This window comes from Macaca mulatta, chromosome 2, assembly GCF_049350105.2.
Source record: "Macaca mulatta isolate MMU2019108-1 chromosome 2, T2T-MMU8v2.0, whole genome shotgun sequence".
NCBI classification, from domain to species: domain Eukaryota; kingdom Metazoa; phylum Chordata; class Mammalia; order Primates; family Cercopithecidae; genus Macaca; species Macaca mulatta.
The window spans coordinates 112,919,103-113,481,565 of record NC_133407.1 but is presented as its reverse complement, the minus strand read 5'-3'; the positions used below and the strand labels follow the sequence as shown (position 1 = coordinate 113,481,565).

The 562,463-nt window shown below is 49.8% G+C and overlaps 16 protein-coding genes, 6 long non-coding RNA genes and 1 pseudogene across 157 annotated transcripts in view; 13 read left to right on the top strand and 10 right to left on the bottom strand.

The window, feature by feature from the left end:
• The window catches only part of RBM6 (RNA binding motif protein 6), a 124,131-nt gene extending 60,807 nt beyond the window's left edge, over positions 1-63,324 (bottom strand). For 4 of the 39 annotated variants that reach the window (XM_077992658.1, XM_077992640.1, XM_077992641.1 and 1 more), the window contains exons 1-6: positions 63,085-63,324; positions 41,491-41,600; positions 35,145-36,700; positions 31,082-31,171; positions 26,650-26,719; positions 11,471-11,544 (exon numbers count right to left, since the gene is read on the bottom strand). Coding sequence is in view for 22 of the 39 variants with exons in the window: in XM_077992640.1 (XP_077848766.1) it covers positions 11,471-11,544; positions 26,650-26,719; positions 31,082-31,171; positions 35,145-36,071 (1,161 nt within the window). In the remaining 17 variants the exon portion in view is untranslated. Of the gene's footprint in view, positions 1-11,470; positions 11,545-26,649; positions 26,720-31,081; positions 31,172-35,144; positions 36,701-41,490; positions 41,601-58,362; positions 58,476-63,084 lie in introns of those variants that run through there. The other 35 variants (XM_077992655.1, XM_077992635.1, XM_015130871.3 and 32 more) reach the window with 23 other exon arrangements.
• On the top strand, positions 36,521-38,597 carry LOC144339197 (uncharacterized). Its single transcript, XR_013413956.1, has 2 exons — positions 36,521-37,884; positions 38,393-38,597. It is a non-coding gene; the product is annotated as an uncharacterized LOC144339197 (long non-coding RNA).
• Positions 63,325-63,555: 231 nt separating the features above from the next.
• On the top strand, positions 63,556-94,999 carry MON1A (MON1 homolog A, secretory trafficking associated). Of its 10 annotated transcripts, none has more exons than XM_077992741.1 (8): positions 72,906-73,151; positions 78,351-78,488; positions 83,014-83,074; positions 90,582-90,721; positions 91,933-92,418; positions 92,984-93,749; positions 94,468-94,615; positions 94,714-94,999. In XM_077992741.1, exons 4-8 carry the CDS (start codon positions 90,595-90,597, stop codon positions 94,852-94,854), a joined length of 1,668 nt encoding a protein of 555 aa, XP_077848867.1. In that variant the 5' UTR covers positions 72,906-73,151; positions 78,351-78,488; positions 83,014-83,074; positions 90,582-90,594; the 3' UTR covers positions 94,855-94,999. The 10 variants fall into 10 exon arrangements, with proteins under 10 accessions (XP_028699974.1, XP_077848870.1, XP_077848867.1 ...); XM_077992740.1 differs by having other exon boundaries at positions 82,877-83,074; XM_077992742.1 differs by lacking the exon at positions 78,351-78,488 and having other exon boundaries at positions 82,877-83,074.
• A 5,329-nt stretch (positions 95,000-100,328) lies between these two features.
• Positions 100,329-117,472, top strand: MST1R (macrophage stimulating 1 receptor). Of its 21 annotated transcripts, none has more exons than XM_077992621.1 (20): positions 100,329-101,829; positions 104,886-105,074; positions 105,154-105,282; positions 105,460-105,630; positions 105,944-106,104; positions 106,470-106,635; positions 106,744-106,880; positions 107,270-107,431; positions 107,527-107,620; positions 107,752-107,961; positions 108,049-108,195; positions 108,276-108,441; positions 108,608-108,709; positions 108,807-108,986; positions 112,935-113,015; positions 113,193-113,374; positions 113,467-113,576; positions 114,133-114,298; positions 114,723-114,859; positions 116,909-117,472. In XM_077992621.1, the coding sequence occupies exons 1-20, from the start codon at positions 100,600-100,602 to the stop codon at positions 117,162-117,164; spliced, it is 4,176 nt and encodes a 1,391-aa protein (XP_077848747.1). In that variant the 5' UTR covers positions 100,329-100,599; the 3' UTR covers positions 117,165-117,472. The 21 variants fall into 21 exon arrangements, with proteins under 21 accessions (XP_077848747.1, XP_014986380.3, XP_077848746.1 ...); XM_015130894.3 differs by having other exon boundaries at positions 108,783-108,986; XM_077992620.1 differs by having other exon boundaries at positions 107,749-107,961.
• Positions 117,473-134,717: 17,245 nt separating this feature from the next.
• CAMKV (CaM kinase like vesicle associated) lies at positions 134,718-146,979 on the top strand. 9 transcript variants are annotated; one of them, XM_077990604.1, is made up of 12 exons: positions 134,751-134,899; positions 142,564-142,672; positions 142,790-142,880; positions 143,101-143,175; positions 143,389-143,527; positions 143,666-143,786; positions 143,947-144,022; positions 144,113-144,249; positions 144,417-144,495; positions 144,708-144,795; positions 145,085-145,196; positions 145,290-146,979. In XM_077990604.1, the coding sequence occupies exons 2-12, from the start codon at positions 142,648-142,650 to the stop codon at positions 145,646-145,648; spliced, it is 1,302 nt and encodes a 433-aa protein (XP_077846730.1). In that variant the 5' UTR covers positions 134,751-134,899; positions 142,564-142,647; the 3' UTR covers positions 145,649-146,979. The 9 variants fall into 9 exon arrangements, with proteins under 9 accessions (NP_001248459.1, XP_077846730.1, XP_014986276.1 ...); XM_015130790.3 differs by having other exon boundaries at positions 142,790-142,921; NM_001261530.1 differs by having other exon boundaries at positions 134,718-134,899; positions 142,790-142,921; positions 145,085-146,757.
• A 1,419-nt stretch (positions 146,980-148,398) lies between these two features.
• TRAIP (TRAF interacting protein) lies at positions 148,399-188,267 on the top strand. 6 transcript variants are annotated; one of them, XR_013413928.1, is made up of 18 exons: positions 148,399-148,604; positions 154,990-155,047; positions 155,581-155,664; positions 158,838-158,877; positions 159,798-159,925; positions 161,166-161,260; positions 161,765-161,878; positions 163,242-163,329; positions 163,948-164,037; positions 164,461-164,549; positions 173,947-174,099; positions 176,270-176,318; positions 176,572-176,721; positions 176,830-176,880; positions 177,090-177,217; positions 178,117-178,229; positions 184,312-184,413; positions 188,156-188,262. XR_013413928.1 is itself a non-coding variant. In XM_015130903.3 (16 exons), the coding sequence occupies exons 1-15, from the start codon at positions 148,507-148,509 to the stop codon at positions 177,210-177,212; spliced, it is 1,410 nt and encodes a 469-aa protein (XP_014986389.3). In that variant the 5' UTR covers positions 148,399-148,506; the 3' UTR covers positions 177,213-177,217; positions 188,156-188,267. The 6 variants fall into 6 exon arrangements, 5 of the variants coding, with proteins under 5 accessions (XP_014986389.3, XP_001105706.3, XP_077848933.1 ...); XM_015130903.3 differs by lacking the exons at positions 178,117-178,229; positions 184,312-184,413 and having other exon boundaries at positions 188,156-188,267; XM_001105706.5 differs by lacking the exons at positions 178,117-178,229; positions 184,312-184,413; positions 188,156-188,262 and having other exon boundaries at positions 177,090-177,713.
• Positions 188,268-192,172: 3,905 nt separating this feature from the next.
• On the top strand, positions 192,173-200,924 carry UBA7 (ubiquitin like modifier activating enzyme 7). Of its 2 annotated transcripts, none has more exons than XM_001105981.3 (24): positions 192,173-192,396; positions 192,483-192,651; positions 192,750-192,884; positions 192,965-193,071; positions 193,395-193,485; positions 193,590-193,725; positions 193,926-194,023; positions 194,116-194,262; positions 194,676-194,858; positions 195,039-195,146; positions 195,299-195,379; positions 195,459-195,614; positions 195,703-195,868; positions 195,948-196,153; positions 196,252-196,316; positions 196,403-196,586; positions 196,664-196,738; positions 196,989-197,172; positions 197,671-197,753; positions 198,026-198,118; positions 198,211-198,402; positions 199,965-200,057; positions 200,134-200,234; positions 200,696-200,924. In XM_001105981.3, exons 1-24 carry the CDS (start codon positions 192,341-192,343, stop codon positions 200,823-200,825), a joined length of 3,039 nt encoding a protein of 1,012 aa, XP_001105981.2. In that variant the 5' UTR covers positions 192,173-192,340; the 3' UTR covers positions 200,826-200,924. The 2 variants fall into 2 exon arrangements, with proteins under 2 accessions (XP_001105981.2, XP_077848794.1); XM_077992668.1 differs by having other exon boundaries at positions 192,173-192,408.
• Positions 200,925-201,099: 175 nt separating this feature from the next.
• On the bottom strand, positions 201,100-202,926 carry INKA1 (inka box actin regulator 1). Of its 3 annotated transcripts, XM_077992814.1 has the most exons (3): positions 202,900-202,926; positions 202,674-202,831; positions 201,100-201,940 (listed from the first exon to the last, which is right to left on the bottom strand). In XM_077992814.1, the coding sequence occupies exons 2-3, from the start codon at positions 202,722-202,724 to the stop codon at positions 201,143-201,145; spliced, it is 849 nt and encodes a 282-aa protein (XP_077848940.1). In that variant the 5' UTR covers positions 202,725-202,831; positions 202,900-202,926; the 3' UTR covers positions 201,100-201,142. The 3 variants fall into 3 exon arrangements, with proteins under 3 accessions (XP_077848940.1, XP_001106055.1, XP_077848941.1); XM_001106055.4 differs by lacking the exon at positions 202,900-202,926 and having other exon boundaries at positions 202,674-202,854; XM_077992815.1 differs by lacking the exon at positions 202,900-202,926 and having other exon boundaries at positions 202,754-202,854.
• Positions 202,927-203,180: 254 nt separating this feature from the next.
• Positions 203,181-213,887, top strand: CDHR4 (cadherin related family member 4). The gene is given in 18 exon segments (XM_077994109.1): positions 203,181-203,447; positions 205,954-206,008; positions 206,353-206,534; positions 206,625-206,787; positions 206,856-206,947; positions 208,395-208,590; positions 209,488-209,833; positions 209,929-210,082; positions 210,336-210,429; positions 210,713-210,916; positions 210,997-211,142; positions 211,417-211,565; positions 211,652-211,874; positions 212,118-212,260; positions 212,769-212,825; positions 212,927-213,014; positions 213,249-213,280; positions 213,833-213,887. Coding segments are annotated over 18 exon segments (2,646 nt in total).
• Positions 210,336-291,617, top strand: IP6K1 (inositol hexakisphosphate kinase 1). 13 transcript variants are annotated; one of them, XM_077990637.1, is made up of 11 exons: positions 210,336-210,429; positions 210,997-211,142; positions 211,654-211,874; positions 212,118-212,260; positions 212,769-212,825; positions 212,927-213,014; positions 264,055-264,405; positions 276,145-276,355; positions 281,890-282,071; positions 287,613-287,788; positions 288,237-291,617. In XM_077990637.1, the coding sequence occupies exons 7-11, from the start codon at positions 264,183-264,185 to the stop codon at positions 288,768-288,770; spliced, it is 1,326 nt and encodes a 441-aa protein (XP_077846763.1). In that variant the 5' UTR covers positions 210,336-210,429; positions 210,997-211,142; positions 211,654-211,874; positions 212,118-212,260; positions 212,769-212,825; positions 212,927-213,014; positions 264,055-264,182; the 3' UTR covers positions 288,771-291,617.
• Positions 219,288-262,037, bottom strand: LOC144339199 (uncharacterized). The gene is made up of 2 exons (XR_013413958.1): positions 261,077-262,037; positions 219,288-221,088 (listed from the first exon to the last, which is right to left on the bottom strand). It is a non-coding gene; the product is annotated as an uncharacterized LOC144339199 (long non-coding RNA).
• On the bottom strand, positions 230,337-231,982 carry LOC144339180 (PHD finger-like domain-containing protein 5A; annotated as a pseudogene). Its single transcript, XR_013413936.1, has 2 exons — positions 231,602-231,982; positions 230,337-231,259 (listed from the first exon to the last, which is right to left on the bottom strand). The product of XR_013413936.1 is annotated as a PHD finger-like domain-containing protein 5A (transcript).
• On the bottom strand, positions 235,042-237,190 carry LOC144339192 (uncharacterized). The gene is made up of 2 exons (XR_013413951.1): positions 236,053-237,190; positions 235,042-235,278 (listed from the first exon to the last, which is right to left on the bottom strand). It is a non-coding gene; the product is annotated as an uncharacterized LOC144339192 (long non-coding RNA).
• Positions 291,618-291,986: 369 nt separating the features above from the next.
• GMPPB (GDP-mannose pyrophosphorylase B) lies at positions 291,987-296,018 on the top strand. 2 transcript variants are annotated; one of them, NM_001265981.1, is made up of 9 exons: positions 292,077-292,340; positions 292,467-292,547; positions 292,636-292,684; positions 292,819-292,961; positions 293,178-293,336; positions 293,425-293,503; positions 293,577-293,704; positions 293,788-293,970; positions 294,052-294,403. In NM_001265981.1, the coding sequence occupies exons 1-9, from the start codon at positions 292,212-292,214 to the stop codon at positions 294,181-294,183; spliced, it is 1,083 nt and encodes a 360-aa protein (NP_001252910.1). In that variant the 5' UTR covers positions 292,077-292,211; the 3' UTR covers positions 294,184-294,403. The 2 variants fall into 2 exon arrangements, with proteins under 2 accessions (XP_014986278.1, NP_001252910.1); XM_015130792.3 differs by having other exon boundaries at positions 291,987-292,340; positions 293,788-296,018.
• RNF123 (ring finger protein 123) lies at positions 294,405-328,716 on the bottom strand. 6 transcript variants are annotated; one of them, XM_077992633.1, is made up of 39 exons: positions 328,427-328,716; positions 327,014-327,131; positions 326,752-326,836; positions 319,955-320,034; positions 319,720-319,814; positions 319,237-319,291; positions 319,039-319,124; positions 318,650-318,736; positions 318,354-318,421; positions 318,072-318,197; positions 317,580-317,694; positions 317,389-317,493; positions 316,809-316,934; positions 316,597-316,689; positions 316,452-316,525; positions 315,549-315,666; positions 315,249-315,348; positions 315,013-315,074; positions 314,753-314,824; positions 314,405-314,525; positions 313,655-313,756; positions 311,787-311,893; positions 311,361-311,559; positions 310,865-311,010; positions 310,474-310,557; positions 309,635-309,742; positions 303,568-303,745; positions 302,328-302,402; positions 302,091-302,178; positions 301,917-302,004; positions 301,740-301,824; positions 300,222-300,361; positions 299,926-300,114; positions 299,752-299,827; positions 299,437-299,521; positions 295,289-295,431; positions 295,050-295,144; positions 294,839-294,924; positions 294,405-294,759 (listed from the first exon to the last, which is right to left on the bottom strand). In XM_077992633.1, the coding sequence occupies exons 2-39, from the start codon at positions 327,093-327,095 to the stop codon at positions 294,648-294,650; spliced, it is 3,936 nt and encodes a 1,311-aa protein (XP_077848759.1). In that variant the 5' UTR covers positions 327,096-327,131; positions 328,427-328,716; the 3' UTR covers positions 294,405-294,647. The 6 variants fall into 6 exon arrangements, 4 of the variants coding, with proteins under 4 accessions (XP_077848759.1, XP_077848760.1, XP_014986391.1 ...); XM_077992634.1 differs by having other exon boundaries at positions 328,515-328,716; XM_015130905.3 differs by having other exon boundaries at positions 328,650-328,716.
• On the top strand, positions 296,461-299,085 carry AMIGO3 (adhesion molecule with Ig like domain 3). The gene has a single exon (XM_001107400.5). The coding sequence runs from the start codon at positions 296,461-296,463 to the stop codon at positions 297,973-297,975; it is 1,515 nt and encodes a 504-aa protein (XP_001107400.1). The 3' UTR covers positions 297,976-299,085.
• Positions 328,717-328,748: 32 nt separating the features above from the next.
• Positions 328,749-334,297, top strand: MST1 (macrophage stimulating 1). 11 transcript variants are annotated; one of them, XM_077992689.1, is made up of 19 exons: positions 328,767-329,093; positions 329,557-329,673; positions 330,368-330,515; positions 330,592-330,704; positions 330,782-330,896; positions 330,975-331,111; positions 331,193-331,313; positions 331,458-331,576; positions 331,779-331,947; positions 332,062-332,192; positions 332,291-332,393; positions 332,517-332,653; positions 332,745-332,780; positions 332,869-332,989; positions 333,162-333,239; positions 333,367-333,513; positions 333,595-333,701; positions 333,798-333,937; positions 334,063-334,297. In XM_077992689.1, exons 1-19 carry the CDS (start codon positions 329,078-329,080, stop codon positions 334,222-334,224), a joined length of 2,217 nt encoding a protein of 738 aa, XP_077848815.1. In that variant the 5' UTR covers positions 328,767-329,077; the 3' UTR covers positions 334,225-334,297. The 11 variants fall into 11 exon arrangements, with proteins under 11 accessions (XP_028699967.1, XP_077848822.1, XP_077848823.1 ...); XM_028844133.2 differs by lacking the exon at positions 329,557-329,673 and having other exon boundaries at positions 328,761-329,093; XM_077992694.1 differs by lacking the exon at positions 330,368-330,515.
• Positions 334,298-334,713: 416 nt separating this feature from the next.
• On the bottom strand, positions 334,714-344,063 carry APEH (acylaminoacyl-peptide hydrolase). 3 transcript variants are annotated; one of them, XR_013413382.1, is made up of 22 exons: positions 344,017-344,059; positions 343,809-343,941; positions 343,128-343,254; positions 342,661-342,754; positions 342,482-342,557; positions 342,228-342,391; positions 341,932-342,069; positions 341,747-341,838; positions 341,630-341,670; positions 341,423-341,544; positions 340,523-340,583; positions 339,245-339,342; positions 338,542-338,593; positions 337,582-337,670; positions 336,971-337,109; positions 336,405-336,488; positions 336,242-336,322; positions 335,781-335,869; positions 335,464-335,671; positions 335,272-335,374; positions 335,071-335,177; positions 334,714-334,980 (listed from the first exon to the last, which is right to left on the bottom strand). XR_013413382.1 is itself a non-coding variant. In NM_001261735.1 (22 exon segments), coding segments are annotated over 22 exon segments (2,199 nt in total). In that variant the 5' UTR covers positions 344,029-344,063; the 3' UTR covers positions 334,714-334,874.
• Positions 344,064-346,822: 2,759 nt separating this feature from the next.
• Positions 346,823-461,488, bottom strand: BSN (bassoon presynaptic cytomatrix protein). Its single transcript, XM_077992567.1, has 13 exons — positions 461,265-461,488; positions 397,794-397,799; positions 393,815-394,223; positions 375,888-376,772; positions 367,948-368,415; positions 360,822-367,484; positions 356,172-358,251; positions 355,029-355,858; positions 354,809-354,908; positions 354,133-354,264; positions 353,833-353,887; positions 353,363-353,452; positions 346,823-350,783 (listed from the first exon to the last, which is right to left on the bottom strand). The coding sequence occupies exons 1-11, from the start codon at positions 461,486-461,488 to the stop codon at positions 353,847-353,849; spliced, it is 11,838 nt and encodes a 3,945-aa protein (XP_077848693.1). The 3' UTR covers positions 346,823-350,783; positions 353,363-353,452; positions 353,833-353,846.
• On the top strand, positions 448,847-457,460 carry LOC144339204 (uncharacterized). The gene is made up of 2 exons (XR_013413963.1): positions 448,847-448,909; positions 454,980-457,460. It is a non-coding gene; the product is annotated as an uncharacterized LOC144339204 (long non-coding RNA).
• Positions 461,489-481,916: 20,428 nt separating the features above from the next.
• DAG1 (dystroglycan 1) lies at positions 481,917-558,990 on the bottom strand. 22 transcript variants are annotated; one of them, XM_077990652.1, is made up of 4 exons: positions 558,180-558,232; positions 550,742-550,798; positions 508,409-508,806; positions 481,917-486,726 (listed from the first exon to the last, which is right to left on the bottom strand). In XM_077990652.1, exons 3-4 carry the CDS (start codon positions 508,688-508,690, stop codon positions 484,324-484,326), a joined length of 2,685 nt encoding a protein of 894 aa, XP_077846778.1. In that variant the 5' UTR covers positions 508,691-508,806; positions 550,742-550,798; positions 558,180-558,232; the 3' UTR covers positions 481,917-484,323.
• Positions 499,043-503,728, bottom strand: LOC144339181 (uncharacterized). Its single transcript, XR_013413940.1, has 2 exons — positions 502,528-503,728; positions 499,043-502,202 (listed from the first exon to the last, which is right to left on the bottom strand). It is a non-coding gene; the product is annotated as an uncharacterized LOC144339181 (long non-coding RNA).
• LOC144339203 (uncharacterized) lies at positions 515,615-520,660 on the top strand. Its single transcript, XR_013413962.1, has 2 exons — positions 515,615-516,447; positions 517,519-520,660. It is a non-coding gene; the product is annotated as an uncharacterized LOC144339203 (long non-coding RNA).
• Positions 558,991-562,463: the final 3,473 nt, after the last annotated feature.

The window sequence follows — 562,463 nt, the reverse complement described above, 5'->3', positions numbered from 1 at the left end:
TCCAAGTTCAACTTGAATGAAGAAGATGCCTAATAACACTCAATGTCACCTGCAGCCTACAAGAATTTTCTGATAAAAGAACTAACTGCAATGCTACCTGCAAAAACAACAGGCTGTTTACTGTAGGGAGGCAGGTATGGTCATGGTCTTCTGCCCTCAAATGGCTGAATGCTTGCGTACTCATTCCTTAGACACTTTACGACAGGTGCTACTCCAACTCTCTTGCTGTCTATCTAGAAATCCCGAGAGGTCCTGAACAAAAGCACTATGTGAAATGGCTGTCTAAAATCAAGCTGCCACCCAAAGCAGCAATGCCTGCCACCTTCAGCCAACTCTGAACCCCAAGAGGTGGATAAGGAGCCAAGGAAAAAGAGGAGTTGGTACAACCAAGCAGAGTCCAGTGTTAAGAATCACCCTTTACTACAGAGCACTTACCACATGCCAGTTATCATACTGACCATTTTACAAATAATACATACTCTAACCTCACAACTGCACTATGGCTGGTATTATAATTATCCTTTCATTTTACAGATGAGAAAACTGAGGTTCAGAAGTTACAAAAGAGAGGCCTGGCACAGTGGCTGTAATCCCAAAACTTTGAAAGGCCAAGGTAGGCAGATCACCTGAGGTCAGGAGTTCAAGTTCAGCCTGGCCAACATGGTGAAATCCCATCTCTACTAAAATACAAAAATTAGCTGGGTGTGGTGGGGCATGCCCGTAATCCCAGCTACTCGGGAGGCTGAGGCAGGAGAATCGCTTGAACTCAGGAGGTGGAGGTTGCAGTCAGCCCAAATCACACCACTGCCCTCCAGCCTGGGCAATAGAGCAAGATCCGCCTCAAAAAAGAAAAACAAAACAAAACAAAACAAAACAAAACAAAAAACAGTTACAAAAGAGTCAGGAGGTAATGAGGCCGGGCGCGGTGGCTCAAGCCTGTAATCCCAGCACTTTGGGAGGCCGAGACGGGCGGATCACGAGGTCAGGAGATCGAGACCATCCTGGCTAACACGGTGAAACCCCGTCTCTACTAAAAAATACAAAAAACAAGCCGGGCGAGGTGGCGGGCGCCTGTAGTCCCAGCTACTCGGGAGGCTGAGACAGGAGAATGGCGCAAACCCTGGAGGCGGAGCTTGCAGTGAGCTGAGATCCAGCCACTGCACTCCAGCCTGGGCGACAGAGCCAGACTCCGTCTCAAAAAAAAAAGAAAAAAAAAAAAAGAGTCAGGAGGTAATGAAGCTGAAATTCTAAATCTTTCTGTCCTATAAACCCTATACCATCTGAAAGTACAAAAGGTCATAAACCAAAGTTATAATCAAGATCACAAACTGAATCACGCCTTTGTACGACCCTTGAGCCAATGAGATGTGATAACACAGGAGCACAAGGTTAAAATATACAGGTATACGGCCGGGCGCGGTGGCTCACGCCTGTAATCCCAGCACTTTGGGAGGCCGAGGCGGGCGGATCACAAGGTCAGGAGATCGAGACCACGGTGAAACCCCGTCTCTACTAAAAATTACAAAAAATTAGCCGGGCGCGGTTGTGGGCGCCTGTAGTCCCAGCTACTCGAGAGGCTGAGGCAGGAGAATGGCGTGAACCCGGGAGGCGGAGCTTGCAGTGAGCCGAGATCGCGCCACTGCACTCCAGCCTGGGCTGGGCGACAGAGCGAGACTCCGTCTCAAAAAATAAAATAAAATAAAATAAAATAAAATAAAATATACAGGTATATTTCTAATTTAGAACAAGTTAAGAACTAAACTACTTTAATCCATAGAAATAAACCATGATTTGTGACAAAAATAATTATAAACCCATTGTAGGACATATATCAGAAGATTCCCTTAAAACTGCCAAATGATAAATGTTTATTTTTCAAATTGGAGAAAATTAAAATGAATTCAGTTTAGAGTACCTCTCATAATTAAAGAGCCTGAGATGTGGCAAATAATGGGCTGGTTATCAGAGCTTAGGGTGTTTTGCTTTGAGAGACAGCATCTCACTCTGTTGCCCAGGCTGGAGTGCAGTGGCACCATCACAGCTCACTTCAACCTTGAACTCCTGGGCACAATCGATCCTCCTACCTCAGCCTCCGGAGTAGCTAGGATTACAGGTGGGGACCACCATACCCAACTAATTTAGAACTTAGGATTTTAAAGCTACAGGCTAGATTTCCTACATGGCCTAACCATACTCCATGTGGTACTGTCTGTCTCCTACTCTTTCTCTTTAGAAAATTTAAGATTCTCATGGCTAGGGGTGGTGGCTTACACCTGTAATCCCAGCTCTTTGGGAGGCCGAGGCGGGCAGATCACGAGGTCAGGAGATCTAGACCACCCTCGCTAACATGGTGAAACTCCGTCTCTACTAAAAATACAAAAAAATTAGCCGGGCGTGGTGGCGGGCGCCTATAGTTCCAGCTACTCGGGAGGCTGAGGCAGGAGAATGGTGTGAACCCGGGAAGTGGAGCTTGCAGTGGGCCAAGATCGCGCCACTGCACTCCAGCCTGGGCAACAGAGCCAGACTCCGTCTCAAAAAAAAAAAAAAATAAGATTCTGTCTCGAAGGCTAAGGCAGCAGAAACTCTTACTAAGGGCCGGACATGGTAGCTCACTCCTGTAATCCCAGCACTTTGAGAGGCTGAGGTAGGTGGATCACTTTGACTTCAGGAGTTCGAGACCAGCCTACCTTCAACCTACAGATTATTGGTTTTGTTGCTTGGAATGCACACAATTTAAGTACTAAAGTGTTTCAGATAGTATTATGTCTTTACTACCAACTTAAGTTTCCAACAAACTAAGTTCTTCACCAATTTTTTCCATCATGGCCTCACAAATAGCATTCTCATCACTAAAAACATAAGCTTTCTCTGTTGCTCTTTTTTTTTTGAGGCACTATCTCTCATTCTGTCATCCAGGTTGGAGTGCAGTGGCACAATCACGGCTCACTGTAGATTTGACCTCCCAGCCTCAAGCGATCCTCCCACTTCAGCCTTCCAAATGGCAAAACCCTGTGCTACAAAAATACAAAAATTAGCCAGGCACGCATCTATAGCCACAGCTACTCAGGAGGCTGAGGCATGAGAGTGGCTTGAGCCCCAGAAATGGAGGTTGCAGTGAGCCGAAATCGCACCACTGCACTCCAGCCTAGGAGACAGAATGTGACCCTGTCTCAAAAAAAGAAAAAGAAGAAGAAAAAAAAACCTCCAACTAGGGGAGCCTGGAAGGAGTCCCCTGATAATCAGTATCAATCAACAGGCTAAATGAGAAGTACTGTTGATGGGGAAAAGAAAAAAAAAATCCTCCTAGGCACTGCCACCAAATCCTTTTTGTCATATACTCCATTAAGCCAAGACCAGAGCTGCTGTAACTTAAGACTTTGTTTCAGATGAGAAGTTGTTGTGATAACAACAAAGACACACTCAACGTTCACTCTGTGCCAGCCCTAGTTCTAATCACCTTACATGCATTAACTTATTTAATCCCTAGACGTATGTGAGAGTACATTAAAACACAGAGAGGTTAAGCCACTTGTTCAAGTACACCTTAGAAAGTGATGGAGCGGAAATGCAACCCCCAGTAGTCTGCTTCCAGAATATTATGTTATACTGCTACATTATACTGCTTCAAGTCATTGAGTCTCAATCACTGGGCTGGGTACAGTGGCTCTCACACGCGTAATCCCAGCACTCTGGAAGGCCGAGACGGGTGGATCACCTGAGGTCAGGAGTTCAAGACCAGCCTGGCCAACATGGTGAAAGTACGTTTCTACTGAAAATACAAAAATTAGCCGGGCATGGTGACACATGCCTGTAATCCCAGCTACTCGGGAGGCTAAGGCAGGAGAATCGCTTTAACCCAGGAGGCAGAGGTTGCAGTGAGCACCTCTGCGCTACAGCCTGGGCGACACAGTGAGACTCCATCTCAAAAAAAAAAAAAAAAAAAAAAAAGTCTCAATCAGTGGATATATAGCCAAAATGTGTAATCAAGTCATCAATCCTTAAATTCACTTTTTTTTTTTGAGATAGAGTCTCGCTTTGTTCCCCAAGGTGGAGTACAGTGGCGCGATCTTGGCTCACTGTAAGCTTCGCCTCCCGGGTTCACGCCATTCTCCTGCCTCAGCCTCCCAAGTAGCTGGGACTACAGGCGCCCACCACCATGCCCGGCTAATTTTTTGTATTTTTAGTAGAGACGGGGTTTCACTGTATTAGCTAGGATGGTCTCGATCTCCTGACCTCATGATCCGCCCACCTCGGCCTCCCAAAGTGCTAGGATTACAGATGTGAACCACCATGCCCGGCCTAAATTCACTTTTAATTTTCTTGAATACCCCAACTCTCTTGAGAGCAAGACTTCAATAATCCTTGGTTTGTACTCATTAATTGTTGTAATATTTTTTCTAGTTAGGATATGAACCTATATACTCATTTTAGAATGCAGTTCCCCATGTTTCTACTACTACTCTACTGAGGGTGATCAGGAAAAAGTACTGAAATTGAAGTTTCCAGGAAGAATGGCATGATTCAAGCCATAAGTTACACAATTGAGCTCTGGCTAGGAAGCCGGATACTCCTCAATGAAGTGTTTTTGGGGTGACAGTTGTTTAGGTAACACTACAACCTTCAACCTACAGATTGGTTTTGTTGCTTGGAACGCACACAATTTAAGTACTAAAGTGTTTCAGATAGTATTATGTCTTTACTACCAACTTAAGTTTCCAACAAACTAGGTTCTTCACCAATTTTTTCCATCATGGCCTCACAAATAGCATTCTTATCACTAAAAACATAAGCTTTCTCTGTTGCTCTTTTTTTTTTTGAGGCACTATCTCTCATTCTGTCATCCAGGTTGGAGTGCAGTGGCACAATCACGGCTCACTGTAGATTTGACCTCCCAGGCTCAAGCGATCCTACCACTTCAGCCTTCCAAATAGCTGGGACAATAGGCATGTGCCACCACACCTAGCTAATTTTTAACGAGGTCTCGCTACGTTACCCAGGCCTGGACTCAACTCCTGGGCTCAAGTGATCCTCCTGTCATAGCCTCCAAAAGTGCTGGGAATACAGGTGTGAGACATCACACCTGGCTTCCCCATTGCTCTAATTTTAATCACAAGGACAGACCACATTTGAGATTTGGCTTCCTACACATACCTTCAAAAACACTCTTGTATTTTCAACAACCCAAACTCTCTTAATTTTGTTGATACACACACACACACAAAAACACTATTTCATAAAACTTCATGTATTCCATAGCCTTCATTCCTCACACCAGAAAAAGTCAATGTTTAAAGGAATTTTCACATCAGATGATAACAGAACCCTTTTTCTTTGCACTTTAGAAAGACTGATAGTGTCATACAAAAAGGTGAGTAAGGCTGGGCGCGCTGGCTCATGCTTATAATCCCAGCACTTTGGGAGGTCCAGGTGGGAGGATCACTTGAGGTAAGGAGTTCAAAAGCAGCCTGGGCAACACAGAAAGATCCCATCTTTATGAACAGATTTTTTTCTTTAATTAGTCGAACATGGTGGCAGGTGCCTGTAGTCCAGCTACTCAGAAGGCTGAGGTGAGAGGATTGCTTAAGCCCAGGAGTTTAAAGCTGCAATGAGCTCTCCACCTGAGTACCACTGCACTCCAGCCTGAGTAACAAAATAAAACCCTAAGTCTCCAAAAAATAAAAATTTAAAAATAGTCCAGGCATTGTGGCTCACACCTGGAATCCTAGTGCTTTGGGAGGCCGAGATGGGTAAATTGCTTGAGTCCAGGAGTTCAAGATCAGCCTTGGGAATGTGGCAAAACCCTGTCTCTACAAAAAATAAAAATAAAAAAGATTAGCCAGGTGTGGTGGTGGTAGTTCCAGCTACTAAAGAGAACTGAGTTGGAAGGATCACTTCAGCACAGTAGATTGAAGCTGCAGTGAGCCATGATCGCACCACTACACTTCAGCCTGGGTGACAGAAGGAGACCTTGTTTCCAATAAGATAAGAAAAGAAAAAAGAAAAAAGGACAGGACAGGGCAGGAAAGGAAAGGAGAAGAGAAAAAGGAGAGAAAAAAAGAAAAAGGAAAGGAAGGAAAGGAAAGGAAAGGGAAAAGGAAAGGGAAAGGGAAAGGGAAAGGGAAAAGGAAAGGAGAATAAAAATTTCAGAGAAATAAGGCCAGGCGCGGTGGCTCAAGCCTGTAATCCCAGAACTTTGGGAGGCCGAGGCGGGTGGATCACAAGGTCAGGAGATCGAGACCATCCTGGCTAACATGGTGAAACCCCGTGTCTACTAAAAATACAAAAACTTTAGCCGGGCGTGGCAGCGGGCGCCTGTAGTCCCAGCTACTCGGGAGGCTGAGGCAGGAGAATGGCATGAACCTGGGAGGTGGAGCTTGCAGTGAGCCGAGATCATGCCACTGCACTCCGGCCTGGGCAACAGAGCGAGACTCCGTCTCAAAAAAAAAAAAAAAAAAATTTTTTTCAGAGAAATACATACGTCTCCCAGAGTTATCTTCTATAAGGGCACTTTAGTGACTAATTTGGCCAAATAAGTACAGACAACAAGCATCACACCAGCATATTTGAGAAAATAAAATGTTAATTCCTGCATATCAAATGCCAACAGTCTGAGAGGGCTAGTACTCACAACTGGGCAACCACTGAAAGGGATTAACATTTTAACACAATACTTCTTACTCCCCTCCCCAAGTCCCAGTGCAATGGCACACAAAGCAGGAGATAATACGTACCCTCAATCTCCCAGAGACTTGACAACAAAGAAAGCCAAGGGCATATGACAGGGCTAGAAATACACTTTGCAGGAAGGGTGGAATGAAAGGCTCTGCCTGACAGTGTTTGCTGGCTGCCCCCTTCTCCTAGATGGAAATGGTGATGGTATAGGCTAACAGATTCATACATTCTTATTTCCCCAGACAGACAGCTGTTGCCTAAGTGATACCCTGGTGGGTCACCACAGCCACAAAGCTCAGTACTGCTGCAGAGCATTCTACTGTTTGACAGCTTGATACAGGCACTGGGAAAAGGCTAGAGGGACCGTGGTTATCATCTTGAGCAACTTCACGAAGGCACACCTACCCAACAATATTTGACAAAGCAAGCTAGCAGAAAGTTCCTTTATTTCCATCCCCTAGGCCTACAAGTACCCAGCAATGAAATAAAAGACATTTCACATCAAGTGTCAGGATAGCAAAGAGTTACAAAAAACTCAACCCAAAGTACTTTGGAGTAACCTTCTCAGAGGCACACACACACTCAGGCTCTAAGAGTTGCCAAGCAGACCGTGGTGACTCAGAATCTGTACCAATTTGGTCTGTAAGTAAAACTGGGGGAAAAGATAGACAGAGACTTTTTTTTTTTTAATTTAGACAGGGTCTTACTGTTTGCCCCATGCTCATTTCAAACTCTTGAGCTCAAGTGGTCCTCCTGTCTCAATCTCCCAAAGTGGTGGGATTATAAGCTTGAGCCAGTGCCCGGCCTACAAACACATTTTATCTTCCACAGATATTTACTTTATCTTTTTATTTATTTATTTATTTATTTATTTATTTATTTATTTAATTTTATTTTTTTTTTGAGACAGAGTCTTGCTCTGTCAGCAGGCTGGAGTGCAGTGGCGTGATCTTGGCTCACTGCAACCTCCACCTCCTGGATTCAAGCAATTATCCTGCCCCAGCCTCCCGAGTAGCTGGGACTACAGGCATGCGCCACCACGCCTGGCTAAATTTTTTGTATTTTAGTAGAGACAGGGTTTCATCTTATTGGTCAGGATGGTCTCGATCTCCTGACCTCGGGATCCGCCCGCCTCAGCCTCCCAAAATATTTACTTTATTCACCCTGAGGAGTCAGGACTTCTTCCCTCACATTCTTTTTTTCTTTTTTTTTTGAGACGGAGTCTCGCTCTGTCGCTCAGGCTGGACTGCAGTGGCCAGATCTCAGCTCACTGCAAGCTCCGCCTCCCGGGTTTACGCCATTCTCCTGCCTCAGCCTCCCGAGTAGCTGGGACTATATGCGCCCGCCACCTCGCCCGGCTAGTTTTTTGTATTTTTTAGTAGAGACGGGGTTTCAACATGTTAGCCAGGATGGTCTCGATCTCCTGACCTCGTGATCCGCCCGTCTCAGCCTCCCAAAGTGCTGGGATTACAGGCTTGAGCCACCGCGCCCGGCCAGCCTCACATTCTTATGTCTCTCATAAGATTGTTTACTATGTCGTAAGGAGCTTAATCCACATCCATTTCCTTAAAGAATTAGTTTTAATAAACTTCAGATATAAAAATAAATTTATTTTCTTAGAATTATAATTGGAGGCCAGGCACAGGGGCTCATGCCTGTCATACCAGCACCTTGGGAGCCCAAGGCAGGCAAATCACCTAAGGTCTGGAGTTCAAGACCAGCCTGGCCAACATGGTGAAACCCCATCTCTACTAATAATACAAAAGTTGGCAGGACATGGTAGCTCACCACCTGTAATCCCAGCACTTTGGGAGGCCAAGGCAGGTGGATCACCTGAGGTCAGGAGTTGGCCAACATGGTGAAACCCCGTCTCTACTAAAAATACAAAAATTAGCCAGATGTGGTGGCGGACACCTGTAATCCCAGCTACTGAAGAGGCTGAGGCAGGAGAATCACTTGAACCCAGGAAGTAGAGGCTGCAACGAGTTGAGATCGTGCCATTGCACTCCAGCCTGGGCAACAGAGCGAGACTCCATTTCAAAAAAAAAAGAAAAAAAAATTTACCCAAGCGTGGTGGTGTACACCTGTAGTCCCAGCTACTGGGGAGGCTGAGACAGCAGGATCTCTGGAACCCGGGCGGTTAAGATTGTAGTGAGCCAAGATTACACCACTGCACTCCAGCCTGGTTGGACTCTGTCTCACACACACACACACAAAATTTATAATTGGAAATTACTTGACATGTGGAAGAGGGTAAGAGAAAGAAAGAAGGACATCGAATTTCAAACTAATTCAAATGCTACCAAGTGCAGGGTACTATAGTAAGTGTTCTGGATACATTATTCACCATGAGTCACAACTCAAATGTATGTCACTCCTCAAGAAGTTTCCCTGACTACCCCTCTAAAATTGCCACCATGATGCATTCTCCTGATACCCTGCTTCGTTTTCTTTACAGCATTCAGCTATCAGTTATTACATTGAGTACTTAGTACAGAGGCAAAGGACTTAATCACTATTCACTGATAAGAACAAGTTGCTTATGAATTAATGAGTGTTCTCAAAATCAGACAGATTGTCAGAATAGGATCCATCGTAAGCACACAGATTGGAAGCTTTTTTCTTCTCTTCAAAATTGGCATGTAGCAGTTTCTGACACGTGATTAGTACAGTTGTCCCTTGGTGTCCATGGGAGATTGGTTCCAGGACCCACAAGGACACAAAAATCTCAGGATGCTCAAGTCCCTTATATAAAATCATATGGTATTTGCATACAACCTACACACATCCTCCAATATACTTTAAACCATCTCTAAATTACTTATAATATCTAATACCTAATAAAGACTATATAAATAGTTAACTGTACTTTTTTGTTTGTTTTTTGAGACAGGGTCTCGCTCTGTCACCCCAGGCTAGAGTGCAGCAGAGTGATCACAGCTCACTGCAGTCTCAATCTGGGCTCAAGTAATCCTCTCATCTTAGCCTCCCAAGTTGATAGGACTACAGGTTCACGTCACCACACTTGGCTACATTTTTCACTTTTATTTTTTGTAGAGATGGAGTCTCCCTATGTTGCCCAGGCTGGTCTCGAACTCCTGGCCTCAAGCAGTCCTCCCATCTGGGCCTCCCAAAATGTTGGGATTACAGAGGTAAGCTACCACTCCTGGCCTGTATTATTTTTTATTGTTGTATTATTAATGTATCTTTTTCCTGAATATGTTCAATCAGCATTTGGTTGAATCTATGGGTGTGGAACCTGTGGACAGAGTGTCAACTGTATTTGGTAAGTGATTCAGTGATGGACACTGAACAAATGGTCAATGAGAACCCTCTTAAATCTAGGGTATATGGTCCTAAGCCCGTCATTCTCTAAGGATCTGATAAGCTTAGACTACTGACAAGGTAAGGACACAACAAAAGTCTTCTCTAATGAGTGCTTGCTCCCAAAGCATTTACAGCATGTCATTTCCATACCCATAAGAGGAGAACTTGGCCAAGAAGAGAAAAGTACGTATAATGAGCCACACTGAGTTAAACAAAGCTGAACAAAGCATCAGGCTACAGAAGGAGAAGAGTTCTCATGTAATAACTACTCTTCTCTGGCAGAGCCTTCTTTTAAGATTCTGGGCCTGGCTGGGCACAGTGGCTCATGCCTGTAATCCCAGCACTCTGGGAGGCCAAGGCAGGCGGATCACTTGAGGTCAGGAGTTCGAGACCAGTCTGACCAATGTGGACAAACCCCATCTCTACTAAAAATACAAAACTAGCCGGGCATGGTGGCACATGCCTGTAATCCCAGCTACTCAGTAGGTTGAGATAGAAGAATCGCATGAACCAGGGAGGCGGAGGTTGCGGTGAGCCGAGATCGCACCATTGCAATCCAGCCTTGGCAACAAGAGCAAAAAAAAAAAAAAAGATTCTGGGCCCACTGTATTCACACTATTAAGTACAGGCAGTGGATACATTTAAAAAAAAAAAAAATCAAACTACATTCCTGTTTCTTTTCCTACTTTACAGACGGAGGAACTGAAACAACTCGAAGAAAACAACTTTCCCCAAGGAAACACCGTAACAGGAAGGATTCTACCCATTTATAAATTCCTCCCAAAACTACCAGGCAGGGTTCAATTAAAGACATAGATGAAAAATCTAGGTGGCAAGCTGAATCACTCCAGATAGTTCAAACGTAAGGTGAGTACAGATTCTGATTCATCAGCTCTGACTATACGCAGCCAAGGACTTGAGTATGCAACTCCAACTGGCTAAGAACAATGATGAATGCAATAGACACCAACAATCCACTCCTCTCTCTTCCCTGATAGCTCTCTTTTGGAAGTAGTCCCTGCAGGCAGGACCTGATGCCATAGGAGTCACCATCTGAGGTCTTCACCCTAGGTCTGGGTGTAACTACTGACCTAGAATTTCCGTGCTAGGCAGATCCTTGGGGTCACAGACAATCAAGGATCATTCTTTGCATCAGGATTACCATCTCAGTTACACTCCAAGAGGAAACACTCCAGATGTGTCATTTTTCCCCCCCCAACTATTGTCTTTGGAATCTAATCCAAAAGCAACTGGGCTCTAGCTTTTAAAATGCACTCTGTGCCCATTAAGTTTTCTAGAGAAAGCTTTCCAGCCTTTTTAAAGATTTTCCTCACAATTGATGGTTGGAATGCAGTATGCTCCAAAGATAGACTTCTTGTACCTTTCCAAAGTGAAATCATTTGAAACCCTCCCTCCCCATATATAAAAAAATATATCCTTCCAGCATCATTTGACCGAAGTATAAAGCAACCTGGTTGGCCTCCATGCATCCGATGGCATCTTCCAAGAGTGAAAACTCCACGCAGACATAGCCATAGTCGTAACCTGGGGACAGCATTTAAATACAGACGGGAGTGGTGTTAGTGCCTTGCAAACACAAAAGACACACTTAAATCCCCTGTTTCTGAACCCCTTAAACACAAGCCCTCCCAACTAACCCGTCCCCCCCCTACACTAAGTAAAGTTGCTACCCCAAATAGAAAAAAGTACTGAAGGAAAGTCTCGATGTTTCTGGACTTTGAGATTCATTCCAAAATAGTCTTTTCTATTAACCAAGAAGATCCTTTGCCCTCTTTAGCACTGGTGATCTGGTGAAGGTACCCCAGAATTGGGTAATCCCACAGAGAGTTCATGTGGGGACCCGAAACATTTTAACCACAGGCTAAATCTTTCAGAAAAACAAAGTCGACAAGAGCAAGAAAGTATCTAGAAAAAAAAAAAGTATCCCGAAAGAAAAAAAGCAAATATCCCCAGGCTATGCTAATAGTCACCACTTTTCAAGCAGAAACCACCTTCAAAGACAGAAGTGCTGACAGACTGAGGCAACTATTCTGTTTGGATACCACAGGAGGCTTCTGGTTGGCAGGGGACAGACCATTTCAGGTCTCCTCTTTCTTTCCTTGTTTCAACTCAAGTCATAAACCAGCTAAAATCTTTATAAAAGGAAGAAGGTGTAAAAGCATAAATAAGTACAAATAACTGTGTCCAAATTTGTGCTTATGCACAAAGACTGGTGGTGGGGCAAGCTGGGAGAAAGACAGTAGTTGTTAGCAATCAATACATGTTTAAGAATTGTACAAACCATTAGAGCTATAAAATACCCTTCACCTTACTCCTAAGCAAGTGTCACTTGCAGCACTTTGGGAGGCCAAGGCAGGCGGATCACCTGAGGTCCTATGATCCACGAGACTGGGAAGTCCTGGGATTTATAGGTTGCTGAACTCGAATCTAACCAGTTCCTGTAATTTCCCTGATACTGCCACCATGTGACTACAAAAATAAACTTGTCAATGCAATGCTCCCCATGTGGTTTCCATGCTTCCTCCACTGCCTCAGAGGATAAAGAAGCTCATCTCTAAGAATGACACTGTGTAAATGGAACAGCAAGAAAAAGATGTGATGTTCAGATGAGAAACAAAACTCAGGCAAAGAAAAACACAAAACCCTATGATAATTTTGACCACAAAGTATATATAACCATAGGAAACTGATATCACTGAATCAATGTATCAAAGATCAATAAAACTAGAGCAATAGAAAGTATAAGTTTAAAAACATACCACATTTGGTGAAATGAGTTAAAATTCCTTGTCACATGAAATGAATGGCTTTAAAATGTTTTACTACTAATAATAAACTTTGATTTTAGACTTGTTAAATACTCCAAGTTCACTATGAAACATTACAATGGTATGGGTTGATCCTTGCTTCGAGTTTCAGAAAATGACTAGGAAGAAGAAAAACAATCTACTAGAAACCTCAGCACTACTGTAGGATGAGAAACAGATTTTCTAATCTACTTTCACGACTTTGACCAACATGGATTAAAACTAACCCCTCCAAACTTACCACAAAATCAGTCTCCTCTGCTTAATAACTCTGAAGAAATAAAAGTACTTTAGAGAAACAGCGTGCATATCCTATTAACAATGGAAACTGTTTTGTTACTTAATTCCTTTCAAGTGAATCTTCTTGGTCAAACTCAGTGAACTCCTAATACATAAATCACTCTGCATTTTATAAACAATTCTGAATATTCTTGGGAAACATTATAGAATAACAGAAGGAACTAAGACACCTGTTAGCACCAAATATCCACTGCAAACACTCAAATGTATGTCCACAATCAGAAAGGGTTAGCCACGGAACAAGCAGGTGTACTCTCGAGTGTGTTGATTACTTCTACAGAACATATCAGTGGAGTACCCAGATGTGTGGAAAGCAACCCTCCCCATAGCTGCCCGGATGAAAAACATAGGGAACAAACACCAAAACTGGCAAAGCTCTAAGTTTCCTTTCTGTGCTTAAAGAAGTAACTACTGTGGCCCAGAGACGCACACAGAAACTGTGGACAGAGAGAGAAAAGATTCATGACAATGTTCATACTTTGCTAAAGGACAAGTAGACACTGGGAAGAAAAAGATACAGAAAACATTATGGGAATCTAATATAGCATTTCTAGACATCAACCCTGCAATACCGTATGTTGACAACATACTTCAGATTTAATATTATATTCACAAGCCCAACACTAAATTTATTCTGACTGAAACTTTAGCTATCAAACAAGAACAGAAATTTAAGGTTTAACTATACTGTCTAAAACGTTTACAAAAAAAAAAAAGGTATTTTGTGTGTTCAAGACTCATGGTTGTGCCATAAGGATTTTCAGCAATTAGAAAAATAGACAATGAAAGTAAGTAATATTTACATAGAACTTGTTGGTTCAAGATTTTATTCTAAATACTTTGTATATACTGATTTAATATTCACAATACTATCTTATGAGGTAAATATTATTAGCCTGATTTTAGCCATGGAGAAGAAGGCAAAGAAAGGATAGATAAATTGGTCAAAGTAACCAAGTAAATACCAATACTGAGTTTTAAATGCAGTCCAGATTCAAGTTGATGTTTTTAACCACTACACTCTAGCCTCTCACTCTTCAACAAGATCACAGACTAACTTAAATAATCTTAATTCTAAACTCTACAAGCTCAGTTACAGAAAGAGTCCCATATGCCTGAAAACATACATCTATGCCCCTGTTAATAAGCCTAGTTAAGAAATATTCAACTTAGCAGCATAACAGTTGCTTCTATTTTAAAATATCTATGGCAGAACTATTGTGAGTAGACCTGAGTATGCAAATTAGAAAGCATTCTCAGGAGCTGATTATACCAGTTCCCAAAATTCTTCTGAAAAGATGAAAACTAAAATGTCCCGTTATAAATGACGGCTACAAAAATTGTATAGCAATATGGAAAGATACTTGATATAGTATATTTTAAGAGCCTTAAAAATGAACATACCCTTATGGATAATTATGTAAAATGTATATAGGAAAAAGGACTGGAATTAAATTGCATCTAACTCAGGGGTTAAAGACAAAAGTCAGCATGTGAGATAAAAACCATGCACTGTCAAAATCATACTTGAAGACCCCAAGGTGAAGAACAACATACCATCTTTCAATTTAGGTAAGTCCAACATTGCCAGTTTGTCCTCCAGCGCTGCAACAAATCACTTTTCCTTTGGTTGACACCAGATGAAGAGGTTGGCTTGCATTTAAGGGCCATAAGGTATGAAAATATATTGCTTTAAATAACAGAATCACAGCCAGCACAGTGAATGCCCACTCAGAGAAACTTAGAAAAGGAAACAAACTGAAGCCACAAGCAAGTCTCATCCCCACTGCCCAGGCTCACTCCAGGAGTGAGAAAACAGGGTGTGGGAAGTGGGGAGGGGATACAGTTCAAATGAGCACAGGTGGACATACAAAAATCAGAAAATTCACATAATGCAACACAACTGCATACCAAAATGATTACAGTGGTTGTATTGCTGTAGTGGGATAATCAGGGATTTTTTTTCTTTATTTCCCAAATGTAATTTTACAATTCACAGAAAAGGCACAGAAGATATTCTACCCAGAGACCTAAACATTCTGCCCACCAACCCTGAGATCAGAATTGCTAGGAACCATATGGAATCATCAAGATGGTAAACTCAGTGTTAACCTTCTCATGGACAGATTTATTTTTACCAATGAGAGTAACAAAAAATCTACTTTATTACCCTTTTCTTCCACTGTCACGTGCTGGAAAGAAGGATGGAGGGTCTTTGTGCTTATTTATATGACTATTACAAAACATAGCTAACTAAATTTTCTAACCTAAATTTACAGATCTCATAGAAATGTGAATACTCCTTATACTTTTCTTTTTTTTTTGAGACGGAGTCTTGCTCTGTCATCCAGGTTGGAGTGCAATGGCACACAATCTCAGCTCACTGCAACCTCTGCCTCTTGGGCTCAAGCAATTCTCCTGCCTCAGCCTCCTGAGTAGCTGGGACTACCACACCCAGCTAATTTTTGTATTTTTAGTAGACACGGAGTTTCGCCATGTTGGCCAGGATGGTCTCAATCTCCTGACCTCATGATCCGCCCGCCTCGGCCTCCCAAAGTGCTGGGATTACAGGCGTGAGCCACCGCACCTGGCCGGTTTAATTTTTTAAAATGGGCTGGGCGCAATGGCTCACATCTGTAATTCCAGCACTTTGGGAGTCTGAGGCAAATGGATCACTTGAGGTCAGGAGTTCAAGATCAGCCTGGCTAACATGGTGAAACCCTGTCTCTACCAAAAAAAAAAAAAAAAATTACCCAGGCATGGTGGCGGGTGCCTGTAATCTCCGCTACTCAGGAGGCTGATGCAGAAGAATCACTTGTATCTGGGAGGTGGAGGTTGCCAGTGAACCAAGACCGTGCCACTGCAGTCCAGCCTGGGAGACAGAGTCAGACTCCATCTCAAAATAATAATAATAATTTTTAAAAATGAAAATACAACGTTTTCTACACATAGCACAATGTACTGAACTGAGACTAAGAACAATCAATTATGAATTATACCAGCAAGGTATAAGTACCAATCAGTGGGCTGTTAACGTTTTTGCTGAAACTTTGAATATTCTCTGTACTTATGAAAACACCTTTAAGAAATCAATATTTACATGACTTAACCAATTTTCAAAAAGGTTTTTTAAAATTGATATAATTTACCACGCATGGTGGCTCACTATATAATTCCAGCACTTTGGGAGGCTGAGGCGGGAGGATCACGAGGTCAGGAGATCGAGACCATCCTGGCTAACACGGTGAAACCCCGTCTCTAATAAAAATACAAAAAATTAGCTAGGCGTGGTATGGTGGCATGCACCTGTAGTCCCAGCTACTTGGGAGGCCAAGGCAGAAGAATCGCTTAAACCCGGGAGGCGGAGGTTGTAGTCAGCCGAGATCATGCCATTACACTCCAGCCTGGGGAATGGAGCGAGACTCCGTCTCAAAAAAAAAAAAAAAAAAAAAAAAAATACAGAATACAAAAATTAGCCAGGCCTACGTAGTGGTATGCACCTGTAATCCCAGGTACTCGGGAAGCTAAGGCAGAAGAATCGCTTGAACCCAGGAGGCAGAGGTTGCAGTGAGCTGAGATTGCACCACTGCACTTCAGCCTGGGCAAGAGTGAAACTTCATCTCAAAAAATAAATAAATAAATAAATAAAAATTGACATAATTCACATACCAAAAACTCATTCTTAAAAGAGTAAATACATACAATTCAGTGATATATTGACAAAGTAGTGCAACCATCACCACTATCTAGTCCTAAGAAGGCTTACATTTAAATCAGACAGAAGACCTAAGAGATAACCTAAGCAAGAAACATGGAACCACGCAAAAATTAATTTACACTGCAAGGGTACAGAATGTAACCTAGAAACGGTGAGCAGCATAGGTCTCATCAGATGTTCTGTTGCAAGCAGAAGGTTAAAGGCAAAAGCCAATGTCAATGTATTTTTAAATCCTGTAAACAGTTTTTATAGATGGCCTCTATCTGGTGCTCATTTAAGGTAACTGTATAAATAAACTCCCCTGCCTAGACTGAAGCTGGGAGTCAAGCAGCCCCTGCACTATACAAGCTGAGTAATGACCCTTTTCTTCTTGCCACTCTAGCAGAAGTACCTCTTCAGTGACTTCTAGCTACCAAAAGGCACAGGAAGCCCTATACAGCCTTATCAAACCTGGAAGACTCAGCCAAAGCTACCTGAGCATTTGGCAAAAGAGGTAAGTGAGGACACAGAAGCCAACAGCAATTCTATCTAAAGAAGGGTGAGAGAACTCGGCAAGGCAGTGGAACTGACAGAGGGCTGTAAACAGAGTTCAAACACCTTCCCCAACCTCAGAGAGGCAAATTCCATCTCAGCTAAATGGTTTTGAGGAAGAGAATATAACCTGTCTGTGTCTCAAAACTGGTAAGTGGTATCCTCTTCCTCAGAGCCATTTAGCTGAGATGCCAGAAGATGCAAAATCTGGAAACTTCTTTAATTAGTATCTGTCTTCTTGGCTTTATCAACTGCCGAGATTTCTGCGCTCAGGACCATGTCCTTGTCAACAAACAGTAAGGCTGACTACAAGATTTCTGCCTTGAAAATTTATATGTTACATTATGTTACGTTACGATGTGATGTGATGTGATGTGATGTGATGTGATGTGATGTGATGTGATGTGATGTGATGTTCAGACAGGGTCTCACTCTGTCATCCAGTCTGGAGTGCAGTGGTGTGATCTCAGCGCACTGCGACCTCTGCCTCAGCCTCCCAAGTAGCTGGGATTATAGGCATATACCACCAGCCCGGCTAGTTTTTGTATTTTTAGTAGAGATGGGGTTTTGCCATGTTGACCAGGCTGGTCTGTAACTCCTGGCCTCAAGTGATCCACCCACCTCGGCCTCCCAAAGTATTGGGATTATAGGCATGAGCTACCATTTTATTTTACATTCACCATTTTATTTTTTTGAGACAGGGTCTCTCTCTGTTGCCCATGCTGGAGTGCAGTGGCATGATCTTGGCTCACTGCAACCTCCACCCTCATCTCCCTAGCTCAACTGATCTTCCTGCTTTAGCCTCCTAAGTAGCTGGGACTACAGGTATGCACCACCATGTCCAGCTAATTTTTTTGTATTTTTTTGGAGAGATGGAGTTTCACCATGTTGCCCAGGGTGGTCTCGAACTCCTGAGCTCAAGCGATTCACTGGCCTCGGCCTTCCAAAGTGCTGGGATTACAGGTATTTCCCACTGTGCCCAGCGGGAAATTTTAAAAATAAAATAAATAAGCCAAATCCCAGGTCATTCCAAAAATGACCAAATTAACCCTTGTTCCAGAACCTCTCTCACCAGGGTCACCTGATCCCTGCAGCACTGAATCACAGATTCTTCCCTAGGCCAGCCAACAAAAATTAGCTGGGGCCGGGCGCGGTGGCTCACGCCTGTAATCCCAGCACTTTGGGAGGCCGAGATGGGCGGATCACGAGGTCAGGAGATTGAGAACATCCTGGCTAAAATGGTGAAACCCCGTCTCTACTAAAAATACAAAAAATTAGCTGGGCGAGGTGGCGGGCGCCTGTAGTCCCAGCTACTTGGGAGGCTGAGGCGGGAGAATGGTGTGAACCCGGGAGGTAGAGCTTGCAGTGAGCCGAGATCGCGCCACTGCACTCCAGCCTGGGCAACAGAGCAAGACTCTGTCTCAAAAAAAAAAAAATTAGCTGGGCGTGGTGGTGGGCACCTGTAATCCCAGCTACCAGGGAAGCTGAGGCAGGAGAATTGAACTCAGGAGTCGGAGGTTGCAGTGAACTGAGATTGCACCACTGCACTCCAGCCTGGGTGACTGAGGGAGACTCTGTCTCAAAAAAATTAAAAAATAGGCCAGACATGGTGGCTCACATCTGTAATCCCAGCACTTTGGGAGGCCAAGGCAGGTGGATCCCCTGAGCTCGGGAGTTCGAGACCAGCCTGGCCAACATGATGAAACCCCATCTCTACTACAAAAATACAAAAAATTAGCTGGGTGTGGTGGCAGGAGCCTGTAATCCCAGCTACTTGGGAGGATGAGGCAGGAGAATCGCTTGAACCCAGGACGCAGAGGCTATAGTGAGCCGAGATCATGCCACTGCACTCCAACCTGGGCAACAAGAGTGAAACTGTCTCAAAAAACAAAAAATTTACATTAACCACTCATGGTGGTACACGCCTGTAGTCCCAGCTACTCAGGAAGCTAAGGTGACAGGACTGCTTGACAGGAGGTCAAGGGCAGCCTGGGCAACAAAGCAAGACCTTGTCTCTACTTAAAAAAAAAAAAAAAAGAAAAAAGAAAAAAAGAAAAGAAAGAAATGCAGAAGGTATAGGGCCTTTGCTACAATGTCACTTTCAGTAGACCCAAAATGCCAGGCAGCAGACCAAGTGACTGACCTAGTCATTGCAAACACCCACTTTCCAAGAATTTTCCTTTTCAAGAATGCAGAAACTGACCATTCACCACAAGAACACTGATAGACTAAAGCAAGATATTGCTTCTTCCTACTAACACCACCTTGGTAATCCTGTAACTTTGTGACATTAATTAATAAACCAGTACTAAAGTAATTCTGTAGCACTTCAGTTACTATAATTTCTTTCTATGTTTGAGCCTTATTAGGAAACATAATCCAGAAGCTATATCATTTTTGCTTAAATGATATTAAATCCCTTTGGAAAAATATCACAGCAAGCTTATATACTACGTACTATGCAAATAAACCTAAAAATCAAAAGCAATTCTGCCTGCATTAATATGTCACAGAAACACTGTGTGAATGAGAAGACCTACAACCATTCCAAGATTTCTGGAGGAAGTGTACTATATATAAACAGAAAAAACAACTAAGTTATATGTCCTTAGTTACATATAACTGAAGTCATAAGATAGTACCAACACTACTATAGCTCCTCCTGCTATGCAGAGCAGGAGAACTGATATTAGGTAGGCAAGGCATGTGATCAGCATTGGCTCCTAAAGCACATAAGCATTAACTCTGTCTACTTACAGAAGGTCCACTTGCTAATTAAGTCACTTTTAAACTATGCAAAAGTTCAAGAATAAAGAATCTAAACAGTTTACTGCCGGTGGTCCTCAGGGTACATTAAAATTATCAGGAGGACTTCTTAAAAGCACAGACTACTGGGCACCACCCCAGAGTTTCTGATTCAGTAGGTTTAGGATGGCCCTTAAGAACTTGGATTTCCAACAAGTTCCCAGGTGGTAAAGAGATGATGATGGTCCAGGATCCACTCTGAGAACAACTGCTCTATAGTTTACTTGTTGATAGAAGCTGTTCATTGTAGTCTTCAGCTTACAAGGTTTCTGCTGATCATTTAAAAATAAAATATAGGCCAGACGCAGTGGCTCATGCCTGTAATCCCAGCACTGTGGGAGGCTGAGGCAGGCTAATCATGAGGTCAGTTTGAGACCAGGCTGGCCAACATGGTGAAATCCCGTCTCTACTAAAACATACAAAAAATTAGCCGGGCATGTTGGCAGGTGCCTATAATCCCAGCTACTGGGTTGGCTGAGGCAGAAGAATCGCTTGAATCCGGGAGGCGGAGGTTGCAGTGAACCAAGATCGCTCCACTGTACTCCAGCCCAGGTGACAGTGCAAGACTTCGTCTCAAAAAAAAATAAAAAATAAAATAAATCAGCTTTGTCAGTTTTTCAACTTTTTATTGGAAATAATTTCCAATTTACAAAAAAAATTGCAATAATAATAGTACAGGAAAAAGATTCATATATGCTTTACCCAGGTTCAACCTTATTTTTTTTATTTTTATTTTTTTAAGATGGATTCTTGCTCTGTCGCCCAGGCTAGAGTGCAATGGCATGATCCTGGCTCACTGCAACCTCCGCCACCTGAGTTCAAGTGATTATCCTGCCTTAGCCTCCCGAGTAGCTGGGATTACAGGCACCCGCCACTGCACCCGGCTAATTCTTGTATTTTCAGTACACAGGTTTCGTTCACCAAGCTGTCCAGGCTGGTCTCAAACTCCTGATCTCAGGTGATCTGCCCACCTTGGCCTCCCAAAATGTTGGGATTACAGGCGTGACCCATTGCATCTGGCCCCAGATTCAACTATTAATAACATTGTGATCCATCTACTTTATCATTACTCTCTTCCTCCCTTCTCCATTTATAGCAAGTATTTTTTTCAAAACCATGAGAGAAAGTTGCATACATCACAGTACTTTATTTCTAAAAACTTCACTATGTATTTTCTAAGAATGAAGATGCTCTCAGCTGCGCATGGTGGCTCACGTCTGTAATTCCAGCACTTTGGGAGGCCGAGGCGGGCAGATCACTTGAGGTCAGGAGTTCAAGATCAGCCTGTTAAACATGGTGCAACCCCGTCCCTACTAAAAACTAGAAAAATTAGCTAGGAGTGGGGGCAGGTGCCTGTAATCGCGGCTACTCCAGAGGTTAAGGCAGGGAGAATTGCTTAAACCCAGGAGGGAGAGGTTGCAGGAAGCCGAGATCACACCATTACGCTCCGGACTGAGTGACAAAATGAGACTCCGTTTAAAAAAAAAAGAAAAAGGCCGGGCGCGGTGGCTCACGCCTGTAATCCCAGCACTTTGGGAGGCCGAGGCGGGCGGATCACAAGGTCAGGAGATCGAGACCACGGTGAAACCCCGTCTCTACTAAAAATACAAAAAATTAGCCGGGCGCGGTTGTGGGCGCCTGTAGTCCCAGCTACTCGGGAGGCTGAGGCAGGAGAATGGCATGAACCCGGGAGGCGGAGCTTGCAGTGAGCCGAGATCGCGCCACTGCACTCCAGCCTGGGCGACAGAGCGAGACTCCGTCTCAAAAAAAAAAAAAAAAAAAAAGAAAAAGAAAAAAAGAAAAGAAAAAAGATATTCTCTAACATAACCACAGTAGTTATCAACTCAGTGAATTTAATATTGATACATCATTACCACAATCAATATATAAAACAATTCCATTATGCCCCAAAATTCCCTCATGCTTCCACTTCATAGTTAACTCCTCCCCCAATACCCTGGCCACCACTATTTCCAATCCCTAAAATTTTCCCTTTTTCAGAATGTCACATAAGTGAAATCACACATACACATCTAGTATGTGGCCTTTTTTAAAAAATTGTAAGCTGACTGGGCGCAGTGGCTCACACCTGTAATGCTAGCTCTTCGGGAGGCCCAGGCAGGTGGATCATCTGAGGTCGGGAGTTTAACACCAGCCTGGCCAACAAGACGAAACCCCATCTCTACTAAAAATACGAAAAATTAGCCAGGTGTGGTGGCACACACCTGTAATCCCAGCTACTTGGGAGGCTGAGGAAGGAGAATCGCTTGAACCCGGGAGGTGGAGGTTGCAGTGAGCCGATGTTGTGCCACTGCACTCCAGCCTGCGTGACGGGAGCAAGACTCTATCTCAAAAAAAAAAAAAAAAAAAAAAATTGTAAGCAAATACACATCAAATAAAATGCACCGTTTTAAAGTGTACAATTCAGAAGCATTAAGTACATTCACAATGTTGTGCAACCATCACTACTACCTAGTTCCAGAACACTTTTATCAGCCCAAAAGAAGTACTATAACCATTAGTGAGGCATTCCCCATTCCCCCAGCCCCTGGCAACCACCAATCTGCTTTCTATCTCTATGGGTGTGCCTACTCTAGATATTTCATATAAACTGAATTGTACAATATTTGGTCTTTTGTGTCTGGCTTCTTTCATATTGTTTTCAAGGTTCATCCAAGTTGTAGCATACATCAGTATTTCATTCCTCCTTATGGCAGTGTATATATCCTTATGAGTCTAGTTTCTTTCACTCAGCATATTGCCATTGAGATTCATCCATGTTGTTGGGTGCATCAGTAGTTTCTTCTTTATTGCTGAGCAGTATTCCATTTTATACATATACTAGAGTTTGTCTAGTCACCAAAAGACATTTTACTTCTGGTACTTTTTCCAGAAATAATCATGTAACTCAAGATAATTTACAGTTCATGGGGTTATAATGTATTTGTAAATGGCAAAAGAAAAATTCAAATATACAGAACACATATAGGTCCAAAATCTCTTATCTACAATTCCAAAATCCCATAAATGTCAAGTTTTTTGGTAAACTTCAACAAAGTCATTTTGAGGCAAGTCCTGGCCTACACCATAATGAGTCGCTTTAGTCTTTATTTACTCCTCTTAGTGACAATATTAATAATTTTGCAGCATATTATGTCTCAGTACACATTCCCCTGGAAGATATAATTTCTATATGATCTATGTAAATTACATTTCTATAACTTGAAAAATTCATAAGCTCATTTAACCTCATAGTTTCTATATAAAATTGTGACCCTGTACTTATACAGCTCTAGAGGAGACAAAAATCACACTAATACATTACTAGAGTCAATGAAGAGGCATTAATCTTCTCTCCCGTGTTATAGATCAGCCCTCCATTACATCAACTAAAAGGACAGACTGTACTCCACAATTCTCCTCTTATGAGCAATATCCATCCTGCATGGTCTCTGCAGGTCATCACTCAGCCTAAAATATTGACTGCCAGTTTTCACCTATGAAAGTCACCTTTTTGGGTGGACATACTGGTTCACATCTGTAATCCCAGCACTTTGGGAAGATGAGGCAGGAGAATCACTTGAACCCAGGAGTTCGAGACCAGCCTGGGCAACATAGTGAGACTGCGCCTCTACAAAAAGTTTAAAAATTAGCCTGGCATGGTGCACACCTGTAGTCCTAACTACTTTGGAGGTTGAGACAGAAGGATCACTTGAGCCCAGGGGTTTGAGGTTATAGTAAGCTATGATTGTACCAATGAACTCCAACCTGGGCAAGAGAGTAAGACTCTTTCTCTTATAAAAAAAAAATTTAAGTCACTGTTACTACTAAGATTCACATTTTTTTTTCTTTTTCTTTTTAAGAGACAAGGTCTTGCTATGTTGCCCAGGCTGACCTCAAACTCCTAGGCTCAAGCAATTCTCCCATCTCAGACTCCCAAGTAGTTAGGACTACAGGTGTGCAACACCATGCCTGACTACCACATATGATCTTTTAACAGTAAACACTATAGTTCTCAGAACATCTGATTGTTCCAAGACATATTCTTTAGCAGATATGTAAGACCTAAGCTGCACTGCTGTGAAACATACACTACCCTTTAATGCTCCTCACCTGAGGGGAAATCACAGCTGCTCTTCACAAACATCATAAATAATAATCTATTCCATGTATACAGAGAACCTACTGAATGTCAGTCACTGGTGGAAACAAGAAGGAATAAGGCTCCTGCTGACATTCCTCTCTAGTGAGAGAAATAAGATACACAAAACCACTGAGAAAAGTATCAGTGATAGATCCAATACCACTGACAGATTCAATCCAATCAGTGACCAGTGATAGATCAGTGATAGACCCAACTGAAAAATACCAGTGATAGAAATATCCAATCAGTGATAAATCCACTGAGAAAAATATCAGTGATAGATCCAAACAAGGATATGATGGAAAACAACTACCAGATGATTTCAGATTTGAGGGTGACACAAGGCCTCAGAGAGGTGAAACTGAAGCCAAGAACTAGACCCCAGAAGACAAGTAAAGATCAGAGGGAAGAGCAGTACAAAGACCCTGACACAGAAAGAAGTTTGTATGGGTCAAAGACAAGAGAAAAGCTCAGTGTGTCTACAGTAAAATAGAGTAGGTGGAGAGTAGTACTGAATGAGATCAGACTGCCAAGGGTCAGCTCATGCATGGGTTTGTAAGACAAAACAAGAAGTTGGGAATTTCTTCCAAGTGAAGATGAATGCCCTAAGAGGGTTTTAGACATGGGAGTAACATGATCTGGCTGATATTGTCAAAAGTTCATCCTATTTGTCACATAGAGATGTAATACAGATAATATGAAACTGGTAATCCAATCATTTCACTAAAAAATGAAAACAAACAAAAAACACAACTTAATAGAATGCCAAGAAAAGACTGCATTTGCTGAAAGGTGTTTCTCGTTTTATTTTCAAGCACTGTCTTGAATGATTTCCCATGTGTACCAATGTCTTCAGTCTGCCAATTCTAATAGCTACCACAATCAGCAAATTTAAGAACTTCCTCTCTAGACCCTATATGTTAATACAATTTCTACTGTGCTGACAAATTTGACAATTAGAAAGTCAACGAATACTAAAGAAACTGGAGTTTGAACGGCTATTTAAATATTAAGACATCTTCTTTCCAAACATATCAATACTTAATGAAAGCACAGTTCATGAAACCAGACTGAGGTTATCATCCTGAGAGTTAAAAAGCATCTCCAGCCTGTAAATTCTACTTTGAGTTCCCAAAGAAAGCATGTATGAGGCATATGCAAAAAATAAATATAACCAACAAAAGTGAGATACCAAGAAGAACAATATATCTACTCTTAGTCATGTTTCCACAAATTCAGGGTTCATGTTTTTAAAACAAAAAAATAATTGGCTCTCTGAGAAATAACACTTCCTGAGCTTGTTCTCAAATTACAGAACAAATTATTTCTGGACTTAATACCGTATTCTTTCAAACACCAAAATTTATTTTGTGGACAATTTTCCTCTGCAGAAGCATTCTGAAGAAGTTATCTAGTTAATGCAAAATTTTTATCCCATGATAAACTGCTAATAGTAAATTATATCCTCAAAATATGACATGTTCTTACTTGAAGATGTCTTTAACTAAATTACTGAAATTCTAAGTTCTGTGAAGACTCATGCTCTATTCTCTTCCATTTAAAATTCTGCAAAATAGGTCACCTAAAGATTACCTTTATTTTTAAACCACTTATTATTATACATAGTTCTAAAAATATTGGTCAAAAACCTTGAGTTCTTGACATTTCACCTTTGCCTACTTTCACTGTAGTAAGATGTAAAGGAAATGACTGAAATTGGTGCTGTGAAATACGACTAGGAGGATATTCTGAAAAGTTTAATCCACCATTCAGACCACAGAACAGATGTCAAAGGGAAAGCTCTTCTGGATCTATTCATGGATTTCAACAAAATAACTGTAACAGGACTCCATTCTCAAAGCAAAACTGAAAATTAAAGAAACCACTAATTTGTACAATTTCTCTAGGAAGTTATAAATTTTACTCTGAAGCAATGAATGTAAAGTTTTACATACAGCAAGCTTATTAAATCCTACTAGGCTCAAACATAAACATTCCACCACCATGAAGAACATCCATAGCAAGTTAAATAATTATATAAAATATATTCAGGGCAATTGCTGCGACACTCTATATATCACAGGCATTCAGAAGAACTGGAACATGCATCCTCATCACCCATGCGTGGACAAACATCCACAAAGAACCACAGCTAAGATTAAAGCTGGTTGTTATTTGGAGGCACCAACGGGAGGCTTCTGGAAATTTTAATTGTTTTAAGAAATTTGTTTCTTAAAACAAATTTTAAGTAGCACATGATGCAGAGATCTGACAGAGACTTGACTCCTCCTAACCCAAGGCCACATGCAAGTTAAGAAACTCACCTGTGTTATACTCCTTCAACTGCAAGTTCTTTACAGGCATGCCATCAGGAGTCCGAAAAGCATTAAGAATCTGCAAAAATATGGCATTTACACTAATGACACAAATCATAATCAAACACTGAATATTAGATTTTCCCTAACGATTTTTATCATACATAATTTAAAGCCACGATACTCTGTAAAAGCAAAGTTAAATTATGAACACTCAAGACATTCACATATTGAATGAGTAGAAGATAATTATTCAAAAATCAGTGGGATACAGTGGCTCAAGCCTATAATCTCAGCACTTTGAGAGGCCAAGGTGGGAGGATCGCTTAAAGCCACATGTTTGAGACAAGCCTGGGCAACACAGTGATACCCTATCTCTACAAAAAAAAAATTTCTTAATTAGCCAGGAGACTACATGGTGGCTCACATGGTAGCCACATGGTGGCTCACACATGTAATCCCAGCACTTTGGGAATCCAAGGCGGGTGGATAACCTAAGGTCAGGCGTTCGAGACCAGCCTGGCTAACATGGTGAAACCCCATTTCTACTAAAAATACAAAAATTAGCCGCCGGGTGTGGTGGCACACGCCTGTAATCCCAGCTACTCGGAAGGCTGAGGCAGGAGAAACACTTGAACATGGAAGGCTGAGGCTGCAGTGAGCGGAGATCATGACACTGCATTCCAGCCTGGGCAACAGAGCAAGACTCTATCTTAGGCCGGGCACGGTGGCTCAAGCCTGTAATCCCAGCACTTTGGGAGGCCGAGACAGGCGGATCACGAGGTCAGGAGATCGAGACCATCCTGGCTAACACGGTGAAACCCTATCTCTACTAAAAAATATAAAAAACTAGCCGGGCGAGGTGGCGGGCGCCTGTAGTCCCAGCTACTCCAGAGGCTGAGGCAGGAGAATGGTGTAAACCCGGGAGGTGGAGCTTGCAGTGAGCTGAGATCCGGCCACTGCACTCCAGCCTGGGCGACAGAGCGAGACTCCGCCTCAAAAAAAAAAAAAAAAAAAAGACTCTATCTTAAAAAAAAAAAAAGGCCGGGCATGGTGGCTCAAGCCTGTGATCCCAGCACTTTGGGAGGCCAAGAAGGGCGGATCACGAGGTAAGGGGATCGATACCATCCTGGCTAACACGGTGAAACCCCATCTCTACTGAAAAATACAAAAAACAAGCCGGGCGAGGTGGCGGCGCCTGTAGTCCCAGCTACTCGGGAGGCTGAGGCAGGAGAATGGCATGAACGGGAGGCGGAGCTTGCAGTGAGCTGAGATCCGGCCACTGCACTCCAGCTTGGGCGACAGAGGGAGACTCCGTCTCAAAAGAAAAAAAAAGGGGGCCAGGCGCAGTGGTTCACGCCTGTAATCCTAAACTTTGGGAGGCTGAGGCAGGCAGATCACGAGGTCAGGAGATCAAGACCATCCTGGCTAACATGGTGAAAGCCCGTCTCTACTAAAAAATACAAAAAATTGGCCGGGCGCAGTGGCTCACGCCTGTAATCCCAGCACTTTGGGAGGCCGAGATGGGTGGATCACGAGGTCAGGAGATCGAGACCATCCTGGCTAACACGGTGAAACCCCGTCTCTACTAAAAATATAAAAAACTAGCCGGGCGTGGTGGCGGCGCCTGTAGTCCCTGCTACTTGGGAGGCTGAGGCAGGAGAACGGGGTGAACCCAGGAGGCGGGGCTTGCAGTGAGCCGAGATCGGCAAGCCGAGATCGCGCCATTGCACTCCAGCCTGGGTGACAGCGAGACTCCGTCTCTAAATAAATAAATAAATAAATAAATAAATAAATAAAATATAAAAGTAAAAATTAAAAAAAAAAAATTAGCCAGGAGTAGTGGCTCACACCTATAATCCCAGCTACTCGGGAGGATAGTTTGAGCCCAGGAGTTTGAGGCTGTAGTGAGCCTTGATTGGGTCAAGTTTGAGGCTGTAGTGAGTTTGAGGCTGTAGTGAGCCTTGATTGGGTCAAGTTTGAGGCTGTAGTGAGCCTTGATTGAGCCAGTCTGGAGTACCCTGTCTCAATAAATAAATAAATAAATAAATATTTTAAAATACTCAGGTACATAAGAAAAGCAGGGCCAGAAGCGGTGGCTCACATCTGTAATCCCAGCACTTTGGGAGGCTGAGGCAGGCGGATCATAAGGACAGGGGATCGAGATCATCCTGGCTAAAACAGTGAAACCCCATTTCTACTAAAAATACAAAAAATTAGCCGGGCGTGGTGGCACTTGCCTGTAGTCCCAGCTACTCAGGAGACTGAGGCAGGAGAATTGCTTGAACCCGGGAGGCAGAGGTTTCAGTGACCCAAGATTGTGCCACTGCACTCCAGCCTGGGCAAAAGAACAAGACTCTGTCTCAAAAAAAAAAAAAAAAAAATGCCAGGTGCAGTGGCTCATGCCTGTAATCTCAGCACTTTGGGAGGCTGAGGCGGGTGGATCACTTGAGGTCAGGAGTTCAAGATCAGCCTGACCAAGATGGTGAAACCCCATCTCTACTAAAAATATAAAAATTAGCCGGGTGCAGTGGCAGGCGCTTGTAATCCCAGCTACTTGGGAGGCTGAGGCAGGAGAATCGCTTGAACCCTGGCAGCAGAAGTTGCGGTGAGCCGAGATCGCGCCCACTCCAGCCTGGGCGACAGAGTGAAACTGTCTCAAAAGAAAAAAAAAGAAAAGCAGAAGAGCATAACCTTCAAAGGCTCAAGCTCTGAAATCATACTGTGTGCCTTCCAAGCTCTCCACTCACTTGCTGTGTAACCTTTTAGTGTCCAGTTTCTCATGTGTTAAACATAAAATGATATACTGGGTTCATTACAGTCCAGGGCCACAGCACTTCCTCAGCATGAACTGCCTGGGCAGTTCATTTCCCCATATTCAAATGAACTGTTCTCTCACTGCATTCAGGCCTGGGCTCAAATGCCTCTTCCTCAGTGATGCCTCCCTAACTACACAATACAGAAAACAGCCCCATTAGCATGCACACTTGTGGTCCCAGCTACTCAGGAGGCTGAGGTGGTAGGATCAATTGAACCCAAGGGGTAGAAGCTACAGTGAGCCGTGATTGTGCCAATGCACTACAGCATGGGCAACAAAGTGAGACGCTGCCTCAAAAAAATTAAAAATGGGCTGGGCGCGGTGGCTTACACCTGTAATCCCAGCACTTTGGGAGGCAGAGGCAGGGAGATAACCTGAGGTCAGGAGTTCGAGAACAGCCTGACCAATATGGTGAAACTCCCGTCTCTACTAAAAGTACAAAAATTAGCTGGGCGTGGTGGTGTGTGCCTGTAGTCCCATCTACTCGGGAGGCTGTGGCAGGAGAATGGCTTGAACTGGGGAGGCGGAGGTTGCAGTGCGCCAAGGTCGCATCACGCACTCCAGCCTGGGCGACAGAGCAAGACTCTGTCTCTGAGCTACAGGCCGAGCTACCATGCCTGGCCTGCACTTTAGTTTTCTTCAGAGTATTTATTCTCTGACTAAAATTGTGTAATCCTTTTGCTTGCTTTTTCATTATCCATGGAGGCAGTGACTTTATAATATAAACTGCTGTGTCACTCAGTATCTAGAACAATGTCTGGTATACAATAATGCTTACTATTTAGAGTGAATATATTAAATATGTGGTAATTAAATGAACTAATGCTTGTAAGTATCACACAATGTCTGGCACAGAGTGAGCCCTGCCATAGTTCAGACTTAATTTAGTCAGCCAATCCTTTGATTATCGGGCAGTTAGGCAGTTTCTAGTTTTTACTATTGTAAATAAACTGCATCCTTATGTACATACTCCAGAAATAATATGCTCTAAAGGATGTGATCAGGTCTAAAGAGAACAATCATTTGTCATAATTTTTTTTAACCTCACCTCAGTGACTGCATGTATAAATGGTGAAATCTGAATAAACTAATCTGAATAAACTTCATGAATTATACCAGGGTCAGTTTCTTGGTTTAGATACTACACCACAGTTGTGCAAAATATTAACACTTAGGGAGGATGGGAGAAAAATACACAAGACTTCTCTGTGCATTTCTTTGCACCTTCTTGTGAATCTATTTCTCAAATTAAAAGGTTTTTTAATTTTTTTTTTTTTTTTTTTTGAGACGGAGTCTCGCTCTGTCGCCCAGGCTGGAGTGCAGTGGCCGGATCTCAGCTCACTGCAAGCTCCGCCTCCCGGGTTCACGCCATTCTCCTGCCTCAGCCTCCCGAGTAGCTGGGACTACAGGCGCCCGCCACCTCGCCCGGCTAGTTTTTTGTATTTTTTAGTAGAGACGGGGTTTCACCGTGTTAGCCAGGATAGTCTCGATCTCCTGACCTCGTGATCCACCCGTCTCGGCCTCCCAAAGTGCTGGGATTACAGGCTTGAGCCACCGCGCCCGGCCAAAAGGTTTTTTAATTTTTAATTGACACAGAGAAACAGGAGAGAAGACATGCCTTACCTCTTCTTTTGTGGCATTTTCGGGCACCCCACTTAATCGAATAAGCCTGCTGGGTTTCTCCTCACTTGGGCCAGTCCTATAATCTTGATCCTTAAATTGAAAATGAAAAATTATTTCACAAATAAATATACTTTACTGTACAAAATACAAATCAACATGAAATTTTCTCTATTGTTCTGAGTGCCAGAATGTGACTTTAAATCACAAGAATGTAAATGTGCTAAGACCAAGGCTCACTGAAAGAGTCTTGAAAGTAAAGCGGCCGGGCGCCGTGGCTCAAGCCTGTAATCCCAGCACTTTGGGAGGCCGAGACGGGCGGATCATGAGGTCAGGAGATCGAGACCATCCTGGCTAACACGGTGAAACCCCGTCTCTACTAAAAAAAATACAAAAAAACTAGCCGGGCAAAGTGGCGGATGCCTGTAGTCCCAGCTACTCGGGAGGCTGAGGCAGGAGAATGGCGTGAACCCGAGAGGAGGAGCTTGCAGTGAGCTGAGATCCAGCCACTGCACTCCAGCCTGGGTGACAGAGCAAGACTCCGTCTCAAAAAAAAAAAGAAAGTAAAGCGGCCGGGCGCGGTGGCTCAAGCCTGTAATCCCAGCACTTTGGGAGGCCGAGACGGGCGGATCACGAGGTCAGGAGATGGAGACCATCCTGGCTAACACAGTGAAACCCCGTCTCTACTAAAAAATACAAAAAAAATAGCCGGGCGAGGTGGCGGGCGCCTGTAGTCCCAGCTACTCTGGAGGCTGAGGCAGGAGAATGGCGTAAACCCGGGAGGCGGAGCTTGCAGTGAGCTGAGATCCGGCCACTGCACTCCAGCCTGGGCGACAGCGGGAGACTCCGTCTCAAAAAAAAAAAAAAAAAAAAAAAAAAAAGAAAGAAAGTAAAGCAAAAAATTACGAGACACAAGACTGAATAAGACTTTAATAACCAGAAAGACAAACTAACATATTCTCACAACTGTAATTTTCTCAGCCTGGGCAACATGGTGAAACCGTCTCTACTAAAAATACAAAAATTAGCCAACTGTGCTGTGCGCGCCTGTGGTCCCAGCTACTCAGGAGGCTGAGGCAGAAGAATCGCTTGAACCTGGGAGGCAGGGGTTTCAGTGACCCAAGATTGTGCCACTGCACTCCAGCCTGGGTGACAGAGCAAGACCCCCATCTCAAAAAAAAAACAAGAAAAATTTCCCTGGTCTGAGAGCTGGAAAATGGGGTGTAAACTAGCAGTACTTCATACCTCTGGTGAGAGAAGATGACTAGATAATTTTTTTTTTTTTCTTTTGAAACAAAGTCTCGCTCTGTCACCCAGGCTGGAGTGTAGTGGCACAATCTCAGCTCACTGCAGCCTCCGCCCCCAAGTTCAAGCAATTCTCCTGCCTCGGCCTCCCAAGTAGTTGGGATTACAGATGTCTGCCTCCACACCTGGCTAATTTTGGTTTCTGGTTTTTTTTCAGATGGAGTTTCGCTCTTGCTGCTCAGGCTGGAGTGTAATAGTGCCACTTCCGCCTCCCCACAAACTCTGCCTCCCGGGTTCAAGGGATTCTCCTGCCTCAGCCTCAAGAGTAGCTGGGATTACAGGCATGCACCACCACGCCCAGTTAATTTTATATTTTTAGTAAAGACAGGGTTTCTCCACGTTGGTCAGGCTGGTCTCAAACTCACAATCTCAAATGATCTGCCTGCCTTGGCTTCCCAAAGTGTTGGGATTACAGGCATGAGCCACTAGGCCCGGCCTAATTTTGTTATTTTTAGTAGAGATGGGGTTTCACCATGTTGACCAGGCTATTCTTGAAATCCTGATCTCAAATGATCTGCCCACCTTTGCCTCCCAAAGTGCTGGGATTACAGGCTGAATAAGACTTTAATAACCAGGCGTGAGCCACTCTGTGCCTGGCCTTATTTTTCTTTTCCCCGGTCACATTCTCTCCTGAGGTTGCACCACACTGGTCTCAAGCTCCTGGCCTCAAGTGATCCTCCCACTTAAGCCTCCTAAAGTGCTGAAATTACAAGCATAGGCCACTGTACCGGGCCAAATCTACTTTAAAAGAGAATACCTTCATTGTAAAATTACAAATATAACCCTCCTTGCTTAGATCATATATCAAGAAGTTTTAACATTTAAGTTAATTACGTTAGCTGCAAGAGGATAGTTGCAACATTAATATCAGCTCCTCACATTAATATTAGCTCCTCAGGACTAGGGAGACTCCTAAGTATTATCTCAACAAATTTAAATAAGAAAATGATCCCTAAACGATCACAGGTCTAACTAAGCAAGAGTTGCAAGAGTCAACTCCCAAAGACATATACTTTCAAACTAAATTATCCCAAGGCATATAAATCAGCACCATAAAACAAAATAATGAATAAACACACATCAAAAGGGTAGGGGCAGTGGCTTACTGCTGTAATCCCAGCACTTTGGGAAGCTAAGGAGGGGGCACTGCTTGAACCCAGGAATTTGAAACCAGCCTGGATAATACGTTGCAATCTTGTGTCTACAAAAAAATACAAAATTGCTGGTCAGGCATGGTGCTGCATGCCTGTAATCCCAGCTCTTTGGGAGGCTGAGAAGGGTGGATCATTTGAGATCAGGTGTTCCAGCCCAGTCTAGGTAACATACCTAAACCTCATCTCTACAAAAAAATACAAAAATTAGTCAGATGTGGTGGTGCACGACTACAGTCCCAGCTATTCAGGAGGCTGAGGCAGGAAGACTGCTTGAACTCGGTAGGCGGAGGTAGCTGTGAGCCAAGATCGCGCCACTGCACTCCAGCCTAGGCAACAGGGCGAGACTCCATCTCAAAAAAGAAAAAAAAAAAAAATTAACTAGGCATGGTGACATATACCTGTAGTCCCAGCTTCCTGGAAGGCTGGGGCGGGGGAACCCCTTGAACCTGGGAGGTAGAGATTGCAGTGAGCCGAGATCACAACATTGCACTCCACACTGAACGAGAGTGAGACTCATTCTCCAAGGGGAAAAAAAAAACTAGCCAGGCATGGAGGCTGGCACACACCTGTAGTTCCAGCTACTCAGGAGGCTGAGGTGGGAGGATTGCTTGAGCCTGAGAGGTCAAGGCTGCAAGGAGCCATGATTATACCACCGCACTTCAGCCTGAGTGACAAAGTGAGACCCTGTCTCAAATATATATATATATAGTTCCTTCATATATACACACACATATATATAAATGGAAAGTGAAGCAGAAAGAAAAGAAGAAAATATATATATATGATCTGAGCTAAAGGCCTTTTCTCTAGAGATTTACATTCCTACATTCCACTCCTGAATACAAATTTTGCTTTCTAATGGTTGTGCAAGGATAAAAATAAAATGAAAAAAATTTTTAAATAAATAAATTGGTCAGGCACGGTGGCTCATGCCTGTAATTCCAGCACTTTGGGAGGTCGAGGTGGGCAGATCACGAGGTCAGGGGTTCGAGACCAGCCTGGCCAACATGGTGAAATCCCATCTGCACCAAAAATACAAAAATTAACCAGGCATGGTGGTACATGCCCGTAGTCCCAGCTACTCAGGAGGTTGCGGCAGGAAAACTGCTTGAACCTGGGAGGTGGAGGTTGCAGTGAGCTGAGATTATGTCACTGCACTCCAGCCTGGGTGACAGAGCAAGACTCCGTCTCAAAAATAAATAAATAAATACATACATAAATAAATTTCACCCTTCACAAAAGTCTTATTTAAAAAAAAAAAAAAAAAGGCCAGGCGCAGTGGTTCACGCCTGTAATCCCAGCACTTTGGGAGGCCAAGGCAGGCGGATCACAAGGTCAGGAGATCGAGACCATCCTGGCTAACACAGTGAAACCCTGTCTCTACTAAAAATACAAAAAAAAAAATTAGCTGGGCCTGGTGGCGGTCACCTGTAGTCCCAGCTACTCGGGAGGCTGAGGCAGGAGAATGGTGTGAGCCTGGGAGGTGGAGCTTGCAGTGAGCCGAGATCGCGCCACCGCACTCCAGCCTGGGCGAAAGAGTGAGACTCCACATTTATTTAAAAAAAAAAAAAAAAAAAAAAAAAAAGCAGTCCACTCAATCAACATACCTGAAGGTCCCGTTGGGCATCTCGGGCAGTTTTGCCCTCTGGAAAAGACTTGCTCTGGCCATAGCCAAACATCTGGCTTCCTGGCAGCCTATGATCCACATCACGGTACTCCATGCTTCTGTAATCAGTGTCTTGCCGCCCAAGAAAGTCCAGACCGCCTTCTTCTTTAAACAGACCAGCATCTGAACTCTGCTGTTCACCTCCAGAAAGCTGTGACTTATCTTGGTCTTGAACTGGACTCTGGCTGTTCCGAAAGTCTGCTGAAGACTCATGTTCAAAGGCTACACCTTGTGTTTCTCCTTCTCTTGTTTCTGAATGCTCAAATTCTCCCTTCTGAATGCCGAAAGCAGGCCTTTCTATCGTATGGTCATGTGTGGATTCTTCTCTCCTGTTCACATTCATACCAGAATGTTCTCTATCTTGTGTAGAGGGCTGAATGTAATCCAAAATATTTGGATCCACAGGGGGCATCTCCCTATCTTTAAATTCCATACAAGTTCCCATCTCTCTGCCCCTAAAATCCTGATCAGTCCTAGACCGGTGTCTACCTCTGAAATCTGAATGTGGCGTATCCCTGTCCCTAAAGTCTAGATCAGTAGTACCTGAACCTCGGCCTCTAAAGTCTACTTGTGTTCCGTCTTTGTCTCTGAAGTCCAAATCAGATACATCTCTATTCCTAAAATCAGAACGGGACTGTTCTCTGGCCCTAAAATCCAAATCTGATAAATCCCTTCCCCTAAAATCTGCATGGGATCCATCTCGGCCTCTAAAATCTAAATCATAAGTGCCCCGGCCCCTGAAGTCAGATGGAGGAGCATCCCTACCTCTGAAGTCAACAGCGTGAGCATCCCTGTCTCTGTAGTTCATATGAGGTGCCTCCCTACCTCTATAATCCATAGAAGTACCATCTCCACCCCTATAGTCCATAGGTGGTCCTTCTCTATCCCGAAAATCCCCAGAATGTATGTCCCTACCCCTGAAGTCCAACTGTGATGAATCTCTGCTCTGGAAATCAGAAGACGAAAAATCTCCCCCCCTGAAATCATGTCCAGGTCCCTCCCCTCCTCGATAGTCACCATGCGGTCCGTCTCTAGCTCCATAGCTGAAAGAATGCTCCTCTACATTTGCAAAAGGAGGCCCCGAATGCCCCTGGAAATCAAAGGGAAGTGAATCTCTGCCAGGAAAGTTGCCAGAGTGTCTCTCTTGAGCATGACTCTTAAGGGGAGGAGGAGGATAATCCCTGTTCCACCCGGGAGCAAACCTTTCTTCTTGGCTCCCACTGTAGAAACAAAGACAGTGTTATTCATATTGTCCAGAGAGTTTGAAATCTACACACCAGCATATTCTTCTCTAATCACAGCACATTCTTCTGTAAACATTTTTTTTTTTTTTTGGCAGAGTTCTGTAACAAGGTCCTAGATCTGCAGAAAACAGCAAAGTTTTGCTATTTTAAGACGAAGTGGCGGAGTAAACTTTTATGCTCCCATTTCAGAACACGAGGAAAGTCAACACAAGGTTTTCAACATGACTGCTGCAGAAAAAGCTTTCACCCAGTCCTGCAACAGGGAAAATCCGCAATACCAAATAAGCTAACAATGGTGACATGCTACAAAAATTTCCATTTCCTACAGCCAGGGAACTTAAGAATTCCAAGGTCAACATGACGATTCCTATATATCAGAAAAATCAATGCACTGTAAATTTCTTACAGTAAGTTTCAGGAGGTATCTTTCTCACTGCTGCATCCAGTGGTAACTAACATTCCAAAATATTTTATTACAGATACAGCATGGACACCACCCAATCAAAATGGATGCAGGCCCAAAGGGAACACTGGTTGTAAATCACCAGTAGGAACAAGCATACCAGTGTTCACCAGCTGAGCATCAGCCCTGGCTGCATCTAAATCCCAGTTCTGCAGTGGCTCCACCAAGAAACACTCTAACCTGGGTCCTATTTAACTACCCAAGGGTATCATAGAAGGTAGTATGAATCATGCCACAAAGCATATGCAAGTCATTTAAGCCACGCAACAGCATCCAGGGGCTTAATGCTGAGAGGGACCTAGAGAGAGCATTAGGCCTTAAAGCATGATCCCCATGACCCAAATGAAGAAGCTGATATTCCGTATTTCAATGTCTCATGCTACTTTTTCATGGCAATAAAATGCATTTTAAAAATAGGCATAAGTATTAAATTTACATTCTCAATTTACAGAACTCAAGAGATAAACAAGATGTGACCTAATCTTTCATCCTACCCAATTTCTTTCCTTTGCCTAAATTTCAGGACATTTTACATGTTTTGGCTTCAGTCCAAGATTCCCTCAACTAGTTTAAGTAGGCAATTAGGCACCTGGGATCCTAGGTAGGGAGACATGAAAAAGGAAAACATGAAAAGACCTGAAGGGTCATCTGTTATTCAGCATTAAAACAAAAGCATTAAGATATTAATACCAGCTCAATTCTTGCCTCCCAGAACATACAGGGTCTATCATAAGGCCCTTCTGAGCTCAGACTGCACTACCATAGTAAAATTCAAAGGACAACTGAGTCTGGGTCACTCAGCTCAAGAGAAATAATTGCAATGCCAAATCCTTTCTTTTTCTTTTTCTTTTCTTTTCTTCTTTTTGATACGGAGTCTCGCTCTGTTGCCCAGGCTGGAATGCAATGGCGCGATCTCGGTTCACTGCAACTTCCGCCTCCTGGGCTCAAGCAATTCTCGTGCCTCAGCCTCCCGAGTAGCTGGGATTACAGGCACATGCCACCATGTCCAGCTAATTTTTATATTTTTAGTAGAGATGGGGTTTTACCATGTTGCCCAGGCCGGTCTTGAACTCCTGACCTCAGGTGAGCCACCCATCTCAGTCTTCCCAAGGGTTAGGGTTACAGGCGTGAGCCACCATGCCCAGCCAACCCTTTCTTAAAGTAATAGGAATTTAATAACATTAACCTAAATGCTAGAATGATGTACATTTAATGGATTTTCAGAACATGATGACTTCCACTGACTCCCATTAACACTAGTTATGTCTATGTTGTTCATGATAAGAGGAGCAAGTTGGCCGGGCGCAGTGGCTTACGCCTATAATCCCAGCACTCTGGGAGGCCGAGGCGGGCGGATCACAAGGTCAGGAGATCGAGACCACCCTGGCTAACACAGTGAAATCCCATCTCTACTAAAAATATTTAAAAATTGGCCAGGCATGGTGGCGGGTGCCTGTAGTCCCAGCTACTCGGGAGGTTGAGGCAGGAGAATGGCGTGAACCCGGGAGGCAGAGCTTGCAGCAAGCCAAGATCGCGTCACTATACTCCAGCCCGGGTGACGAGCGAGATTCCATCTCAAAAAAAAAAAAAAAAGAGGAGCAAGTTTAGATGTTCTTCTTAAGCAATACAATTTAACACTAAAATTAAGATGTTACCACTAAATACAATGTCTCCCATGTTTAAAATCAATTCAACTCTCTTGCAGGAAGATTTAAGCTTCATCAGACACTCATGAGATGAGGACTGAGGTATGAAATCCACATGTTTTCTGACAAGAACACATCCAACACAGCCTAAGGATTATCTCTCACCCTTCTAAATTAAGACCAAATAGATTTAGAGTAACTTACTGTAGCAGGGTTCTTAGATCTGTATTTTATACAGACTAATCAAGAAACCATTCTACTAATATAAAATATCAGTAGTTATGAAAACTATTTTTAACCAAATAAAAACAAATTTTAAAAGAAAAGTTCAAAGGAAATGTAACAAAATCATTTTCCTGTATCTTTTTTGGTTCAAATTAGTTCCCAAAAACTGTGTCTCCCTCCTGGTCAAAGATCTTAAAAAACAGCATATAATGACTTACATTTAAACTAAAATTAAGGTGGGAAGATATAATTTTAAATAAGTTTAAACAAGTCAAAGACAAACGTTCTAAATTTGAAAAAAGTTAGACAACAGAGCTAAATTTACCTAACATTTCTGAATGCTTACCTAAATCACGTTAATTCTATAAGAAATATCCTTACTTACAAAATGGTTACCCATAAATATAAGTAATAAGAGGATAGATTACAACCTAAATATTTTTAAATGTTAACGTACAACCTCATTGATCTAGATGAGAGGTCAGGAAACTTTTTCCACGAAGAGCCAGTTCGTAAATATATTGGATTTTGTGGGTTATACAATCTCTGTTACAACTATTCAATTCTGCCATTATAGCTTGAAAGCAGCCATACACAATCTGCTAACAAGAAGAGCTGCTGTTTTCCAATAAAACTTTATTTACAAAAACAGGTTATCAGCTGTAGTTTGCTGACAACTGATCTAATCCTTTGTATTTTTAAAAGAAAAAAAATACCCAACATCACACAGCTGTTTTAATTTAAAGACCACTGAAGAGAAAATAAGGATCTCTGTCATTCAGCATTTATGAAATACTAGTTTTACTAAACATTATATGGATTTTCTTTCTTTTTTTTTTTTTTTTTTTTTGAGACGGAGTCTCGCTCTGTCACCCAGGCTGGAGTACAGTGGCCGGATCTCAGCTCACTGCAAGCTCCGCCTCCCAGGTTCACGCCATTCTCCTGCCTCAGCCTCCCGAGTAGCTGGGACTACAGGCGCCCGCCACCTCGCCCGGCTAATTTTTTTGTATTTTTTAGTAGAGACGGGGTTTCACTGTGCTAGCCAGGATGGTCTCGATCTCCTGACCTCGTGATCCGCCCGTCTCGGCCTCCCAAAGTGCTGGGATTACAGGCGTGAGCCACCGCGCCCAGCCGGATTTTCTAAACTCAGTTCTCTACCTAAATTTTTCATTGGAACTCCAAGCTTCAAAATAATGAATGAGAACATCTGTTGAATGTAAGTAATAAAATCTTGCAGACTGCCAATCCAAATGAAAATTTACTAGTGGCAGGTGCAGTGGCTCACACTTATAATCCCAGCACTTTGGGAGGTTGAGGTAGGTGGATCACTTGGGGTCAGGAGTTTGAGATCAGCCTGGCCAACATGGTGAAATGCCATCTCTACTAAAAAAACACACAAAAATTAGCCAGGCGTAGTGGCATACATCTGTAGTCCCAGCTACTTGGGAGACTAAGGCAGGAGAATCACTTGAACATGGGAGTCAGAGGCTGCAGTGAGCTGAGATCGTACCCCTGCACCCCAGCATGGGTGACAGAGTGAGACTCCATTTCGAAAAAAGGAAAAAAAAGAAAATGTACTAGTAACAGAATTTTCAACTGGAGCATCAATACTTATGAACGCACACATTTAAAGGTCAGATTTCTTTGCTATGTACCAAGCAAAATCAAAAAGTCACATTCGTGTAGCATTTCATTAACTGTAAACACAATACAAAAGATGTTTAAATACTAGTTAAAATACAGTGTGTATTACACTAGCTATAAAAAAATTAACTCCCTATAAATTTAAAATGCAATCCATTTACAACTAAATGGTACCACCTTCTCCACTCTTCTTGGTACCCAGTAACCCCTAAAATTGAGAGATGGCTTAGCAAACTGCATCAACATGCCACAGACAAGGCACAGCTCTGAATTCTAGACATAAATTAGTGAACTCAATGCAACTTTTATAAACATTTATGTACATTTCACTAGCTTTCCTTACTAGCCAAATACGTATTCCTTTGCTAAGAGACAAAAAGAAACAAAATATTTGGGTATTTTTTAATATTAAAATAATGAAATTAGCCGGGCATAGTGGCACGCGCCTGTAATCCCAGCTACTGAGGAGGCTGAGGCAGGAGAATCACTTGAACACGGGAGGCGGAGGTTGCAGTAAGTCAAGATCGCACCACTGCACTCCAGCCTGGGAGAGAGAGTGAGACTCTGTCTCAAAAACTAACTAAATAAATAAAAACTTAAAATGTTATATGACAAAACATTTGGCATGCTGGGTATTCAGTCTCACAATCATTTTCGAAATTATTTTCCAAATTGATTTTCTATTTTTTTTTTTTTTTTTTTTTTGAGACGGCGTCTTGCTCTGTTACCCAGGCTGGAGTGCAGTGGCATGATCTCGGCTCACTGCAAGCTCCACCTCCCGGGTTCAGGCCATTCTCCTGCTTCAGCCTCCCGAGTAGCCGGGACTACAGGCGCCGGCAACCAGCCAGGATGGTCTCGATCTCCTGACCTCGTGATCTGCCCGCCTCAGCCTCCCAAAGTGCTGGGATTACAGGCGTGAGCCACCGCGCCCGGTCAAGTTTCTGTTTTTAAAAAACCAAAAACTATTTCTCCACAGAGAAATCATCTGCATTTATAGTAGCCCAAAATGTTACATATTTATAATTAAAACACTGGCAATTTCAATATTAAAATTTCAGAACTTACCGAAAAGGTCCAGTTCTGTTTGCAGGTCGAGAATCCCCCCACATCTCTTTTTATCAAGAGGGCCCCAACGAGTAGATCCTTTTTCTACCAAATTCTGGTTATAGCAGTACCTGTACAAAATAAACCACAAAAATTAGTATTTTAGAATGTGAACTAAAAGCTAAACTAGTTTCCCACTGCTTGGTTTATCAGGGACCACATCAACAGCAATAACTCTGAAGGTCTTTTGTTTCTTTTTTTTCGAGACGGAGTCTCACTCTGTCGCCCCGGCTGGAGTGCAGTGGCCGGATCTAGGCTCACTGCAAGTTCCGCCTCCCAGGTTTACGCCATTCTCCTGCCTCAGCCTCCCGAGTAGCTGGGACTACAGGCGCCCGCCACCTCGCCCGGCTAGTTTTTTGTATTTTTTTTAGTAGAGACGGGGTTTCACCGTGTTAGCCAGGATGGTCTCGATCTCCTGACCTCGTGATCCGCCCGTCTCGGCCTCCCAAAGTGCTGGGATTACAGGCTTGAGCCACCGCGCCCGGCCTCTTTTTTTTTTTAAGAGATGGAGTCTCGCTCTGTCGCCCAGGCTAGAGTGCAACAGTGCAATCTCAGCCCACTGCAACCTCCAGGTTCAGGCAATTATCCTGCCTCAGCCTCCCGAGTAGCTGCAGGCACACGCCGGCCCGCCCAGCTAATTTTTTTGTATTTTAATAGAGACGGGTTTTCACCGTGTTACCGAGGCTGGTCTCAAACTCCTGAGCTCAAGTAATCCGCCCACCTCGGCCTCCCAAAGTGCTAGGATTACAGGCATGAGCCACCGCACCCAGCTGGAAGTCACTTTTAAACATTTATATAATAAATTTATAATAATAAAAATACTTTTTTTTTTTTTTTTTTGAGACAGTGTCTCTCTCTGTTGCCCAGGCTGGGTCCAGTGGCATGATCTCGGCCCACCGCAACCACTGCCTCCCGGGTTCAAGTGATTCTTCTGCCTCAGCCTCCTGAGTAGCTGGGACTACAGGCATGTGCCACCATGCCCGGCTAATTTTTATATTTTTAGTAGAGACGGGGTTTCACCATATTGGCCAGGCTGATCTCGAACTCCTGACCTCGTGATCCACCCACCTCAGCCTCCCAAAGTGCTGGAATTACAGGCGTGAGCCACTGTGCCCAGCCAGAAAAATACATTTTTAATTAAAATGTGTACTCTGGGGTCGGGCACGGTGGCTCATTCCTGTACCTCAACACTGTGGGAGGCCAAGGCAGGCAGACCACTTGAGCCAAGGAGTTTGAGACCAGCCTGGGCAACATGGCAAAACCCCATCTCTACAAAAAATACAGAAATTACCAGAACTTTGGGAGGCTGAGGCAAGTGGCTCACTTGAGGTCAGGAGTTTGAGACTAGCCTAAGCAACATGATGAACTCTCATCTCTACTAAAAATACAAAAATTGGCCGGGCGCGGTGGCTCATGCCTGTAATCCCAGCACTTTGGGAGGTGGAGGCGGGTGGATCACGAGGTCAGGAGATCGAGATCATCCTGGCTAACACGGTGAAACCCTGTCTCTACAAAAATACAAAAAATTAGCCGGGCGCAGTGGCAGGCACCTATAGTCCCAGCAACTCAGGAGGCTGAGGCAGGAGAATGGCATGAACCCGGGAGGAGGAGCTTGCAGTGAGCCAAGATCGTGCCACTGCACTCCAGCCTGGGGGACAGAGCGAGACTCCGTTTCAATTAAAAAATAATAATAATAATACAAAAATTAGCCAGGTGTGGTAGCAGGCACCTATAATCTCAGCTACACAGGAGGCCGAGGCAGGAGAAATGCTTGAACCCCGGAGGCAGAGGCTACAGTCAGCCAAGATCATGTCACTGCACTCCAGCCTGGGCGACAGAGCGAGACTTCATCTTTAAAAAAAAAAAAACAAAAAAAAAACAAAAAAAAAAAACACCACAAACATTAGCCAGGCATGCTGACTATGTGTAGTCCCCGCTTCCTGGAAGGCTGAAGTGGGAGGATCGCTTGAACCCGGGAGGTTGAGGCTGCAGTGAGCCAAGATCACACCACTGCATTCCAGCTCAGGAAACAGAGTGAGACTGTCTCAAAAAAAAGTATTCTGGGCACCACAAACTTTTCAATGAACTATGAATGCTTCACATTTACTAAATGAAATAAGTATTTACTGATTTTTCTAGCGCTCATTAGCCCTTCCTTTTTGGAAACGGCATTGTAGTATCAACCCCACTGTCTCAGACCTGATCGGACACCATCCAGCATGACCAATCAGAATAATCTATCACCCTCACCACAGTCATTGCTTTGAAGACAGACATATACCTCAAGTCAAGATGAGAAGTTATTTCCAGGACCTTTGTTATAGCTACTGAAAAAGAGGCAAATCTTTATGACCTTGGATTTGGCAATGATTTCTTAAATATGACCCCTAAAGCACAAGGAACTTTAAAAGAAAAAGTAGATAAACGGACTTCATCAAAATTAAAGACTTCTGTGTATCAAAGGACACTATCAAGAGAGTAAAAAGACAGCCCATAGGTCATCAAAATGGCAGACTAGGAAGTTTCAAGGTCTCATTCCTCCATAGAAACATCAGAAAAACAAGCAGTAACTGTCTGAACCAACTGTGACTGAGTTTTAGAAAATAGTCCAAGGTTTACAAGCAAATATCCAATCAAGAAAAAGCCATCTTCAAAACAGAAGGAAAGTTTTGTAGTGTTTTTATTCACCCTTGCCCTACCCCCTTTCCAGCATGGCAGTGGTTTTTGTCTTAAAGCAGAAGAAGCCCAATTCCCAGCTCCTCCCTCAAAGAGCAAAGCAGACCTTATTTGCAAATTATCGTACATATCTGTTCTACCCTGTCTCGGGGGGTATTTGAAGGACACACATAAGGTGCATGCTTCTATTTCAACCTAACACAAAATTCAGGCAGAGAAAGCAGCAGGTATTGCTAATGAAAGCTGCAAAGCAGACTACAGACTAACAGGCACTTGGGACAAGAGATTACAGATAGATGCCCACAGAAGTTGAGGTGAAATTCTTCGGCAAATTAGGACATTCCAAAGCAACATGTATATGGGGAAATTCAGAAAGCCATATGAATGCCAAGGCAAAATGTATGATCATATAAGACCTAGGCAGGGCGCAGTGGCTCATGCCTGTAATCCCTGCACTTTGGGAGGCTGAGGTGGGTGGATCACTTGAGGTCAAGAGTTCGAGACCAGCCTGGTCAACATGGTGACATCCCGTCTCTACTAAAAATACAAAAAATTAGCCGGGCATAGTGGCGAGCACCTGTAGTCCCAGCTACTTGGGAGGCTGAGGCAGGAGAATGACTTGAACCCTGGAGGCAGAGGTTGCAGTGAGCCGAGGTCATGCCACTGCACTCCAGCCTGGGCAACAGAGCAAGACTCCATCTAAAAAAAAAAAAAAAAAAAAAAAAAAAAACCCTAAATATAAATTGCCAACCAAGAATTCTGTATATGGCTAAACTGTCCTTCAAAAAAATAAGGAAAAACATTGGCCAGGCATGGAGGCTCACACCTGTAATCCCAGCAATTTGGGAGGCCAAGGCGGGTGGATCACGAGGTCAGGTGATCGAGGCCATCCTGGCTAACACAGTGAAACCCCGTCTCTACTAAAAATACAAAAAAAAAAAAAAATTAGCTGGGTGTGATGAGGGGCGCCTGTAGTCCTAGCTACTCGGGAGGCTGAGGTAGGAGAATGGCTTGAACCCAGAAGAATGGAGTGAACCCGGGAGGCGGAGCTTTCAATGAGCCAAGAGCACACCACTGCACTCCAGCCTGGGTGACAGAGCAAGACTCTGTCTCAAAAAAAAAAAGGAAAAAAATCAAGACATTCTCAGATAAACAAAAGCTGAGGGAGGTTCATTACCACTATACAGACCCTGTAAGAAATGCTAAAAGGTAATTCTTCAGTCCAGGCGCGGTGACTCACACCTGTAATCCCAGCACTTTGCGAGGCCGAGGTGGATGGATCACAACGTCAGGAGTTCAAGACCAGCCTGGCCAAGATGGTGACACCCGCCTCTACTAAAAATACAAAAATTAGCCAGGTGCGGTGGCAGGCGCCTGTAATCCCGGGTTACTCAGGAGGCTGAGGCAGGAGAATCACTTCAACTTGGGGGGCAGAAGTTGCAGTGAGCTGAGATCATGCCACAGCACTCGGCACTCCAGCCGGGGCAACAGAGTGAGACTCCGTTTTTTTGTTTTTAGAAAAAAAAAAAAAGGGAATTCTTCAAAATGAATTTTTTTATTTTTTTTTTTTTTTTTTTTTTTTTGAGACGGAGTTTCGCTCTATCGCCCAGGCTGGAGTGCAGTGGCCGGATCTCAGCTCACTGCAAGCTCCGCCTCCCAGGTTTACGCCATTCTCCTGCCTCAGCCTCCAGAGTAGCTGGGACTACAGGCGGGCACCCGGCTAGTTTTTTGTGTTTTTTAGTAGAGATGGGGTTTCACCATGTTAGCCAGGGTAGTCTCAATCTCCTGACCTCGTGATCCGCCCGTCTCAGCCTCCCAAAGTGCTGGGATTACAGGCTTCAGCCACTGCGCCCGGCCTTTTTAATTTTTTTTGAGATGGAGTCTCACTCTGTCACCCAGACTGGAGTGCAGTGGCGCGATCTCAGCTCACTGCAAGCTCTGCCTTCCCGGTTCACACCATTCTCCTGCCTCAGGCTTCTGAGTAGCTGGGACTACAGGCGCCCACCACCACACCCAGCTAATTTTTGTATTGTTAGTAGAGATGGGGTTTCACTGTGTTAACCAGGAAGGTCTCGATCTCCTGACCTCGTGATCTGCCCACCTCAGCCTCCCAAAGTGCTGGGATTACAGGCGTGAGCCACCGCGCCTGGCCCAGAATGAATTTTAAAAAGCTAGACATGAAGCTATGTGAAGAAATAAAGATCTCGGCCGGGTATGGTGGCTCACACCTGTAATCCCAGCACTTAAGGAGGCCGAGGCAGGTGGATCACCTGAGGTCAGGAGTTCAAGACCAGCCTGGCCAACATGGCAAAACCCCGTCTCTACTAAAAATACAAAAATCAGCCAGGTGTAGTGGCATACAACTACAGTCCCAGCTACTCAGGAGCCTGAGGCAAGAGAATCTTTTGAATCCAGGAGGCAGAGGTTGCAGTCAGCTGAGATCGCACGTGCCATTCATTGCACTCCAACCTGGGTGAAAGAGCGAGACTCCAGCTCAAAAAAAAAAAAAAAAAAAGAAAGAAAGAAAAGAAAGATCTCTGGTAAAGGCAAATACAGGGGCAACTGTAAAAACTAGCATTATTGCAATTTTGCTTTGTAACTCCTGCTTTTCATTTTCAATGTGATCTAAAAGACAGATGCATAAAAAATTATTAATCTAGGTTACTGAGATACAATTTACAAAGATGTAATCCATGACTTAACAGAAAAGGGAAGAGAAAGGAGCTGGATAGGAGCAGAGATTTGTATACTATGGAACTTAAGTTAGTATAAATTCAAATTAGATTATAACTGAGATGTTAAGTGTAATTCCCATGGTAACTGCAAATATATCTTTAGAATACACACATAAGAAAATGAGGTTGCCTCCTTATGCACTAAAAAGAAAAAAAGAAAATGAGAAGAGGCTAGGCACAGTGGCTCATGCTTGTCATCCTAGCATGACAAGCACTGGCGGGCCGAGGTGAGAGGATTGCTTGGGCTCAGGAGTCTGAAACCACCATGGGCCATATACTGAGACCCTATCTCTACTTTAAAAAAAAAAGAAAAGAAAGAAAATGAGAAGAGAGTCAAAACATTTTCACTACAGGCCAGTGGCTAACATCTGTAATCCCAGCACTTCAGGAAGCCAGTTGCTTGAGTTTGAGACCAGTCTAGGCAATATAGTGAGACCCCATCTCTATGAAAAATTAAAAAAAAAAAAAAAAGGCAGGTGGTGTATGCCTGCAGTTCCAGTTACTTGGGAAGAATGAAGCGGGAGGATTACTTGAGCCCAGGAGTCCAAGGCTCCAGTGAGCTATGATCTCACCACTGTACTCTAACCTGGGCAACACAGCAAGACCTTGTCTCTTAAAAAGAAAAAAAAGATAATAAAAATTTAAAAAGGGTGAGTCAAGCGTGACGGCTCACGCCTGTAATCCCAGCACTTTGGGAGGCCAAGGCGGGCAGATCACCTGAGGTCGGGAGTTCAAGAGCAGCCTGACCAACATAGAGAAACCCCATCTCTACTAAAAATACAAAATGAGCCGGGCTTCATGGTGCATGCCTGTAATCCCAGCTACTTGGGAGGCAGAGGCAGGAGAATGCCTGAACCCGGGAGGCAGAGTTTGCGGTCTGCTGAAATCGCACCATTGCACTCCAGCCTGGGTAACAAGAGAGAAACTCCGACTCAAGGAAAAAAAAAAAAAGAAGGGATGAGGGTTGGGGGCGGAAAGTGGCTAATGCCTGTAATCCCAACGTTTTGGAAGGCTAAGGCAGGTAGATTTTTTGAGCCCAGTTCGAGACCAGCCTAGGCAACATGGCAAAACCCTATCTCTACAAAAAATACAAAAATTAGCCAGGCATGGTGGTGGCACACCTGCAGTATCAGCTACTCAGGAGACTGGGACAGGAGGATCACTTGAGCTGAGTTGCAGTGAGATGAGATTGTGCCACTGCACTATTTTGCTCACCAAAGCCTAGGCAACAGTCTCACGCTCTCAAAAAAAAACAAAAAAAAAAAATTTCACTACAAAAAAACAATCAGCTAAATATAACAGTAGTAGCAAAATGGCAAAAGTCCCTACTTATCAGTAATTACTTTAAATGTAAATAGTTTAAACTCTCTAATCACAAAATATTAGTAGAATATATATACATATATATATACATTTTTTTTTTTTTTTGAGACAGAGTTTTGCTCTTGTCACCCAGGCTGGAGTGCAATGGCACGATATCAGCTCACTACAACCACCGTCTCTCGAGTTCAAGCGATTCTCCTGCCTCAGTCTCCCAAGAAGCTGAGATTACAGGCGCCTGCCACTACACCCAGCTAATTTTTGTATTTTTAGTACAGACAGGGTTTCACCATGTTGTCCAGGCTGGACTCGAACTCTGAACCTCAGGTGATCCAGCCGCCTCAGCCTCCCAAAGGGCTATGATTACAGGCGTAAGCCACTGCACCCAGCCTAGGATACATTTTTTAAAAACAGGGCTGGGCGGGGCGCAGTGGCTCACGCCTGTAATCCCAGCTACTCAGGAGGCTAAGGCAGGAGAATTGCTTGAACCTGGGAGGCAAAGGTTGCAGTGAGCCAAGATCATGCCACTGCACTCCAGCCTGGGCAACAAGAGCAAAACTTCGTTTCTATATATATATATACACATACATATATACACACACACATATATATATAAAATAAAGCGTAAATGCACATCAGTAGAGACCCTGTATCTACAAAAAATACGAAAATTAACTGGGTGTGGTAGCAGGTGTCTGTAGTCCCAAATACTGCAGTGGTTGAGGTAGGAGGATCCCAAGGCTTGATCCCAGGAGGCAGAGGTTGCTTAAGCCAAGATCACACCACTGCACTCCAGCCTGGGCAACAGAGCGAGACTCAGTCTCAAAACAAAAAGAAAAAAAAAACACTATGCAACTCTAAGAATAAATAAAGTAGTTATGTTAATTGATACAGGATAAGCTATTATGTATTAAGTTCTAAAAACACGTGCAATGCGGGGCGCAGTGGCGCACGCCTGTAATCCCAGCACTTTGGGAGGCCAAGGCGGGTGGATCACAAGATCAGGATATCGAGATCATCCTGGCTAACATGGTGAAACCCCGTCTCTACTAAAAATACAAAAAAATTAGCCTGGCATGGCGGAGTGTGCCTGTAGTCCCAGCTGCTAGGGAGGCTGAGGCAGGAGAATGGTGTGAACCTGGGAGGCAGAGCTTGCAGTGCACCAAGATCGCGCCACCGCACTCCAGCCTGGGTGACAAAGCAAGACTCCATCTCAAAAAAAAAAAAAAAAAAGTGTGCAAAATATTTGCAACCCGGTAATATCTGAGCAAAACAGAAAAGAATATATACAACAGGCCGGGCGCGGTGGCTCAAGCCTGTAATCCCAGCACTTTGGGAGGCCGAGACGGGTGGATCACGAGGTCAGGAGATCGAGACCATCCTGGCTAACACGGTGAAACCCCATCTCTACTAAAAAATACAAAAAACTAGCCGGGCGAGGTGGCGGGCGCCTGTAGTCCCAGCTACTCAGGAGGCTGAGGCAGGAGAATGGCGTAAACCCGGGAGGTGGAGCTTGCAGTGAGCTGAGATCCGGCCACTGCACCCCAGCCTGGGCGACAGAGCAAGACTCCGTCTCAAAAAAAAAAAAAAAAAAAAAGAATATATACAACAAAGTTAGAGGACTGACACTTCCCAATTCCAAAACTCACCACAAAGCTACAGTAATCAAGACAGTGTGACATTGATATAGTATAGACATACAGACCAAGAAAACAGAATTAAGAGTCTATACATAGGCCAGACACAGTGGCTCACACCTGTAATTCCAATACTTTGGGAGGCTGAGGCACAAGGATGGCTTGAGCCCAGAAGTTTGAGAACATCCTGGGCAAAATACTGAGACCTTGTCTCTACAAATTTTTTTTTTTTTTCTGAGACCTTATCTCACTCTGTCACCTCAGCCTCCTCAGTAGCTGGGACTACAAACATGCACGACCATGCTCGGATAATTTTTTTGTGTATTTCTGGTAGATACAGGATTTTGTCATGCTGCCCGCGCTGGTCTTAAACTCCTGATTCAGGCGATTACCCCGCCTCCACCTCTCAGAATACTAGGATTACAGGTCTGAGCCACCCCGCCCAGCCTATAAAATTTTTTTTTTAATTAGCCAGGTCCAGCTGGGCGTGGTGGCTCACACTTGTAAGCCCAGTACTTTGGGAGGCTGATGCGGGCAGATCATCTGAGGTCAGGAATTCAAGACCAGGTAGGCCAACATGGTGAAACCTGTCTCTACTAAAAATACAAAAATTAGCCAGGCGTGGTGGCACATGCCTGTAATCCCAGCTACTCAGGAGGCTGTGGCAGGAGGATCACTTGAACCCAGAAGGCAGAGGTTGCAGTGAGCCGAGAATGTGTCACTGCACTACAGCCTGGGCAACAGAGTGAGACTGTCTCAAAAAAAAAAAAGGCTGCGTGCAGTGGCTCACACCTGGTATCCCAGCACTTTGGGAGGCTAAGGCAGGCAGATCACAAGGTCAAGAGATTGAGACCAGCCTGGCCAACACGGTGAAATCCTATCTCTACTCAGAATACAAAAATTAGCTGGGCGTGGTAGCACATGCCTGTAGTCCCAGCTACTTAGGAGGCTGAGGGAGGAGAATCTCTTGAACCTGGGAGGTGGAGTTTGCAGTGAGCCAAGATTGCTCCATTCTAGGACGGAGCAAGACTCCATCTCAAAAAAAAAAAAAAAAAATTAGCAAGGTGTGATGGCACGCCCCTATGGTCCCAGTTACTTGGGAGGCTAAAATGGGAGGATCACTTGAGCATGGGAGTTTCAGCCTGCAGTAAGCCATGATTGTACCACTGCACTCCAGCCTGGGCAACAGAGCAAGACCCTGTCTCAAAAAAAAAAAAAAGGAAAAGAAAAAAAGGTAAGCTGGGCACATCGGCTCATGCCTATAATCAGAGCACTTTTTGAGGCCAAGGTCAGAGGATCACTTGAGACCAGGAGTTCAAGACCAACCTGGGCAACACAGCAAAACCCCCATCTGTATAATTTTTTGGTTTAAATGAGAGAAAATTTGTGCAAATTACATATTTGATAAGTGACTTGTATCTAAAATATATAAAAAATGATTTCAACTCAGTAACAAAAAGAAAAATAGGCCAGGCGCAGTGGCTCACGCCTGTAATCCCAACACTTTGGGAGGCCGAGGCAGGTGGATCACCTGAGGTCGGGAGTTGGAGACCAGCCTGACCAACATGGAGAAACCCCGTCTCTACTAAAAATACAAAATTAGCTGGCGTGGTGGTACATGCCTGTAATCCCAGCTACTCGGGAGGCTGAGGCAGGAGAATCGCTTGAACCCGGAAGGCAGAGGTTGTGGTGAGTCGAGATGGCACCATTGTACTCCAGCCTGGCAGCCTGGGCAACAAGACTCTGTCTCCAAAAAAAAAAAAAAAAAAGAAAAACAAGTAACCTAATTTAAAACATAGTAAAGGGGCTGGGCACAGTGCTCACATCTGTAATCCCAGCACTTTAGGAGGCTGAAGTGGGCAGCTCACTTGAGGTCAGGAGTCTGAGACCAGCCTGGCCTACATGCTGAAACCCCGTCTCTACTAAAAATACAAAAACTGGGGCTAGGCACACTGGCTCATGCCTGTAATCCCAGCACTTTGGGAGGCCAAGGCGGGTGGATCACGAGGTAAAGAGATAGAGACCATCCTGACCAACACAGTGAAACCCCATCCCTACTAAAAATACAAAAATTAGTTGGGCACGGTGGCACGCACCTGTAGTCCCAGATACTTGGGAGGCTGAGGCAGGAGAATCACTTGAACCCGGGAGGCAGAGGCTGTACTGAGCCAAGATCGTGCCACTGCATTCTAGCCTGGGTGAAAGAGCAACACTCCATCTCAGACAAAAAAATAAAAATAAAAATAAATAATAATAATAATAAAGCAGGGCGTGGTGGCTCACGCCTATAATCCCAGTACTTTGGGAGGCCGAGACAGACAGACCACAAGATCAGGAGATTAAGACCAGCCTGACCAAAATGGTGAAACCCCGTCTCTACTAAAAGTACAAAAATTAGCCAGGCGTGGTGGTGGGCACCTGTAGTCCCAGCTACTGGGGAGGCTGAGGCAGGAGAATCACTTGAACCCAGGAGGTGGAGGTTGCAGTAAGCTGAATTTGCGCCACTGCATTCCAGCCTGGGCAACAGGGTGAGACTCCGTCTCAAGAAAACAAAATAATAATAATAATAATAATAATAATAACTTGAGGCTGAGGCAGGAGAATCACTTGAACTTGGGAGGCAGAGGATGCAGTGAGCCAAGATTGCGCCACTGCACTCCAGCCTGGGCAACAGAGTAAGACTTCATCTCAAAATAAATAAATAAATAATAAATAAATAAAATAAAATATAGTAAAGGCCAGGCACAGTGGCCCTTGTCTGTAATCCCAGCACTTTGGAAAGTTGAAAAAGGTGGACTGCTTGAGCTCAGGAGTTCGAGACCAGCCTGGGCAACACGGCAAAACCTTGTCTACACACACACACACACACACACACACACACACACCTGGGCAACACGGCAAAACCTTGTCTACACACACACACATACACACACACACACCTGGGCAACACGGCAAAACCTTGTCTACACACACACACACATGCCAGGCGAGGTGGAACATACCTGTAGTCCCAGCTACTGAGGAGGCTGAGGTGGGAGGATTGCTTGCACCTGGGAGGCGGAGGTTGCAGTAAGCCAAGATCATACCACTGCACTCCAGCCTGGGCAACAGAGCAAGAACCCATCTCAAAAAACAAAAACAAAAAAAAGAAATAGTAACTGCTGATTCATCCCTCACACCATCCCTGACAACCATTTTGTTTCTATGATTTTGACTACTCAAAGTGTCTCATATAAGTGAAATTATATGGTATTTGTCTTTTACATGACTGGCTTATTTCACTTAGCATAATGTCCTTAAAGTTCATCCATGTTGTAGTATGTCAGAATTACCTTCCTTTTTAACACTGAATAATTTTCAGTTACATGTACATACCACATTTTCCTTTTCTATTCATCCATCAATGAATAGTTGGGTTGCTTCCACATTTTAGCTAATGTGAATAATGCTGTTGTGAACATGGGTACAAATATCTCGTCGAGACTCTGTTTTTCTTTTTCTTTGTTTTCAATTATTTTGGATATATATCCAGAAGTAAAATTGCTAGATCATATGGTAATTCTATTTTTAATGTTTTGCCTTTCATTCTTTTTCCCAAAGTAAATGTTGTGGGCTACACAGGATATTCAGCTAAGAGCATCAAGGAGACACCAAGAAGCAAGGGTTACTCTGACCACCTACCCACTCCCTGGATCCAACTACAAGTTTTTAAACAGTAGCAACTTTAATATGCACTCAAGAGCTGGAATTAGTGGCTGCAAGAAGCACCCTTGCCCCCCAAAAGATCTCAATTTGAAAATTTTTTTTTTTTTTTTTTTTTTTTGAGATGGAGTCTGGCTCTGTCACCCAGGCTGGAGTGCAGTGGCGCGATCTCGGCTCACTGCAAGCTCCGCCTCCCGGGTTTACGCCATTCTCCTGCCTCAGCCTCCCGAGTAGCTGGGACTACAGGCGCCCGCCACCTCGCCCGGCTAGTTTTTTGTATTTTTTAGTAGAGACTGGGTTTCACCGTGTTAGCCAGGATGGTCTCGATCTCCTGACCTCGTGATCCGCCCGTCTCGGCCTCCCAAAGTGCTGGGATTACAGGCTTGAGCCACCGCGCCCGGCCGTTCAATTTGAAAATTTTAAGTGTAGTCTGGGCGCAGTGGCTCATGCCTGTAGTCTCAGCACTTTAGGAGACGGAGGCAGGTAGATAACACTTGAGACCAGGAATTCAAGACCAGCATGGCCAACATGGCGAAACCCCATTTCTACTAAAAATACATAAATTAGCTAAGCGTGGTGGTATGCGCCTGTAATCCCAGCTACCCAGGAGGTTGAGAATAAAATAAAATAAAAAAATAAAAAGGCTGGGCACAGTGGCTCAGGCCTGTAAGCCCAGCAGTTTGAGAGGTGGGCTGATCACAAGGTCAGGAGATCAAGACCATCCTGGCGAACACGGTGAACCCTTGTCTCTACTAAAAATACAAAAAATTGGCCGATCGCCTTGGCTCATACCTGTATACCCAGCACTTTGGGAGACCAAAGTGGGCAGATCACAAGGTCATGAGATTGAAACCATCCTGGCCAACATGGTAAAAACCCTGTCTCTACTAAAAACACAAAAATTCGCTGGGCATGGTGGCAGGCGCCTGTAGTCCCAGCTACTCGGCAGGCTGAGGCAGAATTGCTTGAACCCAGTAGGTGGAAGCTGCAATGAGCTGAGATCGCGCCACTGCACTCCAGCCTCGGCGACACAATGAGACTGGGTCTCAAAAAAACAAGCAAAAAAAATAAAAATAAAAATTGTTGTCCTGAAGGATTTTCCTCTCTGGGAGAATGTACTTCAGTTAAGTTTCAAATGAAATGTTTTCTTTGATAAAGTAAGATGGGGTAAATAGGGGGAGGTAAGTAAAAAGAAGAATCAACAAGACCTATTCTTTTTATTTCATAATTTTTTTATGATTCAGCAGAGCATTAACAAAAGAAGATTGAAGAATTTAAAAGGAAAAAATAAAAATAATAAATTATTTTATAATTATGGTAAAATATTTGGGTAGGATCGGGTGCAGTGGCTCACACTTGTAGTCCCAGCACTTTGGGAGGCCGAGGCCAGCGAATCACGAGGTCAGGAATTTGAGACCAGCCTGGCCAACATAGTGAAACTCCATCTCTACTAAAAATACAAAAAATTAGCCAGGCATGGTGGCAGGTGCCTGTAACCCAGCTACTTGAAAGCCTGAGGCAGGAAAATTGCTTGAATCCAGGAGGCGAATGTTGCAGTGAGCCGAGATCATGCCACAGCACTCCAGCCTGGGTGACAGTGTGAGACTCCATCTCAAAAAAAAAAAAAAAAAAAAAAAATTGAGTATGTAAATAGTCTCACCCTGTTGCCCAGGCTGGAGTGCAATAGTGCAATCTCAGCTCACTGCAACCTCTAGCTCCTGGGTTCAAGCAATTCTTCTTTTTTTTTTCTTTTTTCTTTTTTGAGACACAGTCTCCCTCTGTCGCCAGTCTGGAATACAGTGGCGCAATCTTGGCTCACTACAACCTCCACCTCCTGGGTTCAAGTGATCCTCCTGCCTCAGCCTCCCAAGTAGCTGAGACTACAGGTGCACGCCACAACACCTGGCTAATTTTTTTGTATTTTTAGTAGAGACTGGGTTTCATCACATTGGCCAGGATGGTCTCAATCTCTTGACCTCGTGATCTGCCTGCCTTGGCCTCCCAAAGTGCTGGGATTATAGACATGAGCCACCGCACCCAGTCTCAAGCAATTCTTGTGCCTCAGCCTCCCGAGCAGCTGGAATTACAGGCACATACCACACCCGCCTAATTTTTGTATTTTAGTAAAGTCAGGGTTTCATCATGTTGCCTAGGCTCGTCTCGAACTCCTGAGCACAGGCAATCTGCCTGCCTCAGCCTCCCAAAGTGCTAAGATTATAGGTGTGAGCCACCATGCCCAGCCTATTTTAACCATTTTTAAGTGTACCATTTAGCTACAGCCATCACAACAGTGCAGTAAGGACATAAAGATAGACATAAAGACCAATCAACTGAATGGAGTGACCAGAAATAAATCCTCACATATATGGTCAATTTTCTTTTTTTTTCTTTTTTTGAGACAGATTCTCATGTCTCACTCTGTCGCCCAGGCTAGAGGGCAGTGGCGCGATCTCAGCTCACTGCAGCCTCTGTCTCCCAGTTCAAGCGATTCTCCTGCCTCAGCCTCCTGAGTAGCTAGGAATACAGCCACACACCATCATGCCCAGCGAATTTTGGTATTTTTAGTACAGACGGGATTTTGCCGTGTTGGCAAGGCTGGTCTTGAACTCCAGGCAATTGATTTTCAACAAAGGTGTCAAGAACATCCAATGGGGAAAGTATAATCTTGTTCCCAAATGGAAAATGGCACTCCGAAAACTGAATATCCACATGCATAACAATAAAGTGGGACTTACACAACAAAATATATAAAAAATTAACTTGGGCCGGGCGCGGTGGCTCAAGCCTGTAATCACTGCACTTTGGGAGGCCGAGACAGGCGGATCACAAGGTCAGGAGATCGAGACCATCCTGGCTAACACGGTGAAACACCGTCTCTACTAAAAAATACAAAAAACTAGCCGGGCGAGGTGGCGGGCACCTGTAGTCCCAGCTACTGGGGAGGCTGAGGCAGGAGAATGGTGTAAACCCGGGAGGCGGAGCTTGCAGTGAGCCGAGATCTGGCCACTGCACTCCACCCTGGGCGACAGAGCCAGACTCCATCTCAAAAAAAAAAAAAAAAAAAAAAAAAAAAAAAAAAGGATATGCAAATAGCCAATGAGAACATGAAAAGATGCTCAACATCACTTATCATCAGGGAAATGCAAATCAAAACCACAATAAGATACCACTTCACATCCACTAGGATAGCTACTGTTGGGGGAAAAAAAAAAAAAAAACAGAAAATAGGCCGGGTGAGGTGGCTCACACCTGTAATTCCAGCACCTTGGGAGGCCAAGGTGGACAGATCACTTGAGGTCAGGAGTTCAAGACCAGCCTGGACAATATGGTGAAACCCTGTCTCTACTAAAATACAAAAATTAGCCAGGCATGGCACTACACGCCTGTAATCCCAGCTACCCGGGAGGCTGAGGCATGAGAATCTCTTCAACCTGGGAGGCAGAGGTTGCGATGAGCCAAGATCATGCCACTTCACTCCAGCCTGGGCAACAGATTGTGAGATTCTGTCTCAAAAATAAACAAAATGCCGGGCCCGGTGGCTCATGCCTATAATCCCAATGCTTTGGGAGGCTGAGGCTGGCAGATCACCTGAGGTCAGGAGTTCAAGACCAGCCTGGCCAACATGGAGAAATGCCATCTCAACTAAAATGCAAAAATTAGCTGGGCGTGGCAGTGGGTGCCTGTAATCCCACTACTCAGGAGGCAGAGGCAGGAGAATCGCTTGAACCCGGGAGGCGGAGGTTGCAGTGAGTCAAGATTGTGTCACTGCACTCCAACCTGTGCAACAGAGCGAGATTTTCTGTCTCCAAAAAAAAAAAAAAGAAGAAAGAAAATAACAAGTGTTGGCCAGGATATGGAGGATGCAGAGAAACTGAACTGAAACCTGTATTATACAGTATGCTAGGACTGCCATAACAAAATACCATGGACTGGGAGGCTTAAGCCACAGAAATTATTCTCACAGCTCTGGAGGCTGGAAGTCCAAGATCAAGTTGTCAGCCTCCCCACAGCTGGGACTACAGGCGCACGCCGCCACACCCAGTTAATATTTTGTATTTTCAGTAGAGGCGGGGTTTTACCGAGTTAGCCAGGATGGTCTCGATCTCCTGACCTTGTGATCCACTCGCCTTGGCCTCCCAAAGTGCTGCAATTACAGATGTGAGCCACCGCGCCTGGCCCCTTGTGATATCTTCTAACTTTTTAATTTCTCTTTAAAGGTACTATTTCCAAATACAGTCACACTGGGGCTTTGGGCTTCAACACATGAATTTTCAGGGGGACACAATTCAGTCTATAACAAAACCTTTGTGCACTGCTGATAGAATGTAAAATGGTGGCCGGGCACGGTGGCTCAAGCCTGTAATCCCAGCACTTTGGGAGGCCGAGACGGGCGGATCACGAGGTCAGGAGATCGAGACCATCCTGGCTAACACGGTGAAACCCCGTCTCTACTAAAAAATACAAAAAACTAGCCGGGCGAGGTGGCGGGCGCCTGTAGTCCCAGCTACTCGGGAGGCTGAGGCAGGAGAATGGCGTAAACCCGGGAGGCGGAGCTTGCAGTGAGCTGAGATCCAGCCACTGCACTCCAGCCTGGGCGGCAGAGCGAGACTCCGTCTCAAAAAAAAAAAAAAAAAAAAAAGAATGTAAAATGGTGCAACCAGTGTGGAAAACAGTAAGGCAGTTCCTCAAAAAATGATACATAAAGCCTGGGCAACCCAGCAAAATCCCACAGCTACAAAAATAAAATAAAATAATTAGCTAACCGTTGTGGCGTGCACCTGTAGTCTCAGTTACTCAAGAGGGTGAGGTGAGAGGATAGCTTGAACCGAGAAGGTCAGGGCTGCAGACAGCTGTGACTGCACCACTGCACTCCAGCCTGGACAACAAAGAAAGATGCTGTCTTAAAAAAAAAAAAAAAAAAAATTACACATAGAATTACCATTTGACCTGTCAACTGTCAATTCCATTTCTGAGTATATATACTCCCAAAAGAAATGAAAGTCAAGACTTGATATTTGTGGCTGGGCTCGGTGGCTCACACCTGTAATCCCACCACTTTGGGAGGCTGAGGCAGGTGGATCACCTGAGGTCAGAAGTTCAATACCAGCCTGGCCAACATGCGAAACTCCTTCTCTACTAAAAATACAAAAATTAGCTAGGCATGGTGGCACACATCTGTAATCCCAGCTACTCAGGAGGCTGAGGCAGGAGAATCACCTGAACCCAGGAGGCAGAAGTTGCAGTGAGTCGAGATCGCGCCACTGCACTCCAGCCCAGACGACATGAACAACACTTAGTCTCAAAAAAAAAAAAAAAGATATTTGTACACCAATATTCTTTTTTTTTTTGGAGACAGAGTGTTACTCTGTCGCCCAGGCTGGAGTGCAGTGGCCGGATCTCAGCTCACTGCAAGCTCCGCCTCCCAGGTTTACGCCATTCTCCTGTCTCAGCCTCCCGAGTAGCTGGGACTACAGGTGCCCGCCACCGCGCTCAGTCAGTTTTTTGTATTTTTTAGTAGAGACGGGGTTTCACCGTGTTAGCCAGGATGGTCTCGATCTCCTGACCTCGTGATCCGCCCATCTCAGCCTCCCAAAGTGCTGGGATTACAGGCTTGAGCCACCGCGCCCGGCCTGTACACCAATATTCATAGCACCATTATATTCACAATAGCAAAAAGGTAGAAACAACCCAAATGTCCATCAACAGATGAATGGATAAACAAAATGTGGTATATACATACAATGGAATATTACTCAGCCTTAAAAAGGAATAAAATTCTGATACATACTACAAGATGGATGAATCCTGAAGATATTATGCTAAGTAAAATAAGCCATACACAAAAGAACGAATATTATATGATTCCACTTACATGAGACACCTAGAGTAGTCAAATTCATAGAGACAGAAAGCAGAATGGTGATTGTCAGGGGGTAGTGGAGGAGAGAATAGGGATTTACTGTTCAATGGGTACAGGAACTCAGTTTGTGAAGATGAAAAAAGTTCTGAAGCTGCATTTTTATGATGGCTGCACAAGAAGAAGAATGTACTTACTACTACTAAATGGTACACTTAAAAATGGTTAAAAAGGTACAAGCAAGCAAAAACCAAGAAAACACAAATGAGATACCACTTCACACCCATTAGGATGGCTATTATAAAAACAAACAAATAAAAAACCACATACACACACACAAATTTACCAAAAGAGGAAAAACAGAAAATAAGTGTTTGGGAGGATGTGGGAAAATTGGAACCCTTGCGTATTACTGGTGAGAATGTAAAATGATGCAGTCATTGAGGAAAACAGTATGGTGGTTCCTCAAAAAGCTAAACATGTAATAACCAAGTATCAACTGGGTACAGTGGCTCATGCCTGTAATCCCAGTACCTTGAGAGGCCAAGAAGGGAAAACGGCTTGAGGCCAGGAGTTCGAGACCAGCATGAACAACATAGGGAGACCCTGCCTCTACAAAAAAATAAAAATAAAAAAAATTATGGGCCAGATGTGGTGGCTCATGCCTGTAATCCCAGCACTTTGGGAGGCCAAGGCAGGAGGATCACTTGAATTCAGGAGTTCGAGACCAGCCTAGACAACAAGGCAAGACTTCATCACAAAAAATAAAAATTAAACAAACAAAAAAATTAGCTGGTTGTGGCAGCCCATGCCTGCAGTCCCAGCTACTCAGGAAGCTGAGGCGGGATGACTGCTTGAGCCCAAGAGTTCGAGGCTGCAGTGAGCCATGACTGTGCCACTGAACTCCAGCCTGGGCAACAGAGCAAGACCCTGTCTCAAAAAAAAAAATAAAATAAAATAATTAATAATAATAATTACCATATAGCAATTTCCCTTCTGGGTATATACCCAAAAGAATTCAAAGCAGGGACCCAAAGAGATATTTGTACACCAATGATCACAGCAGCATTATTTACAATAGTCAAAAGGTAGAAACAACCCAAGTGTCTACTACAAATGAATTAATAAACAAAATGTGGTGTATACACACAACAGATTAAGCCATAAAAAGGAATGAAATTCTGATACACGCTCCAACATGGATCAACCTTGAAACCATTACACTAAGTGAAATAAACCAGACACAAAAAAGAACAATACTGTATGATTCCATTTAGTATTTGCAGTAGCTAGAACAAGCACACTCAGAGAGACAAAAAGTAGATTAGAGATTAGAAACAAGAGGAAATGGGAAGTTAACTTGTTTAATGGTTACAGTTTCTTTTTTTCTTTTTTTTTGAGATGGGAGTCTGGCTCTGTAGCCCAGGCTGGAGTGCAATGGCATGATCTCAGCTCACTGCAACCTCTGCCTCTCTAGTAGGTGGGGTTACAGGTACATGCCACCATGCATGGCTAATTTTTGTATTTTTAGTAGAGATGGGGTTTCACCACGTTGGCCAGGCTGTTCTTGAACTCCTGACCTCAAGTGATCTGCCCGCCTTGGCCTCCCGAAGTGCTAGGTTTACAGGCGTGAGCCACCATGCCATCTCTGGTTACAAAGTTTCTGTTTGAGATAATAAAGTTTCAGAAATAGTGGTGTTGCTTGTACTACATTGTGAATGTAATTAATACCATTGAATTGTATACTTAACAATGGTTTAAAGGGCAAATTTTGTTAAAATATACATAAACATACATAAAAATATGTATTTACCACAATTTGTTTTATTTATTTATTTTATTTATTTATTTTTTTTTTTGAGACAGAGTCTTGCTCTATGGCCCAGGTTGGAGTGCAGTGGCATGATCTACCCTTACTACAACCTCTACCTCCCCAGCTCTAGCCATTTTCCCATCTCAGCCTCCTGAGTAGTTAGGGCTAACAGGAGCATGCCATCTTGCCTGGCTAATTTTTTTGTTTTTTTTTGGTAGAGACAGGGTTTCGCCATGTTGCCCAGGCTCACGGTCGAGGTAGGTGGATCACCTGAGGTCAGTAGCTAAAGACCAGCCTGGCCAACATGGCGAAACTCCACCTCTACTAAAAAAAATACAAAAAATTAGCTGGGCATAAGGCAAAATGCTGCCTCTACTATGTTGGTTTTTGTTGAGTTTTGTGTTTTGGTTTTTTTTGTTTTGTTTTGTTTTTTTGAGACGGAGTTTTGCTCTTGTGGCCCAGGTTGGAGTGCAATGGAGCAATCTCAGCTCACCACAACCTCCGCCTCCCGGGTTCAAGTGATTCTCCTGCCTCAGCCTCCCGAGTGGCTGGGATTACAAGCATGCACCACCATGCCAGCTAATTCTGTATTTTTGGTAGGGACGGGGTTACTCCATGTTAGTCAGGCTGGTCTCAAACTCCCTACCTCAGGTGATCCGCCGGCCTCAGCCTCTCAAAGTGCTGGGATTACAGGTGTGAGCCACCGTGCCCGGCCCTGGCTATTTTATGTTTTGTAGAGTCGGCGTCTCGCTATGTGCCCACGCAGGTCTCCAACTCCTGAGCTCAAGCAATCCTCCCACCTCAGCCTCCCAGAGTGCTGGGATTACAGGCGTGAGCCACCAGGCTCAGCCTGGTAATAGAATTCTATAAGGAAAGGTGCTACAACTATCAAGAGAGACCTGGGACCTGTCCTGCAGGTTAGGTAACTAGTTAGGTGCTAGCTTCTGAGACAAGGTTCAAATTCAACTTTCGTGTTTCACCAAAATGGTAACATATTATTTAGTTACTTTCTTCACTGCCAGTCCTACCATCACGCACCAGTTCTCGATACTCCTCCTTACAGACCTCACAAATTCAGTAATGGTGACATACTTAAATCATTCACACCGGTGGCATTTCTCAATAGGAAGGTGGAAACTAGCAAGCCAAGGGCACAATCCAGGGTTCAGAAAATGAACCAGGTGACCACCTGCATGTCTACTGAACTCCTTCACTTAAATCCAGCTACTCTGACCTTCACAGGCAAACCTGGAATATGCAAAAAATACAATTATGCTCACGGTTTATGTACCCTACAAAACAGAGCCCTTCCTTTAAAAAAAAAAAAAAAAAAAAAAGCATTCCCAAAGTTGAACCCATTAGTCTAACGTCAATTCTAAACTAAAGAGAAAAACACCTATTTACACCGCTAATGGAATCTAAAGAGTGAATACGAGAAGACATCCTTCTCCTTCATTGCCTAACGGGCGCAGAATCCACCAGACCACTCCCCCGCCTCCAGGTTCTACCGCGCCGCCGACCGGGCTCGGAGCTCTTGTGCCCTCCGATGCGGCGGAGCCTCCCTTGTGTCTGTCCAAGTCTGAGGACGAGACTACGCGCTAAGCACAAGAACTCCCTTCCTAGTGATGCCTCAGAATTGGATCTGAAACAGGAAAACCGCAAGAAGAGCCCGCTTACAGCTCCGAAGTCTACGAGCACAGAGCCGCAACCACGCGCCGGCCCCAGCCTCACAGCTGGCCGCTCCGCGGCGGGACCGGTAATCTACCGCCGCGCCGGGCCCCGCCCCGGGCCCGCCACGGGCGGCGCCTCCCTCACCTCACCGTAGCTTGGTCTTCTTCCCGAGCGAGGCCGCAGCTGCCCCGAGACACCGAAACCACAGCTTTCAGGCCGCGCAGGCCTGCAACGTCTAGAGTGGGCCCGTCTGCAGGCTCTTCCCCCGCAGGTTCTGGCACGCCCTCTCTCCAGTCCCGGGCCCCTACCAAGGCGGCGAAGCCTCCACTGCCCGCTCCTCCTTCTCCTCAGCCTCCGCCACCGAACCAGAGCCGCGGAGACCGGAACTTCCTCCGCGCGGGGCCACCGCTACCACAAAGGCGCCGCGCCGCTGCCTTCAGCGCTCGGCCCGCCGGGAGATGAAGTACAGCTGCAGTTCCCGCAGACTCTTACTCCCGCCGTGCCCCGCGCGCAGGGGGCTTGCCTTCTGGGGTGGGGCGTACGAGCACGCTGCCCATCGCCATCCAATAAGAAGGCGCGCTTGCCCGCCCTCCTCCGCGGGACGTGCTAGGGGTTGCGGTTGGGCCTCTCTGCTCTGTGACACCTGGTCGGTCTTCTTGTACTTTCCTCTCAGTTTTTTGGTGGCTTAACTTTCCTGAGGTTTGCACCCTGCCAGCAGCTTGGGTACGGCCCTGGCCTGCCTACCTCGAGGCCTCCTTATTGTCCGTTAGTGTGAGAGAAATGGAAGGGAGCTTCTTCGGAACTAAGTTTAAGCCATCTCCAACTGATTGGAGGGGCGCGGTGGCTCACGCCTGTAATCCCAGCACTTTGGTAGGCCTCGGCGGGTGGATCACCCGAGGTCAGGAGTTCTAGACCAGCCTGGCCAACATGGTGAAACCCCATCTCTACTAAAAATACGAAAATTACCCGGGCGTGGTGGCGCGTGCCTGTAATCCCAGCTACTTGGGAGGCTGAGGCAAGAGAATCACTTAAACCCGGAAGGCAGTGAGCCGAGACTGTGCTACTGACTCCAGCCTGGGCAATAGAGCAAGACTACGTCTCAGAAAAAAAGAAGGAAAAGAAAGATACCGGGCTCAGTGGCTCACGCTTGTAATCCTAGCACTTTGGAAGGCCGAGGTGGGTGAATCGCGAGGTCGGGAGTTCAAGACCAGCCTGGCCAAGATAGTGAAATCCCGTCTCAACTAATAATACAAAACTTAGGCTGGGCGCGGTGGCTCACGCCTGTAATCCTAGCACTTTGGGAGGCCGAGGTGGGTGGATCACGAGGTGAGGAGATAGAGACCATCCTGGCTAACATGGTGAAACCCCGTCTCTACTAAAAATACAAAAAAAAAAAAATTAGTCGGGCGTGGTGGCGGGCACCTGTAATCCCAGCATTTTGGGAGGCCAAGATGGGCGGATCACCTGAGGTCAGGAGTTCAAGACCAGCCTGACCACCATGGTGAAACCTCATCTCTACTAAAAATACAAAAATTAGCTGGGCATGGTGGCAGGCGCCTGTAATCCCAACTGGTCGGGTGGCTGGGGCAGGAGAATCCCTTGAACCCGGGAGGTGGAGTTTGCAGTGAGGTGAGATTGCACCAGTGCACTCCGGCTTGGGGCACAGAGCAAGACTCTGTCTCAAAAAAAGCCAAAAAAAAAAAGTTTCATCTGTGTTAAAGGTTTGACCCATAAAGGAAAAGTCACTCGGCTTCCACAGGTCTTGCTAGCTCTTGGGCAATAAATCTGGCCAAGACTGATTTGTGCAAGGTCACAGAGGAACTGGAAGGAAGCTGCAAGTCAGCAATCTAGCAGAAAACGGGGCAACACAACTCGGTTTGCAGATCATTTCCAGCATCTTCAAGCTAATGTTCTTCCAACTGCCAGCTTCAAGTTCTTAGGTGTATTGTCTACATTGTTGAAAGACTTGCTAGTCTTGGCCATCTGGTGTTCCTGTCAGTGGACCCTTAGGGAAGGTAACCTGATTTTATAGCCTAAATTCAACATTATGGGATCAAAAAAGTCTGCTGCAAGAAAAGCCCATTAAGCATTCAAAAATAAAGCAGACTTAGGCTGGGAAGGGAGGCTCACGCCTGTAATCCCAGCACTTTGGGAGGCCAAAGTGGGTGGATCATGAGGTTACAAGTACAAGACCAACTTGGCCAACATGGTGAAACCCCGTCTCTAGTAAAAATACAAAAATTAGCCAGGCATGGTGGCCTGCACCTATAATTGCAGCTACTAGGGAGGCTGAGGCGGGAGAATCACTTGAACCCGGGAGGCAGAGGTTGTAGTGAGCCAAGATCACGCCATTGCACTCCAGCTCTGGGCGATTGAGCAAGACTGTCTGGAAGGCTGCGCGTGGTGGCTCACGCCTGTAATCCCAGACTTTGGGAGGCTGAGGCGGGCAGATCACGAGGTCGAGAGATCGAGATCATTCTGGCCAATATGGTGAAACCCCATCTCTACTAAAAATACAAAAATTAGCTGGGCTTGGTGGCGTGTGCCTGTAGTTCCAGCTCCTTGGGAGGCTGAGGCAGGAGAATTGCTTGAACCCTGGAGGCAGAGGTTGCAGTGAGCTCAGATCGTGCCATTGCACTCCAGCCTGGTGACAGAGACTCCATCTCAAAAAAAAAAAAAAAAAAAAAAAGATACACAATCTCTCTGGTGGTGGTAATGCTATGGAAAAAAATAAGGGAGGGAAGGAGAGTGAGGAGTTCGGGGCGGGGGGAGTTGTAACTTTAGAGCTGTGAGGGAAGACCTCACTGAGCTCTTGGAATAAAGACCCAAAGAAGATGAGGAACAAAGTTATTGGGATACCTGGGGAAAGAATGTTCTGGACAGAAAGAACAGCAAGGCCAAAGGCCCTGAGGTGTGAGCATGACTAGGATTTTTAAGGATCAGTAAGGAGTCTGAAACAGAATTGTTTTGGGAGAAATGTGAGGTTCAGGAAGGTGTGGAGGTTGCAGTACAGTGGCACAATCATAGCTCACTACAGCCTTGAACTCCTAGGTTCAAACAATGTGGTTGGATTATTGCAGCAGCCTCCCAACTAGCAGTTCTGCTTCTCCCCTTTCCCACCTTCAGTCTGTTTTCCACACAGCAACCAGAGGAATCCTGTTAACGTGGAAGTCAGGTTATGATATTTCTCTGTTCGGAGCCCTCTGACAACTTTTCATCTCCCTTCTTACAGAAACCAAATTCAGCAGCCTACAAGACTTGGGAGGTGGCCGGGCGCGGTGGCTCGAGCCTGTAATCCCAGCACTTTGGGAGGCCGAGACGGGCGGATCATGAGGTCAGGAGATCGAGACCATCCTGGCTAACACAGTGAAACCCCGTCTCTACTAAAAATACAAGAAAATTAGCCGGGCGAGGTGGCGGGCGCCTGTAGTCCCAGCTACTCAGGAGGCTGAGGCAGGAGAATGGCGTGAACCCGGGGGAGCGGAGCTTGCAGTGAGCCGAGATCGCGCCACTGCACTCCAGCCTGGGGCACAGAGCAAGACTCCGCGTCAAAAAAAAAAAAAAAAAGACTTGGGAGGAGCCACAATCATGCCACTGTACTTCAGCCTGAGCAACAGAGCAACACCCCATCTCAAGGAAAGAAAAAATCCAACCACAGAAGGATGGTACTTGCAGCAGTGTGACCACAGCAGAAACAGGAGACAGACCTGTTGGACTGGAATGAAGGAAGAAAGGGAAAGATATGGGAGGAACAGTTTTGGTAGGAAGAGCAGGGGCTCAGTTTTGGGTAGGTTGAGTTTTCTGATAACCAGTAGACAAGTGAGATGTGGAGCTGGAAGTCGGTTCCATCAGTCTGGAGTTCAGGATAAAGATCAGTACTAGAGATGCAAATCTGGGAGGTATCAACATATTGCTAATGTCTAAAGCTACAGGCATGGATGAGATAACCAAGGGAGTAAAGGAGTAAGCAGAGATGGGAAAGCAAAGTTTAAGCCTTGAGCACTAAGGCCACACCAGTGCTAACAGTTTTCAGGGAAGAGGAGGAACAGAACTGTGGGTATTTTGGCTAGGTGAGGTGGCTCATGACTGTAATCCCAGCACTTTGGGAGGCCAAGGTGGGTGGATCACCTGAGTTCAGGAGTTCGAGACCAATCTAGCCAATATGGCGAAACCTCATCTCTAATAAAAATGCAAAAATTAGCTGGGCATGGTGGTGGACACTGTAATCCAGCTACTCAGGAGGCTGAGGCAGGAAAATCGCTTGAACCTGGGAGGTGGAGGTTGCAGTGAGCCGAGATCACGCCACTGCACCCTAGCCTGTGCAACAGAGACTGTGTTTCAAAAAAAAAAAGAATTACGGGTATTTTGACTTTGCTTCTCAAACTAGGCCTTTATTGATGGGTCTTTCACTTATCAGATAATACTTTATCCTCTTAAGAGGTATACCATATTAAGGAACTAATTATTATTGGTTTAAGCCTAATCTCCTGGGGTAATAATAATTGCTACACTTTATCACACCATGTGCCTGGCATGGTGCTGGCACTTCATCTATTATTTCATTTAATCCTTGTAATAACTGCATGACATTTTCCCCCTTTTTTTTTTGAGACGGAGTGTCACTCTGTCGCCAGGCTGCAGTACAGTGGCACGATCTTGGCTCACTACAACCTCCGCCTCCCCGGTTCAATCAATTCTCCCACCTGAGCCTCCTCAGTAGCTGGGACAACAGGCATGTGCCACCACACCCAGCTAATTTTTGTATTTTTAGTAGAGACAGGGTATCACCATGTTGGCCAGGATTGTCTCGATCTCTTGACCTTATGACCCACCCGCCTCAGCCTCCCAAAGTGCTGGATTACAGGTATGAGCCACCGTTTTTTGTGTTTGTTTGTTTGTTTGTTTTGAGATAGAGTCTTGCTTGCTCTTTCACCCAGGCTGAAAGATCTCAGCTCACCGCAACCTCTGCCTCCGCCTTCAGGGTTCAAGCAATTTTCCTGCCTCAGCCTCCCTAGTAGCTGAGATTACAGGCTCACACCACCACGCCCAGCTAATTTTTTTGGTAGTTTTAGTAGAGACAGTGTTTCAGCATCTTGGCCAGGCTAGTCCCGAACTCCTGACCTCAGGTGATCCACCTGCCTCAGCTTCCCAAAGTGCTGAGACTACAGGCATGAGCCACCGGGCCCAGCCTCCCCTTTTGTAGTTAAGGAAACCCGAGCCCAGAAAGGTTAAGTAACTTGCCATAGCTGAAAAGTGAAGGCTGAAGAAATGTAACAATTAGATGTGTTCTTCCCCATATTTCCTCTCTTTTCTAGCTTTAGTGAAGATGTTAGAACCTGAGGTGCTACAAGGTTGTAGCTAAAGTGTATCCTTGCTGGGTGTGTCGTCTTAATTACTCAGGAGACTGATGTGGGAGGATGGCTTGCGCCCAGTAGTTCCTGGCCAGCCTGGGCAACATATTGAGACTGTCTCTATATAAAAACAAAAATCCAGGCACAGTGGCTCACACCTGTAATCCCAACACTTTGGGAGGCCAAGGTAGGAGGATTGCTTGAGCCCAGGAGTTCCAGACCAGCCTGGGAAACATAAGGAGATGCCATTTCTACAAAAAATTTAAAACTTGCCCAATGTGGTGGCACACAACCGTGGTCCCAGCCACTCAGGAGGCTAAAGTAGGAGGATCACTTAAGCCCAGGAGGTCAAGGCTGCAGTGAGCCACTGTACTGCAGCCTAGGTGACAGAGTAAGACCCTGACTCAAAAAACAAAGAAGGCTGGGCATGGTGGCTAACGCCTGTAATCCCAGCACTTTGGGAGGCCAAGGCGGGTGGATTGCCTGAGGTCGGGAGTTCGAGACAAGCCTGACCAACATGGAGAAACCCCATCTCTACTAAAAATACAAAAATAGCCAGGCGTGGTGGTGCATGCCTGTAATCCCAGCCGGGAGGCTGAGGCAGGAAAGTCGCTTGAACCCGGGAGGTGGCGGTTGTGGTGAGCTGAGATCGCACCATTGCACTCCAGCCTGGGCAACAAGAGCAAAACTCCATCTCAAAAAAAAAAAAAAAAAAAAAAGTGGATTAAAACAAAGTTTTAAGTAATAACCTAAGATGTTTTAGTAAGTAGCCACCTTGATTTGGTCTATGAGAATGTCTTAGGCACAAGTCTTAGCAAGAAATATATGAGATATATGGCCACTTGCTTAGCTAAGTAGATGTAATACTTCCAGATGATAGTGGTACTATCTCGTGGAACTGATGTGCTTAACAGGAATAGTAAGATTCTGGAAGAAATCCTGAGGTCAACATGGAGACTGTGAAGAACTAGTTAGGTGGCCGGGCGCGGTGGCTCAAGCCTGTAATCCCAGCACTTTGGGAGGCCGAGACGGGCGGATCACGAGGTCGAGAGATCGAGACCATCCTGGCTAACATGGTGAAACCCCGTCTCTACTAAAAAATACAAAAAACTAGCCGGGCGAGGTGGCGGGCGCCTGTAGTCCCAGCTACTGGGGAGGCTGAGGCAGGAGAATGGCGGGAACCCGGGAGGCGGAGCTTGCAGTGAGCTGAGATCTGGCCACTGCGCTCCAGCCTGGGCGGCAGAGCGAGACTCCGTCTCAAAAAAAAAAAAAAAAAAAAAAAAAAGAACTAGTTAGGTAGAAAACTTTAAATTTTGTCGGGCGTAGTGGCTCACGCCTGTAATCCCAGCACTTTGGGAGGCCAAGGTGGGTGGATGCGGATCACAAGGTCAGGAGATTGAGACCATCCTGGCCAACATGGTGAAACCCCATCTCTACTAAAAATACAAAAATTAGGCCGGGTGCAGTGGCGCACACCTATAATCCCAGCACTTTGGGAGGCTGAGGCGGGCGGATCACTTGAGATCAGGAGTTCGAGATCAGCCTGGCCAACATGGTGAAACCCCGTCTCTACTAAAAATACAAAAATTGGCTGGGTGCAGTGGCTCACACCTAAAATCCCAGCACTTTGGGAGGCCGAGGTGGGTGGATCACAAGGTTGAGAGATCGAGACCATCCTGGCCAACACAGTGAAACCCCTTCTCTACTAAAAATAAAAAAATTAGCTAGGCGTGGTGGTGCATGCCTGTAGTCTCAGCTACTCGGGAGGCTGAGGCAGGAGAATCGCTTGAACCTGGGAGGTGGAGGTTGCAGTGAGCTGAGATAGTACCACTGCACTCCAGACTGGGTGACAGAGCAAGACTTTGTCTCAAAAAAACAAAACAAAAAACTGGCCAGGCACGGTCGCTCATACCTGTAATCCCAGGGTGAATCACGAGGTCAGGAGTTCGAGACCAGTCTGACCAACATAGGGAAACACCATCTCTACTAAAAATACAAAAATTACAAAAATTAGCCAGACGTGGTGGTGCACACCCAGCTACTCTGGAGGCTGAGGCAGAAAATTGCTTGAACCCAGGAGGCGGAGGTTGCAGTGAGCTAAGATCGCACCACTGCACTCCAGCCTGGGCGACAGAGCAAAACTCCGTCTCAAAAAAAAAAAAAAAAAAAGAAAAGAAAACTTTAAATTTGTCTTCTGGGCCGCGTGTGGTGGCTCATACCTGTAATCCCAGCACTTTGGGAGGCTGAGGCGGGTGGATCACGAGGTCAGAAGTTCAAGACCAGCCTGGCCAAGATGGTGAAACCCTGTCTCTACTAAAAATACAAAAATTAGCTGGGCGTGGTGGTAGATGCCTGTAATCCCAGCCACTCGGGAGGCTGAGGCAGAGAACTGCTTGAACCTGGGAGGCGGAGGTTGCAGTGAGCTGAGATGGAGCTACTGCACTCCAGCCTGGGCGATAGAGAGAGACTTCGTTTGAAAAAAATAAGTAAATAAATTAAATTAAATTAGTCTTCTATGGAGATTAATTCTATAGGGTGTAACTTCAAGTTAATGAAATACAGGCAGGATATTAGCCAGGCATGGTGGTTTATGCCCTGTAATCCCAGTACTTTGGGAGGCCAAGATGGGAGAATTGCTTGAGGCCAAGAGTTTGATACCAGCCTTGTCAACATAGCATAATGAAACCACCATCTCTAAAGTGGAAAAAAAAAAGAAAGAAAAAGAAAAGGAATATAGTCAGAACATTTCTGTACCAAGCAGAGAATGTTATATCTTGACTTAAACTCTCCTTCCTTCTTTCCTTTCTTCCTCCCTCCCTCCCTCCCTCTCTCTCTCCCTCCCTTCCTCCCTTCCTTCCTTCTTTCTTGACTCTCTCATTCTTGTTGTCCATGGATCATGGCTCACTTCAGACTTGATCTCCTGGGCTCAAGCAATTCTTCCTGCTTCAGCCTCTGGATTAATTGGGATTACAAGCCTGTGCCACCAAGCCCAGCTTATGGCTCAAACTCTTATAGTGTAATAATTAGAGAAAAAAACTGTATAAATGATTCTTGCCCTAAGGGAGGGAACGTGGACTTCTGAGCTAATGAGGAGATAAAATACTGAGTGACCTGTGGAAACCTGGAGAGACTCTCAGTTAAGGAATAGGGCATTTTCTTATGTCCTTACCTAAAAGTGGGGGACAGGGGGGTGAGAAAAGTTCCCTTAGACTATGTGCAAGAACTTGATAGCCTTACGCAAAGCCATCTTCAGTGAAAGGCCACAGCTTTTTCACCATGTCAGTCACAGGTCAGTGTTGCGGAAGCAGGCTATGGTGGCAGCCATGTGAGACTGGAAGAAAAGCCCAAGGACGGAGCTCTACCCTAACTCCAGTGTAGGGCTCAGAGAGGGACAGGACACTGCCCCCAGGTGCTTGTGGAGCAGGAGGGAAAGTCAGAGGAGTGATTTGACTTTTTCTTTCATCCTATTAACTGTTGGGAGAATAAACCATAAGGCTGTAAAGTGAATTAATTACTTCAGAACAAAACATGAGCAGTGGTGCCAATCCCTAATTTTTGCTTTTTAAAACCATCTCTAAAAATAAGGGCCTTTTGGGAAAGCCTGTTGTTGCCTGTTTTCCTGTTGTTTTTATTGCTTTGCATCTAGGAAATTACAAATAATGATTCTTTGCAATGGCAAATCCCCTGGGGTACTTTTAAAACAATAGTGATGCCTGGTTCCCCAACACTCCACCTTACTCTAAATTCAATTAAATCAAAATCTCTAGGGCTGGTGTCCAGGCATTAGTTTTTTGTTGTTGTTGTTTTTGAGACAGGGTCTTGCTCTGGTGCTTAGGCTGGAATGCAGGGGCATGATCACGGCTCACCGCAGCCTCGACCTCCTGGGATCCCACCTCAGTCTCCCGAGTAGCTGGGACTATAGGCACGAGCCATCAAGGATGGCTAGTTTTTGTATTTTTAGTAGAGATGGGGTTTCACCATGTTGGCCAGGCTGGTCTGGAACTCCTGACCTCAAGTGATCCGCCCACCTCGGTCTCCCAAGTGTTAGGATTACAGGCGTGAGCCACCTCGCCCGTCCTAGTTTTTGTTTTGTTTTGTTTTGTTTTTTTAAAGCTTCCAGGGATATTCTGTGTGCCGTCAGAGTTGAGAACTACCGTTCTAGAGCATTATACCGATACATTAAAACGTGGCTACAAATACGGTTTTAGAAACAATTAGTGCGACTTTTGCGCATGCCCACATCCTTTACAGCCTGTGTGGCTGGGCCCACTGATGTCATTTATCCAGTCCCTCAAACTTGCACTGTCCTTCCACAATCAGTGGGAGAAACAACCCTAACGTCCCTTTCTCTCCCTTGAAATGAACTGCTAGCTGGCTCGGAGGGTGAGGCCCAGAGTCCAAGTCTGCGGTCTGTGTGGGGCTCTAGGCTCTAAGGAGGCGCCCAGGTCCCTAGAAGGCGGCGCCGGGTGAGGCAATCCTGGACGCGGGTCGGGACCTGCCCGCAGCTACGCTGGGACGAGGAACCCAGAGCCAGTCCCGCGGCGCGGCAAGCGGCCGGGCGCTAAGGACTACATTTCCCACAATGCACTCCGGGGGCGGGCCGGGTCGGGCTGTGCGGCTGGAGCTGGGCCTTGGCTGCGAGAGGCCGGAGAAAGCTGTCTTCCTGCACTGGCGGCCGGCTGAGGGCGGTGGGAGGGCGCGGTGCCTGCGCTGTGGCCATGTCTGTGTACGCAGGGGGCCGGGGCCCCGCGAAGCTGTGCCCTCAGGCCGGGCCCAGCCGGACACCCTTACACCCCCAGGGCTCTGGCAGAGGGCAGTGACCGGCACCTTCTGTGCGTCCTGGGCCCCTCTGAGAAACAGGTGAGTTGACTGCCAGCCCACGTGGCCTGGAGGCACCTAGAGACTGGAGAGCTGTCATCTTTGGAGGGAGGGGCTTGAAGACGGCCATCAACGCTATCGCTTCCAGTGGGAAGACTGTGTCTCCCTGGGGTCCCTCAGCTGGCTGGCCCCCAGCTGGGGAATACAAAAGGCGAGATCTGGAACCCATACTTAGGCTGGGAGGGCGAGGTCCGATAGGGGGCAGTGGCCAGGTAGGACTCTTCCCCACCCCCCACCCCCACCCCTCAACAAACGAACACATATTCGGCCGGTAGAGTCTTCTCAAAAAGCAACAGAGGTGACTGGGATGAGCGGGGCAGCACCTGGAAAGGGCTTGGGGCTTTGCTTTGTTGTTGTTTTTAGACGGAGTTTCACTCTTGTTGACCAGGGTGGAGTGCAATGGTGTGATTTCAGCTCTCTGCAACCTCTGCCTCCCAGGTTCAAGCGACTCTCCTGCCTCAGCCTCCCGAGTAGCTGGGATTACAGGCATGCGCTACCACGCCCAGCTAATTTTTTGTATTTTTGTGTTTTTTTTGTTTTTTTTTTTTTTTTTGAGACGGAGTCTCGCTCTGTCACCCAGGCTGGAGTGCGGTGGCCGGATCTCTGCTCACTGCAAGCTCCGCCTCCCGGGTTTACGCCATTCTCCTGGCTCAGCCTCCCCAGTAGCTGGGACTACAGGCGCTCGCCACCTCGCCCGGCTAGTTTTTTGTACTTTTTAGTAGAGACGGGGTTTCACCGTGTTAGCCAGGATGGTCTCGATCTCCTGACCTCGTGATCCGCCCGTCTCGGCCTCCCAAAGTGCTGGGATTACAGGCTTGAGCCACCGCGCCTGGCCTGTATTTTTGTATTTTTTTAGTAGAGACGAGGTTTCACCATGTTGGCCAGGCTAGTCTCGAACCCCTGACCTCAGGTGATCTGCCTGTCTCAGCCTCACAAAGTGCTGGGATTACAGGCATAAGCCACTGTGCCCAGCTGGACTTTGCACCAGTTTGTCTGGTGCAACTGGGTTGTCCCTTGTACTAGGTGAGCCACGCTTTCTGGGCACAAGTTTGCAGAGGGAGGGTAAGCACCCTTTGTCAGGGAGGGAAGTAACCGCCAGAAGTGACAAGGACCAGACTATGATCTCAGCATGGAGTAGGCATCCTGCTGAAGCAGCCATAGCACAGTCTCGAACCTGGGCCTTGTCTGCCACACATCTTGTATCCTGGCACCTCCTTCCCAGACAGACCACTCCAAAGGGTTAAGGTGAAATGAAGTGCTATCCAAGCAGGAAGAGGGAACAGGAGTGGTAGGGAGTCAGTAGGGAGTGGCTCCTGAAGGCCTTCTTGGCTCCAGGGCTGCCTGAGTGAGAGAGGCACACTAAAAGGGCTGACTGAGCCAACTTGTTTGGTGACATTGCTCACAGGCATAGCAGGGCACTTTTAGGAAAAGCAAGGCCTGGGGCTTCTGAGAAGGGTCCCCTAAGAAGGGGCATCTGGGGCTGGTTCTAAGAGACCTCCTTTGCCTAACTTCTTCAATTCTAGCCTCCCAGGAGCTTCAGTTGCTCAGTTGTGGCTCCAGTGGGGGTTGGGGTGGATTTTGCTGTGATTCACTCAGCCTCCCTGTTTGAGTGTCCAGAGTAAGTATACAGAGAGCTGTTTGCTTCATCAGGCCTCTGGCTGGACCCCAGACTGACCTAGGAGATGCTGAGATACTGTATGATCTCAGGTGGCAGGAGAACTGTTGTGAAGGAAGTATCCACTAGCTCTGGCCAGCTGATCCTGCCCCCGCCAACCCTTCCCCAGGCACGTACCATGCTGGGTACCACTCAGCCACTCTGGGCTTAGTCAGCTAAAGCCCACAAGGGATCAGTGGAGAGTGGGCCCTGAGGACAGAATAAGTAAGCTATTGTATACCTTGTCTGGTTCTTTGAACCAAAAGTGCAAGGTCACAGAGCAGTGGCATGTGGCAGACCAAGGAGTTTTTTGTTTTTTTGTGTTTTGTTTTTTTTTTTTTTTTTTTTTTTGAGACAGAGTTTTGATCTTTCGCCCAGGCTGGAGTGCAATGGCGTGATATCAGCTCACTGCAACCTCTGCCCCCTGGGTTCAAGCGATTCTCCTGCCTGAGCCTCCTGAATAGCTGGGATTATAGGCGCCCGCCACCACACCTGGCTAATTAAGGAGTTTAATTTAGGAGAGACTTCCAGGAGCAGCAGAGAGCCAGTTGTCTATTCCTGCAACTCCAGAGCCAGTGAACAACCAGTTAGCCTGGAGGAACTCCCAGCTATCTATAAGACAGCTCTTTGACCTGACTCCCAACTGTCTATAGACAGCCCTAGCCTGAAGGTGAGTCGCTTCAGGCTAGGGCCCACCTGGCTTTGCAAGGTCAGAAGCATATTTGCCCATATGCCATTGTAAGCTGAGCAAAATCTCAGAGGCCTGATTTACATGGCACAGACCACTGGATTCATAAGTGCAGTCACACATGGACTGAATGCTAAGTAAGAATAATCAGGATGTGCTAATGGGAGCAGCTGAGTATGTAATCAAATTACATGGATTATTTCATTTAATCTTCCCACAACCCAAAGAATCAATACTACCATCCCATTTTATAAATGAGAAAACTGATACCAGGCCAGGTTAATCCAGGTCCTTCTAACTTCAAAGCCATTGTTCCTGAACACCTGACTACTACCAATTATAAGTCTTCCCCACGGGCAGGGATTTCCAGAGGCCACATGATAGATGTGATGGAACTGGGCATTCTTCAGAGATCTTTCAGTTTTCCTTTCCATTTTTCTTTTTTAATTGCCTGAGGGATAAAAACACAAGTTTGGCTGGGCACTGTGACTAATGCCTGTAATCCCAGCACTTTGGGAGTCCAAGGCCGATGGATCACCTGAGGTCAGGAGTTTGAGACTAGCCTGGCTAACATGGTGAAACCCCATCTCTACTAAAAATACAAATATTAGATGGGCACGGTGGTGCACACCCATAATCCCAGCTACTCAGGAGGCTGAGGCACAAGAATTGCTTGAACCCAGGAGGCAGAGGTTGCAGTGAGCCAAGATCACACCACTGCACTCCAGCCTGGGCGACAGAGACTCCATCTCAAAAAAAAAAAAATCTCCCAAAGATGTTTGCTGGCTGGATGTGGTGGCTCACACCTGTAATCCCAGCACTTTGGGAGCCCTAGGAGGGAGGATCTTCAGCTCGGGAGTTCAAGAACAGCCTGGACAACATACTGAGACCCTATCTCTACAAAAATAAAAATTAAAAAATTAGCCAGGCGTGGTGGCACGTGCCTGTAGTCTCAGGTACTCAGGAGGCTGAGGTGGAAGGAGCACTTGAGCCTGAGAGGCCAGGGCTACAGTTAGCTGTGATCACATCACTATTCTATCTCAAAAAAAAAAAAAAAAAATAGAACTCCTTCTGCATGTGGCTTAAAGCCACACTGAAATTTGTGGCAGGTAACCTTCAATCCAGAGAAATAAAGCAGGGCAAGAGGGGTAAAGAGCAGGGATATTGATAAGGTAATGCTTGAATAGCAACCTGAAGGAAGTAAGGGACTGAGTCACATAGATAACTAGCCCAGGCAATGGAGTAGGTCAAGTGGGGTGCAGGGGGAAAGTTCAGCAAAGGCAAAGTTCTAAAGTGAAAGTGCCCAGGAGGCTTAAGGAAAGCCAGGAGGTCACTGTGACTGGACTGAATCACAGTTAGTAGGGAAAAAGGATAGGAGATGAGGTCAAATAAGTAATGGGGAAGGAGTTATGTTGAGTGGGGCCTTGTGCACCACTGTGAGGAAATTGGCTTTCTTACTGAGTAAGGTGGGACCATTGCAGAGTTGTGAGCAGAGGAACTGCATGACCTGAATTTTGTATCAGGAGAATCACGTTGCTGTAAGAAGCACAGATTATGCAGGGACAAGGGCAGAAGAGGGGAGACTGGATAGGAGACTACTACAACAATCTCCTAGAGTGACACTGGTGGCTTTGACCACAGTGGTAGTTGTGGAGGTGATAAGTCGTCAGATTCTGGATATAGGCATTTCCCACTTAACATCAGTAATCTGTTTCATGAAAATTGGACATTCTGTGTGAAATCATTAACTTAATATATTTTCCATTGATTGACTGATTGAGACAGGGTCTTGCTCTGTTGCCCAGGCTGGAGTACAGTGGCACAATCATGGTTCACTGCAGCTTTGACCTCCTGTACTCAAGCGATCCTCCCACTTCAGCCTCTTAAGTAGGTGGGACTACAGGCATGAGCTGCCCCACCCAGCTAATTTTTTATTTTGTAAAGACAGGGTCTCACTATGTCAGCCAGGCTGGCACTCAGTAATTTTCTATCAATTCTATTTGGAATGTAATTTGAAGCTTTAAATGCACATTACTTTGTTAAAAATATAGATAAGATTTTAATGATGTAAATATACATATTTTCTGTATAAACATACACTGGGCCAGGTGTGGTGGCTCACACTGTAATCCCAGTACTTTGGGAGGCTGAGGCAGGCAGATCACTTGAGTCAAGGAGTTTGAGACCAGCTTGGGCAACATAAGGAGACCCTGTCTCTACAAAAAATTTAAACATTAGCCAGGCATGATGGCATATGCCTGTGGTCCCAGCTACTTGGGAGGCTGAGGTGGGAGGATCACTTGGGCCTGGGAGATTGAGGCTACAGTGAACCGTGATCACACTATTGCACTTCGGCCTGGGTGGCAGAGTGAGACCCTCTCTTGATAGATAAATAAACATAAGCTGAATCAATATAAGTTTGGTATATTAGTTAACTATTGCTGTGTAACAAATTATCCCAAAACTTAGCAGCTTAAAATGACAGTATTTATTATCGCATACAGTTCTTGTGGGTCAAGAATTTGGGAGCAGCTTAGCTGGATGGCTCAAGCTCAGGGTCTCTTATTACTTTGAAGTCACCTGAAGGTTTGACTGGGCCTAGATGATCTGCTTCCAAGATGACTCGCTCATGACTAGCAAGTTGGTACTGGCTATTCACAGGAGGTCTCAGTTCCTTGCCATGAAGTTCTCTCCATAGAGCTGCTTACATGTCCTTAAAACATGGCTGATGGCTTTCCCTAGAGGGAGTGATCCGAGAGAACAAGGCAGAAGCCACAATGTCTTTTATGACCTAGCCTCAGAAGTCACACATTGTTTTTTCTTTTTTTTTTTTTGACAGGGTCTTGCTCTGGCACCCAAGCTGGAGTGCAGTGGTGCGATCTTGGCTCGCTGCAACCTCTGCCTCCCGGGTTCAAGTGATTCTCATGCCTCAGCCTCCCGAGCAGTTGGGATTACAGGCGCCCACCACGACACCTAGGTAATTTTTGTATTTTTAGTAGAGATGGGGTTTCCACCATGTTGTCCAGGCTGGTGTCAAACTCCTATCTCAAGAGATCTGCCCATCTTGGCCTCCCAAAGTGCTGGGATTACAGGCATGAGCCACTGTCCCCAACCACACATTGTTATTTACAGCGTCCTTTTGGTTGCATAGGTCAGCCCTGCTCAGTGTGGAAAGGGAGTATGCAAAGGCATGCATAGCAGGAGTTGAGGATCATTAGAGACCATCTTGAAGGCTGACAACCACAGCTGGATATTAAAAACGAAAAGGCATTCTATGGTGAAAATGTTAACCAGAGACATTTTGCTCGATGTGCCTGTATTCTGAAATAGAACTGACAGGATTTGCTCATGGTTTGGTATATGAGGTGTGGGGGAAAAAAGAGAGGCATAAGGGTTGACTCCAAGGTTTTCCTTTTTTTTTTTTTTTTTCTATGAGACAGAGTCTCACTCTGTCGCCCAGCCCGGAATGCCACAGTGCGATTTCGGCTCACTGCAACCTCCACCTCTCCAGTTCAAGAAATTCTCCTGCCTCAGCCTCCTGAGTAGTTGGGACTACAGGCATGAGCCACCACACCCGGCTAATTTTTTGTATTTTTAGTAGAGACGGGGTTTCACCATGTTAGCCAGCATGGTCTCAATCTCCTGACCTCGTGATCTGCCTGCCTCGGCCTCCCAAAGTGCTAGGATTACAGGTGTGAGACACCGTGCCCAGCTGACTCCAAGGTTTTTCACCAAATAACTGAAAGGATGAGATTGTCTTTCTTGGCCAGGTGCAGTAGCTCACACCTGTAATCCCAGCACTTTGGGAGGCTAAGGCGGGCAGATCACGAGGTCAGGGGTTTAGACCAGCCTGGCCAACATAGTGAAACCCTGTCTCTACTAAAAATACAAAAATTAGCCAGTGTGGTGGCATGTGCCTGTAGTCCCAGCTACTCTGGAGATTGAGGCATGAGAATCACTTGAACCTGGGAGGTGGAGCTGAGATCACACTGTTGCAGTGAGCTGAGATTGCGCCTTTGCACTCCAGCCTGGGTAACAGAGCAAGACTGTCTCAAAAAAAAAAGATTGTCTTTGTCTTTTTCTCTTTCGTTCTTTCCTTCCTTCCTTGCTTCCTTCCTTTTCCTTTCCTTCCTTTCTTCCTTTACTTCCTTTCCCTCCTTTCTTTTTTTTCTTTTCTTTTTTTTTTTTTTTTTTTGAGATGGAGTCTCGCTTTGTCGCCCAGGCTGGATGGAGTGCAATGGCCAGATCTCAGCTCACTGCAAACTCCGCCTCCTGGGTTTACGCCATTCTCCTGCCTCAGCCTCCCGAGTAGCTGGGACTACAGGCGCCCGCCACCTTGCCCGGCTAGTTTTTTGTATTTTTTAGTAGAGACGGGGTTTCACCATGTTACCCAGGATGGTCTCGATCTCCTGACCTCGTGATCCACCCATCTTGGCCTCCCAAAGTGCTGGGATTACAGGCTTGAGCCACCGCGCCCGACCTTTCCCTCCTTTCTTTTCCTTCCTTCCTTCCTTCCTTCTTTCCCTTCCTCCCTTCCTCCATTCCTTCCTTCCTTCCTTCCTGACAGAGTCTCACTCTGTCACCCAGGGTGGAGTGTGGTGGCACAATCTCAACCTCCGCCTCCTGTGTTTAAGCGATTCTCCTGCTTCAGCCTCCTGGGGTAGCTGGAATTACAGGCATGCGCCACCATACCCAGCTAATTTTTTGTATTTTTAATAGAGACAGGGTTTCACTGTGTTAGCCAGGATGGTCTCAATCTCCTGACCTCATGATCTGCCCACCTCGGCCTCCCAAAGTGCTGGGATTACAGGCATGAGCCACTGCGCCCGGTTGTCTTTCCTTTCCTTTCCTTTCCTTTTTCCTCTCCTTTCCTTTCCTTTCCTTCTTTTTTTTTTTTTTTTTTTTTTTTTTGAGACAGAGCTTTGCTCTTATTGCCCAGGCTGGAGTGCAATGGCATGATCTTGGCTCACTGCAACCTCTGCCTCATGGGTTCAAGTGATTCTCCTGCCTCAGCCTCCCAAGTAGCTGGGATTACAGGCATTCACTACCACACCTGGCTAATTTTGTATTTTTAGTAGAGATGGGATTTCACCAAGTTGGCCAGGCTGGTCTTAAACTCCTGACATCAGGTGATCCACCCCCCTTGGCCTCCCAGAGTGCTGGGATTACAGGCATGAGCCACTATGCCCAGCCATGAAATTGTCTTTTACTGAGATGGTGAAAACTCTGGGAGAAGTGGTAAGTGCCTGTAGTCCCTGCTACTCGGAAGGCTGAGGCAGGAAGTTCACTTGAGCCCAGGAATTTGGGGCTGTAGTGCATGGTGGGGTGGTGATTCCACCTGTGAATAGCCACTGCACTCCAGACTTGGTGACAGAGCAAGACCCCATCTCTTAAAAAAAAAAAAAAAAAAAAAAGTGCTGCCACGCCTGGCTAATTTTTTGTATTTTAGTAGAGATGGGTTTCCCCGTGTTAGCCAGAATGGTCTCCATATCCTGATATGGTGATCAGCCCACCTCAGCCTCCCAAAGTGCTGGGATTACAGGCGTGATCCACAGCATCTGGCCTTTTTTTCTTTTTAAAGACAGGGTCTCTACCGGCTGGGCATGGTGGCTCATGCCTGTAATCCCAGCACTTTGGGAGGCCGAGGCAGGCGGATCACGAGGTCAGGAGATTGAGACCATCTTGGCTAGCATGGTGAAACCCCGTCTCTACTAAAAAATACAAAAACTTAGCCAGGCATGGTGGCGGGCGCCTGTAGTCCCAGCTACTCAGGAGGCTGAGGCAGAAGAACGGCGTGAACCTGGGAGGCGGAGCTTGCAGTGAGCTGAGATCACGCCACTGCACTCCAGCCTGGGCAACAGAGCCAGATTCTGTCTCAAAAAAAAAAAAAAAAAAGACAGGGTCTCACTCTTATCGCCCAGGCTGGAATGCAGTGGCGCGATCTTGGCTTATTGCAAGCAAGCTCTGCCTCCCAGGTTCCAGTGATCCTCCCACCTTAGCCTCCTGAGTAACTGGGACCACAGACACGTGCCACCACGCCTGGCTAATTTTTGTATTTTTGTAGAGGCAGGGTTGCCATATTGCCTAGGCTGGTCTTGAACTCCTTTGCTCAAGTAATCTGCCTGCTTTGGCCTCCCAAAGTGCTAGGATTACAGGTGTGAGCCACCACACACAACCAGGAGCAACTTTTTAAGGAGATGACCTTTTTCTTTTGAGACAGAATCTGGCTCTGCCACCCCGGCTAGAGTGCAGTGGTGTGATCTTGGCTCATTGCAACCTCCGCCTCCCGGATTCAAGCAATTCTCCTGCCTCAGCTTCCTGAGTAGCTGGGATTACAGGCATGCGCCACCACACCCAGCTAATTTTCATATGTTTAGTAAAGACAGGGTTTCGACGGCCGGGCGCGGTGGCTCAAGCCTGTAATCCCAGCACTTTGGGAGGCCGAGACGGGCGGATCACGAGGTCAGGAGATCGAGACCATCCTGGCTAACACAGTGAAACCCCGTCTCTACTAAAAAATACAAAAAACTAGCTGGGCGAGGTGGCGGGCGCCTGTAGTCCCAGGTACTCGGGAGGCTGAGGCAGGAGAATGGCGTGAACCCGGGAGGCGGAGCTTGCAGTGAGCTGAGATCCGGCCACTGCACTCCAGCCTAGGCAAGAGAGCCAGACTCCACCTCAAAAAAAAAAAAAAAAAAAAAAAAAGACAGGGTTTCACCAGGTTGGCCAGGCTGGTCTCGAACTTCTGACCTTGTGATCCACCCTCCTCAGCCTCCCAAAGTGCTGGGATTATAGGCGAGAGCTACTGTGCCTGGCTAGGAGATGGCTTTTTTTTTTTTTTTTTTTTTGAGACGGAGTCTCGCTCTGTCGCCCAGGCTGGAGTGCAGTGGCCGGATCTCAGCTCACTGCAAGCTCCGCCTCCCGGGTTCACGCCATTCTCCTGCCTCAGCCTCCCGAGTAGCTGGGACTACAGGCGCCCGCCACCTCGCCCGGCTAGTTTTTTGTATTTTTTTAGTAGAGATGGGGTTTCACCGTGTTAGCCAGGATGGTCTCGATCTCCCGACCTCGTGATCCGCCCGTCTCGGCCTCCCAAAGTGCTGGGATTACAGGCTTGAGCCACTGCGCCCGGCCGGGAGATGGCTTTTTTAAGGAGTTCAGTTTGAGGCATATAACCTTGAGATAACGTTAAGTAGACAGTTAAATGTGTGTGCCTCTTTAAGTCAGAAAAGAGATTGGGGCTGGAGATAAAAAAAAATAAATTATTAATATGTAGAGGGAATTTAAAACTATGAGACCAAATGAGATCACCAAGGGATTGAGTGAAGACAGAGAAGAGGTCCAAAGACTGAATTCTGTGCCCCTTTACAGTAAGAACTGCAAAAAGGACTCAGAAGGAATAGTCCATGAGGTCAGAAGAGAGCCAAGAAAGGAGTGGTGTGCCATAAAAGAGGAGAAAATGTTTCGAGAGAGGAAATAACCAAATTATCTATTGTTTATGGGTGAAGTAAGATGATCCTGGCAGTCGTTGGTGACCTTGATGGGAGCAGTGTTGGTGGAGTAATGGAGGTGAGATTCTGTTCAGAACTGGTTTAGAGAGAATGGGAGAAATGGAGAGGCTGTGGCAGGGACAATTCCTGCTTTCCAGATATCCATGAGCTTCATACATTTCCCAGTCCCTCTGGCCACATCACTGGTTCTGGTCAATGTGAGCTACAAAGTATTTAAGAGCTGGTATGTGATCCTCCATCTCTGTCTTCCCCTGCCAGGTGATGCGGAAGGCATGTGTTTCAAATGGCTACTATAGGGTGCTAATAGCTTGGATTCCTGAATCACTGCTTGGAATGGAGCTACTGTGAATTGCTACCAGTCCCACAGTAGATTTTGTGTGAGCAAAAAATACGTCTTTGGATCTGGGTGCAGTGGCTCATGCCTGTAATCCCAGCATTTTGGAAAGCCAAGGTGGGCGGATCACCTGAGGTCAGGAGTTTGAGACCAGCCTGGCCAACATAGTGAAACCCCATCTCTACTAAAAATACAAAAATTAGCCAGATGTGGTGGTGGGCGCCTATAATCCCAGCTGCTCGGGAGGCTGAGGGAGGAGAATCGCTTGAACCCAGGAGGCAGAGGTTGCAGTGAGCCGAGCTGGCACTACTGTGGTCCGGCCTGGGTGACAGAGTAAGACTCCGTCTCAAAAAATAAAAAAAGATCTTTGGGTATAAAATCTCTAGCATTTGGCATCCATTTGTTACACAGAATAGTCTAGCCTACCTGACTAATGCAAACTTCAAATATTATTTGCCATTTTGAGGGCGTTTGTTTGTTTTTTTATAAAGGGCAACAGAAAAATGGGTTGGTAGCTAGTGGGGAATGTAGAGTTAAGGGGAAGTTTGTTTTGTTTTAACTTTGAAATAAAACAAACATACAGAAAAGTTCACAAATCATAAGTATAGCTCAATGAATTATTGCAATGTGAACAGCCCCAAAGGAGGGTGTTTTTTGTTTGGTTTTTATTTTTGAGACAGGATCTCACTCCCTTTACCCAGGCTGGAATGCAGTGGTATGATCACCGCTCACTGCAGCCTGGACCTCCTGGGATCAGGTGATTTTCCCACCTCAGCCTCCCAAGTAGCTGGGACTACAGGTGCATGCCACTACACCTAGTTAATCTTTTGTACTTTTTGTAGAAATGGGGTTTCACCATGTTGCCTAAGCTGGTCTCAAACTCCTAGGCTTAAGCGGTTTGCCCACCTAGGCCTCCCAAAGTGCTAGGATGACAGGCATGAGCCATCAAGCCCTGCTGTGAGGGGGTTTTGAAGACAGAAGAAATATCACCATATTGGCCGGGCGCGGTGGCTCAAGCCTGTAATCCCAGCACTTTGGGAGGCCGAGACGGGCGGATCACGAGGTCAGGAGATCGAGACCATCCTGGCTAAAACGGTGAAACCCCGTCTCTACTAAAAAATACAAAAAACTAGCCGGGTGAGGCGGCGGGCGCCTGTAGTCCCAGCTACTCGGGAGGCTGAGGCAGAAGAATGGCGTGAACCCGGGAGGCGGAGCTTGCAGTGAGCTGAGATCCGGCCACTGCACTCCAGCCTGGGCAACAGAGCAAGACTCCGTCTCAAAAAAAAAAAAAAAAAAAGAAGAGGGGGCCAGGTGTGGTGGCTCATGCCTGTAATCCCATCACTTTGTGGGGCTGAGGCAGGTGGATCACTTGAAGTCAAGAGTTTGTGACCAGCCTGGCCAACACGATGAAACCCTGTCTCTACTGAAAATACAAACATTATCTGGGTGAAGTGGTGGGTGCTTGTAATCCCAGCTACCTGGGAGGCTGAGGCAGGAGAATTGCTTGAATCTGGGAGGTGGAGGTTTCAGTGAGCCAAGATCGTGCTCCTGCACTCCAGTCTGGGCCACAAAGTGAGACTCTGTCTCAAAAAAAAAAAAAAAAAAAAGAGAGGGAAGGCCTAGTCTGGCAGATGAGGCGAGGAGGTGGTGGTGGTAATCTCCGGAAGTTCTTTTCTTTCTTTTTTTTTTTTTTTTTTGAGACAGAGTTTCGCTCTTGTTGCCCAGGCTGGAGGGCAGGGGTGCGATCTCAGCTTACTGCAATCTCTACCTCCAGGTACAAGTGATTCATCTGCCTCAGCCTCCCGAGTAGCTGGAATTATAGGCATGCTCCACCACCCCGGCTAATTTTTTTTATTTAGTAGAGACAGGGTTTCTCCATGTTGGTCAGGCTGTTCTCAAACTCCTGACCTCAGGTGATCTGCCCGCCTCGGCCACCATACCCGCCCTGGAAGTTCTCTTCTAGAATGACTTCTGTCTTCTCGGTGAAATGGAAGGCAAGGTGATTTGCTGATAGTGCTAAGTATGACCATCAGGGAAGGAGATGATGGACATTTGAAGAGACAAGAGATGTGAAGTTAACTAGAGGAGTAGGAAAGTGAGGAGACATAGAAATGTAGGGCATTCCGGCCAGGCGCGGTGGCTCACGCCTGTAATCCCAGCACTTTGGGAGGCCGAGGCAGGCGGATCACCACGTCAGGAGATTGAGACCATCCTGGCAAACACGGTAAAACCCCATCTCTACTAAAAATACAAAAAGAAATTAGCTGGGCATGGTGGTGGGCACCTGTAGTCCCAGCTACTCTGAAGGCTGAGGCAGGAGAATGGTGTGAACCCGGGAGGCGGAGCTTGCAGTTAGCTGAGATCGCACCACTGCACTCCAGCCTGGGTGACAGCGAGACTCCATCTCAAAAAAAAAAAAAAAAAGAAATGTAGGGCATTCCAGGCTGGGCGCTGGCTTACACCTGTAATCCCAGGACTGTGGGAGGCCAAGGCAGGCAGGTTGCTTGAGCCCGGGTGCTCAAGACCAGCCTGAGAAACATGGCAAAACCCTATTTCTACCAAAAAAATACAAAAATTATCCACGCATGGTGGCTCACGCCTATGTTCCCAGTTACTCAGGAGGCTGAGGTAGGAGGATCGCTTGAGCCCAGATAGGCCTGGAAACCCTGGCCACAACCCTGGCACTGTCAGGAGCAACTTGCTCTCGGCCTGCAGACTCATCTCTCAGAACCCACTCTGGCTTTTAGGATAGCTTTGGAATTACTGGTCTATGATTACACATGGCCTGTATGTTCTTGCTCAAGACTTAGACGTGCCCTGGTTTCCTTGGCATTCAGCATCCTGGGCCTTGTGGTGTTGCAGTGGTTGTTTTGGATTGCTCCTCTTAGTCTCAGCCTCAGAGGGGACCTCTGTGGATGCTACCGCAGGTTCCTTGTTGAGGGCATGCAGCCTCTTAGTTCCTCCGGCCCACTGTCTGACAAGGCAGCCTGCACCTTGGCCTTCTGGGCTCTGACCCTTGCTGGGAACCATTACTCTTGATTGTCCTGATGGATGGGATTGGGGGGCTAGAAAATCCCCAAATATCTCCCCAACCTTCTTTCTTTGGTTTTATTCTGTGTGGGGTGATGCTGTTGGCAGTGGTGCCCAACCCCCCATGTCCTTCAGGCTCAGTGCAGGAGTGGCCACCAGGCCAGCTATCAGGATACAGGCTCTGCTTCCCTGTCTATTTGCACATGGAACTTCTGCAAAAGATTCAATTAAAGAAAGAATTACATAACTTGGCTGGGCACAGTGGCTCAAGCCTGTAATCCCAGCACTCTGGGAGGCTGAGACGGGCGGATCACAAGGTCAGGAGATCGAGACCATCCTGGCTAACACGGTGAAACCCCGTCTCTACTAAAAAAATACAAAAAAAAAAAAGACTAGCCAGGCGAGGTGGTGGGTGCCTGTAGTCCCAGCTACTTGGGAGGCTGAGACAGGAGAATGGCATAAACCCGGGAGGCGGAACTTGCAGTGAGCCGAGATCCGGCCACTGCACTCCAGCCTGGGCGACAGAGCGAGACTCTGTCTCAAAAAAAAAAAAAAAAACAACAACAACAACATAAAGGTGACAAAAAGAAGAGGTTGAAAATTAGTTCTTTGGGCACACACATAGGAGCTGCCTGACTGGAGCTATGCCAGGTCCAGAGAGAATGTTCTTGGACATACACTGGCTGGCACCACACAAATGCTACTGATGGTGAGGCTATCTGTTTGGGACTACCCTTTTCATGAACTTTTTTGAACACCTACTTTATGCCATGCTCAGGGAAGAGTCGTTTGCCCAAGATTACACAGCCAGGAGGGGACAAGAGCTCAGTTATTCCCACCAGACTCTGTGTTCTGGGAGGCAGGCTCAGGTCTACTTTGCTCACACTAACACCAGTGCCTCCTGGGCCCCTGGCCTGCCTGCAGTGTTTGCCCCATGAGTTTCTGCCCTTCTAATCCATCCACCTAGATCCCTCTTTCTTAGAGGATTGGTACCTGGAATGGATCCCCTCCTGGGTGAACTATATGTTGCCTGACAAGTGAGGATCCTTCAGCCTGCCATTGAAGGACTCTAGAGGTGACATAAGCCTTGCTACCACCCTTGGTGACCCACCCAGCTGGCTCTGTTACCACTGACATTCACTTGTGGCCACCTCCACCTGGGCCTGGGGCTGTGGAAGGACAAGGAGATCCAGCTGAATCTATCCTGGCCATCATATGGGCACTGAGAGTTGTCATGTCTATAGTTGTTTTTAATTGTTAAGACAACTTGTGCCAAATTCAAAAGGTACAAAAGGATATTTAGAGAAAAGCAGGGCTTCAGCCTGAAGACAAGCCTGTTGGCTGTGTCTCACTTCTTTCTCTGCAAACACCTAGAAATCCAAAAAGAACTATTGGTCAACTCCGTTAATTTTTATTTTTATTTATTTTTAGTTTTAGTTTTTTGAGACAGGGTCTCACTCTGTTGCCTAAACTGGAGTGCAGTGTTGTAGTCATGGCTTATTGGAGCCTTGACTTGCTGGGTTTATGTGATCCTCTCTCCAGTAGCTGGGATTACAGGCACATGCCACCATGCCTGGCTAGTTTTTTAAATTTTTTGTAGAGACAGGGTCTCACTTTGTTGCCCCAGCTAGTAAACTACTGAGCTCAAGTGATCCTCCCTCTTTGGCCTCCAATCTTTGCTAAGATTACAGGAGTGAGCCACCGGATACAGGATACAGAGTTGTTTCAACTCCCAGATCCAAATCCAGCACTTCCTTCCTGTAGTAATATTGGGCAAGCTGCTTAAGCTCTCTCAGTGTCAGTTCTTTCATCTATAAAGCTAGCCTGACGGGAGCATCTGCCTCATAGAGGCGTGATCAAGATTAGGTAACTTAATCCGCAGAAACTTCTTAGCATGATACGCTGACACTGAATAACTGTTAGCTGCTGTTATCAGTTTGTTTAATTATTTACATTTTATGTACTTTTTCTAAAAGACTAGGCTGAGCGTGGTGGCTCTTGCCTGTAATTCCAACATTTTGGGAGGCTAAAATGGGAGGACTGCTTGAGCCTAGTAGTTTGAGACCAGCCAGGGCAACATGAAAAGACCTTGTCTCTATAAAAAAAAAAAAAATACAAAAATTGGCTGGGCACAGTGGCTCACGCCTGTAATTCCAGCACTTTGGGAGGCCAAGGTGGGCAGATCACGAGGTCAGGAGATCGAGACCATCCTGGCTAACACGGTGAAACCCCATCTCTACTAAAAATACAAAAATTAGCCGGGCGTGGTGGCGGGTGCCTGTAGTCCCAGCTCCTCGTGAGGCTGAGGCAGAAGAATGGCAGGAACCCGGGAGGCGGAGCTTGCAGTGAGCCGAGATTACATCACTGCACTCCAGCTTGGGCAACAGAGCGAGACTCTGTCTCCAAAAAAAAAAAAAAATTAGGCCAGCGCAGTGGCTCACACCAGTAATCCCAGCACTTTGGGAGGCTGAGGCAGGTGGATCACAAGGTCGGGAGTTCAAGACCAACCTGGCCAAGATGGTGAAACCCTGTCTCTACTAAAAATACAAAAATTAGCGGGGCATGGTGGCAGGTGCCTGTAATCCCAGCTACTTGGGAGGCTGAGGCAGGAGAATCTCTTGAACCCAGGAGGCAGAGGTTGCAGTGAACCAAGATCGCGCCACTGCACTCTAGCCTGGGTGACACAGAGCAAGACGCTATCTCAGAAAAAAAAAAAAAATTAGGCACAGTGGCAGGAGGATGAGATGGGAGGATGGCTTAAGTCCAGGAGGCAGAGGTTGCAGTGAGCCAAGATCGTGCCACTGCTCTCCAGCCTGGGCAAGAGAGCCAGACCCTGTCTCAGAAAAGAAAGGCCAGGCACGGTGGCTCACGTCTATAATCCCAGCACTTTGGGAGGTCAAGTCGGGCGGATCACTTGAGGTTGGGAGTTTGAGACCAGCCTGAACAACATGGAGAAACCCTGTCTCTACTAAAAATACAAAATTAGCCGGGCATGGTGGTGCATGCCTGTAATCCCAGCTACCTTGGGAGGCTGAGGCAGGAGAATCTCTTGAACCTGGGAGGCAGAGGTTGCGGTGAGCCGAGATCGTGCCATTGCACTCCAGCCAGGGCAACAACAGTGAAACTCCATCTCAAAAAAAAAAAAAAGAAAAGAAAAGAAAAAATTAGCTGACTGTGGCATGTGCTACTGGGAAGGCTGAGATGGGAGGATTGCTTGGGCCCAAGTCAAGGCTGCAGTAAACTGTGTTGGTGCCATTGCACTCCAGCCTTGGCAACAGAGTGAGACCCTGTCTCAACAACAACAACAATAATCTACCGAGAGGGGCAGATCACTTGAGGTCCAGAGTTCGAGACCAGCCTGGCCAACATGGTGAAACCCCGTCTATACCAAAAAATATAAAAATTAGCCAGGCATGATGGTGCACACCTGTAGTCCCAGCTACTTGGGAGGCTGAGACACAAGAATTGCTTGAGCCCCAGAGGTGGAGGCTGCAGCGAGCCAAGATTGTGCCATTGCACTACAGCCTGGGTGGCAGAGTGAGACCCTGTCTCAAAAAAAAAAAAAGACTAGAAGGAAATACACTAATGTATGAACAGTGAAAGATCCTGAATGGTAGGAAAATCTTGATATTTCTTTCTACTTTTCTGTGCTTTCCAAGTTTTTTTTACAATGAATATGTCTTCCTTTTATAATCAGAAAAGGAACAGTGTATATATATATATATATATATATTTTTTTTTTTTTTTTTTTTTTTTTTTTTTTGAGACGGAGTCTCGCTGTGTCGCCCAGGCTGGAGTGCAGTGGCCGGATCTCAGCTCACTGCAAGCTCTGCCTCCCGGGTTTTTACGCCATTCTCCTGCCTCAGCCTCCCGAGTAGCCGGGACTACAGGCGCCCGCCACCTCGCCCGGCTAGTTTTTTGTATTTTTTAGTAGAGACGGGGTTTCACCGTGTTAGCCAGGATGGTCTCGAACTCCTGACCTCGTGATCCGCCCTTCTCGGCCTCCCAAAGTGCTGGGATTACAGGCTTGAGCCACCGCGCCCGGCCAGTATATATTTTTTTGAAAGGAATTTTCAGAATCCAATTTCTAGAGATTTGAGTTAGTGGAGTCCTGATAAAGGACACTTTCCTTTACTTAGTACCACTGTTGATTATGCCTGTGACCCTGCCAAAAGCCATCGATGTTGCCTTTGCCCCACAGGAGAACCCAAAGGATGGCTGCTGACATGCAAAGGAAGAGAAGCAGTGAATGCCCTGATGGCACATTGACTCCTTCTGATGGACACAGTGTGGAGAGAGCTGAGAGCCCCACACCAGGACTGGCCCAGGGAATGGAGCCAGGTATGGGCAAGTGTACAGCCTCAGCCAGCTGCCAACCAGAGCAGGCTCCGGGGGGGTGGGGGCAGAAATTAGCATTCCCAACCACTTTTTGCTTTCCACTTATTCATGCATTTGTCAGTCACTCATTGGATATTTGTCAGGTTCTGGGGAAAAGGCAGGAGGCCAGGCTCATTCTGCATGTGGCTTTCCTCTCCACTTCGTATTACGCTGTTCGCCCTGAGCTTTCTGGCTGCCATTGTGGGCTCTTCTTCTGTTCCCTGTGTCTACAGCACACCTCCCCGGCTCCTTCTCCCCTCCTCACAAGTTAGGCCTGCTCTGACCATGCTCTGTATAGGACACTAATTATTTCATAATTTTATCTCTTTATGCATATATTGCCCATCTCTCTCTTCCACAAGATTGTGAACACTGAGCATAGGGCAGTTATATCCCCAGTGCCTGATACAGGGCTGAATTCGTAAGAGAGACTCAAAATATATCTGTTAAACTATTTTGTCAAAAAACCAATAAAGGAAGACTGACCTGGTCCCTGCTGTGAGGCAGTCACAGGCTGTGGAGCCATTACAAGGGGTCAGTCAGAAGCTATGGCCTAAGTAGGGTAGGGGAGCTTTCTCCCACAGAGATTCATTGAGTATGGGTGGTGCTCCAGACACAGGGTGAGGTGCTATGTTCCTGCACCTTGCTGGGTACCACTGTAGCTGGGGAGAAGGACGATAATTGGCAAGTGCCACAAGAGAAATCAAAGAGGGACATATAGAGTGCCTGGGGTTGGAAGTCAGTAACTAACATCTTCCCTGAAAGCTGAAGTGTGACAATTAGCCAGCCACGTGGGGAGACAGGAGACAGCTGACAGCAGGTGTGGAGCTCCCGAGGCAGGTGGGGGCATGTTGAAACTGTCTAAGAGCAGATCTTGGCCAGTGTGACCAAGATGGGCAAGGGAGTAGGGTGGGAGATGGGAATGAGAGGTAGGCAGATACCAGCCACCACTGCTGCCATGAGTGGTTTCGGTCTTCTTTCCAGTATGATGGGAGGAGACTGGTGGGCTGTAAGTTTCAGAGAAGCATCATCCATGGCAGACAGTGGCAGAAGGGAACAGTGGCTTGACCCTGACAAGTCAGGCAGTCATGCTGGAGTGACCACGTTAGGCACCTTGCTGGTAGGAGTGTCTGCCAGTAGCTACCCCTCTAAGCACCAGTGCTTTTGGCCTGCAGGTGCTGGGCAGGAGGGTGCCATGTTCGTCCATGCCCGTTCCTACGAGGACCTGACTGAGTCAGAGGATGGGGCAGCTTCTGGGGACAGCCCCAAGGAGGGTGCCAGGGGTCCCCCGCCGCTGCCTGCAGACATGCGTCAGATCAGCCAGGACTTTAGCGAGCTAAGCACCCAGCTGACGGGTGTGGCCCGGGACCTGCAGGAGGAGATGCTGCCAGGAAGCTCTGAGGATTGGCTGGACCCCCCAGGGGCAGTTGGCCGACCAGCCACAGAGCCCCCCAGGGAGGGCACAGCCGAGGGGGATGAGGAGGATGCCACGGAGGCATGGCGCCTGCACCAGAAGCATGTCTTTGTGCTGAGTGAGGCAGGGAAGCCTGTGTACTCCCGCTATGGGTCTGAGGAGGCACTTTCCAGCACTATGGGTGTTATGGTGGCCCTGGTGTCCTTCCTGGAGGCAGACAAGAACGCCATCCGCTCCATCCATGCAGGTGAGCCACCTGGAGAGGGAATGGGGTGGGCTCCCCTGGCCAAGGTTCATTCATAGCAGGTTTTGGACCCCTGCAGACCAGAGGGCTGGGATGTGCTATGTGACTGAGGGTAAGCCCCTCTACCTCTCTGAGCCTCAAGGTCCTCACCTGAACAGAGGATAACAACACTGCTGGCCTCATGGGGCTGTGGTGAGGACCAAAGATGCCTCTGACATGGGCTTTGCCTTTGGAGAGAGTGAGAATCTCCCTGGGGAGGTGACAAAAAGAAAGAAAGAAAAAAAAATACATATATGTATCTCCCAGGTCCTGAGCTCCACCCAGCCAGCCCTTGCCAGTTGACTTAGCACTTAGCATAAGAATGTGTGTTTCAGAGGGAGCTAGTCTTTGAAACAAGTGGCAGGGATAGGCCCTGAGCCCTCAGGGAGAAGGAGCAATGGGTTTTTATCCTGAACATCCTTAAGCCCCTACTGTGCGCAGAGCTTTGAGCGAGGAAAGGATGGGCGAAGCGGTGTTCGGAGGGAGCTGCGGCTGAGGCTGATATCCCTCTTTCCCATCCCGCCCTCAGATGGCTACAAGGTAGTATTCGTGCGCCGGAGCCCGCTGGTGCTAGTGGCAGTGGCTCGCACACGGCAGTCGGCACAAGAGCTGGCGCAGGAGCTGCTCTACATCTACTATCAGATCCTGAGCCTTCTTACCGGTGCGCAGCTGAGCCACATCTTCCAGCAGAAGCAGAACTATGACCTACGGCGCCTGCTCTCGGGCTCAGAACGCATCACCGACAACCTGTTGCAGCTCATGGCACGAGACCCCAGCTTCCTGATGGGGGCGGCACGGTGCCTGCCCCTCGCAGCAGCCGTGCGCGATACTGTGAGTGCCAGCCTACAGCAGGCACGGGCGCGCAGCCTGGTCTTCTCCATCCTGCTGGCCCGCAACCAGCTCGTGGCACTTGTGCGCCGAAAGGACCAATTTCTGCACCCCATCGACCTGCACCTGCTTTTCAACCTCATTAGTTCCTCCTCGTCCTTCCGCGAGGGCGAGGCCTGGACGCCCGTGTGCCTGCCCAAATTCAACGCAGCCGGCTTCTTCCACGCACATATCTCTTACCTAGAGCCTGACACCGACCTCTGCCTGCTGTTTGTCTCCACTGACCGTGAGGACTTCTTTGCAGTCTCTGACTGCCGCCGCCGCTTCCAGGAGCGCCTTCGCAAGCGTGGAGCCCACCTGGCCCTGCGAGAGGCGCTGCGCACACCCTACTACAGCGTTGCCCAAGTGGGCATCCCTGACCTGCGTCACTTCCTCTATAAGTCAAAGAGCTCGGGACTCTTCACCAGGTGAGGGAGGGCCTTGAGGGCACTGCTGTAGGGGGACAGGGACATGTGGAGTTGGGAGGCTGTTTGCTCCTGAGCTCTGAGATGTAGCCATGAAGCTGCCCCCATCTTTGGAAGCAGACCAGTGTGCTGGGTCTGTTTTACTCTGGCACCAGAGACTCACACTCTCCATCACCCTATGAGCATACCCCTCTCTACTTTATTACCCAGAAGGCCTGGAAATGCCCAGTATACCCAGGGAAGGAAACTGGAACAGAGGTCTCTCAGGTCCCTTGTCCTAGAGCAACTCTACTTTAGGCGTCAGTTTGGTCCAGCTCAGGAAGCAGAGCCCTCCTCTACTCCCTCCCCCAGCAGAGGGGATGGGAAGATACGGCCTTCCTTTGTCGCTTTTGGCCCACAGGATTCCTAGTTCACTTTCCTCTACTCCAGATCTGTCACTCTGTCTTGGACATCTAAACTCAACCTGGCTTCTCCAAAGAGGGGTCACCAAAGACACCATGAGCTTAGGGGGTAAGAGGGGACACAGCTCTAGTCTCAGTGGGCCCAGCTCTGTCCTGGAGTGCCTGCTGTGGTGGGGAGACAATGCCCTGTCCTAAGGGAGTATTTGGAGGGTAAGACATATGATAGAGTCTTCCTGGATAGGAAGAGTGTTTCTAAATATCTAGAGAAGACAGTGGAAGTCATTCCTTTGCAAACCTACTCCCCCCAACCCTGTCTGCAGCCCTGAGATTGAGGCCCCGTACACCAGTGAAGAGGAGCAGGAGCGGCTGCTGGGCCTCTACCAGTACCTGCACAGCCGTGCCCACAATGCCTCTCGCCCACTCAAGACCATTTACTACACGGGCCCCAACGAGAACCTCCTGGCCTGGGTAAGGCAGCCCTGGGATGGGCTGGGCTTCACAGAGGTCCTAGGTGTGGGCCATGAGGGGCATCTAACCTAGATGACGACCCTTTGCCCCTTCTCCAGGTGACAGGCGCCTTTGAGCTCTACATGTGTTACAGCCCCCTGGGGACCAAGGCATCAGCTGTCAGTGCCATCCATAAGCTGATGCGCTGGATCCGCAAAGAGGAAGACCGCCTCTTCATTCTCACGCCCCTCACCTATTGATGGGAATGTGTGCAGGCTCGGCCTTCCCAGGCACACTGGGTGTGGGAAGCCGTAGGAGCCTCCAGATGGGGGCTGGCCTCTCTTGCCCAGCCAGCAGGCAGGGACTGTGGGTTGGTGAGTGCATTAAAGTGCTTTGGGGAAGACACTTGTCAAGCCCTGTCACTTGTCCCTTCGCCCATCCACCCTCACTCACATACAGACACTGGATCCTCCTCCCTAGCTCCTGCACAGGGGCACAGGCACATTTGAGCCCCTCTTCTCCCTCCCTTGCAGCAGCATGAGGCCACACACATTCTCAGTTGGATCTTGGGCTGGGGCTGTTTTGGTTCGGCTGAAGTCTACCATATGTAAAAGGCTCTCAGGCACCATACTGCCCTACCCTACCCCCACCCCCATACTCAGTCTGAGCTTCTGCTGTCTGCCTCTCTTATCACTCCTGGGAGGGGCCCCCACTGCATGCCACAAAAGACTACCCAACCACCTTGGGAGCCCTCGCTGTGGCTCTGTTTAATGGGTTGCTGTAGTTCAGCAGGAGCTGAGCTGAGTAAGATAGAGATGGTCAAAATGGGGGGAATCTGAGCCCTGGTACTGGAGGGAGCCCCTGGTGAGGCAACTCAGTCTTCAGCTGAAATTCAGAATCTAGCCTCCCTTTAGCTGCAGGCCTCTGAGGAAACTGTCCCTGCTTAGGCCTTCCCATGAAGGGCTGTGTGCCTCAGTTCTCCTACCTCAGCCAGTGCAATCCTCCAAATGGTCCCCAAGAGTGAGCTGAGGGTCTGAGAGAAGGCCCAGTTGACCCTCTAAGGCAGTGGGCCTGTCATAATAAGAGCTAATGCTACTGCGTGCACTGGGCTCTCCTTAGTCACCCTAGTCCCTGGTATGGCATAGGCAGACCTGCATGGGGCACCATGGACATCCAGGAGGCTCCGTAGTGAAAGCCGAGCCCCATTTACTCTACCACAGGACCTAGGGCACAGTGCAGAAAGCTTCCACTTTGCTGCTGGGGGATCTTCTAGTTCTGGCCCCAGGGAGCACAAGGCCTAGGAAGTACTTATTGAAGAAAACTGTCCTCTGAATGTGGTCTTCAGACTGTCAGAGAGAATCACCCTCATGCAGTTTCTGAGAGTTGGGCCAGTATTTTCTGCCACTAAAATCAAGCCATGTTGAAGAATAAGCCTGTGTGGGTGGCATGGGCCCAGGGTACACTGGAACAGTTGTATTTATTGTCCCAGAAAATGGCAGCACAGCCCCTGCCCTTGGCCCCACTGTGGCTCACATTGGAATGGACATGGCAGCAGGCTACCAGCCCAGATTCCAAAGCCTCTGGGGAGCAGCTATAGGTTTGGTGGGTGCTGTTCACCCTGCCACACATGCCCTGGTTCTCTTTTATGCCTGTTTTCTGCTTTTGTTCCTCTTCTGCTCCTAGTAAGAACATCAAACCACTGCCTCTGGGGCCTGGGTGATGCCAGGCTAGCTGTCCCTGACTGTTACTGGCATTCTGGTCAATAGTGAGCCCCTAAGTGCCTCTTTTGCTTGCCCTGACTCTTGTAGGTTTCTGTTTCTCTGTAGTTCAGCATATATTCTGGGGAGACCATAGTTGGACCATAGTTGGATACAGACCTAGGACTGTAGGCACCTAGGAGCGTGAGGTATACCTGCTTGGAGATCACGGGTGGGACGACAGGCAAATAAGGAAGGTGTTCCTAGTGAAGGAGCCAGCATGTGCCAATGGAAGGACATGGTAAGAACCCTGTACGGGCCGGACATGGTGGCTCACACCTGTAATCCCAACACTTTGGGAGGCCAAGGTGGGTGTATCACTTGAAGTCAGGAATTCGAGACCAGCCTGGCCAACATGGTGAAACCCTGTCTCTACTAAAAATACAAAAATTAGCTGAGTGTGGTGGCGTGCACCTGTAGTCCCAGCTACTCAGGAGGCTGAGGCAGGAGAATTGCTTGAACCCAGAAGGCGGAGGTTGTAGTGAGCCGAGATTGCGCCACTGCACTCTAGCCTGGGCGACAGAGAGAGACTCCGTCTCAAAAAAAAAAAAAAGGCCGGGCGCGGTGGCTCAAGCCTGTAATCCCAGCACTCTGGGAGGCCGAGGCGGGCGGATCACGAGGTCAGGAGATCGAGACCATCCTGGCTAACACGGTGAAACCCCGTCTCTACTAAAAAAAAAAAAATACAAAAAACTAGCCGGGCGAGGTGGCGGGCGCCTGTAGTCCCAGCTATTCGGGAGGCTGAGGCAGGAGAATGGCGTAAACCCGGGAGGCGGAGCTTGCAGTGAGCTAAGATCCGGCCACTGCACTCCAGCCCGGGCGACAGAGCGAGACTCCGTCTCAAAAAAAAAAAAAAAAAAAAAAAAAAAAAGGAACCTAATATAACTTGTTTGCAGTGAAGCTGGAGGAGTCCATAAGGGCTGGGGTTCTCAAACTCCAGGTAACCTGCAGTGTGATGTGGTCATATTACAGTTGGAGAGACTACCTTGCTACTGCTAAGGTGATCTTGGGATTAGAGAAAGAGGCTAGACCTAGTCCTCTAGAACAGTGTTCAGAGGGGACTGAGAGCTCAAGGAGGGAAAAGTGGCTAGCATTCCTTCAAGCCGTCAGGTGCTAAGGGCAGTCGAGCAGGTTCTTAGCCAGCTATGGGCCAGGCCTTGTGAGTTTACCTTGGGGGTGCCCTTGTACTTGGCACTTAAGAGCCCCATTAGCTGACTTCCCCCACACACCTTGACTGCTCCCTCCTACAGAGGCGGCAGATGGCGAGACGGGGAAGGGGTGCTCCTGTGTACCCGTGCTGTTGAGAACCAAGGCTGCCTTAGAGGGGACCTTAGCCTGGGGACAGCCATTAGCGTGGCCACACGGTGGCAGCAGAGAACTAACGAATGGTTGCTGCAACCCCACCCCCAAAAAGGGGTGGGTGGGGTGATTTAAGAGGTCTTGTGAAGTCTCCTCCCAACCCCCAGAGATCCTTCTGAAAGTCTGGAGGTGGGATTTGGGTCACCAGAACCCCTGTCTGGGCGCCAGGCTGAGAATGTTTCATTTTAGTTTTGCCCTGCCTATCTTTAGATGTGTTGACTGTGGAATGCAGGAACCATGCCACGGTTTTCTCAGGGTGTTTATTCATTTCCTGGCCAATTCTGCTTTGGAAAAGGAGTGTCTTTTGTGTCACCTCAGGGCACAGTATCAACCCTGCACTGGGTGTGGCTGCCCCCAGTTCCATTTCCTCTTTCAGTCTTCAGGTACTCATGGAGCTCCAGGCTGGAAGGAGGGGGAAGTCCTGCACTGGGGATGGAGGCAGAGTGAAGTATCCAGAGTAAACTGTGCTGGGGTGGGTGTAGCACTGGGTCTGTGGAACCCAGGAGAGGGGCCTGGCAAAGTCTGGATCAAAAAGGCTTCCTGGAGGAGGTGCCATTTAGGTGGCAAAAGGAGGAAAGGGAAAGAGTGCTCCTGGAAGGAGGAACAGCACTTACAAAGGTTAGGTTAGGAAGGGGATGCAGGCGCAGAAGTATGGACTGAAAAGAGAGTGAGGAGATATAGATACCCAAGCCAGGCTAAATCCTGTTGGACCGAGGGTTCCTCTCTCCCCTAGAATCCTTATCCTCTACAGCCTTGGGGCCCATAGTTCACAGCCCAAAGCCACCCTGTGGACCTTCCCCTTCTTCCAGGGTCCAGGCCCACCTAGCTGAGGGGGCTGTCAGGCTAAGGTTGTCCCCCAGGGGCCTCAGTCTAGTGTTGGTAGGACCAGTTACCAAAGGGCAGCTGCTGAGATCCAGGTGTGGGACTAGGCTCCCCCACCCCCACTCCTCATAAATAGAAGAGAGAACTCTGGGAAATCACCTAATCGGAACTACATTTTCTTTTTCTTTTTTTTTTTTTTTTTTGGAGATGGAGTCTCGCTCTGTCGCCCAGGCTGGAGTGCAGTGGCACAATCTCAGCTCACTGCAACCTCCACCCCCCAAGTTCAAGCAATTCATTCTCCCTGCTCAACCTCCTGAGTAGCTGGGATTACAGGTGCCCACCACCACACCCGGCTAATTTTTGTTTTTAGACCATCTTGTTTCACCATATTGGCCAGACTGGTCTTGAACTCCTTACCTCAAGTGGTACACCTGCCTCGGCCCCCCAAAGTGCTGGGATTACAGGCGTGAGCCACCACGCCCGGTCATACATTTTATTTTTAAATTTTTAGCAGTTTTTTTGTTTTGTTGACTTTTGTTATGTTGCCCAGGCTGGTCTTGAACTGCTAGCCTCAAGCAATCCTCCTGCCTTGGCCTCTCAAAGAAGTGCTAGGATTACAGGCATGAGCCACAGTGCCCAGCCCAGAACTACATTCTCACATTCTCATTGCAGAGAATAAGATCCAGCAAGGCCTACAGAGCAGGTTGGAAGTGTCCTGAGAGCCAAAGCTCATGATTCCTCCATATCAGGGGTGCACTGGGCAGAGCCAGGAAGGGGGAGTCCCCAAGGCCCATATTGTGGATTGTAACCCCATTATACAGCTTCTATATACTGAGGCTGCAGAGGAGGTACCAGAATTAGGGTTGGGCCTCCACTTATGTGACTCTCTGACTCTGAGGTCCAGTCAGCAAGGCCAGATCCCATCCTAAGACCCTTAGGGCCCTAGGAGAGCAGGGCATAACACACCTTCCTCTGAGACCATCTTGTTGCTGATAGCTCAGGAGAAGCACATGGAAGAATGGTCCCCACCAGGCGCGGTGGCTCACGCCTATAATCCCAGCAGTTTGGGAGGCCGAGGGGGGCAGATCACCTGAGGTCAGGAATTTGAGACCAGCCTGGCCAACATGGTGAAACCCGTCTCTACTAAAAATACAAAATTAGCCAGGTGTGATGCACGCCTGTAATCCCAGCTATTCAGGAGGTTGAAGCAGGAGAATCGCTTGAACCTGGGAGGCGGAGCTTGCAGTGAGGCGAGATCGCGCCATGGCACTCCAGCCTAGGTCACAGAGCAAAAAAAAAAAAAAAAAAAAAAAAGGACAGTCCTTTCCCACAAAGGGTGGCGCCCCATAACATCTCTTGTTAAGTGCCCCCACATCTCCCCTCTGGTCTTCCACACAATCCTGGTCTCTGTTCCCCACATGGCGGGCCCCCAGGAAGCCTCTGGGCACTAGCCTCTGAGGGTGTTGCTACTAAGTGCAAACTAGTTCCACCACAAGCAAAGAGCCCAGTGTCCTGCCCCCTCTCGCTGCGAACCAGTCGGTAGTGGGGGGATGGGATGGGACGGTTCAGAGCGGCTCACCTCTCTCCAGGCCGCACCATGCGCATCCACCCACAGGCCGCTGAGAAAAAGGCGCCAAGACGCCAAGAGAAGGTACAGGAGCCAGGCTTCCAAGGGCCGGAAGAGTCGGATGGGTGGAGGGCCTGGGGTAGGCCACGCCTCCCTCGCGGCCCCGCCCCCACGGCCCGACCCCGCCCGCCCAGCCCGGCGCCCTCTGGTCGGCTGAGCGCTAAACGCCAGTGTGCAGCGGCTGCTGGGGCGGCAGGTGAGGCGGCTGGGGCGTTGCTGTCCGTGCGTCCGCGGGCGTCAGGTGCCCAGACCCGAGGGCCGGGAAGGGATTTGGGTTTCACAGGAACCTGGGACGGGGGTCCGCTATCTTGGGGCTGTCGGGACCGCCGCTTAAAGTTGGCCCAGTCCAGACCTTGAGTCGGGCCCCCAACCAGGTCCGGGTCCAGGCCCGGGCCCAGGCCCAGGCCCGTAGGGATCCCCTAGGGTCCCAGCTCGCCTCGATGGAGCTCCTCCCTCCGCTGCCTCAGTCCTTCTTACTGCTGCTGCTGTTGCCTGCCAAGCCCGCGGCGGCCAAGGAATGGCAGTGCCCGCGCACCCCCTACGCGGCCTCTCGAGACTTTAACGTGAAGTACATGGTGCCCAGCTTCTCCGCCGGAGGCCTGGTGCAGACCATGGTGACCTACCAGGGCGACAAAAATGAGAGTGCTGTGTTTGTAGCCATACGCAATCGCCTGCACGTGCTTGGGCCTGACCTGAAGTCTGTCCAGAGCCTGGCCACGGGCCCTGCTGGGGACCCTGGCTGCCAGACGTGTGCAGCCTGTGGCCCAGGCCCCCACGGCCCTTCCGGTGACACAGACACAAAGGTGCTGGTGCTGGAGCCCGCGCTGCCTGCCCTGGTCAGTTGTGGCTCCAGCCTGCAGGGCCGCTGCTTCCTGCATGACCTAGATCCCCAAGGGACAGCCGTGCATCTGGCAGCGCCAGCCTGCCTCTTCTCAGCCCACCATAACCGGCCCGATGACTGCCCCGACTGTGTGGCCAGCCCATTGGGCACCCGTGTGACTGTGGTTGAGCAAGGCCAGGCCTCCTATTTCTACGTGGCATCCTCACTGGACGCAGCCGTGGCTGCCAGCTTCAGCCCACGCTCAGTGTCTATCAGGCGTCTCAAGGCCGACGCCTCGGGATTTGCACCGGGCTTTGTGGCGTTGTCAGTGCTGCCCAAGCATCTTGTCTCCTACAGTATTGAATACGTGCACAGCTTCCATACGGGAGCCTTCGTCTACTTCCTGACTGTACAGCCGGCCAGCGTGACTGATGCTCCTGGTGCCCTGCACACACGCCTGGCACGACTTAGCGCCACTGAGCCAGAGTTGGGTGACTATCGGGAGCTGGTCCTCGACTGCAGATTTGCTCCAAAACGCAGGCGCCGGGGGGCCCCAGAGGGCGGACAGCCCTACCCTGTGCTGCGGGTGGCCCACTCTGCTCCAGTGGGTGCTCAACTTGCCACTGAGCTGAGCATTGCTGAGGGCCAGGAAGTGCTATTTGGGGTCTTTGTGGCTGGCAAGGATAGTGGCCCTGGCGTGGGCCCCAACTCTGTCGTCTGTGCCTTCCCCATTGACCTGCTGGACACATTAATTGATGAAGGTGTGGAGCGCTGTTGTGAATCCCCAGTCCATCCAGGCCTCCGGCGAGGCCTCGACTTCTTCCAGTCACCCAGTTTTTGCCCCAACCCGGTGAGCTGAAAGAAGGGGCCCTTACTTGTGAGCTGCATGCACGTGGCTGAACACAGGCTGCTTCCCTTCCATCACTGAGGGGATCTGGGAGGGGGAGGACAGGTGGAAAGAAGCATTCTCTCTCACCCAGTTCCTAAGTGCTGGGGTGGTGTGAGAAAGCAGCCAGACAAAGGCTACACTGGAGGCTCGGCTCCCAGCCAGGCTGGCCCTTGTGACTACCTCATTTTGCCCTTTCTCCTATCTGCCCATCATGGCCTCTGGTTTTTTAGTTTCCCTGGCTATGTGAGGATGGGGTTACATAACCGTGTCTCTGTTAGCATAGCTCCTGAATGCTGGGTAGAATGATGGGCATTCCCTCCTACTTGTCCACCATCCATATCCTCAGGGACACACGCAAAAAAATAGCGCCCCCCTCGCCCACCACCACCACCACCACCACACACAAATACACAGGGAGATGCTCACAGATTCACAGACTCACAGCTGCTTGCCAACAGTTTCACTTTCCCTTGTTTTGCTCTGCTTTCCAAAGAGGGTGGGACAAGAGTTGTCAGAGAATCTCCCCTTCCTCCACACCCACCCCCATCCTTCTGCCAGCCACCACGTTCCAGGGAGCCTCCTGGGCCTTGGAAGTTGGCAGCTTGTTAGGGAGCCTGCATGTGCTGGGCTTCACTAACCTGTTTGACATGATTGGGGGTGATTGGGGGGAGTACCCAGCACTCATGGGATGGCAGCTTGGTTCTAGAAGGTTCCGGGAGCCTCACTCTAGTCTTGTGCAAGCTACTATAAACATCTGGGGAAGGCCTAGGAAGGGCTTGTTGGAATTGGTCCATCCCAGACTTTTTTTTTTTTTTTTTAAACCATATTTGGAGCCCTGCCCCAGGCAGGAAGTCTCAAAGCCCGTGCTGAACTGGGGGCTCCTTCCAACAGACTCTATCTAGGCTCTCTCCAGCCATCGTGTAGGCAACAGCAATAAGATTGGACCAAGGAATGGGACCCACAGCTACTGCTCTCATATTCTCTAGCCATCATCCTGTGGCCCTGGGCCTGCTGTGACATTCTCGACAGACTCCTTTCCACTCCTATTGATGCCTCGGAGATGGGAGGAGAACTTACACCCAATGTGAGGTTGGGGGTCTTTAGCCTCCCTCCCTCTGCTGAGTACATCTGGGTTGAGAGGCTTTAGGGTTGGGGACTCCTTGTCTGGGCCTGGGCAGGCCTGCCTGGCCCCTTCTCCTTCCCAGTGGGGAGTCAGAACCTCTCCCCAGCTTGGCTAGTGGTCAGTGGGTCAGAAGACACCCAGCACGGCTGGGCAGTGCCAGGCTCCAGGAGGACTAATCTTGGTCCCTGCCCACAGGCTGGCCAGGCCCCCAGGAGGTGTGTGAATCACCCTGTACAGTGTTTGCCTAGCAACTGTGGGCATGCAGCCACTGGGGCAGCACCCACATAGTGGTTGGCCTCAGGAGGCCTGAGGGACTCAGAGCTGGTGCCTGTCCTCCATAGGACATTGGACACTTATGTGTTTTCAGGAGCCTGGAGCCCCTACCTAAGCCTGGGAACCTAGAGCTAAGGTCCTGGGGCCTAGAGACAAGCAGGCTAGGGTGTGGGCCTGGCTAAGGTAGGGCTCTATTCCCCCGTCAGAGCCCCACCTGTCCCTGAGTCATGCTGGAAACACCTGGCAGGCTTCCGGCTCGGGCCAAGCCAAGCCGATTTCCTGCCTCAAGTGAGGACAAAATCCCAGTCCCCCCCACCCAAGCTGTAGGCGCAGGGTGTATGGGGTTTCAAGGCTCAGCTCCACATCTACTTTTGCCTCCAGGGCTGCTAATCAGTGCTGAGATCTCAGGACTGGGTTAAGTCTCTGTGGTCTGATGGAGACTTCAGAGGCTCCTGCTTCAAGGAGTGCCCTCAGGGCTGGTGAGGGAGAGTCCTGAGCACCTAGGGCTGGCTACTGAGCCCCGTCTGCACCTCACACTCAGCTCCAACACCGTGAGTTCATACCCTGGTGTCCTGGTTTCCCAGAGCTTCCACAGTCTGCCCTGGGGCATGACTGCAGCCCCCAAAACACCCCCTTGCTAAGAGCAGGGGAGAGGTTAGTACCCCTTAGCTTCCAGAACTTAGTTCTGGCACCCAGGCTGTAGGGGTTTGGTTTATCCCTTTTGTACCCTAAAGGGGGGTATAGGAAGCAGCCAAGGGTACAGGAAGACCTTTGGAGTCTAGGGAGAAGGACCATGTTCCCAACCTTGTGCTGGCCAATTAATGCAAGTGGGGAAACCGAAGCCCAGAGGAGACAGGGTTTGCTGAAGTGCACACAGAGAAGCAGAGAAGAGCCAGCAGGGGGCAGGAGAAGACTCTTGTGGAGCTGAGACTTCCAACTTGGTTCCCCTCTTGAGCATTTATGATGCCTTGGACAAGAGACCAAACCTCTTGAGCCTGTTTCCTCATCTGTAAGATGTATGGGGTGGGCCAGCCACAGTGGCTCATGCCTGTAATTCCAGCACTCTGGGAAGCCAAAGTGGGCAGATCACAAGGTCAGGAGTTCGAGACCAGCCTGGCCAACATCGTGAAACCCCATCTCTACTAAAAATATAAAAAATTAGCCAGGGGTGGTGGCGAGCACCTGTAATCCCAGCTACTCCGGAGGCTGAGGCAGGAGAATCACTTGAACCCGGGAGGTGGAGGTTGCAGTGAGCCAAGATCATGCCACTGCACTCCAGCCCCGGCAACAATGTGAGACACTGTCTCAAAAAAAAAAAAAAAAAGATATACGGGGTGGTTGTGAGGATGGAATGGGGGTAACTCACCATCAGGATGGACATGGCAAGGTGGGGCAGGGAGAATGGGGAGCGGGCCTTCCAGCCTGGACCTTCTGCCTGCCCTTGCTACACTGAGAGCCCTGTGGGGGCAATGCGAGATGGTAACTGGCAGGCCCAGGGCCTTCTCCAGTCAGGCCAGGTGAGGGGTGAGAGTGTTGGGCTGCTGTGGCCACTGACAAAGGCCCCAAAGGGTCGGGGCACAGGGCTGAACCCTGACTCATTCCCTTACCTGACTTTTCCCAGCCTGGCCTGGAGGCCCCCAGCCCCAACACCAGCTGCCGCCACTTCCCTTTGCTGGTCAGTAGCAGCTTCTCACGTGTGGACCTATTCAATGGGCTGTTGGGAACAGTAGAGGTCACTGCACTGTATGTGACACGCCTTGACAACGTCACAGTGGCACACATGGGCACAGCGGATGGGCGTATCCTGCAGGTGGGTCCTCATCCCCACAGCCCCCTGGCCCTGGGTCTTTGTCTCCATCCCCATTTTGCTCACATCTAACCTGTCCTAGGTGGAGCTGGCCAGGTCACTCAACTACTTGCTGTATGTGTCCAACTTCTCACTGGGTGACAGTGGGCAGCCCGTGCAGCGGGATGTCAGTCGCCTTGGGGACCACCTATTCTTCGCCTCTGGGGAGCAGGTGAGGTGGGCAGGGGCAGGGCCTGGGGCCAGGGTTGTGGGATCACAGACTGTCCATCCAATCCAGGGAGGCATTGATATGCAGGCCTTACCACCCTAGCCTACAGTGTACCAGGAGGGTCTATAGGGCCCAATCTCCCCCTCCAGGTGCCCCTAGTCACCTGTCTTCTACCCCCAGGTTTTCCAGGTGCCTATCCAAGGCCCTGGCTGCCGCCACTTCCTCACCTGTGGGCGTTGCCTAAGGGCACAGCGTTTCATGGGCTGTGGCTGGTGTGGGAACATGTGTGGCCGGCAGAAGGAGTGTCCTGGCTCCTGGCAACAGGACCACTGTCCGCCTAAGCTTACTGAGGTATGGCTTCCCTGGCAGGGCACAGGTAAGAGTGGGACAGGCTGGGCCTGGGGTGGTGGTCAGCAAGTCTTGATCACAATCTTTCTCAGGTCTGGGAGTGTCCTTCATATCTACAAGGAGGGCATTCTTGTCAGAGGGGATGACACATGCAAAGACTTGGAGGCAGGAAAGTGCTTGAATGAGGACTAGCAAGTGACTCCAAATGGCTGGAGCATGGGGCAGGCAAGGGGTATGGCAGGAGACTTTGGGGAAGCAGGTGGGGCTGAGAGAGCCCAACCCCACATGAGGACTCAGGCTGTTTTCCCCATTTCAGTTCCACCCCCACAGTGGACCTTTAAGGGGCAGTACAAGGCTGACCCTGTGTGGCTCCAACTTCTACCTGCACCCTTCTGGTCTGGTGCCTGAGGGAACCCATCAGATCACGGTGGGCCAAAGTCCCTGCCAGCCACTGCCCAAGGACAGCTCAAAACTCAGGTACAATCTGGTCCCTCCCCTCACTTTCCCTGAAGGGAGCAACCAAGCAGCCCCTTCCCCATGAGACCCTGTTCTCTGCTTATCAGAGGCAAGGGGAGATGGGGGCAGCTGCGGTGGTTCTGACTGTTTTGTGTCTCGGGAGATGTCTCTGTCCCTTTTTGAGTTTTCATGTGCCCTTCCTGTCTGTTCACTCATGGACCAGCCAAGGTTAATCTCTGCCCCGCCGGAACCTTCCTTCCCTGGAGGGAGGCATGGGTGGAGAAACGCCATTCTCTGGCTCAGAGGAGCCCTGTGGCTTGTGGCAGACATGCAGCTAGGCCTGTATAATTCCTGGCTGACCTCAGGGGTTCCCCCTGGTGCCCCAGACCAGTGCCCCGGAAAGACTTTGTAGAGGAGTTTGAGTGTGAACTGGAGCCCTTGGGCACCCAAGCAGTGGGGCCTACCAACGTCAGCCTCACCGTGACTAACATGCCACCGGGCAAGCACTTCCGGGTAGACGGCACCTCCATGCTGAGAGGCTTCTTTTTCATGGTGAGGTCACCTTGCCCTGTCTGTGCCCTTGGCCAGTGCGTGGTACGGGAAGGGAGGGGCTTGGAGTGGAAGACCTATTCCACCTAAGCCACCTCTATATCCTTTTAGGAGCCAGTGCTGATAGCAGTGCAACCCCTCTTTGGCCCACGGGCAGGAGGCACCTGTCTCACTCTTGAAGGCCAGAGTCTGTCTGTAGGCACCAGCCGGGCTGTGCTGGTCAATGGGACTGAGTGTCTGCTAGCACGGTAAGTACCACCAGGCAGGCATGGGAGGCCACAGGGTTCTATCCAGGTGGAGACCTGGACTCTGTCAGGATGGAGGGAAGAGTGCTCGTTACATGGTCAGTGTGGTGTGGAGAGCAGGTCCAGGAAGAAAAGACTACTGCCCTCTTCAGCCCAGAGGCAAGAGAGCCCATCACAGAGTCCAGTGGCTCCAGCCAAGGCTGTGGGGAACTTGTTCCCTCCTTACCCTCTTGGAATGTCTTCCTGGGACCACCTTATCTTCAGACAGACCATGGAGTGGGGCAGGTGGGAGAGATAACAGACAAACTGGGAGAGGGCAACAGGCCCCTGGAGGAAGTGGGCCCAGCCATTACAAAGGGGGTAACCCTGAGCCCAATCTCTTGTTCCTGCAGGGTCAGTGAGGGGCAGCTTTTATGTGCCACACCCCCTGGGGCCATGGTGGCCAGTGTCCCCCTTAGCCTGCAGGTGGGGGGTGCCCAGGTACCTGGTTCCTGGACCTTCCACTACAGAGAAGACCCTGTCGTGCTAAGCATCAGCCCCAACTGTGGCTACAGGTAAGCGCCACCTCTTTGCCCACTCTGGCCTCTGGGGAATGAGAGAGCCAGCCTTGGAGAACACCCAAAGCCTACCACCCTGCCCTCTTCCACAGCAACTCCCACATCACCATCTGTGGCCAGCATCTAACTTCAGCATGGCACTTAGTGCTGTCATTCCATGACGGGCTCAGGGCAGTGGAGAGCAGGGTGAGTGAGTGCTGGCCAGGAGGGAGGAAGGCTGGATGAGTTCCCTGAGCTGCAGCCCAACCTTGTGCTGGGCTGAGGAGAGGAGCAATCACAGGTGGGGTTCCTGGCTAATCACCTATTTGTCCCAGCAGTGTGAGAGGCAGCTTCCAGAGCAGCAGTTGTGCCGCCTGCCTGAATATGTGGTCCAAGACCCCCAGGGATGGGTGGCAGGAAATCTGAGTGCCTGGGGGGATGGAGCTGCTGGCTTTACACTGCCTGGCTTTCGCTTCCTAACCCCACCCCATCCACCCAGTGCCAACCTAATTCCACTGAAGCCTGAGGAGCATGCCATTAAGTTTGAGGTAAGTGTAAGGGATAGGGGCAGGGACAGTTGGGGATCTGAAAGTAGGGGCCAGCCTACTGGCTGGTCCTCATGACCCTCTCTGCAGTATATTGGGCTGGGTGCTGTGACTGACTGCGTGGGTGTCAACGTGACCGTGGGTGGTGAGAGCTGCCAGCACGAGTTCCGGGGGGACATGGTTGTCTGCCCCCTGCCCCCATCCCTGCAGCTTGGCAAGGATGGTGCCCCACTGCAGGTAGGCAGCCCAGCTGGACCTCCCTGGGAAACACGGGCAGAGGGCCTGCAGGCTGGGCCTGAGTTGCCACCTGCTCCCAGGTCTGCGTGGATGGTGAATGTCGCATCCTGGGTAGAGTGGTGTGGCCAGGGCCAGATGGGGTCCCACAGAGCACGCTCCTTGGTATCCTGCTGCCTTTGCTGCTGCTTGTGGCCGCATTGGCCACTGCACTGGTCTTCAGCTACTGGTGGCAGAGGAAGCAGCTAGGTGAGTTCTCTGCTCCTACCTTTATTCAGCCCCTACCCCCAATCAATGGCATCTTCAAGTCCCTACATCCTCTCTCTGCCCAGGACTTAGGGATCTAAGTCCTCCCCAGAGGGGTTGGCCCCTGGGAGCTTGGAAAGCCAGGCCACCAGGGATTCTCTTTCCACAGTTCTTCCTCCCAACCTGGATGACCTGGCATCCCTGGACCAGACTACTGGAGCCACACCCCTGCCTATTCTCTACTCGGGCTCTGACTACAGAAGTGGCCTTGGTAAGATAGTGGAGGCACGAGAAGCTAAAGCCACCCCCTCTCCCTACAAGCTCCTCACTCCCTCTCCCCACAGCACGCCCTGCCACTGATGGTCTAGATTCCACTTGTGTCCATGGAGCATCCTTCTCCAATAGTGAAGATGAATCCTGTGTTCCACTGCTGCGGAAAGAGTCCATCCAGCTAAGGGACCTGGACTCTGCGCTGTTGGCTGAGGTCAAGGATGTGCTGATTCCCCATGAGCGGGTGGTCACCCACAGTGACCGAGTCATTGGCAAAGGTGTGGGGGCCAGGTGGGGCTGGGGGCAGAGATGGAGTCTCAAGATGACATAGGCTAGACCAGGCACGGTGGCTCATGCCTGTAATCCCAGCACTCTGGGAGGCCAAGGCCGGCAGATCACGAGGTCAGGAGATCGAGACCGTCCTGGCTAACACGGTGAAACCCAGTCTCTACTAAAAATACAAAAAAAATTAGCTGGCCATGGTGACAGGCACCTGTAGTCCCAGCTACTCGGGAGGCTGAGGCAGGAGAATAGCGTGAACCCGGGAAGCGGAGCTTGCAGTGAGCCAAGATTGCGCCACTGCACTCCAGCCTGGGCAACAGAGCGAGACTCCGTCTCCAAAAAAAAAAAAAAAAAGACATAGGCTAAAGGGACAGTTGGACCAGATTCTGCTCTAACCTTCTCACCAACCTGTGTGACCTTGGTTATACCACTTAACCTCTCTGAGCCTCCATTTGCTCATCTGTAAAATGGATGAGAAAAGTTCTGTCTTCAGTGGGTTCTGGTGTGGATCAATCAGGCACAGGAGGGTTATAGCCTCTGCCATCATGTGGCTGCTGTTTATTTTTGGTTTTATTTATGGTTTTGTTTTTGAGACAGGGTCTCACTCTGTTACGCAGGCTGGAGTGCAATGACACAATCATGGCTCACTGCAGCCTCGACCTCCCCAGGCTCAGGTGATCCTCCTCCCTCAGTCTCCTGAGTAGCTGGGACTACAAGCATGCACCACCATGCCTGGCTAATTTTTTGTTTGTCTTTTGTAGAGATGGGCCTCAAATCGCGTTGTCCAGGCTGGCCACGAACTCCTGGACTCAAGCAATCTGCCTGCCTAAACTTCCCAAAGTGCTGGGATTACAGGCATGAGCCACCAAACCCAGCCTGTTTTATTATATTTATTTTATTTTAGTTTTATTTTTATTCTATTTTATTATTATTATTATTATGAGACAGAATTTCACTCTTATTGCCCAGGCTGGAGTGCAATGGCATGATCTCGGCTCACTGCAACCTCCACCTCCTAGGTTCAAGCAATTCTCCTGTCTCAGCATCCTGAGTAGCTGAGATTACAGGTACCTGCCACAACACCTGGCTAATTTTTGGTATTTTTGGTAGAGACAGGATTTCACCATGTTGGCCAGGCTGGTCTCGAACTCCTGACCTCAGGTGATCTGCCCGCCTCAGCCTCCCAAAGTGCTGGGATTACAGGCATGAGCCACCACCCCAGACTATTTTATTTTCCTTTTTCTTTTTTTTTTTTGAGACGGAGTCTCGCTCTTTTGCCCACACTGGAGTGCAGTGGCGCTATCTCGGCTCGCTGCAAGCTCTGCCTCCCAGGTTCACGCCATTCTTCTGCCTCAACCTCCTGAGTAGCTGGGACTATAGATGCATGCCAGCACACCCAGCTAATTTTTTTTTTTTTTTTTTGTACTTTTGTATTTTTGGTAGAGACGAGGTTTCACCATGTTGGCCAGGTTGGTCTCGAACTCCTAACCTCAAGTGATCCGCCCACCTCGACCTCCCAAAGTGCTGGGATTATAGGCGTGAGCCACCGCACTTGGCCTATTTATTTATTTATTTTTGAGACAGAGCCTCGCCTGTCATCCAGGCCAGAGTGCAGTGGTGTGATCTCGGCTCATTGCAACCTCTGCCTCCCAGATTCAAGTGATTCTCCTGCCTCAGCCTCCTGAGTAGCTGGGATTACAGACATGCGCCACCATGCCCATCTAATTTTTGTATTTTTAGTAGAGATGGAGTTTCATCATGTTGGCCAGGCTGGTCTCAAACTCCCAACCTCAGGTAATCCACCTGCCTTGGCCTCCCGAAGCGCTGGGATTACAGGCGTGAGCCATCGCACCCGGCCCTGCTTTATTTTTTTTTAGTTTTTAGTTATTATTATTTTGAGACAGTCTCGCTCTGTTGCCCAGGCTGGAGTGCAGTGGTGCGATCTCGACTCACTGCAACTTCTTCCTCCTAGATTCAAGCGTTTCTCCTGCCTCCGCCTCCTGAGTAGCTGGGATTACAGGGGCCTGCCACTGCCACCACACCTGTCTAACTTTTGTAGTTTTACTAGAGACAGGGTTTCACCATGTTGGCCAGACTGGTCTTGAACCCCTGACCTCAGCTGATCCTCCCACCCCAGTCTCCCAAAGTGTTAAGATTATAGGCATAAGCCTTTTTTTTTTTTTTTTGAGACGGAGTCTCGCTCTGTCGCCCAGGCTGGAGTGCAGTGGCGCGATCTCGGCTCACTGCAAGCTCCGCCTCCCGGGTTCACGCCATTCTCCTGCCTCAGCCTCCCGAGTAGCTGGGACTACAGGCGCCCACAACCGCGCCCGGCTAATTTTTTGTATTTTTAGTAGAGACGGGGTTTCACCGTGGTCTCGATCTCCTGACCTTGTGATCCGCCCGCCTCGGCCTCCCAAAGTGCTGGGATTACAGGCGTGAGCCACCGCGCCCGGCCAAAAAAAAATTTTTTTAAAAAGGCTTATGCCTGGCCGGGCGCGGTGGCTCACGCCTGTAATCCCAGCACTTTGGGAGGCCAAGGCGGGCGGATCACAAGGTCAGGAGATCGAGACCACGGTGAAACCCCGTCTCTACTAAAAAAAAAAATACAAAAAATTAGCCGGGCGCGGTTGTGGGCGCCTGTAGTCCCAGCTACTTGGGAGGCTGAGGCAGGAGAATGGCGTGAACCCGGGAGGCGGAGCTTGCAGTGAGCCGAGATCGCGCCACTGCACTCCAGCCTGGGCGACAGAGCGAGACTCCGTCTCAAAAAAAAAAAAAAAAAAAAAAAAATTTTTTTTTTAAAGACAGCATCTCACTGTGTTACCCAGGCTGGCTTTGGACTCCTGGGCTTACGCGATTCTCCTGCCTCAGCCTCCTGAGTAACTGGGATTATAGGCACACTGCGCTTTGCTTCTGCTGCTTTTTTTTTGGGGGGGGCGATGGAGTCTCACCCTGTCTCTCAGTCTGGAGTGCAGTGACACGATCTTGGCTCACTGCAACCTCTGCCTCCCGGGTTCAAGCTGTTCTCCTGCCTCAGGCTCCCAAGCAGCTGGGACTAGAGATGGGGTTTCACCATATTGGCCAGGCTGGTCTCAAACTCCTGACCTCGTGATCCACCCACCTTGGCCTCCCAAAGTACTGGGATTATAGGCATGAGCCACCACGCCCAGCCCTGCTGCTTTTTTAAAATGTCAGATTGGGCCAGGTATGGTGGCTTACACCTGTAATCCCAACCCTCACCTTTGGGAGGCCAAGGTGGGTGAATCACAAAGTCAGGAGTTTGAGACCAGTCTGGCCAACATGGTGACACCCAGTCTGTACTAAAAATACAAAAAATTAGCTGGGCTTAGTGGTGGGTGCCTGTAATCCCAGCTACTCAGGAGGCTGAGGCAGGAGAATCACTTGAACCTAGGAGGCAGAGGTTACAATGAGTTGAGATCGCACCACTGCACTCCAGTCTGGGCAACAGAGTAAGACTCGATCTAAAAAATAAATAAGGCCGGGCGCGGTGGCTCAAGCCTGTAATCCCAGCACTTTAGGAGGCCGAGACGGGCGGATCACGAGGTCAGGAGATCGAGACCATCCTGGCTAACACGGTGAAACCCCGTCTCTACTAAAAATACAAAAAACTAGCCGGGCGAGGTGGCGGGCGCCTGTAGTCCCAGCTACTCCGGAGGCTGAGGCAGGAGAATGGCGTAAACCCGGGAGGCGGAGCTTGCAGTGAGCTGAGATCCGGCCACTGCACTCCAGCCCGGGCTACAGAGCAAGACTCCGTCTCAAAAAAAAATAATAAATAAATAAATAAATAAATAAATAAATAAAAATTAAAAATAAAATGTGAGATTGGCCAGTTTAGTGCTCTGAGGTCTGGTTGCCAATGAGAATGTGTGGTATGAACCTTGGGCCCTGGAGCCCCTCTCATCGACTCATTATCTACTTCCCACCAGGCCACTTTGGAGTTGTCTACCATGGAGAATACATAGACCAGGCCCAGAATCGAATCCAATGTGCCATCAAGTCACTAAGTCGTGAGTGGAGCAGAAGATGGGAGGGCAGAGGGAGGGGCCTCAGGCTGGGAGGATTATTTTTCTCTGTGTTCCCACCTTACTCACTGACCCTGAGCAGGAGACCTTTATTTCCCATTTCCCCATGTGAGCCTTGTAAAGGGATGCCCTGCCCTGTGCCTGACTTGCACTGCTCTGTAGGCATCACAGAGATGCAGCAGGTGGAGGCCTTCCTTCGAGAGGGGCTGCTCATGCGTGGCCTGAACCACCCGAATGTGCTGGCTCTCATTGGTATCATGTTGCCACCCGAGGGCCTGCCCCATGTGCTGCTGCCCTATATGTGCCACGGTGACCTGCTCCAGTTCATCCGCTCACCTCAGCGGGTCAGTGCTCAGCTGGCTCTGGGTTGGGGGCTGGGCAGCAGCTGGAGAAGGAGCTGCTGTCCCCTTGCCCACCAACCCACCTGTGCCCCCAGAACCCCACCGTGAAGGACCTCATCAGCTTTGGCCTGCAGGTAGCCCATGGCATGGAGTACCTCGCAGAGCAGAAGTTTGTGCACAGGGACCTGGCTGCGCGAAACTGCATGTGAGAGTCCAGAGTAGCTGGGGTGAAGCAAAGGCACAGGGCATGAGGGTGTGCGGTGCTTAAGGCCGCCTCAGGGAAGGGCCCACTCCAGCCTTGTCCTCCTCTCTCTGCACCTTACTTTTTTTGTCTGCCCAGTACAGACTTGGACTGGACACTGTGGCTTTGAAATTCTGTGGGCGGGTACCGTGGCTCACATCTGTAATCCCAGCACTTTGGGAGGCCGAGGCGGGTGGATCACGAGGTCAGGAGATCGAGACCATCCTGGCTAACATGGTGAAACCCTGTCTCTACTAAAAATACAAAAAAATTAGCCGGGTGTGGTGGTGGGCGCCTGTAGTCCCAGCTACTCGGGAGGCTGAGGCAGAAGAATGGCATGAACCCGGGAGGAAGAGCTTGCAGTGAGCAGAGATCGCGCCATTGCACTCCAGTCTGGGAGACAGAGCGAGACTCCATCTCAAAAAAAAAAAAAAAAAGAAATTCTGTAAGGGCCTAGAACAGGTGGGTTCAGGGCCTGGTAAGGGCCAGTCCTAAGTGTAATCCTCTCCCTACCCCCAAGGCTGGACGAGTCATTCACTGTCAAAGTGGCTGACTTTGGTTTGGCCCGTGACATCCTGGACAAGGAATACTATAGTGTTCGACAGCATCGCCACGCTCGCCTACCTGTGAAGTGGATGGCGCTGGAGAGCCTGCAGACCTATAGATTTACCACCAAGTCTGATGTGGTGAGGCCCCATCTGCCCTATAGTCCACATGGCTTTGGCACCCGAGAACACTGGGCCTCACCCATTCAGCTCTGGATAATCTGAGCCCAGGGAGTCCCCGGGGTAGATGACTCCCAAAGCCCTTCTGCCCACCTCTTGGGCAGATGTAAGATGGAATCTGACACCTGCCAGGGCAAGAGGAGGCTGGGAACTCACTGGCTCCTCACAGATAATCCAGGGCCTGCCCAGCCCCAACTCTGGGCAGGATGAGGTGGTGGGAGGAGACAGAGGAAAGACACTGGTGACGTATTGAGGAATGAGCTCTCAGTGGAGGGTGGGGTCTTCCATTTCCAGCTGAAGGACTCTGGGAGATAGAAGCCCTGGGGGACCCACCTGCCCCCAAATTTGGAGTGAGTTGAGTCCCCTTACCTCCCCCTTTCCACAGTGGTCATTTGGTGTGCTGCTGTGGGAACTGTTGACACGGGGTGCCCCACCATACCCCCACATCGACCCTTTTGACCTCACCCACTTCCTGGCCCAGGGTCGGCGCCTGCCCCAGCCTGAGTATTGCCCCAATTCTCTGTAAGTATGTGGAGGTGGTAGTGGGGAGGGAACTGGGCCCCAGAGACATGGAAGAGGCAGGAGACAGAGCTCCTGCCTGGCTTCCTGACTGAACTTCTGGTTGACTCGGAAAGGGAGTCTCGCTGGGCCTCAGTTTCCTCATCTGTGAACTGGTCCCACCCACATGCAGGATGGGACACTGGGAGGACCTCACAGTTGCCATGGTAACAGCATTCTGAGCTCAGAGTTGGGGTTGAGGCCAGTGGTTTGATTTTCCCAGCACTCCTCCTCCCTGCCTCCCACTAATGGGGTCTGCTTTCCACCTTTTCCTCTCATTTAATCTCGAGGAAAGATTCCAACCCCCACAGCAACCCCCTCTGGATCTCCAGATCAGGTTTTTTCACTGGATGTGGTTTCAGATTCCCCATTCCTGGAGGGATGGCGGCAGCTGCGTTGTCCTCAGTGCCTACGGGGTGGGTTCGGTTCTGAGGTTCAGCTTCATATGTAGCAGGTGTGCCTGAGCAGTGTCCAGGTCTGCTGGGTTAGAACAGAGAGAACCAGGACATAGGTAAAAGTAGTTGACGCCTCCTGTCTCAGGCTGTGCTCCAGGAAGGATGCGAGTAGCCTTCCTCACAGTCCTACCTGCTTTGGGTTTGCTCTTATTATTCATTTCTTTAATTCACTGCCTACCCGTATCTAGATTGGGCTCCTGGAAATAGACTCAGCTGGAGATTTATGTATGGGGATTTACTGAGAGGTTGGGGGCAAGGGAAGAAGGACTGGGACAGAGAAATGTCACAGAAACTGCAGCCCATCCCACAGGGACTGCTTGAACTGGGATGACCCACCAGAGTTTTCTGAAATTGAGACCAACAGGCCAGGTCTTTGTACCAGGCATTAATCAGTTACTAGTCACAGGCTGTCCCTGGTGAGAGGATGTGAGCTTGGCAGAGGCAGTTCTCTTCTGCCTAGGGCAATTCTTAGAGAGAGCCTCAGTCAAGAACCATCAGCAGGCAACACACCCAGCCACTGGGAGAGGAAAGGGGGATGTGGGTGGTACACCATAGGGTCCACTTCAGCAGTCCAGCCCTTCTCCTCTCTGGGCCTCAATTTCCTCATCTGTAAAGTGGAGACAATAGTACCACCCTCCGAGAGCCTGAGAATTATATGAGATATTGTGTGTAAGGTACTTAGAGTATTATTTCAGGCAGGAATGACATCCCCAAGATAATGGGGCATGCACTAGGACCCAGCAGGTAAACCTGGGGATCCTCTGCTTCAGGACCAGCATGCCACTAGTGCTGCCCCACATGCTCTTGCTTCAGGATTTTTTCTTTTTTTTTGAGACGGAGTCTTGCTGTTGCCCAGGCTGGAGTGCAGTGGCACAATGTTGGCTCACTACAGCCTCTGCCTCCCATGTTCAAGTGATTCTCCTGCCTCAGCCTCCCGAGTAGCTGGGACTACAGGCGTGTGCCACCATGCCCAGCTAATTTTTGTATTTTTAGTAGAGATGAGGTTTCACTATGTTGGCCAGGCTGGTCTCGAACTCCTGACCTTGTGATCTGCCCACCTCAGCCTCCCAAAGTGCTGGGATTACAGGCATGAGCCACTGTGCCTGACCGCTTCAGGATTTTTAATTCCTGCCTTGCTGGACGCAGGCTTCCTTCCTGGAAGAACTGTGATGATGACCATGGTACCTTGTGAGCTGGGCCTTGTGCTTAGCACTTCACAGGCATCAGCCTATGTGCCTACTGCTCTGTGATCAGAGGACGACCCAGAGGCACAGAGAAGTTAAGGAACTTGCCCAAGATCACATAGCCCAGGGCACAGGGCACAGGAGTCCAAGCTCTTAACACCTGAGGTAGTTGGACCTCTGCCGGGGTGGGGAGGCAGGACTGGAACAGCAATCATAGGCATGAGAAGAGCTGCCCCTGATTGGGCAGTGCTAGGTACTAGGTCCTGTCACCTATCCTCATCCCTGTGTGACCTGCCAGAGGTTTAACAGCAAGTGGGTGGCCCAGAATCCTTGGGTGGAAGTTGCCTTAACCTGACATGCCTTTCCCCCAATAGGTACCAAGTGATGCAGCAATGCTGGGAGGCGGACCCAGCAGCACGACCCACCTTCGGAGTACTAGTGGGGGAAGTGGAGCAGATAGTGTCTGCACTGCTTGGGGACCATTATGTGCAGCTGCCAGCAACCTACATGAACCTGGGCCCCAGCACCTCACATGAGATGAATGTGCATCCAGAACAGCAGCAGTCCTCACCCATGCCAGGGAGTGCACACCGGCCCCGGCCACTCTCAGAGCCTCCTCGGCCCACTTGACTTAGTCCTTGGGCTGGACCTGCTTAGCTGCCTTGAGCTAACCCCAAGCTGCCTCTGAGCCATGCCAGGCCAGAGGGCAGTGGCCCTCTACCTTGTTCCTGCCCTTTAATCTTCAGAGGCAATAGGTAAATGGGGCCCATTAGGTCCCTCACTCCACAGAGTGAGACAGTGAGGGCAGTCCTTCTGCAACATGTATTTATGGAGTGCCTGCTGTGGACCCTGTCTTCTGGGAACAGTGGACTCAGCAGTGACCACACCAACACTGACCCTTGAACCAATAAAGGAACAAATGACTATTAAAACACAAATTGTGGCAAATAGTGTGAAAGAATGACAGGAGGCTGCTATAAATAGCTGAATAGAGAGGCAAGGGAAACCTCCCAGGAGGTGACATTTTGCTGAGGCCCTATCACTGGGGAAAAACCACCAGAAGCAGTGTTGAGGAAAGAGAGTTTTTGGCAGAGAGTCACACGTGCAAAGGCCCTGAGGCTGGAAAGGATATGGATCAGCAAGAAGGCTCTAGAGAACGGGGAGGGTGAGCAAGGCTCAGATCCAGGTCATAGGGCCCTGGGGACTGTTAGATGGAACCAAGGAAGTAGGCTGAGTACCCAAGCATGCAGTGACTAGGATGGTTTCTTCCATGAGTCAGGCTGCTTGCTCCCCTTTCCCCAGCCCTAGCACTTCTCCAGGGCTCCCTGCTCGATCTGCAGTGCCCACCGTCACACCAGCTGGGATGGAATGGGGCCTGCCATCGGGGCATAGAGGCTTGGGTCCCTGCAACACTGCAGCATTGATTGTACTTGTAGCCTTAAGAGAGAGGAGCCAGCAGCAAGGCCTCAGCTCCACACTTTCAAGGAGCCAGCTTCAAAGTGCCAACTGCCCAGGCTATTTGTACTTGTAAAGGCCACTGCACAACAGTTCGTAGAGGGGCATGCTCCTCTGAGAGGGAGACCTCCCCCTCCTCCTCTTCCTCCCTACACTGACTGCTAAGGGCGTAGCTGAGGCGCCAGGGTTCCTGTCCCAGGACCTGGATCACAGTGTTCCTTCTCCCTCAGGAACCCCATAGCCTCCATCCCTTCAGTTAGGAGACTCCAGCTGACTGTAAGAGGGTAGACTTCCTTCCCTCGGAGCCCACAGCTCTGTGCCCTGTCACACATGGAACCCTGGGTTTGGAGCAAGAGCTCCCTGCTAATCAGAGTGGGAGTCTCCTTGGGACCAGAGCTGCCCAGCTTTCTCCATCCAGCTGCTGCTCACTCTGCCACCTCAGGCCAGAGAGAAGTCCAGACCTGGGGACCCTAAGGACTCTGAGGACAGGTGGGTAAGGCTTAAAAGGAGATTCTTGCTTGAGTGCAGGGATCCAAAGATCAGGAACCTGTATGCTGAAGGGGGACAGAGACAGACTGTCTGTCTGTTTACTGCCGTACCTTGGGTGACTCTCAGTGCCTCAGCAGGCACTGAGGAGGTTGTAGCCTCACATGCTTAGCCACTGACCCTTTGTCTCTCTGGGTGTGCAGGAGACAGTTGTGCACACTGTCTCCTGAGGCTGAGAGGGAGGTAAGTGGAGTATCCTGGAGCCCATCCCCACCCCAGTTGGAAAGGACTGCCTTCATCCCTCCAACTTGTAGTTCTCCCCTTTAACCCCATCCTGGGGTTCTAAGGGTCACCCAAACCTCTTAAGCCCAGGAATTCCTTCCCCATTGAGCTTCTACAGCTCATGGACCACTGGCTTATCTGTTCACGTGAGGGGCTCAGAGAGAAAGGGAGTCTCTGGACAAGAAGGGAGCTTAGCATGGGAAAGGCTCCCAGAGAAGAGAGATAGGAGAGAAAGAGAGTGTCAAGTGCAGCCAGAATGTAGGGCTTTGGGCCTGCTTCTGGGCCAAGGGCCTCCAGGGCCAGAATTCTCCAGGGAGGGGACCCAGTTAGGCACTTGGGGCCCTGGATTGTGGCACAGCTGCCCCCACTCTCAATTTCTGCAGCCCCTAAGCTCTGAGCTCCATTCTCAGAGCCACCTGATAGTCCCAACCCCATCTGGGGTGTCAGGAGCTGGGACTATTTTAGGGCTTCAAATCAGTGACTGGGCTACCAGGGAGAACAGGGTAGGGAGGGTTAGTTCTAGGTCCCTGGATGGGCTGGGGGACCATGTGGCTTCCAGGGCTTATGAAGGCTGGGCTGCCTCTCCTCTAGGGGAGGCCTGGGCAGTAGCTCAGCTACAGTGGGTGGCCAGTGCAAGGGGAGGGTTGCTAGTGGCCCTGGGAGGCCTGGGCCTGCCACCAGGGTGGAATGGTGTGGACGGAGGTTTCTCCTAGGGCTTTGGGAGACCAGCCTTCCCACCAAGAGCTGTGAAGAGTAGGTACCTCTCTGTCCCATCTCCCTCCATCTCAACCCAGTAGGGCTAGGGGCAAGCAGATGCTAATAAAGGCTGAGGCAGGCCAAGGTGGGAGCTGGCACTGAGGAGGCAGCAGATGCCTTCCTGACTGCCCATTGGTGTCACTGTCCTCTGGAGCCTGGAGGTCATGCATGGGGCAGAGTGACCTGCTTTGATGGGGTACCATGAATCTGGCCTAAGATTCCCCTTGTGTCTCGGCCTCAGCCCCAGCCTTTCAGGGAATATTCTGAGGGACCCAAAGGCTCTCTGGGAGTCTATATCACTCTAGGTTGCTAGAAAGAAATACCTAAGACTAGGTAATTTATGAGGTTTACTTGGCTCACAGTTCTGCAGGCTATACAGGAAGCATTGTGTCAGCATCTGCTTCTGTGTAGTCCTCAGGAAGCTTACAATCATGGCGGAAGGCAAAGCAGGAGCAGACACTTCACATAGTGGCAGGAGGAGGAAGAGAGAGAGAAAGACAGAGAGTAGCAGGGAGGTGCCACATACTTTTAAATGACAGATCTCAAAATAACTCACTGTTATGAAGACAGCACCAAGCCATGAAGCATCCACCTCCATCACCCAAACACCTCCCATCAGGCCCCGCCTCCAGCACTGGGGATTGCAATTCAACACGAGATTGGGGTGGGGACAAATATCCAAACTATATTAGGGTCATACCCGTGGGCTCCAGATATAGCCCCATTCCAAACCCAGTCTCATTGTTGCTCTATGGGAGCTCAGGGACCAGGCCTGTGGTGGTTCCTATTTTGAGCTCAGGTGGTAGGAGCTGAGGGAAGTTGCTTATTCCTTGGTAAGGCTCAGCATGTGCCAAAGCAGAGGGACCAGTGAGTACCAGAGACTCCCAATGCCAGGGGCATCTTCACCTTCTGACCTCTCCACTCTCTTTCAGGTTGGTTTAACCACCTGCATACTCTTTTTTTTTTTTTTTTTTTTTTTTTTGAGACAGAGTCTTGCTCTGTCGCCCAGGCTGGGGTGCAGTGGCCGGATCTCAGCTCACTGCAAGCTCCGCCTCCCGGGTTTAGACCATTCTCCTGCCTCAGCCTCCCGAGTAGCTGGGACTACAGGCGCCCGCCGCCTCGCCCGGCTAGTTTTTTGTATTTTTTAGTAGAGACGGGGTTTCACCGTGTTAGCCAGGATGGTCTCGATCTCCTGACCTCGTGATCCGCCCGTCTCGGCCTCCCAAAGTGCTGGGATTACAGGCTTGAGCCACCGCGCCGGCCTTTTTTTTAAACAGAGTCTCACTCTGTCACCCAGGCTGGAGTGCAGTGGCATGAACTTGGCTCACTGCAACCTCTGCCTCCTGGCTTCAAATAATTCTCCTGCCTCAGCCTCCTGAGTAGCTGGGATTACAGGCGTGCACCACCATCCCCAGCTAATTTTTTTTAGTTTTAGTAGAGATGGGGTTTCATCATGTCGGCCAGGCTGGTCTCAAATACTTGGCCTCAGGTGATCCACCCACCTCGCCCTCCTGAAGTGCTGGGATTACAGGCGTGAGCCACCTCACCTGACCAACCACCTGCATACTTTTGTAGCCTTTCTTGCACTGGGCATTTGGGATCTGGAGATGCATTAGGCAAGGCAAGGGGCTTGAAGCAGCAGGCGGTCAAGATCATGGGATTCAATCACCTTTGAAGCCAGTGATCCCTCCCTCATGCCACAGGTCCCTCATGGGACATTGCACCCTGGACCATGGAGAATCAGAGGCCCCAAAGGAGTCAGCTCCACCCCTGGGCTCCATGGCAGTGGCAGCTTTAGCCAAGCATTAATCCTGCTGACATGTCCCTCCAAGCCAGGGAACCTCCTCTTCAAAGAGGAAAAGGAATCTTTTGGGTGGCTCCAGTCACTCTGTTCACATGGGCTCCTGCCCTGGTCTCTTCGACCCAGTCATCTGTTTAATTTAGTCACTCCCAGCCGGGCGCGGTGGCTCAAGCCTGTAATCCCAGCACTTTGGGAGGCCGAGACGGGTGGATCACGAGGTCAGGAGATCGAGACCATCCTGGCTAACACGGTGAAACCCCGTCTCTACTAAAAAATACAAAAAACTAGCCAGGCAAGGTGGCGGGCGCCTGTAGTCCCAGCTACTCAGGAGGCTGAGGCAGGAGAATGGCATGAACCCGGGAGGCGGAGCTTGCAGTGAGCTGAGATCCGGCCACTGCACTCCAGCCTGGGCGACAGAGCGAGACTCCGTCTCAAAATAAATAAATAAATAAATAAAGTCACTCCCACCATCCACTGGACCTGGGTTCCATAGGAACCCTGAAAGAGGGCAGCTCTGCTCACATTCCCTCTGCAGGTGTGACTAGAGGTCAGCTCTGCTCAGCAGTCATGAAGCCATGTGTACTTTTGGCAGTACCACCTTTGCCTCCACTTTTGCTGGCTTCTGGATGTGGGGGCTGCTCCCAGGGAGGGTGAGGAGCTCTCCCAGCCCCTAAGCCAGCTGTGGGCAGCAGTCAGGGCGGCTGTGCTGTTGCCTTCCCTCTGGGCTGATGCAGCTGGCCATCTTTCACGCAGAGTTACGTAAGCTTGAGTCAATTGGGGCTCAGAGCAGTTCATTGTGGGCTATTTTTAAGCTGCAACACATCACAGCAGAGGGGTCACTGCACTGCCGGCTTGCAGGGAAGGTTGCTTAAACATCTGTTATTTAAATTTCCCTGTGCCTTAGAGCTCAGAAGCCATATCCTCCTGGTACTAGTGGGTTCGACCTTCCACATCTCAGAATAGGAGTGAATTATCTCCCCTCATCCTGCATAAGGTTCCCCTAGGGCTGGGGTTCTCTGGTGCTTTCTGTCTTCCTCTGGGGTCAGACAGGGGGGTCATGGAGCAGGAGGTGCCAGCTCCTTTAATCATGGTCCTGCCTCTGTGGAATGGGTGTATCCTGGCCAGGGGAAATGTCAGGGAAGCAGGAGGTCTAGGTCTAGGGTTCACAGGTCACTTGGATAGCTCCAGGGAGGAAGGTAAGGTGTGTGGGGCATAAAGCTAGGAGACCAAGAGTGCATCCCTTCCTCCTTGGGGGCCTCAGCTTTCCATCAGCACCAAGAGAGGGTTGAATCACAGGATACTTTTGAGTCTGTTCAGAAGCCTGCCTTTGCTTGAGCTGTGCTCCCAGCTGGAATGCCCTCCCTCTGCAGATCTAAATGCTACCCATCTGTCACCTCTGAGGTAGAATGGCTGATGTATGAACCCCTGGACAGTGGCTGGTGTGTGAACCCCTGGGGAAACATGCCTCCCTTTTTGCTCCATTATCAAGTGAATGGCTGCACTGGGAGTCCTTTAAGGCTTTTTCTGATCCTAGATTTTTGGAGATGTTCAGACCCTTCCCAATGCAGTGGAAGGCAGGCAGACTGGAAGGGTGCAAGCCCAGGGACTTGACAAAGCTAGCTGCCTCCTGAGAACACAAGGGAGCCGAAAATAGGTCTGTATTGAAGCAGGTGTGGGAGCCAGCTGTAGAGCTCCTAATGGGGTGTGGCGCTGTGCCTGTCCCCTTGACGCCCTTCTTGCCAGCTCTCTACCATCCTCAAGACCTCCTAAATGGGAGGGTTCCAGCCTGATCCACAGGGGAGAAGGGTTTCTCACGGTGATTTGACCCTCAACCCTCTCTGCAGAGGTTGGGGCCTTCCCAGCAAGCCTGCCTGGAGGGACGAGGTGAAGTGGGAGGAGAAGGCCATGCGGGTCTTGCCCTCACAGGGACTCTACCTGGCCTCACCCTCAGACTAAGCTCCTCCCAGCTTCTCCTTGCCACCTCCATTCCACCCCACAGCCCTCAGCCTGGGGAATGGGCTCAGTCTGGGGGAGGGGCTCTCCAGGTTGCCATGGCAACACGTTGGCCCTCCTCACTTTCCAGATTCAGAAATAGAATTGGACGCCCTTCTTCCTGGTGAGACACTATTTAAAAACATGTTGGGGGAGGGGCTGAGGGGCGCTATCCCTAGGGGCTGGGAAGAAGGGACCCAGCCTGAAAGTCTCTTTATTTGCCCTGCTACTCCTCTCCCCAGCTGGATGAGATGAGCGGGCTTTGGCCAGCTAAAAATTCTGAGTACGAAGAATTCAGTCTGGCCCATACTCAGCACCACCAGGTTCCTGGGAGGGCCTCCTCTCAGGCTTGAGCTACCTGATAAGCTATCAGAAGGAGGAGCAGGTCCATGCAGGACCCAGCTTGGGTATAGGGCTTGGGGCTGCAGCACCCACAATGGAGTCATTTTAGCTCCCATCCAGCAGGGTCCGTGACTGCCTGGCCTTAAGCATGGCACCCCATGGTGGCAACACAGGATCCTGAAATATGAATCCAGAGTGATGGCCTGGCTTCAGTTTCTGGCTCCACTACACGCTAGCTGAGACAGACCTCTCTCCCTTTCTGTGCCTTGATTTCCTTATCTGTAAAATGAGGTATGACAGTGCCCAGTTCATTGAATTGCTATGAGTCTGGGTTATGAGTGCTCCACACTGTACTGGCAGAGAGGAAGGACCCCATCAATATCAGTAATTGTTATTACTACTATAAGGGGTGTTTGCTATAAGGACCTTTGCAGCCAGACATGGTGGCCCATGCTTGTAATCCCAGCACTTCAGGAGGCTGAGGTGGGAGGAAGCCAGGAGTTTGAGACCAGCCTAGGCAACAAAGTGAGAACCCGTCTCCATCCAAAAAAAAGCCAGGTGTGGTGGCTCATACTATGCCAGCTACTCAGAAGGCTGAGTCGTGAGGATTGCTTGAGCCCAGGAGTTCAAGGCTGCAGTGAGCAATGATAATGTCACTGCACTCCAGCCTGGGCGACAGAGTGAGACCTTGCTTCTAAAAATGAAAATAAAAATAAGGGCCTTCTCTATCCTGGCTGCTTCCTTTGGGCCTTCTTTCATGGGCTAGCCGCTTCAGCCAGTTCTGGTCCCTTCCCCCAGGAGACTTCAGGCCAGTTGTTTACAAAGGACCACAGTTCTGGAAAGGAGGAGGATTATGCCCCACCTCTGCAGGAGGTGGAGGATGGCTTAGTGGTGAGACAGTCCAGGGGCTCTCAGGACCTCTCTCCATGCCTCTCCAACCCTTCCAGGCACAGTACAGCTCAAGTGTTCCACAGGCACTAGAGGCTGTTACTAGCATCTCTATTGTAAACAGAAAACTAGCTTGCTCAAGCCAAAGATTAATGACATTAATAATGGTCAGCAAGTATGTGTGTACATGAATGTAGGCACACATATGCACAGGCAGACCCTTGGGCTTCGGACGTTCGAATGAGGATGAGCAGCTCCCCCTTGGTGTGCAGAGCTATCGGTTTCCATTCTTTTTTTAACGTTTTTTTTTTTTTGAGATGGAGTCTCGCTCTGTCGCCCAGGCTGGAGTGCAGTGGCCGGATCTCAGCCCACTGCAAGCTCCGCCTCCCGGGTTTACGCCATTCTCCTGCCTCAGCCTCCCGAGTAGCTGGGACAGGTGCCCGCCACCTCGTGCGGCTAGTTTTTTGTATTTTTTTTAGTAGAGACAGGGTTTCACCGTGTTAGCCAGGATGGTTTCAATCTGACCTCGTGATCCGCCCGTCTCGGCCTCCCAAAGTGCTGGGATTACAGGCTTGAGCCACTGCGCCCGGCCTTTTTAACTTTTTTAAGAAATTATTATTATTATTATTATTTTTTATTTTTATTTTTTTTTTTTTGAGACGGAGTCTCGCTCTGTCGCCCAGGTTGGAGTGCAGTGGCGCGATCTCGGCTCACTGCAAGCTCCGCCTCCCGGGTTCACGCCATTCTCCTGCCTCAGCCTCCTGAGTAGCTGGGACTACAGGCACCCGCCACCGCGCCCGGCTAATTTTTTGTATTTTTAGTAGAGACGGGGTTTCACCGTGGTCTCGATCTCCTGACCTTGTGATCCGCCCGCCTCGGCCTCCCAAAGTGCTGGGATTACAGGCATGAGCCACCGCGCCCGGCCAAGAAATTATTTTTAATCCTAGCACTTTGGGAGGCCGAGGCGGAGGGATCACCTGAGGTCAGGAGTTCAAGACCAGCCTGGCCAACATGGTGAAACCCGTCTCTACTAAAAATACAAAAATTAGCGGGGCATCGTGGCGGGTGCCTATAATCCCAGCTACTTGGGAGGCTGGGACAGGAGAATCACTTGAACCTGGGCGGCAGAGGTTGCAGTGAGCCGAGATCGTGGCATTGCACTCTAGCCTGGGCAACAGAGGGAGACTCCGTCTCAAAAAATATATATATTTTTCTAGAGACTGGGTCTCGCTTCGTTGCCCAGGCTGGTCTCAAACTCCTGGGCTCAAGCAATCCTCCTGTCTTGGCCTCCCAAAGTATTCGAATTGCAGACGTGAGCCACCACACCTGGCCCTGTCCCCATTCTTAACCAAAGGCAGCATCAAGGGAAGGGGGGTGGGACCCCAGGGGGCCTGAGATATGGCAGAGCCTGGCTGTGCCCAGTGCCAAGTTAGCAAGCTGCAGATGCAGCACTGTTGTGTTAACTTTGGTCCCTGGTCACACAGCCTTACACCCCACAGCCAACTGTAAACACTATTTTTAACCTCTGTGAAAACAGTTTCAGAGAACAAACCTACAGTTATATTGTCTACAAACCTGTTTCATGGGTGGAAAGACTGAGACCTGAAAGAACACAGCCTTGCCAGAGAGAGGGAGAAGGCCCAGAGCTCAGAGCTGGTGGGAGGGAGGAGGGCCTGACCCTACCACAGGTTAGAACCTCCAGACCTGGACCCGTGGCAATGTGCAGCTCTTCAAACTGTTGCCTAGGCCTGTCCTTGTGGCTAAAGGGCAGCTCTGAGCCTAGGCTGCTGCTCCAGGCAGGTTCCACTCCTCCCTGCCCTTTTTTCCCCCTCTATTTAAGAAATGGAGGGTGGAATTGCCCACCTCGTCTCGTAGCTTATATTTCCTATGCATCCCCCTGTCCAATTCTTTGTCTGACTTGTCCTTGCTGTATATGCAGCTCTGTGCCCACTGTGTACTCAGTCCTCCACCCACTATGTCCCCACTGTGGAGCTAGCCCTGGGACTACTGTGGTCTTACCATCCTGTAATTGCCACTTGGCTGGCCCTGTGGCTGCTGTGGCCCAGCCCTGTGCCCAGAGCTCTGCCCCCATTGTGGCCAAGATGAAGCTGACACAATGTGACAAGAGCTAGAACATTCTGACTTGAGAATTCTGAGCAGAGGCCCCACCCCCACCCCTGCCAGCCCCATCCCTACCCCTGCAGGATACTGGTCCTGGGTTTTAGGGACATGTGGCTCTGGGGAGGGGGCTCTGTGAGGCGCAGGCAGAGGAGAACCATCTGGAGCAGCAGAGACTGCCAAGGAGCTGCTGTCCCTGGAGCGGGAGCCGGGGAACATAGGGAGGGGAGCTTGGGACTGAGCATGGGCCCCTCACCCGCTTCTGCCTCCCAGGACTGAGTGGTGAAGGGACTTTGCCCCTCATCCAAAGGACCTCTGCCAGGAGCTTCCTAACAGTCTCCCCTGCCTACCTTTTTCCTCTGGCCTTATCCTGGCTGTCCTCACTGTGAGACTAGCCTGGGCAGAATGTGCACCAGGCTGGGAACGATGGGGGAGGCTGGCCTGCAGCTGGCTGACTTCACTGGTGTCCCCTGGCCCCCTGCCTCCTAAGGTTCCCTGGGCAGGCCTCCCTTCTTCAGGAGCATGGGGCCCCTGGTTTCTCACACTCTGTTATCCCCAGGTCACTGTGATGTCACCCCCTCCCCAGAGCCACATGTCCCTGAAGCCCAGGACCAGTATCCTGCAGGGTTAGGGATGGGAGCAGCAGGGGTGAGGGTGGGTCCTCTGCTCAGAATCTTCAAGTCAATCCCCAGGGGGCTGTGATGTGTAAGGTCACCATGGCAATGGAGTGGGGGCAGGGCACCTAGGGCATGGAGCAGAAGGACTATGGAAGCCACCAAGAAGGTGGGGGGCCCTGATCCATCGGGTCCCCAGGACCACCCCTCAGTCAGCAGCCAGCAGCTGGGGAGTGGCCTCAGAGGGTCTCAGGGACCATGGATAAGCTCAGAATCCCTATACTTCAAGCAGGGGTTGTCATTGTCTACTGAGACCATCACTGATGGTGCCTGTGGCCCAGCCTCCCAGGCCTGCATCCCTGAGCCCATTTGCCAGCTACTCCAGGATCCTGCTCTTGTTAGCTCCCGGTGCTGCTGTAAACAGGCCTCCCAGGATGCCCCGAGACTCTCCTCCACTAGCGTATCTCCAAGCCCCATCGTGGGAGCCCAACAACATCTCATCATGGAGGATGTGACCCTGACCTTACCAGTGTGCACGCACAGTGACAGCACTAGTGACATAGCCCAGCGTGGACCCTGCTGCCTTCAGCTTCAGGTGCAGAATTTGGGGGAAGGCAAGCCTCCAGCTAAGGTCCTGGTAGGCTGGGGCAAAGGCCCCTGCAGCTCCGATCAGATAGCCTCCTTGGGCAGCAGGAAGAGTTGGTGGGTACCCTTCCTCCTCCCAGGAGAGAATGGTGCTCCCAAAGCCCAAGGTGCTCTTCTGGCTCCAGCTCAGGATCTAGCCCAAGATCAGGACCAGGGTAAGTGTCCAGCTCAGACTGCTGCCCTAGTTACATTTTCTTTTCTTTTCTTTCTTTTTTTTTTTTTTTTTTTGAGACGGAATTTTGCATTTGTTGCCCAGGCTGGAGTACAATGGCGCAATCTCAAGCCCACTGCAACCTCCACCTCCTGGGTTCAAGCGATTCTCCTGCCTCAGCTTCCCAAGTAGCTGGGAGTACAGGTGTCCGCCATCACACCCAGCTAATTTTTGTATTTTTAGTAGAGACTGGGTTTCTCCATGTTAGTCAGGCTGGTCTCAAACTCCTGACCTCAGGTGATCCACCTGTCTTGGCCTCCTGAAGTGTTAGGATTATTATAGGCGTGAGCCACCATGCCTGGCCTTACACCTTCTTTTCTGTCACTGATTCCTCCAATTCCAGCTTGGGCTACGACTCCAGCTCTGGATGTGACCCCAACCCCCACTGCAGTTGAAACTGCTACCCATACCATTGACCACCTGACTGACACCACTGCAGTCACCAAGGGCCCATCTCAAGACCTCTTTCTCAGGAAGTGTGGCAATCAGTGGTCAACTGTCTTGGAGTCTTCCAAAATGGTCGCATCTTGCCAGGACAAAGTGAATCTCCACTCTAAAGAGGAGCCTTCCACCCCAGTGCCTAGTCTAGAAGAGCGCCCAGACCATGCCCAGGAGGATGAGGTTACCAGAAGGAAAGTGCCAACCGAGGAGGCTGAGAACCCCATGAAGAAACTTCCAGTCTCTACCTCCAGGCCAGGCAGCCCAATGCCAGGCCCAGAGCCCCCAGTTATCTCCAAGTCCCATAGGAGTAGCCAGGAGATCTGTAGCTCTCAGCCACAGAAGCAGGCCCCCAATGTCTGTGAGAATACCAACTCTAATGTGCCACCATCTGCCTACGAAGTAACCTGCCACAAGCAGTCCCCATTCCAGTCTCTGAAGGAAGCCATGCAGATCCCCTTCTCCAGTGCCCCAACCTGCCAGCTTCAGGAAGCTGTGGAAGACCGTGTGCTGGGATTTGATATGGCCACAGGCAGCACCAGGATGGGGCTGCTGTGTCATGACCCTGTGGGCTCACGGGCAGTGCTTGTGGGCCTCATGCCCAGCCACCCATCCATCTATGTCCCTGAAAATATGCTGTCCACCCAGCTGTTGGCCAAACCCATCCTGTCTCCTGACAGCAATCACTCCAGCTTTTGGTCTATCACACCCATGCTGTCCAGCCCAGTGCCCTCCAGCCTCCGAGAGGTAGCCCTGCTTCCCAAGGAGGCCAGGCTCAATCTGGAGTCATGGGACTCCCCTGGTACTGAGACACCCATCAGGGTTGGGATGTTCACTGGGCCTGTTCCACTGGGGATGCCCCTCCAATTTGATGAGAGGATACTGAGCCATGTCCCTAATACTAGCTGGTCCAAGCCTGATGGTGAAAAAAATGAACCTAGTCATACCATCTGGATGCTAGACCCTTCCATGGCACCCTCTAGGATGCCAGATGCCTCCATAGTCCAGACCAAGAAACTGCAGTGGATTAACTCAGAGCCTGCTGCACCAGCCAGTACCCAGGAAGAGCCCAGATCCCTCCTCCAGGAAGACATAAGCAGCCAGGAAGAGGTCATTCCTGCTCACCCTGATAACCCTCAGGCCAAAGATGCTGGACAGACTCTCACTGGGCAGATCCTCCTTGCTAGACAGCCACCCCTACCTGAGCACCCTCTTACTGATCAACCCCCTCTCACTGGGCAGACACCCCTTGCTAGGAATCCCTCTTTATCTAAAGAACCCCCCATCACCAAAGAGCCCACTCTTTCAAGATGGTCTCCCAACCCTGGAGAACCTGGCCAGGTCTCTACCCAGGAAGATGAGCCCTTAGGCCTGCCTACTCATGTAGGGATATTTCAGGTGCCCCTGACCCCTGAGGAGACCTGTATCTATATAAGTAGAAACAAGGTTGGTGTCAGTAATACTCAGCACTCCATCATGCATCAGCAGCAACCTGGCAACTCCCCTAGGGCCCAGGAGGAGCAGCTTCCCTTGATCACATTTACCACACCTGGCACTGGACGCAAGGTCTTGCCCATGGCCATGGTGGCCACTGAGCCCCAGAATGCCCCATTCAAGGTGACAGCTGAGGATCTTACACGCTTATCAGTGGTTGCACACCTTGGCCTGCCCTGCAGGGCCTGCTATGAACTGGTGTCCACCATGGATGCTCTGCCAGTTCGGTCACCAGTGCTCTGCTGCCACTCACTGGGACCCTTCGAGGACATGGCGGCCGTGGTGATTGATACAGGCACAGGATTCACCAAATGTGGACTGGCTGGAGAGGACCATGTCCTCAGTGTCATACCCTCACGAGTTCAGCTGCTGCAGCACCCAGCCCAGGGCCAGCCACTGTATGCAGTGCCTGAAAACCAAGAGGGATTCTATTCAGTGCTGAACCGAGGTGTGGTATATGACTGGGATGCACTAGAGGTGCTATGGCAACACCTGTTCTATTGCAGGCTGGGTGTGCAGCCCGAGAAGCTGGCTGTGCTCATAGCCGACTCACCCATCTCACCACACACCAACCGAGAAAAGGTGGCTGAAATACTCTTTGAGCATTTCCACGTCCCAGCCATGCAGACAGTGCATCAGGCCCTGCTGGCACTCTATGCTTATGGACGTACCACTGGGTTGGTGCTGGGCAGTGGCCATGGTACCTCCTATGTGGCACCCATCCTTACTGGGGATCTGGCCCCACTTGACACCTACCGGCTGGATGTGGCTGGTGCTGACCTTACTGACTACTTGGCCCAGCTGCTGCAGAGAAGTGGCCACTCACTGCCCCAGGTAGGACTGATCAACCAGATGAAAGAAGCCTGCTGCTATGTGGCCATGGATGTGGCAGCTGAGAGGGCCCGCACCCAAGTGCAGGCCCAGGTGAACTTTGTGCTTCCAGACAAGCAGGTTATCACGCTGGGTTCTGAGCGCTTCTGCTGCCCCGAGGCCCTCTTCCAACCCAATCTGATAGGTCTCAACCAGCCGGGCCTCCCACAGCTGGCCCTCCTAAGCATCAGCCGGTTGGAGGCCAAGCAGCAGGAGCAGCTATTGGCCAACGTGGTACTGGACGGTGGCAGCACCCTTGTGAGTGGCTTCCCCGAGCGCCTGAGACAGGAGCTGGGCCCTGGTGCCGCTGTGCTGGGGTCTCCCCACCGTGCAGTTGCTGCCTGGCTTGGGGGCTCCATCATGGCATCCCGCAGCTCCTTCCAGAACCTGTGGCTCAGCCGCCGGGAGTATGAGGAAGAGGGCCCATGGGCTATCTATAAGTACCAGCTGTAAGCAGATAAAAGTTCTGGTTCTGCTTGCTTTAAGTGCCGTGGCATGTTTCAGCCACAGGGTGGTGTGGGAAAAGCAGGAGTCCAGGCATGGGGTCATGGATAGGGGCCCTGGCTCTCCCAAGGCATGCTCTGCCTCTGCACTCTGGAACTCCATGGGCCCTGGCAACCTACCCTTTCTAGACAGCCCTGGAGCCCCTTGACTGGCATTGGCTCTGATCTGGTCTGACCTTTACTACACCCCAAGGGCAACCACAGAGAGTGGCTGCTGTGGGTTTTGCCCCGTTGCCCTGACGACAAGTGCAATTACCCTTGATTGCCAGCTTGTTGCCATGGCAATTTCAAACATAATGTAATAACCCACACAGCCTGGAGTGAGTCACAGGGTGGGGGGCGGGGAGGTAGCCCCCTCCCCTGGCTCCAGAGGAAAAGACTGCTTGCCTTCCCTATTGTGGGCCCTCTTCTAGGGGCTGAAGCCAAGCAACATGGACAACAGTCAGGCAGTTTCAAAGATGGCTGGGAGCCTGGGGCGGGAGGGTTCTGTCAGAGTTCAGGCTTCTTGGGAGAGCTGCACTGGTAATCTAGGTACCTCCTACAGTCTGAACCTTTGCTGGAGCTCTATGCTGGGTTAGCAGGGGCTTCTATCAGCCAGCCAGAATCTAAGGGCATGGGAGTGCTGGCCTTTGGTACCCTAGGGCAAGGAGTTGGGGGCGCAGATAAGTCCTGAATCCTGGGTAGGGCGCCCAACCTGAGCTGGGGGATGAAGTTCTGTGGATACTGAGGCTCACACCTTATTATGCCACTCGGACTTTCTAGCTTTGGTGGGAGCCAGAACTATGAACTTGGGCCCTCTTCTCCTCCTCAGCCTCCCAACCCAGGCAGCCCCTGTCTTCAGGGAACAGGCCTCCTTAGGAGTATCCTCATAAAGGCTACTAGGCAATGCCAATCTCAATTGCCTCTGCTCTTCTTCCAAACTGTGCTCTGTGCTAAAGGACTTCCTGCCATCCCTCTGGCCAGTGGAGTGGTAAGAAATCATGTCCCCTGACCCCATCTGGCTTTGAATAGTAGAAGTAAGAACAAAGCTCAGCATTGGTCCAGTCCCTGCCCTGGAAGAGCTAAGAGGATGGCATTCAGCTGGTGTTACTATCTCCTGCCTGAAAGGCAGCTGGAGGTGAAGCCAAAACATTGAAGCCGGTCCTACCCTGCCTGTGCCTTCCTGTCTGCGGGCTGAGGGATAAGCCATGGCTCAATCCTAGCCTTGGGTTCTTGTCTTCAGATTGCCCTCCACAAATGGCAAAGACTTGTCTATCTTCACATACACCAGAGATCAAGGGGCTGCTCTGGTGGGGAGCCTGAAAACAACCAATGATGTAGGGTCAGCACAGACCCTGCCCGCCCCTGGACATGGTCCAGCCCCCTTCCCATGTCCGGCTCTCAAAGCCTGATTCAGTCTCCACAATCCTGAGACTTGTGTCAGGCAGGAAGGGGACTGACAACTCCAGGGACCAGCTACAGAGTCCACACACACGTGCCAGCAAGCATGCCTGGGTGCACAAAGAATGCAGACACACGTGCCCCTGGGCACCATTGCATACACTATGCTGTTGCATCTCCCTCGGCAAAAGACAGCATACACACACGTACACGTGTGCACACACACCCTGCCACGTGCTCTCACCCACATGCACAGAGCGTGCTTAGGACCAAGAAGAGGTGGAGTACTGCCAGCAGCAGGCAGGGCGCTAAGAAGCCACCCCTTCCCCTGCCTAAACATCCCCATTCCAGCTTCTCCTTGACCCCATGCCTGGATAGCCATGACCCTCAGGAAAGACAGAAAACAAGTGTGTGGCATGTGTGGGGTCAGCAAGCCACAGCTTGGCTACACCATAAAACTCAGAGACCCATTGTTTCAAGAATAGTGGGCAGATGGCAGGAAGGACTCAGTGCCAGGCCATTCATTCACTCTGCAGACATCAGCCGAGCATACTGATATGAGAAACGGGTTCTGCCTTGCAGATACCCAGCCTGCCAGGAGATTCCTACCCAGTGGTGGGGTGGATCCCATAACCCGAGACCACTCAGAACCCAGGGACCCCAGAAGTGGCACCAGCCTGGCCCAGAGGAGGTAACCCCAAGCCAGGGAGGAATGTGAAGGGCTCAGTACCCACTCTGGAGGAAAATTTTGAGGAACCTTGTTTGAGGCGGTCATTTCCTAAGCTAGCCTTCCAGTCTGAGCCCCAGCCCCAGCTTCTGGACTTGGACAGTCCCTCCTGTCATCGGCCATGGGTGGCCATGCAGGGGAGCCTCAAGATGGCTGAGGGTTTGGGGATGACCCCAACTCCCTCTCCCACAGCAGGGTCAGGAGGCTTGCTGGGAGGAGTGGGGTGGGATAAAGCCCAGCTCCAGACACTGAGAGGCCTGAGTCTGGCTTTCAGATACTGGCCTTAGGATGGTCCTCAGGGCTTGTGAGGGGTGTGGGTCAGGCTTTGGGTCCATGAGCCTCACTGACAAGGGACAGAGAAATGGCCAAGGACTTCCTTCAAAGCTTCCTCCTGGTGGTTCTGAGCCTCCTCCCTCTGATTAGCGCCCAGGCCGGGTGAGATACCTTGGTGCCACAGTTCTCCTGTGTCCCTATATCCCAGGCCAGGCCACCTAGAGTGATGCTAGTCATGAAGTGTTTGAGAGTGATTAGACTGAAAAGAAAGCAGAGGCCACACCATGTCACAGGTGACTTTTATAGTTTGGGAAATTTGGTGCCATACAGGAGGGGGCTGACTGTGCCAGTCACCCTTGCTGGGGCTTATGGTTGGGAAAGACTGGCCTTGCAGGAGTTGGGGGTGGGGTGGGATAGGAGACTTTGCTTCCAGAGTCTAGGGCACTCACTGTTTTCACACTGACTACCTGCAAACAGACACCTCTGTGTATTAACTGCTCCTAGCTAGGGGATGCCAGTCTGTAGGGGAGCCTGCCCTAGCCCGACTGCCCATCTGGTTTTTCTAAGTTGGTCCTGCCTTTTGGGTCGGGTTCGGGGAGCTGGGCAAAGCCCCGGTTCCCTAGAGACTAATGGCTGGCAAGCGATCCTATGCAGCTCAAGGACTCAGGCTTTCCCCCAACTCTCCACTCCCCACCCCTTACATTGGGCATAGGAGGCCCCCTCCGACCCCAGGCTGAGGGCCTAAGGAAGCCGTTGAGAACCTTAGCCAGGGCTAAGCAGGCCAGTGCTCACCAGCACCGCTGCCATCCCGCGCGAGCCTGCTCTCCAGTGGGATTCTGCCCTTAAGGCTCCGCCAGGGTCGGGGCGGGGCCGGTTGGGAGGCCCCGCCCCCAGCCCGCCCCCGGCCCGGGGTGCGAATCCGGTGCCGGCAAGCGGCTGGCGATGCTAGAGGTTCGCTAGCCGAAGCGGCTGCATCTGGCGCCGCGTCTGCCCCGCGTGCTCGGAGCGGATTCTACCCGCCGTCCCCGGAGCCCTCGGCGCCCCGCTGAGCCCGCGATCACTTCCTCCGTGTGACCAACCGGCGCTGCAGGTGCGGGGCTGGCCGGGCTGGGGGCGCTTCCCGAACTCACGTTGTGGGGCCTTGGGGGATTGGTTCCCTGGCTCGAGGTTCGGGATGCAGAGTGCGCGGGGGCGCAGTGAGGGCTCGAGGTCCTGGCGGGGTCAGAGCGCGCGGGCTTTGCAGATTTGGGGGACGGAGTGCGGGGTCGGGCTAAAGTTCCCCATTACCTCGGACGGCTTGGGGATCCTGGGGGGAAGCCTCTGCGGCTCGGAATTATGAAAAGATTAACCCTCGAAGATTCGTGGTCCCCCGTGAGGATAGGGGCCGAGAGCTGAGCCGTCCCTCCCCGTTCCCAGAGCCGCCTCCAGCCCCTCCCAACTGTCCCCGGGCCCCTTCCCTCCAGCTTAGCAGTCACTAATTTCCATGACAACGGAGAGTTCTTTATGGGCGACAACCCGGAGGGGGCTGGGCGGGGCTGCCGCGGAGTGGGGGAGGAAGCTCCAAGCCCCTGGGGACCAGCAGCCCCCCAGCCAAAATTCCGCTTCTAAGCCTTCACCTGGGGGCTAGCCGGGGGTCCAGTGCATGGACCCACGTGCACGGTGGGGGTGGGGGCGCACATGTTCCTGCTGGGAGGTGCGGGGCTTGGTGCTCACACGTGTGCTTTCCGCATGTGTGTTGCTGTGCCAGCGGGGGCGAGCCAGCAGCACTTGGGAAGGGGGTCAGGGTGGCACCACGGTGGGGAGCAGGGCCCCTGGCAGGAGGTGGCTGGGATAGTGACAGCGTGAGCTTCTGCCTTCCCCAGCTTGTACTGTCTGGCAGAGACCCTGGGCTCTTGAGCCCCAGCCCCCTCCCCGTGTAGCTCTGCCAAATTGCTTTTGTCCTCACCTCCCAGGCAGAGCCTGCTCCACCAGGTTCCTTCCTAAGGATCAGGGCCCTCTGTCCCACACTAAAAGCTCAGAGTCTGCAGTAGTCCAGTTCCTGTGCTGTACTCCCCTTACCCCCAAGTCCAGGCTTTGAGCCCCCAGGACTACCTTCAGAGACCTGGTGCCCTCCCCCACCCTCAGAGTTGATTCCTGGCAGCTCCAGCGACTTCTGAGCCTCAGTTTCCTCAACTGGGAAATTGGTGTCTCCACTCCCCTCAAGGTCAGGTTGGTTTCCAGGGTGGGGCAAGGGTCTCCCTTTTCTAATACAGTATTTGGTGCGGACCCTTCAGGTGTCCCTCCTAGGCTGGCTGTTCACATATCTCTGATGGCCTTACTCTCCAGCCCCATGCCCTGGCCACCATTCACAGGCAAGCAAGCAAGCAGTGGCAAGCAAGCAGTCCTCTGCCCTGGGAGAAGGCCAGATTCCATGGTTTCTATTTGGGGAAACTGAGGCATGGGGAGGGGAAGGGCTGTGCAGTTATTCTGTTTCTGGGTTGCTTGTGATGCCATTTCTGGCATTCATGGCAGGATCTGCTGTTGGGGGTGGTGAGAGGGGATTAAGCAGAGCTGTAAGAGGGGCTCTGGGGACCCAAAGCCTGGAGAGGATAGCAGATGGGGGAGGGGTTGGCTGGGAGGGTCTAGGTACAGCTGGGCCAACTGAGAAGAGGGACTATAAAGGGAAGCAACTAGGCATCCAAGCCTCATTTCCATCCCCCTATGCGTCTGCCTTCAACATGTTGGACCTGCTTTACCTAAGCTGCCGTGATGGCAGAGAGATGGGCTGGGAACTGTCCTGACTGGGGGGCTGTAGCAGCTGGCCTCTTCCTCACCAAGATGCTCCAAGGAGCTGGCCTCCTTTTGGCTGTGCCTCCTATGCCAAGTTCAGTGTATGTTTGGGGGATACAGGAGGGTGCAAGCTGGAAGGTCCAGGTACCATGGATAGCTCCTGGCCCAGCGATTTAGAGCACATAGCCATGGAGGCCTTAGGGCTCTGCTGGGCACCCATCCGTCCCCTTCAGAACTCCTGTCCACCTCCCCTTTCCTGCCCTTTGTGCCTGTGTCCCTTTTACTTTGTCATCTCCTTGCTCCTCTTCCATCACAGGTTCTGTCTTTGTCTGTGTCTCTGCCCCATTCTCTTTTTTCTAAATTCTCTCAATCTCCCCACCTCCTCTTTATTGATGGGGACCTGGGTCACAGAACCTTGAAGAAGGAGCCAGGCTAAAGTCTCAGGGAATTCTTGAAGAAGGGACCTAACCAACACATCTCCCCTCCCCCTCCCCTTGTTTTAAAACTTCCATCACCATAGCAACCCTTTACTCTAGTGCCTTCCTCTGCATTTCCCCTCCTCCACCCACAGGGAAGCAGAGCCTCCAGTGGATTCTCCTTCAGGGGTTCAGAGATTTGGACCCCAAGTGCTTGGGAGGAGACAGCTGACCTTTGCCTCTGCCTGCATGTTGAGAGCCAAACTTTCAGGACGTAGCACTGGACTGCATGCCCACCCCCAAGATTGGAGAGACCTCCCCACAATACTCCTTCATTAGATGGGCAAAATTCAGCTGTAGGAACTTCTACCATGATTTAGCTGGAGCCTGAGGCTCAGTCAGGGCAGCCCCTTGACCAGTCCCCTGAAGCAATTGGATGGTGGTCTAGAAGCTTGGCCCTTGTTCCTAATAGACCTTGAGTGAGGTCTTCAGCTCCCCTGTTCCTGTGGGTGACACCTCAGCTGTGAGTTAGGCAGGGCTTGGGCTTCAGCATGTTCATTGCAGCAGGAAATCCAGCCCCAGTCCTTGAGAGAGTAGAGCAGCAGAGAGTAGGGGGTGCCTGCAGGCTGGTGTTCACAGCTACCACTAAATTGGGAGGTGCTGCCTACAGTTGTTGGGAGGCAGCTGGAGGCCTCTTGGGCCTCTCCTGGCCTCCCTAGATTTACTGCAAACTCTGGAGTCCCACATGGCAGGGGACCAAGGTAGCAGGAAAGTCTGTTTATGTCTATGACAGGTAGGGCCTGAACCAGGATGATCTCAGTGGAGGAGGGGACAGGACCCCAATGTGGGGCCTCTGGACCTCTTGGCCTTTGTTTTGTTTGGGCTTTCCCTGGGTCAGACTTACCTAAAGATGCAGTAGAGTCCTTGGGGGACCATTTGTCACCAGGGCAGCAACAGAGGACCCCTCAGGATTGCTGGAGGCTCAACTCCCTGAGCCCAGTGGTCGGGCCCTGGGAGCAGGCTGTAACTGGGGAGTGCTTGGCTGTCAGGCTCCCTGAGAGCCAGCTGGAGGGCAGTGGCAGCACCAGGGCCTGCACTCCCCACAAGCTCCCTTTGGGCAGCCCGCAGTGCATACTGTTCAGTTCCTCTGCAGAGAGTGGAGGGAGCCATGTCTCTAGGGAAATGACTGTTGTGGGGCTCCCGTGCCCTTCCATGGCCTAAGTGTACCTGAGGAAAAGCTCAGGTCCTGTGTTGCTGAGAGGAGAGCTCTCCATTGTTGGGTGTTGGGTCTGGGCCATGGGGGTGAGAAATGCACACCCCTTCCACCTGGCCTCCTCCCTTTCTGAGAGCTGTCCCTAGACTGTTCCTCCCAGTTCTCCTTTGTTGCAAGCAGGTGCCCAGGGCTTGGTGCACACACCGGAAGCCTCCCAGGGAGCAACAGTGGATAGCAGATGGTGGAGTGGGGGTGGGCAGAGGGAACCAGGGTGCTAATTGAAAGCCAGGCCCCTCTTTCTCCTCTCCTTGCCCTGGGGCCAAGTCCGGGGCCCCAAGCCAGTATAGTTAGACTGGTGAGGAGGAGGAGGAGGAGTGACTGGCTGAAATTTAGGCAGCCATAGTAGGGGGCAGGGGAGACAGATCTGTTCCCATCTCAGCCTTGAGGCTGCAGGACATGGCTCCAGGCTGACATTATGGGGTGGAGGCCCAGCTTTCTGTGGTAGAGATAGACCCCCATGACCAGCCCTGGGCCCCAGTGGGCATGAGTGCATATGCAGAGCTGAAAGCTGGGGCCAGGATCAGGGACAGGCATGCACAAAACCTCCCGCCCACACCACACTGGTAGAGCCGGGAGCTGTTGGAGTGGGGTGGGGGGTGGGGCATGGAGGTTGTGGAAGGTATCTCAGAAAAGGACCATTTGAGTCTGGCCTTGGAGCATCAGGATTGTTTTGGACAATGTGTTGCACAAACTACCTTACAATGTCAGCAATAACAATGAAAGAAGAGATTCAGTTCTGCTCTCAGCACCTTGCTCATGTAGCAGCTGCTCCACAGGAAAGCCAAGGTGGGCAGAGCTCTTGCCAGTGCCCACACTTCCTACCATTGAGTGGACACAGTTGAGCTGGCGAGTCACCTGTTGTTGGACATTTAGGTAGTTGCTGAATTTTTTTTAATGTTATAAATAACTCTGCCGTGACAAATAGGAATCTGACGGGAGGCTTTTGGGGGAAGGGCACTCTTGCCAGAGGGAATGGTGTAAGCAAAGCAACAGAGCTGGGGCACAGGTCCCTCCCAGCCCTCTTGGGAGACTGCAGTCTAAGGTACCACCCTCCTGCCCAGTACATGGCCCTTAGACTGAGAGGACTGTTGCAGGCCCCCTCCCGCAGATGTTGTGTGAAAATGTGTGGCCGGCAATGGTAACTGGCTATGCCTCTGCTCTCAGCTGTGAGGATGAGATTCTGGCCACATGCTTCTCCCCAGTGGAGGAGATGCAGGGTTGTGGCCATGGTGGCAGACATGCAGTCAGTGACGATCTTCAAAGCCTCTCCTTTGCCTCGCTGTTCCTCACAAGATGGCTTAAACCCTGTCTGGAATGACGCTGATGAAATGCATTTGTGGCCTGGTGCGGTGGCTCACGCCTGTAGGCCCAGCACTTTGGGAGGCTGAAGCGGTGGATCACGAGGTCAGGAGATCAAGACCATCCTGGCTAACATGGTGAAACCCCGTCTCTACTAAAAATACAAAAAAATTTAGCTGGGCGTGGTGGCAGGCGCCTGTAGTCCCAGCTACTTGGGAGGCTGAGGCAGGAGAATGGCTTGAACCCAGGAGGCGGAGCTTGCAGTGAGCTGAGATCGCGCCACTGCACTCCAGCCTGGGCCACTGTCGCAAAAAAAAAAAAAAAAAAAAAAAAAAAAAAAAAAAAAAAAGCATTTGTATTTCCTGAGCCCAAGAAACCCAGATTAAGGAATTACAGAGTTTGTTCCCTAATGCTGAAGGCAAATCTGAGGGAGAATTTCCAGGGCTGTGACTCCTGGGAATCACAGCCCAGTGGCTGGCTTCTGCCTGGGAGGAAGCAAGTAGCAGCCAGGGTTGGCCATGGGGCTTTGTTTGGGTCCTGGTCTTTGACTTTGCCTGGCAGAGTTCATCTTGCCAAGCTGCCTCCTCCCTTCTCCACTACCTTGAGGCTGTGAGTGCCTTCAGGTCGGGGAACATCTAGGTACCCCCAGGCCCTAGCTCAGGCCCTGCACATAGCAAGTGCTAATTGGCATGGAGGGAAAACATGCATAGTCAGCAGAGGCAGAGCAATTTCAGTGCAGCCTCAGTGCAGAGCTTGCTGTAGTCTGTGTCACACTGACCAGGCATTATGGAGGCACACCCTGGCGTCAGATCTGTGAAGGTCTAGTCACTAACCCCCCACCCCCACCTTTGAGCATGGTCTATGAGTGCCTTTTCCTTTAGACACTGGAGTCAGCCCACCCACCACCACAGATGAGGATTGGGCTGTAATTGGCAGGATTGCAGACGTGTGGGACACCGTGCCCCAGGTGGAAAGAGTGCCTAGAGCTCACTGAGCCAGCTGTATCTGTTCTGTTTGGGGGCCTTGCACCTGGACATGACAGCCAAGGTCCCCTGAGGGGCCCCAGTGGGCGTGAATGCATATGCAGAGCTGAAAGCTGGGACCAGGAGCAGGCTTGTTTTGCTCTTCCTGACCAGTATACCTACATACCTCCTGGCAAATCCTTCCCTTCTAAGTCCTAATGCTGCCTCCAAAGCTTTACCTTGCCCCTCCACCCAGATTATCCCTCTGAGGAATCACCCAAGCACTATGCCTGAGTGCAGTATTTACTAAATTAATTGAAGTCATTACAGTAAAATAGTAAAAATTCACACAGAAAATTAATAAACAGAAGATATATCTGCCCTTTTGACATCCAATTCTTTGCCCAGGAGAGAACTCTTATTTCCTTCAGCATTCTTCCAGAAAAGAGTTTGTGAGTGTATATCAGTATGTAAACTTTAAAAAATTTACCCAAGCCAGGTGTGGTGGCTCACACCTGTAATCCCAGCACTTTGGGAAGCTGAGGCGGGAGGATTGCTTGAGCCCAGGAGTTTGAGAACAGCCTGGGCAACATAATGAAATCCTGTCTCTACAAAAAAATTTTAAAAATTAGCCAGTTGTGGTAGTGCGCACCTGGGGTCCGGTCCTAGCTACTCAGGAGGCTGAGGTGGGAGGATTGCTTGAGCCCAGGAGGTTGAGGCTGCAGTAAGCTGTGATCGTGCCACTGCATTCCAGCCTGGGTGACAGAACAGCCGGGTGTGGTGCTGGTGCCGGTAATCCCAGCTGCAGTGGGAGGATCATTTGAGTTCAGGAGCTCTGGGCTGTAGTATGCTATGTCAGTTGGGTGTCTGCACTACGTTTGGCATTAGTATGGTGACTTCCTGGGAGCCGGAGACCATCAGGTTGCCTAAAGGAGGGGTGAAGCAACCAAGATCAGAAACGAAGCAGGTCAAAACTCCTGTGCTGATAAGTAGTGGGCTTGTGCCCATGAATAGCCACTGCACTCCAGCCTGGGCAACATAGTGAGACCTGTCTCTAAAAAAAGAAAGCAAGAAAGAAAAGAAAAGAAAAGAAAAGAAATAGGTTTTCCAGAATCCCCCCATGTGTCCTGATTCAATCATAACCCCTCCTTTTCTCTTAGAAGGGACCATTATCTGACTCTGCTTATTTCCTAGCTTTTCTTTATAGCTCTACTGCTGTGTTTGTATCCCCAGTACGGGTTTGTTCTGCCTGTTGGAACTCTCTATCGATAGACTCATACTATATGTATTCTTTTGTGTCTTTTTGCATTTAACGCTGTGTAAGAGTCACCAGGTGGTTGGGTATAGCTGTAGTCCTTTGTTTCCATTGCTGTATAATATTCCATTGTGTGACTCTACCACAATACATCCTGTTGGTGGTGGTATTTGGTCTGTTTTCAATTTTTGGCGATTATGTATATGGCCACTCTGAGCATTGTATGACTGTCCTGATGCACGAATATGTGCACTTCTGTAGGCACGTATTTAGGAGTGCAATTACTGGTTCATAGGGTATGTTTGTTTGATTTTAGTGGTTTTACCAAACGGCTTTACAAAGGGGAGGTTGCCTTCTCCTAGCAGTGCTGACGTTCTTCATATATCCACTAACACTTGTTAGCTCTAGACCTTCAGAGATGATTAGCAGGTGGGTGGGTGGTTATAGCCCCCTTCATCTGTAAAATAGCTGAAATTTAAATAAACTGTTTGATAAGCCTTTTTTTTTTGAGTGTATAGAATACAAAACTATTCCCTTATATATCAGTTTAATACATTTTTCTTATGTAGGCTGTTGTAGTTCAGGCAGCCAAGCTGAGTAGCTGGATGTCTAGCCAGAAAAGCAGGGGTAGGATCTGAGCCTGCCTATCCTCTAGCCCCTCCTGGTATGGTCTCTGCTCCTAACTTGTCCTGAGCCAGATTGGGGTCTCCCAAAAGCAGCACCTATGTTGTGGAGAAGTGGAGAGTAGTACAGCTAAGCCAGACCCCATCGTGCCTGCAGGTTAGAGCCCGGCAATGCCGTTTGGGTGTGTGACTCTGGGCGACAAGAAGAACTATAACCAGCCATCGGAGGTGACTGACAGATATGATTTGGGACAGGTCATCAAGACGTGAGTGCCGGGCCTGTCAGGCAGGGCTGGGTGGGCTGGTGGGCAAGGGCTAGGGAAGTGGGAGTGGAGTGCAGCTGACACTAAGACCAGGCCTGAGTGGGTGCCTGTCGGCTCCAGTGAGGAGTTCTGTGAAATCTTCCGGGCCAAGGACAAGACAACAGGCAAGCTGCACACCTGCAAGAAGTTCCAGAAGCGGGATGGCCGCAAGGTGCGGAAAGCTGCCAAGAACGAGATAGGCATCCTCAAGATGTGAGTTTGAGGCCTGGGATTGGGGCAGCGTGGGAGGCAGCAGGGAAGGGCTTAGAGGGCAAGTGGCCTCAGGCAGTCCCAGCCTCTGGCCAATTAGTCTGCTGTGGCCACTGTGGCGACCACAGCCTCTCCCAGGGGTTCATCCAGCCTTAACTACTGGCTCCCCTCCCTGTCGCCAGGGTGAAGCATCCCAACATCCTACAACTGGTGGATGTGTTTGTGACCCGCAAGGAGTACTTTATCTTCCTGGAGCTGTGAGTGTGGGTCTGGGGTCCCAAGATTCCCCAGCGCCCAGGGCTTTCACCTCTCCCACCCTCTGCAGCTAAGGAAACCCCCTTTCTGGACGCTTGGCGTCCCAGGTCCCTGTGCCTTGCTCAGCCAGCTGCCTGGTGCAGGCAGCTCACCCAAGTGCTCCTGCCCTACCCCCGATTCTGCCCACACCAGGCTCAGGGGCTGGTGTCCCTCAGGGCCACGGGGAGGGAGGTGTTTGACTGGATCCTGGACCAGGGCTACTACTCGGAGCGAGACACAAGCAACGTGGTACGGCAGGTCCTGGAGGCTGTGGCCTATTTGCACTCACTCAAGATCGTGCACAGGAATCTTAAGGTGAGGTCAGAGCCAGAGTCAAAGGGTCATTTGGCAACTGGGCTGGTGCTGGGGTGGGCAGAACCTTGGGGCCTTGGTCTAGCCTCCGAGGTCCTCATGGTGTCTTCTGCTCACCCACATGCTATTCTCACATCACAGCTGGAAAACCTGGTTTACTACAACCGGCTGAAGAACTCTAAGATTGTCATCAGTGACTTCCATCTGGCTAAGCTAGAAAATGGCCTCATCAAGGAGCCCTGTGGGACCCCCGAGTATCTGGGCAAGCAGGGGGTGGGGCAGGGCAGGGGGAGAATGGGGGGCAGCCTTCAGGGAGCTTCTCTGGGCAGGGGGAAAATGTACTCATCTCAGGAAGCTGGTGTGGATGGTACTGGACCTGGCTAGGCCCGATACTGACCAGCAGATGGGTGCTGTGTTTGTAGCCCCAGAGGTGGTAGGCCGGCAGCGATATGGACGCCCTGTGGACTGCTGGGCCATTGGAGTCATCATGTACATCCTGTGAGTGGACAGACGGACAAGCAGGCTTGCAGTCAGATGGGGTGGGGGCATGTGTCTGTGGCCTTTCTGTGTGACCCTTCCCCCATGCAGGCTTTCAGGCAACCCACCTTTCTATGAGGAGGTGGAAGAAGATGATTATGAGAACCACGATAAGAATCTCTTCCGCAAGATCCTGGCTGGTGACTATGAGTTTGACTCTCCATATTGGGATGATATTTCGCAGGCAGGTGAGGAGGTGCCTGCCCAGTACTTGGTAGAATGCAAGGGAGTGGGGGAGGGGGTCCTGCTCTCAGCTTTCTCTGTGGTATTCTGCTTCTGTCCCCCAGCCCATTCATCACCTCTAGACATTGAGATGGGGTGCCCATGCCTAGCCCCTCCTTGGTTTTGTCCACAGCCAAAGACCTGGTCGCAAGGCTGATGGAGGTGGAGCAAGACCAGCGGATCACTGCAGAAGAGGCCATCTCCCATGAGTGGTAAGCAGGGTCCAGGGGAGGGTGGGAGAGGCCAGGGTCCCCCTCACACCTAGCAGCCACATCTTTGAGGCCTAGAAGGGGTGCAGGCACCTAGAGCTCAGGCCAGCCCAGAGGCTCTGCGTGGTAGCCCCTGGATGCCACATGGAAGGGCTGGGCAGAGTCTCCACAAAGGCTCATTCTCTTAGATCCAGACACACTTGCACCCTTTCCAGGATTTCTGGCAATGCTGCTTCTGATAAGAACATCAAGGATGGTGTCTGTGCCCAGATTGAAAAGAACTTTGCCAGGGCCAAGTGGAAGGTAAGGCTTGGATAGCTCCCTTCTTGGCTCTATCCCAACTATTCCTTCTGGCACTCAGTTTCTTGCCTGCATCACACCCCTGCAGCCACACACAAGCTTTTCTCAGGCCATCAGGTGTGGGTGTAGCCACTGCGATTACCTTAAGTAGGAGTGCTGAGCAGCTGCGTACTTGGCCCTGGGGTGGATGGAGGTGGCCGGGGGTACTATGGAAGGAGTTTGGTCTGGTCACTGCCAAGCAATGGATCCAGCAAGCTTCACCCTTAGCCTTTCTCCACTGTGCTCCTTTCAGAAGGCTGTCCGAGTGACCACCCTCATGAAACGGCTCCGGGCGCCAGAGCAGTCCAGCACGGCTGCAGCCCAGTCGGCCTCAGCCACAGACACTGCCACCCCCGGGGCTGCAGGTGGGGCCATAGCTGCAGCTGCGAGTGGAGCTACCTCAGTCCCTGAGGGTGATGCTGCTCATGCTGCAAAGAGTGATAATGTGGCCCCCGCAGACCGTAGTGCCACCCCAGCCACAGATGGAAGTGCCACCCCAGCCACTGATGGCAGTGTCACCCCAGCCACTGATGGAAGCATCACTCCAGCCACTGATGGGAGTGTCACCCCAGCCACTGACAGGAGCGCTACTCCAGCCACTGATGGGAGAGCCACACCGGCCACAGAAGAGAGCACTGTGCCCACCATCCAAAGCAGTGCCACACTAGCCACCAAGGCAGCTGCCACCCCTGAGCCGGCTATGGCCCAGCCGGACAGCACAGCCCCAGAGGGCGCCACAGGCCAGGCTCCACCCTCTAGTAAAGGGGAAGAGGCTGCTGGTTATGCCCAGGAGTCTCAAAGGGAGGAGGCCAGCTGAGTAGGCAGCCTGGTGAGGGGGGGCGGGGGATGGGCAGGAGGGTGGGAGAGTGGATGAGGGGCTTCTCACTGTACATAGAGTCACTGGCATGATGCCCTCGCTCCCCCATGCCCCCACATCCCAGTGGGGCATACTTAGGGGTCACGGGAGAGCAGTCTCGTCTCCTGTGTGTATGTGTGTGAGTGGTGGGCAGGCCAGTGGCAGGGCCAGCCCCAGCCCCTGCATGGATTCCTTGTGGCTTTTCTGTCTTTTGCTAGCTTCACCAGTTTCTGTTCCTTGTGGGATGCTGCTCTAGGGATACTCAGGGGGCTCCTGCTCTCCTTCCCCTTCCCTTCTTGCTTCACCATTCCCCTAGGCAGGCCCTGCAGGTCCCACACTCTCCCAGGCCCTAAACTTGGGCGGCCTTGCCCTGAGAGCTGGTCCTCCAGCGAGGCCCTGTCAGCGGTCTTAGGCTCCTGCACATGAAGGTGTGTGCCTGTGGTGTGTGGGCTGCTCTAGGAGCGGATACAGGCTGGTATAGAGGATGCAGAAAGGTAGGGCAGTATGTTTAAGTCCAGACTGGGCACATGGCCAGGGACACTGCTCTCTAGCTGTGGGGGTCCTCAGGAGTGGAGAGAATGAGTAGGAAGGCAGAAGCTTCCATATTTGTCCCTCCTAAGACCCTGTTATTTGTGTTATTTCCTGCCCTTCTGAGTCCTGCAGTGGGCTGCCCTGTACCTTGAACCTCATGAGCCTCTAAGGGAAAGGAGGAACAATTAGGATGTGGCAATGAGACCTGGCAGGGCAGAGTACAAGCCCAGCACCCAGTGTTCCAGCCTAACTAGGTCCTTACCCTGGGCCAAACAGGGAGGGCTGATATCTCCTTGCTTTTCTTAGATGTCCACCCCCTACAATCTCAACCCACAAGTCCTCTCCACCCTAGGGGGCTTGCTGCATGGCAATACCCCATAATCTGATTTGGGGGTTTGCCCTTTACAGGGGCAGATTTTCTGCTCAGTTCAACAATGAAATGAAGAGGAACTCCCTCTATTTTTACAGCTCACTTCTATCAGAGGCCCAGGTGCCTCAGAGCCACATTGAGTTGCTGTTGCTGGGAAGAGGAAGTAGAGTTAAAGTCCCCAGTTTCCTGAGGGAGGCTCCTGACAGGTGCCCTTTGTCAGACCCAATCACAGCCTGGACAGGCAGCCACATTGGTCCTCGCCCTTGCTTGGCACTCCTTGGTGGTCCTGCCCTTCTCCCTGCATGCCTGTGGGTCTGCTCTGGTGTGTGAAGGTCGGTGGGTTAACTGTGTGCCTGCTGAACCTGGCAAATAAACATCACCCTGCAAAGCCTCTGGCCACCCTCTTGCCTTTGCTTCCTCTGTCCTACTGGGGAGGAGCCCCTGGAAGGCAGTGGGGAGGGGAGAGGCTGGGAGCAGGTTCATAAGTAGTGGCTGGGAGTAGTAGTGAACAGTGCCCTGTGGATTTCTTGGGCTGAGAGTGAAGATCATCCTCACCACAGTGTATTCCTCAATGGTGGTGGTGGTGGGGGTCCTCTGGACTCTAGAAATCCATGTGAGTAGTGGGTCTTGGGCTGCATTTGGACCGAGGAATACTCCCTGGGCTGAGAGCTCAAGTAAGGGCTGCTGTTTTTGACTCCTGTTGACCGAGGAGCCTCACTCTTGATTTAGGCATAGAGCTGGAATCTACCTGGGCCAGCCACCACAAGGACAGACCCTGCTATTAGCCAAAGATAGCTTCCCTGAGCTGGGGAGAGGGTGTAGGGTGAGCAGTGCACAAAGATTCTATAATGCTCTGCGTTCTTCCTGTGAACACCTGTGCTTTCCACATATGCCCCAAATGAAATCTCACTCTGGGACTATTTCAGCTGGAGCAGATCAGCTTTATATTATGGGGCTATGCATAAGGTTTCTTCTGGGTAGAGGGAGTAACATTGCTACAGATACTAAACCTAAAAACCCAAAAGTTTACTTACTACACCCCACGTGGGCCTGGGTGAACTTACCAGGGATGCTGCTCTCTGGGAGGACCTCAAAGATAACCTCCTCAAAGATAACTTCTCTGATGTGGGAATAATAAAAAGAATTTGTTAGTCTCTAGTCTTTGAAGCATCTGGGCCTCCAAAATTCCAACCCTACTACAGTCCCAAGCATAACCGATCCTCCTGAGAGTTAAGAGCTAAAGTCAGGGTACTGGCCCTAGTGTCTCCAAACTCAAGGATAGTCATGTCTTACTTGGATGAAGCCAAGGTTGGCCTGGGGTGACCTGAGGGACTAGGGCCTATGTGTCAATCTTTCCAGAATCGCCCGGAACTGATGACTGAGAGGGTAGAGTATTTTGGTCTATGGGAAATATAGACCACAGCGCATGGTCCAGCACTGTCCAGAGCCCAAGGGACCCATCTGGACCATTGTTCTATTCCCTTGCGGCTGCAGTTTTCTCTGCCTTGGCCCAGCCTGCCTCGCGCCAGCTCTGGCGTGGGACTACAATGCGCTGCCTTGCCCTGGAGAAGGGTCCAGCTGGCAGCCTCGCTGCTCCCCGCCTTGATATAACGCTGCGCTCTCAAGTGGCAGGTCGAGTCCTCCCAGAAGACGCCAGAGAGCGACCGCGTTCCGCCCAGGATTCTCTACGGCCTCGGGGCCACTAAGCCCCGCCCCTAGTTCCGCCCACCCGAGGATTTGTCCAATCCAGACGAAATATTTACGCTCCGCCCAAAGTTTTGTGTTGTCACTTCCGGCCTGCTCCAGGAAGTCGTGCTGCGGAGCCAAATTTGAAGGCAGTGGAGGCGCGGGGGCGCGTCTGCGAAGCCGGACCTGTAGCAGTTTCTTTGGCTGCCTGGGCCCCTTGAGTCCAGCCATCATGCCTATCCGTGCTCTGTGCACTATCTGCTCCGACTTCTTCGATCACTCCCGCGACGTGGCCGCCATCCACTGCGGCCACACCTTCCACTTGCAGTGGTGAGTGACTGCAGTGTTGGGGCCCGATGTTTGCCCGGGTACCGCTTCAGGGCCGCGAGGTGTCGGGCCTCCAGGCGGTCCTTCCCCGGAATCCAGACAAGTGATGAGAACCTTCCTCCTAAACGAGGCCCCACGGGAGCTTCCCAACTTGGGCAGAAGTGGGTCAGGACAGGCTTTCTGGCAGAGGTGATAGCTGAGCTAAGCCTGAGGGGGACTGAGATGGCTCAGTGAAGACAGATGCTTCCTTGATCACCTATACAAACAGATGTGATTTCACAACCGTTAGCCTGGGCAAGGGTGAGCTTTCACTACATCAACAAATCCTTTTATTTCTTCCAGATAGAAACCTGGTAGGTTTCTGGCAACCCAAGAGGGTAGGCTTACTTGATGGTTTGGAATTAGGACACCCCAGTGTATTCGCCATGTCAGCAAACCCGTTTAACATGGGGAAGGCAAGGAGATGCTCCCCCTATCCAGGGGTCCTGCTGACCGTGTAGGGCCATTCTGTTGAGTGTACAGCTAGTGGGGAAAGATTCCCCTAGCAGATGTGGACAGGCTGGTTTGGACCTCCTAGCAAAAGAGATAAGGCAGAGTTACCCCTGGGAATGGTGGGTGATAATAATCACAGGGGGCTTGTAGGGCTAAAGGCCCTAGGAAGCAGAGAGGCAGGCATGACCCTGATGGCTGCTGGCTTACTGGCAAAGCTTTGTTTAGACCTGTGTTGCTGACAGCCTGAGCCCCATGCTGAGGGAGCCACTGCTGTTTGGTTAGACTAGAAATTAAGCTCGCATCTAAGAGTACTGTACTTTATTTTCTATTTGCCTACTCTATTTTCTTCTATCCTTTTACTTTATTTGTTTATTTTTATTTATTTATTTATTTTTGAGATGGAGTCTCGCTCCTGTCACGCAGGCTGGAGTGCAGTGGTGCGATCTTGGCTCACTGCAACCGCCACCTCCTGGGTTCAAGTGATTCTCCTTCCTTAGCCTCCCGAGTAGCTGACATTACAGGCGTGCGCCACCACGCCCAACTAATTTTTGTATTTTTAGTAGAGACGGGGGTTTCTCCATGTTGGCCAGGCTGGTCTCAAACTCCTGACCTCAGGTGATCCACTCGCCTTGGCCTCCCAAAGTGCTAGGGCCTGTCCTTTTATTTTAAACTTTTCTGTGTACTTGTGTTTTACATGTATCCCTTGAAAACAGCATTTATTTCTTTTTTTATATATTAAAAATTACTTTAGCTTACCCCAAAGATCTTTATTTTATTTTATTTTGAGACAGGGTCTCACTCCGTTACCCAGGCTGCAGTGCAATGGTGCCATCTCAGCTCACTGCAGGCTTGACCTCCTGGGCTAAGGTGATTCTCCCACCTTAGCCTCCCAAGTAGCTGGGACTACAGGTGCCTGCCAGCATGCTCGACTAATTTTTTTTTTTTTTTGTATTTTTAGTAGAGATGGGGTCTTGCTATGTTGCCCAGGCTGGTCCCGAACCCCTGGACTCAAGCAATCCACCCACCTTGGCCTCCCAAAGTGCTAGGATTACAGGCGTGAGCCACTGCGCCCAGCCTGGGAAAACAGCATTTAGTTGGACTTTTTTTTTTTTTTTTTTTTTTTTTTTTTGAGAGGGAGTCTCACTCTGTCTCCCAGGCTGGAGTGCAGTGGCGCAATCTCCACTCACTGCAAGCTTCGCCTCCTGGGTTTACGCCATTCTCCTGCCTCAGCCTCCTGTGTGGCTGGGACTACAGGTGCCCGCCACCGCGCCCGGCTAATTTTTGTATTTTTAGTAGAGACGGGGTTTCACCGTGTTAGTCAGGATGGTCTCGATCTCCTGACCTCGTGATCCGCCCATCTCGGCCTCCCAAAGTGCTGGGGTTACAGGCGTGAGCCACCGCGCCCGGCCTAGTTGGACTTTTAAAAGTCCAGTCTGATAATCTTTGTATTTAACTGAACCATTTAGTCTACTTAAAATTGTTGCAATTACTGATTAAATGAAGAGTAAATCTATTGTCTTTAGTCGATTCTGTTTTGTCTTGCCTATTATATCTTATTCTCTCCTTTCTTGCCTTGGTGGGAATTGGTTAAATATTCTGTATTTCTCCATTTTCCCTCAGTTAGTTTGGACGTTATGTACCCCATTTCCATTTATAAGTGGTTATCCTAGAAATTAAGGTATGTATCCTTAACTTACCAATTTCAAGGTTAATCAACACCTTTCTCATTTTCCCAGGCAACTCAAAGAGCTTAGAATAGTAACACTCTCTTCCCACTTCTACATTATTGTTGAATGTTTTAATTGGTGTATGTGTGGTATTTTTTTTGTTGGTGTTGTTTTTGAGACAGAGTCCTTCTGTCTTGCCCAAGCTGGTCTGCAGTGGTGCAATCTCTGCTCAGCCTCCTGGACTCAAGCGATCCTCCTGCCTCAGCCTCACAAATAGCTGGGATTACAGGTGCATGTCACCATGCCCAGCTAATTTTGTTTTTTAGAGACAGGATTTTGCCATGCTGCCCAGGCTGGTTTGAAACTCCTGTACTCAAGCGATCCACCCTCCTTGGCCTGCCAAAGTGCTTGGGTTTACAGGCATGAGCCAACACGACCGGCCAATTGTATGTTTTTAAATAAAGTTTTTGTTTGTAATAATTTTTTTTTTTTTTGAAACAGGATGCTGCTGTGTTGCCCAGGCTGGAGTTTATAATTGTTTTTTCTTGCAGGATTGAACTTTTTGTTAATGTTCTTCTTTGTCCTTCTTTGTCTCTTGTAACTTTAATTCAAAGTCTCTCTTTTTTTAAAAAAATGTTTCGTTCTGTGGCCCAGATCGGAGTGCAGTGGCGCAATCTTGCAATCTCGGCTCACTGCAACCTCCGCCTCCCAGGTTCACATGATTCTTCTGCCTCAGCCTCCTGAGTAGCTGGGATTACAGGCGCACACCGCCATGCCCGGCTAATTTTTTTTTGTATTTTTAGTAGAGATGGGGTTTCACTATGTTGGCCAGACTGGTCTCAAACTCCTGACCTCATGATCCGCCCACCTCGGCCTCCCAAAGTGCTGGGATTACAGGTGTGAGCCACTGCACCCGGCCTATCTTGTCTAATTTAAAGTCCATTTTATCTGCTATTGGTATAGCCACTTCAGCTCTCGTTTGGTGACTGCATGGTATATCTTTTTTCACCTGGTTTATTTTATTTTATTTTATTTTATTTTACTTTACTTTACTTTATTTTTTTTTATTTATTTGTGAGACGGAGTCTTGCTCTGTCACCCAGGCTGGAGTGCAGTGGTGCCATCTTGGCTCACTGGAAGCTCCGCCTCCTGGGTTCATGCCATTCTCTTGCCTCAGCCTCCTGAGTAGCTGGGATTACAGGTGCCCACTACCATGCCCGGCTAATTTTTTGTATTTTTAGTAGAGATGGGGTTTCACTGTGGTAGTCAGGATGGTCTCTATCTCCTGACCTCGTGATGTGCCCGCCTCGGCCTCCCAAAGTGCTGGGATTACAGGTGTGAGCCACCATGCCCGGCCGTGTGAAGCAATTTCTTTAATAGGTGCTGGAAAATTATGAGCCATTATCTCTTCATACATTGCCTCTATTCCATTAACTTTTGTATCCTGTATTATTATTTGTTTTTGAGGCAGAGTCTCACTCTGTCGCCCAGGCTGGAGTGCAATGGCTCGATCTTGGCTCATTGCAACCTCCACCTCCTGGGTTCGAGCAATTGAAAAAATTAGCCGGGCATAGTGGCATGTGCCTGTGGTCCCAGCTACCTGGGATGCTGAGATGATCATCACCTGAGCCTGGGAGGTAGAGGCTGCTGTGAGCTGTGATTGCTCCACTGCATTCCAGCGTGGGTGACAGAGTGAGACCCTGTCTGAAAAGACGCCTCCCTTGGAAAAAAAAAAAAAAAAGAAAACAGGAAAACGCAGGCTATTGGCTGGGAGTGGTGGCTCAAGCCTGTAATCCTAGCACTTTGGGAGGCCAAGAAAAAAAAAAAAAAAAAAGATAGCTACTGTCTTGACTTTGAGAGCATAGATGAATTTTGCCTACTTTTTTTTTTTTTTTTTTTTGAGACGGGGTCTCACTCTGTCCCCCACGCTGGAGTGCAGTGGCGCGATCTTGACTCACTGCAACCTCCGCCTCCCAGGTTCAAGCAATTCTTCAGCCTCAGCCTCCCAAGTAGCTGGGATTACAGGCACGTGCTACCACACCCGGCTAATTTTTCTATTTTTAATAGAGATGGAGTTTCACCATATTGGTTAGGCTGGTCTCAAACTCCTGACCTCATGATCCACCCGCCTCGACCTCCCAAAGTTCTGGGATTACAGACGTGAGCCACTGGGCCTGGCCTGCCTACTTTTAAACTCTGTGTAAATAGAATCATACAGAATATAACTTTTTGTGTCTGGCTTCTCTTCCTAAGTTATGTTTTTGTGATTTATGCATGATATTGTTCTTAGTTGTAGACTCATTGATTGTTGCTGTGTAGTATCCCATTGTGCCTGGTTACCCTTGATTATACGTTGTACATGGTATTTGAAAACTTACAGGAATTTTAGCTGGGCGTGGTGGGTGCAAGCCTGTGGTCCCAGCTACTCGGGAGGCTGAGGTGGGAGGATCGCTTGAGCCTGGGAGGCGAAGGTTGCAGTAAGCCAAGATCACCCCGCTGTACTCCAGCCTGGGTGACAGATTGAGACCCCATCTGAAAAGAAAAGAAAAAAAAAGAAAAGAAAAGAAAAGAAAAGAGACGAGAAGAAAAGAGAAGAGAAAATGTATTTATAGGAATATTTGAGGCCAGGATGATGGTATCATTTTCCAGAGAGGACTTAGTTTCTCCCTGGTCCCTAGGAGTAGGGGAGTCTACTAGTAGAAGACTAATTAAAGTTTAAGGCTTGAGCTTTGCTAGACCACCTAGCTATGTTTTGCTTTTACCACTACTTACTTTTTTTTTTTTCTAGACGGAGTCTCGCTCTGTTGCCCAGGTTGAAGTGCAGTGGTACAATCTTGGCTTTGGCTCACTGCAAGCTCTGCCTCCCAGGTTTACACCGTTCTCCCGACTCAGCCTCCCGAGCAGCTGGGACTACAGGTGCCTGCCACCAGACCCCTCTAATTTTTTGTATTTTTAGTAGAGACGGGGTTTCACCGTGTTAGTCGGGATGGTCTCGATCTCCTGACCTCGTGATCCACCTGCCTCGGACTCCCAAAGTGCTGGGATGCTGGGATTACAGGCGTGAGCCACCACGCCCCGCCCCCTTTTTTTTTTTTTTTTTAATTGAAAAACTTTTTTTGACTGGGCACAGTGGCTCACGCCAGTAGTTCCAGCACTTTGGGAGGCTTAGGTGGGAGGAGCACTTAAGCTCAGAAGTTGAGACCAGCTTGGGCAGCATAGTGAAACCCTGTCTCTGTTCTATAAAAAACAAAAAAACAAACACAAATTTCAATTTAAAAAAATTTTATGGCTGGGTATGGTGGCTCATACCTGTAATCCAGCACTTTGGGAGGCTGAGGCAGGTGGATCAGTTGAGGTCAGGAGTTCAAGACCAGCCTGGCCAACATGGTGAAACCCCATCTCTACTAAAAACAAAAATTAGCTGGGCGTGGTGGCGCATGCCTGTAATCCCAGCTACTTGGGAGGCTGAGGTAGGAGAATTGCTTGAACCAAGGGGGTGGAGGTTGCAGTGAGCCAAGATGGCGCCACTGCACTCTAGCCTGGGTGACAGAGCAAGACTCCATCTCAAAAAAAAAAAGTTATGAGTACGTAGTAGGTATACATATTTCTGGGATTTATGAGATATTTTGATGCAGGGATACAGTGTGTAATAATCACTTCAGGGTAAATGGAGTAGCCATCACCTCAAGCATTTATCATTGTTTTATGTTACAAACATTCCTATTATATTCTTTTAGTTACTGTAAAATGTACAGTAGATTATTATTGACTGTAGTCACTCTGTTGTGCTATCAAATACTAGATTGTATTCATTATATCTAACTTTATTTTTGTACCCTTACTTTTATTTCTGGTTGATCCTCACCTTGAAAGTGTAGTCTTTGGAATTCCAGCTTAAAATGGGAGTGTTATCAGAGTCCCCATCCCTGAGGGCCCCTGAGCTTTGACTATATCTCTCCCAACCCCAGTCAAAGCCCAGAAGGTTGCCTGAAGGACTGCTTTTGGCCAAGCCAAAAGGGCCAAAAAAAAAAGGGCCAGCTGGCTGGAGTCGAGTACCCGTCAGGCCTTGAGGGAGGTTCTGTAACTGTCCGTGCTGCTGCCCTCTTATTTGGGCAGGCATTGGGTCAAGGAGGAGCAGAACAAACCCTTTCGTGGTGAGAATGTTTGCCTGGCTTATGTCCCCAGACAAACCAGGGCTCATCAATCTATTGTTCTGCTTTTCATTCCAGCCTAATTCAGTGGTTCGAGACAGCACCAAGTCGGACCTGCCCACAGTGCCGAATCCAGGTGAGAGTATTGGGGTGGGACCACATCAACTGAAGAGATCTCCTTAGCAGACAACAGGAATGTGAAAAGAGCTCTGAAACTGCAATATATCTGACCTTTTTGGACCCTTCTGGTTTAAGGCCAGTTGAGCCGCACTTGTGTCCTTGAGTTGGTTGGGGGGCCTGCTTACACCCACAGGTAGCTGGCAGATGGACTTGTTGCCTGGGCCAGTTTTCAGTTGGATAGATTTGGCTGGCCTCCTTCACTGTCTTTTCCTCAATGACTCAGCACCTAAAGTTAGGTATCTTTTGAGCACTTAACCATGTAGGTCTGTAGTAATATGACTTCAGTGACCACCAAACCAGCAGCCCCAGCTTGGGGTACCTGCAGGGGTAAAGAGGTCTTTTGACTCTAAAGGATGTACTTTGAAAAGTTAGGTCTGAGAACAGGCCTGACATGCATGTCAGACAGGTAGTCAGACCCATGTACAACACTCTCTTCCTTGCGCATGACCCAGCTACACAATCATACTCTTATCTTGTTCTCCCATCCAGGTTGGCAAAAGAACCATTATCAATAAGCTCTTCTTTGATCTTGCCCAGGAGGAGGAGAATGTCTTGGATGCAGAATTCTTAAAGGTAGCTAGAATTTATCTGATTCTACTGAACTCTAAGCCCTCTGGGAGTTCACTTTCTTTCTTTTTTTATTTTCTAAGAGACAGAGTGTTACTCTGTTGTCCACACTGGAGTGCAGTGGTGCAATCATAGCTCACTATAACCTCAAACTCCTGAGTTCAAGGGATCTCCCCACCTCAGCCTGCCTAGTAGCTAGGACTATAGGGGTGCACCACCATGTTCGGTTAATTTTTTTATTTTATGTATGTATGTATTTATTTATTTATTTATTTTATTATTATTTTTTTTTGAGACGGAGTCTCGCTATGTCACCCAGGGTGGAGTGCAGTGGCCGGATCTCAGCTCACTGCAAGCTCCGCCTCCCGGGTTTTTACGCCATTCTCCTGCCTCAGCCTCCCGAGTAGCCGGGACTACAGGCGCCCACCACCTCGCCCGGCTAGTTTTTTGTATTTTTTAGTAGAGACAGGGTTTCACCATGTTAGCCAGGATGGTCTCGAACTCCTGACCTCGTGATCCGCCCGTCTCGGCCTCCCAAAGTGCTGGGATTACAGGCTTGAGCCACCGCGCCCGGCCTATTTATTTATTTTTGAGATGAAGTCTCACTCTGTCACCCAGGCTGGAGTGTAGTGGCGTGATCTTGGCTCACTGCAACCTTTGCCTCCTGGGTTAAAGCAATACTCCTGCTTCAGCCTCCTGAGTTGCTGGGACTACAGGCACGTGCCACCATACCCAGCTAGTTTTGTGTTTTTAGTATAGACGGGGTTTTACCTTGTTGACCAGGCTGGTCTCGAACTCCTGACCTCAAGTGATCCAGCCGCCTTGGCCTCCCAAAGTGCTGAGATTACAGGCGTGAGCCACTGTGTCCGGCCCTAATTTTTTAAAAAATTTTTTGTAGAGATAGGGCCTTGCTATGTTACCTAGGCTGGTCTTGAACTCTTGGGCTGGAGCAATCCTCCCACCTTGGCCTCCCAAAGTGCTGAGATTATAGGCATAAGCCACTGTGCCTGGCCTGAGAGTTCACTTTCTATTTCCACATAAGTGGAGGGTTCCTAGAGCATGGAGATGAAGTTATAGAGGTGAGACTTGGTACAGTTTTCAAGGTGGGGACACAAAAAGCAGTGGACAAGTGATGAGACACAGTCATCAGAGAAATACACTGTGAGGGAAGAGGGGAGCTGCTTGACTGTAAACCCTCCCCTTGTGATTTCAGGTCAATTCCAACCTTAATTCTCTCCTGCGGTCTTGTTTCCTCATCTTTTAAAGAACCTACAGCCATCCTGTATAGCCCACTTTGCTGGTTGGATAGTTAGTGACAGATTAGAAAACTCTTCTACTCCCCAGTCACAGGAGATTTTTGGACTCAGTGTTCCCTAGCCTGCCTGTGCCTCAAAAGTGCCTGGGGAGGCTGGGCGTGATGGCTCGTGCCTGTAATCCCAACACTTTGGGAGGCCAAAGTGGGCAGATCACTTGAGCCCAGGAGTTCAAGACCAGTCTGGGCAACATGGGACCCCATCTCTATTAAATAAAAAAAGTTAAAAGAAAAAAAATTACCTAGGGAGCTTGGTGTAAAGTCGGATGCCTGGGCCTTCCCCAGACCAGAGCTCTTGGAATCAAGATTTGCAGCTCAGGTGGGAATGGAGGCAAAAGTGGGTAGTTTCCCTCCTGTAAATCTACTGCTTCTCCTCCTAACCTAAAATTTAGCTTTTTTTGTGTGCAAGCAGGCTGCATTGGCAGAGAACTCTTGAGGAAGTTGGATTGGGATTCACAAATGATCCCTGGACTCTGAGGGTTAATTTACTGGGTATCTGTCAGATCAGAGTTCATTTGGCTCTGGCCCCAGGATGTCATGATGTCCTTGGAACCTCGCTGCTTCAGGAACATGGAGCTTTTGTGCTTAGAGCAAGCATGTTCATCGTCATGGTAACTGCTCCCAGTTTTAAGTAGTGTCTTCCCTGTGATGAAAGCAACAAAGGCAGTTTCATTTATTTCCAGCTTTCAAAGCCAGATTTGTGAGACAGGTAGCACCATCTTGGGTAGTTTGGAGCAAGGGCTTGGAAGCCCCTGCTGGAGTGTGGAAGAAGCCAGAGGACTATGGGTAGTGGTGCAGCAGCCATGGCCTAGTATCTGTTCTCAGGCAGCCCCTGCGTGCTCTTCCTTACCCACCACTTCCACTCCCAGCTGTTCAGCCTATACTAACCAGCCCAGCCACCAGAAGCTCCTGCCCCCAGAGTCCTCGGTGGAGAGTTTGACAGCAGGGTCTTGTTTACCCACTGGGCCTGGGCCATACTGGTGGTCACATGTGAAATTCTGAGTCTTCTGTTGACCTTAGATGAGTGATCTAGAGTAAGATTTGCCTGGATTCCATCTAGCTACCACCATGGACCCTTGGTCAAGCATTTCAGTTTTGTAAAAATCCTTGGCTTTCTTTGTTATGGAGCAGGCATCTCTCTTGCTCATGGGGATGTTGAGTTCTCTGGCATCCTGAATAGGAACTGGGTTCAATTCTGCCACAGCTTCTCAGTGATTCTGTGGCATGGCTGTGGAACATTTGCAAGGGCTTTGAGAGGCTCACTTGATCCTCACGACAGTCTAGTTAGAGACTAGACACATGGGAGGTTTCATCCAGGAGTACAAAGCTATTCTGGCATACCTACCTCCATTTGATCCTAGGTCTGGAAGGACTGTGGTACACAGAGCCAGTTCAGAGCTTGGAGGAAAGTAGACTATGAATCAGGAAGACCCAGCGTGGGAGAGGAGGAGTAATGGCCCAGGGTCCTTGGCCATTCCTATTGTGTGTCCCTGGTGAGGCAGCTGATACCCAGAGGGAATGAGACCAACAGAGCAATGAGGCCAAGGAAGCGATAGAAGCTTCTGCTATGGAGACTGATCACAGGGGCCCAACTTTACTTCCCTTCCACTATTCTACCTCTTTACCTGTCCTGGGGCCTTGTCCCTGAGATTATTCCTCCATTTTACCTACTTTTCAAAAGGGCACATAGAGCTAAAGCAGTGCTTATCTTTCCATTGTTAGCTTAGCTTGGCCTTGAGGCACTGCAGGATTCATGCCCTAGAAGGCCTCATTGTTCAATCCTGGGGCTCCCCACAACCTTATGGGAGACAACGTGGAGGTCGGCTATGATGCTTTCCTGCTGCTTATTGTGGGTATTGCCTTTCAGAATGAACTGGACAATATCAGAGCCCAACTTTCCCAGAAAGGTGAGTTAGCAAGAGACAGGGGGTACTGGGAAGCCCCTGACTTGGATGCTGCAGGAAGGGGGCCCTAGGAGGAATGTTTCAAACTGTTTGGGAGAGCCAGGGCCTTTCCCTGCTTTGTATGTCCAAGAGTCCTGCTAGCTCTTGTGGCTGGCAGAAAAAGAGAGGGAAGGGAGGTGACTGAAGCTGTTCACCTAGACCAGGTGAGCCTCTTGTCTCTGAGTGCAGCTTCTTGCCCAGGAACCAAGATGGGAGGGGGCTACCTGATGGGACAGAATATCTTTGGGAGAGGACTCAGCAGCTGAGTTTGACTGGAACCTGCTTGAGTCCTGGGATGATGAACTAACTGGACCCATGAGGGGTGGGGAGTGGGCAGTAAAATATTTTCCTGGCCGGGCGCGGTGGCTCACGCCTGTAATCCCAGCACTTTGGGAGGCCGAGGCGGGCGGATCACGAGGTCAGGAGATCGAGACCATCCTGGCTAACACAGTGAAACCCCGTCTCTACTAAAAAATACAAAAAAAAAACTAGCCGGGTGAGGTGGCGGGTGCCTGTAGTCCCGGCTACTCTGGAGGCTGAGGCAGGAGAATGGCGTGAACCTGGGAGGCGGAGCTTGCAGTGAGCCGAGATCGCGCCACTGCACTCCAGCCTGGGCCACAGAGCGAGACTCCGTCTCAGAAAAAAAAAAAAAATTTCCTAAGTAGTTCAAGCAGCAGAAAGTGGGCTTTTACCTGAATGAAGGCTGTGGCTCAGCTTCTGTGGTTTGGCACATCCCAGAGAAGGAAGCGGGCCACCCAGCTTTCAGCTCTGAGTCTTGTTTCTCACCTGCCTAAGGGATCAGGCACTGAAGCCAAGGGCCCAAGTTCTTATGCTGATGGATGGACAGGCCTTTCCCTTTCCCCCACCCACTATCCCTGCTCCAGAGAAGGAGAAACGAGACAGCCAGGTCATCATCGACAATCTGCGGGACACGCTGGAAGAACGCAATGCTACTGTGGTATCTCTGCAGCAGGCCTTGGGCAAGGCCGAGATGCTGTGCTCTACACTGAAAGTAGGTCCTCAGGTTTTATGGGTACAGAATTAGTGGGGAGGTATTGCCCCAGAACTGGACTCCCCATTCTGGGCTTATCTTCTGGTTCTGCTTCAGTCAATACCTTGGTTTGGGGAGTTGTAAAATAGAGGCAAATCACTTCTTCCCCTTGCCCTCCCATACTGTACCCATCCATCCCATTAGAAAAGGACCATGTTGGCTATACTTGGGGTTTTGTGCTAGGTAATTTGAAGAGGCAAGGCCTTCCCAGTACCTCACAGAAGGGATGCTCAACTAAGAGCTCATGGGCCATGTTTCCAAAAGTGGTTCATACTCTACTGATGAGGCCAGCCTGAAGAACCTTCCATTAGCACTCCAGTCCTTGGCTGGGCTGCTCTCCTGAGCCAGATCAAACAGCACCCTAGGGAGGAGCAAGGGCCTTTGAAGTCAGCTGTGCTGAGCTGACCAGCCAGATCAAAGTCTGCAGAGTGAACAGTCTTAGACCTAGATGAATTTTGCATCAGCCTGGGTTGGTGAGCCTCTTGCTCTCCAAGGGGCATGAGAGGTGATTGATCTGAACCCATGATTGATATTCTGGCCTTGTAGGCAGGAGCAGTCCTTGCTGGATGCCATTTGAAAGGGAAAGGGAGCCATCCTTGTGAACAGACAAGGCCCCAGGATATTCATTGTCTCTGTTCCTGCTTGGGGGCTGGGTTGGATCACATGGTCTGGCTGGTGGGAGGGAGCAAACTGGCACCTGACTACAGAGCAGGAGTCTCTAATGGTATTCTCAGGTCAGAGACAAGTGGTCTTAGGCTGAAGGTAGGCTGGCCAGCTTCCCCTGGCTCAATTCTTCATTCTTGGCAACTGTCCATGGGTCTGGGTGGTGAATGGTGAGGCCTGGGTTTGTGCTCTGGACTTCTTCAGCCACCTGCACAACATGTACCATGAGGCCCAGACCACTGGACCTTGGCAGCCCACAGTGGGCCTATAAATGCTGGCAGTGGGCTGTGCCTACTGTAAGAAACCTTTCAGGAGGAAGCAGGCAGGGAGGTGAAGAAGCAGCTGGCTTAGAGCCTTTTAGCAGAAGCACAAGTGAGAGTGGGACCCAGGAGCTTTACCTCCTGGGGTTTGGGAGTACATGGTTATCAGCATTTTCAAAACATAAGCTGCAGAGAGTTCTGGAGCAGTTTTCCTAGTGACTTTAGCAATGGCTCCTGAGGGCCTCCAAGCTTCAGATATGGGTGTATTTGCTTTTCAGAAGCAGATGAAGTACTTGGAGCAGCAGCAGGATGAGACCAAACAAGCGCAAGAGGAGGCCCGCCGACTCAGGAGCAAGATGAAGACCATGGAGCAGTGAGTTTGGAGCTGGGTCCTGCACTGTGCCTTTGCCCCCAGGGCCTGCAAGTTCTTATGACTGCAACAGGGAGTGGGATTGGGTCATGTCCGAGGCTCGAATCTCCATAGGCCATGGAGGGCTGAGGTCAGCTGGGTGTGGGCACAGATCTTAGCCTCTATGAACTCTTCCACCATTCCAAGGAATGGGAGCCCTTGCCACATTCCTCCCTGTCTCTGTTGCCTGTGGCCAGATGACCTGGTGGGTTTTTCCCTCCAGGAACCTCTCTCCAGGAAATCCCTCACCTTGAGACCCTCTTTCAGCACCTCTTCTTTCTCAGCAGCATCCTTGGAGCTATGCTCATCTCTGCTGTGGGGCCTTTCCTTGGGCACACCCACCTGCTAAACATCCTAGCAGCCTAGCCTGTTACCTTAGCAACGGCAGCAAAGGAAGGCAGAGCTGCACTGGGTACCTACCCATCAGCCTCCAGATTGCAAATGCCGTGGGCTGGGTGTGTTTTTCAGGATTGAGCTTCTACTCCAGAGCCAGCGCCCAGAGGTGGAGGAGATGATCCGAGACATGGGTGTGGGACAGTCAGCGGTGGAACAGCTGGCTGTGTACTGTGTGTCTCTCAAGAAGTGCGTACTGTGGCCCCTCTCAGCAAACACAGGAGATAGGCCATGGGGCTCCCGCCATGTCATTGCTTCCCATCTCTTGTAAAGCAGATAGAGCTAAGGGGCAAACTCTGGAGCCATGCTGCCTTTGAACCCTGATTCCACCTCTCAGCAGCTATGTGGCCTGGTGCCAGTTTCTTGGCTTCTTTGACCTTCAGCTTCCTGAATGGAGATAGTAGTAGACCTGCCTCATAGGATTGTTGAGAGGATTGAGTGTGAATCTTTTTTTTTTTTTTTGAGACGGAGTCTCACTCTGTCGCCCAGGCTGGAGTGCAGTGGCGGGATCTCGGCTCACTGCAAGCTCCCCCTCCCGGGTTCACGCCGTTCTCCTGCCTCAGCCTCCTGAGTAGCTGGGACTACAGTCACCTGCCACTGCGCCCGGATAATTTTTTTATTTTTAGTAGAGATGGGGTTTCACCACGGTCTCAATCTCCTGACCTCGTGATCCGCCCGCCTCGGCCTCCCAAAGTGCTGGGATTACAGGCATGAGCCACCGCGCCTGGCCTGAGTGTGAGTCTTAAGTGCTGTTTCTAAGGGAGTTGACCTAGCTCTCTGAGCTATAAGCCCCATTGTGATTGATATCTAGAGCCTGTTCCCCTTTAGCACTATGATCCTGCCTGGCTTGGATCAAACTCGTATTCTTACTCTGGTGGGTGTAAGGTTGGCAGGAAGGGTGGAGGGTCACTTAGCTGAGAGGCATAGAGGGTCCAAGATGCTTCCTTTAAGACCAGGTGGTAGGCCGGGCGCGGTGGCTCAAGCCTGTAATCCCAGCACTTTGGGAGGCCGAGATGGGCAGATCACGAGGTCAGGAGATCGAGACCATCCTGGCTAACACGGTGAAACCCTGTCTCTACTAAAAAATACAAAAAACTAGCTGGGAGAGGTGGTGGGCGCCTGTAGTCCCAGCTACACGGGAGGCTGAGGCAGGAGAATGGCGTAAACCTGGGAGGCGGAGCTTGCAGTGAGCTGAGATCCGGCCACTGCACTCCAGCCGGGGCGATAGAGCGATACTCCCTCTCAAAAAAAAAAAAAAAAAAAAAAAAAAAAAGGCCAGGTGGTTTAGGGGGCCCCCTAGTGAGACTGGGGCTTTCTGCATGCCCTCTCAAGTCACGAGTGCCTGCAGGACAGGCAGGAGGAAAGAGTCACTTCCTTGCGTTCTCTGCAGGACCCTCCACAGTGCCACCTGGTACTTACTGGGCTCAGGTGTCAAAGTAGGAATGAGAATGAGTTGAGGGGTTGGGCAGTGCTTTGTGTTAGATTAGTGCTGTGGCTCAGTCTGACCTGCAGGTGTTCTTTTCTGGCATCTCTTTCCATGGCCACATTGCAGAGAGTACGAGAATCTAAAAGAGGCACGGAAGGCCTCAGGGGAGCTGGCTGAGAAGCTGAGGAAGGATTTGTTTTCCTCCAGAAGCAAGGTAACTTAGCAGTGAACACGGGTTGAAGGAGAGGCGGCTCTCCTTTTGTCATGCTCACTCTGGTCTCCTGAGCAAGGCCATGGGACCTGATGGCACAGCTGACTCCCTGGGGCAGCTGGATGACTTATAGAGATTTGTTACCAGTCCTTACTGGGCATTGGTCTGAATATGTGACTTGTCCAGTAGGGATAGACAGATCACAGAGGTGTCTGCCAACATGTGGACACTCATGCTCCCCTCTGCTCTTCCCAGCTCCTGGGTACCTCTCAGCTGGCTGGAGAGCACAGGCCCCAAATGTGACAGCGTCAGGGGCCTATTTTTGCACCATGTCTGGAGTAGGAGGGCTCCTGGAACCTCATTCGGTCAGCATAGCTGCTTTTACTTCTGGCATGGTGTAGCCACAGGCTGCAGGATATAGGAAGCAGCCTTTGCTTCTGGGCAGCTCCGGATGTGCATTGCCAGACTGAGGCCTAGCCTCAGAGAGCTGGGATCTCTTCCCATACCCCTAGTCTCTTCTAGACTCTAGGCTACCTTGATCACTCACTGGGGAGCAGCAGGAGGGGGCAGGGAACAAGGCTAACACTTGGCTTGTCCTTCACTCCCTACACTTTCTTATAGTTGCAGACAGTCTACTCTGAATTGGATCAGGCCAAGTTAGAACTGAAGTCAGCCCAGAAGGACTTACAGAGTGCTGACAAGGAAATCATGGTGAGGAACATCCCTGGCTTGACAGGAATGAGGGGTGGTTTGTGTGCCCTCCCAAAGCAGGGCTGGGCTATCTCTGCCCAGGACCCTTGCACCAGTCAGTGGTGGTTCTGGGCCCCTGCATCTTCCTGGGTGAGGGTGTGCCCCTTGGCCCTGGTCCGAACTGGAACCTGGGCCTCCTCAACAGAGGGCAGATAGCACCATGAGTCTTCCCTCATAGTCTGTCCTGTACTTACATCCCTGAGGTCCCTCATCAGAGGAGGGACTGTAGCTGGGGCTTGGCCTCCTGAGCCTAATAATGGGGTATCAGGCCTTGCTCTGTTCCCAGTGGGCCGGCCTTTCATGCATGCTAGTCATGTCCTCTGCATTATCTCTGGACTTGATGCCTCAGCCTTTCTCTCACACACTTTTTTTTCCCTCCCCAAGAGCCTGAAAAAGAAGCTAATGATGCTGCAGGAAACTTTGAACCTGCCACCAGTGGCCAATGAGACTGTCGACCGCCTGGTTTTAGAGAGGTTTGTTGAGCCTTGGGCGGTACAGGGGTCACAAGGTGGGAGAGCCTTCTGGTAACAGTCTTTACTCCTTCTGGCTTTGGTGGGGTGGGTGACCTTTGTGGACCTGATGTCTGCAGACAACCTGCCCTGGAAGCCAGCCAAGATTTAGCTGGCAGGCAGCTTTGAAGCAAATTAGTCTCTGACACGGAGAGGCCAGAGAAGGCCAGAGGACCTAGAAGTGGTCTGAGAATAGGGCAGGAGCACTGACTGTCTTGGGGCATCCTGTTTATGGAGTAGCTCCCCACATGTATCTGTCCACCCTAGATTTTGAAACAAATATGAAACCACTCTAAAATAATTCCCCTACTGCCAGGAGTGCATGCTTTAAAGCTGCCAGCAGAGGGAGCCAAGAGGCAGAAGGATTGGTGTCGCCGCAAGCATGGGCATCTGTTTCTGCTCCTGAGAGTTTCACAGAAACAGACTAGCTGAGAGCATCCTCAAGGCTACTTCCTGCCTGCCGAAAGTCCCCAGCAAGGACCCAGATAGAAGGCACACAACTCCTGTCAGTGGCCCCAGTTTTTTTTTTTTTTTTTAATGGAGTCTCACTCTGTTGCCAGGTTGGAGTGCAGTGGCATGATCTTGGCTTACTGCAATCTCTGCCTCCTGGATTCAAGCGATTCCCCTGACTCAGTCTCCCAAATAGCTGGTATTACAGGTGCACACCACCATGCCCGGCTAATTTTTTGTATTTTAGTAGAGACAGGGTTTCACCATGTTGGCCAGGATGGTCTCGATCTCCTGACCTCCTGATCCACCTGCCTCGGCCTCCCAAAGTGCTGGGATTACAGGTGTGAGCCACCATGCCTAGTTGCTTTTGTTTACTTTCTTTACCTCTTCAGTGTGCTGGAAGGCCTGGACTCCTACAGCAGGTCCTTGATGAGTGCCCACTGCATGGCAGGCCTTCTCTGTTCTCTTGGAGCTTATGTTCCAGTGGGATAGATGAGCTGGGAGTTTCGATGGCTAAGCCCACAGCCCACCAGCTATATACTACATTATAGAATCTGGTCTGTAGCTCCCAGATGGGGACAGGCCCACCTCATTCTGAGTAAGCTTCATGCCAGGGCCTGTAGCCCATTTGGTACAGGGAGGACAACAATGGTCTCCCTTGGCTTTCAGGCCAGCAGGACACTAAATTGACAAACCTTCGTAAGCTGGGCTGGGCTTGTCATCAAGCCACATGAGGATGACTTCATTCATTTTTGTCTCCAGTATTTTTCTGGGCATAACTATCGAAGTGGTTGGCTGAGTGCATTGACTCATACCTGTAATCTCAGCGCTTTGGGAGGCCAAGGTGGGAGGATTGCTTGAGTCCAGGAGTTCAAGACCAGCCTGGGCAACATAATGAGACCCTGTATCAAAAAACTTAAAACTGGCCGGGTGCGGTGGCTCAAGCCTGTAATCCCAGCACTTTGGGAGGCCGAGGCGGGTGGATCACGAGGTCAGGAGATTGAGACTATCCTGGCTAACATGGTGAAACCCCGTCTCTACTAAAAATACAAAAAACTAGCCGGGCGTGGTGGCGGGCGCCTGTAGTCTCAGCTACTTGGGAGGCTGAGGCGGGAGAATGGCGTGAACCCGGGAGGCGGAGCTTGCAGTGAGCCGAGATCACGCCACTGCACTCCAGCCTGGGAGACACAGCGAGACTCCGTCTCAAAAAAAACAAAAACAAAACAAAAAAAAACTTAAAACTTAGTCAAACATGGTGGCACACACTTGTAGTTCTAGCTACTCAGGAGGCCAAGGCAGGAGAATCACTTGAGCCCAAGAGTCGAGCTATGATTGTGCCACTGCACTGCATCCTGGGAGACAGAGTAAGACCCTGTCTCTCTTGAGAGACCAGGCACGGTGGCTCACGCCTGTAACCCCAGCACTTTGGGAGGCTGAGTCAGGGGATCACCTGAGGTCAGGAGTTTGAGACCAGCCTGACCAATATGGTGAAACCCCATCTCTACTAAAAATACAAGAATTAGCTGGGTGTGGTGGTGGGCGCCTGTAATCCCAGTTACTCGAGAGGCTGAGGCAGGACAATCGCTTGAACCTGGGAAGTGGAGGTTGCAGTGAGCTAAGATCGCACCACTGCACTCCAGCCTGGGTGACAGAAAGACTCTGTCCCAAGAAAAAGAAAAAAAAAATTACAGTGTCAGGTCTGTTTGTTTTTAGCAAAAGCCCATCTTTTAACTAGGCATTAGGCAGCACCAGCATAGTCTATTCTTGTTTTTGTTTGTTTGTTTGGAGATAGGGTCTCATTCTGTTGCCCAGGCTGGAGTGCAGCAGTGTGATCACAGCTCACTGCAGCCTTGACCTCCTGGGCTCAGGTGATGTGATCCTCCTGCCTCAGCCTCCTGGATAGCTGGGACTAAAGTGCTGGGATTACAAGCATGAGCCACCATGCCCATCCTAGGCACAGCATCTTCTAAACTCAGAGCCTCAAGCTCTCAAAAATGGTTGTTGAATCCTCAGCAATAGCATTGCCCTGTCTTCTTTGTGTTCTGATGGCAAGACCCTCACAACTACAAGTGACCTCAAAGACTGCCTCTACCTTTCTCCTGTGACTGCTAATGTGTTACTACAGAGGTCTGGAAGAAGTCTTAAGTTTTCTTGGGCCACCTGCTCGGGAGGCTGAGGTGAGAGGATCACTTGAGCCTGGGAGGTCAAGGCTGCAGTGAGCGATGATCATGCCACTGCACTCTAGCCTGGGCAACAGAGTGAGACCTGTCTCAAAAAAAAGTCATGTCAAGGAAGGTGCAAGAGTAGAAAGCTCCAGGAATCCATCTCTCTGTGGCAACAGTTGAGCTGGCTGAAACTATCTGAAGCAACCACTTTGGAAATCTGGTCTAGTAGAACATTTTCAGCATCCAGGGAAGAGGTTGATGAAGAAGCTGGTAAACTTCAGTAAATTTTCTCATAGCAGCTCCACCTCCTGGGCTCAAGTGATCCTCCTGCCTCAATCTCCTGAGTAGCTGGGATTGACTACAGGCATGCACCACCATGCCCAACTAATTTTTTGTAGAGACAGGGTCTCACTTATTGCCCAGGCTGGTCTTGAACTCCTGACCTCAAGCGATCCTCCTGCCTGGGCTTCCCAAAGTGCTGGGATTACAGGTGTGAGCCACCTTTTCTTTTCCTCCCCTCCCCTCCCCTCCCCTCCTTTCCCCTTCCTTTCCTTTCCTTTCATTTCCTTTTTTTTCTTTCTTTTCTTTTTGAAACGGTGTCTTGCTCTGTCGCCCAGGCTGGAGTACAGTGGTGCCATCTTGGCTCACTGCAACCGCCACTTCCCGAGTTGAAGCAATTCTTCTGCCTCAGCCTCCCGAATAGCTGGGATTATAGGCACGCTCCACCATGCCCAGCTAGTTTTTTGTATTTTTAGTAGAGACGGAGTTTCACCATGTTGGCCAGGCTGGTCTTTAACTCCTGACCTCAAGCGATCCTCCCACCTTGGCCTTCCAAAGGGCTGAGATTACAGGTGTGACCCACCATGCCCAGCCACCACCATTTCTTGATTTAAAATTAGGAAAATTAAGAAATTTCTGGCTGGATATGGTGGGTGTACTAAAAATACAAAAATTAGCCAGGTGTGGTGGTGCATGTCTATAATCCCAGCTACTTGGGAGGCTGACGCACGAGAATGGCTTGAACCTGGGAGGTGGAGGTTGCAGTGAGCTGGGATCGTGCCACTGTACTCCAGCCTGGATGACAGCGAGACTCTGTCACAAAAACAAAAACAAAAAAAATTAAGAAGTTTCTTAGGTTTTTTAAGAAACTTCTTAATTTTTATAACTTTTTACTGCAGCAATATTTTTTGTTTGTTTGTTTTTGAGACGGAGTCTTGCTCTGTCGCCCAGGCTGGAGTGCAGTGGCCGGATCTCAGCTCACTGCAATCTCTGCCTCCCGGGTTCCCGCCATTCTCCTGCCTCAGCCTCCCGAGTAGCTGAGACTACAGGCGCCCGCCACCTCGCCTGGCTAGTTTTTTTGTATTTTTTTAGTAGAGACGGGGTTTCACTGTGTTAGCCAGGATGGTCTCAATCTCCTGACCTCGTGATCCACCCATCTCGGCCTCCCAAAGTGCTGGGATTACAGGCTTGAGCCACCGCGACCGGCAGCAATATTTTTTATTGTGGTAAAATATAAACAAAATTCACCATCGTAACCATTTTTAAGTACATTTCTGTGGTGTCAAGTACAATTACTTGCTGTGCAGCCATCACCACCATCCCACTCCAGAATGTTTTCATCTCCCCAAGGTGAAATTCTATACCCATTAAACAGTAACTCTCCTATCCCCTTTCTCCTCAGCTCCTTCACTTACCTTTCTACTTTCCGTCTCTATCAATTTGACTACTTTAGGAGCTTCATATAAGTGGACTCATACAATATTTGTCCTTTTATTACTGACTTATTTCACTTAGCATAATGTCTTCAAGGTTTATCCATGTAGCATGTATTAGAATTTTCTTCCTTTTTAAGGCTGAATCAGTAATCATATTTAATTTAATTTTTTTTTTTTTTTTTTTTTTTTTTTTTTGAGACAGGGTGTTGCTTTGTTGCCCAGGCTGGAGTGCAGTGGCATGATCTCGGCTCACTGCAACCTCCGCCCCCTGGGTTCAAGGGATCCTCCCACCTCAGCCTTCCAAGTAGCTGAGATTACAGGCATGTGCCACAATGCCCAGTTAATTTATTTAATTTTATATTTTGTAGAGACAGAGTCTCAATATGTTGCCCAGGTCAATATTGAACTCTTGGCCTCAAGCCATCCTCCCACCTCAGCTTCCCAAATTGTTGGTATTACAGGCGTGAGCTACTGTGCCTGGCAGTATTCATGTTTTAAATTTGCAAGCATTCTTTCTTGCTCTTTGGGTATGTCTGTTTTGCAAAGCATGATGTTCTTGTTTTTTTGTTTTTTTTTTTTGAGACAGAGTCTCGCTCTGTCGCCCAGGCTGGAGTGCAGTGGCGCAATCTCGGCTCACTGCAAGCTCTGCCTCCTGGGTTTATGCCATTCTCCTGCCTCAGCCTCCTGAGTAGCTGGGACTACAGGCACCTGCCACCATGCCCGGCTAATTTTTTGTATTTTTAGTAGAGATGGGGGATGTTCTTGTTTTATGGTCTCATATTTCTCTTTGTATCAGAGTCAGTAATTGTGCACCGTGGACTTTCTCCTGGGCTCCTCTCCCATACCTGGTAGTCCTTGGCTACTTTGGAGGCCAACCTATGTGGGTAGGGTTTGGGGGAGATGTGCAGACAGCTCACATCATCTTGAGTCTTACCTGAACCCAGGATGCAGAAGGCTTTACTGTTGGGGCCAATAATACTGACTGCCCTAGGTCACTCTACATGGTTTGTTTAGTGTCTTCGAGAAAAGCTCTTTTATTTATTGGCCCAGGGCAGCAGCCTGACTGCCTAGTGTTCTACCAATGCAGATTAGGATGGGGTGGAGCCAAGCTCACAATTTCATCAGTGTTCCAGTTTTCAGGCCTGTTTAATGCTTTTGCAAGGCCCTCCCTTGCCTTTATGGACCCCTCCTTGTGGGTTCTGGCTGCTGTGTCAGTCTCTTGTCCCCTGGCCATGCTTTCTCTCCCAGAATTTTTTGGAAATCTCTGGGGGCTGATGGTGGTTGCCCTTTCTACTTATTGCAGTTGGATTACCCTTCATATCTGTCATTTTAGGGAGGCATCAGCAGGTAGCCACCACCCCAATTACAAAGTCAGTGTTAGGAAGATCTCTCTTATGGGCCCCAAGGGCCCCTGAACTCTAGGCTGGAGAGAGCCAGGGAGATCTTTCCTTAGGGTAGGGTAAGGCCGCCAGGAGCCATGAGTTCATGGAGGAGACATTGACTAATCCCATGCCACACAGGCAATGAGCTGCTCAAGGCCTTAGCTATGTTCTGGAAAGGGGAGCTTTGAGTGTCTTACCTGACCCGCTGAGGCATCTGGCATGAAGCCCTGTAAGTTGACCATGGGTGCGTGTCCCAAGGGTGATAGTGTCACTCAGGAGGGCCTCAAGCCAGCCTCAACCAGTGAGGGAAGGACTACTAAGCCCTAGGTTCTTCCTCATAGGACAAACAGAAGGTGGGAAGGAAAGAAAGTGGACCTCTGGCAGAAGGGGAAACAGGTTTCAAGCTCATAAAGGAAGAAGAATAGGCCAGGCGCGGTGGCTCAAGCCTGTAATCCCAGCACTTTGGGAGGCCGAGACGGGCGGATCACGAGGTCAGGAGATCAAGACCATCCTGGCTAACGTGGTGAAACCTCGTCTCTACTAAAAAAATACAAAAAACTAGCCGGGCGTGGTGGCGGGCGCCTGTAGTCCCAGCTACTCGGGAGGCTGAGGCAGGAGAATGGCATAAACCCGGGAGGCGGAGCTTGCAGTGAGCTGAGATCCGGCCACTGCACTCCAGCCTGGGTGACAGAGCAAGACTCTGTCTCCAAAAAAAAAAAAAAAGGAAGAAGAATATAGAAACAGTCTAAGAGAAAGCTGGGCCCAGTGGCTCACGCCTGTAATCCCAGCACTTTGGCAGGCTGAGGTGGGCAGATCACAAGGTCAGGAGATCGAGACCATCCTGGCTAACACGGTGAAACCCCATCTCTACTAAAAATACAAAAAGTTAGCTGGGCATGGTGGCGGGTGCCTGTAGTCCCAGCTACTCAGGAGGCTGAGGCAGGAGAATGGTGTGAACCCGGAAGGCAGAGCTTGCTGTGAGCCGAGATCGCACCACTGGACTCCAGCCTGGGCCACAGAGTGAGATTCCATCTCAAAAAAAAAAAAAAAATAGTCTAAGAGAAGAAGAAATGTGTCCTTATGATCCAGATGTGGATATGGGGAGTGAAGGAGGTACCATGAGAACCTCCTGAGTCTTGAGTTTAGTGTTGTGGATGACCAGGAGGTGCAAGTGAATAAGCCTGGCTTGCCTTGAGCTTGGGCACCACTAGGCAACGCCTTAGGGGATGGCTGGGAGTAGAAAGTCCTGCCTTGGCCGGGCGCGGTGGCTCAAGCCTGTAATCCCAGCACTTGGGGAGGCCGAGATGGGCGGATCATGAGGTCAGGAGATCGAGACCATCCTGGCTAACATGGTGAAACCCCGTCTCTACTAAAAAATACAAAAAAACTAGCCGGGCGAGGTGGTGGGCACTTGTAGTCCCAGCTACTCAGGAGGCTGAGGCAGGAGAATGGCATAAACCCGGGAGGCGGAGCTTGCAGTGAGCTGAGATCCAGCCACTGCACTCCAGCCTGGGCAACAGAGCGAGACTCCGTCTCAAAAAAAAAAAAAAAAAAGAAAGTCCTGCCTTGGGCTACCTTGAGGGTAAAATTCACAGCACCCAGCGAGATCCTGCCTGCCTCTTGAGTTTATCTTTCCTAACCTGAGCCTCAACTTGCTGGGATTGGTAAATGGTGGCAGAATATGGATACTGCAAAAAAGATGGCATGAGTGGTCCTGGCTGCTGTGGTTCCCAGAGGAGGAAGCGAAGCAGCCAGCCTGGAGTTGGTTTGAGGTGGGTTTGTGCAGCCTTCATTTTCACTTGCAGGCAAGGACAGAAGTAGAGCTTCTAGGGTCCTGGACAGGGAAGGAAGAAATAGTCCAGGTTGCCTGGATTGCTTAGCCACCCAGATCAATGCAGGTAGCCTTCCTCCCTCTGATGTGTACATCCCAGTGAGAGTGGGACTGTGGTGCAGCCCTGAAAAGTTCCTGAGGAAGGGAAGAGAGAAGGCATCTTTGGAGCTACCCTTGCCGCTCCCCAGGGTTCTCCTTGTATGGCAGGAGCTGGGGAGCCCTGCCAGGTCTGGGTGGGCTGGAAGAATCCTGTGGGCTGTAGTTTTTAATAGAATAAAACTTCACTTCCCCCCCCCGACACCCACCCGTTATAAAAGTAAAAACACACTCATTGAGAATTTGGAAAATAGGGAATTACAGAGGTAGTTACAGTTGACATGTGGAATATTTCCTTCTACTCCTTTTTCTGCATGTGGGGGTGGGGTTGGGAGTGGTGGGGGGGGTGCCAAATCATGTAATTGCACTATACATGGAGTTTTGTGTGCCTTTTAAATTAAATTAAATTTTTTTTTTTTTTTTTTTTGAGATGGAGTCTCGCTCTGTCGCCCAGGCTAGAGTGCAGTGGCCGGATCTCAGCTCACTGCAAGCTCTGCCTCCTGGGTTCACGTCATTCTCCTGCCTCAGCCTCCCAAGTAGCTGGGACCACAGGCGCCCGCCACCACGCCTGGCTAATTTTTTGTATTTTTGGTAGAGATGGGATTTCACTGTGTTAGCCAGGATAGTCTCGATCACATGACCTCGTGATCTACCTGCCTCGGCCTCCCAAAGTGCTGGGATTACAGGCATGAGCCACCATACCCGGCCAAATTAAATTTTTTTAAGACACAGTCTGGATCAGTGCAGTGGTGCAATCAGGGATTACTGTTGCATGCTTTTTTTTTTTTTTTTTTTTTTTTTTGAGACAGAGTCTTGCTCTGTCGCCCAGGCTGGAGTGCTGGAGTGGAGTGCAGTGGCACGATTTTGGCTCCGTCTCAAAAAAAATAAATAAATAAATCTAGCATACAAACATTTCTCCATGTTATTAAATTTACTCTCTGGAAACACTACTTTTTGCCTACGTCATATTTAAGCTATGACTGCCAGTCCCCTAGGGAATCATTTTGATGGTTTCTAATATTGTACCATTTGCCGGGGTAAGTAGCAACATCACAGGGAGAGGAAGGGAGACCTTCCCTCCACATCAATCTGTGGTGACATCTCTGACTGGCTCCTTACATTGCATTCTGAGACATGAGGCTATGTGGTCAAAGGGCAGTAGGCTTTTATTTATACATTTAGGTTTTCTCTGGGTTTTGGCTTGCTTCTTTCTTTGTCTTCCAGACTTTCACTGGTCCCATGACTATGCAAAGGACTGAGTCAAGTGGTTTGTTCTCTAGAGAGTAGGGCTTTTTTTTGAGACAGTGTCTCGCTCTGTTGCCAGGCTGGAATGCAGTGGCGCAATCTCAGCTCACTGCAACCTCCGCCTCCCGGATTCAAGCAATTCTCCTGCCTCAGCCTTCTGAGCAGCTGGGACTACAGATACGAGCCACCACGCCCAGCTAATTTTTGTATTTTTAGTAGAGACGGGGTTTCACCATGTTGGCCAGGATGGTCTCGATCTCCTGACCTCATGATCCGCCCACCTCGGCCTCCCAAAGTGCTGGGATTACAGGCGCGAGCCACTGTGCCTGGCCCAGAGTAGGGCTTTCTTGAGGGGTGGCCTTCAGTCAGGAGTGGGCTACAGGTCCCTGGAGCTGAGTTGTCTCTGATGCTTGAGGAGCTGTTGTCCTTCTGGGTTACCACTGTGGCCCCAAGTAACCAGGTCATCTCTGCCTTCAGCCCAGCCCCTGTGGAGGTGAACCTGAAGCTCCGCCGGCCATCCTTCAGTGAGGATATTGATCTCAATGCTACCTTTGATGTGGATACTCCCCCAGCCCGGCCCTCCAGCTCCCAGCATGGTTACTCCAAAAAACTTTGCCTAGAGAAGTCACAGTGAGTGGTAGTCCCCGGCACTGTCCATGGGCTGGTGGGGGGATAGCTAAGACAGCTCTGCAGGCCCTGTGCTGTTAGCTCTGAGTGGCTGATGGGGCAGTGAGTACTGCCTAGGCTTGGCTATGGCTTTGGTTCCAGCTACCTCTTGTTCCCTTACCTGAGCACTCAATCTGTGCAAACCCCTTCTCTTATTTCATTATTCCTCACCATCACACTTCAAGGAAAAGGTATTGGAATGCAACTTAGAGAATGTAGGGATGCCAGAAGGGGTGGGTCTGGGCCGGTGGAGTTGGAGAGGGTGCTCCCAATACCTTTAAGGCCTGCCCACCAGAGTTCTGAGCCAGGGACTCTGAACTTCCTCTCTATGTTTGCCTCTGAGGCTCATGCCTGAGGGAGGATCATCTCAAACCACAGAGCCCAGGGCCTTACCACCCAAAGGGGTGACCCACAGGGGCAGGCATGAGAAGCTGTCTGGAACTCCAGTGGGGCAGGTGGAATCTGCTCTGGGGTACTGTGGGACCAGAAAAAGGGAGGCTGTCTCCTTGACCAGGTTTGCCAAGTGTGGTTCACTGTGGAGACAAGGACTATACTCATTCATACAGGTACTGTTCAGGTGAGGCTGGTCAAGGGCTGGGCAGGTTTCCTCTTATTCAAAGACTTTGGACAGAAAGAAGAGAAAGAGAAAGAAATTGAGATGCTAGACAGTGGAGGTGGAAGGGAGCAAGAGGGCAAGCCAGCTGGGCTGTCTAACCTCCCAAACCTCAGGGGCATGGGCATCCCTGTTGTAGATGGCCAAGCCTGGTAGCAATGAGAAACAAACCTAAGACACGTGGGCTGCAGTCCCCAGGGATCCTGTCAGTGTCTGCTGCGTACTCTGGCTTCCTCCTGTTGCCCGTCTTCCGCTGTAAAGGTTGAAGGTGGACATCTGGGGTCTTCAGGCTGCCAGGCCTTTCAGAGACATTTCCACCACCTTCAGGGCCTGTGGAGGTAGCGAAGGAGGTAGTGAAGTTCAGAGTCCCTAAATCAGCTCATCCATTCTGGAGCCTTGGTTGTCATGTAGCCTTACCACAGGCCATTAAGGCAGGAGCAGAGGAGTCAGCCACCAGGCCCTGATCCCATGCCTGTCCTTATGACTTGAGAAGCCACAGGGCCAGCCTTAGATCATCGTCTTCTCAGGCCGGTTGCGGTGTCTCACGCCTGTAATCCCAGCACTTTGGGAGGCTGAGGCAGGTGGATCACGCGAGGTCAGGAGATCGAGACCATCCTGGCTAAAACAGTGAAACCCTGACTCTACTAAAAATACAGAAAAAAATTAGCCAGGCCTAGAGGTGGGCGCCTGTAGTCCCAGCTACTTGGGAGGCTGAGGCAGGAGAATGGCGTGAACCTGGGAGGTGGAGCTTTCAGTGAGCCGAGATCACGCCACTGCACTCCAGCCTGGGCGGCAGAGTGAAACTCCACCTCTAAATAAATAAATAAATAAAAATCACCATCTTCTCACCCACCAGGGAAAACGCCAGGAGAGGGTATCCAGCTGCTGGGTTCCCCAGGAATTGGATGGAAATACAGTTTCCAGCTCTGGGGCTGGGATTGGGAGGCCAGGGCCTGGGGCCATGCGCTATTCTGCCCCAGGCCCTTCCTACACACACTCTTTAGGGAAATGGCCTGGCCCTGTGTTCTGAGAGGAGTTTGTGAGCGATTTTACTGAAAGGCTAACTTACTGAGGCTCTCTTGGAGGTAGTGTCCCCTCTCTGGGAAGGCATATCTAGGCCTGAGCTCATAAGATGCCTTTTGCTCATATCAGGGCATGACTGGCTTTCCTCCCGTGGGTGGTGAGTTGGTTGGGCTCTCCAGCCCCATACAGAGCCTGGGACATGGTGAGGTGCCCGAGGACTTGAGGAGCATTGGAATTTGGCCTTGAGTGGAAGCCACAGGATTGGAACACGGTCCAGTCATCCCCAGTCATCCCTGTCTCTGCCACCCTACTAGCTGTGACTGTCCAGCTGTTAACAGACCTGCACTTGGGGTGGGATCACTGAGGTGCCTTGCCCAGAATGCAGGCATGGCAGCAGCAGTGCCACATGGTAACTCCCCAGGGTACGTGTGCTGAGCCTGGTTCACCTGCCCTCATGTCTTTCTTACCTACCCCTTGCCTTCTCTCGCATTCTTGTAGCTCCCCAATTCAGGATGTCCCCAAGAAGATATGCAAAGGCCCCAAGAAGGTAAGAGCTTTCTAGAAGAAGCACAGTCTAACCGTTGCCAGGACTGGACTTTTGGGAGGGCATGGTCTTGCCAGAGCCCTGTCACTCCTGGTCCAGAACTGAGGTACTTTGGAGCCACCCTTGGGATTCTACTTATTATCCCTCCTGCCTCCTAGTGAGGCATCAGAGATCCTGATCTTGTTCCACCACCACTATCCTCCCTCCTTTGCTGACATCTGGCTTATCAAGTCTGGCCCTGGGGTCTTTCCTGCAGGAGTCCCAGCTTTCACTGGGTGACCAGAGCTGTGCAGGAGAGCCAGATGAGGAACTGGTTGGTGCCTTCCCTATTTTTGTCCGGAATGCCATCCTGGGCCAGAAACAGCCCAAGAGGCCCAGGTCAGAGTCCTGTCGCAGCAAAGATGTGGTGAGTACGGCTTCTCACAGTGGCAGGAGCCAACCCTTTTGGGTAGAAATGGGTGGCCAGCCACCCAGCCCATTAGCCTGGCCCACTCATCTCTTTTTTCCACCCTAGGTAAGGACAGGCTTCGATGGGCTCGGTGGCCGGACAAAATTCATCCAGCCTGTATCCTTTTTCTGTGGTGTTGAGCTGAGCTGAGCTGTGGAGCCCATACTATGCCTCACCTATACTCCCAGCCTGCCAGTGCCAACAGCCTCAGGTGTGCAGTGCTGGGCCTCATTCTGTGTACCAGGGCTGCCCAGCCCCGGCTCAGAGCTTTTCTTGCCCTGCATTGCAGTCCTTTCTCCAAGCCTCTTCCTTGACAGCTCCTCCAGACTGACACAGCCATGATCCGCCCATTGCCTGTTAAGCCCAAGACCAAGGCTAAGCAGAGAGTGAGGGTGAAGACAGTGCCTTCTCTCTCCCAGGCCAAGCTGGACACCTTCCTGTGGTCGTGAGAACAGTGAGTCTGACCAGTGGCCAGACACATGCCTCCAACTTGTAGGATTTAAGGACTGTCCAGGCAGGGGGTTTTGTGGGCAGAGCCCCACTTTCGGGACCAGCCTGAGGAGTAAGGGCAGACAAACAGGTGAGGGGGAGTGTGACACCCAGAGGCTGCTCTTCCTGCCCTCACCCTGCCCCACTCCCATGACTGGAAGCTGACATGACCAGCCCACTGATCCTGTCAGCAGGGCCTGCTCCTGTTGCCAGGCTTCTGTTTATAGCCATGATCAGATGTGGTCAGACTCTTTCTGGGCCTGGAGACCACGGTCGCTTGTTGACTGTCTCTGTGGACCAGAGTACTTGAGGCATCTCAGGCAGCCTCAGCCTGAGCTTCTACCTGCCTTTGACTTGCTGCTAGGCATAGCCTGGGCCAAGCAGGTTGGGGAATGGAGGATAGAATGGGATGTATGGAGAGGATGGAAGATTTTCATGTAAAATAAAATTTTAAAAAACAATAATAATAATATCTTCTTCCTGGTTCTGAGAGTGTAAATTTGCACCAACACTTTAGAAAACTGTTTGGCATGACTTTCTAAAGCAGGAATATCACCTAGCCTCAGACCTAGCAGTTCCTTCCCTAGGCATGTGCCTTCTCATGGGGCACAGGAAGACTCTAGCAAAAATGAGATCACTTCTGCTTTTCTCACAATCTCTAACCTAGGCATAGCCTAAAGGCCATAAGTAGGAAAGTGAATGAGTAAACAGAAATCTATCTATACAGGGATACTCACAGCAAATAACCAACGACCACTACCTTCCGTTCCTCCCCACGTTTAAACACTACCAGCCAAATTACTAGCTTTTGACTTTTGGCTGCAAAGGCACTTTCTTTCTTTCTTTTTTTTCTTTTTGCAACAGGGTCTCCCTCTGTCTCCCAGGCTGGAGTGCAGTGGCACAATCACAGTTCACTGCAGCCTCAACCTCCCAGGCTCAGGTGATCCTCCCACCTCAACCTGTAGCTGGGACTGCAGGTATGTGCCACCTCACCTGGCTAATTTTTTTATTTTTACTTTTTGTGGAGACAGGGTCCTGCTATGTTGCCCATGCTGGTCTCAAACCCCTGAGCTCAAGCGATCCTTCTGCCTTGGCCTCCCAAAGTGCTGGAATTATAGGTGTGAGCCACCACACCCAGCCAAGGGCACTTTCTTTCAAGTGCTTCACTTCTTGACCCCCAGCCTGAGTGAAGTCCCCTAAATTTCCCTCTCCCACTATTAGGTAGGAGTTCACCTGTTTTCCCAGGACCCAGCATGGGGATTAAGAGCACAGGGAGTGAGTGAATGCTGCAGTGGAGGTTGCCCAGCTGATCTCTAGCATATCTGGAGGAGTATGGGGCTTTGTGGCAAGGAGGTACCATTCTTGGTTATGAGTTTTGGCCCCTCTGCAGCTGACTTGAGCCAAGGAAGTTTAGTGATGTGAAGTGAAGCATCAGGTTAAGAGTGTAGGGGCTGGCCGCTAGCACTGTCCAGCTGAGTGACCTTAGGTAAATTACCTGGCCTCTCTGTGCTCGGCTTCTTCTGTTTTTTTTTTTTTTGAGACAGAGTCAGTCTGTTACCCAGGCTGGAGTGCAGTGGCACAATCTCAGCTCACTGCAACTTCCACTTCCCGGGTTCAAGCGATTCTCCTGCCTCAGCCTCCTGAGTAGCTGGGACTACAGGCACGCACCACCATGCCTGGCTAATTTTTGTATTTGTAGTAGAGACGGGGTTTCACCATGTTGGCCAGGCTGGTCTCAAACTCCTGACCTAAGGTGATCCACCCACCTCAGCCTCCCAAAGTGGTGGGATTACAGGCGTGAGCCACCGTGCCTGGCCCCTGTGCTCAGCTTCTTTATCTGTAAAGTAGGGATCTGGGCCAGGCATGGTGACTCACACCTATAATTCCAGCACTTTGGGAGGCCAAAGCAGGTAGATTGCTTGAGCCCAGGAGTTCGAGACCAGCCTGGCCAACATAGTGAAACCCCATCTCTCCAAAAATTCAAAAATTAGCCGGGCATGGTGGTATGCACCTGTAGTCCCAGCTACTTGGGAGGCTGAGGTGGGAGGATCACCTGACCCTAGGAGGCAAAGGCTGCAGTGAGCTGAGATCATTCCGCTGCACTCCAGCCTGAGCGACAGAACGAGACTCCCCAAAATAAAAATAAAGTGGGGATCTGTGTTGCGTATAGGTTAAGAACTTATGGCAGCTAGGTGAAATAAGCCAGACACAAAAAGACAACTATTGTATGATTCCACTTACATGAAGTGTCTAGAACAGGCAAGTTCACAGAGACAGAATAGAAGTTAGCATGGGATAGAGGGAGGGGGCAGGGGAGTTACTGCTTGATGGTCACAGAGTTTCTGTCTGGGGTGATGAAAAAGTTTTGGAAATAGGTGTGATGGTTACCAAAAATTGAACTTATGACCTGAATATATGGACATCTTGTGTTCCTGGATTAGAAGACTTAATATTAAGATGGCAATAACCCCCAAAGCATTCTACAAATTCAATACAATCCCTATCAAAATTCCAGTGGCCCTTGTTTTTTGCAGAAATTTGAAAACTAATTCTCAAATTTATATGGAATTGCAAGAGGCTCTGAATAGCCAAAACATTTTTTTGAAATTGTTTTAGAGAAAAGATAAAGTTCTTCCCAATTTAAAAACTTAACTATAAAACTATAATAATCAAAAGAGTGTGGAGCGAAGGCATGCACAATGGTGGAACTGGAAGCTCCAGGGGTTGGTTCCTGGATCAAAGCAAGCATTGAGCTGAAAAGAGCAGTGATTATAATCAACTGTTTCAGAACTCTGGTTCCTGATCAGACATTTAACAAGGGGGTTGCTGGATGAAGAAAGTAGTGTGAATCAAGCAGCTACTACTCCCATTCCTCAGCCCCACCCGGCTGTGGGGATAACAGCACCAGTTCTGAAAGCAGCTGACTGGTGCCAGAACAGGTCTGGGGACCTTGCCCTCCAAAAATTTGGGGGTTGTGTGCTTTGGTGGACCTGGAGGTACTCTGAGATGCTTGTCTTGGTTTCAGCCTCTTAGATATAATTCCTGCATTAATACCCCGCTCCACCCCACCTTGGCAACATATCAGAAGATTTAAAGGACCCGTGCCTTTTTTTGTTTGTTTTTTAAGCCAAAAAATCTTTGTGAGCTCACTCACTAGCTGACTACAGAGATAATAGAAGCTGGGCACAGCGGCTCACACTTTGGGAGGCTGAGGCAGGAGGAATACTTGAACCTAGGAGTTCAAGACCAGCTTGAGCAAAACAGTGGGACCCTGTCTCCACAAAAAATTTAAAAATTAGCCAGGTGTGGTGGTGCATGCCTGCAGACTCCCAGCTGCTAGGGAGTCTGAGGCAGGAGAATTGCTTGATTCCAGGAGTTGGAGACTGCAGTAGCAGTGATTATACCACTGCAGTTCAGCTGGGGCAACAGAGTGAGACCTTGTCTCATAAATAAATAAATGAATTAGGTTGCTGCAAAATAAAATATTAGATTGGTGCAAAAGTAATTGAGGTTTTTAGCATTATAAGAGATAACAAACTTCAGTGACAACACACACACAGGAGACACACACTTTGCATAACTAGTTTGGAAAAATCACAGATGGCTCCAGCCCTCAACAAGCAAAAATTTAGGCCTGGTGCGGTGGCTTACACCTGTAATCCCAGCATTTTGGGAGCCCGAGGTGGGCAGATCACCTGAAGTCAGGAGTTCTAGACCATCTGAGCCAACATGGTGAAACCCCGTCTCTACTACAAATACAAAAAATTAGCTGGGTGCAGTGGCACATGCCTGTAATCCCATCTACTCAGGAGGCTGAGGCAGGAGAATCACTTGAACCAGGGAGGCAGAGGTTGTAGTGAGCCGAGATAGTACCACTGCACTCCATCCTGGACAACAGAGTTGCCAGTGTCAAAAAAAAAAAAAAAAAATTGAACAATCCCTGAGGAATTTGAGAATAAGATTTCCAGAGTTGCCACAAAAAAATACTCGGAATATTCCGTTTTGGGTGGTTTTTTGTTCTATTTTTATTGTTTTGTTTTGTTTTTTGAGACAGGGTCTCTGTCACCCAGGCTGCAGTCTCCCGAATAGCTGGGACTACAGGCATGGGCCACCACATCTGGCAATATTATTTTTTTGAAACAGAGTTTCGCTCTTATTGCCCACGCTGGAGTGCAATGGCACAATCTCAGCTCACTGCAACCTCTGCCTCCCAGGTTCAAGCGATTCTCCTGCCTCAGCCTCCCGAGTAGCTGGGATTATAGGCATGCGCCACCACACCCGGTTAGTTGTTGTTGTTGAGACAGAGTCTTGCTCTGTTGCCCAGGCTGGAGTGCAGCGGTGCAATCTCGGCTCACTGCAACCTCTGCCTCCCAGGTTCAAGCAATTCCCTGCTTCAGCCTCTCAACTAGCAGGGATTACAGGTGCCTGCCACCACACCTGGCTAATTTTTGTATTTTTTTTAGTAGAGACAGGGTTTCACCATCTTGGCCAGGCTGGTCTTGAACTCCTGACCTCGTGATCCACCCCCCCCCCCTCAGCTTCCCAAAGGGCTGGGATTACAAGTGTGAGCCACTGTGCCTGGCCTAATTTTGTATTTTTAGTAGAGATGGGGTTTCTTCATGTTGGTTAGGCTGGTCTTGAACTCCCGACCTCAGGTAATCCGCCTGCCTCGGCCTCCCAAAGTGCTGGGATTAGAGGTGTGAGCCACGGCACCTGGCCTAATTTCTTTGTAGTTTTAGTAGATATGGAGTTTCACCATATTGCCCAGACTGTTCTCAAACTTCTGGACTCAAGGGATCCGCCCGCCTCAGTCTCTCAAAGTGCTAGGATTACAGGTGTGAGCCACTGTGCCTGGCCAGAATATTCAGTTCTCAAAAAAATTATAAAGAATATGAAGAAACAGGGAAGTATGGCCTACTCACAGGAATTTTTTTTTTTTTTTTTTTTTTTTTGAGATGGAGTCTCGCTCTGTCGCCCAGGCTGCTGGAGTGCAGTGGCGCGATCTCAGCTCACTGCAAGCTCCGCCTCCCGGGTCCCTGCCATTCTCCTGCCTCAGACTCCTGAGTAGCTGGGACTACAGGCGCCCGCCACCACACCCAGCTAATTTTTTTTTGTATTTTTTTAGTGGAGACGGGGTTTCACCATGTTAGCCAGGATGGTCTCGATTTCCTGACCTCGTGATCTGCCAGCCTCAGCCTCCCAAAGTGCTAGGATTACAGGCATGAGCCACTGAGCCCGGCCTTTTTTTTTTTTTTTTTTTTTTTGAGATGGAGTTTCGCTCTTGTTGCCCAGGCTGGAGTGCAATGGTGTGACTTCTGCTCACTACAACCTCTGCCTCCTGGGTTCAAGCAATTCTCCTGCCTCAGCCTCCTGAGTAGCTGGGATTACAGGCATGTGCCACTATGCCCAGCTAATTTTGTATTTTTAGTAGAGACAGGGTTTCTCCATGTTGGTCAGGCTGGTCTCGAACTCCCAACCTCAGGTGATCCACCCGCCTCGGCCTCCCAAAGTGCTGGGATTACAGGCGTGAGCCACCGCACCTGGCCACAGGAAGAATTTTTTTGACAAACTATCCCTGAAAAACTCTGAAGTTGAAAAGTAAATAGGTTTTCAGTGAGCTAAGATTGTGCCACTGCACTCCAGCCTGGATAACAGAGCAAGACTCTGTCTCAAAAAAACAAAAAAGAAAAAAGTCATCACCAAACCAAGGTCACCTAGATTTTCCCCTATGTTATCTTTTAGGAGTTTTATAGTTTTGTATTTTACATTTAGGTCTATGACCCATTTTGAGTTAATGTTTGTGAAAGGTCTAAGATATGTCTAGATTTTTTTTTTGATTTTTGCATATGGATGGCCAATTGTTCCAGGACTATTTGTGAAAAGATTACTCTTTCTCTACTGAGTTGCCTTTGCTCCTTTGTCAAAGATCAGTTGACTATATTTGTGTGGGTCTGTTTCTGGGCTCTATTCTGTTTCATTGGTCTATTTTTGCCAATACCATACTGTCTTGATTTTCTTTCCTTCTCTTTTTTTCTCTCTTTTTTTTTTTCGAGATGAAGTTTCGCTCTGCTGCCCAGGCTGGAGTGCAGTGGCGCAATCTCGGCTCACTGCAACCTCCACCTCCCAGGTTCAAGCAATTCTCCTGCCTCAGCCTCCCAAGTAGCTGGGATTACAGGCGCCTGCCACCATGCCCAGATAATTTTTATATTTTTAGTAGAAACAGGGTTTCACCATGTTGGCCAGGCTGGTCTTGAACTGACTCAGGTGATTTGCCTGCCTCAGCCTTCCAAAGTGCTGGGATTACAGACATGAGCTGCCACACCCAGCCCCCCACCCTTTTTTTTTTTTAACATAGAGACCAGGTCTCACGTGTAGCCAGGCTGGTCTCAAACTCCTGGGTTCAAGTGATCCTCCTGCCTCAGCCCCCCAAAGTGCTGGGATTACAGATGTGAACCACCATGTCCAATTCTTACTGTCTTGATTACTATAGCTTTGTAGTAAGTCTTGAAGTCAGGAAGTGTCATTCCTCTGACTTTGCTCTTCTTCAATATTGTATTGGTTATTCTTGGCCTTTTGCTTTTCCATATAAACTTTGGAATTAGACCAGATGCAGTGGCTCACATCTGTAATCCCAGCACTTTGAGAGGCCGAGGCAGGAGGATCGCCTGAACCAAGGAGTTGGAAACCAGCCTGGGCAACATGGCGAAACCCCATCTCTAAGAAAAAATACAGGCCAGGCACTGTGGTTCACGCCTGTAATCCTAGCACTTTGGGAGGCCAAGGCAGTCAGATCACAAGGTCAGGAGTTTGAGACCAGCCTGACCAACATGGTGAAACCCCGTCTCTAATAAAAATACAAAAATTAGCTGGGTTTGGTGGCAGGCACCTGTAATCCCAGCAGGAGAATTGCTTGAACCCAGGAGGCGGAGGTTGCAGTGAGCCAAGATAGCACCATTTTACTCCAGCCTGGCTGACAAAGTGAGGCTCTGTCTCACACACAAAAAAAGGAAAACAAATAACTCAAATTTTATTTTTATTTATTTATTCATTTTGAGACAGGGTCTATGTCACCCAGACTGGAGTGCAGTGGCGTGATCTCGGCTCACTGCAATCTCCACCTCCCAGGTTCAAGCGATTCTTATGCCTCAGACCCCTGAGTAGGTAAGATTACAGGTGTGCTCCACCACACTTGTCTAATTTTTGGCATTTTTAGTAGAGATGGGGTTTTGTCAGCATCTACCAAATGCTGACAAGATGTGAAGCAATAGGAATTCTCATTCATTGCTGGTAGGAATGCAAAATGGTATATGGCCATTTTGGAAGACGCTTTGGCAGTTGTTTGTTTGTTTGTTTGTTTTGAGACCGAGTCTTGCTCTGTAGCCCAGGCTGGAGTGCAGTGGGGTGATTTCACCTCACTGCAACCTCCACCTCGTGGGCTCAAGTGATTCTCCTGCCTCAGCCTCCCGAGTAGCTGGAATTACAGATTCTTGCCACCATACCTCAACAATTTTTGTATATTTATTTATTTGAGAGGGAGTCTCGCTCTTGTCATCCAGGCTGGAGTGCGGTAGCGTGATCTCGGTTCACTGCAACCTCCACCTCCCAAGTTCAAGTGATTCTCCTGCCTTAGCCTCTCGAGTAGCTGCGATTACAGGTGTGTGCCACCACACCTGGCTAAATTTTGTATTTTTAGTAGGGACAGGGTTTCACCATGTTGGCCAGGCTGGTCTTGAACTCCTGACCTCAGGTGATCTGCCTTCCTCTGCCTCCCAAAGTGCTGGGATTACACTGCGCTCGGCCTTGTATTTTTATTATTATTATTATTTGAGACAGAGTCTCACTCTGTCACCCAGGCTGGAGTGCAGTGGCCTGATTTAGGCTCACTGCAACCTCTGCCTTCTGGGTTCAAGTGATTCTCCCGTCTCAGCCTCCCGAGTAGCTGAGACTACAGGCATGCACCACCATGCCTGGCTAATGTTTTTGTATTTTTAGAGGAGATGGGGTTTCACCATGTTGCACAGGCTGGTCTCAAACTCCTGAGCTCAGACAATCCGCTCACCTAGGCCTCCCAAAGTGCTGGAATTACAGGTGTGAGCCACCGTGCCCGGCCTAGCCACCACATCTGTGGCATTCTTACAAAGTTAAACGTAGTCTTAATCCCGGCATTGCCACCACACCCAAGGCATCCTTACAAAGCTAAACGTAGTCTTAATGCAGCAATTGTGCTTTTCATTATTTTCCAAAGACCAAAATGAGTGTTTGTTTGTTTTTGAGACTGAGTCTTGCTCTGTTGCCCAGGCTAGAGTGTAATGACATGATCTTGGCTCACTGCAACCTCCGCTTTTTGGGTTCAAGTAATTCTCCCTGCCTCAGCCTCCTGAATTACAGGCACTTGCTACCATGCCTGGCTAATTTATGTATTTTTAGTAGAGACGGGGTTTCGCCATGTTGGCTAGGCTGGTCTCAAACTCCTGACCTCAGGTGATCTGCCCGCCTCAACCTCCCAAAGTGCTGGGATTACAGGCGTGAACCACCGCGCCGGGCCCCAAATAAGTTTTTAAAAACCTAAAGTCAGCAAATGCATTTAAAAAAATGATGTTTACACAAAACTCAGTACATAAATATTTATGGCAGCTGTATTTATAATTGCCAAAACTTGGGAGCAACTTCAATAGGGGAAACTGTGTGTGTAGAAGAAAGGTTCTATAGGAGCTCTCCACGTAGATGTTTATCACTGGACTGGAGGCAGCAGCTGCTATGAGAAAAGTGAAAATTTACTGAAGTTTACCAGCTTCTTCATCAACCTCTCCCCTGGATGCTGAAAATGTTCTACTAGACCAGATTTCCAAAATGGTTGCTTCAGATAGTTTCAACTAGCTCAATTTTTGCTGTGGAGAGATGGATTCCTGGAACTCTCTGCTCCTTCATCCTCCTTGATAAGACTTTTTGTTTTATTTTGTTTCTGAGACAAGGTCTCACTCTGTCACACAGGCTGGAGTACAGTGGCATGATCATGGCTTACTGCAATGTCGACCTCCCGGGCTCAAGCGATCCTCCCGCCTCAACCTCCTGAATAGCTGGGACTAGTAGTGCACACCACCACACCTGGCTAGAGGGTTTTTTTGTTCTTTGTTTGTAGGGACAGGTTCCCACTATATTGCACAGGCTGGTCTTGGACTCCTGGGTTCAAGTCATCTTCCTGCCTCAGCCTCCCATGGTACTGGGATTACAGGTGTGAGCCAGCATGCCCAGCTCACATGACTTTCAAACAACACACCTTAAACAATCAATAGGTCGAAGAAGAAATCACAAGGGAAATTAACACTTTGAGATGAATGAAAATGAAAACACAATACACCAAAATTTATGGGATGCTGTAAAAGGGAAATTTATAACTGTAAAAACCTGTATTTTAAAAAAAGATCTCGCTGGGTGCAGTGGTTCATGCCTGTAATCCTAGCACTTTGGGAGGCCAAGGTGAGAGGATCAGTTGAGCCCAGGAGTTTGAGACCAGCCTGGGCAACATGGTGAACCTCTCATCTCTACCAAAGTAAATATACAAAAATTATCCTGGCGTGGTGGTGCAGGCCTGTAGTCCCAGCTACTTGGGAGGCTGAGATGGGAGGATCACTTGAACCCAGGACACAGAATTTGTAGTGAGCAGTGATCATGCCACTGCATTCCAGTCTGGGCTACAAAGTGAGGCCCTGTCTCAAAAAACAAACAACAAAAAGATCTAAAATCAGTAACTTCACTGTATACCTGAAAGAACTAGAAAAAGAACAAACTAGTCTAGGCAAGGTGGTTCACACCTGTAATGCCAACACTTTGGGAGGCTGAGGCAGGTGGATTACTTGAGTCCAGGAGTTGGACACCAGCCTGGCCAACATGGTGAAACCCCAACTCTACTAAAAGTACTAAAATTAGCTGGGTGTGGTGGCACGGGCCTGTGGTCCCAGGTCCCAGGTCCCAGCTACTCAAGAGGCTGGGATGGGAAGGTTGCTTGAACCCAGGAGGTTGAGGCTGCAGTAAGCTGTGATCGTGCCACTGCACTCCAGCCTGAGAGACGGAGCGAGACCCTGTCTCAAAAAAAAAAAAAAAAAAAAAAAAAATTATAAGAGGATATGGTGAACAATTCTATGCCAACAAATTATATAACATAGTCGAAATGGATAAATTCCTAGAAACACAAAAACTAAAAAAACTGTCTCAAAGTAGAAATAGAATACCTGAATAGACCTATAACTAGTAAGGGTATTGAATCAGTCATACAAAATCTCAGCCGGGCACAGTGGCTCACGGCTGTAATCCCAGCATTTTGGGAAGCTGAGGCAGGCAGATCACTTGAGTTCAGGAGTTCGAGACCAGCCTGGCCAACATGGTAAAACCCCCGTCTTTACTAAAAATAGAAAAATATTAACCAGGCGTGGTGGCGCATGCCTATAATCCCAGCTACTTGGGAGGCTGAGGCAGGAGAATCACTTGAACTGGGGAGGTGGAAGTTTCAGTGAGCCGAGATTGCACCACTATACTCCAGCCTGGGCAACAGACCGAGACTCTGTCTCAAAAAATAATAATAATAATAATCTCGGCTGAGCATGGTGACTCACGCCTATAATCCCAGCACTTTGGGAGGCCAAGATGGGAAGATCACTTGCTTTCAAGAATTTGAGGCCAGCCTGGACAACATGGTAAGACCCCGTCTCTACACAATTTTAAAAAATTAGCTGGGCATGGTGGTGCACGCCTGTGGTCTCAGCTACTTGGTAGGCTGAAGTGGGAGAATTCCTTGAGCCTAGGAGTCTGCAGTGAGCCATGTTTTCACCATTGCATTCCAACTTGGGAGACAGAGTGAGACCGTCTCAAAAAAAAAAAAAAAAAGAAAACTTTATTTGGCTTACAGATGTCTGGGCTGTACAAGAAGTGTGGCAGCAGCATCTGCTTCTGGTGAAGACGTTAGGCTGCTTGTACTCAGCAGAAGACAACATGGAGCTGGCATGTGCAGAGACCACACGGTAAGAGAAGAAGCCAATGGGGGATGCAATGCGGGGATACAATGGGGGGATGGGGAGAGACACACTTTTTTTTTTTTTTGAGACGGAGTTCTCGCTCTGTCGCCCAGGCTGGAGTGCAGTGGCGCCATCTCGGCTCACCACAAGCTCCGCCTCCCAGGTTCACGCCATTCTCCTGCCTCAGCCTCCCAAGTAGCTGGGACTACAGGGGCCCACCACCACGCCCGGCTAATTTTTTATATTTTTAGTAGAGATGGGTTTTCACCATGTTAGCCAGGATGGTCTTGATCTCCTGACCTCGTGATCTGCCTGCCTCAGCCTCCCAAAGTGCTGGGATTACAGGCGTGAGCCACCATGCCTGTCCCCCACCTTTTTTTTTTTTGAGACAAGGGCTGTCACCTAGGCTGGAGTGCACTGGCGTGGTCATGGCTTATTGCACCTTTCACCTCTTGGGCTCAAGAGACCCTCCTGCCTCAGCCTCCTCCGTAGCTGGGACTAAGGAAGCACACCACCATGCCCAGCTAATTTTTTTTTTTTTGAGATGGAGTCTCACTCTGTTGCCCAGGCTGTAGTGCAGTGGTACAATCTCAGCTCACTGCAACCTCTGCCTCCTGGGTTCAAGCAATTCTCTTGCCTCAGCCTCCTGAGTAGCTGGGATTACAGATGCCCACCACCACGCCCAGCTAATTTTTGTATTTTTGGTAGATACGAGGTTTCGCCATGTTGGCCAGGCTGGTCTCGAACTCCTAACCTAAGGCCGCCCACCACGGCCTCCCAAAGTGCTGGGATTACAGGCATGAGCCACCATGCCTGGCCCATGCCCAGCTAATTTAAAACAATTTTTGGCTGGGCATGGTGGTTCATACCAGTAATTCCAACACTTTGGGAGGCTAAGGCAGGCAGATCATTTGAGCTCAGGAGTCGGAGACCATCTTGGGCAATGTGGCGAAATCCTGTCTCCACAAAAAATACAAAAATTAGCTGGGCGTGGTAGCACTGTGCCTGTAGTCCCAGCTACTCCAGAGGCTGAAGTGGGAGGATGGTTTGAGGCTGGGAGGCAGAGGTTGCAGTGAGCCGAAATGGCGTCACTGCACTCCAGCCTGGGCAACACAGCCAGACCCTGTCTCAAAAAAAAAAAAAAAGATCTAAAAATAGATAGTGGTGATAGTTACACAGCATTGTGAATGTACTTAAATGTCACTGAATTACACACTTAAATGTGTAAATGGTAAATTCTATCTTATGTATATTTTACCACAATTTAAAATTTTTATCTCTTTCTATTTTAATGAGAGTTTTAAAAAGCAGGAATGGATACTGAATTTCCTTAAATACTCTTTGGAGTCTATTAAAGATAGCATTTTACTTCAAAATCCAGCCCTGGTTTCTGTACCTAGTACTTCTGTCACACCCAGTAAATGTTATTGAATGAAAACAAACAGGCCGGGCGCGGTGGCTCAAGCCTGTAATCCCAGCACTTTAGGAGGCCGAGGCACTTGACCCCAGGATTTTGAGACCAGCCTGGGCAACATAGTACTTGTTCAAGAATCAGGCTGGGCACGGTGGCTCACACCTGTAATCCCAGCACTTTGGGAAGGCGAGGTGGGAGGATCGCTTGAGGCCAGGCATTCATCGAGACCAGCCTGGGCAAGATAGCAATACCCACCCCCCAATCTCTACAAAAACAAGTAATTAATTAAGAAATTAGCCAAAGCCAGGTGCGGTGGCTCACACCTGTAGTCCCAGCACTTTGGGAGGCTGAGGTGGGCAGATTGCTTAAGTCCAGAGATTCGAGACCAGCCTAGGCAACATGGCAAAACCCCGTCTCTACTAAAAATAAAAAAAGAAAATTTGCACTTTGGGAGGCCAAGGCGGGTGGATCACCTGAGGTCAGGAGTTCAAGACCAGCCTGGCTAACATGGTGAAACCCCATCTCTACAAAAATACAAAAGTTAGCCAGGCATGATGGCAGGTGCCTGTAATCCCAGCTACTCGGGAGGCTGGGTCGGAAGAATCACTTGAATCCAGGAGGCGGAGGTTGCAGTGAACCAAGATCGTGCAGTCTGGGTGACAGAGCGAGACTCCGTCTCAAAAAAAAAAAAAAGAAAAATTAGCTGGATGTGGTGGTGCATGCCTGTGGTCCCAGCTACTCAGGAGGCTGTGGTGGGAGGATTGTTTGAGCCCAAGACACTGAGGCTGCAGTGAGCAATGATCACACCACTGCACTCCAGCCTGGGCAACCAGAGTAAGACCCTATCTCAAAAACAAACAAACAAACAAACAAAAACCACTTTAACTGAGTGTGGTGGTGCACACCTCTAGTCCCAGCTACTTGGGAGGTTGAGGCAGCAGGATCACTTGAGCCCGGGAGATTGAGGCTGCAGTGAGCTGTGATTATGCCACTGCAGTCCAGCCTGGGCAATAGAGTGAGACTCTGTCTCAAAAAATAAATAAATAAATAAATAAATAAATAAATAAATAAAAAAGGACATAGCAGCACTATTCACAAATCCGAAAGTTAGAAATAACCCAGATGTCCATCAAAAGATGAATGGATAAACAAATTGTGGTATGATACATATAATGGACTGTTATTCAGCCATTAAAAGGAACAAAATATTGATACAGGCTATAAACTCTGTGAACCTTGAAAACATTCTAAGTGAAAGAAAATAGACATAAGAGGTTACGTTTTGCAATTCTTTTTTTTTTTTTTTTTTTTTTTTTTTTGAGACTGCATCTTACTCTGTTGCCTAGGCTGGAGTACAGTGGCTTGATCTCAGCTCACTGCAACCTCCATCTCCCAAATTCAAGCAATTCTCCTGCCTCAGCCTCCCGAGTAGCTGGGATTACATGTAGGCACGTGCCACCATGCCTGGCTAATTTTTGTACTTTTAGTAGAGATGGGGTTTCACCACGTTGGCCAGGCTGGTCTCGAACTCCAGACCTCAGGTGGTCCACCCGCCTTGGCCTCCCAAAGTGTTAGGATTACAGGCGTGAGCCACCACGCCCAGCCACATATATGGTAATTATTGAATGTGTTTGGTATGTTCGTTGTGGGTGATGAAAAATTGTGGAACTAGATAGACGTGATGGTTGAACAACACTGTGGATGCACTAAATGCCACTGAATTGTACACTTTAAAATGGTTAATTTTATGTTACATGAATTTCACCTAAATTAACAACAACAACGAAAAAGAACTTAAGACAGCACTTGGTTTGGCTATTATGAAGTTTCGTGAGAAACAGTGGTCCATCTCCCAGAGAACTGGCCCCAGGTTCCTAAGAAGGCAAAAGGGGCCGGGCGCGGTGGCTCAAGCCTGTAATCCCAGCACTTTGGGAGGCCGAGACGGGCGGATCACTAGGTCAGGAGATCGAGACCATCCTGGCTAACATGGTGAAACGCTGTCTCTACTAAAAAATACAGAAAATTAGCCGGGCGAGGTGGCGGGCGCCTATGGCCGCAGCTACTGGGGAGGCTGAGGCAGGAGAATGGCATGAACCCGGGAATTGGAGCTTGCAGTGAGCTGAGATCCTGCCACTGCACTCCAGCCTGGGCAACAGAGTGAGGCTCCGTCTCAAAAAAAAAAAAAAAAAAAAAAAAAGAAGGCAAAAGGACACACCTGTGAAGGGTACACAGGCCCTCTCTGCACTATTTTTTGTGCAACTTCTTGCAAGTCTATAATTATTTCAAAATAAAAGTCTAAAAGGAAAATAAGAACATGTATGAATGTGGCTGCCCCATGCCTCCCACCCTCAGGTCTGACACTCAGAGACTGATCACCTCTTGGAGTCCTGGAACTCATCCCAGGTTTTAGACCCTGATTGGCCTGTCTGGGGCCGGAGTCTGGAGGCAGGATCAGGAGCCTGCTCAGAGCGTAGTTTCACTTTCACTTTTCTTTTCTCCAGAGGAGCCAGGAAGAGAGCTGTGACCAGCAGCGTCCCTTATTCCCTTGGCCTTGGTTCTTGTTTGCACTAGCTACAGCAGGGCACTGGCCCCTACTGTCACCGCCTCCTAAACAAAGACCCTCTCTCTGAGCGCTGCAGCCTACTGTTCGGCCCCAGGTTTGAGGATGGATGCCCTAGATGCTTCGAAGCTGCTGGATGAGGAGCTGTATTCAAGACAGCTGTGAGGCCCGAGGTGAGGGGTGGAGAATGGGGGATGGTCTTCAGACCTTGATCTGCAACTGCTTGCCTCCTGCTTCCCATCCACAGGTATGTGCTGGGCTCACCTGCCATGCAGAGGATTCAGGGAGCCAGGGTCCTGGTGTCAGGCCTGCAGGGCCTGGGGGCTGAGGTGGCCAAGAACTTGGTCCTGATGGGTGTGGGCAGCCTTACTCTGCATGATCCTCACCCCACCTGCTGGTCCGACCTGGCTGCCCAGGTAAGTGTCCTGGGGGGCTATGGGCTGCCAGACCAAGGTGGGGGCATGGCCCAAGAGGACTCCTGTCTTTGCTCAGGCTGCACTGGCTCTCTCCCTAGTTTCTCCTCTCAGAGCAGGACTTGGAAAGGAGCAGAGCTGAGGCCTCTCAAGAGCTCTTGGCTCAGCTCAACAGAGCTGTCCAGGTCGTTGTGCACACGGGTGACATCACTGAGGACCTGCTGTTGGACTTCCAGGTCAGCTCAGGCCTGCAGCCCTCAAGAGCAGGAAGGGCTGGGCAGTGGTTTTAGCCCTGCTGATCACAGTGTCCACCCAGGTGGTGGTGCTGACTGCTGCGAAGCTGGAGGAGCAGCTGAAGGTGGGTACCTTGTGCCATAAGCATGGAGTTTGCTTTCTGGCGGCTGACACCCGAGGCCTTGTGGGGTGAGTAAGACTGCCTGCCCGGCCTACCGTATTATAGCCAGCAACTGGCCCCATGCTGTCCTCAGCTCCAGGCTTGCTCCAGTGCCCCTCCAACCAGCCTCAGGTCTATACCAGCATGCCTTTCTGATTCTGGTTCCCAGTCCTGCCCTCTGGTTCCTCCAACCTAACCTCCAGACCTGCTCCAGTAACCCTCTCAAATTCTAGTTCCCAAGCCTCTCCTTGCATTCCTTTCCCAATTCTGGCCCTCTGGCCCTGCCCTAGTATCCCCTATCCTTAAGTACAACCTGTAAGCTGCCTCAGTGACCCCTACCACCCCATCTCAGGCAGTTGTTCTGTGACTTTGGTGAGGACTTCACTGTGCAGGACCCCACAGAGGCAGAACCCCTGACAGCTGCCATCCAGCACATCTCCCAGGTGGGTGCTGAGCTGTAGACATTCACTTGCTGACCAAGGAAAGGCTGCCAGGGCCTGTGGAAGGCAGGTCCGGGCACCCCTGAGCCAAGCCTCCTCCTACTCAGGGCTCCCCTGGAATTCTCACTCTGAGGAAAGGGGCCAATACCCACTACTTCCGTGACGGAGACTTGGTGACTTTCTCAGGAATTGAGGGAATGGTTGAGCTCAACGACTGTGATCCCCGGTCTATCCATGTGCGGGGTAAGCCAATCCCATTCCAACTCCAGGCGCAGCACCCAAGCCTCCACTGGGAGTGAGCACAGCCTGGCCCTTGGAATGGGTTTTTCTCCCTCCATCTTCTATAGGGTGCAGCAAGGTCTGGGACACAGATGCAAGATAGGATGGGGTGTGGGAACTACTCAGGCTCAAGGATCATACTGACTAGACTGGACCTCCCTCAGAGGATGGGTCCCTGGAGATCGGAGACACAACAACTTTCTCTCGGTACTTGCGTGGTGGGGCTATCACTGAAGTCAAGAGACCCAAGACTGTGAGACATGTGAGTGCAAGTGCATCTGAGGTAGGGGAGCTTGGTTGCCTTGAGGGGCCCGTAGCATTCTGGACTAGACCCTGAGCCAGGTGCCCTTGCAGAAGTCCCTGGACACAGCCCTGCTCCAGCCCCATGTGGTGGCCCAGAGCTCCCAGGAAGTTCACCGTGCCCACTGCCTGCATCAGGCCTTCTGTGCACTGCACAAGTTCCAGCATCTCCATGGCCGGCCACCCCAGCCCTGGGATCCTGTGAGTGGCCCTGTTGCTCCCACCCCCAGCCTCTGTCATTTATTGGGGTCCCATCTGCCAGAGGTAACAATGACCGTTCACAAATCCAAGTTTGATCTTCCAACACTGCAGCCTTTAGAGTAGAGGCTGGTTCCATGGAAGTGCCAGGCACACATCCTGGGGACCCCTGCTACACCCTGATGCCTCAGATCTGTGTTGGAAGCTGCACTTAGATTAGTGAAGCCTCTTGTGCTGCTGTCTGGTACTGGACATCCTCTGGTGGTGCTGCACAGGCTGGCAGCAGGGCCAGGCCTTCCCACCCAGGCTTCTGCTTCCTCTTCTGTGGAACAGGGTAGATGGAGGGTGGCTGGAAGGATTTGAGTCAGGAGTGGAGCTCAGGCTGGGGCTACTGTGCCACAGAGTCCTACCAACAGGTTGATGCAGAGACCGTGGTGGGCCTGGCCCAGGACCTGGAACCACTGAAGTGGACAGAGGAAGAGCCACTGGAACAGCCACTGGATGAGGCCCTAGTGCGGACAGTTGCCCTAAGCAGTGGAGGTGTCTTGAGCCCTATGGTGGCCATGCTGGGTGCAGTAGCTGCCCAGGAAGTGCTGAAGGTAGGCACAGGCATAGGTGTGGGGGGTACTGGGAAGATGTGGAGATCGGTGTGTGTGTCAGAGGGCACCCAGCACCAGATAGCAGCCCTGGAGGCTTCACCAACCTGGGTGTAGCCTCCAGCCAGGATCTGAAGGGGTCAGGAGGTGGCAGCAGTGCCCAGCCTGAAGTGCTGCCCCTAGGCAATCTCCAGGAAGTTCATGCCTCTGGACCAGTGGCTTTACTTTGATGCCCTCGATTGTCTTCCGGAAGATGGGGAGCTCCTTCCCAGTCCTGAGGACTGCGCCCCGGTGAGAGCCTGGGATAGGGGTACAAGCCTTGTCCAAAATCAGGACTAGGGGAGAAACATAAGGAATGGCCTCCCGGTCCTGATTCAGAAAACTCATTGTAAGAAGGAGATGCAGGCCAGTAGCCATCACTGACCCCTATCTCTGTCCCCTAGAGAGGCAGCCGCTATGATGGGCAAATTGCAGTGTTTGGGGCTGGTTTTCAGGAGAAACTGAGCCGCCAGCACTACCTCTTGGTGAGCTGTGGGGTGAGACTGGGAGTGCCTTTAGAAGAGCCAGCCCAGCCTCTCTGGCTAAGGCTGTTCCTGCCAACAGGTGGGTGCTGGTGCCATTGGTTGTGAGCTGCTCAAAGTCTTTGCCCTAGTGGGACTGGGGGCCAGGAACAGCGGGGGCTTGACTGTTGTCGACATGGACCACATAGAGCGCTCCAATCTCAGCCGTCAGTTCCTTTTCAGGTCCCAGGACATTGGTGTGAGTACTGATCCCTCCCCACACTCCTGCATCCCAGACCGTCCTCCCATACAGCTTCCTACCCAACATCTTCCTGCCGTCTTCCCAGAGACCCAAGGCAGAGGTGGCTGCAGCAGCTGCCCGGCGCCTGAACCCAGACTTACAGGTGATCCCGCTTACCTACCCACTGGATCCCACCACAGAGCACATCTATGGGGATAACTTTTTCTCCCATGTGGATGGCGTGGCTGCTGCCCTGGACAGTTTCCAGGCCCGTGAGTGCTTGACTTTGGAGATCAGTCCCTTGCCCACAGCTGTGCCAGCCCCACTTCTGACCCGCTGTTCCCTTGCCAGGGCGCTATGTAGCTGCTCGTTGCACCCACTATCTGAAGCCACTGCTGGAGGCAGGCACATTGGGCACCCGGGGCAGTGCTAAAGTATTCATGCCACATGTGACTGAGGCCTACAGAGCCCCTGCCTCAGCTGCAGCTTCTGAGGATGCCCCCTACCCTGTCTGTACCGTGCGGCACTTCCCTAGCACAGCCGAGCACACCTTGCAGGTAGGAAGCACCCTGGAGACTCCCACCCTACCCAGCTCAGCCCTCAGCTGCAGACCTGTTCTCCACCTGACACCTCACTCTTCCTCCCTCCTCCACAGTGGGCCCGGGATGAGTTTGAGGGACTCTTCCGACTGTCTGCAGAGACCATCAACCACCACCAACAGTAAGGCCACCAGAGGCAGATAGGAGTCCAGGGCTCCAAGTACGAGTCTGCAGGACTCAGTCTCACACTTTTTCCTCTCTCTGCAGGGCACACACTTCCCTGGCAGACATGGATGGGCCACAGACACTCACTTTACTGAAGCCGGTGCTTGGGGTCCTGAGAGTGCGTGCACAGAACTGGCAAGACTGTGTGGCGTGGGCTCTTGGCCACTGGAAACTCTGCTTCCATTATGGCATCAAACAGCTGCTGAGGCACTTCCCACCTAATAAAGTGTGTGGCTAGGGGTTGGGATGCTGGGGGCTCAGAGGGACCAGACTGAGCCCAGCAGCTTCTACTTACCTACCTAGGTGCTTGAGGATGGAACTCCCTTCTGGTCGGGTCCCAAACAGTGTCCCCAGCCCTTGGAGTTTGACACCAACCAAGTGAGTGGGATTCCCTAGGGAGCTCCAAGATAGAGATGTGGCCCCTCAGAGCAGAGGTTGGCATTTCTGCATTCTGCAGAGATGCGCAGATGCCCAGAGACAGCCATGCTTGTGCACATATGGGTGTCTACATGTGAGGCAAAGGCAGGCACTCAAACAGATCCACAAATGGAGAGTGACCCCTACCCCATGCACCCATACATGCTCACTCACACCCATGCCTCTGCTCCTGTTCTTGGTCTGGCTGCAGGACATGCACCTCCTCTACATACTGGCAGCTGCCAACCTGTATGCCCAGATGCATGGGCTGCCTGGCTCACAGGACTCAACTGCACTCAGGGAGCTGCTGAAGCTGCTGCCACAGCCTGACCCCCAACAGATGGCCCCCATCTTTGCTAGTAATCTAGAGCTGATTTCAGCTTCTGCTGAGTTTGGTGAGGCTCCTGGCCCTGGCCCCCCATGCTGTCTTTCAAAGGCCTGAACCTGAACTGTCCTCAGCCTGTGCTGCAGAAGGAAGATAGGCCCTAGGGGATCTACAGCCAATTTGCTACCTCTCAGGCCTCCTAACCTCACTCCTCCATAGTTTCAGGCTTATTCTCTGGTCCCTCAGTAGGTCTTCTCCCTGCTGCCTATACCACATCCCAGTTCTTGTGGCAGATTCTTGGCAAAATAAATAAGTAAATAAATCCATTGGCTCCTGGGGAGTGCCTAGCTATGGCCTGCAAGTGAGGACAGAGTCACAGAGGTCATGCACACAAATGGGTGAAGACTGGGGCTTCTAGAGGGGAGATTGTAGCATTAATTAAGGGGGCTTCTTGATTTGATCAGGGAATAGTGACAGGCTTGGCAAAGACCAAGAATAGGCACAGGGCTCCAGGAAGAGTGCAGGAGACAGGGGCTAAGGACTGCCTCAACATCCCCTCCCCTGACAGGCCCTGAGCAGCTGAAGGAACTGAACAAAGCCCTGGAATTCTGGACTGTGGGCCCTCCCCTGAAACCTCTGATGTTTGAGAAGGTGGGAGCCCAAGTGGCAGTGAGGAGTGGGGCTGGGGAGTTTGTGGAGAAAAGTCAGGAGCTAATAAGGTAGTTTTGGAGCTCCTTGGCCTGAATTCTCCCAGCAAGGCCCTGGAAGCAGCTCACATTCCCTGAACCTCAGCCTGTCTGATCAAGAGGAGATGGGGGGCACCCCCCCACAGAACTGTGTGGAGACCTGTGCAGTGGCACACAGTGGGCCATGGTGAGGGGCACGGCTGCAGTGTTAACACTACTTTGACTTGGACCTTACAGGATGATGACAGCAACTTCCATGTGGACTTTGTGGCAGCGGCAGCTAGCCTGCGATGTCAGAACTATGGGATTCCACCTGTCAGCCGTGCCCAGGTAACCCTACCCCTTGAGGCTCGGGCCTGGAGGTGGGGGCCAAACCCTGGCCCTACGCCTTGGGCCCACACAAAATCTCTTGTTCTTGGCAGAGTAAGCGAATTGTGGGCCAGATTATCCCAGCCATTGCCACCACTACAGCAGCCGTGGCAGGCCTGTTGGGCCTAGAGCTGTATAAGGTGGTGGGTGGGCCACGGCCTCGTAGTGCCTTTCGCCACAGCTACGTCCATCTGGCTGAAAACTACCTCATCCGCTATATGCCTTTCGCCCCAGCCATCCAGACGGTGAGCCCATGATACCCCACCCTTAGCCCCACTAGGCCTAGGTTTCCCCTGCACCTGCCCACACAGGCCCCAATCTAGCTGCCAGCTCTCACTGAGACTCAGACTGTGCAGGAGTCCTGAAGACTCCCTCCAGCCTTCTTCCTGCTATGAAGCCAGGCTGGGACCCGTCAGACACAGGAAGCAGCCGTCAGCCATCCCCACCCCCAACCCTCCAAAGCCCAGGATCTGGGGGAGCTGCAGCTTTAACTCATTAGTGGAGCCAGACATCCCCTACAGTCCCCTCCTTCCTTGGAGTACCCCTGAGGGGTAGGTGGGGGGGAGGGGACCAGGGCCTCAGCCCCAGAAAGAGTCTAGCTTCCCCCTGCATGGTACAGGGGCCCTGGCCTACCTCCTGCAAGCTGAGTTAAAGGGTAATAGGCTTGCCACTAGAGGTGTGGTGTCTGCAGCCCTGTGTTTGTGTCACAGGTGTGAGTGCACCCGGGGTCTGGGTATCCCTGGAGTGTGGGTATGGAAGGAGCAAGTTTGCACATCTGTGTGTCAGATGGGAGTGCAGGGTTTCCATCTTCCTGTGTCCTCAATGTGGGTCTGCATGGAGATACATGTGGGCACACGTGTGTGTTCCTGGGCTTGTGGGGATTTGTGTTCTTGTGACTGCAGGGCTGTGAATGCCTCCAGCCATGTGCTCAGGCTCTGCAGCTGGCATTTCCTTGGGGCAAGGATGGGGGTAGAAGGAATGCCCTCACGAGGGGAGAGGGCAGAGGTCATGGGCCAGCACTGGGCTTCTGCTCAGCAGCCTGGGGTCCCTCTGGACATAGTACACAGAGCCCCTTTGTTAAGGCACCCTGCCCCTAACCAGCACACAGGCTGCCTTTGTCCACGGAGTGGAGCAGGGCAAGGAGAAGCCCCCATCTCACCTCTAGCCTAGTCTCAGCTTGACCCCAGTGTTTTCTTGGGGGCTGATAGGCACCCCCTGTCCTTGTCTCTAGATACCTGCTAGCTGCCCTTCTGTCCTTAGCTCTAGGTACCAGAACCCCAAGACTCTTGGAAGGAAAGAGGGGACAGGAGGAGGAAGCCTGTATGCATTGTATCCCTGCTGGGGTCTCTGGGACAGTGGGGCCCTGGTGGTCACTGTGGCCTTTGCCCGTGTCCCAATGAGTAGCCCAAGGCACTGGCAATACATATAAGATTGGGGGACAGGATGTGCCCCTCAGCTCCCAGCCTTGTCTCTGAGGAACAAGCAGCTTTATCAGAGGCTGCAGGGGCCCTGCTGTGGGTTTCCTCAGGAAGCACCACCCCCTCATCCCCCACCCTCACGACTGGCCCGTGTGATGGATCGTCTGTTTCCCTGTGCGGGCCCCATAGCCCCATTTCCTGTGCTGGCCCCAGCCTGGGCGGGGAGGGGGCTGAGACTCTGGGCCCAGATCCCACCTCCCCCCCACCCTCCACCCCTTGGCTCCTGCTTCCTGCTAGTCCAGCTCTTCCCCTAGGAAAGGCTGCTGGTAACTGGGATGGGGGTTGGGGGTAGGTAAGAAGTCTCTCACTCCTCCTCTACCTCATTCCAGTTCCATCACCTGAAGTGGACCTGTTGGGACCGTCTGAAGGTACCAGCTGGGCAGCCTGAGAGGACCCTGGAGTTGCTGCTGGCTCATCTTCAGGTGTGCCCTGTCCCTACCCCAACGCCCAGGCTCAGCCCAGCCCGGCCCAGCTGGTGTCTGACCTTTCTCCCTCTAGGAGCAGCACGGGTTGAGGGTGAGGATGCTGCTGCACGGCCCAGCCCTGCTCTATTCCGCCGGATGGTCGCCTGAAAAGCAGGCCCTGCGCCTGCCCCTCAGGTGAGCCCACCTGGGGCTTTAGACAGGCCCCACCAGTCCCTGGAGGCTGGGGCTAGGGGCCACACAGCCTTCTGTCTTCCCAGCCCCATTCTGGGCTCCTCACATCTTCCCAAGCATTCTTTTGCCAAATGGAGCCAGCAAAAAAGGCTGGAGGTGGGGTGAGGGCCGAGAGCCTGAGGAGGAGTCTTCAGGAGCTGCCTACTTGGCCAGCCCCATGGGCTCCCCACACGCTGCACAGCCCCCCTTTCACAGCCCACTCCCAAGGGACCCATAGCTTCCTGCCTCCTGCTTGCCTCACCAGCTGCTCCTAAAATAGTTTCAGATGTTTCCTGTCTTGAGTAGCTCTTGCTCCTGGCTTGGGCTCCTGATGGCCTGCCAGCACCCTCTCTAGTCCATGCCAGGCTGCCCACTGCCTGCCACTGCTCACCTCTCCAATCTCCCCTAAACCCCACCCCCACTAGGGTGACAGAACTGGTTCAGCAGGTGACAGGCCAGGTACTTGCTCCTGGGCTGCGGGTGTTGGTGCTGGAGCTGAGCTGTGAGGGTGAAGAGGAAGACACTGCCTTTCCACCTCTGCACTATGAGCTGTGACAAGGCAGCCACCCCATCACCTAGCTCAATGGAGCCCTGGATCCCAAGCACTGCATTGTAAGCCCACAGTAGGCACTCAATAAATGCTTGTTGAAGGAAGGCATAGTGGAGAGGATGGATGATAGAACACAGTGCACTAATGCACACAGGTGTGACATGGGCATGACAGGGACCTTCACACAGAGACAAAAAGCTCTTCAGATTTGTCTGCCTGGGCAGTGCCTCACAGGGCTGGGGCTGCCTCTTAGTGCCTCAGGGGTATGAAGCCAGGACAGTCTAGAAATAAGGCTTTTATTGTCCCAGGCTGGAGGGCAGGGTCAGAGGTAGCTGACATCATTGCAGATGATGGGCTGGCGACTACGGCAGCTCATGAGGGCTGCGAAGCGTGAGACATCCGCAGGCATTTCAGGTTCTGGGCGAGGTGGGCATGACAGCCGCTTTCCTGCCATAGCTGTCCGCCGAGCCCTGGCCAGCCGGCGCCGAAGCTGCTCGGAGAGGCCAAGCAGGAACTGAGGGGGCCGAGCATGGGCACGGTGCCCACCTCCATCACCTCCTTCACTCCCTGTCTCAGGCAGCTCCATCCAGTTGTGCACCAAGTCAGCAAAGCAATTGTCCCCCAGTACCAGGGGCTGGCGACTGCGACCCCTATTCAGTAGGGCTGCTGTCCAGTCCTCTGCTTCCAGTCCCTGCCAGTGCTCCAGGCAGGCGTCTGGGGTGGACTTGGGCCGTGGACGGTGGACAGGTGGTACACTGGCTACAGGGGCCCTGCTGGGCATGGGGAGGCCACTGACTGAGAGGCGCTGCCTACGAAGGGGCTGTGCTGAGGGTGCTGGGCGCTGGGGAACAGGTAGTTCTTCCTCTCGCCATGTGCTGCCTGACACCTCCGAGAAGCCAGAGTCCCAGTCCAGGGCATGCTCCCTGGGGCCTCCCAAGGCTGCACCCCTGTCTTCTGTCACCACTGCCTCTTCTTCCTCCTCCTCCACACAGCAGACTGAGTCTTCTTCCAAAGCACCTGAGGCCCTAAGCTGGTGGCGGGGCTGCACATCTGGGCCAGTTTGGGGGGTTGGCTGCAGGGGACCAGGCATCGGGGGTGAGCCTGTGTCCCGACCACACAACTGAGGGGAAGAGAGGGCAGAAGTCAGAGAGGTATCACTTGTCACCAGGTCAGCCCAGAGTACAGAGGGTCCAGGAGGGTTAGATAGGCCTGCTGGCCTGGGCAGCAGGGTGCTAGTGAGCACAGGGCAGGCATGGGGTGCTGGCACTCGAAGCTGGTGTGGTTCTCATTCACCGACCTGGTGGCAGTCCGGCAGGCTGCAGCACGCAGGGCTGGGCAAGTCGACACCCGCCACCAGGGCGGGCGGGCGGGCAGGCAGTGTTGTGGGCCTGAGCAGGGAAGTAGGTCCTGCCCAGGACTGGAGGGGGATTCAGCTCCCAAAGCCCAAAGCGTTTTTCACAGAAAGAGCGCTTGCTAGGTGAGGGGTGGAGAAGGGAGGCATAGGCCAGCCTGAAGTACGGGGCGTTCACCGCAGTGCTAGCACCTCGTTAGTCCCTTGCCGCCCCATGCCCCACCCCCAAAGAAGTTCCCCTTCCACTCTCTCCTCCCGCGCCGTTCCAGCAGCACGGCCAGCTGGATGCTGTTATCTGATGCTCAGCGCAGTTCCCAACCCTCCGAAATCCGACGCGGACCATCTGAGCCATATGAGCCGCGCCGCCCCCACCCCGCGCCGCCCCCATCCCGCCTCGGACGGGCACGCTGCAGCCACCCCGCACCCGTCTGCTGTTCCGGCCGGGCAGCAGCCTGGCACCCCGCACGCGTCCTCCCTAACCGCACCCGCTCCCGAGCCTCACCAGTTCCCAGCGGAGCTGGCTGAGGAAGCTGTCAAGCCGAGCGCTGTGCATGTCCGTGCCGGGGCCCCAACTGAGCCTGCTGGCTCCTCTGGGAACCCCGGCGGAGCCGCGCGGAGAGGGCTGGGCGGGCCGGCCAGCGGCGCCCTCAGCCTCCGCCTGGCTGCGCGGCTCCTCGCTCTCCGTAGCTCCCGCCGCCGCCGCCCCGACATCTGGCAGCCGCGCCCCGCCCCGGCCCCACGGCCAAAGGGGGAGGGGCTAAAACCCGGCGTCCCTCCGGACTCCGCCGCCGTTCTTGGGGGAAGGGCGGGGTCGTAGCTGGAAGCCGGACGGGGTCGGGCCCGGGATACCCAAGCCCCCAGATGGTTGTGTGGACCCTGCATTTGCTGCGTGACGCAGGACAGGTCGCCTCCGTGCGGGGGCCTCATCCTCCCCATTTGTTCAATGGTGAAATAGCGGTCCCTCTAACGGGGCGTCATGCTGCGCCCGCACATAGGCAGAGCGCCCCGTATGGTCGGACCCAGAGAGGTTGTGGCCCACTCGGGGCCTGACCCACGGGACCCATTCCTGAGGCTGGCCTCGGCACTCCCTGAACAGGATGGAAGTGGGGTTCGGCCTGAGGACTCAGAGAGGGTGGGACTTTGTGGCAGCGCACTGGCGGGGCCTCAGCCGCGTTCCAACCGAGCTAGACGGGACTGCCCTCTAGTGGGGAGTGCTCGGCTAGTCGCGAGTCCAGCGGCGACCCGCGACCATCGGCATGCCCTCTGCCGGTACCAGGTGCAGACTGAGGGTGGGTGCTGGGGTGAGCCTGTCTCCTGAGGTTGCTCTATCAAACAGGCTAGGCTCAAGAGTAGTGTAGCTGCAGACAGACTGGACATACCAGCTACAGGAAAATACCAGGGAATGAGGGCCATGGGCTAGCCTGGGGAAGGGCAATCTCAGAGGAGGTGACATCAGGATGCAATCAAGAGGAGGGGCATTCTAGGCAGAAGGAGCAGCCAGGGAAAAGACCCCGAGGGACAGGAGCTGGACAGGGCCAAACATAAAGAAGGCCCAGGTGTCTGTGATTGGTGGTGGCGGCAGAAGGGAAAAGGTCAGCAAAACCAGGCTCTAACGGCCTTAGAGCAGAATGTGGGTTTTGTTCTTGGTGTGATGAGGAGCAATGGGGGCCTCTGAGCAGGAATGACCTGGGCTAGCTCTTGTTTAGATAATCCCAGCTGCTTTCAGAAAAGGATTCTGCAATAAGAGTGGAAGCCCCTGCCGTCATCCAGGCAACGAAGGGGAGGGCCTAGGCCTGGGCAGGGCAGGTGCACTGAAGGGGGGTCACTTTGGGGTATGCTTTGGAGCTAAAATCAAGTCTTGCTGATGCATGGATGTGGGCAGGAAAAGAGGCATCAAGCATGACTCCTACATTTCTGGCATTAACAGCTGGTTGGATGAAATTGCCATAAACTGATCTGGGAAAGACTGGAGAAGAGTGGATTTGGAGAGGAAAATCCAATGATCATTTATGGACATGTAATCCTTGAGATGCCTGATAGACATCCAAGAGGAGTTGCAGAGTCAGCTGCTAGGTGTATGACTCTGGACTTCAGGACAGAGATCAGCACTGGAGCCTTGGATCTGGGAGGAATAGTGAGTGAAAGGATGGTATGTAAGGCCATAGGCCTGGATGAGGTGGGGTGGGAGGAAATGAGTGTAGAGGGAGACAGCAATCAGGACTGTGCCCTGGGACATTCCACGAGGTGGAGGTAGGGGAGATATGAAGCAGAACTATCAAAGAAGCTGAGCAGAAACAACCAGGAGAAATCTGAGAATGTGGGGACTCAGGAGCCAAGGGGAGCAAGCATTGAATGCTGCCGAGGCAGTGAGGGTGAAGAACAAACCACTGGATTCGGCAGTGCATAGGTCATTGGGAACCCTGACAAGGGCAGTTTTATGTAGAGAGGGACAAACCTGATTAGAGTGTGTGGAGAAGAGAGTGAGGGCTGAAGAACTGGAGACGGCAAATAAAGACAACCGTTTTTTTTTTTTTTTTTTTTTTTTTTTTGAGACAAGGCCTCACTCTGTCGCCCAGGCTGAAGTGCAGTGGCATAATCTTGGCTCACTGCAGCCTCGATCTCTTTGCTCAAGTGACCCTCCTATCTCAGCCTCTCAAGTAACTGGGACTACAGGCATGTGCCACCACACCCAGCTAATTTTTTTTTTTTTTTTTTTTTTTAAGAGACAGGGTTTCACCATGTTGTACAGGCTGGTCTCGAACTCCTGATCTCAGATGATCCTCCTGCCTTGGCCTCCCCTACAGGCATAAGCTACTGTGCCTGGCCAGAAAACTTTAAAAAATGACATACAAATACAATAAATGGACAGATCTCAGAGTTATAGCTCAATAAATGTTAAAATCTGTAGATACTTGTGCAGCTGCCACCCAGATAAAGGTATAGAACATCCTCAGCAACTCCTGGATGCCATCTGGTGCCCTATCCAATTGATATTCCCAACGGTAACCAGTATTTGTATTTCTATCATAAAGGATTCCTTTTGCTTATTGGATGTAGACAGCTTTTTTTTTTTTTTTTTTTTTGAGACAGGGTCTTGCTCTGTCACTCAGGTTGGAGTACAGTGGCATAATCATGGCTCACTGCAGCCTTGATCTCTTGGGTTCAAGCGGTCCTTTTACCTCAGCCTCCTAAGTAGCTGGGACTACAGGCCTGGATCACCACACCCAACTAATTTTTTGTAAAGATGGGGTCTCACTTTGTTGCCCAGGCTGATATCGAACTCCCGAGCTCAAGTGATCCTCTCACCTCAGCCTCCCAAAGTGCTGGGATTACAGATGTGAGCCACCACACCCAGCAAGTTTTCAAAGATTTTGTTGATGGTTGGGCTCATTTTTTATAGGCAGATAATGTTCTAATAGAGGGGGTCCAGCTGGAGTTGAGACTCTGTGGGGTAGCAGGTCCTGGGCCCAATTTTCCTGGGTGCTGTGATTGCTCTATCTCCAAGGATTGCATTACCAGTTTCCTCATCTGAACCTTAATCCTCCTCTCCTTCCATGCCCTTAGAGTTGTAATGAATGGGGGCAATGGAAAATGGGATATTCTGAGCCTCTGGAAGCCTGACAGAGGTCTAGAACTCAGTCACCAGGAATGGGCGGGGATAGAATCTGGGAGGCCCAGGAGTCCCACCTGCCCAGCTATGTTTGAGCAACTGACCTGGCAACAGAGTGAGTCAGACAAACAGCCTAGCTTTCTGAAGCCTCCTCTGCTGTCTGTGTCTTCAGGTCATCCTGGTGCTGCTCAGGCTTCTTGTGTTCCTCTTTGCTCTGGTGGTCTCTGGTGAGGAGGTGATGGGTGGGGGAACCCTAGTTTTCCCTTGGAGTCCTGACCCTTCCCAGATAAGCTACCATGGAGGACAGGGATTGGGGGAGAGGTAGGAAAGTATAAGAATCTGAACCCCTGGCCCTCACCCCTTATCTTGGCTGCTTCCTCAACCAAGTTCTCACTCCCCATCTGTGAAATGTTGGATGCTGGATATAAGGAAAGGCCTTAGCTGTGTGGCCCCGTGGCATGGTCAGGCCCTGTAGCAAAAGGACAGGACTATGCTAGTATATGTGGTTCCATCAGCCTGGGGGGTTCCATCAGCCTGGGGGCCTCCAACCTGAATTCTCTGCTCTTCACAGACCTCTGCAGGTTTATAAATGTCTCTGAGAACCAGGGCCCTGGCACAATCCTTCAGTTTTTCTCCTTCAACTGTTCCTCCTACATGCCCACACCCACCCTGGAGTTGCTCAATGTCCAGCCACCCACCACCTTCTTCAACCCACCCAGCTTGGCCAGGTGGCAAGGGACCTATGTGGGCAAGGTAAGGTCATGTGTACAACTGGGGACTGTGGGGGCACAAAGGCAGACCTAAAATTTCCAAGCCCCACATGGCACTGCCCACCTACCCCAGTTGACCTTGAGCAGCTCTGCTCGGTTGGATGCCCTTATGGTGAACCACTACAAGCTGCAGCTGAAGTTCACATGTGGCAACCATGTGACGGAGGGATCACTCTCTGTGAATGTGCATCGGGACCTTAGCCATATCCAGTGTGCTGGTCAATTTGCCAGCCCAGGTGAGGCTGTCAGCAGGGGTGGGCAGGCATGGCCTGAACAGATCTTCCCTGACCTCCACTCTGGCCAACTGCGGAAATGATTCAGGTGCCAGAGACAGTCACACCTGGGGCTCGGCTGTACGCTCTGCTCCTCCCAGACTTAGAACTCTACAGAGCCCAGGTGAGCCCAGGACATGGGATGGTGGGTGACAGGATGGGGGCAGGGGGGATGGAGAGAATAAATTAACCCCTGCCCGGCCAGGCACAGCCTGCAGAGGAACCTTGCAGCAGAGGCACAGATGAGCCTCTACATGATGCATGTTCTTGGAGAGAGCTGCTGAGGGCTGCTCACTCCCCAGTGACCATGGCTGTTCCCACAGGGACATCTCAGAGGCTGAGTTCTTTCAAGATCTGTTATGTGTTCTCAGTTCTCTATGACAATTCTGTATCATTTCTGTAATAAAAAATATATATATAGGTAATGGCCAGGCACGGTGGCTCACACCTATAATCCCAGCACTTTGGGAGGCTGAGGCAGGTGGGCTCAGGAGTTCGAGACCAGCCTGGCCATCATGGTGAGACTCTGTCTCTACTAAAAATACAAAGATTAGCCGGGTGTGGTGGCATGTGCCTGTAATCCCAGCTACTTGGGAAGCTGAGGCAGGAGAATCGCTTGAACCTGGGAGGTGGAGGTTGCAGTGAGCCAAGATTGTGCCACTGCTCCAGCCTGGCTGACAGAATAAGACTCTGTCTCAAAAAAAAAAAAAAAAGTATTTAAAAACAGTAACTCGCTTAAAAGCAAAAAGGATTGAGGATTGTGGCCAGGGCTTGGGCTGGAAGGAAGAGATTGTGACCAGGACCTGGGCTGGAGCCCAGGCTGGGATAAGGGTCAGTGGTGAAGCATGAGAAAATTGGGTGTGAGGCTGGGCGCAGTGGCTCACACCTGTAATCCCAGCATTTTGGGAGGCCGAGGCGGGTGGATCACTGGAAGTCAGGAGTTCGTGACCATCCTGGCCAACATGGTGAAACCCTATCTCTACTAAAAATACCAAAATTAGCCAGGCGTGGTGGTGGGCACCTGTAATCTCAGCTATTCAGGAGGCTGAGACTGAAGAATCACTTGAACCCAGGAGGTGGAGGCAGGCAGGCAGGCAGGCAGGAAAGAAGGAAAGAAAGAAATTAGCTGGGTGTGCTGGCACTGGTGTGTAATCCCAGCTATTCAGGAGGTTGAGGCAGGAGAATCGCTTGAACCCAGGAAGTGGAGGTTGCAGTGAGCTGAGATCGCACCACTGCACTCCAGCTTGGGTGACAGAGTGAGACTCTGTCTCAAAAAAAAAGAAGGAAGGAAAGAAAGAAAGAAGGAAAGAAGGAAGGAAGGAAGCAGAGAGAGAAGGAAAGAAAGAAAAAAGGAAGGAAGGGAAGGAGGGAGGGAGGGAGGGAGGGAAGGAAGGAAGGAAGGAAGGAAGGAAGGAAGGAAGGAAGGAAGGAAGAAAAAGGAAAAGAAAAGAAAATAAGTTGGGTGTAGGCAGGTGCCTGCTGGGTTGCTGGAGGGTTGCTGCTGGGTTGTTGATGGGGGTGCTCAGGGCACTTGGGGTTGAATGGGGTTGCCAGCATCTCTGTTCTGTCAGTTGAGCATTATCAGTGCCCAGGACCTGCCACACTTCCCTGTACCTTTCTCCATCAATGAGCAAGGTTGGCTGCAGGCACCATCCCAGGGCCTCCTAGGCCAGGCTCGAAAGGTGAGCATGACCTGGAATCTGGGGGTGTCCATGGATTGGGTAGAGCTCCTACCTTTTAGAAATTTGTTTATTCTTGGCCTCCTTGGCCTCCTCAACTAACACTGACTTTCTCAGACCTGGACCTGCTGCTCCATGCTGGTTGTCCTCCCACCTTAGCTTGGTTCTGTGATGGGCTCTGGAGTTCTAGAAAGAAGAGAAATCCCTCTCTCTGGGAATTCACAAGCCCTCTAATAGAAAGAAATGTGTTTAGGGCAATCACACAGTAAAAGAAAGTCTTGGGTAATGGCCGGGCATGGTAGCTCACCCATGTAATCCTAGCACTTTGGGAGGCTGAGGTGGGTGTTGTCACCTGAGTTCAGGGGTTCAAGACCAGCCTGGCCAACATGGAGAAACCTCGTCTCTACTAAAAATATAAAAATTAGCCGAGTGTGGTGGCACATGCCTGTAATCCCAGCTACTCAGGAGGCTGAGGCAGGAGAATTGCTTGAACCCAGGGGATGGAGGTTGCAGTGAGCCGAGATCATACTACTGTGCTCTAACCTGGGCAAAAAAAAAAAAAAAAAGTTCTGAGTAAAGTGGTCAGTGCAGTCTGGAGGTGGCTTTCAGCAACTCTAAGATGATAATTCACATTGTCAATGATTCAGATATCACTCTTGGGCTGTTTGCATCCTAATGGAATAATTTATGGCCCAAAGATATGGGGCTCAAAGGAATACTTGTCAGCAGAGTGACAGGTCATGGGGATCATGGGAAAGAGTGGAAGTTGAGGCTTCTTTTGCAGATCCTAAGTGAGATTGCCTATTTAAGGGGAGGACTGGGCATAGACAAAGAGGTGGACACACACACACTCCGGCTCCTTTTCTGTTCTGGGTGCACCACAGGTCTTCCAGCTGCAGATCTTCTCCATCGGTCATGATGAGAGGTGTTGAGGGAGGGGCGGGTACTGGGATGCCTCTGTGGCTGGTCCAGAGGTGACCCGTAGTACCTTTTCACCTTCCTGTTTGGGGGCCTGGTCTTGGAGAAGGCAGCAAGAGGGCCAGGCTCAGCGGCCTCCTTTGCCTATGGATCTGGTGGGCTGGTGGGAGTGGGACTGAGCTGGGAGCGGGGCTGATCTCTGTGTTCCCTGACCCTCTCACCCCATGCAGCAGACAGTGTGGTCCAGACCACGATGCCCTGGAGTTAGCTCACAACCCAGGCACTTCGGTTTCCAGGCTGCAGGTGAAGGCCTTTGAGCAGCACCAGCTGTGGGCCAGTGCCAAGCTCAAGCTCACCATGAATGTGCGGCTGGTCAACCTCTGACCTCCACGCTGCCTCCCAGTGCTTCTGGTGTGAGTACACAGGAACCTTACCTGGGCTGCTGGGGCCACAGCCATGACTCAGGGTGCTGCCAGACTCCCGCCTTGCTGCCACGGCATACTCTCAGGTTCCAAATCCCCGAGACTGCACCTGTGGGCGCCGTGCTGAATATTCTCACTTGTGAAGATCTGGACTCTGTTGACACCACCCTGGACTACAAGCTGTGGTTCCACAGCTCTTCCAACCCTGCCAGTCTCTGCCTTTATGACAGAGTCCTTGAGGTGCCCAGTCCCAGCTCCCAGACCCACTTGCAGGGTGCTTGCAGTGGGAAGGCATGGGTGGGCCAAGGGTCTCTGAGAGCTGAGACCATGGGAGTGGGGGTGGGAGGGATGGCTGTTGAGCCAACCTGTGTTGCAGTCTGGAAAACAGGATCCGGGCAGGATATTTGTGGATGCCCTGGCCTGCAGCAGCCCCGTGTGGCTCAGGGCTCTCTCAGGCCCTGACTGGACCTCACTTTCTAGTCCCTTTGGCTAGGTGAATGCCACACTGGACTGTGACACTCCTGGAACCTGCTTCCAGCATGCAGCCTTCATCCTGGTGCTCGATTGTGGCCAGCCCCAGATGACCAGTGAGTAACCACACCCAGCCTGGACACCTAGGACAAGGCTGTTCTGTCCTCCTGCTTCCCATGCTCAGGACAGGGTCATCTCTCCTCCTTTAGAATCCAGTAGGGCAGGGTTGTCTCCATTTCAGACCCTGAGAATATATCTCTTAGACCCCCAGCAGAGGAAGGCTTCTGCCCTACCTTTAGACCCTCTCACTCTTTAGACCCTCCAGGGCAGGGCCCCTCAGACCCCCAGTTCAGGGATAGGCATCCCAGGCCAGCTCCTTGACTGCCAAATGACCTACAGCTGAAGCGCCAGTACTGGTGATGGTGACACCCATCAACGAGTTCTCCCCAGCCTGTGCCCCTCGCACGTTCCAGGTTCAGGAGGATGCAGTGCCCCACACTCTGCTGGGCTTTGTGGTGGGCATGGATATGGATTATCCTCATGACAACATTGAGTACTACACCTCTGGTGGTCCTACCACCTTTGCTGTGGACAATCTCAGTGGTACATCCACCCCAGGGCTTGGATGGAAACGGCGAGCCAGAGTTGGCTCTGCAGGCTGAGGCTGTGGTCTCCCCTTCTAGGGGAAGTTTACCTTCTGGGACCTTTGGACTATGAGCAGCAGAGGCTGTACAGGCTCACTGTCCTGCCAAGGTTGATTGACCATGGCCAAGAACAGAACCCCAACTATCACCGCTCAGGCTCCTGTACCATTACCATCAAGGTTGAGGTAACTGTGTCCTAAGGCTTTGGAAATAAATACTTGGAAAGATAGGAGTTCAGATCGCCCTGTGGTGTTCTGTTTTTCCACTCTGTGCCTTGGTTTCTTCTACAAGTTGGCTGGAGAGGAGTGGGGCCTAATTGTGGAAAGCTCTGGAGCCTGTTGTGTGATGCTTTGATCCCTTAATGCCTAGGCTCCAGCTGTGGTGAGAAGAAGTTGAGGGGCTGACTCGGAGGTTTAGGGGGTGGGTTCTACCCACTCCTAACCTGGTTCCTTTCTGCAGGATGTGAATGACCATGCCCCAGAATGTGAGCCCCCATTTCAGGAACTCACCATCTATGCTCCTCTGGGCTGTAGTGTGGAGGTGACCAAGGTGTCATGCCGGATCCCTCAGGAGCCACAGCACCTGACCTATTCCTATAGCATCGTGGGAGGAAGGGGACATGGGCACCACCAGGTTGTGAGTGAGGGGCAGGCCAAGGCCAGCAATGGTCTCTTCCTCCTGTCACTCTGATTTCAGGGAATAGCCAGAACTGATTCATCCTGCAAGAGGCCATCCTGGTACACAGTGACCTTGTGTTGGGGCCCTTCTGGCCACAGCAGCCCTGTACCTATGAGCTACTGATCTGTGTGGCTGATGCAGGCCGCTCCACCCCTGACCTCAGCACCACAGCCACCATTATTGTGCATCTAGTTCACCGGAGGGCCAGCACAGTGGCCACCAGCACCCACAGAACCACAGTGAGGAGGCTCCTTGGGCCCTCAGTGGGGTGGGAAGGGTGGACCTTGGAAAGTGAGGAGACCCAGTTTTTCGGGTGGAACTATGGGAAAGGCAGTTCAGAGGGAAGTGCTGAGTGCAGAGAGCCCAGAGGTGTTGAAGAGCAAATCACGGGTGTGGGGTGGCCTAGCCCAGGGAGGGGTTGGAAGGCTGGATGGTCAGGGCATTTTGGCAAGGCAGTGGTGAGGCTGTGGCCTCCTTTTCAGGTGCCCTCAATGATGACACCCATGCTCGTGACAGACACAGAGGCTTTCTGGCAACCACAGCCCTGGTTTGTGGTGGTGTTGACAGCAACTGGTGCTCTTCTCCTCTTGGCCCGAGACTGGCTTCTTGGCAGGCTCCTCCAGGGGTAGGGATCCTATCCTTGTGCTCCCTACCTGCCCCCAACCCACCTATGGACCCCAGTTGTGATGGGTGGTTTCACCCAAGATTAGACGACAATGCCCAAGTGGGTGGGTGACAAACTGATATTGAGGAGGGCTGCTCTCCCTCCAGAGGTCTTTAAATTAGGGTCAGAGGGACACTGGGAGGAAGCAACTTCCATCACCAGCAGAATCCAGTCTTGAAATGGGGGGAGGGTTGATAAGCTCAGGGCTTGAAACTGTGAGTCTGTCATGCATTGGGCATTTACCCCTATTCCTGACTTCTGCCCTCCACTGGAAAGCTTTCCTGCTCCTGTAGACTCTGAAGTTCCTTGTGGACATAGGACTGAGCCCGGGGAATGGGGATGTAATGATGTGGGCACTGCATACAGACACTGGTTATTCCCAATAAAAGGGGACAGGTGAATGATACTGGTTCCTGGAGCCAGTAGGCCTACTGCCTTCACTGCTTGGTTACTCCTCCTGGCATTTTAGGTTGGCCCGGCTGCTGCAGGCACCCAGCAAACCAGCCCAGGTTTTGCTGCTAAACAGGTCAGTCTCCTTTGCATACTTCTATGCCTGGGAGCCCATCTCTTAAACTCAGGTTGGGGCCCAGAGCTTTGCCCTGTACTTTTGCTCCTACTTTGCCCCAGCATCCAGGGAACTGAGGGATACATCGAGGGTTTCATGGAGGCACCGAAGATGGAGATGTCCCAGGCACCCAGCAGCATCATGAGTCTGGTATGTCAGCTCACCATCTCAAGTAGTGGGCACCAAGGCTGCTCCAGAGTACTCCCCTGCCCCCACCAAGCTTGCCCCTTTTCCCGTGAATGGCTATCCCTGTGGAAGTGCCCACACTAGCACCATAAGGATGGAGGAGGCAGGTGGGCTTCTGGCCCCTAGGGGCAGGTCTTCATCTGCTCTCCTGTGGGCAGGGTTCAATTCATTGCACCTTTTTTTTTTTCCCCTCAGCAGCATTTTGATGGCAGAGCACAGGACTCCCGTGAGTCCCCCTCTTCCTAAACTATTCTCTGCCTGGGCCCTCACCCAATCTGAGTATCTCCTCCTCTCTTTACCTCATCTCAATATCTCCTCCTACTCCCAGGAACCCACCATCTATCTGCTTTTTTCCTGAATGGGGTCTGCTCTCACCCCCACTCACGCTTCATCCGTCCTTTGTCAAATATCTAGGGGGTCAGGAGATGACTCATATCTGGTCTGGTCTCTGCCTACAACAGGAGGAGGGATGATGGTGAGGGGAGAGGCCCCCAGATAGTCCAGTGTCACCAGTGAATTATGGGAGAGTAATCTGGCATTGGCCTTAGGGAAGCTGGTGTCCAGTGTTGGTGAATCAAGGAGGCTTCCTGTGCATTTGAGACAGAGTTCAGAGAATTTGCTGAGAAGGGAGGGAGGGGACAGGTTAGATTCCAACGAAGGTGGGGTGTCACACTGAGGGTCCTGAAGGAATGATCTCCTACCCTTAGGTAAGAGGAAAGGGAGGCAGTTCTCCTGGGGCCAGCAGCATCCCCTGCTCTCCTCTCTCTCCTACAGGTTTTAAGTACAGGAAGAGACTACCTGTTTAACACACGCACAGGAGCCTGGCGCTGGCTCTGAGGCCAAGTAGCTGCTTTACCATGTGTGGAATTTCTTTTTCACACCATCATGGGCTGTGTTTTCAAGCTGATTCATAATAAACAAAATTACAAATAGAAAAGTTCTAGCCTTGTAGCCAACACGTGGGAGAAGCTCTGAAATCTGTGCCTCCTTGTTCTCACTTGGAGAACTCCCTATCTTGTGAGCAGACTCTGGGGAGCAGTAAGGTTTTCCTTTTCTTTCAGGTTTTTTGTTTGTTTGTTTGTTTGTTTTAAAGACAGGATCTCACTATGGTGCCCAGGTTGGAGTGCAGAGGCTATTCACAGGTGTTATAGCACACTATAGCCTCTAACTCCTGGCTTCAAGAGAGCCTCTCATCTCAGCCTCCTAAGTAGCTGGGACTATGGGCGCAGCACTGCACCTGGATTTATTTTTATTTTAAGAAGGTATTGTATGATGCTTGGACTGACAGTGTGACTGATGCTGTATAGAGATAATAGGCTATCATCCTTATCAGTGACTGAGGGGCCTCCAATCAGCATATCTACTCAGGGCCACCTACTTCCTTTTCCTATCCAAAAGAGAGAGAACAATGGTGTGTGTGTGTGTGTGTGTGTGTGTGTGTGTGTGTGTGTGAGTGAGAGAGAGGAGATAGGGTCTGGCTTTGTTGCCCAGGCTGGAGGGCAACTGTGTGATCTTGGCTCACTGTAGTCTTGACCTCCCAGGTTCAATCGATCCTCCTACTCACATTCCCAGTAGGTGGGACTACAGGCATGGACCACCATGCCTGGCTAATTTTTAATTTTTTTGTAGAGATGGGGTCTCTCTATGTTGACCAGGCTGTTCTTGAATTCCTGGGTCCAAGTGATCCTCTTGCTTCAGCCTCCCAAAATGCTGGTATTACAGGTGTCTGGGATTACTGTTGCTTTTTTTGTTGTTGAGATGTTCCTCTTTTTAATTTTTTTCTTAATTTTTAATTTTTGTGGGTACATAGGTATATAAATTTGGAGGTACATGAGATGTTTTGATAAGGCATGTAATGCTTAATAATCACTTCATCGAAAATGGGGTATCCATCTCTGGAAGTATTTATCCTTTGTGTTACAAATAATCCAATTATACTATTTTAGTTATTTTAAAATGTACAATTAAGTTATTATTGACTATAGTCACTCTGTTGTGCTATCAAAACACTAGGTCTCATTCATTTTTCTTTTTTTTCTGGTGCCCATTAACCATCCCGCCTCCCCACCCCTTCCAGACTCTGGTAACTATCCTTTTACTCACTATCTCCATGAATTAAATTGTTTTGTTGGCCGGGCGCGGTGGCTCAAGCCTGTAATCCCAGCACTTTGGGAGGCCGAGACGGGAGGATCACGAGGTCAGGAGATCGAGACCATCCTGGCTAACACGATGAAACCCTGTCTCTACTAAAAAATACAAAAAAGGCCGGGCGCGGTGGCTCAAGCCTGTAATCCCAGCACTTTGGGAGGCCGAGGCGGGTGGATCACGAGGTCAGGAGATCGAGACTATCCTGGCTAACATGGTGAAACCCCGTCTCTACTAAAAATACAAAAAACTAGCCGGGCGTGGTGGCGGGCGCCTGTAGTCTCAGCTACTTGGGAGGCTGAGGCGGGAGAATGGCGTGAACCCGGGAGGCGGAGCTTGCAGTGAGCCGAGATCACATGCCACTGCACTCCAGCCTGGGCGACAGAGCGAGACTCCGTCTCAAAAAAAAAAAAATAAAATAAAATAAAATAAAAAATACAAAAAAATAGCCGGGCGAGGTGGCGGGCGCCTATAGTCCCAGCTACTCGGGAGGCTGAGGCAGGAGAATGGCGTAAACCCAGGAGGTGGAGCTTGCAGTGAGCTGATATTCGGCCACTGCACTCCAGCCTGGGCAACAGAGCGAGACTCCGTCTCAAAAAAAAAAAAAAAAAAAAAGTTTTGTTTAAATCTTTTTCCTTTTTTTTTGAGACGGAGTCTTACTTTGTCACCCAGGCTGGAGTACAGTGGTAGGGTCTTGGCTCACTGCAACCTCCGCCTCTCATGTTCAAGCAATTCTCATGCCTCAGTCTCCTGAGTAGCTGGGACCCCAGGTGCATGCCACCACACCTGGCTTTTTATTTTTTACTTTTAGTAGAGACGGGGTTTTACCATGTTGGCCAGGTTGGTCTTGAACTCCTGACCTCAGGTGATCCTCCTGCCTCGGCCTCCCAGAGTTCTGGGATTACAGGTGTGAGCCACCACACCAGTCAATTTCATCCTTTTTCATGGTTGAATAATACTCCATTCTGCATATGTACATTTTATTATTTTTTTGAGATAGAGTCTCACTCTGTTGCCCAGGCTGGAGTGCAGTGGCGTGATTTCATCTCACTGCAAGCTCCGCCTCCTGGGTTCACGCCATTCTCCTGCCTCAGCCTCCTGAGTAGCTGGGACTACAGGTGCTCACCACCAAGCCCGGCTAATTTTTTGTATTTTTAGTAGAGATGGGGTTTCACCATGTTAGCCAGGATGGTCTCGATCTCCTGACCTCGTGATCTGCCTGCCTCAGCCTCCCAAAGTGCTGGGATTACAGGCGTGAGCTACCACGCCTGGCCCATATGTACCATATTTTCTTTATTTGTTCATCTGTTGATGGACACTTAGGTTGCTTCCAAATCTTGGCTATTGTGAATGGCGCTGCAGCAAACACGGAAGTGCAGATATCTTTTTGATATACTGATTTTCTTTCCTTTGGGTACATACCCAGCAATAGGATTGCTGGATCATGTGGTAACTGTATTTATAGTTTTCTGAGGAACCTCCAAACTGTTATCCATGGTAGTTATACCACTGTTGCTTTTTGCTTTTTGAGGACCCCATCAAACTTCAGGGCAATTTGCCAACTGTATGTGGAGGTTTTCTTGGGAAGGATTTGGAGCTTTTGCACTGGGGTGAGGGGTGATGCAGACTTGAGAATCCTGTGGCGTGGCTGGTCCTGGAGGATTAGCAGAATCCCCCTTTTGAGGGTTGTTGACTTTTCTTCCTGATGTTTCTTCTGGTTCCTCTGCTCTCACCTCTCCCTGTGCTGACCTGAGCTATTGCATGTAGCCAGGTGGCCTGCAACAATCTGCTAGTGGGCAGGTCTTGCTGGGTGCAATGTTGGCCCACTCTCCATGCCCAGCCTGACATCAGGTCTCAGGCTTCTGCCAGCTCTCCAAGAGGACCTTACTGTGGTAAATCCAAGTTATCACAGTCTTTCCTCCTCTGTTGAGTCTGTGGGCCCGAACCTCCTCAGGGCACTGGAGAACCTCACTTTCTTTCCTTTTCTTTTGAGACAGAATTTTGCTCTGTTGCCCAGGCTAGAGTGTAATGGCGTGATCTCAGCTCACTGAACCTTTGCCTCCCAGGTTCAAGTGATTCTCCTGCCTCAGCCTCCTGAGTAGCTGGGATTACAGGTACCTGCCACCACATCTGGCTAATTTTTGTATTTTTTTTTTTTTTTTTTTTTTTTTTTGAGACGGAGTCTCTCTCTCTCGCCCAGGCTGGAGTGCAGTGGCCGGATCTCGGCTCACTGCAAGCTCCGCTTCCCAGGTTTACGCCATTCTCTTGCCTCAGCCTCCCGAGTAGCTGGGACTACAGGCGCCCACCACCTCGCCCGGCTAGTTTTTTGTATTTTTTAGTAGAGACGGGGTTTCATCGTGTTAGCCAGGATAGTCTCGATCTCCTGACCTCGTGATCCACCCGTCTCGGCCTCCCAAAGTGCTGGGATTACAGGCTTGAGCCACCGCGCCCGGCCTAATTTTTGTATTTTTAGTAGGGACGGGGTTTCGCCATTTTGGCCAGGCTGGTCTCGAACCCCGGACCTCAAGTGATCCGCCCGCTTTGGCCTCCCAAAGTGCTGGATTGCAGGCATGAGCCACCGCACCTGGCTAGGAGGGCCTCCCTTTCTGAACCAGTTATGGTATCCCAGGGCCAGGAAGAAGCTGAGTGTCTTCTGTGGGAACAAAACAAAACAAAAACCCTTCATGGGGCTTCCACCAAAGTTAGTGTTGTTTTTTTTTTTTTTTTTTTTTTTTTGAGACGGAGTCTCGCTCTGTGGCCCAGGCTGGAGTGCAGTGGCGCGATCTCGGCTCACTGCAAGCTCCGCCTCCCGGGTTCACGCCATTCTCCTGCCTCAGCCTCCCGAGTAGCTGGGACTACAGGCGCCCACAACCGCGCCCGGCTAATTTTTTGTATTTTTAGTAGAGACGGGGTTTCACCGTGGTCTCGATCTCCTGACCTTGTGATCCGCCCGCCTCGGCCTCCCAAAGTGCTGGGATTACAGGCGTGAGCCACCGCGCCCGGCCCAAAGTTAGTGTTTTAAGGCACGCCTCAGCAACAGCAACTTCTGGAAGCAGGTCGTTGCAGGAAGTGGTTGTAGGCAGATTTTTCCTGAGTTCTTCCCCTGCTCTAAGGGTTCATTAAATCTTCCTCTGAGAAGCTCCACTTTTATTTTCATTCTACAGATGGGGCAACCAAAGCTAAAGAAAGGCTAAGGCTCAAAAGAGTTAGCTAGTTGGGGCATTTGGGTGTGGGCCCAGGCCAGGTAACTTCATCTGGTGTTCTAAGCCTGAAGCCAAGCCCAGAGTTAGGTGTTCTATATGGGGAGCAAGGTGTGACCATCTTCCTGGGACCATTACTATGAGGCCGGTCATGACAATCCAGGGCAAAAGATGCTGTCATAGGATCTCAAGACAAGATGCTCTAGGACTGAGAAAAGGGAGTGCCCGCTGTGTGTCAGGACTTGTGCTAGGCACTAAACCTCAGGCAGGAAAGCATGGGCAATGAGCCAGAGGCTGCTGTGGCAGCACAGACTGCTGTACCTCGAGGCTACTAAGGGACAAAGCGCGGGAAGCCGGGATAGAGGCTCCTCACACTGAAACCAGTAGGAGGAGGTGCGAGACCCAGCACCTCCATTTCTAGAGGTGGTGTGACCTTGGCTCGGCCTCCCCTCTCTGAGCCTCAGTTTCCTCTCCAGAGTGAACTGGGGTTGCACCCCCCTTCTCCCAGAGTGGGTGACAAAAAAACGAATAGCACACCGCTTAGATTCCCTGTGTGTGCGCAAACGTATGAGAAGACGCCGCCGATACCGCACCGGGGCCAGACACGCAGAGAGGCCAAGGGCGAGCTGGCTTCGGAGTCGCCAGCAAAAGCTCCGCCAGCCACAGCGAGAACGAAGCGCATGCGCAAACCCATGCCGTCACAGTCACGTGCCCCACGCTTTCGGCACAGGCACTGAGAGGCAGACTCTGACTGACAGGTGAGCTGACCTGTCAGTGGGAAGCACTTCCCCTGGCGACGAGCAAAAAGACTGTTGATTGGGGATGGCACTCCTCGGGGGCGGGTTCTTTGCAGTCCTGGTTACTATGACGCCCGGCCCCCGCCCCCTCGGCTAGCCGCCATCTTGTTGTTGATCCGTACCCAGTGGGCAGCGCCGGGAGCTGGACCAAGCGGCCGGTGAGAGGCCGCTGTAGCGGGGCTCAGCCGCCTGTGCTGCCTGCCAGGGGGCGGGCCGAAACCTGGAGGCCCGGGGGGCCCAGCTCCCGTAGGGAGCCGTGGGCGCCCGGTACCCGGGCCGGGCGGGTGAGTGACAGGAGCCGGGCCGATAGACCGGCCTGACGCCCGCGGGGAGGGCGGTGGCGGGCGCGGCGTTGGAGTGGGCGCGCGTGGGGTCGGGGCTCCGGTGGAGCATCACTGGAACATCGCTCGAGCGTCCTGACCGGCCGCCCGCCGAGCCTCCTAGATGCTGGCACCGAAGCCGGGGAACAGCCGGTGTGGAGGTCGGAGAGCGCCAGTGCCTGAGGTCTGGCCGGCTAGTAGCGGGAAACCAGCTTCTCTGACCGAAGCTCTGGACTCTGCTGATCCGGAGCGCTGAAGTGTGTCCGGTGCCACCCTGATGCTCTCCTGGGAGTTGTGTTGCTCCTGGCTGAGAAATAGACTTACCTCTTTCTTAGATAGCGCTCCTGCGAGTGATTTTCAGGACGCTGGATGCTAAGACTAGACGAATCAAGCCAAAGCCCCCGCGAGCCAGGCAGGCCGGTGTCACGGCCCTGTGATTCTGGCAAGGGGGACCCTCTGCCTGGCTGCTGCTTCCCGAGACCCGTTCGGAACCTCTCGTGTACCTCGAAGCTCACCGTTTGTTTCCTACCAAAGAGCCTGGTTAAATGTCCATAATGGCTGAGTTCTATTTTGGAACATAATTTCTTTGGTTCTTCACCACCACTTTTTGAAGAGTGGTAATGTCTTCCTCTTTTTGCTTTAGGAGAAAGTGAATATTATGGTGATAACTTGATTGATTTTTTTTCTCCTAAAGAGATACTCGCCATAGGAGACAAAGGAAATGTAGGAGTGTCTTAGAATCGGAAAAATAAATGAAACTTTTGTTGTAGATGGTATCTAACTGGCAAATCAACTTTTTTTTTTTTTTTTGCGACAGTCTCTCGGCTCTGTTGCCCAGGCCGGAGTGCAGTGGCGCAGTCTCGGCTCACCACAACCTCCGCCTCCCGGGTTCAAGCGATTATCCTGCCGCAGCCTCCTGAGTAGCTAGGACTACAGGCGCGCGCCACCAATGCCCGGCTAATATTTGTATTTTTAGTAGATACGGGGTTTCACCATTTTGGCCAGGCTGGTCTCGAACTCCTGACCTCGTGAGCCTCCCTCCTCAGCCTCCCAAAGTGCTGGGATTACAAGTGTGAGCTACTGCGCCCGGTGCAAATTAACTTTTAACAGTAGTAAAATTACCTTGCTCAGTGAAAACAGACCTTCAGGCCCCTTTCCTGTGAATGTGGGTAGGTTGGAGAGCCTCAGCAGAGTGTGCTAGTCTAGGAAGAGTTCTGATTGTTACAAAACACATTTCTCTTGACCTGTGGCCTCTGGTTCTTTGCACAGTCTTCTTGTACGTGGTCATACAACATGCCTGCATGAGATGACTAAGAAGTCAAGCGACAATACTTTGTGCACTTTTTTTTTCTTTTTTTTTTTTTGAGACGGAGTCTCGCTCCTTTGCCAGACTGGATAACAGTGGTGCGATCTCGGCTCACTGCAACCTCTGACTCCCTGGTTCAAGCAGTTCTCCTGCCTCAGCCTCCCGAGTAGCTGGGATTACAGGCACATGCCATCATGCCCAGCTAATTTTTTTATTTTTAGTAGAGATGGGGTTTCACTATGTTGGCCAGACTGGTCTTGAACACCTGAACTCGTGATCTGCCCGCCTCGGCCTCCCAAATTGCTGGTATTACTTATAGGCGTGAGCCACTGTGCCCCGCCACGCACCCAGCCTACTTTGTGCACTTCTATCAGGTCTTGTCACCTCTGAATGTATAATTTTGAAAGGCCAGACGTGGTGGCTCATGTCTGTAATCCCAGCACTTTGGGAGGCTGAGGCAGGCGGATCACCTGAGGTCAGGAGTTCGAGACTAGCCTGGCCAAAATGGCGAAATCCCATCTCTACTAAAAATACAAAAATTAGCTGGGCGTGATGGTGCATGCTTGTAGTCCCAGCTCTTTGGAGGCTGAGGCAGTAGAATCGCCTGAACCCGGAAAGTGGAGGTTGCAGTGAGGCGACATCACGTCACTGCACTCCAGCCTGGGCAACAGAGTGAGACTCAGTCTCAGGAAAAAAAATAATAAAATAAAAATAAAAAAAATAATTTTGAAAGAAACTACCTCCTTGGTCAGGAGATCCTTTAGGAAAGCAGGTGCTGAACCCAGAGGAGGCTGGCTGCTTGTTGCTGTTCGACTGAGTTTATACTGCACTTGTGAGGCAAGGGAGAAGTTGAGTAGTCTTTATTTATTTCATTATCCTTCAGGGCCATTTTTTAAATCTTTAGTGTGTTTTAATCTTGGTAAGACCAGTTCCTTGGGCAGTTCTTGAAAAGAAAGAAGGGGGATACTAAAATATTAGGAGATTTTCAAAATTGTCCCAAGCCCCTGCTTTTTTTTTTTTTCTCCTGAGACGGGGTTTCACCATGTTGGCCAGGCTGGTCTTGAACTCCTGATTCATCTGCCTCAACCTTGGCCTGGGATTACAGGGGTGAGCCACTGCACTGGCTGTCATTTGCATTTTAAGTAGAGACGGGGTCTCAGTTGCCCAGACTGGGCTTGAACTCCTAGTCTCAAGTGATTCTCCTGTCTTGGCCTCCCAAAGTGCTGGGATTACAGGCATGAGCCACCACGCCTGGCCTTTTTTTTTTTTTTTTTTTTTTTTTTTTTTTGAGACGGAGTCTCACTCTGTCGCCCAGGCTGGAATGCAGTGGCGTGATCTTGCCTCACTGCAACTTCTGCCTCCTGGGTTCAAGTGATTCTCCTGCCTCAGCCTCCTGAGTAGCTGGGACTACAGGCGTGCACTAGCACGCCTGGCTAATTTTTGTATTATTATTATTTTTTGGTAGACCTGGGGTTTTGCTGTGTTGGCCAGGCTGGTCTCAAACTCCTGACCTCAGGTGATCCGCTCACCTTAGCCTCCCAAAGTGCTGGGATTACAGGTGTGAGCCACCACGCCTGGCTTTTTTAAGAGACGGTCTCTTCAAAAACTCCTAGGCTGGAGTGTAGTGGCCCAGTTGTAGCTCACTGCAGCTTCCAACTCCTGGGCTCAAGTGATTCTCTTGCCTCAGCTTCCCAAGTAGTTAAGACTACACATGTGTGCCACTATGCCTGGCTAATTTTCTTTGTCTTAATTTTTTGTAGAGATGGGGGTCTCACTATGTTGCTTAGGCTAGTCTCAAACTCCTGGGTGCAAACTATCCTCCTGCCTCGGGTACCTAAAGTACAGGCATGAGCCACTGTGCCTGGTTTGTGATGGGCATTTTTAAGTGCAAATGTGTCAGACTGTTGTTATAATAGTAGACCCTCCAGGCCAGGCGTGGTGGCTCATGCCTGTAGTCCCAGCACTGTGGGAGGCCGAGGTGGGTGGATCACGAGGTCAGGAGGTCGAGACCAACCTGACCAACATGGTGAAGCATCGTCTTTACTAAAAATACAAAGATTAGCCGGGCCTGGTGGCGCGTGCCTGTAATCCCAGCTACTCAGGAGGCTAAGGCAGGAGAATTGCTTGAACTTGGGAGGTGGAGGTTGCAGTGAGCCAAGATTGTGCCATTGCACTCCAGCCTGGGCGACGAGCTAGACTCCATCTCAAAAAAAAAAAAAAAAAAGTAGACTTTCCATCCACTGTTCTTTATCTTTGCATAATTTATCTGTAAACTTTAGTATTTTTTTTTTTTTGAGATGGAGTCTCGCTCTGTCACCCAGGCTGGAGTGCAGTGGCCTGATCTCAGGTCACTGCAAGCTCCGCCTCCCGGGTTTACACCATTCTCCTGCCTCAGCCTCCCAAGTAGCTGGGACTACAGGCGCCGGCCACCGTGCCCTGCTAGTTTTTTGTATTTTTTTAGTAGAGACGGGGTGTCACCATGTTAGCCAGGATGGTCTCGATCTCCTGACCTCGTGATCCGCCTGTCTCGGCCTCCCAAAGTGCTGGGATTACAGGCTTGAGCTACTGCGCCCGGCAAACTTTAGTACTTTTAATTACTTAATTTTTTTTTGAGACAGGTCTTAGTCTGTTGCCCAGCTGGAGTGCAGTGGCTCGATCGTAGCTCACTGCAGCCTCGAACTCCTGGGCTTAGGTGATTCTCCTGCCTCAGCCTCCAGAATAGCTTGAACTACAGGTGGGCACTACTGTGCTCAGCTAATTCTTAATTTTAATTTTTTTTTTTTAAATGGACACGGAGTCTTGCTTGTTGCCCAGGCTGGCCTCTAGCTCCTTGGTTGGAGTGATCCTCCCACCTCAGCCTCCCAAAATGCTGGATTACGGATGTGAGTCACCTTGCCTGGCCAATTTCAGGACTTTTTCACACTGTGCAGACTGTGGAGATCCTGCACTGAAATCAGGAACTACTACAGGCTTATGGGATGAGATCTGATGTCCTAATGTGGCATTTAAGGCGATATAGTCCAGCTGACTCCAGCCTACCTCCTCAGGGTTTATCCTAATCCCCACTAACCAAATGGTTTGCTAAACATTCCATATGTACTCTTTCTTTACACAAATCCTCTCATGGCTGAATCCAGTGACCTATGGCCTGTGGAGATGACCTTTTCCTTCAGCTTCTCTCTTGTCCATAGTCCAGCTCCATTTCTACCTACCTCTTTATGAAATGTCCCCAAAACATTTCAGCTCCTGGGGATATATTCCATACTCTTCGAACTGCAGTGGCATTATTGCCCTGAAACAAATATCAAAATAGTATTTGCTCTTTTAAGAATAATTTATTAGGCCAGCACAGTGGTTCATGCCTGTAATCCCAGCACTTTGGGAAGCCAAGGCAGGTGGATCACCTGAGGCCAGGAATTAGAGACCAGCCTGGCCAACATGGTGAAACCCTGTCTCTACTGAAAATACAAAAAATTAGCCGGGTGTGGTGGCGGGCGCCTGTAATCCCAGCTACTTGGGAGATTGAAGCAGTAGAATCACTTGAACCCGGGAGGCCGAGGTTGCAGTGAGCCGAGATTGCACCATTGCACTCCAGCCTGGGCAACAAGAGCGAAAGTCCGTCTAAAAAAAAAAAATATATATATATATATATATATATATATATATATTTTGTTTGTTTGTTTGTTTGTTTCCTCTGGTAGGGCCTAATCCTTTTCTGACAGGGACTGTATTTTACACTTCTTGTGTCTTTTTGCACCTGTAGATGAGGACCAAATATTTATAAATATGTACTAGATTTGTGTGAGTTGGAAACACCTTTTGTAATTAAACAGGGAAATAGAAGGGAGTGGGCGAGTAGAAATAGAGATTTGGTGGCTGTGAATTTCTACCTCCACCCTGCCTTGCCTTGAAGTGTGTTTTATAGAGGCAGGGCTGTCCCTTAGTGCTGCAGAACAGAGACAGAACTTGCTCAAAGGGCAGAACTAAGGCCTAAAAAGAGCCCTTCCTTGTTAAAATGCCAGTTTTCTAGGAAAACATTTCTGTGAATATGGCACTGGATGCAAACATTCTTAGGCCCTTTTCTTTGCTGGGTCTTGATCTCACTGCCTCCTTGGGCTGCTGTAAATGGCAGTGTTTGCTGCCTGACCTCCTCCTGGTGCAGCCCTGACACTATAAGGAACAGTGATGGGCAGAGTTGGGGAACGACTGCACAGTACACTCCATTTCTGACTTGGAACAAGGAAGCAGTCCGGCATTTTGTGTCTTTGTGGCTGTGGATCTGTGCTTTTGCACTGATTTTTAAATATAGGTTTTCATTTCTCCTACTGTAGCAGAATTTAAGCAATAGATTCTGGGTAGGAAAGCCTAAGACTCTGTGTGTGTGTGTGTGTGTGTGTGTGTGTGTGTATGAAAGATGATAAAGACTCTCAGGTCTGCTACTGTGGTTTGAAGTTGCATTTATTTAGAAGACATAACAAATGAGCTTTCATGGGAACATGTGTTCACTTCAGTGCTGGATCTCTGTTAGGAACATTGTTTTGTTGAGTGCCTAGAAAATCTGCTGATCTCTTTTGTAAAATTTTATTTGTGGGTTTAGCTTATTTATTCCTGTCTCATTATATAAAAGGAGGGCAGGGTAGGGGAGCAGGTCTAGGACTGGACTCTTTTCAAGTCTAAAATTCGATGTTAATGAATAAGAACACCTTATAAATACATAAAAATCTAGGTGTAGGCCAGGTACCATGGCTCATGCCCGTAATTCCAGAACTTTTGGAGGTTGAAGCAGGCAAATTGCTTGAGCCCAGGAGTTTGAGACCAGCCTGGGCAACATAGTGAGACCCCGTCTACACACACACACACACACACACACACACACACACAAATGTAAAATTAAACGAGCATGGTGGCATGCCCCTGTATTCCTGGCTACTTGGGAGGCGGAGGTGGGAGAATTGCTTGAGCCCAGGGGTTGAAGCTGCAGTGAGCCATCATTGTGCCACTGCATTCCTGCCTGGATGACAGAAACAAGACCCTGTCTCTAAAGAGAAAAGAAAAGAAAAATTTGGGTGTATTATGATTGAATGAAAAATTATTAAACAACTTACTCTGTAATAAAAAAATCAGATGATGTCATATGTTGATGGAAATATGGGGAAATTAGAGACCTCATACACTGTTGGTGGGAATGTCAAGTGGGCCACTTGGGAAAACAGTCTTTATATGGTTAAACATAGAGTTACCATATGACCCAGCAATCTCCCTCCTGGCTGTCTACCCAAGAGAAGTGAAAACAAATGTTCACACAAAAACTTGTGCACAAATGTTTATGGCAGCGTTATTCATAATAACCAAGAGGAGAAGCAACCCAAGTGTCCATCAACTGACAGATAAAATGTGGTATATACATTCAAGGGAACATTATTCTGCAATAAAAAGGAGCAAAGTGCTGATACATGTTACAACATGGATGAATCTTGAAAGCATGTTAAGTGAAAGAAGTCAGATGGAGAAGTTCACATTTATATGATTTCATTTATGTGAAATATCCAGAATAGACGATTCTATAGAAACAAAGTAGATTAGTGATTGCTTAGGGCTTAGAGGTAGTTGTGGGGGATAGAGAAAATGATAGCTTAAGGGTATGGGATTTCTTTTTGAGATGATTAAAACATTCTAAAATTGTGGTGATGGTTGCTCCTATCTCTGAATATCTTATACTTAAAATCATTGAATTGTACACCTTAATGGGTGAATTGTATGTTGTGTGAATAATAATAAAGCTGTTAATGTATTGGCTGGACATGGTGGCTCATCCCTGTAATCCTTGCACTTTGGGAGGCTGAGGCAGTAGGATCACTTGAGCCCAGGGGTTCGAGACCAGCTCTGGAAACATAGTGAGACCCCATCGATACAAAAAATAAAAAAATTAGCCGGGCATGGTGGTGCGTGGCTGTAACCCCAGCTACTGAGGAGTCTTAAGATGGGAGGATCGCTTGAGTCTGGGAGTTTGAAGCTGCAGTAAGCTATGGTTGGGCCATTGCACTTCAGCCTGGGTGACGGAGTAGGACCCTATCTTTTTTTCTCTTGAGACGAAGTCTCGTTTTGTCACCCAGGCTGGAGAGCAGAGGTGCGATCTCTGCTCACTACAACCTCTGCCTCCCAGGTTCGAGTGATTTTCCTGCCTCAGCCTCCCGAGCAGCTGGGATTACAGGCACCTATCACCATGCCCAGCTAATTTTTTGTATTTTTAGTAGAGACGAGGTTTCACGATGTTGACCAGGCTAGTCTTGACCTCCTGACCTCAAGCCATCTACCTGCCTTGGCCTCCCAAAGTGCCGGAATTACAGGCATGAGCCACCACACCTTGCTGAGACCCTGTCTTTTTTTTTTTTTTTTTTTGAGACAGAATCTCACTCTTGTTGCTCAGGCTGGAGTGCAGTGGCGCGATCTCGGCTCACTGCAGCCTCCGCCTCCCGGGTTCAAGCGATTCTCCTGCCTCAGCCTCCTGAGTAGCTGGGATTTACGGGCACGTACCACTACGCTCAGCTAATTTTTGTATTTTTAGTACAGATGGGGTATCACCATGTTGGCCAGGATGGTCTTGATCTCCTGACCTTGTGATCCACCCGCCTTGGCCTTCCAAAGTGCTGGGATTACAGGCGTGAGCCACCATGCCCAGCCAAGAGACCCTGTCTTAAAAAAAAAGTCATTTCACTGTTTTTTTTTTTTTTTTTTTTTTTTTTTTTTTGAGACGGAGTCTCGCTCTGTCGCCCAGGCTGGAGTGCAGTGGCTGGATCTCAGCTCACTGCAAGCTCCGCCTCCCGGGTTCACGCCATTCTCCGGCCTCAGCCTCCCGAGTAGCTGGGACTACAGGCGCCCGCCACCGCGCCCGGCTAGTTTTTTGTATTTTTTAGTAGAGACGGGGTTTCACCGTGTTAGCCAGGATGGTCTCGATCTCCTGACCTCGTGATCCGCCCGTCTCGGCCTCCCAAAGTGCTGGGATTACAGGCTTGAGCCACCGCGCCCGGCCCATTTCACTGTTAAAGAAAATCCCCTGCACACCAGAAATGGCCAGCTGATCTCTGATCTTTGATCTTTATGCTTTATCATTGTTTTTAAAGAAATTTCCAACTTTATTGAGGTATAATTTTTTTTTCTTTCTTTTGTTTTGAGATGGAGTCTCGCTCTGTCGCCCAGGCTCGAGTGCAGTGGCACGATCTCCGCTCACTGCAACCTCCACCTCCCGGGTTCAAGTGATTCTCCTGCTTCAGCCTCCCGAGTAGCTGGGACTACAGGTGTGTGCTACCACGCCCGGCTAATTTTTTGTATTTTTAGTAGAGAGGGGGTTTCACTGTGTTAGCCAGGATGGTTTCAATCTCCTGACCTCGTGATCCACCCACCTTGGCCTCCCAAAGTGATGGGATAACAGGCCTGAGCCACCAAACTCGGCATTTTTTTTTTTTTTTTTTTTGAGATGGAGTCTCGCTCTGTTGCCAGGCTGGAGTGCAGTGGCTAGATCTCAGCTCACTGCTCACTGCAACGTCTACCTTCCAGATTCAAGCAATTCTGCTGCCTCAGCCTCCCAAGTAGCTGAGACTACAGGCACATGCCACCATGCGCAGCTAATTTTTGTATTTTTAGTAGAGATGGGGTTTCACCATGTTGTCCAGGATGATTTTGAACTCCTGACCTCAGGCGATCCACCCACTTCGGCCTCCCAAAGTGTTGGGATTACAGGCGTGAACCACTGCGCCTGGCCCAACAGATGTTTATTTCACTTCAGTGAAAAGATTTCTTTTTTTGGAGACAGAGTCTTGCTCTGTCGCCCTGGCAGGGGTGTACTGGTGCCATCTTGGCTCACTGCAACCTCCGCCTCCTGCGTTCAAGTGATTTTTGTGCCTCAGCCTCCAGAGTAGCAGGGATTACAGGCATGTGCCACCACAATGGACTGATATTTGTATTTTTTTAGTAGAGATGGGGTTTTGCCATGTTGACCAGGCTTGTCTTGAACTCCTGACCTCAAGTGATCCACCCACCTTGGCCTCCCCAAGTGCTGGAATTACAGGCATGAGCCACTGTGCCTGGCCCAGTGAAAAGATGTCAGTTAGTTGTAGAAGGTACTCCTATTTCCCTTTCCAGTCAACCCCAGCCTGCTTCCTTGGACACAGACAGGTGCTGATATTTCTATCACTGTAGATTAAATTTGCGATTCTTAGAAGTTTCCAAAATGGAATTGTAATTATACAGTTGATCCTCATTATTCACGGAGTTTGTATTTTCAAGTTTGCAAACCTGCTAAAATTTACTTGTAACCCCAAAATCAATACTTTTGGTGCTTTTGCTATCATTTATAGATATGCACAGAGTGACAAAAATTTTGAGTTGTGTGTTCCCAGCTGAGGTTAGACAAGGCAACATGCTGCTGTCTTCTTTTCAATTACCATATTGTAAATAAGTGTCCTTTTCTTGGTCTATTTAGTACTATGGTTTTTTTTGGCATTTATTTGCTTTTTTTTTCTGAGACTGAGTCTTGCCCTGTCACCCAGGCTGGAGTACGGTGTTGCTATCTCGGCTCACTGCAACCTCTGCCTACCAGGTTCAAGTAATTTTCCTGCCTTAGCCTTGCTTGTGGTTGGGATTACAGACATGCATCACCATGCCTGGCTAATTTTTGTATTTTTAGTAGAGATGAAGTTTCACCATGTTGTCCAGGCTGGTCTTGAGCTCCTGGCCTCAAGTGATCCGCCCATCTCGGCCTCCCAAAGTGCTGGGATTACATTCGTAAGCCACTGCAGCTGGCCTGATTTGCTTTTTGTTGGTGATTTTTAATGGTTGTTTTCATTTTTGTTTATCTTTTTTTTTTTTTTTTTTGAGACGGAGTCTTGCTCTGTCACCCAGGCTGGAGTGCAGTGGCCGGATCTCAGCTCACTGCAAGCTCCGCCTCCTGGGTTCACGCCATTCTCCTGCCTCAGCCTCCCGAGTAGCTGGGACTACAGGCGCCTGCCACCTCGCCCGGCTAAGTTTTTGTATTTTTAGTAGAGACGGGGTTTCACTGTGTTACCCAGGATGGTCTCGATCTCCTGACCTCGTGATCCGCCCGTCTCGGCCTCCCAGAGTGCTGGGATTACAGGCTTGAGCCACCGCGCCCGGCCCATTTTTGTTTATCTTACCAGAAAATAAACACCAACTTTATTAATGTAATAGCAACAGAAAGGATTTCCAGTTTCTCAGAAGGAAAATAACATGACAATAGTGCAAGTGTTAAAAGAGTAAATGGCTACATTTCTTGTTCTGATAGCTTCCCACCACACACCAAAGGTTCTTCAAGGACAGCTGCCACTGGAGCTGCTGCAAGAACATGTTTTTCACTGAGTGTAGCTTCACGGTCAGCTCCTCAAGCAGAAGACTAAAATATTATTTCTTGGAAGATCTTGGTTGAGGGAGAACATATCAATATGGAGAACAGATCTTTGCTTCTCAAATTCAAGAAAAACCATTAACTAATCTATCAATTTTTTTTTTTTTTTCTTTTTTGAGACGGAGTCTCGCTCTGCCGTTCAGGCTGTAGTGTAGTGGCCGGATCTCAGCTCACTGCAAGCTCCGCCTCCCGGGTTTACGCCATTCTCCTGCCTCAGCCTCCCGAGTAGCTGGGACTACAGGCGCCCGCCACCACGCCCGGCTAGTTTTTTGTATTTTTTAGTAGAGATGGGGTTTCACCGTGTTAGTCAGGATGGTCTCGATCTCCTGACCTCGTGATCCGCCCGTCTCGGCCTCCCAAAGTGCTGGGATTACAGGCTTGAGCCACCGCGCCCGGCCAATTTTTTTTTTTTTTTTTGAGACAGAGTCTCACTCTGTCGCCCAGGCCGGAGTGCAGTGGCGCGGTCTTGGCTCACTGCAAGCTCCGCCTCCTGGGTTCACACCGTTCTGCCTCAGCCTCCCAAGTAGCTGGAACTACAGGCGCCCGCCGCCATGCCCGGCTAATTTTTTTTGTATTTTTTTTAATAGAGACGGGGTTTCACCATGTTAGCCAGGATTGTCTCGATCTCTTGACCTCGTGATCCACCCGCCTCGGCCTCCCAAAGTGCTGGGATTACAGGCGTGAGCCACCGCACCTGGCCTGACTAATCTATCAGGTTTTCTCCAATACAGTGTGCCAGAGTGCTCTGTGAAGAATCGTTTTCCATCCCTACCACGTGTCTGGGTGAAGGGAGAGGAGGGGTGGCAAGCTGCCAGTACACTGGCAGGCACTCCTGGTGATGCTCTGGGCTCTGCTCCCTTTCTGCTGGTAGTAGTAGGCATCTTTTCTAGCCTCTGCAGCAGCTTGATATTGCGGGGAGGAAAGGTCCACCCACTAATCACCTCTTCTTGAAGCTGTATTTTTTGTGTTCATAGAAGAGGTCTGTCTTAGAGCTCCCCAAATTGACAATCTTTGGGCAGCCATCTCTTTTTTGTTGTTGTTGTTGTTGTTGTTGTTTTGTTTTGTTTTTTTTTTTGTTTTTTTGAGACGGAGTCTCGCTCTGTCGCCCAGCCCAGGCTGGAGTGCAGTGGCGCGATCTCGGCTCACTGCAAGCTCCGCCTCCCGGGTTCACGCCATTCTCCTGCCTCAGCCTCCCGAGTAGCTGGGACTACAGGTGCCCACAACCGCGCCCGGCTAATTTTTTGTAATTTTTAGTAGAGACGGGGTTTCACCGTGGTCTCGATCTCCTGACCTTGTGATCCGCCTGCCTCGGCCTCCCAAAGTGCTGGGATTACAGGTGTGAGCCACCGCGCCCGGCAGGGCAGCCATCTCTATCCTTCTCCTGGATGGTACGCTCCTTACAATAATAGGCACCGGATACCCCAGGGCCCCCACAGATCACACAGCACCCCAGTAAGATACGTAGTTACAGTCATCACATACGCGTACCAGAGTGCAGGGACACAAATCACACATTTGCTGTCACATTTTTCACACAATCTTCCAATGACAACACCAGCCTGCTTGCGGCAAAAGATCAAATCAGGATGATGTTTAGCCATAGTTCCCAATGAAGCCGGCCACCGGAAGCCTGTTTTTTTATTTTTTTTGAGACAGCTTACAGGTATTAGCCACTGCACCTGGCCTTGTTGGTGATTTTGATGCTTAAAATGGCCCCCAAATGTCGTATTGAAGTGCTGCCTGGTGTTTCTAAGCACAAGAAGGCTTTGATTACCTTACAACGAATGTGTTAGGTAAGTTTTGTTCAGGCTTGAGTTGTAATGCTGTCGACTATGAGTTCAGTGTTAATGAATCAGTAATTTATATTAAATAAGGTGTCTTTAAACAGAAACATACCTAAAAGGTTTTATATTGTATGTGTGTAGATCTGGAAGGTTATATATTGATTGGTTGATGAAAATATGACTAGATCATCTTCCCCTGGTTAACAGTTTATTAAAAAAAAAAAGGAAATGTGACCAGAGGCTTACAGGAATTTAAACATTTATTTTGTCTAGGTGCAGTGACTCAGTGTTCAGTAACTCATTGTACACAGTGACTTTATAAAACATAATTACCATCAGTAATGAGAACTGACTGTATAGTCGCTTGTGTCAGAGCCCTAGCTAAGTGTTCTAGGCTTTAATGTCTGGGAGCCACAGGCAGTGCTTTTGTTGATAAGTATTCATCCCTTAAATTCCCTCTCCCATTAAAAGTCATTTCCACAGCTCACCTATTATGCGTAGCTCAGTTTGTAATATTTCATTGTTTCACCATTAACTTCTTGGGCTATGCTGACTTTCGGTTCTCTGAAGGCAAGAGAACAAATTTTTGTTTTCTTAGTAATAATGTACTACATGGTCTTACTCTGTAGGTACTCAATATGTATTTGATCATGTAAGTACATAAAAAAAATTTTTTTTTTTGCACATTTAAATTTAATGGTCCCTGACTGATTTGGAGACTTTATAGTTGCAATTCGGACAAAAAATTGGTTTGGTGGTGAGTATTCCGTTTGTGTGTGTGTGTGTGTGTGTGTGTGTGTGTGTGTGTGTGTGTGTGTGTTAGAGAGAGTCTTGCTATGTTACCCATGCTGGTCTTGAATTCCTGGGCTCAAGTGATCCTGCTGCCTCAGCCTCCCATGTGTACCACGATGCCTAGCTAGTGAATATTCTGAAACTTATTTATAAAGACTTATGCTCAACTAGAAGATGTTGTATGGACCAGGGCCAAGCAGCATAGTAGGCAGGATATACCTAGGCTATTTTGGTTTCCTTTTTTTGGTACTTTACCTGAAGACAGTGCAGCAAAAATTAAAGTGGGTTCATTAGCATAGAAAATATAATGAATATTAAAAAGCTGCTTCTCTGTTTGGGAAGATGTATTATGAAATATGTGGCTATCTTTTTTTTTTCTTTCTTTGAGACAGAGTCTCGCTCTGTTGCCCAGGCTGGAGTGCAGTGGCGCGATCTCTGCTTACTGGCTCACTGCAGGCTCTGCCTCCCGGGTTCATGCCATTCTCCTGCCTCAGCCTTCCAAGTAGCTGGGACTATAGGTGCCTGCCACCACACCCGGCTAATTTTTTTTGTTTGTTTGTTTGTTTGTTTTTTTGAGACAGAGTCTCGCTCTGTCACCCAGGGTGGAGTGCAGTGGCGCGATCTCGGCTCACTGCAAGCTCTGCCGCCTCCTGGGTTCACACCATTCTCCTGCCTCAGCCTCCTGAGAAGCTGGGACTACAGGCGCCCGCCACCACGCCTGGCTAATTTTTTTTTGTATTTTTAGTAGAGACGGGGTTTCACCATGTGTGCCAGGATGGTCTCGATCTCCTGACCTCGTGATCCGCCCGCCTCGGCCTCCCAAAGTGCTGGGATTACAGGCGTGAGCCACCGCGTCCGGCCAATTTTTTGTATTTTTAGTAGAGACGGGGTTTCACCACGTTAGCCAGGATGGTCTCGATCTCCTGACCTCATAATCCGCCTGCCTCCGCCTCCCAAAGTGCTGGGATTACAGGCGTGAGCCACCGCACCCAGCCAATATGTGACTATCTTATATATTTTGCATGTATCTCCAAAATAAGTGCTGACCTTTGTGCCAGGGAGCCAATACTAAGTTTGAGTAATTTCATGAAGCAGAGTGTACCAGGCAGGACCAGTTGGACCCTTAAACATATTAACTTGACTGTTTACAGTATTACTTTTCATTGGTAGAATTGGGACTATATAAAGAATTATTAATTGGCCAGCTGCAATGGCTCATGCCTGTAATTATAGCACTTTGAGAGGCTGAGGCAGGAGGATCAGTTGAACTTAGAAGTTCAAAACGGGACCGGGCGTGGTGGCTCAAGCCTGTAATCCCAGCAGTTTGAGAGGCCGAGATGGGCGGATCACGAGGTCAGGAGATCGAGACCATCCTGGCTAACACGGTGAAACCCCGTCTCTACTAAAAAAAAAATACAAAAAACTAGCCGGGCGTGGTGGCGGGCGCCTGTAGTCCCAGCTACTCTGGAGGCTGAGGCCAGAGAATGGCGTGGACCCGGGAGGCGGAACTTGCAGTGAGCTAAGATTTGGCCACTGCACTCCAGCCTGGGCAACAGAGCGAGACTCCGTCTCAAAAAAAAAAAAAAAAAAAGTTCAAAAGCTGCCGGGTGCGGTGGCTCATGCCTGTAATCGCAACATTTTGGGAGGCCGAGGCGGGCAGATCACGAGGTCAGGAGATCAAGACTATCCTGGCTAACACGGTGAAACTCCATCTCTATTAAAAATACAAAAAAAAAAAAAGAAAAAAAAAATAGCTGGTCGTGCTGGCAAATGCCTGTAGTCCCAGCTACTTGGGAGGCTGAGGCAGGAGAACGGCTTGAACCCGGGAGGCGGAGCTTGCAATGAACCGAGATTGCGCCACCGCACTTCAGCCTGGGCGCTGGGCGACAGAGTGAAAAAAAAAAAAAAGCCAGATGTGGTGGTGGGCGCCTGTCGTCTCAGCTACTTGGGAAACCGAGGCAGGAGAATCTCTTGAACCCAGGCGACGGAGATTGCAGTGAGCCGAGATCATGCCACTGCACTCTAGTCTGGGCGACAGAGTGAGACTTCATCTCATAAATAAATAAATAAATAATGAGAGGTTTTCAGTTTTGATGAAGTTTGATCTATCAATAATTTCTGTTATGATTATTGCTTTCTATGTCCTAAGTGTCTGGGGATACCTTGCCTACCTCTAAGTGTTGGACATTTCTAGCAAGACTTGAAGTCAGGTAGTGTAAGTCATGTAACTTTATTTTTTTTGAGACAGGGTCTGGTTCTTGTCACCCAGGCTGGAGTGCAGTGGCACGATCTCCGCTCACTAGAGCCTCCACTTCTTGGGCTCAAGCTGTTCTCCCAGGTGAGCTCTGCCCACCTTGGCCTCCCAAAGTGCTGGGATTATAGGTGTGAGCCACCATGCCCAGCCTAACTTTATTTTTTGTGTTTTCACCTAAAAGCATTATAGTTTTAGCTTTTATATTTTGGTCTCTGAGTCATTTTAAGTTAATTTTTGTTATTATGTGAGATTGGAGCTGGTATTTATTTTTCCCCCACATAGATAACTGATTGTTCCATTACTAGCAACATTTGTTGAAAAGACTTGTGTAGGCCGGGCGCGGTGGCTCAAGCCTGTAATCCCAGAACTTTGGGAGGCCGAGGCGGGTGGATCACGAGGTCAGGAGATCGAGACTATCCTGGCTAACACGGTGAAACCCCGTCTCTACTAAAAATACAAAAAATTAGCCGGGCGTGGTAGCGGGCGCCTGTAGTCCCAGCTACTTAGGAGGCTGAGGCGGGAGAATGGCGTGAACCAAGGGGGCGGAGCTTGCAGTGAGCCGAGATCGCGCCACTGCACTCCAGCCTGGGAGACACAGCGAGACTCCGTCTCAAAAAAAAAAAAAAAAAAAAGAAAAGACTTGTGTATTATCTATTGCTCTGTAACAAATTTTTCAAAAATTAGCAATTTAAAACAGCAAAAAGTTATTACCTCAGTTTCTGAGGGCTAGGAATTCAGAAGTGGCCCAGGCTGGAGTGCAGTGGTGTGATCACAGCTTACTGCAGCCCTGGCCTCCTGGGCTTGAGTGATCTTCCCAGCTCAGCCTCCCAAGTAGCTGGAACTATAGGCATGCACCACCATGCGGGGCTAATTTTTCCTATGTTTTTGTAGATATGGGGTCTCACTTTGTTGCCCAGGCTGGTTTTGAACTCCAGGGCTCAAGTGATCTTTCCCTGTTGGCCTCCCAAGGTGTTGGGATTATAGGCCTGAGCCACCGTGCTTGGCTTAGAGGATCTGTGTTCAAGATGACTTATTCGTAAAGCTCTTTGCAGGAGGCCTCAGTTCCATGTGGTTTATCTCTACCCAGGGCTCTTTTTTTTTTTTTTTTTAAATTTTATCCTACTTTCAAGCTAACAAGTTATACCCAGGGCTCTTTGAGTTTCCTCATGGCATGCAGTTATCTCCTCCAGAAATGATCTAAGACAAACTAAGGAAGAAACCATGATGCTTCTTATGACCTAGTCATACACTATCACTTCTGCCATGTTCTTTTCATTAGAATGAGTCACTAAGTCTAGCCTGTACTCAAGGAGTCTAGCTTGTACTCAAGGAGAGAGGAGGATTTCACTTTTTAGAGGGAAGTATGTAAAAAAAATTGATATAGTTTAAAACCACCAAAATTGTCTCGTCCCATTGGTTTGCTTTGGTACTTTTGTCGAAAAACAATTGACTGTTATATCCTGATTTGTTGCTGGCAAAAAACCCACGAACAATTGACTCTGTAGATATGGGCCTGTTTCTGAAATCTGTGTTCTGTTCCATTGATCTATTTGTTTATCCGTATGCCAGTACCCCACTACTGCAGCTTTATAGCAAGTCTTGACATCAGTCAGTGTAAATAATCCAACTTTATTGTTTATCAAGATTTATTTGAATATTATAATTTCTTTTTACTACCGTATAAATTTTAGAATTAGCTTGTCAATTTCTGTAAAAAAGTCTGCTGGCATTATGGTTGCGATTCTATTGAATTTATAGATTCACTTGGGGAGAATTGACATCTTAACTGTATTGAGTCTTATCCATGTGCTGTATGTGGCATATTTCTTGATTTATGCATTCTTTAATATTTTGCTACATTATTTGATTGTTTTTAGTGTAGAGTTCTTTCACATTTTGTTAAATTTGACCCAAGACATTTGGTTTTTTTGATGCTATTGTAAATGAAATTTTTAAATTGTAGTAAATATACATAAGAAAATGTAGAATTTTAACTATTTTGAAGGGTATGTTGCAGTGATATTAAATATATTCACAATGCTGTTTTGAGAACTACTTTCATCATGCCAAATAGAAACTCTACCCGTTATATGGTAACACCCGATTCTCACCTCCCCCAGCCCCTTGTACGCTCTTAATAATTTTCTTTTTGTCTCGATGAATTTGCCTGTTTTGTTTTCGAGACTCAATCTCACTCTGTCACCAAGGCTGGAGTGCAGTGGCCCAGTCTCAGCTCACTGCAACCTCCGCCTCCCGGGTTTTTTTTTTTTTTTGAGACGGAGTCTTGCTCTGTCGCCCGGGCTGGAGTGCAGTGGCGGGATCTCAGCTCACTGCAAGCTCCGCCTCCCGGGTTTATGCCATTCTCCTGCCTCAGCCTCCCGAGTAGCTGGGACTACAGGCGCCTGCCACCTCGCCCGGCTAGTTTTTTGTATTTTTTAGTAGAGACGGGGTTTCACCATGTTAGCCAGGATGGTCTCGATCTCCTGACCTCGTGATCCGCCCGTCTCAGCCTCCCAAAGTGCTGGGATTACAGGCTTGAGCCACCGCGCCCGGCCCGCCTCCCGGGTTTAAGTGATTCTCCTGCCTCAGCCTCCCAAGTAGCTGGGATTACAGGTGCCCGCCACCACACCTGACTAATTTTTGTATTTTTAGTGAAGACAGGGTTTCACTATGTTGGCCAGGTCGATCTTGAACTCCTGACCTCAAGTGATCCGCCTGCCTCACCCTCCCAAAGTGCTGGAATTACAAGCTTAAGCCACCGTGCCCCGCCCTGTTTTATTTTATGTAAGTAGAATTATAATTATACAATTTTTTCCCTTTTGTGCCTGGCTTATTTCACTTAGCACAATGTTTTCAAGATTCATCCATGTTGTGACATGCATCAGAATTTCATTTCTTTTTAAGGCTGAATAATATTTCACTGTATGTATACATGACATATCTTTATCCATTTATCTGTTGATGGACATGGGTCATAGACACCATTTGGTTATTGTGAATAATGCTCTGAACATTGGTGTATGAATATCTGTTTTGGATTCCTCCTTTCAGTTCTTTTGGGTATAGACCTAAAAGTGGAATTGTTGAATCATATGGTAATTCTATGTTTAACTTTTTGAGGAATTGCCATACTGTCTTCTTTACATTTTCACCAGCAGTGCACAAGTGTTACAATTTCTTCATATCCTTGCCAACACTTATTTTCTATTTTTTTAATTTTTAATTTTTAATTTTTTTATAACTTGGGTGTGAAGTAGTTTCTCATTGTGGCTTTGATTTGCATTTCCCTAATGACTAATGATGTTGAGCATCTTTTTGCATATTTTTTGGCCATTTGTAAATCTTTAGAGAATTGTCTAAGACCTTTGCCCATTTATGAATTGGGTTATTTTTGTTGTTGTTGAGTTATACAAGTACTTCATATGTTCTATATGTTAATCCTTTATCAGATGTATGATCTGCAAATATTTTCTGCCATTCCGTGGGTGGTGTTTTCACTCTTTTTAAATTAATTGATCAATTTTTTAGAATAGAGATGGGATCTCACGATATTGCTTAGGGTGGTCTCAAACTCTTGGGCTTAAGTGATCCACCTGCATCAGCCTCCCAAAGTGTTGAGATTACAGGTATGAGCCACTGCACCCAGACTAATTTTATTTTTTTAAGTTATTATTACTATTATTATTATTATTATTTTTGAGATGGAGTCTCACTGTGTTGCCCAGCCTGGAGTGCAGTGGCACGATCTCTGCTCACCACAAATTCCGCCTCCCGGTTCAAGCAATTCTCCTGTTTCAGCCCCCCGAGTACCTGGGATTACAGGCACATGCCACCACAACCAGCTACTTTTTTGTATTTTTAGTAGAGATGGGGTTTCACCATGTTAGCCACGCTGGTCTTGAACTCCTGACCTCAGGTGATCTGCCCACTCAGCCTCCCAAAGTGTTGGGATTACAGGCATGAGCCACCGTGCCTGACCAATTATTATTATTTTTTGAGACAGGGTCTCACCCTGTCACCCAGGCTGGAATGAGTGGTATGAATGTAGCTCACTGCAGCCTCAAATTCCTGGGCTCAAGTGACTGCCTACCTGCCTCAACCTTCCAAGTAGCCGAGACTACTGGTATGAGCCAGTGCAACTCAGCTGATTTGTTTAAAAATGAAAAAGTTTTTTTGCAGAGATGGAATCTTGTTATGTTGCCCAGGCTGGTCTCAAACTGAGCTTAAGCAATCCTCTTGCCATGGTTTCCCAAAATTGTAGGATTTCAGGCCCTTGGATTGATTTCTTTTTTCTTTTCTTTTTTCTTTTCTTTCCTTTTTTCTTTTTTTTTTTTTTTTAAGGCGGAGTCTCGCTCTGTGGCCCACGCTGGAGTGCAGTGGCCGGATCTCAGCTCACTGCAAGCTCCACCTCCCGGGTTTACGCCATTCTCCTGCCTCAGCCTCCCGAGTAGCTGGGACTACAGGCGCCCGCCACCTCGCCCGGCTAGTTTTTTGTATTTTTTAGTAGAGACGGGGTTTCACCATGTTAGCCAGGATGGTCTCGATCTCCTGACCTCGTGATCCGCCCGTCTCGGCCTCCCAAAGAGCTGGGATTACAGGCTTGAGCCACTGCGCCCGGCCATCTTTTATTTTTTCTTTTCTCTTCTCTTTTCTTCTCTCTTTTCCTTTTCTTTTTTCCCCCTCCCCTCCCCAACGGAGTCTTGCTCTTGTCACCCAGGCTGGAGTGCAATGGCACAATCTTGGCTCACTGCAACCTCCACCTCCCGGGTTCAGGTGATTCTCCTGCCTTAGCCTCCTGAGTAGCTGGGATTACAGGCGCCCACCACGCCCAGCTAATTTTTGTATTTTTAGTAGAGACAAGGTTTTGCCATGTTGGCCAGGCTGGTCTCGAACTCCTGACCTAGTGATCTGCCCGCCTCGACCTCCCAAAGTGCTGGGATTACAGGCGTGAGCCACTGTGCCTGGCCGATTTCTTTCTTTTCTCTTTTTTTTTCAAGATGGAGTCTCGTTCTGTCACCCAGGCTGGAGTGCAGTGGCGTGATCTTGGCTCACTGCAACCTCTGCCTCCTGGGTTCAAGCAATTCTCCTGCCTCAGCCTCCTGAGTAGCTGGGATTACAGGTGCCCACCACCACACCCAACTGGTGTTTATATTTTTAGTAGAGACGGGATTTTACCAGCTTGGCCAGACTGGTCTCGAACTCCTGACTCAAGTGATCCACCTGCCTCAGCCTCCCAAAGTGCTGAGATTACAGGTGTGAGCCACCATGCCTGGCCTTTTTTTTTTTTTTTAGAGTTTCGCTCTTGTCATCCAGGCTGGAGTGCAGTGGCTCGATCTCAGCTCACTGCAGACTTGATCTCTTGGACTCGAGTGATCCTCCCACCTCCGCCAGACTCCTGAGATCCTGGGACTACAGGCACCTGCCACCACACCCAGCTATTTTTTGTGTGTGTTTTTTTTTTGAGATGGAGTCTCGCTCTGTAGCCCAGGCTGGAGTGCAGTGGCGCAATCGCGGCTCACAGCAAGCTCCGCCTCCTGGGTTTAAGCCATTCTGCTTCAGCCTGCCAAGTAGCTGGGACTACAGGTGCCCGCCACCACGCCCGGCTAATTTTTTGTATTTTTAGTAGAGATGGGGTTTCACCATGTTAGCCAGGATGGTCTTGATCTCCTGAGCTCATGATCTGCCCACCTTGGCCTCCCAAAGTGTTGGGATTATAGGCGTGAGCCATTGCGCCTGGCCTTTAGATATGGGGTTTCGCTGTGTTGCCCAGTCTGGTCTTGAACTCCTGGCCTCAAGTGACTGACCTGCCCCAGCCTCCCATAGTGCTGGGATTACAGGTGTGAGCCACAGTGCCTGGCCAATGTAGATTTTCACATAGTTGTATGTATCAGTTGACTATTAAGTGGTATGTGAAAAAGAGATAAATGATAAACCAAAGGTACAGTGACAGTGGCCTTTTTTTTTTTTTTTTTTTTTTTTAAGATGAGTCTCGCTCTGTTGCCAGGCTGGAGTGCAGTGGTGCCATCTCGGCTCACTGCAACCTCTGATTCCCATGTTCAAGTGATTCTCCTGCCTCAGCCTCCCGAGTAGCTGGGATTACAGGCACGTGCCACCACGCCCAGCTAATTTTTTTTTTTTTTAGTAGAGACAGGATTTCACCATGTTGGCCAGGATGGTCTCCATCTTCTGACCTCGTGATCCGCCCGCCTCGGCCTCCCAAAGTGCTGGGATTACAGGCATGAGCCACCGCGTCCTGCCTACAGTGGCTTTTAAGTTTACTTATGTAGTTACCCTTACCAGTGTTCTATATTTTTTCTTTTTAGCTACTGTCTAGTGTCCTTTCATTTTAGCCTGAAGGACTCCCTTTAGCGTTTCTTGTAGCTCTGGTCTAGTAGTTAGCAACTCCCTTAGTTTTTGTTTATCTGGAAATGTCTTAATTTCTCTTTCATTTTTGGTAGGATGGTATTTTCAGATGTAGAATTCTTGGTTGACAGTATTTTCCTTTAGGACTTTCATATGTTATCCTACTGCCTTTTGGAGGTTTCTGAGGAGAAATGTGCTGTTAATCTCATTTAGGAGCTTTTATATTTGAGGCACCAGTTTTCTCTTGCTGCTTTAAATATTTGTTCTTGTCTTTTGGTTTCAATAGTTTCATAACATGTTTTTGTTTTGTAATGTGTCTCATATGGGTCTCTTTGAGTTTATCCTATTTGGGTTCATTGGGATTCTTTTTTTTTTTTTCAAGAGAGAGTTTCACTCTGTCGCCCAGGCTAGAGTGCAGTGGTGCAATCTCGGCTCACTGCAACCTCCACCTCCCAAGCTCAAGTGATTCTTATGTCTCAGCCTTCCTAGTGGCTGCGATCACAGGTGCACACTACCACGCCAGGCTAATTTTTGTATTTGTAGTAGACATGGGGTTGTGCCATGTTGGCCAGGCTGGTCTCAAACTCCCAACCTCAAGTGATCTGCTTGCCTTGGCCTCCCAAAGTGCTGGCATTACAGGCGTGAGCCACCACGCCTGGACTTCATTGGGGTTCTTGAATGTATATAGTTGACTCTTGTACAGTGTGGGGGTTGGGGTGTCAACTCCCCACAGAGTCAAAAATCTGCATGTAACTTCTGACTCCCTCAGAGCTTAATTACTAGTAGCCTACTGTTGACTGGAAGCCTCACTGATAACATACACAATCAGTATATAATTTGTGTGTTGTATATATTTTTAAATTTTTTTCTTTTTAGAGACAGGGTCTTGCTTCATTGCCCGGGCTGGAGTGCAGTGGTACAATCATAACTCACTGCAGCATTGAACTCCTGAAATCAAGCAATCCTCCCACCTCAGCCTCCTGAGTAGCTGAGATTATAGGTGTTTGTCACCACCACTGGCTATTTTTTTTTTTCTTTCGTAGAGATGGGGTCTCACTATGTTGCTCACGCTGGTTTCAAACTCCTGGGCTCAAGTGATCCTCTCACATTCACCTCCCAGTGTTGCAATTACAGGTGTGAGCCACCGCACCCAGTAGCTATAGGGTTTTCATAAATACCCTTTATTAAGTGAGGAAGTTTCCCTCTATCTTTAGTTTGTTGAGAGGTTTTTTTTTTTTTTTTTTTTTTTTAGAGACAGTCTTGCTCTGTTGCCCACACTGGAGTGCAGTGGCGCGATCTTGACTCACTGCAATCTTTGCCTCCCGGGTTCCAGCAATTCTGCTGCCTCAGCCTCCCAAGTAGCTGGGACTACAGGTGCCCGCCACCTTGCCTGGCTAATTTTTTGTATTTTTAGTAGAGACGGGGTTTCACCGTGTTAGCCAGGATGGTCTCAATCTCCTGACCTCGTGATCCACCCGCCTCAGCCTCCCAAAGTGCTGGGATTACAGGCGTGAGCCACTGCATCTGGCCGAGGTATTCTTTCTATATATCATTGGAATTATTTTGCTAAAAAAATTTTGAAAATTTTTGTGTCTATATTCATGAAGGATATTGTTCTATAATCTTTTTTCTTATTTATTTTGGTAAGGTTCTTTTTTAGGTTTTGTTATTAGAAATAATTGACCTTGGCCAGGCATGGTGGCTCACGCCTATAATCCCAGCACTTTGGGAGGCTGAGGCAAGTGGATCACTTGAGGTCAGGAGTTCGAGACCAGTCTGGCCAACATGGTGAAACCCCGTCTCTACTAAAAATACACAAATTAGCTGGGCGTGGTTGCGTGCTCCTGTAATCCCAGCTACTCAGGAGGCTGAGGCAGGAGAATCACTTGAACCTGGGAGACAGAGGCTGCAGTGAGCTGAGATTGTGCCACTGCACTCCAGCCTGGGTCACAGAGTAAGATTATGTCTCAAAAAAAAAAAAAAAAAAAAACCAATAAATGACCTTGTAAAACAAGTTGGGAACTACTCTCTTTCTGTTTTCTGAAAAAAACTTAAGTAAGATTGATATTTCTTTCTTAAAAGTTTGATAGAATTCACTAATGAAACCTAGTCTGGAGTTTTCTTCGTGGAAAAATTTTTGATAGCAAATTCAGTTTTCTTAATAGATACAGAACTATTCAGATTATTATTATTTGTTTTTCTTTTTTGAGATAGCGTCTCGCTCTTTTGCCCCAGCTGGAGTGCAGTGTTACGGTCTTGGCCCACTGTAACCTCCATCTCCTGGGTTCAAGTGATTCTTCTGCCTCAGCCTCCCAAGTAGGGCAAGTAGCTGTGATTACAGGCGCCCACCACCACGCCGGCTAATTTTTGTATTTTTAGTAGAGATGGGGTTTCACCATGTTGGCAAGGATGGTCTCAATCTCCTGACCTCATGGGCCGCGTGCCTCAGCCTCCCAAAGTGCTGGGACTACAGGCGTGAGCCACCACACCCGGCCTGTTCTTTCTTAAAGATGCTCGTGGCCTTGCCTGTAATCCCAGCACTTTGGGAGGCTGAGGCGGGTGGATCACTTGAGTACAGGAGTTTGAGACCAGTCTGGGCCACTTGATGAAATCCTGTCTCTACAAAAAATACAAAAATTAGCTGGGCACGGTGGTGCATGCCTGTAGTTTTAGTTACTCTCAGGGCTGAGCTGGGAGGATCGTTTGAGCCCAGGAAGCAGAGATTACAGTGAGCCAAGATTGTGCCAGGGCACTCCAGCCTGGGCAACAGCGAGACCCCATCTCACCAAAAAAATAAATAAAAGAGAGAGAGACAGGGTTTCACTCTGTCGCCCAGGCTGGAGTGCAGTGGTGCAGTCATGGCTTACTGTAACCTCAAACTCCTGGTCTTAAATAATCTTGGTGCCTCAGCCTCCAAACTGGGACTGCATGTACCACCATGCCTGCCTAATTTTCATATTTTCTGTAGAGACAGGGTCTTGCTTTGTTGACCAGGCTGCTCTTGAACTCCTGGCCTCAAGTCATCCTCCTGCCTTGATCTCCCGAAATGGTGGGTTTACAGGTGCGAGCCACCATACCTGGCCTTTTTCGAACTGGTTAATGAGAACCTAGGTCATTAATTTTTTGTTTTGTTTTGTTTTTTGAGACGGAGTCTTGCTCTGTCGCCCAGGCTGGAGTGCAGTGACACGATATCGGCTCACTGCAAGCTCCGCCTCCCGGGTTCACGCCATTCTCCTGCCTCAGCCTCCCAAGTAGCTGGGACTACAGGTGCCTGCCACTGCGCCCGGCTAATGTTTTGTATTTTTAGTAGAGACGGGGTTTCACCATGGTCTTGATCTCCTGTCCTCGTGATCCGCCTGCCTTGGCCTCCCAAAGTGCTTGGATTACAGGAGTGAGCCACCGCGCCCCGCCAGGTCACTAATTTTTTTTTTTTTTTTTTTTTTGAGATGGAGTCTCGCTCTGCCGCCCAGGCTGGAGTGCAGTGGCCGGATCTCAGCTCACTGCAAGCTCCGCCTCCCGGGTTCCCGCCATTCTCCTGCCTCAGCCTCCCCAGTAGCTGGGACTACAGGCGCCCGCCACCTCGCCCGGCTAGTTTTTTGTATTTTTTAGTAGAGACGGGGTTTCACCATGTTAGCCAGGATGGTCTCGATCTCCCGACCTCGTGATCCGCCCGTCTCGGCCTCCCAAAGTGCTGGGATTACAGGCTTGAGCCACCGCGCCCGGCCCAGGTCACTAATTTTATAGTTGTTTTTTTTTTTGGAGACAGAGTCTCGCTCTGTTGCCAGGCTGGAGTGCAGTGGCGCAATCCCTACTCACTGCAACCTCTGCGTCCTGGGTTCAAGTGATTCTCCTGCCTCAGCCTCCCGAGTAGCTGGGACTGCAGGCGCCCACCACCATGCCTGGCTAATTTTTTATATTTTTAGTAGAGATGGGGTTTCACCATGTTGGCCAGGATGGTCTTGATCTCTTGACCTCGTGATCCAGTCGCCTTGGCCTCTCAAAGTGCTGGGATTTTAGGTGTGAGCCACCTCGTCTGGCCAATTTTATAGGTTTTTTGTAATACTCTTCAGACTTTAAAACGTTAGCATTGCTTTAGCTGCGTCAGTATAGCATATATTTGAAAAATGTTTTTTCATATATTACCTCAGTCTGAGAAGTAGATAATCTCAAATCTGTTGACAGGGAATATAGGTGAGGCATATTGAAGGGTACATAATTTGTTAATTGTGCCATTGATTTTTTCACATGGTTTCTGACTCCCAGAATCCTGAGAGCTCTGCATGTTCAGGCTGTTTAATTCCTGATGTCACATGAGAGTCAGGAAAGAAAGTTGAGGGAGTGGAGAAGTTTGGAGAAGTTTGGAAACTTCTCTTAAGGAAGTATCTTTGGAACCACCTCTCCGCTTTTTGCTTTTCACTTTTTTTTTTTTTGAGACGGAGTCTCACTTTGTTGCCGAGGCAGCTCACTGCAACCTCTGCCTCCCGGGTTCAAGTGATTCTCCTGCCTCAGCCTCCTGAGTAGCTGGGATTACAGGCGCCTGCCACCGTGCCTGACTGATTTTTGTATTTTTAGTAAAGATGGGGTTTCACCATGTTAACCAGACTGGTCTTGAACTCCTGACCTCAAGTGATCTGCCCGCCTCGGCCTCCCAAAGGGTTGGGATTACAGGCTTGAGCCACTGTGTCCAGCTTCCACCTGTCTGCTTTTCTAAGTTGGGAAGTTGTTGATGGGTTTGTGTAGGTGAAGGTTAGTCCCCATCTCTGGAATTATGGGTTGTCTATGAGGTAGACAAGTGCTTTTCTAATATTTAAAGTACTTAAAAGTAATAATTAGGCTGGCCATGGTGGCTCAGGCCTGTAATTGCAGCACTTTGGGAGGCCAAGGTAGGAGGATCGCCTGAAGCTGGGAGATGGAGACCAGCGTGGGCAATAAAGTGAGACCTCATCTCTACAAAAAAAGAAAAGGAAAATAGCTGGGTGTGGTAGCACATGCCTGCAGTCCCAGCCACTCAGGAGGCTGAGGTGGGAAGGATCGCCGGAGCCCAAGAATTCAAGTTGTAGTAACCCGTGATTGTCCCACTGCATTTCATCCTGGGTGACAGAGTGAGCCCTGTCTCAAAAGAAAGAAAGAAAAAAACATTAATTCTGGTATTTCACTAGAGGGTTGGAAGACAGCTGGAATCTAATCTGCTTGAAGCAGTCAAACCTGATCGCATTTTGTGAGGCATCATGCTGGTTGTTCACCTCTTCTGTTACAGGTTTTCTTCACATATTTACTTCACATAGTCTCTACATGATGGATGTTCAAATAGATGGTCATTATGTTGCCTCCAGGATGTGTGGTGTCTGAAAGAGGGAGTTCTTGTAGAGTTTGTGCCCTGAAATCTCCTTACACTGTTTTCTAAATGTCTAACTATGTAAGAAATATGTTGTGTGGCCCTTGAGATGGAGGTCCAGTAGGAACACAGGATGCCAGGAACTTGGTCCTTGGAGGAGAGAACTGGAGCTGGTCCCTGGCCATAAGTGGGAGTAACAGCACATTATCTCAAAAGAATAAAACTCATTGGAGCTGTATTTTGTTTTGCCTTAGTCTCTAACTGCAGCTGAATACATCTCAGTGTCTGTGTCTGAAGAATTTCATCTTTGACTATATTTTCAGATAATCTTCAGAGTAGTATAAGCATCAAGGCATTTAAATGATTTCACCCCCAAAGGAAGAGTCTTCCAGATTTTAGCCATGTCTGATTTTTAGATGTATATTGCCTCTTGGTGCCTCTCAGAATTCCGTGATTTAAAACCCCTTTGGAGTCCTAACAGTTTTGTGATGTCACTGAGATACCATAGAAAGACAGAAGGTATTTCTTTTTTTTTAAAATTGTTTATTTATCAAGAGAAACTATTTGCTAGCCCACATATTCATGTTTCATAGTTCAGGAACACAGGTTAGTGACAAAACTAATAGGTAATTCAACCCAAAGAAACTGTTTTTTTTTTTTTTTTTGACGGAGTCTTGCTTTGTCACCCAGGCTGGATCTTAGCTCACTGTAACCTCCGCCTCCTGGGTTCAAGCGGTTCTCCTGCCTCAGCCTCCCGGAGTAGCTGGGATTACAGGCATGCGCCACCACATCGGCTGTATTTGTATTTTTAGGAGAGACGAGGTTTCACCATGTTGGCCAGACTGATATCAAACTCCTGACCTCAGGTGATCCGCCTGCCTCAGCCTCCCAAAGGGTTGGGATTATAGGCATGAGCCATTACACCTGGCCAAAGAAACTTCTTTTTTTTTTGAGACAGAGTCTCGCTTTGTCGCCCAGGCTGGAGTGCAGTGGCGCGATCTCGGCTCACTGCAAGCTCCGCCTCCCAGGTTCCCGCCATTCTCCTGCCTCAGCCTCGGAGTAGCTGGGACTACAGGCGCCCGCCACCACGCCCGGCTAATTTTTGTATTTTTAGTAGAGACAGGGTTTCACTGTGTTAGCAGGATGGTCTCGATCTCCTGAGCTCGTGATCCTCCCGCCTCGGCCTCCCAAAGTGCTGGGATTACAGGTGTGAGCCACCGCGCCTGGACAAGAAACTTCTTATATTCCAAAATCACTGTGCACTCTGAAAGATACCAGATTTTCTCATCTAAAATTCTTTCATGAAGTCATAATTTCTGTAGAAATCTGGGTATGCCTTCTTTCTTGTTTCAGCCACAGCAAATTTACAGAGAACTACAGCTCCCCAGGGTACAACGAATGCTCCAACAATACGAAACTGCAGACGTGCCATGGTAGTTACTGTGCTTGGTATGTCAGCTTCATTACCAGTGTCCTTCCTGGCTGATGGAGAAATGGATGGCCAGCAGCTGTTTCATAGTTGCATAATTCCTTACTCTGGAGAGTCTGGAGAGTTTTCTTGTTTTAAGCTAGTAACCTTTTTTTTTTTGAGATGGAGTCTTGCTCTGTTGCCCAGGCTGGAATGCAGTGGCGCAATCTCAGCTCATTGCAACCTCCACCTCCCAGGCTCAAGCGATTCCTCTGCTTCAGCCTCTCAAGTAACTGGGACTACAGGTGCCCACCACCACGCCTAGCTAATATTTTGTATTTTTAGTAGAGACGGGGTTTCACCGTGTTGGCCAGGATGGTCTTGATCTCCTGACATTGTGATCCGCCCGCCTTGGCCTCCCAGAGTGCTGAAATTACAGGCGTAAGCCACTGCGCCCAGCTACTAGTAACCATTTTTGATAGGGGGTCCTAAATAAAGCCCCTAGGTAATCTAAAAAGGTCAATGCTGTGACAAGAGCTTTGGTTTCACCTTTCCTAGATGTAGGAAATTTTATTTCCATGTTTTCCCTCTTTTAATAGGACAAATGTGAATATTGCTAATATAAGGTAGTAGATTTGTACCTAGGATGAACTCCATGTATAAAACCGGCGTTATAGCCGGCGCGGTGGCTCACGCCTGTAATCCCCGCACTTTGGGACGCCGAGGCGGGCAGATCATGAGGTCAGGAGATCAACACCATCCTGGCTAACAAGGTGAAACCCCATCTCTACTAAAAATACAAAAATTGAGCCAGGCGTGGTGGCAGCCGCCTGTATTCCCAGCTACTTGGGAGGCTGAGGCAGGAGAATGGCGGGAACCCGGGAGGCGGAGCTTGCAGTGAGCTGAGATCACGCTGCTGCACTCCAGCCTGGGCAACCTGAGTGAGACTCCGTCTCAAAAAAAAAAAAAAAAAAAAAAAAAACCAGTGTTATAGATAATTGAAATTAGCATGAGTGACAAGAGTTACTATTCTTTTGTTTGTGTTCTGAAATGGAGAGAGAGCAGTTTTATTTTTTATTTTTTATTTTTATTTTTATTTTTGAGACGGGGGCTCACTTTGTTACCCAGGCTGGAGTGTAGTGGGGCAGTCTTGGCCCACTGCAACCTCCGCCTTCCAGGCTCAAGCAATCCTCCTGTCTCAGCCCCCCAAGTAGCTGGGACTATAGGCATGAGCCACCAAGCCTGGCTAATTTTTTTTTTTTTTGTAGAGACAGTGTTTTACCATGTTGCCCAAGCTGGTCTCAAACTCCTGAGCTCAGGCGATCCACACATCTCAGCCTCCCAAAGTGCTAAGATTACAGATGTGAGCCGCCCTGCCTAGCAGAGATAGCAAAGGTTTTTCAAAAGATAACATGGTGAGGAAAAATTCCCCAGTAGGGAGGTGTGTACAGCAGTCTCGCAGTAACCTTAGAGCTTGTTTACCTGTGCCTTAGTCCTGTCAACTTGTCCCCACTGTGCTTAACTCAGTTAAGCTACAGTAGGATAGTGGTGAAGAAAAGGAGTCAGAGTTTACCATTCATGCCAGAAATCTAATCTGTGAGACCAGGCTTTTGCATCTTTCTTTCAGTTGTATGGAAGCTTCTCTCTTGAGCTTTGGTCTTCAGTGGGATTGGTGGTAGGAAGTAAGTCCAGGAAGCTCGTCATTTCATATGTGAGCAGCCTAGACCATCTAATTTTAAGTGCTCTGTGGTTTTTTGTTCCTTTTGGAACCATTTTTCCCATCCTTCTACATGTGTGCTTTCTAGATTTGACCATATTTTCGTTCAGTTGTAAATGTGCTAGGTGAGACTTAGCTGATTCAGGGATGGCTTGCATGTACTATTTAGTCACAGCACAGGTAATCCGGTGGCTTCTTATTAAAGCATAATCATGAGCAGAGAATGTGTCAGGTGAGAAGGATGAGCCCCTTTGTTCCTCCTTTCTTTCTTTTTTTCTTTTTTTTGAGATGGAGTTTTGCTCTTGTTGCCCAGGCTGGAGTGTAGTGGTGTGATCTCGGCTCACCTAAACCTCTGCCTCCGGGGTTCAAGCGATTCTCCTGCCTCAGCCTCCCCAGTAGTGGGATTACAGGCACCCGCCACCATGCCTGGCTAATTTTTTGTATTATTAGTAGAGACAGGGTTTCTCCATGTTGGCCAGGCTGGTCTCGAAACCCTGACCTCAGGTGATCCACCCATCTTGGCCTCCCAGAGTGCTGGGATTACAGGCGTGAGCCACTGCGCCCGGCCCTTCTCCTTTGTTTTTGTGCATTTCATTTTGATTTCCCCTGTATCACTTTGGACATCAGTTCTGAAAATTCTTCACATACCTCCTTTCCCCCACTTCTTAGCACATTTGACACAGCTGATTTCAAAAGGGTCTTTACTAAGAATGTATTTAGGGAAGCACAGATTTCTAATCTTTGGGAATCCAGTAAAAACAGGAAAGAGGTTCAGTGGACTCTAGATTCTCTCCTTGACCTAAATTAATTCTGTTCTTGCTGTTCGTTGATGGGCTGGCACATCTCAGGTCCCTTGCTAAGTTTCCTTTTTTCCTTGTTCCCTGTTTGTTCTTAGCCAGGTGGCCTCAGGATGCCATGGTTTCCTAGCTCATGGGATAGGACCCAGGGATCTAAACAATCTTTCATCTCTTCTTTAGAGGCAAATGACAACATAGATTCCCTCTCTTTCTTCTCCCAGATTACTCTAGATGTCTATACACATTTCTGGTTTCTGAGGGATGTGCCAGTCCCTAGTAGCTTGGAAGGACTGGTTCCAAGTAGGGTTAACAGCCCTACTTACATGAAGAATACTCCCTATGTTTCCCCTCCTCCTCGAAGTACAGGAGGATTGTTCTCTCTCACCCTCATAACTATGCCTAATCTATATCAGTGCCTACAGTTCATATACAAAGGGAAGAATGGGCTTGAATTTAAGAAATCATTAGATTCCTTTGGTTATAAGATTTAGAGAACAAACGTGTTTTCATGTTAGTTTTCTGCTGTAGTGTTTTTGTCCATGATTTTTGAAGGTGTTTTGGTATCTTTTCCTGTCAAAGTCCATGTCAATGCTTTTTTATTTCTGAAATTAATTGGAAATTAGTTTTCTTTTTTTTTTTTTTGAGACGGAGTCTTGCTCTGCCGCCCGGGCTGGAGTGCAGTGGCCGGATCTCAGCTCACTGCAAGCTCCGCCTCCCGGGTTTACGCCATTCTCCTGCCTCAGCCTCCCGAGTAGCTGGGACTACAGGCGCCCGCCACCTCACCCGGCTAGTTTTTTTGTATTTTTTAGTAGAGACGGGGTTTCACTGTGTTAGCCAGGATGGTCTCGATCTTCTGACCTCGTGATCCGCCCGTCTCAGCCTCCCAAAGTGCTGGGATTACAGGCTTGAGCCACCACGCCCGGCCTGGAAATTAGTTTTCATAAAATCCAGAGCTGTATAGCCCAAGTTTTATGTGTTGTTCTTTTCTGTTAGAGTGACTTACCAGTTTATTGTGTTCTTTTCAGTTCAAGTAATTTTATTATTTTTCCTTTGAATTGTATGAGACAGTAAAAAATAAAGACACATTTGCCAAAACCAAAAATACTGTTGCCAGAATTTAATTAGCATTCTTGACTTACCAAGTTTAACTTTAATTACACAAATTTTATGAATTTTAAAAAGGGTATGATACTTTGTCATGATACTTATAGTGCTTAAGTGGATATATTTAATTTTAGAAGAGGTAATAGAAATACTGGATTTATAAACTAAGTTTTAATGAAATGTTGAGGGAAATCTACAAATATACCTGTGAAATGTGAAGGCACAAAAGATGCTTCACTTTATTCTATAAAAATATTGCAAATGTAGCTGGGCATGGTGGCTCATGCTTGTAATCCCAGCACTTTGGGAGGCCGAGACAGGTGGATCTCTTGAGCTCAGGAGTTTGAGACTAGCCTGGGCAACATGGTGAAACCCTGTCTCTACAAAAAAGAAAAAAAAAAAAAGCCAGGCTTGGTGGCACACACCTTTGTTTTCAGCTACTTGGAAGGCTGATGATATGGAAGGATCACTTGAGCCCAGGAGGTCGAGGCTGTAGTGAACCGTGTTGCACCACTGCACTCTAGCCTGGACAACAGTGTGAGACCCTGTCTCAAAAAAAAAAAAAAAAAAAAAAAAAAAAAGATTGCATATCACACCCAAGTGGTTAATCTGAGGTTGTAAAAATATGTTGGCCAAATCATTTGGAATTCTAACTGAACTTCTTAGAGTCTATACCTGCTGATCTGCATTTTTATTGTGCGTCTGTGCCTGCCTAACTAAAGAATCTGGTTACCAGGTATTGTCTTGCAGTTGCTGTGGAGACAGTGCCTTCCTAGCTCTTAAAATAGTCCTGACCTTGTTCACCACCATATCTGATTGCAGTCTCTTTCTCTGCCAAGGTTTTTTATTCATTGTCACTTTCTAGGCTTGCTGTGTTGTTGCATTAAAATAGACCAAAAAAAAAAAATAGTCATATGATTTCTCCTAAATTTGGTTTAACAAGTTCTTTAGTCTGGTTCTTCTCCTTACTATCATTATTATTGTCATTGAGACAGCGTCTTGCTATGTTGCGCAGACTGGTCTTGAACTCCTGGCCTCAAGCAGTACTTCTACCTTGGCCTTCCAAAGTGTTAGGATTATAGGTGTGAGCCACCATGACCGGCCTGATTCATCTTTTTTTTTTTTTTCTTTTTTGAGACAGGATCTGAATCTGTCACCCAGGCTGGAGTGCTGTGGCATGATTTCAGCTCATTGCAGCCTCCACCTCCTGGGCTTAAGCCATCCTCCCATCTCAGTCTCCTGAGTAGCTGGGACTATAGGTGTACACCACCATGCCTGGCTAATTTTTTTTTTTTTTTTTTTTTTTTTTTTTTGGTAAAAATGAAGTTTTGCCATGTTGCCCATGCTGGTCTCAAACTCCTGGGCTCAAGTGATCCTCCAGCCTTGGCCACCCAGAGTGCTAAGATTACATGACTACCATGGCTGGCCTGATTCATCTTTTATAGTTGAGATTATTTATGTGTTTGCCTGATTTTTCCCCCTTTTTAATCTCTTTTGTATCATTGATAAAAACAGTCTAGTCTTCCTCTTCATAGGTTGTGTTTTTCCTTCTGTATTTTGCTTTGATTTTGTCCTTCTTGTTGTGGCAATTGTTATTTGGGTACATTTAAACCTATTTTTCCTTCATATATCAAACCTTTTTAAAGTTAAAACACAGAATTTTATGTTCTCTTTATTTGCTGACTTGGAATTCTGTCATGTGGCCAACATATTTTGTTTTTCATAAAGTCACATGACCCGTTTGTTCTGGTTTTTGCTAGGTCTAGATTAGAAATGTAAACTTTTTTGGTTTACAACCCTAATATTTTAAAACAAAAAGAACTTGTCCCTTCATAAACATTTTTTCATATGTTATATATTTATGCTACTATATACATCTGTTATGTATATCATAAACATACATATATTTATTCTGCCAGATTTATTGTGTATTTACTATGTGCCAGGTACTACTCTGGGCACTTAGGATACTCATATAACTGACATCATCATAATAAATAATAAACAGTAAACATCATCAGTAAGTAAAGCATGTAATATGCCAGAAGGGGATAAATGCCTTAATGAAGAAAAGAAAAAGTAGAGCCAATTAAAGGGGGTGGAGGGTGCAGGTGGTGTTGCAGTTTAAACTAGGGAGGGTAGGGTAGACCTTTCATTGAGAAAGAGATGTTTTGATCAAAGACTTTGAAGGAGGTGAGGGAGTTGGCCATGTGGATATCTGGGGGAAGAATGTTTAGGCAGAGGGAATGACTAGTGCAGAGAACCTGGGGAGTGTATATATGCCTGATGTGTTTGAGGAACATCATGAAGGCCAGTATGGCTGGAGTGGGATAATAAGCAACGGGGAGAGGGGTGAGAAGTGAAGGCAGAAAGAAAATGGGAGTGGGAAAGAATGCAGAGCTTATGGACTTTTTATTTTTTGACAGTCTCATGGCAAAAAGTAAAATGGCCAGGCACGGTGGCTCATGCCTGTAATTGCAGCACTTTGGGAGGCTGAGGCAGGCAGGTCATCTTGAGGTCAGAAGTTTCAGACCAGCCTGGCCAACATGACAAAACCCCGTCTCTACTAAAAATACAAAAATAAAATTAGCTGGGCATGGTGGGGTGCGCCTGTAGTCCCAGCTACTTGGGAGGCTGAGGCACGAGAATTGCCTGAACCCAAGAGGTGGAGGTTGCAGTGAGCCAAGATCGCACCACTATACTCCAGCCTGGTTGACGGAATGAGACTCTGTCTCAAAAAAAAAAAAAAAAAAAAAAAAAAGACCAGGCACAGTGACTCATGCCTGTAATCCCAGCACTTTGGGAGGTTGAGGCGGGCAGATCCCCCTGAGGTCGGGAGTTAAAGACCAGCCTGGCCAACATGAGAAACTCCGTCTCTGCGGTAGGAGAATCGCTTGAACCCGGGAGGTGGAGGTTGAGGTGAGCCGAGATCGCGCCATTGCCACTCCAGCCTGGGCAAGAAGAGCGAAACTCCGTCTCACACACACACAAAAAAGTAAAATGGTTTCTTGTTTTAATTTGAATTTCCTTGATTAATTGTGAAGGGAGGATGTCTTTTCACATGTTCATTGACCATCTGAGGCTACTCTTTTGTGAATTGCTTTTTTTCCTTTTTTTTTTCTACTTTGTAGAAATTCTTCATGTGCTCTGTTTATTATTTTGCTAGCTGTAAAAATTGCAGGCCGGGTGCTGTGGCTTACGCTTGTAATCCTGGTACTTTGGGAGGCCTAGGCGAGCAGATCACTTGAGCTCAGGAGTTCGAGACCAGCCTGGGGAACATGGTGAAACCCCCGTCTCTACAAAAAATACAAAAATTAGCTGGACGTGGTGATGCATGCCTGTAGTCTCAGCTACTTGGGGGTGCTGAGGTAGGAGGATGGCTTGAACCTGGGAGGTCAAGTCTGCAGTAAGCCGAGATCACACCACTGAACTCCAACCTGGTGACAGAGCAAGACTGTTTTCAAACAAACAAACAAAACTATCTCCTCATCTGACTCTTATCTTCACTTATGGTTCTCCTATGCGAAAAAATAAATTTAGTTTGGCTGAGAGTGGGAACAGGGATTGCAAATGGGCATGAGAGTTCTTTTTGGGGTAACAGAAATGTTTTAAAATTGGATTTGAGAGATGGTTGTACAATCCTGTAAAATTTACTAAAAGTCATTGTACTGTGCCGGGCGCGGTGGCTCACGCCTGTAATCCCAGCACTTTGGGAGGCCGAGGTGGGTGGATCGCGAGGTCAGGAGATCGAGACCATCCTGGCGAACACGGTGAAACCCCGTCTCTACTAAAAATATAAAAAAATTAGCCGGGTGTGGTGGCGGGCGCCTGTAGTCCCAGCTTCTAGGGAGGCTGAGGCAGGAGAATGGCGTGAACCCGGGAGGCAACGGAGCTTGCAGTGAGCGGAGATCGTGCCACTGCACTCCAGCCTGGGCGACAGAGCGAGACTCCGTCTCAAAAAAAAAAAAAAAAAAAAAAAGTCATTGTACTGTATACTTAGTGAATTTTATGGTATGTAAATTATAGTTCAATAAAAGCTGTTAAAGTTTAAGTAATATTTGGAATCTGCTTAACTAGGAAGGAATTAAAATTAAAAAATTTTTAATGTATATAATTTTAATATGGCCTAATTTCCATATTTCCAACTTTCTATTGTGGTTTGTGTATTTTCTGTTTTGTTTATGGAATTTTCCCTAGTCTGTGGTCAAAAGGAATTTAAAAACTTTTTCTAGTTAAAGTTTATTTTCTTTTTGAGACAGCGTCTTGCTCTGTCACTCAGGCTGGAGTACAGTGACACGGTCTCGGCTCACTGCAACCTCTGCCTTCCAGGTTCAAGCGATTCTCCTGCCTCAGCCTCATGAGTAGCTGGGACTACAGGTGCACGCCATAACACTTGGCTAATTTTTTTATTTTTAGTAGAGATGGGGTTTGCTGGTCTTGAACTCCTGACCTCAGGTGATCAGCCGGCCTCGGCCTCTCCTGCTGGGATTACAGGCCTGAGTCACCACACCTGGCCTAGTTTAAGATTTTATTTTGCACATTTAGGTCTTTAATATGTTGGGAATTTACTTTGGAGTACTGTTGGAGGTAGCGATGTAGTTTTATCCGTATATAGATCCAGTTATTCTTGCTCCATCTATGACATAAATAATCTTTTCCCCTTTGATTAAATGGGGATTTTAATACTACCTCAGTCACACCCTCCACTCCCATGTCAATTTGTCTAAGATCTCTATTCTGTTTTGTTGATCTCTCTGCAAAATATCACACTGTTTTAATTGCTATAATTTCATAAAAAGCCTTCCTGTCTGAGAAGGTAAGTTGTCTCTCATTACTCTTTGACATTGCTATTTAGCTACACTTGGCTTTTACTGTTCCACCCAATAGTGTCAGCTTGTCAAATTCATTAGAAAATTATCTTGGGATTTTGATTGAAATTGCAATGTGTTTCAATATTGAATCCTCCCTCACATAAATGTCTTTTATTATTAAATTTTTTTTTTTCTGTCTTTGGTGCTTGAATCAAGAATATGTCTTCTTTTAGATCCTTCAGTAGTTTCATTATTTGTCACATAATTTTTTTTTTTTTTTTTGAGACAGAGTCTTGCTCTATTGCCTAGGCTGGAGTGTAGTGGCACGATCTCGGCTCACTGCAAGCTCCGCCTCCTGGGTTCATGCCATTCTTCTGCCTCAGCCTCCTGAGTAGCTGGGACTACAGGCACCTGCCACCACGCCTTGCTAATTTTTTGTATTTTTAGTAGAGACGGGGTTTCACCATGTTAGCCAGGATGGTCTCGATCTCCTGACCTCGTGATCCGCCTGCCTCAGTCTCCCAAAGTGCTGGGATTACAGGCGTGAGCCACCGGCGCCCGGCTTGTTGCATAATTTTTAAAGATTTATAGGTATTTGTAGTTTTGGTTGCTATTATGAATGGTATATATTTAAACAGTTTTCATTTTCGAATTGCTTTTTGCTGGTATAGAGGAACATTACTGATTTTTCTTCTCTTAATACTCTTTTTTTTTTTTTTTTTTTTTTTGAGATGGAGCCTCACTCTGTCACCCAGGCTGGAGTGTGGTGGCACGATCTCGGCTCACTGCAACCTCTGCCTCCCAGGTTCAAGTGATTCCCCTGCCTCAGCCTCCCAGGTAGCTGGGATTACAGATGAGCACCACCATGCCCAGCTAAGTTTGTATTTTTAGTAGAGACGGGGTTTCACCATGTTGGCCAGGCAGGTCTCGAACTCCTGACCTCAGGTGATCCACCTACCTCAGCCTCCCAAACTGCTGGGATTACAGGCTCCTATTAGTCTTAACAGTAATATTCACAAATTTGAGTGCACAGCTCAGTGGATTTTTATAGTATTCACCATGTCACCTCCACCTTTGTGCTCCTTCTCAATCAATATTTTCCGAGTAACTGCTGTTGTCTCTGTCATCATTTTGAATTTTGTATGAATAGAATTACACTACATTTTCGTATAAATAGCTTCCTTAGTGTCTAGATTTCTCTTGCCACATCATATCTGTGAGATACATCTGTGTCGTATGTGACAGTAGTTGGTTCTTTTTCATTTCTTTGTAGTATTCTGTTGTATGAATATACCACAGTTTATCCATTTTAAGTTTTTTACAGAATTAAATATCCTATTTATTAATTTACAAGCCATAATAAAACTTGATAGTCATTTCATGTCACCGACAGCTCTTGCTTTGAAAAAGGAAAACATTAATATACAAATTTAAGCCAGCTGTAATGGCTCATATATGTAATCCCAGAGACTCCAGGGGCTGAGGTGGGAGGATCACTTAAAGCCAGGAGTTTGAGACCAGCTTGGGTGACATAGCAAAACCCTGTCTTTTTTTTTTGGGGAGACGGTGTCTTGCTCTGCCACCCAGGCTGGAGTGCGGTGCCACTATCTTGGCTCACTGCAAGTTCTGCCTTCTGAGTTTATGCCATTCTCCTGCCTCAGCCTCCCGAGTAGCTGGGACTCCAGGCGCCTGCCACCACGCCTGGCTAATTTTTTGTATTTTTAGTAGAAATGGGGTTTCACTGTGTTAGCCAAGATGGTCTTGATCTCCTGACCTCGTGATCTGCCTGCCTTGGCTTCCCAAAGTGCTGGGATTACAGGTGTGAGCCACCGTGCCCAGCCAACGCTGTCTTTAAAAACAAACTTTTTATTTTATTTTATTTTTATTTTTTGAGACGGAGTCTCGCTCTGTCGCCCAGGCTAGAGTGCAGTGGTGCAATCTCGGCTCACTGCAAGCTCCGCCTCCCGGGTTCACGCCATTCTCCTGCCTCAGCCTCCCGAGTAGCTGGGACTACAGGCCCCCGCCACCACGCCTGGCTAATTTTTTTTTTTTTTTTTTTTTTTTTGAGACGGAGTCTCGCTCTGTCTCCCGAGCTGGAGTGCAGTGGCCGGATCTCAGCTCACTGCAAGCTCCGCCTCCCGGGTTCACGCCATTCTCCTGCCTCAGCCTCCCGAGTAGCTGGGACTACAGGCACCCGCCACCTCACCCGGCTAGGTTTTTTTGTATTTTTTAGTAGAGACGGGGTTTCACCATGTTCGCCAGGATGGTCTCGATCTCCTGACCTCGTGATCCGCCCGTCTCGGCCTCCCAAAGTGCTGGGATTACAGGCTTGAGCCACCGCGCCCGGCCTGTATTTTTAATAGAGACGAGGTTTCATCGTGTTTGCCAGGATGGTCTCGATCTCCTGACCTCGTGATCCGCCTGCCTCGGCCTCCCAAAGTGCTGGGATTGCAGGCGTGAGCCACCGCACCTGGCAAAAAAAATTTTTTTAAGTTAGCCAGGCTTGGTGAATATACTTGTAGTCCCAGCTACTTTAGAGGCTGAGGTGAAAGGATCCCTTGATCCCAGGAGTTAGAGGCTGCAGTGAGCCATGATCATACCGCTGTACTCCAGCCTGGGCGACAGACCCCAACTCTAAAAAGCAAAACAACAACAAAAAATTACATCTTGGCCGGGCGCGGTGGCTCACGCCTGTAATCCCAGCACTTTGGGAGGCCGAGGCGGGCGGATCACAAGGTCAGGAGATCGAGACCACGGTGAAACCCCGTCTCTACTAAAAATACAAAAAATTAGCCGGGCGCGGTTGTGGGCGCCTGTAGTCCCAGCTACTCGGGAGGCTGAGGCAGGAGAATGGCGTGAACCCGGGAGGCGGAGCTTGCAGTGAGCCGAGATTGCGCCACTGCACTCCAGCCTGGGGCTGGGCGACAGAGCGAGACTCCGTCTCAAAAAAAAAAAAAAAAAAAAAAAATTACATCTCATTAACATGAGAAACTTCTTTTTACTTCAATGGAGACATAATTCATTTTGGAGTTCAATGATATGTTCAAGGAGTTTGTTATTGTAACCAGAAAGTCAGCCTAACTATTGTAACTAATATTTTTGCAGTAAAAATTTGTTTCCATTTGTTGCAATTCACTAGTGAGAAAAAAATCAGAATCTCAGCAAGTTCTTTTCATAAATAACATTCTTTGCATTTTATACAATAATTATCTTAAACTGTATAACTAAAATATTACAAAGCAAACCAAGGACAGAGTCTCTATTGTAGCTGAGAGGTGCATAAACCCATAGCAGAGCAGTCGAACCCCATAACCTCTCAGGGAGCAGACACTTTGCAGTTGGCTACCTGAATAAGATGGGGGCTCTATTAGCAATGAAGTAGCAGAGAAAGACGTTATGCAGGCAACCAACATAATCATCATCTATGGCCTTCTCCGACAGTAGTTTTCACAGTAGCCTCTGTGGACACCAGACTTCAGAAGTAACCTCTGGTTGATAAAAAAGAATCAGGGTTGGGCGTGGTGGTTTATGCCTGTAATCCCAGCATTGTGGGAGGCTGAGGCGGGTGAATCATGAGGTCAAGAGATCGATACCATCCTGGCCAACATGGTGAAACCCCGTCTGTACTAAAAATACAAAAATTAGCTGAGCGTGGTGGCGTGCACCTGTAATCCTAGCTACTCAGGAGGCTGAGGCAGGAGAATCGCTTGAACCCGGGAGGTAGAGGTTGCTGGGAGCTGAGATCGCGCCACTGCACTCCAGCCTAGGGACGGAGCGAGACTCCATCTCAAAAAAATAGTCAGAGCTGTTGCTATTTCCAGGGCTGGACACTAGGTGGGGCAAGCCCAAGCCCTTTACCTGCATCTGCAAATCCCACAGGGTTAGGAGTGTGAGGAGACTTGGAAAAGTTAAGTGACTTATGAGGCTCCACCCACACCTTGTAAAGCAAGGCTTCACAGAGCTTGAGAGGATTCTGGGTACTTCCACTATTTCAGATTCCAGGGTTATTAAAAAAGTAACATCAAAACAAAGTTATAGATACGTGGTATATTTACTCTTAGGGAGACTATTTCAAACACAGAAACAATGCCATGACTTTATGTTGACATCATATGGAAACAAAATACCAAATGTCTAGATAGACTGAAGAGTGGACTCTGCCCTCAGTCCTGTGGAAGCTGCATAGTTGCCACAGATCTCTCAGTCAGGGGAAGGGCTATTTCAATTTTTGTTTTTTTTTGTTTTTTTTTTGTTTTTTTGAGACGGAGTCTCGCTCTGTCTCCCAGGGTGGAGTGCAGTGGCCAGATCTCAGCTCACTGCAAGCTCCGCCTCCCGGGTTCATGCCATTCTCCTGCCTCAGCCTCCCGAGTAGCTCGGACTACAGGCGCCTGCCACCACGCCCAGCTAGTTTTTTGTGTTTTTTTAGTAGAGACGGGGTTTCACCGTGTTAGCCAGGATGGTCTCGATCTCCTGACCTCGTGATCCGCCCGTCTTGGTCTCCCCAAGTGCTGGGATTACAGGCTTGAGCCACTGCGCCGGGCCTTTTTTCCCTTTTTTAAGAAGGAGTCCTGCTCTGTTGCCCAGGGCTGGAGTGTAGTGGCGCAATCTTGGCTCACTGATACCTCTGCCTTCTGGGTTCAAGCTATTCTTGTGCCTCAGCCTCCCAAGTAGCTGAGATTACAGGCACGCACCATGCTCAGCTAATTTTTTGTGTGTATGTGTATTTTTAGAAGAGAGAGTTTCACCATGTTGGCCAGGCTGGTCTTGAACTCCTGACCTCAGGTGATCTACCTGCCTCGGTCTCCCAAAGTGCTGGGATTACAGGTGTGAACCACTGCACCCGGCCTATTTCCTTGGCTCTCCTCCTGCACCACTCTTCTGGGGCACCTGGCACTGTGACCCCTCTCTTTTCCCAGCCACCCAATGACTCAGGCTAGAAAGTTTAGCACTTTCCTTGTGTCCGTAGTCAGAAGCATTCCCAGGGAGAAGCACAGCCAGAGATAGGTCTCCTTCAGCCTGACCGGGGCCAGGACAGGAGCCAGTCTACAGCACTGAACAATGCAGTACGGCTGCAATGACCACCTCCAGAGACCCTGACCTGCCCTCCACAATCCAACAACTCTTTTTTTTTTTTTTAAAGTATTTACTACATGGTGGAAACTGCCTTGGACCTTTGCTGTGGAAATGAGAGAGAATGGTTTGGTGGTGATGACAGTGAGTTAATAGATGACAGCACAGTGGTATAGTGATGTGGTAGAGCTGGCATAGGGTACCTTAGGAGCCATAGATGTATACCCTATACTCAGGTTTGGAGAGAATGGAGTCTAGGAATATTACCTGGGGCAGAGTTGCCTTGTCCTGAAGGCAGTATTGCCTTGTCCCAGGTAGTATTCCTAGACTTTATTAAGGATAACTAGGCAAAAAAAAAAAAAAAAAGTGTATGTGCATTAAAATAGTGCAATCTGGGGACTGGGAGTACAGAATAATTTATTTTGGTGATAGCAGTGAAATAAAACATAGCTAGCTGCCTGGGCAGCTTTGGGTTAAGATTTTGCAGTTTTGCAGTAGTTTTTTCTTTCTTTTTTTGAGAAAGGGTCTTGCTCTGTCATGCAGGCTGGAATGCAGTAGTGCGATCACAGCTCAGCAGTGGTATTTTTGTACCCCATTTTGTCCATAATTACAAGGTCCAGAAAAAACAACAACAACAACAACAAAAAACCCGATGGTTTGTCTCTTACACATGGGACCATATTCCTGCTCTACTAATACTTTTTTTTTTCTTTTTTTAAATTTTTTATTTTTTTTTTATTTTTTTGAGACGGAGTCTCGCTCTGTCACCCAGGCTGGAGTGCAGTGGCCGGATCTCAGCTCACTGCAAGCTCCGCCTCCCGGGTTCCCGCCATTCTCCTGCCTCAGCCTCCCGAGTAGCTGGGACTACAGGCACCCGCCACCTCGCCTGGCTAGTTTTTTGTATTTTTTAGTAGAGACGGGGTTTCACCGTGTTAGCCAGGATGGTCTCGATCTCCTGACCTCGTGATCCGCCCGTCTCGGCCTCCCAAAGTGCTGGGATTACAGGCTTGAGCCACCGCGCCCAGCCTACTTTTTTTTTTTTTTTTCTATCTTAATCTTTCTGATGTAGTCTTGCTGACTACATTCCTAATTTAAAAATACACTCAGTGTTACGAAATTTGCCAACTACTTTAAATTTTTTGAGAGAAAATTGACATTATAAAGAGGGAGTTTGAGTACAGGGAGCTTCTTCCTTGTCCCACTGGTTGGTATGGAGTCAGACAGAAAGGGAATGGTCATAAATTGACAATCATAGATTTAAAGTAGAAGAAATCTGAAGCCTGAATTCCTTTGGGAAAAGTAAAACCTTAATGATCCTATAGCAGGGGTCCCTGGGTACTGGTCCATGGCCTGTTAGGAACTGGGCCTCACAGTAGGAGGTGAGTGGTGGGTGAGCAAGCAAGCAAAGCTTCATCTGTATTTACAGCTGCTCCCCTTGCTTGCATTACCGCCGGAGCTCTGCCTCCTGTCAGATCAGCAGTGGCATTAGATTCTCATAGGAGCATGAACCCTATTGTGGACTGCACATGTGAGGGATCTAGGTTGAGTGCTCCTTATGAGAATCTAATGCCTGATGATCTGTCATTGTCTTCCATCACCTCAAGATGGGACCGTTTAGTTGCAGGAAAACAATCTTAGAGCTCCCAAGGATTCTACATTATGGTGAGTTGTATAATTATTTCATTATATATTACAATGTAATAATAATAGAAATACAGTGTACAATAAATGTAATGTGCCTTAATCATCCTGAAACCATCGCCCCCACAGCTGGTCCATGGAAAAATTGTCTTCCATGAAACTGGTTCCTGCTGCCAAAAAAGTTGGGGACCACTGTCCTACAGCTCAGCAAGGAATGGCTTCCTGCCTGGTCCTTGGCACCTTCAGTGGAGAATTTGGGAATCTCATGTGACCTAATTCCTCAGACAGAAACCCTTCCTCTGAGTGAAGGAGAGACCGTTACCAGTACTGGGTATCCTAAGGAGAATCCTTAGGATACCTGAACAAAACAAATTCCCTTTGCCTTCTGTTTTTTTTCTGATCTCATCTTTGGGTGTGAAATAAACCGGGATAGTTGCTTTCCTGATGGTTGTAATGTGCTGTAGCTCTAAAATAAAATCCTTTAGATAACTCAGAAGGGAGGTGAGAACTAGGAAAGGCAGAGAATGTGGGCTTCTGTGCACAAGATAGATGGAAGAGGCCAAGGTTGCATCATTCAGCAAAAATTTAACCAACTACCTTTAATGTGCCACGTAGTATTGTACGTGCTGGGGATACACATAGCAGAGAACAAAACAGAGTCCCTGCTCTCACTCATGGAGCTCCAGGGGAATTGTGACTCACTCAGTGTTTTGATTCCTTCTTCCTCTCTTCTCTTCTGTAGGACAGAATCATAAGCCGAATAGAATCTGACCATTGGCTTTCAGCTGGCCAGGACCTTCTACCTAGCTTTCCTTTTGTGGCCCATGTGCTGCATCCTCTGCCCTCAGTGTGCAACTGGCCCCCAACGCAATGTGTGTTTGTCAAACCATGGAAGTGGGGCAGTATGGCAAGAATGCAAGTCGGGCTGGAGACCGGGGAGTCCTCCTGGAGCCCTTCATCCACCAAGTAGGCGGACACAGCAGCATGATGCGCTACGACGATCACACTGTGTGCAAGCCCCTCATCTCTCGGGAACAGCGCTTCTACGAGTCCCTCCCTCCCGAAATGAAGGAGTTCACCCCTGAATACAAAGGTCAGTCACTGGCCAGTTTAATGAAAGCAGCAGCCTTGGGCTTATAGACCCCTTGCCACAGTTTTTCTTGGTTTGTTTGCCATATTATATCATTGTAGGTCTTTTTTCTCAAAGCACTAAGTCACTTTATTAGGTAAAATTAGGCTGAAAGCATCAGCAAGGTCTTCAGATCTTGAAAATTGAATTTATTAATAGGTGAAGCTGAGAAAAAGTCATAGCATTAAGTTCCATTGGTGGAAAAGAGCATGCTGTTGTCAATGAGTTTTCCCAATTGCTGCAACACTAGTCTAGGAGAGAAGAGGGAACATTTCTCTCATCTCAGAGAAGGAATGGGTACTTCCCAGGTTAAAGTGGTTGGATGGCTGGCAGTGGGGCTGTGTGAAGCCTGTGTCTGTATGTGCTGGGGCAAAGAATTGTTGGTAAGAAATGCAGGGACTTTCTGGGGCCTGGAAATCCTGATATTTGAAGGAAAAATAATTTATTTTAAAATATAAGTAAACTTTATAGAAAAGAACCTCATGAATATTAACTATACCAGAATTAACTAACTGTATTTTAAAATCTGATCTTTGTCAGTGTTTATAAATTTTTATGATTGCTCATTGTGTGTAAGTTTTTTTTTTTTACGTTCTGCTTTGTAACTTAAAGTTGTATGATTTCAGTTAGGTTAACACCGTCCTTTACTTAGGAGAGTTTCAATTTAGAAAAACCAGTGCCATAGAATTAACTTTTTGTTTCCTTAACTTTTTAAAAAAATTTTTGGTAAAATGTACCTAACATAACATTTGCCATTTTAAAGTGTATAATTTAGTGGCATTAAGCACATTCACAATGTTGTATAGCCATTCTCCATTTCCTGAATTTTTCATCATTTGAAGTAAACTCTGTATGTATTAAATAATAACTCCGCATTCTTCCATCGTCTGATCCCCTGGTAACCTCTTGTTTACTTTGTCTCTACAGATTTGCCTATTGTAGATATTTCATAAAAGTGAAATCGTGCTGGGCGCGGTGCCTCACGCCTGTAATCCCAGCACTTTGGGAGGCCGAGGCGGGCGGATCACAAGGTCAGGAGATCAAGACCATGGTGAAACCCCGTCTCTACTAAAAATACAAAAAATTAGCCGGGCGCGGTAGCGGGCGCCTGTAGTTCCAGCTACTCAGGAGGCTGAGGCAGGAGAATGGCGTGAACGCTGGAGGCGGAGCTTGCAGTGAGCCGAGATCGCGCCACTGCACTCCAGCCTGGGCCACAGAGCGAGACTCCGTCTCAAAAAAAAAAAAAAAAAAAAAAAAAAAAAGTGAAATCGTTACAATTTTTGACCTTTTGTGTCTGGCTTGGTTCACTTAGCTTAATGTTTACAAGGTTCGTTCATGTCATAGTGTGTAGTAAAACTTCATTCTTGGCCAGGCGCAGTGGCTCGCATCTGTATTCTTAGCACTTTTTTTTTTTTTTTTTTTTTTTGAGACAGTCTTGCTCTGTTGCCAGGCTGGAGTGCAGTGGTGCGATCTCGGCTCACTGCAACCTCCAACTCCTGGTGTTGGGATTACAGGCATGAGCCACCACGCCTGGCCAGTCCTAGCACTTTGGGAGGCCAAGGCAGGCGGATCACTTGAGATCAAGGGTTCGAGACCAGCCTGACCAACATGGCAAAACCGTGTTTCAACAAAAAATACAAAAATTAGCCGGGTGTGGTGGTGTGTGCCTGTAATCCCAGCTACTTGGAAGGCTGAGGCGGGAGAGTATCTTGAACCCAGGAGGTGGAGGTTACAGTGAGCCAAGATTGTGCCACTGCACTCTAGCCTGGGCAACAGAGTGAGACTCTGTCTCAAAAAACAAAAACACACTTCATTAATTTTTTTTTTTTTTTTTTTGAGACGGAGTCTAGCTCTATCGCCCAGGCTGGAGTGCAGTGGTATGATCTTGGCTCACTGCAAGCTCTGTCTCCCGGGTTCATGCCGTTCTCCTGCCTCAGCCTCCCCAGTAGCTGGGACTACAGGTGCTGCCACCACGCCCAGCTAATTTTTTGAATTTTTAGTAGAGACAGGGCTTCACCGTGTTAGCCCGGATGGTCTCCATCTCCTGACCTTGTGATCTGCCCGCCTTGGCCTCCCAAAGTGCTGGGATTACAGGCGTGAGCCACCGTGCCTGGCCCACTTCATTCTTTTTTATAGCTGAATAATATTTCATTGTAAGTGTATACCACACTTTGTTTATTCATTCATCTGTTGATGGACACCTAGATTGTTCCACCTTTTGGCTATTATGAATAATGCTGCTGTGAACATTGTCTTACAAGTGTCCATTTGAGTCACTGCTTTTAATTCTTTTGGGTATATACCTAGGAGTGGAATTGTCAGATCGTGTGGAAGTTCTTTGTTTACCTTTCGGAGGAACTGCCAAACTGTTTCCCACAGTGGCTGCACCACTTTGCCATCTTACCAGCAGCGTACAAGGGTCCCTATTTCTCCACATCCTTACCAACACTGCTTTTCTTTTCTTTTTGTAGCCATCCTAGTGGGTGTGTGTGGTATCTGTGGCTTTGATTTACTTTTCCCTAATGTCTAATGAATGATGCAGAGCATTTTTTTGTTATTGACTGTTGGCATACCTTCTTAAAGAAATGTCTATTCAAGTCTTTTGACCATGTTGTATTGGGCTGTTTCTTTCTTTTTTTTTTTTTTTTGAGAAAGAGTCTTGCTCTGTCACCCAGGCTGGAGTGCAGTAGTGCGATCTCAGCTCACTGCAATCTCCACTTCCGGGTTCAAGCGATTCTTCTGCCTCAGCCTCCTAAGTAGCTGGGATTACAGGCATGCGCCACCACGCCTAGCTAAATTTTGTATTTTTAGTAGAGACAGCATTTTACCATGTTGGGCAGGCTGGTCACGAACTCCTGACCTTAGGTGATTTGCCTGCTTTGGCCTCCCAAAGTGCTGGGATTACAGTCATGCGCCACCATGTCTGGCTAATTTTTGTATTTTTAGTAGAGATGGGGTTTCGCCATGTTGGCCAGGCTGGTCTCGAATTCAACTCAGGTGACCTATCTGCCTCGGCCTCCTAAAGTGTTGGGATTATAGGCGTGAGCCACCGTGCCTGGCCTGGGTTGTTTCTTAATGGGCAGAAAGAAGTGAACCAGTTTTTAGAATATCCCAAGCTTTTTAAATTTTATTTTTATTTTAATTAACCTCAGGGCTTTTACTTATGCTTGAAATGTCCTTTCTAGTATCCTTATCCACACCTGCTCCTCCAATCTTTAGTTTATCAGATCTCCCCAGACACTTCTTCCCTGATATCCTATATTTATTATATTCTGCTCTGGAAACCATATTTTCGATTATAGAGCCTTACTTAGTTTCTTCATAGGACTTACCACAATCTGTATTTTTGTCTATATGTTTGTTTTTCACATTAGTATGGAAGCTCCTTGAAGGCATGGATTTTTTTTTTTTTTGTCTTTTATACTAATGAGCTTGGGCCCTGGCATCTAGTAGATGGTCAGTAAATACTTGATAAAAGAATGAGGCAAAGCTTATTTGCATAAATGTCCAGAAGCCTTGAACTTCACATTTAGTACTGCAAGCACTAATAGTTGATGATTACAGCTGGTCTTACCAAATAAATGAAAATTTGTTTTTAAACCTGCCAAGATATGAAATATTATTGACACTTTTTCTTAACTTAATTGAGCTTAAACACCTGTGCTGATAGCAGTAATTAGATGTGTGTATGTGTGTGGGCTCTTATCATACATGTATTTCCTAGCTCCGTGTGCTGAAAGGGCCTAAAAGCAGTGGTACTTCAGTAGCAATCAGTACATCTAGCAACCAAATCCTGAGTTTTCTAAATACCATTCTTACAATAAAAAGAAACAGAGCTCCTTGGTGAAATGGTTGGTTCCTGAGTTGGGGCAGGAAAATTATAAGACAAGCCTAGAACATCTTACAGTGACAGACAGTAAAGAAGTGGTCAAAAATGATGTCAGAAGTACAAAGAGCTAACTTTAAAGGAGTTGAGGGGCCCAATCTAGAAGAATTTAAACAACAAAATATCCACAAGTCTATACTGATAGATACATGGATACAAAGGAACAATTCTTCCTTATAGAATTCTAATTTCTTTTTTTTTTTTGGAGACAGAATCTCGCTCTGTTGTCCAGGTTGGAGTACAGTGGTGCGATCTCAGCTCACTGCAAGCTCTGCCTCCCGGGTTCACGCCATTCTCCTGCCTGTAGCTGGGACTACAGACTCCCACCACCATGCCCGGCTAATTTTTTGTATTTTTAGTAGAGGCAGGGTTTCACTGTGTTAGCCAGGATGGTCTTGATCTCCTGACCTCGTGATCCACCAGCCTCGGCCTCCCAAAGTGCTGGGATTACAGGCGTGAGCCACTGCGCCTGGCCAGAATTCTAATTTAATTAATAAATATAGAAGGAATGATGGGAATAGAAGTCACCATTAGGCAGACAACACAGTAATACCATTCAGCACACACCATTAGGTATTACACGCATCATTAGACATTACAACACAGTAATAATTGTGGCAGTGTGCAGCGGTGCAATCATACCTCACTGCAGCCTCGAAACCATGGCTTGGCCGGGCATGGTGGCTCATGCCTGTGATCCTAGCACTTTGGGAGGCCGAGGCAAGCGGATCACCTGAGGTCAGGAGTTCGAGACCAGCCTGACCAACATGGTGAAACCCTGTCTCTACTAAAAATCCAAAACTTAGCTGGGTGTGCTGGCAGGTGCCTGTAATCCCAGTTACTTGAGAGGCTGAGGCAGAAGAATCACTTGAACCCGGGAGGCAGAGGTTGCAGTGAGCCGAGACCACACCATTGCACTCCATCCAGCCTGGGCAACAAGAGTAAAACTCTTGTCTCAAAAAAAAAAAAAAAAAAGAAACTATGACTCAAGTGATCCTCCCACCTCAGCCCCGAGTAGATGGGACTACAGGCACGCCACTATACCTGGGTAATTTTTTTTTTTTTTTTTTTTTGAGACGGAGTCTCGCTCTGTAGCCCAGGCTGGAGTGCAGTGGCCGGATCTCAGCTCACTGCAAGCTCCGCCTCCCGGGTTTACGTCATTCTCCTGCCTCAGCCTCCCGAGTAGCTGGGACTACAGGCGCCCGCCACCTCGCCTGGCTAGTTTTTTGTATTTTTTTTAGTAGAGACGGGGTTTCACCGTGTTAGCCAGGATGGTCTCGATCTCCTGACCTCGTGATCCGCCTGTCTCGGCCCCCCAAAGTGCTGGGATTACAGGCTTGAGCCACCGCGCCTGGCTACCTGGGTAATTTTTAAACTTTTTTGTAGTGACAGGGTCTTGCTTTGTTATCCAGGCCGGTTTTGAACTTCTAGCCTCAAGAAATCCTCCCACCTTGGCCTTTCACAGTGCTGAGATTTAAGAGATCGGATCTCACTATGTTTCCTGGGCTGGTCTTGAACTCCTGGTCTCAAGTGATCCTCCCATGTAGCCTCAGGCATGATACCTCGGCCTACCGAGTAGCTGGGATCACAGGTGTGAGCTCCCAGCTGCAAGATGTATGTGTGTGTGTGTGTGTGTGTGTGTTTGTGTGTATTTTGTTTTTGTTTGTTTTTTGTTTTTTGTTTTGTTTTGAGACAGGGTTTTGCTTCATTGCCTAGGCTAGAGTGTAGTGGTATGATCTCGGCTCACTGCAACCTCTGCCTCCCGGGTTCAAGTGGTTCTCCTACCTCAGCCTTCCGAGTAGCTGGGGCTTACAGGCGCCTGCCACCATTCCTGGCTGATTTTTGTATTTTTAGTAGAGATGGGGTTTCACCATGTTGGTCAGGTTGGTCTCGAACTCCTGACCTCAAGTGACCCACTTGCCTTGTCCTCCCAAAGTGCCTGGATTACAGGCTTGAGCCACTGTGGCTGGACTGTATTTTTTTTCATATAAAATTTTAGTCCAATTTATTTATTTATATACTATTTTGAGACAGAGTCTCACTCTGTCGCTGAGACTGAAATGCAGTGGCATGATCTTAACTCACCACAGCCTTGACCTCCTGGGCTGAAGTGATTCTCCTACCTTAGCCCTCAGCCTCTGGAGTAGCTGGGACCACAGGTGTGCTCTGGCCTTTTTTTTTTTTTTTTTTTTGTATATTGTAGAGACAGAGTCTCACCATGTTGCCCAGGCTGGTCTCAAACTCCTAGGCTCAAGTGATCTGCCTGCCTTGGCCTCCCAAAGTGCTGGAATTACAGATGTGAGCCACCATGCCCGGCCCTGAAATAGATTAATTTGACTAATAATATCTTCCACTATGCTTCTATTTTCTTTCTTTTTTTTTTTTTTTTGAGATGGAGTCTTGCTCTGTCGCCCAGGCTGGAGTTCTGTGGCGCAATCTTGGCTCACTGCAAGGTCTACGTCCTGGGTTCATGCCATTCTCCTGCCTCAGGCTTCTGAGTAGCTGGGACTACAGGTGCCGCCACCATGCCTGGCTAATTTTTTGTATTTTTAGTAGAGACGGGGTTTCACCATGTTAGCCAGGATGGTCTCGATCTGACCTCGTGATCCGCCCATCTCGGCCTCCCAAAGTGCTGGGATTACAGGCGTGAGCCACCTCACCCGGCCTATGCTTTTATTTTCTTTGACTAAATTGGGCTTCATTTGACTTAGAAAGAAGGGATTAATTGTAGTTTAATTGAATTGTACTTTTGAGCTAGCATATTAATTCTTTCCTAGTGAAAATGTAGCCTAAGCAAAGAAAATAAAGTAGATCCTAAGAATTTACTGTGGCTTTCATTTTTTTATTTTTATTTTGAGGCAGGGTCTTGCTGTGTCGCCCAGGCTGGAGTACAGTGGTGCAGTCATGGCTCACTGCAGCCTCAAACTCCTGGCCTCAAGCATCCTCCCATGTTATGGCCTTTAAAGATACCTGTTACTCAGTTTGAGAGGAGGAAGGTGTGAGGAAATACTGAACCAGTGCTAGAGACTGCCACCCCTTCCCTGGGAGGCACCTTGAAGTTCTAACTTGTCATATCCCAATTCTGATGGTGTAATTTAGAGAACATTTATCTGGAAGCCGGGCTCATTTACCTTTTAAGGGATTTTTTCCTTAGCATCAGAAGGACTCCATGAACTGACAGGGCCTAGTTTTATTTCTGGCTTTGGCATATTTGTGGCAGAATGTTTGGCCTTTGGTGTTTTGAGTGTGGATGGATAGGTGGCTGAATCTATATTTATAAAGTGTTTGGGACCGTTAAAGTTTCCTAGCCACTTGGAGAAAGCAGTGTGTTTATTTCTGGCTTTGTTCTTATTTAGCAACTTTAGAATATTTATTTTTCTAAATTTAGTATTCTTCTGATTGTGTTTTGAAAGCAATAAAAATCACACAGTTTCAAAACTGCACAAAGGACTTGAATAGAGATTTTTCCACAGAAGACATACAGATGGCCAGTAGCACATCAACATGATTAGTCATTAAGAAATGCAAATCAAAACCAAAATCAGATACCACTTCATATTAGGTATCTTATTTTACCTAGTATGGCTATAATAGTTTAAAGAAAAAAGGGAAATAACTGTTGGCAAGGATTTGGAGAAATGGGAACATTGCTGATGAAAATGTAAAGTGTTGTAGCCACTGTGGAAAACAGTTTGGCAGTTCCTCCCAAAGGTGAACACAGAAACCATATGATCTAGCAATTCCACTTCTACATATATATCCAAAAGAATTGGGCCGGGCGCAGTGGCTCAAGCCTGTAATCCCAGCACTTTGGGAGGCCGAGACGGGCGGATCACGAGGTCAGGAGATCGAGACCATCCTGGCTAACACGGTGAAACCCCGTCTCTACTAAAAAAGTACAAAAAAACTAGCCGGGCGCGGTGGCGGGCGCCTGTAGTCCCAGCTACTCGGGAGGCTGAGGCAGGAGAATGGCGTGAACCCGGGAGGCGGAGCTTGCAGTGAGCTGAGATCCGGCCACTGCACTCCAGCCTGGGCGGCAGAGCGAGACTCCGTCTCAAAAAAAAAAAAAAAAAAAAAAAGAATTGAAAACAGGGACTGTGGCCAGGCATAGTGTCTCACGCCTGTAATCCTAGTACTTTGGGAGGGGGGCAGATCACCTGAGGTCAGGAGTTCAAGTCCAGCCTGGCCAACATGGCAAAACCCTATCTCTACTAAAAAATAGAAAAATTAGCCGGGCGTGGTGGCAGGCGCCTGTAATCCCAGCTCCTCAGGAGGCTGAGGCAGGAGAATCACCTTGGGAGGCAGAGATTGCAGTGAGCTAAGGTCGCACCACTGCATTCCAGCCTGGGTGACAGAGCAAGATTCTGTCTCAAAAAAAGAAAAGAAAAAAAACAGGGATTCAAATGGATTGTTGTAAGCCAGTGTTCACAGCAGCATCATTCATAATAGCTAAAAGGTGAAAACAACCCAAGTGTCCATCAATATAGATAACACATAATAGATGTGATATATACTTACAATGGAATACTATTCAGCCATAAAAAAGAATGGAAGTTCTGATACATGCTGTGACACAGATGAACCTTGCCAACACTATGCTAAGTGAACTAGGCCAGACACAAAAGAAGAAAACTTGTATGATTTCACTTATATGAAATATGCATAGTAGGCAAATCTGTAGAGATAGAAAGTAGATTTGGTTACTAGGGCTAGGAGGAAGGGAAAATGGGGAGTTACTGCTTAATGGGTACAGCATTTTTGTTTGAGGTCATGAAAAACTTTTTAGAAATAGATAATGGTGGTGGTTATTCAATATTGTCAATGTACTTAATGCCCACTGAATTGTACATTTAAAAATGATTAAGTGGCTGGGCATGGTGGCTCACACCAGTAATCCTAGCACTTTGGGAAGCTAAGGCAAGAGGATTGTTTGAGGCCAGGAGTTTGAGACCAGACTGGGACTGGTCAGCATAGCAAGTCTTGTCTCTACCAAAGAAAAAAAAGAATTAAATGGCAAATGAGCTCCTGTGCTCAAGCAGTCCTCCTGCCTTGACCTCCCAAAGTGCTGGAATTATAGCGCGAGCCACTGTGCCTGGCCCAAACACCACAATTTTATTTTATTTTTATTTTATTTCTTTTGAGATGGAGTGTTGCTCTGTTGCCCAGGCTGGAGTGCAGTGGCGTGATCTTGGCTCACTGCAACCTCTGCCTCCCGGCTTCAAGCTATTCTCCTGCCTCAGCCTCCTGAGTAGCTGGGATTACAGGCGCACACCGCCATGCCTGGATAATTGTTGTATTTTTAGTAGAGACAGGGTTTTGACATGTCGGCCAGGCTGGTGTCGAACTCCTGACCTCAGGTGATCCACTCGCCTCGGCCTCTCAAAGTGCTGGGATTACAGGCGTGAGCCATCACGCCCTGCCCACAATTTTAAAAGTAAATAAAAAGTATAACTCAAAACAATAATAAAACCTCTACCCAAATGTAACCTGTCTCTATTTCAATCAGTCTTACAAATGCCAAGGAAATTAGGGTTTATGTCAGATGAATTAAAAGACCATTGCTTTTCATTTTCCTAACTTCATTCAAACTAGGTATGAGTGACAAGGTCAAAAAAGGTCAGGACCAAAAAAAATTTTTTTTACTGATAGATTGCATGACTTATTTAATTACCAAATCTTACTTACTCTTGGTAAAGGCATCTTCTGCTCTATCCAACTGCCATTTCTCCCCCGACCAGGTATGATGATCTGTGTCAGCCAGGGGTATGTTAGGGTGCTCAGTGTTATTTGCTTGTCTAACAAACACATTAAGAGGTTTTTAGTACAGCATTATGTGGCCCTGCAAGACGAAAAGGAAAGAGCAAATTATAAAAGGAGAGAGTGATACATATGTAAAATAAAAAGCTTATATTCATCAAGATATACCTTTAAAGAAAATGGATAGAGATATTTGTTTTTCTGTACTGACAAAGATTTCATTTCTATAATATAAGAATATATATATGAAGGCCAGGTGTAGTGGCTCACGCCTGTAATCCCAACACTTTGGGAGGCTGAGGCGGGTGGATCATGAGGTCAGGAGATCAAGACCATCCTGGCTAACACGGTGAAACCCCATCTCTACTAAAAATACAAAAAATTAGCCGGGCGTGGTGGCGGGCGCCTGTAGTCCCAGCTACTCGGGAGGCTGAGGCAGGAGAATGGCGTGACCCTGGGAGGTGGAGCTTGCAGTGAGCCACGATTGCACCACTGCATTCCAGCCTGGGTGACAGAGCGAGACTCCATCTCAAAAAAAAAAAAAAAAAAAAAAAAAAAAATATATATATATATATATATATATATATATATAAACTTGTACAAGTGAATAAGAGACAACTAAATAGAAAAATGGGCAAGAATAAAGAAAATCAGTAAAAACTAAAGACTGATTCTTTGACGAAAGCAGTAGTATTGATAAAGCTCTTGCCAGACTGATGAGGAAAAAGAGAAGGCACAAATTTCTAGTGTCAGGAATGATAGAGGTATCATTACTGTAGATTCTACAGATATTTAAAAGGTAGAAGAATATTATGGGCCAGCATGGTGGCTCATGCCTATAATCTCAACACTTTGAAGGGCTGAGGCAGGAGGATTGCATGAGGCCAGTAGTTCAAGAGCAACCTGGGCAACAAAGCGAGACCCCATCTCTATAAAAAAATTGAAAAATTAGCCAGGTGTGGTGGCATGTGCCTATAGTCCCAGCTACGTGGGAGGCTGAGGCAGGAAGATCACTTGAGTTCAGGAGTTTGAGGTTGTAGTGAGCTATGATGGCACCACTGCACTTCAATGGGACCCTGTCTCTTAAAAAAAGAAGAAGAATATTATAAAGAACTTTAAGCCAATAATTGTTCTACAATGTAAAAGAAGTTGACAAAACATAGGGAGATACTGTCTCTACAAAAAATAAACCATAAATGCTTCTCACTGATTTTCAGATTATAGAGCCAACTGTGTACATCTGGGAGTGTAAAAGTAGAAATGTAGCTGACAGACAAAAGGTGGGATGTGGAAGTGAGACCAAGTTACTTTTTTTTCCCTTCAAAACCTCTTCCTCAAGTTTCTGGATATATGTATTTTTTAATTGTATTAAGAACACTTGAGAAGAGTCTTACTTGTGTTTTAACTCACTATGGTCCAGAAGACACTACAAACAACCTGTTTGATTACAGTGGGCACAAAAAAGTATTACAGATACAGCATGGCAAACAGAAAGATGTTTTATCTTCGAGATGCCAGGGCTGGAAGTTCTGTGTAGTGAGGCTAGGATAGCCTGATGCTCAGTGTGGGCAGAACACAGATTTTTTTGGACCCTCTAGGAGGGAGAAGTGTTGACGTCCCTTTGGCTGACACTGTCAGGCAGAAGGAAACTAGATCTAAAGGAGGACACACACAGTAAATGGCAGCATAAAGCACTTAAGTTAACTAGAGGGTTAAGTCATGCCAGGTGTGGGTGTCACCTAGAGAACACAGTTCTTTTGAATGGTACAAAAAGTCAGTAATCGAAAGGGAGAAGGCCAGATAAGAGAGGGGGAAATAAACATAGACTTATCCGGGAACAAAAGTAAGCATCAGATTTAGCTTGGGCATGGACAGTCATCTATTTTCTGGAAGTCGCTGTCTGCTGGCCATTGTTCTGACATTGATCTGTAGTTGGTTGAGGGCAGCTGATGTCTTCTTGCTGTGTGGGCAAGTGAGCTCCGCCAGTCTGTGCTGCATAGACTCAGCCTGTGTTGACATTTGTTTACCAGTTCCCCCTTTTTTTTTTTTTTTTTTAACAGGCGTGGTATCTGTCTGTTTTGAGGGGGACAGTGATGGTTACATCAACTTAGTGGCCTATCCTTATGTGGAAAGCGAGACTGTGGAACAGGATGACACACCAGAACGGGAGCAACCTCGGCGCAAACACTCCCGCCGGAGCCTGCACCGGTCAGGCAGTGGCAGTGACCACAAGGAGGAAAAAGCCAGCCTGTCCCTTGAGACCTCTGAGAGGTAAGAGGTACATGTCTCATCCTGCTGATACAAGCACTCAAGACATCTCCAGAGTCCTGACACATCATGGGGAAGCAGGGCTCACGGTCCAGGTTGGATAAGATGACTGGTGTTCTTGGGATACCCACACAAGTGTGGCCTCTTCTCTGTGTCATATCACCCCAGTGATGCCTCTTTCTGGGTCTAGCTATAGCTGGTTGAGAGAGGAAGTGAAGCTCTCTCAGCCCTTTGGAATCAGGGACACCTGTGCTGGTGACAAAAGGTTCTCTGGCTTTTTTTTGTGCCTTGCCAGCCACAGGACAGAAGGTTGAAATACATTAGTTCGTAGTGAGGCTCCAAATGCTTTCTGACCTGCAGGATGTCCAAGCCCAAGGGCTATGAGTCCAACTAAACAGGAGTTCCCTAATGGTTTTGTGTCAGACCTCTGAGAATCATATCAGTCATTAACCCTTTCCCTGCAACTAAAATTTAGTTTCCATTGTGTTGGAAATTGATTTTTCTTATAAGTTCAAATTATGTTTTTTTTGTTTGTTTTGAGATGGAGTCGTGCTCTGTTAGGCTGGAATGCAGTGGAATACAGTGGCATCATCTTGCCTCACTCCTGGGTTCAAGTAATTCTCCTGCCTCAGCCTCCCGAGTAGCTGGGATTATAGGTGTGCACCACCACGCCCAGCTAATTTTTGTATTTTTAGTGGAGACGTTGTTTCACCATGTTGGCTGGGCTGGTCTCGAACTCCTGACCTCAGGTGATTCACCTGCCTTGGCTTCCCAAAGTGCTGGGATTATAGGCGTGAACCACTGTACCCAGCCTCAAATTATGTGTCTTGATAATTTCATGCAAGAATTAATATGAACTCCCACTAGGATGGGTATAATCAAAAGGACAGACAATAAAAGTGTTGACAGGATGTGGAGAAATTGGAACCCTCCTACACTGCTGGTAGGAAGGTAAGGTGGTACAGCCACTTGGGAAACAATTTAGCAGTTCTTCAGAAAGTTAAACCAGGCTGAGTGCTATGGCTCACACTTGTAATCCTAATGCTTCAGGAGTCTGAGACGGTAGGATCCTTTGAGGCCAGGAGTTCCAGACCAGCCTGGGCAACATAGTGAGACCCCATCTCTTTAGAAAAAAAAAAAAAAGGCTGGGCGCAGTGGCTCACGCCTTTAATCCCAGCACTTTCGGAGGCCAAGGCAGGCAGATCACAAGGTCAGGAGATCGAGACCATCCTGGCCAACACGGTGAAACCCCATCTCTACTAAAAATACAAAAAAATTAGCCAGGCATGGTGGCAGGCACCTGTAGTCCCAGCTACTCGGGAAGCTAAGGCAGGAGAATGACTTGAACCTGGGAGGCGGAGCTTGCAGTGAACCGAGATCACGCCACTGCACTCCAGCCTGGGTGACAGAGCAAGTCTCCGTCTCAGAAAAAAAAAAAAAACAAACCCAAAAGTTAAACCAGTAATTCTTCTTTTAGGTATATACCCAAAAGAGTTGAATACATATATTCCCACAAAATTTGTACAAAAATGTTCTTAACATTATTTATATTAGGGTTGTTTCCAGTTTCTGGCTAACCCAAGTGTCCATCAACTGGTGAATGGATAAACAATACATGGTACATCCATGTAATGGAATGTTACTCAGCCCTAAAAAGGAATGGAGTGCTGGTACATGCTACAACATGGATGAATCATGAAAACATTATGTTAAATGAAAGAAACCAGACACACAAGACCACATATGTACAATGCCATTTATGTAAATTGTTCACATCAGGCAAATCTATAGAGAGAAAAGGTAGGTTAGTGGTTGCTTTCTGTTAGTGGTTAGGAGCTGGAAGTAGTGGGAAATAGGGAGTGACTGCTAATGATGATGGTTTTGATTTTAGGGTCATGAAATATTCTGAAAATTAGGTGGTGGTGATGTTTTACAATCTTGTGAATCCACTAAAAAACCACAGAATTGTAAAAATAAAAAAAAAATAACAGAATTATGAACCAGGCATGGTGTCTCACATCTGTAATTCCAGCACTTTGGGAGGCCGAGGCGGGTGGATCACCTGAGGTCAGGAGTTCGAGACCAGCCTGACCAACATGGTGAAACCCCATCTCTAGTAAATACAAAAAAATTAGCCAGGTGTGGTGGCGTGTGCCTGTAATCCCAGCTACTTGGGAGACTGAGGCAGGAGAATCACTTGAACCACTTGAACCCAGGAGGGTTGAACCCAGGTTGCAGTGAGCTGAGATTACACCATTGCACTCCAGCCTGGGCAACAAGAGCAAAAACTCTGTCTCAAGAAAAAAAGGTTTTAGTAAGATGCTTTGTGACTTGACTTAGAAGCTGAAATTGGGAATTTCCTTAGATGTGACAGTACATAGTTCATCTGTGATATCAGATCAGTTCACCAATACATGCTACATACCTGTGCCCCTGAAGCTTTGTAAAGGCCCAGGACACTCCAGTTCTTCTCACTCAGTTTGTTGAACAAGGATACGCCCATGTCAAGGAGTACAGAACCCCATGAGACACTGGCTGAGTGGGTTATGTGTCATTTTCCGTGTCCTCAGTCAGCAGATCCTCTTTGGCCAGGTCTGCATCTTTCATGCAAGTAGAGAGCTTCATATCCACTTCTTAGTAAGCAGGGTCTTCAAATGTCAAACATTCTTTGTTCAGATGGCTTCCAGCCCACAGAAGCCCTTCTTCTGGTGCTTCCCCTTCACTCCCCAAGAGGCTGCTTCTTGACTAATGTCTTTGGGACCTAACTTGGTCGTTCAAGTGACAAAGAATTTTCCCCCAAGTCTGTAGCTGACAATTGATAGTTCTCTCTGAGCAGCGCTCAGAGTGACTTTTCCCCCTACTCTAAAAGAGACAAGGTCTTGCTCTGTCACCCAGCCTAGAGTGCAGTGGCATCATCAGTGACTCACTGCAGCCTTGAATACTGGGCTCAAGCCATCCTATCCTTTCACCTCAGCCTCCCAAGTAGCTGGGACTACAGGTGCACACCACTGCACTCAGCTAATTTTTAAATTTTTTGTAGAGATAGGGTCTCACTTTGTTGCCCGGCATGGTCTCAAACTCCTGGCTTCAAGCAATCCTCCCACCTTGGCCTCCCAAAGCGTGAGGATTATAGGTGTGAGCCACTGCGCCCAGCCTAGAGTGGGCTTTTTTAATTGTCCTCCAGAGGTACAGAGGTTGCTTCATGAGTCATTTGGTGAAAAGCTATAGAATAACATCACCTAGAATAACATCACTGTCTGCCTATGTCCAGGTTCAAGGTCCTGCTCTGAAGGTGACAGCTCTACCTGTACTGACCAAACCACTGTCTGGCCTGTTAGCAGAGAGACTGTCATTCCAGGGGTGGGGCTTTTTTCTTCACAGAACCAGGGCTGCAACACCGAGGGTGATACCAAGTATCGTGGGGGCTTCATCCAGACGCAGAGAACTTCCTTGGGTTTACATGGCAAATAAGTCCACCTTTCTGTTTCCTAAAGGGTTTCACAGAAAAGACATGTTTGAATGGCCTCAACAGTGCTGTCACCAGAAGAAAGTAAGGGTTTTATCATTCTGAGAGGCATTGGTGGGCTCCTCTACTTTCTTTTTTTTTTTTTTTTTTTTTGAGACAGAGTCTCGCTCTGTCGCCCGGGCTGGAGTGCAGTGGCCGGATCTCAGCTCACTCACTGCAAGCTCCGCCTCCCGGGTTCACGCCATTCTCCTGCCTCAGCCTCCCGAGTAGCTGGGACTACAGGCGGCTGCCACCTCGCCCGGCTAGTTTTTTGTAGTTTTTAGTAGAGACGGGGTTTCACCGTGTTAGCCAGGATGGTCTCGATCTCCTGACCTCGTGATCCGCCCGTCTCGGCCTCCCAAAGTGCTGGGATTACAGGCTTGAGCCACCGCGCCCAGCCTCCTCTACTTTCAGTTAGGTGGAAGTGGGGTCTCTGCCACTACCTCTTCACCAGTGTTGCACAGCTGACCCTTGCTGGGGAGGGTCATCATTTCCAGCACACACCAGCCCTGGTGTTAGCTTGAATCTGTGCAACTCATGCCACACAGTTAGAGGAGAGGCCTGCAGTTCTGGAGAGGAGAGTGGCATTTGAAGTTGATGGGCGTCACAGCGAGATGCTGTCTCAAAAAGAAAAAAAAGAAATTACTGTAATGTTCCACCTCTGCTGTGAGCTGCAGGCTTGCTCTGTAATTTGCAGGGCACATGGCTTCACCAGTAGTGTGGTTTTCTTGGCCTTTCAGTATGATAAACAGTGTTGTTGGTTACTTCAAGCAAAGATTTTTATGTTGGGGCATAATGAAATTGTTGGCAAAGTTCCAGTATTTTCAGTTGAAGTTGCTTTCTCACAAAAACTCCTTTGTGGTTTGATTTATTTTATTATTTATTTATTTTTGAGACATGGTCTGTCTCTGTTGCCCAGGCTGGAGTGTAGTAGCATGATCACGGCTCAGTGCATCCTCAGCCCCTTGGGCTCAGGTGATCCTCCCACCTTAGCCTCCCAAGTGGCTAGCTGGCTGGAACTACAGACACAAGCCACCATGCCCAGCTAATTTTTAAATTTTTTGTAGAGATGGAGTTTTGACATGTTGCCCAGGCTGGTCTTGAACACCTAGGCTCAAGTGATCCTCCCACCTTGGCCTCCCAAAGTGTTGGGATTACAGTTGTGACCCATGGTGCCTGGCCTTGACTTATTTTAGAAATAAAATCTCCTTCCTCGGCTGGGTGCAGTTTGGTAGCATTACGTACATTCACATTGTTGTGCAACTAACTCCCCATTCCTCCTTCCCCCAGCCTGTGGCAACCACTTTTCTAGTTTCTGTCTTAATGGATTTGCAGTTACTTCACATGAGTAGAATCACGCAATATTTATCCTTTTGTGTCTGGCTTATTTCACTTAGCAAAATGTTTTCAAGTTCATATATGTTGTAGCATGTATAGGAATTTAATTCCTTTTTATTGCTGAATAATATTCCATTGTATGTATATCCCACATTCTGCTTATCCATCTGTTGATGGATGCTTGGTTGTTTCTACCTTTTGTTTATTGTGAGTAGTGCTGCTGTGAATGTTGATGTAAAGTGTCTGTTTGGATCCTTGTCATTTCTTTTGGGTATATACCTAGGAATGGAATTGCTGAGTTATAATCTGTGTTTAACTTTTTGAGAAACCACCAAACTTTTTGGTGGCTGCATCATTTTACATTCCTACCAGCAGTGTATGAGAGTTCTAGTTTCTTCACATACTGGACACTTGTTCCACTTTCTTCTTTGATAGTAGCCATCCTAATGGATGCGAAGTGGTATTTTCATCACATAATTTGACAAAAACGTTATTTTACAGATAGTTTTAAGAGACATAGGAAGAACACTACTTGTAACATTTACTCATTTTTATTGGCTCATGGGACCTTCATGCAACCCATTAGCAGGGTCTGTGGGTCTGTTGTTATAGACAGACCTGTGCCCTGTGCAGTGAGACCCCAGAGGATGACTTGCCTGAGTTTCTTAGTGATGTGTATGTTCTTCCTTCTTAGCTCACAGGAGGCAAAGAGTCCGAAGGTGGAGCTGCACAGCCACTCAGAGGTCCCTTTCCAGATGCTAGATGGCAACAGTGGCTTGAGTTCTGAGAAGATCAGCCATAACCCCTGGAGCCTGCGCTGTCACAAGCAGCAGCTGAGCCGCATGCGCTCTGAGTCCAAGGACCGAAAGCTCTACAGTATCCTCGTTGCCCCTCCTTCAGGAGTGTCTGCTGGGTCCATGGGTCATGTGTTGGGGCACCATTCTGCCTATGGCTGAGGTCTTTGTCTAGGGTCCCTCTTTGGTTTCATCTCCCTTTTTCATAGACTCCTCTTCCTTCGTTTACTTCCATCAACATGTTTTTTCCTGCCTTTTGGATTTGGTAAGATTGAAGCTTAAAACTTGGCAGTCTAGAACAGTGTTGTCTGATAGAACTGTCTGTAATTCTGTGTCTGTGCTTTTCAATATGGTGGCCACTGGCCATACTGAGTGGCTAAAATGTGGCTACTATGACTAAGGCAGTTAATTTAAATTTTATTAATTAAAATTTAAATCATTTGGTTAGTGTGGCTAGTGGTACTATATTGATCATGTCCACAATCAGAGATCTGTGTATGTGCCCGTGTGCGCTTGTTTGCACATGTGTAGTTTTCCCCTCCCAAGGGATTAATAGTTTCAGGGTGATATATATGACTTTGGTGAGATTTTTATCTGATGATAAACACCATAAAATAGATTTAAAATGTTAAAGATAGCTGGGCATGGTGGCTCACACCTGTAATTCCAGCACTTTGGGAGGCTGAGGCAGGAAGATCACTTGAGACCAGGTGTTTGAGATCAGCCTGGGCAACATAATGAGACCTCATCTCTACAAAAACTAAAAATATTAGCTGGATGTGGTGGTGTGTGCTTGTCATAGTCCCAGCTCTGAGGTGGGAAGATTGCTTGAGCCCAGGAAGTCGAGACTGCAGTGAGCCATGATGGCATCCACTACATTCTAACTTCTAGCCTTGGCGACACAGCAAGACCCTCTCTCATCTCCAGAAAAGATAAAAAAGTATTATGGCATGGGAATTCCTTTTTTTTGAGACAGAGTCTCATTCTGTTGCCCAGGTCAAAGTGCAGTGGTGCAATCTCGGCTCACTGCAACATCCGCCTCCCGGGTTCAAGAGATTCTCGTGCCTTAGCCACCCCAGTAGCTGGGATTACAGGCGCACGCCACCTCGCCCAGCCAATTTTTGTATTTTGAGTAGAGACAGGGTTTCACCATGTTGGCCATGCTAGTATCGAACTCCTGACCTCAAGTGATCCGCCTGCTTTGGCCTCCCAAAGTGCTGGGATTACAGGTGTGAGCCACCACATCCGGCCTAGAATGGGAATTCTTACAATTGTTAGTGTTTTGAAGTAGTAGACAAATAACAACTGATTATTCTAAGAAACTGAGGGAAAGTGTGCTGAACCTTTTGTACATAGTTAATTTTCACAGCAATCTTTTGAGGAAGGAACTGTCATCATTCCCGTGTTATAGATGAAGAAATAGAAGCACAGGGGGATTAAGTGTTGTGCCTAGAGGTAGTGAGTGGTCAAGGCAGGATTCCAGAGCCTGTGCTTCCAGGGTGTTGAGATATTTCTACACCCTCCTTCATATTTTACCATCATGTGTTTATAGGTAATAGCAGGCAACAGAATTGATTCAGGCCAAATTTAAAAGTTACTTTCAAAAGAATGAAATGTTCATCATCACAGTGATGGTGAGTGTCTATCCTCTAAGATGTGATTACTCTGTGGATGGATTTGAGGCCTGGGCTATGAGACCCAGTGACTTTTGGCAGACATATGATAAGTCTGTACCTTTACACAAAAGTAGAAAGATAAGATTGTTGCAAATGGGATATATTGGAATAAAGACATGTATGTAAATGAATTAGGACCATAGATCGCTTTGAGCAGAAGGTTATAGAACTATTAAGGGATAAATTTATATATATTTGTATTTTATGTGTATTTATATGGCCAGGCGTGGTGGCTCACGCCTGTAATCCCAGCACTTTGGGAGGCCAAGGCAGGTGCATCACCTGAGGTTAGGAGTTCAAGATCAGCCTGGCCAACACGGCAAAACCCCATCTCTGTTAAACATACACAAATTATCCGGGTGTAGTGGTGTGCGCCTGTAATCCCAGCTACTCGGGAGGCTGAGGCAGGAGAATTGCTTGAACCTGGGAGATGGAGGCTGCAGTGAGCTGAGATCACACCATTGCACTCCAGCCTGGGCAACAAGAGCAAAATTCCGTCTCAAAAAAAATATATGTGTGTGTGTGTGTGTGTGTGTGTGTGTGTATGTGTGTGTGTGTGTATATGTGTGTGTGTGTGTGTGTGTGTATATGTGTGTGTGTGTATATGTGTGTGTGTGTATATGTGTGTGTGTATATGTGTGTGTGTGTGTGTGTATATGTGTGTGTGTGTATATGTGTGTGTGTGTATATGTGTGTGTGTGTGTGTGTATGTGTGTGTGTGTGTGTGTATATATATATATTTGAAACCAATGAACGAGATCTCTGTCTCTCTGTCTCTCATTCACTTGTTCAAATTTAGTGAGAAATGGCAAGACAGAAATATAAATCCGGGCTGGGTGTGTAGTGGCTCATGCCAGTAATCCCAGCACTTTACTTTGGGAGGCTGAAGTGGGTGGATCACTTAGGTCAGGAGTTTGAGACCAGCCTGGTGAAACCCCGTCTCTACTAAAAATACAAAAAATTGACGGCATGGTAGCCAACGCCTGTAATCCCAGCACTTTGGGAGGCCGAGGCCGGCAGATCACCTGAGGTTGGGAGTTTGAGACTAGCCTGATCAACATGGAGAAAAACCCCATCTCTACACAAAATTAGCCAGGCGTAGTGGTGCATGCCAGCTACTCGGGAGGCTGAGGCAGGAGAATCATCTGAACCCAAGAGGCAGAGGTTGCATTGAGCCAAGATTGTGCCATTGCACTCCAGCCTAGGCAACAAGAGTGAAACTCCGTCTCAAAAAAAAAAAAAAAAGTTAAAAAAATGAGTCAGTCATGGTGGCATGCGCCTATAGTTCCAGCTACTTGGGAGGCTAAGGCAGGAGGATCACTTGAACCTGGGAGGCGGAAGTTGCAGTGAGCTGAAATTGTGCTACTGCACTCCAGCCTGGGCAACAGAGCAAGATGGCATCCTAAAGAAAGAAAAAGAAAAAAAATAAATCCAGTTTTTTCTAAAGATTCCTATTTGGAAATGTTAGAATCTGGTTTCCTTGTTTTTGTTGTAGTGCTACCAAGATGTCTTCCTTATTTCTTAGGCCTGGGCAAGGTGCTGGCTTGAGTAGGGCCTTGGTTCACTGATGGTGAGGGATGTATCCAAATCTTTAGTTTGCATATTGCCTGCAAGATAGATCTAAAGATAACATAGGCTGGGTGTGGTGGCCCACATCTGTTATCTCAGTTCTTTTGGAGGTCAGGGTGGGAGGATCACTTGAGGCTAGGAGTTCGAGACCAGCCTAGACAACATAGTGAGACCCTGTCTCTAAAAAAAAAACATTAAAAATTAGGTAGGCGGCTGGGCATGGTGGCTCATGCCTATAATCCCAGCACTTTGGGAGGCCAAGGTAGGCAGATCACCTGGAGTCAAGAGTTCCAGACCAGTCTGGCCAATGTGGTAAAACCCTGTCTCTACTCAAAATACAAAAAATTAGCTCAGGGTGGTGGCGGGTACCTGTAGTCTCAGCTACTTGGAGGCTGAGGCAGGAGAATGGCTTGAACCCAGGAGGCAGAGGTTGTAGTGAGCTGAGATTGTACCGCTGCACTCCAGCCTGGGTGACAGAGCAAGACTCTGTCTCAAAAAAAAATAAAAAAATAAAAAATAAATAAGGCATGCCTGTAGTCCTAGCTGTTCCAAAGGCTGAGGGTGGGAGGATCTCTTGAGCCCAGTGGTCAGTGCTACCGTGAGCTCTGGATCCAGCCACTGCACTCCAGCCTGGGCAACAGAGTGAGAGCGCATCTCCTAAAAAAAAAAAAAAAAAAAAAGGCCAGGCACAGGGACTCACGCCTGTAATCCCAGCACTTTGGGATGCCAAGGCAGGCAGATCACTTGAGGTCAAGACCAACCTGACCAACATGGAGAAACCCCGTCTCTACTAAAAATACAAAATTGGCCGGGCGTGGTGGCGCATGCCTGTAATCCCAGCTACCGGGAGGCTGAGGCAGGAGAATCACTTGAACCCAAGAGGCGGAGGTTGTGGTGAGCCAAGATAGCGCCATTGCACTTCAGCCTGGGCAACAAGAGCGAAACTCCGTCTCAAAAAAAATAAAAAATAGCAAAAATAAACATAAAAGTACTGTAGAGCTTAGGTTAAAAAACCAGAAAACAACCAAAAAACAACAACAACAAAAAGGATGTGGTATATACATACAATGGAAAATTAGCCAGAAAAAGGAATGAAATTTTGATACATACTTATAACATAAATGAATCTTGAATACATTTTGCTAAGTGAAATAAGCCAGATATAAAATGACAAATACTGTATGATTCCACTTATGAGATACCTAGGAAAGATAAATTTATAGAGACAGAAAGTAGACTAGAGGTTCCCAGGGGCTGGGAGGAGGGAAAATGAGGAGTCACTGTTTAGTTCTATTTAATGGATACAGGCAGGAGAATAGCTTGAATCCCCTGAGGCAGAGGTTGCAGTGAACCGAGATGGCGCCACTGCACTCCAGCCTGGGCAACAGGACGAGACTCCATCTAAAAAAAAAAAAAAATTAGGCATGCCTGTAGTCCTAGTTGTTCCAGAGGCTGAGGGTGGGAGGATCTCTTTTCATTTGGGGAAGATGAAAAAGTTCTGCCGGGCGCAGTGGCTCAAGCCTATAATCCCAGCACTTTGGGAGGCCGAGACGGGCGGATCACAAGGTCAGGAGATCGAGACCATCCTGGCTAACACGGTGAAACCCCGTCTCTACTAAAAAAATACAAAAAAGCTACTAGGGAGGCTGAGGCAGGAGAATGGCGCGAACCCGGGAGGTGGAGCTTGCAGTGAGCTGAGATCTGGCCACTGCACTCCAGCTTGGGTGACAGAGCGAGACTCCGTCTCAAAAAAAAAAAAAAAAAAACAGAGAAAAAGTTCTAGCTAGGTGTGGTGGCTTACGCCTGTAATCCCAGCACTTTGGGAGACTGAGGCAGGTGAATCACAAGTTCAGGAGTTTGAGACCAGCCTGGCCAACATGGTGAAACACCGTCTCTACTAAAAATACAAAAATAAGCGGGTGTAGTGGCGGGCACTTGTAATCTCAGCTACTCAAGCGGCTGAGGCAGGAGAATAGCTTGAACCTGGGATGCAGAGGTTGCAGTGAGCCGAGATCACTCCACTGCATTCTAGCCTGGGCAACAGAGTGAGACTCCATCTCAAAAAAAAAAAAAAAAAAAGAAAAAAGAAAAAGCTCTAGAGATAGATGGTTGTGATGGTTGTACAACAGAGTAAATATACTTCATGCCACTGAATTGTACACTTAAAAATGGCTGAAGTAAATTTTATGTATATTTTACCACAGTTTGTTTTGGTTAAGAAGTAATAAGCCAGTGGTGTGAAACCCACATTTGAGAGTTTCTGAGACAAGTACATACTGCATTAGGTAAAAGCGCCCTTTTATAGAAAAACTGGGTTGTGCTTTCCTGGCTGGGGCTGATGGTGAGTGTGGTTGTCATTCTTCTTGACCGTGGCCCAGAGTTCCTCCTGCTTGAGAACGTGGTGCACCACTTCAAGTACCCCTGTGTGTTGGACCTGAAGATGGGCACGCGGCAGCATGGCGATGACGCATCAGCTGAGAAGGCAGCCCGGCAGATGCGGAAATGTGAGCAGAGCACATCAGCCACGCTGGGCGTCAGGGTCTGCGGCATGCAGGTGAGTTACCTCTGCTCAGAGCCTAGGTGCTGCCACTTGCATGATTTGGGTTGTGCTCATACCTGCGTGCGATCTATGCCAAGTGTGTCCTCCTGAGCCCTTCTGTCCTTACCTGTTGACCTTGCTATGGGCCTCAGGTGCAGGACCACTGTGAGAGCCTGCTGCCTTGACATTGGGACACGTAAGACTCTTGCCTGTCAACAAGATGTTCTGATGTTGGAGGAGGGGGCTCCAAAGCTGGTGGCAGGGAACCCATAGGCCTGGTATTGCTTTCTCTTGGTTCTGCAATGGGAAAACCCAGGGTGAATGTGGCCTGCCCAGTTCCACTTAGATAGGTGAGCAGAAAAACTCAGGTTGGTCAAAGTGCTTTCAGACAGTGCTTGCCCAGGGCACTGTGAGCTCTTCAGACTTCCCTGGCATTCACCCTGTCTGTCTCCTGGGGTTTCAGGTGTACCAGCTGGACACAGGGCATTACCTCTGCAGGAACAAGTACTATGGCCGTGGGCTCTCCATTGAAGGCTTCCGCAATGCCCTGTATCAATATCTGCACAATGGCCTGGACCTGCGACGTGACCTGTTTGAGCCTATCCTGAGCAAACTACGAGGCCTGAAAGCTGTGCTGGAGCGGCAGGCTTCCTACCGCTTCTACTCCAGTTCCCTGCTTGTCATCTATGATGGCAAGGAGTGCCGGGCTGAGTCCTGCCTGGACCGCCGGTCTGAGATGCGTCTCAAGCACCTGGACATGGTGCTCCCTGAGGTGGCGTCATCCTGTGGCCCCAGCACCAGCCCCAGCAACACCAGCCCCGAGGCGGGTCCCTCCTCTCAGCCCAAGGTGGATGTCCGCATGATTGACTTTGCACACAGCACGTTCAAGGGCTTCCGGGATGACCCCACCGTGCATGATGGGCCAGACAGAGGCTATGTGTTTGGCCTGGAGAACCTCATCAGCATCATGGAACAGATGCGGGACGAGAACCAGTAGGCCCTGTTCTGGGCCCCCAGAACCCCTTCCTCTCCACCCGCAGGCAGGGACCATTGTTCTGAACTTGCCGTGAGGACACACAGACTTGATTTTAAAGGGTTATATTTCTCTTTGGTGTAAACTAAAAGAAATGTTTTTAGCGGTAGCCTGGAATCCATATATATAAAGTGAAGGAGGGTAGACCACACGCCCTCTCAGCCAGGCTCCTCAGCTTTGTGGCTCTGATTGGTGTGTCCAGGCTGCCTTAGGAAGGAAGAGGTGCCCCTGGTGGGCTTGGCAGCAGGGACAGGGTGCCCTTGGACATTGGTTTCTCTTGTCTAGATCTTTGAGGTCTGTGGCTGCAGGGCTCTGCTGATTGTAGGGTAAAGCCCTGGGCTGGTGCAGGGCCCCTCCATGCCCACTCTTCCCTTGTTCCCCAGAAGTAGAGGGCTTTGGGTGCCCATTTCTTGGGGGCTTTCTGGTCTTATGCTGTGGGTGTCAGCTAGCTCTTTAATAGGTGCCCTCAGGGCACCACAGGGCTTACTGCACAAAGCTGGACCCATCCTTGGGTCTGATCTTAGTGTGGGGCTAGATTAATGAAGCTGGGCTGAGGCCAACTTATGGCAGAGGGCAGGCCCTGGGTTCCCCAGGTACCTGTTGGCATGTGACAGGTTGGCACCTGTCCTATTCCTGAAACAGCCAGCCTCTCTCACCAAGTTCCCTTGCCTAAGAAGACCACTCCCTCCTACCCCACTGAAGTGGGGGATAGTCGGTGTCCTAGCAGGCCTCAGGGCCTCTGGTGGCTCTGGCCTAGACAGTATTTGCAGTTCTTGTGCTATGGGTGGGAGTCGTCTTCTTTAAGTTTCGGCAGCTGTGCTGCTGCTGGATGGGCTGCTCCTCCCAGGGCTCAAGGGCTGTGGTCCGCTCAGGGTCTCATTTCCCCAGGCCAAGTTCAAGGCGGCAGCTCTTTGTGAGGCGCTCTTGGCCCTGGGCCTAGAGGGAGAACTTTAAGCTTTTTTGCTCACAGGGACATGGTGTGGGCTCTGGGTGCAGGTGCCCACATTCTGCTAATGAGAGCTTTGTCTGATCAGTCCTGGGTCCATCAGTTTGTCCATGTGTCCAGCTGCCAGCCCCTGTCCCTCGGGATCCTTCCTCTGGGGTGTAGCCTTGTTCATTAGTATATACTCATTCCTTCATGCTTTCCTCAGCAGAACACTCCCACTTCTGAGGTGAGCTTTTGCCTCATGCCCTTCCTCCACAGGTGTTGCCTTTTTATAAAGACCTGATAGCAGAATAAACTGGTGGTGTTTCCCTGTTGACCCAGCACCCTTTCTGTGGGCCTAGAATATGGCCCTCAACACTGACAGTGGGACAGTGAGGGCTTGAGGAGTGACCCTTCTTTTCTCATGGTTTTAGTCATTTTGGCTGCCAGCCCTTAATGGCACAGACCTGCTGCTTCTAAAACAGATGGCCAGGACATGACACCGATTTCAGCCATTGCCAGGGTTAGCACCCTCTCCTTTGAGCCTAGGGTCACTGTTCATTGTCACTTTAGGCAAGTGCCTGTTTGGCATTAAAGGTAAGCCTGCCAGCTGTGAGAGGCCTTGGTAACTGATGGACTCATTTCCTGGTCCTTAGAGATGCAGCTTCTTAAGGGCTCCTTGATGGATGCCATCTCTCCTAGCCCCCGGCTCTGGTGCCACTGGTGGGCAGGTTCCCATTCTTTGGGGCTGGGAGGGACAGCTTGGCTGTTTCTGGTCAGAAATTACGGTTTTCTCTCCTGTACCATTCTGTGGCTTCAGCCATGGGGGCAGTAGCCCTTCATTAGTGTAGACTTAGTCATTCCCTGGTAGGGTGGAGGGTAAGGCATAGGGTCTGGAGCTGTTTGGGACCTTTTGGGGTTTTGGGGATGTCCTGTGCCTCCCAGGTTCCTAGATTCTGGGAGGAGAGGCTGCCACATTCTGCTGCTCCTCACAGCGAGCAAAGGCTTCATCCACTTATATTCAGTATTTTCCTGGCACTACAAAGAGTGGGAAGGCCTGGGATTTGCTGCTGCTCCCCTAGAGCAGGGCCCCTCTTTTCAGCACTTTGGACACCTGGAGACCCAGCCCTGTTATTTAATGGTAGTGGGCAAGTGTGTGTGCATACTGTCTGCCACTGCTTTCTCCCTGCCCCATGCCAGAGCCCTCTCCCTGCCAGGCCCTGCCTTAGCCCCAACTTGGGACCAAAGTGCAACATGGGATCATGGGTTGGGGTGCTCCGGTGACCCCTCTCTATAGTGCTTCCCTGGGCCAAGCTGACACCAGCCCCTGAGGGTGGGGTGGGACGGGTGGTGCTTAAAAGAGGAAGGGGACCAGTGTAGCAAATTGCTAGGGACCCCCACCCTTCCCTCTCTGGGCCTGTGCAATGGGCGTGGGGATTCCCATCATGGGGCCTGGCGCCTGTGCTAGTTCCGTAGCTGCTGTTCACGCGCTCACTCCTGACCACATGCACGTTCCCTAGATGCAGATTGCTTTGAACTTTAAAGCTGTACAATTTGGTTATGTTTGTGCTGACTTAAAAAATATTTTAATGAGAAAAAAAATGGACAACCCTGGGAAGGACCTGGTTCTTTTGCTTCTCGGGGAACTGTAAGCCCCCGCGTTCTGGGAATCGCTCTCTGCTCCTCTTCTTGGAAGCTAAGCCTGTCCCCACCGCCCGAGGTCTGCGCCCGGACACTAACCCGTGGCTCCCGCCGCAGTAGTGTTTGCTTTGGACCTTGCGTGAGGGGTGCTCGGTCCGAGCCCGCTCCTTTCTGTACACCTAGCGCTGCCCGCCCCGCTTGTGTCTGAGGTCGTGTATGTCAAAAATAAAGCCGCTAGAAACGGAGGCGAGTCTGTCTTTGTGAAAATCCCGTGGTCCGGGAGCCTTCCCTGATCACTCTCCCTCGGGGCTGGGCCGCGACGCGGGCCGTGGGGGCGGGCCGCGGGGTGGGGCGGGGCTGGCGGCTGCTGGACGGCGCGAAGCAGGGAACTAGGCCTCACCCTTGGCGCCAGTTCCGCCTTTGGATCCGCCAATGGCCAGCTGACCCGCGGGTCCCGGCCCGGGTCTCCATGGCAGCCCGGCGTACTCGGGCGCTCATTGGCTACGTGTGTCGCAGCGCTGCGACCCAACGCTCCGTCGCCGGCGGCCGTGCCACGTACGCGGCAGCCGATTGGCCCGCGGTGCTCGCGTCACTGCCCGCGCCGGGTCCGCCCTGAGTTCGTGGCCAGCAGCCGTCCACCCGGCGTCGCGTTCTGGGTTGTGGCGGCCCTGGATCCGGCGTCAGGGCGACCGGGAGGACGAGGTGGAGCCAGAGTCGGTCAGACGGGTTGGTGAAGGGCGCGGGGCCGGGCACGGCGTTGGGAGTGCGCTGCAGGGACCGACTAGACGGGCTGCAGGCACCTCAGAGCCCGGGACACCCCCTCAACGTCCGCAGGCGCGATGAAGGCACTGATCTTAGTGGGGGGCTATGGGACGCGGCTACGGCCGCTGACACTGAGCACCCCGAAGCCACTGGTGGACTTCTGCAATAAGCCCATCTTGCTGCACCAAGTGGAGGCGCTAGCTGCGGTAAGACCCTGGGTCGGGATCGGAGTCGCTTTTGGATCTGGCAGGACTAGGGATGGCCAGTGACTAGGGGGTCAGGGGCTCCCGTACCTTCTGACTGAGCCCGCCCGTTGGCCTGCGTTCTGACAGGCAGGCGTGGACCACGTGATCCTGGCCGTGAGCTACATGTCGCAGGTGCTGGAGAAGGAAATGAAGGCACAGGAGCAGAGGGTGAGGCACGGACTCTTGGCCCTTATCCTCGGTCCCCACCCAACTTCCCATCCTGGTAGAACCTGACTGGGGGTCCTCTTCCTTCCAGCTGGGAATCCGAATCTCCATGTCCCATGAAGAGGAGCCTTTGGGGACAGGTCAGTAGAGAAAGGTCCCTTGGGGAGGGTTTAAGGCCAGGAAAAGGGTAAGACCCAGCCTGCATTGGGCCTGTTGAGCCTGAATCCAGGGACTCAGACCTCCAGCAAGGTTGTGACCTGTCCCTTTCCCCCAGCTGGGCCCCTGGCGCTGGCCCGTGACCTGCTCTCTGAGACTGCAGACCCTTTCTTCGTCCTCAACAGTGATGTGATCTGCGATTTCCCCTTCCAAGCCATGGTGCAGTTCCACCGGCACCATGGCCAGGAGGGCTCCATCCTGGTAAGGCGCCAGGTCTTGTTTCTCTTGACACTTCCACCCTCCACGCCCAGCCTCCCCTGCCCCCTAGCCTTCATCTGCCTTCGGATGTTATGGGTACAGAGCTGTGCAGTATGTATCTTTAAGCACTTGGGGCAGAGTCTCTGAGATCTGGAACGGCATGTATATCAAGGCTCAGGAACACTGGACTAGGTCCGAGGTCCCCTTCCTTGCATTCAGGTAACCAAGGTGGAGGAACCCTCCAAGTACGGTGTGGTGGTGTGTGAGGCTGACACAGGCCGAATTCACCGGTTTGTGGAGAAGCCGCAGGTGTTTGTGTCCAATAAGATCAACGCAGGCATGTACATCCTGAGCCCTGCGGTGCTGCGGCGCATCCAGGTGTGTAGTAGGAGACAGCTGTCGGTGGGCTGTGGTGGGGCAGGCCATCACCGCCATGACCCTGCTCACAAGCTGCCCACTCCCACAGCTGCAGCCTACGTCCATTGAGAAGGAGGTCTTCCCCATTATGGCCAAGGAGGGGCAGCTATATGCCATGGAGTTGCAGGGTGAGGCAGGGAGGCCACAGGGTGGGGGTGGTCTGTGGCTGGGCTGAGGGCCCTGATACATCCCTCCCTACAGGCTTCTGGATGGACATTGGGCAGCCCAAGGACTTCCTCACTGGCATGTGCCTCTTCCTGCAGTCACTGAGGCAGAAGCACCCTGAGCGGTTGTACTCAGGCCCTGGCATTGTGGGCAACGTGCTGGTGGTGAGGCCCTTGCCCAGCCCATCATTAACCCCCTCAGTCTTGGGAGACAAGTGGCCCACTTGTATTTTTCCCACCACTCTCAGGACCCAAGTGCCCGCATTGGCCAGAACTGCAGCATTGGCCCCAATGTGAGCCTGGGACCTGGCGTGGTGGTCGAAGATGGTGTGTGTATCCGGCGGTGCACGGTGCTGCGGGATGCCCGGATCCGCTCCCATTCATGGCTTGAGTCCTGCATTGTGGGCTGGCGCTGCCGTGTGGGCCAGTGGGTAAGCCTGTGGGCTGGGCCAGGTGGGGAGAGGGGCGGGGAGTGTGCCTGTCTCCCTGACAAGGCCTATCCTCTCCTGGAGGTTCGCATGGAGAACGTGACAGTGCTGGGTGAGGACGTCATAGTTAACGATGAGCTCTACCTCAACGGAGCCAGCGTGCTGCCCCACAAGTCTATTGGCGAGTCAGTGCCAGAGCCTCGTATCATCATGTAAGGGGATGCAGTGGGGCTGGCCAAGCCCCGGTTTTCCCATCAGCAAGGGGAGAGTGCTGGCCTGACACATCAGAAGACCCTGGACTTGTTATCTGTCTGGGGGGCACTGGGTGAAGCTGAAGCTGTTGGACACCTGCCTTCTCATGTGGACATCATCTGGCAGGATCCCTGCTGGGCACACCCCACAAACCCTACTCCCTCAAGAAGGGCCAGGGCCAGGGCTGTATGGAATAATAATTTAATGCTGACTGTGGCCCTGACTGAGAGTCAAGCTCAGGCACAATTAGGGCCATGGCTGGGCTCCCACCAATGAGGATACAGGCAGGCAAGGAGGTTGAATGTGGTGGTGGTGGCGGTTGCGGGGGGGGGCAGATACAGGAGAAGGGCAAAGGGAGCTCATAAATAGGGCCCAGCCTGGCTCTGGGTTCCAGGGTGGAGGTTCCAGGATGGCACAGGCTGTGAGGCCTAGGCAGCTGAGGAGGTAGTACTCGTATTGGCCCAGTCCTCTACAGACACGATGGTGGCTTTGCAGAAGAAGCAGTCCTTGTTGTTCATCAGGTGCTGGTTGATGCAGGCTCTACAACAGGGGAGGGGATGAGGACTGCCCTGCATGTATCTACTGCTCTCCCCACTACCAAGCTGTGGGGACCACTTACTTGCACGACTTGTGGCCACAGGGCTGGAACACAGCAGAGATGGGGTGGGCATAGCAGATGGGGCAGAGGTCCTCCTCACTGGTGGGCTGCAGGGAGGAGAGTGAAGGGTGGGCTGGAGTTGGATGCCTGGCTGTGTGGATGTCTGCTGTGCCTATGTAGGAGTGCACACATATTCAAGTGGCATGGACCTGTGCACCATGGTCCCACTCACCAGAGAGGCAGCTGCTGCCTGGGCAGATGCAGAGGTCAGGTGTGCCAGCATCTGTTCCACTTGGGCCAGCTCATCGGCACTGATATAATCCGCATCTGGGGAGTGGTAGGTAGTGTCAAGTCAGGTAGATGAGGATGTCATGCCTTTTAAATATTCCCAGCCTAGGACTTTGCTGTTCTTAAGGTTCCTGACCCGATCCAGCCCCAGATCTCCCTGACCCCCCCCACCAGCCCACTCACAGCTCTGCAGGGAGAAGCGCTTCCGATCAGGGGCTGGCAGGGCAGTGCCAGGTGCTGGGGGCTCTGGCTGTCCCAGGAGATAGCATATTGAGCGTAGCTGGAAGCAGGGATCTGCCAGGAGTACTGATGTGGCTCGCTCTCTCCTAGGTAGGGGATGGTGCAAGGGCAGTCAGAAGGCTTGGGGCCTGGCTAAAAGTAGTCTCTATTGGGATTGCCAATGAGGAGTGCCACGGCTTGTACATAATCACCGCCCCCCTGCATCCTTTCCGTCTCCCTGCTTCCCAAGCCCCAAGTCCTGTATTCTAGTAAGGTGCCACACAGCCTGGGGTCTGAGAGGGAGTCTGGCCCTGTTGCCCAGGCTGGAGTGCGATGGCGCGATCTAGGCTCACTGCAACTTCTACCTCCTGGGTTCAAGTGATTCTCCTGCCTCAGCCCCCGGAGTAGCTGGTATTACAGGCGCCCACCACTACGCCCGGCTAATTGTTGTATTTTTAGCACAGACGAGGTTTCACCAGGTTGGCCAGGGTGGTCTCGAATTCCTGACCTCAGGTGATTCACCCGCCTCGGCTTCCAAAAGTGCTGGGATTACAGGCGTGAGCCACCGCACCCGGCCTGGGGTACCACTTTAAGAGGGCTCAGGGGAGCCACCTTAAGAGAGTCCATCTGCCCCATAATATATCACTCAAATAAGTCATTTCTAATAAACACTAACAGCAGCTTGGAGACATTCTTCCAGACTCCCCCTTTTACTCCTCGAGGAAAAAGGAGCGGCGGAGAGCTGCCAGCCAAAGGCAGACTGGGGCTTTGGGGTTGGGCTCACTCCTCATCTGGCGGTCATGTGGGGCCATTGGGCACTAGGGGATGCAGCCGCCCCGCCTCCTCAAACGGGAGCCAATAGGAGCCCGAGCCCCGCCCCTGGGGGAGTATTTAGGAGCCGATCAGGAACTCGCTTGGAGAGGGCTCGGGAAGCCGAAGGGAGCACGGAGAGAAGTGCAGCCCCGCCTCACAACCTGGGAACCGCACAGTAGGGGCCGTCGGCCGGCCAGAACCCGCCGTGCCTCCTCGGCAAGGGCCATCCGGTGCCACCCATGTCGCACTAGAGCAGAAGTGGGTGAGTCCTGGAACTGCGACCTGCACAGAGCTGCTCTGTCCTGTCCCTGGTGGTCGCCGCCATGACCTGGCTGATGCTGCTGGGGGCACTGCTCTGCATGCTGTGCGTTGGGTTAGGCACCCCGGACTCCGAGGGTTTCCCGCCCCGTACGCCCCACAACTGCCCCCACAAATGTATCTGCGCTGCCGACCTGCTAAGCTGCACTGGCCTAGGGCTGCAGGATGTGCCGGCCGAGTTACCTGCCGCTACTGCGGACCTCGACCTGAGCCACAACGCGCTCCAGCGCCTGCGCCCCGGCTGGTTGGCGCCCCTCTTCCAGCTGCGCGCCCTGCATCTAGGCCACAACGAACTAGAAGCGCTGGGTCTCGGCGTCTTCGCCAACGCCAGCGGCCTGAGGCTACTCGATCTATCATCTAACGCGTTGCGGGCGCTTGGCCGCCATGACCTCGACGGGCTGGGGGCGCTGGAGAAGCTGCTTCTGTTCAATAACCGCTTGGTGCACTTGGACGAGCATGCCTTCCACGGCCTGAGCGCGCTCAGCCATCTCTACCTGGGCTGCAACGAACTTGCCTCGTTCTCTTTCGACCACCTGCACGGTCTGAGCGCCACCCACCTGCTTACTCTGGACCTCTCCTCCAACCGGCTGGGACACATCTCTGTACCTGAGCTGGCCGCGCTGCCGGCCTTCCTCAAGAACGGCCTCTACTTGCACAACAACCCATTACCCTGCGACTGCCGCCTCTACCACCTGCTACAGCGCTGGCACCAGCGGGGCCTGAGCGCCGTGCGCGATTTTGCGCGCGAGTACATATGCTTGGCCTTCAAGGTACCCGCGTCCCGTGTGCGCTTCTTCCAGCACAGCCGCGTCTTTGAGAACTGCTCATCGGCCCCAGCTCTTGGCCTAGAGCGGCCGGAAGAGCACCTGTACGCGCTGGTGGGTCGGTCCTTAAGGCTTTACTGCAACACCAGCGTCCCGGCCATGCGCATTGCCTGGGTTTCGCCGCAGCAGGAGCTTCTCAGGGCGCCAGGATCCCGCGATGGCAGCATCGCTGTGCTGGCCGACGGCAGCTTGGCCATAGGCAACGTGCAGGAGCAGCATGCCGGACTCTTCGTGTGCCTGGCCACTGGGCCCCGCCTGCACCACAACCAGACGCACGAGTACAACGTGAGCGTGCACTTCCCGCGCCCAGAGCCCGAGGCTTTCAACACAGGCTTCACCACACTGCTGGGCTGCGCTGTGGGCCTGGTGCTCGTGCTGCTCTACCTGTTCGCACCACCCTGCTGCTGCTGCCGCCGTGCCTGCCGCTGCCGCCGCTGGCCCCGAACACCCAGCCCTCTCCACGAGCTGAGCGCACAGTCCTCAGTACTCAGCACCACACCGCCAGACGCACCCAGCCGCAAGGCCAGCGTCCACAAGCACGTAGTCTTTCTGGAGCCAGGCCGGAGGGGCCTCAATGGCCGCGTGCAGCTGGCAGTAGCTGAGGAATTTGATCTCTGCAACCCTGGAGACTTGCAGCTGAAGGCTGGCTCTGAGTCCGCTAGCTCCATAGGCTCCGAGGGTCCCATGACGACCTAGACTGCCCAGGGCCACCACCCAGGCCCCCACCCTCTTGCTGCTCGCCCTGCTGTCTGCTTCGGTCCAGAGAACTGGCAGATGCTGGTGGGAAGCACTGTGCCTGGCCCCCCAGCTTCCTGTATGGGCCTCGAAACACAATGGGCTTTCTCACTCACTGGTAGAGACAGGCGTCGTAGTCCCCAACCTGCCTTCTGCTCTGCCCCTGCACAGGACCCAAAGGCCCCAGGCCCTGCAAGCTGTGCTAGTGCCTGCTTTCCCGGGGACTTCCTAGTGCCCAAATGCCCTGTGAGCCTGAGAGACCCAGGCCCCTGTGGCTTTCAACACAGCACAGCCGTGGAAGTAGCTGTGTTCTTCTACAGCCTGTGGAAGAACCCCTGTAGCAGAGCCCCCTGTCCACCCTCAGGGGCCGAGGCAGCTCTCCAGGAGTGGTGCTGAAGAGCTGACGCAGGGTCATCTCCCCTTCCCAAGGCGGTGGGAGGGAGTGGGCCCACAGGGAAAAGACGACGGCTCTGAAGGAAGATGTCGCCCACACCCCAGGACAGAAAGAGGAAACAAGCCCGCCCTCTGGTGAAATGGGACTCCCTCCCAACCGCCTGAAAGCTTCACAGATTCACGCAGAGTCCAGTGGGCAGGAACTAGGCAGGAAAGGCTCCTCAAGAGACTCCTGGGGGGGCTGGCCTAAGCCCCAGTCAGAGGCCCTGCTCTCTCTGGCCCGGGGCATCCAGCTGTTGTTCTGAAGGCACAGCCCATTCCGTGGGCTTACAAGACACAGTGAAGGGGATCATGGCCTGCGCCCCTGCTTTTCAGCAGTAAAAAGCCCAAAAAGCCTGGAGAGCATGGCCAAGTTGGGAGGGCCGAGCCGGAACTCCATGTCCCTCGAGAGCAGGGGCCTCTTAAGGGCTGGCACTGGTCTCAGCCTAATGGCTGAGGCGGTGCCCTGGCTTCACATGCATCTCACTGCTCCCACTGCGGGAGGGCAGGGAATGGGTGTCTGGGAGCCCTTCATGTGTAGGGCCGAGCTGGGGGCCCCCATGGCCATCCTGGGCCCCACTGCTCCAGAGTTTCTTAATAAAGGCAGCACGTGCTTATTGCTGGAGCCTTTGCAGACAATGGCGGTCCTGTGTGTGTTCAGCTCTCCCGGCGGCCTGGCCCTGTCCACCACAGGATGACACACCTTCCGGAGTCCTGCCTCCCATGCCCGGCCTGAGGCATGGCCACAAACCAGTGGCTCTGTGGGCCAGGGCCACCTGTCCTGCTGGGGTCCCAGATTCTTCTACTTAGAGAAGCTCCCTCTGACCCCTATTTAGGCCGTTCACACCTCACTACCTTCCCTCTGCCTCAAAACCTGATACTGAGGTCCATTTTCCAGATGAGGAAACTGAGGTACCAGGAGGCCCTGTCCAGCCCCTTCTCACCAGACACACCCAGCTCCCACAGGGGCCCACGGTCCCAAACACTCACTCTGAGGCTGGGCCACGCACCAGGAGCTGCACCAGGATGCCCGTCACTGCCACCAGAATGGGGTAGTGGTCCACGCTCTCTAAGCCTGAGGGGAAGGGGAAGAAGGACATGAGCCACCCACACACTCCTGCTGCAAGGACTCCGGGCCTGACACGGTCCACCCTGCCCACTGCCCTCCCTACAGAAGGGTGAGCCAAGGCTGCAGAGCGCCAAGCCTGGCTGTCCGGGGGCAGAATGTGGAATTGGGCATCACTGTTCCTAGCAGAGGAACCAAGGCCTGTAGTGTGTTGGGGTGCAGGGCATCTAGGTCCTCACCAGGCAGCCGTAGGGTGACCACACGATCAAACAGGTTCCTCTCAGCTGTCACTCGGTTCAGCACCTGGTTTAGCAGCTGTGAGGGGAGCAGGAGTCCATTGGTGGATGGGGAGCGCCACCACTGATGAAAGGGGCATTCCGAGGGTCCCACCCTTGCTGCCCAGATGGCCACACCTGTGCAAGACGCCGCAGCAGCATCTCGGAGGTAGGCCGGGTCCAGTCAAGGAATATCTCAGGCACCAGTGTGATAGTCATCTCCAAGACACGCAGCAGGCTGACTGAGAGGTCAAAGCAGGTGGCACATACCTTGAGCTGCCGACTGTCCACAAAGTTCCGCTCCAGGCGCTCAGCAGCCTGCTGGATCTGATCCACCAACACGTGGACATGCAGCGGTCAGCACCTGGCTCTAGCCCGGGACCAGGCCTCATCCCCTGCACCACCCTAACCCACGAGGCTGCACCACAGCCCACCTCCTGGATCATGCCAATGAATTCAGAGAAGGCCCAGTTGAGCTGATTGAGGACACTGTTGAGGAAGCTGGGCGCCACATCAGGACCCTGCTGCAGGAGGTCCGCCATGTGCTGCTGCAGCAGGGTGGAGGGGCAGGGCTCTGCAGGGGGACAGGAGGTAGCATCATCAGGGACTCCACTGCAGTGGCCTCTGCCTGTTTGCCTCTGTCCTCGCCCATTGAGACTTTGGTATAAGGACAGAAAGACAGCTCCCTAGGAATGCTCAGGTCATGAAAGCAGGGGACAGGGGACAGCTGCCTTGTAGTTAGGACAGAATCTGTCCCCTCCTTCTAGTAGGCAAACTCCAGGCTGCAGTTGTTTCCAGCTCTGACACCACACCATCCACCCCAGGCCTGGAGCAGCCACATAGCCAGAGCCTGACCCTCAGCAAGTTCTGGGTCACATACCCTTCAGATAGGGTCAGACCTAGACAGGGTGGCTTAGACGCTTCCCCACCAGCACCAAGGCCAGCTCCTCCAAGAGCCTACTCTGAGCCCTGCTGCAAACCTGCTGTCCTCTACTGTCCTCTGCTGCCCTTGGCCTGGCCTTGGCATATGGCCAAGGTGGTGGGCGCCAAGTCTGGGCTGGCAGGCAGCAGTAACCAGAGCCCTCAGCTGCAACTGGCCCGGCGCACCTCCCCACCAGCTTGATGCAAATCAATAGTTCCCGCAGCAGCAGGACGGGCCTGGCCCCACTGCTGCTCTCCACTTGCAGCTCAGTTCCACCCTGGAGGCAGGACCACAGCAACTGGCAAGGACTTGCTGTGTGACTTAGCACAAGACACTCAGCCTCTCTGGGGACACCCTTCAGATCAAAACACTGCCCACAAGGGCAGAAACAGACTACATGAGCCAAGAAGAGCCACCATGAAGGGTGAAGACAGTGTGTGGTAGGCACTCTGCAAGGGCCAGGCCTAGGGTAAAATCCTCAGGCTCATGATACTTGCCCTCTGCTCCCAACTAAATGTCCCTTCCTCCAGGAACCCCCATGAATACCCTCTGGGCACCTGGCCAACCTCCAATCTGTGCTCCCACTGGACTCAGGTGTCCAAGGCCGAAGCCAAGGCCAGGGTCTGGCACCAGCAGAGAGCAAAAAAGAAGCAGAAGGACATGGTGCTGGGACAAGGCTGGAGGTCAGGGAGCTAGCTTTGAGGGCAAGGGACAGAGTATTCAGTCTGCCTGAGCTGCGGCAGGCCAGGAAGATGGTGCCACCTCTCACCATGACCCATGTAGAGCGTCCAGGCCCAAAGGGCACATGTAGGACTGTAGGCAAGGTGGGGGAGGGGGAGTCCCAGCCCGAGCATCCTTGGGCTGGAAGGAAGCAAGGAAAGTGGAAACCCCAGGGGACAAGTAGGGAGTCTGGGACCCAATGGGGGAACCAGAGAGGGGCTGAAGAACTGGAGAGTCTGAAAGAACCCATGGGTAGGGGGTAAACACCCCCGCCTGCCTTGCTCAGGACTCCACCAACCCAGATACTCACTCTGGAGGCTGGGCAAATTGGCATCCTCAAGTTTGGTTTTCAGCAGATGTGGCAGCCGTGTATAGCGGTACCCGAAGCCACAGCCCTGTGGAGGTGGGGGTCGGTGCTCAGGTCAATGGGACAGGGCACCCTCTCCCTTCAGCCAGTCTCAGCCACCTCCCCTTGAGTCAGGCTTACCCTCCAGAGCCGCACCAGGATCCAGTTGGTCTGGGCCCAGGGCCGCTGCTCATAGGGTGCCAGGAGGTTCCTCACCATGGCGATACGCCTGTGAGGGCAAGGAGGGGAGAGACATGGGGTGAGGCTGGGCACGGTGCTTGTGGCCAGGGTGTGTGCCTCCCAGGCCCCACTCACTGCTCCTCAGGGATTCGCTCCACAGCCCGCAGGGAGTGTGGGTAGCACACGTAGCTGGCCAGGGCCTGCATCAGCGAGTCTCGGATGTCTGCGGGGAGACGCCGTGCCTCAGTAGGGGCTTGGCATGAGCCCTGGACCCATGTCTCATGCCCACCTGGCCACATTTTTCATAGAAGAAAGCCAACCAGAGGTGCCATCCCATCCCCTTCCCCCTGTACCCTCTGTAGGGCCCCTCACCAGTGCCCACGATGCGTGTGTCAGCAAAGTGTTTGGCGAGAATGGCAGCCAGGCGGGTCAGAGTCTCTTCATAGCCTGCAAGGGTAGGAATTGAGACGTGTTGGCTAGGAGTGGGGGCTCCAGAGGCAGGCATGTCAGCAGGTTGGGTGGGCTTGGGTAGCAGGCTCTAGAGCTGGCTCCCAAGCCCAGCCTGGACCCAGGCTGGCATCTGGGGACATCAGGCAAGGCATTCATTGGTGGCTGTGGAGGGGCTAAGGCATAGGCTCACTGTGAGGGGATGACAGGCCCTGGCAGGAGCCCTGACCTGGGCTCAAACCCATCTCAGCACACACACCTGATGAGCAGTCAAAGCTCCTTGGGCACCCACAGCTCTGTCTTTGTTTTTTATTTTTATTTTTTATTTATTTATTTTTTTGAGACGGAGTCTCGCTCTGTCGCCCGGGCTGGAGTGCAGTGGCCGGATCTCAGCTCACTGCAAGCTCCGCCTCCCGGGTTTACGCCATTCTCCTGCCTCAGCCTCCCGAGTAGCTGGGACTACAGGCGCCCGCCACCTCGCCCGGCTAGTTTTTTTTTGTATTTTTTAGTAGAGACGGGGTTTCACCAGGTTAGCCAGGATGGTCTCGGCCTCCCAAAGTGCTGGGATTACAGGCTTGAGCCACCGCGCCCGGCCTACAGCTCTGTCTTTGAAGACAAAGCCTACACCGAGGCCTGGGGCTAGGCAGGGGGTGGGCTAGGGGCTATGACAGCTCACTGCCTGATCCAGACATACACAGTACAGCTTAGCCTGGAATCAGTGGGCTGCGAGAAGCCCAGGTTCGGATGTGGACCGTAGCAGGGTCCACCCCCTGCTGTGATTTACCAAGACAAACCATTCTGCCCCTGACCAACTGCCACGCTTTGTGACCAGTGCCAGGGAGTCAGGGTGCAGGGCCAGCTGGCTGCTGCACCACAGCAGTTGCTCATAGCACTAGGAAGGAAGTGAAAGCCAAGGGGTCTCCACCCACTGTGTTCCATCTTGTCTGTTTTCCTTTGCCAGGGAGCTGTTGGATCTGTGGCTGCAGGTCCCAGGGCAGGGTGCAAACATTTGTTTGCTGCAGGGTGAACCATAGAGGAAGCTCCTCCCCTCCCTGCCCCCCACGGATGTGTGTTGCTGGGCCACAGAGGTCTCAGACCAGGGCTCCTAGGGCTCACACTAGAGACCCCTTTTCTGCTTCTGCCCCAGCCTGAATGGTTCCATCACCTGGGAGCTCCTCCATGCTGTGCACGGGACCGAAGTAATTCTTGAGAGCACTGTAGCTGTTGATGGCCACGCTCAGGTAGAACTCGGGCATGAAGGCAAAGAGAGACCCTGTGCGATCACCGTGCTCAATGGTCTGCAGGCAGACGCGCAGCAGCCAGTAGATGTCCAGCATCTTCTCCTGCAGGAGGCACATGGGGTGCTGCTGGGTTGTGCACCAGTGGGGTCTTGGGCTCATGTCCTGGCCTGGGGATCAGGAAAGGCCTCCCCAGGCCTATGACAGCACAACTGAGACCTGGATTTCAGGAAGCACGAGCAGTGGCTTAAGCAGGGCAATCGAGTCCTCAGCAGGCAAGAGGGACGCACTCAGTCTGGAGGGCGTATTACTGCAACCCAGCCAGAACTCTGGTCAGCATATTTGTAAGCAAGTTCTTTTTTTTTTTTTTGAGATTGAGTCGCCCAGGCTGGAGTGTAGTGACGCCATCTCGGCTCACTGGAACCTCCGCCTCCCAAGTTCAAGGGATTGTCTTGCCTCAGCCTCCCAAGTAGCTGGGACTACAGGTATGTGATACCACGCCCAGCTAATTTTTGCATTTTTAGTAGAGATAGGGTTTTGCCACGTAGGCCAGGCTGATCTTGAACTCCTGACCTCAGGTGATTCACCTGCCTCAGCCCGTAAGCAAGTTTTAGGCAAGAGAGTGCTGTGACCAGAAGTCTGTGTTGAAAAGTGGAGTACAAGATGCATGGAGGGCCCAAGAGAGCTGGCAATGGTAAGCAGGCAGGCAGAAATTTGATCTGGAGTGCAAAGGAGAAGGTGGTGGGAAGGCAGGGGGCAGTGTGACTGGTGGAACAGAGGTCACAGGAAACAGACAAAACCTGCTGAGGGCCCTGCTCCCCACAATGTGGTTTCCACAGAGTCCATGTCAGGGAGCCCAGGCAAGAATGCGGCCTCAGGTTCCAGCCCAGACCCACAGCACCTGTGTGTCTTGGAGTGCGGTCGGAGCACCTGGGCTTCACACCAGCTCTCTGATGTGCCCTAAAACCCAAGGAGCTTAGAAGATGTAAGCAAGAGTTTAAGGGGCGGGCCTGGGTGCAAACCTAGGCAACGATGATCCTGCTGCTACAGAAGGCCAGGGAAGATTGGGTCTGGCAAGTGGATGGCAATGGCCCCATGAGAGCTAAGGCATCAATGCAAGGGAGATGGAAATGTGCCAGCTGGATTGAGATGGGGGCAGACAGAGACCCTGGTGAGACTGTTTCAGAGGTGGGGAAGAGCCCATGCTAGAGGGAGATGAAGGAGAAGATGAAGCAGCTAAGACAGAGAAAGAAGGAGACAGCATAACTTTTGGGCACATGTAGAGTCAAGGCTGGAGTGCAGTGGCACAATCACAGTTCACTGCAACCTGGAACTCCTGAGCTCATGTGATCCTCCTGCCTCAGCCTCTAGAGTAGCTGGGACTACAGGTATGTGATACCATGCCCGGCTAATTTTTGTATTTTTAGTAGAGATGGGGTTTTGCCATGTTGGCCAGGCTGGTCTTGAACTCCTGACCTCAGAGTAGCTGAGACTACAGGTATGCATCGCCATGCCCCGCTAATTGATTTTTTTTTTTTTTTTGTAAAGATGGGTTGTCCAGGCTGCTCATGAACTCCTGGCTTCAAGCGATCCTCACGCTTCAGCCTCCCAAAGAGCTGTTCTACAAGAGTGAATCTTTCCATTAATAATGGGATTAGAAAGACACAGGTGAGTTAGTGCTGAAGATGTGGAGAATGAAGGCGGTTCAACATAATAAAGACCATATGAAAAGCCTCCATCTAACATCACACTCAATGGCAACAGACTGTAATCTCTCCCTCCCTCAGAACAAGAACAAGACAAGTGTGCCACTTTCTCTACTTCTGCTCAGCATACTCCTGGAAATCCCAGCCACAGCAACTAAGCATGAAAAAGAAAGGAAACCACACTAGAAAGGATAAAGTAAAATTATCTCTGTTCACAGACATGATTTTATAAGTAGAAAATCCTAAAGATACACACACACAAAAAAAACCCCAACTAGGATTAATAAATAAATTCAGCAAAATTATAGGATATGGTCAGGTGCAGTGGCTCAAGCCTGTAATCCTAGCACTTTGGGAGGCCGAGGCAGGCAGATCACCTGAGGTCAGGAGTTCAAGATCAGCCTGGCCAACATGGTAAAACCCCATCTCTACTAAAAATACAAAAATTAGCCGTGGGCAGTGGCAGGCATCTGTAATCCCAGCTACTCAGGAAGCTGAGGCAGGAGACTTGCTTGAACCCAGGAGGCAGAGGCTGCAGTGAGCTGAGATTGTGCCATTGTGCCACTGCACTCCAGCCCAGATGACAGAGACTCTGTCTAAAAAAAAAAAAAAAAATTGTAGGATACAAAATCACTATGCAAAATCACTATGCTGGAGTGCAGTGGCAAGATTTTGGCTCACTGCAACCTCTGCCTCCCAGGTAGCTGGGACTATAGGCATAATGGGATTAGAAAGACACAGGTGAAAACCTGCAAAGTAATCAAGAAAACAATCCCATTTACAATAGCATCAAAAAAAGAATAAAATACACTGGAATAAACTTAACCAAGGAAGCAAAAGACTTGAAGCTATCTTGAAAACTACAAAATGCTGCTAAAAGAAATTAAAGATCTAAATAAATGGAAAGCCATCCTGTGTTCATGAACTGTTAACATTGTTAAGATGTCAATACCACTCAAAGGAATCTATGTATTCATGCAATCTCTATCAAAAGCCCAGTGGTATTTTCTGCAGAAACAGAAATACTCCTCTAAAAATTAATATGGAATTTCAAAGGACCTCAAATAGCCAAAACAACCTTGAAAAACAACAAAGTTAAAAAAAAAAGAAAAAAGAAAAACAACAAAGTTGGAGGTCTCACTTCCTGATTTCAAAACTTACAGCAGGCTGGGCGTGGTGGCTCATACCTGCAATCCCAGCACTTTGGGAGGCCGAGGCAGGCGGATCACCTGATGACCGAGGCAGGCGGTCAGGAGTTTGAGACCAGCCTGACCAACAAGGTGAAACCCCGTATCTACTAAAAATACAAAAATTAGCTGGGTGTGGTGGCGCATGCCTATAGTCCCAGCTACCTGGGAGGCAGAGGTTGCAGTGAGCCAAAATCTTGCCACTGCACTCCAGCCTGGGCCACAGAGCGAGACTCTCAAACAAAACAAACAAACAAACAAAAAGATATGCAAATGGCCAATAAGTGCATATAAAGGTACTATTTGCTATAATATCACTAATCATTAGGAAAATGCCGAACCACAATGAGGTACCATATCCTACCCATTAGGATTTACTATTAAAAAAGTAGAAACTGCCAGGTGTGGTGGCTCATGCCTATAATCCCAGCACTTTGGGAGGCCGATGCAGGAGGATTCCTTGAACCCAGGAGTTTGACAACTGGGCAACATAGTGAGACCCCGTCTCTACCAAGAAAAAAGCAGGGCAGAAAATAACAAGTGTTAGTAAGGATATGTATGGAAAAATTGGAACCCTCGTGCACTACTGGTGAGAATGTAACAGGCACAGCCACTGTAGAAACAATATGGTAGTTTCCAAAAAATTAAAAAGCAGAATTGGCTAGGCACAGTGGCTCATGCTTGTAATCCCAGCACTTTGGGAGGCTGAGGCAGGCGGATCACCTGAGGTCAGGAGTTCAAGGTCATCCTGACCAACATAGTGAAACCCCATCTCTACAAAAAATACAAAAATTGCCAGGCGCAGTGGCTCATGCCTGTAACCCCAGCACTTTGGGAGGCCGAGGCTGTCAAATCACCTGAGGTCGGGAGTTCAAGACCAGCCTGATCAACATGAAGAAACCCCATCTCTACTAAAAAAAAATACAAAATTAGCCAGGCATGGTGGCGCATGCCTGTAATCCCAGCTACTCAAGAGGCTGAGGCAGGAGAATCACTTGAACCTGGGAGGGAGAGGCTGCCATGAGCCGAGATCGCGCCATTGCACTCCAGCCTGGGCAACAAGAGCAAAACTCCACCTCAAAAAAAATAAATAAATAAATAAAAAATTAGCCGAGCATTGTGGTGCGCGCCTGTAGTCCCAGCTACATGGGAGGCTGAGGCAGGAGAACACCTGAACCCAGGATGTGAGCTGAGTCGCGCCATTGCACTCCAGCCTGGGCAACAGAGTGAGACTCCATCTCAAAAATAAAATAAAATAAAATAAAAAACAGAATTACCATATGATATAGCAATTCCACTTCTGGGTATATAACCAAAAGAATTGAAATTAGGGTCTTAAAGAGATCCTTGCACACCCATGTTCATTACAGCATTATTCACAGTAGCCCAAAGTAGAAGCAACTCAAGCGTCCATCAACAAAGGACTGGATACACGAAATGTGGTGTCCATACAGTGGAATATTATTCAGCCTGGAAAACGAAGAAATTCTGACACATGCTATAACACAAATGAAGCTTGAGGACATTATGCTAAAGCCAGACACAAAAAAACGAATAGTGTATGATTCTCCCTAGATGAGGTGCTTAGGATAGTCAAATTCAGAGACAGAAAGTAGGATGGTGGTTGCCAGGGGCTGGGGAGGGGAGAACAGGAGGTTCTGTTTAACGGGCACAGAGTATCAGTTTTGCAAGATGAAATGAGTCTGGAGATTGGCTGTACGACAATGTGAACAGACTTAACACTTAAAAATGGCTATCATGGGTGGCCGGGCACGGTGACGCACGCCTGTAACCCTAGCACTTTGGGAGGCCGAGGTGGGAGGATCACACGAGGCCAGGAGTTCGAGACCAGCCATGCCAACATAGCAAAACCCTGTCTCTACTAAAAAATACAAAAATTAGCTAGGCACAGTGGCACGCCTATAATCCAGGAGAAGTGCTTGAACCCAGGAGATGGAGGTTGCAGTGAGCCAAGATCATGCCATTGCACTCCAGCCTGGGCAACAGGGTGAGACTCTGTCTCCAAAAAAAAAAAAAAAAAAAAAAGCTAAGATAGTAAATGTTATGTCACACATATTTTAGCACAACTAAAAAAAGGCAGAGAGATGAGAGGGAGAGGGTCTTGAGAAGATAGTGTGGGAGAGGGCAGCCAAACTTCTGAGGGAGGTGGGCAGGCAGGAAATCTCAGGACAGAAGGGAGAGGAAGTTCTCGGCATGGGGCAGTAAGCACAGTCATCCAGGGTAGCAAGAGAGTCAGGATTGGGAAAAAGGTGGAGGTGGTTTGGGTTTTGGGGAGGAGCCATGAGAAGAAACAGCAAGCAGAGATGATAGAAATGGGGACCCCAAAGGCCTCAATCACCCAGTCATGCAGGGGTACGGCCAAGAAGACAGCAGATACCCTGAACTGGGCACCTTAAGAGATCCTCAAGGCATTCACTGGTGGGGGAAGAGATGCCAGGAGAGGCAGGGAGAGGAAACAAGTCCAGAGGGTCTGAGGCCTGGGGATAAAACTTCAGTCATAGCAGGAGTGCCCCATCCATCCGTCTGTCCATCCATGTATCTGACCAGGCTGAGTGCCTTGGGAGGGCAGAAGCTCGTCTTTCTGATTTATTAATGTGTGTGTGTCCCTAGTGTCCAGGACAGCACCTGGCACACACCAGGTTTTGGGTGCATGTTATTGAATGAATGAGCAAGTGAATGAGCGAGTGAGTAGAGAACAAGCCAGTGGCCTTGGGTGGTAATGAGTCAGACAGAGGCAGACACAGAGGGTGGGGTGTGGCTCCGGGAAAGACTGCAGAGCCCCTGATGCACTGGGAGAGAAGGAGGGGAGCCAAGAAACTGGGAGGGGGTGGGAGCAGGGGAGGCAGACAGAGCAAGCTTGTTCCTCGAAGGACAGGTCTATGAGGCGTACTGAAAGTCCAGAAACAGCGCTTCCTCAGTCCACAGGGCATGAGGAGTACAGGGAACATGGCATGGGGTGATGGAGTCTGAAGTGGGAAGGGACATGTGTGTGCCAGAGGCCCGCGAGGGCAGGGGCATCAAGGGCCCTGGCACAACCTGGCCAGTGAGGTCGGGGAGGGGCAGCTGCAATACTGGCTTACCTGAGAGTAGACAGTGGCGTGGACCCAGGCAAGACGACGGCTCAGGTGGTCCAGCTTTTCTGAGAAAACCTTCTGGCTCTTCGTCAACTCTGCAAGGATGTCCTTCCTCTGCCACCCAAGGGGAAAGGAGGACAATCAAGACATGGTCCCATGCTCACGTCCACCCTAACCCTAACCCTGCAGGCAGCCTAGGAAGGGCCCTCTAGTGCCTGGAGTGGGCAAGGGATTGGGCTCCCTTTTTCAAAACCTTCTTCTGCCACTGACCCTCTGGTGACCCTGAGCCAGCCTCAGAACAGGGCCATGGTGGTCCCCTCATGACATGGAAGTAAGGCCCAGCTGGGGGTCTGTGAGCCCCTGGCCAGAGCACCCAGGGAGCTGATATCAGAACCACTGCTCCCCCAGCTGCCAGGCCCAGGGATCTGCTGACAGGTGGGGGTGGGTGGGAGCTGTCAAGGAAGCTCAGCCTGGGCACACTGGGCCCCACCTTCCTAGGCCAGGGCAGCTACAGCAGAGGGCTCCGGAGGGTGCAGCGGAGCCAGGCCCCGCTTCCTGCTGACTCTGCAAGTGGCCGAGGAAGCACTCAGGGTCAATGCATAATTTATGAGGAGACTGGGTGTGCTTCAGCACTTATTGGGCCCAGGGGGTGGGGGGCACCTAGGCACAGGCCACACTGGTGATAGGTGCCAGGCCTTGCTGCCAGCCCCACTCTCACTGGCGTGCTATGGCCAGGGTTAGGGTGGGGATGAGAACTACCAGGGCAGCCCCCAGAACCAGACTTCATCTGTGGTTACTCATACGAGTAAGCAAGCTGCCCCCCACCGAGACTATGTGGGCCTTACCCGCTTGGGGCACCGGCGGAGCTTGTCCTCTGTGTCCCTCAGAGCCATAGCGTATTCATTGACATCATCGGAGACACCCACCATCTACACAGCATGGGACCACGTGTCCAGAGGGCCCCTTAGGCACTTCATCCAGGCTTCTTCAGACCCAGTGTGGACCACCCCAGCCCTGCCAAGGTCCCAACCTGAGGCCCAGGGCGGTCCCATTCCCACAACAGTCAGCAGGTCAGACTGAGGCAGCAGGAGCAGAAATCAGCCTCACTGAGGCATGTGCTCCCATGCACGGTCTTGCATAGGCAGCCCTGCAGGCCCATGTGCATACAGGCATACACACACACCACCAAACACGCACACCACCCCCCACCCAACGCGGGGTCCAAGAGTGCACGACCTTGCCCAGCTGCTGGTGTACGCTGAGGTTGTACATCATGACTGCCCCATCTAGGACTTCCAGCAGCGAGTTCTCGGTGAGGGGCTGCTCAGGCTCCTCGGGGGGCCGCCCCAGCAGCAAGCCCTCGTTCCAGTGGCTGCCTTCAACTGGGGAGTCAGGGAGGGCAGGGTCAAGGGTAGGGCCATCCCAGCTCTCCTGAGCCTTCCTCACAGCAGGAAAGGAAATTGTCTCTCCCATTCCTGTGCCCAAGGAGGGACCCGCAGGGAGCCCATGGGGGCATGGGGGTGGGGTGGGGTACAGGGCAAGGCCTGCGGTACCAGGACCTATTTCTGTGGCATTGATCTCCTGCCCTCAGAGTGTGATTCCTGCACTCCTGGGATGCTGCCAGGCCACAGGGCTGGGAGGGCACGGGGTGTATTTTGGCTTTGCCTGGGGCGGGGATTGTACACTGTCGAAGGGTCCTTTGGGGACCTGCCTGACCCCACCCAGCACCTACTGTCCTCACGGGTCCTCTGTTCCACGCTCAGTGTGCGGACCTTCACTTTCTCCGAGGTGCTCAGAGGCCGCCGTGGGGTCATGAGGCTCACAGCCGCTGTGCTGAGGAAGCGGTTGGCTCGGCCCAAAGTTGGAGAACTGAGCCAGCCGGGCCGGGGCAGGGGCAGTGGCCCCCCAACAGCCAGGGCCTGCATGGGGCGCTGCAGTGAAGAAAGGAGGCCAGGACCAGGGCTGGCTCAAGGTTCCCTTGGCCCACGGGGCTCGAGAATCATGAGGGAGGGTCCATGCCTCCACCCACAGCGAGGGACCAGCCTGGTGAGAAACCCCTTGCCTGCATGGAGTGGGAGGTGGCCCTGGATGAGACTCCTGCCCACAAGATACAGGTAAAGCCCAACACAAATCCCACCACCTGCAGCCATTGCGGCACCTGGGCCATAGCTGGGGCTGGCTCCTCATCCTCGTCTAGGTCATCCATGGTGGTTGACTGGAGCTCCAGTGGGTCGATCACAATGTTGGCTTTGGAAGCAAGGTCATCTGGGAGGAAGAGCAGGAGGGTTCTCAGGCCAGTGGTGGTACAAGAGGCCACAGTGGAAGTGCCCAGGATGGTGAGAGAGCCCAGCACGCTGGGCAGGAGGCCTTGCAGAGCCTGGTTTAGCACCGTATCTGTCCCTTATCCCTCTGCCTGCTCCACCCAGCCTTCACTCTGAATCTCAAGGGCCCCGTCTAGCTGCCACTCAATAGCAGGAGGCCTTCCCCATCATACTCTTCTTTTTCATTTATTTTCAAATTGACTTTCTTTTTTTTCTTTTTTTTGAGACGGAGTCTCGCTCTGCCGCCCAGGTTGGAGGTGCAGTGGTGCCATCTCGGCTCACTGCAAGCTCCGCCTCCCGGGTTCATGCCATTCTCCTGCCTCAGCCTCCCGAGTAGCTGGGACTACAGGCGCCTGCCACCACGCCTGGCTAATTTTTTGTATTTTTTTAAAATTAGAGACAGGGTTTCACCATGTTAGCCAGGATGTTCTCGATCTCCTGACCTTGTGATCTGCCCGCCTCGGCCTCCCAAAGTGCTGGGATTACAGGCCTGAGTCACAGCGCCCAGCCCAAATTGACTTTCTTTTTTTTTTTTTTTTTTTTTTTGAGACGGAGTCTCGCTCTGTCGCCGGGGCTGGAGCGCAGTGGCCGGATCTCAGCTCACTGCAAGCTCCGCCTCCCGGGTTTACGCCATTCTCCTGCCTCAGCCTCCTGTGTAGCTGGGACTACAGGCGCCCGCCACCTCGCCCGGCTAGTTTTTTTTTTTTGTATTTTTTTAGTAGAAACGGGGTTTCACCGTGTTCGCCAGGATGGTCTCGATCTCCTGACCTCGTGATTCGCCCGTCTCGGCCTCCCAAAGTGCTGGGATTACAGGCTTGAGCCACCGCGCCCGGCCCCAAATTGACTTTCTTTATTCTTCATAGATGTAAGCCCATCATGCCCTTCCTGCCAGTCCCCGGTTTTGTTTCCCAGGACCTCCTGTTCTCCAGGGCCTCCTCTACTCTGACTACTCAATAAACAAAAGGAGATGCCAGGGCTGCTTCATTCTGGGCACTCCCACTGGGAGCCAAGCCTCATCCCAGGTTCATCCCCACTTCCATGCTAACAACCGACCCCGCCTTCACTGCCTCCAGCCCAGGCCTTGCTCCCCGCTAAATGTGCTGTGTCCAACACAGAATTTCTCATCTCCACCACCTCCTGCAGCCACTCTCCCTGATGGAGCCCTATCCACACAACCTCTGGCAGGAAGCCTGGGGTCATCCTGACTCCTCCTCTCCACCTGTGCCCTCTCCTACCTCCCTGGGGCAGGCCCTTATCTCCTGTGTGTGGACACCTGACCTCCCTGTCTCTCAGCCCCTACACTCCGGTGTCCACACTGCGGTGCCAGAGAGAGGTTCTGACAGCACAGACACACTCTCATGCCTGGCTCAGGGCCTTGCTCTCGCTGTGCCCTCAGCCCTGCACCAGAGCAGCTTGTGCTCATCCCTGAAGGCAGCTCCGGCAGCACCTGCACACCCCAACCACACCTCACCAAGATCCCTGGTCCCCTGCCAGGCACGCCTGACCCCTATGGCATGGGTGCCGGAGGGAAAGAGAAGCTGCCCAGATGCGGGGCAGGTGGATCAGTATCTCCCAGCCTGAGTGGGTGGAGACTCGGGCACCCTCTGGTGGCCATAGGATGGCTCAGCATCCACAGCTAAGCAGGCTCAGGGACAGTCCCCAACCTGGCCCCAGACCTGTTCTCAACCCACAGGACTGCACACACCTTTGAGGGTCTTCCGCAGGTGCGAGAGGAGGCCCCCCAGACGCTGCAGGTCAAAGTAGTCCACCTTGCCATTATAGAAGACCTGGGGAGGGATGTAGGCCTCTGCGAGGAGTTGAGGAGGCCAGACCAGTGGTCAGGGCCCAGCAGGAAGACCCTCCCCACAGCCCTCCCCTCCAATCTGGCCTAGCACAGCCTGGGAATTCTGGGCTTGGCCACCCACCCACCCAGACAGACAGAGGAATCAGAGCCCAGACCTCCTCTACCTCCTCCCCACCCCTGCCATTTCAGGTCAGAGCCAGCAGCTGCATAACTTGGGGTCATGGGGGTACTCATGGCAGCTGTTCACTCGGGAGAAGCAGAGAGGCCCAGTCTCAGCCCTGTGGGATATCCCCCAATCCAGGGCAGGTAAGGCTCCCACTGACCCTTGGGGACTCAAACACAGGGCCCCCCAGCACCCACCCAAGGCAGCCCTATAAAGGACACACAGAGAAATGGGGGGCGAGGACCAAAGAAAAGAGCCCATAGCGGTAAGAGCCCGTGGGACAGTCAGAGCTAACACAGGATCGGCAGGCCTGGGGTGAAGGGCTCTTGCTGCCCCAGTGGAGAAGGCACCTGCGGCTAGGTAGGACTCAACCAGGCAGGATGCTGGAGACAGCTCCCCACAGGCCCTCAGCTCAGCACTAACATTAGGGGCTACCTTACGCCTGGCTCTGTCTAGCCTCACTGACCTGGGGCCCCAGTGCCACTCACCCTCACTGAAGGAAGCATGGGGATTGGAAGCCTTGTATTCATCCCAATAGTAGCGCAGGGCAGAGATCAGCCGGTGTAAGAAGCAAACCATATACTCAGGGGGGCAGAGCACGGGCATGTTCTGTGGGCACCAGGCATGAAACATGCATTGGTACCAACCCAGAGCTTCGCCCATTCCTCATCCAAGGTCCTGCCCGAGGGTCAAGGGTTTAGCAGGGAGGGAAAAGCAGCAGAGAAAAGCTCGGGGCTAGGCAGGGACAAGGCAGTCCGAGAGGCACCAGGTGCTGAGGGCGTGGCCTGTGTAGTGCAGCCAGGGGTCCACAGTGGGCTGGCCTGGAGGACACCTACCCCCCGGCCACTGGCGTTCTCCTGCAGAAACTTGCGAAACTTGGTCAGGAAGATGTACCTAGAAGCTTCGCCCTTTGAGGGAGGGAAAAGTGAGGCTGTGCTGAGCTGAGAATGCAGGCCCAGACTGGGCTGGCTCAGTGATGCACCTTCCCCCAGCCCCTGCCATGTGAACCAAAGCCAGTCCCCACCCTCTGGGTCTTAAGGCCCAGTGCAGCATCCCTCCCCACAGGGCCCCACCCAGGGCTCTGGGAGTCGCTCACCCCATTGTCATCTTTATTGTCCAGCAGCAGCTTCAGGATTTGGACCTGTAGTTCTTCCACCACTGGAGGTAAAGTGAGGAACATGGCCCTCAGGCTCATGGGTGGATGGGGAGCAGGTTTGGGCCAGGGCTCCACCACCAGGGTTCCCCGAGTCCCACCTAGACATGGGCACCTCCAAGCGCCTTCATGTGCATACACACACCTCCCACCCTACCCTGTGCCCAAAGCAGGCCGACCTTCGATGCGCTTCCTGAGCCGCTGGCAGCCCCGTTCGTAGGCTCGCCGCCGCAGCCGCTCCTCTGCGGTCTCCTCCTTCATCTCTGTGCTCTCTTTGCCCTAGGCAGGGGTAGCAGGTGGAATACAGCAGGGTCACGCAGGACCTAGCCAGGCCTCCTTCACTCAGAACACCCACACCCCATCCCCAGGGCTCCAAGGACCAGGGCCAGTGAAAAGGTCTCATGCTAGGTGCCTGGTGGCCAGGTGCCCAGGCCAGCCCTCACCATGACCTCTGCTCATCTCATTTGGGGTGCACCCACCTCCCTACTGGAGCGGTGGGGCCACCAGGTGGTAGGAATGAGCTCCTGCAGGCCGGCCTCCTCCACACGCAGGGGGCTCTTGATGTAAAAGAAGACGACGGAGCGGAGCACATCGAAGCTGGCGGGTGTCAAGGCAAGGCTCTGCTTGCCCAAGGGCACTCTGCACACCCTCAAGAGTCCTCCCCGGGAGCCCATCCCTGGATGTGCCTACCGCAGCTCTCCCACCACCACAGGGGCATGCTGCTGCTATGTGTCTGACCCCCAGGGCATGCTCCCTGACAAAAAGCTGTGGTGGTTAAGCCCACCAGGTCCAGTACAAAGCAGGTGCACAATAAGGGCTTGTCACAGGAACACATGACTGTCGGATAAGCTGGAGAGAGGGCCTGGGGGCCTTTTCTCAGGCCCCAACTCTGACCTCTGTGTCTTCCAGCTTTGTATCTGCCCCCTGGAGGCTGGAAGACCCCAGACCAAGAAAACGGCTATGAGCTCAGGCTTCCCAGTCAGGGGCTCAAAGCTATGCTCTCTCACTCACTCATGCAGTTCTCAACAATTTTGGGAAGCAGGAAGAGCTGCCTCCTTAAAGATCTTGCAGGAATCCCCAATGTGGAACATGAACAAAAGTGCTGGGCTGTGGCTGAAGAGGGCAGGCCCTGTGGCCCCTCCCACACCTCCACATAGCCCGAGTCTGCAGTCATTCGGAACCCCCTGGCTAGGCTGGCTGGCCAGGCTCAGTCCTTTGCTCTCTCGTCCTTGCTCTGTAGAGAAAGTGCCACATGTTGGGCAGCTCTGGTCCTCCTGATCCTCCCAGGGGACCCCTGGCCTGATGGACACTCTCCTTCCTGGCCTCTGCTGAATCCAGAGGGCACCCCATGTCTGGCCTGCCTGGTAGCAAGGAAAGGATACAGAACATTGCTAAGCAGAAACTTGCGGGACTTCTCATGCCTCAGGATGGCGATAGTGAGCCGCAGGTAATGGATCTGTGGAGAGGGGGTGTTCAGAGTGGACAGGCGAGTCCCAGGGGAATCAGGGCAGGGGCAGGGGCTCCCACCTGTAGGCCCAGGTCTGGGACAATGGGCGAGAACCGGTACAGCCGAAGCAGGGACATCATCAACTGCTTGAGGCAATCTTGTACCTCATAGTCCTGGGGGAACAGATGCCAAGGCAGCCATGATTGGGGCCTTTTCCAAGATTCTCCCTGTATTTTCCCGACCCCAGTGAAGATTGACTGCCAGGCCTGAGGCCTGAGGTCAGGAGCCTCACCTCCATGAAGAGCCACAAGAGGTCCAGGACCTGGTGCACCACGGACTGTGCCTGTGCGGGTGTGCCCTTCTCCACGATGCCCAGCAGGAAGCTCATGAGCACAGCCTCCACCAGGTACACCTTGCGCTGCACCAAGGCCAGGCACTGGTGAGGTGGCAGCCTTCCACTCTGGTCAAGGCACCCCTGCCCTGGCATATGGCCGAGGCAGAAGCCTCAGGCACAGAGCCTTGAGCCACTTGAGCAACACCAAACATAGGTGAGCCCTTCCAGGGTCTGACTGAGGGACAAGAAGGCCATTGCCCCGTGGCTCCTCTAAGGCTTGGCACATGCAGTTTCCTTGGCCTGTGATGTTATGATCCTTCAGTCTTCCTTCCAGGACATCCCCTGATGTCCTTGGTTGGCAATGTCCCCGTTTCCCTGGAGGACTGACTTTGAGGTCTGAGGGCCCTGGTCACATGGGGCCCCTACCAGGTAATGCTATGGGACCTCGGACACCTCAGTACCGCAGCCCCAAGTGAAGGCACATCTACCATGGGCGTGTCTAGCATGGCGTGTCTCCTCCCCTCCCAATGCTGCTCACCAGGAGCGGTGCGAAGCGATGGAAGATGTGGGCCAGTGTGAGGAGGACGGTGGGCTGGCCCCGCAACCGCCACTTGGAGCTCTCCTTGTCCAACAGCCGTCCCTCCTGTGTGGAGGGGGGAGGAGGGAGAAGTGTGAGGGGCAGGAGGCTGTGGAGGTCCCCCAGCCTGCCAGGCCCAGACCCCAGCTCACCACAGGATCCAGCTCCACACTCAGCACTGCCCGGAAGCAGCCCAGCAACCTCTGTGCCCGCACTAGGTCAGCACTCGGTGGGTCCTGCAGGGGCCGGTAGCCCGCCACTGGGTAGGTGCCAGAGTTAAGCCAGCAACGCCTTATCTGTGGCTCAGACATGCCCACTCCCTCTCCACTGCCCACTCCCTCTCCACTGCCCACCCCCTCAGGGGCCTGGGCTCTAAGGCAGGGCTGGTTTGCATCACAACTTGCCCACTTACTCTCCCTAGGGAGGACGCTTCACATTCCTCATCTGTTCAATGGAGACAAGGGCACCCAACCAACCAGGCTACTGCAAGGAAAGTTGTCTTCGACACCCTACATGGCCCCCCACTAACTCTGCAGCAGCCAGGGCCTGCCACCAGCCCATGGCATCCCTGGGGTAGGGAGTCCCTCATCCCAGCTCCCCCAAGAGCTTCTGAGCAGCCCACAGCCATCTTCACAAAATGATATCGCAGAGGACGGCTGCCAAAGTTGAAGGCCACGGACTCCTTGAAAGAGAGGCTGATGGCTGGGAAGTAGGCCATGCCCAGGCCCCTGGACAGGTTCTCAAAGGCAGTGCCCAGTGATACACCATTCCTGGGGAGAAGGGTGGGTCTGTGAGCCAGTGCTAAGGATGTGGCTGCCCACCTCAGGCTATCAAACTCAGCCTGGCCCCTTACAGGGCCCAGGAAACTGGGGGCAGTCTTGGGAGGCCCCAGGGACCAGGCCTGGGCATAGAGACAGGAAACTCACAGGCAGAAGGACAGAGTGCCATCATCCAGGTCGATCAGGCAGCTCACAATGTCCCCCGCTGCCCACGCCTGCCATGAGAGGAGGCCTCATCAGATGCACAGAAGCCCAGCAGCCTGCTGGCTCTGAACCCCAGCTGCGTTTCCAGAACCACCCAGGGGAGACTGGCCACAAGGACAAAGGACCTGGGTCCCTGACCCTTCCCTGGTGCCCTATAGTCCTTATGGCTTCCCAGTGGCTCCAAATAAGCTGTAGTGACAGTCATGGGGCGGATGACCCACAGGGGGCTTGGCTCTCACCTTGCCATAATTCGTCGTGGTCACGTTCCACTTGCGCACGCGGTTGCCATCATAGGCATAGGAGTTGTGTGTATCTCCAACCCCCTCCTAGGGAGGAAATGCCTGTGAGGTCCCTGGTGAGGCAGGCAGGGCCTGGGCTAGAGCCCACCAATCACCAGCCTTGGACGCATATGGCTCTAGAGAAGGGAACAGATGATCTGAGGGAAAGAGTAAGGGGTGTTCTCTGAACTAGGGTGCCTGGGATGGGGTTGGACATGTTTCTTCTCCAGAGGGTAGTCCAGGTTGGTTAGGGTCCTGGGCAGTTCTGAGGGGATCCAGAGACCTGATGAGGCCTGCGGCAGGAGAAGCTCTCCCTGGGCCCAGGGAGGGGTCCCCTCCCCAACTTGTACCTCCTGGTTGAAGCGGCAGCTGATGGTGCACCAGCCGATCTGCATGAGCCCCTGGGAGGAGATGAGGACCTCGTAGACCCATTTCCCTGGAAAGAGCTGAGTTAGGGCCACGAGGTGGACAAAGACTGCCTCTTGCCTCATGCCTGGGCCCTTAAACTTTCTCCCAACTACCTAGGCCACAGCAGGGTAAGGTCTCACCTTTGTACACGCATGTGGTAGAGCGGATGGTGCCAAAGTTGCTGTGTCCAATCACCTAGGTGAAGAAGAGGGGTGGTGGGCTTGCTCCCAGGCACACAGAGCATCTCCCCAGGGGAAAAAGACCCCATCCCCAACTGAGCCAGCCCTGGTGGTATTTGCCTGTGGTGGCCAACACTGCACTGTGCCTGAGGATGGTGGGAGGGGGTACGCTTGTATCAGGAGGGATCCTGGGCCAGGGCAGGATGAGAGAGGGACTCAAGGCTGTGCTGGGAAGGGCTGGGGGCTGAGGCCACATCAAGACTGTTTCAGGGCTTTGGTGGGAGAGTTTGAGGACTGAGAACACAATGGTCTGGGGTCATGTCAGGGCAAGTTTTGGCTGCAGCCCCATCAAGATGAGTAGAGAGACTAGGGCCACATCAGGAGGAGCTTGGGGCTGTGTCAGAAGGGGCTGGATCTGGGTCTCCAAACCTCACTCTCACTCACCCCCAGCAGGTCATCATCCACCAGGAGAAGCCCCTCAAAGCCACCTGTGTGGTCCAGGACCACAGTGGATGGGCCAAGCCGCCCTTCAACCTGTCCTGAAAAGGGGAGAGGTGGGATCAGGCAGGGAAGAGCATTTGAAAGGATGCATAGGGTGTCCTGAGCTCACCAGATGTCTCCAGGTCCCCTAGGTCCCAGCTCTGCAGCTCCCAACCCCACTACAGAGGCGGCCACATACCCTGGCTTTCCTCCTCTTCATTGTCCACCTGTAGCAACTGGTCCAAATGTTCTGGCAGGTTCTGGAAGTTCAGGGGTTTCCTGGGGAGAGTGAGAGGCTGCCAGGGGTCCACAAGTCCTTGAAATCAGCCAGATGACACTAAATCCCATCCTTTCCCCTGAGCTCACAGTGTGGCTGCCTAGACTCCAGAAAAAGGGCTGTGCCTAGTCCTAGACTCTGGCACGCAGGTCAGAAGGCTGAATTATCCACTAAATTCAAAAGTATAACCAGTCCAGGCCGGGCATGGTGGCCCATGCCTGTAATCCCAGCACTTTGGGAGGCCAAGGCAGGCTGATCACCTGAGGTCAGGAGTTCGAGACCAGTCTGGCCACATAGTAAAACCCCATCCCTACTAAAATACAAAAATTAGCTGGGTGTGGTGGTGTGTACATACAATCCCAGCTACTTGGGAGGCAGAGGCAGGAGAATCACTTGAACCTTGGTGGGGCAGAGGTTGTAGTGAGCCGAGATCGTGTCATTGCACTCCAGCCCGGGCAACAAGAGTGAGACTCTATCTCCAAAAAAAAAAAAAAAAGCACAATCGGTTCAACCTGGTGCACTTCAGGACTGTTAAAAAAAATAGGCCAGGCGCGGTGGCTCACACTTGTAATCCCAGTACTTTGGGAGGCCGAGGCAGGCGGATCACAAGGGCAGGAGATCGAGACCACGGTGAAACCCTGTCTCTACTAAAAATACAAAAAATAGTCGGGCGCGGTGGCTCAAACCTGTAATCCCAGCACTTTGGGAGGCTGAGACGGGTGGATCACGAGGTCAGGAGATGGAGACCATCCTGGCTAACACGGTGAAACCCCGTCTCTACTAAAAAATACAAAAAACTAGCTGGGCGAGGTGGCGGGCGCCTATAGTCCCAGCTACTCGGGAGGCTGAGGCAGGAGAATGGCGTAAACCCGGGAGGCGGAGCTTGCAGTGAGCTGAGATCCGGCCACTGCACTCCAGCCTGGGTGACAGAGCGAGACTCTGTCTCAAAAAAATAAATAGATAAATAAATAAAAATTTAAAAAAAAAATACAAAACATTAGCTGGGTGCGGTGGCGGGCACCTGTAGTCCCAGCTACTCAGGAGGCTGAGGCAGGAGAATGGCATGATCCCAGGAGGCGGAGCTTGCAGTGAGCCAAGATCGCGCCACTGCACTCCAGCCAGGGGGACAGAGTGAGACTCAAAAAAAAAAAAAAAAAAAAATAGGGGCCGGTGTGGTGGCTCACTCTTGCAATCCCAGCACTTTGGGAGGCTGAAGTGAGCAGATCACGAAGTCAGTAGCTCAAAACCAGCCTGGCCAACATGGTGAAATCCCAACTCTACTAAAAATACAAAAAGTAGCTGGGCTTGGTGGTGTGTACCTGTAATCCCAGCTACTTGGGAGGCAGAGGCAGGAGAATTGTTTGAACCCGGGAGGTAGAGGTTGCAGTGAGCCATGATAGCGCCACTGCACTCCAGCCTGGGTGACAGAATAAGACTCAAAAAAAAAAATAAGTCTCCAAAAAAAAAATACATATATATATATGTACACATATATACATATATAGTGTATTATATTTACATATAACTATCTATATACATATTTTATATACTATATAGTAGCCCTCTCTAAGTCTTAATTCCTTCATCTGTAAAAACAGAATAAAGGCTTATGTCAGAGATGCTGTGAAGAGCCCAGGGAATAACATGTGCTGTCTGCATAGCACATAACCTGCCCACTCTCAAAGGTGGCTGTGTTGATGACGTCTGGAAGAAGGAGGCTGGGAGAAATGCTGGTTCCCAAAGTGGTCAGTACCAAGGCTACCTAGTCCAGCCCTTGCCCCTAGGCCTGTGGTTCCTTTGGGGCAGATTCCAGTCTCGCCACCACCCAGCCAGGGGAGTCTGTGTTGAATGGGACATGTCCTGGAAGTATGAAAGGCTCAGCCCTCTGAGCTGCTGGATGGCTTTGTCCTGTACCCGCCAATCCATAAATCATCAGCAGAGCACATGTCCCACCTACTCGAGCCAAAAGAGTTGGGAAAAATCTGTCTGGGTGGCCCCCTCATCCTCTCAACACACATGCCTAGAGGGAAAAGGGTACTGTCTAATGCCAGTCAGTGCTGTCCTGAGCTCAGCTCCCAAGAATAGCAGGGAGTGAGGTGGTGGTAACCAGCAGGACTCAGGCAGAACGGAGGCCCATTACATACCTGGCTACCCACAGGCTGCCACCACCTGCTCTTCCACCTTTAATGCCAGTTTCTCCCTACTCATCCACACAGACAGAAGGCTCTGGAAGGGGACGAAGATGGGACAAAGCACCCTGACAAGGTAGCCACTACCCAGGCTCAAGGATCACATATTCCCCCAGTGTAAGTCACTCCCAGCCCTGAGCTATAGGAGCGGAGATGCACAAAGGGCCCTCCCCACTCCTGCTCAGTCCCAGGCCAAGGCCAGGTGGTGGCTATGCAGTTGGGGTGCTCAGCTAGCGGCACAGAAGACTAAAGCCAACCCCATCTCTGAATACCCCAGTGGGCCCAAGGATAAAGCAGCCTTCCTCAAAAGCAGTTATAGGCCAAGCATGGTGGCTCACACCTGTAGTCTCAGCACTTTGGGAGGCTGAGGTGGGAGAATCACTTGAGCCCAGGGGTTTGAGACCAGCCTGGGTGACACAGTAAGACCCTGTCTCTTAAAAAAAAAAAAAAAAAAAATTAGTTGGGTGCTGTAGCATGTGCTTGTGGTCCCAGATATGTGGGAGGCTTAGGTGGGAGGATTCCTTGAGCCAGGGACTTTAAGGTTGCAGTCAGCTATGACTGTGACATAGTGAGACCCTGTCTCAAAAGAAAACAATTCTTAACAAGCCCACACTTGGGATGGCTACTCTTGTATCAGACCCCAAAAGTCGTGTGCCTGATCCTGACAGCAGACTGCACATATCTGTGGGCAGTCGGCCTGAGAGCCACCACTGAGTGCCTGCAGCGCTGCCCATTTGGCCAAGACTAGCAACTTGCCTGACCTTTTTGGATCTCCTAGGCCCCAGTTCAGGGCCCTGAAACCCCATAACCACTGACTGATGGCCCTACCACCTGCTCTCTCTCCTGGCGGCCACAGCAGCAGCAGCAGCAGCAGGACCATCTCTGGTATCACATGAGGTAGGGATCAGATGGCTCTGGGAACAGGCCAGGACTGAGTATGGGGTGGGGGTGGGCAGGAACTCTCTGCAAGCAGGAACTTTCTGACCACCACAGCTACTTAAATGGAACAGGTAATGATGCTGCCTTTTGGACCTGCCTAAAGAGCAGAAGTTGTGAAAGACAGAACAGCTAAGGCTGCTGAGGGGGTGAGAGACAGGGACAACCGTGCCTCACTGCAGGGAGGGAGAACCTACTTGATCCTCTGAAGAAGTAATCTGGCAACAGTCTTAAAAGTGACTGCAATTCAAACACTCTAGCCACACGACTCCAGCCCTGGGCATCCTCACAGCATTGTTTACAAAAGCAAAAGTCCTTCCAAACTAGGGCAGTTGTATGGGCCACAGCAGACCCCCGGCCCTAAAGACGCTCAGTAAGATAAATTGATAATGTGGAAAAATACTCTCGGGATAACATTTGATGATAAAAATAGGATGCAAACTTCTATAAACTTTTGGAAGTGAGGGACATGTCCATTACCTTGAGAGTAGTGATGGTTTCACGGGTTATATGTTAACACTTATCAAATTGTATACTTTAAATATGTGTAGTTTATTGTATATTAATCATAGCTCAATAAAAATGTTTTAAGAACTAAAGGTGACAAATTTTTTTAAAGTTTTCTATACAGCATAATCTGAACTACATACATTATGAGATAAAGAAAACAGACATGAAGTTAAAAAGCTTCTGCAGAGCAGAGTAAATGATCAACAAAGTGAAGAGACAGCCCACAAATGGGAGAAAATATTTGCAAACTACCCATCTGACAAGGGATTAATAACCAGAATATATAAAGAACGCAAACAACTCTATAGGAAAAAAACTAATAATTCCATCAAAAGATGGGGAAAATATACGAATAGGCATTTCTCAAAAGAAATCATACGAATGGGCCAGGCATGGTGGCTCATGCCTGTAATCCCAGCACTTTGGGAGGCCGAGGCGGGCGGATCACGAGGTCAGGAGATCAAGACCATCCTGGCTAACACGGTGAAACCCTGTCTCTACTAAAAATACAAAAAAATTAGCCTGGCGCGGTGGCGGGCACCTGTAGTCCCAGCTACTCGGGAGGCAGAGGCAGGAGAATGGCGTGAACCCGGGAAGCGGAGCTTGCAGTGAGCCGAAATCGCGCCACTGCACTCCAGCCTGGGCGACAAAGTGAGACTCCGTCTCAAAAAAAAAAAAAAAGAAAAAGAAAAAAAGAAAACATACGAATGGTAAACAGGCATATGAAAAGGTATTCGCTGGGCGCGGTGGCTCAAGCCTGTAATCCCAGCACTTTGGGAGGCCGAGACGGGCGGATTACGAGGTCAGGAGATCGAGACCATCCTGGCTAACACGGTGAAACCCGGTCTCTACTAAAAAATACAAAAAACTAGCTGGGCGAGGTGGCGGGCGCCTGTAGTCCCAGCTACTTGGGAGGCTGAGGCAGGAGAATGGCATGAACCCGGGAGGCGGAGCTTGCAGTGAGTCGAGATCTGGCCACTGCACTCCAGCCTGGGCGACAGAGTGAGACTCCATCTCAAAAAAAAAAAAAAAAAAAAAGAAAAGGTATTCAATGTCACTGGTCATCAGAGAAATGCAAATCAAAACTACAATGAGATATCATCTCACCCCAGTTAAAATGACTTATATCCAAAAGACAGGAAATAACAAATGCTGGCGAGGATGTGGAACAAGGGAACCCCTGTACGCTGTTAGTGGGAATGTAAATTATGATAGTGCAATCACTATCAAGAACAGTTTGGAGGTTCCTTAAAAAACTAAAAATTGGCCAGGTGTGGTGGCTCATGCCTGTAATCTCAGCACTTTGGGACGTCGAAGTGGGAGGATCACCTGAGGCCAGGAGTTCGAGACCAGCCTGGCCAACGTGGTGAAACCCCATCTCTACTAAAAATACCAAAATTAGCAGGGCGTGGTGGTGTGTCTGTAATCCCAGCTACTCGGGAGGCTGAGGCAGGAGAATCGCTAGAACTCGGGAGGCTGTAGTGAGCCAAGATCATGCCACTGCACTCCAGCCTGGGCAACAAGAGCAAAACTCCGTCTCAAAAAAAAAAAAAAGCTAAACTAAAAACTGAGCTACCATAAGATCCAGCAGTCCCATTGCTGGGTATATACCTGAAAGAAGGGAAATCAGTATATCGAAGAGATATCTGCATTCCCATGTTTGTTGCAGCACTGTTCACAATAGCCAAGATTTGGAAGCAATCTAAGTGTCCATCAGCAAATGAATAAAGAAAACATGGTACATATACACAACGGAGTACTATTCAGCCATAAAAAAGAATGAGATCCTGTCATTTGCAACAACATGGATGGAACTGGAGGTCACTATGTTAAGTGAAATAAGCCAGGCAGAAAAAGACAAACATTGCATGTTATCACTTACTTGCGAGAGCTAAAAATTAAAACAATTGAACTCATGCAGGCAAAGTATTGGATGGTTACCAGAGGCTTGGAAGGGTAGTGTAGGGCTTGTGGGGAGATGGAGATGGCTAATGGGTACAAAAAAATAGAATTAATAAGACCTATCTGGTAGCAGAACAGAGTGACTACAGTAAATAATAATTGTACATTTAAAAATAACTAAAAGAGTATAACTAGATTGTTTATAACACAAAGGATAAATGCTTGAGGGGATGGATACCCCATTTCCCATGATGTGGTTATTATGCATTGCATGCCTGTATCAAAGTATCTCAGGTACCCCATAAATACATATACCTACTATATACCCACAAAAATTAAAAATTAAAAATGTAACACAAAGAAAACAGAAAAGAATCACATTTGAATGGTCATGTTAAAATAACAAGATAGCAGGTGCTTTTCCTTCTTTTTTTTGAGACAGCGTCTTGCTCTGTCACCCAGGCTAGAGTGCAGCGGCATGCAGAGGCCAGCTCACTGCAGCCTCAACCTCCTAGGCTCAAGTGATCCTCCCACATCATCCTCCCTAATAGTGGGACTACAGGTGCACGCCACCATGCCCAGTTAATTTCTATATTTTATTGTAGAGATGGGGTCTCGCCATGTTGCTCAGGCTGGTCTTGAACTCCTGGACTCAAGCAATCCACCCACCTTGGCCTCCCAAAGTGCTGGGATTACAGGTGTGAACCACTGTGCCTGGCCCTCTGTCTCTAAGTTTCTGCTAAAATGTACTTGTAACTTTTATACTGAGTACACTTCAAAGTATTAAACTTGTAAAGAAAAGGCCCTGGAGGGGTTTGTTCTTTACAAGATCAGTCAGAAGCTACAAGGGGCCAGGCTGAGGCCAAGGTGTGGGCAGGTACATGCAAGGCCAGATGCTGGGTGTGGAGTAGGTGCCAGGTGCTAGCTGGGCATGAATGTGCACCTGCTCCCTGACCTCTGCTCCCTGATTCTCAGAAGGAACTAGCACTGCCTGGAGACAGGAAGAAACAGACAGAGTATGCAAGGCAGACTCTCTGGCCAGAGATCTTGCAGCCAGGAGCACAGTAAGAACAGAGCCTAAGCCTATCTGTCCAGAGCCCAGGCTCCCTTTCCCTACAACTGCAGCCTCCCTGCTCTGGTCTGGTCCAGCGGAGTGAGGAGGGGCCACCCACCCAGCCATACCTGCTGGTGGCTGCTGGGGGTACATGGTCAGAAGAGGAAAAGATGCGGTTCAGGTAGTCATTCAGCAGCTTCTCCTGCACAATGCCTGAGCCACAAGTCAGAAAGGAGAAAAGGGCCACATGATCAGTGTAGCTCCTGGCCCCTGCAGGCCCCAGAGACTTCTGGTCTTAGGCCAGCCACAGATGCAGCAAGGCCTGAGGCCTTTGTCCCTTCCTTCTCCTCCCAACAAGAGGAGCCTCCTTCCTTCCCTGCCAGCCCTTACCTGTGACCCTGGATTTCTCAGCATCTGAGGTCAGCCTATAGCTCTTGCGGGAGAAAGACATGCCGGCCCCCTTGGATGCCATCCTTCATCTCTTATGGGCAGCCAGTGGTCCTGGAGGCTGAGCCAGACACACAGCCTGTCTACTCAGGGCCAGCCAGGGGCCCCCAAACCTGACCTCAGTCCTGCCATGGCAGGAAGGCTTGGGAGCAGGTGAGGCCAGGGGCATGCACACTAACACATAGGGCAGGAGAATGCAGGGGCTCCCAGCTTCCTACACAGGGAGGGTAGCCGGGGTCTAGGCCCATGTGACAGGGACCACTTCTTGTTCTCCAGTGTCCCTGTGCCCAGCACAGGCCTGGGCAGAGAGCAGGTACCAGATACATTTTTGCTGAACCATAACTAAATGTCTCAGCTCTGTGGAAATCAGACCAAAATGTCATAAGTGAGGTGTCCTGGGGCAGAGCCCCTGTTTCCATCTCAGTTGTAAGCCATCCTGAGTCCAGCTCACAACCAGAAGCGAGAGTCCTACACATTCCCCCAAGTGCAGACCACCACTGGTCTGGTCATCTCTAGCCATAAGTCCCACTTACTCCCCACAAGGCTGGAGGCTCTTTCCTCAGCCCTGGGTTCCTCCCTTCTTTTATCCATGGTCCTGATAGTTCCCCTGTTTCCACTCACACATGGGGCCTCCCACCTCATCCAAGCACCACCTTTGCCCAGCCCTCATGGCAAACTCCACTGGTCCTCCTAGTGCATCTATCCCTCATATCATGTTGCTGCTGCAGCTGCCCCAGAACCTGCACTGAGTCCCTGGTGCTGGTCTCACTGATGTGTAGCTGTGCTGTCCAACACAGCAGCCATCATCCACATGAGGTTACTTAAATTTAAAGTTGTAAAAATTAACAATTAGATTTCTCAGTTGCCTTAGCCACATTTCAAGAGTTCAATGACCGCAAGTGGCTAATGGTTACTTTATTGGACAGCACAAAGGTAGGACATTCCCACCACGATATAAAGTTCTATTAGACAGCGCAGGTCTAGAGTTTCGCTCTGCAGCACTGCCTTAGCCAGCACTCCCTACTCTGCAGCTCAGCCTCTTATCTCACCCCAAACAGACCCTCTACTCCCGCCACAAACCCTTGTGGGTCTGCACCACGCCTGCCCCTCGGGAAGGTGGTTTTCCCGACCTCGGGCCCTCGGTGGGCGTCCGTGATCGGTGCCCCTTCACTACCAGAGTAGTTGAAGGTCTGATTAAACGCAGTCATTCATTTGATGAGCAAACCTTCGAGACACCCACTCCGGGTGTCAGTTGCTGAGGACCCAGGTGAGAGACGGACCTTGTCCCCGCCCGGGGACTCCCTGTCACAGCTATCCCATCCAGCCCCGCCGGGGTATTCGGGCTCAAAACCTAACCTACTCCGCCGTCTGGGAGCCCAAGGACAGCGAGGGCGGGGTATGGCTCCCCCAAGTCGCCCCCGCCTGGCCCCAAGCTCCAGAGGACCTGCCAGAACAGCTCCCGCTCGGAGTTTAGCACCACGATCCCTGTGCTGCAGCTGCCCTCGCACTGGACTAGCCTGGACCGCGAAGGGAGCAGCCGGAACCCGCCAGGCTCAGAGCCCAGCCGCCCCTCACTCACCCCGAGCCTCGGCCGCCGCGACCCGGCTCACAACATCCGCCCAACCTCTTGGCTACGGCGTCCGTCCAGGGCCAAATCACGCGCACGATCGCGCGCAGCGCCTCCAGCCGCGCACGCGCACTGGCCCGAGCCCAGCCTGCGCTAGTGGATCCCCTCCAGGGCCTCCCACAGGGTTGTTCCAGGCCTCAGCTTTGCCGGAAGGCCACACCACCTCCGACCTCCGCCTGCTCTGGGGATGCTCCCAGCCCTGCTGCGGCAGAATGCGAAGTGCTAACCGGAATCCCTAGGCCACCTGTCTCCTACCCATACTTGGAGGCCCCGCTCAGACGGTCCTTAAAACGTCTGAAAGGCCGTTCCTGCCAGAGTCCCTGCTACCTGTTACCTCTACCCTTATTTAGTCCTAGTGGACAGCCTCGCTCATCCCTGGGATGACACTTCTGGCGGGTGAGATGGGCCTCCCTGGGCTCTGCAGCCGGGCGTGGGCTGACCTGCCTACAGCTGGGGCCTGATAAGGTGGCAGCAAAAGGGTGGAGGGGAGGCAGTGTTGAAGCTGGGGCAAGTAATTTTCCCCAATTTACAGGGAAAAACTGAAATTCAGAAAAGTTTAATGTCACCCAGGGGCTGGAACCCAGAACTTTAGCAGCTCTCACTTTCACAATGCCCTTGGGCGACTAGGCTGCAGAGGGGTTTCACCCCAACCCCAGGACACCTCAAGTGTCCCCACCAAACCTTCCTAACACCTGTCCACTTAGTAGGGAGGCCTCTCAGGGGATTAGCTGTAACTGACCCTTGCAACTGATCTATGGGACCTGAGGCCTGGCCCCTCATGGCTCCTGTCACCAGGTCTCAGGTCAGGGTCCAGCGGCCCTGACCTGACATGTGGAGCCAGAGCCACCCAATCCCGTAGGGACAGGTTTCACAACTTCGCGGATGGGGCTGTGGTGGGTCACAGTGCAGCCTCCAGCCAGAAGGATGGAGTGGCTCCCACTCCTGCTGCTTCTGACCCAATGCTTAGGGGTCCCTGGTGAGTGCCTCCCACCCTGATCTCCATCTACCTTCAGGAGGGGGTTGGGCCCATCCTCCTAGGATGAGAAAAAAGCTGGGGAGCCAGAGGCTCAGTGTACATGGGGCAGTGACCTTGGCCTCTTGAGCACAGCTGGGAAGCCCTAGGAACACACATACATTGCCCACTTAGGCCTCTATTAGCACATCTGCTCTAGCACTGAGGCAGTGTTGGGACCACACAGATGCATGCACACAGCAGGTAGTGACCTCTCCTGAGCCTGATCTACCCCTCTAACCTAGCATATGCCTCTGTGCAGGTGAGAGCCCAGATTTGGTGTCTGAATGCCTAGCCAGGGCCCCTGGCTGGGTAATGTGATGGCTCTGGGCCTTAGCATTCTCATTTGAGAGATGAGATGGGGCAGGCTCCATCACCAACTGCTCTCACAGAGCGTACATGTTAGATCTGAGCCCGGTGCCTGCCACTAAACAGAGGCACTGGTGATAACTACCAAGTCTGGGCCTGCTTCCCAGGGGAAATTTTTTTCACAAGTATCTGTGCAGGGCAGCTAGACTGGCCCTTGAAAGTGCATACAGGGTCCATCCCAGAACTCTTGTAGCTTTGATCCCCTGCATGAACAAAGTATGGACATACCAATACACATTACTGACATGTATGCCCACCTGACCCGCACCCACTCATGCCCACTCTGCAGGGCAGCGCTCGCCATTGAATGACTTCCAGGTGCTCCGGGGCACAGAGCTACAGCACCTGCTACATGCAGTGGTGCCCGAGCCTTGGCAGGAGGATGTGTCAGATGCTGAAGAATGTGCTGGTCGCTGTGGGCCCTTACTGGACTGCCAGTGAGTGGCCACTGGGCCTAGATAAGACTGGGGGCAGGGCAGGCTGGGCTGTGGCGTTACCCTGTGCCTTCTCCAGGGCCTTCCACTACAATGTGAGCAGCCATGGTTGCCAACTGCTGCCATGGACTCAACACTCGCCCCACACGAGGCTGCGGCATTCTGGGCGCTGTGACCTCTTCCAGAAGAAAGGCGAGTAGGGGTGGAGAGGGACAGGGTGGGAGATAGGGGACCTCAGCCCAAGTTGATTTTCTGTCTCTTGCTCCCAGACTACATACGGACCTGCATCATGGACAATGGGGTTGGGTACCGGGGCACCGTGGCCACAACCGTAGATGGCCTGCCCTGCCAGGCTTGGAGCCACAAGTTCCCGAATGATCACAGGTGAGACAAACACCTTCCCTCCGTCCCGGCCTGGGGCCTTCCCCCGGCACACACTATAGTGCTGTTCTGGGCCCTCAGATACACGCCCACGCTCCGGAATGGCCTGGAAGATAACTTCTGCCGTAACCCTGATGGCGACCCCGGAGGTCCTTGGTGCTACACAATAAACCCTGCCGTGCGCTTCCAGAGCTGCGGCATCAAATCCTGCCGGGAGGGTAAGCGGCGCCGGGTCAAGCTGGGAGAGTGGAGGGACAATCCCACGCCCGTCCACCAACCCACTGGCTGTTTGTCTCCAGCCGCGTGTGTTTGGTGCAATGGCGAGGATTACCGCGGCGCGGTGGATCGCACGGAGTCAGGGCGCGAGTGCCAGCGCTGGGATCTCCAGCACCCGCACCAGCACCCCTTCGAGCCGGGCAAGTACGCGCAGGCGGTGTCGGCACCCAGGGGGCCGGGCTAGGGAAGGTCCAGGACTCCAGGGGCAGGGCTCCGTGTAGGGCAATTGGGCGGGGCCAGACAAGCCTGAGTCCCAGGGTCTTGTTCACGCCCCATTACCGCCCCCAGATTCCTCGACCAAGGTCTAGACGACAACTATTGCCGGAATCCTGACGGCTCGGAGCGGCCCTGGTGCTACACTACGGATCCGCAGCTCGAGCGAGAGTTCTGTGACCTTCCCCGCTGCGGTAGGCGGTGGGAACCGGGCCTGGGAGGGTACCTGGGAACCTTGGGGAGGGGCGTGGCTTGACTGGGGAGGGAAGAGGGGCTGGTCGTGACCTGAGAGCATATCCCTTGGAGTACCGTACACCTGCGAAAGGCGGGTTTGGTCCCAGCCCCAGAGGGATCTCAGCTATAGCTCGGGGTCTGACCTATCTCGGTCCATCCAAGGGTCCGAGGCACAGCCCCGCCACGAGGCCACGACTGTCAGCTGCTTCCGCGGGAAGGGTGAGGGCTACCGGGGCACAGCCAACACCACCACCGCGGGCGTACCTTGCCAGCGTTGGGACGCGCAAATCCCGCATCAGCACCGATTTACGCCAGAAAAATACGCGTGCAAGTGAGGTGGGGGGCGGGTGTTGGGACGTGCTGCCGCGGGTGAGACGGGAGGAGGGTAGTCACGGGCTTAGGGCTGGAGGCTGGCGGGCTAGGACTGAGTGGAGCGCCTGCTTAGAGACCTTCGGGAGAACTTCTGCCGGAACCCCGACGGCTCAGAGGCGCCCTGGTGCTTTACACTGCGGCCCGGCATGCGCGTGGCCTTTTGCTACCAGATTCGGCGTTGTGCGGACGACGTGCGGCCCCAGGGTGAGGCCCAAGCTTGGGGGCTAGAGCCGGGGCTGGAAGCCTGGAACCGGAGGGCCAGGGCGAGGTCTTGGCCTGATGGCTGCCCCCACCCGCCGCAGACTGCTACCACGGCACAGGGGAGCAGTACCGCGGCACGGTCAGCAAGACCCGCAAGGGTGTCCAGTGCCAGCGCTGGTCCGCTGAGACACCGCACAAGCCGCAGTGAGTTCCTGGTGCTCCCGGCCCCGCCAGGGCCCTAACCCCGGGGCGGCATGTTTTGGTGTCTGGGACCAGAGCCTGGAGATGGTTGACACTACTCTGCCACGATTTTGCTCCCGCTCCTAGGTTCACGTTTACCCCTGAACCGCACGCACAACTGGAGGAGAACTTCTGCCGGAACCCAGATGGGGATAGCCATGGGCCCTGGTGCTACACGATGGACCCAGGGACCCCATTCGACTACTGTGCCCTGCGACGCTGCGGTGAGCACTAGTGATGCTTCCCCCATGACCCTGCCTCAACCCCCACCACCAAAGACTGGCTCCCTTAACCCCAGTGAACTTTGTCTTTCAGCTGATGACCAGCCGCCATCAATCCTGGACCCCCCAGGTTAGGAGTTGGGCCAGTTATGGGTCAGGCCCTTTAGCCCACCACATCCACACAGTCTGGGTTTCATCCAGCCCATCCCGTCCCACAGACCAGGTGCAGTTTGAGAAGTGTGGCAAGAGGGTGGATCGACTGGATCAGCGTCGTTCCAAGCTGCGTGTGGTTGGAGGCCATCCGGGCAACTCACCCTGGACAGTCAGCTTGCGGAATCGGTGAGGCACAACTGCTTGTCTCCCACCGAGAACAGCTAAGGTTGTGTCCTCTGTAGTTATCCCACTGGGGGTTGGGAATCTATCCCTGCCCCTAGAGGTCCTAGCCAGAAGATGGCAGGTCTAGCATCTGTCCCAGGACTCTGTTCCCTGTCCTAATTCCCCACTCCTCCAGGCAGGGCCAGCATTTCTGTGGCGGGTCTCTAGTGAAGGAACAGTGGATACTGACTGCCCGGCAGTGCTTCTCCTCCTGGTGAGCCTCCCCTGTGTTTGGGGACCCAGTCTCATCCCACCTTCCCCCTTCCCCAGGCAAGCTAACCAGTGAGCCTTGTGGCAATGGACTGAGAGTCACAAATGACCTAACAGAGCTTCTCTCCCAGCCATATGCCTCTCATGGGCTATGAGGTATGGTTGGGCACCCTGTTCCAGAACCCACAGCATGGAGAGCCAGGCCTACAGCGGGTCCCAGTAGCCAAGATGGTGTGTGGGCCCTCAGGCTCCCAGCTTGTCCTGCTCAAGCTGGAGAGGTATGTGGACAACCTGGGAGGGTGTGAGGTGGGACTGGGCCTTGTGGCCTCAGACCCTGAGTGCCCCCATTCTTGCTAAAGATCTGTGACCCTGAACCAGCGTGTGGCCCTGATCTGCCTGCCCCCTGAATGGTATGTGGTGCCTCCAGGGACCAAGTGTGAGATTGCAGGCTGGGGTGAGACCAAAGGTAAGAGCACAGTGCACAGGACTGCTCGTGGCCAGGAAGCCCAGCCTTGGATCTTCCTCCAGGGCCCTCTCCTTCTCCCCATTCGCCTCAATGCAGGTACGGGTAATGACACAGTCCTAAATGTGGCCTTGCTGAACGTCATCTCCAACCAGGAGTGTAACATCAAGCACCGAGGACGTGTGCGGGAGAGCGAGATGTGCACTGATGGACTGTTGGCCCCTGTGGGGGCCTGTGAGGTTGGTGGCAGGGCCCTGGACCAGCCCTGGGAGGGTATGGGGGGGCTAGAAATGAACTATTTTATCATGAAGGGGGCTAGTCATTGCTGTGGCCCAGGGCCCTCATCAGTTCTCCTACTTGCCAGGGTGACTACGGGGGCCCACTTGCCTGCTTTACCCACAACTGCTGGGTCCTGGAAGGAATTATAATCCCCAACCGAGTGTGCGCAAGGTCCCGCTGGCCAGCCGTCTTCACGCGTGTCTCTGTGTTTGTGGACTGGATTCACAAGGTCATGAGACTGGCTTAGGCCCAGCCTTGACCCCATATGCCTTGGGAAGGACAAAACTTCTTGTCAGACATAAAGCCACTTTTCCTCTTTACGCCTGTACAGATGCTTCTTAGCCTCTGCTTCCAGGAAATGAGTCAGTGACTCCTTGCTAGGGCCTGGGTGGCTTGAGCCCAGCACACCCTGGGCTAGGTGATCTGTCCCTGGGACTACTTTTGCCCATGGGTGCCGTGGAAAGGCAGGGTCTCACTAGTCCCCCAGACATACTCTTGGGAAGGGTGGTGCAGAGTCGTTGCTAATGGAAGGGGCTGCAACAGGGAAGCTAGGCTCGTACAGAGTCCTGGTTGCCAGGACAGGCAGAGGCTAAGCCTCTCACTGTTCCTTCCCTTCTCACACTGGAGGCAGATGAAGCCCTTGTGGCTACCACACCCAGAACCTAGGGTCTCTGCACACCAGGGTGGGAGGTGGTGTTGGGATTGGCTTGGTACAAAGTACCAGCAGGAACCAGGCTCTGTGTCCTAATTTATTATGACTACATAGCCCACATTCCTCTGCCCACGCATCCGTGGAGTCCAGAGCCCAGAAAGCCTCCTGTTGCCCTGCCAGACCTTGGAGCTCCCCAAGAGCGAAGTGTGGCATAGGCTGATCAGCTCATGCAGAATGGCAGGGCTTCAGCTGCCCAAGTGTGTGCGTAGCCAGAGCACAGCATTCATGAAGCTGTCTGACTCCACCTCCACCTCTGATAGTGCGTGGGTGCTTTTGGGATAGAGCAGGAGCCTGTAGAAATTAGTCAGCAACATTTAAGGTTGGAGGGTCCTCCTATGCTCACCTGCCCACCAGCTGCCAGGGCCTTCCTGCTGCACTCACCGAACAGGCACATTCCGGGTCTTGAGGGCACGGTAATACTCCATGCCCTGCTTGAAGGGCACACGCCGGTCCTCCTGGCCCAACATCAGTAACAGTGGTGTCTTCACCTGGGTGTTCGGAGAGGAGTGGGGAGCTGTGTTGAGCTGGGCCCTGGGTTCTGGATGGATGGGCAGCACACAGGGCAAGGAGGGGGCTGCATACCTGAGGGATGTATTTGATGGGCGATTTGTCCAGCATCTCAGCCCACACGCTGAGGTCTGGCAGGCAGTCACTGCTGAAAGGAAAGCCAGCCTCCACCACGCACCTGCAAGACACTGAGCTGATGCAGACCCAGGAATTCTAGGCCTGCAGGGCTCCATGAGAATATGAGGTAGAGGAGGGAAGGGCAGGGACCTGTGGTGTATGCCTACCAGTCAGGGATGTCAGTGGAGCCCAACATGGAGGCGATGTTGATCACAGGGTTCCGGGCCACGCAGGCCCTGTAGGTTTCTGGGTACTGACCAATCAAGTGGCAGGAGATGAAGCCACCATGGGAACCACCCATAAGGGCCACATGGCTTGCATCAAAGTGTTCCTCCTGGAGCACCTGTTCCACTGCAAACTGTAGGGTGGGGCAAAGCATGCTGCAGCCAGCTGCCCACTCAGCTGAATGGGGGCATCCCCCTGGCAGCCCATGTTTCAGCCTGTCCAGAAGCCCCAGCCCCTGCTACCTGGACATCCTTCACATCCTGGTGGCCCACATTGCCTGGGAGGGAGAGGATGCTGTCCTGGCCAAAGCCCGTGGAGCCACGATAGTTCACTGAGGGCGGGGAGGGACCAGACAGTGTAGTCAGGCAACATTCCCAGCCCCCTGGACACCCTTTCCACACATCTGTGAAGTAGGCCCTGGGGCCAGCTATACCACAGACTGTCAAGGGGAAGGGACCCAGAGATTTGAGGCTGCCACCGAGTAACCACAGTGCCCTTCCCCTGGAAGTCCCAAGTTAGTCCTTGTTATCACTATGCCACAGAACCAGAGGCTGGGCCCCGGCAGTTCCTGGTAGTGGTTACTAGGTCTGGGCTACAGAAAGACCTGGAGACTAGAGTGGCACCCATGGTGCTTGTACAAACCAGGTCCACCCCTCTCACTCCACCACAGTCCTAACAGAGCTGTGGGTCCCTGCTCACTCACCTAGTAGTACCGCAAAGCCCATCTTGCAAAGCATGGCTGGGAACAGCATCCAGGCAGTGACAAAGGATGAATGGGGCCCCCCTGCAGACAGGGAGCAGAGGGTGAAAGGGCCAGCTAGGAGGAGGGCTGGGAGGGCAAGGGCTCTTTAACACCAGATGCCTACCGTGGGGCATAACCACCATGGGCACCTGGGTCTTATCTGGAGGGTTGCAGGGCTGCAGTAGGATTGCTTCAAAGTCAAGGCCAGCTGCAAGGAGAGGGCAGCAGTCAGCAGGGCCAGCCTAGGGGCTTCCCCAACCAAGGGCCCATCTGTAGCTGCAGGTCTGGGGCTGACCTCTGGGTCAGAGACCTGGCCAAGGTAGTCCACACCATGACACATGGACCCCAGAAGTCTCATGCTGCTTCTGCCCTCGTCAGGGAGCCCCACCCTGCAGGGACAGCATTCAGGATGAGGTGTGGTCACTGAGACTTGTATGAGGCCTATTTTCTTTGGACCTGGGTCTTCCCACCACACATGATTTGGCCTGGTGGAGCCCAGGTGATACCCAGAGCAGGCGCTCAGATGTCTAGATGCTACTTCCCATGCCCATCCACAAGAGGAACAGAAAACCTCTTAGAGGTCATCCCCAGAAACCCCACAATGTGAGACAGGAGGTAGCAAAGGTCACCGCAGAGGCTTTGTGCTGGGGAACCTGGAGAAGACATCCCTCTGCCCCTGGCCCAGCTCACCATACTGCACATTCTCTTGCTCTGGGGGTGGCTGTAGCACCCGGATGCCCCAGTGGATGTCAGGAATGGGCTCGGCCTCCTCCAGGGACACCCACAACACTGACTGCTCCTTCCCTGCAGAAGGCAGGAACCCAACTTTCTGCCAAGGGGAAGGAATATGTCACAGGTGGCCTGGCTGCCTCCCTGCCCTTCCCTTTTGCCCACAGTGGGAAATAGGCAGCTCTCACTATGCTGGGCCCTCCACCCACCTCCAGAGGGTATAGCATGGCTTCCTGTTGTGGGATGGTATATACCAAGGTATTCACACTCATACAATCACACACAGGCACACCCTTCCCTCCTCAGCTTTTAGGCTCTGTTGTCTCCTTAGATCTATAATACCAGGACTGGGTACTTCCCCAGGCACCTTGTTCTGTACAGAGCAGATTCTAGCCTAGTAGTTCGTCCCTGTGAGTGCCAAACCCTCATGGACCATGCCAAGCTGGGCCTGTGTCTTGGCCCATCTGTATGCTGACCAGCCATGGTCAGACTCGGGGGCCAATTCCCTGACCTGGTGAGCTTGGCCTGCCCAGACCCCCTGCCTCCACGGCCTGGGACCCACCGACACTCACCAGGGTTGGAGGTAGGCTGGGTGTGGAAAACTGTGCCACCATGAGGTCCCGGTCAATTGTGAGCAGCTTCCAGCTCCCACCTGACCCTCCTGGAAAAGGCAGATGCCACTAAGTGCTTAGCAGGAGCCATCACCTTTCTTACCTGCTTCTCTTTAACAGAGTCCCAGGCTGGAGATTCTATGGAAAGGTGCCCAAGAAGGTACCCAACTGCACATGGCCCTGGATGAGCCTCCTGCTCTCAGTCCCTTGTTCATCTGACAGACACTGGCTGGGCTGGGAACTGCCAGACCTTGAGATACATCAGACCATGCAGACACATCTGCCTGTCCCTTGGTGGCTGCTGTGTGCAGGGTGGCAGCTGGGACCGGGGAGTGTGCTGATTTGGGGCAGTGGTGTCCAAGCAGATTCTGAAGCAGTTGTACAATGAGATGTAGCTTTGGAATAATATTTTGGTAGCTTTGTGGAGGAGCGGGTACAGTCAGGTCAGGTGGAGGACTCAAAACACATCTCAAGGGCAGAATCACCAGGCCTAAGTATGGGGAAGATGCAGGAGTCAACACTGGGCTTTTCCTGGGCCCTGAGGTGACAGAGCTGCCTCTGCCTGAGACAGGCACCCAAGGTTTGCAGAGGGAGAAAGATGACTCTGGCAGATCTTGGTAAGAGAGAGTTTTGTGGGTTTTAGGAGCAGAGGTAGGGGCCATGCTGAGGCTGGGCCAGGACACATGGAGCAGAGTTAAGTGCTAAAGGGCAGTAGAGCAGGGAAGCTAGTCTGTTGGTTGGGTAAGGGTCTGCACGGACAGGGCCTTTGGGGACCTGTTAGTAAAGGCTGTGGAACAGTCAGTGGTGCTGAGTGGCTGAGAATGCCATCACTGCCCCACATGCTGGAGCTCCAGTCCCCCACTGCCTGGCAGGCTTGCTCACCAGCCCTGTCCTTACCACCATCCCCAAAGCCTTGCTCACCAGCTGTGAGGGAGGTCACAGTGCCCACTTGGGTGTCCACAGCAAACAGGTCCTGAAGCAGAGAGGAGGCCACATGTGGGACCACATCCAAGAGTACTCCCTCTACCTATGGGTCCCTCCCCTACCTCCTCTCTACCGTCTTGGAGAGCCCTGGCCAGACCAAGGCTGTGGACAGCTATGGTGATGGTTACTCAGTGCAGTAGGGAGTAGCGTGAGGGCTTGGGTTCAAATCCCAGCACCATCACAACTTGCTGGGTGACCCTGGGCAAGGTAAGGAATGGCTTTGAGCCCCTTTGAGTTGGCACGAGCACCAAATATCACACCCAAAAGGAGCCTGGCACACTGTGGGTGCCTTTACTCCATCCCTGGGGGAAGGGCTCAGTCCTGTCCCCATCAGCTGCCATTACAGTGTGTTCAGGGACCCACCCCAGTGGCAGTCCCCTTGACCCCCAGCTAGAAATGCCTGGGAGGGGTTGCATCTCTGCCTCAGATGAAAAGGCCTGAGTTCTGCTGTGGTGTACCAGGCCAGCCTGTCCCTTCCAAGAGAAATGAGTCCAGGATGGGCAGGCAGGGTTTTAAGGGGCTGATGAGACTTTGTGGCTGGGCATTTCACCCAGGGGCATGCACGTGCTATGTCTCGGGGCGCAGGGCTCCTGGGGGTTGACCACAGGGGCTGCCCCTCAACACCATCAGTGTCCCTCACCTGCCGGCTGCGCTGAGCCGAGTCAAAGACCACTCTCTGGCTGTCAGCTGACCAGCATCCCAGAGGCAGAAGGCTGCAGTAGATCCCAGAGAAGTTCTCTGTAAAGACAGGAGGGCTGGGGCTGCATCCAGCAGTAGAGGTAGGGAGGGTCAAGTCTACAAGGCAGGCTAGGGTACTGGGGAATTCACCCAGGGCCCTGCTCAGGCACCAGTCGGGCCCCTGCAGCTTGTGGCACACATGGGGGCACCCTACGCGATGAGGAACTGCCTGAGTGGTGGCTGAGGGGCAGAGGCCTCTGGGGACCCAGAGAGGCAGAGCTCAAGAGCTCCAGAGAGAAACCGTGGGTGCTGAGAGGAAAAGCACTTGCTCTCCTGAGTTGCTTCAGTTGAGCCCAGGTAGGTACCAGGTGCTTTAACCAAGATATCATTTGTCTGTCTTATCTCCACTGTGGTGCTTAGCACAGCGTTTGGCACAGGGGGCTCAGTAAATCCTATCCTTTAATATCATCACTCACTTAACGCTCACTATAATCCTATGAGGCAGGCAGACATAATCACCCCTCCATGAAGAAATGGGAGCTCAGGGAGGCCAGGACCCTGTCCGAGGACATAGCTAATTTAGGGCAGAGCTGGGATTCATACTACGTTCCCACCACTGCATCCCTGCAACCCAAAGAGAAGACAAAGAGGCTATCCCTCATCCACTGAACTCCTGGAACTGGCCGGGTGGCCTGAGAAAACAAGAGACTCATCCTTGAGATGTTCCAGGAGAATCCAAGCAGAGCTATGAACACTCAAGACAGGAGTCTCTCAGCCAAGAGCCACCCTCCTGAAGACCCAGCTGACTTCAGAGCTGGACAAAGGTTGCTGGGGTTAGGATGGCGGACAGGATAATATCATGCCCTTGGGTCCAGAGCCTCTCAAGTGTGACATTCCAACCTAGTGCACTTCCTGAGACCCACTCGAAGGAATCATGGTTTTGGTTTGAACCAGCCATTGGAAAAATAAGAAAAATCTATTTATGACCTGCAGCACAGGAAATAACACATCATCAGCTTGGGCCACTCTGATCTCAGCTTGGTCCTACAACTCCTTGCTATCGAATTGTTCCCTATGGTGACAGCCCCACTCCCTGAGGATGCTGGGCATAGGGCTGGCCCAGCAGGGAGGGAGGGCCCTCAGAAGGAACCTAGGAAAGAAGAACGGGGCGGGATGCAACAGATGGCAGGAAAGCAGAGCTACAGGCCCCACTGCACCCACCCAGCCAGGTATGCCTTACCTCCCAGCTGCCGAGGCACAATGTCTACCACCACTGAGGTAACCTTGGTATACCAGTCATACTGCAAGAGAACACAATGGTCAGGCCCAGTAGGGGACAGGCAGTTCCCTTCGGGCACAGTGCCCCGTGCCTATCCCCTTTTGCCTCAGGTAGCCCCAGGGGAGGAGGGAACTGGAATAAGCCTGATATATCTCTTTTCTGGTGACCTGGACCAGATGCCCAAGGGGCCTCAGATAGGCATGTCCCTCTGACTTTTTTTTTTTTTTTTTTTTTTTTTTTTTTTTGAGACGGAGTCTCGCTCTGTCACCCAGGCTGGAGTGCAGTGGCCGGATCTCAACTCACTGCAAGCTCCGCCTCCCGGGTTCACGCCATTCTCCTGCCTCAGCCTCCCGAGTAGCTGGGACTACAGGCGCCTGCCACCTCGCCCGGCTAAGTTTTTGTATTTTTAGTAGAGACGGGGTTTCACTGTGTTACCCAGGATGGTCTCGATCTCCTGACCTCGTGATCCGCCCGTCTCGGCCTCCCAAAGTGCTGGGATTACAGGCTTGAGCCACCGCGCCCGGCCGTCCCTCTGACTTTTACTAGGGGCTCAGAGCTCTTCCTGGGGAGGGTCTGGGATTGTGTAACTCCCCACTATATCCCAGCCCCTTGCAGAGCCTGGTTACATGCAGTTGAGAGCCAAGGGGAGGAGCATTCTTGCAGTGCAAAGCTCTCCATGGCAGCACTCTCAACCTCTAGGCCCTGCCTTGAGAGGACAGGCAGAACTCACACTGCTGCTGCACTGAGGACAGAAGGGCACCTACTGAGGGCCCATGGGGAGATGATGCTGGCCCTTCAGCTCTCATCCACCATACCATCTTCTTGCTGACCATCCTCCCATCCCCGCCACCTCCAGCTCACCAGGCACAGCTGGCTGCACTGATGATGGGGGATCAGAGATGGGTACTGCAGGTAGACAATGCGACATTGGTCTGGGCTCAGCCGGGGAGAAGAGACAGCCAGGGAATCATCTGAGAGGAGCTCTGGGCCAGATGGAAACAAGAGCATCACGCAGGCTGGCAGGGCCAACATGTGTCAGCAAAGCACAGGTGGGCATCAGCCACTTACCACACTTCCCCCCGATGAGGTCCACATAGTACAGGGCTGACCTGGAACCGCGAGACAGACATTCAGTCTCAAGGCCAGCTGGGCTGCAAGGTCCCTTGCCTTGCCCCACTCCCTCACCTGCGATTGGTGCAAAAGCGGATGCCCAACCGGAAGGGCTCATGCCACCAGCCCACAAACACCACACCAGCATCTCCAGGGGCCCAGAATGCCTGCAAACAAGATCACAGGGCAGAAGTGAACAAGGGATGGTAGCTGAAGAAGGGCCCCAGACTCCAGGAGGGACATAGGCTGTTGCTGCTGACCTGTCCAGGGGACACATTCTCAGGGACCCCCTCAAGCACAGAGATGTTGCCACTCTCGACATCCAGCACGCAGAGCACAGGGATGCTTTTGGAAACCATGTTTTCTCCCCAGTCTTCGTAAAACACAAACTGATCCCCCTGAGAACACAAGATACTCAATGCCCAGCCTGTCTATAGGACCTGCTCTGCTTCCTAGAAGCTAGTGCCTCCCCAGGTCTGACAAGCACAGTATGGGAAGGGAGCACACTGAGCCCCAGGGCTGCCCTGCTGGGCCTTCGTGGATTGACCACGAGCACCTTGATGGGTTGGTCTGGCTTCTTCAGCCTGGCTATCTCATCATCGCTGGCACTGACGTCCAAGGCTTTGGTCTGAAAGAAGGACTCGGCCTTGGGGCGCTTCCTCTCTGCCACATACAACAAGTGTGTCTCCGAGTGCGACCAGGACAGGCAGCCAAAACAGTCTGGGTGCAGGGAGGGCCAATCAGGGGGGGGCCCAGGGCTACGGCTACCCCTCCTGTCCACCCTGCCTGCTCACCAGCCAGATGCCTCACCATCCTCATAAACAGGCCCATGTTTCTCCAGCACTGATAGGTTGAAACTCTTGAGCTTCCGGTTCTTCTCCCAGACCTGAGGACATCTGGGCATTAGGCTGTTTGCCCGCTAACAGAGCCTTATCTGTGGGGCAGAGCCTCTCTCTAGTCACCCACTACCTGGTCCCATGTAGACTCACCTCCAGGAACTGCTTCTCTTCCCCAGGGCCCGTGCCTCCAGCCTTGCGCAGCACAGCTTTCATGCTGCCTGAAGGAGACTCTCTGCTCAGCAGTCTGTGGACATGGGGTAGCACAGGTCAGGAGTATCTTGCAATAACCCCTTCCTGCTCCCTTACTGGGCACCACCTCTTAGGAGAGATTCTTGAGGCTCTGGCCCCACACCAGCTTCTGGAGTACCTTGCCTTTCCTCCCTGAGGCAGAGACTCTACTCTCCCCAGCTCCCCCAGGCCACCACAGGCTCTAGTCCAGGTGAGTTTGGAGCAAGCCTCCGTTGCTTATCAGGCCATGTCACCAGAAACTGAATGAGCTCCCAAGGGGGCAAGAATCTGGCTCCTGGTCTCCCTTCTAGGCACATGGTGGGCATTCACAAAAGACTTGCATTGCAGACGCTGTGGCCTTGCTCACAAGATTCCTTCCTCAAACTTACTCCCCCCGGGTCTCCACACTGTTGCCTGCAGGTCCGGCAAACACCACTGAGTCCCCGTCATGGAACACCAGGTATTGGCGGCAGAATCGAATGTTCTCCATGCGTTCCAGGTCCCTCTGGGTCCACTCTGTGAGGGGAGGCATGAGGCTGCTCACCTTGTCTTGGCTACTCCTGGCTACTGCCCCCCAGCCCACCTGACCCAGGAAGGCCTAGATCTTCCTCAGTCTCTCAATCTGTCTCCAGACACTGACACCCTGGCTGCGGGCTGGACAACACTTGTCCACAACCCTAGTCCAGGCCTCCAGAGCCTGAGCTGACAGCCTCTTTGAGAGAACCCCCTAGTAACCCCAGCACCCACCCTGGAATCTTGAGGGCAGCCTGGCATGTGTATGGGATGGAGTGTTGGCGGAGCACCCTACAAAGTCCACGCCCTGAACCCAGGTTTGAATTCTACCCCTACACCATCATCTCGTGCACTCATGGGCACCATCCGATAACGCCCCGCACGCCCCCGCCTCCCCACACACCTGTGTGCAGGGACCTGTGGGAGTGTATCCTCCAAGTACAGGCCGGCTCCCCATACACCCTTACACACTGTCAAGCAGCGAGCCCTCCACACCCGCTTCCTTCCCACCCCAGTGCGCGACCCCGTCGCCAGCCAGTTCCCCTTCGCACACACACCAGTGTGCACCGTCCGGTACTGGCCGCCGTACTGTGTGGTGACCTCCGGGCCCAGGCAGGCGGCGCTCAGCGCGGGCTGGCGGCTAAGGCCCCGATACAGAGCCGCCGCCTCCTCGGGCTCGCTCAGCAGCACCTGCGCAGGGGACACACCAGGGTCAGGCCCGGTCCGGGCTGCAGGGACCACGGGGACCGCGGGCCGAGCCCTCACCTGACGTTCCATAGTCTCCTCTCTGCCGCCTGGGCGAGGCGGGGCGGGGGGGTGCTCGCGCCCGGAAGTGAGGCTTCCGGGGGCGGAGCCTGGGACCGCCCGGGCTGTCTCCGCCCCTGCCCTGCGGCAATCTGGGAGGGGGGGCTTTCGGCGAATAGGCGAGAACCGTTGGCAAGGGGCGGGCCTTGACGGTGAGAGGACCCGGCCTGGCAGCGAGAAGTCCCGGGTGGAGAGAGCAGGGGCGTCGAGAGGAGGAGCTGGCCTTCCAGGGGCGGACTAGTCAAGTGGGGGGCGGGGCCGTGGGGCGAGGCGTTGGATCTCGGAGGAGAGAGGGCGGGCCTGTGGAAGCGGAACCCGGGAGCCGGGCTTCGGGGGGGGTAGAAGGGCCTACGAGAGAAGCGGGTGAGACAGGACTGCGAGGCGGAAGCAGCGCGGTCGGACGGGCATGGCCCGAGCACCTGAAGGGCGAGGCCCGAGGGGAATGGGACCAATGAGTCTCTGAGGATGAAGGGCGAGGCGGGCGGGTCCAGAGTGGAGCCCCGCGAGGAATGAGGAGCCGGGAGCCCGTGAGGGTGAGGGCGGGGAGGGGGGAGCCGGCCGCATCGTGGATCTCCCGCGGCTCTGGGGCTGACTGTAGGGTTCCTTCGGGTCCACTACGAGCCGACATTCACTAGACAGTGCCAGGCCCTGCCCTGGAGGGACTCCCAGGCAGACGAAGAAGAGAAAGGCCAGAGTCCGGGCGGAGGGCGCAAAGCAAAGCCCTGGGGTGCGGGGCAGAGGGGCGAGTGCCAACTCTCAGGGTGCTGCCTGGGCTTATCAGTCACCAGGCCTGCCGCAAGAGCTATCTATCCCCGCAGCCTTTACCCACCCTTCTCAGTGGCTCCTTGTTGGGGACTGTGAGCCGGTGGGTTCCTTCCCCTCCTCCCTAGGCCTCAACCTGAGCTCTTGGGTGTGGGGACCCTGGTGGGCTCAGACTCCACCAAGGTCCAGGGAGCTTCCTGTGGAAAGAACCTAGGCAGGCAGGCTTCCTGTGCACGTGACACAGGATTGGCTGGGCTAAGGTGCCAGCAGAGATCAGGAGAGGCTGGACAGTAAGGATGTCCCCTCCATATACCTGAGTCTGGCTGGTCTTCCACATCAGGGCCCTGGCTCCCTGCTCCATGGTGTGCTTGTGATTGAGAGTCCACCTGTCTGGCCTGCAGCTTCCCCTTTCCCATCAGCCGCATCATTACTTACTCAAGATTACTAGTTAAGTTAAAAAAAAGAGTCCTGGCCGGCCGGGCGCACTGGCTCACGCCTGTAATCCCAGCACTTTGGGAGGCCAAGGCGGGCGGATCACGAGGTCAGGAGATAGAAATCATCCTGGCTAACATGGTGAAACCCCGTCTCTACTAAAAATACAAAAAATTAGCTGGGTGTGGTGGCAGGCGCCTGTAGTCCCAGCTACTCGGGAGGCTGAGGCAGGAGAATGGCGGGAACCTAGGAGGCGGAGCTTGCAGTGAGCCGAGAATCGTGCCACTGCACTCCAGCCTGGGTGACAGAGTGAGACTCTGTCTCAAAAAAAAAAAAAAAAAAAAGTTCCGGCCGGGCGCGGTGGCTCACGCCTATAATTCCAGCACTTTGGAGGGCCGAGGCGGGTGGATCACCTGAGGCCAGGAGTTCAAGACCAGCCTGGCCAACACGGTGAAATCCTGTCTCTACTAAAAATACAAAAATTAGTGGAGTGTGGTGGCATGCGCCTGTGATCCCAGCTACTTGGGAGGCTGAGGCAGGAGAATCTCTTGAACCTGGGAGGTGGAGGTTGCAATGAGCCGAGATCGTGCCATTGCACTCTAGCCTGGGCAACAAGAGTGAAACTCTGTCTCAAGGAAAAAAAAAAAGAGTACCAACTTTCTGACGCCACTGCATTTGTGAGTATGTACAGGACTGTATCAAGGCCAGAAACAGGAGTAGAACGAGTGGCCCCAGCCACCAGTTTGGGTGGAAAGATTGGAAACTAGGCTGTTCATCAAGCATTGTTTATGATAGGAACACTGGGAACATAGCACCTGTTCCTAAGGTTGTGTGTGGTAGACTGGCTACGAACTCATGTATCTCTCTGGAGGTTGAGCACTGGAAGACGAACATTTAAGTACCTGAAATAAACATGTGGAAATAAACAGAAAGCTAGAAAACAGGATATATTGCACCTTCTGGCTTCGGTTTAAAATGAAGACTGGAACAACAAACAGGAAAGAAGGACATGCATCAAGATGTTAACTCTGGGGAGAGGGCCAGAGGTGGAGCTGGGATTCTTGTTTATCTGTGTTAAAAAAAAAAAAAATCTAACAACTCTGGGTGACTTTGGTAAGGAGGTACTCCTGACCATCTGAGGAAGGCCTAAGGTCTGACAGCCAGCAAGAGTTTGGGGGTCGGAAAAATCAGAGAAAGGCAGAGAGGTGTAGGGCTTGTTGGCAGCACCAGGGGGCAGCATTTGTTCACTGCCTCCGTGGAACCACAGGAACACACAGAAAGCTGTGTGTGCAGCCAACACACCTAAAGGCCATGGAGGTGCTGTCCCTTAACAGCCTGCGCACTGACTGCCTGCTCCAGGTCCAAGCTTGGGACCTCCCCTTGGGCACCTTTGTGGAGGGCCCAGTGTCTTTGGATGGCTTGGTGTGGACTCAGCCCCATGCTGTGCCAGCACTTCTGCAACTCTGTCCATCCTTTTCCCTTTAACCATGGACAGGATTGTCGCAAATTTGGGGATTTGCTCCTTCAGCTAAGCCTTCCCACTTGAGAAAGCATTCCAGAAACAGTCTGTAGATTGTTTATATCAAGTCCTTTTATTCTGATACCACAGAATTACCTTGTCACAATACAGGGGGAGGGACACTGAAGTACCACGAGTTCTCACAGAGCACAGGAGGACAGCACACAATTCACAAGGTCATGTGGAGGACTCGGGTCATTGCACTTACAACTGTAAACTTGTTTGTTTGACTTTGTACAGCACTCTTCCCCCCTCAAATAAAGAAGGAGAGAAGGAAAGAAAGGGAGAGAGGGAGGAGGAAGGGGAAAGCAAAAACCAAGACATGAAAGCTAGAGGAAAAGGTATTGAGTGGCCACCACTCTCCAGGGTAGTGCATTTGGAGAGAAGGAGCTGATTTCACCCCGGAAACTGAATGAGGCAGAAACATATACACACACACACACACACACACACACACATATGTGCATACACACACAATATCTCACAACTTCCATGGCTCTCCAGTGCCACCCCAGTGCACATGGCAGCAGGGCTGCTGGCACCCAGGGAGACAGAGATGGCATCTCCGAGGAGTTTTAGTTGATTAGGCCTGTCCCTCTGACCCTGTTGGAGTCCATGATGACAAGTATTTACAGCACGGGGGTGGGTAACAGGAGAGGGGAGGGGCCAACAGGGCCAGACCATGCTGTCATGGCAAAGGACCTGCCTGGAAAACTCCCTACAGGCTCCAGAAGACAAGGCATAGTTGCCACCACTGCTCTTCTTTCACTGTGGGCCCTGAGACCACATGCTCTGCCCAAGGACTAAAAGGATGATGGTAGGGGGAGATCTGTCACTGTAAAGTGAGTGCACTGGGCCCTGAAGTGGGCAGAGAGAGGAGGCAATGCCCTTGCTCATGATGCTGGGGAGAGGGGTATGGAGAAGTCCTGGGCTGCATGCTAGAGACTCCTTGCCCATTTGGAGATGTGTCTGTTGCTCTCTACTTTCCAAGGCACCGAATGCTGGTCCCTCAGCTTCTGGCTGCATTGTCCCCAGAGTCACAACTGCATCCATGCAAGGGCCAGGAAGGACAGTCCATGGACCAGAGGCCTGCTCCAGCCGCCTTCACAGAGGGGCGATGATGTATGCTGTGGGTACAGTGAGGGATGAGGAGTGGCAGATGTCAGAATTTCAAACTCAGAGGGCTTTGCCAGAAAGGAAATTTGCTGAAAAGTCAGTACTTTAGAGCGTTGAGACTGGGCCTGCTGGAGGCTGACCTCCTAACATTTCCCTGCCTGTTCCCTGCTTCTTGTCCCATCCCCTGGCCTGTAGTGGAAAGGACTATTGCCTTGGTCTCCAAGGCACATCCCCACACAGACCTGGTCCTGGGTGGCCAGAGGTGTTAGATGATGGCTTCCCTCTGCCCTTGCTCAGATGGCTGCATTCAGTCCATACCTGATCTCTGGGATGAGGCAGGTATTCCATGGGTTGGGTGAGGTCAAGTTCCAGAAAGGCAAGGTTGTTAAGTCCAACACAAAGGTTGGCAGCTTCCTGTCCCATCCATAGCTACCAGAGGTGAGCGAGGAGCCCTCTCTGAAGGGATGTGTAGACCTTATAGAAAAGCATGAGAAATGCGGACCCCTGAGAAATGCATCGTGCAAACCAGAGCACTCTGGATGAAGGTCAGGCCTTGAAGGGCCAGGCAGCTACTGCCTGCCGCACTCCTGGCTCAGTGGTAAAAAAAGCTGATGAGCAGCAGGACGCTTGGGCTTTGGAGAAGGGGGTGGGCAGGGAGCATAGATCCTGGGGACAGATGCAGAGAGGGTCACACAGGACCTTCTGTAAGATTTGCTATTGAGAAACTTCACAAGAAACTTAGCTTGAAGCCATTGTTTATATGAACAGTTGCAGATGACCATTGTCAACTGTTCTCACCACAAGTGCCAAAGGCCCAGCTCTTCCTGAGCATCCATTGACCCCCTAGCTCCAGCCCAGATCTCCTGCCTTACAGTCCTTTGAGCCTCCTAGCCACAGAGGAGAGGCATGAAACAGGTGCAATCTAGAGCTGGGGTCCCTCAGGCACAGCCTGGCTCTACTCTTGCCTCTGCCTCTCTGGCCATGGATGCTGCCCAGCTCTGCCCTTGTGTAGTGCCCTCTGGGAAAGGGCTGTCAGATGCCTCTGGCTCAGGGTTGGGGTAGGAAGGGAAAAATGACAGACAGACAGAAATCCTATAGCAAACCTTCAGAATGTCCATACACACACATCCTGTGCAGGCTCCTACCATTGAGTCTGCTCTGGGGACTCCTTTTTACCTGCTATCCTGGACAGAGAAAACTGCAGGGTATGTGGGGGCCTTATACTGCCTGCCCTGCAGCCTGGCACGCTCAGGCAACAATTCTGGCAGGTCCTCACTAGCTTGTGCAGAAGTCAACTAGAAGTGCTCCTGAAGGAGAGGTTCTGAGGCAAAAAGAACTCCAAGCAAGAGGGTCGAGCATTTAAAATGGATGAAATCGTGCAAAGAGGCTGCGAGCTGTGCATGCTCCACTGCGGGACAGGCGGTGACTCACCTGGCAGCAGCGAGTCCTGCCACAGGTCAAACATGCCACAGACTGAGAATTTCACACACACAATGGGAGCAGGGGTGGATAGGGGGGTGGGGGTGATATGAGCATATCTATCCAGTTTCTCAATTGCGTGTTTGCAATTAACTCCTTATACATAACATGGAATTTATTAAATATTAACAGTTGTCATTGAGGGTTTATATTTCATTGCATAGAACGTTAGAGATGAGACTTGTGGCTGTGCCCCAGATGAAAGGAGGCCCCCAAGGGAAGGGCCTTGGGGAGGAATGCCGCCCAGTCCACCAGATGGATAGACAGTGCCACATTCCCCTGTACAGGGCTCTGGGTCTTTCCCTTGGCTGGCAGAAGTCCTGGCCCCTCTGCTCTGAGTACACCCACTGGTGATGGCTTAAGAAGGACTGGAATTGCACAGTAAACAGAGGCAGGCTGGGGGGCCTCCCTAGACCTCGCCCTGGGGTTGTGCTCTTGGTGGCCTGCTGCCCCCTATTGCTTCTAAGTCAGCATTCTCCCTGTGCTGAGCAGGGGCAGAGCAGAGAGGAAACCGAACCATCAGTCACAAGGTGGTGTTGGAGGGGGAGAGGCAAGGGAGTGAGCCAAGAGAAGAGAGAAAGGGGAAGAGAGAAACAAAAGAAAAATGTTTATGAGGTATACACGTAAATCAAACTGGAATGATTAAGGCTGTTCTTGAAATCAAAAGAAATCCCCAGGTGTACGGATGAGGAGCCGGCTGGTTGAGACAATGGTGGTGCCGCTGGGATGCTCACGATGGCTAGGGGGATGGCTTTGAAATGGTGGCAGTGTGCTAGCACGCTGCCACCCACGGGCTGGGAGAAGCCTCAGCCGGCGCCCACGCTGCTTTTCGGTGCTATGGCCTCTTATTTCAGCGATGAGACAGTGTTAGGTCCTAATGTTTGTAAAGTTCTCCCAACCCCATGCTGGCCACATGGAGGTCTGCTCCAATGTCACCCAGAGGGCAGGTGACAGGGGCAGGGCCCTGTGCCACAGAGGGATCCGGGCCAGCTGGAATGTGAAGGAAACGGAGCTGGGGACCCCAGCCCTCAGTCAAAGCCCCGCTCCAAGGCTGTGGAAAAACTTCTGGCATCTTGGAGGGAGGGCAGTGTGTGCCCAAACTCTGTGTATAACGCATTGGAAGCCTGGCCGGCCAGGCCGCAAAAAGGCGGCTGTGGGAAGTACGGCAAGACAACGTGGTGGCAAGGTTTCTAGAGAGGGTCCTCCCTCCCAACGAGAGCTGTGCCTTGAAGGTGGTGCCCTGCAGAGAGCAGCATCTCTGGAAAGACAATTAAAGGTCCCCCGGCCAATGGTCCAACTTGTCCAACAGATGCTTCACCCAGGCAGCTGCTGTGAGAAAACATCACGTCCTCAACTGAGGCCTGCCTGCCACGTCCCACCTGGTGAGTCTTTGGGCCAAGGGTGTGCCAGATTGTAGATGCTTGAAAGAGAAAAGGAGGGAGGGAGGAAGGAAAGAAGAAAAGAAAGGATTCTGTCAAGAACTGTAGATAGCTGCTTCTCACCCTCACATTTCTCTCAGCCATCTGCCTGTGCCAGTGGCCACCTCCTCACCCATGAGGTGCCATGCCACTTAGGCTTGGGGAAATGGGTGCTTGGGCAGGTTGGAGGTCACAGAGAGGACAGCAAGAAAGAAGAATCAGGTCAGCCAGGAAGGGACACTTCTTTTAATGTAACAAAAGTTCCTTTTTTTTTTTTTTGGCTTAAGAGTGATGGAGATGGGATTTGGTTTGAAATGGCAAACCTCTCCAAGCCCATCTCTGAAATTGTCATAAAGAACTTCAGGAGAGGGATACTCACGGCAGCACTGTCCACTTGACCCAATCATTAGCCGAATGCTAGAATTCGAGGGAGATTTCTTTAACTATAAGGTGAGTGGTCTCAGTGGCCCACCCACACCATGTGGCAGGACGCAGAACAAAGCTGTGTCTGTGCTTCCTTTCCCTGTTCAGGAACCATACCCTGGCCCCAAACCCAAGGTAGGTACTGCCATGAATCCAGGCCATGGGCTGTCCCTCCTTCCCCTCCTCTTAGCATCACTTGTGATTTCACATCTGTTCCAGGGCAACTCCAAGGAAACATCGGCTAAGTGGAAAGCTGCAGGAAGCCCGCTGTGGGAGGGTGAAGGCAGGAAGAACGCTGAGGACTGCATTATGGCTACTGTAATTAGAATAAATTCCAGGCTCCTTACTTGGCCTGTACAACCCATCCCAGCTGGCTGCCACCCCCTTGCACCTCTCCACTGCACTGTGGCCCTGGCTGTGCTGGCCTTTTCCCTGTCCCTGGTGCCCCCCCGTCCCATCCCAGCATCCGATCATCCATCAGTGCTGTTCCCTCCCCTTTTTTCATCCCACAGCAGCCGTCCTCCTCCCTCAAGCTTCCCTCACATATCTTCACATAACTGCACTTTGACTAGAGCAGACCCCACTGCTTCCATAGCTCTGCCTTGCTGGCTTTATAACACTTATCCCTTTCAGAAAGTACCTTTTTAATTTTATTAAAAAAATTTAATAAAAATTTTTATTTATTTTTTATTTTTATTTTTTTTTGTTTTGAGACGGAGTCTCACGCTGTTGCCCAGGCTGGAGTGCAGTGGCGCGATCTCAGCTCACTGCAAGCTCCGCCTCCCGGGTTCCCGCCATTCTCCTGCCTCAGCCTCCTGAGTAGCTGGGACTACAGGCGCCCGCCACCACGCCCGGCTACTTTTTTGTATTTTTAGTAGAGACGGGGTTTCACTGTGGTCTCGATCTCCTGACCTTGTGATCCGCCCGCCTCGGCCTCCCAAAGTGCTGGGATTACAGGCTTGAGCCACCGCGCCCGGCCTGAATTTTATTTTTAAACTTATTTATTCTCTATCTTCTTTAATGGATTGTCAGCTTCAGAGGGCAGGGAGTTGGTTTTGTTCTCTGCCATATCCCCAGAGCCTGGAAGAGTGCCTGGCACATACCTGGGGCTTGACAAACATTTGTTGAATAAATGGATGGAAGCCTGGGCCTTTCCAGAGCCCCACTGCTTTTCCAGAGAGAGGTAGCCTGTGAGGTATCACACCTAGCTCCTTCCCTCCCACAACCAATGCTGGTCTGGGCCCAGCATCTGCTGGCCCCAGGGCTCCCTTGAAGTGACCTGCTCATTGACGGCCAGGCCTCGCCATGGATAACACATATATGCCTGTGCACTGTGAGAAGCATCCTGAAGGGGCAAGGAGGGAGAAGAGGAGGGCCCGAGGGCTATGGGATGGTGGTCAGTGGTCCTGGCTGTGCACAGAGCTGTACCAACAGCCAGGCAATTCTCCTCCCACCCAGGATGATGCACTTCCTCCTCCTCCCACAGAGGCAGGGTCAAGGCCAGGGCCAGGGCAGGCTCCAGGAAGTGGTATCCCATCCTGCCTTGGCCACTGCAGCCCAGACAGGGCCAGGGCTCCCATCCTGAGGCCCTTCTGCCCTCTCCCTGAGCTGACTTAGTCTGGGGCTGAGACTTCCTTTCCTCTATGTCCCTTCCTGTCTGCCTCTCTACTCCTTCCACTCTTCTATCCTGTGGGCCACAAGCTCAGCCTGTGAAGCCAGGAGTGTTTTGACTTCATTCTCAGAGCTGCAGATGCAGCTCTGCAGGGTTTGGGGACTCTAATCTCTTCCAAGTGGCTGGAGCAAAGGCACCAGCAGCAGACATCAGGGAAGAAGCATGTTCCCCTACAGGTGCCACAGACCACCATGTCCTTCAGGACGACTTTGAACTCAGTGCTCAGCACATAGACTTCAAGTTGTGGGGTGCAGTTGGCCGTGCTGGGCTCTTCTCCAAGGGTGCCACCTGACTTATCCGGCAACATCTCAGGCAGCTCTGTGGCCCCTGCCTCTGCGGGGTGGAGGGCTGCTGACCCATCACAGCTGAAGGAAACCCACCAGGCTCTTCCCAGTTCACACTTGTCAGAACTGGCTAGCTGTCATCAGCTAGGCCTTGGCCCTTCACCCCTCCTCTGGCCCATTTCACCCTGATCCTGATACTCACTGTTATACGCAGAGTCCAGAGCTGCGCCCAGACCTCTGACTCCAGAGATTTTTCCACAGCAATGATACCTCTCTTCATTTCTTCAAGAGCCTGTGGAGCATTTACAGAGGAGGGCTGGAGAGGAGCTGCATCCCTGGAGGCCTACCTACAACCCAGTGCCAGCCCAGTGCTATGACAGCCCTGCAGGGGATAGCAGATGGTTTGAAAGACAAGGGGGCATTGGCCCTGGCTTTGGCCCCTCCTTTGCTGGGGACTCCTACTGTGTTGGCCCCATGGTAGGGGCTCTGTGCACAGCGTCCCTCCTTCTTCTCCTCCCACATTCAGAGAAGGGAACATTGCAGCTCTGGGCACTGAACCAGCCGAAGACCAAACTCCTCCCAGAAGACCCCTTGGGACTTAGAGCCCCACCCCCACCCCCAGTTCCTCGGGCCTTTCCCAGAAGAGGCAAGGTACAGGCTGCTTGTACTCACCATGCTGGGCATGGTCACCAGAATGAGGAAAATTTTTTGCCAAAAGCAGAGACAGCTGTGACATAGAAAGAGGAGACAGCCATCAGGAAATTGGGCCAGACCCCTCCCAGTCAGGGCCACTTGGCACAGTGAAGCCAAGCTCAGCCCAAGGGGCAGGGACTGCCTGGAGAACAACTGGGCATCAGCAGGTGGGCCCTCTGGCTGGCTTCTGCCTGGGTGACTGAGTCTGGAATCATCTCACAGACCCAGCCTATACCACAGCAGCCACCCACCACAGACCCAGTTACAGGCAGTGCATACCTTCCGTCAGTTTGCCAGCTTGCTCTGCTGCCCCGCCAGGGAGGATCTTGGAGAACACGCTCTCCCCATCGGCACCTGGCTGGCTGGCGGGAGCCCCTGGGGTTCCTCCAGGCCTGGCTCCAGCCTTCACACCTAGGAGGAAAGAAATCACCATAATGAGCTATGCATGGCCTGGCTCTTTAGGGTCTGAGAGGGCAAGTAGCCACAAGGGAAACCAAACACAGGTACCCCATGAGGTGGGAAGGTGAGAAGGAGGCTAGGGGAATAAGGAGAAGAAGGTAAGAACAGGAAGACAAGGGGTGGGAGGAGGCAGAAAAAAGGAGGTTGAGGAAGGCAAAGAAGAAGAAAGGGAAGAAAAGGCAGAGAAGAGGAGGAAAGGGGAAGGAAGGAGGGAGCAAGAAGCCATGGTCCCCACCCTATGCTCACCAGTGCCTTCCAGCTTCTCTGCCCAGAGCTGCTTGGGCCCTAAAGCCCCTGTGCTGGTGACCTCATTGGCTTATTCTAACCCCAGGCTTGTTTTCTGCTGGGTCAGTCTACAGCCCGTGGGGTACCTTCTCAGGGATTATTGAGGATATGCAGTGTGAGGTGCATATACCACCCAGGGCACAGGTGGTATAGAGAGAGAACAGCCTGGGTGCTCTGGGCCATAGCCGAGGGTGCCAAAGGATAGGCTCACCTGCAGGTCCAGGTCCTGGCGTTGGCTGGGCCTGAGGAGCCCTCCCCTGTTGTGGTGCTTTGGCTGTCCCTTTAGAGCCATTTGTCTGTTCTGCCCGTGGCTGCAACACAGAACCTATAGCTAAGATTCTGCCCATGCCCAGCCTGGAACCAAAGGGATGTCCAAGCTTCATTCATAACATCTGCCCTGGTTACAACCCATACATGGGAGCTCTGCTTACCGGTCCTGCTAGTTGAGGGCCTGTGGCTGTGGTGGGGCCTGGCTGAGGCTTCCCTGCAGGCTGGCTGGCAGCAGGGGCTGAGCCCCGGGCGGTTGGCTGGCTCTGTTGCTGCAGCCGAGCCTGCGTCGGAGCCTGCTGTGGGGGCTGCAGCCCAAGACCTTGCTGCTGCTGCTGCTGCTGCTGCTGCTGCTGCTGCTGCTGCTGCTGCTGTGGCTGTGGCTGGCGCGATGCTGCCCCAGAGGGCATTTGCCTGGATGATGGTGACTGTGACTGTTGTGGTCCTGGAGCTGCCTGCCGACCTTGCAACTGTGGCTGTGCCTGGGGTTCTGCTTTTGACTGCAGTGCAGCGGGCCCGGAGTGGGCTTGCCGGGAGCCCTTCTTGCTGTCAGAGGCATGATGGTATGCGGATGGAGCACGGGATGGCTGTGAGTACTCAGCAGAGCTGGGGTACCCAGGCTGACCCTTCTTCGGCATAGCTGGAGCAGAGCTGGGCTGAGAGTGGGGCCGGGCCTCATGGCGACCCAGGTCCCGAGCGTGTGGTTTGGCAGCACGCCGTCCTGGCTCCTCACCAGTGTGGCGGCCTGAGTGCCGCCCGTGGTCACCGTGATGCCGGTGTTCCTTGGCTGAGGCATGGCGGCCTGGGCCACCCTCATCATGAGGCCACAGGCCCTCCTCAGGGGGTTCATCGTAGTCATGGTAGCTGTGCCTGGCAGGGCCTCGCTTCTGGGAGGAGGAGGAAACTGCATGGCCCCCGTGGTGCCTGAACCGGTCAGAGCGGGCATCCCGGGGCTTATCAAACCAGTCCGTCTCCTCCTGGCCCAGGTGATAAGCTTCAGAGACCAAAAACAGAATACCATCAACCCCCGGGCTGGCCGCAGGGGGAGGCCTAGCTGAAGCCATGCAAAGAAACCAAGAGAGTGGGTGCCACAGCCACAAGCAGATCAACAGGCCCCCAGCCCACCCTCCCGCAACCAGGGACCAGGGCACAGATGGAGCAGGCAAGGGCAGCCTGCCTGCAGCAGGGCCCAGCAGATGAGGCACCAGACCAGACCCTGCTGGGACATCTCAGGGCCCAGGGCCCCACAGGCAGGCAGGCCCCCCAGGTGCTGAGTATCCGCAGAAATCACCCCTGGCTGCCATTACCTTCGCTGTCGGAAACCACGCAGTGGGAATCATCCAGGATGTAGCCCTCCTCACGCTTATATGCGTGGGCCCGAGGTCCGTCCTTGACATGCTCCTGGACATCAGGCATGGAGTGACTGGAGCAGAACTGTGGGCAGGTATCCCCGCTGGGAGGGAGGGGCCCTCCGGCAGGGCGGGGCCTCCCCAAGGGGCTGACAGGGCTCTCCTCTTCAGAGGCCTGGCTCCGCATGGGGGGTCGTGCCCGGCTGTGGGCCATACTTAGGGATGAGGGCTTGGGGCCCGCTTTTTGAAGTCGCTCCACAGCCTCCCGTTCCCTTTCATACCCCTTGCCCCGGCCACTGAAGTCGTGGCTGGACAGCTTCTCCCCACTGTATGCAGAAGGTGCCCGGGACCGGCTGCTCCCACCATAAATGCGGTCGTCCTCCTCCACTGTGTCCCGGGTGGACATCCCATAATATCTCTGCTGCTCATACACGTTCTTCTTGAGCCCATAGGTGATTTCATCCTGGAACTTCCTGCCCCGAGAGACCAGGCTGCTGCTGACTGCAGGTGGGGGGTAGGACGCCAGGTCTGACTCCACATCCTTGGCCTCTTCAATAGGTGAGAACTTGGAGATCTTTTGTTCCATGCCCTGCTTCCGGTGCTTGCTGCGCTTTGAGGAGATGGCAGCTGGAGCCAGGCTCTTGGAGGGATGCTTGGGCCCCATGGGCCCTGGACCATACTTCTCTGCTCGAGCCCCATGCCTGTAGTCACTGTCACCATAGTAGTGGCTACTGGCTGGTCGACCATTGCTCTCCATGCTCCGGAGGTGGCCACCCTTCCCGCGGGGGTCGTATGAGTCCTCCTCAGATTCCTCTTCTCCTCTGGCATAGCAGCAGGGCAGTGTAGGCCCCTCAAGGACACCTGGTTCTCCAAGCTCCTTCCCTGGACGCCCACTGCTGCCTGGCCCCAGGGGCTCCAGCCGCTGGCTATCAGGAGCAGTAGAGGTGCTGTCCTTGGTCAGTTCACTGATGTCATCGATCATTACGTAGTTTCGAGGAACGTTCTGCTCCAGACTGGTATAGTGTGAATCAGAGGGGTAAGTGGGGGCTGGGCTCTGGCTTGCACTGCCACGTTCACTAGCCCGGGGCACCTCAGGGACCTTGCCCTGCTCATAGCTGCTGCTCACTGCTGAGCCACTGTAGCTGGTTTCAGATGGGGCTGAAGACATGGCCACAACTGGGCTGGCGATCACCTCATAGTTGGTGGGCACCTTCTGCTCCAAGTCAGCTAGCGATGTCTGGTGTGGCTTCTGCAGTGGGGCACGGCTATCAGCGGGGACTGGAAAAAGGGTGCTCTGTGTGGTTGGCATGGGTGTTTGACCTGCATAGTGGCCTGTGGGATGGAAAGCCTGCTGGTTTGGCAGGCCAGGCTCAGCTGGGTAACTGGTGCCAGGAGGAAAGGCAGGAGCTGGGTATGTGTTGGGGCCAGGGTAGGTGGGGGCCTGGTGGGCAGGGAATCCATTCTGAGTTGGCCCACCACTGCCTGCAGAATACTGTGGGGTCGGAGGCTGGAAGCGGGGCTGCTGGAAGGCAGTGGGACCAGAGGGGGCGGCAGGAGCAGTGGCAGTGGCAGGGAAGTCCACGTACTGGCCAGCGGGAGTGGTGCAGCCCTGGAGCCGCAGCTGGTTGAGTTCACTGTCCGACAGGTAGTCACGATGCTCACCAAGACCACGCAAGGGTGGGTAGTCACGGCCACCCCGGTCTTTGGCCAAAGACTCTTTGCGTTGTGTGATACCCAGCTCCAGGTACTTGAGCTTGGCGTCAATCTCCTTCTCCTCCTCATCCAGCTCCGCCTGCTTCTTGCGCAGCTTGGTGGACTCATGCTCCACCAGCCGCAGGTCCCGGTCCAGCTCCCGGAGCAGGCTGGCCTTGGTAGCAGGGACAGAGGTGGGCCCCGTCAGCCCTCGCTGCAGCAGGCTGGCTGCATACAGCTGTGGGGAGGCCTGGCCAGCCAGGGGAAGGTGAGCCTCCTCTGGAGGGGGGCTGGGCAGTGTCCGCTTCACCTTGCGGACCAGGCTGTTGGGTGGCAACGCCGACACCTGAGACAGAGGGAAGGGTGGGCAGCACTGAGACCCAAGGTGTGGTGACTTGACGGGGTGTGGGGTGACAGAACCCAGGCCTGGGCTGGGGAAGGAGCTGGGTTCCATCCTGCTGGTGCCCTGATTTACCAGGCAGCCTGGAGGCCTACCCTGCCCACCCATAGGCCTTGTTTTCTTTGCCATGGAGGGAAGATCTGTGATATTTTACAGCCTTTCTCTTCCCCAGAGCTCTGGGAAGCAGGAGGGTAGGGGCAGGTTCCCTTCATGCCAATGTCCTGTACTGGCCCAGCACATTGCTTTGAGAACCCCTGCACATCTTCAGTGGGCCTGCCACCCTCTGCTTCACATTGAGGTGAGAATACAGCTGTGGCTCTGGGTCTGGGGCCTAGCAGCTGACAGGGGTTGAGATCAGTGGAGTATGAACAGGAGGCATGGAGTGGAGAGGGTCCTGGGCCCGCCAGGCTCCCTAGAGGATCATGGGAAGGGACACATGTGGACTGTATGCCAATCGTGGCAGGCTCTAAGTCATTCTGCATCCTGCTCTAGTCCTCTCTAAAGTGGCAGGCTTCTCAGCTGCCTGCCCACCCTCTTCCTCTAGTGCCCTGCACCACCCTCTGCCAAACCCTTTGGGCTGTGCTCTTGGCCTGGTCCCCAGCTCCCTCCATGTCCCTCGGTCAACCTGCTGTTCTCTGGAGCCACCAGCGCACCTGTAAGTCCTCTCCAGCCCTACCTCCAGCAGCATGGCTTCCTGGTCAAGGTTCCCTAACAGTGCCTACCCTAGATACTCTGCATTGCCTGAAGGTCCACATTGCCTGGCAGTTCACTCTGCCTTCTCCCTTTTTCTCTAGCTCCTAGCCTTCCCAGAATGCCCCATACCCTTGGGTTTCATGGACCACCCAAATTCCAAAATATACTGGGAAGTGACTCATACAGGATTCTTACTTTTTTTTTTTTGAGACAGAGTCTCACTCTGTCAGCCAGGCTGGAGTGCAGTGGCACGATCTCGGCTCACTGCAACCTCTGCCTCTCAGGCTCAAGCAATTCTCTTGTCTCAGCCTCCTGAGTTGCTGGGATTACAGGGGTGTGCCACCACGCCTGGCTCATTTTTGTATTTTTAGTAGAGACGGCGTTTCACCATGTTGGCCAGGCTAGTCTTGAACTCCTGACCTCAGGTAATCCACCCGCCTCGGCCTCCCAAAGTGTTGGGATTACAGGCGTGAGCCACCGCGCCCAGCCGGATTCTTACTTTTTACCTTGCCAAGTAACTACCTAAAAACCTCCCAACTATGTCCACCATGTGTCATAATAAAAATTAGAGTGTGCCCCCAAAATTTCAGGGTGGGCCTTTTATGGAATAAATTTAGCCTTTTGAACCCCTCACTCTGTTATCTCTTTTCTTATTCTGGCCACGCATCATGAGTGCCTATCATGGCCTGGTCTCACATGGCCAGCCCATGGGACCTCTGTGCCTGCAGCAAGGACCACCCTGCCTGTCTGACCTGCCCTCCCTGCCAGCCTAGAGTCCCTGATCCCACCCACACCCCTATATGGCCTGCATATACCAAGACTATTCACTACCCAAGGTCATCACCTCCACAAATCCATTCTAAGGCCCCACTTTTCTCCTCTCTGCATCACACCCTGAAAATGGGCAAATCTACCTCACGATGCCTCTGGTTCCTGACTCCTCTGCCAGATCTCTTCCTTCAGCCCATCATCCCACATTCTGCCCAGGAAACTTTCCAAAACATCTGCTTTGTCCCATCTCACCTGCCTAAAACCTCCAGAGGCTTCCAGGGTCTTTAGGAAAAGCCAACCCTCCTCAGCCTGGCACTCAGTTGTTGGCATTAGGCCCTCACAACCCCCTATTCTCACTTCTGCTGCAGCCCACAGCCAAGCCACTTCTCACAGTCCCCTTCCATCACTGGCAAATAAAGCCACAGCCAAGGGTTATTTTATGCTTCTGAATCCCCTATCTAGGGGAGCAGACAGGTGTGTAAACAGATTTACCGAGGGCCAGGTAGGGGCAGGGAACACCCTGGGGCAGAGAGCACACTGCAGCCCGCTGGGATGGGCCCATAGTGCTAGGCCATGGGGGCGTGGGCTTCCTGTGGGGCAGTGGAAACCAGGCCAGGACTGAGAGGATGAGAGCACCCCTGCCAAGTCCATGTGACTGATCTTCTTAGGAAACGCCCATAGATGAAGTTTGGAGTGGAAGGGGTCTAGACTAGAAGTGAGAGCTGAAGAAGCCTGAAGTGGGGAGGCAGCAGGGGTGGACCAGGTATGGATGGTGAAGGGACAGTGCTGGGAGGAGGCTGAAGCTCCTAGTGGGGTATATGGCTGGAAGGCTGTGGGGGCCCATGTGTGTGTCTGTATCTGCCAGGCTGTCTGCCGGGCTGCAGGCTCTATCAGATGTGCACCAAGGAGCATCTGCTCATTGACACCTTCCCCTGGGCCTCTGGGGCCAAAGATGCCTCTACTCCCACCCCAGAAGAAGCCCCTCCCTGTGGGGGCCCCTCAGGCTAGGCAGAGACCCCTGTCCCACCCTGGAACAGCCCCTGTTCCCATACCTGGCTACCCAGTCCCCCCTGGTGCTGGTAGAGGGAGAATCTCTCTTTGGCAGACTCTTCAGCGGTGGGGCTGAGGGGCTTAGGGTCAGACAAGGACCGCTGCAGGGTCTTCATGGGGCGAGGCAGCGTCTGCTGGCGGAGAGCGCTGTCAGCCGTGAAGTGCTTCTGGGGACTCACATGAGCCTTGTTCAGCCTCTCACTGGAAGCAAAGGAGGTGTCCAGGAGCCGGTGAGGGGACAGGGGTGAGACTGGTGAGTAGAGGACCTGAGGGGACTTGGGAGGCTGGCGGCTCACAAGCTGTGAGAGAGACTCCGGAGGCAGGTGGGCCTGGTACCCAATCTCCAGGGGATCTGGCTTCTTTTTTTCAAATCTGCCCAGAGGCCCTGGGGTGACGATCTGGATGCCAGGCAGGTAGGGGCTGATGGCAGTTGGCCCTACAAGCTGCGGCCCGGCTACACCCTGGGCCTGCCCATCTGGCTCCGTCTGGCAGGCCAGGCTCTCCCCGCGCCCAGTCTTCTCTGGCGCCGATATGTACCTGATGATCTCCACCTTGGGATCGGTGGCAGCTGTGATGTGGATGGCTGGAGAGACCCTGGGCAGCTGGTCAGGCTCCGTCTGCACAGAGCAGTCACTGATGGTCTGGATGCCCACGCTGCTCATGGCCCTCACAGTGGCAGCAGCACTGGATGACGAGGCAGTGGCATCGTGCTTGCTGTCAGAGCCTGAGTCTGAGTGGCGGGGAAGACGAGACCTGCGGCGGCGCACTGGCTGCTCCCACTCAGCACTGTCCTCGTCGTCCGTCTGCACGCTGCAGTCAGCACTCCGCCGTGCCCGGCGTCGCCGACTCAAGAGGTAGCGGCCCTCCCCATCCTCATCGTCTGTCTGCACGCTGCTGTCGGTAATCCTCCTGACCATACAGGGCTCAGCCGCAGACTCTGGCTCACAGGCATCCCGCAGGCGTGGCATGGAGTGCCGCTTCTTGATGCCACCACGGCTGGCCTCCCACTGCTCCTCTGTTTGCAGTGACATGTCTGAGGCAGAGCTGGGGAGACCCCGGTGCAACACAGGCTCACGAGGTTGGCCAGGTCCTTCAGGCCCTGCCATGGCAATGAAGGCTGCATGGGTAAGTGGGGGCCAATACTGGCCATTCTGGGCCAGCTCAGCAGCCGCTAGGGGAGGTCCTCGGCCAGGTGCCTCACAGGCTGCAGGAAAGGGAGCCTTCTGCCGCTGCTTCTGCTCCTCTAGCTGCTGCTGCAGCTGCTGCTGCAGCTGCTGGATCTGCTCCAGCTGCAGACGCTGCTGCGCTAGCTGTTCCCGCTGCAGTGCAAATTGAGCCTGGCGTTCCTCTTGCTGCTGCTGCAGCACATGGTGCTTGATGGTCTGCAGTTCCTGCAACTCCCGCTGCACCAGCAGCTGCTCCTCCTCACGGTGTCTCTGCAGCTCCACACGTTCCCGCTCTAGCTCCTCTTGCAGCCGAAGTTGTCGCAGCTTCTCCAACTCCACCCGCTCCCGCTCTAGCTGGAGCAGCTGCTCCTGTTGCTTCCGCTGCCTCTCCTCCTGTGATGCTTCCTCTTTCTCGAGCCCTGACCGGCTGAGGGCCCCGCTGCCACCCCCAGGAGCAGCATCTACTGGTGGCTTCCGGCCAGCTAGTGGGGCAGGAGCTGGGGCTCCTGCAGCCTCCTTGATGGCAGCAGGGGTGGTTGTGGGAAGAGGCTCTTCTCGTACAGCCCCTACTGGTATCTCTGGCCTTGGAGGGCCCCCAGCCCCAGAGGCCTTGGCAGCAGCAGGTTTCCCCAGATAGACAGGCCCTTCTGCAGGTGGAACACTGGAAGCAATGGGAAATCTACTTGGTGCAGGATATCGGTACAGCCCTGTGGGTCCAAGAGGTACCCGGGGGGCAATCATGGGCACACGTGTCAGACTGGTGAGTGGCACGGCTGTGATTCCACCAGATGCATAAGGCCTGTACATGCCACCACGCACCATGGGCCGCAGGACTGAGGCAGGCTGGGTGGTGATGGGCAGTGTTGCAGCAATTGGGGTATTGATAGTCGAGTAGATCATGCCATCAGCTGCACGTACAGTGGCTGTGGACGGCAGCAGCTGTCTGACTGCTGTTCCCTGGCCTGCTGCAGGCCCATACTGGGCAAAGTTCCCAGGACTTGGGTGGCCCTCTGGAAAGGTGGGGTTACCAAGGAGTCCAGGTCTGAGGGGAGCCAGACTCTGCGGAGCACTGAGCCCGGGCCCGTGCTGAGGCTGGTACTGCACAAGGTCAGGGCCACCACCACCAATGCCATGCCGCCCACCATACTGGTCCATGGAGTTGAGGGCAGCGCACATGCGACTGATTTCACGGGCTGTGGTGGCACTGTACTGAGCCAGGCTGGCCTCCTGGAAGCCAATTGCCTCTCCCCGTGGGCCGTACCTGTGGTCTGAATAGATGTTTGACACTGAGCTATAGCGCCGCATGGGAAGCGGGTGAGCCAAAAGGTCTGTAGGATGACGCAGGTCCGTGACTGAGCCATACTGCAAGCCCTGCCCTAGGTAGCGTCCGTCCGCAAAGCCCAGACTGTAGGAGTGCTTCAGCGAGCTGAGATCCATAGCTGACTCTCGTCCAGGACCCTGGAAGAGCTGCCCGATCCTCTGGGCATGGTAGTTGAGGCCAGCCTCAGCCAAATTGGTGTCAGACATGGAGGAGTACAGCCTACCAGGCAGGCCTTGTGGGTAGGGCCTCTGCTCCTCATGGGGCCCAGGCCCCACAGCCCCCTGTGCCCGGTAGGTGGGGGGCTCAGGAGGCTCAGGGTCCCGGGGACCATAGAAGGGGCCACTGCTTTGGCCAGGTGGGGCAGCATCTGCCATGCTCTTCTCAGGCACACTGGGGGCTGGGTGGAAGGTGCCAGTGCAGCTGCTGCCAAAGGGGAGCTTGTAGACCATGTCACAGCATGCCAGCTGGCTCTCAGGCCTCATCCCGGTAAGGTCCAGGGCACCCGCAGGCTCCTCTGGGAGCAGTGTGGTCACAGTGCCTGCTGTGCCCTCTCCCATCTGTACCACCACTGTGTGTGGCTTCCTGGCACCTGGCAGAGCATGTGACCGCAACTCTGCAGGGGTAGCCCGGTGGGGCTCGGCACCCAGCTCTGGCACTGGGCCTGGCTTGAGGCCAATGCTCTGGGCGGTGCCCATCTGAGTGATCAAAACGTCCCTTCTGGCCAGAGGTGCTACTTGGTTGGGCAGATTATATCTGGCAAACTTGGCCTCCCTGGGTCTTCCCCGGGGCCCACTTCGGTATGGGGCTGTCTGGACAGCCTGCTCTACTTGTTTGACCTGGGCCAGGCACACAGGGCTACCCCCACCCTGGCCAAAATCAAGGCGGCTCTGGTAGGGGTCTCCATAGACCACAGGCTGCTTTTGTTGAGCCATGAGCACAGACGAGGCCATGGTGATGCTCACTGTGGTGGCAGTGGCAAGGAAGGTATGGGTCTGCTCCTGGGCATTGAGGTTGATAACCAAGGGCTGCACGGCAGTCGACTGCCGTCCTGGGATTGGATCCAGGGCAAGACCATACTTCCTCGCTTCCACAGCAAGAGAGGTGAGGTCCATGCCCTGGTCAGTGAGGATGATGGGAGTGGGCTTGACAGCTGTGCGGAGGTCTACCACTGCAGTGCCAGGGGGCCTGGGGCCTGGCTCAACCCTAGATGTCCCAGGGACAGAGGAGATCCGGCACAGGGAGATGTTCTCAGCAGGGAGGGCACCCCAGCCATATAGTGCCAGGGGCCCGTCCGCACCAGCACTGGGTGCCCGTGGAAAGCCAGGTGGCCCAGGTGGCTCTGGGGGCAGCTGAGACACACTCGGAGGTGTTGTCTGGCTGTAGCCATGGGTGGTGGGCTGGATTTCAGTAGGTGAGCAGAGCGGGGAGGTGGAGGCACTGGCATGTACCATTCTGGTCTGGCTGGAGGCGTCTGATGCCAGTGTGATGACCATAAAGGGAGCCTCCTGAGAGGACTCCTGCCACACCAGGCGAGGCGTGCTGGGTCGATGTGGTGTTTGTGTGCCCTGGGCTACCATAGGTGATGGAGTGGGGGCACCAGGGCTCCGTGGCATGTCTGAGGCAGGGGCTGGACTTGGCGTCTGTGTAGAGAACTCTGCTGTGGCCCTTGGGCCCAGCTTGCCAGGGGAGAATGTGGGACTCTCTGAGGGGGAAGATGGGGAGAGAGGTGGGCTGGAGCTTGCAACATAGGAATATGCCCGGGAAGGCTGAGGAGTGCCACCCTCACCATCACTCGCACTCAGGGGCTTCTCTCTAGCAGCCTGTCCAGCTGCAGCAAGGCCAATGGGGGCCTGGGGTAGATCCTCAGTTTGGGACCCATAGTTTGCAGTGGTTGGGCTGTGTCCATAGCTGTGGGCTGTGGAAGATGGTGAAGGACTGCGCTCGGAGCCTGCTGGGGAGGCTGGAGTCATATATCCTCGTGGCAGCCCAGCTGGACAAGGAGCCACAGCTGTGGTGGCTGGGGTCCCAGGGCCCTGGGAAAAGGGCATGCCTACCTCCTTGGAGGTTAAGCTGGGGGAGGCAGGAGAGCTGTGCAGCTTGAGGGGGTCCTGAGTCTCCTTTGCAAAATGCTGAGTGACACGGACATCGGGAATAACTCGGCCCCCGCTGCTGTCTGAGGAGGTGGGGGTAGAGAAGGACACAGGGGCCGTGAGCTGGGTGGGACTGGTACCAGGGGTAAGGGGGCCGCCATTTTGCTTCATTGGGTCCATGTATGCACTCTCAGCATTTAGAAACTGCTTCTCCTTCTTTTTGTCCTCAGCAAAAGCCAGGTCTCGTGAGGAGGCCTGCCGCATGCGGACTATGCTCTGTGATGTCTGAAGGATTTCTTCATACATGGCTGCTCCCAGGCTGGCTGGCGTGCCCTCTGCGACAGGCTGAGCAGCCCGGCCATAGTCACGGTCTGCAGTGTCTTGATATTCGAAGGAGCCCAGGCCCCTGGGGCTTGTGGGCTGAGAGGGGCCGCCATGGGGTCCCCGGGCCCCTGCCGCCTGGCCTTGCTGCCTCTGAAGCAGCTCAGCTTTGCGCATCATCTCCTCATAAGCCTCCTCGGCGCTCTTGAGGGGCCGTCCGGAACTGGGAGTGGTGGAGCTGCCAGAGGGTGTCTCGGTTGGTGAGTAGAGGGACATGAAGGTGGGCAGGTTGTACTCACTGCCTGACTTGTAAAGCCGGCTAGGGCCACCATCCAAGGCCTCAGCCTCAGAGTCAAGGGAGGGCGAGGGTGAGTACTCAGAGCAGGAGGAGCGGTGCAGCTCCTCCATCTCGGCCGCCTGCCTCAGCTCCTCCGTGGGGGAGGCGTCCTCAATGGGTGACAAGTTACTGGGTGGTGTCTTGGAGCGCTCTCGCCTCCGCTGGGCCCGCAGTTCTTCCTTGTCCCGCCGGGTCTTGCGGGCCGTGCTGCGGATGCGCTGCTGCTCCACCTCCCGCATCTTCTCTTGCTCACGCAGTAGCTCCTCTTCCTCCCGCAGCTCCTCCTCCTCTGAAGAGTCCTCAATGGTGGGTAGCAGGGGCCCATGGGAGCGGTGCCGGGCCTTGCGCTGCTGCTTCGCTTCTTCTAGACGCTGCCTGCGGCTGGGGCTGCTGTCACTGTCCTCCTCTAGGGAGGACAGAGAGGTGGGAGAGGTGCCTGAGGTGTAGCTGGGTGTGGAGGCAGGCAGTGTAGAGGAGTGCTCACCACGGGAACGGTCCTCAGGGGAGCCCGTCAGGCTCTCCATCTCCAACTCGGGCTCCCGGTCCAGACTGGGGTCTGGGCCTTGGCCCAGGTCCAGCTCATGACTATAACTGCCCGTGCTGTTGAGCTCAATGGTCTTGAAGCGACGGAGCCCACCCTGCAGGGCCCCACTGCCATCGGTAGCTTCTGCTGGGCCTCCCTCAGGGAGCAGCTCCTCATAGCCTGTGGTGGCATTGTGGGGCAGGCGCCTCTTGGGCAGTGCTGCTGGTTCTTGGCTAGGCTCAGGCCTGGGTCTGGGGCCACCCTTCTGGGTGCCATGTTTGGCCAGGCCACGCCTGGAGGTGGCAGTGTCATCCTCCTCCAGGTTGTCTTCCTCGGCGCTCATCTCCAGAATCTGCCGTCGCATGAACTCCTCATCAGTCAGTTCTGCTGCCCGGGCTGGGGGCTGGGGTGGAAGAGGTGACAGGCCACCCTCACTGCTGTCCTCCACATAGTCGTGCCTCAGTTGGCTGCCAAAGTCGTCTGAGGACTCAGCAGTGTCCTGCTTCTCTCTCCGGCGCCTCCACTCAACAGAGTCTTCGTCTTCCTCCAGGATATCCTCCAGCTCCTCATCAGAGTCAAAGGCCTCAGGCGTGATGGACAAGGAGTGGGGCCGCTGCTTCTGCTCCTCGCCAGTACTGCTGGAGAGTGGCTTGCTCCGCTCACCACTGGGGGCCAGGCCCTGGGCCTGCAGCAAAGGCCGCATGCTGCTCCCCACCTTGTGGATCTCGGAGGGGCTGGGTGGATGTGGCCCTGTCACCCCTGCACTGTCCAGCTGTTCCACCTCCTGCTGCACGACTCCTGTGATCTCACTCTGGGAGCTAGAGATGCCGTCGGAGGAATAGCCTGTGTCACTGAGGCTCTGTGGGCTCCGAGACATGTCCTGAGAGTAAGGCTTGCCCACCAGGTCCTGCAGCAGGGTGAAAAGCAGACACTGACTCCCCATGGCAAAGCCTGTGGTGGGAACCCAACCCTCCCTGTCAATCCCAGGACCCTGGGGAAGAGTCTGTCCATTTCCCAAGGGTTTAGGGCCCGCCACCCACCCTATCTCCTTCTGGCCTTGAATAATCTGAAGGATCCATGGCAGGCCCAAACCAGCCCTTGGTCTTCAAAGAGAAACTTTACTAGATCAAAGAGTATCAAAACCCAGCAAAGCATCTAACAAGGTGCCGGACACAGCACCAGTGTAAAACTCACAGTCTCCAAGCTTGCCAGAACCTCATCTAGACTTTCCTCCTATTGTGTCCCTTCCCTCCTGTGTGGCCCCAAGGCACCTGTCCTGAGCCTACAGTCTCAGCCACCCAGGGAGGTAAGCCTTTCCATAGACTGTCCTATCTGAAAGCTAGGGTCTCTGGGAAGTGAATGGGACTGACCTCCGCCTCCCCACCCTTGGGGGCTTCTGGAACAGCCTTGACGACAGGGGTGGCAGGTTCAGCCCTCCTCACCCCACTCTTTACTTTAGGAGTCCCAGGGGTTGGGGTAGTCTCTGGAGGTGGCTTCGGCATGGGCTCAGCTTTAGTGGGGACTCCGGTCTTCTTTTCCTGGGCACTGCTTGGGGTCTTGCTGGGTTCAGAAGCCCTGAGGGGCTTGGCCTGGGGGCTGGCCTTGGTGGGCAGAGGGCTGGCCTTGGTGGGTAAAGGGCTGGCCTTGGCAGGCAGGGGGCCTGATGGCTGGCCCAGCCCCTGTGACCCTTTCTGCTTCAGAGGGGATGCTCCAGATGCACGGTGAGGGGCCCCCACAGGGGGCTGCTGTGAGGTGGGTGGCAGCACAGGGGTCGGCTCTCCCAGGCTGCCCTCCAGTAGCCGCTTGGTTTGGCAGTTCAGACACAGCCACTCTGTTTTCTGCAAGGAAATGGGAGACGGGGTTGATGAAAATTAAAAAGACACTGAAGTCCTCAAATAATATTTCCATAACTATTTCTGTAACCTTAGGGAGGAGAGAACTTTCAAAGCATGACACCAAAGACATAAGGAAAAAAAGACAGATCGATTTACTACCCCCAAATAACCAACTCCCCTATCCTTAAGATGAACATACACAAAGTCAAAATGTAAGTAACAACCCCAAAGAAGAGTACTTTCCTTGACCCACAGAGAACTTTTCACCCAGCCAGAAAAGGGGAAGATCTGTGGGGAATGGGAGGGTCTAGCCCTAAGCACAGGTGGAAGCTGAGGTCTCAATCTGAGGGAGCAAACAGCTCCTAGCGGGCAGTTGAGAACTCTTGCAGAACAGGAGTGGCATCCAAGCATGGAGCACTTCCTGGAGGCACTACTCTTCCCCTGCCTCCCAGCTCTCAGGTCTGACTCCCTCCTTCTCCACACTCTTCCCCAGGTAAGGGCTATGCTAGACAGGGTGCAGACTCCTGGGGCCAGGGGAGGCTATCTGGGAGTAGCCCTGCTTGGTGGAGGACAGAGGGGCTGTGCAGTCCTCCCTGCTCAAATCCCCAGCCCAAGTCACCTTGTCTAAGGCCAGCAGAGACCCTTAGGTAGAGGCTTCTTCCTGCCCCCAGGGCACTGGACTGTTCCTCTGATGGGGACTATGTGTGGTGGTCCTTGTGTCAGGGGCCCTGCTCCTTCCAGAGCTGGACTGGGATCAAATTCTCAACCATCAGTCCACCACTCTCAGGATCCTCTACTGTTTCAGGCCCAGGGTTGGGAGCTGAAGACAGCCATGACTCAGCAGACAGACAGGCACTGGCATGCAGCCTTTCTGGAGCCCACAACCCCAAACAGGTCATTTACAAGTATGACACAGGTATTAATGGTGAAGCTCCCAGAATACAAGAAGCGAAGTCCAAGTCTCCCAGCCCCAGCTGCCTTGTACAGGTGTAGGGTTTGGGCATCTCTGTGGCCTAAATGGGTGATTCCTGAAGCAGGTCTGAGGCTGACAGGGGCATGTCTCCCAGTAGCCTCCTCCAGAGTCAGGGTTCCTCCTTGGCAGGATTTGAAGTCCTTCCCTGGCCCACATGCGATGGGAAATGAGAGTTACAGGGGAGCCCAGAGCAGGGTCCCACAGACACCTGTGCCTGTTCTTACTCTGAGGCACAGAGCCTTATTACTCCCTCCGTCCTGCAGGGAGCTCACTCATGCCAGGTGCCTGGACATATAGGCTCCCACCAGCAACTCTGTCACTGAGATGGACTATAAGAATCACAAGGTCACAAAGCCAGAGAACTGGAAAAGGAGGTGACCCTTGGCCCTTGCCACCCCCAGGAAGGCTAACAACTTCAGTACCCTCACCTCACATGCTGCCTCTTACAGCCTTGGAAGTCTGGTACCCCTAGGGTGCCTGCCTCAGCCTGGCATCCTAGGGCCACCATGGCAGATAACATGTCAATGATTCTGCCCTGGTTTGCTGTCCACAGAGAGCTACACTCCACTTCTCTTCTCTAGGCTTCAGCAGAGGACAGGCTGGGCAGGTGGTAGGGCCTTGGTGTGTGCTGAGGGACAGGCTTGCTCCGCAGGCTGGTTACTCAGGGTCGAGACTGCTTCTTTCCCACTGGAGCTTCTGCTCTTCCCCAAGGCCCAACCCTATGCACAAGTCCCAGGCAGAGGAATGGGGCAGTGGCCCAGCTGTGGAGGGGAACCCTTTAGATGCCCTACATACATATATTCACTCTGTTCTCTGCACAGCCCAGCCCTAACACCACTTTTGACTCCCTTGAACCTTATCTGACGCTCAATGTGTCTCCACAAAAAACCCACGAGGCAGTAAGTGCTGGCCACTGGCCAGGACCTGGGCTCACTTGGCCTGGCAGGGTGTACCCCCAGAAGTGCCTGGGGAGAATTCTGGATAGGTTGAGACCAAGCCCCAGAAGAACAAGACATAGGAGAGCACACAGCCTGATCCAGGAACCCTAGCTCACACGCCCCCAGCATCACCTGTGTACACAATGGAAATTCCCCCATGTCAGAAAGGACTGTGAGGTGGCAAAATGACCCCGGAGAGATGGCAGGGCTATAGGCAAAGACCAAGAGAGAGAGCTCTGGAAATAAGCAAACAGCCCCTTCCCCAGCCCTATGGTCAGCATGATGGGTTTAGGATCTAGGCCCAGTGGGCTGGACCAAGGCAATGCTGCCCTAACTCCACTTTGGAGCCCTGTGCACACCCATCCCATGTTAGGCCTCTTAAAGTTTGGTTATCTGCCCTGGCCTACCTTGGTGGCCTGGCAAACCCCTAACTCCATCTCTGGCCTGGAAACCCCACACAGAAGCAACAGTCTAAATGAAACAAGTCACCTTGGAAGGGTGGTCTGGATGGAGGAGGCAGACCTAATGCTAAGTGCTCTGACCAAATGCTGGAGAGGCCTGCTTGCCTGAGCCCAGAGGCCCAGCCCTCAGCAGAGATGTTACCTGTGGTCACATGCTCCCTGGGGCTTTGCTCCTTCATACACTTATTCACGGAGACAGCCAGGTTGCAGGTTGCCTGGCAGGCCCTCTTGCTCCTGGCTCTGCTGTAGTAGGCAGTGGGGAAGGGAGAGCAGGCAGGAAGAGGCGTGTAAAGTAAGGGCTAAAAATAAACATTGACCTGGCTGCTGGAGGCCCTTCACAAGCCCCCTGGGAGTGGGGAAGAAGGGTACAGGGCACTGGTGCTGGTAGTAGAGCCAGGGGAGACCTGGCCCAGGCCCAAGTCTTCTGGGGAATGAGAATCAGGTGGAAGGCAGGCCATGTAGAATCTCTGTGTCTGCGGGCGGGGACACAGTTGCTGGGGTTCCAATTTCTTTATTCATTCTATTCTCACTTTCTCCAACCCCAACATACCCCTACCTCCATCCCAATAGTTCATTTCCTTATTCTTCTGCTCGTTTCCATTCCCCAGTTTCAGTGTTCATTTCTCATTCAGCCATCCATTGATCGCACAGCCCTCTTGTACTCGGCCTCACTCAGCCCATGCCAGCCCCAGTCCTTGGGAAAGTGCTGCCTGCTTACCCCTTCACCTGGCCTCTTTGACAAAAGGGCAGGGGATGGATAATGGGGTGGCTCTGATGACTACTTCTGTCTCACTCCCTCTGTCCAGTTCCTTTCTGGGGCAGAAAGGTACAAATTCCCTAAGGACAATCATTACCTAACAGTGGGAGAGGCAGGTGTGTATGCCATCAGATGGCACTCAGTGGCTCAGGGCATCACTATTTAGGGTAAAGGAGGGGAAATGAGATGACTGAGTTAGTGGGGTACCTTCTAGGCACGTGAGAGCTGCTGCCTTCTGGGACCACTTGCTATTGTGCCTTGTGACTCGGGACAGATCCTGCACTGTCTGCTATCGTCTAAATAAACCTGCAGTCCACGTAATCTCTTCATGTGTGGAGCTGGCCTGCATGCCAGTATGGTTATGGTGACACCAATCCCAGTCAATGCCCTATGGCCAGCTGCCTGGCCCTAAACACCCTCAGCCCTGCTGCCAGACCAGGGGGCTGTGAATGAGAACTCTAGAGAAAAGGATGCCCAGGGGTCATCTTGGAGGACACTGGACCACAAGGATGGCCATCACTGGTGCTGCTATTCCTCTCCTGACTCTGCTACCCTGAGCCTCCCTGTCATTGGACATGCCTAAGCTCCTTCTTTCTCGGCCTCTTCCTCTCATAAAATAAACCGTCCCTGGTGTCCCCAGTGTGTATCCTTGTGGCTGGGCTGTACCCCCCACACTCCCCAGCACAAAATGTGTTCATTCCCTGTGGGGCATCCCTCATGATACCAAGAGCTTACACTGGGCACAGGGTCCATCCACAGCCAGATAGGGGCTCGTGGGGACGCTTCCTGTCTCACACAGAGACCCTCTTTTAGGACACTCCTGTTCCAATATCCTGGCTTAAGGGCCGACTGTGTCAGGCCTTGCATAAGTATCTGAGGTACAGCATCTCACCTGGTTCTCACAGAAACCTAAGAGGGAGTATTGTGGTCCCTATTCTACATGGGAGGTAACAGGGCCTCTGGCCTGATGCCCCTGCTGCAACCCCTGCCCCAATGAGCAAGCCCAGCCCCACATATCACAAGTGCAAGGGACTTTGCCCAGGGAGGCCCGACTTCTCGAGGGCACAGCTGGAATTTTGGCAATGATGATACAATAAGAGACTGGTAATGTTACTGTCACAATTCCAATTCTACTAATTTCTTCACAAACTCTATTTTGAACTGAAAGTCAATCAAAAATTAAGCCAGAGGGTACTATTATCCTTCTAAAAGATAAATAGGTAAAAAAAAATTGGAATCAACAACTCTTAATTTTATGAAATGGCTTACTAAATAGCACTATGGTTATTTTTTTCAGAGGAAAGTTCAAAAGGAAAAAGGATCCAATTTTACTCCCTCCTCTACTGTGTGCTCTGAACTCCCAATCTAGAAAGAAAGACTTTTACAGCTCAGAAATGTTCAGGAAAATTTCCAACCTATGGGGAAAATTCCCAACCCATTAGCCCAGATGGTTGACTCTGGCCTCAGGTGGAGTCCCAGGAGGTCTAACAGGGCTGTGGGGAGCTATGAGTGGGGCTCCACTGGTCTGTCCCTTCTTTGTGCACAGAGACACAGCACAGTCATTCTTGAGCCAGCAAGGTCCAGAGAGAGACAGCCATGGCAGACCCACCCTTAGGACCCGGAGAAGGACCTGCTGGCCTTACCACCACACTCCCAAGGCAGGGTAAGTGTCTCTGGCAAGTGCTGAGAAATCAGAAACCTCTAACCAAGAACACACAAAGTAGGTCACAGGGAAGCACAAAATTGCTCAGGATGCCAAGTGGCCATTGGCTGAGGTGAGATCCAAGACAGCCCACGGCCTGGTTAGGGGCCTCAATAAAGAAAAGCAATGCTGAGGGAATGGGGAACATATCAACACCAGCCCCTCGTTAGACCCAAGTCAGGTGAAGCTACACAGAGGTTTTGGTCATTGTGTGGGTAAGGCAGGATAAGGATGGAAGGACTAAGGCTGTGACCATGGGTGGGAGAGAGGCCAGATTCTTGTGACAGTGGGGAGACAGAGCTGGCAGGGTTTGGTCCACGGAGCAGGTGCAGAGGTTAAAGAGGAGGAGGTGAGGATGACCCCGAGCTGCTGGCTTGTGTCTCTGGTGGTGGATGGTGGTACAATCTCTATGGTGGGAACCATGGGAGGGGCATTAGGGCCGCCTATCCACACCTTCCCCAGAACAGCCACAGGCCCTCTGGGGACAGCAGCATTGACAGGGAGAGCTACGAGAAAGGAGTTAGAGAGACTTCATCACCCCTGACTGCTGTCAGGAGCAGCCTGGGCTGGGGATGAGGTAGGACCAGGACTAGGACCAGGACATCCCCCAGCTTTGCTTTCAGGCCCATGGGACCCATCAGACCCTGTGGAGACGAGAGTAGTCCTGGCTAAGGAGGGGGCAGTGGGGCAGGACATGGAGACAGCAGGAAATTGAGAGGAGTGTGATGGGGGGAAACACTGGCCATCAAGAGACAGAAGCTCCAGGGTCCAGGAAAGCCAGGACCAAGCAGCTAATGAGAGGCCTAGGTCAGAATCCAGACATTTCATCTAGTCAGTGTGTGGACGAAACTCTTCTGTTTGGGCAGAATCAGCACTTCCCATGGCCTGGCCCAGGGGCCGCCAAGAGGAGCTGTCAGGAACATTTATGCTCCTGGACAGAGACAGTTTTCCCCTCCCATTCATGCTCATTCTGCTTAATAAGGAAATGTGGGCTGGAAGGTCTCTTGGGGACAGGAGTCCTCCAGGCCAGGCCAACTCAGAAGTCCACTGGGGCTCACAATAGCTCAGTGTCAGGGTGCCCCACCTGACCAGCAGTGAGCTTGTGCCTGGAGGTCTCTGGGCAGAGCAGCCAGCTAGGGTTCTCCTGGTCTTGTGGTGACACCCTGGTGCACCCCTTCCCCCGAGCCAGTGAGGCAAAACTGTCACCAGTGAGCCACCAGACCTAGAGCTTGGAGAGTTGGCTTCGTGGCACCAAGAAGGCCACATGGGTGCCACATGAGGAAGTCAGTTGTCTTGCTCAGGGCTGCCCTTCCCTGCATATTGGAAAGTGTGGCCTTTGATGGCCAAAGTAGTCTTCCTGTCACCCTGGGGTCTCATGGGGACTCCTGTGGAGTCCTGGTCCAAGGGAATTCAGAACAAGGTGCCACAGAGGCCATGGCAACACCATGCTGTCCTCTCTTGTCCCATCCTGGGCCAGTGGTGGTTTGCACTCCACACACCCCTGCGCCACCATCAGCTACAAATGGCTCAGCCCAAGAGACCAGAGGGCTCAGGTGGCTGCCCATGTGCAAGATGCAAGGCCTTGGCTCGAACATCTCCTAACGTGACACAGCTGGGAAACACATTCACCTATCAAGACTGAGGGCACTCTAAGGAAGGAGACACACCAAGCTATACCCAAGGCAGCATGGTAGGGATCACATGGGTGGCCCTGGGCCAGGAAGAGTGGGCCACAGGACTGAGGGAGGAGCAGAAGCAGCATCTGCTCCTGGCCCAGGCTGGTCTAGTTCTGCCAGGGCACCTTCACCTTCTGAGCCTCTTGGGCTGGACTCCAGGCTTCGAGAGAACACTGAGCCTTACACTGGGCCTCCTGCTCCCTCCTGCCTAGCGCAGCACAGTGCCCAGTGCCCTTCCCTGGAGCAGGGACTGCAGAGAGAACAGCCACAACCCCAGGTCTGTCTCAAACCTTCCTGTGGGAAAGAGGAGCATCTCTGAGCATCCCACCAGCAGCTCTAAGGAGAGCCCAGGCCCACCCTGGGTAAAATATGTAGACCAAAGGCTGTGACTTTGACAAGCAGACATCAACACTTATGACCTCAGAAGAGACAATCAAGGTTGAATACTACCTAGCTGGGCTGGAGCCTGGACAGTGGGACATGCCCTGCCCCATTGTGAGAAAGCCTCCCACCTGACCCTGGACATGGGACACAACCGTCTACCCCATGGCCATTCAATCCCTACCCTTCTGAAGGTCACAGGTCCCTGGCAGTGTGGGACCTCAGGCTCTCCTATCTGAGCAGGGGAGGGTGGTGTCTTTCATCAGGGCCATGCCCATGGTAGCTGGAAATGGGGAGGCCAGCTCAGGGACTCTGGGATCAGCCTTAAGGCACTAGTCAGAGTCAGTAGGCACCATTACCCCCAACTACTGTGCCAGTTAGTTCTCTGAGTGAAAGTTAGTTCTGAGTAGAACTGGGGCCTGAGGTAGGGACAGGAAAAGGAATGCAGCCCCTCTGCAGCATTCATTGTGCAGGGGCAGCCCCATGGCTGCTGCAGACCCAGTACTCTTTCTGGTTCCCATGCCACCCACTACCCAGGCCCAGCCTCTCATCAAGGCTCAAGGGAGCATGCTTGGTCTAGCTCTTACCTCCACCAAGTGGGGTGTTGGGTTAAAGCCACACAGGTTGCACACCTGGAGCCTGCAGGTAGTGCATGTGTTATAGTTGGCTGGGCTCTTGCTGCCCACATTGAGCTCGGCTTGGCACAGTGGGCAGGTGGCCCTTTCCTTCGGCATGGTCTTTGGCTTGGCAGCAGCCTTCGATGCTGCCTGATGTTCTGCTCTTCCATGCTTTGGACTGGTTGTTCCCCCAGTTTTCGGCAGGGCTCCAGGTCCAGATCCAGGACCCGTTCTAGCCCCAGGCTCAGTTTTGGCTCCAGGTGCTGGCCCAGGTCCAGGCCCTAAGCCCAAGGGTTTTGGGCCAGCCTCCTTGCTGGCATCACTGAAGACGATCTTGGGTGACCCCTTGCTGGGGGCAGGCTGGCCCTGGGTGTCAGCCTCAGGTTGCACAGACATGAGGGTGCTCGCCTGGGTTAGCAGCGACGCGCCAAGGCCAAAGAGCTTACCAGTGAGGCCCTCCTGGGTCTGCTCGGTGGCACCAAGACCAGTGGGCACTGCAGTGGCACTTTTGGCTGGGGCCTCTCCTGCAGGTGGCCTGGGCTCAGCTGTGGAAGGCTTGGTGGGTTGAGGGGGCTGAGGAGACACCCTCCCCACCTCTGGAGGGGCAGCTGCTTGGGCAGGCTCCGGCACTGAGGTGGCCCTGGCCATCTCACCCTGGTGGGACCCAGGCTGTAGTCCTCCTGGACCCCGAGATCTCTCTTGCTCTGACTTCCCCAGGGGCTGTTTGGCCGGGGAGTGGGCAGGAGACAGGGCTGGGGAGTGCAGCTGCTGCTGGCTCTTGGAGCGAGGTGCAGTGGTCATGTCCATTCCCAGAGCCCTCTGCATCTGACAGTTCAGACAGAGCCACTCCTTCACCTGAAGAGAGAAGCAAAATAGTCAGTAGGGTGGCCAGGACTGGCGGTACTCATGGCTCAGGTCAGTGCAGGTCTCACAGCAGCCAAGGCCACTCCTAGCACAGGCAGGAGCACCAAGTCCTGCTCAGGTATTTCTGGGCTGCCGGGGGCAGGGTTGAAGGACAGATGGCACTCCCCTGCCCTCTAGGAGTTGCCAGGCATGTGAGGCAGAGCGGAGGCAGTCCCATCCCCCAACCCCACCCCAACCACCAACCCACTGCCTGCCAGACCCTCCTGCTTGAGAGTCATCCCTGCCACCCCCTGGCAGTGCCTCAGATCTGTGCACCCCAACCTCCTTGCTTGGATGAACCCAGTAGCCTTCCCCTGCTTCCCACTTCAGGCCATTTGCACACAGCAACCAGAGTGATCTTTTAAAACCTAATCCAAGAGGAAAGGCATGGCCCTAGAGCAGTGCCTGTACGCAATGGGTATTCAGTAAAAACTCGCAGAATGAATAAATAAGTGAAGAGTAATACGTGGGAGAAGGAGGCATAGAGAATAAAAAGAACCCATGATTTCTATCCTGAAGGAGCTTAGAGTCTAGCTGAAGAAACAAGAGACAGAATGAAAAATCTTGAAAACAAAATAAGTGAGGGTAAAGTAATGCAATGTAAGTGACTGGTGTTAAGTAGAATTTTTAAAAGCCTTTTTTTTCCCTTAAGGAAGATAGCTTTTTAAAGAAATGGGATAATTCATGCCTCCAGAGCAAAGGAGACACGTGCCACTATCCACATGATAAACACATAGTTTCCCTCTGTCATTAGCCCCATGCAGAGATGGGCACATGACCTGGCAAAGAGTCAGTTAGAGCCCTCCACGTTATCTGGTAATGAACAACAGGAGAGAGGGCCTTTATTCCTTTTCCTTTGGATTACTAATCAGAAGGATATAGCTTTGGAGCAGTAGTAGTCTTCTTTCCCAACATATGGAGAGATGCTAAGAATGACATCCATAGATGGTAGGAGTCAAGGAAAGGAGAAAGGAGTAGATCTGATGACTTCATTCCATTCCCTGGATCTGGCTATGCCTCAAGTCTACCCTTGGACTTCCAGGTACATGAGCCAATAATTTTTCTGCAAAAAGCCCACATGTAAATCAGAGCATCTCACCAATAGGATCAAACACTCCAAGTGGATTTCCACAACACCTTGGGAACTCTTCAGCACAACCCTGTCACCCACCCCAGCCTCCCCCTCTCTCTGGCCTCTTTTCCTGCCATCTCCCCTTGGCTGTCTCACTGCAGATGCTCTAGGCTGTCTGCTCTGCCAAGTGGTCCCCTGAGCTCATTTCTGTACCAGGGCCTTTGTACTCCTTATTCCCTCTGCTCCCTGGCCCAGCTTCTATAGATTTCAGATGAGGTATCACTTTCCCACCAGGGACTCCTCTGGCCACACAATCTAAAACGCTCTCCTTTAGCCAGGTGCGGTGGCTCACACCTGTAATCCAGGTACTTTGGAGGCAGAGGCAGGAGGATCATTTGAGGTCAGGAGCTCGAGACAGACTGACCAATATGGTGAAATCCCATCTCTACTGAAAATAGTAAGAATTGGCCGGGTGTGGTGGCGAACGCCTGTCATCTCAGCTACTTGGGAGGCTGAGGCAGGAGAATTGCTTGAACCCAGGAGGCGGAGGTTGCAGTAAGCCAAGACTGTGCCACTGTACTCCAGCCTGAGCAACAGAGCGAAGGTCCATCTCAAGATAATTAAATAAATAAATAAAAATAAAACACCCTCTGGGTACTCTGCATCAAATCACCCAGCTTATTTTCTTCATAGTGCTCATTCTTTCTCAAAGTGTCTACTAATTTGTTGTTTATGAGGTTTCTCCTGTCCCCCAAAGCAGCCCATGAGCTCTCGTTGATAGGGTGTTCTTAGGGCTGCACACAACATGTGGTACAGAGCAGGGCTCATCCCAGAGGGGCTTGCTTCATTCATCCTGGCAATTTGGTCATGCGGGTCACAGCTCAACAAGGTGGAAGTCCCGAGATTTGGTGCCTCAATGAAAAGGCTCCTCCTCATCAGCCAGAGCCAAGGCTGGAGGCCAAGGTTGTTCTCTGTCTGTGGTTGCAGCCAGAGGTTCTGAATGCACCCTGTTGGCCACCCATTCATTATGAAGGGAAGGTGTCGTCTCATCTCTGGGGCAGAAGGCCCCTTTTATTTACTCGCACATGTGACTCCAGCCCTGCTCTCTGCCTTGAGGCCCCAGGGCTACTGCTGCAGGTTGACTTGCCAGTTAGGGGGCCTGGGCTCAGGTGCCTTATCCCAGCAACCCAAGAGCAGCAGCCAAGAAGAGGAAGAACACTGCACTTTGGCGAGCACCCTCTTGTGCCAAGCACCACAAAGGGCATGTTCACAGGCATTCTCTCATTTTGTCCTCACAGGAGAGAAAACCAAGATCTGAGATGTTTTAGCAACGTGCTCTCAATGGTTCCCTGGCTAGGAAGTGTTGCTGCTGGCAAGATCAGCCCTGACAGTTCTGTGCAGCTCTTAAACCGCAGCCTGGACAGCCTGGAGCCTGGTGCCTTCTGCAGTCCTGCCTCTTCCAAAGGGCAAATCAGGCTCTAGAAGTCAGCACTGCAAACCCTGGCAGAGCCCTCCACAGGCCAATCCCAGTTCTAGAAACTCTAAGAACAGTGATGCTGAGGCAGTGAGGTGAGAAGCCATCCCCCTAGCTGGGAACCATTAACCCACCCAGATGCTTTTTAAGAAGCAAGGCAGGACGGGCACGGTGGCTCACGCCTGGAATCCCAGCACTTTGGGAGGCCGAGGCGGGTGGATCACGAGGTCAAGAGATAGAGACCATCCTGGCTAACACGGTGAAATCCTGTCTCTACTAAAAATACAAAAAATTAGCTGGGCATTGTGGCACACACCTGTAGTCCCAGCTACTTGGGAGGCTGAGCAGGAGAATCACTCAAACCCGGGAGACAGAGGTTGCAGTGAGCTGAGATCATGCCACTACACTCCAGCCTGGGCAACAGAGCAAGACTCTGTCTCAAAAAAAAAAAAAAGAAAAGAAAAAAAAAAAGAAGCAAGGCAGCTTTGTCTATTTGTCTATGTTTGGGCAGAGAAAGCCAGAGAGAAAACAATTTCAGTCCCTGAACCCAGTCTAAAGACCTTTTTAGAAAGGTCATTCTTGGGAGGGAGAGGCTTATTCCCATCAAAGTGGGAGTTCCCAAGAGCAGGCCATTTCTACTCATTCGGAGAGGAACTCTGGAAGGGGATTACTCCCCAGAGGGGAAGCTCAGCCTCTGGCCCAGGGTGGCAGCCACAAATTCAGTTCTTGCTGTGGGTGCCCAGCCCACACCCAAGGTCCCATCGCTCTCATTCACCTGGGCACTGCAGCGTATCCTGAGGTGAGACTTATTCCTGGGAAAGGGGATTTAGGAGGTAAGGCTTCTTATCCTGGGACTTTGGGGTGACTCTCCCTGGGGTTCTGAATCAGGCTGAACAAAGGCACATGCCAAACCTCCTGCACTCACCACCAGAACTTTCCTTTCCCCAGCCCCCATCATCCAGGCTGTGGCACAGGCATCTCACCTAAAATAGAATTTCTCCAAGAAAAGGCTGAAACGCCCCTCAGTGACTCATCGCCCAGATGGGTGCAGCTATTTCTATCCAGCCTTTTCCAGACAGTGAGGAACCTTGACCGCACCCTCCCCACAACCCCTCCCAGGCTCAGGCCCAGCATGCAAGGCCTCCTAAGGAGGACACTGGCTGAGGGAGCTTTCTGAGGCCAGCAAGACTTCCCCCTCTCTGCCTCCCCAGGAGTTTCCTGGGAGGAGCCCAACCTAAGCCTCTTCCTCCCTACTGCAAGGCCCTATCCCCGCCCACCCAGCCTGGGTATACATGAATAGTTCTGTGGCAGACTCCCCTGGCCTCAGTGCCAGTACAATTAGAGCCTTCCTTAGCTGCACACAGTGATGCCTCCTCATCAGGAGGTTGAACCCAGAAGGCTCCCTGTGGCTCCTAGGCCCTCTCAAGCTGGCTCTCCACTAGAATCAGAGGGACTATACTTTTACCAGTGTGACAAGATGCCTCAGCTAGGGTTCTGCTATCTAATACCTCCAAGATCCTGATCTGGCACATGGGCAGGAGATGTGCAGGCTACCAGCCATGAGCCTCATGTCTCAGGAGCCTTCCTGGGGCTACCCTAAGGTGGACAGCTCTGCCAGACATTAGCTTTGATCGAGCTGACTCTTCTTGCTAGCAAGAAGCCCATCTTTCCATCTCCAAGAACTGGTAGGGACCTCCATGGAAGCCTGTGCACCCTGGCCCAGCGGGGGCCTAGGTGGCAGTAAGGATGGGAAGGCTCAGTGCAGTACAAGGTCAAGAGGTGGTTTAAGAGGTGGGGGAAGCAGAAGCTACAGGAAGCCTTCCTACAGGCTTTTCAGGGAGCCACTGCCACCTGCTCTGCCATGAGTCTGCTAGGGAATTGGAAAGGTAGGACCCTGTGGGCTCTGTAGCTCTGAGAGGACTTTCTCCCTGAGAAGAGTCTTTCTTAGCTGCTTCCTTACTCAAACTATTCAGTGTGCAGAAGGGCAGCTAAGGTGGTACTGGCCAAGGATCCAGAGGCTTGAGGCCCAAGCTGGAGGCTATATGAACTCTAAGTTGAATGAGCAGCTATGATCTGTCTGCAATGGTCACTCCCTGCTAATTCCTCCACTGGGCTCTGGAGCAAGGAGGGCAGTTCTGGGAAGAGCTTCTACATCTTCCCTGCAGGAACACTGGCTACACAGAGTGCCTCAGCCCTCAAGAGTGGGACTCAGACTTGCTTGCCATATCTGGCCCCAAAGGATGCTCACAGGGTGGAGTCTACCTCACGGTCACCTCCATGGCTGTCAGGAAGCTCTGAGAGCCCCCCGAAGTCACAAGTTCTCTTCCCACTCCCCTCCTCTCACCTCCCCCAGCAGCAAGGAAAAGGAGGGTTACAGACGTCACTCAGCCTTCTTCCTGTGGAGAGACCCAGCCCTACCAGGGAGAGCAGGCATTCAATGTTTCAGATCACTCAGCACTGACATCATGCCTGATGCCGCATTCATGCTTTTCATTTTGGTACAAGTTGAAACATCACAGAAACAGCTCATAAAGGAGCCCTCTCCGCAGGAATCTAGAGGTTCCTGGGAGGTCCCCACTGGCCAGTGTGACTATATGCCTTTCTGGGTTATGAGTCACTGGCCAGGTCTCAGCAGGAGGAACATACCTTCCCATGCCCCCTGGACAACAAGGACAGGCCAATGTGCAGAAGGGCAGCTAAGGTGGCAGCTGAGAGGGAAGGAGTTAGGCCTGGCCTGGATATTCACACTGGTACAGCAATGGACATGTCGCCTGCCCCATCTAGCATCTTACTGTCAGCTGGCTGACCTCAGGGTTAGGAAGCAGGTACCACAGGGTCCCAGTGGGCAGGGTCACACTGATCCAGAGCTGGACCAGCCAGGGGAGGCCTGTGCCAATCTATCAGAGCCCTGAGGAAGGTCTTGGGAACTTGCCCAGCACCTGAGGTCAGGATCTGGGGAGTGGAGGCTGAAACTAATCGCTCCTGGGGCTAGAAGGCCTCACTGGCTTGGATCTCCATGAAAGGAGAGGATCCATCCCCTTGCTGATCCCTGGACACATGTGTCTCTCTGCCCTCAATATCTCTCAACCCCTCCCACACTGCTCTGGACAGCCTCCCCTCCCCCACAACAACAGGACAATCCAGTGCACCCTGTAACACACCCCATCCATGACCGGCCATCTCCCCTGCACCTTCCCTATACACACTCCTCTTAGTCCCCAGTCACCCTTTCCAGGAGAGGCTGGACCCTTGGACTAGCCTCAACTTCTCCTTAAAATCCCCAGGACCCTTTGGTTCATCCCCGGCTTTCCCTCCTGGTTTCTGCTGCCCTCCCTCCAGGCCCCTTTATCCTGGCTTGCAAGTCCTTGGCCCTCACCTCTTAAACTCCTGCTAAATGACTCCCATGGTCACTCCAGATGACCTGCAACCCACATGAGGCTGAGCTGCAGACCGCTTCTCAAAGCTCACCGACCGGAATAATTAACCTCTGTACATTGCATTATATGTAAATTTTACCTAAAAAAAAAGAAACCTTAAATAAATACTGAACTCTAGTTAATGATATGCTTGGTGAAGTGCTTAGTGGGAAGTATACTGATATCGGCGATGTACTTTTATTTATTTTTTTTTTGAGACAGGTTCTGGTTCTGAAGTGCAGCGCCATGATCACGGCTCACTACAACCTCCACCTCCCAGGCTCAAGTGATCCTCCCACCTCAGCCTCCCGAGTAGCTGGGACTACAGGCATGGTGCCACCACATCCAGCTAATTTTTGTATTTTTTTGGTAGAGGCAGGGTTTTGTCATGTTACTCAGGCTGGTCTTGAATCCCTGGGGTCAAGCAATCTTCCCACCTTTGCCTCTCAAAGTGCTGGTATTACAGGCATGAGCAACCATGCCTGGCACACTGCAATATACTTTGACATTCAACAAAAAGATGTATGGATAGATGGACAGACAGAAAAACAAATAGATGGTAGAATGGATATGTGATAAAGCCAGGAAAGGAGGGGTTCATTATAAATCCAGATAGTAGCTTTGTGGGTGTTCCTTGTACAATTCTTTCAACAACTTTGTGGCTTGAAAATGTTCATAACATGATGTTGGGAGTAAAAGAGTTGTTGACCTGGTTGTTCTGTGTTGCTCCACCCAGCAAGGCATCAAGAGCTCCTGTGATGGGCTCTTGGCAGTTGACTCCCTACTACTGCCCAGATATTCTCCCCTCCTGGATCCCTCGGCCCTCCACTTGCTGGCCTTTCTACTCTTCTTTGCTTATCCTTGCCAGCCACCTTTGCTGGGTTCTTCTCAGTGCTGGGGAGCCCAGATCCTGGCACCTCTTCTCTCTGTCCACATCTCTTCTATGGCACTTTAAATGTCATTATATGCTTGTGAATATGAAACAGAAGTCTCCATCCCAACCTGCCTGCTTCATGCCAGGGTCTTAGATGTGTCAGGCACCTTCAACTTGGTAATGGCCCAAACAGAAAAATACCCTGTCTCCATCTCTTACCCTCCACATCCAATCCAATTCTGTCTGTTTAGGGACCCAAACACACCAGGAATCTCTCATGGCTCTTCACAGTCATCATTGCCACTACCCCAACCTCAGCCTCAGCCCCTTCTGCCACTCTGGTTTCCAGCGCCCACCCGCTACCCCTACAGGCTGTTCTTCACATAGCAGCTGGTGGGGGATGGTGGTGTATATATATGTGTGTGTATGTGTGTGTGTTGTTTTAGTGTATATGTATATATATGCACATACATATACAGTGTGTGTTAAAATAAATATAAAATTGCCATTTTAACCATCTTAAAGTATACAGTTCAGTGGTATTAATAATTCATAATGTGTAACCATCACCTCTATTTCCAGAGGGTTTTTAAAATTTGCATTATTTTTGGCCGGACACTGTGGCTCACACACTTTGGGAGGGTGAGGTGCGTGGATCACTTGAGGTCAGGATTTCGAGACCAGTCTGGCCAATGTGGTTAAACCCCATCTCTACTAAAAATACAAAACTTAGCTGGGCGTGGTGGCACATGCCTGTAATCTCAGCTACTTGGGAGGCTGGAGGCGGAGGTTGCAGTGAGCCGAGATTGCGCCACTGCACTCGAGCGAGACTCCGTCTCAAACGAACAAATAAACAAAAATTTGCATTGTTTTTATTGTGGTAAAATATACATAAATTTACTACCTTAACCATTTTTAAGTGTACAGGTCGGTGGTAATATATTCATAATGCTGTGCAACCATCACCACCATTCATCTTTGTAATTCTTTCCATCCTGTAAATCTGAAACTGTGCCCATGAAACTCCCCATTCCTCCAGCTCTTTTTTTTTTTTTTTTTTTTTTTCCTGAGGTAGAGTCTTGCTCTGTTACCAGGCTGGAGTGCAGTGGCACTATCTCAGCTCACTGCAACCTCCACCTCCCAGGTTCAAGCAATTCCCCTGCCTCAGCCTCCCAAGTAGCTGGGACTACATGGTGGCCCATGCCCGGCTAATTTTTTTTGTATTTTAGTAGAGATGAGGTTTCACCATGTTGGCCAAGCTGGTCTCAATCTCCTGACCTTCTGATCCGCCCGCCTCAGCCTCCCAAAGTGCTGGGATTACAGGCGTGAGCCACCGCACCCGGCTCCCTGTTCCTCCAGCTCTTGACAACTACCATTCTACTTTCTGTCTCTGTGACTTTGACTACTCTGACTACCTCATATTTGTCTTTTTGTGACTGGCTTATTTCACTTAGCATAATGTCCTTAAGGTTCGTCTATGTTGTATCATGTGTCAGATTGTCCTTCCTCTTTTAAGGCAGAGTGATATTCCATTGTGTGTATGTATCTATATATATATTTTTTGCTTATTTGTTCATTTGTCAATGGGCTGTTGGTTGTTTTCACATTTTAGCTATTGTGAAAAATGCTGCTATGAACATGGGTGTACAAATATCTCTTCAAGACCTTCCTTTCAATTCATTTGAGTGTACACCCAGAAGTGGAATTGTTGGATCATATGGTAATTCTATTTATAATTTTTTGAGGAACTGCCATACTGTTTTCCAGAGTGGCTGTACCATTTTACATTCCCAAAAACAGTGCACAAGGGTTCCAATTTCTCCACATTCTTGCCAACATTTATTTTCTGGGTTTTTTTTATAGCAGCCATCCTTAACAAGTATGAAATGGTATCTCATTGTAGTTTCAATTTGAATTTCTCTAATGATTAGTCATGTTGAGTATATTTTCTTTTTTTCTTTTTCTTTTTTTTTTTTTTTTTTTGAGACAGAGTCTCACTCAGTTGCCCAGGCTAGAGTGCAGCGGTGTGATCTCAGCTCACTGCAACCTCCGCCTCCTGGGTTCAAGCGATTCTCCTTGCCTCAGCCTCCTGAGCAACTGGGATTACAGGTGCCCACCACCACACCCAGCTAACTTTTTGTATTTTTAGTAGAGATGGAGTTTCACCTTGTTGGCCAGTCTCAAACTCCTGACCTCAGGTGATCCACCCGCCTCGGCCACCCAAAGTGCTGGGATTACAGGCATGAGCCACCACAGCCAACCTATGTTGAGTATCTTTTGGGAGGTTATTGACCATTTGTATATCTTCCTTGGAGAAATGTTTCTTCAAGTCCTGTGCCCATTTTGGTTTTCAGAGACAGGGTCTAGCTATCTGCCTAGGCTGGTCTCAAACTCCTAGGCTCAAGATGTCCTCCTGCCTTAGCCTCTAAAGTAGCTGGGACTACAGGTGTGTGTCACCACACCTGACTCCTCTTTGCCCCATGCCCTTTTTTTTTTAGACACAGTCTGGCTCTGCCACCCAGTAGTGCAATCTTGATTCACTGCAACCTCTGCCTCCTGGGCTCAAGCAATTCTCCTGCCTCAGCCACCTGAGTAGCTGGGACCACAGGTGCCCACCACCATGCCCAGCTAATGTTTGTATTTTTAGTAGAGATGGGGCTTCGCCGTGTTGCTCAAGCTGGTCTCAAACTCCTGAGCTCAGGCGATCCACCTGCCTCAGCCTCCCAAAGTCCTGGGATTACAGGCGTGAGCCACTGTGTCTGGCCTCTTTGCCCACTTTTAATTGGATTTTTGTTAGTTTGTTTATTTTTGTTGTTGAGTTGTAGGACTTCTCCGTATATTCTGGATATCGATCCCTTATCAAGTACATAATTAGCAAGTATTTTTTCCCATTCTGTGGGTTGCCTTTTTACTCTGTTGATAGTGCCTTCAGCTGTAAAAAATTTTAAAATTTTCATGAAGTCTATTTTGTCTATTTTTTCTTTTGTTGCCTGTGCTGTTGGTGTCATATCCAAGAAATCACTGCCAAATCCAACGTTGTGAAGCTTATCCCCTATGTTGTCTTCTAAGAGTTTTATAGTTTTAGCTTTTATGTTTAGGTATTCGATCTATTTTGAGTTAATTTTTGTATATGATGTAAGGAAAAGGTCCAACTTCATTTTTTTGCATGTAGATATCCAGTTTTCCCAACACCATTTGTTGAAAGATTGTTCTTTCCCTACTGAATGGTCTTGGCACTCTTACCAAAAATCATCTGACCATATATGTGAGGGTTTATTTCTGGGCTATGTATTCTACTCCATTGGTCTACATGTCTCTCTTTATGCCAGTACCATACTGTTTTTATTACTGTAACTTTGTAGTAAGTTTTGAAATCAGGAAATGTGAGTTCTTCAGCTTTCTTCTTCTTTTTCACAATTGTTTTGGCTATTTGAAGGGCCCTTGAGATTGCATCAGAGGGGTGTTTTTTTGTTTTGTTTTGTTTTTTGAGACGGAGTCTGGCTCTGTCACCCAGGCTGGAGTGCAGTGGCCGGATCTCAGCTCACTGCAAGCTCCGCCTCCCAGGTTCAAGCCATTCTCCTGCCTCAGCCTCCCGAGTAGCTGGGACTACAGGCGCCCGCCACCTCGCCTGGCTAGTTTTTTGTATTTTTTAGTAGAGACGGGGTTTCACCGTGTTAGCCAGGATGGTCTCGATCTCCTGACCTTGTGATCCACCCATCTCGGCCTCCCAAAGTGCTGGGATTACAGGCTTGAGCCACCGCGCCCGGCCCAGAGGGGTGTTTTAAACACACATCTGACCTTCCTACTTCCACCTTCCCAAACCGTGGGAGTGCATCAGGAGACCCCAGCAAGCCAGCAGGACCTGCATGCCTTCTGGTCCTGTCCTGTGGTACAGCTGTCCTGGACCTTTGCTCCCAAGCCCTCACATGGACCAAGCACCTCCCCTCAGGCCTCCTCTTTTCCAACTGCCTCCTGTCTAGCAGTTCTAACATTCTACAGCCTAATGCTCACTCTTTGGAGAAGCCCCCAATAATTTTTTTTTCTTTTTTTTTGAGACAGGGTCTTACTCTGTCGCCTGGGCTGGAGAGCAGTGGCATGATCATTGGCTCATGCAGCCTAGACCTTCCCAGGTTCAAGTGATCTTCTCATCTCAGCCTCCCAAATACTATAGAGATGGGGTTTTGCCATGTTGTTGCCCACACTAGTCTTGAACTCCCGGGCTCAAGCGATTTGCCCATCTTGGCTGCTCAAAGTGTTGGGATTACAGGTGTGAGCCACCATGCCCAGCTACTTCCAGGAATCTTGTCTCAGCATCGTACCAACAGCACCCCCCACAACCTTCCCCTCCTTGACCCCAGATGTGATTGTGTGTTTGCTTGTGTGGTTCTTGGTGGCAGTGGTGCCTCCTGCACTGGCCTGAAGGCTTCACAGAGCTGAGCAACACATCTGCTTCATTTCTACCTGTTTCTCCAGTGTCTGGGACAGTTCCCGACTATCAGTAGGACTGAAAAGCACTGTGAAGGGAGGCAAGGACAGGAAGAAGGGAGAGGGCTACCCTCTGACTCAGTAGGTTAAGCATGCCTGTCCAGGCCAAAGGCTGAGCAAAATAAAGAGTGGAAGCAGCAAAACCAACAGGTTACTAGCCAGCAACTGGGAACTTTACCAAGATTTCCTGTTCCCTGCCTCTTCCTGCCTCTGGCTCTCTTTCCATCACCTCCTTTTCCTGCCTCCCCTTCTTGTGCCTTCTTCCACTTCTTCCCACTCCTACTTTATTTATGGATTTCTCTTTTTCTCTACCATTTTTACTGCATGTTCTTTTTATTCTGTTTCCTTTGCCCTTAGATATGAAAACAAGTGTTTTAGGAGTAAAATTTCATATTTTCAGATCTGAATTAATTTTACATTCATTCTTAGCTTAACTTATGGCCCTCTTCCATAACTAAAAGGTAGAATTCCATGCCTGTTGTCTCCTCATGGCCCCAGTGGCTCTGGCCTCCACCCTGCATGTTCCAAGCAAGTAAGTAGGCCAAAGGTCCTGTCTTCTGGGAACATGGACCACCTCGGGGCATGCACTAAGCAACAGGGCTGGCTGCTCCAGAGTGACTGAAGTTTGGAGAGCATTTCTCTATTGACTTGGAGACTGTTTAGGTCAAAGTGGCTACTCTAAAGCAAATTGCCCAAGGACTAGCTATTTGGTGGGAGAAAGGCCTCCTGGAGAGCCTACCACCTAGAGGTCCACTTCCATTTTGTTTGGAGGTGAGCACTGGAAGGCTGGGCAGACACACCCCTAGGCCCAGGAAAGAGGAAGACACCTTTACTTCCCCTCAGTACAATGGTCCCATATCCTGAAACCTGCTCCTCATTCCTCTCTGGCCCAGGCAGCAGTGTGGCCAGAAGGGAGCAGAGGGAATGAGACAAGGCTGCTGGCTGCAGCAAAGGGATCTGTGCTGAACTCACAGCACCACCCCCGAGCCATCTGGTGCCCTGGCCCTTGCCGGAAAGCAGTGGGATGCAGGCAGGAGAGAGAGAGGCTCAGAGCCCCTGCATTTTCTCCCTCCCTTCTCCACGCCGCCCACTCTGGGAAACTGCATAGGCTCATGGCTTGCCATTGGGTAGCAATAGGGGATGGTATGGGTTAAACATCCTTGGCTTGGCCTCAGCAAAGTCCAGACCTTGGAATGGGTGAGGGAAGACCACGCTTACTCCTCTGTAGTTTTCCTAGAGAGGCTTATAAGTAATTCTGACTAGAGCAAGGGTGGTGGGAGGCAGATGGACCACCTTGGCCTGGAAGGCTGGGGATGGGGTGGCAGCCCTGCTGCTCCCCACAGGGGCAGAGGGTGGGCCCCTTCACTCTAGATGGTGCTCTGGGAGGATTCAGCTGATCAGACTGGAGGCTCGGGCATGCAGGCAACGCGGCCTCTGTACCACACTCACTCCTGGGATGCCGCTCTGAGGATGAGGACAGACTGGCATCTGGAGGAGCTCCAGGCTAGGATGTGCTTCTGGGGCTGCTCTGAGTGGGGCATGGAAGCCCCTGAGAGGCCTATAGAAGCAGGCTGTGCCTGCTCCAGGCCATGGTTCATATTCTCCAGCAACTCACTCCCATTCCCACTGCCCACCCCAACTGCACCTTCCCATCTTCTACTTAGCAGGCTCAGGCCCATGCCTTGTCTCCCACTCCCAGCTGTTGGAATAGAAGCCCAACAAGGGCAACACGGGCCACCCTTCTGGTGCAGAAAGGGGTGGCGGGCCTACATGTAAGTCACTAAAGAATGGAGAGGTGAACTCACAGGCCTGAGCAGGCATGGGCATTAGAAAAGCCACTGACGCCAATCCCTGGATTCCTGCTTTTCCTTCAGAGAAATCTGACATTCAAGAAATTCAAGTACTTGTCTAAAACCCCACATCTATAGAGAGAAAAGGAGAATGGTCTTCCTGCCTTCTCCTCATCAGTGAGGACTGAATGCTAACACCTCTGGCCCCCTGGCATCAGTGCATTGTCAGAGGGAGGATCTCTTGTGAGTGGTGAGAAATGTTGAGGCCTCAAACAGAAACACCCAGTCTTTCTCTGTGGTTTCGGACAGGTTAGATTACTCACTTACCCTGAGCTACCAGGACTGGGGAAATCCGGAAAGAAATGGCCCCCACCAAGAAGAGTATCTGGGACTGCCCTATTTGTTCTGAACCAGCTTCAGCCTGAGCAAAATGGACTATGAATGGGGAAAATGAGGCTGCATATCCCTGGGGGAAAGCTGGAGACCAAGCCACTGGTCTAGGTCCACAGCTCTTTTGCTCCAGAATAACCCAGAATAAGCCAAGACTTTCTAAGACTCAGTCTCCTCATCTGTAAACAGGGACTGTGCTCTGAGCTCCTTCCCCAGTTTCCATGCAGTCTCAACATGCTCCAGGCTCTCAGAAACCCACCAAACTACATGCGCAGGCTTCCTCCTCTCTGTTGGATGGGCAGAATGGTGAGTACCATGTCAGTCTGTGTGAGTGTAGTAGCTCTCCAGCAGCCTAGGGCTGATAGGGGAAACTTGGGTCCGCTGGCCAGAAAAACAGTGATTCCAGATCTCAGACACTGCTTCTAGCCAAATGGGGCTAACTGTGTGTGATTCCCATCTCCAGACCTGGTCTGCTGTTTCTGAAGTACTCAGCTAAAGTAATAACTCTGACTGATGCCATCATACACAAAAACAAAAACACCAAGTCCTGGTGACCACTGCCCAGTGGGGCCAAGTTCTTTCCCTCCTTTCTGTGCATTTGTCCTCATGCAGCCATTAGGCACAACTGTTCAATCACACTCCAGATCTATGCAGCAGCTTGAGTTCCACACCAGCCAGTGAGTCTCTATTAGTGACACACATGAACAAAGTTCCATTATCTGTGGTCACATTTCAAAGTTCCAAGCAGTTTCACTAGTGGTCTTGGAGAGGCCCTGAAAGCCTCCATGTCACTTGTGTGGCCCACGTCCTTCTCTGGGACTGCTATATCCCTCTGTCCACTGGAAAGTTGAGGAACAATGCATCCTGCTGACATGCCCTGGACACAGCACCCAGGCTGCCGGACCTCCTCAACCAGGCTCAGAGTGACTACACTAGCAGCTCCAGGCACACTCCCCAGTCCACACAGGGTCCCCAGGACACTCTCCAGTGGCCAGGGTCTGCAGTGCATCTGCGCTGGGTCTGGCAGTACCCCTATCTTTTTCTACTCTGATTGGGCCACTCCTGGGAAGTGAGGAACTGAAAAAGAAAGTGAGTGCTATAGCTGAGTTTCCTGGAAAAAGTCACTCTCTCTGACCCCCTGTCACCCAGACACCTAACTTCAGAACCAGCCCCTTACACATGCCCAGAACTTCAGACCAGGCAGGAGTTCAGCCCACAGACACCAGGGCACTCCCAGCCTTCTTGGCTGACATAACATCAAGTTAGAAGTGGCCAGGACAGATGTAGTCTGACTAGAACAGATCTAACAGCAGGTGTGTGAGCAAAGCCTGCAAACCTGTTTTCTCATCACATGGAAGCATGACCAGGAAGGTGAACCTGCTCTTAGCAAAGTGACAAAGAACAACTGCACTGGTTCAAGAATTATGCTTTGCCACCCCTCGGGAAGATGTGCCAAGGATTATTTTTCCTTGACAAGAACAACACTGAAAGCCAACTCTGGAGAAGTGAAGGTTCTACCTGAAAATCCCAGCACAAAAGGGTATTCACAATGTGTGAACTTGGAGAAGGGACCAGGTCAGCAATTCCCAAACTGGGTGCCATGGAACAGCAGCTCCTAAGATGTTCTGTGAAAGCAAGTCTGGGAAAGGCTGCCAACCACGGTCCTGTCCTGGAACTCTGTGGTACCCCTCAGGACACTGAAAGTCCTAAGGAATCTCATAGTAAAGAAACATTTCATTTGTCCGGCCCAGCATTTGTTTGAAGTATTTGGCTGAGATCCACCCCTCACAAAACACTATGGATCTGCAGTAAGTGTGAGGCCCCATCTTCTCCTGAGCTGGCCCTGAGCCTCAGCTTCCTCCCAGCACAATGAGGCAGATGAACTGAGTGTCTCCAAGGTCTTCCTACTCTGCTGTTTTTCCAGGCACAGTCAAAGACTGGCTCCCTTCCCACCTCACTGAAGGTCCTGGGCTTGGACAGCCTACAGACAGGGGCCATGGTTTGGTGAGGAATGGGATGCCCACCAGGAGCCTGGAGCCACCATGTGTGACTCTTCCTTATCCCCACCCACCTCACCCGGAGTTGTCCAGGTGCTGCAGTGCATCTCAAGGGAGCTGGAACCCAGAGGGGCAAGGCCAGCATAAGGAGGGGGTTTTCCCATAGTGGTACAGTCCACCTGCCAAGCCTCCCTGTTCCTGTGAGGGGCTTCTGGCTTCTCACTGGCAGAAACACACAGGTGAGCTTCCCTGGCCTTAATCGTATTGTTCTAAATTCTGAACAGCAAGCGCTTACCTAACTGAACAGTGCAGGATGGCCTGTTTCTAATCACAGATGCAATAATCACGAGCGTGCACGCCTCCTCAGGAAGCCTCCACACTCCAGGAGCGACTCCAAAGGCACTGAGTCATCTCCCCACACCGAAAGCTCCTTCCTCAGAATCTCACACTTACCTCTCACAAACCACACATCCCACACCCACAGCACCTCATGGCATATATAGACCCTGACCTGTGAACAATTATTCTCACTCAGCCCCCTCCCACATGGTCCAAACAGCTCCAGCTGCTGTTAATTCCAGAGGCAGCCATGCCCGTGCCTACAGCCAGCCTCTCTCCATTCTATCCAAAGACAGATCCTTATGGGGAGAAACAGAGGCTTCCACTCCCAGAGGAGTAGGAGGAAATCAGCAGACCTACTCTGTTCATTTTAAAGCGACGGCCCCGATTCACTTGGTGAGACATCCCACAGTCATTGAAAGCATCCTGAACAAAGCCAGGCTGGGGCTGTGGACCCAGAGTCCTCTTGTCCTCTTGGGTGAAAAAGAAGCCAAACTCACAGAAATGGTCTTACAGTGGCTTCTTGGCGAGTGTGGGACACTGTCATCCTTGGTGAATGCTTGGTTCCCAGCCTGGTTCTTTACCCTAAGGTCATTTCTTTAGGGATGGGGTAGCTGCCCCACCACCTCAGGTCCCCAGCTGACTAGAACTAAAGCCCAGAGGAGGTGCTTCCCAGAGCAGTTTCCTGCCTCCCATGAAACCTTTCTCCCCTCACCAGCATCCCCCTCTAGAGACTGTTGTCAAAGAGAGAGGCCTTCTGGCCTAGATCAGGGAAATTTGCCTCCCTCTGTATCCTATAGCTGCTCATGGCCCACTCCAAATAAGTTCCATTGGGAAAAATTGTTCATAAGAACAATTTGGTCCTCTCGAAGGCCATTTTTCCAGACCAAACTTGGACCAGGTTAGAAAGTATCTTCTACTCTCAGACTCTGCCCAAGCTTTCAGGGGATGCAGAAATCCCTTGGGAGATCTGGGACCAGGCCCTGTTCTTTGCTGCCACATCTTGGAACCAGGACACATCCCTGCAGGAGGACACAGATGCTGGTGATCAAGGGAAACGACCAGGAAAAGAGAGTTGGTGAAAGAGGGGAAGGAAACCAGGGGAGGCATGCTAATGAGGTGGCAGGTGAGTGGGGAGCCGGCGCAGAGGTGGTTACCTGGGTGAGATGAGGGTTGGGGTTGAACCCACACTGGTTGCAGACCTTGTTGTGACACTGGGTGCAGGTGTTGAAGTTTGGCTGGCTGGGGGTCGACGTGAGGTCCGAAGTCTTGCATATGGGACATAGTGTGCTGCTGGGAAGGGGAGCGATCTGAGGGACGGAGTAGGGTGATGTAGGGGTGCTGCCTCTGTCCGGTGACACTGAGGGGGACCGCCCTGATCTCTGTGTCCTGCTGTCTACCTGCAGTGTCCTGCGGGGACCATCAGCCTCCTGGCCTGCTGGTCCCTGTGCCCTTGTCTCCCGGGGGCTCTCTTGGCCAGGAGTGGTAGCAGAAGCTTGTTTCGGAGTTGGGGAAGCTGCTCTCTGGCTACCCAGGGATTCCTTGGGGTCCAGTCTCCGGGAAGTGCTGAAATGACATTGAAAATGACTGTTAGAGATACACCTTAAACAATCAGCTTGCAGAGGTCTCTACCAAGCTAGGTGACCCTGCCAAGCCCCATCACTACCCTCCTCCTCCTGCCCAGAAGAATCATCATAGCCCTCATTTGCTGTGTCCTGTGCTGAGCCTTGACAAGCATCTCCAACTTGAACCCTTGGCACCAGGGCATGAGGCAGGATCAGAACATGTCCTCTCACATTCTGATAAAGTACAGACTCTGATTCAGTAGATCTGAGTAGGGTCTGCATTGTAAGAAGCTCTAAGGTGATGCCAGTACTCTGGTCTGAGGCCCATGCTTTGAATACCAAGATTCTAAACCTACACATTAGAAATACCTGGATGGGCCAGGTATGGTGGCTCAAGCCTGTAATCCCAGCATTTTGGGAGGCCGAGGTAGGCAGATCACTTGAGGTCAGGAGTTCAAGACCAGCCTGGCCAACATGGTGAAACTCCGTCTCTACTAAAATTACAAAAATTAGCTGGGCTTGGTGGTGACACCTGTAATCCCAGCTACATGGAAGGCTGAGGTGGGAGAATCACTTCAACTCGGGAGGCAGAGGTTGCAGTGAGCAAAGATCGTGCCACTGCACTCCAGCCTGGGCAAGAGAGTGAGACCCGGTCTTAAAAAAAAAAAAAAAAAGGGGGGGCCGGGCACGGTGGCTCATGCCTGGAATCCCAGCACATGCGGATCAAGAGGTCAGGAGATCGAGACCATCCTGGCTAACACAGTGAAACCCTGTCTCTACTAAAAATACAAAAAATTAGCCAAGTGTGATGGCGGGCGCCTGTAGTCCCAGCTAGTTGGGAGGCTAAGGCAGAAGAATGGCGTGAACCCAGGAGGTGGAGCTTGCAGTGAGCCGAGATAGTGCCACTGCACTCCAGCCTGGGCTACAGAGTGAGACTCTGTTTCAAAAAAAAAAAGAAAGAAATAGCTAGGGTGATTTTTAAAATTCTGACTCCCAGACTGCACCCCGAATTATATAAAAATTGAATTACATAAAATTCTGTGGAGGCAGGACCCTGGCATTAGTATTTTTTCTTCCCTAGGTGATTCCAACATGAGCCCAAGTTACTATACTGAGATACTATACTGGCCGATCTGTTATATCCTGCCTTGAACCCCTTCAGAGGCTGAACCTAGATCGCTGGGGATGGGGGATACTGCAATGCCTAGTTAATGCCATCTCCTGTACCAGGGGCCTGCCTCTACACAAAGGAGCCTTCCTTCTGGTAGCCCTCTGGCAAGCCTGATGCCAGACCAAATCTACCAAGATGGGATAAAGTGTTACTTTTCCACTAGTGTGAAGTTGGGTAGGGTTGGAGTTCCAGGATCCAGCCTTGAGGAACCACTGAGTGAGATCCAATGCATCTAACCCTCACCTCCATCCCAATCTGGCTGCAGAGGAGCCAGGAGTGTTGGGTAGTTCCATGAGGTAGAAAGCAAATTGTCAGGCTAAAAGTCAATCATATATTCCTTCTCCTTTGACCCAACTTAAGTTCATCTCTGCAATTTTCCTCTTTTCTAGTTTGAAAGAGGATGAGCACAAAAAGCCAAAGGCAATGCTTTATACTGCTTCCCTGAAATTCTCTTCCTGCTTTAGTCTGTACTCATTGGGGTGAATGCCGGCACTCAGGAAACAGGGCTGACTTGCTGAGAGCAGTGTGGAGGCCTAGCCTGTGCAGGAGACTGCCCTGGTAGCTTCTGCCTCAGTGCCCCAGGGTCTGACTGACAGGAGAAGATTCTAAGTTTGCTGCCCCCATCTGAAGGCCATCTGCTTGCCAAAGAGTTAAGAGCCAACTGGTAGGGTATCTTAGGACAAGTCATTTCAGGGGGAAGATGAGGAGCCCGCCTGGGGACACTGACCCCAAGATACTTTGCAGTCCTTCCTCCCTTCTGAGGAACTGGCAGGTAGAGAAACATATCCTTGATCTAATAAAGACTCTCCTAAAAAAAAGAAACACTAGGCCGGGCGCGGTGGCTCACGCCTGTAATCCCTGCACTTTGGGAGGCCGAGGCGGGCGGATCATGAGGTCAGGAGATCGAGACCATCCTGGCTAACACAGTGAAACCCCGTCTCTACTAAAATACAAAAAATTAGCCGGGCGCGGTGGCGGGCGCCTGTAGTCCCAGCTACTCGGGAGGCTGAGGCAGGAGAATGGCGCGAACCCGGGAGCCGAGATCGCGCCACTGTACTCCAGCCTGGGCGACAGAGTGAAGACTCCGCCTCAAAAAAAAAAAAAAAAAAAAAAAGAAACACTATTACAGTGTTTAACATTCCTGTCATCAGCCATCAATAGCATAGACCTAATCATCCAGTCACAGACCCACCAATTTCTTCTTCAGCAAGACAACCAGAGTTTGAGTCCAACCCCTCAGGGCCATCTTTGCCACCAGCTATGAAGCCTAGCATGGTGGTGGCCATAGCATCTGTGGCCCACATTGGGAACCTGGGCTTCTCTGAGCCCTTTCAGTATACTAATTTCTAGGTATCCTAAAGAAATATTTCCCACTTGTCCAAATTAAGTTTCATTTTTTACTTAAATTATTTGGGACTGGAGTTTAAAGGCAGCCCTTGAAAGCAAATCAGAAGACATTGAGAGCCTTTTATAAACATGTGAATGGGCTGTGGCCCCCACCCCTCTCCAGACTGCGCAAGCCTTCTGAGAAATGTAGCCACTTCTATTGTATTTGTGTTGCCCAATAAGTAGCAGGCAATCTATATACACAGCGACTTTTTAAATCAATGTTGTATCACAGTGACATTTTTTATGAAGATTAGGGTTCTAAACTCAGCCGTGGTGACAGTGAATAAACAAACAATGTCTTCTGCACCCAGCAAAGTCTGCATGCGAGGGCAATGTTCCTGGCATTGATGTGTGCCCACACGCCTCATGGTAGCCATCATGACACCTGGAGATCGCAATATATGCCCATGGTCTTTGTACTCTCCTGTCTTCCTAGATGCTTCCTTATACCCTCTCCTTGATCTTCAAGCTTCCAAACACCTCCTTCTGTCTCTTAACTGCCACTGATGACCTGCTCACCATCTCACAAAGAAAGTTGGACCCACCAGAAGAAACCTGCACAACTTCAGCCTCCGTATTCCTGTCCCCCAGTGTTCACCTGCCTCCTGATCCCAAGGCCCACTTCTCACCTTCACAAATTCTCCCCTCTCCTTCATCATCCATTTCCCCCTCTCTATTGGATCATTTCAATTATCATACAAACAAGCTTCTCCCATCCTAAAAAACAAAAAAGTAGAAGCAGCAGCACTTTGCTCCACTACTCCTTCAGCTACTGCCCCATTTCTCTCCTCTTCTTTACAGCAAAACTCCTTAAAATAATTATCTCCACTTGCCTGACAAGGTGACTTGCACCTGTAACCCCAACTTGGGAGACTGAGGCAGGAGGATCTCTTGAGCCCAGGAGATCAAGGTTACAGTGAGCTAGGACGATGCCACTACGCTCCAGCCTGAGTGACAGAGCAAGACTCTGTCTCTAAAATAAATAATAAAAGAACTGCCTCCACTCACTACCTCCCACTCCTCTCCTCTCTCCCTCTCAACCCACCCCTCCAATCTGGCTTTTGCCCATCACTCCACAGACATTCCTCAGGTCACAGTCAGTAGGGACCTCCACATCGTCAAATCCGACAGTCACATCTCAGTTTCTCATCTCATTTGACCATCAGCAGCACTTGATCCCAGATGATCACTCCATCCTTCCTGAGATAAGTTCTCTATTTGCCTTCAGGAATACCACCTTCTCCTGAATTTCCTCCTCCTGCCTGGCCACACTTTTCTAATCTCTTTTGCAGGTTCTTCCTCATATGCCAACCCCAGAACCCCACTCCTTACACTGGAGAGACCCAGGGCTCAGTCTTTACACAAATGTGCTTCTGTGAGTACTCACAATCCCTAAGTCTCAAGACTTACCCAGTCTCAGGGCTTTAAATCCACTTTCCACTGATACCCACTAAATGTCTATCTCTGGCCCAGAACTCTGCTCTGAACTCTTCACCTGTTTAACTGCCAACTCCACATCTTCACAGAGATGCCCTGTAGGCATCTTCACCTTGACACACCCAAGCTGAGCCCCTGATCTTGCCCCTAAATGTGGGCCTCCTAGTCTCCCCCTTGGTGCCGTCTCTGCCTCCCTTCCTGTCTCATCCTAAGTCAATCCAGCAGTATATCTTGTTAGTTTCTGAAGCTGGCCACTACTACCTACACCCTCCTCCTCACCCCACCTGGTTTGAGCCATTCTCAGTTGCCAGGATAAGGCTTTGTGTGTGTGTGTGTGTGAGAGAGAGTCTCCTTCTATTGCCCAGGCTGGAGTGCAGTGGTGCAGTCTCGGCTCACTGCAACGTAGCTGGGACTACAGGTGCACACCAGCACACTTGGCTAATTTTTTGTATTTTTAGTAGAGTCAGAGTTTTGCCATGTTGGCCAGGCTGGTCTCGAACTCCTGACCTGAAGTGATCCACCCACCTCGGCCTCCCAAAGTGCTGGGATTACAGGCATGAGCCACCACGCCCAGTCCCGCGATAAGGCTTTAAATACACGAGTCAGGCTTTGCTTGACTTCTCTACTTTGCTTAAGCCCTGCACTGGCTTCCTTTACCTCCCAAAAGAAAAGCCAAAAGTCTTACAATGGCCCACAAGGCCCCATGAGATTTAGCCCCTTTCCCTCTGGCCTCCTCTCTGATTACCCTCTCCCCGACTCCACTTCCCTTATGCCAGGCCCACTCCTGACATGTGTATTTGGCCATTGGATTTGCTGTTCTTTCTTCTTCTTCTTTTTTCTTTTTTTTTGTTTTGTTTTGTTTTGTTTTTGAGACAGAGTCTCACTCTGTCACCCAGGCTGGAGTGCAGTGCCACGATCTCAACTCACAGCAACCTCCCCCTCCTGGGTTCAAGAGATTCTTCTGTCTCAGTCTCCCAAGTAGCTGGGACTACAGGCATGAGCCACCACGCCCAGTTAATTTTTGTATTTTTAGTAGACACAAGGTTTAACCATATTGGCCAGGCTGGTCTTGAACTCCTGACCTTGTGATCTGCCCGCCTCAGATTTGCTGTTTTTTCTGCAGACGCTTGCTCCCTCTCAAGTCTTTGCTCTGGTGGCATACTTTCAGGGACACTTAACCTGACTGTATTTAAAACTGCACTTGTCTCCCCTGCCTCTTTGTTCTCTGTGGCACTGAGCACCTTCTGACCCATCATATAACAAATTTATTGCTTTTGTATATCCTCTGGGATCCCTGAATTAAACTGCCAGTTCTGTGTGGGCACGGCCTGCGTGTGCTTTCCTCACAGCTGTGTCCCAGGGCCTACCACAGTGCCTGGCACAAACTGGATACTCGATATGTATTTCCTGAATGGGTTGACTGTAGGCACTAAATGACTCAGAGTAGTAAAATGTGGCCCCAAAGTTTTAAAGCTGAGGAAACACGGCAAGTGCCTGGCATGGCACTCGGCCCTTCTCTGGGTCTGACTTCATGCAGGAGAGAACTTCAGGAATAATACCTAAAGTTCCTCCCCACAGCAGTTGGCTACACCCCCAGCCATACCATAGAAGGCTCTGCTGACAATAATTGTGGTAATGCTGACCGAGCCCTCACCATGAGCCACCTGTCACATAGTAACTGCATTAAGCCTCACAGCAAATTCACTGAATAGCATCTATTTTGCCCATTTTACAGATGAGAAAACTGCCATACATAAAAGTTAAGTAACATGCAAAGCCATCATGACTTGCAAATGGTGGAGCTGGGATTCCAAAATCTAGGTCACCAGTCCATGTCCTTAACCATGTCCCACACTGCCTTTCAGGGGAACACCATGTAGCTGTAGAGGGGGTAGAAAACACTGCAGTTTGGGTTCTTTGGATTATTTTTTCTGAAGAGCTGCTTACATGGAAGCTCCCTGGGAAGAGGTTTCACCATTTTGCTCCCCACTATATCCTTAGGACCCAGCGCCACGCTTGGCATTGAGTGGACACTCAATAAGGACATGCACAATGACCAGAACAATGTGTGAACAGTAGAATGGGCTCACGGAGTGGGGCTGGGCTAGGGCCATGACACCATTCACCTGGGACTTAACTAGCAACGCTGAGAGACTCATAGAGAAAATGACTCCAACAACAGATGTTCATTCATTCAGGCATTCACATTTACTGACCCCTGGATTACTTCCAGGCCCTATAATAGGTATTGATGGTATAAAGGAATTATATCTCTTCAATGGAAGGTGGGTCCACAGGTGTTCATATTGTTATTCTTCACATCTTATACATGTTGTTTAAGTATTCTTGTATTCTTTATAAACAGTCATTTAATATTTAATTAAAATAATTTTTTTAAAAAATGATTCATATAGGAGTCCAGTCCTCCAAGAGCCTCTGGTCTAGAGTAGAGACAGATGTGCAAACAAATCCCTGCAAGACACACTGGTCCAGTGATGGACAGAAGCAGAAGTCTTTGAGGATGAGAAGACATTTAAACTGGGCCTTAAAAGATGGGCTGTTCATGCCAAGGTGACAGGGCATGCTAGGCAGAGGCAACAACATGCACGAAGACTCAGAGGCACAGCAGAGCATGCTCAGTCTGAGTAGCTATGCAGGGTAAGCTTGGAAGACGTCAGTCTTTGCTGCTCCCAGCACCTAGAACAGCTCCCAGCAATCATGTGATAGTGTGTGTTGAACTACCTGAGCCAATTGGGAAGCTAAAAGCTAAAATGAACAGAGCCTGTAAGGTTTTCACGTAGGGGAATGTTTAGGGTCTTTTCAAGAAGATGATGAGGTAGGGAAACCAATGAGAATAAGGCACTGGCCCAGGAAATAGTCTGCGTGGCAAGAGGAAGGGAAGGTACAGCAGCAGGTGTTCTGGCTTTGGCTCCAGGGAGAAGTGTTCCTTTAAATTGAGATGGGGAATCCAAGGAGAGAAGTCAATTAGTGGGTGAGAAATGGGAAGTGAAATCACAAAATCACAAGTTTGGGTTTGGTTGTGTTGAGGTGGGGGTAGGGGGTAAGAGACATTAAGAGATGGGTCACAGCTTCAGTTCAATTCAGATAAGTGTAGATATTTTTATCTGGGAGACTTATAGGTCTTGTTCACAGACAATTCTCAGGCTAGAAATCACCCAGAGAGCAGTGGTCCAAGAAAGCTTTGTAGGGAGGACCAAAGCTGGTAGGAGTAGAGGAGATGTCAGAACCAGAGAAGTCAGAGAAAGGAGAAAAAAGAGAATGACCCCACAGGGTTATAGAAGTTTCCATGAGGAGGAGCACTCAACAATGCCCCCTGCCATGATGAATCTACATATATGAAAGCCAAGAAGTCACAGGAAGAAAGGCTACACCCATGAGGGCTACACACCATAAATGCCCAAGTCCTGTCCCAAACCAGTCCAGCTTAGGAAGGGCCAGTTCCTTCTCCAGCTGAACACGAGGGCCCACTGTGGCAGGAGCTCCAGGGGTCATAACTGTCTGTGCCATACACCTGAACACACGTTCCATGGGAGCCACAGTGACTACAACCATCCAAGGCCTCCTCAGGAGGAAAGAGGTAAGCCCTCCAGGAGGCTCTTCTTAAGAGACACAAACAAAGGTCTCCACCAAAATATGGCTGCTGGGCAGGAGAAAGAAGGGAATGAGGAAAAAGAGAGGGAGGTGTCCACAGGCAGGACCCACAAGGAAGACTTGGTCTCGTGGATGTGGCCTCATCAGCAGAGAGGCCCCTTGAAGCCAGTGCTCCTCCCAGCAGCCATGGGAGCCCTACTGCTGGGGAGGGCCAGTTTAAGGGTGTGTAAGCAAGGAGGGGAAAGGGGTGCCGCCATAAAGGACACACAGGAGACAGGCAGGTGCAGGAGGGAAAGGGCAGAAAGATGAAGGAGTGGCTAGAAGCCAAACAGGGAAGACTAGAAATGCCTTATCTAGGGATATATATATATATAATTATCTATATAATTTTTTATTTTACTTTAAGTTCTGGGACACATGTGCAGAACGTGCAGGTTTGTTACATAGGTACACATGTACCACGGTGGTTTGCTGCATCTATCAACCTGTCATCTAGGTTTTAGGCCCCATATGCATTAGGTATTGGGACAAATATATTTTTAAGATGGCCAAGAAAGGTAAACAATGTAGAAACAGCCGGATTTCTACCAGCTTTTCTTCCTTTCAGCATTTAAGGCTATTAGTTGATCAGAAACAATCTTAACTCAGGGCTGTTTGCCAAGGCAGGAAGGAGCACCCTGGCCACAGGAGGGCTGCTAAGAAGGGGAACAGAGCAAATTCAGTTAGCCTCTCCCGTACCAATCCTTAGTACCCTGTGGCCTCCTGTCCCATCCCATGACCACTGCTGGGAGACATAATCCCAACTGCACGGGTGAGAGGCTAGGCTCCCCTCTGTCAGAAGCCCCCAGAAAGGCATGAGGACAGCAAGCGTCAGTGACTAAAAAATGCTTCAGACACCAGGGACATCTATAATGGCAGAACCACCAGGAGAGATGTGGCTGCCCTGATACACAGTGGGAAGGAGAGCCTGACCAGGCTGATTCAGATCAGAAGGAAAAGCAGCCAGGCATGGGGCCAGTGCAGGCGCCAGAGGGAAAACCAACCTGGGCTCCACAAGGCAGCATTCCAGAGCATGCCCCCCACCACCTTCAGTTGAGGATTTGAAAGAAATGTTTCCCATTAATAAACGGCTGTCTTTGTTCACCAGGAGGGCAGTGAACTTAAAGAAACTGTTTCTCTAAGTCAGAGTGTACAGAAAAGCCCCAAAGCTTCAAAAGAGGTTTTGATAAATTCATGGCTGACCTTTCTGTAATGGGCAATTAGAGATGGGCAGATGCTGTGGGAGGACCCTCTCCTTTGAGGCCCAGGGCAGGAAGGACTACTGGGCTACCCCAGTGGTTCCTGTGCACCCAGGCAGCAGAGGCTACAGAGCAGTGGGTGCTGGGGCCAGGTCCAGTGTCCTAGAGCTCCTCTCTCAGGAATGGATATGAAAATCTAGAAAGTTTAGGCTTAGAAAAAAGATTCCAGTTTTTGCACAAGAAAACATGTCCTGGCCTGCCCAGCCTTCAAGTCAGTGGCCTCCTGCCTTTTTAATCATGTGCCTCTATCAATAAAACATGTTTCAGCATCTCCAACATGTGAATATTCATCTACCAATTATATAAATGCTTATTTTTTATAAAACCCACCTCCCCAAATAGAAAAGTTTTAAAAGATGGATAGACAATAAATGTAAATAGAAATTTCCATATGTTCTGCCTTGTCCCTCCCCTATCCCTCAACCCCTTGGCATATGTGTCCTAGTTGAGGCCACTGCTACGAAAATTCTTTTTTTTTTTTTTTTTTTTTTGAGACGGAGTCTCGCTCTGTCGCCCGGGCTGGAGTGCAGTGGCCGGATCTCAGCTCACCGCAAGCTCCGCCTCCCGGGTTTACGCCATTCTCCTGCCTCAGCCTCCCGAGTAGCTGGGACTACAGGCGCCCGCCATCTCGCCCGGCTAGTTTTTTGTATTTTTTAGTAGAGACGGGGTTTCACTGTGTTCGCCAGGATGGTCTCGATCTTCTGACCTCGTGATCCACCCGTCTCGGCCTCCCAAAGTGCTGTGATTACTGGCTTGAGCCACCGCGCCCGGCCGAAAATTCTTAAACTCTCACTCTCCAGTCCTTAAAATAGTTTCTGTTGGTTTCCCAGACCAGATTCAGTCCTACCCTCCACCAGGCTCCATGGAAAGTGTACTTAGGTCAGTGACAGGGAGGCCCCCAGCCATCAAGGGCTGGCCTCATCAGCTTCCTGATTGCCCTATGGGCCAAAAAGAACTTGGAGTACTGACAGCAACAGCACAAGGGTAAGGATCTCCATAACACGCAGCCACAGCCACAGAAAGAGCCCAAGAAGATGGTATCATGGGCTCAAAGCCTCTAAGGTGCTGTCTGCTGGCTGGGTAGGTAAGGTACCACACCCAGGGTTCCTGGGCAGGGTGAGAGGTCATGCCACAGGCAAGAGCTCCCTTGAGGCTGACATCTTCTCTTCCTAACTTCCCAGCCCCTATAAGTTGTAGTCCCACTCTGATGGTAAGTTTTCAAGACCCTAAAGACTCCAGATAACCCAGAGAGCTAGGTCCTTGGTAGAGCTGGGGACAAAGCACCATGATGGCCCAGTGATGCTAGGTGTATACTGATGCCCTTGGGCAGACATGCACTCAACACCCCTGAGCAGACAAACCCATATGAAGGAACCATCAGTGTTACCAGGTACCTGCCACCTCCACTCATCCTTTCCACTCAGAAATGTCTGGCAGGTGGGACTCTTCCTGTGGCCAAACAACAAGGCTCAATTTGTTCCAGGCCAGCCTGTTTGGGCCAGAAGAGAACATGTTTAAGGCAGTGAGCTCTGACTGCTGTGCTGTTGCTGAGAGAAAGAATCCAGCATGAGACTGCAGGTGGGTCAGCAAGGGGAGAATGTGACAAGAGGGACTGGTAGGAACAAGACTTGCTGCCATTAAACATAGGCTAGAAGAAGCTGCCAGCATCAGAGGGGGAGACTACCAGAAGTCTGAGAGCAAAGGGAAGCCAGGGCATAACTGCCACAAGAGTAAACCCTGGAGACCTCATTCCCCAGCCCTGGGGCCTGAGTGGGTCTACTAGATTAAGAACATCTCTCAGAGCCGGGTGCGGTGGCTCAAGCCTGTAATCCCAGCACTTTGGGAGGCCGAGACGGGTGGATCACGAGGTCAGGAGATCGAGACCATCCTGGCTAACACGGTGAAACCCCGTCTCCACTAAAAAATACAAAAAACTAGCCGGGCGAGGTGGCGGGCGCCTGTAGTCCCAGCTACTCGGGAGGCTGAGGCAGGAGAATGGCGGGAACCCGGGAGGCGGAGCTTGCAGTGAGCCGAGATCTGGTCACTGCGCTCCAGCCTGGGCGACAGAGCAAGACTCCGTCTCAAAAAAAAAAAAAAAAAAAAAAAAAAAAAACATCTCTCAGGCAAATTGATTTGCTTTTGGTTTCCTCTGGGACCAGCTAGTCTCCAGAATCCAGAGCAAGGATGGGAAATAAGGGTAACTTTCCTTTAACCCCAATGAATTGGTAGTGACTGCCTGGGAGGTAGGTTCAGGAAGGATTCACGGGAAAGATTGTTGCCATCAATTAAGCACAAAGGTCATGGGCTTGTCATCCATGATGTAGAACAAAACCAAACCCTTAGACCTGCCTCAAGTGACATCCATATTCTTGTAGTGTCTCACTAAGAATTGCACCAGGCCCACCTCAGGCCAAATTCTAGAAAGAGACCAGTGGGTATACAGTAGTGGTTCATGTAGAGTCTACCTTTGATCTTCCCCTCAGTCCCATTTTCACCTCTATCCCATGGCTTTTCCAGAATAGCAAGAGATATATGTGGCCACGAGTCAGCTGAAGTGTCAAATGCCATGAGTTCAGTATAACTTTAAAGACTGAATGTTGGCCAGGCGCAGTGGCTCACGCCTGTAATCCCAGCACTTTGGGAGGCCAAGGCGGGTGGATCACGAGGTCAGGAGATCGAGACCATCCTGACTAACATGGTGAAACCCTGTCTCTACTAAAATTTCAAAAAATTAGCTGGACGTTGTGGCAGGTGCCTGTAGTCCCAGCTACTCAGGAGGCTGAGGCAGAAGAATGGCGTGAACCCGGCAGGCAGAGCTTGCAGTGAGCCAAGATCGCACCACTGCACTCCAGTCTGGGTGACAGAGCGAGATTCCATCTCAAAAAAAAAAAAAAAAAAAAAAGACTGAATGTCTCTTGCACCAAGGTGCCTGTAATAGGCACTGTGTGATTGATGGCTCATCTGAGGGCAAGTAAGTGGTGGTGAGGTTACTACTCCTTTAATCACAGCATCTCCATGTATGTCTTATAGAATTTATCTCTAGAAGTTTTTATTCATTCATTCATTTAAAAAGAACTCATAGAAACCACGTCTCCTGAGTTCTTGATTGTCAGAACACATCTTCATGACCTTTACACTTGAACTACAGCTGGGCACGGGGGCTCACGCCTGTAATCCCAGCACTTTGGGAGGCCAAGGCAGGCAATCACCTGAGGTCAGGAGTTTGAGATCAGCCTGGCCAACATGGAGAAAATCTGTCTCTACTAAAAATACAAAAAAAAAAAAAAGAAAAGAAAAGAAAGAAAGAAAAATTAGCCAGGCATGGTGGCACATACCTGTAGTCCCAGCTACTTGGGAGGTTGAGGCAGGAGAATCTCTTGAACCCAGGAGGTGGAGGTTGCAGTGAGCTGAGAATGCACCACTCCACTCCAGCCTGGGCAACAGAGCAAAAACTCTGTCCCAAATAATAATAATAATGAAAAAATAAACTTGAACACGTTGGCTGGATATAAATTCTGGGTTTACACTTTCTCTCCATGAGGACTTTGGAGATATAGCTAGCCCCTCTGTTTTCTATCATTGATTATTACTGTGGAGAGCTCTGGGTTTTTTTTATATATATATATATATATATATATATATATATATATAAAAACTTTTCCCCTCTGGATGCAATAGAACTATTTTTTTCTCTTTGGAATTCAGTGACACCACCAAGACATGTTTTTGGGTTAAATATGTATATTTTTCCTAAAATTCAGTCTGGCCTTTCTTTTTTTCTTAGATGGAGTTTCACTCTTGTTGCCCAGTCTGGAGTGCAATGGCACTGTCTCTACTCACTGCAACCTCTGCCTCCCAGGTTCAAGAAATTCTCCTGCCTCAGTCTCCTGAATAGCTGGGATTATAGGCATGCACCACAACACCCAGGTAGTTTTTTGTATTTTTAGTAGAGATGGGGTTTCTCCATGTTGGTCAGGCTCGTCTGAAACTCCCAACCTCAGGTAATCTGCCTGCCTTGGCCTCCCAAAGTGCTGGGATTATAGGCGTGAGCCACCATGCCCAGCCCCCAGCCTTTCAAACAAAAGATTTATGTGTTCTTTTATTTCAGGGGGAAAGTTTTCTTCTATTGTATCTTTGAATATTTTTGTGTTCCATTTGTTTTGTTCTCTTCTCCGGAGATACCAATTACACCTATTTTGAATTTCCTTTGTTTTTCCATTGTCTGAACTGCTGGCAACCCATAGTTTTCCCCTCACCTGCCACACTCTGCTCAATTCCTTGGGTAACTCCACCTCCCTAGTAACTCCTTGGCATCACACAGGGTTCAAAGATACTCCCTAAGCTTGTCCGCATATGTTGGCTTTGCTAACCCGTCCAATAGATTGTTATTTGTTTTGGTCCTCTGGACTCTGACAAGTATCCCCTCCTAAAATCCTCCATCCTGGACGGATTTTGATCCTGGACTTGAAAATTATTGTTTGGCCTGGTGCGGTGGCTCACGCCTGTAATCCCAGCACTTTGGGAGGCTGAGGCAGGCAGATCACAAGGTCAGGAGATCGAGACCATTCTGGCTAACACGGTGAAACCCCATCTCTACCAAAAATACAAAAAATTAGCCAAGCGTGGCAGCATGCGCCTGTAGTCCCAGCTACTTCGGAGGCTGAGGCAGGAGGATGGCGTGAACCTGGGAGGCGGAGCTTGCAGTGAGCCAAGAGCATGCCACTGCACTCCAGCCTGGGTGACAGAGCAAGACTGTCTCAAAAACAAAAAAACAAAACAAACAAACAAAAATCAATCTTTGTTTGTTGTATTTCAGGTTACAGGTGTTTGTTATTTTTGTTGAAGGTAGAGTTTTCTTTTCTGTTTCTTATTCTTCTTGCAGTTTTTGGAAGGAAAAAATGTCTTTTTTCCTACCTAGTCATCAGACTTAGGTAATAGCTCATCAGCAGGAAATTCCTAGGGGAGCTAGGACAGGTGGGAGCCCATGCTGGGAGCCAAGAGAAGCAGAGGAGGGAAGAGAAGGCAGGCAGGTGGCCAGGCCAGAGTCACCACCCAGAGCCAAGACCTGGGTCAGCAGTTCCTTGAGGAGCTCCCCCTATGATCTCCTAGACTCTCCAGATGACCCTGGCCTGGGACACCAGAAGAACCCAAGACATTGACACTTCTCTGAGAAGTCACAGTGCATTCCTGCACTAAGACCTTCCTGGCCTTTCCAGTCTACAGTGACTGGGGCACCTTTTAAGAGTGTTCTAAGGCCGGGCGCGGTGGCTCAAGCCTGTAATCCCAGCACTTTGGGAGGCCGAGACGGGCAGATCACGAGGTCAGGAGATCGAGACCATCCTGGCTAACACGGTGAAACCCCGTCTCTACTAAAAAATACAAAAATCTAGCCGGGCGCGGTGGCGGGCGCCTGTAGTCCCAGCTACTCGGGAGGCTGAGGCAGGAGAATGGCGTGAACCCGGGAGGCGGAGCTTGCAGTGAGCTGAGATCCGGCCACTGCACTCCAGCCTGGGTGGCAGAGCGAGACTCTGCCTACACAACTTTGGGTTGTGTAGCATAACAGTGTTCTGACCCAGGTCAGCTCCTAAAGCTAGGAAGCTCAAATCAGGAGACTGAAGTCATTACATAAAGCTGAGCCAGCTTTTCCCAGGTTCCAGCTACTGCAAATCCTACTACTGCAGCCTTTTACCAAGGGGACAATGCTGTGCTTGTCAGCTCTCTTCAAAACTTTGCTGCAATCTGGAAGTCAAGATAAACTAAGAGAAAACTGCAAGCCTTTGTGAGTAGGGAGGAAGCAAGCCACTTCCCATAGTCCTGCCCCCAACAGGGCAGAAGCCAGGACTCTGGCCCAGAAAGCTCAAGTTCCTGACCGGTCATCACACCCAATACTGATGACAGACTCAGCACTCAGCCTGCCCTTAGGGGCTGCCTGGACATGTCTTTATCCCACAAAGATGGCTAAGGGTATACTTCACACTCAGCCCTGCTCTAGGCACAGGAAGAGAGATACAGGCCAACAATGCAGTTGGCAAGATCACCCAGTGTCTGCGTCACTTTGCAGACACTAAATGCATGCATGAATTCACTGAACATCCGCTGTGCTCAGGGGACTGGACTGGCCCCAGAAACATCCCAGTGTATGAGGCATCCCAGAGCCTCCTGTTTGAGACTTCCAGGGAAACCCTGCCTGGGACCCCTTAATACATTTCTCATGGGAAATCAGTGGAATTAAAAAATAATGCCTATTGTCTATTTTGTGGGAGAAACACCAAACTAATATCTATTCATCCTATGTTAAAAACCTCTCTGTCCAGAAATCAGGTCTGCTTTTTTTTTTTTTTTTTGAGACAAAATTTTGCTCTTGCTGCCCAGGCTGGAGTGCAGTGGTGTGATCTTGGCTCACTGCAACCTCCGCCTCCCAGGTTCAAGCAATTCTCCTGACTCAGCCTCCCGAGTAGCTGGGATTACAGCCCTCAGCCACCACGCCCAGCTAATTTTTTGTATTTTTAGTAGAGATGGAGTTTCGCCATGTTGGCCAAGCTGGTCTTGAACTCCTGATTTCAAGTGATCCACCCGCCTAGAAATAACAGGTAGTAAAATGAGAATGAAACCCTCTGAACTCTACCTTTGCCTTGCAACTTCAAATTTATTGCCATCAAAAGAATACAAAGCAAGTGTTACACACAAAAGCATGGGAACTTGAATGTGCATGTGTGTGTGTGGTGGGAGGGGTCTGTGGTCCGGGGGCTCCCAGAAGGAGAAATCAATGTGGGCTGGCAGAGTCCCAGAAAATCCTAGAGGAAGCCATGGGGAAGGGGGGTGGTTCCAGAGAAAAGTGGGCCATCTGGCTTTCCTCTACACACAGTGACCACAGAGTCCTTAGAGTTTGGCACAGGGCCTGGCCCAGAGCAGGGCTCAGTAAATGTTTGTGGACTGAATGGCCCATGGGCTCGGGTGATTGATCAGGAAAGCAGAGGCTCTGTGTGGTAGCAGTGGCTGACACACTGAGCATAGAACACAGAGGACCCACTGCAATAATCCCGGGTCCTGCAAGGGCATCCCAGGCCGATGATAGACAAGTCTGGGGGAGAAAAGACTCTGAAGCCTGGTACAGAGACATGAGAGTAGGCCCTGCTTAGGAGTCTCACTCAGACAGTCTGTTTGAAAAAGGCCTGGCTTTCCTATGGTAGCTGCCATGATCATAGTCACACGTGTGAAAGCTTGCACCAGTTATATTATGCTAAGTGCTCACTCTTCCCACCTAATCCCACCATATGCATGTCAGGCACAGCAGCATATCCGGGGTTACCACCCCACCCTGGACACACTTGTCCACAGCCTTCAAAGCACTCTACCATGTGGCTCCTCCTAACTAGGCAGTTTTTCCTCTTCTTGCACTGCCTTCAGCAGGGATTCCTGAGGCTCCTCATCTGACCCCCACCTCTACCAGCTCATGCTGTGTTCTCTTTCTACAAGGCAGTTTCCTTAAAAGCCAATTCAGGCCAGGCGTGCGGTGGCTCACACCTATAGTCCCAGCACTTTGGGAGGCTGAGGTGGGAGGATCCCTTGTGCCTAGGAGTTTGAGACCAACCTGGGCAACATAGGGAGATCCCATCTCTACAAAAAATAAAAAAAAATTACCCAGGCATGGTGGCATGTGCCTGTGGTTCCAGCTTCTTGAGAGGCTGAGACAAATGGATCCCTTGAGCCTAGGAGGTTGAGGTTGCAGTAAGCTATGATTGCACCACTGTGCTCTGCAATCCAACCTAGGTGACAGAGTAAGATTCTGTCTCAAAAAAAAAAAAAAAAAAAAAAAAAAGTCAATTTAACCTTCAAAACCTGGTTTAAGTATCCTGCCCGCTATGGACCCTCACAAGATTCCTCAGTTCCCAGAAATCTGCTGTGCCTTCCTGCAGACTTTTCATGGCCTCATGAGGGAGGGCTCCTTGTGTGCTTGTGGGCTCCCTCTGGACTCCCTCTCTCCCCTCACCTGCATGCAGCATGAAGCTAAATGCCCAGACAGGGTTGGTGTTAAGGACGTATTGACCCATTGACTGTAATTCTTTTTTTTTTTTTTTTCAAGACAGAGTCTTGCTCTGTCACCCAGGCTAGAGTGCAGTAGCACGATCTCGGCTCACTGCAACCTCTGCCTCCCGGGTTCAAGCAATTCTCCTGCCTCAGCCTCCTGAGTAGCAGGGATTACAGGCACCCACCACCACGCCTGGCTAATTTTTGTATTTTTAGTATAGATAGGGTTTCACCATGTTGGCCAGGCTGGTCTCAAACTCCTGACCTCGTGATCCACCCGCCTCAGCCTCCCAAAGTGCTGGGATTATAGGCATGAGCCATCACGCCCAGCCTGAATACAGTTCTTTATAAGGCTTATGAAAGATGATGAGAATGATTAAAAAATGCCATCTCAAGACAGTAACTGAGACTCAAGATTCCAGCAGGAAAAACAACCCCTCTTCTAAATAATATCTACTGCAACATCAAAGGACATTTAAAAAGGAAAGCCATCCACCACTTTTCAGCCTTTGACATTACCATGTCCATGGTTCCACATGCCTATCAGCCTAGTTGCAGAAAAATGTGCATAGATGGTGGCTTGTTTTCCTTTCTTGCCAACTATGCAGTCTTTCCTCTGTGGTTTTCTTGTTTTTCACTTTTGAGGGGTCTAACTCAGAAGGAGAAATCTAATACCTATCTGTGGCACTTTGGTTCCTGCCTTTCCTTCTCTCTCAGCCTGTGAGAGTCAGGAGGGTGCTGGGGGTTCATTTCCAGATTCTCCCTGTGGACAATTCCCCTATTGGTCACTTGGGGAGATTGCCTCCTGCAGGCAGAGACCACCCAGTGAGAGGCTTCCTGCAGATGACCGCCGTCACTCCATACCTTCCTCCCATTCTTCCCTCCTGCCTCAGAGATTGATTCTCAGTCCCCCTCACTGTTCAGCCTGATGTGGGGTAACAGCCACAAAGGCCCGGCCTAAGGCCAAAACCTCCCATCCAAGGAGCCATCAATCCCTTTCAGGTGACTGGACCCACCCTTGACTAGAAGAGGCCCTCCCCCGGTAGACCACCAGGAGCTCCCTCCTCTACTCTCTTCCCCTTTCTAGGGCTCTGCGTCTGGGGAGCACAGATTCAGGGATGCCCATGTTCCTACCTGACATGTTTTCACACATTGAGACCATTAAATTCAGCTACTGTGGCCTAAATTCCATCAAGACAGATGCTCTCAAAAAGGAAATATCCGCCTGTTGATCTGAGAGTGGTGACTAAAACCTGAGAAAAAAGCATGATGAGCTACTGTGTGCACACGTAGTGTGTGCTCACACGTGAGTATGCACATGCACTGTGTGCATGTGTGTTAGAGCATGTGACAGCATATGTCACACTCTCCATGGCACGTAGCTAGCCACTGACTAGTGAGTAATATACTGCCAAGCAGTCCTGCTCCCAGAGAGAAGGGCAAGTCTCTGAGGGACTAGCCCAGCCCTGAGTCACCACACCCAGAATGCCTGGGCCGGATTGAGCCAACAGAGGGGCCAGGGCTACCCCAGCATGAGGAAATGCAGTGCCAAGTGCCCAGTAGGCACTGAGAAAAACATTAGCCTTGCCTTCCTCCCTTTCTTCCTTCCCTGGCTTGACAACAAGTGGAGTGGGCAGGAAGCCTGGATTCTTTTGCCAAAATCTTCAGGGTAGTGGGAAGTAATAAGAAGTCCAGGCAGCAGTGCTAAGGGAGAGATAATGGTAGAACTGTATGGCCTGTGTCTGACAAAAGAGGAGACCAGGGTCTGAGAGCCAAGCTCATGCAAAGGCCCCCTGGCCCAGATGATCAGGCAAGTGCACGGAGGTTCGCACAGCCCTGCTGAGGGAATAAGAATAATATTGCATACTGAGGCGCCCACCACCATGTCCGACTGATTTTTGTATTTTTAGTAGAGACAGGGTTTCACCATGTTGGCCAGGCTGGTCTCCAACTCCTGACCTCAGGTGATCCGCCCGCCTCGGCCTCCCAAAGTGCTGGGATTACAGGTGTGAGCCTATACGCGGCCTGCAAATAATATTTTGGCATGGCCAGGTTTTTACCTAGCAGAAGGTAAAGGGAATGTCTGGGGAAGGTGCTGGGGACTCAGGGCAGCTTGAGAGTTCCAGAGAACAGAGTGGGGTACCGGGGATGGAGGATGTGAATACAAATCCAAATACAAAAGGGGGAGGTGGAAGGGGTCAGGGCTCCAATGGTGGCCAGAGCAGCACAAGTGTGTGGCTTTACCGCATGTCAGGTCCTCACTGGGAGCTTCACGGCCCCTGGCACTGGGCTGCACTACAGATGCTGGCTACCTAGTAGTGAGCAAGGCAGACAAGGCCACTTATTTCACAGGACTCGTCTTATGGTGCAGGATACAAGCAAAGACCAAGAAGACAAATAGGTAAATCCAATTCATTCAGAGTATGATAGGTGCTTAGAAGAACAATATGAATGAGAAAGAAGGGAAACTACCCTGGTGGGTCAGGGGGCACTTCTGAAAAGGGGACCCCTGAGCAGAGTCATGCAAATAAATAAATATAGATATAGATATAGATATATATAGATATAGATTTTTTTTTGTTTTAACGGAGTTTCGCTCTTGTTGCCCAGGCTGGAGTGCAATGGCATGGTCTCCACTGCAACTTCTGCCTCCCGGGCTCAAGCGATTCTTCTGCCTCAGCCTCCCAAGTAGCTAGGATTACAGGCACCCACCACCATGTCTGCATGGCAAAAGCCTGCAAATATTAATATATTGGGAGAGGCCATGCCAAGGCCCTAGGAAGGGCATCCCAGAGGAAGAAATGACAGGGTCTTAGGCTTTGAGGCAGGGTTGTGGATTGCAGGTGGGGAGCAGCAAGCAGGCTAGTATGGCTGGAGGGGTATAGTCAGGGGAAATATGGGGAGAGGTGGGGTAGGGGATGTAGGTGTGGGAGGCCTGGAAAATGGGAGCAGACTGTGTTCCTGGACCCATTTGGAAACCTCAGCATCTTGTCCAGTGCTCAAATGTATGTCCCTCCTCCAGCTGTCCACCAGCCTGTTGCAGCACTCAAGAATCCATGCATCATTCACACTAGCCAAAAGGTGAAAGCAACCATGTCCACTGATAGATGAATGGGTAAAAAAAAATGTGGTATATACATGCAGTGGAGTATTATTCAACCCTAAAAAGGAAGGAAATTCTGATACATGCTACAATATGGAGGAACCTTCAAGAAATGATGGTAAGTGAAATTTGCCAGTCACAAAAGGACAAATACTGTAGAATTCTACTTACACGAGGTATCTAGAATTGTCAAATTCATAGAGATAGAAACTAAAACAGTAGTTATCATAAGCTGGGGGAAAATGAGGAGTTACTACTATTCAATGGGTATAGAGTTTCTATTTGGGATGATGAAAAAGTTCTGGAGATGGATGGTGGTGATGGCTGCACAACAATGTGAATTTATCTAATATCACTGAATTGTACACTTAAAAATGGTTAAAATGACACATTTTGAGCTGGGCACAGTGGCACGTGCCTGTAGTCCCAGCTACTCAGGAGGCCGAGGCAAGAGGATCACCTGAGCCCAGGAGTTGAAGGCCAGCCTGGGTAACATAGTGAGATCCTATCTCTTTAGAAGAAAAAAAAAAAAGGTACATTTTATGTGACGTGTATTTATATATTTTAACCACAATAAATAAAACAAAACAAGATAAAACAAAAGGAATGAAGTACTGATACATGCATACTACAATGCAGATGAACCTCAAAAACTTTAGGCTAAGTAAGAGAAAAGCCAGGTACAAAAGGATACCTATTTTATGATTCCATTTATATGAACTATCCAAAATAGATAAATCCATAGAGACACAAAGCAGACTAGTGGTTAGAAGGGGAGGGGGAAATGGGGAGCAACTGTTTAATGAGTGTAGGTTTTTCTTTTGGGGTGACAAAAATGGTTTGGAACTAGATAGAGGTGATGGTTGCATAACATTGTGAATGTATTAAATACCACTGAATTGTTCACTTTAAATTGGTTAATTTTATGTGATGTGAATTTCAGAGAAAGAATTTACGTGTAAGATCAGAGAACACTTCTAATTGACTGCAGAGATCCTCACCTTGCTCCTACCATGAGGTAGGCTTCACCTAACACACCAACAAACCTGCAGACCTTCATCCTCTTTCTGACCCACAGGGTCTACTCAGCACTCCTCATACATGAGGCCCCTCTTAGACAAAGCTCCAGTCATTTGCTCATTCAATAATCGTGGTATAATCTAACAGGTCTACACTGCCTAGGGTGGCAACCTCAGCAAGCAACTCCTAAGATACACCTTGAGAAGTCAGGAACCGAAGAAGGAATTGGGCAAGGCTGGTGGCATCTGCTCACCACCACTTCAACTGGCCCTACAGGAGGAACAGTTTACCTAGATCCCACAGTAGCCATGTAGCAACCACCAACAACCAGAGATGAGTGAGTTACAGAGGCAAGCACACTTCCTGTGACAGCTCAGAGACTGTCCCCAGGCCTAGTGCAGAGCAGGAAGGCAGCAGGGTGGGACCTGGGGCCCTCAAGTTCCCAGGCTGGTTGTCCTGGAGGGGCCAGCAGTGGAGGGGCATGACTTGAGGGGCCCAGCCCTGGCCACAGATGTGGAAGACCAGGCCCCAGCTGTCCAGTGAGAGGCAGGTATGGCCAAGTGGGTCTGATCAGCAGGCTGATCTGCTGGCCAAGCATGAAGTGCCAGGAGCAACCCTGCAGGGAGCTGCGTGGGATGTCAGCATCTTCCATGCCATGCCCTGACTCACAGCACACCTCTCCCTTCACTCTGCTCATGAGCATGATCTGAAGAAGAGGCAGAGTGTGCAGAAGGGAGGAGGCCAGACTATGGGAGAAGATCAGGAAACTGGTTGTTTTTTAGCATGCGCCAGACATTTTACACCCATCAGTTAATCATCCTCCTAACAGCACTGCACTGGAGGTACAGACGAGGAAATCGAGATTTAAACAGAGGGTCAGGTGCGATGGCTCACACCTGTGATCCCAGCATTTTAGGAGGCCAAGGTGGATGGATCACTTGAGGTCAGAAGTTCAAGATCAGCCTGGCCAACATGGTGAAATCCCATCTCTACTAAAAATACAAAAATTAGCTGGGCATGGTGGTGTGAGCCTGTAATCCCAGCTATTTGTGAGGCTGAGGCAAGAGAATCACTTGAACCCAGGAGGCGGAGTTTGTAGTGAGCCCAGACAGCATCATTGCACTCCAGCCTGGGAGACAGAGTGAGACTCTGGCTCAAAAAAAGAAAACAAAAAGGATTTAAAGAGAGGATGTGACGCACATAAGGCAGAGCAAGGATTGGTACCTAGGTCTCTCCTTCCCCAAGCCGATGCTGTTTCCCTTGTATTGTTTCATACTCCCATGACCCTTCCTGACTTGAGGCACTGCCAGCTGCCCTGGGGCAGATTCAGTCAGAATGAGTTGTCCTGCTGCCCTAGGGACACAGAGGAGAGCATCAGGGCACAGCAGGTCAAGAGGACCTGAGGAAATCACCCTGCAATGGATGCTCCTCTTTCTGATCCAAGGGGCAAATTCAAGGGCACTCCAAGGAAAGAGCTGGCAGAGTTCAGTGGATGAGGAGCCCTTGGCTCCAGCCCCTAACCCAACTCATCCAAACACAGTAGGCTAATTAAAGGGGTCCCAAGTAGAGAGGCTCTCAGGAAACAGGGCCCACTTCCCCACATCTCTACTAGAGCAGGGCTTGTCGGACAGGCAGGGCCAGTGATGGTGAGCTCAGGGAACATCAAGTTCTCCTGCTTCTCTTATAGCTCAGTCATAGAACAGAACTGGGGACCACGCAAAAGCAACAGATGGAGTCCTCTCTATTTCAGCCAAATGCTGTGACTCATTTAAACAAATCCTACAGTTTTCAGAAATCTAATAACTACCTCCTATTGAAAAATAAACGAATAAATACGACTGGGTGCGGTGGCTCACGCCTGTAATCCCAGCATTTTGGGAGGCTGAGGTGGGCGGATCACAAGGTCAGGAGATCGAGACCATCCTGGCTAACACGGTGAAACCCCGTCTCTACTAAAAATACAAAAAAATTAGCCGGGCATGGTGGCATGTGTCTGTAGTCCCAGCTACTTGGGAGGCTGAGACAGGAGGATGGCGTTAATCTGGGAGGCAGAGCTTGCAGTGAGCTGAGATCACGCCACTGCACTCCAGCCTGGGCGGCAGAGCGAGACAAAGAAAAAAAAAGAATAAATACTTCAGAAGCAAACCATGCTAGTGATATATATAAAAACTGGAAAACTGTTCTGGTGTCATTCTGAGACTGGATATAAACCAGGTTACACTCAGAATCAGCCTTCACTCTGAAAGCGACACCATGGAGCAGCTTCCGTAAGAACGATGGCCTCCAGAGGAATTAGCTCCTGGTCCTCCCATCCAAGCCTTGGGCTCTATTTGCCAGACTTGGCTTCACCCTTAACTTTTTGGCCAAGACACAGAGTCACAAGGTGGCACTGGAGGAAGGTGCTATACTCAGAAGACCAACCTCAAAGAAGCCATGCTCTTATTCAGGTCTCTCCAGGCTTCCAGCCACTGATACATCCCATGAAACCTTGGAAAGGAAGGCAGAGCTGAGCACATGTCATGCCCAGAAGTACAAGAACCTCCTTAACTCCTGCACAACCTTCAAGGGGAAGGTCTCATATGTGACATCCAGATGGCTCTAATGATTGCTACCTGCACTGCAAACCACCTCCTCTGTCCCTCCAGTTTTTCTGGCCGTATTTCTAAGCCACTAGCTGCCTTTCTCTGGAGCCCAGGACACTCCCTACTTGCCTTTCTCTTGGAGAACCAGCTCTCCTGTTTGCTGCCCTAGAGGAGTTTCTCTGAGAGAGTTGATATCTACCACTGGCTACTGACCATATCGCAGGAGCTAAGTATAAATAAATGGGGCTTCTTGCCCTGCCTTGACTAAACCTTGGGGATGGCTCCTCACCTACTCCTTCCTCATTCCTGGGGGGCCATTCTTCTGTCTCAGTCACCTCTGTCACTGGCTCCAAGACGAGGCCTCTGGGTTATGACTACAGCCTCCACTCATTCCCAGGGCTACAGGCTCCCCTCCTCCATGCACACCATACACAGTAGCCAGAAGAATTTCCCTAACAAACCTCAGCAATCTTAAGGGTTCCTCTGCTGCCTTTATTTATTTATTTATTTTTTAGAGATGGGGCCTTGCTCTGCCACCCAGGCTGGAGTGCAGTGATGTGATCACAGCTCACTGGAGCCTCAACCTCCCCAGCTCAAGCAATCCTCCTGTCTCAGCCTACAGAGTAGCTAAGATTACAGGCATGCTTTACTACAACCAGGCAATTTTTTTATTTTTATTTTTACCTTTGTGAAGACAGGGTCTTACTGTGTTGCCTGTGCCGGTCCCAAAATCCTGTGCTCCAGCCAAAGAATTTTGCTTGAGCACAGGATCCTTCCACCTCAGCCTCCCAAAGTGTTAGCCTCCCAAAGCCACCGCACCTGGTCCTCTGCCACCTTTAGACTCAAGTCTAAATGCTTTAGCCTGACATTCCAAGCCCTTGGCTTCTGATCTTACCACCCTACTCAATCTCATGTATGGAGATCCCTTAGCCCAGCCCTCCTTTCCAGTCAGGCTGGCCTCCTCACAGCCCCTGCACACTGCACAGATAATTATCCTTTCACTGACTTCCTTACCTGGACCCCCATTCCCTAAACACTCCCCCATTCCCCTGCCAACATCCCAGCCCTAGGCCCAGGCTCAAGGCCTGGTTCTTCAAGGCCTGGGCTCAGGCTGCCAATTCAGGATCTGCCTCTGAGCTCCTCTGTCTCCTCCTCCAGTACTGACACAGCTGTTGTCGTGGGAATCATCGACCCACCATTTCATTCCCAATTCATACATTACACAGCAAATTACTTGATGATGAGCTTGCCTCTCACTGAGGTTTGCTTGCCACTCACTGAGGTTTCTTCTGGCTCCTTGAATACAAAGGGCCTATCCCTGTGCAGGCCCCGGCAGCAGGCCAGGGCCTAAGCACAGAGCAGGCCTTCCTCGTTGCTTATATGGGGAAGCAAATTCAAGGTGTTTTGCTTCTTTTTACTCCACTGGACAAATCCTTAACGACAGAGTCCATGTTACCCACCCAGGAAGATTCCTAGGGCCATGCATGGAGTAAATAAGAATTGATAAGGAAGAACATTTGGCTTTATGCTGAGGAGTTACAGAATATTTTAAAATAACTTAGGAAAGGACTTCTAGAATGGTGGAGAGAAGAGGCTGGTAAACAATTTCTCCAACAAAACAACTTAAGTGGAGAAAATTATAACGAACAATCATTTAAAGTCTCTGCTAACTGTCCTAAGGGCATACAGCAAATGGAAAAATATTCAATCGAGAAAGTCTACTAAATCTTGGTAAGAACAGTGAGAGTCTGTGGTGTTTGGACTACAACTCATTCCCTCCCCCATCCCTAGCTCTGTCTTATGAAAATGCTATTTCAGATGCTCTACCCCCAGCAGGTATGGCCAAGAAGATGGGGCTCCCTTTCCTCCCAACTTCCAGTTTAAGACTACAATTTCACCCCAAGAGAGGCAGACCTCCAGGTTTCTCAACACCCACCCCCAAAAAGGTTCACATTGCTGAAGCTGTATTCCAGGGAAAGATATATCCAAGAAAATACCGCTTAGGATCACTGTCAACCCCAGGGATTAGGAAGGCTGTGGACATGCACTAGGCCTCATTCACTCATGAGCAATCAGAGCAGGATGTAAGGCAGATTTGAAAACATTCCCCAAGCAACAAATGTCTCTATCAATAAAAGGAGGAAGCCTCACTGGTACGAAGGACCTCAGCACAACCTCTGACCAAACACTGATGGAGCAATAAAGCTACTCAGACCCAGTGGCAAACAGGCTTAAAAGCAAAATTACACACATCCCTAGTTGCCTGGAAGACTCTATACATACCCAAGGCTCCAACCTCTCAGAAGCAATCAAAATCCAACCTGCTAGTTTCTGGCTGACTGTGGGGCAAAACGTAAACTCCTTGAACTGTGATAGCCGCCTCCAAAACATGTGTATATCCAATGTATTAAATATTAAAAAAAAAAGAAATAAATATGTAGTTTTATTTCTTCCTTTCTAATATATATGCCTTTTATTTCTTTTTCTTATTGTATTTGCCTTATTGCAATGACTAGAACTTCCATTACTATGTTGAATAACAATAGTGAGAGTATATCTTTGCTTTGTACACAGTTTTACGGGGAAAGCATTCAGTTTTTCACCATTAAGTTAATGGTTGTTGCCAGGCACAGTGGCTCATGCCTGTAATCCCAGCACTTTGGGAGGCCGAGGTGAGTGGATCCCTCTGGCCTGGGCAAAATAGCAAGACCCTCTCTAGAATTTACAAAAAGGCCAGGCATGGTGCCTTACTCCTATAATCCCAGCACTTTGGGAGGCCAAGACAGGAGGACTGCTTGAGGTCAAAAGTTCAAGGGTAAAAATCTGACTGGTCAAAGAGGCTTAAGCACAAGAGTTCATCAATTGTTGACCTTTGATCTCTGACCCAGGGGTGACCCCTAGGATAAAAAATTAAAACAAGAAAAAAATCTGATATCAGAAATTGCACACTTCAGGGAAAACAGACTCCATAGAGTCAGTTTAGCCACATCACTAAACAAATGACCAAGCAAACAATAGCAACAATATCAAACCCTGAAAGAGGGCAGATTCAATAACAAGTTGTACAATATATTACCTAAAATGTCCAGTTTTCAACAAAAAATTATGAGACATGCGAAGCAACAGGAAAATGTAACCCATTCATACACAGAAAATGAATTAAGCAATATAAACTGTTTTTGAGTCTATATGTTGAACTTAGCAAAGACTTCAAAGCAACAATTACAAATATGTTCAAAGAACCAAAGAAAACCACATCTAAAAGAATTAAAGGAAGCTATGATGTCAAAGTCTTATCAGATAAAGATTATCAATAAACAGAAATTATAAAAATAAACTAGAAATTATGGTGTTGAAAAGTACAATAATGAACCAAGTGCAGTGGCTCATGTCTGTAATCTCAGCACTTTGAGAGGCCAAGGCAAGAGGATCACTTGAGGCCAGAAGTTCAAGACCAGCCTGGGCAACATAGTGAGACCCTGTCTCTACAAAAAAATTTTAAAATTTGCTAGGCATGGTGGGGCACACCTGTAGTCCCAGCTACTGGGGGTTGGGGAGAGGGGGCTGACGTGGGAGAATTGCTTGAGCCTGGGAAGTCGACGCTGTAGTAAGATGTGAATATGCCACTTCACTCTAGCCCAGGTGACAGAGCAAGACCCTATCTCTAAAAAAAGAAAAGAAAAGTACATTAATGGAAACGAAAAAAAAAAAAAATCCTACATTTGAGCTGGCAGGAGAAAGAGACAGTGAACTCAAATATAGATCAGTAAGGTTGGGCAATCTGCAGAACAGAGAGAAAAAAGAATAAAGAAAAATGAACAGAGCCTCAAATAAATGTGGGACACCATTAAGTGTATCAACATATGGGAACACAAGGATAAGACATAAAGAAACATAAAAAATGTTCGAAGAAATAATGTCTGAAAAGTTCCCAAATTTGATGAAAACATTAATCTAAACATTTAAGAAGCTCAACTGACAATCAAGAGTTTAACATCCAGCAAAACTATCTTTCAAAAATGAAAGCAAATGGTTTAACTTTTGAAAATCCATTATTGTAAACCACCACATCAACAATACAAGGAAAAAAATCTAATAATATCATCAATTGACACAGAAAAAGTATTTGACAAAAGCTAACACCCACTCATGACTTAAAAAAAAAAAAAAGTTTCGGCAAACCAGTTGCAGTGGTGCAGTCCCAGCTGTAGTCCCAGCTACTTGGGAGGCTGAGACAGCATGATCACTTGATGTTAGAAGTTCAAGGCTGTAGTGTGGTATGATCACATCTGTGACTAGGATTGCACTCCAGCCTGAGCAAAAGAGCGAGACCCTCTCTAGAGTTTACAAAAGGGCCAGGCATGGTGCCTCACGCCTGTAATCCCAGCACTTTGGGAGGCCAAGCTGGGAGGATTGCTTGGGGCCAAAAGTTCAAGGCAACACAGTGAGACCTCATCTCTACAAAAAATTAAAATTACAAACATTGTTTTTAATTTTAAAAAGTCTCATCAAGTAGGAATAACAGGGAATTATTGCAACTTCATAAAGAGCACATACAAAAAAACCAGAGCCACCATTATACTTTTTTTTTTTTTTTTTGAGACTGAGTCTTGCTCTGTCACCCAGGCTGGAGTACAGTGGTGCAGTCTCGGCTCACTGCAAGCTCTGCCTCCCAGGTTCACGCCATTCTCCTGCCTCAGCCTCCCCAGGAGCTGGGACTACAGGTGCCTGCCAACATGCCCGACTACCTTTTTTATTTTTAGTAGAGATGGGGTTTCACCATGTTAGCCAGGATGGTCTCAGTCTCCTGACCTCGTGATCCACCCACCTCAGCCTCCCAAAGTGCTGGGATTACAGGCATGAGCCATCACACCTGGCCACCACCATTATACTTAATGGTGAAAAACAGAATGCTTTCCCCATAAAACTGTGTACGATGCAAAGATATACTCTCACTATTGTTATTCAACATAGTAATGGAAGTTCTAGTCACTGCAATAAGGCAAATAAAATAAGTAGAAGAAATAAAAGGCATATAGATTAGAAAGGAAGAAATAAAACTACATATTTCTTTCTATTTTTAATATTTAAACACAACCAGTTGGAAAAACTATATATTTGCAGATGACATAATTGTCTATGTAGAACATCCTAAAGAATCCACCAGGCCAGGTGAGGTGGCTCACGCCTATAATCCCAGCACTTTGGGAGGCTGAGGTGGGCAGATCATGAGGTCAGGAGATCAAGACCATCCTAGCTAACAAGGTGAAACTCCGTCTCTATTAAAAACACAAAAATTAGCCAGGCGTGGTGGCAGGTGCCTGTAGTCCCAGCTACTGGGGAGGCTGAGGCAGGAGAATGGCGTGAACCCAGGAGGCGGAGCTTGCTGTGAGCCGAGATCACGCCACTGTACTCCAGCCTGGGCAACAGACCGAGACTCTGTCTCAAGAAAAAAAAAAAGGAAAAAAAACAATCTACCAAAAAAAACAATGTAAAATTATTAAGCCAGTTCAGCAAGGTTGCAGGATACAAAATACACACATAAAAATCAATGACATATCTATATACTAACAATGAAGGTGAAGAAATCAAAATAAAAATACAACACCACTTACAATAATTCCAAATAAAATGAAATACGAATATACTTAAAAAACATTTACAGGGGCTGGGTGTGGTGGCTCATGCCTGTAATCCCAGCATTTTGGGAGGCCAAAGTGGGAGGATGCCTTGAGCCCAGGAGTTCAAGGCTGCAGTGAGCTATGATTACGCCACTGCACTCTAGCCTGAACAACAAAGCAAAACATTGTCTCTCAAAAAAAAAAAAAAAAAATTTGTGGCCAGGGTGCTCAGGCCTGTAATCCCAGCACTTTGGGAGGCCAAGGCACGTGGATCACAAGGTCAGGAGATCAAGACCACCCTGGCCAACACGGTGAAACCCTATCTCTACTAAAATACAAAAAATTAGCCACGGGTGGTGGTGCACACCTGTGGTCCTAGCTACTTGGGATGCTGAGCCAGGGGAATCACTTGAACCTGGGAGACAGAGATGACAGTGAGCTGAGACTGTGCCACTACACTCCAGCCTGGTGACAGAGCAAGACTCTAAACACACACAAAAAAATTGTAGGATCTGTATGCTAAAAATTATAAAATGCTGATGAAAGAAATTTTTTAAAAACCTAAATAAATGGGAAGATATACTATGTTCATGGACTGAACATAGTGTAGAAAAGAGTTCATTCTGCCAGGCACAGTGGCTCACGTCTGTAATCCCAGCACTTTGGGAGGCCAAGGCGGGCAGATCATGAGGTCAGGAGATCAAGACCATCCTGGCTAACACAGTGAAACCCCATCTCTACTAAAAATGCAAAAAATTAGCCGGGCGTGGTGGCGGGCACCTGTGGTCCCAGCTACTTGGGAGGCTGAGGCAGGAGAATGGTGTGAACCCAGGAGGCGGAGCTTGCAGTGAGCCGAGATTGCACCACTGCACTCCAGCCTGGGCGACAGAGCAAGACTTCGTCTCAAAAAAAAAAAAAAAAAACAAAGAAAAGAGTTCATTTTTCCCAAATTAATCCATAAATTTAATTCAAGTCCTATCAAAATCTCCATAGTATTTTTCATAGACATAGACAAACTCATACTGAAATTTACATAGAAAGGCATGGACCCTGGAATACTAAAATAATCTTGTCAAAAAAGAATAAAGTGGGAGAAATTATTCTACCCAATTTAAGATTTCTTGTGTAGTTACAGTAATAAAAACAGTATACGATTGGTGGAAGGATAAACACATAAATCAATAGAGGATTTAGAATAGAGAATTCAGAAATAGATCCACACAGATATACTCAACTGATTTTTTATAAAGCTGCAAAAACAACTCAATGGAGGAAAGATAGCCTTTTCAACAAATGGTGCTAGAACAATGGGATATCCATATTTGTTTTTAAAAATAAATTTTGGCCTAAGCCTGAAACCTTATATAAGAATTAACTAACAATGGCGAATAGACTTAAATGTCAGGAAAAGTTTCAGGATCTACAACTAGACAAAGAGTTCTTAGACTTGATACTGAAAGCATAAGCCATTACAGGAAAGACTGACAAATTAGATCTCATCAAATTTAAAAGGTTTTGCTTTGTTAAAGCCCATGTGAAGAGAATGAAAAGCTACGGACTGGGAGAATGTATGTGAAACTACATATCTAATTTTTAAAAACTAATATCAAGAATATATAAAGAACTCTCAAAACTCAACAGAAGAAAAAAATTTAGAAAACAGCAAAAACATGAACAGGCATACTGAAGAGGATATATACATGGCAAAAAGGGTATGAAAAGATGTTCAACATCATTAGCCATTAGGGAAATACAAATTAAAACCACAACAAGATTCACTACAGACCTATAATGATAACTAAAATGAAAAACAACCAAATACTTACAAAGATGCAGAGAGACCGAATCACTCTTACGTTGCTGGTGGAAATGTAAGTGACACAATCAACCTGGAAAAGTTTGGCAATTTCTTTAAAAATTAAGCATGCGACTACCAAATGACCCAGTGATTTTATTCCTGGACATTTATACCAGAAAAATGAAGACTTACATGTGCACAAAAATCTGTGCATCAATGTTCATAAAAGGTTTACTTGTAATAGACCAACACTGGAGTCAGCCCAGATGACCTTCAACAGTGAATGGCTGAACAAACTGTGATACATACATACCATGAAATACTACTCAGCAATAAAATGGAATGAACTATTGACAGATACAAGTGGATGAATCTCTAGAGAATTATACTGAGTGAAAAAAGCCAGCCCCAAAAGGTTACATATTGTATTATTCCACTTTAACTACATGTTTGAAATGACACATTTTATTTTAATGGAGGACAGATTTGTGGTTGCCAGGGATTAGGGATGGGGTAGAAGGGTTGGGCAAAAGGAGGTGAATGTAGTTGTAAAAAGAAAACACAAAGGATCCTTGTGCTTAAAACTGCTCAGTATCTTGACTGTGGTCATAGATACACAAACCTACACAAGTGATAAAATTGTATACAACTTAAGCACACACAAATAAGTACAAGTTAAACTAGAAAAATCTGAGTAAGATTGGTGGATTTTATGAATATCGGTTATAAATACCGCACCATTTTGCTAAACATTACCACTAAGAAAAATTGGGCAAAATGTAAAAAGAATCTCTCTGTATTATTTCTTAGAGCTGCATGTGAAACTCAACTTTTAAAAAATTGAAAAATAATTGGTAGGGAAGGTGGCTCACAGCTGTAATCCCAGCAGTTTGGAGCCTGAGGCGGGTGGATCACCTGAGGTCAGAAGTGCGAGACTAGCCTGGTCAACATGGCAAAACCCCGTCTCTACTAAAAATACAAAAATTAGCCAGGCGTGGTGGTGCATGCCTGTAATCCCAGATACTCGGGAGGCTGAGGCAGGAGAATCGCTTGAACCCGGGAGGCACCCAGCCTAGTGTAACATTTTAGTTATATATTTTTAAATTACGTGGCCCGGCGCGGTGGCTCACGCCTGTAATCCCAGCACTTTGGGAGGCCGAGGAGGGTGGATCACAAGGTCAGGATATCAAGACCATCCTGGCTAACACGGTGAAACCCCGTCTCTACTACAAAATACAAAAAAAACTAGCCGGGCGAAGTGGCGGGCGCCTGTAGTCCCAGCTACTCCGGAGGCTGAGGCAGGAGAATGGCGTAAACTCGGGAGGCAGAGCTTGCAGTGAGCCGAGATCCGGCCACTGTGCTCCAGCCTGGGCGACAGAGCTAGACTCCGTCTCAAAAAAAAAAAAAAAAAAAAGTTACACTAGAAAATGCCCACTTAATAAAAAAAGAAAGTAGTAAATTACAGTGGAAGAGATAGATAAAAAAGCATGAGACAAATAATAAAAAAACAAAATGCCAGATATAAATCCAACCATATCAATAATGTTAATTAAATGAAAATGGATTAAATAATCTAATCTAAAGGCAGAGATTATCAGATTTGATTTTTTTTTAAAGAATCCAACAAAATGCTATCTAAAGGAGATATTTTAGATTCAAAGAAACAAATAGGTTGAAATTTTTTTTAATGGGCAAAGATTATCATGCAAACAGCAACCACAGAGTGCTGTAATGGCTATACTAATACCAGACTAAACAGACTTTACAACACAAAACAAATGTCATTGAAAATGAAGATTTGGCCGGGCGTGGTGGCTCACGCCTATAATCCCAGCACTTTGGGAGGCCAAAGTGGGTGGATCACGAGGTCAGGAGATCGAGATCATCCTGGCTAATATGGTGAAACCCTGTCTCTACTAAAAATACGAAAAAAAAAAAAAAATTAGCCAGGCGTAGTGGTGGGCGCCTGTAGTCCCAGCTACTCAGGAGGCTGAGGCAGGAGAATGGCGTGAACAAGGGTGGCAGAGCTTGCAGTGAGTCGAGATCACACCACTGTACTCCAGCCTGGGTGACAGCGCAAGACTCCATCTCAAATAAATAAATAAATAAATAGGATTGCAAGAGAATACTATGAACAACCATAAGTCCTTAGGCAATTTAGATGAAATTGACAAATTCCAAGAAAGATGCAAACTATCAAAACTGACTCAGGAAGAAACGAAAAATTGGAATAGACCTATAACACATAAATAAACTGAACAAGTAATTTTAGAACTTCCCATAAAGAAAAGCTTATGCTCAGTTGTCTTCACTGGTGCATTCCACTAGCCATTGAAAAAGAATTTATTTTTTAAAATTTTTATTTTATAATAGACAGGGTCTTGCTCTGTCATCCAGGCTGGAGTGCAGTGACAGGATCATAGTTCACTGCAGCCTCGAACTCCTGAGTTCAAGTGATCCTCCCACCTCAGCCTCCCACAGTGCTGGGATTAGAAGCATGAGCCACTGTGCCCAGCCAAAAATAAATTAATATCAACAAAGATACTACAAGAAAACTACAGGTCAGTTTTCCTTATGAATAGAGATGCAAACATCCTTAAGAAAATACTAGCACACTGAATTCAGCAGCATATTAGAAGGATTATACATCCTTCTATTGGGCTTTGTTTCTGGAATGCAAGGTTGATTGAACTTTCAAAAATCAATCAATGTTCTGGGCACAGTGGCTCACACCTGTAATCCCAGCACTTTGGGAGGCAGAGGTGGGCAAATCACTTGAGGCCAGGAGTTTGAGACCAGCCTGGCCAACATAGTGAAACCCCGTCTCTACTAAAAATACAAAAATTAGCCAGGCGTAATGGCGCACACCTGTAATCCAGCTACTCTGGAGGCTGAAGCAGGAGAATCTCCTGAACCTGGGAGGCAGAGGCTGCAGTGAGCCAAGATTGTGCCACTGTACTCCAGCCTGGGGAACAGAGCAAGACCCTGTCTCAAAAATAAATAAATAAATAAATAAATAAATAAATAAATAAATAAATGTAATACCCCATATTAATAGAATGAAGGGAATGAAAGGAAGAAACCGTATGTTTATCTCAATTGATGCAGAAAAAGTATTTGACAAAAGTCAATACGCATTCATGATTCAAAAGACTTAAGCTAGAAATAGAAGGGAACTTTCTCAATATGATAAGGGGTATTTATGAAAAGTTCACAGCTAACACAATACTCAACAGTGAAAAACTAGAAGCTTTCCCTCTACAATCATAAACAAGACAACAATGTGCAAGGATGTTTTACCATTTCTATCTAACATAGTACTGGAAGTCCTAGTCAGAGCTATTGGGCAAGAAAAAAAAAAAAGACATCCAAATTGGAAAGGAAGAAGTAAAATTACCTCTACCTGCAGACCACATGATCTTACATGTAGATAACCCTAAACAGGCCACAGAAAAAGTTTGAACTAATAAACAGCTTTAGCAAAGTTGAAGGATACAAAATCAACACACAAAAGTCAGTTTCATTTCAGCTGGGCCTGCAGTTCCAGTTCCTCAGCAGGCTGAAGCAAAAGGATTGCTTGAGCCCAGAAATTTGAGCCTGTAGTGTGTTATGGCTGCAAATGTAAATAACCACTGCACTCCAGCCTGGGCAACACAGCAAGACCCTGTCTTGAAAAAAAAAAAATAGGCAAAGGACTTGAATAGACATTTCTCCAAAGACTTACAAATGGCCAGTAAGCCATTGATTAGAAAAATGCAAATCAAAACTACAATAAGATACTACTTCATACTCTTTAGGCTATTACTAAAAACAAACAGAATAAACAGAAAATAACAAGTGTTGACAAGGATGTGGAAAAATTGGAACCCTCATACAATGATGGTGGAAATGTAAAATGGTACAGCTGCTACAGAAAAATTTTTGGCAGCTCCTCGAAAAGCTAAACATAGGCCGGGCGCGGTGGCTCAAGCCTGTAATCCCAGCACTTTGGGAGGCCGAGACGGGCGGATCACGAGGTCAGGAGATTGAGACCATCCTGGCTAACACGGTGAAACCCCGTCTCTACTAAAAATACAAAAAAAAAAAAAAAAACTAGCCGGGCGAGGTGGCGGGCGCCTGTAGTCCCAGCTACTCCGGAGGCTGAGGTAGGAAAATGGCGTAAACCCGGGAGGCGGAGCTTGCAGTGAGCTGAGATCCGGCCACTGCACTCCAGCCCGGGCTACAGAGCAAGACTCCGTCTCAAAAAAAAAAAAAAAAAAAAAAGCTAAACATAAAATTACCATATGATCCAGCAATTCCACTCTTAGGTTTATATCCAGAGGAAGTAAAACCAGGGACTTGAACAGATACTTGAATGCCAATGTTTATTACACCATTATTCACAATATAGTAGCCCCCACTTATCCTCAGGGGACATGTTCCAAGACCCCCAGTAGATGCCTATATGCACAAAGTTGTTTTTTTTGTTTTGTTTTGTTTTGTTTTGAAACAAAATCTCGCTCTCTCTTCAGGCTAGAGTGCAGTGGCGTGATCTCGGCTCACTGCAACCTCTGCCTCCTGGGTTCAAGCAATTCTCCTGCCTCAGCCTCCCAAGTAGCTGGGATTACAGGTGCGTGCCACCATGCCCAGCTAATTTCTGTATTTTTAGTAGAGACAGGGTTTCACCATGTTGGCTAGGATGGTCTTGATCTCCTGACCTTGTGATCCGCCCATCTCGGCTTCCCAAAGTGCTGGGATTACAGGCATAAGCCACCATGACCGGCCTTGTTTTTTCCTACATATACAAACCTATGATGAAGTTTAATGTATAAATTAGGCATAATAAGAGATTCACCATAACTAATAATAAAATAGAAGTTACAACAATATACTGTAATAAATGCTATATGAAAGTGTTCTGTCTCTCAAAATATCTGATTGTACCATACCATGGGTAACTAAAACCACAGAAAGCAAGACTGCAGATAAGGGGGGACTACTGGAGTCAAAAAGTAGAAACAACCCAAGTGTCCATCAATAACTGAATAGATAGGCTGGGCACGATGGTTCATGCCTGTAATTTCAGCATTTTAGGAGGCTGAGGTGAGCAGATCACTTGAGGTCAGGAGTTCAAGACCAGCCTGGCCAACATGGTGAAACCCAGTCTTTACTACTAAAAATACAAAAATTAGCCTGGCATGGTAGCACACGCCTATAGTCCCAGCTACTTGGGAGTCTGAAGCATGAGAATCATTTGAGCCCGGGCGGGGAGCCAAGATTACACCACTGCACTCCAGCCTGAGTGACAAGAGTGAAACTCTGTCTTAAAAAGGAAAAAAAAAAAAAGGTGGCCGGGCGCGGTGGCTCAAGCCTGTAATCCCAGCACTTTGGGAGGCCGAGACGGGTGGATCACGAGGTCAGGAGATCGAGACCATCCTGGCTAACACGGTGAAACCCCGTCTCTACTAAAAAAATACAAAAAAATAGCCGGGCGAGGTGGTGGGCGCCTGTAGTCCCAGCTACTCGGGAGGCTGAGGCAGGAGAATGGCGTGAACCCGGGAGGCGGAGCTTGCAGTGAGCTGAGATCCGGCCACTGCACTCCAGCCTGGGCGACAGAGCGAGACTCTGTCTCAAAAAAAAAAAAAAAAAAAAAGGTAACAGGTGCTGAAGAAAGGGGTGAATGGGGAGATACTGGTTAATGGTCAGAGTTTGCGGTGAAGAAAAGTTTTAGAAATAGACAGTGGTGATGGTTGCACAACATCATGAATATGCAGTAATTAATGCCACTAAATTGTACACTTAAAATGGTTAAAATGGCAAATTTATGATATTTATATTTTATCACCATTTTTAAAAGATTAATAATGTGACCAGGCACAGTGGCTCATGCCTGTAAATCCCAGCACTTTGGGAGGCAGAGGCAGGAGGATTGCTTGAGTCTAGTAGCTCGAGATCAGCCTGGACCTATATCTTATCTCTTCAAAATAAAAAATAATTAGCCAAGCATGGTGGTGCATGCCTGTAGTTCCTTTGGGAGGCTGAGATGGGAGGACTGCTTGAGCCCAGGAGGCTGAGGCTGCAGTGAGTCGTGATCACACTACTGCACTCCAGCCTGGGCAACACAGCAAGATCCTGTCTCAAAAAAAAATTTATAATGTAATATATAATAAACCACTGAATTATACTCTTTAAATGGGTAAATTTTCTGGCATATTAATTATATCTCAATAAAACTGTCTTAAGAAGATTTCATATTAATCTTTCACAAACTCTTCCAAAAAATAGAACAGGATAAAACACTTCTCAATTCATTCCATGAGGCCACAATTACCCTGATATCAAAACCACACTTAAGTTGGATGTGGTGGCATGCGCCTGTAGTCCCAGCTACTCAGGAGGATAAGATAGGAGGATCACTTGAGCCCAGGAGTTTGAATCTAGCCTCAGAAACATAATGAGACCCTGTATCTAAATAAAATGAAATAAACAAAATAAAATAATTAAATTAAATTTGTAAAAAAAAGACATAAACATCACAAGAAAACTATAGACCAATATATCTTGTTATTATAGATGCAAAAATTATAAACAACATACTAGCAAAACAAATCCAGTGACATATAGAAAGGATTTAACATAATAACCAAATGAATTTTTCTCAGACATGCAATTATGGTTTAACATCTAAAAAATCAATTAATATAGCATATTAATAGAATGATGGACAAAAACCATCTATCAAGATTACAAAAACTACATGATCATCTTGATAGATGCAGAAAGCATTTCACACCTTTTCCAATTCAATACCTTTTTATGATTAAAACATTTAACAGACTAGAAATAGAAAGGAACTTCAATTTTTTTAAAGTGCATCTGGCCAGGCGCGGTGGCTCACGCCTGTAATCCCAGCACTTTTGGGAGGCTGAGGTGGGCGGATCACGAGGTCAGGAGTTTGAGATCAGCCTGACCAACATGGTGAAACCTTGTCTCTACTAAAAATACAAAAACAAAAAAAGAAAAAAAAAATCAGCCGGGCGTGGTGATGGGCATTTGTAATCTCAGCTACATGGGAAGCTGAGGCAGGAGAATTGCTTGAACCCTGGAGTCAGAGGCTGCAGTGAGTAGAGATCGTGCCACTGCACTCCAGCCTGGATGACAGTGTGAGACTTCGTCTCAAAAAAAAAAAATTGTAAAGTGCATCTGTGAAAAACGCATACCTAAAATTATACTTATTGATAAATGGATAAAATGTGGTACATCCATACAATGAAATATCACTGGGCAATAAGAAGGAATGAAGTACTGGCTGAGTGCAGTGGCTCATGCCTATAATCCTAGCACTTTGGGAGGCTGAGGCAGAAGAATCACTTGAAGCCATGAATTTGAGACCAGCGTGGGCAACATAGAAAGATTCTGTCACTATAAAAAAAAAAATTAGCCAAGCATGGTGGTGCATGCCTGTAGTCCTAGCTGCTTGGCAGGCTGAGATAGGAGGATCTCTTGAGCCCAGGAGTTTGAGGTTACAGTGAGCCATGATCATGCCACTGTACTCCAGCCTCCATGTCCTCTGGGTGACAGAGTAAGATTCCCTCTCTAAACAAATAAATGAATAAAGGAATGAAGTGCTGATACACACTACATATTACATTCTGGATGAGCCTTGGAAAACACACTAAGTGAAAAAAGCCAAACCCCAAAAACACATATTGCATGGATTCCATTTATATGAAATGTCCAGAATAGGCAAATCCACAGAGGTGGATAGTAGATTACTGGTTGCCTTAGGCCTGGAGGGTAAATAGAGGGGGAAGAATGGAAAGTGACATTTTGGGTATGGGGTTTCTTTTGGTGATGAAAATGTTCTCAAATTGTAGCTTTGGGCCGGGCGCGGTGACTCACAGCTGTAATCCCAGCACTTTGGGAGGCTGAGGCAGGTGAATCACGAGGTCAGGAGATTGAGACCATCCTGGCTAACACAGTGAAACCCTGTCTCTACTAAAAATAAAAAAAAAATTGGCTGGGCAAGGTGGTGGGCGCCTGTAGTCCCAGCTACTGGGGAGGCTGAGGCAGGAGAATGGCATGAACCCAGGAGGCGGAAGTTGCAGTGAGCCAAGATCATACCACTGCACTCCAGCCTGGGCGACAGAGAGAGACTCCGTCAACAACAACAACAAAAAAATTGTAGCTTTGGTTGTAGAACTCTAAGTCCACTAAAAACCATTGGATGGCACAGTTAAAATGGGTGAATTCTATGGTAAGTGAATTATATCTCAGGAAGATATTTTTAAAAGAGTAGCCAGGCACAGTGTGGCTTGCCGTCTATAATCCCAGTTACTTGGGAGGCTGTGGCAGGATTGAGGCCAGGAGTTTGAGACCAGCCTGGGTGGGCAACAAGGAAGACCCTGTCTTTAAGAAAAGGATAGCTGAAACTGCAGCCCCCAAATATGCAATACTCATTTCTAAATTGTAAGCATGTATTACTGTGCTAATGTATTAAGCATCCACAAAATTAGAAAATAACAAGTGATGTTTAAAATGAAAAAATAAAACTTAGGTGTGAAACCTGTAATGATTTAAATGCCTTTCATTGCTGGGAATCAGGACAGTAACCCCACTACGCCCAGCAGTTCTCAGCTCACTCTATGTACCAAGCTCTTCCTTTACATAATACCTGCCTAACAACCACACAGGTGGGTATTCTTATCATTTCCATTTTTTCCAAGAAAGTTAAAGATTAAAGAAACAAAGCTGCTGGGCGTGTTGGCTCACGCCTGTAATCCCAGCACTTTGGGAGGCCGAGGCAGGTGGATCACCTGAGGTCAGAAGTTCAAGACCGGCCTGGTCAACATGGTGAAACCCTGTCTCTACTAGATATACAAAACTTAGCCGGGCGTGGTGGCGGGCGCCTGTAATCCCAGCTACTCAGGAGGCTGAGGACGGAGAATCGCTTGAACCCGGGAGGCAGAGGCTGCAGTGAGCCGAGATCGTGCCACTGCACTCCAGCCTGGCAACAGGAGCGAAACTTCACTTCAAAAAAAAAAAAAGAAAGAAACAAAGCAAGCTGACGCGGTGGCTCACGCCTGTAATCCCAGCACTTTGGGAGGCCAAGGTGGGCGGATTACTTGAGGTGAGGAGTTTGAGACCAGCCTGGGCAACATGGTGAAACCCCTTCTCTACTAAAAATATAAAAAGTAGCCAGGCATGGTGGTGCGTGCCTGTAATCCCAGCTACTTGGGAGACTGAGGCAGGAGAATCGCTTTAACCTGGGAGGTGGAGGTTGTAGTAAGCCATGATTGTGCCACTGCACTCCCAGCCTGGATAACAGAGCGAGACTCTGTCTTACAAAAAAAAAAAAAGAAAAGAAAAGAAAAAAGAAACAAAGTAGCTGAAGGTCAACAGAACAACAGGCAGCAAGGCTAGGACCTGGCCTGGGAACTCCTGGCCTCTAAGCCCTACTCTCATGATCTCAATCCTCTGAAAGGAAGTGCTTCCTCTGAAATGCACCAAGAAGGCCAGTTCATAGGAAACATGTCTCCTAGCTGTTTGCCATTTCATAGAAGATAAAAAAGGTTCCTAGTAAGGTAGAATTTGAGTTAAAGCCCTGGAACAAACTCTTGTAATCTGATTGTCTGGTAATTCAAAATTCGTATTCCTGGGGTAAATTTAGAGGCAGAAGCCTCTCACAAGCCGTAGGGAAACAAGCAAGATAGAGAAGAAATTCGGGAGCAGGACATAATCAGTAGCCAACATTAAGTACTGCCTAGAACAGTGTTTGGCATGTAGCAGGTGTTCAATACATATTTGTTGAATAAATGAATGACCCCAAGCACTATCCTGTCCTGGAGAGGAGGTCTGACCCGAGGTGGAGATGGACTGCACTAGAAAAAAATTTCAAATTCCAAACACCAAAACCCTTAATGGAGAAGAGTTCCAGAGAGATGGGAACCACCCTCCTTCCGGATTGGGGTTGAGTCTCTGAAGGGACATAGGCAGCATATACCAATGTAGGGCACCATCTGGCATCAAGAAGAAAGGCAGGATGCTGGCTGTAAATGACTGCTCATGCTGCAATGGCCCTGCTCCCAGGGAACCTCTGAAAGCAGTCTTCTGCTCAGATGAGTAACAGTCTGAGCAAGGCAGACTGCCCAGATATGAAGGTATGAATAAAGAAAGTGAGGCCAGGCTCAATGGCTCATGCCTGTAATCCCAGCACTTTCGGAGGCCAAGGTGGGTGGATCACCTGAGGCCAGGAGTTCAAGACCAGCCTGGCCAACATGGTGAAACCCCATCTCTACTAAAATTTCAAAAAATTTGCTAAGCATCGTGGTGGGTGCCTGTAATCCCAGCTACTTGGGAGGCTGAAGCGGAAGAATCGCTTGAACCCAGGAGATGGAGGTTACAGTGAGCTGAGATCGTGCCACTGCATTCCAGCCTGAGTGACAGAGCAAGACACTGTCCCCCCCCAAAAAAAAAAAAGAAAAAAAAAGAAAAGTGAATTCACACCTCATACCAAGGAAGAAACAGGGAATTTCCCAGAAATTCCTGCATTCGAGAGACAGCCCTGGCCGGAAAGGGAGACAAGAGCCTGGAAGCTCTCTGGAGTCCAAAGGCAGAACCTAAGTGACAAGGCCACTGTCCTCCCCAAGTAGGATGCTGCTGCAGCTCACAGTGCCCTCAAAGACGGAGCAAGTAGGAATCCAGCTAGAACAGAGGATACAGTGGTTTACTTGGAGATTCACCTGGGACATAGGGGTAGCCAACAGCCCCAAAAGGCACCAGGGGTTACTCTAATTCAGTAAGAGACAATCTGGGACCAAAACAGCTAATTCTCTGAAAAGTGGGAGGGTGGGGAGAAGTATCTCCCATATTGTTCAGTGAAAAAAGCAAGGTGCAAAGCAATGCATTTAGAATGATCTCATTTCTTCAAAAAAGTATGAGTGTGTATATTCACAATAGGTTCACAGATATAAATGCATATTTCTAGGATCTTCTAAAAAGATCCCAGAATCCTCTAAAAAGATCCTAGAAATATGCACAGAAAAGTAATAATGCTGGAAAAGGATGGGGCAGTGGAAGTTGACCCCAGGTGGAGATGGACTGCACTAAAAAAAAAGGGCAGTAGATCTTGTACTTCAATATATGACTAAATTGTTTGAATATTACTCCAAGAATGTGTTTGTGTCTTACTTGTATAATTTTTTTTTTTTTTTGAAACAGAGTCTCATTCTCTTGCCCAGGTTGGAGTGCAGTGGTGCGATCTCGGGTCACTGCAACCTCTGTCTCCCAGGTTCAAGTGATTCTCCTGCCTCAGCCTCCCTAGTAGCTGGGATCACAGGCATCCACCACCATGCCTGGCTAATTTTTGTATTTTTAGTAGAGACGGGATTTTGCAATTTTGCCCAGGCTGGTCTTTGGCAACTCATGCCCGACCTCAAGTGATATGCCTGCCTTGGCCTCCCAAAGTGCTGGCATTACACATCCAGCCTAACTTGTATAATTTTTTTTCTAATTTTAAGCCAAAAGAAAAAATTCCAGAAGAATCTTATCAACATAGTCAAAACTAAAAAGTACTGGACATATCAGAACTCAGAAGAGTAATATAAAAAAGGGACCCCAGCTGGGTACAGTGGCTCATGCCTGTAATCCCAGCACTTTGGGAGGCCAAGGCGGGCAGATCACTTGAGGTCAGGAGTTCAAGACCAGTCTGGCCAACATAGTGAAACCCCATCTCTACTTAAAAAGAAAAAAAAAAAATTAGCTGAGCATGGTGGCACACGCCTGTAGTCCCAGCTACTCGCTGGGGCAAAAGAATCGCTTGAACGCAGGAGGCAGAGGTTGCAGTGAGCCAAGATTGTGCCACTGCACTACAGCCTGGGTGACAGAGTGAGACTCTGTCTCACAAAAAAAAGAAAAAAGAAAAAAGAAACCCCACCTCTACGAAAAACACAAAAATTAGCCAGGTGTGGTGGCAGGTGCCTGTAATCCCAGTTACTAGAGAGGCTGAGGCAGGAGACTCACTTGAACCCAGGAGGAGGAGGTTGCAGTGAGCCGAGACCACGCCATTGCACTCCAACTGTGGTCAATGGTGTCATAATCACCTGAAAAAAGCTACTATGTGCAGGCTTTCCTGTCCCCACCCCTGCAATGCACTTCCTGTCTCTTCCCTCCACATCTCTTCTTCATGAACTCAGCAGACCAATGGAGTCAGCCCTGGGGGTCCCTGTTACATCTGTGTGCAGGTCTGGTCTTGGCTTCCTAAAGGTGTAGCTTGTGCTGTTGGGGTTTCAAGAGGTTTGTCTTTCGACTAAACTGGCAACAAAGGCTTCCCTATGAACCCTGTGACAGGCTGGTATAGCTAATGAGGGCTACTGCCCTTGCTGTACACCTGCTTAGAGAGGGGAAGTGGGCAGTAACCTTAGATGAAACAGACCAAGCCTCCAACTCCAGGAGAAACACCTGGGTTCACCCACTGCCAAGGCTTCTCCACAGTGAGGCCACAATTTGCTATGGTGACCCTGAGCTCCATTCCTCCCCAGTGTTTCCTGATGGGTAACACGGAGTTCTTGCCCTTGAGAAGCCTGGTGAGTGAGCCCCAGTAGCTACTGATAGCCTCTCAGCACTGCTTTGCTATGAGACAAGGAGGGAGCAAGCTTTTCCTTGCACCCACTCCCAGTCCCAAGTTTTTGGACTGCTATGGTTTAAATGTTTGTCTCCTCCAAAATTTATGTTGGAACTCAAACTCCAAAGTGATAGTATCAGGAGGTGGGGCCTTTCAGAGATGATTAAGTCATGAGAGCAGAGCCATCATGGATAGGATTAGTAACCTTATAAAAGAGGTGGAGAGAACTAGCTAGGCTCTTCTTTGCCTTCTGTCCCTCCTGCCAAGTGAGGACACAACATTCGCCCCCTCCAGAGATTGCAGCAATAAGGTGCCATCTTTGAAGCAGAGACCTGACCTTCACCTGACACTGAACCTGCTAGTGCCTTGATCTGGGGCTTCTAGCATCCAAAATGATGAGAAAATAAATTTCTGTTCTTTATAAATTACCCAGTCTCAGGCATTTTGTTATAGCAACAAGAACAGATGAAGACATGGACTAAGGCCACAGCCACAGGCAGAGGCTCCATGTCATGGTGAAGGTATACTTATAGAAAACAGAATGGGACCAGCAACAAGGACCTGGCTGGGGAGCAAAGGAAGTTGGGGACTCCAGGGTAGAAAACAGCAATCAAGCACACTCATGGTCCCAGAACAAAAGAAGGGGCCCCTGAAGCAGGACTCTGGGAAGAAAGAATCTGAGAGGATGGGCACTATGCATCCAAAAACGTTTTTAAAAGTACTGTTGGCTGGGCACAGTGGCTCATGCCTATAATCCCAACACTTTGGGAGGCTGAGGCAGGCAGATCACTTTAGCCCAGGAGTTCAAGACCAGCCTGGGCAACATGGCTAAACCCTGTCTCTACAAAAAAAAAAAATACAAAAATTAGCCAGACGTGGTGATGCACACCACTAGTCCCAGCAACCCAGGAGGCTGAGGTGGGAGGACCATTTGAGCCCGGGAGGTTGAGGCTGCAATGGGCCATGATTGCACCACTGCACTCCAGCCTGGGCAATGCAGCAAGACTCCATCTCAAAAACAGAGAGGCCAGGAGCAGTGGCTCACACCTGTAATCCCAGCACTTTGGGAGGCTGAGGCAGGTGGATCACCTGAGGTCAGGAGTTCGAGACCAGCCTGACCAACATGGAGAAACCCTGTTTCTACTAAAAATACAAAATTATCTGGGTATGGTGGCACATGACTGTAATACCAGCTACTCGGGAGGCTGAGGCAGGAGAATCGCTTGAACCCAGGAGGCAGAAGTTGCGGTGAGCCAAGATTGCGCCATTGCACTCCAGCCTGGGCAACAAGAGCGAAATTCTGTCTCAAAAAAAAAAAAAAAAAAAAAAAACAGAGAGAAAGTACTGCTGCTACCTCTCTACCTCTCCTCAGGGGGGCAACAACTATTTTGGTGTCCTCCCATAGTGGCAGGAGCAACTAGCTGGACAAATAGCCCCAAAGCAGGGAGGGGCAGTCAGCTCCTGTTGGAGCCCAGAGGAAAAAGCTGGGGAGGAATTAAAGGGGACAGGAGAGGCAGAACAACCAGCCCCAGCAATCATAGCAGGAGGATGTCCTGGCTAGAAGTAGGCTGTGTGTACCATTGCCAGAACATGTCCCTTTGCTCCCCTCCATCTTTCTGGTCCATCTTCCACTGAAAAGTCATGTCCTGTTTCTTTAATCATGAGCCTCAGGGCCTTTGCACATGTGGTTCCACCTGCCTAAAAGGATTGACCTCCTTTTCTCCCCACCTACCTATTTCCTTGATTCCTATTCACCCCTCAGACACATGCCACACACATGTCTTCACCTGGCATCACTGCCTCTGGGCATGAGTTCTCATGGCTTCTGGTCCTACTCCTTCAATAGCATTTTGATTTTGATTTGTATGTGATTAAAGTTAGTCTCTCCCATTAGGCCCTTATCTCCTTAAGAATAGGGCTGCATTTTCAGCTTTGCGCACCACTACATCCGAGACCCTAGCATAGCGCCTAGGAAAGATAGAGTGGAGACGTCTCCACGAGCCTGGGTCCCTGAGGTACTCTAAGACTTGGCCTCCCCCAGTCTCAGAATACCTGAGAGTCATCCCCAAAAGAGGTACTTGGCAGAGGCTGCTGCCTATTCACCGGCCTTTCCCCTTTCTTCTGCACACACAGCTGAGGGATCTGAGGAGCCCATGAAAATGCAAGGTGGTGGCCGGGCGCGGTGGCTCAAGCCTGTAATCCCAGCACTTTGGGAGGCCGAGACGGGCGGATCACGAGGTCAGGAGATCGAGACCATCCTGGCTAACACAGTGAAACCCCGTTTCTACTAAAAAATACAAAAAACTAGCTGGGCGACGTGGCGGGCGCCTGTAGTCCCAGCTACTCGGGAGGCTGAGGCAGGAGAATGGCGCAAACCCGGGAGGCGGAGCTTGCAGTGAGCTGAGATCCGGCCACTGCACTCCAGCCTGGGCAACGGAGCCAGACTCCGTCTCAAAAAAAAAAAAAAAAAAAAGAAAAAAAAAGAAAATGCAAGGTGGCTGGGTGCGGTGGCTCATGCCTGTAATCCCAGCACCTTGGGGGCCGAGGCAGGCGGATCACGAGGTCAGGAGATCGAGACTATCCTGGCTAACATGGTGAAACCCCATCTCTACTAAAAACACAAAAAATTAGCCGGGCATGGTGGCGGGCCCCTGTAGTCCCAGCTACACGGTAGGCTGAGGCAGGAGAATGGTGTGATCCCAGGAGGCGGAGCTTGCAGTGAGCCGAGATCGCGTCACTGCACTCCAGCCTGGGTGAAAGAGCGAGACTCCATCTCAAAAAAAAAAAGAAAAAAAAGGGACTGGCAAGAGCAGCACAATTCCATCATCTATGAAAGCAGAGACTGAGATGAGCCCTGCAGGGACAGCTCTAAACTGGAGAAGCTGGCTCAGTGGACAAACAGGGACTGAAGGCCTCAAGACCCTTGGGGGCCAGGCTAGAATAGAATGAACAGGGCCCTGAGGTTAGTCTTGCCTTAAGAGAGGAGGGGGAGAGAGGAGAGGAGAAAGAGAGTGAGAAAGATGAATTTACCTTTCAGAATTTTCCCCCGAGTTCATCTCTTATCTCTGTCTCTCCTGCCCAACTGTAGAGGCTGCCTTTAGGACCACCCCCTAGATCTGCAGAAGGTCCTGTGCAGATCATGTATGATGCAGCCCCACCTGCACTTCAGCTCAGAGCTGATGCTAGTCCCTGGCCCACATTGCCCCCCTGGAAACCTAAAACGGGAGAGAAAGGAGAGCAGGCAGAGGAGCATGTGAGCCATGGGTTGCCAAGATTCCACCAGCCTGGAGAAGCCCAAATGGCCGGGTTACAGAAAGAGAAAGAAGAAGCAGGGAGATTAAGAAAGAAAGTAGGGGTTGGGCGCAGTGGCTCACACCTGTAATCCCAGCACTTTGGGAGACCGAGGCGGGTGGATCACTAGAGGTCGGAGTTCAAGACCAGCCTGGCCAACATGGTGAAACTATGTCTCTACTAAAAACATAAAAATTAGCCAGGCATGGTGGTGGGCACCTGTAATCCCAGCTACTCCGGAGGCTGAGGCAGGAGAAGCCCTTGAACCACTACTCGGGAGGCTGAGGCAGGAGAATCGCTTGAACCTGGGAGGCAGAGGTTGCAGTCAGCCGAGATCACACCATTGCACTCCAGCTTGGGTGACAGAGTGAGACTCCATCTCAAAAAACAAAAAGAAAGAAAGAAAGTAGATACAGGGGATGGTTTCCCTGATTCCTCATCTTTGTCCAAGACCTGGTTGCAAACTACCCTTGAGTTCCAAAGGATACCACTTTGATCTTAAAATATCACCCACTTTTGAACTGAGGCTGTCCAAGTTGGATTGTGATATTTCCCTCTAAAAGTGTTCCTTGATCCATCAGCCACACCCTACTCAGCTGCTCCCACTGACTTTGAGGCCCTAGGGAGCCCAAACCTGGGTCTGAGAAGAGGTTCCATTCTCAAACAAAAGACTTTTTAAGATCTCTTATGGACAATAAACAAAATCATTGATTTTTGTCCTCAAAAAGTTTTTATGTCGGCTGGGCACGGTGGCGCACACCTGTAATCCCAGCACTTTGGGAGGCCAAGGCGGGCGGACCACGAGGTCAGGAGATCGAGACCATCCTGGCTAACACGGTGAAACCCCGTCTCTACTAAAAATACAAAAAATTAGCCGGGCGTGGTGGCGGGCGTCTGTAGTCCCAGCTACTCGGGAGGCTGAGGCAGGAGAATGGCGTGAACCCAGGAGGCAGAGCTTGCAGTGAGCCGAGATTGTGCCACTGCACTCCAGCCTGGGCGACAGAGCGAGACTCTGTCTCAAAAAAAAAAAAAAACAAAAAAACTTTTATGTCAGATTAATTCCATCATATTATAGACTAAAGTTTTCCCAAGAAAAGAGCTCCTACAAGTCCAATGGTCAACGCTATTTCAGTATTGAAATACTGAAATAGGGGGAGCGAAGGGGGCAAGTGATAGAACTCTGCATGGGAGGTGCCTGGTGGTGCCCAGGAGATGTCCACTGAGCACTGGAGAACCTGAGCTGAAGACAGTCTGGAACCATCAGCATGCAGCACCTCTCAAGCAGAAGCCCTGTGTGGGGGCCAGTGAGAGGGAGAACAGAGATGGTTCAGGGCTGAGTCCTGGGACTTAGGCGGGCAGAGCAAGTGGTGCCACAGTGGAGACTGAGAAGTAAACAAGGAGGCACTACAGAAACCTAGAAGGGAATTTCTAGGAGAGTGTGGTCAAAAGGATCTGAGCCCCACAAAGAGGTTTACACAGATAAAGACAGGAGAGCATCCACTGAACCTGGCCATTAGGTTATCCCTGAAGCCCTAGGAGCAGCATCAGTGTGGGATGTGGTGTGTGGTGTGTGCACGTGTGTGTGTGTGTGTGTGTGTGTGTGAGCGCGCCTGTGTTGGGGCAGAGCAGCCATCACCTGAAGCTCAGGCCTGCCCAGCCACAAAAGAAACCCTGCTCAAGGGTGGCAGGACATCAGCACTCTGAGACCCACAGTGAGAACTGTGGAGAAGTCTGCCCCTTCCTCTACGTGGCTTTAGCTGAGCCCTCCGTGCTCATACAATCTGTGGGATCCAACTAGCTTGATTGTTGTGTTTCCTCTGTGAACTCAGAGCCTGCGCAGATTCTGATACACAGCAGGGGCTAAATGCTTGTTGAATGAATGGACAAAGAAACAACATTCTCAAAATGCTGTGTGCTCTGGGGAGCAAAGCCTTCTCTGAGGATAAAGCAGGGTCTCTGGAAAAGCTAATTTATTGGGATATGGGGAGTTGGTGGTGCTGCCTCTATCCCTTATGCCTAAACCCACCCCCATGGCATGCCATCGAATAATAATCAGTACACTTTACCAGAATCACTTACATGGTGTGGGTCTTACTCCTGATGGCTGTGTGCTCCATATGCATCTAGAACATGTCGGCTTGTTTACAGAGTTATCCCCCATGTCCATGGCAGTTGGAGGAAGAAAGGGATGAACAATCTCTGTCCTCATTCCCTACTATACCCTGAGGCCTCTGGGGCCTGGCTCAGAGTGAGTGCACTACCAAGGTGGGCTGTTCCAAGTAGTCTCACTGTGGCAGAGGCTTTGCCACCAAACTCCCTCCTATGAGACCTGGGCTCTTCTGGCCCTGGAGCCTTATACCCCAAAGCTACTTGAAGCTGCCCATCCCCAACTCCCCAACCCCAGTCTACTCTGTCTACTCTACCCAGAGGCCTGTGCCCTGCAACAGAAGCAGGAAGTATGCCATTCTTACCCACTGGATGCCCTGACCCTTCACTGTACACATGAAAGTTTTCTTCTTTTTTTTTTTTTGAGATGGAGTCTCACTCTGTCGCCCAGGCTGGAGTGCAGTGGCACGATCTGGGCTCACTGCAAGCTCCGCCTCCCGGGTTCACGCCATTCTCCTGCCTCAGCCTCCCAAGTAGCTGGGACTACAGGTGCCCACCACCTCGCCCGGCTAGTTTTTTGTATTCTTTTAGTAGAGACGGGGTTTCACCGTGTTAGCCAGGATGGTCTCAATCTCCTGACCTCGTGATCTGCACGTCTCGGCCTCCCAAAGTGCTGGGATTACAGGCTTGAGCCACCACGCCTGGCCTAAAGTTTTCTTATTCTAAAGTAGCCACGGAGATTCACCAAGCAGAGGCTGGAGCTAGGAAACCCAGGCTCCTCTTCCCTGTCCTGCCCCTGACTTGCTATGGGATGCTTGGAAATGCCCACTACCTCTCTGGAATTAGTATTTCCATCCCACCAGTGATCTTAACCCTCTATTGGCCAGAGCTACACAGAATTAAAAAAAAAAAGAGGAGTGTATTTTAAAAATTCCTGAGTTACTACTAAGTACTGTTACTATCTTTTCAAAAGCAATGCATGTCGCTATCTGAACTTCTTGTTTTTTTCTGAGTCACGAGTAGGGACTAAGGAAAAGGAAGCTGAAGGAGTGTGACTGAGGCCCACGTTCCCTGCCAGACTTTGCTGGAAGGCTCAGCTCTGGTACTCCTGGGGTTGCTTCTGCTCCATTTCACAGGCCTGGGAGCCCTAGAGTCAGTGTTCATGTGGGACTGCAGGTAGCACAGGATGCTTTCCAAAAAGGCAAACTTCTAGTTTCCTCTTTCCTCTTGCCTCTGAAAACAAGTTATTAGCACTACCAGGCAGGCTCAGAGGAGTGAGCCAGGGTCTTGGCATTGGAACGGGAGGTGTTGTCCCCAAGAGTCCCCACCAGGCTCTCTGGCTAAGTTGAATACAGGGAGAACATGTTTGCTTTCCTCACTCAACTCTCAGGAGTGTAGGGGTTTTTCTTCGTTTTTTACTATCTAGAAAAGGAGGTGATTGTGTGGCTCTGGCATCTGTCCCTGGAACTTTGGATGCTCTTCCCAGGCCTCCTCACTCCCAAATGGGGGCCTGAGTAGGGACAGCTGAGAGGCTGGTGCCTGCTGCTCTTCAGTCTCTGTTTCCACAGCTCAAACCAAAGTAAACAACAGAATGGCCACGTAGGTGCAAAGTACTAATGACAGCATGGACCCTTGGGTGGGCTCCAACACACACCCTAATAAAGTTGGGGAGGAAGGGATGGGGTGGAGGGAAGCAGTGTGGCAAACCTGGTCTGTTGGGAGCACCAGATCAAGCCTCCCTGTTCTGTCTACTCCCTTCCTCCCTTTCTTCCACTGGCTTAGCCTGCATCACAGCTCCCCAAAAGTGCCCTGGCAGGAAACCCCTCTGACTCTGCTCTATAGGTGGTGTATCTTAGACTGCCAGGCAATCAGTGCTAAGTACCATCATTTGCAAAAAGTGCTTTCAGCACAGGAAGGGAGCAGAGATGAGTGCTTGGCCATTGAGAAAGTCCTATTCCAGTCTGCTGGCTTCCGAGCCAGCTTCATGTGCTACAGCCTGCATCCTGATCCCTAAGTCCAGAGAAATATATATCCCAAAGTCAAATTATGGTATCTCTGCTCAGCTGCCCAACAGCAAATCACAACCCCAGAGTAGCAGCCCCAGACCTGAAACTCCCTTCCTCCTGCCCTCTTCCCAATACCCAAAATCTGTCAAGGGGGGCCTGTCCCACAGGACTGTCACCCCAGCTGAAGGCCAACACCCTCCACCTGGCTACATAAAGTTTATTGAACAGGAGTGAGGGCTAAAGAATCAAACTGACACTTTTCCTGTAGTCAGAGACTATTCTCTGTGGCTCTGGTGGCCTGAGCTTCATCTCTGGCTAGCTGCAGATTCTAGAGCCAATAGAATGAGCCAGGCCTTTCAAGTGAACTCTCCAGTCTGAGCCTCAGATTCTATATTCTGTTTTAGCAGCTGTCTGTGAAGATGAGGAGGATGGACCACAGTAGGCCCCTGGGCCCTCCAAGCATCCCCCACTGAGTCAGAGATCCCAGAGGTCAGGGACTATACCCTCAATAAAGTTTAACTCAAACATGATCTAGGGTAGGAAATAAGGGCATAATCTACCTGTTCATCTTCCTATCCTCAGCCCTGGGCATGGAACCTGACATCAACTAGTAGGCACTTAATGGCAGGCCTCATGCTGAGTGCTTTCATTTCCAACATTTCATTTGATAAGGTAAATATTTGTTTAATTGAATGCACTTGATTCACTCTCTTAGAACCCTAGTATTGCCCCAATTTCCTCCTCTCCCATATCTCTTTTTCAGGGTACTTGTAGGAACCAGGTGGCATTAATATGAAAGCATTTGCAGGTGAAGTGCTACTTAATTTTTTCAGCCCAGACTTGAATACCCAGCTGCCTACCTAACGTATCACTTGGGTGCCTCTAAGAAACAACTTGTCCAAGAACAAAATCCTGGTCTAGGCCCATTCCTCCTCCTCCCTGTGTACACCAGATGCCCAGGCCAAAACTCAGAGCTCCTCCTGACTCCTCTCTTCAACTCTTCACAGTCAACCCTTCAGCAAACCTTCTGGCTCAATTTCCAGAATATATTCAGAAGTTGAGCACTTTTCATCACTCTTACTACTCAGCCCCTTCCCACCTCCCTGTCCTGCAAACCCCCCACACCCTACCATGATCATCCTCTCATGCCTGAATACTACTGCTTCTGCCCTTGGCCCTCAGTCTTAGCAACACAGAGAAAAACAACTTATACATTTACCATTTTGTTTCAGCAATCCTACTTCTAGGAAACTATCTCACAGACACACTGGTAATATTACAAAATGCCATATTTACCAGATTCCTCACTGTGGTTCTTTTTGTAAGAGCAAAAGACTGGACACAGCCCAATGTCCATGGATAAACCATGGCACATCCACATGGTGAGGCACAGTGCAGATGCAAAAAGGAATCAGGAGAATTTCTATATTCTGCTACAGGGTGATCTTCAAGATTGATTACATGGAAAAAAGCAAAGTACAGAAGAGTACTTAGAGTCTGCTACCTTTTACATAAAAAAGAAAGGTAAACAAATATATTTTTCCCTTAAATTTGCAAAAAGAAACAGTGGGAAAAATCTGATAAAAATTGTTTCTTACCAGAAAGGCAGAGAGAATAAAGTAGAGGGAACAAGATGGAATTAGACTTCTCTCAATATACCTTGTTTTATTTGGAATCATATGATAGCTTTTTTTTTTTTTTTTTTTTTTTTTTTGAGACAGAGTCTCGCTCTGTAGCCCGGGCTGGAGTGCAGTGGCCGGATCTCAGCTCACTGCAAGCTCCACCTCCCAGGTTTATGCCATTCTCCTGCCTCAGCCTCCCGAGTAGCTGGGACTACAGGCGCCCGCCACCTCGCCCGGCTAGTTTTTTGTATTTTTTAGTAGAGACGGGGTTTCACGGTGTTCGCCAGGATGGTCTCGATCTCCTGACCTCGTGATCCACCCGTCTCGGCCTCCCAAAGTGCTGGGATTACAGGCTTGAGCCACCGTGCCCGGCCTGATAGTTTTATATAATTTTTAAAAATTAAATTTTAAAAAAAGTACGGTATATGCCATTGTTTTCAATTCCTTACTTTCCATCGATTTCTCTTCTTTGCCATGTGTCTTTGCAGTTCCTCCAACTACAGGCAGAATATACTTTTTCCAGCTGTGGCAGACTATATTTTCCAAAAATGGTCTCAGCAAGATTTCCAGTCGCACATGTTCTTACAGAGTCCATGTCCCCTCCTTTTAAACCTAGGCAGGATCTTGTGACTGCGTTAGTGAATAGAATGTGGCAGAAGTGACACTGCATGTCTTTTAAGACTAAATCATAAAAGTCAGTATGGTCTTCCACCTGTCTCCCAAACCCTACCTTGCCCTCTCCCCACCCTTGGAACTCAGCAGCCATGCTGTGAGGCAGCCCAAACTAGCCCATATGGAGAAATCATATGGAGAAGCCCTGGGGCTCCCAGCTAACAGCCAGGATCAACTCTCAAACATATAAGGATGAGCCTTCAGAAGATTCTAATCTCTGGCCTTCAAGTCTTCCAGCCGAAGGTCCAGACATTGTGAAGCAGAAACAAGCTCCATTCTACTATGCCCTGCCCAAATTCCTGACCTGCAGAATCTGTGACCAGAATAATGGTTGTTTTCCACTACTAAGTTTTGGGGTAACGTGTTACACAGCCATAGTAACTGCAGTACAACTCCTTGACTTGGGTTTAACCATGAATTGCTTGACTAAAGGAATGTTAGCAGATGTGTCATAATATCAGAGGCTTGAAATGTGCTGTGTGGTTAGGCATACCCTCTTGTGTGTCTCTCATCACCATAAGAAGAACATGCCCCAGCTAGACTGCTGCTGTCCAGGGAAGATGAGAGACACACGGATCTGACCTGGACCCAACTGCAGCCTGGAGCCCAGCCTAGGTCAGTGAATTCTAGCCAGCATGCAGATGCATGAGTGAGAATTAAAAATTTGCTATTTGAAGCTACTGATTTGGGCTGGTTTATTGTGCAGAATGATGGTAACAGCAGAAAACTGATCAAAAAGTAATCCTTACAAATTAAACACAAACTGGAAAAAAAAGAGCTTAATTTTATATCTTCTTAATCATATAACCACACAGAGAAGAATCATTTCTAATAACTCTAAAACAGAGAACTATATATCCCTGAAAAGGGATAACCTAAGGGAAAAGGGAACCACAAGGAAGTTTTAAACCATTCATGAGTATTATCGTTAATAAAAATATCTACATTATTATTTAAAAACAATCCATTGAAAGGAGCATCAAGCATGGAGATTCAACCCAGTTTGGAGGGCATCTTGAGGGTAGGACTGTGTCTTTTTCCTTCTTGTGTTTCTACTGTTGACTGCAATGTTTAATAAATGTTTGGTGCATTAAAAAATAAAGGTTGACAGATAATTTTATAGAAGAATTTCAGCTAATTTGCAACCTATTATTAAATAATGGATCTAGCTAAGGATCATTAGTGAATGCCAAATTCATCAGGCAAAAAGTTGATAAGGACTTTATAATGGATTAATCACTGATACTACCTGAATCTCCTAATCCATCTTTTTTTCTTTTCTTTTTTTTTTTTTCCTGAAACACAGTCTCACTCTGTCACCCAGGCTGGAGTGCAGTGGTACGATTACAGCTCACTGCAGTCTTGACCTCCCAGTTTCAAGTGATCCTCCCACCTCAGCCTCCCGAGTAGCTGGGACCACAGACATGTGCCATCATGCCTGGCTAATTTTTTTGTATTTTTTGTAGTGATGGGGTCTCACTACGTTGCCCAGGCTAGTCTCAAACTCCTGGGCTCAAGCAATCTACCCGTCCCAGCTTCCTAAAGTGCTGAGATTACAGGGATAAGCCATTGCACCCAGGCCTGATCCATCTTTTCGTCACTAAAGCAGGTCAAGGAGACAGACATAGTGCCTCCTTCTGGGATGCAATAGGAAGTACACAATACCAATGAAGAGTTCTTTCCAAAAAGATTGAATCTATTCTGATCTAGATCTAACTACCAGTTTATAGGAAATATGGGGACACTAGGAAGCAAGTAAAATAACCTCAAGAGGATGTGCTTAGCCAAAATCAAAGTGAGAGGTTGTCTAGGATAAATGTCCTGATGTCTTCACCAAATAAATGGCATTTGAAAACAAAAGGAGCAAGGAGACTGTTAGCAACTTAGAGAACACATCAACCAAATGCAATATGTAGACTTTGTTTGGATACTGTTTGAACAAACCAACATGTCATTTTTGGGGCCAGGCACAGTGGCTCATGCCTGTAATCCCAACACTTTGGGAGGCCGAGGTGGGCAGATCACCTGAGGTCAGTAGTTCAAGACCAGCCTGGCCAACATGACAAAACCCCATCTCTAGTTAAAAAATACAAAAATTAGCCAGGCATGGTGGTGTGCGCCTGTAGTCCCAGCTACTCAGGAGGCTGAGGCAGGGAGAATTGCTTAAACCCAAGAGGTTGAGGTTACAGTGAGTCAAGATGGCACCACTGCACTCTAGCCTAGGCAATAGGGTGAGACTCCGTCTCAAAAAAATAAATAAAATAAAATAAAATGTAGGGCCTGGCGTGGTGGCTCACGCCTGTAATCCCAGCACTTTGGGAGGCCAAGGTGGGCAGATCACAAGGTCAGGAGATCGAGACCATCCTGGCTAACACAGTGGAACCCTGTCTCTACTAAAAATACAAAAACTTAGCTGGGCCTGGTGGCAGGCGCCTGTAGTCCCAGCTACTTGGGAGGCTGAGGCAGGAGAATGGTGTGAACTCGGGAGGCAGAGCTTGCAGTGAGCCGAGATCACACCACTGCACTCCAGCCTGGGCGACAGAACGAGACTCTGTCTCAAAAAATAAATAAATTAATTAATTAATTAATTAAATAAAATGTCATTTTTGGAACAATAAAGAAAAATTAAACATGGACTGGGTATTGGGTTATAGTAAGAAATTAAAGTTAACTTTGTTGGTTGTGATAATACCATTGAATTAAATAGAAAAGCACCCTCTAACTACTAGAAGTACATCCTAAACTATGAGTGAAATGATATATTTCTATTTTGAATGAAAATCCTCTAGCCAAAAAAGGCCAGTGCGGTGGCTCACACTGTAATCCTAGCACTTTGGGAGGCCGAGGCAGGTGGATCACAAGGTCAGGAGATCGAGACCATCCTGGCTAAAATGGTGAAACCCCGTCTCTACTTAAAAATACAAAAAATTAGCTGGCGTGATGGCAGGCGCCTGTAGTCCCAGCTACTTGGGAGGCTGAGGCAGGAGAATGGCGTGAACCCGGGAGGCAGAAATTGCAGTGAGCCGAGATCATGCCACTGCACTCTAGCCTAGGCAGCAGAGCAAGACTCTGTCTCAAAAAAAAAAAAAAAAAAAGTGGAGGAATACAGATAAAACAAGTTGGCAAAATGATAATAATTGTTGAAGCTAGGTGGTAGGTTTGCAGGAGGGACTTCAGCCTACCATCCTTTCTCCTTTTTTTCTTCTTTTTTTTTTTTAACCTTTCTCCTTTTATGTGTGTTTGAAATTTTCATCTGCAGAGCACTTGCTGCTCCTGGAGATACCTACCCTATAGAGCCAAAGGCCAGTGCACCCCAAAGAGAGGCCAGCATAACATAGCTGACCAGGAAAGGACAAATCTGCACAAGGGCTTCCTCTGCAGAGCACAGGGGCTGCCATGGTTAGGGTGCAAGGGGTGGTTGCCTGTCCAATCCAACCCTAGCTGTCATGTCACCTGAACTATGAGTGACATAGTCTGAAGGACAAGGGGCCTTCCTCTTGCAGCATGAGAACACCCTTCCTACACATTTATGAGTGCTCTCAGGCAGCTACTCCCACTACTCAGCCATCATCACTCCAAACCTGAGCTGGCAAGGCCTTGGCCTTGAGCATCCAACACTGGCCACCCCACTCCAGGTCAGATGCAGGGGTTTAGAAAGTAGGCTCACAGGGCCCTAGGAAGGGGAGAAGTTCTCACAGTATGGTTCCTGAAACAAGCACATTGACTTAGTTATTACCCCCAGTTCATGGAACACAGTCAGGTTCCAAGAGTCTCACTAGGTTGGAAAGGATCTCTAAGTATAACCAGAGAAAACAGCAGAGACTCATGCAGACCTCCACAGATTCACACTTGGGCTGTGTAAGTCCAGGATGGAAGGCTCCAGACTTCGTGTGAAGATGCCCGGCATGAGGCTGGATAAGTGTGGGAGTAGCTTCCCAAAAGCTCTCATAAAGGTGTAGGAAGGGTGTTCTCATGCTGTGAGAGGGAAGGCCCCACGTCCTTCAGACTATGTCACTCATAGACCAAGTGACATGCTGAGCCCTGGGCCCTGTTCTCTAAGTCCTCTCTGTCCTTTGAGGACACTGACAGCCTTGGGCAGGGCAGTCCAGGCTGGCAAGGGTCTGAGTCCCATCGCAGCCACAGGAGCTGGAGAAGTGAAGTCCAGAGAAGAAAATCAGGACTGAGAAAGTAAGCACAGGGTCCTCAGCCTTGGCACATAGCAGGCACAGTGAGCGCCTGCTAAACCTGTGAGCAAAAATAAGTCAACAGTGCTGGAGAGCAGGGCCAGGACTAGCAGATAGGAGGTGTAAGGAAACCTGTTTCAGACAAACAGGAAAAAAGAATTCTCCAGCAATAGAATCATCTGCCTGAGAAGAAACAAAGGCCGCTGATCTTGGGTGTTCACACCAAGGCAGAGCTCTAGTCCATACAGAGTATGACAACAGACATTCTGGCATTCGTTGGGGGTTGGATACAATGCTCAAAATAAAAGGGTATCAGAGGCCGGGCGCGGTGGCTCAAGCCTGTAATCCCAGCACTTTGGGAGGCCGAGACGGGCGGATCACGAGGTCAGGAGATCGAGACCATCCTGGCTAACACGGTGAAACCCCGTCTCTACTAAAAAATACAAAAAAAAAAAAAAAAAACTAGCCGGGCGAGGTGGCGGGCGCCTGTAGTCCCAGCTACTCGGGAGGCTGAGGCAGGAGAATGGCGTAAACCCGGAAGGCGGAGCTTGCAGTGAGCCGAGATCGCGCCACTGCACTCCAGCCTGGGTGACAGAGCCAGACTCTGTCTCAAAAAAAAAAAAAAAAAAAAAAAAAAGGGTATCAGAGCAAACATATAACCTGCTGAAGCCAAACCACACTTCCGAAGGAAGCAGCCTCACATACTGGACTTTGACATTGGAGAGCTGGCCTGAGCCCACAGAACCCATACAGCTGCAGAAGCTGCAGAGTGCACCACATCTATCTCTTCATTCTACAAATGAAGGAGTCTGCTCAAACTGGAGTCTGCAGATCTAAAGTCTCTTTCAGGCTAGCCCTTCCCATGCCCCATCCTTCCCCATCACAAAGCATTTGCCAACCCCAGTTCCCCTGGAAATCATGGCCCACTGGCTGCTGCTAGAGCACCTGTAGAAAGTGGGTGGAACAACACTCAGGAGATAAGCAGCCGAGCACAGCTGGGAACAGGGAGCCTGCAGCAGGCTCTGCAGGTCTGGGTAGGAGCCTTGATGGCTGGCCAACCAACCCAGCACGAGGAGGCCATCAGCTTTTCGAGAGCCCCTGCCTACCAGAAGCAACCCAGAGGCAGGCTGCCAGCCAGCCCCTCCCCTGGCTCCAGGTTTGAATGTGCAGTCATCTTGTTCATTCTGAAGAATCGCTGCCGCACAATGGAAGGGCAAGCCTCTTCATTTAGAACTGCTACAAAGTAAATTAAAAAGTACAGAAGGTACTTTTGATTTAGACCTTGTTTTCTATGCTCAGTGGGGCTGAAGAACACTGGGAAGCATAACCCTTCCTTTTTACACATTTCACAGAAATCAGCCATCGGGGCTGGAAGAGACTATGGAGATCATCTAGTTAAATCTCTCATTTTACAGATGAAAAAAACAAGGACATATCCAATGTGCATAGCCAAGTTTGGGCAACGTCATGATTGATTAAAACTGAATTTCTGGCTGGGCGCGGTGGCTCAAGCCTGTAATCCCAGCACTTTGGGAGGCCGAGACGGGTGGATCATGAGGCTAAGAGATCGAGACCATCCTGGCTAACACGGTGAAACCCCCTCTCTACTAACAAATACAAAAAACTAGCCAGGCGAGGTGGCGGGCGCCTGTAGTCCCAGCTACTCGGGAGGCTGAGGCAGGAGAATGGTGTAAACCCGGGAGGCGGAGCTTGCAGTGAGCTGAGATCCGGCCACTGCACTCCAGCCTGGGCAACAGAGCGAGACTCCATCTCAAAAAAAAAAAAAAAAACCGAATTTCTAACCCCCAGCCAGCATGCTTCCACTATTCTTCTTCCTCCACATCATCCTACCCTGCCCTTTAGTCAAATGTCCTACTTTCTGACCCTTTCCCACTCCTCAAAGCCGTTCCCATCATCTTGCTAAATCTCCCATCTTCACAGAGGAGGAGGCAGGGAAGTCACACAGTTTTCCGCAGCATTCGGCATTTTGGTTTGCTAAAGTCTGCTAGCTAGCTGGCTGTTCTTCTACATCACTCCTCTTAGGCCTTTGGAGCTTCCCAACAGAATAAGTGAATGTTATGAATGTGTTTTGTAAGCTGTAAAATACCATACAAATATATGCTCTACTATTTTAGAACATGAAATAATGTAACCCCTTTTAATCATACTCTCATTTCTTTTACCTCTGTGAGACAAAGAGAAGGCAGGAGCAATCTCTAATTTAACGAAGAAGAAGTTGAGGCTAAAGATCTGGACAAGAGTTCTCTCTCCCCACACCATGGGCCCCTTTAGGGCAGAGCCTATTTTGTGCTCCTTCTTTTATTCCTCACGCTTCACCCAGGGATAGGTATCCAAAAGATGTTCAGCAGAGTTTCCTGAATACATGGATAAAATTTTACTTTAAAATTGTTCTACTTCTATGTAGAATCTAACTGTAAAAATCCCCACAACCACTCCCATACACAAAAAAGTGTAGGTGACAGGGTAGGAGGCATATGGGAAGGTTGAAGAGATATTTCAGTTAGATAGGAGGAATAAATTCAAGAGATCAAGGCCGGGCATGCTGGCTGGCTCATGTCTGCAATCTCAACACTTTGGGAGGCTGAGGCAGATGGATAACTTGAGGCCAGGAGTTCAAGACCAGCCTGGTTAACATGGTGAAACCCAGTCTCTACTAAAAATGCAAAAATTAGACAGGCATGGTGGCACACACCTGTAATCCCAGCTATTCAGGAGGCTGAGACATGAGAATCACTTGATCCCAAGAGGCAGAGGTTGCAGTGAGCCCAGATCACACCACTGCAGTCCAGCCTGGGTGACAGAATGAGACTTTGTCTCAAAAAAAAAAAAAAACACAAGAGATCTACTGTACAACATGGTGACTATAGCTAACACCAATGTATTACATTCTTGTAAATCACTGCTAATAGATTTTAAGCATTCTCACCACAAAAATGGTAAGTATGTTAAGTCACGACTATGTTAATTCACTTGACTTAGCCATTCCATAATATATCATAATATGTACATATTTCAAAACATCAGGTTGTATATAATACATATACAGTATATAATTTTTGTCAATTTAAATAATTAATTTAAAAACATTTTTAAATGGGAGTGACCCTTGTTACCTGCCTGCAAACACAAATGTAACAGTGTAACTATTAGGAAATTCCTCACCTACCCTTTCTTCCAAGTACCCAAACGCCTTAGTGGTTCTTCCAACATCTTTGGGAGGTTTGGCTCCCCACACAAGCCAGTGGCATTGAAGAGCTCGGGCTCCTCTGTATACAGGGGGCAGTCCCAAATAGGACTGCATGGGGTGATCCTTGCTGCTGAGGCTCTTGGATCTTTTCAGTGTTTGGGACCAAGACCCAAAAGCCATCCCTTCTATTTCCCCTCAGGGAAAATCTCTTCTTCACCTTTGGCCCTGACAGCAGTCCCACCCACTTCAGGGGCAGCCAGGCCTTTCCAGGCCATTCAAGATTTGATCTGATCCTGGGGTGATCTAGAGTTCCCTGGAGGCTTCCAGTGTGCCTCCATGTGACCCTCTTGTTAGAAAGAAGTAGGGGCACCAGGTCTCTGCTAGAGCAAAGCTGTCTTTAGAACCCTATGTGCCCGTAAAGACGAATAAGAAGGAGAGATCAGAGCAGCCCTGTGGCCAGCCTGGGAACCCAAGGCACAACACATGAGTCAGAGAGTATCCCATCCCACAGCACAGCTGACCAGAACCTAAAGTATAAGACAAATGGGCCAAGAGAATGCCAGGGGACAACAGACACCCACTAGAAGCCCAATCTGTACAGAAGGAACCACAGAGAATGAGACACCAAAATTCTATCACCCCTACCACAGGCAGGAGCCCACAGGCCAGTGTCCCAATTCACTCCACAGCTTCAACCACTATGCTAGTGAACGGAGATAGCAGAGGTCCCTCCAGAAAAGGAGCTTGGACAAGTGCTACAAATGCAGGATCAATACCAGCATCACATGCTCCTGGCACCAAATGGAAGGACTGAGCAGGAGTCCCCCACAGTTAGATTGTCCACCAAGTCCCAGCTTACCCAGAAGGCTTCATGTCCTAAAGTGACAGTCAGCCCTTGCTGTAGGCATGCAGGGTTTAGCCACCATTTTATCATTTAAAAAGTTAGTCCCCAGGCAGTAAGTAAAGCCAGGACAGGCAAGGCCTGCAGAAGCTGAAAGGCCAAGCAGGTGGAATAAGAAATATAACGCCTAGCAGAATGTCTGTGATAAGGCAGTCATTCAGTAATGGTAGTTATAACTGCTATTACAGTGTTGCAACCTACCTTCACAGTTAGCCCCAACTTACTGCACATGGCCCGCAGGCTCCAGCAGCAGGTTCCCCTCACATAGCCCACACATAGTAGGTCTGGCCCTCCACACCCCACAACTAACAAGAGGAAAGGGCCCAATTCAGAAATGCAGGACCTGTGATAAGGGGAAAGATTTATTAAGCCCCCAAATCCTAGCAGCAGCCTTCTACTCACATATGCAGGGAGGGCTCCCCCAAACTGGGGTGAAAGGCATGACTTTTCTGGGAAAAAAATAAAAATAAAATAAGCTTTCCTCTGAAAGCTTAGGCTTCTTAAACTGAGAACCAAACTGACTCAGAGGAAGGAGAGTTTTAGAAAAGGAACAGAAAAGTAGTCCACTGCATTGTTCTTTGGCTCCCAATTAGCCCAAACCCTGGCTCTGCTTTCAGTGAACTCTCAGCCTCTCCATGTCTGAAGCCTTCAAGAAACCATTTTTTAAAAAGCTAGACTTTCTTGACCAAAAGAATAAAATCTGAATCTGATTAGCTTCTAGATAGAATTCCCAGTATACAAGAAAACTATGGGACAGAGGAACATCTTAAATGACACCACAGGGATGCAATCAGCATAATTCTGAATATGAGAAACCACAGGACAAATGACACAGTTCTCTAATAATAAACAGCAAGGAGAAAAAAGGAGAGAAAATGCATAAAGAAACTAGAGAGATGCATCAGACAAATTCAATGTGTAGACCCTGTTTAGATCACAATTCAAATAAATTGTAAAAGTAAATCATAAGACAATCAGAAAAATGGAATCCTGACTGAATATTTGCTGAGTTTAAGAAGAGATCATTATCCTATTTAGATGTGGCTGTGGTGCTGTGGTTAGGTTCATGCAAAGCCCTTATTTCTTGGGAATACAAACTGAAATACTGATGGTGAAATTTTGGGATGTCTGGAATTTGCTTTTGTAGGGGGTAGGATGTGAGAGAGATAAATTAAACTCAATTGGCCATAAGTTGATGATGGCAGTGGCTAAGCAATGGAAACAGAGAAGTTCACTAGACTATTTCCACTGCTTTCATGTATGCTTGAAATTTTCCATAATAAAAAAAAATTTTAAGATAGCATTTCTCGGCCAGGCACAGTGGCTCATGCCTATAATCCCAGCACTTTGGGAGGCTGAGGCAGACAGATCACCTGAAGTCAGGCGTTTGAGACCAGCCTGGCCAACGTGGTGAAACCCTGTCTCTACTAAAAATACAAAAATTAGCTGGGCATGGTGGTGGGTGCCTATAATCCCAGCTACTCAGGAGGCTGAGGCAGGAGAATCGCTTGAACCCGGGAGGCGGAGGTTGCAGTGACCCGAGATCACACCACTGCACTCCAGACTGGGGGACAGAGCAAGACTCTGTCTCAAAAAAAAAAAAACAAAAAACAAACAAACAAACAAAAGATAGTATTTCTCCTCCTAATCTCTCCATTACATTTTTACATTTTTTAAATCAACAGCACCTTATTAGTCTTAATGATGCCGCGAGCAACTGTATTATCAAAAGTAACCTGCTTTCCATGGAGAAATGCAAAAATGGTTGCCCTCTGGGTAAAATTTTGACATCATCACCATTCAGATGTAAGTTTACTTTAAGTCACACTCCATGACATACCCTCTGTGAGATCCAGCCACTGGGGACAAAGAAGATCTCTAAGTGACAAAGGAGCATTATTTCCAGACCTGGCAATGATGTCCTTTCATTTTATCTTTATAAGTTAGTGTCAGATTTTTCTAGAGGCTGACTTGGCTGATAAAATGTAACAAGTCTGGCTAATCCCAGACCAGAGATACTATGCCTGACAAATCCATTTTGAAAAAGGAATTCTGGGTATGGTTCTCAGAGCAGCCTTGCCCACCTTCCAGTAAACAACAAGGTTCTCTGTGCCTAGCTGCCTTTGGCTTAGGGTGTCTGTCTCCTTAACATATGGGCCAGAAGTGAGTAGAGGCGACTTTGGCATTGATTTGGCATTCTGATGGGCAGTGAGGGAGAAGGGCCTCTCTTGGCTTTGCCCTGGCTTTCCCCCACCTCAGCCTCATTCTCTGGTCACTGTCCCTGCCTGTGTAGATCACATTCTTTATGCCATTTCTCTCTATCTCTACCTCTCCTAACCCAGTCACTTTTCCAGCCTTACATCTCTACTTCTCCTAAAGCCTAGCTCTGCCTCTCCACTCTTCCCAATTAACAACCCTATAAGCACTGCCTATTTGACATTTCTCAGACACTGAGCTGCCCACAGTGTCTCTCTTAGGGTTCTTCCATGATTTGGCTCTTCAAGAGCTATCTGACCAACCAGTCTGTGAGTTGCTGGAGGACAGGGAAGCTCTATATATACTTTCCATACCCACCACAAAGCCAATAACTGTGCTTGATAGCTCTTGATAGCTGACAAATACACCTTAGCTGATGGACTAGATATCAATTTGCAAACAACAAAACATGTGCAAGTCCGCAGAGCTGGTGTGAACTAGATAGGCTGCCACTGGTCTACATGGCTCCTTCATGCAATTATTTTAAAAAGTACTTTCTGAGGTACCGATAAAGTTCTGTCTTGATCTGGTAGTGTGCCATGAGTGTATGTATAAACAAAATCCCATCAATATGTGCGTTCCACTGTACATTAGGCATATCTCCATAAATAAGTAAATGAATTAATGAGTGAATGATGCCCCTTCCTTTAAGAGGATGCAGCCTACACCAGGGCACACAGCTTGGAAAGTGGAGCCTGGGATAGAGTTCAGCTTTCTCCCAAACCAGCACTCCTTGGAAAAGACATAGATTATATAATTGTACATGGCCACCTTGACACCAGAAACAGAGAGACCTTCCTTGAGGGATTCTCTAATGCCCAAAGCTCCACATCATCCCAACAGGCTAAGAGGCAGCACTATGGGTGTGGCAGCACTGCTACTCATGGGATTCAAGTCAGGCTTTTCAGTGGCAAATGCTGGAGCCACCTCCTCACAGAGTCCAAGTCAGCTCAGTATGAGGATGAAAAGACTAATTCAGCCTGGGATGACAAGGTAATATGGCAATAGGATTTAACTCCCCCAGAATCATCTCCCTTTTTCCTGGCCCTCTACCCACCTCTATGAGGTTTCTGACTGCCCCAAAACTCAAAATCTTACTGAAAGCAAATATGTCTCTGTGCTAATGCTCTTTCCTGAATGCCCAGAAGCACATCTACAGGGCTTTTTCCTCATCAATGGGCCAATCTGTTCAGTAGCATCTTAGAAGAGAACATGCTAAATTTGGCATCAGGTACCTGAGATGCTCTAGTGAGAGGAAGTAGAAGCCATTGTGATACTGAAGGAGAGATAAGCCATGGAGGTGCTGCTCAGCTGAGGTGCTATGATAAGCTGAATATCAGCTGGAGGAGTAAATCCCACCTCCTAATGGTCTCTGGTTCTCACTTCCTGAGTCTGATAGTCGCAGGACCTCAGCACCACAGGCCCAGGTATGAGCCTTGCCCACAGCCAGGTAAGATATTGTATGACTACTAAATCCAGCAAGAGTCCGTGGTTCCCCTCACCCACAGCGGTTCATGGGTCTGCCCTGCAGCAGAATGTACAGATGAAGTAGAAATGAAACACTAAAAAGGCATATGAGCAATAGACATCAGCCTTCTTACAGTCCCTCTGAGCTGCCCAGGTCTTTCCAGAATTTTGTATGATTGGCTCTGCAACATCTGATAAACTACAAGCAGAGCAGCCTGTTTGGTTATCAGAAGAGAAATGACAAATTCCCCATACAGGGAACTCTCAACAACAAGGTGTTTTTCCATTCAGCTACAGAAGCTTTCCCTTAGAAGAAGAACACTAAAGCCTGGGTGAGCCTCCGTCAAGCTAAAACCCAAACAGCAACTCAACACGCAGCAAAATGGACAGTGTTTGCAGTGCTAAGAGCTGTGTGCTATCCAACTGCATTACTATTATAGCTAGTGTAAAATGGACAAATCCCACCTCTAAAAAGGATGCTCACAGGCTGACCTGTCTGCCGCAGGTTTCAAGCTACTTAAGAGCTTTTCATTACTGTTTGTTGTCTAAGAAATGACTTCTGAGGAAATAAACACACAAGAGATACAGTCGGGCAGCCAAAGAATAAAAAATTATGCATTCTCACAGTTTATGTGCTCCCACACAGAAAAGCCAGGGCAACATATATCAGCAGACTCACATGGAGCTGGAAGCACCTCCCTCCCACCCCCTGGGGGTTTTGCTACTCCCCAAGCCTATTTGGTGCAAAGATAATGCCTTCCATTTTATCCTGTCATCTCTTAGTAGTTTTCCTGAGTTTTCAGTCTACAACTTATTATATATTGGCATTCCCTTACAGCCTTCACTGCCACTTGACTGTTTTTGCAGGACCTGGGTTGGCATACATTTAAAACAAACTGGTTTCACAGTATTTAATCAGATATGTTCTGTTTAAAGCATTCTGTGTGGCTTTCAGCTTTTCCACTGGTTTGATCTAAATCATAAGGTAACAAGAACATATCTGGTGCTGGATGACTCAATAGCATTTTTGCTTCACCCCAAAATGTTTCCCTAAACCTTGGTGAAAGCACATGATCCTATTAGTATTGTTGGGCCTAAATAAGCACCTCTTGGTGTCCAGTGGGCAATTTTCCTTTCCCCCAAAGGTGATTACAGCCACTAAATGCCCAAGGAAAGCCCAAGACCAAGTTCATGGTTCAACTATTTTCATCTCTCTGTTCCTCGCAGTGACACTTATCTTCCCTGACAGCCACTCCCATTGTGCTCTTTCCTCGGCCCAGCACAATGGACACATGCAGACACCAGCAGACAGGGAGGACGTTTTCCATCCCATTGCTCCCCTGTGCGGAGGGACCAGGCTAAGGTTACATAAGCCCCTCCTGAGCGGTCAGGCCCGAGCGTTGGGGAGAAACGAATTTGGGGTTCGTGACGGAGTCACGGTCTGCAGGCCCCGACTGACCCTGCGCTCGTCATCCTGCCACGCCAAAGCGGGGCAGCTGGAAAGGAAGGGCCGCTTCCCGCGACCACCCAGTTCACACCAGTCCGGCAGGGTTCAAAGTGCGGCCGGACGTCGAACCTCGCTGTCCACACTAGATCGCGGGATCCTGGGCCCGGGCCCCGGCCTCAGGCTGCAGCTCACCGCCCCCCGGGCGCCGAGACACGCGCTTACCTGCCCGGGCCAGGGCCGGGGCCGGGGCCGGGGCCAGGGACCGGTGGTACAGCGGTCGACCGCGCTGCTCCAGCCGCGGGGAGCTGTCCGCCGCCGGCCGGTGCTGAAGGAGGCTTTCCTGCGCCGGGGCTGGGGCCGGGGCCGGGACCGGGGCCGGGGCCGGCGCCTCCGGGCGGCAGCGGCCCGTCGCCAGCGCCGCCCTCCAGGCTGGCCTCGTTGCCCATGGCGGGCAGGCGGGCGGGCGGGGTCGGGGTCGCGCTGCGCCCGGGCCGGCGGCTGCCTGGCAGTGCTCACACTCTCGGCGCCGCCGCCGCCGCCGCCGCCGCCATCTCCCAGCTCGGCTCGCGCCGCCGCCTGCCGCTGCGCATGCGCGTCTCGCGGCCCCCGTCCCTGCATACGCCCCCTCCCCCCTGTGCGCGCTCCCGCCAGCCCGCTAGGACGTGTGTCCACGCGCCAGCCTCGGGGTCGCTGGGAAACGGCCGCCGGCGCCCGCGCATGCGCTGTCCAGGACCCACGCGGCTGTCGCGTGCTGAGAAGGAGCCGGGCGGGGCCCGGCGGGATCGCTGCGAGGGCCCTGTGAGGAGGGGCACCTGCCACTAGAAGCGGCCTCGGGGTCGTCGCGCTGAGCCCTGCTTTGGAGCCGGGGGCGCTTTCCGCCTCGGTGAACTCGAGAGTAGCAACTCTCCTCCGGGTAACTGGAGTGCCACAGCGGGCAGACGTCGTGACGACAGGCCTCGGAGAGGAGAGGGGCCCAAGGATGGCTCAAAGGATGCATAGGAGTTGGGAAGGCAGAGGAACAAGTGTGTTCAGAGATGCGAAGTCGTAGAGGGAAGGAGAGGGAGGGTGCTTGGTGGTCGGGCCGGATTGTGGGGGTCTCTAAGGCCAGCTGGGGAGTGGAACCTTTATCCAGATGGTGATGGGAACCATCTGGGATTCACACTGAGGAACTGGAGTCTCAGGAAGTGCCCCGGGCACAGATGGAGGGTGTGACAGGGCTGCGTGAAGCCAGCTGGGAGGCCACCTCAGTCAGCCCTGGGAGAGTGACCTTGGGGAATGGAGAAAAGGAGTTTATGGTTCTCAGGCCTGGAGCTGTGGATCCCAGGACTGTCTCTCAGGATAATGTTGCCTCTGCATTATCCTGAGAGCTTTCCGAATTACTTCCCCGCTGCCTCACATTTACAACCGGTGTCTGCCCACTACTCAGGATTGTGTGCTTTGGTGGCTTCTCACACAAGCCTGTACTTTCCTATGGGAGAATATTTCCTAGGAAATGCACCCTATATTCCAGTTCATCTCTGGCTTCATAAATCATGACTGTGTAGAAAGGCTTGAGTAACTTGAACCCATTTTACAAACCCATTTAATTCTCCTAATGTTGTGGAATATATCACATAGGGTGTAAGCAGTTCTTTTTTTTGTTTGTTTTTGAGACGGAGTCTCGCTCTGTCGCCCAGGCTGGAGTGCAGTGGCCGGATCTCAGCTCACCGCAAGCTCCGCCTCCCGGGTTTACGCCATTCTCCTGCCTCAGCCTCCCGAGTAGCTGGGACTACAGGCGCCCGCCACCTCGCCCGGCTAGTTTTTTGTATTTTTTAGTAGAGACGGGGTTTCACCGGGTTAGCCGGGATGGTCTCGATCTCCTGACCTCGTGATCCGCCCGTCTCGGCTTCCCAAAGTGCTGGGATTACAGGCTTGAGCCACCGCTCCCGGCCGGGTGTAAGCAGTTCTAACTGAACCTAGAATAATCCAGGGATCCCAATGAATGCTGATAGCCAGCCTGCTGCGCAGACTGGTGGCGGTGTCAGTTCTGGTGAGGAGGAGCCAGGACCCTCCCTGGGCCTTCCCCTGTGCCCTCCAAGCTGCTCCCCCTCCACTCCTGGCCTCTGGGATGGAGCAAGTAAGAGAAAGAGGAAATGCAGAGCCCCCACTTCCTGACACTTTCTCCTGACTTTATACCTCCCGTCTTTTGCGCTAAACTGCCTGGCCCCTCTGGGATGACCTAGGATGAAGAGAGCCTCTCTTCCTGCAGATGATGGTCCTTGCCGTGTTTCCTCCTGTGCTGCAGGATGTTTGATACAGCTTCGTGAGTGGTGACTACATGTGCACATTTAGGCTCCAAAAGAGTCCACATCTCAGCCCTGATAGGACCCTTGGCAACTGACTTAGGCTCACTGAGCCTCCATTTCCTATTCTGCAAAGTTAGAATCTTAGTAGCTCCTCGAATATGAGGGATTGTAAGGGTGAAGTGGCTGATGTAGATACTTAATTTTTTTCTTTTTTTTTTTTTTTTTTTGAGACAGATTCTCGCTCTGTCACCCAGCATACAGGCTGGAGTTCAGTGGTGCGATCTCAGCTCACTGCAGCGTCCGTCTCCCGGGTTCAAATGATTCTCTTGCCTCAGCCTCCCTAGTAGCTGGGATTACAGGTGCCCACCAACACTCCTGGCTAGTTTTTGTATTTTTAGTAGAGACAGGATTTCACCATGTTGGCCAGACTGGTCTTGAACTCCTGACCTCTGGTGATCCACCCACCTTAGCCTCCCAAAGTGCTGGGATTATGAGCATGAGTCAGTGCACCCAGGCTGATGTAGGTACACCACCAGGACAAGTGACTGGCACATATATGACAACTCTGTTATTAGTTGTCTCCCTGGTGTTGGTCTGGGATGTGGCAGTCTTATGCCACATATTTCCTCCTGGGGAAGAATATGCTCACAAACATTATGGGCAGGCCAGTGGCCTGACCTTGTCCCAACCCAGGCTGTTATAGCTTCACAGACCCCAGTCAGTGTGGGTTGGGCTACTTGAAATGGGGGAAAGGATGTGTATTTTTTGTTTTTGTAGAAACCACAGGAGCTATGGCTTTCCACAGATTTAAATCAACATGCCTCTGGTTCCTGTGTGGTTAATTAGCTCTACCCAGCCTGAAGGCCTGGGGAGTTGCCCTCCTCAGAGTGGATTCCTGGCTGTTAGCAGACCTTCAGGGTCTCTGCTGCCTTGGTGACAAAGGGCACAGCACAGGGGACCCAGGAGGACCTGAAAATGTAGGTTAGAGGTGCCCCTCCTCTCCTCTCAAACTCTCCCAGTTCTGTTTCCTTTGAGGAGCATCCCCAGGAACATGCCTGCCCTGTGTTCATACACCCCTAACATTCAGCCCAGGGACTCCTACGGACCATGGGATGGTGTTGGCCTCTGGTTATCTGGGGCTCTGATTCAATCTCCCATTTTCATTCACTGTCCCAGAGGCTATTTACCTTCTCTTGATCTAGACTGGGGCTCCTCAACAGCAGGACCTTGTCTGACTGGTCCTATCCCCTGGGCTGGCCTTCAGCAGGCCCTCTGAGGCTGATGGTTGTGCTGGATTCTCCACGACGCTCTGAGCATTTCCCTCACCTGTGCCTCTAAGGGGTCCACCAATCACCAGGCTTAAAAACACCCAGAGAGATCTTTGGCTTTAGCTGCTGACCTAATAAGTAACAGGGAGAGTGCTGGGATTGCATTTGGTTTCTCCTCATGGAGGGGTTGTTGATGAGCTGTCTTCACTCATCCAGGAGAATTCACTAGGGTTGACTGTGCTTTATGACAAATGAATAAACAAACCTTTCAGTTTGTGCAAGCCAGCTGTGTGGTATGTCAAGTATCGCTTCCTCCTGGGTCCAACTGCTGCCCCACCAGGGACAGGATGGACCTAGAAACCCTGCAGGATTTTCCCAGTCCCCTAAGCTTCACTTGCTGAAATATCTTCCCACTTCAGCATAACATGTGACACATGGCAGCCATTTTGGAGATGGCCAGATGAGAGGACAATCAATCCACATGCCTAAATGGAACTGACGGACACCCCCCAGCTTGCTTCTCCAGCCTATGCTCTCAGACACTTGCAGAAGACCAGAGGGAAAATGGAATCAGAAAACAATAACAACAACAAAAAACCATCCAGGGCCATGCACAGTGGCTCACTCCTGTAATCCCAACACTTTGGGAGGCCAAGGCAGGTGGACTGCTTGAGCTCAGGAGTTTGAGACCAGCCTGGGCAACGTGGCTAAACCCTTTCTCTACTAAATACAAAAACTAGTTGGGTATGGTGGCATGCACCTGTAGTCCCAGCTACTTGGGAGGCTAAGGTGGGTAGATCACCTGAGCCTGGGAGGTCGAAGCTTCAGTGAGCTGTGATGGTGCCACTGCACTCCCACCTGGGTGACAGAGCAAGACCCTGTCTCAAAAAAACAAAACAAAATGAAACAAAAAAATTCAGGTGGGAAAAGGCCCAATCAGAGCCAGCCCACTGCTGGGATTAGTGGAAATGATTAGTCACCAGAAGGCAAATCGTGGAAGAATGAAGAGATGACAGGACCTTAGGAACTACACCCAGAGGCCAGCTGTGCCATGGGCAAAGCACCATGCAGGTCATCCCCAAGAAGGGGAGAACAGGTAGAGCTCAGACTCTTCCCTGCTTCCCCATAAGTCCAGTTCAGCCTGGGCTGATCCTTTCAGCATGGCAGCCTCCATGGGGAGGCACCAGATCCAAAGATGAAGATGTCTATGGGGGTGAAGAAGAATGGCAAACTTTGCAGGCAAGAGTAGGCATTAGAGAGATCAGAGGAGGAAGACAATAGAGAAGGATGACACAGGATAGGCTACATCTAGAGGATATAGTGCCATGGACTTTGGACTATTCCAGAGAGGCTGAGAGAGCTGGCTCCTGTCTACAAGGCTCCTTGAACTCTGCACCCTTCTTTTTGCTAAAGTGCTGCTGAGGCCTGTCTCACTTCCCAATGAGAAGCGACTCAGGAAATTGGCTCCCTGCCCCGTTCCTTCTTTGGGAGAGAGAAACAGAACTGAAGAGGAAGGAAGGAAGCCCAAAGAAACAGAGGTTTTCTTTCCTGGCCGAGGTTTGTTGGCACTGCCCACTAACATAGAGAATAAGGCGGTTCCCTAAGCAAGCCTTAGGCTGGCATGAGGCTACAAACAAGTAATTGTATCTTCATTCTGCTCAGCAGCCCACCTGGGCTGGCCTGGACAACCTCATTGGTATACTGAGGTCTTAAGCTGGCCATGGCCCTTGGGAAAGCAGGAGAAAGGAATAAGCCTGGAAGATACAGAATTTGCTTGATGCCTTGCCTACATAATTCCTTTACTGTTGCAATTTGCAACTCTTTGCTTGCATTATGTGAAAAAAGTTGGTAAAAAATTGTCAGAAATGTTTACCACCAGCCTAACCCCACCACCCATGCATTGCTCCCGAGAAAGCTAATTAAGGCCCATTGCTATTAGAGTTACATGATTCTGAAGGTTTGTTATGACAAGAAAAAATAATGAAGACACGGTTCCTCCAAGTCGTAAGCATCCAAGTCAAAACATACTGCATCCCAGCCGAGTGTGGTGTCTCACGCCTCTAATCCCAGCATTTTGGGAGGCCAAGGCGGGCGGATCACGAGGTCAAGAGTTCAAGACCAGCCTGGCCAAGATGATGAAACCCCGTCTCTGCTAAAAATACAAAAATTAGCCAGGCACGGTGGCAGGCGCCTGTACTCCTAGCTACTCAGGAAGCTAAGGCCTGAGAATCACTTGAAACCGGGAGGCGGAGGTTGCAATGAGCTGAGATCACACCACTGCACTGTACCTTGGGCGACAGAGGAAGACTCTATCTCAAAAAAAAAAAAAAAAATCCTGCATCCCTTGTCCCTTTGTGTTCCCCCAGACAAGCCTCTGGGCTGGCTTTGCCTGTCTCATGCATGCACGCGCTCATCCCCCTTCAGCCGGCGCATACCTGACTCCTACATAATGCCAGGCCCAGAGAAGACTGTGAGACCTGCCCTTGAGGAGCTCTGTTTGCAGGAAGACAGCGATAGGCACACAAATTGTTTCCAATAAACTATAGAAAATGTCACCAGAATCTCTATTGTGATCCTGTCCCCATCTATCTCTGCTTCGTAGATTGGGGGAGAACAGGCCCGGGTGGAAAGTCATGCACTTATGCCCTCTCCTGACCAGCCCAGATGTCCCACCCCAGACAACAGCAGTTCAGGCATGACTCTGACTGCTCATGGGAAGGGGCAGCTTGCTCAGCCCCTCTATCAGACTCAGTTCTGCATGTCTTTAGGGAAGTCTCTCAGAGAGGTCCCTACCTCCTGACTCCTCTGTGGTTCTTCTACTGCAAACCCAAGGACATTTCTGAGAATCACCCTTTACCATCAGGAATCTCAGGCCATGGGACATAGCCACTCTCTCCACTGAGCTCTATCTCTGTCCTAATCAGAATGGATTGTAGTAGGGGCTTGTTTGTTCTATCATCTTTACCAAGTGCCCAGGGAGCTCCCAGAAGCCACTGGAAAAGCTTCTGCCTTCCAGGAAAGATAGACAGAATGGGGTAGGGAGTGAGTCTCTGATAGTGAAGCAAGAGCCTTGTGGCAAGGAGAAAGGTCCATAGGGCCAGGCATGGTGGCTCATGCCTATAATTCCAGCACTTTGGGAGGCTGAGGTAGGCAAATGGCTTGAGCCCAGGAGTTCAAGACCAGCCTAACAACATGGTGAAACCCATCTCTACAAAAAATACAAAATTAGCCAGGTGTGGTGGCATAAGCCTGTAGTCACAGCTACTCAGGAGGCTGAGGCAGGAGGATCACTTGAGACCGGCAGGCAGAGGTTGCAGCAAGCTGAGATCATGCCACTGCACTCCAGCTTGGGCAATAGGGCGAGACTGTCTCACAAACAAAAAATTGGCACTTTTTGAGCTCTAGGATGAGGACAGCACTGTGCCAGGCCCCCAGGATACAGCAGAAGCCAAGACTGCTAAACCCTTCTGGCCTCACTGAGCTTGTGATTTCAAAGTCTGGCCTTTGCCTGTCTGCTGCTCAAACCAGGCCCTGAACCTGGAGGACTTGACTTCTGGCCCTCAATACAGGACCACTGCCCTGTCCTGTAGTGGTGGGTGTGGTCACAGCATCACCAGGCCAGGCCATGAGCACTAAAGTCATACTCAGGCATCAGGGTTGTCTGAGGAGAACCCCTCTTGGCTCCTCCAGGTTCTGGGCTGGGTGGTAGCAGGTATCAGTCAGGTAGCCACATCTGGGTTATGACAGCTATGTATGTATTATTAACCCCTCCAGCTGGAAGGCCTGGAATGGACATCAGCTTTCTGAGAAAGCAGTCTTTCTGACAATGAGCTGACAGTGCAGACTGAGAATTCCTATTAAGGCTGGACAAAGGACATCATCTGCTACCAAGAGAACAAGAAAGGCCACACATTCAGCTGAGATTCCAACCAGGCCCACCTTCCATCTCCAGCTCTGCTCCAAGGATCTTCTTGGGGCTCACAGGGTTGACACATCCCTCTCCTAGCCCTGCATGATCACGAGCCTCTCTGAGGAGGATGGAGTTCCAGGAGTAAGCTCATGTGCTGCCTGAACCCAGGACAGGGTTTGGGGCACAGTGATTGCTGAGTCAGAGCCACTGGGGTCACACTCAGTACCTCTTCAACCTCTCATATGCATTCTAATCATTACATTAGACACAGGAAGGCAGAGTTGCCCCCTGCCCCAAGCATACCATGTGCTCCTCAAAGAAGCTCAGGAATACACATCTTCAGCATCCCCCCAGGAAACTGTTAGGAAGATGCATAGGAAGAGAGCAAAAGACAGGAGGCAACTAAACAGCCAAACAGGTTTATTTACAGAAATAAGCCTGCAAGGGGTCCCAGTCAGGAGTTTGCCTGGCAGTCAGCATCTGGCTCTGATCATGACAAGCTGAGGCTTTTGTAACAAAGTTTCTGTTGGGGAGGGGTTGGGGAAGTGCTGGCTGGCTGGGACTGTTGTGGACTTTTCCAGCTGGGGGTAGATGTAGTTAGGGCCCTTATGCTCTGTTGAAGCTATAGGCAGGGTTGACATTTGCTTTGTTTCTGAGAACACAGTAGCCAAGGTTGTAAAATGGCATAACTATTGTTAGTCCTCATATTCTCCCCCTCTTTGTTTTAATTATCTCTTTGGATAGGGTTTTTAGCAGAGGGGCAGCTACTCGTTCTGACTGCTTCCTGCTGGTTTAGGGGTGATGGTGTCGGGGGAGGTAGCCTTCCTCTGGTGATGAAGTCATTCGTTGTTGGTGTGGCAGGAATGCCACCTTTATATGTCCCATTGTGGTGGCCCGAGCAATTGAAGTAACTGTTTCTAGCCAGGCGCGGTGCCTCAAGCCTGTAATCCCAGCACTTTGGGAGGCCGAGACGGGCGGATCACCAGGTCAGGAAATCGAGACCATCCTGGCTAAAGCGGTGAAACCCCGTCTCTACTAAAAAATACAAAAAAAAACTAGCCGGGCGAGGTGGCCAGCGCCTGTAGTCCCAGCTACTCGGGAGGCTGAGGCAGGAGAATGGCGTAAACCCGGGAGGCGGAGCTTGCAGTGAGCCGAGATCCCGCCACTGCACTCCAGCCTGGGCGACAGAGCGAGACTCCGTCTCAAAAAAAAAAAAAAAAAAGAAGTAACTGTTTCTAAAATGAACTTTTGAAAACAATTTAGCAGCCGGGCATGGTGGCTCACGCCTGTGATCCCAGCACTTTGGGAGGCTGAGGTGGGCGGATCACGAGGTCAGGAGATTGAGACCATCCTGGCTAACACGGTGAAACTCCATCTCTACTAAAAATACAAAAAATTAGCCGGGCGTGGTGGCAGTCGCCTGTAGTCCCAGCTACTCGGGAGGCTGAGGCAGGAGAATGTCATGAACCCCAAAGGCGGAGCTTGCAGTGAGCTGAGATCGAGCCACCGCACTCCAGCCCAGGCGACAGAGCAAGACTCTGTATCAAAAAAAAAAAAAAAAAAGAAAGAAAAAAAAAGAAAACAGTTTAGCAAGCAGGGTAAAAACAATGAAAGGGCTGACGAAAAGGAGTACCCAAGGGATGAAAGAACCGAAAAAGTTATTGGCGGGTTGTTTGGGTAGACGTTCTGCAATCTAGGTTTGGATATTCCTTCTTTTACCAAGCTAGATTTGTTTGTAAAGAAACAGCATTCTTGGCTGGGCACTGTGGCTCATGCCTGTAATCCCAGCATTTTGGGAGGCCGAGGCAGGCGGATCACCTGAGGTCAGGAGTTTGAGAGCAGCCTGACCAATATGGAGAACCCCTGTATCCACTAAAAATACAAAATTAGCCCAGTGTGGTGGCACATGCCTGTACTCCCAGCTATTTGGGAGGCTGAGGCAGGAGAATCGCTTGAACCCAGGAGGCAGAGGTTGCAGTGAGCCAAGATCATGCTATTGCACTCCAGCCTGGGCAACAAGAGTGAAAGTTCATCTCAAAAAGAAAGCAAGAAAGAAAGAGAGAGAGAGAGAAAGAAAGAAACAAAAGAAAGAAACAGTATTCTTCTTGTAGGAAGAGGCATAGACCTCCCTTTTTTGCAGTGAGGATGTCTAGTCCCCTATGGTTTTGAAGTACTACTGCTGCAAGGGAGTTTATTTGATCTTATATATGATCCAGTTGAGTTGCTATTTCCATTAGTCCCTCCTTTAGTTGGGTAGACAGGGGAACTGAAAAAGCTATAAACTTGTGGAACTAAAGCCTATTGCAGAAGAGATTCCGAGAGCAGCGAGGATTGGAATTAGCTGGATTGCCCTTTTTATTTTGGTGCACGCACACGTGTGTGTGTATGTGTGTGTGTGTGTGGTGGGAGGAGAAATTCTTGGTCCTTTGTGGCAACAGACGAGGGAGGCGTAACTAAGCCAAAGTGCAAGTTCCAGTCCAATTAGCAGACAGGCAGCTGTAGAAATTATGTCAACATAAGAAGAAATAAGGGCTGGAGGGGGCTAGACAGGCAGCAACATCTGCTTAAAATAACAGGTGGTGCCGGGCGCGGTGGCTCAAGCCTGTAATCCCAGCACTTTGGGAGGCCGAGGCGGGCGGATCACAAGGTCAGGAGATCGAGACCACAGTGAAACCCCGTCTCTACTAAAAATACAAAAAATTAGCCGGGCGCGGTGGCGGGCGCCTGTAGTCCTAGCTACTCAGGAGGCTGAGGCAGGAGAATGGCGTGAACCCAGGAGGCGGCGCTTGCAGTGAGCCGAGATCGCGCCACTGCACTCCAGCCTGGGCAACAGCGTGAGACTCCGTCTCAAAAAAAAAAAATAATTAACAGGTGGTAGTTTGAGGCATCCCGACCTGATCCTCCTTCCCGTTCAAATGACACAAAGGAGGAAGCTAGGTGGGCATCGGTTAATAGTTGGAGAAGGGGGTAATGAGTTACCAAAGGTATTTCTGAGAATAGTTTGTGTTCAGATGAATCGAGAAAGAATCGGGTTGGACCTGGAAGGGGAAGAAGTTGGCATTTGGATTTTTCATGTCTACCATAGATATTGAATAAAGGCAATGTATTAGCTGGCCCTCACCCACTGCAAAAATCTGACCCTTGAGGCTGAGTGCAGTGGCTTGCGCCTATAATCCCAGCAATTTGGGAGACCGAGGTGGGTGGATCACTTGAGGTCAGGAGTTCAAAACCAGCCTAGCCAACATGGTGAAACCCCGTCTCTACTAAAAATACAAAAATTAACCAGGAGTGGTAGTGTGTGCCTGTAATACTGGTTACTTGGGAGGCTGAGGCAGGAGAATTGCTTGAACCTGGGAGGCAGAGGTTGCAGTGAGCCAAGATTGTGCCACTGCACTCCAGTCTGGGCAACAGAGAAAGACTCCATCTCCAAAAAAAAAAAAAAAAATCTGACCCTTGGTTACATTCATAAGCGTTATTATATGTAGGGAGAGAAAATCTGAAGGGGTAAGGGGGAGTGGCTATGGCTGATGAGTTGGGTCACTGATGAGAATGGGTCACTTCCTCCTGTTGTAGAGGAATAACTAGACTCTGTTGTGTAAGAGAGAGAAAGAAAGAGGGAGGTTACAGTCCGAGCATTTTAAAGACCCTACTGGAACTCCGTTTAAGAAGCAGGTGAAACATATAGGAGCCTGAGTAGTGAGTAGAGTGGTGGTTCCCACAGGTCCTGTAACCACGTGACTTTGGATAGGTGATAAAGTTGTTAGTTGTTTGAGAACGGCCTGACGTTCCTTTTCGGCTATGACCGTGACAGGATTTGTACTTCATTCCCAGAATGCAGATCCTAAGGTAGTTTTGGTAATGGTGAGGGTTGCCAAGGAATTGGCCCAGGCTTCTAAAGGTCCAGGGAGATAATGGTATATTGGGGACAAGGGCAGCATGCAGACCCAACAGAGGTCTGTGGAGCCTAAGTTGGCCTATTTTAGTAAGTTGTAAGATAGCTGCAAGGTATGGTTTAAGTAAAAGGAAAGAGTGGTACTAGAAGGAGACAAAGAACAAAAGAAAAAAAAGGATATTTGAGATGGGGTGTAATCTGCAAAAGTTTCCTGCAGCCATGCCTCATGAAAGGAGGAGAAATAAATTATGAGGGGTGGGGGGAGCCTGGATACCAGGAAAGGTCTTCTACAAGGCAGCAAATAAAATTACTGGAAGAGTTGGAGGTTAAAGAATTGTGGGGAGTCAAGTGATCTTGAGTTTGTTGGGTCCTGTAAGAAAACAAGAAAATTGAGACATGTTGAGTTTAAGAGGAGGAGCCCTTTTAAGTTTTGAGAAATGTATCCAGGGAGCTATGCCATTTAATTTTGTTGCAGTGGGGGAATTGGTGGTTGTCAAAATGCCACCTTTTAGTAACCTGTGATGATGGGTTTTATTCCCTTAAGTCCAGCCTGACTGAGGGGATATTGGGGTTGTGAAACAATTTGGGAGGGGTACTTAAGTTTTATTAGAAATGGCTGGTGGTATATGGCAACAGTGGGCTGAGAAGTGTCCCATACCATTGGGCTAACCCCTTGGACTGAAATTGTTGAGGACTGGGTTTGGGCTTCATTGTTTTCTGGCTGGCAAAGGAGCAAGTATGCAGGCACCTGAGGTAGGGCATTCAATTGTAATGTGGCCCCAGATTTATTGAGTATATCTCTTCTAATAAGAGGTGTAGGACACTGTGGAATTACTACAAATGAGTGAGTAAAGGCAGTATTGAATAAGGTGTGGTATAATGGAGGTGTTTGAGAGTGAGTGGTAGGGTGGCCATCAACCCCAACTACAGAAATGGGGGAACAATTTAGGGGTCCATCATACTCTGGAAGAACTGAGAAACTTGCCTCAGTATCCAATAAGAAGGAGATTGGCTTACCAGATGCCATCCTAATTACCCCGGGTTCTGGAGACTCACATGGCATGGGTACAAGCAATCCCGGGCACCATCAGTCTTCGGCCGCTAGTGCCAACAAAGAGGAGAGGTGTCCCTGCGTTGGGTTTGGGGACTGACTGGAGGGTGCTGTTGAATGGGAAGGGCATTCTTGTTGAGAGCGGTTCATTTTCCAATGTCCCCATATGCCACATATAGGGCAAGGCTTTGTTGGAGGTCATGGGTTTGGGCAGGCCTTTGCCCAATGTCCCAGATTGCCGCATCAAAAACAGGTGCCAGGGCCCTGAGAAGGTGATTTTTCCTTCTAGAGGGCAATGGCCAGCATCTGGTATTTAATCTTAGCCTGTTTCTCCTTTTGCACTTTATGTTCTTTCTCCCTGTTGCTGAAGACCTTGAAGGCCAGATTTAAAAGGTCCCTTTGTGGGGTTTGGGGTTCCTCCTCTAGTTTTTGCAGCTGTTTCCTGATATCTGGCGCTGACTGTGAAATGAAATGTAAGTGAAAATAGGTTTGACCCTCTTGTGATTCAGGGTCTAGTTTTGTGTATTTGAGCATAGTCTCTAATAACTTTGATAGGAAAAGAACTGGATTTTCATTTGGGCTTTGGGTTATTTCTCTAATTTTTTTCATAATTTACTGCCTTATGGGCACATTTTTCTATGCCAGCCAGGAGACAAGTGACCATATGGTTATGGCATTGGATGCCAGGGTCCCCCTGTTGGTAAGTTCACTCAGGATCAGCTAGGGGAACAGCAATGGCCGCAACAGAATTATGGACTGTATTCTGCTGATTAAGTGTGTCAGCATGGGCTTCAGCAGCTAGCCAAATGTGCTCTTTCTCATCTGGGGTGAGAGTGGATAACATAAATGTCGTGCCAAGTAAGATTATATGACTGAGTAATATAAAGAAATTCCTTCTGGAAGTGGGATGGGCCAGTGGAAAAAGAGTCAAGGAGCCTCTTAATCGCCAACATGTCTGAGATTGAAAAGGTAACATGAACCCTGACTATGCCTTCTGCCCCGGCTACTTCGCAGAGGGAAAGGGTGGCCAGGGTCTGATTTTTTTTTTTTTTTTTTTTTTTTGAGACAGAGTTTCACTCTTGTTGCCCAGGCTGGAGTGCAATGGTGCAGTCTCGGCTCACCACAACCTCTGCTTCCTGGGTTCAAGAGATTCTCCTGCCTCAGACTCCCAAGTAGCTGGGATTACAGGCATGTGCCACCACGCTGGGCTAATTTTGTATTTTTAGTAGAGATGGGGTTTCTCCATGTTGGTCAGGCTGGTCTTGAACTCCTGATATCAGGTGATCTGTCTGCCTCGGCCTCCCAAAGTGCTGGGATTACAGGCATGAGCCACCACACCCAGCCCTGATTGTTTTTTGAACAAGTGACAGCAGGATAGGGCAATGAGGGTGGTGGCGATAGTGCTGGTGGCTCTTGGGGAGCCTGGGGCTGGAGATATGGTGGACATTCCTCAGCAGGGTCAAAATTCCTTTCAGGGGCTGAAGGGGAGGGGTGAAAAGGGGACTGGGAGTTTTCATTTAGCAATAAAACTTGATGAAGGGAGCAAGACTGATAGAGGGAAGGTTTTGAGTGTAAATACATGAAATCTTAGATATAGGGGACCTCAGACCAGTTGCCATTTCATTGTAAGAAATTGTTAAAATTGCTTGGGCTGGGCCAGGTGCGGTGGCTCATGCCTGTTATCTCAGCACTTTGGGAGGCCGAGATGGGCAGATCATGAGGTCAAGAAATCAAGACCATCCTGGCCAACATGGTGAAACCCCATCTCTACTAAAAATACAAAAAATTAGCCGGGTGTGGTGGTGCATGCCTGTAATCCCAGCTACTAAGGAGGCTGAGGCAAGAGAATCTCTTGAACGTGGAAGGCAGAGGTTGCAGTGAGCTGAGATTGTACCACTGCACTCCAGCCTGGATGACAGAGCGAAACTCCACCTCAAAAAAAAAAAAAAAAAAAAAAAAGATTGCATTGAATTTGGAGATTGAAAGTGCCACTTTCCGGCCAGTAACTGCCATTATTCAATTTGTACTGTGGCCAGGCCACAGTGCAGAAGAAAATTAACTGTTTAGGTTTTATATTGTCAGTAAGTCCCAGTTGAATGTTGATTTTGTTGTTTTTGTTTTTGTTTTTTTGACAGAGTTTCGCCCAGGCTGGAATGCAGTGGTGAGATCCCGGCTCACTGCAACCTCCACCTCCCAGGTTCAAGCAGTTCTTCTGCATCAGCCTCCCAAGTAGCTGGGACTACAGGCGTGTGCCACCACACCTGGCTAGTTTTTACATTTTTAGTAGAGACGGGGTTTCACCATGTTGGCCAGGCTGGTCTTGAACTCCTAACCTCAGGTGATCCACCCGCCTCGCCCTCCCAAAGTGCTGGGATTACAGGCTTGAGCCACTACACCTGGCCTCTCTCAAGACCTTTTGCAATAGAAGTGGGAAGTGATCCTGGACTACTGGTTCCAATTCCCTAGAAAGGGAGCTGGTGTGGCGTGAGCTCTGGACCATTTTGGCAGGCCCCAAACTTGGTTTTGCCCTCTATAGCCTAAGGATGTGACACCATGCGGACCGAAGACAACAGCACCCTCACCCCTGGCCCTGGCCAGCTCCCAACTGCATGTTCCCTGCTGTCCCAATGCGTGCCTGGAGCTGTGAAGACAGCCTTGGGAAAGGTGTTTCCTGGGGCTTCAGGGTACCCCCACTCAGGGAAAGAGTAAGTCGCCAGCAGCCTCATCCCCCGTCTGCTTCTAGTGCCAAGTAGGGGGATCCAATCACACAAGTGGAGGCACCTCATCTCCATCCAGTACCCTCCCAGATCTCACAGTACCCTATCAGGCTACCCCCCTTAGGTGGTGCCCTCAGGAGCTCTTTGGCTGGAGGAGGGAGAGACAGAGAGCCTCCTCTAAGCGCTGAGCTCTATCTATACGGTGTGCAGGTCACTCGCTGGGCTCCGCGGGGCACGGGGCCTGGAGGCAGGCAAACGCTAAGGCGAGGGACTGCGCACAGGAGGGCTCCTTATTGGAGCCCTCTGAATTCAAGGTTTGCTGACTTGGGTCTCGGGAGCGGAAGCCTGGGCCCCAGACTCGCCCCTCTTATTGCCTGCCGGCTTCCCTTGCCCAGGGAGAAGGGCACTGGCGAATCACAGGTTCCCCGGGTTGCAGCTACACTCGCCCCGATGCCCTCAGGGGCTGTGCGGCAGTGGTGGACAGAAGACAAGTCTAGGCCGGGCGCGGTGGCTCAAGCCTGTAATCCCAGCACTTTGGGAGGCCGAGACGGGCGGATCACGAGGTCGGGAGATCGAGACCATCCTGGCTAACACGGTGAAACCCCGTCTCTACTAAAAAAATACAAAAAACTAGCCGGGCGAGGTGGCGGGCGCCTGTCGTCCCAGCTACTCGGGAGGCTGAGGCAGGAGAATGGCGTGAACCCGGGAGGCGGAGCTTGCAGTGAGCTGAGATCCGGCCACTGCACTCCAGCCTGGGCGACAGAGCGAGACTCCGTCTCAAAAAAAAAAAAAAAAAAAAAAAAAAAAAAAAAGACGACAAGTCTAGTTACACCACCAGCCCGCGGCCGCGCTCAGACAGGCTGCCAGCGGTTGGGCTACTCGCGGGCTCCGCCCCGCCCGCCCCACGGCCTTAGCCCTGCCCACAGCCTCGTTCGGCCCCGCACTGCCCGAGACTTTCGTCCACTCCCGAGCCGTCTCAGCTCGACCCACGGCCGGCCTCCTGCGGCTAGCGCTTTCCGGGAGCTGGCGGCGTTCTTAGCCCCGCCCACAGCGCGACTCTTCAGCCCCGCCCACCGTTGGCGGCTTAATCCTCTGGCGCCACCTCCTGGGAGGCAGCGGACACTGTTTCCCTCTTCGGCACAGAGCTGCTGCTGGCAGTCCACTCTGCTGGGCTCACCTGGGGGGCATCTGGAGCCACTACCAAGGTTGGAAGATCTTCCTATCCCCAGCCCGAACCTGCCCAAGGCCATGCGTCTCGCCACACGGAGCCTTCACCGGGACATGGACGGAATAATTCCTCCGATCCGAACTGAGACTCTAGGATAATTGCCACCAAAGGGGTAGTGGAGCTACTAACCAGGGCCCCAGCAACCGGCTCTCCATGCTGCCCATGCCCTAGGCTGTCCTTGGGAGGGCCCCTCCTGCAGGAGCTCCCGAACTCCAGCTGATGGGAGCTTCCCCACAGGGAAATGGTACCCAGCATTTCTCCATAGGTGCTTCAAATAATTCTTTGCTGCTCTACAACAGAAACAAAATTTCATGATCAGAATTAAACCTGGCCGGGCACGGTAGCTCACGCCTGTAATCCCAGCACTTTGGGAGGCCGAGGTGAGTGGATCACCTGAGGTCAGGACTTCAAGACCAGCCTGGCCAACATGGTGAAACCCCGTCTCTACTAAAAATACAAAACATTAGCCAGGCGTGGTGGCGGGCGCCTGTAGTCCCAGCTACTCAGGAGGCTGAGGCAGGAGAATGGCGTGAACCCAGGAGGCGGAGCTTGCAGTGAGCCGAGATTGCGCCACGGCACTCCAGCCTGGGCGACAGAGTGAGACTCCGCCTAAAAATATATATATATATATAAATTAGGCGGCTGTGGTGGCGGATGCCTGTAATCCCAGCTACTCCTGAGGTTGAGGCAGGAGAATCGCTTGAACCCGGGAAGTGGAGGTTGCAGTGAGCCCAGATGGCGTCACTGCACTCCAGCCTGGCCGACAGAGCAAGACACTGTCTCAAAATAATAATAATAATAATAATAATACCTAAAGTGTTTGGGTCACACTTAGAACTGAACACGCCTCACACTAGCCACAAGACCCGGACCAACTAACTCCCTTGCCCTCTCTGGGCCTCAGTCCCTTTGCCTCAAGGTAGTTGTCAAGAAAGTGAGCAAAACAGGGAAAGAGTCACCAATGGATTTGGATTTTTAAGATATTGAAATCCCAGGCCAGGCGCGGTGGCTCACGCCTGTCATCCTAGCACTCTGGGACACCGAGGCGGGTGGATCACAAGGTCAGGAGATCGAGGCCATCCTGGCTAAAATGGTGAAACCCCGTCTCTATTAAAAATACAAAAAAATTAGCCAGGTGTGGTGGCGGGCACCTGTAGTCCCAGCTAGTCGCGAGGCTGAGGCAGGAGAATGGCGTGAACCCGGGAGGCAGAGCTTGCAGTGAGTCAAAACTGCACCACTGCACCAGCCTGGGCAACAGAGCAAGCAAGACTCCGTCTCAAAATAATAATAATAGTACAAAAAATGAGCCAGGCGTGGTGGCACGCACCTGTAGTCCCAGCTACTTGGGAGGCTGAGGCAGGTGAATCCCTTGAACCTGGGTGGCGGAGGTTGCAGTGAGCCAAGATGGTGCCACTGAACTCCAGCCTGGGCAACAGAACAAGACTCCGTCTCAAAAAAAAAAAAAAAAAAAAAAAGGAAATCCCAGCGCTTTGGGAGGCCGAGGTGGAATGATGACTTACTTGAAGTCAGGAGTTTCAAACCAGCCTAGCCAAGATGGCAAAACCCCATTTCTACAAAAAACAATACAAAAATTAGCCGGGTGTGGTAGCACATGCCTGTAGTCCTAGCAACTTGGGAGGCTGAGACATGAGAATTGCTTTAACCTGGGAGGCAGAGGTTGCAGTGAGCCAAGATCACGCCACTGCACTCTAGCCTGGGCCACAGAGCGAGACTGTCTCAAAAAAAAAAAAAAAAAAAAAAAATGAAAGAAAAGAAAAGAAGGAAAGGAAAGGAAAGGAATGGGAGGGGAGGGGAGGGAAATAGGCCTGATGCGGTGGCTCATGCCTATAATCCTAGCACTTTGGGAGGCCGAGGCGGGTGGATTGCCTGAGTTCAGGAGTTCGAGACCAGCCTGGGCCACATGGTGAAACCCCATCTCTACTAAAATACAAAAAACTAGCCAGGCATGGCAGCTTGCACCTGTAGTCCCAGCTACTCAGGAGGCTGAGGCAGGAGAATTGCTAGAACCCAGGAGGCTGAGGTTGCAGTGAACTGAGATCATGCCACTGCACTCCAGCCTGGGCGACAGAGCAAGACTCAGTCTCTTAAAAAAACAAAAAACAGGGCCGGGCGCGGTGGCTCAAGCCTGTAATCCCAGCACTTTGGGAGGCCGAGGCGGGCGGATCACAAGGTCAGGAGATCGAGACCACAGTGAAACCCCGTCTCTACTAAAAATACAAAAAATTAGCCGGGCGCGGTGGCGGGCGCCTGTAGTCCCAGCTACTCAGGAGGCTGAGGCAGGAGAATGGCGGGAACCTGGGAGGCGGAGCTTGCAGTGAGCCGAGATCGCGCCACTGCACTCCAGCCTGGGCAACAGCGTGAGACTCCGTCTCAAAAAAAAAAAAAAAAAAAAAAAAAAAAAAAAAACAAAAAAAAAAAAGAAAAGAAAAGAAATAGAGAAATGAACCTTACTCTCGAAAGACTGATGCTTGAATTGGGCCTTCTATGCTTTAGGGGAGCTAGGAAAGGGCCTCTCCTAGGAGCTTGTTCAACCTGTTGGCAACAAGGGGAGGCAAGGCTGTGGGCTGCAATGAGGTAAGTAGTGTGGAGCCTCCAGTCCCCCCAAGACTGGTGGTATTCTTTTTTTCTTTTTTTTTTTTTTTTAGACAGAGTCTCGCTCTTGTCACCCAGGCTAGAGTGCAGTGCAATGGCGCCATCTCAGCTCACTGCAAGCTCCGCCTCCATGGTTCATGCCATTCTCCTGCCTCAGCCTCCCGAGTAGCCCGGACTACAGGCGCCTGCCACCATGCCCAGCTAAATTTTTTGTATTTTTTAGTAGAAACGGGGTTTCACCATGTTGGCCAGAATGGTCTCATCTCCTGACCTCATGATCCGCCCGCCTTGGCCTCCCAAAGTGCTGGGATTACAGCTGTGAGCTACGGTTCCCGGTCCCAAACTGGTGGTATTCTAGAGGCCAGGTTGGCCTAAACACATCACAAGATTTTCCAGCTAACAGCCCTGATCCCAAGACTAGCTCAAAGATCTAGGCCCAAGGCAGTGCCTTTACGCCAAGAGAAAATGCAGATTCCTCTAGAATTTTCCAAGACCAGCACTGTCTCCAAGCCAGGCCAGAGTCATTCCAGGTCAGAGGAATGTGGGAAGGTAGATTCCTGCAGGTCTGATGTTCCTTCTTTCCTGCCCTCCTGTCTACGACCCTCTAACCCCAGCTTAAAAGACCTGAGCAGTCCTCATCCAAATCAAGGAACAGGGATCTGGCAGGAGTGCCAGGGGTCAAGGGTCTGCTGGGCTAAAGAGGGTATATTCCCCCATCCCCCAAAGGAGGCAAGGCAGGGCAAGGCCAGAGGTCCTTCTGGCCTTAATGTTCTCTGCCAAGATCAAGTATTCCCTTACTTGAGTTCAGAACAGTGAGTCCACTCATTACCCAGTGGCTTCAGGTTAGATGTTAAGCAAAACCTCCTGAGGTCAAGAGAGTAAGGATGGGGTAATTTCCTGGGCCCCTGCTGCTAGGCCTAGGGAGTGAAGTGTGTGCTGGGGACAGCCTTTCCCAGCGCTTAGCGTGGTGCACATTCAGGTCTTAACTCCAAGTAGTTGTTGGACCTTCAACAACCCCCGACCCTGGGACTCAGCTCTTATCTGCCTCTCTGGGTCTTGAAAGCTTTGAGCAGAGGAGCAGGGGGCATGGTAAGGAGCCAGTGATGGCAGAGTTGAGCCCAGAAGAGGCACCAGTTGTTCTGTGACCAATCACTCGATTCTGCCCCTTTGCTCCTTGAAATACAGCTGCTGCATCTCCTGCCGCCCACACTCCGGGCAGTGTCCTAGGACAACCCATCTGCCCCTTCCTGGGCACTGAGTCATGATCAGCCTACCCAGCTGGCCTGTCCATCGCAAGCCAGACACTGAAGGTCACCCCCCAACCCCCAGAACCTACAGGTCAACCAAGGCAGAGCAGCCTGGCCAGAAACTATTGTTCCCACCCCGAGGCCAACACAAACCTGCCTTGAGACTACCTGGGAGACTAGCCATTCCCAAGCCCACAAGACAATGTGGGCAGGAGCTGGGGTAGAGCTGCAGCCAGAGGCATCCCTAGGTCCCCATCTTCAGAGACCTGGCCTGAAGGACCCCTACCCAGGAGGTACAGGGGCTGACCCACTCTGGGGCAGAAAACCTGTGACATCTTTCCCACCATCCTCCTTCCCAGCCAGTCTCACTGGGTTATCTGCTATTCCCCACCCCTTACAGATGGGGGACTGAGGATGAAGACTTGTTTTAGCTGGCTCACAGGCAGAAGAGGGGCAAAGGGGGCATTACATGTCGGCAGAGTTTCTGGAGTGCACACCCAGCCCTCCCAGCACATAAATGGTAAGGCTTACGTGGAGGCCACTGGGCCAACCCCAAGTGGACCTGGCTGAGTCTCCTCTTCCCCCTGTCACATGAGCCCCCAACCCCTCATGTCCAGGAACCTCTCCAGATGCCAGGGAAACAGATGCCCAGAGGCAACAGCGTTGTAATAAAGACACTGCTTTTATTTAGTTTGATATGTTTCTTTACAGAATGCAGAAAACACATCTTAAAATCATATAGAAGGAAATAAAAACACATCAGTGGTTGGTGAACACTTGAATGTGAGATTGGCTCTCCATCTCACAGAGTCCAGCGGCCATCAGCAGCCCAGCACTCAGGGGAGCAGGCTGCCTGCAAAGGCATTGTTGCTGTTGTTATTCTGTTCACTGCCCCATCGCCTCCAGTTGCTATGGCAACTGGCCATTCTGGGCCAGCCACGTCTCTTGCATGGCAGTGCCCAATGGTGGAGTTGCTAGGGGCAACGGAGCTGTTTGGAAGGCCTTTCAAAGCCCTCACCTGGAACATTGGGAATTGTTTATTTTTTGATGAGGTCATCAGAAATAATCTCACCAGGTCAGATCCCACTTGTGCTCCTGTCTCTGGGGGCACCAAGGAAACTCTGACTTGGAGGCATGAGCCCAGTCACCAGTGGTCCACTGAGCCTGCATTTACAGGCTCCCCCACAGGAGCACTGCTCAATCCAGAGTACCCCTGGGGACTGGGGCAGGGGAGAGGGGCTGGGCCCTGTGGGAGAAGGCGCAAGGGGAAATGCCCTCTGGAGAACAGTAGGACGGAGACCCCTCCCCTCCTCTCAGCCCTCCCCTCCTGAGGCAGCACACACCAATCCTCTGCAGAACAGTCGATATGGCTTAGAAGTAGCTGCTCCGTGTGCAAAGGGAGCCTGGGTCCACCCACCCACCCTCAATCAGGGAAGGGATACATTATTGCAAAAGGCATTCCTCCCTAAAAGGTACCCAAAATAACTCTCAGACATCAAGAAAAGTCATGCTCAAAATGGTTTCTTCCACAGGAGAATCAAAGCAGAGTGGGCGCCCCTGAGTCATGGGACAGAGATGCAGATGGACGGACGGATGTTCTGCTAAAAAAGGCAAAAGAACCCCAGTGTAATTCCAGAATTTAAACATTAGGAAAAGTAGGGGGAAAAAATCAAAATAAGCAAAGCCGTCAGTTCCATGGAATCAACACTAAGAGCTCGTACAAACTGCTGTAAGCATCACCATTTTTAATCTTTTTAATAAAACAATTTGAGGCTGTATAAAAACTTTAGTAAAAAATTAGCTTTGAGAGCTCACAGATTTTTTATTATGAACTATTGCTGGCACTCCTCCCCAGCCACCAGACCTTTTCCAGTAGTTCAGGCCCAAGGCCTGGGACTGGAGTGCCAGAGAAAAGGGATGGGGTGGGTCCAGGTAGGGTTGTGGACTGTTAGGACAAAGCGGCCAAGGTCAAGTGAGGAAAGAGCATCACATGACATAAAAATATTGCATCTTCACCAAAATGTCCCCCACTGAGTGTTTCAAAAAACCGTGGTATTCCTTTTAGGAGGAAAAAAAAAACCAACAACGCACGCACAGAAGGGTAAAACAAAATAGGTTGATGTGGTCGAGACCTTCGACCTCCCGGGTGACCCCACAAGCAGCTGGCCCATCCTGGAGCACCAAAGTTGGGGGCCACAGCCACCGCTGCCTCTTGGAGTCCCTTTTTCATGGAAATGAAGACCCCTTGGTGGTGGGCCACTAGTGTACGTGGGCTGGAAGTGGGGATGTCCATGGCCCAAGAGACCCCTCCAGCTTCCAGCCCCTGGCAACAGCGGGAGAGCAAACCCAGCACCAAGGACCTGGCATGAGCCAGGGCCGGGAGGCCCCCAATCAGGCTCTGGAGTATCAGAGCAACCAAGTTGACGTAGTGTGAAAAAATAGGATTCCTTTGATAAAAAATACTGTCCCTTGGTCTTCTCTAAGTTTGAAACACCCTGGGAGCTTATTTTTAGCAAAGCAATTCCCCATACCCACCCAAAAATTATACATACAAGTTTAGGTAAACAGCAGATTAAATGTAAAAACTTAACCTTAACTTCTGAAAGTCCTTTGAATTTAATCTTTAGTTACTGTTTTCCATGTTACATCCTGCAGCTAGACACACGTGAATAGAAAAAACAGTACAGTTAGTGTTAAAGGCAAAACGCAGAGAGCCAGGGGGCCACCCGGCACTGCCTGCGAGTTCATTCATGGTTCCTCGCTCCCTCCACCTCCACTCCACATGGTGCTTTCAGAACCAGCCATCAAAAACGAAGCGAAGAATTCTCTATGAACAAACCAAAAGCTGTTAGGCAAAAAATAAAAATAAAAAAGTCCCCAAAGTCTCTCCAGCTGCTTTGGGGTTTGGGAGGACCAGAGAGGGCGGGCTTGTCCAGGCCCGTGTCAGTGTGTGCTAGGTCAGGTGTCGGCTTCCGGTGGGTGATGGTCTGCAGGCCACCGGTCTCCACAGACAACACCATGTTGTCTCCAGGCCCCTGCCCTACCCTGCCTCCACCCAGGCGCTTGCGGGTTAAGGAGGGACATAGGGAGGAGGTGACCGGTATGGGGTCATGTTCTTGGGACGGGAGCCCTTGCCCTCCATGGGTGCTGTGAAGGGCGGTGGGGGCTGGTAGGGAGGCGCATTGGGATCCTCATCCCGCAGGGGCGTGTACTCTCCCACGGTGTCCTGGTTCAGAGGAGTGGTCTCGGGCACACTCTGGTTGGGGTACTCGGGAGGGGGTAGGGGAGCCTTCTCCTCCTGCAGAATGAGTGGCATGCTGGAGGAGGGTGGGGGCTTGGAGTCGTCCAGTTCGTCCGCAAAGATGATAGGCACCCCCTTCTTGATGAAGGTGGCCTGGTCCTCAAGGGTAAGCTTGCCCTTCCGCTTCTTGCGGTAGCAGATCATGGCAATGATGCCAGCAATGAGCAGGATGGCTGCGACCACCACGGCCGGAATGACTGTGTGCAGGTAGACATCATCCTCACTGCTCTTCTCAGGGTCCCTGTCAGGCACCTCTGTGGGCGGCGCCTCTGAGGGCACTCTCCTGGGTGGTGCCACAGGAATAAACTGTAGGTGCCGACAACTGCCAGAGCCCATCACAGCGATGCTCGTGGCCTTAAAGTCAGGCTCTAGGGCGTTGGAGAAGGCAGGCCGAGGTTTTCCATCATCCTCAGCGATCCGGCGGCTCAGCCCAGCGATCTGCTCCTTGGGGCAGGGCTCCAAGGGCAGTGTGTTGTTGGTCCATTCCACCACGATGGAGCCCCGGGTGATATTCTGCAGGGTGACGGTGCTACAGTTTCGGTCTCCAAAGGCGAAGGCCAGTTTCTTTACCAAGGCAATCTTCTTGTGGATGTCATTCAACACCAGTGCCGGGTCACCCACAAACTTGGCCTTGAACCTTACAGGAGCCCTATCCCCTTGGGGGCGCCTATGGACATGGATCTCGAAGGCATCCACAGCCGACAGGCCCCCCTTGTCTGTGGCATGCATGAAATACTCGTGTTTGCCCACGTGGCTGCTGTCGGGAAGGCCATACATGAGCTGGCTGTTGCTGTTGAACTGTACCCAGGACTTCTCGCCCACCAGCTGCTGCTCCCGCAGTTTTAGGGTCAGTTTCAGCTTGTCAGTGGTGGTGTCCTCATGGTCGTAGAAAGTGTCTGACGGGATCTTCACCTCAAAGTAGGTGCCAACCCAGGCATCTACCCTGTCAATATGGTTCTTGAGCTCTGGGCGCTGGTTGGGTTCTCCGCCACGGGGCACTCCACTGGTGGTGGTGCGAATACGAGTAGGCGGTGAGGCAGTTTCCAATCTGGTGATAGGAACTTTGGTGGTGACCCGGGGCACTGGCCGGGGTGTCCGTGGTTTCTTGGTTGGCCTGCGAGTTGTGGTGGTGGAAGAGTCAGTTGAAGGCGTTGCTGGTTTTGGTGTGGATACTCGTGGCTTCTTGGTGGTGGTTGTGGGAGGGGTAGCAACTGCAGTAGGCTCCACATAGCCAGGAATGGTCATCGTTGGGCGAATCTGGCCAGGAACTGTGGTGCCAGCTTCTGACACCCGAGTAGGCTGGATGGGGCCTAGGGTTGGGGTCTGAATAATGGCGCCTCGAGTCCGGATGGTGACCGTGGGTTTCCCAGGAACAGGATCCCTGACTGGAGGAGCCATGGTCTCTGTTGGAGGAGCAATGGCTGGAGATGTGGGTGTTGGCACGATCCTGGATGGGGGCTCCTGGATAGCCGTGGTTGGGGGCCCAATGGCAGTGACAGGTGTGGGTGTGGCATGGATCTGCCTCCGGATGCGTTTGGGAAGAGGGGGCTTCTTATTGGCGATGTGCCAACCCACCACAGGGTAGCCAAGCTGAGCAGACATAGCACCCTCCCTGGCAGGAGCCTCCACACCACGAATGTCAGGCACACTGTTCTGGTTCAGGGAGCAGCCCAGCTTCCAGGAGAGAAGGGCCCCATTCTCCACCACCTTTTTTGCATTTCCCGGGCCAGCCATGAAGGCCGACATGTCAAATAGTCTGTTATTCACCACCGGCACTAATTTCATATTGTGAAGCTCTACTTCTGAGAAGCTCCGCATCCTGTGCAGGAGGTCAATCCTTTGCTTTGGGGTCATCTTGGTGAGGTCGGCATCCAAAATCACCGTCAAAACAGTCACGGGTTCATCCACAGCACAGGCAGATGATACCACCTCACCAGGGTCTGGGAAGGCTGTCCTCACTGACTGCAGCTCACTGTGGTCTTCAGGGTAGACCTCAATGGAGAACACACTGGAGGTCTGGGGGATGTGACTCCCGTTGGCCCCCAGCCGTGCAGCGCTCACCGAAATGTAATGCACACCCTTATCAGTGTCAAGGGGGAGGCCCTCCAGGGTGTGGCTCTGTGGGTCCCAGTGCAGCCAAGATGGCAAAGCCTCCTTCCCTGCTGCTGATACCTAGAAGAGACACAAGCATAAATTAAAAGTACTATTGTCACTGCATAACCTGAATATGATCGCAACAGTTAACCTGAATTGTATGACAAGCTTAGGGTGTAATTCAGAATGCCTGCTGGGGAAGCTAATTCCTCTCCCCTAGAGAGACACAACTGAGTTTCTTTATCTGTCACAAGACTAGGGCTATGAGATGGGCTAGCTTGGGAGGCAAATATCTCACCCAAGGTCACACAGTGGGGAGACAGCAGTGCTGGCACTCAAGCACATGTCTCATTCCTGAGAACTGATGCCATGGAGCTCACGACTGTTGTGGATTTTATAACAGTGACACACCCTGCCACCTACTTGCCCATTCTACCTGCAGAATCAAATCACATCCCAGCCCTCAGCAATCCTTTCCACCCTTGCCTCAGACTTCTCCCTGACCCTCTGCAGACACCACATCTTTGCTCAGGTCACATGCCTGGCCTGGAGGATGCCTCCTGCCCCAAAGTGGAGATGCATACAGGTCTGGGTACAAGGGAGGGTTCAATGCCCTGAAGGACTCACTTTACATCATCACGTTACATTCAAGTGTAGTGGGGCACATTTGTGTAGCAAAGAAAGTTAGTTGTATCTAATGTTTTCATTTACCCTGCTTCTCAAATCTTAAAACAAACTGTGATGCCCAGGGAGCGGGGACTAGAATCAACTATTCTAGAATAGTGCTTATTAAAGGAATCCCAAGGAGCTCTGGTCTCTCTAAAAGAGAGAGGCTCTATAGTCAATCAAGTACAGGAAATATACAGAGCCCTCTTCTGCCCTTGGAGAGACCAAGCACAGAAGCAGGCCTAAGGAGCTCATCACCTTATTCCAACTCAACAGCATCTCCCAGACTTCTTTCAGTGTGGAAGTCCCTTTCCACAGAGATATAACTGGTCATACTCAGAGCACCCACGGAAATGCCACCATAGAAACCTCCACCATCAGCTGACAAGAGGAAAATATGACTTGGCTCTTGCCCTGGCCCCATGTGTGGCTCCTCTCACTTTTGGGAAACACCTACTCCTGCCCCAGTGCAAGAAAGGTGACACCCCCCATTCTCTGGTTGGCCTGAAGGCACTCTCATCTCCATTGTCCTATAACAAGTCCAGAGACAAAGTGGCCAACACACAGTACATCTCACTGCCAGCCTTAGCCCAGGACTACCCTTCATAGCCACTGCTTGTCAATAGAGTTCATTCATGGTTCCTTGCTCCCTCCACCTCCACTCCACATGGTGCTTTCAGAGCCAGCCATCAAAAACGAAGCGAAGAATTATTCTCTATGAACAAATCAAAAGCTGTTAGGCAAAAAATAAAAATAAAAAAGTCCCCAAAGTCTCTCCAGCTGCTTTGGGGTTTGGGAGGACCAGAGAGGGCGGGCTTGTCCAGGCCCGTGTCAGTGTGTGCTAGGTCAGGTGGGCGATGGTCTGCAGGCCACCGGTCTCCACAGACAACACCATGTTGTCTCCAGGTCCCTGCCCTACCCTGCCTCCACTCAGGCGCTTGCGGGTTAAGGAGGGACAGAGGGAGGAGGTGACAGGTGTGGGGTCGTGTTCTTGGGACGGGAGCCCTTGCCCTCCATGGGTGCTGTGAAGGGCGGTGGGGGCTGGTAGGGAGGCACATTGGGATCCTCATCCCACATGAGGATCCGTCCCTGTGGCAGGAAAGCTAAAGCCATGACTGCTGGGTTCCCCAGTGGCTCTGGTTCCCTGAGCTTCCTCCTGCCAAAAGACAAGGTACTTGAGTGATTTGGAAAGGAGACCCCAGGCTTGTCCCCAGGTGTCAGGCAGCAGCAGCCTTATCAGAAACTAGATAATTTCCCCCCTTTAAACTAATTTAAACAGATTACCTACACCCAGCAAAAACGTATTGGAAAGCTGGGCATGGTAGCTCATACCTATAATCCCAGTACTTTGGGAGGTCAAGGCTCAGGAGGATTGCTTGAGGCCAGGAGGCATTAGAGACCACCCTGGCCAACACAGCAAGACCCCATCTGTATTTATTTCTTTTTTTTTTTTTTTTTTTTTTTTTGAGACGGAGTCTCGCTCTGTCGCCCAGGCTGGAGTGCAGTGGCCGGATCTCAGCTCACTGCAAGCTCCGCCTCCCGGGTTCACGCCATTCTCCTGCCTCAGCCTCCCGAGTAGCTGGGACTACAGGCGCCCACCACCTCACCCGGCTAGTTTTTTGTATTTTTTTAGTAGAGACGGGGTTTCACCGTGTTAGCCAGGATGTTCTCGATCTCCTGACCTCGTGATCCGCCCGTCTCGGCCTCCCAAAGTGCTGGGATTACAGGCTTGAGCCACCGCGCCCGGCCTGTATTTATTTCAAAAAAAAATTTTTTTAAACCATGAGATGACTGACATTGTTAGGAGTTGTTATTATTGAGCCAGGCATGGTGGCTCACCCCTGTAATCCCAGCACTTTGGGAGGCCAAGGTGGGCAGATCACCTGAGGTCAGGAGTTCAAGACCAGTCTGGCCAACATGAGGTCAGGAGTTCAAGACCAGCCTGTCTCTACTAAAAATACAAAAATTAGTCGGGTGTGGTGGCGTGTGCCTGTAGTCCCAGCTACTCAGGAGGCTGAGGCAGAAGAATTGCTTGAACCTGGGATGCGGAGGTTGCAGTGAACTGAGATCATGCCACTGCACTCCATCCTGGGTGACAGAGTGAGACTCCATCTCAAAAAAAAAAAAAAAAAAGGAATTATTATTATCGGGGTTATCATTTCCTAATTGCTCTCTGAGCCACTCATTAAGGGTCAGCAAATTGTGTTTCTTTTGTGATGCCACATTCCATCAACTATAAGATGTGCCATCATCTAATTAAGAATCTCCCACCCTGTTACTCACCATCAAACATCAGAAATGTTAAAATATCTGTAAACATGGGTATCTTCAAACTCATGAAAAACACTAAATATATTTTTCTTCTAAAATCTTTTTTAACTATAAAAATCACACTTATTGGCTGGGCATGGTGGCTCATGCCTGTAATCCCAGCACTTTGGGAGGTTGAGGCAGGTGGATCACTTGAAGTCAGGAGTTTGAGACCAGCCTGGCCAACATGGCAAAATCCCATCTCTACTAAAAACACAAAAATTAGTCAGGCATGGTGGTGCACACCTGTAGTCCCAGCTAGTCGGGAGGCTGATGCACAAGAATTGCTTGAACCTGGGAGGCGGAGGCTGCAGTGAGCAGAGACCACACCACTGCACTCCAGCTTGGATGACAGAGCGTGACTCTGTCTCACAAAAAAAAAAAAAAAAAAAAAATCACACTTATTTCAAATGTTTTGGCTGAAAAACCTAAGCTTTACATTTTCATTTATGTTAAATAAGAAAACTGCCACATCCGTATGTAAACACATAAAATAAAGGTTGAATGCTCTTGTTTTGCAAAACAAAAAAAACCACCCATGAAGCAAATAAGTAAGGCCCATGAGACTTTGGTCACATGAGGGTTATTTCCTAACTCTACTCCATCCCAGTGGCCACCAGTAGGACAGGAGCTCACATGGCAGAGGGAGGATGAAGAAAGGTGACAGGGAAGGCCTGGAATAGAGGTCTGGGTAAAGTCAACCAAGGAGAAGCCACCTGCAGAGGAGACTGAACAAGGTTGAGAGGGACTAGAAGAAGCTCTAGAAGGCCGGGCGCGGTGGCTCAAGCCTGTAATCCCAGCACTTTGGGAGGCCGAGACGGGCGGATCACGAGGTCAGCAGATAGAGACCATCCTGGCTAACCCAGTGAAACCCCATCTCTACTAAAAAATACAAAAAACTAGCCGGGCGAGGTGGTGGGCGCCTGTAGTCCCAGCTACTCGGGAGGCTGAGGCAGGAGAATGGCGTAAACCCGGGAGGCGGAGCTTGCAGTGAGCTGAGATCCGGCCACTGCACTCCAGCCTGGGCGACAGAGTGAGACTCCGTCTCAAAAAAAAAAAAAAAGAAGCTCTAGAACCACGGGACATTCCTGAGTGGCTAGGTGCTCCATCAGTGTTGATAAGTCAGCAGCCTGGTGCCTCTGCAAGTCTGTCTTCAACTACACAGGGCACTTTTTTTTTGTTTTGTTTTGTTTTAGACAGAGTCTCGCTCTGTCACCCAGGCTGGAGTGCAGTGGTGCGATCTGGGCTCACTGCAGGCTCCGCCTCCCAGGATCATGCCATTCTCCTGCCTCAGCCTCCCAAGTAGCTGGGACTACAGGTGCCCATCACCACACCTGGCTAATTTTTTGTATTTTTGGTAGAGACAGGGTTTCACCGTGTTAGCCAGGATGGTATCAATCTCCTGACCTCGTGATCTGCCCACCTCGGCCTCCCAAAGTGCTGGAATTACAGGCGTGAGCCACCGCGCCCGGCCACAAGTGCGCTTTTTAACAGAGAAAACAGAGAAGGGCTTCCCAGCCTGGCTCACTTCCTATTCTGCTGACCCCAACAGCCAAAGTTCTGCTATCAGGCAGTTCCTACAGAACAAACTCAGGCCATTCTATAGGAAGGCTCCCACAGCGAAGCCATCCTTGGAAGTCATACACTTATTTTAACTATGCCAAGTAACTTTAAAAAATGTTAATATCATGTAACAAACAACAAACACTAAAGGAAACCTCAGGTTTCACCAAAGCAAGTTATAATGCTCAATTTCAAATTGGGAGATAGGAGATGAGAAATGAGCTTTACTTTGACTACTGAGAACAAATTATTTCACTATTTTATTTATTTATTTATTGAGACAGAGTCTCACTCTGTCACCTGGGCTCGAGTGCAGTGGCACGATCTCAGTTCACTGTAACCTCTGCTTCCTGGGTTCAAATGATTCTCCAATTTCAGCCTCCTGAATAGCTGGGACCACAGGTGAGTGACACCATGCCCGGCTAATTTTTTTTTCTTTTTCTTTTTTTAGAGATGGGATTTCGCCATGTTGCCCAGGCTGGTCTCAAACTCCTGGCCTCCAGTGATCCGGCTGCCTCGGCCTCCCAAAGTGCTGGGATTACAGTTATGAGCCACTGCACATGACCAAATTATTTCACTATTGTCTACCCATGGCTTTTGCAGCCATGTAAAGTTTACCCATGTCTTTGGAGCAAGTCATGTCAGAAAAACAGAGCTGATATGGTTCACATACCGCCCAAATCTCATGTCAAATTGTTACCCCCAGTGTTGGAGGTGGGGCCTGGGGGGAGGTGACTGGATCTTGGGGGCGATTTCTCATGGATCGTTTAGCACCATCCCCCTAGTGCTGTTCTCATGATAGAGTTCTCACAAGATCTGGTTGTTTAAAAGAGTGTAGGCTGGGAGCAAAGGCTCATGCCTGTAATGCTAGTACTTTGGGAAGCTGAAGTGGGTGTATCAATGAGTTCAGGAGTTCAAGACCAGCCTGGTCAACATGGCGAAACCCTGTCTCTATTAAAAATACGAAAATTAGCCAGGCATGATGACAGGCACCTATAATCCCAGCTACTCGAGAGGCTGAGGCAAGAGAGTTGCTTGAACCCAGAGAGCGGAGGTTGCAGTGAGCCGAGATCGCGCCACTTCACTCCAGCCTGGGCAAAAGAGCGAAACTCCATCTCAAAAAAAAAAAAAAAAAGTGTGTAGCACCTCCTCCAGCCTTCCTCCTGTTCTGGCCGGCTATGTGAAGTGCCAGCTCTCCCTTTGCTTTCTGCTATGATTGGAAGCTTCCTGAGGCATCCCCAGAAGCAGAAGCCACTATGTTCCCTGTAAAGCCTGCAGAACCATGGGCCAATTTTAAACCTCTTTTCTCTATAAATTAGCAATCTCAGGTATTTCTTTATAGCACCACGAGAATAGACTAATACAAGAGCCAAGCCTTTCCAACCTAGTCACCTGCTTTTCCCTCTGCAATTTTGGCTCCCCAGAGTCCTGAAGTCCCAGCCGTTATCTGGCTGCAGGACAGGTGTCTAGATCTACAGCCCAGAAGCAGGCAGGCACTCCACGGTCATGGGTACTACTCAGGAAGAAAAAGTATTAACCTGAATGTTCTAAAACCCCTGCATCTCCAGCAGTCTTGGTACTGGTGACATCAGGCCCAAGCAGCACTTCCAGTGGCAATGATTCTTTTTTTTTTTTTTTTTTTTTTTTTGAGACGGAGTCTCGCGCTGTGTCACCTAGGCTGGAGTGCAGTGGCGCGATCTCGGCTCACTGCAAGCTCCGCCTCCCAGGTTCACGCCATTCTCCTGCCTCAGCCTCCGAGTAGCTGGGACTACAGGCGCCCACCACCACGCCCGGCTAGTTTTTTGTATTTTTAGTAGAGACGGGGTTTCACCATGTTAGCCAGGATGGTCTCGATCTCCTGACCTCGTGATCCACCCGCCTCGGCCTCCCAAAGTGCTGGGATTACAGGCTTGAGCCACCGCGCCCGGCCTGATTCTTTATATACATATATATATATATAAGGGTCTCACTCTGTTGCCTAGGCTGGAGTTCAGTAGTGTGATCATGGTACATTGCAGCCTCAACCTCCCAGGCTCAAGCAGTCCTCCCACCTCAGCCTCCCAAGTAGCTGGGACATAGGCACATGCCTGGGTTATTTTATTTTTTTTATTTTTTGTAGAGACAGGGTCTCATTATATTGCCCAGACTAGCTTTAAACTTCTAGGCTCAAGCAATCCTCCTGCCTCAGTGTCCCAAAATCCCAGGACTACAGGTGTGGGCCACCATGCCCAGCCCTTAAATATACATTTTTTGGCCGGGCGCAGTGGCTCAAGCCTGTAATCCCAGCACTTTGGGAGGCCGAGACGGGCGGATCATGAGGTCAGGAGATCGAGAGACCATCCCGGCTAACACGGTGAAACCCCGTCTCTACTAAAAAATACAAAAAAACTAGCCGGGCGAGGTGGCGGGCGCCTGTAGTCCCAGCTACTCGGGAGGCTGAGGCAGGAGAATGGCATAAACCCGGGAGGCGGAGCTTGCAGTGAGCTGAGATCCGGCCACTGCACTCCAGCCTGGGTGACAGAGCAAGACTCCGTCTCAAAAAAAAAAAAAAAAAAAAAAAAAAAAAAAATATATATATATATATATATATATACACACACACACATTTTTTGAGCCAGGGTCTCACTCACTGTCACCAGACTGGAGTGCAGTGGTGCAATCACAGCTCACTGCAATCTCAAACTCCTGGGCTGAAGTGATCATCCCACTTCAGCCTCTTGAATAGCTGGGACTACTTGAGCCAGGTGTGTGCCACCAGGCCTGGCCAATATTTAAAAACTTTTTTGTAGAGATGGGGTCTTGCTATGTTGTCCAGATTGGTCTTGAACTCCTGGGCGTCAGTGATCCTCCTGCCTCGGCCTGCCAAAGTGTTGGGATTACAGGTGTGAGCCACCATGCCCAGTCATGATTCATTTTAATAGAAGGGCTACAGGAAGCAAATCAAACTTAATTTCCACAAGGAACCTAGCCAAGTCACAGGCACACTGGCACCTCTGCATTTTCAAGGCCATTTGGGGAAAGCCCCTACCTGGAAAGTCTGAATATGCCTGAAGGTTTGGCAGCGTCCACAGTCCCCAGAGGATTCCACTAGGAGCCCCACCCTCCCAAAAGGACTCAGCTCAAGGCTTAGCTCATCCTGGAGGTGCTTGGGGATAAAGCACCTGCTCTACCCTAACAAAGCAGGAGCCCCTCAGTCCACAGGAACTCTGGATACCTCCTCAGCTTTCAAAACCTACAGGCTCTAGATCACTTCTCTTCCTCTCAAGGCCTAAGGGTGAAACAGGATATGGAAGTTCCTTCTCACAGATGCGGTCCAAAGACAAGCCAGGACTCATCCCCGTAACAATGGGGATAACAATCCTCATTCTCCCACTCCATGAGAAGGTCCATCTTTCACTGCAAATCCCAGCTCCAGGCTGGCTGGCGCTTGACCCAACCTTGGCCCCAGTGTCCTCATCTGTAAAATCAGGGAAACAATCCCAACCTCATATGATTATAGTGCCAGGTACATGATGGACTCTGCCAATAATGGTTCCTATGTCTCCCATGGGCTCTGAGAACAGTAATTTGAGGCTGCTGCATAAAGGAGCCCAGGGCATGTCCAGGCTCCTCTTCCTAGTTCTCCTTCCCAACTGACCTTGGACCCAGTGCAGAGTGGGGTCCTGTTCAACTCTTCATACCACAAAACAGAAGCTCAAAGTATCTAAGGTAAGTGGGGAGGCAACAGGCAATGGGGGAGCCAAAATCATATGCAGAAACAAAGCTGAGGCTGGGGAAGCTCAGGGAGTTGCCTGTCAACCCTTGTCTGCCAGAAGTAGATGAAAAGACTAAGGGGCATGGGGGAAGTGGGGGACCTGCTGCAGGTGAGAACCCAAAGACCTGCTTTCACTTCTTCAATCTAAAACAGGTGGACTAGGCCAGGCACAGTGGCTCACACCTGTAATCCCAAGCACTCTAGGAGGCCAAGTCGAGAAGATTGTTTGAGGCCAGGAGTTTAAGACCAACCTGGGCAACATAGTGAGACTTTGTCTCTATAATTAATAAAATGGGTACACTAAATCCTGGCACATTTACGCATGGGATTTTGACTATCCTGACTATCCTTAGAGTCCTTGGTTTGCCAATACTTTAGAGTATAAAGATTTCTGCCACCGGGCACAGTGGCTCATGCCTGTAATCCCAACACTGTGGGAGGCCGGGGTGGGCGGATCACCTGAGGTCGGAAGTTCGAGACCAGCCTGATCAATATGGAGAAACTCCATCTCTACTAAAAATACAAAATTAGCCGGGCGTGGTGGCACATGCCTATAGTCCCAGCTACTAGGGAGGCTGAGACAGGAGAATCGCTTGAACCTAGGAGGCGGAGGTTGCGGTGAGCCGAGATCGTGCCATTGCACTCCAGCCTAGGCAACAAGAGCGAGACTCCATCTCAAAAAAAAAAAAAAAAAAGATTTCTGCCTACTGTAACATAGTCACCCACAACTAATCCTCTAAGGACTGCCAGGCCAGGAAGGGCAGAAAAGAGGCAGGAACTGGGGCTGTGAGGTCCTTAGCAGCAGAAGCACAGAGGCACATGAGTTTGGGGTGACCAGCTGGTCCCACCATGGAACTCCTCCAGCATTTCAGGTCACTCTACCAGCCAACACTAAACACCAACACTGCCTTGGAGCTGGGAGAGGCTGTCTTGAAAGAAGCCTTCAGACAGTTACTAGGCACATCTGCAGGAGGCAGAAACTGCACAAGAAAGCATGATTTAACGAGATCACAGGCTCTAGCTCACAGGCCACCCAAAAGGCCAGGAAACCTTCCGGTTTCAGCAACCCTTAGAGACAATGTGCTTCTGAGATAGAAAGTGAGTCTAGCATTAAGGAAAAAAAGATCTTGAAAAGCCATATAACCAGCTTCTGAAATCCTGACCCACAAAGTACATCCCAAAACATTAAGAATCAAAACCACAAAACCTGGGCAGATCCACAAAAAGATCCAACGACTGAGCTGGGCATGGTGGCTCACACCTATAATCCCAGCTACTCAGGAGGCTGAGGCGGGAGGATCACTTAGAGGCCAGGAGTTGAGCCCAGCCTGGGCAACATAGCATGACGCAGTCTTTAAAAAAAAAAGGGGGGTGTGGGGGCAGGTGTGGTGGCTCAAGCCTGCAATCCCAGCACTTTGGGAGGCCGAGGCGCATGGATCATGAGGTCAGGAGTTCAAGATCAGCCTGGCCAACATGATGAAACCCCACCTCTACTAAAAATACAAAAAAAAGGCCAGGTGCGGTGGCTCACGCCTATAATCTCAGCACTTTGGGAGGCTGAGGTGGATGGATCACCTGAGGTCAGGAGTTCGAGACCAGCCTGGCCAACATGGTGAAACCCCATCTCTACTAAAAATATTTTAAAAATTAGTTGGGCATGGTGGCAGGCGCCTGTAATCCCAGCTACTTGGGAGGCTGAGGCAGGAGAACTGCTTGAGCCCGGGAGGCGGAAGCTGCAGTGAGCCGAGATCGCGCCACTGTACTCCAGCCTGGGGGACAAGAGTAAGACTTTGTCTCAAAAACAAAACAAAATTAAATTTAAAACAAAAATAAATTAGCCGGGCACGTTGGTGCATGCCTGTAATCCCAGCTACTTAGGAGGCTGAGGCAGAAGAATTGCTTGAACCCAGGAAGGGGAGGTTGCAGTGAGCCAAGATCGTGCCACTGTACTCCAGCCTGGGCGACAGAGTGAGACTCTGTCTCAAAAAAAAAAAAAAAAAGCAAAGTTCTAAAACTGTGATGCCCACAATAAATCACCATGACCAACGACCAGGGAACTGCCAAACTTGAACATTTTGGTCACTCCTCAGTCTCTGGGACACTCCCTCCAGCTGTTTTACTGGTGCTCTCCTGCACACAATAGATCATCACACACTGACTTTGATAAAGATACAGCACCTGTAGGCACTAAACACCATCAGCCTGGGCAACACCGGGAAACACCATCTTTACAAAAAACACAAAAATTAGCTGGTTGTGGTGGTCCCAGCTACTCAGGAGGCTTAGGTGGGAAGACTGCTTGAACCTGGGGAAGTCAAGGCTGCAGTGAGCTATGATTGCGCCACTGCACCCTGGCCTGGGTGACAGAGCGAGACCTGTCTCAATAAAACGGCTGGGCGCGCGGTGGCTCGTGCCTGTAATCCCAGCACTTTGGGAGGCTGAGGCAGGTGGATCACGAGGTCAGAAGATCGAGCCCATCCTGGCTAACACAGTGAAACCTCATTTCTACTAAAAATACAAAAAAAATTAGCCAGGCGTGGTGGTGGTTGCCTGTAGTCCCAGCTACTTGGGAGGCTGAGGCAGGAGAATGGCATGAACCGGGAGGTGGAGCTTGAATTGAGCCAAGATCGCACCACTGCACTCCAGCGTGGGTGACAGAGCAAGACTCTGTCAAAAAAAAAAAAAAAAAAAAAACCACCACGAAACACAAGCAAAGTCTCTCACCCCAAGCCAGTACCACTCCACACCTGAAGAAAGAGCAAAGGGGTGGAGGAGCTTCTATTACTTAGTTCTCATAAAAGCAGGTTTCCACCCACAGTCTGAGTCAGTTATGCATAGCTGAAAAACAAAACTGAAGAATTAGGCTCTCTCTAGGGCCAAATAACTATAATTGGCTTATGAAACCAAGAAAACACAAGCTTTATCATTCAGGGCCCACAAGATGATGTCTTATCCATGCAGGAGTCGCAGGACTTAGAAATGGCAAGCAAAGACTCTAGACAGATAGACGAGCACTTTCACAGCTGATGATGGCCAGTAAAGAGGGATTCTAAGAATAACATATAATCGAGAAACTGATTTGGTGAGCATTCCTTCTCACTACAAATCTTTTGGAGAGAACTTTGGGTCTTTGTGGTGGCACCTTCCACCAATACCTCTGGACATGTCAGCCCCCAAGGTGCGGGCTGGGCCCTTCGCCGTGTCCCCCAACAGATATGCCTAGGGGTCTTTTTAGTGATCCATTTCAAAGTGATACAGACTGCTGCCTTGTGACATCCCAATGCTGGACCTGTAGAGGCCTGCCTTGGCAAAGTCCCTGCCTTCCTTCAGACGTGGTCATCAATTCCCAACCCCTCAGCTCCTTCATCCCTAGTCAGGCTGCAGAGGTGGGCCAACCTGCAGCCATTTATGGCTGGGTACCATAGACAACACCTTGGAGGCACTCCCACATAAGGCCGTCAAAGCCTCCTCACTGCAAGCTGACTGTGTGTCCTCTGCTCAGGGAAGCAGGAGATGGACCCTCTGATGGAGTATAAGCCTTGGTGCTGACTCACACTCAGGGTTATCCTGTGTCTGTGCCATGGACTAAGACAATGAGATAAATCTGCTCTGTGGCCTTCTGCTAATGAGGAACATGGGCAGTCACATGGCTGTGCTGCAGAGAGATGGCACAGACCAACAGGAAGAGCCTCTAGCTTAAGGTCAGAGGGCCAGGCCTTTGTCCCCACCTGAGGTAAAAAATCATGAGGGAAGTTAAGTACATGTGGCCTTAGCAGAGCCACGCCCACAAGAGATTATCATTGGTCCTGCTGTTAGACATGCAAACCTCAAAGCAGAACCTGGCCCCTGCCACAAACACCAAGGCGACAGGATCAATACTGAACACACTGTTCGGCCCAGTCAATGCCCTTGTGGTCTGAGCTACGAAGCATTTTTATCTCATGTTCACTGTTCTCATCTAAAAGCAAAAATTAATCTTCTTCCCCAAAAAAGTAAAGGGCAGCTTAACATAGTTAGAGCCATTAATAAAATCCTCAAATCAGTCCTTCAATCTGAAGCCCTGACATCATCTATTTTACTTTGTCATGTTCTCTTTCAGTCTTTGTCAGTGATTTTTTTAAACACAGAAGCCTATATTTTCACTAAGCATTTGAGTTGATGAGTCTGGGCAAATGCCATTCTGACAGCCCACCCCCAAGGATGCCTTCCATCCCCAACCAGCATTTCCCGGTGTGCTTTGTTCACAAGAGGTCCATTCAGAAATGGGGAACACCCACTCGAGGCAGGAAGAAATTGCAGTTCATCTCACACAGGCGGGTTTGCCACAAAGCTCTCAAGCATCCAAAGAAATGCTCCTTTCATGAACTCCCCTTCCTAGTCAAAGAGAGTGCCCATTGTTCTCAGGGGAACAATTGGGGGCCCATGCCAGCAGCTGAGAGCACAGTCCCAGGAAGGGCTGCTCCCAGCCTGCCGACATCTTGGGCTGAGGGAAGGTCCACATTGTCTGCAGGCAAGAAGGCTAAAGGGAAGCAGGGATGAAAAGCCATCCTTGCAGGATCTACCAAAATGAGACATCTGAGGGGTAGCCTGGGCATTTCATGGATGTAAAGATGTCTCTCCCTGACTGCCTTCGAGGAGAGGTTAGAACATCTCCTGGCATATAATCGCACTTCTCAGCCAGGCCCACACTCAAGTCAGAGGAGAGGTACCTGCAGGGATCCAGCACCAAACCCAAGGGAGACAAGAGTGGCTCATACTGTGGCCAGCCCAGGACAGGCCAGGATCCACTGAGCAAAGGCCAGGCTGGCTTCTGTGGGACCCATCCCCACAGACCCTGATAAGGAGAAAGGGTCCTCTCAGCTCCAAAAGTAGCTGTGAGAGCCAAGGAGAGTCAAGAGCTGGGTTGAGCTTTGTATACAGGCATCCAGTCTGATTCAAGGGAGCAAACATCAAGACTATCTGCTTTAGGGTGTCCTAAGGCCACAAGAGAGGAGACAGGAGCCCCATGGCACAGGTCTCTCAGAAAAGCTATGCTGGCCATGAGGCCCTCGAGGCAGCCCACAGCCCCTTCTCACACGTCTGGTCAAAGCAGTCCATGTTTGAGTTAAGCTGGGGTCAATAACAGAACATCAATTCTCAAGGCAGAACTGGAGGACAGCAGGTTAATCAACAAGTGCCGGCCAGGCTGAGACTGGACAAGGGCTGTCAGAACATGAAGGAGTGTCAGGTGTGGGGCAGAGCAAAGAGCCAGGATCTTGGGGCTATACCCTCCAGGCAGGTAGGTCCCTTCTTTATTGTCCTGACCCTGCAGACTGATGTGTAAAGTATACACCGATAAAAAATGTAGCAAAGCATTTGCTTCAGGCGCTTTGTTGGGTATATCAACAGACTGACACCAGGAAGCACAACCTCCTGAAATAAAGTAACCAGCAGCCCACACAGGTCAGGCCAGGCTTTGCAGGCAGTCAACACAGCTCACTTAGAATGAGAACCTAATTTTCTAGCCCTTCAGCAGACCAGCATCTAAGTGTGCTACAAATACGGGATTATTCTACCACCAACCCCCATGCGTATCCCCTAACCAGTCAGCAGGTATGACAACTATGCCATCTAATCTCACCAGGTCTTGGGACAGACCATGCAGATCATGTTCCACCTGAGTCTTCATTTGGCAACTCAGCCCTGTCCAAACAGACTAACCCTCATCGGGACATCCCACATGGAGCTTAGGAGGAAGCAGGCCAGGCTCAGTACCTCCTACCTCAGTTCTTCACCAGCTTCTTCTTCCTCTGATACTTGAGGAAGAACGCCTTTGAAAAGCCCCTTACGGACGCACTTCTCTCTCCATTTACTTTCACTCAAATTGACAGCCCTGCCACATGTGGGCACTGGCCTTTCTCTGCTGAGGAGCCCAACTCCATGTGCTCCCAACAACTTCTCAAATTCCCCACATGGAGCTCTGCAACCCACCACTGCCCCACATGTCTTCCCATTGTTGCTCCACCTCTGTTAATGCTTTATCACATAGCAAGACTTCAATTAGGCATCTACTTCAAAACAGATCCTACGCCAAGTATCTAGAACCCTACACAGGGAACAATGATAGCTTACCAGAGAGACATCACCTTTCACTCAGATTCTCCTTTCACTTTCACCAAGGTTGGCCCTGATCTTCCAAACCTGTGGTCCTGCAATCTTCATTCCAAAAGCCAGAACTGTAAACCAGCCATATACTTAGCAAACAGTTTCCAGCCCCATGATAGGTCAGCTTCTGCTCTGGCTCAAAGATGCCCTCATGCATGGCAGGTTGTGCAAACCTGTCTCATCACATGTGACACCATCCATGTCAAGGCATACTCAGTGTCTCTCTCTCTCTTCCACAGCCCTGCAGTGTCGGAGGTGAGAGGCAGGGTAACAGACAACTGCGAGGGAAGTCTTCTAAAACTGACTAGAACATAGCATTAAATTATAATTCCAAAGCACGCTGCCATACAAAATAAACACAGGTCAGTTACCTGAAGATAAGACCTTATATCCTACAGGCTCAAGAAGCCTCTTGGGGGCCAGGCGCGATGGCTCACGCCTGTAATCCCAGCACTTTGGGAGACCAAGGCAGGCGGATCACAAGGTCAGGAGATCGAGACCATCCTGGCTAACACAGTGAAACCCCGTCTCTACTAAAAATACAAAAAAATTAGCCGGACATGGTAGTAGTCCCAGCTGCTCAGGAGGCTGAGGCAGGAGAATGGCATGAACCTGGGAGATGGAGGTTGCAGTGAGCCGAGATCGCACCACTGCACTCCAGGCTGGGCGACAGAGCGAGACTCCATCTTAAAAAAAAAAAAAAAACCCTCTTGGGTGCTCCCTATAAACTCTGTCCCTATAAGCTATGTGCTCTGGGATAAGTCACTTAGCTACCACTTTGTCATCTAAAACTGGAGCCACATTATCTGCTGAAAGGCTCACGGAAGCAAGGAAATTCCAGTGGCAATGAACTCACCTGGCACCCAGATCTGGACCCCCAATAACATTCACCACAAAAAGAAATCAGGCTCCTTGAAGAAATGGCTGAGGGAGGGTGAATACAAGACGGGCCTGGAATATCTTATCCCAGAAAGTACGGAAGCACTCAAATGATTGACAGGGGCATATCACAAGAACACAGGAACCAACTTAAAGGGGCTCCCAATGGTCAAATCTGGGACAATTTGACCACCACAATAATCAAGATGAGCAATAAACTATTGAATATTAAGAAACACTGAGTCGCCGGGCGCGGTGGCTCAAGCCTGTAATCCCAGCACTTTGGGAGGCCGAGACGGGCGGATCACGAGGTCAGGAGATCGAGACTATCCTGGCTAACACGGTGAAACCCCGTCTCTACTAAAAAAAATACAAAAAACTAGCCGGGCGATGTGGCGGACGCCTGTAGTCCCAGCTACTCGGGAGGCTGAGGCAGGAGAATGGCGTGAACCCGGGAGGCGGAGCTTGCAGTGAGCTGAGATCCGGCCACTGCACTCCAGCCTGGGCGGCACAGCGAGACTCCGTCTCAAAAAAAAAAAAAAAAAAAAAAAAAAAAGAAACACTGAGTTTGTACTAATAATGGATCAATAAACACACAGTCAAGAGTTAGAGGGACAGGGCGGGGCCCCTTTCCAATGCAAAAATACAACAAGAAGTCATTTGAAAGTGTGTGTGTCACAGGGCCTGAGGCCTCAATACACGGCAAGACCATAGTACACTGTGGGGCAGCAGGTGAGCTTAGTCTCTTGCTGCCCCAACACAGGCTAGCATTTCTCCCCGCATACAGCAAGGCAGGCTTTGACAATCCAAAACGGGTTTGCAGGTGCTGAATGGGTGCTCATTCCCTTTGCCAGTCTACAAACATTTGAGGGCCTACTATGTGATGGAAGGCAAACATGACTAACAAAAAACCAAGAATTTCAAGTACAGAAATCTGTTTAGAAGATGACATAGAGTTTTGTGGGAAAGCTGCTTTTACCAGGGTGGAAGGAAAGGGCTCCAACAGATGATGTCCAAGTTGAGCCTGAAAGATGTGGCTGTACCCATGACAAAAGAAGACAGAATCAAAAGCTTGGGGTGGACCCTAAGCTAGGTGTGTTCACTGGGCAGAAAAGGACCAGTGTGGCTGGGACAAAGTATACAAAGAAAAAGATGGGGGAGAGGAGGTCATAGGCCAGATCGTATGGGGTTCAATTCTGGATGCAGCTCAATAAAAAGGGATTTTGAATAGATGTAAGCTTTAGAAAGATAAAGACATCTATTGACTCAATATGGAGAACAAATTGAGAGGTCAAGAACAAAGGCAGGGGGAGCCTAGGAAGAGGTAAGCAAGCAGTAGCTTGGATGAAGGGCAGTACCAGTGAGCCCAAGATATGACTGGGGTCACCTCAACAAGCATCCTTAGGACCCATATATGAAATGCTCCTCACACACTCAAGAATAGTGGGCAGGCTGGGTCTGATGGCTCATGTCTGTAATCCTAGCACTTTGGGAGGCTGAGACAGTAGGATCACTTGAGCCTAGGAGTTCAAGACCAATCTGGGCAACAAAGTGAGACCCATCTGTACAAAAAAATTTAAAGATTACCTGGGTGTGATGGCACACACCTATAGTCCCAGTTACTTGGAAGGCTGAGGTGAGAGGATTGCTTGAGCTAGGATGTGGAGGCTGCAGTGAGCCACAATAGTGCCACTGTACTCCAGCCTGGGCAACAGAGCTGTCTCCCAAAAAAAAAAAAAAAAAAAAAAAAGAATATTGGGCAGCCATTAAAAGTTACATTCCCAAATAACATTTAATGACTACAGGTAAAAAGAACTCAAGCTACAGTGAATGAAAAACGTTTAAAAAAAAAAAAAAAATAGGCCCGGTGCAGTGGCTCATGCCTATAATCCCAGCACCTGAGTTCAGGAGTTTGATACCAGCCTGGCCAACATGGTGAAACCGTTTCTTTTTACTAAAAATACAAAACTTGGGTTGGGCAAGCTCACCCTTGTAATCCCAGCACTATGGGAGGCTGAGGTGGGCAGATTACGAGGTCAGGAGTTCGAGACCAGTCTGGCCAATATAGTGAAACCCTAGCCAGGCATGGTGGTGTGTGCCTATAGTCGCAGCTATTCAGGAGGCTGAGGCAGAAGAATAGCTTGAACCCAGGTGGCGGACGTTGCACTGAGCTGAGATTAATAATAATATATATATATACACACACATACACACACACATTTTTATATTTTTTAATATATTTTTATATATATACACACACACATACACACACGCACACGTATATATACACACACACACATATATATATATGCCGGGTGTGGTAGCGCATGCCTGTGGTCCCAGCTACTCGGGAGACTGAGGCAGGAGAATTGTTCGAACCTGGGAGGTGGAGGTTGCAGTGAGCTGAGGTTGTGTCACTGCACTCCAGCCTGGGCAACAGAGTGAGACTCTGCCTCAAAAAAAAAAAAAAGATTAAAAAATATATCCACTGTGATCCTAGGTCTGTCTAATATGTTAAGATGTCTGTGTGTGTATGTGACATGAACATCTCCTGATGAGCACAGAAAATGGTAGACTTCACTCCGAATGCTAGAAATCACAGATTTTCTTTTTCCCTTTCTATATTTTCCACAATGTACATTTATGCATCATTATTATAGTAAGAAAAAAAATTCTTTTAATATAAAGAATTTCTAAATCCTGCTTTACAGATGCAGAAACCAAAGCTCCAGGAACAAGATCAGGCTTTCTGACCTTCTGACTCCCGAACCCATATAATCCTAGTGGTTAAGACTGGAAAGAAAAGTCACACATCTTCATCTGTTTTTCTACAAGCTCATCAGCTGTTAAATGGTCTGCTTTCCACAGATAAATAGGCTCAGATAAAATCCTGTTCTCTCAGTAAAATCTCTTTACCCCCCTGGTAAATAAGCCTGTTAAACATCTCTCTGCCAAATACAGCAAATCTCTAGTTTGCTGTATCAGTTCAAGGCACTTCTGGCTAAGATTAATCCATGTAAAACATTCCAATGGCTACTGGAACAAAGGCAACCCAATGCAGGGTATGGATATTCAGGATTAAATCTGAAGCTGGGCAAGAAATGTACCCTCCAGAACTACCACTCTGTATCTAATGGTCAGATTAGCATCTGGCTTGCCGGGATATTACAAAGATTATAAGGAAACTTTATGCAAACACTCTGCAAACTAGAAAGAGCTCTGTAAACTGCTACATGTGAGCTGCTACATGGGCCAAGATCTTCAGAAATACAGTTGCCTCAGAGACCTCAAGGTCACTCTGAGAACAAGTCACAGCTTAAAAAGAAGGGGACCAACAGGGCAAAGGAGGTGAGCACAAAAGCAGGCTGAAGGGAAGGTCCACCCAGATTCAGGGAAAAGGGCACAGACTCACCTCTCCAAGGAAAGAGTGGCATAGAACTTGTGGCCATTTCTAATCTAGAAGCCTAGGGATTGTGGGTCAGAGGGGGCAAGCTGGTAAACACCCATCAGAGCCTGTATGTGCTTTGACCAATGAAGTAAAATGGAAGTGTTGCTGTGCAAGTTTCCAAGTCTGGGCCTTAAAAGATTGGCAGCTTCCTTTCCTATTTCTTAAAATATCTAATCTTAAAATCCAGCTATCGTGCTTTGAGGACACCTAAGCAGCCCACGGAGAGGTCTACATGAAGAGGAAACAAGAACACTGACCAACAGCCCCAGCTAAGCTCCCTAACAGGCAGCATCAACTTGCCAGCCATGTGTTAGCCAACTTAGAAGTGGATTCCCCAGCCCCAGATGAGCCACTCTACCTAGTACCACGTGAAACAGAGACAAGGTTCCTTACCTCTGAATTCCTGGTCAAAAATTCCTGGTTGAGTGAAACAAGCTGGTTGTCTTAAACCACTGTTTTGGTGGTTTAAACACACCAACAGAAAGCCAGAACACTAAATGTATGTAGAAGTCTGAATGCAGAGAAGATACAGAAAATACCTAACAAAGTATAGGTCTTAGAATACTTTTAGTTCACATGTAGGCCACACCTCTAGAGAAGGAATGCTGCAGGGCAGGAACCAGAAGTTTTCAAGACCAGCCTGGGGGACAGAGTAAGACTCTGTCTAAAAAAAATTTTTTGGAACTAATTTTTGTATTTTTTGTAGAGTTGGGGTTTCACCATGATGCCCAGACTGGTCTCAAACTCCTGGGCTCAAGCAATCTGCCTCCCTCAGCCTCCCAAAGTGCTAGGATTACAGGTGTAAGTCATCAAACCCAAACTAAAAAAATATTTTTTTTTAATCAGTTGGGTGTTAGGAGGCTGAGGCGGGCAGATCACCCAAGGTAAGGAGTTTGAGACCAGCCTGGACAACATGATGAAACCCTGTCTCTACTAAAAATACAAAATTAGTCGGGTATGGTGGTGCATGCCTGTAATCCCAGCTACTCGGGAGGCTGAGGCAGGAGAATCACTTGAATCCAGGAGGTGGAGGTTGCAGTGAGCTGAGATTGCATCACTACACTCCAGCTTGGGTGACAGAGAGAGACTCCATCTCAAAATTAACTAATTAAAATAAATTAAAATTTAAAAATTAGCTGGGCATGGTGATGTGCACCTGTAATCCTAGTTACTGAGGAGGCTGAGGCAGGAGAATCGCTTGAGCCCAGGAGGCAGAGGTTGCAGTGAGCCAAGATTGTGCCACTGCACTCCAGCCTGGGCGACAAGAGTGAAACTCCGTCTCAAAAATAAATAAATAAATAAATTAGCTGGGTGTGATGGTGCACACCTGTAGTCCCAGCTACTTGGGAAGCTGAAGAGGGAAGAAGGCTTAAACCTGGAAGGTTGAGGCTGCAGTGAGCCATGGCTGTACCACTGCACTCCAGCCTGGACAACAAAGCAAGACCTTGTCTCAAAAAAAAAATTGTAAAAGAATATTTCTTTCTTGACATATGAAATTCAAAAATCTGTTTCAAGTCAGAATGGGACTACAAGTGTAAAAAACTAAAAAAGAAAAAGTATCCACAGTAAAGTTTTATTGCCCATTCATTCACATATCGTAAAGGCTACTTTCACACTACACAGGCAGAGTTGAAGAGTTCTGACAGAAACCATATGGCCTGCAAAGTCTAAAATATTTACTGCGTGGCACTTGGTGCAGTGGTGCATGTCTGCAATCCCAGCACTTTGGGAGGCCAAGGCAGGAAGATGGTTTGAGCTCAGGAGTTCGAGACTAGCTTGAGCAACATGGCAAAACCCCATCTCTACAAAAAATATAAAAATTAGCCAGGTGTGCTGGCATGTGCTTATAGTCCCAGCTACTTGGAAGGCTGAGGTGGGAGCACCACTTGAGCCTGGGAGGTCAAGGCTACAGTGAGCCATGATCACGCCAGTGCACTCCAGTTTGGGTGAAGTGTGTTGACTTCTGCTCTAGAAGATGTTCATAACCCGGCTGGGTGTGGTGGCCCAAGCCTGTAATCCCAGCACTTTGGGAGGCCGAGACGGGCGGATCACAAGGTCAGGAGATCAAGACCATCCTGGCTAAGACGGTGAAACCCCTTCTCTACTAAAAAATACAAAAAACTAGCCGGGCGAGGTGGCGGGCGCCTATAGTCCCAGCTACTTGGGAGGCTAAGGCAGGAGAATGGTGTAAACCCGGGAGGCGGAGCTTGTAATGAGCTGAGATCACGTCACTGCACTCCAGTCTGGGTGACAAAGTGAGACTCCGTCTCAAAAAAAAAAAAAAAAAAAAAAGATGTTCATAACTTGAGGGGTACATGCCACCCACCTGTCCGTGAAACAAACTCACTCAGGACCTAGGGGAAATTCCACGGTTCCACAAAGTCAGACAGAGAGATGGTGCTTCATCACACAAAAGCTTCCTATTTCACCTGATTTCTATCCTGGGTCAACCCAGACACTCTTCTCTACACGGGCCTCAGATTCCATTGTTCTCTGGATGGCTTCTCTAAAGGATATGGGGCAAGGCTGAAGTTTGGGTACTAATTTTTGTTCTTAAGTGATCAATTACATTAGCAAACACACATCAGCAAATTAGAGCAGAACTCCTATATTTATTTATATCTTATTTTAAAAAGTAAGTTCAAAGCATAAAAGTCCTATATTTTTTGGGTTTAACTCTGTGATTTATGAAAGGTAACCTTTCCCTATACATGTGACAGACCCTTCCAACAAATCCCTAAATCAGTTTTCAGTAGAACTTCCAGAGTAAAGGTGACATGGTGATGTCCTCAGAATGGGAACAAGAATAAAGATTAGGATGCTATTCTGAGTATACAGGGATCCTCTCATGAACATCAGTGGCTGTCCCTCTTCTAAGGGGGTACTGGAAGAACTGAGCTCGGAATTGGTGGAGCTTAGACTTGAGAAGGAAAAGGCACCAAAACTAAAACGGAAGATGAGAACTCTTCCTCATTTACCTCTATATCCAGTCTCACCTTGATGATGTCTCCACTGGAGGCAATCAAATCTGTTGGAATGGTCACTCGAAATGAGCGCCCGACGACAGCCGTGCCATCAGGAATGCCAACCACTGTGGGAACAGCCTCGTGGAGGTCTGAGAGCACTGAGTGCATGGATGCCTCAAGCTGGTTATCCCAGTCCCTGACAGCCTCTGAGGGTTCACTGGGCCAGTGGGACTGAGCCATAGCCACAGAGAACAGGATTTGTGCCATCCCCCAGAGGGGGAGCAGCAGCGAGAGGCCCACAGACATCCTCATTCGAGGCCCAAGTTTGCTCAAGTCGATAGTCTTGCTAAGTAAGGAAGCAAGTGACTTGGTCCCAGAGCTGGGTCCTCACCCTCTGCACACCTGCTCCATCCCAGAGCACACAGAGCCTGAAAAAAAAAGAAAAGCAGATTCAGACTTGAGCAATTCCAGTGGTTCAAAGTCATATACTATCCTCCAGGAGTTACTACCAAAAACATCTACCCTGAGTTGGATCAAGGCTCTTACCCTCATGCTCTCTTATACAGAAGCCACCAGTTTCGTGCAACTCCTTAGCACTGGAAATGTGGCTGGTCCATTAAATGTAAAATATACACTGGATTTTGAAAACTTTATAAAAAAGGAATGTAAAATGCCTCATGAATACTTTTAAAATATTGATTGCAAACTGAAATGATATGTATTTTAGTAATATTTTGAATATAGTCAGATATATTCAGTAAAATATATTAAGTAAACAATAAGTATTAACAAAGAATAAATAATAAAGAAATGTATTAGATAGGACAGGAGTGGTGGCTCACACCTGTAATCCTGGCACCTTGGGAGACTAGGGCAGGCGGATCACTTGAGATAAGGAGTTCGAAACCAGCCTGGCCAACATGGTGAAATCCCATCTCCACTAAAAATATGAAAATTAGCCAGGCATGGTGGTGGGCACCTGTAATGCCAGCTACTCAGGGGGCTGAGGCAGGAGAATCGCTTGAACCCAGGAGGTGGAGGTTGCAGTGAGCCAAGATTGAGCCACTGCTGTCCAGCCTGGGTGACAGAGCGAGATTCCACCTCAAAAAAAAAAAAAAAAAAAAAAGTATTAAACAAAATATATGATTGAAATTAATTTAATCTGCTTTTATTCATGTGGCTACCAGGAAAATTTAAGTGACATATGTGGCTCATGTTATATTTCTGTTGGGTGGCACTGCTTTAGACCTAACTTCCAATTTACAGGAAATATGGGAGCCATGCAAAGAAAAATCACACAAACTAGAATGTGGGATCTTCTACAAAACAGCTGGCCTGGTATCTCCAAATGCTGACATTCCTAAACATAAGATGACTGTTCTCAATTTAGAGACAGCAACCAGACTTGATGTGTGTACCTTTTTGGGGGTGGAGGAGTGGGGACAGAGAAGGCTCTTGCTCTGTGGCCCAGGATACAGTACAGTATTGTGTTCATAGCTCAACATAACCTTGAACTCCTGGGCTCAAGTGAATAGATGGGACTTCAGGTACACACCACTCCACTCAGCTAGTTTTTAAAATTTTTCTGTACAGACTGTGTCCCACTATGCTGCCCAGGCTGGCCTCAAATTCCTGGCCTTAAGCGATTCTCCTACCTCAGTCTCCCAGGATTAGAAAGGTGAGCAATCTTGCCCAATGTGTACATCTTGACTGGATTCTGGATTTACTTTTTTTTTTTTTTGAGATGGAGTCTCGCTCTGTCGCCCAGGCTAGAGTGCAGTGGCACGATGTCCACTCACTGCAAGCTCTGCCGCCTCCCGGGTTCACACCATTCTCCTGCCTCAGCCTCCCTAGAAGCTGGGACTACAGGCGCCCGCCACCACACCCGGCTAATTTTTTTGTATTTTCAGTAGAGACAGGGTTTCACCGTGTTCGCCAGGATGGTCTCGATCTCCTGACCTCGTGATCCGCCCGCCTCGGCCTCCCCAAAGTGCTGGGATTATAGGCGTGAGCCACCGCGCCCGGCCTGGATTTACTTTTTAAAAAACACATGATGCCACCTCCCAAAGGGGTAATTGAGGAATTTTGCATGTAAACTGGAAATGGGATTTACTGTTAATTTTCTTAGGTGATCTGATGGTAGTATGACTCTATAGGGAATTATCCTCAATCTTATGAATTGTATTTTGAAGTACTTAGGAATGAAGTGTCAAACACTTTGTAACTCACTTCAAAATGATTCAAAGAAAAAATATATACATGTATATATAGAAATACAGCCATGTAGCAAACGTAACAATGAGGCTTAGAAAAATACTTTTGAGGCTGGGCAGGCGGGCGCAGTGGCTCATGCTTGTAATCCCAGCACTTTGGGAGGCTGAGACAGCCAGTTCACTTGAGGTCAGGAGTTCAAGACCAGCCTGGCCAACATGGTACGGTAAAACCCTGTCTCTACTAAAAATACATGCCAGGCATGGTGGCTCACGCCTGTAACCCTAGCACTTTGGGAGGCCAAGGCAGGTGGATTACCTGAGGTCAGGAGTTCAAGACCAGCCTGGCCAACATGATGAAACCTCGTCTCTACTACAGATACAAAAATTAGCTGGACGTGGTGGTGTGTGCCTGTAGTCCCAGCTACTTAGGAGGCTGAGGCAGGAGAATCCCTTGAACCTGGGAGGCAGAAGTTACAGTGAGCGGAGATTACACCACCGCACTCCAGCCTGGGTGATAGAGCGAGACCCTGTCTCAAAAGCAATAAACAAATAAACATAGACATACATACATACCTACAAATACAAACACAAAAATTAGCCAGGTGTGGTGGCGCGTGGCTGTAATCCCAGTTACTTGGGAGGCTGAGGCAGAAGAATTGCTTGAACCCAGGAGGTGGAGGCTGCAGTGAGCTGAGATCATGCCACTGCACTCCAGCCTGGGTGACAGAGCAAGACTTCACCACCAAAAAAAAAAAAAAAAAAAAAGAACTTTGGGCCGGGCGTGGTGGCTCATGCCTGTAATCCCAGCACTTTCGGAGGCTAAGGTGAGCGGATCACAAGGTCAGAAGTTCGAGACCAGCCCTACCAAAATGGTGAAACACAGTATCTACAAAAAATACAAAATTAGCTGGACGTGGTGGCGCATGCCACCTGCTACGTGGGAAGCTGAGGCAGGAGAATCACTTGAACCCAGGAGGCAGAGGCTGCAGGGAGCTGAGATCGCGCCATTGCACTCCAGCCTGGGCAACAAGAGAAAAACTCCGTCTAAAAAGTAAAAATAAAAATAAAAACTAGGCCGGGCGCGGTGGCTCAAGCCTGTAATCCCAGCACTTTGGGAGGCCGAGACGGGCGGATCACAAGGTCAGGAGATCGAGACCATCCTGGCTAACACGGCGAAACCCCGTCTCTACTAAAAACACAAAAAAATTAGCCGGGCGAGGTGGCGGCGCCTGTGGTCCCAGCTACTCGGGAGGCTGAGGCAGGAGAATGGCGGGAACCCGGGAGGCGGAGCTTGCAGTGAGCTAAGATCTGGCCACTGCACTCCAGCCAGCCTGGGCGACAGAGCGAGACTCCGTCTCAAAAAAAAAAAAAATAAAAAAATAAAATAAATAAAAAAATAAAAAATAAAAACTTTGAAAAGACTTTAAAAAAAAAAAGTACCTGCATAGAGAAATACTGCACCTGCCCACTCCTCACACCCACCCTAGGCACTAACTACAGGACCCATTTATTAAACACATATTTGCAAACTCCACTCCAGTAAACAAGCCCCACACCCCCAAGAAAGTGACTAGAAATCTGTACATTTTACTCTGGGCCCCATCAGTTTCAGGTAGTTCAGGACACTTACTCTAGGCTGGCAGGCACACAGATGCCTTTCAGAACTTACTGGCCCACAGGTGACAACAGCCATCATGAGCAATTTCCATTCTAGAAAAAGATTAAACTCTGCCCTGAGCCCATGCTATTAAGAGGTCAAGTGACATTTTCTGACCTGAGTAATGCAAAGTAAATAAACCCAAAATTTCTAAAGAAAACAAAGCCACTACGGCCAGGTGCAGTGGCTCACACCTGCAATCCCAGCACTTTCAGAGGCCTAGGTGGGTAGATCACTTGATGTCAGGAGTTTGAGACCAGCCTGGCCAACATGGTGAAACCCCATCTCTAATACAAATACAAAAATTAGCCGGGTGTGGTGGTGCACGCCTGTAGTCCCAGCTACTCAGGAGGCCGAGGCAGGAGAATCGCTTGAACCCGGGAGGCAGAGGTTGCAGTGAGCAGAGACTGCACCACTGCACTCCAGCCTGGGTGACAGAGCGAGACCCTGTCTCAAAAACAATACATACATACATACATACATACAAAAACAAATACAAAATTTAGCCGGGTGTGGTGGCAGGTGCCTGTAATCCCAGCTACTTGGAAGGCTAAGGCAGGAGAATCACTGGAACCCGCTAGGCAGACGTTGCAGTGAGCGGAGATTGCACCACTGCACTCCAGCCTGGGCAACAGAGCAAGACCCTGTCTCAAAAACAATACATACATACATACATATATACATACATACAAACAAACAAATACAAAAAATAGGTGTGGTGGCAGACGTCTGTAATCTCAGCTACGCGGGAGGCTGAGGCTGGAGAATTGCTGGAACCCAGGAGGCAGTGGTTGAAGTAAGCTGAGAATGTACCATTGCACTCCAGCCTGGGCAACAAGAGCAAAACTCCATCTCATTAAAGGAAAAAAAAAAAAAAAAAAAAAAAGGCAAAATAAACCAAAAGCAAGCAGAAGGAAATAATAAAAAGCAAAAAAACCCAATTAAACTGAAAACAAAAACAGAGAAAAACCAATGAAACAAACAACTAGTTATTTGAAAAGATTAACAAAATTATCAATCTCAAGTAAGAATGATAGAGGAAAAATGAGAAGGCAATTACCAACATCAACAATCAAGCAGAAGATACCACTAGATACTGCAGGCATCAAAAGAAAAATAAGGAAACACTATAAAAAACTCTACACAGACAAATATGAATCAAACTAAACGAACAGATTCCTCTGAAAAAATAAAAACTACAGCCAGGCGCGCGGTGGCTCACGCCTGTAATCCCAGCACTTTGGGAGGCCAAGGCAGGCGGATCACGAGGTCAGGAGATCAAGACCATCCTGGCTAACATGGTGAAACCCTGTCTCTACTAAAAACACAAAAAATTAGCCAGGTGTGGTGGTGGGCGCCTGTAGTCCCAGCTATTCGGGAGGCTGAGGCAGGAGAATGGCGTGAACCTGGGAGGCAGAGCTTGCAGTGAGCCGAGATTGTGCCACTGCACTCCAGCCTGGGCGTCAGTGCCAGACTCCATCTCAAAACAAACAAACAAACAAACAAACAAACAAACAACTACAACTCATCTAATATGATATAATTTCTATTAAGACAATTTTTCTACAGACGCAGAGAGGGATAAAATGTTTTTAAAGACAGAAGTCCCAGCTACTCAGGAGGCTAAGGCAGGAGGTTGGCTTGGGCCCAGCAGTTCAAGGCTGTAATAAGCCATGATCACACCACTGTACTCTAGCCTGGGTGGCAGAGTGAGACTCTGTCTCAAAAGAAAAGAAAAAGAAAAAGGAAAAAAAAAAGGAAAAGAAAAAGAAAAATAAAGAAGAAAAGAAAAGGAAGAAAATTATTAAGGAAATTGAATATGTAATTTTTTTTTTTTTTTTTTTTTTGAGATGGAGCCTTGCTCTATTGCCTAGACTGGAATGTAGTGTCACAATCTTGGCTCACTATAACCTCCGCCTCCCAGGTTCAAACATTCTCCTGCATCAGCCTCCCAAGTAGCTGGGATTACAGGCTCCTGCCACCACGCCCAGCTAACTTTTGTATTTTTTTTTTTTTTTTTTTTTTGAGATGGAGTTTTGCTCTTTTTGCCCAGGCTGGAGTGCAATGGCGTGATCTCGGCTCACCGCAACCTCCGCCTCCTGGGTTCAAGTGATTCTCCTGCCTCAGCCTCCCGAGTAGCTGGGATTACAGGCATGCGCCACCATGCCTAATTTTGTATTTTTAGTAGAGACGGGGTTTCGCCATGTTGGCCAGGCTGGTCTTGAACTCCTGACCTCAGGTGATCCGCCCACCTCAGCCTCCCAAAGTGCTGGGATTACAGGTGTGAGCCACGGTGCCCGACCCTGAATTTGTAATTTTAAAACTCCCACAAAATCTACAGGCCGAATGACATGAGTGGTTAGTTCTACCAATTTTTTTTTTTTTTTTTTGCAGAAGGAGTTGGCCAGGCTGGTCCTGAACTCCTGACCTCAAGTGATCCACCCGCCTTGGCCTCCCACAGTTCTGGGATTACAGGCATGAGCCACCACCAGGCACAAACTCTTCCAGAAAGCAGACGAGGAGGAAACACATCCTGATTCATTTTGTTTTAATACACTGAATTTTATTTCATGTTTTACCTATTTTTCTTTTTTTTTTTTCATTTTTCTTTTTCAGAAATGGGGTCTTGCTATGTTGCCCAAGCTGGATTTGAACTCTTGGGCTCAAGCAATCCTCCCGCCTCAGCCTCCTGAGTAGCTGGGACTATAGGCATTTGCCACCACACTTGCCTCCAATTCATTTTATTAGGTAGCATTATCCTGATACCAAAATCTAACCAAGATATTACAACAAAACTATAGACCAGTATCTATCATGAAAACAGACACAGAAGTCTTTAACAAAACATGATCAAACAGAATTCAGCAAATTATATTAAAAGAAACATACACCATGACCAAGTGGTACTTATTCCACAGATGCAAGGAAAGCTCAGTATCTGAAAATTAATCAGGTCAATATTTGAAAATTAACCATATTAACAGGCTACAGAACAAAAATCACATGATCACACCAATTGATGCAGAGAAAGTATCTGACAAAACTCAACACCAATTCATAACAAAAAAACTCTCAGAAAAATAGGAATGGAGGGGAACTTCTTCAACTTGATAAAGAGCATCTACCAAAAAACCCCACAGCTAACATTTACTGGTGACAAACTGAGTGTTTTATCCTTAAGAACAGAAACAAGGCAAAGAATGTCCACTATCACCATTCGTACACAACATAATGCTAGAAATTATAGCTAGTGCAATAAAGTGAGAAAAAAAGTATAGTGGCTAGGCACAGTGGCCCATGCCTGTAATCCCAGCACTTTGGGAGGCTGAGGCCAGTGTATCACCTGGGTCAGGAGTTCAACACCAGCCTGACTAACATGGTGAAACCTCATCTCTACAAAATACAAAAAATTAGCCGGTGTGGTGGCAGGCACCTGTAATCCCAGCTACTCAGGAGGCTAAGGCAGGAGAATCACTTGAACCCGGGAGGCGGTGGTTGTAGTGAGCCAAGATCAAGCCACTGCACTCCAGCCTGGGCAACAAGAGTGAAACTCTGTCTCAAAAAACAAAAAAAAAAACAAAAAAAAAAAGTATGGCATACAGATTGAAAAGAAAAAATAAAACTGCCCTTATTTGCAGATGACATAATTGTCTATGTAGAAAATGCCAAGGAATCTGTAAGAAAACTCTTTACAGTCCTGGCCGGGCGCGGTGGCTCAAGCCTGTAATCCCAGCACTTTGGGAGGCCCAGATGGGTGGATCACGAGGTCAGGAGATCGAGACCATCCTGGCTAACACAGTGAAACCCCGTCTCTACTAAAAAATACAAAAAACCAGCCGGGCGAGGTGGCGGGCGCCTGTAGTCCCAGCTACTCGGGAGGCTGAGGCAGGAGAATGGCGTGAACCCGGGAGGCGGAGCTTGCAGTGAGCTGAGATCTGGCCGCTGCACTCCAGCCTGGGCAACAGAGCGAGACTCCGTCTCAAAAAAAAAAAAAAAAAAAAAAGAAAACTCCTTACAGTCCTATATTAGTTCTATAATGAGTTCAACAAGGTCACAGAACACAAAAACATTCAAAAATCAATTGTATTTCTATATACTACAATAACCATGTGGACACCAAAATTAAAAATATAGTATCATTTAAACTATTCAAAAAATTACTTAGGTGTAAATCTTTTTTTTTTTTTTTTTGAGATGGAGTCTCGCTCTGTCACCCAGTCTGGAGTGCAGTGGCATGATCTTGGCTCACTGCAAGCTCCAACTCCCAGGTTCACGCCATTCTCCTGCCTCAGCCTCCCGAGTAGCTGGGACTCCAGGCACCCACCACCATGCCCGGCTACTTTTTTTTGTATTTTTAGTAGAGATGGGGTTTCACTGTGTTAGCCAGGATGGTCTCGATCTCCTGACCTCATGATCCACCCATCTCGGCCTCCCAAAGTGCTGGGATTACAGGCATGAGCCACCGCGCCCAGCCCACTTAGGTGTAAATCTAACAAACACGTACAGAATGTGTATGCTGAAAACTATGCATACACCTGTGATCCCAGCTACGCAACAGGCTGACGGAGGAACCCAGGAATTTGACACCAGCCTTGGCGACATAGTAATTTAAAAAAACAATAAGGGCAGGATGCAGCAGCTCATACCTATAATCCCAACACTCTGGGAGGCTGAGGCAGAAGGATCACTTGAGCCCAGGAGTGAGAAACCAACCTGGGCAACATAGTAAGACCTCATCTCTGCAAAAATTTTTTAAATTAGCCAAGTGTGGAGGCATGTACTTGTGGCCTCAGTTACTTGGAAGGCTGAGGTGGGAGGATCACTTAAGCCTGGCAAGTCAAGGCTCAGTGAGTCACTTTCACACCACTGTACTCCAGCCTGGGCAACAGAGCAAGACCTTGTCTCAAAAATAATGGTAATAATCTTAAAATTAAAAAAAAAAAAAAAAAAGCAGGGGGCGGTGGCTCACGCCTGTAACCCCAGCACTTTGGGAGGCCGAGGCGGGCGGATCACAAGGTCAGGAGATTGAGACCATCCTGGCTAACACGGTGAAACCCTGTCTCTACTAAAAATACAAAAAAGTAGCCGGGCGTGGTGGCGGGCGCCTGTAGTCCCAGCTACTCAGGAGGCTGAGGCAGAAGAACAGCACGAACCCAGGAGGCGGAGCTTCCAGTGAGCCGAGATCGCACCACTGTACTCCAGCCTGGGCGACAGAGCGAGACTCCTTCTCAAAAAAAAAAAAAAAAAAAAAAAAGGCTGTATTGGTGGAGGGACAGATACATAGACCAATGGAATATAATAGGGAATCCAGAAATAGACCTACACAAATATACCCAAGTGATTTTTGACAACAATGCAAAAACAATTCAATGGGGAAAAAATTGCCTTTTCAACAAATGGTACAACCCAGATGTCCTTCAATGGGTGAATGATTAAACAAACTATGGTACATGCATACCATGGAATACTAATGAACAATAAAAATGAATGAACTATGGATACGCTCAACAACTTGGATAATTTCCAAGCAATCTTGCTAAGCGAAAAAAAAAAAAGCCAACCCCAAAAGGTTACATACGATATGATTTCATTTTTATAACATTCTTGAAATGACAAAATTATAGAAAGAGAGAACAGATTAGTGGGTGCCAGGAGTTACAGAAGGGGGTCAGAGTGTGAGGGAGGTAGACGTGGCTATAAAAGGACAACATAAAATATCCTGTGGTAATGGAAACGTTCTGTACCCTGACTATACCATTTTCAATATCCTGCCTGTGATATACTGTACTACAGTTTTGCAAGATGTTACCATGGGGGGAACTGGGTAACTGTACATAGGATCCCTCTTCTAACAACTGAATGTGAATCCACAATTATCTCAAAAAATCTTTTAAATCTTAAGATAAATTTGAATGTGAATTTTAAATCTGACAGTGAGACTGTCTCAAAAAAAAAGCTTTAAATTTCTTTTTTTTTGCGACAGGGTCTCACTCTGTGGCCCAGGCTGGAGTGCAATGGCACAATCACAGTTCACTGCAGCCTCAACCTCCCAGGCTCAAGTGATCCTCCCACCTCTGCTTCCGAAGTAGCTGGGACCACAGGCATGTGCCACCACACCTGGCTAATGTTTTTGTATCTGTAGAGACAGTTTCACCATGTTGCACCAGCCTGGTCTCAAAATCCTGGGCTAAAGCAATCCACCCACCTCCGCCTCTCAAACTTCTGGGATTTCACCATGTGCCACTAGGCTTGGCCAAGAATTTTTAAGGCCTAAAGGACACCATAAAGAAAGAAAAAAATGGCTAACCACAGCCTGGTCAATGCATGTGATAGGTAATGAATCCTTATCAAAAAACATCAAGCAACCCAAAACAGTAAAAATAGGCTGAAGATAGGACGAACGAACCAACAAGTAATTCACACAGAAGAAAACCTGAATAGCAGTAAACTTACAAAAAGGATGCTCAACCTTACCAATAATCAGGGAAAAGAAAATTAAAGTAACAGCAAAAACCTTTCCACACCAATCAGATGGGCCAAAATGTTCCAATGTGACACCACTGAGGAGACAGGACCATATGGCTGTTGGTGGGAGTGTGAGCTGCCCCAACACCTTGGAGAAGACTCACCATTCAGCTGGGCCCTTCCACTCCTAGGCACACAGACAGAGAAAACTGCAAACATATATGGAGAGATGGCACAAGCATGTTCACTGCAACACTGGAAAGTTAAAAATAATCCTAAAGTCGGTAGGCCAGGCACAGTGGCTCACACCTGTAATCCCAGCACTTTGGGAGGCCTAGGCAGGCGGATCATGAGGTCAGGAACCCGAGATAAGCCTGGCCAACATGGTGAAACCCCGTCTCTACTAAAAATACAAAAATTAGCCAGGTGTGGTGGCAGGCGCCTGTAATCCCAGCTACTTGGAGGCTGAGGCAGGAGAATCGCTTGAACCCGGGAGACAGAGGTTGCAGTGAGTCAAGATCACGCCACTGCATTCCAGCATGGGGAGACAGATCAAGACTCTGTCTCAAAAAAAAAAAAAAAAAATGCGCCGGGCGCGGTGGCTCAAGCCTGTAATCCCAGCACTTTGGGAGGCCGAGGCAGGTGGATCACGAGGTCAGGAGATCGAGACTATCCTGGCTAACATGGTGAAACCCCGTCTCTACTAAAAATACAAAAAACTAGCCGGGCGTGGTGGCGGGTGCCTGTAGTCTCAGCTACTTGGGAGGCTGAGGCGGGAGAATGGCGTGAACCCGGGAGGCAAAGCTTGCAGTGAGCCGAGATCATGCCACTGCACTCCAGCCTGGGAGACACAGTGAGACTCCATCTCAAAAAAAAAAAAAAAAAAAAAATGCTTAGTGAAAAGTGCCCACTGCAGAACACAGAATACCATTAAGGTAAAATGTTTATGGGAGGCTGAGGCAGGAGAATCGCTTGAGCCCAGGAGGCAGAGGTTGCAGTGAGCTGAGATCGCACCACTGTACTCCAGCCTGGGCAACAAGAGCAAAATTCTCAAAAAAAAAAAAAAAAGAAAGAAAGAAACAACATTAAGGTGTGACAAAGCAGTTGGGTTGCAGATACTTAGGGGTATATGATGTTAGGCTATGTTCTCTACTGAGTACTTGAAACACACGAAGGTACAGAGCTTGACTGAATCCTGTTATCTCAAAAATTTTTAAAAATCCTAAAACAGCCAGCAACTCTTGCTCTATTTCACTATCTTCTTAGGACTAGAAAGCCCTGTCTTCATGTACATGTTCAGCAAATTCTGAACAACAACAAAAAGCCCTATCTCAGCCCCTGGGCTTCTGCCCTGCCCATCACCCCATCTCTGTCCACCTCTATCTCTTAGTGTCTGTGTCACACACGTTTACACAAACCCCTGACCCAAAAAGCAATGTCTGCATACATCCTTAGTTCCTAAGACACTACTTCCCCCTTAAAGTCTCAGAAAAACATACTGAGCTGCTCTACAAAGGTATGAGAAAGCAAATGAAATTCACCTGCCATAGAAAGTTAGGTGTCTTACAATTTAGCACAATATAATTTTATTGATTCCTCTCATCAATGTGAGATAAGCAATAGGAAAAACATTGTCGGCCGGGCGCGGTGGCTCAAGCCTGTAATCCCAGCACTTTGGGAGGCCGAGACGGGTGGATCACGAGGTCAGGAGATCGAGACCATCCTGGCTAACACGGTGAAACCCCGTCTCTACAAAAAAAATACAAAAATCTAGCCGGGCGAGGTGGTGGGCGCCTGTAGTCCCAGCTACTCGGGAGGCTGAGGCAGGAGAATGGCGTAAACCCGGGAGGTGGAGCTTGCAGTGAGCTGAGATCCGGCCTCTGCACTCCAGCCTGGGCAACAGAGCCAGACTCCGTCTCAAAAAAAAAAAAAAAAAAAAAAAAAACATTGTCCTCTTTCCTCTCTACTACCTTGTCCCACACTCCAAGGCCCATGGGACCAGGTGGCTCTCACAGGATTTCAGACCCATTCCTCAGCAGGAACCTTCCCCCGCTGCCATCAGTAGATGGCTGGGTCACTTTTGCCCACCACAGGCTCACCAGCAATGTTAAGTGCCACACTCACCAAAAGGGACCAAATGACCATGTACATAGAGGGTGAAGCCCTATGGGCATCAGTTCCAAGAACCATTTAACTTCCAGTGATGTCTGAGGGGTCCTCCACCAGGAACTCCTTCTCAACAACCAGCGTTCCCAGTACTCTGGTGAGGATGTTCTCCTCAGGTCTCTAGAAAGTGTTCCAAATTGAACGTTTTTCTTCAACTCTTTTCTGTGTAGTTTTGTTTTGACTTTTTGGTCGCCCAGGCTGGAAATGGTATAATCACAGCTCACTGCAGCCTCAACCTCTGGTCTCAAGCAAACCTCCTAACAGCCTCTCAAGTAGCTGGAACTACAGGTGTATGCCACCACACCAGGCTAATTTTTAAATTTTTTTGAAGAGATACAGACTATATTAACCAGGGTGGTTTCAAACTCATGGGCTCAAGCAATTCTCCTGCCTTGGCCTCCCAAAGTGTTGGGATTACAGGTGTGAGTCACTGTGCCTGGACTACAGTTTTCTTTACTGCTGCATCGTGTGTGTTTTCTTTACTGGCCTCTTCCTTATGCATTTTAATCCTTTTTTTTTTTTTTTTTTGGAGAGGGAGTCTCGCTCTGTCACCCAGGCTGGAGTGCAGTGGCGTAACCTCGGCTCACTGCAATCTCTGCCTCCCGAGTTCAAGCAGTTCTCCCTACCTCAGCCTCCCAAGTAGCTTAGACTATAAGCACCTGCCACCACGCCTGGCTAATTTTTGTATTTTTTAGTAGAGACAGTTTCGCCGTGTTGGCCAGGCTGGTCTTGAACTCCTGACCTCAGGTGATCCGCCCACCTCGGCCTCCCAAAGTGCCGGAATTACAGGCATGAACCACTGTGCCCAGCCGCATTTTAATTCTAATTTAGTAAATGGCTCAGCTCAACCAACACCCTCACAAGACTGTAAGTTGTGGAAGAGCAGGGATACATCTGTTGCAATCACTAATATGTGCCCAGTACTCTTCCAGTGCCGGACATATACCATACACCTAATAAATGAATGGGGAGACACAGGACCTTTCTTTTAGCTTTTTTTTTTTTTTTTTTTTTTTTTGAGGCGGAGTCTCGCTCTGTCGCCCAGGCTGGAGTGCAGTGGCACGATCTCGGCTCACTGCAAGCTCCGCCTCCCGGGTTTACGCCATTCTCTTGCCTCAGCCTCCCGAGTAGCTGGGACTACAGGCGCCGCCACCACGCCCGGCTAATTTTTTTGTATTTTTAGTGGAGACGGGGTTTCATTGTGTTAGCCAGGATGGTCTCGATCTCCTGACCTCGTGATCCGCCCGTCTCGGCCTCCCAAAGTGCTGGGATTACAGGCTTGAGCCACCGCGCCCGGCCCTTTTAGCTTCTTTCCATCATCTTTAGTCTTTACTTCACTTATTAGATCCAGCTGATCTTTCACTATTCTAAGCTGATTGTGAATTTTAAAATTCTCAGCTTATTTGAAAACAGAGTCAGTTATAAGACACACCCTGCCTTACCAGGAACTTAAGCTGTCTGCTATCTGCGGACACATGACGACATGGGGTATCTGTTTCATGGGCATGACTAAGTGCTCTGCATTTAGCAGGCGGGCGATGTTCAGGGCACAACTCCATCTACTATGTGTTGGTTTTCCATGCTCTAAGGAGAAAAATTCTTTTGCAACTTGGTAATAAAACACCCTTTTGTCTTTCTGATGCTGGCTTCCTATAAGCAAGGGTCATGTCTGCCTGTGCTAGGAATCTGATAGGTAGCATCCGTATACTTATATCAGAATGTACCTCTGAAAGTTTTTTTTTACACAGTTTCATACTCAAAAACTCGGTCATTGAGATAGAGGCACTACAGAGATCCTCCACCTCGTGGTTCAGAGACCAAGTTTCAAACAGAGGTAAACACTCATTTGTGGTTGCCTACAGCTTGGTGGCCAGAAAATGTGGGAGAAAATAGTGTGGGAACCACAGAAAGATTCTGGCCACAGCCACCTAGTCTTCCTGACACAGCTATCCACTGTAACACCTCACACTCATTCACATTATATCCTCTAAAGAGTAGGAAGTGCTCAAGGCAGCCCAAGAACATGTCTTAGCTGGATTCACCACTGGCTGAGAGGAGCTACCGAAGCTCTCCTTTTTGAGTAGTGGAAATGGGAACCTTATTCCTCTATGCCAGCACCCAGTGCAGTACCCACAACTGAGTCTAAGCTCTCAGCACTGCCCCAGGCCCCAGACCTTGAGACTCAATGCAGATAAACACCCTCAGCCAGAAGAACCAGAGCTAGTTGGGGAAGGCCCAGTAAGTGGCTCGCATCTGCCAATGACCAGGCGCTCCCTTCCTCCCAGTTGTAATATGTGGGACTCTCAAGTGATGGGCAGAAGTAAAATGCCAGGCCAGGCACAGTGACTCACGCCTGTAATCCCAGCACTTTGGGAGGCTGAGGTGGGTGGATCACGAGGTCAGGAGTTCAAGACCAGCCTGGCCAACATGGTGAAACCCTGTATCTACTAAAAATACAAAAATTAGCCAGGCATGGTGGCGGGCACCTATAATCCCAGCTACTGGGGAGGCTGAAGCAGGAAAATTGCTTGAACCTGGGAGGTGGAGGCTGCAGTGAGCCAAGATCACACCGCTGTACTCCAGTCTGGGTGACAGAGGAAGACTCTGTCTCAAAAAAAAAAAAAAAAAAGTAAAGTAAAATGTCAAGTTATCAATGGTACCTAAAAGGTAGTGACTTTTGTAGCCAAAGTATATTAAAGCTGCCCTAGAGGCAGGTATATTTAAAGTATATATCAGATCAGTTGTCAGGGAAATAACTAGGAAATCAAAACATTATACAGTAACTGGCAAGCACACCAGGCATCCAAGGGTAAGGTTCAGCAGGTAAGGATCCCACTGGACCCTCCCGTCACCATCACCAATACCATTCGCCAGGAAGATGCAAACCAAAGGATGTTGCTTGGTGGAAGGAAAGGGGAGATGCCCATGAAGAGCCAGGCCCTTATGACCCCATTCTGTCCAGACAGCCTTATGGAACAGACAGCTCTGTTCCACTCAGACTGCCTCCCCAGAGCTATGAGTGCCCCACGCACACAGGGAGCTCAGTTAATAAATGCTCTCCGCTCAGTTAATAAATGCTCTCCACTCAATAGATGTAAGGAACAAATGCACATTTGGCACCAACTCAATTTGCAATAAACTTAATGTTTCCTCATCCACAGAAAAACTCAGTGAAAGAAACTTTCAGATATATATTTTTTGTTTGTTTGTTTGTTTTGTTTTGTTTTTTGAGACGGAGTCTCGCTCTGTCGCCCAGGCTGGAGTGCAGTGGCGCGATCTCGGCTCACTGCAAGCTCCGCCTCCCGGGCTCACGCTATTCTCCTGCCTCAGCCTCCTGAGTAGCTGGGACTACAGGCGCCCGCCACCACGCCCGGCTAATTTTTTGTATTTTTAGTAGAGACCGGTTTTCAAACCGTGTTAGCCAGGATGGTCTCGATCTCCTGACCTCGTGATCTGCCTGCCTCGGCCTCCCAAAGTGCTGGGATTACAGGTGTGAGCCACCACGCCCAGTCCTCAGATACATATATATATATATATATATATATATATTTTTTTTTTTTTTTTTTTTTTTTAAACTACCTTTGTTTAGTTTTAAGACAGGGTTTCACTATGTTGCCCAGGCTACAGTGCAGTGGCTTTTCACAGAAACAATTATACCTCACCAGCCTTGAACTCCCCAGTGATCCTCCCACCTCAGCCTCCCAAATAGGAGACTACAAGCACAGGACCTGGCTCTGAAACTTTCAGACATTTTACCTAAAAACTCTGAAAGAACAGCTCTCTACTAGTTTTTGCTTCCCAAGAATAAAGGAAAAGGTGGGAGACTCAACCCATTATTAACCACACAAAATTTGGCAGAGGTAGCCCATCCCACCACTCCTAGGAGCCCCTACTCCCAAATAGCTACGTCACCTAAAAATAGTACTTATGCTGTTAAATTGCTATCATTTGCCACAGTAATTAAAACATTTAAAGAATGGTCAGGTACAGTGGCACACACCTAGAATCCCAGTACTTTGGCAGACTGAGGTGGGCAGAATGCTTGAGCCCAGGAGTTCAAGGGCAGCCTGGGCAACATGGCGAAACTCTGTTTCTACAAAAAAGTACAAAAATTAGCCAGGCATGGTGGCGCATGCCTGTAATCATAGTTACTTGGGAGGCTGAGGTGACTGAATTGCTTGAACCCAGGATGGCGAGACTGCAGTGAGATTACAACACTGCACTCCAGCCTGGATGACACAGCAAGACCCCATCTCAAAATAAATAATAAATAAATAAAAATAAAGAAAATGGGATATTCATTTTAAAACCAGATTAAGGCCGGGCGCGGTGGCTCAAGCCTGTAATCCCAGCACTTTGGGAGGCCGAGACGGGCGGATCACGAGGTCAGGAGATCGAGACCATCCTGGCTAACACGGTGAAACCCCGTCTCTACTAAAAAATACAAAAAAAAGTAGCCGGGTGAGGTGGCGGGCGCCTGTAGTCCCAGCTACTCGGGAGGCTGAGGCAGGAGAATGGCGTAAACCTGGGAGGCGGAGCTTGCAGTGAGCTGAAATCCGGCCACTGCACCCCAGCCTGGGCGGCAGAGCAAGACTCCGTCTCAAAAAAAAAAAAAAAAAAAAAAATACAAAAAACTAGCCGGGCGAGGTGGCGGGCGCCTGTAGTCCCAGCTACACAGGAGGCTGAGGCAGGAGAATGGCGTAAACCCGGGAGGCGGAGCTTGCAGTGAGCTGAGATCCGGCCACTGCGCTCCAGCCCCGGCGACAGAGCGAGACTCCGTCTCAAAAAAAAAAAAAAAAAAAAAACCAGATTAAAATAATAAAATTCCATGTTCCTGTTGTAAATATTTTGGAAAACACAAAAAGCAGAAATATTAACCACTTCAGGTTCAATCTAGCAAAAAACACTTTGATACTCAGAAGTTAAATATTAACTGTCAGTCCAACATTAATGTAGTTTCTGAAAGGTTAACCAGTTTAAAACTTCTAAATATGATGGCCAACAGGATGTACTCAACACAATGGAAAACAATGGTGTGAAGTCATTGTTTATTTGAGCTCCAAATATCAAAAAAAAAAACCCGTCAGATTTCTCTGCTTCTAGTTAAAAACAGGCCTTTTTGACTCCTTGGCATCAGATGAGAAACGTCTAAAGCCAAGTGACTGGTGAAGATTCAAGGTATCACCCTAAAATTGCTCAGTTCAGGGGGTAGATAAGGTTTCCCTGACATGGGACAGGTTCCTACCTAAACTGCAGGCAATGTGGAAATACCACCAGCGATATGGAGGCAGCCCCAGGACCATCAGGGAGCTAGAGGACCAACCAAAGGAAGTCAGGGTCACACATACAGCAAGAGATTTAAAGGTAAAAATATGTGGGAGAAAAAATACCACCCCTGAGAGGCAAGCACTACACAACATTCTATCAAACAGAAAAGCTACTTTGAACACTTCTCTCACTTGGAAAATTCTTGCAAATTCTCACTTATCACAGATAAACCAAGGGCAGTGGCTTCTGCTAGCGGTGATTTGGTTTTTTCCAACAAAGACAGGAAGCAAAGGTTTAAAACCTGGGTATAAATCCACCCAGGTGCAGACATGTTCTAGGGAAAGGGAAGAAAGGCAAGGTTCAAAACCCAGGGCTGAACAGTCATTCTCCACTGAACCATGGCTTTTAATCTGAGTAGATTTTAACATGGTACATGTTGGGGCTCACTGAAAGAATTCCTTCTACATTCCACTGAAGTCCATACACTGCGTTAAACATTATTCATTACCGAACAGTATACTTGACTTTGAAGATGGTAAGTTTTATATTGTGCTTTTTACAATTTAAAAAGGTGAGTTTGGGGTTTGTTTTTTTGTTTTGTTTTGTTTTGAGAGACAGTCTCTCATCTATCACCCAGGGTGGAGTACAGTGGTACAATGAACCTCTGTAACCTCGAACTCCTGGGCTCAAGTGATCCTTCTGCCTCAGCCTGGTTCACACCACCATGCGTGGTTCATTTTTTAATTTTTTTTTTTTTTTTTTTTTTTGAGATGCAGTCTTGCTCTGTCACCTAGGCTAGAGTGCAGCGGCACAATCTCAGCTCACTGCAACCTCTGCCTCCTGGGTTCAAGCGATTCTCTCGCCTCAACCTCTCAAGTAGCTGGGATTATAGGCGCCCACTATGACGCCCGGCTAATTTTTGTATTTTTAGTAGAGATGGGGTTTCACCATGTTGGCCACGATGGTCTTGAACTCCTGATCTCAGGTGATCTGCCCACCTCGGCCTCCCAAAGTGCTGGGATTATAGGTGTGAGTCATCAGGCTGGGCCATTTTTTTAGTTTTTATTTTGTAGAGACAGGGTCTCACTATGTTGCCCAGGCTAGTCTCAAACTCCTGGCTCAAACAATCCTCCCGCCTCAGCCTCCCCAAGCACTGGGATTATAGGGACAAGCCACTACACCCAGCCCCTAAAAAAAAACATTTTTAATGGTTAAGATGGCATATTAAAACGTAAGCCTGGGCAACACAGTGACACCCCCATCCCTACAAAAAAAAAAAATTTAGGCCAGGCGTAGTGGCTCACACCTGTAATCCCAACACTCTGGGAGGCCGAGGAAGGCATATCACAAGGTCAAGAGATGGAGACCATCCTGGCCAATATGGTGAAACCCTGTCTCTACTAAAAATACAAAAAAAATTAGCCGGGCGTGGTAGGCGCACGCCTATAGTCCCAGCTACTCAGGAGGCTGAAGCAGGAGAATTGCTTGAACCTGGGAGGCGGAGGTTGCGGTGAGTCGAGATTGCGCCACTGCACTCCAGCCTGGGTGACAAAGTGAGACTCAATCTCAAAAAAAAAAAGTAAGTAAAATAAATTTTTTTAAAAAATTTTAAAAATTAGCGAGGTATATGGGCATGCACCTGTAGTCCCAGCTACTCGGCCTGAGGTGGGAGGACTGCTTGGTCCAGGAGGTCAAGACTGAAGTGAGCCATGATTCCACCACTGTGCTCCAGCCTGGGTGACAAAGCAAGACCTTGTCTCAAAATAGATAAATAAATAAATACACCATCTTTGTTACGTATATTTTGCCACAATATTTTAGAAAACATCACTTAGAGTTACATCAATTAGACTTCAGAAGAAAATAATTTAGGAGGCTTTTAGGGGCATATCCCCGTGATGACATGCTCCAGTCCTTTAATTACCAGTGCCCAGGTAAGACACTGAAGACAGAAAAGGATAAACTGAGGCCAAGGACAAGGACCAGGCCTAACCATCCATTTCGGTTTCTGGTTTTTTTTGTTTTTTGAGACAGAGTCTCGCTCTGTCGCCCAGGTTGGAGTGCAGTGGCGACATCTCGGCTCACTGCAACCTCTGCCTTCTGAGTTCAAGTGATTCTCCTGCCTCAGCCTCCTGAGTAGCTGGGGCTACAGGTGCCTGCCACCATGCCCAGCTAATTTTTGTATTTTTAGTAGAGACAGGGTTTTACCATATTGGCCAGGCTGTTCTCGAACTCCTGACATTGTGATCCGCCCACCTCAGGCTCCCAAAGTGCTGGGATTACAGGCATGAGCCACTGCGCCTGGCCCTAACTGTCCATTTGGCTGCAGCAGCTAGAGTGGGAGGTGGAGTAGTGGTGGGGGAATAAGTATGAGAGGTGGGTGGCCAGACTCAGCAGAATCCAAGTGGGAATGAATTACCACATCCTTGTACCCGTGTGGCATCCAAAAATGCAATTAAAGCAAACTACAATTCTCTGAAGACAGCCCAACAATTAACACTTCAGCACATGTTTACCAACTACCTACCCTGTGCTAGGTGTGAGGCTTTATTTGCTACAGATGCAGTCTTTCCAAGTTTCACACAAAAATATTCAATTAAGGTTTATATACATTACTAAATCAGGAAACACAAGTGGTAACAAACCAAGTATTTATACTAATACATTATAAACAGTCATTTTCCAAGTGCTTACTGTAACAGAAACTAGAAGTTGCCTTCTGACTTCCCGAAACTCCCCCTGGCCATCCTATCCCCTCCCCAACTCAGTACAAAGGTACAGTGGGGCTATGCTGGGGGGGCAGGATGATCAGTGTCTACTGGGGGTCAAGGCTGGATGCCAATGGTTCCCTTGAGAGAAAAGGGGGAGAAGAGGTCCACTACAGGAGTCTTGACAGCACTTACTCTGCTGCTTTCTCTCCAAGTAGATGCCTGGCACCAAGCAGGTACTCAGCAGATGCCCGCAGAGTACAGGAAAGGAACTTCCACTAAATCCCCTAAATAATTCACCAAGTGGCCAGGCGCCAGTGGCTCATACCTGTAATCCCAGCACTTTGGGAGGCCGAGGCGGGCGAATCACAAGGTCAAGAGATCAAGACCATCCTGGCTAATGGTGAAACCCCGTCTCTATTAAAAATACAAAAACTAGCTGGGCGTGGTGGCACGCATCTGTAGTCCCAACTACTTGGGAGGCTGAGGCAGGAAAATCACTTGAACCTGCGAGGCGGAGGTTGCAATGAGCCAAGATCACGCCACTGTGCTCCAGCCTGGATGACAGTGCGAGACTGTCTTCAATAATAATAATAATAATAATAATAATAATAATAATAATTCACCAAGCATAATGGCAATGATCACCTGATTTCACACTTTGAAGTTCAATGCTGAGCTTTCTGGTTTTTCCATTACACTACAAAAGATTAAAAGTAAGTGCCACAGCTCAAAATTAATATGCTAATCTAGCAATGATGAATTAAATTTAGAAAAAGTGTGCTGGCTGCTGGCCTTTCTGACCTAATTGGCTAATTAGACTCCAAAAACAGAGAAGTGAGGTGAAATGAAACTCCAGGCAACCCAGCCCTTGACCCTGCCAGCAGCTCTGTAATAAAGGCCTGGGGCCCTACGCACAATGCCTCAGGAGCCAAACGGGTATGTGGGAGTTCTTGCATATTCACTATAGAGTATTTATCTAGGCAAATGCTTCAATCTTCATTGTCTGAAGTTGTGACTTGCTTTTAGCCCCATTCTTGTTTTTGGCTACATTCTTCATGTTCAACCATCAAAAACATTTCACCCATGCCAGAAACTGCCATATCAACACACTTTGTTTATAAAAGAACAAGACAAAACTAGCACCCACTCCCTTTGCTCAGGTTTTCCTTTCTGCTAACAGAATTCCTTCCCTCCCACAGATGGTTCTAATTGGCCCTTTTACCTGCTTCAGCCTTACCACAGCAACAAATTCTAAAAAATCACAAACTTCTCTAACTGACGTGCTTCCAAAAACTAGAGCAAAAGAGCCAAAAGACATTCTTCCATTCTCGCAATCCCTGCTCTGCAAAGCCACAGCCATTCTATGATCAGTGAAATGACAGGCCAGGCCAACACTATGGACAATGATGCCCACCACACCTGATTTCAGAATCAGGCTTGCATAGAAGGACATCAGAGAGCACCAGCTCCCAGTGACCTGGTGAACACAAGGCTCCTGGGCCAGGCCCCACTAGCTCCCACATTGCTGGCCTTCCCCAGCAAAGGATGTTGGGCTGCTTGTTAAAGACCATAGCACATATCTGGAGATATGTCCAGTTCGGGCTCTTCTTATACAAAGTAAGACCAAGAAAACCCATTATTCTCAAGGGCTTTCCTCCTCCTCAAAACTTCAGGGGATCCTCAGCTGCTATCTGCCACACAGAATTTACACCCAGATTAACAAGACTGAAGAAATCCTTAAAAATGCCCTTGCTCTCACCTTCTTCTGTCTCCATCTCCTTTCTGTGGTCTTTGATCATTCTCTCAGCACACAGGAAAAAGCGGGATTGCATTCCATACTAATTATTTGGAAATTAATTCCTGCATTTTAGAACCCAAGGATTAAAAATGAAAAGCAGGCAAGGCAGTGGTTCATGCCTGTAATCCCAGCACTTTGGGAGGCTAAGGTGGATGGATTGCTAGAGCCCAGGAGTTTGAGACCAGGCTGGGCAACACAGAGAGACCGTCTCTACAAAATATTTTTAAAAATTAGCTGAGTGTGGTGACGCATGCCTAAAATCTCAGCTACTCAGGAGGCTGAAGTGGGAGGATCGCTTGAGCCTGGGAGGTTGAGGTTGCAGTGAGCCGTGATCATGCCACTGCACTCCAGCCAGTGTGACACAGCAAGACCCTGTCGTCTCAAAAAAAAAAAAAAGAAAACAAAAATAATGATTTACATAAAGACTGGAAAGGAATTCTGCAGGGTATTTATGTGCTCACATCAGAAGCCAACTGAAGATACATGAGAAACGAAGATAAAGCATCTGAAGAATTAAGCTGTGGGCTGGTGGGATCTCCATCCACCTGAACTGTAGGAGTCAATCCATGCCTGAGTGGCCCAACCTAGAAATTCAGGAGATCCCAGGGCTATTTGGAAGAAGAAAACACCTTCCACGCATCAGCAGATTAAGGCCACCACTGAGGCCGGGCGCGGTGGCTCAAGCCTGTAATCCCAGCACTTTGGGAGGCCGAGACGGGCGGATCACGAGGTCAGGAGATCGAGACCATCCTGGCTAACACAATGAAACCCCGTCTCCACTAAAAATACAAAAAAATTAGCCGGGCGTGGTGGCGGCGCCTGTAGTCCCAGCTACTCGGGAGGCTGAGGCAGGAGAATGGCGTAAACCCGGGAGGCGGAGCTTGCAGTGAGCCGAGATCGCGCCACTGCACTCCAGCCTGGGCGACAGAGCGAGACTCCGCCTCAAAAAAAAAAAAAAAAAAAAAAAAAAAGGGCCACCACTGAAAAGTACCTTGGAGCTGCTACTCCCCCTCCCCATCCAGTACTTAGAAATATATAAATTACAACAGCACCCTTTTGATAAGATGAAGATCTCCTGCATTTATCCCTTTTTAAATTTTCCTTTAAAGATACAGGGTCTCACTCCGTCACCTGGGCTGGAGTGCAGTGACACAATGATGGCTCACTGCAGCCTCGCCCTCCCAGGCTCAAGTGATCCTCCCACCTCAGCTTCCCAAATAGCTGGGATTACAAGCATAACACCACCACACTTGGCTAATTTTTTATCTTTTGTAGAGATGGGGCCTCACCATGTTGCCCAGGCTGGTCTCAAATTCCTGGGCTCAAGCAATTCTCCCACCTCAGCCTCCTAAAATGCTGGGATTATAGGCATAAGCCACCACATTCAGTCCAAATCATTATTTCAACTGGGAGCTAACTACTTAAAGATCTTATTTTGTAAATAAAAGATTTATGTCTTGTAGTTGTGTATCTGTCCAGTGAATCTTACATCAAAAATCTGTGGTCTTAAGAATAGACTTGGGGCCAGGCCAGGTACGGTGGCTCACGCCTGTAATCCCAGCAATTTAGGAGGCCAAGGGGGGGCAGATCACAAGGTCAGGAGTTCAAGACCAGCCTGACCAATATGGTGAAACCCCATCTCTACTAAAAATACAAAAATTAGCTGGGCTAGGAGGCCCATGCCTGTAATCCCAGTTACTCAGGAGGCTGAGGCAGAATTGCTTGAATCTGGGAGGCAGAGGTTGCAGTGAGCCGAGAACACACCACTGCATTCCAACCTGGGCAAAAGAATGAGACTCTGTCTCAAAAAAAAAAGAAACAAGGCCGGGAGCGGTGGCTCACGCCTGTAATCCCAGCACTTTAGGAGGCCGAGGCTGGCGGATCACAAGGTCAGGAGATCGAGACCACGGTGAAACCCCGTCTCTACTAAAAATACAAAAAGTTAGCCTGGCGCGGTGGCAGGCGCCTGTAGTCCCAGCTACTCAGGAGGCTGAGGCAGGAGAATGGCGTGAACCCGGGAGGTGGAGCTTGCAGTGAGCCGAGATTGGGCCACTACACTCCAGCCTAGGGGACAGAGCAAGACTCCGTCTCAAAAAAAAAAAAAAAAAAAAAAAAAAATTGGCCGGGCGCGGTGGCTCAAGCCTGTAATCCCAGCACTTTGGGAGGCCGAGACGGGCGGATCACGAGGTCAGGAGATCCAGACCATCCTGGCTAACACGGTGAAACCCCGTCTCTACTAAAAAAAAATACAAAAAACTAGCCGGGCGCGGTTGTGGGCGCCTGTAGTCCCAGCTACTCGGGAGGCTGAGGCAGGAGAATGGCGTGAACCTGAGGGCGGAGCTTGCAGTGAGCTGAGATCCGGCCACTGCACTCCAGCCTGGGTGACAGAGCCAGACTCCGTCTCAAAAAAAAATAAATAAATAAATAAATAAAAAAAAAAAAAAAAAAAAAAGAAACAAAAAACAAACTTGGGTGGGAGCGGTGGCTCATGCCTGTAATCCCAACGTTTCGGGTGGCTGAGGCAGGAGGATCACTTAAGCCCAGGAGTTTGAGACCAGTTCCGGCAACATAGTGGGACCCCATTTCTATTAAAAACAGAAAAAAAATGCCGGGTACGGTGGCTTACGCCTGTAATCCTTGACTTTGGGAGGCCGAGGCAGGGGGACCACCTGGGTCAAGAGTTCGAGACCAACCTGGCCAGACGGGTGAAACCCCGTCTCTACTAAAAAAAATACAGAAATTAGCTGAGCATGATGGCAGGCACCTGTAATCTCAGGTACTCGGGAGGCTGAGGCAGGAGAATCGCTTGAGCCGGGGAGGTGTAGGTTGCAGTGAGCCGAGATGTCGCCACTGCACTCCACCCTGGGCAACAGAATGAGATTCTGTCTCAAAAAAATAAATAAATAATAAAAATAGAAAAAAATTAGCTGGCCATGGTGGTGTGTGCCAGTAGTCACAGCTACTCAGGAGGCTGAGGCAGGAGGATTGCTTGAGCCCAGGAGATCAAGGCTGTAGTGAGCTATGATCATGCCACTGTACACCAGCCTGGGCAACAGAGTGAGATCCTGTCTCTAAAAAAAGAGGGAAAAAAAAAGGCCGGGCACAGTGGCTCACACTTGTAATCCCAGCATTTTGGGAGGCTGAGGTGGGCAGATCACTTGAGGTCAGGAGTTTGAGACAAGCCTGACCAACACAGAGAAACCCTGTCTCTACTAAAAGTACAAAAATAACCCAGGCATGGTGGTACACACTTGTAATCCCAGCTACTTAGGAGGCTGAAGCAGGAGAATCACTTGAACCTGGGAGAGCAAGACTGTCTCAAAAAAAAAAAAAAGAAAAGAAAGAAATGAACAGTGACATGAATGTATTACACCACATTGAATAAGTTATTAATATGTATATAAATAACCAATTAATGAGTAAACATAGGAGATGAGAAAAGCTCTTCCTTACAGTAAGGTGACAACAAATGCAGAAGGACTAATGGACTCAGAAGCATCATTGAATGCTGAAGATAGAGGGTCAAAATTTGATGAGGAAAGCAACAGGATATTTACATAGTCTCAAGTGTTCCCCCCATAAATGACTTATTAATTACAAAGGAGAAAATATCAACTTTTCATGGAGAAAACTGCCAAGTGTCTCTTTAATCAGAGTTGATCATCAAAACAAACCTGCACCTTGTGCCTACTCATATGGCAATACCAAAGATGTACTGGGACAACTGAGACAAAGTGAATATGGACTGTAGATTAGATAACAGTATTCGGCCAGACATGGTGGCTCATGCCTGTAATCCCAGCACTTTGGGAGGCTAAAGTGGGCAGATCACTTGAGCTCAGGATTTTGAGACCAGCCTGGGCAACATGGCAAAACCCCGTCTATACAAAAATCAGCCAGGCATGGTGGTGTGCACCCATAGTCCCAGCTACTCAAGAGGCTGAGGGAGGACGGCTTGAGCCTGAGAGGTGAAGGCTGCAGTAAGCCGAGACTGCACCACTGCACTCCAGCCTGGGCGATAGAGCCAGACCTTGTCTCAAAAAATAAAATAAAAATAACAGAACAGTATTCTACTAGTCTTAAATTTCCTGATGTTGATAGCTATACTGTGATTATGTAAGATAATATTCTCATCCTTAGGAAATACACAGTTAAGAATTTAGGAGGGCTGGGCACGGTGGCTCACGCCTGTAACCCCAGCACTTTGGGAGGCCAAGAAGGGCAGATCACATGAGGTCAGGAGTTAGAGACCACCCTGGCCAACGTGGCGAAACCTGTCTCTACGAAAAATACAAAAATTAGGTGTGGTAGTGTGTGCCTGTAGTCCCAGCTACTCAGGAAGACTGTGGCAGGAAAATCGCTTGAACCTGGGAGCTGGAGGTTGCAGTGAGCCAAGATCGTGCCACTGCACTCCAACCTGGACAACAGAGTGAGACTCCATCTCAAAAAAAAAAAGAATTTAGGAGTAGGCCAGGTGTTGTGGCTCACGTCTGTAATCCCAGCACTTTGGGAGTCTGAGGCGGGCAGATAGCTTGAGCTGAGGAGTTTGAGACCAGCCTGGGCAACAGGCTGGTCTCAAACCCCATCTCTACAAAAAAATACAAAATTAGGCCAGCATGGTAACCTGCACCTGTAGTCTCAGCTACTCTGGAGGGAGGCTAAGGCAGGAAGATCACTCAAGCCTGGGAGGTGGAGGTGGCAATAAGCCGAAATCTCATCACCGCTCTCCAGCCTAGGCGACAGATCAAGACCCTATCTCCAAAAAAAAAAAAAAAAAAAAAAAAAATGTAGGGGTAAAGAGATATGATCTCTGTCAACTACTCACAGATGGTTCAGAAAAAAAGATATAGATAGAAAAGAGAATGACAGAGCAAACACAGCAAAATGTAAACAAATGGTGACTCCAGAGTATTTGGGAGTTTCTTGAATTATTCTTGCAATTTTTCTGTAAATTTAAAGTTACATTAAAAAAATTTTTTTTTTTTTTTTTGAGACGGAGTCTTGCTCTTTCACCCAGGCTAGAGGGCAGTGGCGCAATTTCGGCTCACTGTAAGTTCCTACTCCCAGGTTCACATTATTCTCCTGCCTCAGCCGCCCGAATAGCTGGGACTACAAGCGCCTGCAACCAAGTCCGGCTAGTTTTTTTTATATTTTTAGTAGAGACGGGGTTTCACCGTGTTAGCCAGGATTGTCTCTATCTCCTGACCTCGTGATCCGCCCGCCTCGGCATCCCAAAGTGTTGAGATTACAGGCGTGAGACACGGCGCCCAAAATTTTTAGAAGTTACTAAAATAGCCGGCCACGGTGGTAAGAGAAAGGAATACGGGTCATGGTCCAAGTCCCCTCTCAGGATGTCCGTGCCAAAGCAGGTCTATGCACTGACAATTGTGAAGCAAAGTCAGCAGGTAAGCTCTGTTATCTGTGATAGCTATATAACCCTCGCCCCACCCCACCCCACTTACCTCAAACCCCAGCGCTTTGTCCAGTAGGAATCTGGATTTCAGGCACTAATCCCCCAGACAGCATGATTCAAAACACATACCCCACCAGGTCCCAAGCTCTCCCAAGTTTACGAAGGGAAGTGAGGATATTTCAAAAGTATTTTCCTCTAGCAACATTACAAACACAAAATATACCAAAAAAAGGATTTTGTTTGTTTTAAAAGTGACTTGGGTTATAATGGAAGAAAATGTTACACTAGGGCCCAAAATTACTACATTGAGCTATATTTACTTAATATTAAAAATAGATTCTATCTTCCCTTCCCAGGAACCTTCCCTCCTAAAGCAAAAAAAACCCAAATCAGACCATTACCAAGTTCAGAGGTCCCAGAGCTAAGGGCAAAATGTGGGCAGGCTGCATCCGGTGTTTCCCAGTATCTGATTCCCTACTATTGGTTCCCACTATCTCACAATGATGTCATCAGCTGTCTGGTCCTCCCCTTTGACTTAATGCAATAAAAGTAATTCACGGGCCAGGCACGGTGGCTCACACCTGTAATCCCAGAACTATGGGAGGCAGAGGGGGGCGGATCACTTGAGGTTGGGAGTTCGAGACCAGCCCAACCAACATGGAGAAACCCCTTCTCAAATGAAAATACAAAATTAGCCAGGCATGGTGGCACATGCCTGTAATCCCAGCTATTCGGGAGGCTGAGGCAGGAGAATCGCCTGAACCCGGGAGGCGGAGGTTACGGTGAGCCGAGATCGCGCCATTGCACTCCAGCCTGGGCAACAAGAGCAAAACTGTGTCTCCAAGAAAAAAAAAAAGGCCAGGTGCAGTGACTCACGCCTGTAATCCCAGTACTTTGGGAGGCCGAGGCGGGCGGATCACCTGCCAACGAAACCCTGTCTCTACTAAAAATACAAAAATTAGTGGAGTGTGGTGGCATGTGCCTGTAATCCCAGCTACTCAGGAGGCTGAGGCAGGAGAATCGCTTGAACCCAGGAGGTGGAGGTTGCAGTGAGCCAAGATCATGCCATTGCACTCGAGCCTGGGCAACAAGAGTGAAACTCTGTCTCAAAAAAAAAAAAAAAAAAAAGTAATTAACATGGAGGTAAAATAAATTCCAACACCACACTAGGACACAAGTGAAAAGCAGGTCTCCTTCCCAGGTCCTCAGGTGAGCAGACTGACTTTCCTCAGTAGGTCTCCACATATGACATATTGAATGTGTATCTCTAAACACATAAACAAGCACATCTCTTTTTATTTCATTCTTAACGTTCAAATGAAACCAAATTCTTCAAAACTGTTCCTTTTTTTGCCAGGCGTAGTGGCTCACAACTGGCGGGCGGATCACAAGGTCAGGAGTTCGAGGCCAGCCTGGCCAACATGATGAAACACCGTCTCTATTAAAAATACAAAAAAGGCCGGGCGCGGTGGCTCAAGCCTGTAATCCCAGCACTTTGGGAGGCCGAGACGGGCGAATCACGAGGTCAGGAGATCGAGACCATCCTGGCTAACACGGTGAAACCCCGTCTCTACTAAAAAATACAAAAACTAGCCGGGCGAGGTGGCGGGCGCCTGTAGTCCCAGCTACTCAGGAGGCTGAGGCAGGAGAATGGCGTAAACCCGGGAGGCGGAGCTTGCAGTGAGCTGAGATCTGGCCACTGCACTCCAGCCTGGACGACAGAGCCAGACTCCGTCTCAAAAAAAAAAAAAAACAAAAACAAAAAATTAGACGGTCATGGTGGTGCGCACCTGTAATCCCAGCTACTCAGGTGGCTGAGGCAGGAGAATCGCTTGTTTGGGAAGCAAAGGTTTCAGTGAGCCACGACCGCACCACTGCACTCCAGCATGGGCGACGAAACGAGACTCCGTATCAAAAATAAGTAACTGTTCCTTTTTCTAATTTAGTAGAACTGAGAGACCTCAGCCCTAGTGGGTAGATCCATCTCTTCATTCACCCCTATTGTGTATGGTACATTTAAATGTCTAAATATCCTGCGTATCTTGCTCTCCGGGGTGTTCTCACACTCATCCTTGCATTCTTCTTAGAACATATCTAAGGATATAATCCTAGATGTGGAATTGCTGGGTCAAAGGATATGTACATTGGAATTGTTAGATTTGGCAAAACTGTCCTTCAATTTACACCCTCACCTAAAGATACAAACGACTTTTCCCTTATTTTCACTAACATTTAAGTATTGTCAAACTATTTCATTAATAACATAAGACGGAAGAGGAAGGAGGTGGGGCAGTTTGAAATAACACGAGACAGCAGTTTGCCCTGCCTTTATTGATTTGATTAACGGGCATGGTGGGCAGCAGATGTCATAAATTCAACCTGGGAGTAATGGTACTTAATAGCCAGTATAATACAGGAGGATGAGCATCTAGACAACTAATGAATCAAAACATGATGCTATGTTTTTCTAGTAAAACTTGAGTACCTCAGGAAAATTGCTATCAAGAATTTATGGGGCTGGCCAGGCGCAGTGGGTCACATCTGTAATCCCAGCACTTTGGGAGGCCGAGGTGGGCAGATCAAGAGGTCAGGAGATCAAGACCATCCTGGCTAACATGGTGAAACCCTGTCTTTACTAAAAATATAAAAAATTAGCCGTATATGGTGGCAGGCGCCTGTAGTCCCAGCTACTCAGGAGGCAGAGGCAGAAGAATTGCTTGAACCCGGGAGGCAGAGGTTGCAGTGAGCCGAGATCACGCCACTGCACTCCAGCCTGGGCGACAGACTGAGACTCCATCTCAAAAAAAAAAAAAAAAATTATGGGCTAATTACTCCAAATAATAACATATACGTAGTACTGTTGTTGCTTCCATGTGGTTTCCTCCCAGGTATCTCTCTGGACCAAGGCAACTCCTGGGCCAACCCTAAAAGAACTCAGGGCTCAGGGTAGTGAGAACACAGATACAAGTGCTGAGCACACGAAGGGCAGGAAACGGAAGCTAGGGAGTAATTTTGGGTTCTCAAGTCTAACCTTTATACTGTAGTTTCACTGTTCTGGAAAACATTAACCTTTTCTAAATTTATATTGCCAAATCTAAGTTTGTTACTTGTCCTACTACTGAAGACAGGAGGCCAGCTGTTCTATAGGTTGCACCCTCCAGGGCCTTGGTGTACTGGGGGTAGAACCGTCTGTCCTAGGCCAGTGCCGCCATCTGGGATAGACAGGCATGTGCCTAGGCAGAGAGGAAGAACCCCATCTCTACAAAAAATACAAAATTCTCAATAATTAAAACATCAGGCCAGGCACGGTGGCTCACACCTGTAAATCCCAGCACTTTGGGAGGCCAAGGCAGGTGGATGGCTTGAGCAATCCAGGAGTTCGAGACCAGTCTGAGCAACACAGAGAAACCCCATTATTACTAAAAATACAAAAATTAGCCGGGCGTCGTGGCATGCGCCTGTAATCCCAGCTAATGGTTAAGCTGAGACAGGAGAATCACTTGAACCCGGGAGGCAGAGGATCCAGTGAGCCAAGAGCCAAGATCACACCACTGCACTCCAGCCTGGGTGAGAGAGTGAGACTGAATCTCCAAAAATATGTGTGTGTGTGTGTGTGTGTGTGTGAGAGTGAGACTGAATCTCCAAAAATATGTGTGTGTGTGTGTGTGTGTGTGTGTGTGTGTGTGTATGTCAAATACTATATATCTAACAGTTCACTCTTAGGTATATACCCAGAAGACACTGTCAAGAATATTCATCTCCAGCTGAGTGCAGTGGCTCACACCTATAAACCCAACACTTTGGGAGGCCGAGGTGGGCAGATCACCTGAGGTCAGGAGTTCGAGACCAGCCTGGCCAACAGGGTGAAACCGTCTCTACTAAAAATATAAAAATTAGCCAGGCATGGTAATGCACATCTGTAATCCCAGCTACCTGGGAGGCTGAGTTAGGAGAATCACTTGAACCCAGGAGGTGGATGTTGCAGTGAGCCGAGATCATTCTACTACACTCCACAGTGAGACTCTGTCTCAAAAAAAAGAAAAAAAAATACAGTGGTATAAATCTCCCTTGCAGAACACTCATCCCTCCCCTCACCACCCTGGCTTCTGCTGGCAGTCTGACACCCACCCACTCCTACAGGCGGTTCCAGAGCAGTGCCTCCCTAGGCCTCTCCCAGAACACAGCCCATGCCTCCCTGACTCTGGAATTCCTTACATTCTCTTCCTAAAGGACAACCCTCAGAAAGCTTGAATTCAAAACAAGAAAATAGACTGGGCATGGTGGTTCACACCTGTAATCCCACCACTTTGGAAGGCTGAGGCGAGAGGATCACTTGAGGCTAGGAGTTTGAGACTAGCCTGGGCAACATAACAAGACCCTGTCTCTACAAAAGAGAAAGAAAAAAAATAGGCTGGCATGGTGGCACACGTCTGTAGTTCCAGCTTTGCAGAAGGCTGAGGCAGGAGGATTGCTTAAGCCCAGGAATTCAGGCTGCACTAAGCCATGATCATGCCACTGCACTCCAGCCTGGGGGACAACAGTGAGATTTTGTCTCAAAAAAAAAAAAAAAAGAAAAAGAAAACAAAACCTGGTCTACCACCTGAGGTCTAAGCAACCTAAGTGGACATAAAGATGAAAAAATCTGAATTTGGCTTCAAAATTATTTAAGTATTTACAAAAATGAAATTAAATGTGAAATAATAGCAAAACGAACAAAAATACTGCAGGCACATGTTAAGTGTCCTAGTACTAGGGAAAGGCTTGATAAATTCTGGTATACTACATGACACTTTCTCTTGGGGCAAATTCCACCTCAAAGACTCAGGCCAGGGTTTCAGGGTCGTTACAACAAAGATAAAGGTCAGACACGACCATGGCCTTTTGTCTCCAAAAGGTTGCAGTGAGCTGAGATCGCACCACTGCACTCCAGCCTGGGCGACAGAACAAGACTCCGTTCTCATAGCGCCAGCCAATCACGCAGTGGCTCTGTCTCTCAGGTGAGCACTGAGTTACCCTCACAAAAGACACAGGCTTGGGCTGCCTACCAAATTTCAGGGCAAGCTGGAGTAGGGTCTGCACACAAGAAAGACAAGACCAGCTGACAAGTTCCTGGGCATGGAGTCTGAGACCATCCTACAATTAATCAACATTCTGCCCCTCCAAGTGCTCAAAACTTCAGCCACCTGCCAGCATAGCAGCAGCACTAGCAGTGAACACACATCCTATCCTGTAAGGCAAGTCTCTCTACCCAGAGCTTGAGACCAGCAGGTGAGGCCATGACCACAGCCCACAGAGCCTTCCATATTCACCTCAGCCCACCCGGCTTGATAACATAGATATGAAAAAGACTCAATTCCAGCTGTGCTAACTTCTCAATTTCTGGGCTACGCCCTACAGGGAGAAACAAGGAACTGCTTTAAAATAGCATTCAAACACAGAAAAAGTTTTTAAACCGAAAAATCATAGGACAGAGTTTGAGGCAACCATTTAAAAATCAAGAGTGGGGCTGGGTACGGTGGCTCATGCCTGTAATCCCAGCTCTTTAAGAGGCTGAGGCAGGCAGATCACTTGAAGTCAGGAGTTCGAGACCAGCCTGGCCAACATGGCGAAACTCTGTCGCTACTAAAAATTTAAAAATTAGCTGGACGTGGTGGCGGGTGCCTATAATTCCAGTTACTCGGGAGGCTGAGGAAGGAGAATCATTTGAACCTGGGAGGCACAGGTTGCAGAGAGCTAAGATTGCGCCATTGCACAACAGCCTGTGCGACAAGACCAAAACTCCGTCTCAAAAATATATAAATAAATAAATAAGATCAAAATAAAATAGGCCAGGCACAGTGGCTCACACCTGTAATCCCAGAACTCTGGGAGGCCGAGACGGGTGGATCACCTGAGGTCAGGAGTTTGAGACCAGCCTGGCCAACATGGTGAAACCCCGTCTCTACCAAAATTACAAAAATTAGCTGGGCATGGTGGCAGGCATCTGCAAGCCCAGCTACTCGGGAGGCTGAGGCAGGAGAATTGCTTGAACCCAGGAGGCAGAGGTTGTAGTGAGCTGAGATTGTGCCACTGTACTCCTGCCTGGGTGACAAGAGTGAAACTCTGTCACAAAAAAAAAATTTTGGCCGGGCGCGGAGGCTCAAGCCTGTAATCCCAGCACTTTGGGAGGCCAAGACAGGCAGATCACAAGGTCAGGAGATCGAGACCATCCTGGCTAACACGGTGAAACACCGTCTCTACTAAAAAATACAAAAAACTAGCCGAGCGAGGTGGCGGGCGCCTGTAGTCCCAGCTACTCGGGAGACTGAGGCAGGAGAATGGCATGAACCCGGGAGGCGGAGCTTGCAGTGAGCCGAGATCCAGCCACTGCACTCCAGCCTGGGCGACAGAGCGAGACTCCGTCTCAAAAAAAAAAAAAAAAAAAAAAAAAATTAGCCAGGCGTGGTGGCGGGTGCCTGTAGTCCCAGCTACTCCGGGGGCTGAGGCAGGAGAATTGCTTGAATCTGGGAGGCGGAGGTTGCAGTGAGCAGAGATTGTGCCATTGCACTACAGCCTGGGTGACAAGAGCAAGACTCCATCTCAAAAAAAAAAAAAAAAAAAAAAAAAAAAGCAGCAATGGCTTCCTGAGCTCCCAGCCCCTTGGCACCCAGTGATCACAGCAAACTGGACACAGAGACCACAGTAAGCCTGACACTGAGGCAGAAGACTGTGCCTTTGGGCACAGCCCACAATGGGCCCCATTCTCCCTGGAAGCCCATAGCAGGATGGAAGTGGGGAGGCCAGGACATTCCTCCACCCCCTCACACAGATGTAAAGGGCACATGCAGCTCAGGGCAGCAGAGCCCTCCACAGGAAGAAAGCATACGGAGCCATTTTCATCTCCAGCTATTAGAATCAAAAGGAGACCCTCTCCTCCAAAATAACAGAAGTACCATATGATCAAATCAGGTAATCAGATGACCTACATAGGAGATCCCTCCCTAGTCAGCAACGTTCAACTAGAAGGGAAAAAGGCTCAGGGCTCTGAAGAGACGGGGGACCCCACAGGACCTGTCAGGTTAGGACTGGCACTATGAGCAGAAGAACCAACGTCTCCTGCTAAGATTTCCTCCCTACATGAAAGAATCTGGTCAGTTTCTAAACTACTTTTAAAACTGGAAAAAGCACATCCTCAGACTTACAATGTTTTAGGACTATACTGCTGACCCTTCTGACAAAATATTATTCTATTTTCTAGGTAAGCAGATGCAACAGCTGGTAGCACAAACCCAAAGCAGGAGAGAGTGAGACAGGAATCCTACTGTTATCTATTTGTGACTTTAATGAATTCTATTTTTAGGTCTTTAATAAAGAGCCTCTCTTCTAGTCTCTTCCTACCAAATTTCTCCACTCAGGCGATTCAATCATTCCAACACTGCTCAAAAGTCTAAAAATATAAGACACTTCTGGGCTGGGCGTAGTGGCTCACCCCTATAATTCCAACACTTTAGGAGGCTGAGGCAGGAGGATCCAGCCTGGGCAACATAGCCAAGACCTCATCGCTACAAAAAAATTAAAAAATTAGCTGGGCATAGTGGCACATGCTAGTAGTCCCAGCTACTCAGGAGGCTGAAGTGGGAGGATTGCTTGACCCCAGGAGGTCAAGACTGCAGTGAGCTATGATTATGCCACCACATTCCAACCTAGGCAACAGGGCAAGACCCTGCCTATCAAAAAACAAAGAAAACACAATTTCTTCAATCATACCTCACATAAGAGGTAGAACTTCCTCATTTTCTCCAAGACTTAGAATCTACCCCCTGCTCAAGGGCTACTCATCAGACTGGTCTCCAATATAAAAAATCCTAGAAGGCAAGGTATCCTTGACCTCCCCAGAGGTCAGGGCAGATTGGACATAAAGATGACCTACAGGCCGGGTGCAGTGGCTCACGCCTGTAATCCCAGCACTTTAGAAGGCCAAGGAGGGCAGATCACCTGAGGTCAGCAGTTCGAGACCAGCCTGACCAACATGAAGAAACCCCATCTCTACTAAACATATAAAAATTAGCCAGGCGTGGTGGCGCATGGTGTATCGTTCCAGTTACTTGGGAGGCCGTGGCAGGAGAATCACTTGAACCGAGGAGGGGAAGGTTACAGTGAGCTGAGATCACACTATTGCACTCCAGCCTGGGCAACAAGACTGAAACTCTGTCTCAAAAGAAAAAAAAAAAAAAAGATGACCCACCAGCCCAAGCAGGAGTGTTTACAGGACATTTACAGTAATCAGATGCATGTTTTATGGAAACATTCCATAGTAAAATTAGGGCCCAGAAAATGGATGGTACCCAGGTTCTGATTAATAGCCAAATAAAAAGGAAATCTTATTTGGAATTCCATTATTGACTACATCATTTTTCTTGGCAAAAGCTGGCTAGAGAATCAATCCACCCCTGGAGAACAACTGAGCTAATTAACAGAGGTGTTTATGACAACCAAGGCAGAACTGGTTCACTTCTGCCATAGACAGCCTTGGGAATCTTAAGTAAATTTCCCATCAACCCCTAGGATGCCTGCGGGAAAATGTTCCCAGAACAGTGAAGAGGCTAAACAGAGATACCTGCAAAATCAAAAGAATTTAATTCCAATTCCACTACTCTGTTTTAATACATTTACAAACTCTTCCCTCGGTATCCATGAGGCATTGGTTCCAGGATACCAAAATCCACAGATGCTCAAGTCCCTTATATAAAATGGTGTAATATTTGCAAATAATGTACGAACATCTAATATAAATGGTATGAAAATAGTTGTTATAACGTTTAGGAAATGATGACAAGGAAAAAGTTTATTCATGTTTCACACAGATGCAGCCATCCTTTTTTCCCAAATATTTTCAATGCACAATTGGATGAATTCACAGATGTGGAACCCACAGATACAGAAAACTGTGTACCGATTAGGAGAAAGAACTCTGTAAGAGGTGCTTGTTTGTAGATTCTCATACTTAATATACAAAAACAACATCCACAGAAATGAAGAGTAAATGCCAAAACAGAGAACCAAGCTGGGCACTGGCTACTGTTTCCCTGAATACGACATATCCTTCCAAGTGCTTCATTCATCCTTGAGCTCCCCACAACTGGCACACTCCCCTATACTTAGGGTATCCAAGGGCCGTGACTGCCTCAGCAAGAATGAATCGGCCGGGCGCGGTGGCTCAAGCCTGTAATCCCAGCACTTTGGGAGGCCGAGGCGGGTGGATCACGAGGTCAGGAGATCAAGACTATCCTGGCTAACATGGTGAAACCCCGTCTCTACTAAAAATACAAAAAACTAGCCAGGCGTGGTGGCGGGCGCCTGTAGTCTCAGCTACTTGGGAGGCTGAGGCGGGAGAATGGCGTGAACCCGGGAGGCGGAGCTTGCAGTGAGCCGAGATCACGCCACTGCACTCCAACCTGGGAGACACAGCGAGACTCCGTCTCAAAAAAAAAAAAAAAAAAAAAGAATGAATCTGTGGCTGCTGATGCCCCCAAGGGCAGGGAACACTGAGACTAGGTCTCTACATGGTTATAAATATCACAAATCCACGCAAGTCACAGAAAAAGGACTATAGAAAACGTGCACAATACTTAAAAATAAAAATCATTACAAATCTGCCTTACTTGACATTGATAAATGTGCTTCTACAAAATTGTAAATCACAAGTCACTTCTTATGATACTAAAACCTCTTTTAAAAAACTTTATGCAGAGATGTTAATTGCAACATTATCTATTACAACCAAAGTAAGAAATAACCTCTTTCCTGTAGGAGATAGCTAAAACAAATAATAAGAAAAAAAATAACAAAAAAAGAACCAAACTGTCTAAGAACTAGGGACAGACTAACCATTAGAAATGTTATATTCGCTGAGCACAGTGGCTCACGCCTGTAACCCCAGCACTTTGGGAGGCCAAGGCAGATGGACCACAAGGTCAGGAGATCGAGACCATCCTGGCTTACATGGTGAAGCCCCATCTCTACTAAAAATACAAAAAATTAGCCGGGCGTGGTGGCGGGCGCCTGTAGTCCCAGCTACTCAGGAGGCTGAGGCACGAGAATAGCACGAACCTGGGAGGTGAGGCTTGCAGTGAGCCAAGATCACACGACTGTACTCTGGCCTGGGCGACAGAGCGAGACTCCGTCTCAAAAAAAAAAAAAAAAAAAGAAAAAAATGTTATATTCAGGGCTGGGCGTGGTGGCTCACGCCTGTAATCCCAGCACTTTGGGAGGCTGAGGTGGGCAGATCATTTGAGGTCAGGAGTTCGAGACCAGCCTGACCAACATGGAGAAACCCCGTCTCTACTAAAAATACAAAATTAGCCAGGTGTGATGGCACACGCCTGTAATCCCAGCTACTCGGGAGGCTGAGGCAGGAGAAACGCTTGAACCCAGGAGGCAGAGGTTGCAGTAAGCTGAGATTGCACCATTGCACTCCAGCCTGGGCAACAAGAGCAAAACTCCATCTCAAACAAAAAAAGAAATGTTGGCCGGGCGCGGTGGCTCACGCCTGTAATCCCAGCACTTTGGGAGGCCGAGGCGGGCGGATCACAAGGTCAGGAGATCGAGACCACGGTGAAACCCCGTCTCTACTAAAAATACAAAAAATTAGCCGGGCGCGGTTGTGGGCGCCTGTAGTCCCAGCTACTCGGGAGGCTGAGGCAGGAGAATGGCGTGAACCCGGGAGGCGGAGCTTGCAGTGAGCCGAGATCGCGCCACTGCACTCCAGCCTGGGCGACAGAGCGAGACTCCGTCTCAAAAAAAAAAAAAAAAAAAAAAAAAGAAAGAAATGTTATATTCAGGCCAGCATGGGGGCTCACGCCTGTAATCCCAGCACTTCGGGAGACCAAGATGGGTGGGATCACCTGAGTTCAGGAGTTCGAGGCCAGCCTGGCCAACATGGTGAAACCTAGTCTCTACTGAATATAAAAAAATTAGCTGGTTGTGGTAGCACGCGCTTGTAGTTCCAGCTATTCAGGAGGCTGAGATAGGAGAATCACTTGAATCCAGCAGGTGACGGCTGCAGTGAGCAGAGATCAAGCTACTGCACTCCAGTCTGGGCAACAGAGAGAGACTCTGTCTCAAAAAAAAAAAAAAATCTATACTCAAACTTAGTAAAAACATTGCCAAGGGCCATCTTTGGAGGAGACCCAGGAATCGGGGGAATCACAAATGCCTCTGGAAAGGCGAACCACAGGCTAAGGGGATAGATGGAAGGAAGGTTTCTTTCCCTCCTTTGTATAATCCTTTTGAACTTTTAATTAAGTTTGTACCATGTGTTGTATTCCCTATTTACAGAAAAAAAAAAACAGGATGGGGGCTGGGCGCAGTGCCTCACACCTGTAATCCCAGCACTTTGGGAGGCCAAGATGGGAGGATCACGAGGTCAGGAGATCAGCCTGGCTAACACAGTGAAACCCCATCTCTACTGAAAACACAAAAACTTAGCTCAGCGTGGTGGCGGGCACCTGTAATCCCAGCTACTCAAATAGGCTGATGCAGGAGAATCGCTTGATCCCAGGAGGCAGAGGTTGCAATGAGCTGAGATTACGCCATTGCACTCCAGCCTAGGCAACAGTGCGAGATTCCATTTAAAAAAAAAAAAAAAAGGCCGGGCGCGGTGGCTCAAGCCTGTAATCCCAGCACTTTGGGAGGCCGAGACGGGCGGATCACGAGGTCAGGAGATCGAGACCATCCTGGCTGACACGGTGAAACCCCATCTCTACTAAAAAATACAAAAAAAACTAGCCGGGCGAGGTGGCGGGCGCCTGTAGTCCCAGCTACTCAGGAGGCTGAGGCAGGAGAATGGCGTGAACCCGGGAGGCAGAGCTTGCAGTGAGCCGAGATCTGGCCACTGCACTCCAGCCTGGGCGGCAGAGCGAGACTCCGTCTCAAAAAAAAAAAAAAAAAAAAAGGGAAGGGGAACAAGGGATTTTTCCTTTTTCTTTTTTTTTTCTTTTTGAGCCAGGGTCTCACTTTGTCACCGATGCTGGAGTGCAGTGGCGTGATTTGCTGTGACGAAAGCTCACTGCAGCCTCAAACTCCTAGGCTAAGGCCCACTGGCTCGCATCTGTAATCCAGCAGTTTGTGAGGCTGAGGTAGGTGGATCGCTTAAGCTCAGCAGTTCCGGATTAGCCTGGGCAACATGGCAAAATCCTGTCTCTACAAAAAAAATTTTTTTTTTTTTTTTTTTTTTTTTTGAGACGGAGTCTGGCTCTGTCACCCAGGCTGGAGTGCAGTGGCGCGATCTCGGCTCACTGCAAGCTCCGCCTCCCGGGTTTACGCCATTCTCCTGTCTCAGCCTCCCGAGTAGCTGGGACTACAGGCGCCCGCCACCTCGCCCGGCTAGTTTTTTGTATTTTTTTAGTAGAGACGGGGTTTCACCGTGTTAGCCAGGATGGTCTCGATCTCCTGACCTCGTGATCCGCCCGTCTCGGCCTCCCAAAGTGCTGGGATTACAGGCTTGAGCCACTGCGCCCGGCCTTTTTTTTTTTTTTTTTGAGACAGAGCCTCACTCTGTCATTGCCCAGGCTGGAGTGCAGTGGCTGGATCTCAGCTCACTGCAAGCTCCGCCTCCCGGGTTCATGCCATTCTCCTGCCTCAGCCTCCCGAGTAGTTGGGACTACAGGCACCCGCCACTTCGCCCGGCTAGTTTTTTGTATTTTTTAGTAGAGACGGGGTTTCACCATGTTAGCCAGGATGGTCTCGATCTCCTGACCTTGTGATCCGCCCGTCTCGGCCCCCCAAAGTGCTGGGATTACAGGCTTGAGCCACGGCGCCCGGCCTCTACAAAAAATTTTAAAAAATAATAAAGATAAAAATAAAAACTCTTGGGCTCAAAAGATCCCCCCACCTCAGCTTCCCGAGTAGCTAGGACTACAGGCGCGTGCCACCACACTCAACTAATTTTAATTTTATTTTTTGTAGAGACAGGGTCTCTCTCTGTTGCCCAAGTTAGTCTCAAACTCCTGACTTCAAGTAATCCTCCCGCCTTGGCCTCCCAAAGTGCTGGGATTATAGGCATGAGATACGCCTCCTTTTCTTTTTTCTTTCCACCATTTTTTTTTTTTTTTTTTTTTTTTGAGACACAGTCTCACTCCATCGCCCAGGATGGAGTGCAGCAGCACAATCTCGGCTCACTGCAACCTCTGCCTCCCAGATTCAAGATTCAAGCAATTCTCCTGCCTCAGCCTCCCAAGTAGCTGGGATTACAGGTGCACACTACCACGCCTGGCTACTTTTTGTATTTTTAGTAGAGACGGGGTTTTACCATGTTGGCCAGGCTGGTCTCGAACTCCTGACCTCAAATGATGTACCCATCTCGGCCTCCCAAAGTGCTGGGAGTACAGGTGTGAGCCACTGCGCCCAGCCCTTTTCTTTCCACTTTTTTCTTGAGATGGAGTTTCACTCTTGTTGCCCAGGCTGTAGTGGGATGGCAGGATCTCGGCTCACTGCAACCTCCACCTCCCAGGTTCAAGTGATTCTCCTTTCTCAGCCTCCCAAGTAGCTGGGATTACAGGTACCTGTCACCACGCCCAGATAATTTTTGTATTTTTAGTAGAGACAGGGTTTCACCGTGTTGGCCAGGCTGGTCCAAAATTCCTGACCTCAGTTGATCCGTGCACATCTGCCTCCCAAAGTGCTGGGATTATATAGGCATGAGCCACCGCACCCGGCCTCTTTCCACTTTTATCTTCCACACTACTTAAATATACGTATTATCCAATAGAGCTTTTCCACCGCTATTAATGTTTTAAAATTCTAAGTCAGGTGCGGTGGCTCATGTCTATTAATCCCAGCACTTTTTGAGAGGCTGAGGTGGGAGGATCGTTTGAGCCCAGGGGTTTCAGATCAGCCTGGACAACATAGTGAGATCCCATCTCCACAAAAAGTTAAAAAAATTAGCCGGGCATGGTGACATGCCCCTGTAGTCCCAGCTACTTGAGAGGCCAAGGTGGGAGGATAGCTTGAGCCTAGGAAGTCGAGGTCTGTAGTGAGCTGTAATCATGCCACTGCACTCCAGCATGGGTGACAGATGGAGATCCTGTCTCAAAAACAAATAAATAAGCTGGGCACAGTGTCTCATGCCTGTAATCCCAGCACTTTGGGAGGCCAAGATGGGCGGATCACCTGAGGTCGGGAGTTCAAAACCAGCCTGACCAACATGGAGAAACCCCGCCTCTACTAAAAAATACAAGATCACGCCACTGCACTCCAGCCTGGGCAACACAGCAAGACTCTGTCTCAAAAAAATAAATAAATATAATTCTGTGGTTATCATTTTGGCCAGTATGTGATTATCCCTCAACTTTCTTTTGCAGAAATGTCTCTTTTCTTTTTTTTTTTTTTTTTGAGACGGAGTCTCGCTCTGTCTCGGAGTGCAGTGGCTTGATCTCAGCTCACTGCAAGCTCCGCCTCCCGGGTTCACGCCATTCTCCTGCCTCAGCCTCCCGAGTAGCTGGGACTACAGGCACCTGCCACCACGCCCAGCTAATTTTTTTATATTTGTAGTAGAGACGGGGTTTCACTGTGTTAGCCGGGATGGTCTTGATCTCCTGACCTCGTGATCCGCCGGTCTTGGCCGCCCAAAGTGCTGGGATTACAGGCATGAGCCACCGCACCCGGCCAGAAATGTCTCTTTTCAAGTACCTTACCTCACCTTCTAGTGCTAGGCTGCTTTAAAAGCCTTATCTTCCTGGAGAGCAGAGGCCCTGCAGGAAAAGGAGGAAACAATATTGGTGAATGCCCACAACTGAAATAGAATTATACCACACCGACCAACTCCAGAGGAAGTGGGGAATGTCACTGAGTCTCCTGCCCACACCACCAATTAGTCACCCTTCTTTGTCAAAGGTCACAGTAAGAAAATGAAACATTTTCTGTACAGTCAATCCAGAACCAAAAATTATAAATAATAAAATTAATTTCAGCGTATTTTAGACAGTGGGTTTTTTTAAAACGATTAGCTCAAAAAGGTATAACTGAGAAGCAAAACCTCAACACTGCAAAACCTCAAACTTGGCTCACTGCAACCTCCACTTGCTGGGTTCAGTCAATTTGCCTACCAAGTAGCTGGGATTACAGGTGCATGCCACCACGCCCAGCTAATTTTTTTGTTTTTTTAGTAGAGAAGGGGTTTCACCATGTCGGACAGGTTGGTCTCGAACTCCTGAGCTCAGGTGATCCAACCGGCTCTGCCTCCCAAAGTGCTGGGATTACAGGTGTGAGCCACTGCGCCCGGCCCAAAACCTCAACACCATTAAATGTATCTCATGACAAGCAAGATAAAGACATTTGGTCATAAAAGTAATTTTTTAAATATGCAGCTGATTGTTCCCAGTAGAATCCTGCTTTTAAAACATAAATATAAATTAAGTCAACATACTGCTAAAGTTTGTTCAGATTTAATCACTCCAACACAGAACACAGACCAGCTTCACCAATCATAAACCGACACCCTCGGTTTATGATCCTCTACTAATGCATCTCATCCACCTTCCTACCCTGGATCCTGCGTAAAACCAAGAAAACGCTCAGCTATGGCCAGGCGCGGTGGCTCACACCTGTAATCCCAGCACTTTGGGAGGCCGAGGTGGGCAGATCATGAGGTGAGGAGATCAAGACCATCCTAACACAGTGAAACCCCATCTCTACTAAATATACAAAAAAAAAAAAAAAATGGCCGGGCGCGGTGGCTCAAGCCTGTAATCCCAGCACTTTGGGAGGCCGAGACGGGTGGATCACGAGGTCAGGAGATCGAGACTATCCTGGCTAACACAGTGAAACCCCGTCTCTACTAAAAAATACAAAAAACTAGGCCAGGCGCGGTGGCTCAAGCCTGTAATCCCAGCACTTTGGGAGGCCGAGGCGGGTGGATCACGAGGTCAGGAGATCGAGACTATCCTGGCTAACATGGTGAAACCCCGTCTCTACTAAAAATACAAAAAACTAGCCGGGCGTGGTGGCGGGCGCCTGTAGTCTCAGCTACTTGGGAGGCTGAGGCGGGAGAATGGCGTGAACCCGGGAGGCGGAGCTTGCAGTGAGCCGAGATCACATGCCACTGCACTCCAGCCTGGGCGACAGAGCGAGACTCCGTCTCAAAAAAAAAAATAAATAAAAAAAAAAAAACAAAAAACTAGCCGGGCGAGGTGGCGGGCGCCTGTAGTCCCAGCTACTCGGGAGGCTGAGGGAGGAGAATGGCGTGAATCCGGGAGGCGGAGCTTGCAGTGAGCTGAGATCCCGCCACTGCACTCCAGCCTGGGCGACAGAGCGAGACTCCGTCTCAAAAAAAAAAAAAAAAAAAAAAAAATTAGCCAGGCATGGTGGTGGGTGCCTGTAGTCCCAGCTGCTCGGGAGCCTGAAGCAGGAGAATGGCATGAACCCGGGAGGCAGAGCTTACAGTGAGCCGAGATTGCACCAATGCACTCCAGCCTGGGTGACTGAGCGAGACTCTGTCTCAAAAAAAAAAAGGGGGGGGGGGGGAGAAAATGCTTAGCTATCAAACCTAAAAAATTGGAAAATAGAGAACCCTATTCATTAAGGCTAAATTAAGCCTTCTGGTTGGTATAATTTTGTAAGCTACTCTAAATTCCTATATATAGAAATTGCTGGCTGGGTGCGGTGGCTCACGCCTGTAATCCCAACACTTTGGGAGGCCGAGGCAGGCAGATCACAAGGTCAGGAGTTCAAGACCAGCCTGACCAACATGGTAAAACCCCATCTTTACTAAAAATACAAAAATTAGGGCCGGGCGCGGTGGCTCAAGCCTGTAATCCCAGCACTTTGGGAGGCCGAGACGGGCGGATCACGAGGTCAGGAGATCGAGACCATCCTGGCGAACACGGTGAAACCCCGTCTCTACTAAAAATACAAAAAACTAGCCGGGCGAGGTGGCGGCGCCTGTAGTCCCAGCTACTCGGGAGGCTGAGGCAGGAGAATGGCGTAAACCCGGGAGGCGGAGCTTGCAGTGAGCTGAGATCCGGCCACTGCACTCCAGCCTGGGCAGCAGAGCGAGACTCCGTCTCAAAAAAAAAAAAAAAAAAAAAAAAAAAAAATTAGCTGGGCGTGGTGGCACATGTCTGTAATCCTAGCTACTTGGGAGGCTGAAGCAGGAGAATCGCTTGAACCCGGGAGGTGGAGGTTGCGGTGAGCCAAGATCGCGCCACTGTACTCCAGCCTGGGCGAAAGAGCGAGACTCCATCTCAAAAAAAAAAGTAGCTGGCCGGGCAAGGTGGCTCACGCCTGTAATCCCAGCACTTTGGAAGGCCGAGGCAGGCGGATCACCTGAGGTCAGGAGTTTGAGACCAGCTTGACCAACATGGAGAAACCCTGTCTCTACTAAAAATACAAAATTAGCCAGGCGTGGTGATGCATATCTGTAATCCCAGCTACTCGGGAGGCTGAGGCAGGAGAATTGCTTGAACCTGGGAGGCGAAGGTTGTGGTGAACCAATATCGCACCATTGCACACCAATCTGGGCAACAAGAGCGAAACTCCATCCTAAAAAAAAAAAAAAGAAAAGCCAGACGCGGTGGCTCACGCCTTTAATACTGGCACTTTGGGAGGCCGAGGCAGGCGGATCACAAGGTCAGGAGATTGAGACCATCCTGGTTAACACGGTGAAACCCCATCTCTACTAAAAATACAAAAAAATTAGTCAGGCGTGGTGGCGGGCGCCTGTAGTCCCAGCTACTTGGGAGGTTGAGGCAGGAAAATGGCATGAACCAGGGAAGCGGAGCTTACAGTGAGCTGAGATCGCGCCACTGCACTCCATCCAGCCTGGGCGACAGAGCACGCTTGTAATCCCAGCACTTTCGGAGGCTGAGGAAGGCAGATCACTTGCGCTCAGAAGTTCAACCCCATCTCTACAAAAAATACAAAAATTAGGGCGGGGAGCAGTGGCTCATGCCTGTAATCCTAGCATTTTGGGAAGCCAAGGAGAGTGGATCACCTGAGGTCAAGAGTTTGAAACCAGCCTGGCCAACATGGCGAAAGCCCCTCTCTACTAAAAATACAAAAATTAGCCAGGCGTGGTGGTACATGCCTGTAATCCCAGCCACTTGGGAGGCTGAGGCAGGCGAATCACTTGAACCCAGGGGGCAGAGGTTGCAGTGAGCCGAGATCACACCACTGTACTCCAGCCTGGGCAACAGAGCAAGACTCCGTATCAAAAAAAAAAAAAAAGAAAGAAAGAAAGAAAAGAAATCAAGTATGCTCTCATCTGCCTCCACAAGCATGAACACACATTGACTCTCATGGGTTAAGATGCCTGCTATGCCCAAGAGGAAATGCAATACCCCAGGTTCAAGTAGGAGATAAAGTTGGGTTTTCTTTAATTTTTATTTCTTGAGACCGAGTTTCGCTCTTGTCATTCAGGCTTTCGGCTCACTGCAACCTCCGCCTGCCGGGTTCAAGCGATTCTCCTGTCTCAGCCTCCCAAGTAGCTGCGATTACAGGAGCCCACCACCATGCCTGTCTAATTTTTATATTTTTTAGTAGAGATGGGGTTTCTTTTTTTTTTTTTTTTTTTTTTTGAGACGGAGTCTCACGCTGTTGCCCAGGCTGGAGTGCAGTGGCGCGATCTCGGCTCACTGCAAGCTCCGCCTCCCAGGTTCCCGCCATTCTCCTGCCTCAGCCTCCTGAGTAGCTGGGACTACAGGCGCCCGCCACCGCGCCCGGCTAATTTTTTGTATTTTTAGTAGAGACGGGGTTTCACTGTGGTCTCGATCTCCTGACCTTGTGATCCGCCCGCCTCGGCCTCCCAAAGTGCTGGGATTACAGGCTTGAGCCACCGCGCCCGGCCGAGATGGGGTTTCAACATGTTGGCCAGGCTGGTCCTGAACGCCTTACCTCAGGTAATCCACCTGCCTCGGACTCCCAAAGTGCTGGGATTACAGGCATGAGCCACCACGCCCGGCCTGGAGATAAAGTTTTTTGTTTTTTTTTATTTTTTTTGAGACAAGGAGTCTCGCTCTGTCACCCAGGCCGGAGTGCAGAGGCGCAATCTCAGCTCGCTGCAAGTTCCACCTGCCGGGTTCACGCCATTCTCAGCCTCAGCCTCCCGAGTAGCTGGGACTACAGGCGCCCACCACCACACCCGGCTAATTTTTTTATTTTTAGTAGGGACGGGGTTTCACTGTGTTAGCCAATATGGTCTCCATCTCCTGACCTTGTGATCCGCCCACCTCAGCCTCCCAAAGTGCTGGGATTACAGGCGTGAGCCACCGCACCCAGCGATAAAGTTTTTAATGATCAAATGCCAGGCCTCCTTTCCCATGAATCGACTGCAGTCTAAGTGGTCCCTCCAAATCCCACCATCCTCAACAGTAACCAGACACAAGCAACTCTGTGGGCCACTATACCAGGTAGTCAAGAAGGAATTTAAATCCTTGGTTATGCTTGGTCTTCTGGCCCAGGCATTCCAGAACGTAGCTCCTCCCCTATCACGGCAGGACATCCCCTCTGTACTATCTTTTCAGTCTCTCCTTTCTGATGGCCCCTTCTCCCTCCCCATCTCTCCTCTGTTGGCTGACTTAACTGCCAGAGGTCCTGGCCCCCTCCCTCTCCCTGACACTCCACCAGCAATATCTTTCTAAACACAAGTCTGGGTCACACCACTCTACTAATTAAAAGGCTCCCTAGACTCCTGCACCCCGCATACAAAGTTGGAACTCCTGTAAACAAGGCAGGCCCAGAGCTCCCACCTGCCAAGCTGGAGGACTCCCAAGCACTATTTTAGATGCTCATGTACATGTGGTTCCCTGTGTCCAAGCCTTGATGTCCCCCACTAATTCCTGCTGGCCCTGAAAGCCACAGCTCAGGAATTCCCTCTCCACTCAGGCTACTATGCGAGCACGCTTAGTGGGCAGACACTATTAATCATGGGTTCCCCGGTCCCCACTGCCCCCTAAACTGAATTCCTTAAGGGCAGAAGCAGATTCTTTTACATGGGTTCCTACGATCTACCACAGAATTTGGCAGGTAGTGAATCAAAATACTTGTTAAAATGAAAAATGCTTTGGCCAAATCAATTTTTAAGAACAGTGACGATTTGCACTGTGCTTCTTTTACCAAAGGCACACATCAACACAAGTTTTTATATCCCATAGGATCTTTACATGATGGATCCAACTCCCTACTGAATCTGATTTCTCCAAAATACAGCTCCTCAGCCTCTTTGAAGCACACAGGCCATGAGCTCTTCTTCCTTAGTTCACAGCCAAAAAAAAAACGCACAGAAGTTCAACTAAACTTCTCCATACTCAAACTATGGATTTTTATGCCTCCAAAATGTAGTAAGGTGAAATTCTTTTTTAGAACAGGAACATTCCAAAATGTCTCTGAACACTAAGCATAGAACCTGGTAAAATTACAATACCCGATCTAGACCAGACTTTCCAAAACACCTGAAAGCACATCCAACTCTTTATCTGGAATTATGTCCTATAAACACCACCCTCCCTTCACGAAGTCTGGCTTCTATGCCAGGAGTCACTTCTACTCGCTTATTTAGGGAAGCAGCAGGATGGAATCTTAAGTTAGAACTCTGCGCTACGAAGGTGCTGTCCCAGGCTCTTGCCCCAATCAGTCAAAACTTCATCGTCACCATTAAAACTAATTCTGAAGTAACTCGATTTACAAAAACAATAACTTTTCAAGTTATAGAGATTAAAGGATGCATTTTAAGTTACCAGATGAGTCTGTAGGAAATTAACTTGGAATTTATGGCAAAAAGATTCCAAGTCGAGATGACATTTGCTATGGAGACACTATCCAAATACACTCCCAGGAGAACCTGGTCTGCCAAATACAAATGAAAAGGTAGTAAGTAAGTAGGCTTCCAAAGGAGCTCAAGTAAGGGTGAGGGAACCCACCAAGGCTCTAAGCAGCTCTGACCGAGCAGTGGTGGCAGCGGTGCCCTTCCCTGCCTCTGGCGGGGCTCGACGCCCACAGTCGGAATCCGGCCCAAATGGGCCACAACCCCTATTGGAAGCCCGGGAGGCGGCCCGCAGGCGGCTCACGACCGCGGCCAAAGCGCAGGCTCCGCGTTCCTGGGAGCGCGGGCCGAGCTAAGGCCTGGCCCACCGCCGCGGCGCGCGGCCCGGGCCTTGCAGCCGAACGCTCCGAGCCTTTGCCTGTGGGACCGAGAGCAAAGGGGCGGCTCCGCCTCCTCACCCACAAGGACGTCCGCGGCCGTGTCCCCGCCCCGGGCCTAACAGCAAGCAGCAGCAGGTGTTCCGCGGAAGGCTCAGCCAGCAGCAGGGATGGGGGCCCAAGCAGTCAGGCACAGCGGCTTGGGGCGGGCAGTGCACTCACCCAGCGCCGGCGGGAGGACCGCGGCAGGTGTTCGCTCCTCCCGGCCCCAGGACGCCGCCACCGCCGCTCCCCGGGGACTCGGCGCAAAGCTGCCGCCTCTGCCGCTGCTGCCGCCTCCAAGCCTAAGGAGCGAAAGCCCCGCGCCGCGCCGCAGCCTCCGCGCGAGCACGTACCGGGCGGTGAGAGGGCGCTGAGCGCGAGGGCGGGGCGCACGGCCGGAGCCTAGCAACCCCCTGACACGCGAGTGTTCCAGCCAATCCAGCGGCCAGCTCCGCGTGCCGCCCGCTTCTGCCTGCGTCGGCCGCGCCGCAGCGCGCCGCACCCGCGCGCAAGCCCCGCCCCGGCCCGCACCTCTCTGTTCATTGGCTAACCACGCCCCCACCGTGAAAGTCACGCCCCATCATGGAAGCCTCGCCCCCATGGCCAGGCAAGTCCGTTCCAGGACACACCCCGGCGGCCGGTCCGGGTGGTCCGGAGCCTTCAGGACCAGGAGTATGGGGGAGGGGTGCCCCGCCCAACTTCAGGCCTTTGGCCCTCTAAGACTAGTCAAGGGATAGTTAGGACTGCGAACTGGCCCGGCAACTGGCCACCCGTCGACCGCGTTCAGCGCTCCTAATTTCCTTCGAATGCAAATCAAGGGGTATTTCTAAGCCATGAGAACAATCAGGAAGCGTTCTCTCAGTTCTCTCAATTGCAAAAGATGAAAGCCTTGCTGCCCGGCCCTTACACGGATGGGAGACTGAGGCCAGGGATAGGAGGGGCGGGAAGCTAGCTCACCTCCTAGAGCCTCGCCCACAGCAGGCTGGGGAGTCGGAAAGCGCCTCAGGCCTAACGCTCGTCCCCTCCCCCTGCCTGGAACGCTGGAATCCGACGCCTGCTCTCCTGCCCAAAATAGCTCTAACCCGCAGGCGCTGGTCACTCACTCCTAGTGGCCGGCATTCTTTGGGTGGGGGAAGAAATAAGAGACGGGGGTTGCTGCCTGGAACATTCAAGGGGAGGGTCCTAAAGTAGCTTTCGCTCTCCCCAGGACTTACCTGCAGCCCCCCACCCCCAAAACCCCAGACTTTACAGTTACTGAACCTGACAGTTACCGGATGGGTCTGGGAATGAGACCTGTGATGGACTCTGCTTCTTCTCATCCCCACACCATGGGCAGGATGGGTCCATTACCTCCTTGGCCTGTGGCCAGCCTGGAATTCCAGGCCTGCACTCTTGACAGCAAGCACATACTGAACACAGAACTGGCTGCCACCAGCCATGGGCTCCTCCCTAGATCCCAGAGAGCTCTGGGGCTCCCTTGCTTTCGCTCCCTCCTCAGGAGTGTCTGGAAGAAGAAAGTTACAGAGAGAAGAAAGGAATGCCCCATCTCCCAAAAACATACCTTTTTGCAATTCTCTATACTTCAGTGTCTAGGCTCCAAACCTCATTCACAGAGACAAGAAAAGGAAGGGGCCAGGTGCTGTGCTCCTGCCTGTAGTCCCAGCACTATGGGAGGCCGAGGCAGGTGAATGGATAGCTTATGCTCTGGAGTTCAAGACCAGCCTGGGCAACATGGCGAAACCCCGCCTCTACAAAAAATACAAAAAAAAAAAAGAAAAAGAAAAAAAAGGAATTTGACCAGCCGCGGTGGCTCACACGTGTAATGCCAGCACTTTGGGAGGCCAAGGCGGGTGGATCACCTGAGGTCAGGAGTTTGAAACCAGCCTGACTAACAAGGTGAAACCCCGTCCCTGTCTCTACTAAAAATACAAAAATTAGCCAGGCATGGTGGCAGACGCCTGTAGTCCCAGCTACTCAGGAGGCTGAGACAGGAGAATCGCTTAAACCGGGAGGCAGACGTTGCAGTGAGCCGAGATCTTGCCACTGAACTTCACCTGGGCAACAGAGCAAGGCTCTGTCTCAAAAAATTAAAATTAAAAATTAAATTAGTCAAGTGGGGTGGCACATGATCTGGGCTCCCAGCTACCTGGGAGGCTGAGGTGGGAGGATTGCTTGAGCTCAGGAGGTTGAGGCTGCAGTGAGCGGATGTTCACACCACTGCACTCCAGCCTTTGCAATAGAGGGAGACCCGGTCTCCAAAAAAAGTCGGGGGGGGGGCTAACCATGCAGAAAATTATTTATTTGGGTTTCTAAGCAAAATGTATTCTATTCTCTCATTCACTCCTTTGGCTCAGACAGTGTACCACCCACCCCACCACTGTGCACTGCTTTGCAGCCATACGTTCTGCTGCATATTTTTGTGTCTGACTATATAGTTATATATCTCAGGCCTGTAATTCCAGCACTTTGGGAGGCCACGGTGGGTAGATCTCTTGAGCCCATGATTCAAGACCAGTCTAGACTGTCTAGTGAGAAACCATCTCTCCAAAAAAATTTTTTTTAATTAGCCGGGTGCTTGAGCTTTGAAGGTTAAGACTACAGTGAGCCATGATCACACCACTGCACTCCAGCATGGGCAACAGACTGAGACCCTGTCTCCAAAAAAAAAAAAAAGAAACAGGCCAGGTGCGATGGCTCACGCCTGTAATCCCAGCACTTTGGGAGGCCAAGGCAGGCGGATCACAAGGTCAGAAAATCGAGACCATCCTGGCTAACACGGTCAAACCCCGTCTCTACTAAAAATACAAAAACAAATTAGCCGGGAATGGTGGCAGGCGCCTGTAGTCCCAGCTACTCAGGAGGTTGAGGCAGGAGAATGGCGTGAACCCGAGAGGCAGAGCTTACAGTGAGCCGAGATCAAGCCACTGCACTCCAGCCTGGGCAACGACAGAGCAAGAATGCATCTCAAAAAAAAACAAAAAACAAAAAACAAAGAAGCAGCATCACTCTTCAGACCTCACTGATCATTCACAGATGCCAGAGTAGCGCCTCATCTCCCCATCTTCCTTTTTTGGGGGTTGCTCTTGCTATGAAATATAAGGACTGATTATGGTGGCCTGCAGGGTCCCAGCACTCATGCCCAACCACCCCCAGAGCCCCACTGGAGAGAGGGGCTCCACTTTAATTATCTGGCGCTCAAGGATAGGATAGGCCTTTGCTAGTACTATGGGCAGAGAGAAAGAACCAGAGCTTGCCTAAAGCCCTCATAGCCAAATCCTTTCCAGTCCTTGCCTTCCCAGGTTTGGGGTTCAATTAAGGGTGCTGAGGCCCCAGGCTGACTGGAATGCTTTCCTCCTCCCTCTTCTCCAGCCCTCTAACCTTGGCAGATCCCAGGCCAGAATAGCCAAAACTCTGGGCCTCATTGCTGTCTTTCTTCCTTTTTTTTGAGACAGAGTCTCATTCTGTCGCCCAGGCTGGAGTACAGTGGCGCAATCTCAGCTCACTGCAAGCTCCGCCTCCCGGGTTCACGCCATTCTCCTGCCTCAGCCTCCCGAGTAGCTGGGACTACAGGAGCCCGCCACCATGCCCGGCTAATTTTTTGTGTTTTTGGTAGAGACGGGGTTTCACCATGTTAGCTAGGATGGTCTCGATCTCCTGACCTCGTGATCCGCCCACCTCGGCCTCCCAAAGTGCTGGGATTACAGGCGTGAGCCACCGCCGGCCAATTTTTTTGTGTTTTTAGTAGAGACAGGGCTTCACCATGTTAGCCAGGATGGTCTTGATCTTTTGACCTTGTGATCCACCTGCCTCAGCCTCCCAGAGTGCTGGGACTACAGGCGTGAGCCACCGCGCCCTTTCTTCCTTTTTGTTCGGAGTAAGGGTTCCCCCAACCCACTCTTTCTTTAGGCCTTAAAAGTCAGGAGGCTTAGGCTGAGCACGATGGCTCACGCCTGTAATCCCAGCACTTTGGGAGGATGAGGAGGGCGGATCACCTGAGGTCGGGAGTTCAAGACCAGCCTGTCCAACATGGAGAAACCCCGTCTCTACTAAAAATACAAAATTAGCCGGGCATTGTGTCACATGCCTGTAATCCCAGCTACTCGGGAGGCTGAGGCGGAAGAATCGCTTGAACCAGGGAGGCAGAGGTTGCAGTGAGCCGAGATCACACCACTGCACTCCAGCCTGGGCAACAAGAGGGAAACTCTGTCCCAAAAAAAAAAAGTCAGGAAGCTTGGCTGACCAGACCTGAACAAGCCACTTAGGGGGCCTAACCACCCCCCACCAGAACCCAACCCGCCCCTACTGGAGTCCATACCAAAGCTGACACAGAAATAGCTGTCTTCATGGTCCCCTAGCCTGGCTTGGGGCTGTAAAGTTAAGGCCTCGTTACTCCCTTTAGTTCTTTTTTTTTTTTTTTTTTTGGAGACGGAGTCCCGCTCTGTGGCCCAGGCTGGAGTGCAGTGGCCGGATCTCAGCTCACTGCAAGCTCCGCCTTTCGGGTTCACGCCATTCTCCTGCCTCAGCCTCCCGAGTAGCTGGGACTACAGGCGCCCGCCACCTCGCCCGGCTAGTTTTTTTTTGTTTTGTTTTTTTGTTTTTGAGACGGAGTCTCACTCTGTCGCCCAGGCTGGAGTGCAGTGGCCGGATCTCAGCTCATTGCAAGCTCTGCCTCCCGGATTTAGGCCATTCTCCTGCCTCAGCCTCCCGAGTAGCTGGGACTACAGGTGCCCGCCACCTTGCCCGGCTAATTTTTTGTATTTTTTTGGTAGAGACGGGGTTTCACCACGTTAGCCAGGATGGTCTCGATCTCCTGACCTCGTGATCCGCCCGTCTCGGCCTCCCAAAGTGCTGGGATTACAGGCTTGAGCCACCACGCCCAGCCTAGTTTTTTTTTTTTTGTATATTTTAGTAGAGATGGGGTTTCACCATGTTAGCCAGGATGGTCTCGATCTCCTGACCTTGTGATCCGCCCATCTCGGCCTCCCAAAGTGCTGGGATTACAGGCTTGAGCCACCGCACCTGGCCATCCCTTTAGTTCTAAGAGTCAAAGCCATTACCCTCAGTGGGAACTGACAGCCCACTCTAGAGCTCAGCACAAGGTCCTCAGTAACTCATCTTCCAAACCCCAACAGAGCCTAGGCCACTCCAGGCCAGGCTTGGTGCTCACAATCAGTTGGAGGGCAGAACCAAAAGTGAGGTCTGGGCCAGGCTCGGTGGCTCATACCTGTAATCCCAGCACTT

Bases quoted from the DNA above. Each gene is read 5' to 3' on its own strand.
- MON1A (XM_028844140.2), top strand. From the start codon at position 78,436: ATGCCTCAGCCTCCCGAGCAGTTGGGATTACAGGCGCCCACCACGACA. The intron at 78,489-90,581 runs GTAATTTTTGTA...TTTGCCCCACAG, and splicing joins GCGCCCACCACGACACCTAG to GAGAACCCAAAGGATGGCTG. The intron at 93,750-94,467 runs GTGAGGGAGGGC...CCCTGTCTGCAG, and splicing joins AGCTCGGGACTCTTCACCAG to CCCTGAGATTGAGGCCCCGT.
- MST1R (XM_015130893.3), top strand. From the start codon at position 100,600: ATGGAGCTCCTCCCTCCGCTGCCTCAGTCCTTCTTACTGCTGCTGCTG. The intron at 101,830-104,885 runs GTGAGCTGAAAG...GACTTTTCCCAG, and splicing joins CCAGTTTTTGCCCCAACCCG to CCTGGCCTGGAGGCCCCCAG. The intron at 108,442-108,607 runs GTGAGTTCTCTG...CTCTTTCCACAG, and splicing joins GTGGCAGAGGAAGCAGCTAG to TTCTTCCTCCCAACCTGGAT.
- CAMKV (XM_077990598.1), top strand. From the start codon at position 142,578: ATGCCGTTTGGGTGTGTGACTCTGGGCGACAAGAAGAACTATAACCAG. The intron at 143,528-143,665 runs GTGAGGTCAGAG...CTCACATCACAG, and splicing joins TCGTGCACAGGAATCTTAAG to CTGGAAAACCTGGTTTACTA. The intron at 144,496-144,707 runs GTAAGCAGGGTC...CACCCTTTCCAG, and splicing joins GAGGCCATCTCCCATGAGTG to GATTTCTGGCAATGCTGCTT.
- TRAIP (XM_015130903.3), top strand. From the start codon at position 148,507: ATGCCTATCCGTGCTCTGTGCACTATCTGCTCCGACTTCTTCGATCAC. The intron at 164,038-164,460 runs GTGAGGAACATC...TCCCTCCCCAAG, and splicing joins GTGCTGACAAGGAAATCATG to AGCCTGAAAAAGAAGCTAAT. The intron at 176,722-176,829 runs GTGAGTACGGCT...TTTCCACCCTAG, and splicing joins CCTGTCGCAGCAAAGATGTG to GTAAGGACAGGCTTCGATGG.
- UBA7 (XM_001105981.3), top strand. From the start codon at position 192,341: ATGGATGCCCTAGATGCTTCGAAGCTGCTGGATGAGGAGCTGTATTCA. The intron at 192,397-192,482 runs GTGAGGCCCGAG...TCCCATCCACAG, and splicing joins GAGCTGTATTCAAGACAGCT to GTATGTGCTGGGCTCACCTG. The intron at 196,739-196,988 runs GTGAGTGGGATT...GTCTGGCTGCAG, and splicing joins TGGAGTTTGACACCAACCAA to GACATGCACCTCCTCTACAT.
- INKA1 (XM_077992814.1), bottom strand. From the start codon at position 202,724: ATGCACAGCGCTCGGCTTGACAGCTTCCTCAGCCAGCTCCGCTGGGAA. The intron at 201,941-202,673 runs GTGAGGCTCGGG...TCTTCCCCTCAG, and splicing joins GCCAGCTCCGCTGGGAACTG to TTGTGTGGTCGGGACACAGG.
- IP6K1 (XM_077990637.1), top strand. From the start codon at position 264,183: ATGTGTGTTTGTCAAACCATGGAAGTGGGGCAGTATGGCAAGAATGCA. The intron at 264,406-276,144 runs GTCAGTCACTGG...TTTTTTTAACAG, and splicing joins GTTCACCCCTGAATACAAAG to GCGTGGTATCTGTCTGTTTT. The intron at 282,072-287,612 runs GTATCCTCGTTG...ACCGTGGCCCAG, and splicing joins CAAGGACCGAAAGCTCTACA to AGTTCCTCCTGCTTGAGAAC.
- GMPPB (XM_015130792.3), top strand. From the start codon at position 292,212: ATGAAGGCACTGATCTTAGTGGGGGGCTATGGGACGCGGCTACGGCCG. The intron at 292,341-292,466 runs GTAAGACCCTGG...GCGTTCTGACAG, and splicing joins AAGTGGAGGCGCTAGCTGCG to GCAGGCGTGGACCACGTGAT. The intron at 292,685-292,818 runs GTCAGTAGAGAA...CCTTTCCCCCAG, and splicing joins AGAGGAGCCTTTGGGGACAG to CTGGGCCCCTGGCGCTGGCC.
- AMIGO3 (XM_001107400.5), top strand. From the start codon at position 296,461: ATGACCTGGCTGATGCTGCTGGGGGCACTGCTCTGCATGCTGTGCGTT.
- RNF123 (XM_077992633.1), bottom strand. From the start codon at position 327,095: ATGGCATCCAAGGGGGCCGGCATGTCTTTCTCCCGCAAGAGCTATAGG. The intron at 303,746-309,634 runs GTAAGCCAGTAT...TGCCTCCTGCAG, and splicing joins ACGCCACTGTCTACTCTCAG to GAGAAGATGCTGGACATCTA. The intron at 300,115-300,221 runs GTGGGCTGTGGT...TTGGTGGATCAG, and splicing joins TCATTGGCATGATCCAGGAG to ATCCAGCAGGCTGCTGAGCG.
- MST1 (XM_077992689.1), top strand. The intron at 330,705-330,781 runs GCGAGTAGGGGT...TCTTGCTCCCAG, and splicing joins TGACCTCTTCCAGAAGAAAG to ACTACATACGGACCTGCATC. The intron at 333,938-334,062 runs GTTGGTGGCAGG...CCTACTTGCCAG, and splicing joins CCCCTGTGGGGGCCTGTGAG to GGTGACTACGGGGGCCCACT.
- APEH (XM_077990641.1), bottom strand. The intron at 337,110-337,581 runs GTGAGTGTCGGT...TCCCCTTGGCAG, and splicing joins CCAGCCTACCTCCAACCCTG to AAAGTTGGGTTCCTGCCTTC. The intron at 335,178-335,271 runs GTATGCAGCCCC...CCGAACACCCAG, and splicing joins CCATCAAATACATCCCTCAG to GTGAAGACACCACTGTTACT.
- BSN (XM_077992567.1), bottom strand. From the start codon at position 461,488: ATGGGCAACGAGGCCAGCCTGGAGGGCGGCGCTGGCGACGGGCCGCTG. The intron at 376,773-393,814 runs GTAACCACCTCT...TTCTCTCTTCAG, and splicing joins CCAACCCTCATCTCACCCAG to GTGAAGGAGTGGCTCTGTCT. The intron at 354,909-355,028 runs GTAAGCAGAGCT...TCTGTGTTGCAG, and splicing joins GCCCTCAACTAGCAGGACCG to CCACGGGCAGAACAGACAAA.
- DAG1 (XM_028843245.2), bottom strand. From the start codon at position 508,690: ATGAGGATGTCTGTGGGCCTCTCGCTGCTGCTCCCCCTCTGGGGGATG. The intron at 486,727-508,390 runs GTAAATGAGGAA...TGTCTCTTCTAG, and splicing joins AGGTGAGACTGGATATAGAG to GTATCAGCAGCAGGGAAGGA.